General features: G+C 35.1%; 4 protein-coding genes across 7 annotated transcripts; 2 read left to right on the top strand and 2 right to left on the bottom strand.

The window, feature by feature from the left end:
- Positions 1-20,400: 20,400 nt before the first annotated feature.
- Orc4 (origin recognition complex subunit 4) lies at positions 20,401-171,265 on the top strand. Its single transcript, XM_090405112.1, has 12 exons — positions 20,401-20,580; positions 42,703-42,793; positions 61,734-61,809; positions 76,910-76,995; positions 87,426-87,474; positions 91,496-91,644; positions 104,608-104,781; positions 130,588-130,674; positions 134,785-134,893; positions 140,765-140,860; positions 159,983-160,047; positions 171,008-171,265. Exons 1-12 carry the CDS (start codon positions 20,450-20,452, stop codon positions 171,191-171,193), a joined length of 1,299 nt encoding a protein of 432 aa, XP_090261238.1. The 5' UTR covers positions 20,401-20,449; the 3' UTR covers positions 171,194-171,265.
- A 33,835-nt stretch (positions 171,266-205,100) lies between these two features.
- On the bottom strand, positions 205,101-387,069 carry LOC150098858 (activin receptor type-2A-like). 4 transcript variants are annotated; one of them, XM_090404565.1, is made up of 10 exons: positions 386,989-387,069; positions 374,926-375,108; positions 337,936-338,106; positions 308,901-309,220; positions 273,688-273,855; positions 249,640-249,879; positions 234,808-234,946; positions 224,802-224,932; positions 209,588-209,714; positions 205,101-205,593 (listed from the first exon to the last, which is right to left on the bottom strand). In XM_090404565.1, exons 2-10 carry the CDS (start codon positions 375,077-375,079, stop codon positions 205,463-205,465), a joined length of 1,581 nt encoding a protein of 526 aa, XP_090260691.1. In that variant the 5' UTR covers positions 375,080-375,108; positions 386,989-387,069; the 3' UTR covers positions 205,101-205,462. The 4 variants fall into 4 exon arrangements, with proteins under 4 accessions (XP_090260691.1, XP_090260688.1, XP_090260689.1 ...); XM_090404562.1 differs by lacking the exon at positions 386,989-387,069 and adding an exon at positions 386,062-386,621; XM_090404563.1 differs by lacking the exon at positions 386,989-387,069 and adding an exon at positions 386,062-386,621 and having other exon boundaries at positions 337,936-338,103.
- Positions 387,070-398,360: 11,291 nt separating this feature from the next.
- Positions 398,361-453,997, top strand: LOC150098857 (uncharacterized). The gene is made up of 5 exons (XM_090405436.1): positions 398,361-398,496; positions 419,040-419,133; positions 427,692-427,872; positions 438,902-439,263; positions 451,857-453,997. Exons 3-5 carry the CDS (start codon positions 427,812-427,814, stop codon positions 452,307-452,309), a joined length of 876 nt encoding a protein of 291 aa, XP_090261562.1. The 5' UTR covers positions 398,361-398,496; positions 419,040-419,133; positions 427,692-427,811; the 3' UTR covers positions 452,310-453,997.
- Positions 453,998-470,776: 16,779 nt separating this feature from the next.
- Positions 470,777-571,932, bottom strand: LOC150098856 (myosin-2 essential light chain-like). The gene is made up of 6 exons (XM_090405084.1): positions 571,809-571,932; positions 549,927-549,954; positions 539,149-539,289; positions 514,108-514,272; positions 501,527-501,604; positions 470,777-471,367 (listed from the first exon to the last, which is right to left on the bottom strand). Exons 1-6 carry the CDS (start codon positions 571,809-571,811, stop codon positions 471,339-471,341), a joined length of 444 nt encoding a protein of 147 aa, XP_090261210.1. The 5' UTR covers positions 571,812-571,932; the 3' UTR covers positions 470,777-471,338.
- Positions 571,933-575,399: the final 3,467 nt, after the last annotated feature.

The following is a 575,399-nucleotide window of genomic DNA, read 5'->3' as shown; positions in this document are numbered from 1 at the left end:
TAACTCATTTCGATAAAACAAAAGTATTGTATTTAATGAGAGCTTTAATAATTTATTAAACTATTGTACAGTAGCTTCTAATTAAAGTTTAGGGTACGATGGAGCTTCTTTTGCCCTAACTAATAAAATAATCCGGTGACACCCTTTATTCCAAAAAAAGTAGGCGAGGCTTGTTTTCACCCTATCTGACTTTGGAGAGTGAGAAATAATCAATCTCCATAGAGATAGCTGGCCCAACTATCCGTGATATTAAACAGCATCCAGTGAAGAGAGCGTGGCAAACAACTTGCTACCATGGACAGTTGTTTGCTGTACTTTCCGTGTAGTCCTTAAGGAAGTATTTGGTCACCGTTAAGAGCCATGCAATTTCAGATCCTAATATACTGTTGTCTGGAATAGTGTGATTTTCCCAGCGGACTGTAGAAACCATACTATTTAAACTATTTCGATTTTTTTTTTCCTCCTGGCAAATAAAAAAAAAATCCGCTTGCCTAGCTAGACTGATTAACTCGGAAACCGGTCGAAGAAAAACGTGGGAAAAGGGTCTCCAGTTTTTTCTTCGAGACGGTGTAGCGCTATGGATGCGCTAGACCCCTAACTAGATCTACCCTGCAAAACAGTGCGAGATATACACTATGTTGACAAAAGTATTTGGACACCTTAAGAGCCATGCAAATTTCGGATCCTACCACATGCAAATATTCAGAATATGTTTGCAAAAGTCTGGTAATAAAACGTGGGATGTGCTGCACCGTATTCGATGTCAAAATCCCACGTTCAGCTGAACTCACAGACTTCCAACGTGGGATGGTAGTTAGGTGTTACATCAGTGGTCTTTCTGTCCGTGACATTGCTACACGTCTCAGTATACCATTGCTTATGTCATTCGTAGAGGTGGTACCACAGTAGGAAAACACCATGGGAGGCCACTGACAAGTGCTGACCGAGATCGACGAGCCCTCTCTTGGAATTTTCGAACATCCCGCACATCATCACCGGTGGACCTGGCAGTCGACCTGGAAAATGCTGGTACATCTGTCAGCACTAGAATTGTCTACCGTGAGAGAGAGAGAGAGAGAGAGAGAGAGAGAGAGAGGCATGCCTTAAGTTGCCATTGCAGAGCTGCTCCCATCAAGCCATGCAGCAGCCTCTCAATGCCAAACAACGTTAGGACTGGTATCTCTCAGACCATTTCTGGACTGCAGTTAACTGGAAAAGGGTTTTGTGGAGCTATGAATAATGTTTTGTTGTTTCACTCTGATGGTGGTGTATGGATCTGGAGAGTACTTGAGGAACAGTTCTTGCAGGTGCGCAACTGTCAAGTTTGATGGAAGCTCAGTAATGGTATGAGGGTGTTTCAGATCATTCGTGGACGTGACCAAAACCATGACATCTGATGGTTACCTGAACATCTAGGACAACTTCAGGCTTTCAAAGGTATGGAAGTACTTCGGTACTGACCTTTGCCATTTTCAGCACAACAATGCTCAATGCCATATTACACTGCTTGTTTGAGATTGGTTTACACAATTTGAAGTGATGAACTAGCCAGTTCAGAGGACAGACCTCATAACTATGCAAGTTAGAATAAAACAATTGGAACACCAAATTCGCTCCAGACTACAGCAGCCTCATCCGCATCAATAATGGGGGTAGATTTGCATGAAGAATGTAAGAATATTCCTGTTGCGACTTATCAGAAATTGGTTGAAGGCATGCCCAAAAGGACATCCCTTCAACCTACATTTGGCCTAATGGTCATTTAGGCCAAATGTAGTCCAGTTTGGTACAAGAAATGTAATTAAAATATAGTTTTAGATAACAACAACGTGTACATATATTTTCGTCAATACAGTGTATGTTCGATTTTAGTTTACACTTCTACTGCGAAGTTTAAAACCTTATTTACTAGTACCAGAGATCTGTTGATCATGAAATCAACTGGAAATATAAATCCCAGAAAAAAGTTCCTGTAAGCAGCAATTTAGAATTAGACTTATAATAATCTTTTCACTGGCGATTTAACATTATAAAAGTGGAATATTTAGTGCAACACAACACATAGATTTAAGTTATACTACTAATGAAATTAATATTTTTAGGTAATATAACTCAGTGGAAGTGACGCTTGCATTCTTTGCGCTAGGCTACCCAAAAATAGATTTATACTTCAAGTTTAGTCACTGACTAGAGGAACGACTGGTTCCCGAGTTAGTCGATCTGTGGCATGGGCAAGCGGGAATTTTCTCCCGGAAACTAGGAACATTCGTCTCTTAAACTCCGGTATTTCGTCCCATAAACTCAAGAAAATCGACCGTTGAACCCAAATTATTTCAGAGAGTAACACATCCTGGTAGGGTTAGGTACCAAGAGATGGCAGCACTAATTTTCCGGTCTTCATCGGTTGTACCTATAATTAGAAATAGTCATGGAGAAGCTATCACTGATTGGTTTCCAGTGGAGATTGAACTAAACATTTAGTCTCCAAAAGATAGATAGGGTTAATAGGCCTGCTCCATATAAGGAAATAAAACGCGTTAAATTATTATTATATTATTTGCGTAATCTTTAATCTCCTTGGTTATTTATTAATGGTAAATGTAGGAATGCGGTTTAATTTTTTTATAAAACAAATAACAAATCCCATTATGAATTTTCATCCCGATAGGGATCTGCATAGAGCTTTATTAAAAACAATCAGCTAACTCTTTTTATTTCTGTATAGGGAGTTATTATTATAAATATCACTATTATACTGACACCTCCTGAGAGGCACAATATTCATCGCCAAAAATCATAATTTATCTAGAATCCATTACCAGAAAAAGGGCTAATAACCGACTCTAACAACCCATTTAATTCCTCAAATACTCCAATTGAAAATTTTCGTCCTAACCGCAATTTACTACGCTTGTACTCAATTCCACGAATGACTCTTGTTCTCTCCCATCTATCTAAGTGCTTAAACATTTCTCCTGCATAAATCCTATAATATGCTTTAAGTAACTGAAATGTTTCTATTATATCCCCTCTTTTTTGCCTATCAGTCAACTTTTCCAGTCCAGACACCCTCATCATCATCATCATCATCATCATCATACGTATCAAGGATTTAGGCCTAGCATGGCCTGTTCCGGCCTTAGAAGTCATCGTCGAATCTCTTAAGAGGACGTCCTGGTCTTTTTTTCCTAATGCTTGTACTTTAAGGCTTGTTTTGGTAATCTTTCTGTTTTCATTCTTTGAACGTGTTCCATCCATTTATGTTTATATTTTTTAATTTTTTCTATTACTGGTTCTTGGTTTATTTCTTTCATAATATCTTCGTTTCTTTTGTGATCAAATAGGGTATACTTTGCAGTTTTTCTCATAAACTTCATTTCTGCTGTTGTTAATCTTTGTTTGTCTTTTTGTTTTATTGGCCAGATTTCGCTTCCATACATTAAGACCGGAAAAGCTAATGTATTGTATACTTTCAGCCTGGTTTGTTTTTGAACTAGGTTTGTTTTAAATATAGAGTTAATTACACCTGTTATTTTTAAATATTTCAATTTTTACGTTTATATCTTTTTCATTTTCATATGTGATCATACATCCTAGGTAGTTAAATGAATTCACCTGTTCTAAGATCTTGTTATCTATTACTATTTTAGTTCTTGCTGGATCTTGTCCTTTAAAGGCCATAGTTTTTGATTTTTCCGTTGATATTATCATACCATAATCTTTGGATATCTCATTTAGATTTAAAATAGCTTTCTGTAAGTTACCTTCAGAATTTGTAATTATTATTTGGTCGTCTGCAAAGAGGAGAGTGTTTAACTTAACTGTAGGTGAAAGTTTAATTCTTTGATGTATATTTTTACTCCATTTTATTATTATTTCATTTAAGTAGATATTAAAAAGAATTGCTGAGAGGGGACATCCCTGTCGGACCCCTTGGTTTATCTCTCTTGTATATGATAGCTCGTGATTTAATCTTATTTGTATTTGATTATTTTCATATATACTTGTGATATCTTTTAGGATATTATTTGGTATTTGTCTTTCTTTTAATATGTTAAATAATATGTTTCTTTTAACTTTGTCAAATGTTTTTCAAAGTCAATAAATGCAATATGTGTTTCTAAATTACATTTTATATCCAGACACCCTCAATCTATCTTTAGAAGGAACATTCCACAGACCACTCACCATCTTGGTTCCTCGCTTCTGAATCCTCTGCATCACTTGCTAATCCCCCAAGCAATTCCAGAGACAAGTGTGAACACAGTAATCTATATGTCGAGGTATTAAGACCGTATAAAGAGGAAAAACAACATTCTTCTCTCTACTTGCTAGTATTTTCTTCACTAGCCAAAGAATCTTAAAAGATACTATAGCACTATTTACTCTAAACATCAGCGCTGTCTACCACCACTGCCATTAAATACCTACATTCATCTATTTCCTGGAGTACAATTCCATAAATTTGGTAGAGCTCGTAAATCATTTATCCTAAAATGCATAACTTTATATTTCTCTACATTAAACTGATATCCATTATTTATTATCTATACTGCCAAGCCTATTTAAATCATTCTGCAAGCTCTCCACATCGCCTGTGTATTCTGTTCAATACTGGTCCGCTGGATTATGTATCATCAGCAAACAATTGAATATTTTCTTGCAGATTATTTCCTATATCATTCATGTACAATTAAACATTAGTTATCCTAGCACTGAATCCTCAGTATACCACTAGTCACCAGCTTTCGCCTGGATTCTGTTCCTAGGAATACCGCTTTTTGCTAACTGTCCAGCAGTGACTTTTATCCACGTTACCAATGTCACATGTATCATCATTTGTTGCAATTTGCGTAACAGACTTCCACGTGGTATTCTGTCCAGCACAATCAACGCACAATCATATTAATGCCTTATCAATTAATAAAGTGATAAGGCATTAAAAACCTTTCAGAAAGCCATTTTGTCCTAATAGATTATCATATTCTCATATACCCATTATTGAATTCTTTTTGACCAATTCTTCTAGTAATTTCACCACCACTTCTAAGATACTGATTGGTCTCTTTTTTTGTTACTGTAGTGTTAGAACTTTACATCATGGAGGAGGGGGGGGGGATTATTTTCTACTCTTTCTACTCCCTTGGAACATTACCAGAGTTCCAAGGGAATAGAAAGCTGGCGCATAACTGAAAGAGACTAGTTAGATGCATTGCCAATTCCATTGCACATTCCCGCAAAACGCGACCACATATCTCACCAAATCGCATCGAATTGAATTCCACAGTAGTCACTCCGTAATAACTTAACTACATTATTTGGTTCTCTCACCTCGCCATCATCAGCACACATTAGGGTTATTTTGAATGGTTATTTTTACACTTACTTACTTACCACATAGAATACGAACTCTTTGGTGCTTCCTTTGATCTGCTCGGCTTGTTTTTTCTGGTTATCTGATTTTGCCTTCTTATCATACTGGTCACCTTTCTTGCTTATCGTATGTATTCGCCATGATTTCACTGGTCATCTTTCTCCTCAATTAACGTCCACAGCATATTCTTTTTCTGCAGCTTATGCTTAATGATATTACTCATCCATAGACTCCTAGCTGATTAACCCTCCTTACCTAGGTATAGGCTGACCATATTTCCTTGAGACAAAAACGGGACATTGGGATGTCAAAAACGGGACGGGGATTAAGTAATATTCTGTATTCATGAAAATGTAAGACTATAATAAAATATTATATTAAAATATTTAGCTTACCATTATTTTTCAGTTTCAGAACCCATACAAAAATTTAGGTAGACTTATAGGGGAGGGGGGCTGTATTTCAAGTAAGGAAATAAACTATAATTTTATCTTGAACACTAGAATTTAGCAAAAAGTACCGCACAACGATTGGGAAAAGTTTGATATCGTTTTTGTTTGATGCATCTAAACTGACTGTAATTCTTTTTTGTTTTATTCAAATCATCCTCTATTACTTTGCCCAGTATGTTTGGTGATAAAACGTTGCTAATTACTGCTTTTGATTTGGCACGTGCAGAAGAAATTTTGGACATCAGTTTTATTTATAAAGTTGACTAGCAGTCATTTGTGCGAAAACTTTGTCCCTAACGCAGAGTATGATAAGCAACAAAAGTTTCACATGCTGCAATTTTATCGTTCACACTATCACCATCCTCCGTATCACCCTCTCACCATAAACGAGCTGATGTTTTCAACTGAAACCAGAGTCTCTCTCAGTATCCTTATGTTTCTGGCTACGTAGATGTTGGTTGATGTCGCTTCTGCCTCCATGAGCAACGGAAAAATGAACAATACAATGTTAGCATACCACTTTTTCTCCATCGCTACACAGCTTGTCCAGTTTAAGAAATTCGGATTCTTTTTGGAGATAGTCATTAAAACCGTAGTTCTCCTCTTTGAAATTGCAAGGATATACTTAAAGCTTTAAAAAATAATACTTAAAAATTTAAAAAATATGAAATTTAAACCACTGGCGTTGAATAACAACGCCACCGGTTAGCATAAACGCAAAAACGGTTAGCGAAAACGAACGCTACAGCAGAGGAGAGGCCACGTCTGAGACGAGCAAGTTTGCCAACACGTATTTCTTATTTTTTCTGAATAAATCACTGCATATATCGATATTTACTATCGAACAATGAGACTCCATGGTTATACAAATTACTGGTATCCATGATATTGATATACGATTATAGGTTATGAAAAATAATTTATGATTGATCAATATTAAGTTTTTATTAAAAACGGGACAAAGCTGACATTTTCATGAAAACAACGGGACGGCGGGAAATATGAACAAACAGTACTGCCCGTTCAAAACAGTACGTATGGGCAGCCTACGTAGGTATAAAATTTAATATAGCTTCCTCTAGATGCACATTAACTATCTCCCATGCACTGATAACGTCCTGTTTCTATTATGACATAGCACGGCTATGAGTTCCACGGCTATGAGCTCCACATATATCACTTCTTGACAGAATATTCCTCATTTTTTTACAATCTCCCAAGTGTAGACTACATGTTCACTTTCTCCAATCGGTAGTAATGTGGCCAACTTGGTTGTTGTTATTATTATTATTATTATTATTATTATTATTTATTTTTTTTTTTTTTGGTTAACCGAAAACGGCATATATATAAACCTCGGAAAAACAAAGCTAATGATATTCAAAAACCCCCAAACCGTGCCAATAGAAACTAAATATCTCACTATCAAACATTCATCCTCCTATACACAAAGTGCAGAACCTAAAATCATAACCATCACACAGGTGAAAACAACACGCTACCTTGGACTTCACTTCGATGCAGATCAAAGTGGAATAGCCATACAAACTACCTACATACCAAGCTTAGGATAATAGCAAGCAAATTATACAGATTAAAAGACATTGCCCCAACCCACATAAAAATACTAATCTATAAAGCATTATGTGAAAACATTTTAAGATATGCAATCACATCATACGCATTCTGCGCAGACTACAGACTTAACAGGCTACAATGGTTGCAAGATAAAATGATAAAACTGATATTCTGGGAACAACCCACTCTTATGCAGGAAGCATAGACAAAACACAAAATATTTAAGGTGAAACACTTACGCCACTACACAGTCATGTTAAAACACTACTACAGCCCAACATATAGAGTAACCAGAACAACATATCAAATAACAAGACCACAGTCAACAAACTACATAACATATAAGTACAACAATCACCACGGCAAAGCCACCCGAAACTTCTACGTACCTGACATGATAAACAAACTGCCGTTCGACAACAGAAACATAGGAACATACAGAGAGCTGAAACAGGCACTATATAAATATTATAGCGAGAATGAAAATTAGAGCAATTCCTGTTTCTCTCTCCCCCACCACACATACACACACACATACAAACCTACGTCAACCCCTCCTTTCAAAAAACTACCACTACAAGAACACAAAGAAACAAACACACCATGTCTAAATCCAACCCTATTTGCACAAAAAAAAAAAAAAAAAAAAAGTTAAACTGTAATAGTAGTCGAAGTCTTTCAAGCACATACCAACAAACAGTAAAATCAACACCTGGCTTGTGACCACTATAGGAACACAACCATGAAACCACCACCCTCTGTCATCTATTATCTTCCTCAGATAAGCTCTGCTAAGCTTCGAGGAAGAAAATTATTAACTTGCAAGTATCTGTTATACACACTTGTAATGCGTTATAAATATTATATACATATAATTACTACAGCAACTATGTATGCAATTCATCTGAGACAAAAAAAAAAAAACAATTCTGTATAATCCTTATTGTAAATACTGTAAATATTATTATTGTATGTAACTTACACTGAGACATAATAAAAAAATAAAAAATAATAAAATTATTATTATTATTATTATTATTATTATTATTATTATTATTATTATTATTATTATTATTACCGGGAATAAAAAGGCGTTAGCTGATTTATTATTATTTTTTTCTTTTTATTATTACCTTGTCCTACAAACTTAACTACAACGTTTTCACGTTAAGTATGTATAGTGACTTTTCTGTGAGGTTCACAGATTTTATCTTCAATGTTTATTGCTTTTTTTGTATAAAAAACACCTGACGAAGGCTGGAAAATGCCGAAGTTATGTTGTATGATACCATTAAACCTTGCACTTTTACTCTCAGTTTATGTCATTCAATTCTTAAATATATATATGAAAAACCTTTAATGACTAATACCTAGAGATAAAAAGATGACAAGATATATTTTAAAAGATACTACTAGTTTACTAGTTTTGTTGAGTAGATCAACATCCTCAGGTATCATAATCAAAGAAGTATATAAAAAAATTACAGAGTCATAAAATTGTAATAACAGAACAAGTATAAAAACAGTAGCGTGTTTGAAAAACAAATGCGAGTATGAGTTCCAAACAAACGTATACTAAGCACTGTCGGGAGTGCGTCAGTACTGAACAGAAGCAACGTGTGCGTCAGAGAGATTGTAACTCAGGCTGTTGTTGATATGAGAGGAATCTAGAGAAATTTCCCTGGATTCAACAATCTTCCTTTCGAGTTCATCGTAGCAAACATGAATGTTAGAAGTTTCAGTCCAGTTTACAATGTGTTGGCAGCCTTCGTCTGAGTTAGCTGAAAAGAAAACGTGGCTAGAGAGAGCGCTAGTTCTAGTCCTGTTATAGGAGATATCTCTACGGTGTTCATCCAAACGTAGAAGGATGGATTTAGCAGTCTGCCCATAGTATGGCTTTCCGCAATCACACAAAATCTTGTACACTCCTGGAAACTGAGTAGGAAGATGTTCCTGTTTCTGTTTATGTTTGCTAAGTAATGAACGAAATTTTGGAAGCGTAGTGAAGCAAGTTTTGAAGTTAAATTTCTTGAGAATCTTGGCCAGTTTTGGTGAAAGAGAGTTGATGTAAGGCAAGGAGATGGAGGCTCTTGGGGAAGAGGGATCTTCAGAACTAGCTGAGTGCCTGGGGAAAGAAATTTGTCAATTTTCTTTGGAGAGAAACCAAAAAAAACATCAGCTAACGGCTTTTTATTCCCGTATACGGGAGTAAGCCAGGCCATTTAGCCCTATCTAACTTTTGGAGACTGAGTGGGCAGTTCAATCTCCACTGGTACCCAATCAGAGACAGATGGCCCAAGGCTATCACTAATTAAGCGGTACGCAGTAAAGAGAGACGGCTCAAATGTGCCGCCATCTCGTGGTCCCTAACCCTAACAGAAACATATTTAATGTCTGAAATAATGTGGGTTCTACGGTCGATTTTCTTGAGTTTACAGGACGAAAAACCCGAGTTTCCGGGAGGAAAAACCTGCTTGCCCGTGCCAGAGATCGAATAACTCGGGAAGCGGTCGAAAAAAGGCTTAGAAAAATTTCCTCTAGTCGCCGACTAGACTCGAAACCAAGACTTCCTTCGTGCGGCCAAGCGCGATGGTGTGCAAACGCCACATCCACTGAGCTACAGAGAAACCATTGTTAATAAAAGTTTTTTTAAGAAAAAGGAGTTCATTTTTAATTTCTATTAGCCTTTGTATGTAATGATTTGGCTCGGTGAGCTAAGGTGGAAATAATACCACATTTTTGTGGCAGATAGTGATGGGAGGAAGCATGAAGGTATCTATCAGTATAAGTATGCTTTCTAAAAATTGAGATTTTAATGCTCTCAGCACATCTGGTAAGTCAGGTCTAAAAAGGGAAGGCAGTCATCTGATTCCAGTTCGAAGGTGAAAGAGATTTTTTCATGGCACTTGTTTAGGTGGTCTAAAAATAAATAGAGGTTATTGACACCGTCTTCCCAGATGAGGAAAATATCATCAATATAGCGGTACAGACTTTTGGTTTAAAGTGAAAGGAGTTAATAGCTTTTTCTTCAAAATCGTTGAGAAATATATCCGGGAGAATCAGAGAGAGTGGGCTTCCCGTAGCTAGACCTCCGTTTTGTAAGTAGATCTTATTATCATATTTGAAGTATCCTGACTTTATGCAATGGGAGAAGAGCAAAGAGTTTTTTTGATAATTTGTTCGTGAGAAGATCGAGGACTTCTTGAGCAGGTACATTTGTAAAGACAGAAACGATATCAAAACTGGCCATTAAATCTGTTTTTTATAGTTTGATGTCCTTGATTTTAGAAACAAATTCTGCAGAGTTTTTAATATGTGAAGAGGAAATTCCAGAAAGATTTCTTAGAAAACTCGCGAGATATTTGGAGAGATTATAAGTAGGAGAGTATATGCCCTCAACTATAGGTCTGAGTGGGCAGCTACTTTTGTGAATCTTGGGGAGACCATACAATCGAGGTATCAAGGGATGGAATGAGCTAAGAGAAAGCCGAATGTTTCTTTGTAACTCTAAGGTGGTTTTTAATAAATTATTAGTTCTATTGGGTAGTTCCATCGTAGGGTCACTAGCAATTTCTGAGTGAGTATCACTATTTAAAAGTTCCAAGATTTTATTATGGTAATCAGACTTGTTTAAGATGACAGTTGCATTCCCTTTGTCTACTGGAAGGATAACTATGTTACTATTATCTTTCAAGGACTTGATAGCTGTCCTTTCAGAGTAAGAAATGTTGTCAGGTGGAGGTCTAGCTTTATTTATAGAGAAAATTGCTTCCATACGGAGGAGGTTAGCTTCTTTGTTTGGTAATAAAGAAGCTGCCTTTTCTATCTTTGTTAAGAGATGTTCTGTAGGGATGGATGTAGGAGCAGTTGGAAAGTTGAGTCCTTTAGCAAGTATGCTTTCTTCTGCCAAAGTTAATTGATGACAACTTTTTTTAGATAGGTAGAGTCAAAATGAGAAGTTTTGCTATCCTGATTATATTTAAGAGAATGATATTTTCTAATGAGTTTGATTTTATTTAAATTCTGTATTTTAGAAGCTTTAAGAGTGCTAATTTCTTCGAAATAGTTCCAAGATGAACTGTCTAGAGAATGAGAAAAACGTGTTTCGTGATAGGTCTTCTTAAAAAAATAAGCAGCAAGACAACCTTTGGTATCACAAATGCGTTCCGATAAAAGATCTAGTTTTGCTCTCATGTAAATTCTTTCAGCTCTAGCGGTTTTAATCGATTCTTTGAAATTAAGGAAGCGTGGAATAATTAGAATTACACTTAGATCTTTTTAGAAATACAAGTCTGTTGATGTATAACCCAATCGCTCTGAGATTAGTCTGATATTCTTTGACCAGTCAATTTAATTCCTCGTCATCAGGAAAGTAGATATTTTCAGAATTCATTTTTGTTTGGATGGAATATTATGAAAAACCTTTAATGACTAATATCGAGAGATAAAAAGATGACAAGATATATTTAAAAAGATACTACTAGTTTACTAGTTTCGTTGAGTAGATCAACATCCTCAGGTATCATAATAAAAGAAGTATATAAAAAATTACAGAGACTTCAAATTGTAATAACAGAACAAGTATAAAAACAGTAGCGTGTTTGAAGAACAAATGCGAGTATGAGTTTCAAACAAACGTATACTACGCCCTTTCGCGACTGCGCCAGTACTGAACAGAAGCAGTTGTTGATATGAGAGGAATCTAGAGAAATTTCCCTGGATTCAACAATTTTCTTTCGAGTTCATCGTATCACACATGGATGTTAGAAGTTTCAGTCCAGTTTACAATGTGTTGGCAGCCTTCGTCTGAGTTAGCTGAAAAGAGAACGTGGCTAGAGAGAGCGCTAGCTCTTGTCTTGTTATAGGAGATATCTCTACGGTGTTCATGCAAAAATTGTTGAGGGCATACACTCTCCTACTTATAATCTCTCCAAATATCTTGCGGGGTTTTCTAAGAAATCTTTCTGGAATTTCCTCTTCACATATTAAAAACTCTGCAGATTTTGTTTCTAAAATCAAGGACATCAAACTTAAAAAAAACAGATTTAATGGCCAGTTTTGATATCGTTTCTGTCTTTACAAATGTACCTGCTCAAGAAGACCTCGATCTTCTCAAGAACAAATTATCAAAAAAACTCTTTGCTTTTCTCCCATTGCATAAAGTCAGGATACTTCAAATATGATAATAAGATCTACTTACAAAACTGAGGTCTAGCTACGGGAAGCCCACTCTCTCTGATTCTCCCGGATATATTTCTCAACAATTTTGAAGAAAAAGCTATTAACTCCTTTCACTTTAAACCAAAAGTCTGTACCGCTATATTGATGATGTTTTCCTCATCTGGGAAGACGGTGTCAATAACCTCTATTTATTTTTAGACCACCTAAATAAGTGCCATGAAAAAAATCTCTTTCACCTTCGAACTGGAATCAGATGACTGCCTTCCCTTTTTAGACCTGAAACTTACCAGATGTGCTGAGAGCATTAAAATCTCAATGTTTAGAAAGCCTACTTATTCTGATAGATACCTTCATGCTTCCTCCCATCACTATCCGCCACAAAAATGTGGTATTATTTCCACCTTAGCTCACCGAGCCAAATCATTACTTACAGAGGAAATAGAAATTAAAAATGAACTCCTTTTTCTTAAAAAAACTTTTATTAACAATGGTTTCTCTCCAAAGAAATTGACAAATTTCTTTCCCCCAGGCACTCAGCTACTTCTGAAGATCCCTCTTCCCCAAGAGCCTCCATCTCCTTGCCTTACATCAGCTCTCTTTCACCAAAACTGGCCAAGATTCTCGAGAAATTTACCTTCAAAACTTGCTTCAATACGATTCCAAAACTTCGTTCATAAACATAAGCAAACATAAACAGAAACATCTTCCTACTCAATTTCCAGGAGTGTACAAGATTTTGTGTGATTGTGAAAAGCCATACTATGGGCAGACTGCTAAATCCATCCTTCTACGTTTGGATGACCACCGTAGAGATATCTCCTATAACAGGACTAGAACTAGCGCTCTCTCTAGCCGCGTATTCTTTTCAGCTAACTCAGACGAAGGCTGCCAATACATTGTAAACTGGACTGAAACTTCTAACATCCATGCGTGCTGCGATGAACTCGAAAGGAAGATTGTTGAATCCAGGGAAATTTCTCTAGGTTCCTCTCATATCAACAATAGCCCTGAGTTACAATCTCTCTGACGCACACGTTGCTTCTGTTCAGTTCTGGCGCACTCGCGACAGCGCGTAGTATACGTTTGTTTGGAACTCATACTCGCATTTGTTTTTCAAACACGCTACTGTTTTTACACTTGTTCTGTTATTACAATTTTAAGTTTCTATAATTTTTTATATACTTCTTTGATTGTAATACCTGAGGATGTTGATCTATTCAACGAAACTAGTAAACTAGTAGTATCTTTTTAAATATATCTTGTCATCTTTTTATCTCTCGATATTAGTCATTACAGGTTTTTGATAATATTCCAACCGAGTAAAAATGAATTCTGAAAAAAAAAAAAAAAAAAAAATATATATATATATATATATATATATATATTGTTTCATGAAGAATTAAATGACTAGAACCGAGATTTAAGTAAAAAGGTTTTACTATAAACACACTACTAGTTTCGGCCTGTAACAGCCTTCTTCAGGTGACATTATAAAAGAGAAACACTAAACATTGAAGGTTAAAAGACTATGAACAACACAGACAGTCTTTATGCATAATTAGCATGAAAACGTTGTAGTTGTATTTGAAGCTGTTCTTTCATTTGTTGCATTGTTGGGAGAGTGCGTGTTTGTTGCATCACGTGAACGCCAGTACATGATTACATCTGTATGACTATCTGGGAGGTTGTAGCTTAAGTTGTTATTTAGATGAACAGGACTGAAGATGATTTCTCTAGATTCCATAATTTTTCTCTCTATTTCGTCACTGCAACGGAAGGTGTTAGTAGATTTTTCCCAGCAGACTTTGTGACTTTGGTTATCATCATTAGGATTAGCCGAGAAAAGGATATGACTTGATAATGCACTCGCTCGCTGTCTCTTGTAAGTAATGTCTCTCATGTGTTCTTCCATACGCATTTCGACAGATTTGTCTGTCTGCCCGAAATAAGGAATATCGCAGTCACATAATATTTTATATACACCAGGGTATTTGAGTTGATGATGACAAGGTTTTGGGTGGCTAATTAAGGAACGGATCTTTGGAAGTGGAGTGAACAAGGATCTGGTATTGTATTTTCTTAGAACTTTTGCTGATTTGTGTGAAACAGTACTTATATAAGGAATAGATATATTGCCTTTGAATCTATTTGTTTCTTCTGAGTGATGTCTAGGAGGATTAAGAAGGAATTTGTCAATGATTTTCTTGGAATATCCATTAACTTCGAAAGAAGTTTTCAGATGGTTTATTTCTGTAAGCAGTTCATTTGGATCATCAAGAAGAGAACGGACTCTATGTCCCAAGGTGGAAATTATTCCAAGCTTATGAGGAGGGAAATGATGAGGCTGACTGTGCAGATATCTGTTGGTATGTGTGGGCTTTCTATATATCGATATTTTTAGTTTACCAGAAGATCGAGTCATTTTGACACCAAGAAAAGGCAAGGAATTATCCGTTTCAAGCTCAGCAGTAAACATAATACTTTGATGTCGGCTATTGAGATGTTCGAGGAAAACCATAAGGGATTCATGTCCATGGCTCCAAACAATGAAGACATCATCCACATAACGTTTCCAAACTTTAGGTGTTAAAATAAAGGAAGAGATAGCTTTGGTTTCAATATCCTGTAAGTAAATATTTGCGAGTACAGGGGATAAAGGATTACCCATAGCCAGTCCATGATTTTGTTTGTATATATTATCCTGAAATTTGAAGTAACCGGACCTGATGGAATGTGTAAGCAAGGCTAACATCTTTTTGGATAACTTGTCCTTGAGTAATGTTAGGACTTCATCTGTAGGGACATTAGTGAACAAAGACGTTATGTCCAAGCTAGCCATGATGTCATTTTCTTCAACTGTAATATCCTTGATGTATGTAACAAATTCTGTAATGTTCTTGATAAAGGATGGTGACTTCCCTGAAAAACGTTTGAGGTATTTGGCAAGGTATTTTGAAAGTTTGTATGTAGGAGAATCGATACCTTCTACAATTGGGCGTAAAGGGGTGTTCACTTTATGGATTTTAGAAACACCATATATGCGAGGAATAAACGGATGGAGAGAGCGTAGAGATAAACGGAGGTTTCGGGATAATTCAGTTGTTGTTTTTAATAAGTTGTTTGTACGATTTTGAAGTTCACGAGTTGGATCTATCTCGAGTATTGAGTAGGTATCACTATGTAGTAATTCAATCATTTTATTCTGGTAATCTTCAGCGTTCAGGATGACTATTGCATTTCCTTTATCCGCAGGGAGAAAATAGAATATCAGAACCTTGTTCACTCCACTTCCAAAGATTCGTTCCTTAATTAGCCACCCAAAACCTTGTCATCATCAACTCAAATACCCTGGTGTATATAAAATATTATGTGATTGCGATATTCCTTATTTCGGGCAGACAGACAAATCTGTCGAAATGCGTATGGAAGAACACATGAGAGACAATACTTACAAGAGACAGCGAGCGAGTGCATTATCAAGTCATATCCTTTTCTCGGCTAATCCTAATGATGATAACCAAAGTCACAAAGTCTGATGGGAAAAATCTACTAAAATCTTCCGTTGCAGTGACGAAATAGAGAGAAAAATTGTGGAATCCAGAGAAATCATCTTCAATCCTGTTCATATAAATAACAACTTAAGCTACAACCTCTCAGATAGTGCTTGACCTAGTAATTACATCTGAGGATTTGACTGTAACAAATATGACCACATTGCGACAATCGGTGAGAGTGATCATAGGGTCTTGACTTGGGAGGTGGCTGAAGGTGTAGAATTTTCAATTAAGACAGGGTACATGTGGAATTATTGGGCGGGAAAGTATGACAAGCTTAGGAGTTTGATTGGCTCAGTGACATGGCATGTACAACTGCAAGGACTAGAAGTTGACAGCGCATGGGAGGTAGTTAGGAATTGCTTGCATGAAGCAATGGCTGACTGTATACCTAGAGTCCGAATAATAAATCAAGTAGGGGTTAAATGGATGAATAACACCATTAAGCTTGAGCTGCAAAAAAAGAAACAACTATGGAGGAACTTAAGGAGAAAGGTGACCGGCAGGCAAATGAACGGTATAAAGCGCAGGCCAAAAGGGTGACGAGTGTGGTGAGAAAAGCAAAAAAGGATTACGAAAGAACATTGGCCATGCAGGCTAAAGAGAATCCTAAACAATTTTTTATATGTAGCAAATAAAAGGAAAAATGTACATGGCAGAATGATTTTAAAGAATGCCGATGGTAGGGAGGTAACTGAATCAGTTGAGATAGCTGAGTTACTGAGTGAGCACTTTGCAAGTATATATCATCCAGGTGGTGACATTGCAGAAACGAATAAACCAATAGATTATACGGGAATTGTGGTGAATGAAGTGGAGATGAGTAGTCTATTGCATAAACTCAATGTCAATACATCTGTGGGATTGGATGGTATACCAGCTCGTGTTGTACGAGAAGCAGCTAAAGAATTGTCAGTACCCTTGACCATTTTGTTTAATTTGAGTCTCGGGTCTGGGTTAGTACCGAGCAGGTGGAAAGAGGGGAAAATATTATCCGGCCTTATTTATTTTAATATTGATCATTCTAAGAATTTTTTGGTTTTATGATAAAAAGTTTGTTTCTTAAAAATGAACTTATGAACCATGCCCCGGCGGCGGCGTCCCCTTCGTAGCGGCGCCCGCATACACCGAATGCTCTGCATTCCCGCTTCCGCCGGTCCTGCGTGTGTGCCTATTGTAGCCTGTTTTAGCGTGCCACCCATTTAAACAACCTTCTGTCCCTGTCAGTCCTTTTCAGAGGCTGCCCTGGTGTTTTCCTATACCAGTGATGCCAGAACCTCGAAATGTGTTGATCACATCATCGACCATTGATTTTGGATGGTCCAATTGATTGGCAATATGGACATGCCAACAATGTGACTGCCCACAATGACACCTCTCTGTGGAAAGTCACTGAGTTCCCTTTTATTACCATACAACCTGTATTCAACTCCTGTGATGAAATACTGCTTCCTACTATCTGTACATCGGTTCCAGGTTTCTTAACAAACCTGGAACGTTCCATAACTTCAAATAACAGGGGTGTCTGGACAATTATTGGTAGATAGTGTATAATGAGAAAGGTGACCAGAAAATCATGGACAGTACAAGGGCCAAGCAAGAAATGTGACCAGTATGATAAGGTAGGCAGAATCAGATTACGAACTTGCAAAGCTTGCAAAAGGAAATACCAAAGAATTATTTCGCTATGTGGTAAGAAAGAGGAACTATAACAATGAAAGAATAACCTAAATGAGTGCTGATTGTCACGAGGTAAGAGAAGCAGATAAAATTGTTGGGTTACTGAGTTGCTCCTTTGAAGGTATATCATGTAATGAAGTTAGTGACAAAGACTTCTATCGGAAAAGAGATGGATAAATTGGAGGTTCTTAGGCTTTTGCAGAATGTCAATGTAAATACAGACGTGGGTTTCGATGAGATATCAGCTTGTGTTTTGCGGGAATGTGTAACGGAACTGGCAATGCTTCTGACTAGGCTCTTTCATTTCTATCCCAGCTATGGTAGCGTTTCAAGGGAATAGAAAGACGAGTAAATAATTCTCTTGCTTAAGGAATATTCTAGGACTGTAGTAAACAAAAAAACAAACAAACAGACCAATCAGTATCTCAAGATTGGTGGTAAAATTTCTGGAAAAATTGGTCAAATAGAGTATTCAAAAAGGATGGATTAATATATGATACTATGTGAGGGACAACGTGGCTTTGCAATGGGTTGGTCAATTTACTAGCGTCTTATATTAAAGTGATAGAAGAATTGGATAAAGAAAATGGATACATGATGCTTCTGGATATTGAAAAGTATTTCACAGAATACCATATGGGATTATTTCATGCAAAAACCAACAGGATTGGATGTAACATTGGTTATGTAGATAGACAGTAGCTTTTGGACTAATATTAAAAAGTAGTATAAGGATTTGCAGAATGAAGGCGAAAACATGACTAGTGGTGTATCGCAAGATTCGGTTCTGGGACCACTACTGCTGATTCTGTACATATATGATATAAGAAATAAACTGAAAGGAATGAAATAAAGTGCAAAAAAGCTTCACTTCGGCGATGATAAAATTATTTAAATTAAGGGGATATTTAATCCCACATTATTTCAAAGCCGAATAAGAAGACTCTAAGATAGAAATCAAAGAGTTTCATGCCTAAAATATAGCAAACTCTAAAAGTTTGGTTATTCCAAGCGTGAGCAAACACACCTGGGTGGTACAATACCGGGCAACTCGTTGTAAAGGCGGATAAAGCTAGGATCGCAATTCTTAGTATTTGCCGTAATGTAAAATGTATTTGCCCTAATGTAAATATCCCTCAATTTAAATAATTTTAACATCGAACTCAAGCCTTTTTACTCTTTATTTCATTAATTTATCTGTGCACCTTTTGACAACTCGTACTGTAAAGTATTAAAGCTATTATCACTATAATCTTGGTATTATTTGGTCTACCTACTCACTGATGAGACCTCAATAAAGGTTGAAGCTGGTCTGGGTAGTAACCTATCTCCCTTAATGTAAAACAACATATATCTCCTAGGGGATGAGTTTTACATTAGGCCAATTACTAAGAATAGCGATCCTAGCTTTATCCACTTTTACAACGAGTTGCCCGGTATTGTACCACCCAGGTGATAGCTTACGCTTGGACTCGCCGAACTTTCATAGTTTGCTATATTCAGCATGAAACTCTTTGATTTTTATCTTAGAGTTTTCTTATTCGGTTTTGAAATAATGTGGGATTAAATATCCCTTTAATTTAAAAAAAACTGAAAGGAAATATTCAGTTGTTTGCTGACGATTCGAAATTTGGCAGAGTAATAGTGAAAATCAAGGCGATGTGCAGAGCTTGCAGAACGATTTAAATTGGCTGTTAGTATGAGTAAAAGAAAATGAGTGTCAGTTTAATGTGCAGAAATATAAAGTTATGCATATTATGCATAAAGTTATGATAAATAGATTTCAAGAATGTGTACTACATTGATTGAACTGTACTCCAGGAAATAGATAACACTAGAAATTTAGGGATGGTGATAGACAGAGAGTAAAAGTTTAGAAGAAATATTGCTAATGTAGCCGATAAGATTATATGGCTATTTAAGAACACATTAACAAGTAGAGATAGAGAAGTTGTTAATCCTCTTTTTAAGGCCTTCCACTTCTGGATTACCGAATAATCCAGTAGTGATCTCTTCTGGATTATTCTCTCCTGGTCTCCTGGGTTTCTTGAGGATGAGGAAGTGATGGAGAAGATTCAAACTCGAGCGACCAAGATGGTGAGTCGTCTGTAGAATATTCTATATGAGGATAGTTTGAGGGGATTTGGATTGCAGAAGTTGGTTGATAGGAGGAAAAGTGGAGATATGACAGAAACATTTAAGTTGCTTGAAGGGTTTTATAAGATTAATCTAGGGGAAATGTTTCAGCACTTTGCTAGAGGGGCGAGAACAAGAGATAATCCTTGGAAGTTGAATTATGGCGTGGTTAGTGGTGGTGTGATGTGTAGATTTTTTGCTTGGAGAGTTATGAACGAGTGGAATGGGTTGCCAGAGTCACTCGTTTGTCTGTTAATGGGTTGAAGGAAATTTATGATGGATTGAGTAGATAGTTTGGGTTTTCATACTCCATCAATGTTCCTTCATAATAATAATAATAATAATAATAATAATAATTGATTCTCCAGAGCGTATTAGTATATATTCCGTAATTATAGAGGGCCTTCGTTAGTGCAAAATTTTCCTATGCTTTCGCACTATTTTAAATATTGCCGTGATTCACGTGTACTGTATGTTTGTTACTTTATTTGAAAATGGGAAGGCGGAGGGGGTTATCAAATGTAAAGAATTTGGATTGTATTTTTGATATCCAAAAGAGATTAAGACAACAGCTGGTTCTTAATGGAAATTTTATCCCATTTGCGGAATATGAAAGCCATAAACGGTAATCGATCATAACTTTTCAGAATAGTAATTTACTTTGTTTTCGTAAAATTTCTTGTCATGTGGGAGTTATTAGGGCAATGAATGATGTCTTTATAGGAATAGTAATAATACACTGATGCCTTTAATACAAATGCCAGGCATAAAGAGGACGAATTAGCATCAAATTGTTCAGAGATATGTGAGTGAGTTCAGAATATGATATCTTGACAGAAGTAGAAATGCATAGCAAATTTCTGCTTGTTGGAAGGGTCAACGGCGTGGTAGAGTGTTATTATTAATAATAGATCACGAATTCTCCTTTTCGAGTGGAAGATTTAGAGGGAAATAATACTAATGGTTTTACGGATATTGGAGGTGGGTAGGACAGCACAGCAGGACTTTGCTCCATGGCAGAGATCACAGAGGGTAAAAAGCAAGAGAAAACGAGTAATCATTATGGGAGATTTTAACTACAGTAATATAAACTGAGAAGATGAAACAGTATATAATAGTAGTAGGTGAATGGAATTTCAGGAATTCTTGAGGGTCAAATGTCCTGGGCAACATGTAACTGAGGGAACTAAGGTTCAAGAGTTTTGGATTTGGTCTTATCATCAGAGGATCTCATTGTAACTGAGTTGTCATCCTTGTTCGGAAAGAGTGAATGTGTAGTCTTATCTTTGAGACCACAAAAAAAAAAGTATCAAGAAGAAAGAAATTCATGTGGGATTATAAGTATGTGATTATGGTGGATAGTTCCTGGTTAGAAGAAGAAGAATTGAAAATGAGAGATGTCAGTAGTGAATGGGAACTAGTGAAGAAATATTTATTAGCAGCAGTCGTAAGATGGTATGCTTCAAGTGAAAAAAAATAACATGTTTTGGTGTAAAGTGGATAAATTAATGAAATCAAATAGTAACTGTAGGTGAAAAAGAGATTATAAAGAGAGCAGTGGAAAACATTTGCATGAGGAATATGACTCAGGCCAGAAATGTGATGTATGGTAAGGGGAAAAAAAAATTGGAATAAAAGAAATTAACCCTGCAATTTAAGGAAAATCTTGAAGATGTCTTTTGTCATGTGTCCATTAGGAAGAGGATTTATTATTATTATTATTATTATTATTACGGGCAACTCCAGGGAGTCATTAGACTCATCGAGGGAGGCCCCAAATCATTTTCATCACAACTATTCGACATTCATACAGTATCTATCATACCTCGCCTTAAACTCATTCACTGTCACAGCATCCACCACAGACTCAGGGAGCGCATTCCACTCATTCACTACTCTAAAAGTAAAGAACCCAGCTCTAACACCTTTACTAACCACACTTTTGCCCAGTTTCCATGGATGTCCCCTAGTCCTCCCACAACCAGCCCTGTTCTCAAAAATATCTTCTGAATTAATTTTATAGAAACCCTTCAGTAATTTGAATGTCTCAATCATATCTCCCCTCCTCCGCCTATCAACCAATTTTTGCAACCCACAAATCCTCAACCTGTTCTCATACGGTTCATTCCACAGACCTGCTATCATCTTGGTCACTCGCCTCTGGATCCTCTCCACCTCCTCCCCATCAAGAAGAAACCTAGGTGACCAAATCTGAGCACAGTAGTCGAGATGAGGTCTTATCAAGGCTCGATACAGAGGAACAATAACCTGCTTGTCTCTGCTTGTCAACGTATTCTTCAGCAACCAAGTGATTTGATGAGCTGATTTGGCCACTTTTGCAATGTGTCCCCTAAATTTCAATTCCTTATCCACCAACACTCCTAAATCTCGTGCCTCATCAATTTCCTGGAGCACGGTTCCACCAATGCAGTAAACTGCCTCCCATCTTTTCACCCCAAAATGCATAACCTTACATTTTGCCACATTAAATTGACATCCATTCTCCCTAGCCCAGACCTCCAATCTATCCAAATCATCCTGCAAAATTTTGACGTCATCTGCATTCACTATTGCCCTACCCAACTTCGCATCATCCGCAAACAAATGAACTGTTCCTCTCAGATCCTTTCCTATATCATTTATGAACAAATTAAACAGCAGTGGTCCAAGAACAGACCCTTGTGGTACACCACTAGTCACAGGCCGTCTAGTGGACTCTACTCCTGAGTAAACCACTCTCTGATATCTCTCCGTCAATTTATATAGGAAGAGGGAAAAATATTGTTAGATGGAAATGAGAATTAGGTGAACAATGCAGATGACATAGTGGGGTTCAAAAGATATATTTTGGTGATTTCACCACATTTTTTTATTATTCAGTTATATAAAAAGCTGAAATAATAGTTCCCGACAAGTTTCATAAATCGTAGGATTTACATCTTCAGGGGATAAATAGCATAACTTAAAGTTTAAACAAGAGAATTAATAAATGCAAATCATAATTGTCTGGCTATTCATAAAACTCAGATAACAGAATGCAGATATATAACATTATTGAAGTTGAACAATACTGGACGATGTCACGTGTTGTTCTCGTTCATACAGTCTGAGCTCAGATTGAGGTAGATTTTTTATTAGAGCTGACCACACTTGATGGAGAATTAAACCTTGATTTTTATTGCATTGGGTTGGGTTTTTTAGCATATTAGCAGCTTCTTTAAATTTTCTTATATAACTGTTGTTTTCTATGTATGACATCGTCGTTTTATGCCAGAGTACATCGTGTCCAGTGGAAGTGGTATGGAAAGCAAGACCCGTTTTTTGTTGTCTTTTGTATTGTACGTCTTTTTGGTGTTCAGCCATGTATAATTCTCCAGATCTTCCTGTCTGTCCTACGTAGCAAATCCCGCAAAAGCAATGGATTTTGTAGACTCCTGGTTTTTTAAGAGGATGATGAGGTGGTTTTGGTGGATGTAGGAATCTTGAGATTTTTTCCATAGGAAGGAAGGCTACTTTTATGTTGTGTTTGTTCATTAATTTGGCTAGCTTATCTGTAACATTTTTGATATAAGGAAACGGGATTGCGTTTTTGTAATCCTTTTTTATTGTGTTGTTAGCTGGAGGCATTTTAAGGATTCTCTTGATAGTTTTTGTAGCATATCCATTCTGTTGGAGGATTTGTGTTAAGTATTTTAGTTCTTCATTACATCTTTCTTGTGTGCTGGAGATATTGTATGCTCTGTCTCGAAAAGAGTTTTAATTAAGCTTATTTTTTGTGAAGGATGGTGGTGTGAGGTTGCATTTAGAAATCTTCCAGTGTTTGTCGGCTTCCTATATACTGAGAAGGAGAGTTTACTTTCTTCATTAACTTCTAATAAAATATCCAGAAAAGGAAGTTTTTTTATTTGGATAATAGGGTTGTTTAATGCTTGCTTTATTGGGATATTTCATCATGTAAAAGTAGGTTTTATTACTGGATGATTGGAGAGAGTTGAAAGTTTAGAAGTGCGATTACTGAGTCTAGATATCAGTAAGGCAGTGGGCTGGATGGAATTTTGTCATATGAATGTGCTAAGGAATTGACAGCTCAATTGATTTGGTATGTCATTGAAAGTCTGGTTACAGAAAAGGTCCAAAGGATGGTAAGATAGTGTCATTGCATAAACTTGAATGGAGATGTCAAACTATGGACTAGTTTATATTTCTTCTGTAGTTAAGATTTTGGAGACATTAGTGAAATTGGAATATAGCAAATTGGACAAGCTAATGTTATGTGAAGGTCAGCATGGATTTTTTAAGGGTGTCTTTGTTTCAGTAATCTGACTACTTTTTATAATAGTTACAAGAGTGGTTGATGAGGGAAAGAAATATTGCTATGTTGTTTATGAATTTTACAAAGACATTTGACAGGGTGCCACATGGTAAATTGATATTTAAGTTGCAGCATATGGGTTTGGATGTCAGGTTAGTGAATTGGTTTGGAGAGCAGCTGTCTAATAGATATCTGAGTTGTGTATGAGGAAGTAGCATCAAGATAATGTGAAGCTGGAAAGGTTGTTAGTGATAGGCCAATGTTGTGGCCCAATAGGAGAATTTCGAGAAGTGAGCAAATGATTGGAGATATTAGTTTAATGCAACAGATGACTTGAAATCTGGTGTCCATCAATGGAAAGTTGTATAGGGTTATAGAATTACATTAGTGGAAGCAATCAGTACAAATTTCAATGTTGCAAAGGTGGTGAAGGTAACTCAGTGAATTGCTGCAAGACTGAAAAGTACGTTGATCAGCAGAGATAAGAGTGGCGATTCCATTGTATTAAGTCCTGATTACACCACACCTGGATTGTGGTGCTTAGACCTGGAAAATGGGATTTGAAAGGAATAAATTAACCTTGGAGAGGGAACAGAACAGATAACAAAAATGTCTGTATAGTGTTATAAGGATGGATTGAGAGCACGAAGATTGTAGAGGTTAACAGATGACAAAGATATAATTAAGATATTTAAACTGTTGAGAAGTAGTTATAGGATTGATATATTCTTTCTCTTGTTCTAGCATATGAAATATGCTAGAACAAGAGAAAGAATCAAGGACAGAGAACTATCTCTGGAAGTTGTAAATGGAAATGATGAGAGAAGTTTTTTTTCCTCGCACACTCTCTCTCTCATGGAGGTTGATTGGATTGTGGACTGCATTGCTTGATAGGGTGGTGAGAGCATGGATGGCTAATAAGTTTAATGAGTGTTGTCTTGTGACCTCATGGAGATTTCATGGGTGTCCTGAATAATAAATGTGTTATGAAAGTGTTCCTTTTCTTCTTGGTAGTACTTAATTTTTGCTTTAATAAATTTTAACTTCATGCCATGCAAGAAGTATTTATTAAAGAAGTTAATTTCGGATAATTTGTTTTGGTATATTATAATCTAAAAACTACCTGGAGTCTAGATTCATCAAGGAAGGTAACAGTAAGAAGTAATTAACAGATAGCTGTCATACCCTATCTTAAATTGATTGTGTCTGTACTTATCACTTCTTCTATAATGTATGGATGTAGTAACTCGCCACCATGAAAAAACAAAACAAAAAGGTCATTCCTCACTCTTATAACATCACACTTACCAAGAATGATTTCTTGTCCCTATTCATTTCTCTTGTTCAACCCCTTGGAAAAACATCACAGATATCCATATGGTAGGTGCCTCTTAATTTATGTCTGTCACATCACCCTTCCTCTGCCTGTTTATCAAACTTTACAATTTAAGTATCTTCAACCCATTATTATAGTTAATATTTCATAAACCCAGTTTGTACCTGCCTTTTTACCTTTTCCAGAGTTTGCTTCTCTTTTAGAAATCTGCCACCAAATCTCAGCACAGTCATCCAGATGTGATTTAAACAAAGCCTTGTACAGTGGAATGATTACTTCCTTTTCTCTGTTGATGTTCTTACTATAGTAGCATTTCTTTGGGTTTTTATCACTTGCTGCATGTGCTTTGAACTTTTGCAAGAGAGAAACTCTCTCTTGCTGTCCACTATGCAAAATCTCACATTTATTGGTGAATTTGCATCCTGAACTTGTCTGCCACAGAGTTGGTGTATTCAGATAACTGTGAAGTACCAGTACACTAGTATTATTTTTACTGGTTTTGTCCATCAGTATGTCCTTTGAACTTCATCTCACTTGTAGACAATTGAAAATATCTGCTTGTATGCCACTTGCAATATCATTAGCACATGGATTTAAGTGCAGTAGTCCCAGGATAGAACCATGTGGGATTCCACTGAAACTCCTATACAGTTTCCAGTGGAGTTTCTTATCTAGTCATCTGAATATCAAATCCCCATTTGCTATATTACAAATGTATTATATAATAATATCCATCATATCAATCTAGTAGATGGATATTATTTAGGGATAAGAAAGTTATTATTTCACTTTATAAGACATTAATAAGTCCACATCTGGACTTCTGCCCACAGATATGATTACTTGGATTCTTTGGTAATGAAGTGGTGGAGAGAATCTAGAAGCAAGTGACAAGAATTGTGGCAGGTCTATGGAATGCTCCTATCAGAAAAGACTGAAGGTCTCTTGGCTCCAAAAACTAGACTAGCTGATAGACATAAGAGAGGAGATATGATGGAAGCATGCAAGTTATTAAAGGAATTTTATAGAATTGGCACTGATGAATTTTTTCAGTGCAGTGCAGTGGGGAGAGAGAAATGAGGGTCAACCCTTGAAAATTGCGTAAGAATGTGATTAACAAGGGTATTAGGACTAGATTTTTTGCTTGGAGGTGGTGAATGGATGGATTTACATTGCCAGAGATGGTTGTCAGTGCTTTGTCTATGAATGAGTTCATGGAGAGGTGATAGGTATTTATGTGAGTAATGGCTAATGTGTCAATTTAGGATCTCTCATGATGAGTCTTCTGACATCATGGAGACACTGGTTATAATAACAATAGCCTCTTAAATGCTTCGCAGAATTCAGAAATTCTCATTGAATGTGAATCACCCCATCCATTATTATAGCCACCTTGTTATAAAATATAAGTAGATTACCAAAGCAAGGTCTCGCTTTTACGAACCCACATTGACCTCTATATCTTGTGTGTCCTAGTCCTAACTAGTCTCTCCAAAGCCTTAACAACCACTTCAGAAATGCAAATACATCTGTAATTTGAAATATGCTTTGCTTCCACTTTCATGCATTGGAAGCATCTTGTCATCTTTCTACTCAGCATCATCCCATCCTCATGACTCATTAAACACCAGGTCAATGAAAATGTCAATTACATAGCATATTCCTTCACAACACCTATCAGAATCCCTTATTCATATCAAGATTACTTAAAAGCTAAGACTTCCACCTCTTTTGCATGTCTCATGAATAGCTTCATAACATCTGCATTGGTTGTATCATCTTGATCCAGCAGAGTTATTCTTCTGTAATCATTTTTTTCTTATTTAAGTACATAACAGAAAATCTTTCATATTTTTCCTAGCCTGTTTTTCTAGTCTTATCATGCTCTATCCCCTTTCTTATTATACTTGTCACTCTTTTTGCCCGTGCACTTTATATTTTCTTTATAATCTTATCTTCTATATTCCTTGCTTAATTTCCCTATTCATCCATTAACACCAATTTATCCTTTTGCAGGGCTGTACTTACACTTTCCAGGGCCCAAGGTGCTAGACTAGTGCCTCAGGCCCCAAAGTTTTAAGGAGATTTACAGTATATGAGAGTAATATAAATTCTAAAAATTATATATACCATCAAGTAAAATCATGAACAGGGCAATATAGTAATTCTTAAACATTGAAAGAAAGATATTATCAATGATTCTCAACAATAAGATTTAGCAAAAAATAAATTTCAAGCAATCTACATTTACCTTAAATATATGAATGAAAAATCAAGTTAAATTAAGCTTTAAATAAATGAATAAATTAGCATCTTGATACGGTATCTAAATAAATGCTAAATATAAGTAAATAAATATAAATTCCTCGTGTTGGGATTGGCAGTAGAATACCCCAACCACACTCCTGCGTATCGTAAGAGGCAATTAATGGAGATCCAGTCCCTGGGGGTATAGCCGGGTCCCCCTTCAGGGGGTTGGAAGGGCTAATCATCCCCTCCCTGTAAAAATAATTGATTATGAAAACTGCAAATCTGGATGAACAAATGCTCCTGACAACAGACGTGACTTGTGAGATCCCAGAAGACGGTTATCTAGCCTGGTCTGATGTAGATAACGTACACACCAAGAGGAAAGCCTTTTGGAACCCTTGATGTTAAAATGATGGAATCCGAAATGAATGCGACAGGATAGGCAAGCTGGGGAGAAGCAAGAGCAGCTGTGAAGGATGGGCAGATAAAAAATCAGCGTTGCAGCCGTATGTGCCAGTAGGCACGGAAAGCATTGATGAGGATGAAATAAATATAAATGGTATTTGCATTCTTTTTTTAAAAAAAAAGGCATATAGTCTATTAGATATTAACTTGAAGCAGCAACACCCTTTTTCTGAGCTATATATATTTATTATAGTGATATAGGAAATTTAACAGAAAACAATCATAATTTTTTTTTATGTTGAGTTTTAATTATTTATACTTTTAATTCAATTAAATTGTTTGTGGCCCTTAAATTGACACTAATCCCCCCCCCCCCCAGCTAGAGCCTCGTGTGCCTGTGCATAAGTATGGCCCTGGATTTATGTACACACCATTTCAAATGATCTTATGGCCAATATTTCTTAAGTATTGCCCATGCAAAATTTTCTCTTTTCTTTCAAGTTCCTTTTTTTTTCATAGAAGTGCATCAAGTTGTTTCCTGAGCCTTTCATAAACTCTTATCCTGTAGTTTGATGTGTATCTTCATATTGTTTACCTTTGCATGCTTTGTACCTCCTATTACTTTGACATTTCTTTTCAGGCAACTCAATGGAATCAAAGCTTCATCACACGAGACCCATTCCAACCATTGTTTACATAATATTTATCATATATCTCCCTGATAAAGAACTCACAACCAGGGGCGGCTCGTGCATAGGCACTATGGAACTGCAGCACCCTCAATTTTTCTTGATATATAAATATATTTATTAATTTATTTATATTTGCTTGTAATATTTAATTTTATCATCAACAATCTTATACAATTCTCTTATTTTGTATAAAAAATAATAAAAATCCATCTTGTAGCACTTAAGAGGGCAAAGGACGCTAGCAGCATTGTGTTTACCACAGTGTCATATTACTAGGTGTGCAAGCATATGCATATCATAGTGAGATGCAAGCTATTAGCATAATGCAGCACTGTCTGTTGCACAGTTCCACTGTTGTTTATATGCAGTTTATGCCAGTAGTAGAGTTGTCGTAGTGCTTATCGTGTTTACTGCGTCTCTAAATATTTGGACATTACAATTAACGATTTAATTGTAATGTCCAAAAATTGTAAATCAATGATTCTCAACTATTCACTATCCTGCAGGCAAAATACCTAGTCTTAACAAATTTGCTAAACACATTGCAATTCCCAGGATTTTATTTTTAAGTAATTTTGAATTATACTAAACTGTATAATTTTATCGATAATAAAACAATATTTTTTCATGTTTAATTTTTTAAAAAAAATTTTTACCATACTTTTGATATTTTATCCAAAAATGTATACACTGTACTTACAGTGTGTATGTATATTTTGAAAGTTGCAGCACCCCCACGATTTCAAGCCACGAGCTGCAACTGCTCACAACCAGCTTTGGCACTATTCACTATCCTGCAGGCAAAATACCTAGTCTTAACAAATTTGCTAAACACACTTTACAATTCCCAGAAGTTGTTCTTCCCTTCCTGCTGTACATTAAAAAAAAAGAAAAAAAAAAAAAGAGAGTTCAGTGTCAAAGAAAATTTCAACTATTGGGAACATAGATTGGGTGGAGGAGGAATGATCACAGGTAGGGAAGAAAATAAAATTTATACAGCTGCTGAGAGATAATTACCTGAGGCAACATGTAATGGAGGGGACACGAGGTTCAAGAGTGACGGATCTGATCATTGTATCAGAGAACTTAATGCTAACCAATTTAGCTATGCTGCCTCTGTTGGAGAAAGTGATCATGTAGTCTTGACCTGGGAGATTGCTAGACATGATGTAGAATTTTCTATTAAGAAGGATATATGTGAACTACAAAGCAGGTGATTATGATAAGCTGAGGAGACAGTTTTCAGCAGAGCAGTGGCATAAGAATTTGAAGGGGAGAGAGATGTTGGTGTATGGGAAGTGGTCAAGGGGGGGGGTTGTTTGAAGAAAGCAGTATCTGAATGTATACCTAGAGTCAAAAGGATAAATCAAGTAGAAGTTAGATGAATGAATAGCTTCATTAAGCAGGAGTTGCACACAAAGTAAAGGTTGTGGAGGAATTATAAAGAAGCGGTTGATCAGCATGCCAATGAGCAGCATAAAGCTCAGGCAAAAAGGACAACTGATATGGTAAGGAAGGCCAAAGCTCATTATGAGAGAAAGCTGGCTGATGAAGCCAAAAACTCTGAGGAGTTCTTTTGCCATGTAAGTTAAAGGAGAAATGACCATGGAAGGATGACTTTAAAAAGTGCTGATGATGGGGAGATAACAGAACCAAACGAAGTAGTTGAATTACTGAGTGAGCATTTTGCAAAAGTGTACCATCTAGGTGGTGACATTGACTGATAGGAGAATGGAAGTTGAAGAAATGGTGGTGCTTAAAATATTGTAGAACCTCAATACAAACACACCCATGGGATTAGGTGGTGTATCGGCCCGTGTATTACGAGAATGTGCAAGGGAATTATCACCTTCTCTGATCAAGCTGTTTAATTTAAGCCTCAGTAGTGGGAAGTTGCCAATGGAGATGAAAGAAGGCAAAGTAGTCCCATTGCATAAAGGAGGCTAAGACAGAATTAGCATATTATGGGCTGATCAGCATCTCAGGAGTGATGGTTAAGGTATTGGAGAAATTGGTGAAAGACAGAATTCAGGACTAGGTGGATAGGCTTCTGATACTTTATAAGGGATGGTATGGTTTTGTAAAGGATAGGTCTTACCTTAGTCATTTGCTTTTTTTATAATCAAGCGAGTGGAGTTGGATAAGAGAAATGGCTACTCAGTGATATTACTTGACTTTGCAAAAGTATTTGACAAGATACTACATAGAACTCTACTGCATGAATTGGAGCAGATGGGAATGGATATTAATCTGGTGATTTGGATTAGAAGGTGACTGATAGACAGATATCAAAGAGGTGGTTTATGGAAGAGTTAAGCCCAGGAGAAGGCAAGTGACCAGTTGTGTACCACAGGGCTCAGTACCAATGATAAAGGAAATGATTTGACACTAACAAGCAGGGATAGAGAGGTTATTGTTACTATATATATATAAGGCTTTAATAAGGCCATCCGGACTACCGCACACAGATATGGACTCCCAGATTCTGTGGTAATGAAGTTGTGGAGAGGATCCAGAGGCAAGTGACAAAGATTGTGGCTGGTCTGTGGAATGCTCCTTATGAGAATAGATTCATGGTCTGTAGGTTTTAAAAATTAGCTGATAGATGAGAAAGAGAAGGCAAGATAGAGGCATTTAAGTTATTAAAGGGGTTTTATAGGATTGACACTGAAGACTTTTCAGTATGTGGTAAGAAGGGAGAGAACAAGGGGTCACAAGTGGAAGTTGTATAAAAGTGTGGTTACCAAGGGTATTTTAGTTGGGTTTTTTGCTTGAGGGTGGTGAATGGGTTGCCAGAGTGGTTGTGAGTGCTTCATCAGTGAATGAGTTGAAGGAGAAGTATGAGAGGTATTGTGTGAATGATGACTAGTGTGTGAATAAATGGATCTCCCACAATGAGTCTTCTGACTCCATGGAGATATCTGTATAGTAATAATTTGTAAAATTCCTTTAATAGATTATGTTTCTGTCATATTTCATGTCTCCCTTTTTCATCTGTTAGCTTGTTTTTTTGAAGCTCACAGACTTTAATTCATTCTGATAAGGAGCATTCCATAGATCTGCCACAATCTTGGTCACTTGCCTCTGGATCTTCTCTTCCACTTTTTCATCCCCATCAAATTCAGGTGACCAGATCTTTGTGCAGTAGGCCATATGTGTCCTTCAATCTTATAGAAAAGTTGAGGTGTTGAACTTTATTCATAACTTATTTTAATGGTATACTATTATTATTATTATTACCTGACACCTCCAGGGAGTTCAAAGACTCATCGAGGGAGGGCACCCACTTCACAACTCTCTGTCTCCACCACTTAATCTACCAACTACAACGAACAGCAACTACTTGCATCATCTACACCAATGCCATCTACTGCCGACCACTACCAGTAGTATTTTCACAGACAATCACAAACATCCATGGCAGGATTCAAACCTGCAGCTTTTTTTTGGCTGGAGAGCAGATACAATACCCACTTGGCCAACGAGGCCATCAAAATTTAACCAATCACCCAACCCCCGAGATTAAGAGTTTTGTGCACTACTGACTGAGCTTGCTGGGTGCTTGGTTACAACACTACATGATCACGATGCTGGTTTGAAATTCAGCAAAATATAAGCCATGGTTAATAAACATTTTTTAATGATTTAGCTTGTTTGATGTTGTAATATCATTAAAATAAGTTAGGCATATATGGTGTTATAAAGGGAAATAATTACCTACCCATCCATGCTCATCAGTGTATTTTTCAACAACCACTAATGTGATGTTGTTGTTTTGGCCACTTTTGCGATATGCCTACTAAACTTCAACTCCTTGTCCTCAATTACTCCCAAATCCCTGGCCTCATCATATTCCTGCAGTTCATTTCCATCAACATAGTATGCAGCTTATGATCTCCTTATACCAAAGTGCATGACTTATACTTGATTAAATACGCTTGGCTATTATTATTACTTAACACCCTCTGGCAACTCATCACAGGAGGCTACTCTGTACTACATGATCATCTGTTCTGCATCACTTGTACAACTATTATTTCCCACGACACAGTATTTTTGTCTTTTAATTACATTTGTTCTTTGTCAAAAAAAAAAAAAGAAAACTCTTGCTACCTCTCACTTTCACTTGAAAAAAAAAAGTGTAGCTCCTATCATCATGAAGAAAAACGAACCCAGCCTATTTCCTGTTAAGTGTTTCATGTCTCATTCTTCCAGTTGTTTTGCAAGTGCTCAAATTATGCTGCAAGTTATGTAATGTAGTTTACCAAATTAGTAGAACATGGGATTTGTGTATTATATATAGTATGTCTGTTTTGTTTCTAGCATAGTTTTAACTTTTCTCACACCTAGAAAATAGCCAGTGGTGACTTGTATTAGTTGCATATTTAGCAAAATTGATAGAAAATATCTTTTACTGTAGGTAGATTCTTTCAAATTATTCCAAAGGTTGATAGTAAATATCCCTATTTTAACTTCACTTTAATGATATTATCTGATCTTGGAATGTATTCAAGACATTTCTCAGGAAAAGAAACAGCAGATTAGCTATCTGAACACAGCTGACAGCATAATGCACTTACACTCAGAAATATCAGAAAAGGACTTCATTTTTGAATAGTGGAATTAATGGTATGATGTAGAGAATTATTTAATGTGAAGAATTGCTGTTAATTAGATGTCAGAAGAAGATTAGGAATGAACAACAGTCAGAGACCTGTCTAAAATCTGGAAGAATAGATCTATCTCCACAGGAACAAAGTTGAGGATTCTGGATGCGGCTTTTTTTTCCAGTAGTGATTTATAGATGTGAGACTTGGAACCTAAAGAAGTCAGATAAGAAAAGGATGGCTACTTTTGAGATGTGGTATTACAAAAGACTTGAGGATATCATATACTGAAAGGTGCATAAATGAATGAGTTTTAGAAAATGAATGAAAAGATCAGTAGAATTTTAAGAACTTTTGGACACATTTAAAGGATGGAAGGAGGACTTCTCAGAACAGTAAGAGAAGGTAAAGCTCCCGGAAATAGAGGAAGGGGTATTGATCAATGAGATGGATGGATAGTGCATGTGGGGTGACTGATTTTCAGAGAGTTGAAGCCTCCAGAAAAGCATACAATAGGACTACATGGCAAGAACTTGTGTGGCACATCACCAAGCATCTGTGGATGTCCAATGAACATCTAATTTCAAATTAGATGTTCACAATCTAATTTCAGAATGAATAAGTTAGTGGAGAAAAAAAAGAAAAAAATGTGTATGTGTGTATATATAAGTATAGCAATAAATACTTTTGGGCCGCTACAGGGTGATATGCAGTATATTGCCTCTCCAGGTCATCGGTCTCTCACCCTTGAGATGTGTATTTCCACCAAAGGGTGGGGGGGGGGGCTCTGGTACAACCTTTTAGCGTTCTTGCTCTCATCTTTTTAGTTGGAGGAAACTAACTAGATAGTGGATTTTACGGTCTGGTCAAATATCACCCTTCCTATTGAATGCTTGATATGGCTGACATATTTGCTTTCCACAAGTGGCATAAGGCTAGTTGAATACAAGGTAGAATTCAAACGGTTGTTTATTTAATTTAATATTCAGATTATTTAATAAGAAATCTGTCCTAGCATGGTATGGAATTGATACTGACCACAATATTTTCTGGTCTGAAACATGCTTCTTACCCTATCAGTGCTGCCAAAGTTTGAATGATTGTTTAAAGTGTGTTGAAGCCTTGCTCCACCATCATGAACCTGATTCATAATGACTTCCTCTCTCTATCAAAGATATAGGAAAGTTTCATCCAAATCAGACATTAACAATTTTTTTTTAAAAATATAATACTTCTGCTTGCATTGTTCTATTTATAACATCACACAGCTTTTACTGTTTTAAATAATCTATTATTTCCTACCTTGTATTCAAATAGCCTTTTGTCATTGATCTGTAATTTCATCATCATCATCATCAAATTCCTGCCATGTACCCTCAAGGGGTGTACAGGATATGACAGTACTACATGAAAAAATTAAATCATTACTAACTTCCTATCTACAATTTTCCTCCAAATCAGTCTGTTACTTGTCAAGACTCCAACATTATCAGATCTTATATTTCTATCGTCTAAGGCACTTTGTACCGTATCAATCCACCTATATCTTGGTCTTCCTCTGGGTCGTTTTCCTGCCAACCTGGCGGAGAACACTTGTTTTGCTAATCTTTCCTCTCCCATTCTATTTAAGTGACCATACCATCTGAGATTAGCTCTGCTAACGCATTCCTGGATGCTGACAATGTCAAGTTCTTTCCTAATATCCTCATTTTTAATATGATATTGCCATTGATGCCATCTGTTCATGCCTCTAATCTTTCTCAGGACTCTCATATCTGCGGTCTCTAGTCTTTGGTCAAGTGTTTTACTTCTGACCCAGCTCTCAGATCCATAAGTTAAAATTGGTTTGAACACAGTCTTGTATACAGCTAATTTAGTGTTCCGACTAATTTCTTTCTTATTCCATATGAATTTATTCAATTGACTTCCCACGATACCAGCTTTGCTGATTCTGTTGTCTATTTCTATATTTAGTTTACCATCTTCAGTAAAAATTGTGCCTAAGTAGCTGAAATGTTTTACTTGTTCCACAGGTTCTCCATTCGCAACACAGTTGACATTTTCAATGATTCTGCCTATTTTCATTGTCTTTGTCTTTTTATTGCTGACCTTCATACCATATCTATTACAACAGCTATTCAATTTAGTCAGAGAATCTTGCAGACTTGTAGCGGATTTATTTAGAAGTATAACATCATCCGCATAAAGCAAAGAGCTGACATTAACATCTCCAATTTTGATATCAGGTTTAATACCACATTCCTTCATAATGTGATCCATATAGATAATGAATAACAGAGGGGATAATGTACATCCTTGTCTCACACCAGATTTAACATTAAACCATCTTCCTGTACTTCCTTCAATTCTAACTGCTGACTCACAACTCAAATAAAGACTAAGTATTGCTTGATATAATGCCCCATTGACACCATATAACTGCAGCGTATTGAATAGCTTCTCTCTTGGCACCTTGTCATATGCCTTTTCCAAATCGACAAAACTTAAATACAGATCTTTGTTATATTCCCATGCTTTCTCGACTATTTGTTGTAAAGTGAAGATCTGATCCTGACAGCCCCTATTTGGCCTGAATCCAGCTTGTTCTTCACCAAGCTTTTCTTCCACAATTCTTCTCAACCGTTTCTCAAGTATACTTGCATAGATCTTGCCAGGAACACTCAGTAGGGAAATACCTCTGTAATTCTCGCATTGTTTTATTTCCCTTTTTATATATGGGTACTATGAGAGCTCTACTCCAATCATCGGGAATTCGTCCCTCTGTCCAGGCTTTCTGAACTATGCAGTGCAGCCACTTTAAGACTCTTATACCACCATACTTCAGCATTTCTGGTCGAATATCATCTACTCCTGCTGCCTTTCCACATTTCAAGCCTTTGATGGCTTTTTCTACTTCAAGTATGGATATGTATTCCTGACTGCATGCCTGGTCAGTGTTTTTTATCACTGTGCTGTCATCACTGCTTGTTTCATTTAGCAGTTTTTCAAAGTAATTACTCCATACTTCAAGGATATCTTTTTCTCCTGTTTTCATTTCACCTTTATCATCTCTAATTCCTTTTACAGCACTCTTTCTTCCATTCCTAAGCTTCTTCAACAACCTCCAGAATATTTTGCCACCTTCTTGATATTTATTTTCTATATTCTTGCCAAAGTCCTCCCATGACTTTTGTTTAGCTAGTTTTACACACTGTTTAGCTTTCTTACATTTGACTCTGTATTCTGTAAGAGTAAAAGCTGACTTATTTGCCAGGAACTTTTGATATGCTTTCTTCTTTTCCTTCACTGCCTCTTTAACTTCCTGTGTCCACCAGGGAGTTCTGATTTTTTTTATCTTTGCACACAACCTCACCACATGCCTCTCTGGCAGAATCAATCAATGTTTCCTTCAGAGTTTGCCACTGAATCTCCAAGGTTTGATTCCTGTTCTCAAACTCTTTCATTTTCTTTTCAATAATATTTCTGTATTTTAGTCTACAGTTTACATCTGAGAGCTGCTCAACTTTTATTCGCTTTAAAACTTTCTTACATGTTATTCTTTTCAATATGAAATTCAATTTTATCCTGCTCAAGACTAAATAGTGATCACTTCCAATTTCAAATCCTCTGTACACTCTGGTGTCCTGCACCAGGGAGAAAACATCACTATCAATAATAACATAGTCAATGAGGCTTTTCTTATTCCTAGCCTCTTCTCTCCATGTGAATTTGTGCACATTTTTATGTTGGAACATGGTGTTAGTAATAACCAGTCCATGTCCTGAGCAGAAATCCAACAGATATTTGCCATTATTATTAGCTTTGCTCTTTTCTCCAAATTTTCCCAAAATATTTTTGTATGTCTCACAATCATTTCCTACTCTACTATTTAGATCCCCAACAAGGACTAACTTTTCCTTTTTCATTGTGTCAGTTGCTTTTTCTAAAGCCTCAAAAAATTCCTCCACTTCTACCTTAGTAGAACCTTCTGTGGGACCATAGGCACAAATAAGTCTCATTGTCCAGTTCCCCATTCTCATATTTGCCCACATTACTCTACTTGAGACTGACTGCCATTCAAGAAGATTAGCCTCGTATTTTGTGTTGAATACTATGGCTACTCCTTCTTTTCCTTGATTGTTATTGCCTGAATATAACATTTTGTATTTATTGCTCAGAAAGATCTCACCAGTTTTGGTCTTTTTTGTTTCAGTCACCTCTATTATGTCGATCTGGTACTTAACTAATTCCTCAGCTAGCTCCATTTCTTTGCCATTCAGGCTTCTTACGTTGATAGTACCGATCTTTAACTCTGGTGATGTTGAGTTGGGGTTTGTTTTCAGATTTGTTCCAGTAGCTGACTTTTCGCTGTTCGCCCTGGTTCCCTGGCGAAAACAACGGGGGCCTTGTTTAACCGGGCGACGCCCCAGCCGGCATGAAATTTTGTCATGTTGTACCATCATTTTTTATTTTGGTTTAACCAATAAGAATACAATTTGGTCGGCTAAATCCCAAATTGCCAGCCCATCCTCGTTCGTTCAGTATCAAAGTAGATACCCAACAGGGTGCACCACGAGAAGGTGAGGATTGGACATTAGGTCAGAAGCCCTGGTCGGTTCTCCGCATTCCTTTAAAGGCTATGTGGAGGTCTCCTCTCAGTTATACAGCTTTGACCCTTAAGCACCCCGATCTGTAATTTTTGTGTTTGAAATATTTGACTATTCAAGTTTATTACTTTATTCATCCTTTTCCTTGTGTTCTTGTGCTAATTTGTCCACAAGTATAATGTTTCTGCTTGCATTGTTTTATTTATAACATCACACAGCTTTTACTGTTTTAACTAATCTATTATTTCCTACCTTGTATTCAAATAGCCTTATGTCATTGATCTGTAATTTTTGTGTTTGAAATAAATATTTGGCTATTCAAGTTTATTACTTTATTCATCCTTTTCCTTGTGTTCTTGTGCTAATTTGTCCACAAGTATAAAAAATCTGTAAATGGAAACCAGATGCTTTTTTGTATTGTTGACATGTCAATATTTACTCTCACTATGGTCTCCTGCTCTTTTTCTCTTCACTTCTGCAATACTGACATGACTGTAACTCTAAATCAATATAGCATCACTGCAGTTCAAATAAAATGCAAGCCTCCCTCAAAATCCCCCCCCCCACTAATTAAAAATCTTAAAGAAATATTGCAGAAAAAATTCCAATATTCACTTCACTGACATTTGTGGAATACACCAACTTAAGACCACATCTGGACTATCATGGACAGATCTGGTCACCTGGATTCCTTAGTGATGAAGATGTGGTGGAGAGGATCCAGAAGTTAGCGACAGGTCTATGGAATGCTCCCTATGAGAATAGATTGAAGGTCTGTGGTCTCCAAAAATTAGCTGATAAGCATAAGAGAGGAGATATGATAGAAGCATATAAGTTATTAAAGGGGTTTTATAGGATTGACACTGACTTTTTTCGTTATAGTGCAAGGGGGGGGAATGAGATTGTTTGCTTGGAGGTGGTGAATAGGTGGAATTTCACTGTCAGAGATGGTTGTGAGTTCTTTTGTCTGTGATTGAGTTTAAGGAAAAGTGTGATAGATATTGTATGAATAATGGCTAGCGTGTCAATATAGGGTCTCCCATGATGAATCTTCTAGCTGCACGGAGACACCAGTTATAATAATAATAATAGTCTCTCAAATGCTTTGGAATTGAGAAATTTCACTGTATTTGAATCTCCTCTTGTAATTGAATTTCTTGAGTTAAATAATGTGAACCATCACCTACAGACATTCAAACCCAATTTCTTGTTTTTCACTTGTTGTGAAAAGTTGTGGCAGTAACCCAAATTACTGTCACAACAACCGCAGTCAGTTTTAGCTGTCCAAACTTGTTCTGTATAATTCTTTCCATCATAGAGTACTACTTTTGCTTTTATGTGATCTATATTCCTTCCCAGAGGATGCATGATTTTTAATTACCTGTTTTTCATCTTCTGTGGCTTAAGATTTATTTCTTACCTCATTATGTATCACTCATCTGCTGTTTCTACCTCTTCCCTAATTCCAAAAATTATTCTGACCTCTTTGGTGACTGATTGCTTGTAATCCAACTACACTACTAGTAGTGAAGCCATCTTGCTTGGTGACTTTAATGTTCACAACTCGAGCTGGATCCCTTTTCTAGTTCCACTGATCAAGCTGGAAGAGAAATTGAGGAATTTGCTGTATGCAGTTACCCAAAGCAAATTGTACATCTATCAACCGGAATACCTGATAATCTTTTCCATTTACTTGACACTCAGGATCATTTCTTAGCCATTTTTCTTTTAGGGATGCTGTCAAGGTGATACTCCTTGATAATTCAGATCACAATCTCATCTAGGTTTCCTGCGGTAATGCCAAATGAAGATTTTTGAGACTTTTCTCCTCCTTTCCATGGTCAGACTATTGTTTTCTTTATTGGAAACAATAGTCTGACCTTTGTTGAAATTTTGTTATAGAAATTATCCATGTTGGGATGAGGGACTTCATTCCCCATTCTGTTCAGAATTCCACCCAATTTCCAAGCCATGGTTTTCCAAGAAATGTGTCAGGGTATTCCAAAATAAAAAACAGCTTGTCATAAGTGGCAAGATAAAGTCCAGCTTCATTCACAGCCTACACTGAAACCCAAGCAACATTTGCAAAACGTAACCCTGTTAAGAATGCAGCATTTGCATCATTAATAGGATTAAGTCTGATTGAAAGGATTAAATGTAGTAAACGACTTCTGCACCAATAGTAGTCATACCTTCTGGTCCCTTTTTAAAAAAACTGTTATACACAGCTGCTATCCATCTGTGTTTCATCTCTCTCTTTCACTCAGATGGTAGTGATGCAAAATCACCTAAAGATACTGCTGACCTTTTGGCATCATTCTTTTCATACAACTCCTGCATAGATGACCGATGGACCTTTTGTTTTACCAGGAATATTGCATCACATGTTTCCTGTGCCTTCTGCTAGAAAAACATCAGATAAACTTTGAACAACCAGGAAACTAAAAGGCTTCTGATCCTAAGGGTGTCTTACCAGTTGTGCTCAAGAAATGTGCTTATGAATTAACATCTGCTCTTATTCATCTCTATCCTATGATATACTCAGGATTGACATCCACCCTGCATTATGGAAGCAAGCCCATTTACATCCAGTTTTAAAAAAAAAAGATAAGTTTTATTTACTATAAAACTATCAACTTATTGCTCTCATCTCAGTGCTATCTAAAGCAGGGGTCGGCAACATTTTCAGATTCGTGGGCCACATTCAACTTTTATTTTTAATAATCAGGCCGAAAGCATTTAATTAAGAGAAAATAGTGAGTGAAAAGATGCTTAAGTTATCAATTTTTATTATATCAATCTTAAAAAACACAGAAATATTTAAAGTACGACATTCTCGTAATGACTTTTGACATAACAGCAACACTTTTATGACAAAAAAGATGAAGGGGCTTACCCCCATTTTCAATAAAGAAGTACTTGCTGTTCCATTCATCATTAACCTTTTTTCTTCATCTGCAATTTTAAGTTTTCTTGAACTCATTTTTGAAATTTTTTTAACAAATATACATTCTCTGAAAATAATAGCTGATGTTATTAAATTATATTAAAAGACTGACCCGGGAACGTGACTGCAAAAGTGCGCCAAAATCTCGGTCGTCGTCAGATGAAATCGCCTTTGTTATCCCCACTCGTGGTGACTTATAAGGTTGATTCGTGCCAAGTTGCACGACGATATCTCGAAGTATAGGTGTAAAATTATTTTTAATTTATTATTCATATTATAAAATGTATTATTTAAATAATTCAACAGTGGGCCACATGCCATGTAAATATTGTTAGCCTTTTATGTCAGCCAAAAATGTAAGTTCGGGCTGCCGATTTGCCAACCCCTGGTCTAAAGTAATGGTACAGCCATCCTCTTCAATGCCTACAGATCTATCAGGTAATCAGTTATCACCACTCTGAATTCTCTTGGTCAAAATCCACGGTGGATATCCTCACCTATATTACCCACTTTTGGAAACATGCTTTGGCAAGGTTTGGAGAAACCCATGCTTTTTGCTCACGACATTTCCTAGGCATCTGATAGTTTGACATCTATAGCTTTTCAGCAAATTATCATCTTATGGTAATTTGATTGCAAAATGATGTAGAATGTTCTCTTTTCAATTTTTCTACTAATGCAGTTCCTCAATGTTCTATTAATTTTGTCCACCTTTCTTTTATTCACAAATAACCTTCTCTCACTGATCTCAAATCCTATAACCAACTATCTATTTTTGACTATCTAGTATCAAAAACTGTTTGGACAACTAACATTAAGAGAAAGTGGGGAGAGGGTGTGTATATTATGTTTTTACTGTTATGAATTGCCCAGCATGCATTTATTGTAAAAGAAATTCACTACACATTAACCTGATAATTATGTTAAACCATTTCATAGATATTTATTTATTAAATAACTTATTTAATAAATGTTTTAGTTTATAATTTGCTCTGCATACTTTGACCTAGCATTTAACTTTCAAAACTATCAATTATTAAAAATATTGAGAAATAGATTATGCAGTGTTAAGAAGTTAATCTCTTTATGTGCAGAATGTTGATTCCTAAATACTTCTCAGAGCCTGAGGAGGAAAGGAAATAATTCCTCTGTTTCTTAATCTGGTTCTGTACATATTATTTAACCACATCGCCGTCAATATGGATAAAATACATCACTCCTCTACACTTCGTATCCATCATATATTTCAATGTAATATCGATGGTATTACAATTTTAATATGCACTTCGCATCCATGGTAACCTGGATGTATATATACATCTTGGCCAGTTGGGTGGTTAATGCCTGGCTGTTATAAATTTTATTTATTTTTATTTTCTTTTTACTTAATAATAGTATCTGATTTTTACTATTCTGTTGTTATTGTGATCATCACATATCATGACCAGTGTATGCCTACGTAAAGGAACTATTGCAATATCATAGTGTGAGTGGTGGCGGGAGGACATATGCAGTAAACCGTTTTTTTTTTTTCCCCTAATAAATTTTTTCCTGCTTTTTGAGTTTTTAGATTTTCATATAATTTTTATAGTTATTTAAAAGAAATGATGAAGCAGACCATCTTGATGGGAGAAAGTAATTCTGTTTTATTAATTGGACCTCGAGGAAGTGGAAAAACAGCTGTAAGTATTTACAGATTTATTTCTTAATATTGTTTCAATCTCAACAATTGTTTTGAAGGTTTGTTTTTGTTTGAGTAGTTAGGCTTTCAGTCTGTGAAAAATAATCAGTTGTAGTTCATGATTGTCAGTAAACTACAATTTAAAATGACTGAGTCAGTAAATTATGCAGTATCAGGCCACTGATCAATTCATTATTAGATATACTACAAATGAGTCATTTTTGCAATTCATCAGTTACATTGATGATGAACCAATAGTTGTCAGCTTCTGGCTCATTGTCATTATGAAACAGTGGCAAAGATGACTATTTTGTTGTGTGAGCCAAATATGTGGTTGGATATTATGAGATTTACTGTCTTAATTACAGTATTTGGAATGCCAACTTATTGATATATTAACAAGTTCTTCATTGAGTCTACAGATTACTCGTAGGATTTATTCTGCTTAAACTAGTCCCATATAGATATTGAGCCTGGCTTTAAATTGATTCAAATTATCAGCAGTTTGAATTAATTTAAATTAATTATGCTGCCAGAATGTGGCTGCATATTTCACTTATCTTCACCTAATTCCAATTATTCTACTTAACTTAAAACTAAGTGATGATTACTTCCAATTTTAAATCCTCTCTATATACTTGAGCCATCATGTTGATATCACAGTCAATAAGATAAGAAAAGCCTCATTGACTATGGGAAGGCTAATTATCACTTGGATAAAGGATTAAACCAAGAATATAATTTCTTTGCATCTTTAATTTATAGTCTAACCAAGCGGAAAAATTTTTAATATCTATCTCTTTATCGAGGGTATTTTAATGAAAGTGTGACACCTTTTGGCTATTTGTGTGTGAAAATATGACTTCTGTATTACTTCAACCTTTATCACTTTTGGGTCTGGCTCTCACTGATGAGACCCCCAATAAAGGTCAAAACTAGTTTGTATCGTGGCCTTCCCATAATGCATAGCATTATACATATCTGTAAGGATATGTGCCTTGTATTATGGGATGCTTTGAATGACTGTTAAACAACAATCAGTGAAAGAATAGTAGTAGAAAATTTTCAAGAGCAATGCAAACAGGAATACGTATCAATACTTGAGGTAGAAAAAAGCATCAAAAACTTGAAATGTGGAGAGGTAGCTGGAGTAAATGATATTCAAATAGAAATGTTGAAATATGGAGGTATCAAGAGTTTTTCAGTGGCTACACTACATATTTCACGGGCTGTTATTATTATTATTACTGTTATTAATGTTATTGTTATAACATTAATATTGTTATAGTAATAACAATAATATTATTGTTATTACTATTATTATTATCTTGACCTCCATGTAGTCACATGACATCTTGGGAGGTAAACACTAGCCAATGTAAAGTCTGTCATACCACTCCTTAAACTCATCTACTGTCTGCACTTTCACCACCCTCTCATTTTATGCTCCTACCACTCCCCATGCAAAAAAAAAACTTACTTCTTATTCTTTTATTCACTACTTCCTTTTGTAGATTCCGGGATGGCCACTTGTCTTTGTTTTTTCCCTCTTGTTTTACTATATGAAAAATCTCAGTGTCAATATGATAATAAATCTTCACCAGATTAAATGTTTCAATCATATCTCTCCCCTTTGTTTTCTATACACCGAACTCTGCCCTCACTCTGTCCTTATAATTAATATCACTGTTCCTGATATTTTTTTATCTGTCTCTGTACCTTTTCCAAGGTTACTTCATTCCCTTACAAATTCTGGTGACCAGATCTGAGCACAGAAATCCAGTGCAGTCTGATCAAAGCTTTGTACAATGGGACTACCAGACTTTTATCTCGTGTCCTCCTTAATATTGCTGCAATTCTCTGAGATGTCTTCACAATCTTTGCAGTATGTCTTCTGAATTTCAAATTTTTATGTATAATAACCTGAGATCCCTTGCTTCCTCTACTATAATTGCACCAAATGACTACAAAGCATCCCATCTGCATATTCCAAAATTTAAAACTTTACATTCAGTTGCATTAAACTTACATCCCCATTCATTTGCTTGCCTCTCCAGCAAACGACTGATCATTTGCAAACAACTGACCATCTCCCTGTAGTCTTGTGACAATATAATTGACATAAAGATTGAACAGTGATGGTCCCAGTAATGAACTCTGGATATCACTTGTAATCTTCTTTCTTCCTGATACTGTTCCACTATACATGACTTTCTTAAATCTATCAGAAAGCTAGTCACCAATTCAATCCACTAACCAGATATCCAAACTTATATGTTGAAAATAACTTATAATGCGGCACCGTGTCAAAATCCAGAAAAATGATGGTGTATGCTTTACCCTCATCCACTACTCTTGTTACTCTATTGGGAAAGATAAATCAGATTTCTAAAATATGAGCATCCTTTAACAAATCCATTTTGTTCTGCATAAATAATATTGCCCTCATCTTCCCAATTCTGTATATGAGCTCTTACCAAATTCTCCAGAATCTCAACATCTACAGAAGAAATACAAGCAGGTATATAGTTTGATACCACCATTCTACTATCACCATTATGCATTGGCACTATCTTGCCTTCCTTCCACTCTCCAGGAACCTTTTTCCCATTGCATGACTTTCTTCAATAGCCAAGTTAATGGCATGGGCAGTTACACATCACATTCACTTAACACATTCATGTCAGGTAGTGTTTTGCATGTTTATTGTACCTGTGGGACTTCTCATTACCTTTTGTGTGCTACTTCTGTGTCAGGTGGGCAGGCAGGCTCACTGATACAAAGTTTATATACCATGTCAGTTGCAACTCCTTCAGTAGAATTTTATTTGAAGTTAGCATTTATGATCTATCGTAATGACATTGAAAATTTCAAATGTAATTGAACAAACACTTATTTCGTGTAATTGAAAATTTAGACAAATGCTTGAGTCTGTGCAGTGTAGTTTCTGTTGAAGGGGACATGTTTTATTAGGTAATGCCTTTTTTATCCCAGTTTTCTCTAATTGCACCTATTTGTTGACAAACATATTACATAGACTGCAGTTATCACTGTACCTTATTCAGTGTTTCAATAAAACTACTTGTTTTTTTTTTTGCATCTGTTCATTATATTCCCTATATTGTTCACTATATAGGGAATATATATAGTGACAATATCATTAGTTATCATCCACTTCCAGTCTTTGGACAGTATATATGTAAGGAGTAAAAATTTATCTATTCCTAACCAAAAATGAATCCTTCTATATTCTTAAAGAAGAATGCATCTGATGAAAGCCAGCAGACTAGAAACACATGTGGAAAATGCACATGTTCTAGTGACGAGGTTCCTGGGCTGTTGTCAAAAAGAAAAAAAAATGCATCTGATGAAGTTTGAATTTTTGATGCAGTGAATGATTCAGATAATGATTTCAATCGGGTATTGTATTTAGAGAATACAATACCCGATTGAATACAATACCCCGTGAACACACGGATACAGCCAAGAATACCTTGAGGCATAGGAGTGACCATTCTATCCTCGTATTTCGGTTACGAAATCCAAGCATGCTTGGAAGGTTGTGGGCCTTAAAGGCCTGTTAAAGCCATGGGGATAGATAGATTGTATTTAGAGAGTAGTTCCTCATCTGAGAAGGCAGATATTTCACAAAGTATGATTTCTGAGTTTTCAGTTTCAGATGAATGGAATCTGGTAAGTAACATGGGAACACTGGTTCAGCAGTACAATAAAGAAGAGGGACACTGTCAACTGGGCAACTGAATAAAAGATCAAATGTGCAATTCTATTCTGTTGATCTATTATCAGGTAAAAATGAGTTAAAAGAACGGTATAAACATAAAATTCGAAAAATCTCACTTATAATTAAGTTTATTTAAGTTTATTTTTATTGTGTCATTCGGTTAGGTTATCTGATGACTATCTAGTATAGGCAAATCTCACTTATAATTAACCCTTTAACTGCTACGGTTAAGTTAACTAAAGTGCAGAAAAAAATGGCAACCTTGCTACGATCGAGTTAACTCGATTGAAGTTTATTTGACTTTGGTTTCTGTCCTTGTATGACATCTAAAGAGGAAAAATTTGAACTGATGCAACTAATCATATTAAGCACCTCTATAGCGCAATTGGAAGAATGACGGTACATTGCACCCTTCAATTGGAAAAGGCCTAAGTTCGATTTTCGTCATGGCAGGAGGAATCTTTATATATGGACTTTTTCAATTGAAGGTGAGTTAGCCAATCTCATACGGATGTAGCAGGATTTTTTTTCTCCCGGAAACTTGGGTTTTTCATCCTGCATACAGACAAATCAGCCCTTCAGAGCACATGCAATTTACAGACAAAAAATACTAGTTGTGATGGAGAACGGTAGATGGCGTGAATTGTGTACTTCAGATGAAGAAGATCCTGGCAATTCTATATAAATTAATGTGTGTGATTTGCTTAATCAATTGGACTCTCCTTGATTATGCAAATTTTATAAAACTATTATTGCCATTTTTGTGAGTGAACAAGTGTATATCAAGAATGTACGATGCTGTCCGGACTTCTTACTTCAGTAAGAATTTTAATTGATTTTATTTATAAATTTTTTGCAAAATTAATTCAGCACATGGGACACTGTCAGTAGAACGTAAAAGCAGTTAAAGGGTTAAGTTTATTTAAGTTTATTTTTATTGTGTAGTTAGGTTAGGTTAGGTTATCTGATGACTATCTAGTATAGGCAAGTAGATGATATACCGTATTTGCTGGCGTATAAGATGCACCGCGTATAGGACGCACCCTCTTTTTTTTTTTTTTTGTACACATTTTTTAGGAAAAAACTTTATCACTGAATATTATGATGAATTTACAGTATTTCAAATATAAAGTAATAAGTAGGTCTACTTTCAACAAATACCTAATCTAACTAGGAAAGAGTACCCACCTTTTAAATCGTCAAAACCCAGAAATTCATCTCCAGAGCTAAATGAAGAGACACTTGAAATCTCTTCTAAATCAGAATCTGAGTCCTCATACAACAAATTGTCCTCTGTACCATCCAGTGCATTACTAATTCCACACTTCTTAAATGATTTAACCACTGTCTCAGTTTTCATGGCATCCCATGAAGCTTTGACCCATTCACAACCTTGTGAAATGCTAGGCCTCTTTCTTCTTCCTGATGGCATAACCTCAAAATCTGAAGACTGCATCCAGCTGTTCCACTTCTTCATAAATCCCTTAAATGGTTTATTAATACAGATATCTAAAGGTTGAAGCTGACTAGTTAGACCTCCTGGAATTTTTTTTGTAACATTGTCTGTTCTGCGAGAATGAAACTGATCCCATACTAGCATGACAGCTTCTTCAACAGTCCACCAGGGCGCCTAGACCAAATTTTATCTATCCATAACTTCATTCCTCCATCCATCCATCCAGCCTTTTGCATGAACATGTACAAACACTCCTTTAAGTAGTTTTTCTTTGGGTGGCGTCTTCCTTTTAAAAATCAATAGTGGCAGAAATTTTGTCCCATCAGCACAGCAGGATAAAACAACCGCGTAGTGAGTTTTTTCATGCCCTGAAGTTTTAATAGTAACACTTCTAGTGCCCTTGGAATCTACAGTTTTGTTTGACGGCACATCAAACAAAACATTAATGACGAATCAATGAAATTCGATCATTTTTTCTTCATATTCAGCTGGCATCTTTTGTGATATTTTTGTTTTAGACTGCATACGTAGCTGGTTTCTCTTCATGAATCTTGAACACCACGATGTTGATCAGTAAAGTTGGCGATCCCTCTGTTAATGGCTATCACGTTCGCTTGATGAATAATCATTTTTGTAGACACTGGAAGTCCCACTTTGTGATCTAAAATCCAAGTATTCAGTTCTGCCTCAAGTTCTGGCCATTTTGCATTCCACTTCATAGGTTATGTTTACTGTGAGTTGCCTTTTTTTAAATCCTCTTCCTGATTCCACCAAGTTCTTATCATTTTCTCAGTTGGGGGTGTTCTGAAATGCCTCTCTGCAGAACTGTTTCCATGTTCTTTAGCATACGCAATCGCACGTAGCTTGTATGCAATATTGTAACAATGATGACGTTTTTCAGCCATAATTTGCCAAGAAATTTTAAGAGAAAATTTAACCGCAGAAATTTATCACCGTTCACAACTGCAACAACGATTGGAAAGTTTAAATGAACAGGGCACAACTGTGATTGCCAATAACAGCACATGTGCATCCACTGAACTCTACATCAGTGTTTCTCAAAGTGTGGTATGCGTACCCCCAGGTGGGGGTACGTGAAAGGTCTTCAGGGGGGTCCGTGGCAATTTTCGGCTATGCATCATTAACGCATAGAATAAAATTCAATGTATCTGCAAAGTACGAGATCGACGTTCCTGTTGTATCACTGAATAAGGTACAGAGACATCTGCAGGATGTGCAATATGTTTCTCAACAAACATTGCAATTAGAGACAACTGGGATAAAAACGGCACTAACTAATGAATCGCATGTCCCCCTTCCACAGAAAATGCTGTATGACTCAAGCAAAACCATATGTTGCCGGTGCAGCATATGGTTTTGTTTGGGTGAACGTGTTAAAACGAAGAAATATATAATGAATGTGTTTTAGATATTATATAAGGAATTCAGTTGAAGAGAATTAGCATTTCAACTCAACTGTTGGCTTGTCTTTGTCATTTAGCATCATGATCTTTTGTTAATACCGCACCAATCATATGAACCCGGATGTCTGAAGTTTGAGAAACACTGCTCTACGTAACTGGAATGCTCTCGCACACCGCAAGGAAGCAATAAAGAAATCGCGTAACTCGAAACAGAGAAAATTTCCAGAAATGAAAATAATAAAAAACTGAGTATCGGCATATGAGACACACCCTGTTTTTCAGACATATTTTCAAAGTAAAAAAGTGTGTCTTATACGCCGGCAAATACGGTATATACTTTAGGTGCTTGTTAATTGTTAAAAGAACAGTATAAACATAAAATTTGAAAAATCGCGCTTATAATTAAGTTTATTTTTATTGTGTAGTTAGGTTAGGTTACTACAAATTAAACTACATTATGTTTGTTAATTACAAAATAATATTAATAAATGAATTAAAAAAATGTATTTTTCCTTATTTTAATATTGTGCAATTATACCTTTTTCATTTTTAAATCATTTTTGGACCACTCTTTTTAACTCTCTCTTTCTTAAATGATCCTACAAATTTTGATATATGATATAAACAAATATATATGATATAAATATTTATTAACTAGCTGACTCATTTTTTGTCAGAGAAATTTCAATATAACTTCTATGCAATTTGTAATAAAATAAATACACAATAAAAATAAACTTAATTATAAGCGAGATTTTTCGAATTTTATGTTTATATCATTCTTTTAACTCATTTCTCAAAAAAATATTTAAATTTACCTGGTAATAGATCAACAGAATAGAATTGCATATTTGATCTTTTATTCCGTTGCCAGATTGTCCATTGCCCACTTGGCCATCGTCCAGTTGTCGTATACCCAAAGAAGATGAGCTACTTTGGCCACTTGATGTGGAAAATCCATCTATAGTATACTCTGCATTTCTGACTGATGACCTAATGGAATTTATGGTAAGAGAAACTAACAGATATGCAGATCAGGGCTTATCTATAACTCCGGATTGTGAAACTCCAGGTAGACAAGTGAATTACAATAATTAAACTTATTAAGAACAAAATTATGTATATATTATACTATGTAAAAAAAAAATAGTGATCATTAGTAAATAAAAGAATTATCAGAAAATAAAGTGAAATTTATACAAAAAAAGAAAGAAATACACTTAACAAGCACAATAAATTGTACAAGATGATTTGCTCCTCTGTCAACCCACATGTATTCCTGGCAGGAATACATGTGGGTTCACAGAGAATCAGCACTATCACATCATAAGATAAGCCCCTCCCTATAGTTATTTATTGAGCTATCAATGTATATAGTTGCTGTTTCTTATTGGTTAGTGATTTATGTTTTACAAATAAATTCCTTTCCATTTATTAATGTTTTTTTTTTTTTTTTTTTGATGATGCCTATTATAAATGCAAATATGAAAGTAGATTTATAGGGTCACTTATTCTTCACTCCACTCCTAGATACTTATAACACAAGTACACATAACATCACATGTAAATTATTCATAATCCATTTTACAGTATTGAAAGTATTTTTATTTACATCTATTCTTTCTCTTCCTTATACAAGGGTGGTCTGAAAAGTTCTCGGCCTCAACTATAGATGGCAACACTATCAGTAAGATTTTTTTTTTCTAAGTTGGTACATCTGTCGTAAGCAATCCATGTGAAATTGCAAGTCATTCTATCAAGTTGTTCGGGGGCTAATTCTCCATGCTTACTGCGCAAGCTCATTAATTGAGAAAGAAGTAATATTTATTTGTTAATAAATGCATGCATTTATAAGCATTCCATAGACACAGGCCATACGCAGTCAACGTAGCTCTAGCCAGTGAGCTTCAGCCAGCCTTTACAAGTGTGCATGTTGCTTGGGAAAATTAAGTTACAACCAACTTTTTATGACGATGTTATTGACCAGTTCATAAAGAAGAACCATAGGGTAGAATTTGTATTCAAGTAGCTAAATTAAAAGAGAGAGAATATCATGTGTAAAATAAATGTTATATTTGTATGATTAAATGTACATAAATTTCTAAATATATAGTTTTAAATGGTCGGTAATTCATTATTCTGCTAATCAGACTTCAATCACACCTATCACTCCCTGAATGAAAACAAGAGCAAGTGTGAATTTCAAGACCAGCATTCACCCCTTAAGTTGTTTGTTTTATACAGCTGTCTGAGCAAAAGTGTTGTCTGTATTCCTTGAAATGGATAAAATTGAGTATCTTGTGTTATAAAATTCTTTGTAAAAGAAAGTTTAACAGCGAAAGAAATTCATTCGAAGTTCATAAAAGTTTACAGGCATTCTTCTCCTTTATTTTCGACAATTAAGAAATGGGCTACCGAGTTTAAATGTGGCTGTACCAGCCCCGAGGATGATCCACGTGAAGAATGTCCAAAAAGCGTGACATCACCAGAAATCATTGATGAAGTGCATGATATGGTATTGGATGACCGGCGAGTGCATGAAATTGCTGAGACTATAGGCATTTCAAACGAATGTGTAGGATATTTTGCATGAAGAATTGCAAATGAAAAAGCTTTGCTCAAGATGGGTGCTGCGCTTGCTCACAGCGGATCAAAAATGCACTCGCATGAAAATCTCTGAACAGTGCTTGGAGCGTTTCAATAAGAATAAAACTGATTTTGTGTGTCGATTTATTACTGTGGATGAGACTTTGATTCACCATTACACACCAGAATCCAAACGGCAGTCAAAACAGTGGACAGAAGCCAGTTGTTCTGCACGAAAGAAGATAAAGTCGGTTCCATCAGCAGGAAAAGTCATGGCATCAGTGTTTTGGGATGATAAAGGCATTTTGTTTATTAATTATCTTGAAAAGGGTAAAACAATAACTGGGGAATATTATTCCTATCTTTTAACCAGACTAGACACAAAAAATTTGTGAGAAAAGACCCGGTTTGCAGAAGAAAAAAATAATCTTTCATCAGGACAAAGCACCTGCCCACAAAAGTGTTTTGGCAATGGGAAAATTAAGAGATCTGCACTACAGATTGTTGGAACATCCATACTATTTCCAAGATTTGGCTTCCTCTGACTTCTATCTCTTCCAAAAACTAAAACTCTTCCTCTCTGTCAGCATTTTTCTTCGAATCAAGAGGTGATTGCAGCTGTAGAGGGGTATTTTGCAGATCTTACTGAGAACCACTACAGGGAAAGGATAATGGTGCTGGAGCAGCGCTGGAATGAATGTGGAATGAATTAGTCTTAAAGGAGATTATGTTGAAAAACAAAAATAATTTTGAAATTATAAATTCATTTTTTCATTGTTAGGCTAAGAACTTTTCAGACCACCCTCGTATTTGCTATTCTTTACATCTTTTAGTAAATCAAGAATAGTAACTAATCAACTATATCATTCTCTTTAATTATTGTTTTTTAATATATTCTGAAAAGAACTCTTCATTTAATCTAGCAGCACTGTGCACCGTGTTACATCTGATTAATATATCTTGGCAAAGCGAGCACTTATTAATCAGATGCTAATTTCAATAATTAGCTTCTGACACTAGAGTACCATCTGCATTTAATGAAATTATTCTTTTACATTCATTTTTTCTTATGCTTATGGCATAATGATAAAATTGTTTTGGATTGCCTTTGGTATGCATAGCCAATTACTTTTTATACTCTGATTTAGCTTTCCTCGCAATACTCATTACTTTTCTGGCCTGAGCTTTATATATTTCATAACTTCAATCACTCTTATTCGCATGATATTGTTTTCACATAATCTTCTTGTGGATCTCTTGCTTAATAAGGTTGCACATTCATTTTACCTATTTATTCCTCGAAGACTTGGATTCTGAATAAGGAGAAATTTAAATTATTAATATTCCTTACAGAATCCAACTTGATCCACCATACCAAAGGCTATACTTGTAAAAATTATTTGATATTAATCCCATGATTGTAAATTATTATTCATATAATTGCCTTGAGTTTATTAAATTTTATTAATTAATCTAAAATGTGTTAGCAATGATAGGACCTTGTATTGAAATATTATTCTGTTTATTTTGATTATTCCTAATTTAATATTATGAGGAATTGTATATATAAGTTTAATATGCCTTATGTGAATTATAATATTTTACTTTTTTTTTATTTATCACTACCAGCATGTAAAGGTATAATGTTATGCAATATTTCTGTTTTTATTTTATTTTGTTTGTTACTATGGAGACAGGCTAGAAATAGCTAGCCCGCGCTTGGATCGTGAGAGATGATATTCAACGGAGAGAAGGAATTGACATAAGCTAGAGTGTGAGAAACAATTTTGGCAGGAAAAAAGAAGGGAGGTATATAAGCTGAGAGCGGAGAAAACTGGGGCTCGAACCAATTAAGCTCAAAGTTCAACCATGGCTCTTCTCTTTTTCAGGACTGACCATTCTGGGTCATGAAAGCATTGAGTATAGCAAGACAGACGAGGAGAATACTGAAAGGCAGCAAAGTGAATTCAAAGAATTGCTGTATCTAGAACTTTAGTGCTATAATTGGACTGTTTAAGGACAGGGAAAGTAATAGGCAACTGAGAATAATTCTAGAGGTTAAAGAATTACTACATATTCCATTAGTTTCATGGAACTTTAACAGAGAGCTGAATTGGTCGAATAGTGTTAAAGAAGGAATGAGCATTTTCCTTTATCCAAGTACATCTATACAAGTGTAGTGCGACCATTAATAGTTCAGTTATCATTGAGAAGATTTATTCTAAATAGTGTTGCCATATTGTGCTAAGTAAATATAGTTATAAAGTGTGCCCATAGTGAAATTGATGAGCAAAGGATTTATCTGGTAAGAACTGTCCAATTTTATGTTACTTCAGTGCAGAGATATATGTGTAATTCCTCCTGTTATTCCCCACATTAACTATAATGTTTTTTTGTTGAAATCAGCCGGAGTATGAAGTATGAAAGTGTGTACTCATGAAGCAGTTATTGCCACCATTAATGTATCGAGACTTTACTGACTGTGTGATAATAGTAAAATTTGTTACTAAGAGATTTTGTGATATTGAACTCTATTAAAAGTTATTTTAATATTGTGAAAGCTATAAGTCTGATAGCAGAATGCCCATAGACTGAATCTGTAAGATGTTGTAACTAGTTAAGCTAAGACATTTATATTATCTTGTTCTCAGAATTGAGTTTATATGTATAATATATAACCCAGATTTAAATGTTTTGTTTTGATGATTTTAAAATTGTGTTTGCCTGAATCTTCCTTACTGCACCATTCATAAAATTATCGGACCTAGCGGGAGCTTCAAAAATAAGAGATATACTTGGCCTACGTAAGAAATAATATTGATATAAAATTAGTGGATGCTTGGTTTCACTACGTTCATTAGACTAATCTAGATATAGAGTGGCGTAGTCTAAAAATATAAATTTCTATATTTAAATTAGTAATCAACCAGCAACTTATTACTTATTTAAGAACAGAGTTAAAACAAGATGGCAGATCAAAAACAAGGAAGTATGATCCAAAACTGGGGATACATTCAGATATCGCCTCATTTAAGCACTTTTTTCAAAGATTCCCATTATAGCTGGCATTTTTCCGTTCAGTAACTGATACTATGGGACTGAAGATAGTATTCTCCTAAGTTGATCATAATTTCCAGCTTTGTAGTTCAGCATGTAACTTGTTCTAATGGGGAACATCAGTATACTTACCAAGAAAGCACGGCATGATCACTGTCACCAGCTGGTGGTAAAACAGTCATATTCTTAAAAAAGACCCCATTCTGATGCTATGAACAAATCTAACACTCTTTAGCCTCAAGTTTCTTCTTTCACATGCTGCTTGAAAAAATTGTCTTGCAACATTTCAATAAATTCATCTTCATTCTTATCATATTTCTCTTCAACCAACAATGTTTGGATAATTAAAGTCACCCATAATGATCACTCATTTGGTACCCATAAAGCTAGATTGGCAATGCAGTTCTTCATCCCCCTGCAACTGAGCTGCCAGGTCTGTAGCAAGACCCTACCATATATTTCATTTTGTTAGCGTTCACTTCACACCAGATAGCTTCAAACTCACTGCTACATGGAACATTGTTACCATCATTGTTTTCTTGTGTTTCTACCCCTAACTGGACTTAAGTTGCCTGATATCATTAGTACTACTCCCCCTTTCCACTCTTATCTCTTCTATCATTCCTAAAATTAGTATACCCATTACACTCGATCCCAGTTACCATATCTGATTCTGATAGCCAGGTTTCACTAATGCCAACAGTCTTAGGCTACATCATATTCAATAAAGCATCAAACTTAACCCCTTTGTTTTTGATGTTTCTGGCATTTGTATATAGACATAACAAATTACCATCTAGCTTCTTCTTATAATTAGATATGCAATCTATTTGGCCTCATTGTAGAACTTTTTTCTTTTCCCTCCCTACACATACTCAAAAGGTCCGAACCCAAAGCGTATATTTCCACCCATTCACCAGATACATAACCATGTTTGAAGTCATATCTTTATCACATTTGCATACCATAGCTGAACTTTCACATACATTTTACCCATTCCTCCCTTGATGATCTAGTTTCTCTGACTCTCCATTAGGTCTCATTCCAATAAGTAATTTTTGCAGGCTCCTGATGCCAAATGAATTCAAGTGCAGGCTGTCCTTCTTATACTAGTCTTTTCTGCCATCAAACATACTCCACACATCTAAAAACTTGCATCCATTTCTTCTACACAACCTGCACATGGAATCATTTGCTATAGTTGCCCTCCTTAAATCAGTACTGTCATATCTGGGTAGCAAACCTTCAATTTTTGCTCTCTCACATTTCTTTCTCACATCTTCCAACAGACCTTTTATATCCTCTCTTCTTCATCCCTTTTTTCCCTCTTTTACTTTGCGGTGTCAAGGGTTTTCTGTTCATTTAACTGCAACCATATACAAGGATAAGATGGTTTATCCCTATACCTCCCAGTGTATCTTATGTCTGTAGAAACGTTGAGTTCTCAAGGCCATTGCCTGCTTGTGAGATGAAAAAACCCTGCAGTCCATGCCCAAGACCGACTAACTTGGCTATGTCTCAGAAAGATCCTAAGCTCCTCACATCTTCATATTTTTTGCTACTTAAGTTATTAGTTCTTACCAGAACTACCATTTCTTTTAGTTTTATTTTCTCTTTTTCAGTTACATTTCCATATATTTAATTTTTTCCACCTGGAAACTAGAGGTAGTGACTCTCTCAGCAAGTCCAAATTTTCAGATTGAATCACCATACCATATCACCTCTATTATTATTATTATTATTATTATTATTATAAGAATAGTAATTGTTATTGCTATTATTATGACTACTAAGTTCATGCTTTCCTACATCTTCTTGTTCTGATCCTTTTTCTTCTAAGTTTCATTAAATGTTTTTCCTTCTTCCTTTTACATATTAAGTGGCCTGTTATGATTCAAAACCGGAAATCCCATGGAATAGGTCAGTCAGTCAGTCTTTATTCCCAGAGGGTCCTATGTTTGTGTGTTCATGGGACTGGTTTTGGGGAACAAAAAACCAGAATTTCTGGGTAAAAAAATCCCCTACCTCTGTAGAGGGATTTTTCACCTTTCATCGAACGAGACTTGATAAAGGTTCCTCACATCACGGACGGAAATCGAACCCATGTCTTTCCGACCAAAAGGCTTCGTCTATACTGACTGAGCTACAGACGCGCTAATTCTCTGTAGATTTCTAATAATTTCTTTTAATCAAGATATTTCCAATGTCAGTTTATCCTCTGATAAATTGTCATCACTGCAGCAATACTTTTGCTCATCAGGATACACGTTCTCCTTAGTAGTGACAACTTTAACTTGAACTTTTGACATTGCCCTATTGTGATGAGTTTTTGGTGCCATTTTTAAGAGTGGTAAAAACTAATAATATTTCTACAATTACGTTATTAAAGGCTGTAGTACAATAAATACACTAAAACTACAATAATATACTAAAAAGCACACCAATAAATCTAAGAAAACACTTAATAAATGAACAAAAATCACCGATCTTTTTGGAGCTTTCTAACAGCACATCTTTTCACCAGATTTCTTTGCAACAAAAATATATGTGCATGTTGTTGCATTTGCTGAGGTCTTTCCTGTATATTGGAACGTCACTATGAGTGAATTCCATTATCTTTTGTAAGCATCATTAATTATTTCTCCTTGATTATAAAGCAGGTTTATTATGACCATTAGAGTGCCATCCATTTGTAACAAAAAAGAGGTGAAATGTTACAGCTGGTTTAAATAAATAAATATTAATTCTTATTAAAGAAAAAGGCTACATCTTGGTTAAACTAAATTGAATTTAGAATTTTGTATCAGATAACTTTTAAAGTATGAAACCAATAACAAGAATAGTTTAACTTGTGTAATTTGGGAAGAATTGCTTTAGCAATGCACTGTTGATCTAGAGTCCTCATGCTTGTCTTTAATTAGTGTTTTTAATTAAGAATTATGCTGACTTGAAAGCACCGTAACTCATTGGTTCTTCTCATGTATTAGTTGCATAATTTTCAGCATGAATTCCAAGTATTCTGAGTTTTTATTTTCAAAGGAGAAAACAGTATCAGGTCAGGAATGTCTTTAACCATAAATTCTACACACACACTGACCACTGAATTAGAAACCTTTATGCAGATCTGTGTAAACATCACTTACGCAGCATATGTGCAAAATACTTGGTCACATATTCTAGGTAACTATTTAAGAATGCCAATGGTCAGTAATCGTCAATAGTATTGATCAGAATGGGAAAAACAAAGGATCTTTCGGAGTTTGATAAAGGGCTTATTATGGGTGCCCATCTGGAAGGAGCCGCGATTTTGAAAACAGCAGAGCTGACTAGTTTCTCAAAAGGTGAGATATCTAGAGTGTTTAGTCAGCAGAAAAATAATCCCCTTTGTTTGTCTGAGGTGTAACTGCGATTCTAAGACAGTCTCTCAGGAAAGAGATTGTTGTCTTAGGCCTGTGTGACAAACTGAACTTCTTGCTTCTGCAGTAGTTGATGGAAGCATTTAATGATGAAGGCTGTTCCCAACCCATATCTCACTGAACTATGTGCAAGGATTTGAAGAGGATCAGTATTAGTAGTTGCATGCCTCCACTGTATCAAATAAGTTTCTAATTCAGTGGTAGGTATGTGTAATAAAAGGTTAACATAACAGACTCTTTGAGATCTTTTTTTATGGTTTTAGTCAATGGATATATGTCATGGCCAGTAGAAAAGTTAATCCTTGGTTGTAATTTTTTTTTTCCAATGAAGTGTGGTATTTCTTCATTTGAAAAAACCCAAGGATGTAGTTATCAAACCATTTGAGCTATTATCAAGCTTGCCTGACACAGTAATTATTTTTGAAAATTGCATTAATAACATGTTCTTTCAATTCCAGATTCCATTTCATTTCCAGATGATTGCTACAAAAAGAAGGCCTACTATGCATGCATCACTATCTCTGCTTAAAAAAAAAAAATAAAAAAAAAAAAATCAGACAACTTTTTTTTATTTGTTTGCTTGTTTGTTGATGGAATTGTTTGAACATGACTAAGCTTTTCTATGCTATATTGATGACACATTCATACACGTGCCCATTTCAACAGCATGACTATGTATTTGCAAGATTTACCAATTATCTTAACACCATTTATCCTTGTATAAAGTCCTTTTTTGAATTAGAAAATAACAGATAATTTTTAGATATGTTCCTGGGAGTTTTCATACAGAATACTCAGTTCATCAGTTTACACAGAGCCTACGTATACATGAAGATGCCTCTGTGCACCATCTCACCAAATAGGTATTGTATAAATCCTGAGAGACAGGGTACACAATAGTGTACAGAATGGAATGTCAGAGTGTGATTGCCTAGCAGAACAATAGTATGTTTGTGGAATAAAGGGAGGGGTGAGAATGTGGAAAAGATAATAGTGATGATTGGTACAAATGATCCAAGAGGAAGCAGAAATCTAGTGGCAAGAGAGAGAGAGACTAATGTTATGAACCTTGCATTAGAAATATCAGAGGAAAGATAGTGAGTGTATTGCTTAGAATAGGCATCTGGAGAGATTATTTTCAGGGTAAGTGAAAGTGTTAAGTCAGGGAAACTCAAGTGGATGGTAGGCGGCAACCTCTTGTGGGGATAGTCCACATGAGTGATGGGAGAATGTATGGTATATTGCAAGGTCAAATTGAGTCTGGTGGGAATAATAGTAGGTATAGAAATGGTAATGATGTATTGTTGTTTCTCTATACAAATGCTAGGAGTATCAGCAATAAAGGAAGTGAGTTGGTGTCATTGATAGCATCAGCCTATCCAAAGATTATTGGAATCAGTGAAGCATGGTTTACAAAAGATGATGTTCTGACAGAAATAGAAGTGTGTGTTGGGGGGGGGAGTATAGCATATCTTTGCATGATTGGAAGGACAAATGGGGTGGTGGGATGTTATTTATGTCAAGGCCTCTCAGAGTGAAGAATTTGGAAGGAAACAACACTAATAGTTTTGAAAGTGTGAGGTGGAGACAGGCAGGACAGGATATTTAATGGGATCGTTGCTATATGTCAGGGAATACAGAGGGTGATGAGCAGAAATTGTTAAGGCAAATCAGTTTGGTGAATGATCATTATGGAAGGTTTTTAAATATAGCAGTATAAAGTGGATGGAGAAAACATACAGTAGTAAATGGATGAAAAGGAATGAAGGTTTAGAAGTGCATGAGGATAATGTGTTTCAAATACTAGGTACTCTGGAAGTCAGTAAGGCAGTGTTGCAACACATGAGATTAGATAACAGGTTAGTGAATTGGATTCGAAATTGAATTGTCCCAGAGAATGTTATTGTATTTGAGATGTCTCTTACTCTCTCCCCCATTGGTGAGGATCACTATGCAGTCGACTGTAGGCTTAATAGACATGCAGAAGTATCAAGAAGAAAGGAATTTATGTAGAATTATAAGGTAGGTAATTATAATAATAAGCTTAGAAATCAGCAGCAGTTTGTGGATAGAAGAATTGCAAGAGAGAGAGAGATATCAGCAGCAGTGCATAGGTGTTAGTGAAGAAATACTAACAGCAATGGCAAATTGTATCTCCCAAGTGAAAAGGATAATGAAATTTGGTGTGAAGTGGATGACTAATGAAATCAAACAGGAATTGCAGATGAAAAAGAAGTTATGGAAAAGGTATAAAAAGAGAGAAGTGGAGAGCGGTTGCATGAGAAATATGAGACTCAGGCCAGGAAAGTGACTAATATTATAAGGAAAACAAAAATGGAATACAAGAAGGGATTAGCACTGCAGTCGAAGGAAAATACTAAGAAATTCTTTTGTTACGTTGCCAGTAGGAGGAGGAGGAGAAATTATTATATATGGAAATAGGGGTTGAGTGACCAAATGATCACTTTATTGGGACATTTCATCCTGGAAAAGCAGGTTTTATTTCTGAAAGGAATGAAGGTTTAGAAGTGCATGAGGATAATGTATTTCAAATACTAGGTTAGGTACTTTGGAAGTCAGTAAGGCAGTGTTACAACACATGAGATTAGATAACAGGTTAGTGAATTGGATTTGAAATTGGCTATCTGATAGATATCAGAGAATTGTGTATGGTGAGAGCAGTATTAAGGAAAAGGACGGTCACAAGTGGAGTTCCACAGGAATCAGCACTGGAACCTTTGCTTTTTAACTTTATCAATTATATTGTCACTGCAGGAAGGTATTGTAGAAAAATAGCCTATATTGAGCATAATATTTTTATCAGGACATTGAAGAAATTATCAGGAATGTTAAGAAACCTTAATGCAGTAAAAAAAACCGAATTATACATCAGGTCTGTTTTTGTTTCATCAGAAACCCGGAATATAGGCTCTTGGCCATTGTATGCATTATAACACCAGTTATCATAATGCATTCATGAATCTAACATGGACAGCATTATTCATCTGTTTGAAATGTTCTATATTGCCGATATCATTAACTTTCTTGTTACAAATTTCATTACTGTAATAGCAAGTAATTTTATTTCACTCTCCTGAGGACTGTACTATAATGCATATGAAACGAGTAGATATCTTAAATAATGAATTTTTACTTTGTTCATCAGTCTCCATGTGGTTAATATACTGGATATTAATTGCTCTTTTTCTTTTTAGAAATACAAATTTTAAATGCACTTTCTCCTTTTATTTATCTTTTAGCTTTTAGAAAGTGTTAAGGAAGAATTATTTGAAGTAACAGAAATCAAAGAAAATGTATTGATAGTTGAACTAAATGGTAAATATATAAAAGCACCATGCTTTAAAATTTTTTTACTTATTTTATGTATTAATAACAATACAGTTAATGGTAATTATACTGTTAGTTAATTTTTGTAATTTTAAAGTGTTACAAAATTGTAATATTTCCTTCAACTTATATAAACTGATAGGTAACAATAGAGTTTTGTTAAGGATTAATGTTTTCCTGATTTACATGCATGAAATAGTTTGATTTAAGAAAACACTTTCACATAATGTTCATGCTCTTCAGGATTTTGTATGACAAAATGAAAACTGAGAATTGACCAAACTTTTCCTCAGTCTTTAGTACAATGTATAGTGTATATCATTTAGTGTTGCAGAAATAGGCATGTGAAAAAGGATACCTTACACACACACACACACACACACACTGTTTATACAATTTAATCCTAGCCCATTATGTATTGATTTAGCTTTATCTACTATATTAACTCCTAAAAATAAAAATAACTTGGGGATTGCTTAAGGGTCTATGCTAGGCAAATAGGAAAAGGCCTACAAATAGATTTTTAAGGAATCAGAGAACTGCTCATTACTTCTGACCTAATGTCCAGTCTTCTTCTTTTCGTGATGTGTCCTGTTAGTATCATTAATACTGATTAATGAATAAGTATTCATACATTAATACTGAACAAACTAGAATGAGCTGGTAGTTTGGGATATGGCCAGTCAAATTGTATTCTGTACTACTGGCTTAAACCAAAAGACTGATACTACAACAAGATGAAATGTGTCTTCTGGTGTGTTACCTGGTTAAACAATGTTCCCCTATATTTTTTTATCAAGGAACCAAGGTGAATAGTGAAAAGTTGGCTACTGGAACAGTCTCAAACTTAACATCAGCAGAATTCAAGATAGGCATCGTCAGCATAAGAAGTATCAATGGAAAAGAAGCCAAACTGGAGCAAGAAGTAGAGAAGTACCATCAACAAAATGCTATAGTAATTTGGTGTTACTGAAACAATAAAAACAAGTGAGATTCTTCTGGATAACAAATATAAGATGTATTTAAGCAGTAATATCTAGGGAAAGAAAGCAATAACTACTACTACAATATATATACATTATATAATATTCAACATTAGCATAAAGATAATTTTGAATGGATATCAAGTAGAGTGATATTGGCAAACATCAAAATGGAAAATTGGACAATAAGTTATTTGTTCCTATGGTCCCACAGAGAATTTTACTAAGGAAGAAGTGGAAGAATATTTTCAGTCATTAGAGAAGGTAGCTGACATAAAGATGTGCAGAAATTCACATGTAAAAATGACACAAATGAGAAAAGTTGATGGGACTTTCTCAGTCTCATTTTGTAGATAGTCCTATATATACCTCTTGAGGATACATATAAGGAGCAGGTTCTTTTCATGGAGAGTGGTTGACGAGTGGAATGTATTGCCTGACATTGTGGTGAATATAGATACATTGAATGAGTTTAAAGCATGGTTTGATAGGCTTTGTGTGTAACGGTGTTTGCCTCCTGTGATGAGTCTTTTGATTCCATGGAGGTCTGCTGTTAATAATAGTAATAAGGAATTTGATAACAGTATAATGACTGAAAGGACTTTAGGCTAGAATAGTCGGAAGTGGTTATGTTTCATCCAACCATTGGAAGTGTAAACAAAAAAACAGTAAATGTGACTTATTTTGTTGTCTTCATAGCAAAAGTCAGTACTGTAATTTAAAAACAAACTTTGAAACACATCTTCACAAAGTTTATTAATAATGTATATACAAGTATTTAGTGTGTGTGTGTGTGTGTGTGTGTACACACACACACACACACACACACAAATAAATACATCTTCAGTGTAGCTGATAATTTAAAAGGTAGAATGACAATCAATTTAAGAAGTGAGATATCATCTGCTCTTATAGATAGTATATTACAATTGATATGAATTGGAGAGGGAGAAATTATTTACAGTTAATAAAGGATATATTTAATATCCTTATTCCTTATTTATAGTTGTGATAAGAATATAGTTAATAAGGATAAGGAAATATTCATTCAAATTAAGTTCAGTTAATGTTATAGCAATTCAGTACTTTTTACAAGTGCTCAAATAAAAAAATGGCATGATGTAAGAGAGTTCTTTGCCCTGAGGATTCAGTTTCATGCTGAGCAAAACCAGACTTATGGGAGATTTCTTTGACAGATGTTGGAGTGGTCTTTCCTCAACAGAAAAACCCTGTTTGTTCAAAATATGAGAGCCAGCAATCATAAGAAGCTTGGTATACTCCTTGGAGGGATAGTAGTGGAAAATAACAGGAAGGATAGTTTGACAGGGTGGCTACGAGGTCATATGTTTTTAAGAATTGTTGATATTGGTTCTGAGATGGTGTAATGTTGGGAACAGAGTTGGAGTTCCTTGGAATAGATTATATATCAAAGATATATAATCTGTTCCAAGATATATGATCTGGACGTTCTTTGGGTTGAAACTACTCTGCTGCATAATTATTTTGATGGTGTCCAGTTTCTGTTATAGGTTATCAAGTTCAGAGCAGATAAAATATGCTGTAGTTTGGATAATGTCAATTTTTTGAGGTGGTCACACGTGCTGAGTCTTGTTGCATATATCAGCCTGTGTAGGTAGGTTTTACAGGTATGCCAAACTTGTGAGGATGTCAGAGCAGCAGAGGAGAATGCCAAGAAAGCATTCTCCTCTGCTGCTCTATCTTTCCATCTTTTTCCATGGAAGAATTTCATATGAGGATATCAGTTGATTTTTACTAGAATTAGAGGTAGAGCATCTTCAGAAGATGGACAGGTTAGTAAAGATATCTGCATAACATACCCAAAATGGTGGTATTCATTCATAATTGATTCATAGTGGAAGTGAACAAGGAATCATCCAAATATTTTAAATAATAATTAGCTAAAGCAGGGGAGAGCACCCTCAGTCTGTATATTTTGTTTTTATAGCCGAAGAAACCTGAATGCATGAATTGAAAACTGGCAAGACAGAAATATAAGATCTGATTGGAGTACTGATAAGTGGCTGACTAATATGGAGGAAAAGTGGCTGACTAATATGGAGGAAAAGTGTTGATAGATTAGTAATAATGTAAACTTAATCGTGCAGTACCATCATAGCATCATGTATACCTTTTGAGGGTATATATGAATTTCATAGTGACCTGCCAGATATTATTGGTTAACAAAAACCTTAATTTAGAAAGATAAGGATCCTTTCCTTCATGCTTACACGGTGATCAGAATACATCTTAGAAATTATGGAAACAACTACTGTTAGAGTAAAACTTCAGTTTAATATAAACGAAAATAATCACTTGATGTTTCAACCTTCACATTAAGGTCATTATCTATAGTATACACATATATACAAAGAAACAAGGCCTGACCTCTGGTGTTAAAAAAAAAAAAAAAAAAAAACTTATTACATCAAAGCTAGAGTCCTGTTATTATTATCTATTAGGTTGCAAATTTAAATTAAGCTAGAGAGCAACATGTTCACACAAAAGTTATTCATATAAGTATACATATAAATTAAAACAAACAAGTATGGATGGTGGCCAATAAAAGCTGAAAAATTACTTAGTCTTTAAGTCAGGGTTTGCTGGAAAACTTGAAGGACTAAGTGGGCTGAATGTATGCCATCCAAATATTTGGGATTTTTATGCCACCATAAGATTAGGGCAGTTAATCAAAATTTCACAGGCGTCTTTAAATTTCTGTTTATGTCAGGTTTTTGTATGATGTAAAGAACAATGCATTAAGTCTCTTCCAAATAATATAGCTGATAAAATTCATTTAGAAACTGACAATGTTTTGAATAAAAAGAAAACCATAAGTAGCAGTCTTACAAAAACAGAACTAGCAGCAGTCAAGTCATTAAAAGCTAATCAAGATATAATTGTAACAAAATCAGACAAAGGCAATGCCATGGTCATCCTTGACAGATCAACTTACATTTATCAGATGAATCAACTTGTCTCTGATAACAGTACCTATTAACTTGTGAACTATAATCCAACTAACAGAATTAAGAAAAAAACTGTGAAATTACTTAAGTCTGTCACTACTTGGCCGTCGGACACTGTTAAAAAACTAATACCTCATTACGCCTGTTCTCCCAAAATATATGGTGTTCCCAAGGTACACAAACATAATGTTCTGCTTCGGCTGATAATTGAGGGTATAGACAGCCCTAATTTTCACCTAGCCAAGAAATTTGCATCAGCACTCAAGAAGTTGGTGGGTCATCCTCCCCTATATAAACAAAATTAAAAACATAACACTTGGCAAAGATGATTTTTTAGTAAGTTTTGATGTTTCTACTTTCACAAATGTCCCAATCATTAACACAATTCTTCTCTTACAGAACAAATTTCTGCCTGACATTATGGCTCTCTTTGCCCACATACTATGTTCCATTTCCTTCGTATGGCAAAATAATTTTTACCTACAAAAAGGTGTGGCCATGAACTCACCACTATCCCTCCCAATTGCTAACCTTTATATGGAAGTTTTTGAACAATGTGCTCTAGATTCCGTTACTTTAAAACCAACAGTTTGGCTTAGATACATTGACGATGTTTTCGTTATCTGGCCACATTGGTTGCCAAACGTTAAACACAGTCACCTGAACAAACAACATGAGTGCATACAATTTACTATTGAAATTGAAATTCAGAACTCGCTTCCTTTCCTGGATACACTGGTTACATGTGTTCCCTCAGGCAGTCTATCTTTCACTGTTAACCGCAGGTCTACACATACCAGCCAACATATGCATGCTAACTCATATCACCACCCTTTGCAAAAACTTGGAGTCAACACCCTCAAAAACAGATCTATAACACTTTTTTCTCTAATGAACACGCTATTAAATAAGAATTACAAATTATTAGCAATAAATTTATAAATAATGACTATAGCAAAAATACTATTAATAAAGTTCTTCATAAAACTTCATCAAAAAATAATATAGATTACAGCAGAACTAAAAATTCGATGCAACAAGAATAAATTTTTGTATAACAAATGCATAGAGTTTTTACAGTTGGGCAGAACCCAGAACACCTGTAAATAGTCCTTTCTTTTAACATTTTGTATTGTGTATAACATATGTACAGTTTTGCATCTCTTTGAACAAAAGATGCAAAACTTTCAAGGCTAAGGAAAATGCTCTACAGTCGGAACGGCGTTTGAAAGTTTGTTTACGAGTTCAACCCTAAGTGACCTCAAGGTCAATACAAAAAGGGGGTGGCAAAATTCAAACGGATGTTCCATTGACTGACTTAATGAGATTAAAACACGAAGACTGAGAAGAAAGGGCTTGTCGAAGGTTCCAGAAACCATGAATCATATGACAGTGTAAGGGGTTCGCGTAAGTGCATGCAAGGAGTGCATGGGGTTTAGAAAACTGAACCCAGGGTCTCGAAACTGATGAAATATAAGATGGGACTTCCCAGAGACACAGGAGTTTTTTTTTTTTTTTTGGCACAGAGAAGAAACGATCATATGAGGGGAGAGAAAGCCTGAGGGCGATGTCCTGATGTATCAGGGAAGGAAGCCATGCTGCGAGCTGTCGCTCAGTCCAGAAGCGTAGATGACCAGGGGACGAATCAGCTGAGGTGTAGCCGAACTTGTCTATGAGCCATTCCGCTTATCTAAGTCCGTGAAGGCCCTGACAATTTGCGACCTTTCGCTGGTGTATTATCACGCTGAAGAATCGTAACCCACATCCTGCAAGCCAACCTGACGAACGACCGGTATTCGAAGGATCTGAAGGAGGAGAGATCGAAAACTCGAGATGAAGGAAAAGGAAACATAGGAAGTTGCAGCCAACAGGATCTGAGAGTGCAACCCAACAGAAGACAGCCCAAGTGAGTTAGAATATTGTTTTATGTAAACTCTGTGACGCTATAAGGATAGGTTGTAGAATTTGAAGATTACATGTAAGAATGAATATAGCTTTGATGGTTGCATCTAAGAAAGAGTATAGCTAATTTCCTAGGAACTAATTTTGGGTTATGAATTTTAAATTAATGCCTGTATGTAATCTTATATGAAAGTTTAAGTTTATAATATGTTATACTATTCATAACATATCCTTAATGCCGATTGTTCAAGTATTAAGTTGTTTGTTAAGTGAGAATTTCTTTGAGCCAGATAGATAACATAATGTATGCCTTATATAGATAAAAGAGAGAGATTTGCAGATATTAAGAAGTTGGTTAAGTGATGATTCTTTAAGCGAGATAGGTAACATGATGTGTGCATTGTATTATTGAAGAGAGAGATGTGCAGGTACTAAGAAGTTTGTTAAAATGATAATTCTCTAAGCGAGATAGGTAACACGATGTGTGCATTGTATTAATTGAAGAGAGGTATGTGCAGGTATTAAGAAGTTTGTTAAATGATAATTCTCTAAGCCAGATAAGATAGATAACATAATGTGTGCCTTGTATTAATTAAAGAGAGATATATGCAAGTATTAAGAAGTTTATAAACGATAACTCTATGAGCTAGATAAGTAACATAATGTGTGCCTTGTATTAATTTGAAGTAGAGATATATGCAAGTTTGTCTTTAGAGTTTCTTTTTTTTTGAATTACAGAGGATCACCCTCTGTTTTATAGTGTATATTATATGCCTGTTTGATGACCATTAAATCCCATGTTGTAAACGAAGTTTTTGCCTGATCTTATTCTAGTTGCAATGCATTGATATTAAATAAAAAACGAACCTAAGCAGGAAACACTGATATAAATAGTAAATGAGAAAAGGGCCAGGACTGCAAAGCAAACAATTAACTTGGGCACGATTAAGAGAATTTTGTTGTGGAAGATTTAATAACCTACTGGAAGTACTATACTTCTTGCACCATATTGAGGCATGGATGGTGCAGTCATGAAATCTAAATAAATTTTTCCATTGCTCTCAGGTAGAAGGAGTATAGAATTCAGAAGGTAGGAATCTACAGTATAAAAAGAGGAACGTGTAAGATTAAGTAACGGAAAAAAAAATACCCCCCCCCCCATTACAAAAGGCACAGTAAAATCAAAGGTTAAGGATATATAAGAAAACACATAATTTTACAATGGCACAGTAACGACAGGATTAGATTAGAGACCCCACCACCACAATTTTACAAAACCATAGCTATCCAATACATTGTGAAATGGAGGCATTAAATTAGGTGGCCGAACAATCACTAATCTGCGATATGCAGATGATGCAGTGATAATAGCAACAAACGAACAGGAATTAAAATCCATCCTGAATCAATTAGAATGGGAAAGCCTAAGCCATGGTTTAAGAATAAATCAAGATAAAATGAAAATAATGATTTTAAACAACACTGAAGAGATAGATGTAGAAGGAATTGAAATTGTCGACCATTTCAACTACCTTGGAGTGATGATTACAAAAAAAGATGGATGTAAAAAAGAGATAAGAAGAATAGCACTAGCTAAAAAAGCAATGACTGATTTAGCCAAGATCTGGAAAGACAGGCGCATCTCCAAACATACAAAAATTAAGCTTGTAGAAACCTTAGTTTTTTTCAATCTTTCTCTATGCTTCTGAGTCTTGGACTATGACAAAAGATGACAGAAGAATTGGGGCGTTCGAGCTCTGGTGCTGGAGAAGATTGTTAAGAGTGTCTTGGACAGAAAACAGAACAAACAAAAGTATTCTAGAAGAACTGAATATCCACACAAGACTGATAAATATAAGCGAAAAGAGAATACTACAATATTTTGGACACATGTAGAAGGGAAGGCAACTGCCTAGAAAAAGTAATCATCCAAGGTAAACCGTGTGGGAAATGAAAAAGAGGAACCCCCCCCCAGTAGCTGGATGGACCAAATATAAAGAATCACTGAACTTAAACTAGAACAAGCAATAAGAGAAGCACAAGAGAGAAAGAAATGGCAAAGCATCATCAGGAAGATCAGGAGTCCTCAGGCATGAGGAGATCCGAGAGAAAGATCCAATATATTAAAGGGTTATCAGAGAAAATTAATAGAATCCTACACTATTATAACCTTAATGTCACTTTAAAACCACCTATAAATTAAAAAAACATATTCAATTCCTCGAAGGATCCTCTTCCTCCCCTCCTCCCACCCATTGGCTCACCCTGGAGTTTATTATATCTATTGCAACTGTAATTTACTTTATATTGGGGAAACTGGATGTAAATCCCTATTCATAAAGAAGAACAGAAACGACACAAATTAAATTTAACAATTTTGGTAAAGCAGTTTTAAAGAAGCCTGTGAAATTTTGCTTAAATGCCCCAATCTTAACAATAATGGTGGCATAAAAATCCCAAAAATTTGGATGGCATACATTCAGCCCATTTAGTTCTTCAAGTAGTTTTCCAGCAAACCCTGACTTTAAGACCCAAAGCAATTTTTCAGCTTTTATTGGCCACCATCCATACTTGTTTTCTTTAATTTATTATTATTCTTATTATTATTACGGGTATCTCCATGGAGTCAGTAGACTCATCGCGGGAGACCCAAAGTATCAAAACAGTATCTATCGTATCTCTTCTTGAATTCATTTACAGACGAAGAACTTACAACTGAGTCAGGCAATGCATTCCACTCATTCACCACCCTACAGGCGAAAAACCTCGTTCTCACACCCTTCTTAACCACCTTCTTATCAACCAACCTCTGCAATCCACAAGCTCTCAGTTTATCAATGTAGGGAGCAATTTTATATCACAGACCAATTTAGTCACTCTCTTCTGAACCCTCTCCACAACCACCTCATCTCCAAGGAATCCAGGTGACCAGACTTGAGCACAGTAATCCAAATGTGGAAGTATCAACACCTTATAAAGGGGAATAATAACCTCTTTATCTCTGGATGTTAGTGTGTTCTTCAATAACCAAGTAATCCTATGTGCAATCTTGGACACCTTAGCAATGCGTCCTCTGAACTTTATCTTCCTGTCCACCAACACCCCCAAGTCCCTATCCATATCAATCTCTTGGAGTACTGTTCCATCAATGTGGTACACAGCTGGCAGTCTTTTAATCCCAAAATGCATAACTTGACACTTTTCCACATTGAACTGACATCCATTACCTTTTGCCCATTTTGCCAACTTATTTAAATCATCCTGCAAACTCTCAAGATCAGCTTGATTTTTTATTGTACTACCCAACTTGGCATCATCATCAAACAACTGAATATCTTCCTTCAAGCCATTTCCTATATCATTTATGTACAAATTAAACAATAACGGCCCAAGCACAGTCCCGAGGCAACCACTGGTCATCTGCTTCATCCTGGACTCTGCTCCTCCATACACTACTTTATGGTATTTCTCCATGAGCCATTCTCTTATCTATATCACCAGTTTAGTATCCATCCCATCTGCTCAAAATTTGCGCAACAGTATTTCATTGGGTATCCTGTCAAAAGCCTTGGCAAAATCCAGAAGTACCACTGTGTAGTCATGTCTTTTGTCTACCTCAGATGTCATTCTATTATAAAAAGTTAATAAATTGCTAGCCCTTTAACAAAACCATGTTGGCCCCTATGGAATATCATATTCTGATCCACCCATTCTTGAATTCTGTCTTTAACCAACTTTTCCAATATTTTTACCACCACTCCCGAGATGGTGATTGGTCTGTAATTAACTACTGCAGTCTTATAGCCACCTTTATGCAAAGGAACCATTTTGCCTTCCTTCCACTCCCTAGGGACCATACCAGAGTTCAAACTTGAGTTAAGTAAAATAGCCAAGAAGACACATTGACAATTCCTTTGCACATTCACGCAACACCTGAGTTGATATTTCATCTAAACACTACAGCAGTGTTTGCATTTAAATTCTGCAATATACTAAGTATCTCTGATTTATTAACTTCAATTCTCACATTAGTTATTGCTGCAGGTACAGAAATATCCTCACTTGGATGCTAGACTTTTGAAAGTGATCACTTAGTAGAGTTACTATTACATCTGAATTGGTCACTTCAATACCATCAGCACCCACTAAGGTTATTCTTCGAAAGTCATTCTTCCTTTTACTTGCCACATAAGAACTCTTTGGGATTACCCTTGATCTCTTTGGCTAAGATCTTCTCATAATCTGATTTAGCTTTTCTTACTATGCTGGTAGCCTTCCTAGCTTGCGCCTTGTACGGATTGCCTTTCTCCTTGTAAATTCTTCATAACGTTTTCTTTTTTTGCAGATCAAGCCTGATACTACAACTCGTCCATCTAACGCCTATCTTGTTTGTCTTCCTGACCATGGGAATACATTCTGATATTGCCTTCCTCAGATACCAGCTGATTTTATCCCATTCTGCTAACATCTTTCCCCTGCAATATGTTCTGTCATGGGACAGCTGTAAACTCTCTCCGAAGCTTGTTATAATTACTTAACCTGTAGTTCCGTATATATGTATACACTCTCACACTATTGAAGGGACACTAGTTCCTTCAGTTATGTGCTGTTTCAAGTAATTATCTCTTAGAAGGTGTATGAATTCCATTTCCTTTTTACCATGATATTTCCTCCTTCCAATTGATATCACCATAATTAAAATCCTCCATAATAATGGCTAACCCTGCACTCGTTGCATTAATTTGCTTTAATTTATTGCATTAATGAATTTAAACTTCGAAGAAAACCCTGATTGATTCAGCTAGAGAGGCATGTGGTGAAGTTGTCTGCAAGGATAGAAAAATTAGAACTCCATGGTGGACACAGGAAGTTAAAGGGGCAGTGAAGGAAAAGAACAAAGCATATCAAAAGTTCCTGGTAAATAAGTCAGCTTGTGCTCTTAGAGAATACAGAGACAAATGTAAGAAAGCTAAACAGTGTAAAACTAGCTAAACAAAAGTCATGGGAGGACTTTGGCAAGAACATAGAAAATAAATATTAAGAAGGTGGCAAAATATTCTGGAGGTTGTTGAAGAAGCTTAGGAATGGAGGAAAGAGTGCTGTAAAAGGAGTTAGAGAAGATAAAGGTGAAATGAAAACAGGAGAAAAAGATATCCTTGAAGTATGGAGTAATTACTTTGAAAATTTGCTAAATGAAACAAGCAGTGAAGACAGCACAGTGATAAAAAAAAAAAAAAAACTGACCAGGCATGCAGTCAGGAATACATATCCATACTTGAAATAGAAAAAGCCATCAAAGGCTTGAAATGTGGAAAGGCAGCAGGATTAGATGATATTCAACCAGAAATGCTGAAGTATGGTGGTATAAAAGTCTTACAGTGGCTGCACTGCATAGTTCAGAATGCCTGGACAGAGGAACGAATTCCCAATGATTGGAGTAGAGCTCTCGTAGTACTTATATATAAAAAGGGAAATAAAACTGAATGTGAGAATTACAGAGGTATATCCCTATTGAGTGTTCCTGGTAAGATATATGCAAGTATACCTGAGAAACGGTTGAGGAGAATTGTGGAAGAAAAGCTTGAAGAATAAGCTGGATTCAGGCCAAATAGAAGCTGTCGGGATCAGATCTTCACTTTACGACAAATAGTCGAGAAAGTATGGGAACATAACAAAGATCTGTATTTAAGTTTTGTCGATTTGAAAAAGGCATATGACAAGGTGGCAAGTGAGAAGCTATTCAATACGCTACATTTATATGGTGTCAATGTGACATTTTATCAAGCAATACTTAGTCTTTATTTGAGTTGTAAGTCAGCAGTTAGAATTGAAGGAAGTACAGGAAGATGGTTTAACGTTAAATCTGGTGTGAGACAAGGATGTATATTATCCCCTCTGCTATTTATTATCTATAGGGATCACATTATGAAGGAAAGTGGTAACATGATATCAAAATTGGAGATGTTAATGTCATCTCTTTGCTTTATGCAGATGATGTTATACTTCTAAATAAATCCACTACAAGTCTGCAAGATTCTCTGACTAAATTGAATAACTATTGTAATAGATATGGTATGTAGGTCAGCAATAAAAAGACAATGAAAATAGGCAGAATCACTGAAAATGTCAACTGCTTATGCACGATTTTTAGTGAAGATGGTAAATTAAATATGGAAGTAGACAACAGAATCAACAAAGCTGGTATGGTAGGAAGTCATTTGAATATGGAATAAGAGAGAAATTAGTCGGAACACTAAATTAGCTGTATACATGACAGTGTTCAAACCAGTTTTAACTCGTGGATCTGAGAGCTGGATCAGAAGTAAAACACTTGACCAAAGACTAGAGATTGCAGATATGAGAGTCCTGAGAAAGATTATAGGCGTAAACAGATGGCATCAATGGCAATATCATATTAAAAATGAGGATATTAGGAAAGAACTTGACATTGTCAGCATCCAGGAATGCATTAGCAGAGCTAATCTTGGGCATGGTCTCTTAAACAGAATGGGCGAGGAACAATTTGCAAATCAAGCATTCTCTGCCAAGTTGGCAGGAAAACAATCCAGAGGAAGACCAAGATATAGATGGATTGATACAGTACAAAGTGCCTTAGACGATAGAAATATTAGATCTGTTAATGTTGGAGACTTGACAAGTAACAGACTGATTTGGATGAAAATTGTAGATAGGAAGTTAGTAATGATGTAAATTTTTCATGTAGTACTATCATATCCTGTACATCCCTTGAGGGTACATGGCAGGAATTTGATGATGAATTTAGTATCATTCTCTGTACCCCCTGGACTATAGCAGCAACCAACTGTATATTTGGGTTGCATTGGTCACTATTTCACACCAGACCACCTCAAATGAACTATCATTCACATGTCTATCCTCTTGCTATACTGCTTTCTTTGGCTGCAACTCATCAGCTATCATCAACAGTACTCCTTCCCCTGTTCTCTCTTCTCTATCCTCCCTGAAAATACTGTACTGATCACATTCAATGCCAGTAACCATATATTCTGCTGACAGCCAAGTTTCACTAATGCCTACAACCTTTGGTGAGATTGCACTGACTAATGCCAAAATTCTTCCCTCCTATTTCGAATGCTTCTTGTATTAGTATACAAAAATCACAGATTCCAGTTAGTTCTTGTGTCAGCTTTAGAACTGATGTACATGCTACTAATTTCATTAGTCCCATGCCAATTTTTATCCACTCTATTCTTCAAATTATTCTGCAAAAAAAATCAACAAATATACATTCACTGCATAATTTTCTCCCACTTACACTCAACCTTTTCAATTTTAGTTTCCCTGCCCATTACTTCAACTTGTTCAGAAAACAGTGACTTCTTCAAATGCTTATGACCTTCCATGTTCAGATGCAACTCATCTCTTGCATACAGCTGTCTTTTGCCTTCAAACACACTCCAGACATCAACAAATTCGAGACCTCTTTTTTTGCACATTCTTCCAATCATATTTTGTGGATTGAGTGGCGAGACAGAGTTGTAGAGCAGGTGCCCTTCCTCGATGAGTCTTTGGACTCCCTGGAGGTGTCTAATAATATTATTCATTATCATCGCTTGTCTATTTAACTCATAATTGTCAAAACGAGGCAGCACACACACACTATCCTTCCTTTGACACTTTCATCTTCACGATATCTAACAGTGTTCTTAAATTTTTTGCTACCTGATTAATACTACCACTGAGGTCATGTGTACCCACTATAACTATCATCTTTTCTGCATCATTCCCTGTCTTTATTGCCAAAGTCACTCTCCCTCTCTATTGTTCCCCCAGCTAAACACTCCTCAGGCATACTGCTCTCCATACCCTTAATCATAGAATCACAATATATTGCCCCACTCAGAACTTCATTTTCAAATCCAAACAAGCGTCACTCATGGCTTCATTTTGTATGGTATTCCGCATGACTCTCCTAGTTTCATTACTTTCTTTCAACACTCTTTTACTTACTCCCTTACTTTCACATCTCATTTCTTCTAGACCTCTTGTGCTTTTATTCTGTTGACTCCCAATCACTCCCATACTATTTATTACTTCATCATTCACTGAACACTCTCCCTTATTTAATCCTGCTCTAGTTACTTCAGCACTAAAGTAATCTCCATTGGCCTAATTTCTCTATTCAACACATTTAACTCGGTTTTAATTTCCAGAACCTTCGTACTGAGCACTTCCAATTCCTATTCCAGGAGATAGTCACTTTTCATTTTCACGAACTCCCGCCAAAGCTCTTCCGCTACAGTCTCGACGTCTGCTTCCATTCCTGATAGTTCTAGTCTATCCCGGCACTTCTCACATACGTTAACGTTTTATTTCACTTCATAAACTTCTCGTTTAGCCAAACAGTCCACATATTCTACAGATCTGTGGATTCACAGATTATATGTATACTTATATGAGTAACTTTTTTGTAGCTTAATTTAATTTTGTAACTTAATAGATAATAATAGGACTCTAGATTTGATGTAATAAGGTTTTTTTTTACACCAGAGGTCAGGCCAATAGTTTTAACAGTTGATCAGTAACTTTAGCATACCATGTAGATTGTAGTGCAGCTTGTTTCTTTGTGTATGTGTGTATACTCCAGATGATGACCTTAATGTGAAGGTCAAAACATCGTGATTATTTTGGTTTATATTAAACTGAAGTTTTACTTTAACATGGTAGTTCTTTCTAAGATGTAGAAAGATAAGGGGTTTGTCTTATGTTTTGTGTCTAAATTATGTGTATTCTTTTGGTCAGTTTATTGTTTGAAAGAGTGAAAACCTTGTCATTCCTGTATAAGATTGGCTAACTTACCTTCACTTGAAAAAACTGTTCTAGAATTTCTTCATTTCCTTGATGCAGTTTGAACTCGAGTCTTTTCCATCCGAAGAGAAACATTATTTCTGACTAGACTATGGCAGTTCCTGATGGCTTTAATATCTAGGTCAAATGTTGTAGAAGCCCATAGTTTAACTAAAATGTATGTTATAATTTTCTGATGTGTATATCCACAGTGTACCAGATATTATGACATAGTTTACATTTAACACAGTTAACATTTCACATCTAGTTTCCTGTCAATTAAATATTAATAATCCCAAAATTTAATAATAAAGTAATATGATTAAACACTTTGAACCGCAAATCTATGTTCAGTATACAGGCTGATATATTTTTTGTCCCCAACAGGACTGATACACACTGATGATCGTATTGCAATTAAGGATATTACACGACAGTTACAGCTGGAAAATGCTATTGGAAATAAAGTTTTTGTAAGTTTGATCAGGTGATTTAAGTTAACATTTATGGATAACATTACTAACCATAAGTTGATCATCTCTGCTCTGTCATAATTCCAGTCATATTTATTTCATTTTATTTTTATTTATTTTTTGTGGTTTATCCAATGATTTGTGGAGCAGCCTTCTAATTGTTCACTGATAACCTCACAGGATATTTCTTATTCTCCTCTAAGCACTTTGATTTCTCCCTTCTAACCACCTTCATATTTCTCTATGCTGTTCTTCCATTTCCACAGAAACATCTCTCCTAAATTTTAATGGTCTTTTTTCTTGAATTGGCTTTAAGATCTCTTGTGAGATCCATTACGTCTTTGGCTTCTCTGTCTTTGAGACTGTATTTTCCACTATCGGCTTGAATGCATACACTACTTTGTTTCTCTCTTCCAGTTCTTTTTCTTTTATGAATTTCATTCTTTCTTAAGCACTTTCCTGTGCTCGAGGAGAAATGAAATCTGTAATGTATGGATTTCATTCTTCCCTTTGTACAGGAATGTATTTCCTGTGATTTCCTTGTTCAATGGCCTCAATATCTTTTTGGCTTTAAAACTGCTTTTTCTTATTGTTTGGGTTTTAACTTGATATTGGTAATCATTAAGCTATGGTTCAGTTCCATATCTGTGCCCTTGAAACATTTGATACTGCTGGACTGATGTGGCCTCTTTGTTCATGAGTATTATGTTTGGCATGTTCTTTGTTCTTCCATCAGTGATTGCCCTGTCTACTTCTTTGTAGTTTTTTCTGGAACTCTGTATTGCACATTACCATCTCTTTCTCCTCTTTCATTGCTTTATCCATTCTTGCTGATTATTCTTTCTCATTCCTTTTGTCTATTCCATTCTTCACATTCCAGTTCTCCTCCAATGATCATGCTTCATTTATTTTAAGTTTTAATTCACAACAAAAGAATAATAAGAAAATAATTAATATTTAACTTATTTGCTGATATTTTGCTGGTGTTTATACCCAGCAATTTCAGAGCACAAAAAAAAAAAAAAAAAAAAAAAAGTTTGTCACAGTATGTGAATAACAACAATTAGTTAACAGACAACACAAGGAATTAAAGTCCTAACTGATGTCATCTATTGTCGGATTGCTTTAGGAACATCAATACAGCCACTCTCACATCAGTGGCTTGGCTGTGCTATGCTGATGATGTGTTTGCTACATTTTTAGTTCATCTGAATAGCAAACATCCTAAAATCCACTTCAATGGAACAGAAATCTAATGACTGCTTGTCTTTCCTAGTTACACTAGTCACATCTCTTTCCTAATGGTTCAATATCTTTTTCTGTTTATAGGAAACCCACACATACTGAAAGATATTTGCACAAACAATTACACCATCATCGAGCTCAACAATATATCCTAAAAACACTAACTTACAGAGCGAGTGCTATCTGTTTCAATGATAATGCTCTTACCAATGAACTCACTTACCTGCACTACACTTTAGGATATCATATTGGTATCTAACCTATAATCCCCCAAAAAAATAGAAAAATTACTAAATGCCCTCAAATCCCCTTCTTCACTTAATACATGAGACCACAGCAAAACTGTTACCATTCCATACATTCAGGCACATCCAAAAAGATATCTGGAGTGCTTAATAAATATTAGCTCCTCACCACATTTAAGTCTCACATCAAATTGGAATTCCTCATCTGTTCACCTAAGTACAAAAGTACTTAGGTGAACAGATGAAGTGCCCTGTACTTGTGACCTGGCTAGTATATTATGGACAAACAGGAAAAGCCATTGATATCCATCTCACAAAATATAAAAAATACATTCAGTACTTGTTATGGCAAATCAGAACTTGAAGACCATGCCTTGGATACCTCTTCACACAGAATTAAATGAAAAAAAAAAAAACAGAAGTGCTACACCATAAGTCAGAGAGAGAGACTGTTTTTGGAATTAGCAGTGGCTTTAAAGCATTTCCCAAACCTTAACAAGTATGGCTGTATCAATTTACCAAAAATCTGGAAGACAGTCATTTTAAGATCAAATTAATACTTGTTAACTCTCTCCTTATCCAACAACAGATGGCACCAATTAAGACTTGACTTTCTTGTGTTGCCTGTTACAATTTTTATTTTAAGCTGATCCCACTGTTAACTTATTGTTGCTGTTGCATGCTGTGACAAACTGTTCTTTGTGCTTAGAAGATGATAGCAAATAAGTTTAATAAGAAAATAATTAATATTTATTTTTCTTGTGTTGTGAATTAAAACCATTAAAATAAATGAAACATAAGCTGCCAACATATAAGCCTTTCTATCCATCCAATGATCAGTGTATATCTCTTAGGTAATGATTCCAAGATTGCTTCTAAGTTGTTATAGAATAATGTTTCTGTTTCTTCATTACTTTCTGAAGTGGGTGATTAGACACGGTATTGCTAAAATAAAATAATATAGTAAAATGGTATTGCTGTAAACTTTTCTTTTATTGGTTAGTTATCTAATAATGCTCTTCTTCCTTTTTATGAGAAGAAATCTCCCACCCTTGCTTCATATTTTATACTAATCTTAGACAAGATGATTATTTTACCTTTTATCTTCCCTGGCTCTATCCCATGCAGCTACACTTATCCAAGGATGTTGCATCATTATTGCTCCATCTTCTTGCAAAACAAGTCTAGCTTTCCAGGAGCTGATAAAGTATAGACATTCCATGTTCTTACTGGTAACATACTGCTTGCTATTTTTGTTCTTATTTTATTTCTTTTGATAGCTGCCTTGTGATTCAATCTCAGTTAAGTATGTGGGCCTTCTGAGTGACTTTTTTTTTTTTTGTTTTGTTTTTATAGTCATCACATCAGTTCATCTGAACAACCTTAATGGTTTGTTCAGCACTTCTAACATGGGAGAACAGATGCTGTTTGCAGCTGCCTGCTATAGACTAGACACTGCTGTTGGTTGACAGGAATTTCCTTTCTACCACTTATATCTGAGAGGCATTCCTCTAACTACCACTCAGAGACCTGCCCTCTAGGGATTTCAGACATTCCCCAAGGGAATGCTCCTTGAAGGCAGATAAATTTAGATACTGGAAAGAAAGCAATACTTGTGGTATGAACTTTTAGTTGCAGTAGAAAAATAATTAAATGTCATTGCTGGAGTGGAATGGTGAATATTTCAAGGCAAGGAAGGTGTGATATGTAGTGTCTCATATGATGAGACTTGTGACTCTCTGGAGCTATTAATAATGCTAACATAGCTGACTCTCACTATAGGGAACTCATCGCAAATACAGGAATAGTTTGTTATAGTGGATAGGGAATTTAGAATATTTTTGTGTCTATTGAGATTTGGTGTGGACTTTTCAATAATCTGTTATATTCATAGGGGTGCTTAAGGGTCAAAGCTGTATAACTGAGAGGAGACCTCCACATAGCCTTTTAAGGAATGCAGAGAACCGACCAGGGCTTCTAATTTAATGTCCAATCCTCACCTTCTCGTGGTGCACCCTGTTAGGTATCTGCCTGTATACTGAACAAACGAGGATGGGCTGGCAATATGGGATTTAGCCAACCAAACTGTATTCTTATTAGCTTAAAATAATGTAGAAAATGATGGTACAACATGACAAAATTTCATGCCGGCTGGGTCGTCGCCCGGTTAAACAAGGCCCCCGTTGTTTTCGCCAGGGAACCAGGGTGAACAGCGAAAAGTCAGCTACTTAAACAAATCTGAAAACACACCCCAACTCAACATCACCAGAGTTAAGGATCGGTACTATCAACATAAGCGTGAATGGCAAAGAAATGGAGCTAACTGAGGAATTGGATAAATACCAGATCAACATAATAGGGGTGACTGAAACAAAAAAGACAAAAACTGGTGTGATCTTTATGAGCAATAAATACAAAATGTTATATTCAGGAAATGACAATCAAGGAAAAGGAGTAGCCATAGTATTCAACACAAAATACAAGGCTAATGTTCTTGAATGGCAGTCGGTCTCAAGCAGAGTGATGTGGGCAAATATCAGAATGGGGAATTGCACAATGAGACTTATTTGTGCCTATGGTCCCACAGAAGGTTCTACTAATGTAGAAGTGGAAGAATTTTTTGATGCTTTAGAAAAAGCAACTGACACAATGAAAAAGGAAAAGTTGGTCCTTGTTGGGGATCTAAATAGCAGAGTAGGAAATGATTGTGAGACATACAAAAATATTTTGGGAAAATTTGGAGAAAAGAGCAAAGCTAATAATAATAGCAAATACCTGTTGGATTTCTGCTCAAGACATGGACTGGTTATTACTAACACCATGTTTCAACATAAAAGTGTGCACAAATTCACATGGAGAGAAGAGGCAAGGAATAAGAAAAGTCTCATTGCCTATGTTAGTGTTGATAGTTATGTTTTCTCCCTTGTGCAGGATACCAGAGTGTACAGAGGATTTGAAATTGGAAGTGATCACTATTTAGTATCGAGCAGGATAAAATTGAATTTCATATTGAAAAGAATAACATGTAAGAAAGTTTTAAAGTGAATAAAAGTTGAGCAGCTCTCAGATGTGAACTGTAGACTAAAATACACAAAGATTATTAAAGAAAAAATGAAAGAGTTTGAGAACAGGAGCCAAACCTTGGAGATTCAGTTGCAAGCCTTGAAGAAAACCCTGATTGATTCAGCCAGAGAGTCATGTGGTGGGGTTGTCTGTAAGGATAGAAAAATCAGAACTCCATGGTGGACACAGGAAGTTAAAGAGGCAGTGAAGGAAAAGAAGAAAGCGTATCAAAAGTTCCTGGCAAGTAAGTCAGCTTGTGCTCTTAGAGAATACAGAGACAAATGTAAGAAAGCAAAACACTGTGTAAAACTGGCTAAGCAAAAGTCATGGGAGGACTTTGGCAAGAACAAAGAAATTAAATATCAAGAAGGTGGTAAGATATTCTGGAGGTTGTTGAAGAAGCTCAGAAATGGAGGAAAGAGTGCAGTAAAAGGAGTTAGAGATGATAAAGGTGACATGAAATCAGGAGAAAAAGATATCCTTGAAGTATGGAGAAATTACTTCGAAAAATTGCTAAATGAAACAAGCAGTGATAGCACATTGGTAAAAAAACACTGAACAGGTATACAGTCAGGAATACTTATCCATACTTGAAGTAGAAAAAGCCATCAAAGGCTTGAAATGTGGAAAGACAGCAGTAGTAGTAGTAGATGATATTTGACAAGAAATGCTGAAGTATGGTGGTATAAAAGTTTTACAGTTGTTGCACTGCATAGTTCAGAAGGCCTGTACAGAGGGATGAATTCGTGATGATTGGAGTAGAGCTCTAATAGTACCCATATATAAAAAGGGAAATAAAACTGAATGTAAGAATTAGAGGTATTTCCCTACTGAGTGTTCTGGGCAAGATTTATGCCAGTATACTTGAGAAACGGTTGAGAAGAATTGTGGAAGAAAAGCTTGGTGAAGAACAAGCTGGATCTAGGCTAAATACAGGCTATCAGGATCAGATCTTCACTTTACGACAATTAATTGAGAAAGCATGGGAATATAACAAAGATCTGTATTTAAGTTTTGTCGATCTGGAAAAGGCATACGACAAAGTGCCAAGAGAGAAGCTATTCAATACGCTACAGTTATATGATGTCAATGGGGCATTATATCAAGCAATGCTTAGTCTTTATTTGAGTTGTAAGTCAGCAGTTAGAATTGAAGGAATTACAGGAAGATGGTTTAATGTTAAATCTGGTGTGAGACAAGGATGTACATTATCCCCTCTGTTATTCGTTATCTATATGGATCACATTATGAAGGAAAGTGGTATTAAACATGATATCAAAATTAGAGATGTTAATGTTTGCTCTTTGCTTTATGCAGACAATGCTATACTTCTAAATAAATCTGCTACAGGTCTGCAAGATTCCCTGACTAAATTGAATAACTGTTGTGATAGATATGGTATGAAGGTCAGCAATAAGAAGACAACAACAAAAATAGGCTGAATTATTGAAAATGTGAACTGCATTGTGAATGGAAAACCTATAGAACAAGTAAACATTTCAGCTACTTATGCACGATTTTTAGTGAAGATGGAAAATTAAATATGGAAATAAACAGAATCAACAAATCTGGTATGGTAGGAAGTCAATTGAATAAATTTGTGTGGAATAAGAAAGCAACTAGTCGGAACACTAAATTAACTGTATACAAGACTGTTCAAACCAGTTTTAACTTATGCATCTGAGAGCTGGATCAGAAGTAAGACACTTGACCAAAGACTAGAGACTGCAGATATGAGAGTCCTGAGAAAGATTATAGGCGTGAACAGATGGCATCAATGGTAATATCATATTAAAAATGAGGATATTAGGAAAGAACTTGACATTGTCAGCATCTAGGAATGCGTTAGCAGATCTAATCTTAGGTGATATGGTCAATTAAACAGAATAAATGAGGAAAGATTAGCAGAACAAGTGTTCTCTGCCAGGTTGGCAGGAAAACGACCCAGAGGAATACCAAGATATAAGTGGATTGATGCGGTACAAAGTGCCTTAGATGATAGAAATATAAGATCTGATGGAGTCTTGACAAGTAACAGACTGATTTGGAGGAAAATTGTAGATAGGAAGTTAGTAATGATGTAAATTTTTCATGTAGTACTATCATATCCTGTACACCCCTTGAGAGTACATGTCAGGAATTTGGTGATGATGTTATATTCATTGAATTTTATTTGCTAGAGTTGAGTTTGAACTTCATGTGGTTGTTGGATCCATAATTCTTACAAAAAATTGATAAAAACTATACCAGAAATAAATAATAATGCTTTAGTATCATTTTGTTTATTTCTGATATGGCAATGAAGGCATTAAGCAGGCTGCAAATTATGCTTAAAAATAAGAAATAGCATCTATAAAATATTAATATATTAATAAGAAAATCAGCAATAAGAATTTTACTTATGAAATGCTCCAGACAAAACAGTAAAAAAAGAGTAGTGAATATTCATAAAATTTATTGAATGATTAGAAAATTCTGTCACCATTAATCTTATTATGAATTTTTTAATGTATCATGTTCATTTTAAAATATTCATTTTGCATTAGAGTGTTATTCTTGTTGAGAGGCTTATATGCTGGTTAAACATGATAACTAATATTTAAGGAATTGACAGCGTATACTAGAAATATAAATTAAATAAACTTTAATATATACTTTCCGATATTTCGGCAAACGTCACGTTGCCATCTTTTTGGGAACTTAATACAAAGACACGTGCACACAAGTACTACATAACAGCAAATGAGAACTGAAGCTAGGAAGCTAACGTTTTCCTAAAGTCCTGATGGTGCTCCCTGGCGGGCTATATTGGTGGTTCTTGGCCTTTGGGCTGAAGTTCTTCTGATAAATGTTTCCCAAATTTGGGGCAGTCTCATGCATCCAAATTTGTTGAGGTTTGGCATGTTCCTAAGGGCTGAGGCTGATTCCATGAATAGTCTTTCATACTTGAACTTGCTGCAGTGTATGACTGTGGCTTTCTTCCATCTTATTCTGTGGCGAGTATCCAGAGCGTGGTCTGCAAGCCCATAGTGGCTGTACTGGTGAAATCGGATGTAATCCTTGTGTTCTGAGATTCTGATATTTGCTGTCCTGCCTGTTTGGCCAAAGTAAGACAATTTACAGCTGCAAGGGACCTGGTATACACCAGGTAGGTCTAGGGGAAGTGGTTGGTCTTTAGTGGAGCGGATAAGGGATGCCAATTTTCTATGTGGTCTGTAACAAGTGGTTAAGTCATGTTTTCTTAAGATTTTGTTGATTTTTTCCGAGGTGCCCCAGATGTAGGGAATGGTGATGGATTTAGAGTAATCTTTTTTGTGAAGGGGAGGGGGTGGTGGGTTGTGGATAACTGGGTTAAGTATTTTCTGGAATTTTTTTGGGGGGAGGGGGGTGTAGCCATTGACTGAGAAAGTGTCAAGGATGTGATTTAGTTCAGTGGTTAGGGCTTGATCATTTGAACAGATTATTTTTGCCCTGTTGAATAGTGTCTTAATAACTCCACATTGTTGTGAGGTGGGGGGGTGATGGGATTGTTGGTGAATGTATCTGCCTGTATGGGTGGGTTTTCTATAAACTGAGAAAACCAAGGTTCAATCAGGTTGTCGGGTGACTAGTGTGTCTAGGAAGGGGAGGTTATTGTTTCCTCTTTTTCCAGGGTGAACTTGATTCTAGGGTGTTGGTTATTTAAGTGTGTCTGGAAGGAGCGGAGTGAATCCGGGCCATGTGGCCAAATAGCAAACACATCATCAACGTAGCGAAGCCATATGGTAGGATTTTGTGGGGCTGAGTTTAAGGCTTTCTCTTCAAAAGTCTCCATAAAGAAGTTGGCCAAGGGTGGGGAAAGTGGTGAACCCATGGCTGTCCCCTCTATCTGTTTGTAGAATATTTCCTGCCAAACGAAATAGTCTGAGTTCATTGTAAACTGAAATAGGGCTGAGATATCGGGAGGAAATTTAGCTTGGATTAGCTCTAGAGTTTCTTTGAGGGGTACATTCGTGAATAGGGAGGAGACATCAAAACTGACCATTATGTCATTATGTTGCAGTGTAAGGTTTTCTATACTGGCTTTGAAGTGGGCTGAGTTTTTTTATGTGTGATGGTGTGTTGCTAGTATAGTGTGAGAGCACTTTGGCTAAATGCTTGGCTAGTTTGTAAGTGGGGGAATCAATGCCATCCACTATGGGACGTAATGGCACATTTTCTTTATGTATTTTTGGGTGCCCATATATGCGGGGGGGGGGTCTAGAGTTATAGGGTTTTAGTCTGTTGGTAACCTCCACAGGCCAAGAAGTAACCTTCTTAAGGAGCCTATGGAGTTTTCTAATTTGTGAGTTGGTGGGATTGTAATTAATGGGGAGGTAAGTGGATCGATCTAATAGCGAAGCCTTGAGCTTACCTGTGTAGTCATTAAGGTTGAGTACCACAGTGGCGTTCCCCTTATCCGCTTTGGTGATCACTATTTCTTTGTTTCTCTTCAATTCTTGTAGTGACTTGTATTCACTAATAGATATGTTGGATTTTGGAGGTTTTGCTTTTTTGAGAACACAGGCTACATCCAATTGAATATCGTTGGCGATGTGGCTTCCCTTATCCACTCCACTAAAGACCAACCACTTCCCCTAGACCTACCTGGTGTATACCAGGTCCCTTGCAGCTGTAAATTGTCTTACTTTGGCCAAACAGGCAGGACAGCAAATATCAGAATCTCAGAACACAAAGATTACATCCGATTTCACCAGTACAGCCACTCTGGGCTTGCAGACCATGCTCTGGATACTCGCCACAGAATAAGATGGAAGAAAGCCACAGTCATACACTGCAGCAAGTTCAAGTATGAAAGACTATTCATGGAATCAGCCTCAGCCCTTAGGAACATGCCAAACCTCAACAAATTTGGATGCATGAGACTGCCCCAAATTTGGGAAACATTTATCAGAAGAACTTCAGCCCAAAGGCCAAGAACCACCAATATAGCCCGCCAGGGAGCACCATCAGGACTTTAGGAAAACGTTAGCTTCCTAGCTTCAGTTCTCATTTGCTGTTATGTAGTACTTGTGTGCACGTGTCTTTGTATTAAGTTCCCAAGAAGATGGCAACGTGACGTTTGCTGAAATATCGGAAAGTATATATTAAAGTTTATTTAATTTATATTTCTAGTATACGCTGTCAATTCCTTAAATATTAGTTAACATGCATTAGAGTGTCTGTGTTAGAATTAGTAGAAAACTACTTTGATGTTATTTATCTGCTTTCCCAACATCTGCCATTCAGTTACATGCAGTAATCAATCATGATATCAGCATTACAAATCAAGTAGTAAATATAGGATTCGATATCACTTTTGTTGCTTTTGTAATTTTGAAAATAGTCTTTTAATAACAATTTTTCTTTAAAATAGCAATAAATACTAAGGAGCATTTTTAGGTAGTTCTTATAGCAGGTGAGGAGTTCTTTAAGTGTATTTGCAATACAGTTGACTGCATTAAAGCATCATTGCATTTATAATGCAGTTGTAAAATTACCGTTGTTCTGCTCTGCTGTAAGCAGAACCATGCCAAGACTATTATTCAGTGAAATAGCAAAAATGGTTTTTCAAAATCACTATAAAAAAATTTGAAATTTATGGTATAGTTGTCCATGTTTGGCTATGTAAAAATTATATGTCAGTTTAAATAAAAAAATGTATCCCTTTTTATATTATATTAGCTCTTTAGTTATGAACATGTAGCATGTTTATAATTAATGAGAATAATGTATAAAGGTCTTCTTCAGTTATGAGTTTGCTACCTATTTATTAGCAGTTATTAGAGTAGTGTGCAACAAAACAGAAAATTACAAAACCGAAAATTGTATGCATTAAGCTCTTGTTTATTTGCCTAGGGAAGTTTTGCTGAAAATTTTGTTTTTCTTCTGGAAGCATTAAAAAGTGGTAAGCCAATATTTTTTCATCTTAGTGTGTTTAAATGTATATAAAAAATGGACTTTGGTTTAAAATGTTTTGCTTTTACTCTTATAAAAATATACAAAATATTGCTAAATGATATTAATAAATAATCAAATATCAGAATTAACAAGTGGATTGTACACAATCATGAAATAGTTTTTCATAGCTGTATTCTTGTATAATGATACCATTATTAGCAAAAACAACTGTGGGTATGATTTTCCATTAAAATGATCTGATCAAAAGAAATACCTATTATATCCTTTCATTAATTGTTGGAAGTTTTTCCATTTGGTTATACTATAAATTAAAGATGCCAAGAAATTATATTCTTGGTTTAATCCTTTATCCAAGTGTATGCAAAGTTTGCGCCTGAAGTATTTTCAGGACTGAGCAACTCGTATATAGAAGTTCAAGACTTCACATCACATGCCTTACTATACTTCGTATCATTTGATGTTGATGTATTATTTGATGTGACGTCATTAGCTTCTATATACAAGTTGCCCAGTCCTGAAAATACTTCAGGTGCAAACTTTGTTTGCTTACACTTGGATAAAGGATTAAACGAAGAATATAATTTCTTGGCATTTTTAATTTATAGTATAACCAAGTGGAAAAATTTCCAACAACTATCTCTAATCCAGAGTATTTTAATAATAAGTTGACACCTTTTGGCTACTCGTATATAAAAATATGACTTCTGCATTACTTCAACCCTTGATATCACCTCTGGGTCTCGCTGCCACTGATGGGACCTCAATAAAGGTCGAAACTGATCTGGCAGTGACCCTTCCTATAATGCATAGCGTTGCACATGTCTGCAAGGACGTGCTTTGCATTATCACCTCTGGGTCTGGTTCCCACTGATGAGACCTCAATAAAGGTCGAAACTGATCTGGGTAGTGACCCTTCCCATAATGCATAGCATCATACATGAAAGTAAGGATTTGTACTTTGATAAATGGGATACTAAGGCAGGTGATATGAAGCCATTAGCTTTTATATATATGAGTTACCCAGTCCGGAAAATACTTCAGACACGAACCTTGTTTGCTTAAACTTGTATATAGAAGCTAACATAATATTAATAATAACGCTTGTATATAAGTCACAAACCTTGTTCGCTTACACTTGGATAAAGGATTAAACCAAGAATATAATTTCTTGACATGTTTAATTTATGCTTTCATTAAATTGTCTTAACTAGAGGTGTATTATCAGTTCAAATAATTTCACCAGTAAAAATGATCCAGTCATCCATCAACTAGTATTTAATGCATCACAGAAAACTACTTCATCATGACATACACATGTGTATTATATTATTAAGTCATATGGCTAAATATATGTAGTATAATGAGGCTCTTATAATTGCCACTTAACAACTATAAGATCCTGGAATACAGTTTAAATACCATGCAATAGAGTTGAGTTTTGGACTGTTCATAATTCCTTATTTTTGTGACATCTAGTATGATTCCCATAATAAATACCATCTACTACTGCCTAAACTCAGAATTGAAATGACTGAACAGAATTTTATAGAAGCCATACAAATTTTGTTGAATTCCATCCATCCATTGTGGAATTATGATTGGTTTAGATTTTTTTGACAGATTTTGTCAGTTAAAATGATTCTATTAAGGAAAAATTGAATTACATGGACATAGGCTAGTGTGCATCCTAAATACCATATTTTAGTAAATTCCATCCATCTAGAAAATAGTTATTGCTATATAATTTTGAAATGTTTTGCCCTTTGAGCCTCTGCAGATGATTCAACTGGAGAAAAATTGAGATTGGTCAAGAAATTTTGAGGATCTCAAATTTCTGTAAAATCATTCTAGCCAGAGTCCAGAAACAACTTGGATATGGACTAACTTATACAACCAATCTAATACATGCATCTTGATCAAATAGTAACCATGTTGTGTGTTCAGGATGGTCACTCTGTACTGGGTGGTAGGTAGCAACTGATATCTCTGTAATACTCAAATGGAATATTTACTAGAAGAAGTGGGACACTGGATAACTTTGCTTAGGTCCATGGTATATATATATATGTGGTGGAATGAAAGCAGGCACATGATCACTGGATGCAACATCTTTTGGAAAGGTGAAGTTTATTTCCACTTTCATAAATAGATCAATACCACCTGATGAAGCTAAATAATCACAGCAGTTATATTTTCCAAGGAATCGGAGAAATAAAAATCACTCATGAAATCATACTTTTTTTAGGTGGCATCACCTAGGTGATCTCTGCAACCCTGGGTTTTCTATACCTTTTCAGCCTGAAACTGAGTTAGGCATTTTTAGATCATGTGCCTGAGTTTTTCTCATGGAAACTTTAGTCACCCTCCATTAGAAAACAAAAAACTAGCCAATAGTTAAAGTTGGTGGAATGGATAATATACCTGCTCATGAACCAGTAGGTCATGGGTTCAAATCTCGCTTTGTGCATAGATGTTTGTGAATGTCTTTAGGTAGCAGATGAAATTCATTGCCTGTCTTTTGACCACAGGCTGCTTATTGGATGCCTGAAGCAACTTGAAAAAAAAGAAAAAAGTTGTTTGGTATTCATAGGAGAGTTTCTGGTTATCTAACCCTTAGCCCACCACAGTATTAAATGTATTGTAAACTAACAACTTTCACATTGGAGTTGCATAAAAAAAAACCTTTCCACATCTTGAGACGTAAACACAAGCTATTCATAATCAAATATGACGAGATTTCACCATTAGCATGCTATTTCATGAAGCCAGTACACTGAGTGAAATATAAAGCCTCTGGAGTTATGTGCAATGACAAATGTAAAATGTGTATCCAGTGACCTTATTCGATTTTCAGGCTAATTTTAAATATCTTGTTGTCAGCATTATATGATGCTGTATTATGTGAAAACAATTTTTAACAATATGAAGGAAAAAGCTAAGCTATTTTTGGATATGGAGCAAATCCTTTTAATAACTAGGCTAAAACAGTTGAAATTGAGGTTTAAAAAGAAGAATATTAATTAACATACCTATGTCTTTGAAGGTAAGAATGGTGAAACCTTGACAAAGACTTGATTGGAGCCAGGACGGTGTGCAATTTAAAGTGGTGTGTATGTACTAGATAGTGATAAGTGTAGAAAATGCATGAAGATAGACATGAATTTTAAAACCAATGATGAAAAAGTTAAAACCACAAAGATCAATTTGTAAACTTTGGATTTCAAAAGAACTGAGAATAAAAAATGTATTGTTTATATATGTCAAGCCAGCAGCAAACATGGCAGGTGCTGGCTGTTTCGTTAATATTAACACATCCTCAGATGATTAAAGCAATAAAATAACTGTGAGCCAGCTGTGTAGCTTTTTTTGTTACAAAGTGTTATATTTTTATATTACTCACAGTGTAGAGAGTAATTATTTTGTATAATTGTCGCGAAGGGGATCGGATCTTTTTGTGTTTATGGCATATTAGGTGTTTCTTATTTTAACTTCTCTATACTATGCATTTTATAGATTTACAGTAAGTTCAGTACTTAAGAATTCTGGTTTTTGCTGTATTCTTCTGTTGTTTTTTTTTCCTATAGATTTTCATAAACTAAAAATGTGTTTCTATTTTAATTCTGTGGACATGAGGCTAATTTTTGGTGTGCCTCTATCCACGAAGGTTTTGGGAATCTATAGTACATTAGTAATTGGGTGATCTAAGTTTTTTTTTCTATTTGATTAATTATTTGGATATTTATTTTTGTGTAATTCAGAGAACTTTTTTAAGCCACTTAACACCCTCAAACAAGCAGGAAAGTAGTCTCACACTGTGCAGTTTATCCCCCCCCCCCCACACACACATATCATTTGTTGGACATTATTGCTGTGCCGGTTTGGGTAGGCATTTTTTTTTTTTTCCATAAAATATAACAATTGAAACATTAAGCAGCTTTTTTTTTTTTTTGAATTTGTGTGTATATGCATGCATATATTATATATTAATCATATTATTGATTATGTAGGACATCAGAATAGCAAGTCAGTTCTTTTTATTTTGGATGAATTTGACTTATTTTGTCAACATAAGAACCAAACCCTGCTGTACAATATGTTTGAAGTTGCTCAGTCATGTCAAGCACCAGTAGCTGTTATTGGACTTACTTGCCGATTAGTAAGTATTAAAGTGCTTATTTTAGTGAGTAGTAAGTCTTTATTTTTAACTGCATTACTTATTAATAAGAGTGTTATATATTTACATTGCTCAGTTTATAGGATCTGTTAGAAGCTTAAACAATTGGGAGTCTGAAAGAAATATTTGGAACCAGTGCCTTCTGATCACTATTAGAATTTAATCTTCAACTCATGTTGTGATATATCCCATTAATTAGGACTAGGATTACTGAATTAAGTTGACCTAATTGTACTGTGGAATTAACAATATAGAATAATTCTTTAAGATTAATCTTAAAGAATGTAAAATGTGTTGTTCAACCTCTGAGGAAACCAGGTCAACCAGTGAAAGTTACTACTTAAACATTCTCAGCATAACTAATGTGAACACTGCCAGTATAGAGAAATGGGACGGGGGAGTCAGCAGGAGGACTAAATAAATATTGTATGGACATGATATTATTCTAAGATCCCATGGAGCTACAGACTCATCTAGGAGGTCATTTTATCATACACACAGATCATACTGTGCCTTAAACACATTCAGATTCTCTGTAGACACCATTCACAAGCAATGCATTCCATTCATTCACAACTCTCCATGCAAAAACCTGCTGCTCACACCCTTATACATTTTCCAGGGATGACCTCTTGTTCTCCCCAATCGCTCACCATTTTATGAAAAACCTCTTCATTGTTAATCCTATAACAACCCCTTATTAACTTGTACATCTCTATCACATCGCACCTCTTGCTCCTATCCACTAGACTCTACAAATTGCATCATCTCAACCTTTATTCCTATTCAATATTCCAGAGATTAGAAACTATTTTGGTCAATCGCCTCTAGACCTCTACAACATCTCCATCATTTTTGAAACCCAGGTGACCAAATCTTTTAACTATAGTCTATATGTGGCCTAATCAGAGCCTTGTACAAGGGGAACTGGAATCTCCTTACTGGCAATGATGTGGGACACTGATTGCCAGAATTCATTGTATTGTTCTTACAATTTTGGCAATATGTCTTCTAAGTTTTAGATCCTTATTCACTATCATCCCAAGATCTTTTATTTCTTTCATCTCCAACAATGTATCTCCACCAAGAGTAAATTCTATATCTCATCTTTATTTTCCAATTTTAAAACCTTACAGGGGTGCTTAAGGGTCAAAGCTATATAACTGAGTCCTAGGAGACCTCCACATAGCCTTTAAAGGAATGCAGAGAACCGACCAGGGCTTCTGACCTAATGTCCAATCCTCACCTTCTCGTGGTGCACCCTGTTGTATCTACTTGAATACTGAACGAACGAGGATGGGCTGACAATTTGGGATTTAGCCGACAAAATTATATTCTTATTGGCTTAAACCAATAAACAAAATGATAGTACAACATGACAAAATTTCATGCCGGCTGGGGCGTTGCCCAGTTAAACAAGGCCCCGTTGTTTTTGCCAGGGAAACAGGGCGAACAGCGAAAAGTCAGCTACTGGAACAAATCTGAAAGCACACCCCAACTCAACATCACCAGAGTTAAAGATCGATACTATCAACATAAGAAGCCTGAATGGCAAAGAAATAAAGCTAGCTGAGGAACTAGATAAGTACCAGATCGACATAATAGGGGTGACAGAAACAAAAAAGACAAAAACTGGTGAGATCTTTCTGAGCAATAAATACAAAATGTTATATTCAGACAATGACAATCAAGGAAAAGAAGAAATAGCCATAGTATTCAACACAAAATACGATGCTAATCACCTCGAATGGCAGGCAGCGTCAAGTAGAGTGATGTGGACAACTATCAGAATGGGGAACTGGACAATGAGACTTATTTGTGCCTATGGTCCCACAGAAGGTTCTACTAAGGTAGAAGTGGAGGAATTTTTTGAGGCTCTAGAAAAGCTACTGACACGATGAAAAAGGAAAAGTTGGTCCTTGTTGGGAATCTAAATAGCAGAGTAGGAAGTTATTGTCAAATATACAAAAATATTTTGGAAAAATTTGGAGAAAAGAGCAAAGCTAATAATAATGACAAATAATACCTGTTGGATTTCTGCTCAGGACATGGACTGGTTATTACTAACACCATGTTTCAACATAAAAATGTGCACAAATTCGCATGGAGAGAAGAGGCAAGGAATAAGAAAAGTCTCATTGACTATGTTATTATTGATAGTGATGTTTTCTCACTGGTGCAGGACACCAGAGTGTACAGAGGATTTGAAATTGGAAGCAATCACTATTTAGTCTTGAGCAGGATAAAATTGAATTTCATATTGAAAATTCAATATGAAAATTAAGAAAGTTTTAAAGCGAATAAAAGTTGAGCAGCTCTCAGATGTGAACTGTAGACTAAAATACATAAAGATTATTCAAGAAAAAATGAAAGAGTTTGAGAACAAGAACCAAACCTTGGAGATTCAGTTGCAAACCTTGAAGAAAACCCTGATTGATTCAGCCAGAGAGGCATTTGGTGAGGTTGTCTGCAAGGATAGAAAAATCATAACTCCATGGTGGACACAGGAAGTTAAAGCGGCAGTGAAGAAAGCATATCAAAAGTTCCTGGCAAATAAGTCAGCTTGTGCTCTTAGAGAATACAGAGAAAAATGTAAGCAAGCTAAACACTATGTAAAACTAGCTAAACAAAAGTCATGGGAGGACTTTGGCAAGAATATAGAAAATAAATATCAAGAAGGTGTTAAAATATTCTGGAGGTTGTTGAGGAAGCTTAGAATTGGAGGAAAGAGTGCTGTAAAACGAGTTAGAGATGATAAAGGTGGCATGAAAACGGGAGAAAAAGATATTCGTGAAGTATGGAGTAATTACTTTGAAAAACTGCTAAATGAAACAAGCAGTGATAGCACAGTGGTAAAAAAACACTGCACAGGCATACAGTCAGGAATACATATCCATACTTGAAGCAGAAAAAGCCATCAAGGGCTTGATATGTGGAAAGACAGCAGGAGTAGATGATATTTGACCAAAAATGCTGAAGTATGGTGATATAAAAGTCTTACAGTTGTTGCACTGCATAGTTCAGAAGGCCTGTACAGAGGGATGAATTCGTGATGATTGGAGTAGAGCTCTAATAGCCTATATATAAAAAGGGAAATAAAACTGAATGTAAGAATTACATACTGAGTGTTCTGAGCAAGATTTATGCCAGTATACTTGAGAAACGGTTGAGAAGAATTGTGGAAGAAAAGCTTGGTGAAGAACAAGCTGGATCTAGGCTAAATAGAGGCTGTCAGGATCAGATCTTCACTTTACGACAATTAGTTGAGAAAGCATGGGAATATAACAAAGATCTGTATTTAAGTTTTGTCGATCTGGAAAAGGCATACGACAAGGTGCCAAGAGAGAAGCTATTCAATACGCTACAGTTATATGGTGTTAATGGGGCATTATATCAAGCAATACTTAGTCTTTATTTGAGTTGCAAGTCAGCAGTTAGAATTGAAGTATGAGAAGATGGTTTAATGTTAAATCTGGGTGAGACAAGGATGTACATTATCCCCTCTGTTATTCATTATCTATATGGATCACATTATGAAGGAAAGTAGTATTAAACATGATATCAGAATTGGGGATGCTAATGTTAGCTCTTTGCTTTATGCAGACGATGTTATACTTCTAAATAAATCCGCTACAAGTTTGCAAGATTCCCTGACTAAATTGAATAAATGTTGTAATAGATATGATATGAAGATCAGCAATAAAAAGACAAAGACAATGAAAATAGGTAGAATTGTTGAAAATGCCAACTGTGTTTTGAATGGGGAACCTGTCGAACAAGGTAAAACATTTCAGCTACTTAGGCACGAATTTTGATGAAGATGGCAAATTAAATATGGAAATAGACAACAGAATCAACAAAGCTGGTATGGTAGGAAGTCAATTTGATAAATTCATATGGAATAAGAGAGAAATTAGTCGGAACACTAAATTAGTATACAAGATAGTGTTCAAATCAGTTTTAACTTATGGATCTGAGAGCTGGGTCAGAAGTAAAACACTTGACCAAAGACCGCAGATATGAGAGTTCTCTGAAAGACTAGAGGCGTGAACAAATGGCATCAATGGTAATATCATAAACGAGGATATTAAGAAAGAACTTGACATTGTCAGCATCAATGAATGCATTAGCAGAGCTAATCTCAGGTGGTATGGTCACTTGAACAGAATGGGTGAGGAAAGATTAGCAAAACAAGTTTTCTCTGCCAGGTTGGCAGGAAAACGACCTAGAGTCAGACCAAGATATAGGTGGATTGATAAGGTACAAAGTGCCTTAGTTGATAGAAATATAAGATCTGATAATGATGTTGGAGTCTTGACAAGTAACAGACTGATTTGGTGGAAAATTGTAGATAGGAAGTTACTAATGAGGTAAATTTTTCATGTAGTACTGTCTTATCCTGTATACCCCTTGAGGGTACATGTCTGGAATTTGCTGTGATTTTATAACATTGAACTGGTATCCTCTCCCATGTCCATTCACTCAGTAAAGCCACATCTGCTCTACTCCTCAGTTTGTCCCAACTTTGTATCATCTACAAACAACTGTATATTCCCATTCAAATCTTCCTCAATATCATTAACATACATGTTAAACAGCAGTGGTCCTAAAACAGACCCCTAAGGCACACCACTAGTGACTTTCCTCTTCTGGGATGTTGCTCCCCCATACACAACTTGTTGATATATATATCGTACAGCCCATCTCCAGTCCAGTGCACTAGTCTAATATCTAGCTCCATCCAGCTTGACTATCAACTTATCATGCAGTAATATTTATGAAACCTTTTGTAAAGTCTAAGTATATTGCTGTGTATCCCTCTTCCACATCCAATGCTGTTTGGTAATCTACTTCCTTATTGAAATAAGGAAGTAGATTACTGAAACATTCCCCTTAGCAAATCCATGCTGTCCATCAAAAGATAATACCATTGTTTTCAACCCAATTCTGGATCCTGATTCCTACTAGCCTTTCCAATACTTTAATCACAATATCTGACAAATAGATTTGCCTATAATTTGATGCTTGAATTCTGTCACCTCCTTTATGAAGTGGTAGAATCTTTCCTTTTCTTTGGAATCTGACCCAGTGTACGAGGGTGGTCTCAAAGTTCTCGGCCTCGACCATAGATGGGAACACTATCGGGAAGATTTTTTTTTTCTAAGTTGGTACATCTGTCATAAGCATCCATGTGAAATTACAAGTCATTCTCTCAAGTAGTTTGTTTTATACAGCTGTCTGAAGCAAAAGTGTCATCTGTATAATAAATTTAGTTTAATCCTTTATCTAAGTGTAAGCAAACAAAGTTTGCGCCTGAAGTATCTTCAGGACTGAGGCAACTTGTGGTAAAGGTGGACCAAGCTCTCATCACTCCTTGTCTCAGTATCTCCCATAATGCAAAGAACATCTCCTTGAGGACATGTATAATGCTATGCATTAAGGGAAGGGCCACTATTAAGACTGGTTTCGACCTTTATTGAGGTCTCGTCAGTGGTAGCCAGATCCAGAAGTGGTGATACTAAGGCAAAAGCAACAAAGTCATATTTACCTATACGAGTTACCAAAAGGTGTACCACCTTATTATTAAATTACTCTGAATTTAGGGAAAGATGTTGGAAGTTTTTTCCCACTTGGTTTGACTATAATAAATTTAGCTTAATCCTTTATCCTTTAAGTGGAAGCAAACAAAGTTTGTGTCTGAAGTATCTTCGGAACTGAGACAACTCGTGGTAAAGGTGGACCAAGCTCTCATCACTCCTTGTCTCAGTATCTCCCATAATGCAAAGCACATCTCGGTCCTGAAGATACTTCAGGCACAAACTGTAGGATATATTTGAACATGAACGTGTAGGATATATTTTGCATGAAGAATTGCAAATAAAAAAGCTTTGTGCAAGATGGGTGCTGCGCTTGCTCACATCACAGCAGATCAAAAATGCATTCGCATGAAAATCTCTGAATAGTGCTTGGAGCATTTTAACAAGAATAAAAACTGATTTTGTGCATCAATTTATTACTATGGATGAGACTTGGGTTCACCATTACACATCAGAATCCAAATAGCAGTCAAACAGTGGACAGAATCTGGTTGTTCAGTGCCAAAGAAGACAAAAGTCAGTTCCATTAGCAGGAAAGGTCATGGCATTGGTGTTTTTGGATGCTAAAATCATTTTGTTTATTATCTTGAAAAGGGTAAAACAACAACAGGGGAATATTATTCCAATCTTTTAATCAGTCTAGATGAAAAAATTAGTGAGAAAAGACCTGGTTTGCAGAAGAAAAAAACTCCTCTTTCATCAGGACAATGCACCTGCCCAGAAAGGTGTTTTGACAATTGGAAAATTAAGGGATCTGCACTATGAATTGTTGGAACATCCACCCTGTTCCCCAGATTTGACTCAGTCTCTTCCTAAAACTAAAACTTTTCCTCGCTGGTCAGTGTTTTTCTTTGAATAAAGAGGTGATTGCAGCTATAGAAGGGGTATTTTGCAGATCATACTGAGAACCACTACTGGGACGGGATAATGGTGCTGGAGCATCGCTAGAATAAATGTATTAGTCTTAAGGGAGATTTTGTTGAAAATAAAAATAATTTTGAAATTATAAATTCGTTTTTTCATTGTTGGACCGACAACTTTTCAGACCACCCTCGTAATACTCGTATTAAACAAATATGTCAAGATGTCAACTCGCTGGCACATTCCTTCAAAATACATGGTGATATATCATCTAGTCCCACAGCCTTATTAATATCAAGTTTGCTTAATTCCCCATGAACTCTTCCTCACTCACAGTCACTTTTTTTTTTTTTTTTGGCTTCATTAGCTAACTGCTGCTCATACTGAACTTTTGCTACTTTTACCAAACAAGTCAACTTCCTTGCCTGTTCTTTGTATTCCTTATGAATTGATTATTAACACTCCTCTTATGTTGCCAAAATGCCTTTTTTTCTCTGTATTGCATGCTTAATCTTTTTATTCATCCATTTAAATTTTTTTCTAATATAAGTGTCTCATTATAATTTTATTACGAAAAACAGAATGGGTGAGGAAAGATTAGAAAAACAAGTGTTCTCTGCCAGGTTGACAGGAAAAAGACCCAGAGGAAGACCAAGACATAAGTAGATTGATATGGTAAAACGTGCCTTAGAAGATAGAAATATAAGATCTGATAATGTTAGTCTTGATGGAGTAACAGACTGATTTGGAGGAAAATTGTAGATAGGAAGTTAGTAATGATGTAAATTTTTCATGTACTACTATCATATCCTGTACATCCCTTCAGGGTACATGGCAGGAATATGATGATGAAAATCTTCCGTGGACTGAAATTAGTTTCAGTTTTGGAATTGCTCTGCTATAATGTAAATGCAAACATTAGTTATATATATTCTAAATAATTTACTTTAATCCTTGGCCACTTTCATATTATCAATATTTCACAATACTATATACATTAAAATAATGCATATTTTACAATTAATTAAAGCAGTGTGTATTTCACCTGAAAAATTTTCAAGAAATACACAGTAAACGTTTAAAAGGCAAAAATCATGTTTTAATAAATCAAATGTAGGGAAAAAAAAACTTGTTTTGAATGCTCATACTAGGTGCAAGTTGCTGACCTGGTTGGCCAAGTGGTTAGCGTACATGCTCTCCAACCAACAGGCTGCAAGTTCAAATCCTGTGATTTGAACTTGCAGCCTGTGAGCATGGATGTTTGTGATTGCCTTTAGGTGGGAGATGAATTTCATTGCCTTGTGTAAGACCACTATCCTACTTATTGGAAGCCTGAAGTGGCTTGAAACCTTAGAGCAGGGTGTCCAGACTATATTATTATTTCACACCTCCAGGGAGCCCAAAGACTCATCTACAACTCTGTCTCCATCACTCAATCCACCAACTAACTGCAACTACACGAATGCCATCTACCGCCGACCACCACTAGTATTTCCACAGACAATCACAAACATCCATGCCCATGGTGGGATTTGAATCCGCAGCCTTTTGACTGGAGAGAAGATACGCTAACCACTAGGCCATCCAGGCTGGAATTAAAAATTCCTCATCTGCCTACAGTGTAAAATGTAGTATAGCTTTACAAGTAACTTTTTGTGGGTAGAAGCAACATAAAAAAAATATATATATAGTCAACTCTCACTATAGCAAACCTTTTTTGGCCACAGGAGTAGTCTGTTATAGCAGATAATTTAATATAGTAATTTTTTAAAGAAAAGCATAGTACATGTGGAGCTCGTTTTGGAATATTTTGGCAGTTTGTTTCCTGTTTCCTTAGATGACTGACTGTACAGAACACTTTATTCCCTTACATTTAAAAAAAAAAACAAAAAAACTTGTCATCAAATTCCTTATGTTTACCTTCAAGGGATATACAGGAAAGATGTTTTGATAGTACAATGAGTTTACATTATTGCTACTTTTCCTGTCAACTACTTTTTTCCAAATTATTTTATTTGTTAGATCTCCAGTTTTGTGAGAACTGTTTTGATCTTCTAAGGCACTACATAAACCTACTAGTTTTTTTATGCCATCCTGGCAGCAGACACCTGTTTTATTAATCTTTTCTCTCTCTCTCTCATTATGTTTATCACCTTAGATTAGCTTTGCTCATCCCTTTTTGAATGTTAATGACATATTCGTTTCTATTGTCTGCATTTTTAATATAGCACTGCCATCTATTCACTCTCCCTAATTTAATTTCTCAAACTCATATTTGTAGCATCTGAACTTTGATCAACTATTTTCACTTTCTGATTCAACTTTCAGTCCCATATGATAAGTTGGAACACTCTCTCATATGCTGTCAGTAAGAGTAATAAGAGAAAAGTTAGTCAAAACAATTAATGTTTTGACGAATTTTTCACTTTTATCTGACTCCTTAGCATATTAGCTTTACTTATACTGTTGTGTAATTTCCATCTTGTCATCTTCACTAAAATGGTGCCTAAATAGAAGAAATGCATAACTTATTTTACAGGTTCTCTGTTGAGAATGCAGGTGATGCTCCTGTATTTCTATTGCTGATTTTCATGCCAGATTTGTTACATCAGTTATTCTAAATTAAATTCTGAAGGTATACTCGATTTATTTAACTATATAACATCATCTACATAAAATAAATAGCTGAGTTGAATATCTGCACTCTTGATATTGGATTTAATGCCATATTCCTTCATGAAGTGATTTATGTGCCAGACTGATTGGCCAAGTGGAGAGCATATTCATTTTACAGCAAACACCACTGCTTAAGCACACAACACAGTCTTGACTACTGTGCACAGATCTTGGTGATGGGGTGGAGGTATAGCGGATCCATCGGCCAGTGACCAAGATGGTAGCAGGTCTATGGAATGAACTTTATGAGAACAGGTTGAAGATTTGTGGGTTACAAAAGGGTGATATGATTGAGAAATTCAAATTACTGAGGGGTTTTTACAAGATTAATTCAAAGGAAATTTTCAGAACAGGTGCTGGGAGAACTAGGGGCCATCCCTGGAAACTGAGCAAGAGTGTAGATAGCAAGGGTGTTAGAAGTAAGTTTTTTACTTGGAGAGTGGTGAATGAGTGGAATAAGCTGCCAGAGTCTGTTGTGGGTGCCATGACTGTGAATGAATTCAAAGCTAAGTATGATAGATACTGTGCAAATGCTGAATAGTTCTTGACATGACATGTTTAAGGACTCCTTGGAGTTGCCCGTAATAGTAATATTATAATATAGTCTTCTTTGTTTAGTCAGTAATCACAAAACAAAATTCATTGCTATCAGAAAACATTCCTCAGATAAATCCTCCAGTCAGTTCTAGATCAACACTTAGCTTTCAGCCCTGTAAATAAAGTACTGGCCCAGTTTTTTTCCAGTTTATTCTGGGCCTCTCTCTCTATCAAATTCCTAGAATAAGTCCTTCAAGGACTTGCATTGGATCTATTAATATGGCCAAGCCAGATGAGTTATTTTGTTATGATGTTATTTCCTGGAATGGCAAAAGAACTGATTCCTTACCTTTCTTCTAAGTTAGTGATATAGTCATTATATGGTATTTTTAGATGTAATTGGACCTCATTTCAAATGTGAGCGTCTTTTCATCCTTTAAAAGGGTTCAAGTTTCACTTCCACATAGGACTACTGAATTAACTAATCTGTCAATAAGATGTGATCATTTAAGTTTATTTAACAAAGTTAAATAGATGTAATATATTGATCTTTGTTATTTGACAATATTGGTTTCAGTTTTTGAAGCACGTGTTGCTTTTGTAACAAGTATTTCAAAGTGTGGTGAATGTGGAGATGATGAATATATTTAAGGTGTGGTATGCAGTAGGAACCTCCTGTGATGAGTTTTTTTGGCTCATTGAAGGACTGATAATAGTAATAATATTAACCATACACACATACAGTATGCCTGACAAATATAGACAATCTTATTTAAAAGAACATAATTGTGCTTTTTTCACAATATTATTACCTGAGACCTCCAGGGAGTCAAGGACTCATTGAGGGAGGCTGTAAATTACCCAACCCAGCTATCATACCTTCCCTTACATTCATTTACACTAGATGCACTCACTACCCCTAAGGGCAAATTATTCCATTCACTCACTGCTCTCTGGGAGAAAAACCTAGCTCTTACCCCTTTTTTGATTGAGAACAACCTTAACTTCCATGGATGCCCCCATGTTCTCTTCCCACTTTCCATATAACGAAAAATTTCATCATTTGAAATGCTATAACACCCATTCAAAAGTTTATAGACCTCTATCATATCACTCCTCTTTCTCCTCTTAACCAAAGTCTGCAATCCACATACTTGCAATCTGTCCTCATAATCTAAATTCCATAATCCAGATATAATCTTTGTAACGCTTCTTTGCACCCTTTTCACAGCTTCTTTATCCGCATGGAACCTGGAGACCAAATCTACGTGCAGTAATTGCACAAAATTGGCACAATTTGATAAAGAGGCAAAATGACTTCCTTATCCTTACATGTCAAGGTTCGCTTCAACATAGTGATTATCCTCTGAGTTGTATTTGCAACTTTTGCTATGTGACCGTTGAACTTTAAATTCTTATCCACCAATACACTGAGATCCCTAGCCCCTTCAGTTTCTTGTAGCATAACCCCTGCTAATATAATATGCTGCTGGAACTCTAATCATGCCAAAGTACATAACTTTACACTTACTAACATTAAACTGACAGCCATTTTCATTTGCTCAGGTTTCCAGTCTATTGAAATCATTTTGTAATTGCTGAATATCAGTAGCCTGATTGCCCTGCCTATCTTTGCATCATCAGCAAACAATTGCACATCTGATGATAGACCCTGCTTGATGTCATTAATGTATAGATTGAACAATAATGGCCCAAGGACTGAACCCTGAGTTACACCACTGGTTACCTTAAATCTGGCAGATTCACACCCACTGTATACCACTTTGATATCTGTCAACCATCCCCTGATCAAAATCAATAGATTATATTCCAATCCCATATCCTCCAGTTTACGCAAAAGCTTATCGTATGGTATCCTATCACATGCATTAGAAAAATCCAACATTATCATAGTGTATCCATTCCCTTTATCCAACTCGGCCGTAACATTGTTATAAAATATGAGCAAATTGCTAAAACATGACCTTCCTTCAGTAAACCCATGCTGTTCCCTGCAGAGTATAGAATGCTTGTCTACCCATTTCTGTATGCGAGTTCTTACCAACTTCTCTAAAATCTTCACTACCACACCAGAGATACTAATAGGTCGGTAGGTAGACACATCAGTTTTTTCACCACCCTTTTGCAACGGAACTATAATACATTCCTTTCATTCCCGAGCTGAGACTCAAATTATACAAATGTGTGAAAGGCCTAGCCAATTCAGCTGAACATTCCTTTAGCAGACGGGCTGATATTCCATCTGTCCCTATTGGCAAATTCTTATCCAGGTATGCAAGAGCTCTTCAACCTCATTTTTACGAACCTCTAACTCTTCATCCAACGTAGCAGTAGCACTGTGCACCATACACCTGGTTGATATATCTTAGTAAAGTGAGCATTCAATATAATTTCATTTATCAAAAGAAACCAATCATTTTAAGCACAAATCAAAATTGGTACAATTTGATTAAACGCTGTGGTATACCTTACACATCTTATGTTTCAATGCTTTCAAGATCATCAGCATACACACACACACACAGAATTTTAGTAATAAGATGATACCCCTTTTTACTACTTGTATATGGGTAATATATGACTTCTGTATTAATTCAACCTTGGTATCTCTTCTGGTACTGGCTCCCACTGATGGCATCTTGCTTCCCAGGAAGTAGAGTAGTTCTGCTCAGTTGTGGGTTTTTGTCTGCCACTGAGCCATTGTTCTCTCCTGGAGTGATTCAGATCAGAAGTGATGAGTTTGGTAGTGATCCTTTAGCATTACTTGGTGAGATTTACAGTGATCTATAAGATCACTCAGAGTTTTTGGAGATAAGTACCTTCAACCCAACAGTACCTCAGTAAATGTCAACACCGGTCTGGGTAGTGGTCCTTCCTGTAATGAATAGCATTTCGGACATTATACATGTCCGAAATGGTGTGTGTGTGCTTTGCATTATGGGATATAAAGGCAATTAATATAGTCATTAGTCACTGTATACAAGTAGCATAGTCATAAATGTACTTCACATGCAAACTTTGTTTGCTCACACTTGGATACAGGATATAACAAGAATATAATATTTTGGCAAGTTTAATTTAATTGCAACCAAGTGAAAAATCTTTCTACAAATTATTATAATAGATTTTTTTTTTTTTTGTTTTCTAGTAGTTTGCTATAGTGTGCAATGAGTTTGTGTTATATTATGCAGCATTGTTAAGAAGTTTTTGCTTAGTGGATTTATATGATGTATCATTCGCTGTTTTATTATAGGATGTGATTGAATTATTGGAAAAGCGTGTTAAATCACGGTTCTCTCATCGGCAGCTTTACTTGTTTAACCAGTTAACTTTTGATAAATATATTGAAATATCCGTAACATTTCTTAGCCTCCCTGATGACTTTCATAATTCTGATTTGAAAGAGGAATGGAATGCCCATATCAAGGTAAGATTATGCATGAAGGCTTTCCTGAATATAGTATTATATTAACTGCTGTAAGATTAGTTATATGATAAAACAAATTTAACACAGTCAAATGTATGCTATAAGTACACATGACTACATCTAATTAAATGCATCGTATTTCTTAAGTCTGATTTACTCTCATATTTCTATCACATCTCCATCTTCTATAACAAATCACTTCTGAAATAAATGAACTGTGTTAATGGAGTTTTGGTTTTGATAAACCTTTATTCTTGTCAGGAGTTTTTCCACTTGGTTATACTATAAATTAAAGATACCAAGAAATTATATACTTGGTTTAATCCTTTATCCAAGTGTAGGGAAACAAGTGTGTGCCTGAACTATTTTCAGGACTTGGGCAACTCGTATATTGAAGCTTATAACTTCACATCATTTGCCTTAGTATCCCATAATGCAAAGCACATAACATTACAGGTATGCATTGTGGTCTTTGTAGTGACCCTTCCCACAATGCATGGCATTGTGGGAAGGGTCACTACAAAGATCAGTTTTGACCGTTATAAGCTTCTATATATGAGTTGCCCCAGTCCTGAAAATAGTTCAGGCGCAGACTTGTTTGCCTACACTCGGATAAAGAATTAAACCAAGTATATAATTTCTTGGTATCTTTAATTTATAGTATAACCAAGCAGAAAAACTTTCAAAAACTATCTCTAATCCAGAGTATTTTAATAATAAGGGGTCATACCTTTTGGCAACTCATATATGAACATATGACTTCTGCATTACTTCAACCTTGATATCACCTCTGGGTCTGGTTCCCACTGATGAGACCTCAATAAAGGTCGAAACTGATCTGGCAGTGACCCTTCCCATAATGCATAGCATTATACATGTCTGCAAGGACATGTGCTTTGCATTATGGGATACTAAGGCAAGCGATGTGAAGTTATAAGCCCCTATATATATGAGTTGTCCCATTTCCGAAAATAGTTGGACAAAATTGTTTTTAACACTTGGATAAAGTATTAAACCAAATATATAATTTCTTGGAAATACTGCAGATTGAACATTTTTGTCAGAAAGTTTCAAGAAGCTTTTGAAATACTACACACTCTTACTGAATGCAGTAAGAATCATCCTGCACCTGATGCAAAATAGCAGTATTTGGAATATTGATATATTCAAGGGGAAAAAAAATTGTCGCACAATAAAACATGAAAATAAGAAATAAATAATGTAAAATGAATATGATTATGTACAAGTTGATTAACTGTAAATATAGCTCAAATGTTTAGAACTGTAAATTAACTTAATCATATAGATCACATGCATCCAGGAAATAAGTGTAGTGTATCTTTACAGCATCAGTTGTTATAAAGATACACTCTAGTTTGTTTTTTGTTAATGACTTTTACAAAATGCTCTCTAAGAAAGATGAGGTATTTGTTTTAAAAGTATACCATCCATAATGGGGTGCTTAAGGGTCAAAGCTGTATTACCGAGAGGAGAACTCCACATAGCCTTTAAACGAATGTGGAGAACCGACCAGGGCTTCTGACCTAATGTCCAGTTGTCATAGTACATCCTGTTAGGTATCTATCTGGATACTGAACGAACAAGGATGGGCTGGCAATTTGGGATTTAGCCGAACAAATTGTATTCTTATTGCCTTAAACCACAATATTAAATGATGGTACAACAAGACAGAATTTCATGCATTTGGGGCGTCGCCCAGTTGAACAAGTCCTCATTGTTTTCACCAGAGAACCAGGGCAAACAGCAAAAAGTCAACTACTGGAACAAATCCTAAAATATACCCCAACTCGACATCACCAGAGTTCAAGATCGGTACTTTCAACAAAAGAAGCCTGAATAGCAAAGAAATGGAGCTAGCTGAGGAATTGGATAAATACCAGGATCAACATAATGGGATGACTGAAACGAAAAAGACAAGCTGGTGAGACCTTTTTGAGCAATAAATACAAATGTTATATTCAGGCAATGACAATCAAGGAAAAGGAGTGGCCATAGTATTCAACATGAATAGCAGGCAGTCTCAAGTGATTGATATGGTCAAATATGAGAATGGGGAATTGGACACTGAGACTTATTTGTGCCTATGGTCCCACAGAAGGTTCTACTAAGGTAGAAGTGGAGAAATTTTTTGAGGCTCTAGAGAAAGCTACTGACACAATGAAAAAGGAAAAGTTGGCCCTTGTTGGGATCTAAATAGCAGAGGAGGAAGTGATTGTCAGACATACAAAAATGTTTTGGGAAAATTTGGAGAAAAGAGCAAAGTTAATAATAATAGCAAATACCTGTTGGATTTCTGCTCAAGACATGGACTGGTTATTACTAACACCATGTTTCAACATAAAAATGTGCACAAATTCACATGGTGAGAAGAGGCAAGGAATAAGAAAACTGTCATTGACTATGTTATTGTTGATAGTGATGTTTTCTCCCTGGTGCAGGACACCAGAGTGTACAGAAGATTTGAAATTAGAAGCGATCACTATTTAGTCTTGAGCAGGATAAAATTGAATTTCATATTGAAAACAATGACATGTAAGAAAGTTTTAAAGCGAATAAAGTTGAGCAGCTCTCAGATGTGAACTTTAGACTAAAATACACAAAGATTATTGGAAAAAAAATGAAAGAGTTTGAGAACAAGAACCAAACCTTGAAGAAAACCCTGATTGATTCAGCCAGAGAGGCATGTGTTGAGGTTGTCTGTAAGGATAGAAAAATCAGAACTCCATTATGGACACAGGAAGTTAAAGAGGCAGTGAAGGAAAAGAAGAAAGCATATCAGAAGTTCAACTTGTGCTCTAAGAGAATTCAGAGACAAATGTAAGAAAGCTAAACACTGTAAAACTAACTAAACAAAAGTCATGGGAGGACTTTGGCAAGAACATAGAAAATGAATATCAAGAAGGTGGTAAGATATTCATTTTCTATGTTCTTGCCAAAGTCCTCCCATGAGTTTTGTTTAGTTAGTTTTTAAGATATTCTGGAGGTTGTTGAAGAAGCTTAGAAATGAAGGAAAGAGTGCTGTAAAAGGAGTTAGAGATGATAAAGGTGACATGAAAACAGGAGAAAAAGATATCCTTGAAGTATGGAGTAATTACTTCGAAAAATTGCTAAATGAAACAAGCAGTGATAGTACAGTGGTAAAAAACACTCAGCAGGCATACAGTCAGGAATACATATTCATACTTGAAGTAGAAAAAAGCCATCAAAGGCTTGAAATGTGGAAAGGCAGCAGGAGCAGATGATATTTGACCAGAAATGCTGAAGTATGGTGGTATAAAAGTCTTTCAGTGGTCTGCATAGTTCAGAAGGCCTGGACAGAAGGACGAATTCCTGATGATTTGAGTAGAGCTTTAATAGTACCCATATATAAAAAGGGAAATAACACTGAATGTGAGAATTACAGAGGTATTTCCCTACTCTGTGTTCCTGGTAAGATATATGCAAGTATACTTGAGAAACTTGGTGAAGAACATGCTGGATTCAGGCCAAATAGTAGCTGTCAGGATCAGATCTTCACTTTACGACAATTAGTGGAGAAAGCATGGGAATATAACAAAGATCTGTATTTAAGTTTTGCCGATCTGGAAAAGGCATACGACAAGGTGCCAAGAGAGAAGCTATTCAATACGCTGCAGTTATATGGTGTCAATGGGGCATTATATCAAGCAATACTTTCTTTATTTCAGTTGCAAGTCAGCAGTTAGAATTGAAGGAAGTACAGGAAGATGGTTTAATGTTAAATCTGGTGTGATACAAGGATGTACATTATCCCCTCTGTTATTCATTATCTATATGGATCACATTATGAAGGAAAGTGGTATTAAACATGATATCAAAATTGGAGATGTTTATGTCAGCTCTTTGCTTTATGCGGATGATGTTATACTTCTAAATAAATCCGCTACAAGTCTGCAAGATTCTCTGACTAAATTGAATGGCTGTTGTAATAGATATGGTATGAAGGCCAGCAATAAAAAGACAAAGACAATGAAAATAGGCAGAATCATTGAAAATGTCAACTGTGTTGTGAATGGAGAACCTGTGGAACAAGTAAAACATTTCAGCTATTTAGGCACGATTTTTACTGAAGATGGTAAATTAAATATAGAAATAGACAACAGAATCAGCAAAGCTGGTATGGTGGGAAGTCAATTGAATAAATTCATATGGAATAAGAGAGAAATTAGTCAGAACACTAAATTAGCTGTATACAAGACAGTGTTCAAACCAGTTTTAACTTATGGATCTGAGAGCTGGGTCAGAAGTAAAACACTTGACCAAAGACTAGAGACCACAGATATGAGAGTCCTGAGAAAGATTATATACATGAACAGATGGCATCAATGGCAATATCATATTAAAAACGAGGATATTAGGAAAGAACTTGACATTGTCAGCATCCAGGAATGCGTTAGCAGAGCTAATCTCAGGTGGTATGGTCACTTAAACAGAATGGGCGAGGAAAGATTAGCAAAACAATTGTTCTCTGCCAGGTTGGCATGAAAACGACCCAGAGGAAGACCAAGATATAGGTGGATCGATACAGTACAAAGTGCCTTAGACGATAGAAATATAAGATCTGATGGAGTTTAATACCTCTTGAGGGTACATGACAGGAATTTGTTGATGATGATGACCATCCATAATTGGAGGAAATATTGGTTATATTTTCTGGGTGGTGTATTTTAATACCATCATTTTTCTATTTTGGTTTAAGCCAATAAGAATACAATTTGTCGGCTAAATCCCAAATTTGCCAGCCCATCCTCTTTCGTTCAGTATCCGGGTAGATACCCAACAGGGTGCACCACGAGAAGGTGAGGATTGGACATTAGGTCAGAAACCCTGGTCGGTTCTCTGCATTCCTTTAAAGGCTATGTGGAGGTCTCCTCTCAGTTATATAGCTTTGACCCTAAGTATTTTGTTGTTTTTTCTTTGTCTACAAATAGTTTGAGTTTTAAAGTTAACAACGAGAAATGTGACTAGCATTATATTCTTCTTTGTAAGCCCATCACCTCTTAATCTAAAAAGTAAAGAAGTGATTCCATTAATTTAAAAAAAAAAAAAGCTTCATTAATTGCATAATACATGGTGGTATCATTTGTTATTACACTGATGAAACTTAGAACTGTTTTTGACATTCATGCCATATATATAATTTTGTTTTGCCTAATTATGACTCAAACAAAATTTAATAGTGCTCCTTAAAATGACTAAATTTCATTAAATATTACTCTTGCAAGCCAACGTGGGATTGTTATAATTCCAAAAAAATAATTATAATGGTTAAAGGTTTTTGTCTAGTAGCATTGAATCTAGGACTAGCTTAATAGTGAAAATTTCTGCAATCTATACTATTGACCAAATAGACATTACACTTACAAACTTATCATTATTTATATGCAACACAGTTTGAGATTGTTTAGCAGTGTGAATGATGGCAATATCTCTGTTGCTTTTGACACATTTACAGTATTTACTAATATCAAATAGTAGTACTTTTTGAAAAATCCACAGGTGTATCAAACATAGTTTATGAAATTTGTTCCATTTTTCACATATGAACTTGCTGTAAATATATAATTTTCTTTTTGTCTGATTTTGTCATATGAAACAGCTGAACAAATGTTAATAGATATCCAAAATATCAAATGTTATTCATCTTTGTCCAGTGTAGAATTAATGATATTATTGCAAATCATTTTTCCTTTAAAAATTATCCTGTTGATGAAACTAATGTGAACTTTATGGACATCATTTCATGTACATCCTAAATCCAAAATTTTATTAAATTCCTTCAAACTAGAATTTAGTAATTGTGGTATATAATTTGAAACCTTACAGGGTGTTCGGGATAAATGACAGTTTCGTAAGGAAAAAGAAAATCTTCTTTGTATCTATTAAATTTAATGAATTGACAAAAAAACATTACAGGCAGAGTTAATTACAATACTATCAACAAGATTTACTCAAAATAACCACCATTAGCATCGATCACAGCTTCAATTCTGCTTCGGAACCTCGAACAAGCTGATGCTACAGTCTCCCTGGGAAGGGCCGCAAAAACTGTTTTAATTTTATCCATTAACTGGGCTTTTGTATTACTGGAAGTGCGATTGGTGTCTTTTTCAACTGCGCCCCATACAAAATAATCCATGGGGTTAAGGTCTGGGGAGTTTGGAGGCCAAACATTTGGACTGGTGAAGTCGTAGAAATTTTCAGACAACCATTTTTGACTTTTCCCAGAGGTGTGGCAAGGGGCCGAATCCTGCTGCCATACATACGGCCTACCATTGGCTACCCTTGTTATCCAGGGCTTGACTACAGTTAGCAACTCCACGAACAAAGCCCGAATTCCAATGCCAGGGTTCTTCAACACCTGTTCCTGCAGATTTGCGAGGAATTCTGCTGTACGAACGCAATCAGATCGTCTGCTAGGGATCTTTCTTCTTGCTACATCCTCGTAGTCACCATTGCAAGTCTCTAGTTCATGCCTGATTGTTTTTACTGTATTCAGGGAGCATTGGGCAGCAGTCGTAATATCCTTATTTTGATGGCGGGCACGAATCATCATGATACAAGTTATTCTCTTCCATGATTCAGGTGGGTTCCAGCTATCCATCCTTTCTGACATCTTGTATATGAATGAAGAAGGGTCCAAACTTTTAAATGAAGAGAAGTGTGTGTTAATACATGTAACTTACAGAAAAATATAATTAATTATAAATATGTCAAATTTATCCTGAACACCCTGTATATCAAGCAATACTTAGTCTTTGTTTGAGTTGTAAGTCAGCAGTTAGAATTGAAGGAAGTACAGAAAGATGGTTTAATGTTAAATCTGGTGTGAGACAGGGATATTAGGAATGACCTTGACTTTATCAGTATCCAGGAATGCGTTAGCAAGGCTCATCTCAGGTGGTAATATGGAATAAGAGAGAAATTAGTCGGAGACTGCAGATATGAGAGTCCTGAGAAAGATTAGGGGCATGAACAGATGGCATCAATGGCAATATCATATTAAAAATGAGGATATTAGGAAAGAACATGACATTGTCAGCATCCAGGAATGCATTAGCAGAGCTAATCTCAGGTGATATGGTCATTTAAACCGAATGGGAGAGTATAGATTAGCAAAACCACTCAGCCAGTTCAGGCTAGCCTGACTGGCTGAGTGGTTAGCATATCTGCTCTCCAGCCAGAAGGCTGTGGGTTCGAATCCTGCCGTGGGCATGGATGTTAGTCATTGTCTGTGGAAATACTAGTGGTGGTGGTTGGCGGTAGATGGTGTAGTTAGTGGAGACAGAGCTGTATAGCAGGTGCTCTCCCTTAATGAGTCTTTGGACTCCCTGGAGGTGTCTAATAATAATAATAAAAAAAAAAATAAAAATAAAAAAACAAGTGTTCTCTGCCGGGTTACCACAAAAACGACCCAGAGGAAGACCAAGAAACAAAAGTTAGTAATGATGTAAATTTTTCATATAGTACTATCATATCCTGTACATCCCTTGGGGATACATGGCAGGAATTTCGTGATGTATTTTAATACCTTATGTGACATTAATGTTTGGCTTTTATTAGTGTCAAACGTGTGGATTCCAGAACAGAATTTACAGCTTTCTCTTCTCCTCCTTTTTTTGCTGTTCAAGTAAATGGGTTGCTTTGCCCGATTTTTCAAGTACACAAATATGATGAAAAATTTAGGTTTTTTAGTCATCTTGAGAACAGTTGAAGTTCTTTTCAACAACATGACTTGAAATCTGAAACTCAACTGCCATCTTCCTCAACCATTCATATTATTTCCTTGATTAACTCTCTCTCTCTCTATATATATATATATTTATATATACGAGGGTTGTCTGAAAAGTTCTTGTCATCGACCATAGATGGCAACACTATCGGCAAGATTTTTTTTTCTAAGTTGGTACATCTGTCATAAACATCCATGTGAAATTGCAAGTCATTCTATCGAGTAGTTTGTTTTATACAACTGTCTGAAGCAAAAGTGTTGTCTGTATCCCATGAAATTGATAAAATTGAGTATCGTGCGGTTATAAAATTCTTTGTAAAAGAAAGCTTAATCCCAAAAGAAATTCATTCATAAAGAAGTTCATAAAAGTCTATTTTATACTGTCTCCTTTATTTTCGACAATTAAGAAATGAGCTGCCGTGTTTAAACATGGCCATACCAGTCTTGAAGATAATCCATGTGATTCGCATCCAAAAAGTGTAACAACACCAGAAATCATTGATCGAGTGCACGATATGGTATTGGATGACTGGCGAGTCAAAGTGCATGAAATTGCTGAGCCTATAGGCATTTTAAAAGAACGTGTAGGATATATTTTGCATGAAGAATTGCAAATGAAAAAGCTTTGCGCAAGATAGGTGCAGAGCTTGCTCACAGAAAATGCACTCACATGAAAATCTCTGAACAGTGCTTGGAGTGTTTTAACAAGAATAAAACTGATTTTGTGCATCGATTTATTACTATGGATGAGACTTGGATTCACTATTACACACCAGAATTCAAAACAGTGGACAGAAGCCGGTTGTTTAGCACCAAAAAAGAAAAAGTCGGTTCCATCAGCAGGAAAGGTCATGGCATTAGTGTTTTGGGATGCTAAAAGCATTTTGTTTATTAATTATCTTGAAAAGGGTAAAACAATAACCGGAGAATATTATTCTGATCTTTTAACCAGACTACATGAAAAAATTTGTGAGAAAAGACCTGGTTTGCAGAAGAAAAAAATCACCTTTTATCAGGACAATGCACCTGCCCAAAAAGGTGTTTTGGTAATGGGAAAATTAAGGGATCTGCATTATGAATTTGTGGAACATCTACCTTGATCATCATCATCAAATTCCTGCCATGTACCCTAAACTGGTGTACAGGTTGTGATAGTACCACATGAAAAAATTACATCATTACTAACTTCCTATCTACAATTTTCCTCCAAATCAGTCTGTTACTTGTCAAGACTCCAACATTATCAGAGCTTATATTTCTTTGTCTAAGGCACTTTGTACCATATCAATCCATCTATATCTTGGTCTTCCTCTGGGTCGTTTTCCTGCCAACCTGGCAGAGAACATTGTTTTGCTAATCTTTCTTCACCCATTCTGTTTAAGTGATCTGAGATTAGCTCTGCTAACGCATTCCTGGATGCTGACAATGTCAAGGTCTTTCTTAATATCCTCGTTTTTAATATGGTATTGCCATTGATGCCATCTGTTCACGCCTATAATCTTTCTCAGGACTCTCATATCTGCGGTCTCTAGTCTTTGGTCAAGTGTTTTACTTCTGATCCAGGTCTCAGATCCATAAGTTAAAACTGGTTTGAACACTGTCTTGTATACAGCTAATTTAGCTGTATACAAGTGTTCCGACTACTTTTTCTCTTATTCCATATGAATTTATTCATTTGACTTCCCACCATACCAGCTTTGCTGATTCTGTTGTCTATTTCTATATTTAATTTACGATCTTCACTAAAAAGCGTGCCTAAGTAGCTGAAATTTTTTACTTGTTCCACAGGTTCTCCATTCACAATACAGTTGACATTTTTAATGATTCTGCCTATTTTCATTGTCTTTGTCTTTTTATTGCTGGCCTTCATACTACCTATTACAACAGTTATTCAATTTAGTCAGAGAATCTTGCATACTTGTAGTGCATTTATTTAGAAGTATAACATCATCCACATAAACCAGAGCTGACATTAACATCTCTAATTTTGATATCATGTTTAATACCACATTCCTTCATAATGTACATCCTTATCTCACACCAGATTTAACATTAAACGATCTTCCTGTACTTCTTTCAATTCTAACTGCTGACTTACAACTGAAATAAAGACAAAGTTTTGCTTGATATAATGCTCCATTGACACCGTATAAATGTAGCGTATTGAATAGCTTCTCTCTTGCCACCTTGTCATATGCCTTTTCCAAATCAACAGAACTTAAATACATATCTTTATTATATTCTCATGCTTTCTTGACTATTTGTCGTAAAGTGTAGATCTGATCTTGACAGCTACTATTTGGCCTGAATCCAGCATGTTCTTCACCAAGTTTTTCTTCCACATTCTTCTCAAGCATTTTTCTCAAGTATACTTGCATATATCTTACCAGGAACATTCAGTAATGAAATGCCTCTGTAATTCTCACATTCAGTTTTATTTACATTTTTATATATGGGTACTATGAGAACTGTACTCCAATCATCGGGAATTTGTGTCCCTCTGTACAGGTTTGATGAACTATGCCGTGCAGCCACTGTAAGACTTTTATACCACCATACTTCAGCATTTCTGGTCGAATATCATCTACTCCTGCTGCCTTTCCACATTTCATTATCAATCTCATGCAATCTCAATCGACAAGCTGCTTAGAACCTTTCCTCATATCTACAGTTAGTTAGGTAAATAACGAAAGTAAAATAGAATATGGGGTGCTTAATGGTGAAAGCTAGAAAATTGAGAGGAGACCTCCACATAGCCTTTTAAGAAATGCAGAGATCTGACCAGGGCTTCTATCCTAATGTCCAGTCCTCACCTGCTCATGGTGCACCCTTTACTAATGGGTTCACCTGTTCATGGTGCATCCCATTAGTAGGTATCTACCTGGATGTTGAACTAATGATGTAAGCTGGCATTTTGGGATTTAGCTGACCAAATTATATTCTTATTGGCTTTAACCAAAATAACATGATGGTATAATATGATAGAATTTCGTGTTGATGTAGGTTTGTGTGGTTAAGCAGTTCCTTAGGTAGTTTTCAGTATTTAGGCCATATTGTAATATAAAGAGTTTATTAAAAATAAACAATTAAAAAACCTCCAAGTTTCGTGCATCGTAAGACTTGCATCATCATGGGGTAATGGTACATAAAAATTGTACACAACAAAAGCTTATTGACGATTAATTACACATATTAGATGTTTTTTATAACTTCACAACTGTTAAACAAATTGATAAACCAGAATACAAATGATATATCCTTTACTGTATGCATGTTGGAACATTGCTAGTTGTTGTCACGTTCTGCAGTTCACACGTGCTATATCCTAGGTCTGTGGCAGTTAAATTTTTGATGAAAGCAGACCACACTTGTTGTAAAATTAAGCCTTGATTTTGATTGCACTATGTAGGTATCCTAACTATTTTTGTGTGGCTTCTTTAAATTTAAACAGTTATTATCAATATATAGCATTTTTGTTTGTTTCCAGAGTACTTGATGGCCAGTAGTTCTCCTCTGGCCATCAAGAGGATAATGGCCTGATTTGTTCTCCTTCTCTTTTTGACATCTTTTACATGTTCAGTCATGTGGATCTCTCCCGACCTTCCCATCTCGTCTACATAGTAAATGCCACAAGAGTAATGAATCTCATAGATGTCTGGTTTATTCATGGGGTGATGTGGCAGCTTTGGTGAATGTAGGCATCTTGATATTTTTTGTAAAGGTAAAAAAGCTATTTTTATGTCGCACTAGCAGAGCAACATAGCCACTTTATCTGTGATATTTTTGATATACAGCAGTGTGATTGCATTCTTGAAATCTTGTTTAAGTAAGGGAATTGCAGGAGCTGTGGGTTCATAACCATTAAGTGCGAGGTTCTGTGTCAGGTAGTGTAATTCTTCATTTCTGTTAATTGGTGTGCTAGATATATTGTATGCCCTGTCTTGCAAATTTTAATTATGCCTATCTTTGCAATGGATGGTGGCGTGAAGTGGCATTTAAAAATCTTCTTGTTGTGGTAGGTTTTCTGTATATGGAGAAGGATAACCTTTTTTCCCTCTTCATTTACTCCGACAAGGATATCAAAAAAAGGTAATTTTTTGTGCCGTTCTAGTTCAATAGTGAATTTTATATTGGATTCTTTCTTTTAAGGTTACACAGTGGGCAGCATTCATGGTTAAGAATTTATGGAGACACAACATATGTGTTAAAATAATTACTTTACTTAATATTAGGAAAGTAACATTTGATGTTTCGACCTCTGTATTAAGATCATCATGAGAAAAATACAGAGGTCGAAACGTCAAATGTTATTTCTTTCCTTTGTATAAGAAACGAGCTACATGCTACTGCACTTTACAAAGGTAAAATGAATCTAAGCTGCTTATTAATCTTTTATCTAGCCTGACCTCCAGTGGGAAAAGAAAAAAAATTTAATAATATTAAAAAAAATAAAAATAATACGGAAAGTAAATAAAAATAAATTAAAAACAGAACTACACTAAACATTTCTAAAGTCCTCTCGTATTGAGATTTCCTTCTGGGCTTATTCTTGTTGCTGTAGGGGTTGCATATGGGTCCTCCACATTTATATTGTGATGCAAGATGTTTAGATAACCTTTGAAAGCAATCAGTTCATTTACCTTTCCCGACAAAACGACAAAAATATCATCAATGTAATATAGCCACACTTTTGGTCTTTTCTGATAGGTTTTTAATGCATTTGTTTCGAATATTCAAAACATTTTGATGAGATTTCATTTTAATAAACTCTTTACATTACAATGCGGTCTCAGTACCAAAAACTACCTACAGAATTTTGTGTTGGCTGGGGAATCACGTGGTAAACAAAGTACCAATTTTGTCTGGAACCATGGTGAACAGTGAAAAGTCAGCTATTGGAACAAATCCCAACTCAACATAAGCAGTGTTCAAGTTTGGTCCATCAACTTAAGAAGCAAAGCATCAATGAAAAGAATTGGATTAATACTAGATTGGACATGATAGGTGTTACTGAAAAAAAAAAAAAGAAATAAAGCAACAAATATGAGATGTTGCATTCAGGCAATACCAATTAGAAAATCTTGTTAGAGGTTTAATGGAGTATTAATGGCACTAAGAAAGGATTAAACACTATTTTAATGCTTCCAATATTTTGTCTCAGGCAGAGATCTCCAGGGAGTACAAACAAATACTTGTAATACACACAAAGGCAACACAATAATAAATGAAACACATGGTTTGACCTTAAAGTTCAGTCTAGGTGGGATGGCCTCTATGGGCATTAATAAGAAGCTTAGGTTGTAATTTGGGATCTCTGAGGATTAATGTTTCCCATATTTTGGGAAGTTTCTTGCATCCACAGTTATTTAAATTTTGTGGATTTCTGAGGGCAGCTGCATATTCCAAAAACAGTCTTTCTTTTTTAAATTTCTGTGATTGGAGCATGGTGGTTTTTTCCTTTCATAAGACCCTGTGAATGGTATCCAATATAATCACCACCATGCTCTCTGGTTTTGGAATCTGCATTTGCACTCAGAAATCCAGCCAAATTGAAATAAATATGGTTGCAAGAAATTTCCCAAAATATGGGAAACATTAATCCTCAGAGATCCCAAACCTAGGCCTCTTACTAATGCCCATAGAGGGTATCCCACCTAGATGGAATTGACCTTAAAGTTTTATGGTCATTTATTGTTGTGTTGCCTTTGTGTTTGTTATAAGCATTTGTTTGTACTCCCTGAAGATGCTCACTGACTGAGACAAAATATTGGCAACATTAAAATAGTTTATAATTCTTAGTGCTGTTACTACTCCATTAAACTTCCAGCATAGTACCTCCCAGCATTTAAGCCTTTATACACAAATATCAATCAGGAAAAGGATTAGCTGTAGTATTCAACACTAAGGTTTATATGAGGATAAACTTCTTGAATGGCAGACAGTATCATGTTGAGTGATGTAGGCAAATATCAGAATGGGGAACTAAACAGTTAAACATATTTGTGCCTGTGGTCCTGCAGAAAGATTTCTTAAGGAAGAAGTGGACGAATTTTTTGAGGCATTATAAAAGGCAACTGACATAAAAAGACAGGAAAAGTTGGTTCTTGTTTTGAGATATAAACATAGTAGGAAATGATTATCAGACATAGAGAAATGTTTTGGGAAAATTTGGTTAAAAGAGCAAAGCTAATAATAATGGCAAATACCTGCTAGATTTGTGTTCAGGACACAGACTAGTTATTACTAACACCATGATCCAACAAAGTTGTGCACGAATTCACACAAAGTGGAGATGAAAGAAATAAGAAAAACCTCATTGGTATGTTATTGTTGATAGCAATATTTTCACAGTAGTTCAGGACAAGAGTGTACAGAGGATTTGAAATCAGAAGCTATTGCCATTATAATGCTATGCATTATAGATGTGTATGTTACATTATGGAATACTAAGGCAGTTGATGTGAAGTCTATGTATGAGTAGCCTCGTCATGAAGTTACTTCATGTGCAAACTTTGTTTACTATCACTTGGATAAAGGATGAAACCAAGAATATAATATCTTGGCATCTTTAATATATAGTGTAACCAAGTGAAAAAAAAAAACTTTCAACATCTATCTCTAATCCAGTCTTTCAGTAATAAGGTGTGACACCACCTTTTGATTACTTGTATATGGAAATATGACCTATGCATTAATTCAACCTTGGTATCATTTCTTGGCTGGCTCCCACTGATGAGATTCAATAAAGGTCGAAACCGGTCTGTGTAGTGGCCCTTCCCATAATGCATAGCATTATACATGGCTGTAAGGATGTGTGCATTACATTTTGGGATACCAAAGCTATTGATGTGAAGCCTATATATGAGTTGCCTTGTCATGAAGTTACTTCATGTGCAAACTTTGTTTGCTTACATTTGAATAAAGGATGAGACCAAGAATATAATTTCTTGGCATTTTTAATTTATAATATAACCAGGTGGAAAAACTTTCATTATTATTGCTCAGATTAGGGTAGTTGATTAGAATTTCACAGGCTTCCATAAATTTGCTCTCATACCACATTTTAATGAACAGGTGACTTTCTAGTCACTGCTATGTAGAATATTCAAGGACATAATCAGAAAGGTCAGATTTACTATAATTAAATTTAATGTGTCATCTATTCCTTTTTCTGGATAGTAATTGGGCATTCACTTTCACCTATAAGGCAAGTTACAGGCACATTGAGTACAGCATACTCCAGGGTGGGTCGGGGGACTAACAGATCCTTGTGGGGGTTGAATAAGTTCTTTAATTTTGCAGAATGTTAAATGGTGGCATTAAGGTTGTATTTGTGTAGCATTCTGTTTATTTGATATCCCTTTAATGTGTGAAATGTTTAGTTTTATTGTAATCTAGTTTATTTTTATTATTAGGTGCAGATTGTCCTAATGAACAAACACTTAAGAAACCCTGTTTTTTATTGTGTTAATGAATCTAGTTTTTTTGTTTGTTTGTGGTAAGAGTTTGTGTAGGCTTATGGTCTGATCATTACTGATAATCAGACCATAAGCTCTTCATCACTGATGAACACTCTTGTTTATCTGTTTTTGAATGTGTGAATTTGCTTGTCTATTCTTCACTGTTGAAAAAGTTGCACATACCAAGTTGAATCACAATATGATTCAATGTTCTTTGGTGTGTACAATCAAGGGTGGCTATGTTCATGCAGTTAATTCATCAATAGAACTGAATGAGTCAAGATAAAATACCTTATTTAAACAGTAGAGGTTTGTGTCCACAGTTGTTTGCATATTAAGTAGAGATTAATTGAAAAAGAAATTAAATTAAACATTGCAGGTGCTTTCCAGCTCCTCCTCGTAACAGACTAGTTTTCTGGATCTCAACTTGTCAGTTCTTGCTAGGATGCATTGTAAAAAGGCAAAGATTGGACATTTGATTAGAGAGGTTTACTCACTGTATTTGTTATAGGATTCAGAGCTCATCTGGTTATATAGCTTCAAACCATAAGTGGCTATCTATACAAACAAGCAGTGAATTCAAATATTTAGCTTGTGATATCAGCTCGGTAAAAAAAAAAAAGAAAAAAAACAGCCATAATGAATAAAATATTTAATAAACATAAGTCTTAAAATAATTAAATGAAATAATAAATTAGATATTTAAATCCAAAATGATACTAAAAGAAATGGTTAGACTATTTAACATTAAAAAAGCCAATGGCATCTAATGACAACATCCTCATAATTGATGATAGGTCAGAAAATTATTATGAGTTCTGCTATTAAAATCTGTTATAAAGATAGGTCACAGTATTTTATTTTTTTGTTTGATTCATACCATGCCAAATGTATGTGAAACCACAAACGTACTTCATCGTTCATTATTATTGTTATTATTAGTGGGCACCTCCATGGAGTCTGAAAACTGTCTATCTGCCTCCACCCCATCTTTACCTTCATGTGTTTCCTGGAGTACAGCTTGTCAACTATTTACTCCAAAGTGCATAACATTACATTTCTCCACATTAAACTGAACACACCTTTTGCCCATGCTAACAGCCTATTTAAATCATTATTCATTTAAATCAAATAAACAATTAAAGTCATTATTCATTAAAACAGGTAACTGATGACAAGCGGTGTTCCATTTACTACATTTGCTGAAGAATAGTGTTTGATGATTACATCTTTGCAGACTAAAGATGTAGAAATTTATTGAAGAATTGTAGCACAGTTTGATTGTTTTGCTGCAAAGAATGTATGAGTGGATTTACATATTGATATGAATATCTGCATATAAACCAGTGACACTTCTTTGGCTGTTTTTTGAAAATATGGATCCACTGATAATACACTTCGCTGTTCTGCAATATTCTTGTCTTGCTATGCTGTTAGTCTTTGATCAATTTCTGTATCTGCTACATCTTCAGCCTACAGAAAAACTAATGCTATTGGTTCTTTTTTTTTTTTATGTGTAGTCAGCAGAGTGGCAATGTTCACTTGACTAATTCAGCAAAATGCCTGATTAGTCATGGTCACAAAACCTCATTTAAATAATGAGTTTCATATTTATGTCTATGTGCACAAGTATTAAAAACCAAATGAGAAAAACAACAAAAAGGAGCTATTGTAAATGTTTTGCTTTGGATCTGGTATGGATGTTTAGATGTTGATGTTTAGTGGAGAAAACACACATCCAGAAATAATTAACAGCTAAATTAATTTAAGTAATTAGATTCTTAAGCCAATATTTTGCCTTAGTCACTAAGGTATCTTCATGGACACAAAGACATATACAGCAATCCCTCAGTTAATGCGTTCTTTAAAACAGGCGCATTAATCGAAAATGCACTAATCGAATATAATAATCTATGGGAAAAAGTATCATTTGTTCCTCAGATTTCTTTTTTCACCCTTAATTTTTTTTATAAAAGAATTAGGGTATGTCTCATGGCTAGTTAAAGGAAAACCATGAAGTTGAAGGACAATAAACATATTCAGAATATAAATTTATTATTCTGCTTCTCAACAAAGAATTGAGCTAACATAGTTTGGCGGGCATTCTGTTTCTTTTTATCATACAACTGACGGTTTGGCCCTATTGCCTCTTCTGCAAATTTTACTGGTTTTCTCTCTTCACCAGAGTCAGTCTCTCAGTATTGCTGCTTAAAAACTTTGATTGTACAAAAACTATTTTCAAATTGTTTCTGTGAAACCTCTTTGGGCTTGTCAGTGATTAAATTTTCATATTCTTAAGGATCTTCCTGCTGTGCATCATTTTAGTAGGTCGGAATCGCTCACTTTTTCAGAATGAGATTAAATTAATTAGATTAATTTGAAAAGCCTCTAAAATCATTTGCACATTGTGGAAGAATGTACTTCCAAATGGCTCGCATATTGCTAGCAGTAATTTCATTCAACTTTGCGACTTTATAACCAGGCTGAGATTTCTCTGATTTGGCTAGAAAAGACTTGGAAGGCATTCGCTTCCAAAAAAATTGTGGTTTCATCGACATTAAATATTTGTTGATCACAATAGTCCCCTTCTTACACAATTTTCTTCAAAATCTCTGGATATCTCTTTATTTGCACTTGCAGCTTTGCCTGTGATTAGAACATTATGTAGGCTATTTCTCTTTTTGAAAAGCTCAAATCATCCAGCACTAACGTGGAATTCTTCTTTTCCATCATTGATAGCCCTTTCTTTCCAGGTTACAAAGAGACTTTTGATTTAATAAGACCAGTGTTTAGCGGGATCCTTTTTTGGTTGCAATCTTCAATTCATGTAAAAAGAAGTCTCTCTAATTCAATCATTATAATACTTTGATTTTCAGTGCATGCGTGATGAACTTCAAGCAGCCTTTCCTTTCTCTTTGTATTCAGCAGTTGATTCATCCATTTTTGTGTTCTTGTCCTATCTTTGCTCTGGACTCGCCTTGTTCATTTTTCTTTATTATTTCAAGTTTTTCTTCCAATCAGATTACTTTTCGAATCATTTTCACACTTCTATTTTTTTACTCACTAATTCTTTTACTCATGAATAAAGGTTAGGAAAATAATTTAAAATAAAAAAGTAAGGAAAACAGTTGCATGAGATATGATCAGCAGAATGCTATGTAAAGCAGATCACATAAATTTTGGCAGTAAATTTGGAACATAGTGTACATGGAAATAGTGTAGTATGCCATTAAATATAACTTTCTTCGATACTTTGTAAAATGTTTCGAATCGATAACTAAATTATTTCATCCTGGCGAGTGATTTTTTAAAATAGTTAGCCATAAAAGATGTTATAGATCGAAAATTTTTAAAATATGTAACATTTCTTTTTAAGATGTATATAGGTGCACTAATCGAATTTGGGTATCAAAAAAAATGATGCACTAATCAGGGGCGCATTAATTGAGGGATTGCTGTGCAAACGACAATATATTATAATGGCGCAGCTGTCGGCAGGATAAAATTCACATAATAAAATCCAAGTGAAGTGGGGGAGATAGTTTTGGCTTAAGGAACAGGTTAAGTTTAGCAAGTAGCTTTTTTTTTTGCAATTTGAAATTGAAATTATATGAATTGTGATACTACTGATTTTAAGCTAACTAGCGCTGACATAAGAATGGATGACAAGGAGTTTTTTAGGACTGTAAATCCTCACCTTGTTATTCCATCATTCTCTGGGGACGATAATGATGAAATTCATTCCTATTTTGGTTTTGTAGAGGAATTAAGAAAAATTGGGAGGTGGACAGACTTGCAGTTACTGATTCTCCTAAAAAAACAAACTGGTTGGTAAAGCAAAGATCTTTTTAAATGCTTCCCCTATTCTTAGAGACACATTAGAGTATTCAAAGTTTAAGGATACTTTGATATCCCAATATTCCAAAGTGAGGAACGTAAGCCTTAATGTTTGGAAATTACAGAAATGGAAACAAAGAAAGTGTTACAGACTTCTATAATAAATTGCTAACTCTTGCAAGTAGTCTGAGTGTTTCTGAGGAGGATAAGCCACATTTAGATTGGGCAGTTTTTCATCAATTTGAATTGGGATTAAGGGAAGAACTAAAAGAAACAGCATATAAAAAGAAAATAAAGAACTTGGAAGAGTGTTACTTTGCAGTTAGAGACAGAGAGGAGAGGCTTGGTGATATACATCCTGCCTCTATCCCCAAACAAGTACACTCTATTAAACAAGTAGATGATTCCATCCGTAACCCTAAAAAAGTTCTTGATACACTGAAAGAAAAATCCCCAAGAGAAGTGGAAGAAAAGGACATAACTAGAGAATAAAACTCATATTAAGGTTGTGGACGAAGAGAAATTAACCACCAAACCTAAGTTAACTGATTCCTTTGACGTGGAATCAGTAAGTTTATTATTTAAGCATGAGATAGAGAAGTTACATCAACCAGTAATGGAGGAGCGACTAGATACCATTATCAAAGAATGGTATAGATTATGTAACTAAATGTTACAATTGTAATAAGGTAGGACACTTGGCTAATAACTGTTTTATGAGGAGAAATTCACCCCCCTAGAGGAATGAGATATGAATCAAATGTCATGCTTAATAAGAAATGTTCTCAAGATGATCAGAGGAAACAAAAAGATTACATCAGAAAGAGACCTGATAGTTCTTTGACAGTCATTCAAGGCTTGGTAGATGGGGCACCTTGTAATATCCTACTGGATACTGGGTCCCACGTCTCAGCTATAACCGGGTCGTTCTTCAAGAGAGTAAGTACCCATATCACAAATGACGTGATAGAGCTGAGAAAGCCAATCAAGCATCTCAAAAACTGAAGTATGTGCTCAGAGAAAGATTAAAGTAGACATTAAGCTACCTGAGTTTCATTTGAACGTTTTCCAGGAATTGTTAATTCTTCCTAAATCCTCTCATCTGAGTGTTCAAATTATTTTGGGGTTGAATTTTCTGCATTAGTTCAACTTCTGTGATTTCCGTAAAAGGAATATTTCCCTAATGGGAGTTGAACATGCACAAAATGGCGGCAGTAATCCTAGGTCTCAGGCAGCAAAAATTGACAAAGAAACCAAGCCAGTAAATAAAGGCAGAGATATTATGAATAGACAAAGAAAGAAAGATAAAGACAAGTGCCAACTTGACTCGAATGACTCTTCCGGTATTCCCGTAGCGAACAAGTCTCAAAAAGGGAATGTTACTGAATCATATGCCATTTCCAGTGTTGCACTGGCTGACCCTGTTAAACGGGAAGACGGTAACATAGTGCTGAGACTATAGGAAGAGTCATATATAAACCTCCTCATCGCCAAACCTGGGGTAAGCCCCATATTATAGAAGCTCAGAAGGGAGATCCTGAGTTGAGGAATATATATGAAAAGATTGAAAGGTGATCAACTTTCCAAGAACAGAGTATTCCTCAAAACACTTCACCTAGATGAAGACGGACTTCTCTTATCAAAGAAGAGAGTCTTGGGGAAATTTGCAGAAAGGGTTCTTGTTCCAAGAGTTATGATTTCATGAATAATCTACAAGTTCCATGATTCAAACAGACATAAGGGATTTGATCAAACGTGGCATCAGATTAGTGAAAGGTACACATGGAAAGGAATGAAAAATGATGTCGCCAATTATGTGGTTTTGGTTGACACAACTTGTATGTGTCAACCAAAGTTTGAAAATTGAAAGTGTAAGGGACTAGTCAAGGTCATCCCCAGAGAACGAGGGATGCAAAATAAAAAAAATAAACCCGTTTTGAGTTTATTTTTTTTTAGAGGAAAGGGTGGCCTTTGTAAAAATCTTGCAAGAAATTTTTTTTAAGAGAATTTTCGCTAAAGATTTTCCAATTTTTTTGTCTGAAATTATAAGATAAAAATGTGCTTAGTAAGATGAAAAAATATAAAAGAATAAATTACTGTTAGAATGCACCTGCACTTTATAGACTTGCTTGTAAAAGCTTAATTGGAGTGAGCTGGATTATTGCGGAATACAACCAAAATCGTAAGGTCTGGCAGCCAGCGATGACATCGATTCCTTCATTGCTTCTGGCTATTCCTGGAATACTCCGAATTAAGAACAAAGGACTGAGAATAAAAGGCAATGCAGCACGTGGTTCTGGGTGTTTTGGTCCTTGGTTTCTTACTTGGCTCTTCACCTATGGTTCTACGGGGTTCCTTCCCTGAATCCAGGAGGATCGTTCCTCCTGCTGCTGGCGCCAGATGTTTCTCCGCCGCCAGCTTGCTTTCTAGGCTCCGGGTAGCTATGGCAGAACCCCAGTGCATCCGATGAAAGAAAACTTTCGAGGATTAACCGGATGGAAGACGCTCCAGTCTCAATGTGTGTTACATGTGAATGTAAATTGAAATCGTAAAGAATTGAGAGAGGTTACTTGTTAACTGGTGGTTAGATTGAATTTGATATAAGGGAAGAACATGTATTGTTAAGTATGTCTAATTCATAAGTTGTTTGTGATAGTGTCTGAATTAGTATCAATTAAGTATTGAATGTGTTGGAAGAAAGTTAATGTGATCCTTCTTGGAATATTTATGCATGCTTGCAGGGCAAGTGGTGACATAGAAGATGCTGATATTTCAAAGTACAATAAGTTTTCTGATAGTGAGTGCACTATAGTTTCTGTTGCTTAGATAGCAAGTTGTATTTTTGTGTTAAAGTGCTTAAGTAATTCTTTCATTAATTTTTATGTGCTTTGTATCATATCCTTTAGTTTGATAATAAACATGTTTTTGTTTTGTAATTACCTGGTTCTCATTCCTTAGCCAATGCACTATCTCGAAAATATTAAGGAACTTGTGGGAATAGAATAAAGTTAGGAGCCACGACTTACATGTAAAGAAATTGTATAGAAGTATTAATTTATTTTTGTTTTCTCCTTGCCCTGACTTTCAAACATAAAAGGGTCAATTAAGTAATGCAGTTGTTACGAATAAATAAATTTCTTAATTGATATTGCGCGATTGCTCAGAAACTGTTACGTTAGATAGACTTATTACACGAGGTCTATCTAGCTACAGAAAAGGGGGGGGGCACAAGAATAAATTTAAGTAAGGAAGTAGATAGAATAGATAAAGGGAAAAGTAAAGGAAGTAAATATTTTACAAAGGTGCAGCAGACAAAGATTTAATAGGATTTAATAAGAATTTTGAAGAAACAACAATATATTACAACACCAACAGGATGGCAAACACAGAACGATTGTAAAAGGTAGGCTCTTGCATTTCCATACATGAGAAGTTGAAAGACCTATAACCACATCAGTTCATTGGCTTCCCCCCCTCCCTTTTTTTTTATTATTATTTAAGAGTTGCAGGTTGTAGTTGGGAAATTCTTCTTGCAATAGGCTGTTCCACAGAGATGAATGGAATAAAAGAGGAAGAAGAAAAGCAGGTTCAGTGTGTTTGCAGCTGCTTAGTAAAGGGGTGCTGGGCAGCTGCTGCTGTTCTTGTATTTATAGTTGCAACAGAAAGTGGAGGAATGATGGTTGCCAGTTCAGTAACCATTGAAGTACCTGTAGAATAGAGAGCTAAAACACTCATCATCTGTGAGATAGAGGTTGAAGTGAATCTGTCAGAGATGGATTTTCTGTGAAATGAATTGCTCTCCTCTGGACAGTCAAGAATTTTTAGAAAAGTTTTAGGTGCTCCACCCCAAATGTGAGCAGTATTCTAAATATGGGCGGATTTGGGATTTGTATATTGTTACGAATTGGGTCTAAAATAGCATCTTGAATGGCTAGTTTTTTGGATGCTGAGGAAGCTATTGACTTGGTGTATTTGTGTCAGGAGAGGCTGGAGGTGAACATTAGTCCAAGCAGAGAGAGAGTAGAGCTTGTCAGGTGATTTGCATATTACTGAGGATAAATGAATGTGAGCAGAGATTTCTTTTGTGAGAGGTGTGAGAGAAGTGGTAGGACTGTTTTTGAACGTGGCATTAAATGTGACCAGATTGTCCTCGCTCCATTGAAGGATAGTACGTAGATCAGTGTTTAAGGCATTGGTTGTAGATGACCTTGATGCTTGGGATATCTGTGCACTGCATGGTTTGTCAAATGAGTAGGATGAATAGAGTACTACTATCTGCAAAGCTGTGGAACAGAAGTATTGATTGAGAATAGGTTGTTTATGTAGATGAGAAAAAGTGTAGGTGATAAGACAGAGCCCTGGCGTCCTGCATTTGTGGTAAAACTCAATGAGAGTGAGCCATCAACAATGACACTTGGTAAACAACCAGAACGGAAGCTGGCAGTGCAATTACAGAGAGGTGGTAGAGTAGACGAAAGGATGGCAGTTTGTTTAGCAGGTCTTAGCTCCAGACGTTATCATATGCTCTGGAAATGTCAAGAGTGACAGCACAAGTTCAGAACCTTTCCTAGCACATCTGGTCACAAATTAATTGATTGGGCCTCTAGTTGGTGGATTAGTTCACTGATTTCGCCATGATTTTGGAGAGGATTGAGATTCTGGAAATTGAAAGACTTTTTTTATTATTTTTTTTATTTTCCTCTTTGGAATTGGTTGGATATGTTTGCTTCCACACTTTGGTATAACTAGATATTAGCTCTAGAGCACAATGTTTGAGATCATTTGGAGAGATGCCATTAGGACCAGGAGACTTTTTAGTGTCCAAGTTATTTAGTAATAATTAGATGTCTTTTTGTTGAGAAATTACAGGAGGCATGTGGTGCTCAGATTTAGGTATGATAGGTGGCAATGTCCCTTAGTGATCCATGCAGGAGTTCAAGGGAAAGTGTGATATTAGAAGGTCATATTTATCTTTGGATGAAGTCACAGTGGTGCCATCAGCTATTTTCAATAATCTCCAGAACATTTTGCTACCTTCTTGATATTTATCTTCTGTATTCTTACATTTTTAATAACTTTTGTTTAGATACTTGGATAGCTTAGTTCTCTTTTATATTTTTCTTTTTTATGCTCTTAGGGGTATCTGCTGACTCACTAAACTTTTGTTATACTTTGTTCTTTTCCAGAACTGTCTAGGGAAGCAGATTCAGTCAATGTGTTCTTCAGAATTTGCTACTGAAGACTCCATGGCTTGGTTTCTTATTTTTGAATTTTTTCTTTTTTTTTCTTGAATATTATTTGTGTACAGTTGAGTCTACAGTTTACCTCTAAGAGCTTCTTGACTTTAATTCTTTTAAAAACTTTCTTACATTTTTTTTTCATTATGATATGACTTTTATCCTGCATAAAACTAAGTAAAGATCACTCCAGTTTTATCTTGAACCAGTGTCTTGTATCCTGAATCACTGTATGAACCATAAGGATATTTTAACAGTGAACATGCTGAATGCTTATGTGTAGGTATGTTTTTTTTATATCTTTAAATAATTTTACTCCTAGTTTATAGTGAAATAATACAATATGCAAATTATAACACAAAATTTCTGTATACAGTACTGCACTGTAATAAATCATTAACAATGAAATGTGAGTGTATAGTGAGTGCTTCTGTGAACTTACCAGTAAAATAATTAGATGGAAACATATGGAACACAAGTAATTCTTCTAAGTTTATTACATCAACAATTCATTAGAAGAGGCAGGGATGCTAGGTAATTAATAACAAATTCTTTGAATTCAGGAATTGCAACAGCATTTTGAGATTGGTTCACTAGATGTGTAACTTGTGGAAAGTCTAGACTCATCTTCAAAAGATGATGTGCCAGCAGAAGTTGTCTTCTTTAAAAAGTGTGCATTACATCCAAGTCTACACAGGGTTTTTTCCCTGCATAAATTTCTCTGTAGCAAGCAATTGCAGCATGCATTATTTTCTACTTTGCTAAATCTCTCAATGTAGCAATGCATTTCCTCAAACAACTGAAACTGTCTTATTAACAGAGGCAAATGATGAGTCTTTTAACTCCATGGAGGCACCTTATAATAGTAATAAGAATGTCTCTACCAGTTTTTTCACTGCAAACTTTTCTGGAGTCTCAGTTTCCTCTTTTTTTCTCTTCTATATGCTCCTAGCTCAATAAGAAGCAGAGCTCCATTTAAGAGCTCTGCTTCTAACAAATGATCTATATCTTACCTCCAGTTCTTTAGAAAATTGCTTAATAGAACCTTCTGTGAGAGTAATATCTTAGAGTTGAAGTTCTTATCTAATAGACAGTTTTTAAGAAGCAGAAGATTTATTTTTTTAATGAACATCTTAAACACACAGTTTATTTCATTTTGAAACTTGTTAACTAGCATGAGTCTGAGAGAGATTACCTTGAATTGTATAAAATACTATAAAAGCCTTAGTACTAAACAAGATAACTTAAACCAATTATCTTGTTTAGTTCATCTGGTAAATCTTATTAATTCAACCTTTTATGCATGGGTTTGTTATAAAGTAATATATATATATATATATATATATATATATATATATATATATAATCTAGAAAAAATATTAATAGAAAATGTCTTTATTGGTTTTAAAGCATTCTTTTGTATACTTAGAAATATGACACTTTAAATATTAATGTGCTTCATTTAAGCATCTTTTGAATTTACTTTTAAATAACTTTACAGGCTATATTTCAAGAAGAATCTGTTCAAAATCTGTTTAAAAAGCTATTTTATGTTAGTAAGGATTTCAGAACTTTGAAAAAATTTTTGGTGAGTTCTATAAGTTTTATGTTTATTTCAATTTGATATATTTATCACAATTTTATGATAACTCTAAATATAAAAATGTATTGAATCTGTATATTTTTAGTACTTCAGAGTGGAATGGATTTCAGGTAAGAAAAATGAAGAAATTTTGATTTTGGATGCAGTTTATAATTACTAAACATCTGTATATGTTAGGAGTACCAGAACTGTAAATTATTATATTGCATCATAAAAATTTTTTTAGAGTTACAAAGGCACAAATAGAGACAGTACATCTATGAGAGTGACTGGAGGACGTCTGTTAGAGAAGGACCACCAATCAACCAAAATGCCCTTTTCTGGATATCATCAAGCATTTTTAGAGAGGATTTTGGTGCATCATCCCATAAGTGAGAACAGTATTCTATGGTAGGATAGATTTGAGGTTCATACATTAGAAGAGTTATATAAATGAAAAATAATGTCATCCAAAAAAAAGCTTATTTTTTGGATGCAGAGGAGGTTATGGATGTGATATGCTTGGACTAAGAGAGTAGAGGTAATTAAGTCCACAAAGAGATCTGATCTTGCCTGAAGATCTGTTTCTGAAAGGTGAAGGGAGATGAAATATGGTCATGTGAAATAAAGCTGGATTGTGCTTTGGTGGCATTGAAGTTGACAAGGCCATCATGGAATTTGGAATCTGCAAATCTATGGAATTTGAACAGTGTGATTGGAACCAGATCTTATAATTTGTTGTTCTTTCTGTATTTTTATTGACACTGAATGTAGATAAATTTAATATCTATAATCAACCTTATTTGCATTCTTAATTTAATATTACATTTTTTCCCAAACCATTTTCAAGAATAAAACAGAAATCTCTTGCTCAATTACACTGTATCAGCCAGATAATGTAGCATCTAGTGAGAAATCATTGCATAAGTGTTATTTATGTTACTACAGCTAAATATTTGAATATTATTTTTTTAAATAAATAAATGAATAACTTAAAAATTGTGGCATGTTTCTCTAGGGCAGCATTTCCCAAACTATGTTCTGTGAAAAATTATCAAAATTAATATGAGCCTGGAATGGTTTTAAATGCTATGAAAAGTTCAGACATGTTTGAAAATCAGGCACTCCTCACTTTGTGTGGATTATGCTATTAAGGCCAGTGCTCAATGGTCATGACTCAGCCGCCACAATTGTCGACACCTTCGAGCGTGAGTGAAGTACGGAGGTATCTGTTCTAGGAAATATGCAATCACAAGCAAGGTCAGTGTGATGCACTGTCAACCAGCATGCCTGTAGTGTGCGCTGTCGCATTTTTGCAATGCAATACGGCCTGCTGCGGTGTTAGTGTGTGTTTAGCTTTACATTGAATACGAGACTGATGATACTTGACCCTAAACCAAGGTGTTCTGTTAACATTTCAGGATTTGTGAAGTGTTCCATCATAGGAAAAGTTTGAGAAACCCTGCTCTAAGGTATAGCTTTGAAATGTATCTGTTGTTTATGTAGTACCTTGCATTTTCACTTTGTACACTTGTATATGTTGTGGTACTGCTTGCATTTAAAAATGGATATTGTAGATGTTCATTTGGATGCATTAGACAACTTGCTCGCTATTACAAAAGGAGAAAAGTCTCAATCAAAGCTCTGTAAGGAAATACGTTAAAAAATTCACCATAGTAAAATATCTGCTATAACAAACTGTTTCAGTGGTCCCTGTGAGTGCTGTAGTGAGTCAACTTTATTAGATTCAATCTTATAAAATGAGATTCATTCCTAAAAGGAAGTTTATTTTCTTATTTGTAAGATTTTCTAAATTTTCCAAAATTTTATGCTAGCACTTAGTTAAATTATGAAAATATACATGTCATTTAAAAATTAAACTAGCATTACAGGCATAATTTAGTCACTATAAGTGTAAAAATGTAAAATTACTATGAGGATTTTCTGAATCAAGGTTTCATGCCACTCCTGATATCAAATGTTAGCAAAAAAAATGGCAAAGCTTATTAGATAATGGAGCTACTCTGCATTTCCAGTCAAAGGCTAAGTTAAATAATTCATATAAAATGATTAATTTATATTGAAAAAGTAATTGAAAAAATATACCTGGTTGTATATTTTTAGAAAGTAGGGATGACAAATATTTGGAGTTATACTTGATTGAGCTGAAAACATGTAAGGTGGTGATAAAGCATAAATACAGGGTGTCCCAAAATTCACGCAAGAAGAAATTTTGATAGAAAACACAGGTTTTTAATTAAAAATTGTAATTTCTTATTGATTCATAAAGTATACAGTATAGGGTTATGCATGGAATAGCATATCGGGTAAATGGCCTCCACGGCTTTGCTGGCACATACGCACTCTTTTGTCGAAATTTTCCATTACCGTTTTGCATAAATGTGGTTGAATTTTGTTAATACAGCGCTCAATTTCCTCCTTCAAGGCGTGGGTGGTTGTGGGCTTGTTGGCATAAACCTTAGACTTCAAAAAACCCCAAAGAAAAAAAGTCCAATGGCATTAAGTCACGTGATCTGGGTGGCCAATTCTGATCGCCAAAACGGGAAATTACACGACCAGGAAATGACTCATGCAGTAATTGAATTGTTTCTTGGGCTGTATGGCATGTGGCACCGTCTTGTTGAAACCACATGTCGTCCACATCTGTATCTTGCAATTTAAGCACAAAAAACTGGATTATCATATCGCGATAGCGAGCATGATAATTAACTGTTATTGCCTTACCAGCCTCATTTTCAAAGAAGAATGGACCGATGATGCCTCCAGCCCAAAATCCGCACCAAACGGTGACATGTTGTGGATGCATTTGTTTCTCAACAATCGCTCGTGGATTTTCTGAAACCTCAAATGCGACAATTTTGTCGATTAATGAAGCCATCAAGATGAAAATGAGCCTCATCGCTGAAGATGATTTTGTTCGAAAAATAAGCATCCACTTGTTGTTGTTCCATAATCCATTCAACGAGCTCTCTTCGCTGTGTGTGGTCAGTAGGCTTCAGTTCTTGAGTCAATTGAACTTTGTAAGCATAACGATGCAAATCTTTCGTGAGAATACGCTGTAGAGAGCTTCTCGAAATGCCCAATTCGGCACCATGGTGCCGAATTGATGTTCCTGGACTCTCAGTAACATTCTCACGAACTGCTTCGATGTTTTCTGTTGAACGATTTGTTGAAGGACGGCCAGAGTGTATAAGATCACTAATTGATCCAGTTTCCTTGAATTTCTTAATTAATCTTTTCACAGTTGAAGTTAAATCACTATTCCTACCATATTTTGTACAAAAATTGCGAACTGTAGCTGCCAGACCTTCATTATTTTTAAAATATTGCTCAACAATGAAAATGCGTTGTTCTTTCATGTAGCGCTCCATTTTTAATAACCCTGAACTGTCACACTGTCTTTTTTTTCTCGTTGGCAACACTTTACCACACAAATGGCACTAAATTTAAATCTTGCGTGAATTTTGGGACACCCTTTACAACTAGTAAATGATTAATGAAGGAAAATGATGAATCAAATAGACTGCATGTTTTAAAAAGTTTGGGAAGGAAAAAAGTGAAGACTAGAAATTTTTAAAACTGAAAATGGAATCAAAACTAGTAAAATATATATATAGGACCAGTAGCATGACTGTAGTGCTGGCCATTTTGTGAGAATCACTGTCAAATGAATAACAGCACAAAATTTTTAGTCTTCACAGTTTTCATTTTCAAATTTTTTAAAATCTGTAGTCCATTTGATTCATCATCCCCCCCCCCCTCGTTTATTGGTTGTATTTATGCTTCATTATCAACATCATATTGATCGGCTCAGTCAAGTGTAACTCCAAATATTTTGTCATCCCACCTTCTAAAATTATACAATCAGATGTCATTTAAATTACTCTTTCAGTATAAATTAAACATTTTATATTAGTCATTTAACTCCAACCTCTGTTTGGAGATATCGAGCTATTCCAATACCTAATAATAAGCTTTTCTATTTTTTGTCAACAAATGCAAATTACTTTTTATAAGATTTCATTTTTAAATGATAAAAAATTTAAGTAAAAGTATTTTGATCTTGATTAGCTGCTTTTATATATACGAGTATAGCTTCTTTCCATTGCACTATTGGATCAGAATCATCAAAAATTGGAACCTGGTGATTTTCTTGAGTCATATGCATATCATTCTGTTGACTCCAAAACTGCTATTCTTCATGGTGAGTTGAATTAAATATAGGCATGTACGAAAAGTTTTCTATATGATAAAATAGAATAAAATAAAAAGCATTTACTGTATGCCAAAATTCAATTTGCCTCTATATTCAAATTTGTTATGAAATTTTATTTCATAAAATGCATACTATAACACAAGGAAAGGAGTAAATATTCACGGACCATGTATTTCGACCTGTAAATTACAGGTCATCATTAGTAGCAGTAGGCAGTTGAATACAAGATAGAACTTGAACAATGGATTAATTTAAGCTGCATGATGAAAAAAACTAGTATTTACTCATTAATATTTTAATATTATTATAACATCAATAATAAAATATTCATATTTTCAGATAATGCAGAATATTGTATATTTAATATTTTAACCAGAAAGATTGTTGACATAGCCAAAAACAATCAAGCAAAAGATATAACAGAATCATCAAATTCCTGATTTGTACTTCCCCCAAGGGATGTTCAATTACTATGACAGCACCACATGATTAAGTTTACATTATTATTTAATCTACTATCAACAATTTTCCTTCAAATCAATCAATTACTTGTGAGCCCTCCAGTATTGTCATACCTGACATTTCATGCAGAATTCTAAGGTATTTCATATGCTTTTTCCAGATCTACAAAACACTTAAATATAGATATTTGTTGTATTTCCATGATTTCTGAACTATTGTCTTAAAGTGAAAATCTGATCCTGTGAGAGCTCTACTCCAATCATCTGGCATTCATCCCTTTTACCAAGACTTCTGAATTATGCAATATAACTACTGTAAAACTTTTTATACCTCCATATTTGAGCATTTTTCAAATATGGAGTTCAAATATTATTTATACAGGTACTTCATGGAGTCAAAAGACTCAGTGGGGGAGACCCACACTATCCATTGACAATAATATATCTATCATACATCTTAAACTTATTCATTGTTGGGTGGCTCATAACCACCTTTGGCAATCCCATTCACTCATTCACCACTCTTCAAATAAAGAACCTAGTCAGCACACCCTTACTAACCACACTCTTACATCAAGTGTGACTCCTTGTTTTTTCTCTACTCCCCCATGTATTGAAAAATCTCTTTTCTGTCATCTTATAGAATCTCTTTCTATCATATCCTCTCTGCCTGTCAGCTAAACTCTGCAACCCACACACCTTCAATCTATCCTCATAGGGAACATTCCACAGACCTGTCACAAGCTTGGTAACCTATCTCTAAATCTTCACCACCACCACCTCTCGTTCCCCTAGAAAATCTGTGCACAACATGTGGCCAAATCATAGCCTTATAAAGAGGGATAACAACCTTCCTATCTTGTCAGTGTGTTCTTCAACATCCAAATAATCCTCTGAGCTATTTTGCCAACTCTATATCCTCTGAATTTCAAATCTCTATCTACCATCACCCACTGATTCCTACCCTAATCAATTTCCTGTAATCTATCAGTATGATATGGAGTATGTAACTCTCTCATCCCAAAGTGCATTATCTTACATTTTACGACATTAAATTGACAAACATTGTCCTTTGCCCACACTGTCAATTTATTTAAGTTATCCCTGCAAGATATCTACATCACCTTTATCAACTGTTACCCTCTCCAGTTTTGCATCATCAGCAAACAATTGAATATTCCCTGCCTCAAATCTTCCACTATATCATTAATGTACAGATTAAAAGAGTAGCAGCCCTGGGGCACTCCACTGGTTACCCTCATTCGCCTTTATTCCACTCAACCATACACCACCCTCTGATGTCTATCGCCTCCCCCCCCCCCCAAATCCATGCCGCCAGCTTCATATCCATTCCCATTTGGTCCAACTTATGTAATAATTTTCCATGCAATTCTGGTTTTGTTGACCGAGTGGTTAGCGTATCTGCTCTCCAGCCGAAAAGCTGCAGGTTCGAATCCCACCGTGGCCATGGATGTTTGTGATTGTCTGTGAAAATTCTAGTGGTGGTGGTTGGTAGATGGCGTTGATGTAGTTCCAGTTCGTTGTAGTTGGTGAATTGAGTGGTGGAGACAGAGAGTTGTAGGGTAGGTGCTTTCACTCAATGAGTCTTTGGACTCCCTGGAGGTGTCACATAATAATAAATTCTGTCAAATGCCTTTGCAAAGTCCAGCAGTATCTGTAATTTGCCACTTCTGTCTTGGAGCCACTTTTATATAATGGAACTAGCTTAACCCTGTTTTCACTCTCTTGGAACTTTTCTAGAGCTGAGATTTAGATTAAACAGCTTTCTCAGAGGCACTGCCAGTTCACTTGCACATTCTCATAGGACACTGTCCTGACGCAGTGTGACCTTTGCTGTCCATGCACCATAAAGCCACAAATCAATCAATCTCGTAGAACACATCCTAACATAACATACAGACCCACTGCTGCATTCACGTTGATATTTTAAATATACTAAGTACCTCCAATTCATTTACCTCACTTCTCACATCAGTCTTGTCATATCTTCTATCCTAGCTACCTTTCCACATTTCATTTTTTGATGGCTTTTTCTACTTCAAGTATTGATATATATGTTCCTCATTGCATTCCTGTTGAGCGTTTTCTACCACAATGCTCACTCTTTGTTTCATTTGGCAATCTTCCAAAGTAATCACTCCAATCATATAGAATATCTTTATTTTCAGTTTTCATGTCACCTTTATTATCTCTAATTCCTTTTACATTATTCATTTTTCCATTTATGAGTTTTCCCAATATCCTCCAGAACATTTCACCTTCTTGATATTTATTTATGTTTAGACCGAAATCTTCACATTAACTGCCTGTTAAACTTCTGAGTCCACCATGGAGTTGTGTTTTTTTTCTATGCCTGCAGAAAAAAAAATCCGTTTGTTTTCTTCAGAGTTCACTGCTGAATTTTTAAGATTTTGTTCTTGTTTTCGAACTCATTTTTCTACAAGTTCCATTTCTGTTCCATTAATGTTTCTTATGTTGATGGTATCAATCTTGAAACCCTGCTGATGTTCAGTTGGTATGAACTTGATCAATTCTTCAGCCTTGTCATAACAGCATTATGGCAAAAATGGAAGAGCATTGACCATAACTGTGGTCATTTTATTATGTATAGCAAGAAGTAATTGTATTGGCCACCACTGGTCTAAAAGAAATTTTATCTTTAAAACGTTTTGTAATCTTTTGTCATAACAGCATTATAACAAAAACAGAAGAGCAATGATTTACCATAACTGTAGTATTTTGTTACATTTAGCAAGAGGTAACTATGTTGGCCACCAGTGGTGGCCATTACAGTCAAAAAGAAATTTTCTCTTTAAAATGTTTTAAAAATCTTCTTTAAAAGTTTGAATTTTTTTTATTTTTTAAAAAGCTTTTGTCTAATTTTGCATAAATAGCCATAGAAATGCAGATTCACTTGCATATTTTTAAATGCCATTAATGCTAAGTTTTTAGAATACTTTTGCATTTATTGTGAGTTTGACATTGATTAGTTTGTCTAATTTTCTTTGAACTCATGGTAGCAGTGTTTGTTTCTAACCTGTCTCTCAAATCTATGTTCAACTTGTTTTGAATACTTATTTTATACTGCTAGTTTGGGATTTTGGCAAATTTCTCTTTTATTTCAGCCTTGCTAATTCTGTAATGTTTTCATATTTTTTATATACTAAAAATAGTGACTAGGTAACTAAAATGTGTTACCTGATTCTATTTCTGCTTATTTTAGAATTGCCATTTCATATTTTTTCTTTCCATTTTATTCCTGCTTGCCCCTCATTTTTTTCTTTGCCCAGCTGCTAATGAATTGGCATCTAATAATAGTGTAGAGTATTGAGACTTTTAATTTCTTTTGGGTAGGAGATTGAGAGAAAAAAGTTCAGCACCTCTAAGATATAATTTGAATTATGTCAATGACAAAACATTATGACAAATTTTTGTCATAACAGCAATTTGCAGATTATTATATAAAAACTGCTATAGAAAAGCTTTTTCTATAGCAGTTTTTAGTAGCTTCCAAATTAAACAGTTTGGTGTGCAGGTAGTATCATTTTCATAGTAAGAAATTCTAGATTTTCACTACGCAAAGCATACAAAGCAACTTTTTGAACACTGAAAAATTATGTTTTAGTTGCTTTAGTATGTACATCTGATAGACATAACATGTTTCATTGCCTTAGCTGCCTCACTGTGCATTTCAGCTTAATCCTAACTAGAATATTTTTTGGAAATTTAAAATAGACCAACAACTCTATCATCATAAAGGATGCCAAAATTCCACTTCACATCTTTATAGACTACTACCAGATGTGTTAGAGATGTTTTCCTGATTTTCTATAGTACATTTCTTTTAGCATAAGAATATAGCTAAAGGAGAGCATAAGAATAGAGCTATAGGACTTAGGTTGGAATTTTGTATAGTTTTTGTTATGGTGTTTACTATAGTGAGTGTTGATACTGCTTGGAAAGAAGTCAATGGATACCATAGTGTGAGGAACAAACAGCTATGATGCCCACTTTAATAAGATGGACCTACTTTCATCTCTAATCCTATGAGGCACCTTTCCACAAGCATACAATAGCAATCAATGGGAATTTTGGACCATTCTTCCTGTAGGCATGTAATGAGATCCTGGACTGTTGTGGGGTGGATGTTCCTTGACCTCACCCAGTGCTCCAGTTCATCCCACAGATGTTCAGTTGGGGGTTGAGATCAGGGCTTTGTGGAGGCTAGTCGAGTGTGGTGACATTCATTCCCACAAACCATGCAGTTACAGTAGCAGCTTTGACACAGGGCATTGCTGTAAAAGACTGGTCATTCTGTAGAAATGCCACACAATAGGATTGCAGCGTAAATGTTCAGATATCTTTTGGAGTTCATTGTTCGTGGCACCACAAACAGGTCTGTGACCAAACGAGGAAAAACAGGACCATACCATCACACCACCACTTCCTAATTTTATAATTGGGGTTACACACTCTGGTAAGAGATGTTCACTGGACATCCACCACACCCGTCTTATCTTCTGAATACAGAGGGTGTAGAGTGATTCATTGTTCCGTAATACAGCTGTTAAATCTTCCATGTCCCACTGTATGTGCTCTTTGCACCACTGAAGAAGATGATGCATGTTGGTTCAGGTAATGTGGGGCTTGTGTATTGTGGTCCTACCATGGAAATCCATGTTTGTGAGCCTTGGTTTTGAATGTTTCTTTGCAGACTTGCGTTCCAGTTGATGCCCAAAAATTATATTATAATACAAATTATAATACATAGTATCTATCCTTCATAGCACTCTATGGTCATGTTTGGTGAGTATGATGGGTTGCCACTGCAGGTAACATTTGCAGTTGATTCCCTGTGCTTCCATCTCAGTATGATATCACTGGTTGTTGACCTGTGGAGGCCCAATTTTTCAACAGTTTGTCAGCAATGTGGAATCCTATCACAATGCCTCTTTCAAACTCCATCAGTATCCTTCTCACAGTCATTTCATCTGGACATAGTTGAACTGACTTGGGAGCATTGTATTCCTCTGATTTATACGAGCTACAAACATGCGACTCATTTCATGGCATTATGCACCTTGCCCATGGGGGGGGGGGTGTCCAGTCTTTCCAAGCAATGTTATTATATGTATTACAGTTACATGTGTGTCTACAAGTTCATTATTCTTCTGTTTTATGGATGCTTATTTTGTTTTGTGAGATGTTTATATAATTACTTTTTTTTTTTGCAGATTATTATACTGCAAAAAATATATTTCTTTACATGAAAATCTTTATAATTATTTCATCATAACTTCACATTGTCCACATAATGAGAAAATTTAACTACACTGCTTTATTGAATTATATATATGTGTTAACTTTATTAAAATAGGTCTTTCTATACTTGAACTATCATTGATCATTGCAATGATGCATCTCACAATTATTTATGAAGGAGAACCGCTTAATTTTGAGTTGATTTATCGAGGTAAGTATTTTTCTACCTTATTCATTTTTTTTAAAATTTATCTTTTTATGTTTCATCATCATCATCATCAAATTCCTGCCATGTACCCTCAAGGGGTGTACAGGATATGACAGTACTACATGAAAAAATTACATCATTACTAACTTCCTATCTACAATTTTCCTCCAAATCAGTCTGTTACTTGTCAAGACTCCAACATTATCAGATCTTATATTTCTATCGTCTAAGGCACTTTGTACCGTATCAATCCACCTATATCTTGGTCTTCCTCTGGGTCGTTTTCCTGCCAACCTGGCAGAGAACCCTTGTTTTGCTAATCTTTCCTCTCCCATTCTATTTAAGTGACAATACCATCTGAGATTAGCTCTTCTAAGGCATTCCTGGATGCTGACAATGTCAAGTTCTTTCCTAATATCCTCATTTTTAATATGCTATTGCCATTGATGCCATCTGTTCACGCCTCTAATCTTTCTCAGGAGGACTCTCATATCTGCGGTCTCTAGTCTTTGGTCAAGTGTTTTACTTCTGACCCAGCTCTCAGATCCATAAGTTAAAATTGGTTTGAACACAGTCTTGTATACAGCTAATTTAGTGTTCCGACTAATTTCTTTCTTATTCCATATGAATTTATTCAATTGACTTCCCACGATACCAGCTTTGCTGATTCTGTTGTCTATTTCTATATTTAGTTTACCATCTTCAGTAAAAATTGTGCCTAAGTAGCTGAAATGTTTTACTTGTTCCACAGATTCTCCATTCACAACACAGTTGACATTTTCAATGATTCTGCCTATTTTCATTGTCTTTGTCTTTTTATTGCTAACCTTCATACCATATCTATTACAACAGCTATTCAATTTAGTCAGAGAATCTTGCAGACTTGTAGCGGATTTATTTAGAAGTATAACATCATCCGCATAAAGCAAAGAGCTGACATTAACATCTCCAATTTTGATATCAGGTTTAATACCACATTCCTTCATGTGATCCATATAGATAATGAATAACAGAGGGGATAATGTATATCCTTGTCTCACACCAGATTTAACATTAAACCATCTTCCTGTACTTCCTTCAATTCTAACTGCTGACTCACAACTCAAATAAAGACTAAGTATTGCTTGATATAATGCCCCATTGACACCATATAACTGCAGCGTATTGAATAGCTTCTCTCTTGGCACCTTGTCATATGCCTTTTCCAAATCGACAAAACTTAAATACAGATCTTTGTTATATTCCCATGCTTTCTCGACTATTTGTCGTAAAGTGAAGATCTGATCCTGACAGCCTCTATTTGGCCTGAATCCAGCTTGTTCTTCACCAAGCTTTTCTTCCACAATTCTTCTCAACCGTTTCTCAAGTATACTTGCATAGATCTTGCCAGGAACACTCAGTAGGGAAATACCTCTGTAATTCTCACATTCAGTTTTATTTCCCTTTTTATATATGGGTACTATGAGAGCTCTACTCCAATCATCGGGAATTCGTCCCTCTGTCCGGGCTTTCTGAACTATGCAGTGCAACCACTGTAAGACTCTTATACCACCATACTTCAGCATTTCTGGTCGAATATCATCTACTCCTGCTGCCTTTCCACATTTCAAGCCTTTGATGGCTTTTTCTACTTCAAGTATGGATATGTATTCCTGACTGCATGCCTGGTCAGTGTTTTTTATCACTGTGCTGTCTTTTTATGTTTGGATAGTATATTTCATCTATTGTAAAAATGTTGCAGATGTAAATTTAGCATCCAGATTTAGATTTAGTATCAAATTCTTTAAAACTCTAGTGTTTGTGGGATTATTTATGTCATTGCATCCTTACCATCCAGATAAATATATGATAAAAATTTTGTACCATGTTCTAACGTAATGTTGTGCACAAGTTCATGTAGAGAAACACAAGAAATAAGAAAAGCCTCTTTGACTATTTTATTATTGATGTGATGTATGCTGGTTTGGGATACTCTTGTACTTCCAAAGAGTACTTTACAAAAGATTTGAAATTGGAAGTGATCACCACTTGGTTCTAAGTAGGATAAAAATGAATATTGCATTGAAAAGAACAATATACAAACATCATTCAGGGAAAAAATGAACCAGTTTGTAAACAAGAACCAAACCTTGGAGTCTTGGTGGCAAACTATGATATAAAGAAAACATTGAATGATTCAGCTAGGGAGGCATGTGGTGAATTTATCTGCAAAGATAGAAAAATAAGATCACATGGTAGATACAAAAGTTAAAGAAGCAGTCCTGGAAAAGAAGAAAGCATGCTGAAAGCTTCTAGCAAATAAGTTGGCAGATGTCCTAAAAGGATACAGAGAAAAACTTTATCAAGCTAAACATAAAATAGCTGAACAAAAGTCATGAGAAGACTTTGGCAAGAATATAGAAGATAAATATTACGAAGGTGTCAGAATATTCTGGAACTCTTGAAAAAGATTAGAAATGCAGGAATGGTACTGTAAAAGAAATTAAAGATGATAAAGGTAATATGAAAACTGAAGATAAGGCTATTCTAGATATCTGGAGTACTTTGAAAGACTGTTAAATGAAACAGTCAGTTACATATTGAGGTAGAAAAAGCCATCAAAAACTTGAAATATGGAAAGGCAGCTGGAATGGAGATATAAAAGTTTCGCAGCAGCTGCGCTGTGTAGTTCAAAGAGACTGGTCAGGTCAAATTCCCAATGATTGGAGTAGAGCTCTCATAGTACCCATCTATAAAAAAAGGGAATAAAACTGAATTTGAAAATTACAGAGGAATTTCTCTACTAAATGTTCCAGATAATATTTATGCAAGCATACTCGAGAAGAGGCTAAGAAGAATTATGGAAGAGTGACTTGGAGAAGAACATGCTGGCTCTGGTCAAATACAGAAGTACAAAGAACTGTACTTCAGTTTTGTAGATCTGGAATGGCATATGACAAAGTGCCAGAGAAAAGCTCTTCAAAAAATGCTATAGTTCTGTTGATGGAACATTATATGGAACAATACATTTTATGTAATTTGTAAATCAGTGATTAGAATTGAACGAATACAACAAGATGATTTGATGTAAAATCACATCTAAGAATGAGGGTGCACACTACCCTCTTACTTATCATCTATATGGATTGCATTATGAAAGAAAGTGGCATTACACCTGATATTAGAAACAGAGATATCAAATTTAGTTCTTTGCTTTATGCAGATGATGTTGTACTCCTGACCACATCCAGTGCAAGTCTCCAGGAATTTCCAACTAATGCAACTGTAACAAATTTAGTATTAAAATCAGCAATAAAAAAACCAAAATTATGAAAATAGGTAGGAACATAGAAAACTTCAGCTGTATTACTTGTTACATTACTTGTTCTACTTACAAGTAAAATATTTCAACTATTTAGTCATGGTGTTTAATAAGGATGGCAAATTAAATATGGATATAGGTAACAGAATAAGCGAAGCTGGTATGGTACGGAGCCCATTGGAATAAATTTGTATAGAATAAGAGAGAAATTAGCCAAAACCCTTAACTAGTAGTATAGAAGACGTTGGAAACAGTTTTAAGTTTTAGATATGAGAATTAGATTAGAAATAAAGCACTTGATCAAAGATTAGAGACTACAGAGTTCTAAAAAAAATTAGCAGCCTGAACAGGTGGCATCACTGGCAGAATCATACTAAGATTGAAGATTTTTATGAAGGAACTTGGTACGGTTAGCATTCATGAATGTGTGAGTAGGGCTAATCTTAGGTGGTGTGGTCATATTTCCTCTCACATTAATCAGAATGGGAGAGGAAATATTAGCTTGACATCAAACAAGCAGGTGTTTGATGCCAAGATGGTGGAGAAAAAAAGACCCAGAGGAAGACCAAGGTCTAGGTGGATTGATTCAGTCAGAAGTGCCTTAGAAGACTGAAATGTTGGATCTGATAATATTGGAGTGCTTGCAAGTACAAGTAACCCTTGATGAATGTGTGAGTTGGGCTAATCTTAGGTGGTGTGGTCATTAATCAGAATGGGAGAGGAAATATTATCACAAGCAGGTGTTTGATGCCAAGATGGTGGAGAAAAAAGACCCAGAGGAAGACCAAGGTCTAGGTGGATTGATTCAGTCAGAAGTGCCTTTAGAAGACTGAAATGTTGGATCTGATAATATTGGAGTGCTTGCAAGTACAGGTAACCCTCGTATGACATGGTACTTATACAACATGGTTTCGATATAACAGAGTCTACAAATTGTAGTCATCCTTGTTCAACACGGTACTTATACAACATGGTTTTGATATAACACGGTCTACAAACTGTAGTAATCTTTTATCTTTTCATATATTTTTCACCACACGACCTAAAAAATCAAATTTTATCTTCATTAAATTTGTGTCCACCTGCATCGCACATGTAGTTATAAGCAGTGAATTTATATTAGGGGAAATACTCTTTAGCACACATGTACTTTTTTTTTTTTTTTTTTAGCGTCAGTTGTTTACTATATAAAGCGTTTATTATTGAAATTTGTCTTCGAAAACGAAGAGTTTTTCTGCCAGGAAAACGCATTAAACATCATAAGCTTGTTAATCTCAAGCTGAGCACTTTATTTTCTGGTGAGTTAATGATGTAATGCTTTTTTTATGTCAAAAAAAAAATTATTATAGTAATGACCACTAAAACTGCAACAAAAGATAAAAAACCAACATTGAAAAGAAAATTAATTTCTCTAGAAGAAGAAATTAAAATCTTAGGTCGGTTGGAAAATGGAGAAAAACCAGGAGTTGTTGCAAGGACTTTGAAGTTAAATGAATCAACAATTCAAACAATCAAACAAAATGAACATAAAATCTGAGAAAGTGTTATTGTTGGGTCAACGGTAAGTGCAAAGCGCGTTGCTCGTGTGCGCGATATTCTAATAGAAAAAATGGAGAAATCTCTAATGATTTGGATAGAAGATTGCACTCAAAAGAAAATTCCTTTGGAAGGAAATCTTATTAAACAAAAAGCTCTCAAAGTTTATAAACATTTAAAAGAACTTGATCAAGATTCTTCAGAAGATAGCTCTCAGCATGGTTTTGTGCCAGTAAGTGTTGGTTTGAAAACATTAAAAAGCGGTTTTTTTTTTGCATAATCTTAAAATCCAGGGAGAATCAGCAGACGTAGAAGCTGCCTGAAAATACCCAGGAGAACGTCTAAAAATCATTGAAGAAGGTGGTTATAGTGCAGACCAGGTGTTCAGTGGAGATGAATCCAGGCTATATTGGGAAAAAAAATGCCAAAACGCACCTATATTTCGAAAAAAGAAAGATCAGCTTCTGGATTCAAAGTTTCCAAAGATAGAATTACTTGACTGTTTTATGGTAATGCATCAGGTGATTACATGATAAACCCAATGTTTATTAACTGATCCTCAAATCCTCGTGCTATGAAAGGGCTCGACACGTCCACCCTACCTGTTTATTGGCCGGCCAACAAAAAGGCATGGGTTACAGCTAGCATGTTTGAAAATTGGTTTCTTGTGTGTTTTTGTACCTAATGTAGAAAGTTACACAAAGAAAAAAAATATCGACTTCAAAATTCTACTAATTTTAGATAACAAACCAGGCCACTGAACAAATTTAAGCCATCCGAATATTAAAATAACTTTTTTTTTTTGCTGTCTAATACTACTTTACTTATTCAACCACTCGACCAAGGAATAATATCAACATTTAAGTCATAGTCGAACATTCCAATTAATTTTGTAAAAAAATGGAATCTAATCCAAACATGACACTGCCTCGAGCATGGAAAGAGTTTTCAATATTGAATTGTGTGAAAATTATTTCTCTGTCCATTAAGGAATTACACTGAATGCTTGCTGTAAAAAAAAATATGGCCTGAAGCCATTCTGAAATAAAATTTCATACCTCCAGTGGATGCTGAGCTAAGTCGCATAATAAACATCAAACACATTTTTGGTGGAAAGGGCTTTTGCGATGTGGTTGAAAATGAAATTAGTGAACTAATTGATGGGGAAACGGATTTAAATGAAGAGGGGAACTGGTACAATTAATAAACAATGTCGAACCAAATGGCAAGGAAAGTTCTACCAAAGATTCTGATTGTGATAAATCCATTAAGGAATTCAGTTTAAAGAAATTGGCAGAAGGATTGGATTTGGCAAGAAAGTTAGGAAGTTATTTTATGGATAATGATCCCTCAATGGAGCACTCTGGGAAATTCATGAGACAATTGGATATCTGTTTATCTCCATATTATGAACTTAATAAAAATTGCAGCATAGTAATAAGCAAGGTCTTATTACTAACTTCCCGATAATTAAACCAGCCAAAGTATGCAATGAGAATTATACAAATGATGTCCAAGAGATTTAAGTGATGACGAGGTCCAGTCACTCGTAAATCAAGAACATCTACAAAATGTTATTTTTGGAGACAGTGATGATGATTAAAATATGCACTTTATTTTATTTTGCCTAAACATTTATGCATTATGTGCAATGAAGTTTACACACAATTTGTAATTTTTATAATTTTATACTATGTATTTGTTACCTGAATTAAATAAAAATATATTTTTTGTTGGATATGTCATTGTTGTTTATATAATTAAAAAAAAAACTATGGAATGACTTCTAATGGGACTATATTGATCAAGTACATATAATAAACAATTATGTTATACCAACTAGTTTCACCAACTAAGGCTGTTGGCATCTTCAGGATACATAACTGATGTAAGGCACTAAAAAGCAAAAAACTGTTACAAACTATAATAAACCGATTCCAATTATATTAGACAAAGAACAGAGCGCATACAATACATGCATAGAGCATGCATGATCTCACTTGTTGTTATTTAGGAATGTTCTATAGTTGGCACTGTAATTCAGTTCTGGTGAGTTAAGAGATCTAATAAGGGTCTTCCATATCACGGGAAAGATTAGTCCTTAGTTCCTGTTAAGGTTTTGTATACAGCAGGCAGCTGCTGTGGCTTCTTTAAAACTTCGAGAGCAGAAGTCCTCCTCTATGAAGGAATTGTGCTTCTATCCCATTCTATGATATGGTTCATTCTTGAGAAATGAAAAGTTAACCCTGATTTTTCTTCTCTGTTATTATTGACATCACTAATGTATTCTTTTTATCTAATTTCAAGGCTCCTTGAAGTCTGGCCAATGTAATTCAAGCCACACGAGCAGGGTATGTTGTAAACTCCAGCATATTTGAAGAAAGGATGGCCATCTTTTGGAGATCTTAAGAATTGCCTAATTGTTTCAGTAGGTTTAAAGGCCACTTTTATTTTTGTGGTCTAAGGAGTTTTGCAATCTTATTTTTGCAATTTTATTTAATTACCCCCCCCCCCACACACACACACAAAGACGAAATGTCATTTCGTCTTTGTGGGGGGGTCAGAGAAAAGTATCATGTGGACGGGTCTTCGAGGAAATCCATTCATGGTAAGGTTGTTAGATATCAGGGATAGTTCTTCCTGGAGGTCTTGTTGATCTGTTGTAAGGAGAGAGGGATGGTTCTTCAGCATGTGTACAATGCTAAGTTTCTGAGAAATGTGGGTGGGGGGAAGTGAAATGTAAATAACGTCCTGTTATTTACATTTCACGAATGGTGGTATCAACTGAGAGGTTGATACCACCACCATTCGTTAGCTTCTTAATTAAAGTGTCCAGAAATGGTAATTGGTTATCTTTTTCAAGTTCTAGAGTGAATTTGATTGTGTGATGTAAAGAGTTGATCTTGTTTAGAAAGTCTAACAGGTCCTTTTTTGTGTGGTTCCAAACAATAAAGATATCGTCCACGTATCTGCACCATACTTTGGGTTTAGGGTCTACTAGAGATAAGATTTTACTTATCCTCCTAAATCCTCCATAAAGAGATCAGCACAAGACGGAGAGAGGGGGGCTACCCATTGCAAGTCCAGTCAATTGCTGATATATGGTTTTATTCCACATGAAAAAGTTTGATGTTAAACAATAACGGAACAGAGAAGTAATATCTTGTGGGAGCAAACTTCCCAAAATGTTGATGACTTCCTCCACAGGGATGTTAGTGAATAGAGATGTAACATCCAGGCTGGCAAGTATTGGAGATTGAGATGTTGTTCAGTTTCTCAATGAAATGTTGAGAATGGCCAGACTTCAAGGAGCCTTGAAATTAGGCAAAAAGAACACATTGGTGACGTCAATAATAACAGAGAAGAAAAATCGGGTTTAGCTTTTCATTTCTCAAGAATGAACCATATCATAGAGTGGGATAGAAACACAACTCCTTACATAGAGGAGGAACTTCTGCTCTCAAATTTTTAAAGAAGCCACAGCAGTTGCCTACTGTATATAAAACCTTAACAGGAACCAAGGACTAATCTTGCCTGTGATCTGGAAGACCCTTATTAGATCTCTTAACTCACCAGAACTGAATTAGTGCCAACTATAGAACGTTCCTAAATAACAAGTGAGATCATGCATGCTCTATGCATGTATTGTACGTGCTCTGTTCTTTTAATATGATTGGAATCGGTTAATTATAGTTTGTAACAGTTTTTTACTTTTTAGTGCCTTACATCAGTTATGTACCCTGAAGATGCCAACAGCCTTAGTTGGTGAAACTAGTTGGTATTACATAGTTGTTTATTATATGTACTTGATGAGTATAGTCCCATTAGAAGTCATTCCAGAGCTTTTATGGTCAAGAAAATTGAACGTTTTAAAAAAAAAAAAAAAAAAAAAAAAAACTATTGGAACATAACCCTGCTTTTTCTATGTGATTTAAGTCTTGCATAATACGATTTATATAATGTAGCATTTTTATGGAACCTAACATCCGCATTATACGAGGGTTACCTGTAATAGGCTAATGTGGAAGAAATTGTTTATAGGATATTAGGAGGGTATATATATCAGAAAATTGATGTTTCAGTAGAAAAGATGTTTATTGATGAGCATTATTTTCATTCATACAGAGTTGGTAGAGCAAATGGACCAAGCCTATGACATGTTTGTGAGCAGTTTGCTCGTTGTTTTTTTTAAGCATGCCCCAAGCAATAGTTTCATCATTGCCTTAATCGAGAGGTTCCAATGTACCAGGAGTGTTCTGCTGCAATGTAAAACGCATTCAGGGAGACCATGAACTGTTAACACAAATGAGAATCATGGGCATGTTCTGGAGTAAGTGTTAGTCAATGGCGAACAGCAGTAATACTTGGGATACCAATGCGGTCAGTACAGAAAATCCTTAGAGCTGGGTCCCTTTTCGTATGTCATTCAGGTGGGTTAGTGTTTAACAGCAACAGATTACGCTGCAGGAATACTGTGGATGTGTGCTGGCCAATGTCTATGAAGATCTGTTCCTCCCCCATAATGTTTGGTTCTCGAACAAAGTGCATTTCTATCTAAGCAGTCATGTAAACATAGGAACCTACAGGTTTCTTAGTTTCTCAAGACCTCAATTTTCCCAAGAGAAACTATTTCACAGCAAGGTCACCTCATGGTGTGCAGTTTCTGGCCATGGCATAATTGGGCCCTATTCATTAAAGAGGGTGGCGTAACTCTGAACTTGAATAGTGAATGCTACATCAAGAATATGTTAGTTCCATTCACCCAGGATTTGCATAGGATGTGTCATGCAAAAACATTCCATTTTGTATTCCAACAGGATATAGCAACCTGTTGTGTGTTGCATATAGTGATGTGCAACAGGATATAGCAACCTGTTGCACATCACTATTCTAGAGCCTATTTATCAGAACACTTCCCTGGGAGGCTCATTTCGAGGTTCACAGAATTTCTGTACCCTTCACGTTCTTCTGATCTCAAATCACTTGATACCTTCATTTGGGATATGTTGAAGGAATGGGAAAAGAATGTTCCACAACGACCTGCCTTCAAGCCTTGATGAACTAAGGATAAAGTTGCACAATATGTCTAGCAAATGTTCTAACCCTTGTTCTCCAAGATGATAGAGAATCTTTGCATGTGCTACGAAACCTGTTTCAAGAGACAAGGTGCCCATTTCGAGCATGTAATTTACTGTTGTTGATGCTTTATTCGACCAAGATTTCACCAATAGTTGTGGGTGTACACATCATCATGTGCATATATTTCTTTGTTAATAAGCCTGTTTATTCGTATAGTGAAGGTATGTAAGTTCTTTTCACTTGAACTTTGATATCATCCAGGTCTAGCTACTCACTGATGAGACCTCAAAAAAAGGTTGAAACCGTTCTGGGTAGTGACCTCTCCTAAAGCAGTATTACATCTCCTAGGAGCCGTGTGTTTTTACATTATGAGAAAATATCAAGGATAGCGACGGAACTTGCTCCACCTTTGCTTCGAGTTGCCTTGGTGTTGTACTACCAGGTAGTCACGCTCGGATTCGCTGATAGTTCTTCGGCATGAAACTCTTAGATCGTAGTTTTTGATCTTAGAGTTTTGCATACTGGCTGTAAAATAATAAGGGATTTTTATCCCCTTAATTTAATTAACTTCGCCAGAAAAAATAGCCATTTGGCTTTTCATCTTAGTTATAATATAATATATGGGCACACCTTTCTGGCATTGGTATAGTGAAGGTATGCAAGTTCTCTTCAGTTAAACTTTGATGTCATCTGGGTCTAGCTACTCACTGATGAGACCTCAAAAAAAGGTTGAAACCGGTCTGGGTAGTGACCTCTCCTCATAATGTAAAGCAGTATTACATCTCCTAGGAGCTGTGTGTTTTTACATTATGAGGAAATATCAAGGATAGTGAGGGAGCTTGCTCCACCTTTGCTTCGAGTTGCCTTGGTGTTGTACTACCAGGTGGTCACTTACGCTTGGATTCGTTGATAGTTCTTTGGCATGAAACTCTTAGATCGTAGTTTTTGATCTTAGAGTTTCGCATACTGGCTGTAAAATAATAAGGGATTTTTATCCCCTTAATTTAATTAACTTCGCCAGAAAAAATAGCCATTTGGTTTTTCATCTTAGTTATAGACTGGCCATCTCGTACAGACCAACTTCATGGCACTGGTGGCACAAATCACATCTAGTTTCAATGTCAGAGGTCCAAGTAGCATCAGCAAGTATGGCATATCCTGTATATCATGAACTATGGAAGCCGATGACCTAATTGTGTACCACTGTTGACAGCTCGTCATTGGGCATTGTGCCTCACTTGGTGTTGGGACCATCAAAATTGAACCACTGCAGCGTGGACCAGAGTCATGTGGTCTGAGGAATCCCATTACAAGTTGTCCCAAGCTGATGGGGGGGGGGGGTGCAGGTGTGTTGTTAACAGCATGAGACTATGGCTCCGTTATGCCAGGTCAGCTCTCTTGAAGGAGGTGGTGGTTCTGTGATGGTTTGGGGAGCCTTCTCATGTGACACATTAGGTCCATTAGTATGTCTGGAGAGGTCCTTAAATGCTGCCAGCCACGAGAATGTGTTAGCTGATCATCTACATACCTTCATGGCCTTTGTGCATTCTGCAGGATGGTCTGTTTCAGCAGGACAACATGCTGTCCACAAGCCACAACCACCCCAGCATGGCTGGAGAAACGCTCATCTGAGTTTGGGATTATCCAGTGGCCCCTAAGGTGCCTGAATTTAAGTCTGTTTGAATCTCTCTGGGATTCTGTAGGACAAGACATCAGAACTGTATATATGGGACTGACATCGTCTAATTCACAGTTTGTGGATAATGCTGCAACAGGCATGGCTGGAATTACCTATGGCAACCATACGGCATCTGGTGGAGTTAATGCCTTGGGGAGTACAGGCATGTTATTTGCTATTAACATGCTATTAGGTAGGTATCTCTACTGCTTTGTCCATTGAGTGTATATCATTAGTTGTTCAGTACTTTTTTTGCGCCATACTGTAGCTGCAAAATCCAAAGTAACTTTTACTATGTCAGATTTGATTAAGAATTTCATCAATTATCAAGTTATCGATATATATATTCTTAAAGGGCATGCAGGATAACTGTGATAGTACTACATAATTAAGTTTACACTATTACTGACTTCTGAGCAGCAGTTTTTCTCAAAATTATTCCATTATTTGTCAGTACTCCAATAATGTTAGACCTTATATTTTGATCTACTTAGACAGGCTAAAGATTAACAGTATTGATCCACTGAGTTCTTGATCCTCCTCTGGGTCATTTCCTGCTATCAGGCATGTCATTTTTCTTAATATTACCTCTTCCGTTATGATAAACACGTGATAGCAAACTGGATTTTAAGTAGATTATGTGCCAAGCATGACTGTGATATCCTTACACTGTGGGATCAGTTTATTAGGAGCAAAAAGTGGTTTCATGGTGAGGATTTTGATGACATTTTCCATGAAATAAAAAAATAAATCAGAACATCCTAGTAAAATATCTTTCAAGGCTAGTAACTCTACACATAGTAAAAACAGAATCATATGTGAAGAATAACTTACATCTTGCATTTTATTGAAGGAGTGAAGGATTTGAAAATAGAATCCTCAAGCATCCTAGAAAGTTCAGGTGCAATCAGCCTGTTCATTAGTGTCCCTAGGTATGACACATTAGATCTTCTTCAAATAATTTTTCTTCCTGATGTAGTTGGACTATTCAGGCTTGCATAGAAAACACATTATTTAAATTCCACAATAAATGGAAACGGACACAAGAACTTAGTATGCCCCCTCCCAGTTACTAGTCTTGACAAAGCCATTTATGGAAAACTTTGAAAAGAAAGCCATTGAAAGATATCACAAAAAAAAAACTTGGATGTATTATGTTGATGATGTATTCATAATTTGTTCAGGAATTGCTAAAGAATTAGTGCTATTAAACTTATCTAAACAACCTACACCCAAACATAAAATGCATTCCAGAACTTGAGGATCACAGAAAATTACCATTCCTTGATATTTGTCATGAAGTATCTGAAGAAGGAATAAAGAATTAAACTTTTCAATATACAGAAAATCATTTACACTAGGAGATTCTTACATACTGCTTCACACCACCATCCATTACAAAGGATAAGCATGATAAAAACATTGAGACAGAGCTTTCAACATCTTCAATATACCACAGAAAAAAGGAATGAAGAACTTCATTACTAGGGCTTACAGTACCGAATACTGGGACCTTAGTCATTTTTTCCTAGTATTCAAATACTGATATTGATAGAGAAATAAGTTTTTCAGTACTAATTTAAAACAATTGTTTATGATTGATTCACATAAAGGTTGTAAAATTGACAATAAAAAATAATATTTAAAATTTTTAACAAAATTAACAAATTCTCCAAATTAAACTGAATAATAAACAAAACAATAAGATTAACAATAGTCACCAAAAAGAGAAGACTAAGAATGGATAAAACCAAATATCAAAACCAACATTATTATATGATAGTGAAGCATAGACAATAAGAGAAAGAGAAGAAAAGAATCACTGCAGCAGAAATGAAATATATGAGAAGTCCCAGCAGGTTATACAAGACTAGATAAAAGAGACATACTGAAAGATTAAACCAAATACCAATAATGGAAACAATAGGAAAATACAGAACCAAATGGAAAGAGCATCTAGAACGAATGACGTATGACAGAATACCCAGCAAGGTGATGAACTACTAACCAAAGTGTCAAAGAAACAAAGACTGAAATAGGCTACTTGGCATATATTTGTGAAAGGAAGATGATGAGATCATTAATATTATTGAATATGCAACTAAGGGATTGTTATATACAACATAAAGGTAACAGAAACCTGAAAATGTCATGAAACTCAGATTTGGTTTACTAGACACTTTTTTGCACACAAAGAAAGAGTAAATATTGCATATTAATGAATAATTTCAAAGATAATTGTATTATAAAAGTCTAAAAACATTTTTCTGTTTGTTTTTATAACAACAGTATGGGAGGCGTAAAAATCACTCTACCTCATTCTACCAAATTTACATGCTCTCCTATTGCCAACAACCACTCTGAACTCTTCAATTACCTTTCTCTAAATGTTGATTTTCTTCAATCCAACTTTCCTAACAAACTTTTCTCAGAGACTTCAGTGTTCACAACACCAGCTGGCAACCCTCTTCCAACTGCACAGATTAAGGGTAGAGAGACTGAATCATTTGTAACCACAAATGATTTCATACAAATTGTTCACATGCCTACCAGAATGCCAGATGATCCAAAACACCCTGAATATCTTCCTCACTAATGATTCATCTAAGTATTCTGTGAGTGTTGTTTATCCTCTACAGATGACCATCTAGTATAGATCTCTTCCCCCATGGAGCAACACACCCAACTACTCATATCTACACATTGTATGACATTACAAGAAATCCAAGTGGGATGATCTTCATAAGTTCTATGTCTCATTTCCTTGGTCAGATTATTAAACAATATTAAAAGGTAAACCTGAGTTGACAGTTAATGTCAGTTTGAGTTGACACTTAAATATTCCTTTTTGAAAGATTCAGAGCCTAGAAAATATAATTTTTTAAAAAAAATAAGATATTTTGAAGATGAGGAAATAAGGAATAAACTTTGAACTTTTATTTATGACTATCTAGTACAATAGCACTGCCCAGCATAGAATTCAAAAGGGCTTTTCTTCTGCTAATGAAATATGTGATAATGATTGCTTATATTTTTTTAAGAGCTCACTTTATTTGGATAGGTAGTGTGGATGCTTAAACATAATTAAAATTGCAGTATTTGTATGATTTTTTTTTGTTTTTGTTTTAAGAATAGCTGTATTTTAAATAATTTTTTGTCAGAATATTTATTAATTATAATGAGAGCTCAATTTAAAACATGGATTCAAGTAGTTACTTATTTTTCCTTACTTTATTGTGCCTGTTATCAAATTTTTGGGAAAAATGTTCCTGAATACCAGCATTCCATTTTCATAAAATGGGAATGGTTCATCAATGGGATGAACTGAGGATGATTAACAAAATTTTCAACATATCTCTGACAATTTATTCCAACAAGCAAGATTTCCAAAATGCAATCACACCTTGCTCTATATCAACAATATGATGGTGAAAAAAAATTGCTGCAATGCTGTGTAATGACAAGTTTAAAGTAGCTTCTATCCCAGTGGTCAAGATTTCTAGGTTTTTAAATTCACCAAAACCTCTGTATCCACCAATAAAGAAACCCATAGTATATAAAATTCATTGCTCTTGGGGCATTTGCTATGTAGGTCAGACAGGATGATCTGTAGATATCCATATGTCAGAACATAAAAGATGGTGAAAAGCAAAGGAAATATAGATCAGAATTAGCCTTTTGCATAACAAATGTAAGCCACTAAGTATTTTAGCAAAAAACCGAAGTGCTATAGATCATAAATGAAAGTTTATTTTGCACTTGGTTAGACTATAATAAATTTAGTTTAATCCTTTATCAAGTGTGAGTAAACAAAGTTTGTGCCTGAAAATATCTTCAGGACTGAGGTAAGGTAGTACAACACGAGGCAACTCGTAGCTTGGCCACCTTTGCTATGAGTTGCCTGGTGTTGTACTACCTTAACTCAGTCCTGAAGATATTTTCAGGTGCAAACTTTGTTTGCTCACACTTGGATAAAGGATTAAACTAAATTTATTATAAATCATAAATGTTATATTAGAAAATTAAGGAAGCTACAGAAATGCTCCATATCCCCACACAGTGTAACAAAAACCAGTGCTTAATTCTGTGTGAAGTTTGGTCTGCATTTATTAAAAATCTAACAGCCACAGGTATGGGATATAACATGCATTATGCTACACAATGCAACTGATAACTAGCTTTGTTCTATCACATGCACATTATTTAATTCAGTTTTTTTTTTTTTTTTAAACTGTGTAGGTCAGACAGGAAGGATGATTGCATTAAACTGTTGAAGTTCATGAAAAATCTTTTATGTGTAATTATTCTTTCTAGTTTTTAATAAATTAATACATTGTACCCCTGATGATGTAAATCGTGATGATCTATGAAACTTGCTGGGCTTTATTGTTATTTTAATAAAACTTGTTCTCATTACTAAATATATGGTCTCTACACCAGAAGTCCAATGATTGATATTCCTTATATCCTCACAGAATTATTTAAGAGCAAGAGGTCAATAAAATTGCTTCTGAAGACTGTGAAGGCAGTATAATTCTCTTGAACTAATATTCTTCTTTATATCCTTACTAAATTAACTAAAACTGGAGAAGAGAGAAAGGGAGGGAGAGATTGTTTCGTCTTCACAACAAAACCAGAATACATCAATAACACCTATGACATCATATTCTGAATAAGTATATACTAAAAATTAGAATATATCAGTATTGTATAAGACATATTCTAGATGACAATTAAGGACAAACTATTTCTTTTAGATGTTTGTTAGTTATATTACTAGAATCACACTTTCTGTTAACTTCTTCAAATAAAAGAAGACATCTGTAATGCTGTTATGAGCAAGAGCTAAACTGTCATCATTTTAATCTGTATTGAATAAATACCTGTCGATTAGGATACATCAGAAAGAAAGGATTTTTTTTTTCTTAGTTGGCTAATCCAGTGCAAGTAAATTCTTTAATGAAAGCTTATTTCAAGAGTTCTTTCTTTTAACCTCAGACATCCCTTTTCATTGTCTAAGCTTTAATTTTTTTTCCTCTTTCTCTTCGCCATTGCTGTTTTAACTTACTCCTAACAGTGACATCTCTCCTTCTCCTGCTCTTCTGTATTGTTGTTATGCTTTCAGCCATAATAGCTGACACGTCTTTCATTCTGTTCTCTTCTCCTTCCTGCTTTTCCTCAGTCACATGGCTCCTGACAAATCAGATTTGCTGGTTATGTGAGCAACAAGTTCCAAACAAAATTTAATAAATGCATCTGGAAATTCTAAATAAAGAAAATAATACACTAACTCAGTAAACAATATCTGTAAAATTTATAGTTTTGCTATTTTCTGTAATACAGTTGTATTTGTTTATCATTTATTTCTCATATTTAATTAGATGTCATTGCAAAATTTGATTTTTTTTATATTTTATTATTTCTCTTTAGGATAGTATTAGTATTATTTTTTATTAATCTACAACAAAATTACTCGTGCAAATACACCTGGATACATTTAATAAGCTTATAGAGGTCTACTGTATAAAATAGATAATTATAAATTATAAAGTAATGGAAAAATTAATTAGGATTTGTACCACAATGTCATTATGGTACAAATTAGGTACAATATCAATCTCATTCAGGTACAATATTGTGGTACAATATCAGTCTCATTCAGCTGTTTTATATTTGTCTTATTTCTTAAATTTTCATTATATAAAAAAAAATCCCAGGGAAATAAAGCAGTTTTACTAAATATATGATTACATTGGACTTCTGGTGTAGAAGTATACTTCTACACCAGAAGTCCAATGATTGATATTCCTTATATCCTCGCAGAATTATTTAAGAGCAAGAGGTCAATAAAATTGCTTCTGAAGACTGTGAAGGCAGTATAATTCTCTTGAACTAATATTCTTCTTTATATCCTTTTCAGTTTAAGAAAAAGATTTTCCTTCTAAAATCTTTTTCTTAAACTGAAGAAACAAGCTTGTTCTGCTTTAGCAGATGTTAATGAGTCCTTCCATAAATTATCCATAAAGAACAACTTAGGCATAGAAGTCTTTGTTATAATTTTACTTTAAAACAGTATATAAGAGACCTTCCATATAAATCTGTTGGTCTCTGTTTCCTTTTTTAACTTTCTTCTTAATGTGAGTCCTTCCATAAATTACGTTCCTTCAGAAATTATCCATAAAGAACAACTTAGACACAAGTCTCTGTTGACTGGACAGTCCCTCCATTTGCTAAACTGTTCCTCTCCTCATCTCAGCAAGATTTTGCCATCTTTATCTTTCTTGTCTCCATTATATGTAGTGTACTTTTGACTTAATGTGCAAAAATCACATCATCAGCACTAAGAAACATCATTTTTCTTTCTGAACTACAGAATAAAATTCTGACTTTAAAATATATCTAACATATCATGCCAGTCCATGCTTTAAAAAAAAAATCGCCAAACTATAATTATAGTTTTACTTTAAAACAATATATATCAGACCTTCCAGATTAATTTGTTGGTCTCTGTTTCCTTTTCTTAACTTTCTTAATCTCCTTTAAAAACTATTCCATTTGAAGATTAGCATACTAGATATTTCACAGCTGTTCTGAACGAGTTCTGCTTATTTCAGGCAGTATGCACTCGTGTTTCTTGTTACAAACATGCCAGTTAAACTTGCAAAGTTCTACAGATAGGACATTTAAATGTGTAAAACATGTAAAATAAGTAGTTCATGCATTAGGGCTGCCTGTTGACTCTAATGCATGAATATGGTTACTGATGTTATTAAACATCAGTGAAGTTTGGTTATATTTATAATAGAACAAAAAAAAAATCCTCAACAAATCTTGCTTAAATAACAATAATTCACAACTTTAGATCTTACAAAAAAGATTTTTTTATTACAGAAATATATAGCACTTTTAAAGACAAAAACAAGTGAGTTTATTTATTAATTATAAGAAGTTAAAATTCATAGTGGTATATTTAGTATTAGATAGCATTATATTAATCTAAATGAGAGGGGGGGGCTACATTTAGTTATAAATTAAAGATGCCAAGAAATTATATTCTTGGTTTTATCCTTTATCAAAATGTAAGTAAACATTTGGATAAAGGATGAAACCAAGAATATAATTTCTTGGCAGCTTTAATTTATAGTATAACCAAGTGAAAAAACTTTCAACAGCTACATTTAGTTATATTGTAAAAGTTATTTATCAGTTTGTAATTTTAAAATAGTTTAATTTTGAAAGTATATTAGTTATTAAAAGATATTTGGTACATTTGAATGAATATCATCAGATACTCAACAATTCTAATAGGTGCTATGTGTTTTGTGAAATGCATCTGAAAAGAGACATCTCAAATAAATTACTGCACAGTTATTATGATCAGAATTCTAACACACCAATTACAATTGATATTTTAAACATATAGCTTGAATATCTCTTCTTTGAGTTCAACACTTTCTATCAAATTTTAGTGTGGTAGTGTAATTGGTACTTTCCTATTATTTCTTATTATTTACTATTTCTTTTCTTGCAGAATATCAAAAATTTGTTCATAAAAGAAGTACACAGCAGGACTTTGATGTGGCTGTTGTTATGAAGGTAAAACTTCTTTTTTTTTTTTTTTTGGTGTATTATAGACTGTTATGTTATTATTATTATTACGGGTATCTCCATGTAGTCAGTAGACCCATCGCGAGAGACCCAAACTATCAAAACAATATCTATCATACCTCTTCTTGAATTCTTGAAGAACTCTCAACTGAGGCAGGCAATGCATTCCACTCATTCACCACCCTCCAAGCAAAAAAATCTAGTTCTCACACCCTTGTTAACCACACTTTTCCTTAATTTCCAGGGATGACCTCTTGTTCTTCCATTACTATCACACAGCTGAAATAATTTCCCTGCATCAATCTTATAAAAACCCTTTAGTAATTTAAATATTTCTATCATATCCCCTCTTCTCTGCCTATCAACCAACCTCTGCAATCCACAAGCTCTCAACATATCAATGTAGGGAGCATTTTTATATCACTCACCAATTTAGTCCTCTCCTCTGAACCCTCTCCACAACCATCTCAAGGAATCCAGGTGACCAGACTTGAGCACAGTAATCCAAATGTGGAAGTATCAACACCTTATAAAGGGGAATAACAACCTCTTTATCTCTGGATGTTAGTGTGTTCTTCAATAACCAAGTAATCCTATGTGCAATCTTGGACACCTTAGTAATGTGCCCTCTGAACTTCATCTCCCTATCCACCAACACCCCCAAGTCCCTAGCCTCATCAATCTCTTGGAGTCCTATTCCATCAATGTGGTACACAGCTGGTAATCTTTTAATCTCAAAATGCATAACTTTACACTTTTCCACATTGAACTGACATCCATTACCTTTTTCCCATTTTGCCAACTTATTTAAATCATCCTGCAAACTCTCAACATCAGCTTGATTTTTTTATTGCACTACCCAACTTTGCATCATCATCAAACAACTGAATATCTTCCTTCAAGCCATTTCCTTTATCATTTATGTACAAATTAAACAATAACAGCGCAAGCATAGAGTCCTGAGGTACACCACTGGTCACCTGCCTCATCCTGGACTGCTCCTCCATACACCACTTTCTGGTATCTCTCCCTGAGCCATTCTCTTATCCTTATCACCAGTTTAGTATCCATCCCATCTGCTCAAAATTTGCATAACAGTATTTCATGGGGTATCCTGTCAAAAGCCTTAGCAAAATCCAGAGGTACCACTTTGTAGCCATTCCCCTTGTCCAACTCAGATGTCGTTCTATTGTAAAAAGTTAATAAACTACTAAGGCAGGATTGACCTTTAACAAAACCATGTTGGCCCCTATAGGATATCATATTCTGATCCACCCATTCTTGAATTCTGTCCTTAACCAACTTTTCCAATACTTTTACCACCACTCCTGAGATGGTGATTGGTCTGTAATTAACTACCGCAGTGTTAGAGCCATGCTTATGCAAAGGAACCATTTTGCCTTCCTTCCACTCCCTATGGACCATACCAGAGTTCAAACTTAAGTTAAATAACTAAGAAGTGTTGACAATTCCTTTGCACATTCACGCAACACCCGAGCTGATATTCCATCTAAACCTACAGCAGTGTTTGCATTTAAATTCTGCAATATACTAAGTATCTCTGATTTTTTAACTTCAATTCTCACAATAGTTATTGCTGCAGGTACAGAAATATCCTCACTTGGATGCTAGACTTTTGAAAAGTGATCACTCAGTAACACCACTATTACATCTGAATTGGTCACCTCAATACCATCAGCACCTACTAAGGTTATTCTTCGAAAGTCATTCTTCGTTTTACTTGCCACATAATGGAAGAACCCTTTGGGATTACCCTTGATCTCCTTGGCTAAGGTCTTCTCATAATCTGATTGAGCTTTTCTTACTTTGCTGGTAACCTTCCTAGCTTGAGCCTTGTACTGCTCATGGGTGTACTGATCGCCTTTCTCCTTGTAAATTCTTCATAACATTTTCTTTTTGTGCAGATCAAACCTGATACTACTACTACTACTCATTCATCTAATGCCTACTTTATCTTCCTGACCATGGGAATACATTCTGATATTGCCTTTCTCAGGCACCTGCTAATTATATTCCATTCACTGCTAACATCTTTCCCCTACAATATGTTCTGCCATGGAATGGCTGTAAGATCACTCCGAAGCTTGTTATAATTACGTAGCCTGTAGTTCTGTATATACCCCTTCTTAAGAGAGAAATCCACAAATTTTGCAACCTTCCAAGTCAATACCACGTGATTGCTCTCACCAATTGGAGGTAACAAGGACACCTTACTTATGCATATGTCCTCTTTCATCTATGACCAGATCCAACACTCCTCACGCAACAAGTCCCTTCAGTTATGTGCTCTTTCAAGTAAACATCTCTTAGAAAGTACCTGAATTCCATTTTCTTTTTGCCACGTGATGTTTCCTCCTTCCAACTGATATCACCATAATTAAAATCTCCCATAATAATCGCTAACCCTGCACTAATTTGCTGATGCATGAATTCAATATCACCCCCTGGCAGCAGCCAATTGTATATTTGGTTACATTTGTCACTATTTCACACCAGACCGCCTCAAATGAACTATCATCAACAGTACTCCTACCCCCCCCATTCTATCTTCTCTATCCTCCCTGAAAATACTGTACCCATCACATTCAATTCCAGTCAGCACATCTTCTGCTGACAGCCAAGTTTCACTAATGCCTACAACTTTTGGTGAGATTGCACTGACTACTGCCAAAAATTCTTCCCTCTTATTCAAATGCTTCTTGCATTAGTATACAAAAATTACAGATTCTCTTTAGTTCTTGTACCAGCTTTAGAACTGATGCACATTCTACTAATTTCAGTAGTCCCATGCTGATTTTTATCCATTCTTTTCTTCAAATTATTCTGAGAAAAAGGATCAACAAATATACATTCACTGCATAAGTTTCTCCCTTTTACACTCAACCTTTTCAGTTTTAGTTTCCCTGCCTAATTACTTCAACTTATTCAGAAAACAGTAATTTCTTCAAATGCTTATGACCTTCCATGTTCAAATGCAACCCATCTATTGCATGCATCTTTTGCCTTCAAACACACTCCAGATGTTAAATTCCAGACCTCTTTTTTTTTTTTTTTGCACAGTTGCAATCATATCATTTCCTATATCGCTAGTCTACTTAACTCATAATTGTCAAAACCAAAACAAGGCAGCGTGCACACACACACACACACACACACACACACACACACACACACACACACACACACACACACACACACACACACACTATCCTCACTTTGACACTTTTCTTCTTTACGATATCTAACAATGTTCTTAAATCTTTTGCTACCCGATTAATACTACCACTCAGGTCATTTGCACCCACCATAACTATCATCATGTCCTCTCTTTATTGCTAAAGTCACTCTCTATTGTTCTGCCAGACAAGCACTCCTCACTCATACGTCTCTCCATACCCTTAATCATTGAATCACCATATATTATACCCCTCATAACTTCATTCAAACCCAAATAAGCATCACTCACGGTCCCAATTTCTACACTATTCAGCACGACTCTCCCAGTTTCATTACTTTCCCTCAACACTTTTACTTACTCCTTCACTTTCACAACATCTCATTCCTTCTAGACCTCTTGTGCTTTCATTCTGTGGACTCCCAATCACTTCCATACTATTCATTACTTCATCATTCACCATCTCTCCCTTATTTAAACCTGTTCTAGCTACTTAAGCTAAAGTAATCTCCATAGTCCTAATTTCTCTATTCAACACATTTAACTTAGTCTTAATATCCTGAACCTCCTTACTGAGCACTTCCAATTCCTCCTGCAGGAGATGGTCTCTTTTTATTTTCATGAACTCTTGCTGAAGCTCTTCTGTTGCAGTCCTGATGTTTGCTTCGATTCGTAATCGCTCTAATCTATCTAGACACTTTTCACATACATTAGCGTTTTCATTTATCTCATTTACCCAAGCAGTACACAGTTCTTTCACATTTTTCAGTGCATACATATAGCAGTTTCTGCAACGCATCCCCTGCAAAAAATCCAAGGCAGAGCTAGACTTTTACAGAAGTTCTCCATGCCACTGATGTACGTTTCTTTATGGATGCCATCTTTAGATGCTGAAGTAGTGAAACAAACAAACAAGTAGCGAAAACACAATATAAACAAGGTTTCAAAAATAACACCACTGAAGGGCACTTGTCCGTCAGTAGTGTTATTGTTGAAATTGAAGAACAACTAGCACAATTTGAGACAAAAAAGCCTCGCTGTACTTTAATTTAAAAACACTTCTTCTAGCATATCTCATAATGACTGCTACGTTCACTTGTGACACTAGCGCCACTCCCATGAAGCACATGAGAGCAGTGACATGGGAGTCCTCCTATGAAGGACAAAATAATTGCTGTTTGTCTTAAAACTGTGTGAAACAAAAGATTCTTCAGGAGCTCCCTGAAATTCATTCGTAGGATTACATATACTGTAAACTGACTCTTATGATAGCAAATACCATTATAACAAACTTGCTCACTATAACTACTGAAAAGTTCTGACCAAAAACCTGGTATAGCCACAATGCTTTTATAAAGGAAATTCACTATAACAAAATATTCCTGAGAATTGCTATGAGTTCATTTTGTGAATAGTATAATGTGAATTGTCAATTGTATAACTTTTGGGCAACTTTATTCTTTGTAAATATGCCAGAGTGGATAGTTGCTTCTGGTTAACCAAGAGGCTGTGGATACCATTGAATCTCACTGTGAAATGATTGTTTGTGAATCTTGAAATAATATGGTTCCACATTTGTTTCTGGAGCAAGATTCCTAGGTTACTTAACATTTGTTTTAATCTGGGTACTAAATTGTGCTATATGTTACTTCAGTAGGTAGCTTTTATTTGGAATTATGGCCAATGGGACAAAGGCTATGAGTTCAGTATTTATCTGTTAAATTGCATGTTTTCTGATGGGCATGCTTGTTTTGCAGGATGGTGGTGGTGGTCGGGGAGGAGGGTGGATAATAAAAAACCTTAAATCCTCACATGAGATGGGCTAACTTATCTTCAGTTAAAAAACCCTTCTAAAGGTTCTTTGCTTCTTAGATGGAATTTGAACTCATCTTTTTAACCAAAAGATGTTTTTTAACGGGCATATATATAAAATACTGGAATTTTGGATTAACCATATTAAATTGCATGTGATTAAGGAAACCACATGATATTTCTTTTGTCTTTAAATATTAACTTTTTTAAAAGAAAATTGAAATATACATATATTGCTTAAATTATTTTATTTTTTCAAAATGCACGAATAAAAAAGTTGCATTAATAAAATAATTAGTTATTCAAACATCACGTATATGTGTGTGTGTGTGTGTGTGTGTGTGTGTGTATGTATGTATGTATGTGTATGTATATATATGATGTGAGTATATCATAGTGGGTAGGGTTTCCCTAAGTAGTGGAAAGAAGACAAAATAGTACCACCCCATAAGCATGGTTTTAGGACAGAAGTTTCCAATTATAGACCAGTCTGTATAACTACAGTTGTAGTAGAGGTGTTGGAGAAATTGGTTAAGAATAGAGTACAGGATTAGGTTGATGGGCATAATGCTCAGCATGGATTTGTAAAGGGTGGGTCTTGTTTTAGCAATTTATTTGTATTTTATGATAAGGTAACAAGTGTGTTAGATAAGGGAGAATCACATACGGTGATATTCTTCATCATCAAATTCCTAACATGTACCCTCAAAGGGGGTGTACAGGATATGATAGTACTACATGAAAGATTTACATCATTACTAACTTCCTATCTACAATTTTCCTCCATATCAGTCTGTTACCTGTCAAGACTCCAACATTATCAGATCTTATATTTCTATCTTCTAAGTCACGTTTTACTGTATCACACCACCTATATCTTGGTCTTTCTCTGAGTCTTTTTCCTGCCAACCTGGCAGAGAACATTTGTTTTGATAATCTTTCCTCTCCCATTCTGTTTAAATGACCATACCACCTGAGATAAGCTCTGCTAATGCATTCCTGGATGCTGACAATGTCAAGTTCTTTCCTAATATCCTCATTTTTAATATGATATTGTCATTGATGCCATCTGTTCATGCCCCTAATCTTTCTCAGGACTCTCATATCTGCGGTCTCTGTTCTTCTGGTCTCCAGGAAACCAGGGCAAACAGCGAAAAGTCAGCTACTGGAACAAATCTGAAAACACACTCCAACTCAACATCACCAGAGTTAAGGATCGGTACTATCAACATAAGAAGCGTGAATGGCAAAGAAATGGAACTAGCTGAAGAATTAGATAAGTACCAGATCGACATAATAGAGGTGACTGAAACAAAAAAGACAAAAACTGGTGTGATCTTTATGAGCAATAAATACAAAATGTTATATTCAGGAAATGACAATCAAGGAAAAGAAGGAGTAGCCATAGTATTCAATACAAAATACGAGGCTAATCTTCTTGAATGGCAGTAAGTCTCAAGTAGAGTAATGTGGGCAAATATGAGAATGGGGAACTGGACAATGAGACTTATTTGTGCCTATGGTCCCACAGAAGGTTCTACTAAGGTAGAAGTGGAGGAATTTTTTGATGCTTTAGAAAAAGCAACTGACACAATGAAAAAGGAAAAGTTGGGGATCTAAATAGCTGAGTAGGAAATGATTGCGAGACATATAAAAATATTTTGGGAAAATTTGGAGAAAAGAGCTAAGCTAATAATAATGGCAAATATCTGTGGGATTTCTGCTCAGGACAATGGACTGGTTATTACTAACACCAAGTTCGAACATAAAAATGTGCACAAATTCACATGGAGAGAAGAGGCTAGGAATAAGAAAAGTCTCATTGACTATGTTATTGTTGATAGTGATGTTTTCTCCCTAGTGCAGGACACCAGAGTGTACAGAGGATTTGAAATTGGAAGTGATCACTATTTAGTCTTGAGCAAGATAAAATTGAATTTCATATTGAAAAGAATAACATGTAAGAAAGTTTTAAAGCGAATAAAAGTTGAGCAGCTCTCAGAAGCGAACTGTAGACTAAAATACAGAAAGATTATTGAAAAGAAAATGAAAGAGTTTGAGAACAGGAATCAAACCTTGGAGATTCAGTGGCAAACTCTGAAGAAAACATTGATTGATTCTGCCAGAGAGGCATGTGGTGAGGTTGTGTGCAAGGATAAAAAATCAGAACTCCCTGGTGGACACAGGAAGTTAAAGAGGCAGTGAAGGAAAAGAAGAAAGCATATCAAAAGTTCCTGGCAAATAAGTCAGCTTTTACTCTTACAGAATACAGAGACAAATGTAAGAAAGCTAAACAGTGTGTAAAACTAGCTAAACAAAAGTCATGGGAGGACTTTGGCAAGAAGGTGGCAAAATATTCTAGAGGTTGTTGAAGAAGCTTAGGAATGGAGGAAAGAGTGCTGTAAAAGGAGTTAGAGATGATAAAGGTGACATGAAAACAGGAGAAAAAGATATCCTTGAAGTATGGAGTAATTACTTTGAAAAACTGCTAAATGAAACAAGCAGTGATGACAGCACAGTGATAAAAAAAAACACTGACCAGGCATGCAGTCAGGAATACATATCCATACTTGAAGTAGAAAAAGCCATCAAAGGCTTGAAATGTGGAAAGGCAGCAGGAGTAGATGATATTCAACCAGAAATGCTGAAATATGGTGGTATAAAAGTCTTACAGTGGCTGCACTGCATAGTTCAGAAAGCCTGGACTGAGGGACGAATTCCCGGTGATTGGAGTAGAGCTCTCATAGTACCCATATATAAAAAGGGAAATAAAACTGGAGGTATTTCCCTACTGAGTGTTCCTGGCAAGATCTATGCAAGTATACTTGAGAAACGGTTGAGAAGAATTGCTGGAAGAAAAGCTTGGTGAAGAACAAGCTGGATTCAGGCCAAATAGAGGCTGTCAGGATCAGATCTTCACTTTACGACAAATAGTCGAGAAAGCATGGGAATATAACAAAGATCTGTATTTAAGTTTTGTCGATTTGGAAAAGGCATATGACAAGGTGCCAAGAGAGAAGCTATTCAATACGCTGCAGTTATATGGTGTCAATGGGGCATTATATCAAGCAATACTTAGTCTTTATTTGAGTTGTGAGTCAGCAGTTAGAATTGAAGAAAGTACAGGAAGATGGTTTAATGTTAAATCTGGTGTGAGACAAGGATGTACATTATCCCCTCTGTTATTCATTATCTATATGGATCACATTATGAAGGAAAGTAGTATTAAACCTGATATCAAAATTGGAGATCTTAATGTCAGCTCTTTTCTTTATGCGGATGATGTTATATTTCTAAATAAATCCGCTACAAGTCGGCAAGATTCTCTGACTAAATTGAATAGCTGTTGTAATAGATATGGTATGAAGGTCAGCAATAAAAAGACAAAGACAATGAAAATAGGCAGAATCATTGAAAATGTCAACTGTGTTGTGAATGGAGAACCTGTGGAACAAGTAAAACATTTCAGTTACTTAGGCACGATTTTTACTGAAGAAGGTAAATTAAATATAGAAATAGACAACAGAATCAGTAAAGCTGGTATGGTGGGAAGTCAATTGAATAAATTCATATGGAATAAGGGAGAAATTAGTCGGAACACTAAATTAGCTGTATACAAGACAGTGTTCAAACCAGTTTTAACTTATGGATCTGAGAGCTGAGTCAGAAGTAAAACACTTGACCAAAGACTAGAGACTGCAGATATGGGAGTCCTTAGAAAGATTAGAGGCATGAACAGATGGCATCAATGGCAATATCATATTAAAAATGAGGATATTATGAAAGAACTTGACATTGTCAGCATCCAGAAATTCGTTAGCAGAGCTAATCTCAGGTGGTATGGTCACTTAAATAGAATGGGAGAGGAAAGATTAGCAAAACAAGTGTTCTCTGCCAGGTTGGCAGGAAAACGACCCAGAGGAAGACCAAGATATAGGTGGATTGATACAGTACAAAAAGCCTTAGACGATAGAAATATAAGATCTGATAATGTTGGAGTCTTGACAAGTAACAGACTAATTTGGAGGAAAATTGTAGATAGGAAGTTAGTAATGATGTAAATTTTTCATGTGGTACTGTCATATCCTGTACGCCCCCTTGAGGGTACATGGCAGGAATTTAATGATGATGAACTTGCTTATATATCACTTTAACTTAATTACAAGCAAATAGTTTTGTCCAAAAATTTACGAGGGTGGTCTGAAAATTTCTCGGCCTTGACCATAGATGGCAACTCTATCGGCACGATTTTTTTTTTTTTATTTTTTTTTTTATTTATTTTTTTTTTTTTATTAAAGTTGGTACATCTGTCATAAGCATCTATGTAAAATTGCAAGTCACTCTATCAAGTAATTTGTTTTATGCAACTGTCTGAAACAAAAGTGTTGTCTGTATCCCTTGAAATGGATAAAATTGAGTATCGTGCGGTTATAAAATTCTTTGTAAAAGACGGTTTAATGCCAAAAGAAATTCATTCGAAGTTCATAAAAGTTTATGGGCACTCTTCTCCTTTGTTTTCGAGAATTAAGAAATGAGCTGCTGAGTTTAAATGTGGCTATACCCGCCTTGAAGATAATCCACGTGAAGGACGTCCAAAAAGTGCAACAACACCAGAAATCATTGATCAAGTACACGATATGGTATTGGATGATGGGTGCTGCACTTGCTCACAGCTGTTAAAAACGCACTCGCATGAAAATTTCTGAACGGTGCTTGGAGCGTCTTAACATGAATAAAACTGATTTTGTGCATTGATTTATTACTATGGATGAGACTTGGATTCACCATTACACACCAGAATCCAAATAGCAGTCAAAACAGTGGACAGAAGCCAGTTGTTCAGCAACAAAGAAGGCACAGTCAGTTACATCAGGCAGGAAAGGTCATGGCATTAGTGTTTTGGGATGCTAAAGGCATTTTGTTTATTAATTTGAAAAGGATAAAACAATAACCAGGGAATATTATTCCCTGGTTATTGTTTTACCAGACTTTTAACCAGACTAGACAAAAAAATTCGTGAGTAAAGATCCGGTTTGCAGAAGGAAAAAATTATCTTTCATCAGGACAATGTGCCTGCCCACAAAGATGTTTTGGCAAATGGGAAAATTAAGGGATCTGCACTACGAATTGTTGGAACATCCATACTATTCCCAAGATTTGGTTCCCTCTGACTTCTGTCTCTTCCCAAACCTAAAACTCTTCCTTGCTGGTCAGCAGTTTTCTTCGAATTAACAGGTGATTTCAGCTGTAGAGGAGTATTTTGCAGATGTTACTGAGAACCACTACAGGGACAGGATAATGGCACTGGAGCATTGCTGGAATAAATGTATTCATCTTAAGGGAAATTATGTTGAAAAATGAAAGTCATTTTGAAATTATAAATTCATTTTTTCATTTTTGTTAGGCCAAGAACTTTTCAGACCACCCTCGTATTATCTTGTCACACATAACTTGGTACTGTTTGTTTTCACATTAGTATTAAATGAATTTAAATTGTACATGATGTATTATGGTTGCTTCTATACTGCTAAAAAATGAATCAGGCAGCAGTATATCACTTCACTGGCAGATGCAATTGACTTATTGCATCGTCTGGATTAATGACTAAATTAATCCTAAGTTGTTATACTTTCACTTGTATATGAAAGCACGCACACAAACCAGCAGAGTAGAAAAATGCAAGTTACGGGGAAGTTTAGTTTGGATTCACTTGAATTGGTTCATGCTAGCAGGTGAACTACTCTGTGTGAATTTTGACATGTGCCCTTGAAGCTTACTGATAGCCAAAATCTGAACTGGCATTATTATCAGTCATTTTAAACTGCAAGTTTAGTATAACATTTAGATTAAAAAAAAATCTATCCAGCTTTTTTTAACTAGTTTAAAATGTTGTGTATGCATCAAACTACACTATATATATTATTATGTTATTTTTAATAGGCATTTGAGCATCTTCAAACACTGGAACTTGTACAGCCTGTCGAAGGAAATAATTTCAATATACAGAAACAGTACTGTCAGATGAGGTTGCTGGTTGAGCCATTTCAGGTAAAGGAAGCTGTAGCAAGGTATCCCCATTTGCCAACACAACTTCAGCAGTGGGTCCTTTCAGCAGGAAATGAATAGCAAGCAATCTTGAAAGCTAATGTATATTTAACTTTATAGAATAATTCTTCAATAAAAAAAAATCTGATTTTTTTAAAAGGATTGTAACTTTAGTTACTCCCCCCCCCCCACACACACACGCACAACAAAACAACATTTCATTGAACTCCCAAAACCCATTCTTTTCTCCTCACACAGTGGGCTTTTATGGACAAACTTCCAAATTAACTTATGTTCAAAGAACTAACTGCTAGGAGTCTTATTTGTATATTCTATATGAACAGAATTAAAGACCATACTTATTATACTTATGACAGTAGTGCTCAATGAAAATTTTTTTCAAATAGTATACGTTTGACTTTTGTGGTGGAGCCATTTCCAAAAGTGGCTGATTATCTCAAATTGCCTAGTGGCAGTGTTATAAATGAATAAGATACTTCAATGCTTAATTAGATTCACTTTTTTTGGAGCTGGGGTATGAAATTATCTTTATTAATTTTCATGTGTTATAAAATAAAAATATAAATGGATTTAATTTTATTAGAACACAAATTCTCGTACAATAAATAAACTAAATTAAAAATAAAATTGCTAGAATGCAAGAAAGCATCAGCTGGTATTATGGTCCCATGTTTGCAAAAATCATCTAAACAGTTAAATTGGCTTGCACTGATGAAACATCAATAAAGATTGAAATGGATCTGGATAGTGACTCTTCCCATAATGCAACACACACACATACATGTCTGCAAGGATGTGTGTGTGTGTGTGTTGCATTATGGAATATTAAGGCAGTTGAATTAGCCTCTATATACAAGTAGCCCAGTCATGAAATCACTTCGCTTGCAAACTCTGTTTGCTTACACTTGGATAAAGGATTGAAAGCAAGAATATAATTTCTTGGCATCCTTAATTTATCATATAACCAAATGAAAAAACTTCAAAAATTCAAACTAATGTCCTTATGAGGTACCCTCTCTATGGGCCAGCTAACCATAAAGTTAATTTGGAGAAGTCAGGCTATCAGGAAATGGAAAATTAATGCAACCATACTTGCGGTTGGGTGAGTGCTTCATAGCTGATGCATATTTTAAAAATAGTCCCTATGTGAAGGAGTAGCTAGAGTATAGTCTCTCTAAATCCTAACTTGCCATACAGATGAGTGCAGATATAATTTTGTTCTCCAAGGCAGATGTTAACATCTACCAATCTGTCCAAAGTAGGCTAAATTGTAGTCACAAGGAACTTTTATACACTCCAGGATGTGCAAGAGGATAAACTTATTCTTTGCAAAAACAGAACATAGCTAGCTGAATGAGAGGTTTGAAAGAGGCACAGAGATTGTATTTACAGAGAATCTTTTCTGATGTATGCTTAGCATCTACTACTTCTAAAGAAGTCGATGGACACCCCCATGGACAAGATGCATCATGACATAAAAAATCAGTGTTTGTAGCCAATACAAATTGGGGGAATATGATATTCCCAAGTCAATGAATTGGCTGAGAAAAGGAAACTGAGAGTTTGAAAGAAGCTTTGTGATAGAATGCCACATTGCAGGTATATTTGTTTGGCGTATTGGGCCATTCCAGGTCAACAATCAGTGCAACCTGCAGTGGATGACCCGCCACATTTACTGAATGTGGCCATAGATTTCTACTAAGATATGTAAAAATTGGCATTCATTGGATGACACTTTGAATACAGAGTTCTGGGCATCAACTGGAACATGAATCTGCACAAAACATTCAGAATTGAGACTCACAACATTGGTTTCCATGGTAGGACTGCAATATGCAAGCCTCACATTATCTGAGTCAACATGTAGCATCATCTTCAGTAGTACAAAGAGCATGTATAATGGGACATGGAAGCTTGGAAAGCTGTATTATGGAAACGTTAATTATACTCTACTGATCAGATGGACAGGTTGGAGGAAGGCCAGTGAATGTCTTTTACCAGCGTGCATAATCCCAGCTATGAAATTCATAGATGCTGATGTGATCTTATGGTCCTGTTTTGGCCTTGGACCTCTGTTTGTGGTGCCACAAACAATGAAATCCAAGAGGTATCTGAACATTCTGGGCAATGCAATGCTTTCTACTTTGTGGCATTTCTACGGAACTGACCATTGTCTCTTTCAGTAAGACAATGCACTGTCATAAGTCTGCTGATAACTGTGTGGTTTAGTGACATGAATGTCACCACACTTGACTGGCTTCCACAGAGTCCTGATTTCAACCCTACTGAACATCTGTGGGATGAATTGGAGCATTGGGTGAGGCCAAGGGATGTCCACTCCATAACAGTCCAGGATTTCATTGCATGTGTACAAGAAGAATAGTTCAAAATTCCCATTGATGGCTATTGTATGCCGTATAGGATTGGCTGCAGTAATTACAGCAAAAGGTCCTACATCTGAGGTTGGCACTATGGCTATTTGTTCCTCACACTTGATTTCTTTCCAAGCAGTGTGTATAGGATGAGAATAGTACTCTCAGGAATACCCAGGCCTCACATCCATAGGGCATGCTGTTGAAGATACAGGTTTCTACAATGCACTGTTTAGTTTGCATCTTTATAGCTCAGCTATTCCATATTTTGTCCATGGCTTTTAAAATAGTTGTTGCTCTGGCTATTCTAATTTTTATCTCTTTTTTGGGGTCCAAGTCATGTGTCATGTGGCATCCAAGATATGTGAAGTGTTCCACATTTTCCAGTTGAAATCTATCATAACTCTTCGGTAACTCCTGTTGTTCGAATATCATTGTTTTAGTTTTTTCAAAGTTGACATTTAGTCCATATCTTTTTCCTTCTGCATATAGTGTTTGCAATGTCTGTTCCAGCCTTGCTGAGTCTTCTTCAATCAGGATGATGTCATTTGCAAAGCAGAGGTAGTTTATTCTCATGCCATTTATTGAAATGCCTCCACCTTCTTCTTTAATCTTATCTAGTGTTCTTCCCAGATGTGTGATGAAAATGATTGGTGATATTGGGTTTCCTTGTCTTGTGCCTTGACTAGTGGCAAACCAATCTCGCCTGCTATTCTGATTTTTGCTTGTGCTTGGCTGCTTATATCTTTCAGCAGGCGGATCAATTTATTGTCCACACCATAGGATTCCAAGACAGCCCATGTTATAATTTGGTCAGTATTATCAAATGCTTTTTGGAAGTCCACAAAAGAGCAGTATATCTTTTTGTTCTTTATTTGAGCTTTCTCTGCTATTAGTCTTAGTGCAAGTATTTGTTGCAATATAATTTGTTGATTTGTTGCGAGTACAAAATATAACATCATATTAGGAGGTCTATTTCTTCAACAACCAAATTGTCTTATTTAATAGAGGCAAATGCCTCTACTAATTTTTTACTGTAAACATTTGGGTGGGGGATAAAGTTTCTTCTTGTCCTTTTTTGTCTCCTTTCTTCTTCTGTAACATTGAGCGTTTAGCTTTATAAGGTTTTCATTTGTGAACTCTTCTTTCACTAACAGCTCTAGATCTCCAGCTCTTTCGTTGGTGACATTATCTCTATCACTAACTTTTTGTTTTTGTCAAATCCTGTGAATGTATTGAACATATATTTGTAGTAGCTTTCTTCTTCATGTAGGTCCATGCTGGATCTACATTCTTTGTATAATACAAGATATATTCCTTCCAAAATTTTCTGAAAGTCTCTCCCTCAGTATGTCTTGAAGACAGCAGTCATATTCTTGTCCATGGGTTTTGCAGGAGTGAGGTGGTATTTCAGTGAATGTGTTAATGGGATAGCCCTTGTAAGTTGAGGACTGACTATCAAATATTTTTGCATTTACATCTGAAACTCACATAAATGCTTGTTCATCAAAAAAATAATCCAGAATGTAACTGAACCTGATATATATATATATACACACCATGTAGGTATATCAGGTACAGTTACAGCTGTAGAAGGTTTTTTTTACTCAGTAAATTATACGGTAGTCCCCCCCCCCCCCCGCAAGTATCTGCATTTTGAAAAAAGTGCACGAAACAGTCGAGTGGCGCACTGGTTGAAACATGCATAAGCTCAGGCTGAAAATTTGTTGAAAGATGCTTGTTTGCTAGGTGCATGAACATGTTTGTTCATGTTTAGTTGTATTCGAATTGTCGAAGAAAGCAGTCAATTGTCTGTCACCGCAATTAAAAATTGCATTTGAATTCAGGCAAATAAGTTGTGAAAAATTTAAAAATGGCTTCAAAACCGAAGAGAAGATGTGAAGTGCTCAGTATTAGTAAAAAATCAAAGATTATCAATATGATTGAAGTAGAAAAAAAAAGTCAATTGCAACCATTGCCAATAATAAAACCATTGTCTATAATAAAAACGAATCTTCGATACATGAGTGTTGAAGAACAAAGAAAAAATTTGTGCCAGTCTCTCCATTGCACCCAGATCTGCAAAAGTTACGGGTACAGTGCATGATAAGACGTTACTCAAGGTAGAAAAAGCTTTGAATTTGTGGGTGGAAGACATTACAAGAAAAAGGATTCCTATTGACGGTAACACGTTATGGCAAAAAGCATTGATCCTATATGAAGATATGTGGCCGCAAGACAAAACAGAAGAGGAAGCAAAGTCATTTACAGCAAGCAAGAGCTGATTGCATAGATTCAAAACTAGATTTAATCTAAAAAACATAAAAATTTATGGGAGAATCTGCATTGGCTGATGAGAAAGCTGCTGCATTGTTCACAGCAGAATTTTAAAAAATTATTGCAGAGAAATGTTATCATCCTAAGCAAGTTTTTAATTGTGATGAAACCGGCCTCGTTTGGAAGACAATGCCCCAACGGATCTACATTCATAAAACTGTGAAGCAAGCAACAGGCTTGAAAGCATTTAAGGACAGATTGATGCTGGTACTTTGTGGCAACGCAGCTGGTCATAAAATTAAACTTGGCCTTGTTTACTGAGCACAGAATCCATATGCCCTTAAAAACAAAAACAAGTTGTCTACCTGTTTTTGGCAATCAAATCCGAAAGTGTGGGTCACGGCCGTGTTATTTATGGAATGGTTCCATCAATGTTTTATTCCGGTGGTGAAAAAATACTTTGAGAGGGAAGGATTACCATTTAAAGTTTTATTGATAACAGACAATGCTCCAGGGCACCCGAGTCACTAGTCACTGAAGATGAAAATGTTAAAGTGGTTTTCTTTCCACCTAATATGACCTCATTGCTTCAGCCACTTGATCAAGGTGTCATTAGATGCTTAAAAGTCTCATATGCTCGGCAGGTTTTCGATATGATTCATGCAATGGTTGAAGTCATGGAATACTGGAAATCATTCACAATTGTAGATGCAATTGTATTCATCAAAGGAGCAATGGACGAATTGAAACCAGAAATGGTAACTGCATGCTGTAAGAATTTGTGGAGTGATGCCGTTCATAATTCCCAAGATGTCGCTGATATTAACTCACAGATAACAACGATAATTAACGCAGCACGGAAAATAGGTGGAGGGGGGGTTTGACATGACAGAAGAAGAATTTAATGATTACATAGATGGACATCGTGAGGTACTCACCAATGAGGAGTTGAAAGATCTTGCCAAATCTTCTACAGAAGAAGATGAGGATGAAAGTGAACAAGAACCACTAGCGTGGAAACTCAAAAAATTGGCCACAATATTTCGAACGGCTCAAACATTAAAGGAACAGATAATGAATTATGATTCAGTGATGGAGCGTGGCATAAAAATGACTCGCACAATAACAGAAGCTTTGGAACCTTTGCAGAACCTGTTTAATGAATTGAAGAGACAAAAACGGCAGCTTCCAATAACAATTTTTTAAAAAAAGTCGACAAAGCTTCTACTATCGATGATTCTCAGCCGTCCATATCATTTGCTTAGTAGGCAAGCAAGCAGCCAACTGCCAAAGATTTGGAAGATGAATAAATATGTAGCTGAACTCAACGAGGTGTTCTGATCTCAGTTAATTCCTCCTAATAAGAATAAAAATGTCAAGATTTTATTAACAATTGCATTTTCATTAGCATGTTTTCTAATTTTGTTCTACATAATTATTATATTGGTTAAGTTTTATTGAATGAGGCAAATTTTTGGTTTGCCACTTCAACCATACTACTTGGGTGCTTCCTACCGCATTTGGGCACACATTCCATTGCTCCTCGTAGATTCTAAAGAGTAAAAATTGTTTCATGATAATTTTAAATAAATATGTAATATTATTATCGAGGAGCAATGGAATGTGTGCCCAAATGCAGTAGATAGCATCCCTGGATAGTACGGGTGAAGTGGTAGTCCAGAAATTACCTCATTTAATAAAAAAATAACTCTTTTTATTATTATTTATTTAGCCATACAATTTAGTGTATACATTATATATTAACTACATATTCACTAAAGAACCCTACAGTCCTAGTCCATCAGACTAAGTCAATTTACTAATAATTTCCTGCTTCAATTTTGCTATATATGTGTAAAAATCTGGGTCTCACCAGTGGTTCACTAGTATCCCCGGTTTCAGGTATCCGCAGAAGACAATGGAACCAAACCCCATGGATATGGGGGCCTTACTGTACTTGACAAGAAATTATATTCTCATTTAATACTTGATTCAAGTGTAAGCAAGCAAAGTTTGCACATGAAGTATCTTCTTGACAAGGCTAGTTGTATACAGAGGCTGATGACTTCACATCAATTGCCTTTATATTCCATTAATGTAAAGCACACTTTCTTTCAGGCATGTATATTGCCATGCATTAGGGGAAGGATCACTATGAAGATTGGTTTAATCTTTATTTTCTTCAGTTAAAGCTAGACTCAGGAAGATAGCAAGGTTGAATTAATGCTGATGTTGTATATTTTCCATATACGAGTAGTAAAAAGGTGTATCAACTTATTTTTAAAATACTCTGGATCAGAGATAGAAAGTTTTTTTTACTTGGCTAGAAAGAAATTATACTTGAAAAGAAAGTATATTTTGTTGTTTAATTTATCCAAGTGTAAGCAAACAGTTTTCATGTGAAGTATCTTTGTGATTTGGCTACTTGTATATACAGGCTATCGAGTTCACATACTAAGAAAATTGATGCAAAGTCAATAGAACAAAAAAATAATAAATTACACACACAAAAAAAAATTCTACAATAATTAACAGCCTCCAAAAAAAACCTATTATAACCAGGAGAACTAGGTCTATAGAGAAGCAGTAACACAGTCTCAAAATATACCAAGACAATGAGAAATAAGATAGCCTTTATGCAGATCTTAAAATTAAGTCCTCTGTACTCTTGCCATTTTTTGCTAAAAACACTTTTTTTTTTTTTTTTTTTACAAAATTCACTGTTTGTGCAGTAGTGTGCTGTGTAAGACAAAATTCGTTAAGTTCTGTGTCAAAAAACTGAAATGCTCTATACCAGTGCTTCCCAAACTTAAGGATGCCAAGGCCCCCTTTGGGAAAATTAAAATATTTCATGGCCCCTCCATCAGAAAAAAAAATTGTAATATAGACATATATTATAATATTTATTGTATTTATATTAAAGATTTTGCATTTGTAATCTTTTTTTCTTCTTATCGATACCTTTGAAATGAAACTTATATGAATAAGCACATATTTACTAATATTCATTAAGCGTGGAAATATGCAAGAAGCAAAATTTGTGAACCAACACCAATGTGTGATTTTTTCCATTAAAATATAAAAATGAACAAAAAAATAAATAATAAAAATTAAATACGTTTCTTTTAAGATTAAAAAAAATCTACTTTGTCTTAAAACATTTTAAATTTGTTTTCATTATTCCACGGCCCCCTCAACAAAACTTAGGACTCCCAAGGGAGCTGCAGCCCACAGTTTGGGAAGCGCTGCTCTATACTACAATAGCTTTGTTAGAAAATGCACACAAAATTTCAAAATTGTCTTTACTGATTAGGGAATGAACTTTCAAAGCTTGGTCTTCATTTATCAGAAACGTTGAACATACAAATTTGGGATATAATGCATATACCAAACATCTTGAAAAGAGAGGGGGGGAGGAATCTGGACTGATATCTATATATAACAAAAATATCCTATATTGACTACAGCAACTTTATTGAAATGTTCTGTACTCTGTACCCAGCATAATACAAAAACCAGGTAATAGTCTGGTCTTATCAAAAATCTTGTATTTTGGATATGCCTAATTGAAGATTTTTTTTAAAGCTAATAAATCAACTTTTACAGTAAATATTCTGTGGTCTCCACGCTGATATTGAACTGAATTGTTATCTTAACCATAGAAACCACAGGAGACTCACTGGCAAACAAAGAAAACTCAATGCAGTGAACTTGTTCTCAAGGAGAGAAAATCAGAACTCAATTGGGCAACATTCTTCTAGAGCATAGATTCTCAAAGTGGGTGGTACTGCCCCCAGTGGGCGCTGAAGCCTTCTGGGGGGGGGGGGCTATAGTGGGATCAGAAGAAATATTCTGTGGGCTCCACGCTGATATTGAACTGAATTGTTATCTTAACCATAGAAGCCACAGGAGACTCACTGGCAAACAAAGAAAACTCAATGCAGTGAACTTGTTCTCAAGGAGAGAAAATCAGAACTCAATTGGGCAACATTCTTCTAGAGCATAGATTCCCAAAGTGGGTGGTACTGCCCCCAGTGGGCGCTGAAGCCTTCTGGGGGGGGGGGCTATAGTGGGATCAGAAGTGGGGGCATTCAGGCGGTCTATGGCTCTTTATAAAAGAAAATAATGTATATTTAAAAATTAATTATTTTCGTGATTTTGCAATTAGATAATCATTTAAAATTTAAATATTGCATTTTAATTCATCTTATGCCCGTCTTACATGATCAATTTTTTTTATCAATTTTCTATTTCAATTATTTAATCATTTGAAAATTTACCATGTCAGATAGAAATAGATGTCAATTTTCTATGTCAAATGAGAAAATAGAGCATGTGTATAATAGGTTATGTTTACAGTAGCAAATATATTCGTTATGTTTCATTTCAAAATATATATAAAATATATAAAACCACTTTTCTAATTGATTTGTACAAAAATTATTTTTGTACAAATCAATTAGAAAATTATATAAAACCCAATTTTATATAATTTATATAATGGGGGCGATACAAAATTTATGTCTTGCAACGTGGGTGGTGGTCCGAAAAAGTTTGTGAGCCTATGTTCTAGAGGCTATTGAAAAAGCTTAGAAATCTGAAATTATAAAGATGACATAAAAAATGATATTCTATGTCTTCTGGAGCTATGAAAAATGCAAATCGCAGTCTATATTTAAGTTGTGAGCAGTTAGAATCTGAGGTACAGAAAGATGATCAGGTGTGAGACAAGAGTGAACACTGTTTGCCATTATTCATCTATATGGAGTTAACCTAATGTTACTTCCTTTCTTGGGATCAAAATTGGAAATGTGAATCTCAGAGCTTCACTTTATGCATTTGATGTTTATACTCTTAAGGAATACTGCAGACTTGTCTGGATTTATTTAACTAAATTGAACTGTTGTTTTTATATTAACACCTGTTGAATTTTCTGTTCAGAATATTGACTAGTTATTACTAACCCCATGTTCAACATAAAGATGCACACAAATTTTCAACATAAAAGATTAAAACTGCCCCCTTGAGGCCATAGGTTTTGTTGGGGGGGGGGGACTATAAAATAATGAAAACAAATTTAAAATGTTTTAAGACTAAGATTTTTTTATCTTAAAAGAAACTTATTTTTTTTTTATTTTTTATATTTTAATGGAAAAAAAATCGCGCACTGGTGCAGGTTCACAAATGTTGCTTCCTGCATATTTCATATAAGTTTCATTTTAAAGGAGAAATTTAAGAATTGCAGTTTCAAATATTTCACCTGATATTGGTGTAGCAGTACTAAACCACATCCATCACATTAAATTGTTATTAAACTTATTTTATATTTTTAATTTTTTTTTGAAACTAATCGTTTTAGGTTTCATGTGCTTGTACTGCAAATGTACAATAACAATATATCTATATAAAAATATGAGATAATGTGCCATATCAAACGTGTATGCAAGATGCTAAAAATGTAATATTTGTATTTGATTTTTGCAATATTCGCTGTGTATGTTTTGTATTGAATATAAATACAATAAACATTACAATAATATATGTCAATATTAAGATTTTTTTCCGAGGGGGGGGGGGGGGCTGTGACATCCAGAAGTTTGGGAAGCACTGCTTTAGAAGCCAATATATAAGATCTGATAATATTAGTCTTGAGAGATAACAGCTTAATTTGGAGAAAAACTATTGATAAGGGTCCATGCGGTTAGCTGAGTGGCTATGCACTTCACACCACATGCCTGGGAAAGGAGTGTCCTAGGTTCGATTCCCGTCAGCAACGTGAGGAGCTTAAGGATCTTTCTCAGCCATAGCCAAGTTAGCCAGTCTTGGGCATGGACAATAGGGTTTTACTCTCCAGTTCATTTGGGGTTTTTCATCCCGCAAGCAAGCAAGCAAACCAGCCCCGTGAACACACAAGCTCAGGAGGCATAAAGCTAGCCACCTTATCCTCAGGACGGGTATGACTTGGAAGAGCTAAGGATAGCTCCGTAACAGGCCACTAGGCCTAATACATGAAGGGAGAAGAAGACTATTGATAGAAAGTTAGTAATGATCTTTTTCCTATCATAATATCCTGTACACATCTGAGGTTAGAGCAGGAATAAATTGCTTATGAAAATCAGCAATGGACAGATTATGAAAACAGTAAAGAACATGGAAAGCAGCTTTGTCCTGAATGTATGGAACAAGAAAACATTTTGGTGCAATTTTTATTAAAGATAGCGAGTTAAATATGGAATGTTCAATTTGCCATCTGAAAAAATTTATTTATATGGAATAAGACAAATTAATCAATACCTATATTGGCTATAAACAAGACAGTGTTGAAATCATTTCTAATTTATGGAATGGAACTCAGCATTATCAGTTAGTCTCAGGTTGATAAGGTCATTTAAATAGAACAGGAAAAGAAATGTTAGAAAAATAGATTTGAAGGCAGGGAAAAAACTAAGATCTATGATGGTCCTGACAGACAGCAAACCAAATTTGAGAAAAACTCAACAGGAAGTTAGTAGCAATGTAAACTTTTCAATATTTTGGTGTTGGCAGTTCATAATCTGTATTGATCACATTATGAAGCATTGTTGTATTTTCGGTCCAACATCAAAATTGGAGGCGTTAATCTTAGCTCCTTAATTTATGCAGATATTATATATTCTAAAATAAATACAGTACAAGTTTCTAGGATTTCTTAAATTCAATGACTGATGTAACAAATTTGGTATAAAAATAAGGCAGGAACATGAAAAACCTTAACTGTATCCTGAATGGAGAACCTATAGCACAAGTGAAATATTTCATCTGTTTAGGCACAATTTTTATTGAAGAAAGTAAATTAAATATAACTAAGCAAAGCTGGTATAGTGGGGAGTCAATTGAAGAACTTTATATAGTAGAAGATAAATAGTCACACTAACCCAAATGTAAACAAGACAGTGTTGAAATGAATTTTAACTTGGACGTGAGTGTTAGATTAATCTTTGACTGGACTAGTGTGTGTCAACATACTTCTAGTGCATGTAAACGTACCTTCAATTATCCAGTCCACAAATTGCTTTCCCACTGTCAGAAAGATGGCAATCTAAGGGATACTGTACTTCCGTCTGGCATCTAGTTTTGTGCAAAATGATTTTGATTTTTTTTTTTTTTGTAGTGCCTTGCAAATTCATGAGCAATTACCACTATAATAATCACTCGAGAATTTGATGGTTTTTTAATTGATATTTTTCAAATTAGTAAATATGTCATTATGCTATTAGACAGCTTAGTAGAAATAGCATGTGATAACCTTGAAGTCTTTGCATAACTTGGTATGATATCTCTATCGTGTATTAGGAGAACACTCAAGTACTTTTGTGTGTAGAATAATAAAAAAATAAAATAAATTCAGTTAATAAGCATAGGCTTGAAAAAGCATATATAATTTGGATGAATATTTGCTATTTTATATCAAGGTGCGATTCTGAAAATTCCACTAGGAAATCAAAGTACATCTTTTGTCTAGTTGAGTTTTAAAATTATGTCAACTTAGCCTCCAAAGGATATATTTCATAGCCTTCTCACAGATGCTTACTCGCTGTATTGTGCATATTTGTATACAAGATAAAAGTATATAGGAATGTGTATGAGGGGGAAAGTCAGTAGTAATTTTGATTGCTTTAATGGCATACATATTAACATTTCAGGCTTTGAAGAGACATCTTTCAGCTAACTACCAGTAAGCTTAGCTGAAAAATGCATATTAGATATGTAAATGATGGAAGAATCACAGAGATATTTCATGCCTATTTGTGCTTTTTTTCAAGCATGGCTCAGCAGTAAGAGGATTCAATTTGATTTTAGTAATGAAACAAAAAAAAATAAAATAAAATTTAACCTGTGTTCATATTTCATCAAAATCTGTCAAGCATCAGTATTTCTGGTTTAGATATATAGACAAAGCAATGCTTTGTCTATACATCTACAAGAAAACAGGTTTGTAAAGCACAATTCAACAGAACTCTTGAAAAATGGCAGAGAAACAACACTGAACAAAGTTAGAATATAAATAATACCAGAACTCAAGTGGAATGAACCAAGTAAGGAAAAGTTCTTTGAAAACACAAACTAGTTTTTGCAAAACACTGAACCAATATACTTTATATAATTAATTCTATAAAGGTTACATAATTAATCCTAGCATTTAATGAAATATAAATCCTAAAACTGAAAAACAGTTACTATAAAAGATTATATTGCTAATTATGCTGTAGTACTCTGCTTAAGGAAAAGAAAATTGCAAATTTCAATTTCTTGTAATAAGTATTGAGACAAACTCCCTTAATTCAGAATGAAACAACTGATAATGTACAGTTCCTGTTGTCACATATGGGCCTGTACTGTTATATATATATATATATATGAGAATTGTACAGGGAGAGGAACTTGCATACTGAGAGATGTTACCACAGGATACCATATCAGTGGCTTATGTTTCTGACATTGAATAAAGACTGCATCACTCACAATCAACTGCTGGTTTTCAATAAATTCTAATGTGAGAAAGGTGGTACAGAAAACTTGGAAATCATAAGAGTGCTTTATAGCATAAATAGAACTAAATTTAATATTTTAACCAGCATCTTCAGAGCATGAATTACACCAGTGGTAAGACATGGCATCCAAATAAATTGTTGCAAAACATTTAAACTGAAAAAGAACTGACATTTTGTCAAGGTACCCCAAGAGCACCAGATAAAAACCAAAGATGAATTAGGAGAATTGAAACTAAATGTGGTTTTAGTATAAGTGCCTCCCAGAATGTAGACAAATCTGTTTCAGAATGACAATGTAAGTAGACATGAATAAAACTAAATTAATAGGGAAAACTTAAAAAAAAAAAAAAAAATTGACATTTCGTTTTGTTCACATTGTGGAACACTTTCCTTGAAACACAATGCAGGAGTAGATTTCTTATGGAAATGCTTTACAAAAAAGTTCAGAAACATTGATTTGTCCTAATCTGAACAGGTGCAAGGGTTTATAACTCTCTTATGGAAAATAGTACTCCATAACTAATTTTTCCCTTTTAAATTTGACTCTAGGAATAACTGATCTGGAACAGTGTCATCTTATGTTTCCCAAGGAATATATAATCTACAGTTTTTCAAGATGAATTTGAACAAGTTCTTTCTTGCCCATCCATGGTACTAATGTACCATAGGTTAACCAACCTCTCATAAAAACTGACCTAACTGAACCATTAGTTCCACATTCAATTTTTTCTGTTATGCATGTCATTCTGTTCCATTTTATATTGAGGATGTCTTATGAAACATGGCAATGCCAATCAATAGTTAAATTAGTACAGATAACTTATGTAAAAGTTAAATTTGATAAAGCACTAACACTTCAAGATGAATGGGCTAACATAGAAAATGAGATCACTTATTCAACTGCTGGTCCCCAAGTGTTATAGAATTTTTTTTAAATGTGACTCCTCACAAAAGGTTATGAAGCTAAAGCAAGAATGGCAAACCTATGACAAAATTTGGTATCAAAAAAAAAAAAAAAAAAAAAAAAAAAAAAAAAAAATCAAGCTTCAAAGCAGCACCATGACCTGCTCATGCCTGTTTTCTCTGTCAGGCATAGTGACATCATACCATGTAGTAAGCAGGTGTATTCATGGTGATTTGCTTGAAGTCAGAGTGGCAAAATTGTGTGATTACATTTTTCATGAAGGATTTTATTTTAATACCTTTTAAAACATCTTTGAAATGTTTTTCTTTTTTGTTATGTAGTGTCAAGTGAAGATACGTAAGGGGAAAAAAAAATATATATATATATATACTGTACAAAATTCTGAGATGCATACAAGGGAATGCATCTCAGAACTGCCTTTAGAGGGTGTGCCACCTAGATAGTACTTTACTCACCCACATGGTTGGGCTTGTGTGATATTTGTGTATATGGTACATTAGTTTTTTTGTAATTGCTGAAGATGTCTCAGTGATAGACTAAATATAGGAAGTATTAAATTTTGTTTTAATCCTGTCTGAGTGCTGTATACAATCCATTAAACCTCCAACATGATATACAGAATGTGGGCAGTCTCCTCATGCAGTACGGAATAAGAGAGGTAAACATTTAATATAAATTTAAATAAAATAGCTTATCTAAAAAGAGTTGATAATATAAATCCTTTGTGTCTATAATGTGAAGTATTAGCAACTACACTACAACTGCAAAAAAAAATATATACATATCTTTAATTCCACAGTTGTACATGTGTTATATAAAACATCATTTAGGATACGTTGGGTACAAAGAGGTATATATATACCTGAATTAAGTACAATGAAAAATATTTCAGTCTCTTGACAGAAGTAATAAGTTACAAGTAACATTAGAGATGAATTTAGATACTGAAATGATGCAAATACACCAAACCTATATTAAACATTATACAGGTAATCATTAGTTTTGCTTCTATTTTTACAAAAAAAAAAAAAAATATTGATTCACAGACAAAACTGTATTTACAATCCTTCAGAGTACTGTTTGTATCCTGAAAGTGGTTAAAAATATACTAATTGCATTCCAGAAATGATAATAGAAAACATGATCTGCACTTTTTTTTTTATCTTATGTTCAACCCTGCAGAAAAAAAAATTACAACAAAAAGTTGGAGCATTTTGCTTAGTTAGAAAGCATAATTTTTGTTTTAGTATCATAAAAGATAAGACACGATTTTAATTTGCATTGATTAATGCAGAGCAAAAATGGAAAAGTTTGGTGCTAAGGCTATTAAAAATTAACTGCTTTAATTAAATCATAAAAGATAATTTGCTATAGTTTTTGTTCTGACATGGAAGACTGTCTACATGATATATGTTTTTTTTTTTTTTTTTTTATTGTTCCTATCACATTTTGCTGTGACTCCAAGCATTTTCTTCCAGGAATAAATACAGTTATTAAAAAGAATGGAAGAGCAGATATTGGATACATTAGTTGTTTAAAATGAGAAATGTACAAGCATGCATTAACAATTGGCCCCTAAACTGCTGAATTATACTCACAATCATATTCTTGTTTTCCTCATTTTAACTGAAATGTAAGGCAAACAGTTAAATATCATTACAATTGGGCTACTTGTATAAATAAAGAGAACAATTGACTTCATTAAGTTGCTCTCATAATGCAAAGATTACTTTCTTCTCGAGCGCATGTTAACACCTCACTGAGAACTAACTCAGGTGGAAAAAATCGCATTTTCATATAAAACTAGCATAATGGTATTTTGCCATATTCTTACAATACTCTGGATTAGATAGCTATGGTAATACTTTGCAAAAATTATGTCTGTGTTTTCATCAAGCATGAGCAAATCCATGAAATATCTTTCCACTGATGATAATTCAATAAATGGTAAAACTAATATGGGTAATGACTTTCCTACGATGCATTATAGGATACTAGAACAACGATGGGACATAATGCATTCTTTATGCACAAATTAGTTTAGTAATGAAAATGTTTCACAAGCTAACTTTTGGTTGAAAACAAGGTATAGTTAAGTATAATTTACTTTCCATTCCAGGAAAAAATTTGATATCTTTAAGCCAAAGTGTTTTTTTTATTTTAATTTTAATACTTGCAATAAAACTGTCATCTTGTATATGGAACTAGAACTTCTACCAGTAATGAGAATTCAGTCAAGGTCAAAATTGTCTAGGCAGTGACTCTTCTCATAATTTACTTTCCATTCCAGGAAAAAATTTGATATCTTTAATCCAAAGTGTTTTTTATTTTAATTCTTGCAATAAAACTGCCATCTTGTATATGGAACTAGAACTTCTACCAGTAATGAGAATTCAGTCAAGGTCAAAATTGTCTAAGCAGTGACTCTTCTCATAATACATTACATATTATGAAAAGAGTCACTGCCTGAGAAGGGAATATGTTGTATACTATGGGATGCTAAGGGCAACTTGATGTAAAGTCAACTGCTCTTATGCAAGCAGCCTAGTTAAGAATATCGATGTGAAAACGTGTTTGTTTGACACTTGGATAAAATATTGATTGAAACAAGATCATTTCTTGTCTAGTATAATCTTTTCCCTTTCTGGGGGGGGAAGCATGCTACAACTCTATATCATATTCTTTAATCACCCAACCAGGCATGTTGTGAACTATATCAATCATCTTCCACTTATATTCTTTAATCACATCTCAATGGTATTACAATTTCAGTAGTACATTTGACATCCATGTTTTGGATGATGGAAATATAGGCCATGGCCAGTTCAATGGTTAAATAAACAACACTAATAGACTATTCAGAGGAGCAACAGTGGAATGAATAATGTGGATATTGCAGCTATGCAATACAGCTGTCTACACTGTTAACTCAATACTGTGAATAGCCTGGCCACTTGCATACTTTTATTCCATAAGCTGTTGATAACTTGAATATAATAGGAGCTCTGGACAGCTTGGAAAGATTAACAAGAATTACTTTTAAAAAAACATGGACTTTGAAAGTAGTAGTAAGTAAAAGTCCATGGGTTGCAGTTAACAAAAATAATTAACAAAACCATTAATTTTGAAATAAACAAATTACAAGGGGAGGGGGAATACTGATTGCAGTGATGAAAAGTATAAAATTGTTGCTGTAAGAAATGTAATAGCTACATGCAATATAATGTCAAGTGCCAGATGGAGGTTGGATAATTTCTCAATTATCCAACTCCTGTCCTGGCACTCAGTTATTGCTGTTTGTGAAATTTGTTTTAACATTTCTGTTACTTGTAGATGTTATTGAAAATAACAGCGTTCTCTGGCATGCAAAATGAAAGCAGTGATGCTGCTGATTACAACAAAAAATTTAAATGAAATCGTGTGTTCTTGTGTGTTTTGATGAAAGTTGGCAGCTCAGGGATGCAACCAAGTATTTAAATCTTTTGGCTTCAAATAGTGACTATATTTGCTCAACAGGTCATAGTGTATGAAATGTACCATCTATCTTAGCATCCATGTCATTTCAAATTTCAGTGGTACACTTTGCATCGATATTTGCATGATGGAAAATGTCAGGGCCAATAGAGTGGTTAAAGGAAATAAAAGTTATGATAGCTCAGGATTAGGGCACCAGAAATCACTGATATGTACAATTTGACAGTTTTTTGCATACCATACAGTATATGTATATAAAATATGTGACGTCCAAGGATTCATGGGCTAGCACTCCCCTCCACACTATCATTCTGGGTGGACAGCTGATTCTCACTAAACTGCCAAAGAGTCTTCATCAAAGTCCCATAAATACAATGCTGATCTCAAGAAATTGATGACATCTGCACTTCCTATACTGTTTTATAGTATTTTATATTACTGTTATTATGCAATATCTCCATTCTTTTTTTTCAATTTATGAAATGTTTCAAGAATGAACTTTTCTTTAACTTGTGGTCCACATGCAAAACAGCATGATTAGATCATAAAGAAATGATATGCAGACCTATATAATGCTTCTCATTCAGCAATACTGCATGATAATTCTCAGCTCTACTAATGCAGAATATGAGGGTTGTATAATGGAGTGCTTGCTGAATTCATTATATATAAGCAGTTGCTACAAATTTAAATAAAATTGAAGTGTTACACCTTGAGAGTTCCTATTTATGCAGCATGCTTTTTTGGTAATAGTTTATTTAAAGATGTTATTCAATCAAATTAGGCTCCTCTGTTTGGCACTTAAATTCAAATTTACTATTTCTCATACTAGCTTATAGTTATGGTCAGCAAGACTAATGAAATATAAATACTGCTGCCAAAATAGGAATGTATAAGTGTAATTATAAACTAATACTATGTATCAGTTTCTAATTACATTGGCTCATGCTTAAAATGATATAATACAAATATTTTCTGTTCTCTTATGGAAGTATAAAATCTGAAAATAGTTATTTAGAAATTCAGAACATAACTAATGCATATTAATATTGCAACCAACTGTATTCATGTAGGTACTGCATATACTAAGTTACTATATTCATGTAGGTACTGCATATACTTAGTTACTATATTTATTTAAAGGCTTTTTTTTTTAAATGAAATTTTAGAAAGGATATCTTGGAATAATCATGCATAACTAGAGTAATAAATGTATGTTGGCCAACCTACATTTCTGAACATAATAACTGGTCATTATTTTGCAACGGTTTAAGTATTAATGATAAATTAACAATATTTTATAAAATCTCTAAAGAATCAATAGATGTTTGAAAATACTGAAATGAAAAATAAAGTGTTTAAGAGTTGATGAAAAATTTCCTCGTAGAAGAATATTTTCCATATAAAATACATTAATTCAAACATGTTCCTGAATATGCTGTCACACATCTTAGAATTATAACAGGAACCACTCCTTTTAGATGAATAATTTAACTCAATGGAATGACTTCAGCTAACCCTTCAAAAACAGTAAGCCAGTGCACTATGAAACTTACTTCAAAATATTACTGTAAAAAAAAAAAAAAAATCAAGTGTTGCATATACAGTGACATTCAGCAGGTGCCATATGAAAACGATAATATCAATGAATAAATAATTAAGGTGCATTGTATTGAAATAATAAAATAGATTGCTCCATTTTCATTTTCTGTAAAAAAAATATAACCTCTCAACAACTGCTATAATACAAAACTTTCCTTTGTATGTCAGCATTCCAAAGAATTAATAGGTGCATAATTTTTGGTCACCTTCATATATTGAAAATGCAATTCTATAGAAAACTGGAAGATATAAAAATTTCGATCGCAAGGCTATAGAATTTATACCATAACATACTCAGAATGTGATGCATCTATATTACAATTATTTTAATCACACACATGTAACTAATGTAGGAAGGAGTTTGTTATCACTGGGTATTTTTTCACTTCTAACATGCAGATATGAATAAAGAAAAAGTAATAACCACATTAATTTAGGTTATGATTAAGCTAACAAACAAGTATAAAATTTGCTGCAATTAAATTAAGCATGTTGCTTTACAATTATCAGGTCATACAGTGCAGTATTATTTGATTACTTTTTTAATAAACCATTCCATCTTATGATTTTTAAGTCTCACATTGATGGGTTGTCAAAAACTCCTGAATGACTAATACAACTAACATTAATATTATGCTGTCTACCAAATTTCATTACTCTTTCACTTTTCTCTAATCTTGTTGATATATGAGCAGCAACTGCTGCTCCTCTTCCTTCATGTCATCCATTTCTGCTTCTTGGAACAGCCTTTCCTCATACAGTGTTCCCCCCAAAACTAGAATTTTGAGCAGTTCAAGAAAAATATTAACAGGTTCTATCTCTCTTCTTGGCACATGGCATTAGAATACTACAGGTTTCACAACCTCTTGTGTGAAAATTATATATATATTGTGTGTGTAAGATTGCTTAAAAGTCGAAGCTAGATAACTGAGAAGAGGGCAACAAGTAGCCTCCTTAAGGAATGATGACAACCAACCAGAGCCTCTAATCCAATACCTGACCCTCAACTCCTGTTACATTCTATTACTAGACATCCACCTGAATACCAGTGAACGAAGATAGACTGGCAATCAACTGTATTCTGTACTGACTTGAACAACACATATCACAATAACACAACATAATCAAATGTCACACTGAGTGGAGTGTCAAATGATTAAGTTGTGTCTCCACTTTTTATCAATAAACTAAATAATCAGAAGGTAACTATCAGAACTGAAGATAAATGTCATCATTGCTAAGGAAGCATCAATGAAAAAAGCGAGCAGAGGAATTATAGAAATGTTATTGTTGCTGGTGTTACTAAAATAACACCAGCAACATGACTAAAACAGTTAACATAATAATTTTAAGATGATGTATTCTGGCAACAGGTCAGGGAAAGGAAGGAGAAGCTATAATAATTTCAAAAATAACCTGCAACAAAATGATATGATTTGGTTCATGTTTCCACTCAAGAGGTTAAAACAGTCCTGGAAAAAAAAAAAAACATATCAAAAGTTCCCATAAGCAAACATGCTCTTAGTGTGTGTGTGTGTATTATGTATATATATATATATATATATATATATATATATATATAGGAATGTGGAAAGTTATATTGGACATAAATGTAGCTTAAATAGTGTCGTGGAAAGATTTTGAAAAGAATATTGAAAATAAATATGAAGGTAGCAAAATGTTCTGGAAGCTATTGAGAAAACTTAGAAACAAAGGAAAGGATACCACAAGAGGAATATAAATTATGAGGTTGACTTAAAATTTCAGGTAAGCATATTTTGGATGTTTCAAGTAATTACCTTGAAAAATTAGTAAATGAAGTTGCAAATAATAGCAGTGGTTGTAGTTATATCCAGGAGGAATGCAGCCATGAGTTAAAAGTATTGAAGGTAAAAGAAAATCTCGGGGAAAAATGCAAAAAAACACAGCAGACGATATTCACCATAAATGTTGAAATCACAAGTAGAAAGATTTTACAATAACTATACTTAGTGACATATTTAAGTATAGGCCCGGGCCTAGAGTGGCAAATTTTGAGGGGCGGCGGAAATTTACAGGCTCTCATTTTTGTAATTATATTTATATTATGAATTTATGATATAAATAGGTTATGCATGTAAATCAACATGTTCATTAAATATGGGGAAGGGTGGCACTTTCTGCAGGCCTAGGGGCAGGAAATACCTAAATACGCCACTGACTATACTGCATAACTCAGACGGTCAAATTCAAGATGCTGAAGCAGAGCTGATAGAACCCATCAATAAAAAATCAAGATTGAAACAATATGAGAAGTATAGAGAAATTTCACCATTAATTTTCCAGGATAATAAAACTACTGAAGAGAAACTTGGGAAGAACAAGCTGCGTACGGGGGGGGAAAAAAAAAAAAAAAAAAAGCCAAGGCCAGATTTGCACTTTAAGACAAACGGTTGAGACACTATGGGAATATAATAAGAATCTGTACTTAGGTTTTATAGATCTGAAAAAAAAAAATTATATGGTATACATAGAACATTATATAGAGTAATAAATATGGCTTCTTTAACTTATAAAGTGAGCAGAATTCATGGATGTACAGGAAAACTGTTTGATGCAAAATTATAAACAAGGAATGGATACCTGCTATCTGAACTGTATTCATCTATTTGGATCACAATTTGGAGTAGCATTAAACCGGTTATCAAAATTAAATAAATTAAACTCAGATCTTTATTTCATTATAGATAATATACTTCTCAATAAATTCATTAAAATTCTTCAGTACTTTAACTGAATTTAGGAATACTGAATAACTGTTAGAACAAGTTTATTATAAAAATTATAAAAACAGGCAGGGAACATGGAAAATTACATCCTCAATGATAACAGAATAGGCATAGTAAACATGATGGAGAACATCTTAACACATTCATACTAGGATGTGTCTTGTGCTTTATGCAAGAGTTGCAACACATGTACATCCTGGCATGACGTGTTAAACAAATTTATAAAGAATAAACAGAAAATTGCCAAAACACCAAACTAGTAAAATACAAGACTGTTTAAAATGAATGCAATTTGTAGATCTGGAAGTAAGATTAGAAATTAAACAGCAAATTGAAGAACGCCAATATGAAAGTTCTAAGGAATATTAGGAAGGGTAAGCAGATGGCACCAACGGCAAATTATATTAAAAAACATTAGAATTTGAAAGTTGTGTAAAGGACTAATAAGCAAGTGGTACATCATAGAGAGGTAGAAGAAAGTTGCTAAAAGTTTGATGCAGAGTAAATATCCCAGGGAAGACCGTAATGAATTAGATTAGTGGTGCTTTAGTAGAATGAAATGCAAAATATGAACATTACTTGAGAAACCTAGCAAATAAGTAACATTTGGAAGAAATTCTTGACAAGGATGCCAGTAATAATAGAAGTACTATCTTAGTATTTGTATATAACCCAAAGTCTATATATATAAATACCAGGAAATGATTATCTATATGAAAGAAAAAAGTAAACTATTTTTGGCAATGGAGCAGACCTTTTTTTTTCTATAATAAAATGTGTGTTTAGAGAGTTCTGTTAAAAAAAAAGAAAAATAAAATAGTGAAACATTAAAAGCAATGAGGCAATAATGAAATATTAAAACAAACATTCCCTTACAACTCTAAGTATATGTTTATAAAGAGTGAAATTTATTTTTTAATTTACATGAATCAAATATACAATTTCCTTTTTACTCTTGAAACTATTCGTTTTAAGTATTCTTAAAAATAGGGATTTTTTTTTAAAACATAACAGCAATTTAAAATTTTTTTTTTTTTTTACTCTTTAAAGATTTCTAAAATTCTTTTTTTCTGACATTGACTTGAAGTTTATTTGTGTGTGTAATTAATTAAAATAATTTCATCTGACAGATATCAAAAAAATTAGCTTTTTATAAATCTTGTAATACACCAGTAGTTTATTCATCAGAAAACAATGATGTGTAAGAATAACCCCACTGCAAAGAAATAGGTCCTCACTGCGATTAATTATTCGGGTATCATTCATTGAGTACTAACAGTATAAACTGTGCTGAAAATGGTGCAGTGATATTTGTATAAAATATACTTATCACCACAATATTATGTTTAAAAAAAACAAGTTACATCACAATACAAATAGAAGAAAGTTTGAATCAAAAACTAAATTAAAAAATGTGTTTTTGAAGAACTGCAATGAGAAGTTACATCATTAATAAACTGAAATATGCAGGGGTGCTTTTGTAGATTTAATTGCAATGGAAATATGCATAATTAAAACTATCATAATACTATCACATAAACTAATTTTTTTATAGATATTAGTGCCATAAATGTGGGACAAAATAACACAAGGATAAGGATGAATAAAGTATTCAACTGTCACTGCCAGATATTTCAACCTGAAAATTACAGGTTATCATTGAGTACCTTGTACTCGATCATACTGAATTAAGAATTTGTTTAGCTATCAGTTTGTTAATAATAATAAATAAAAAATTATATATATATATATACACAGTCATACCCCGAAGTTACACGGTAGGTGGGACCTACAAAAAGCACGTAAGTCGAATTCGCGTAACTCAGAGTATAATTTCGCATGTAATTTATATATACAAACATACAAAATATCAGTTAATTGGGACCACAAAGGTTTACAAAAACATCTATTTTTTTTAAGAAATATAATCATAATTATAGTTTTTCATACATAAAAAAAGAAAGTTATTTCCATGTCGATCGTTTCATAAAATCGAACAGATTCGTCTGACGGCATAATGTCTTTTTCTTGTCACGCAAAATTTCTTCATAGCAAGCTAACGATTTTTTTATTCCTTACCTTGTGGCTACAATTCGTTCCTTGTTAGAATCTATGTCCTCCAACATCTGTAAACCTTTTTTTATGATTGTTCTTACTATGGATTCGTGTCGACTGAACTTCTTTGCTAGCTCACAAATTTTCATTCCGCTTTCAAAATTCTTAATAATGTTGAGTTTTGTTTCCAAAGTCTATGTTTTTCTTTTCTTGCTAGCTATATCAGAATCGGACTTTTTTGGACGACATTATTATTTTTTATGTGATAAAATTTATATCAAGAACATAACATTAAACAATTGCAAGGTTTGTAGACTATAAAAATCGCATATGAATGGAGAACGCGAAACACGTCAGTGCTTGTTCACAGCATGTGCGACACTGGTGAATGCGTCAGGTGCTGGAAACATATGACTAGTGGTGAAGCGGAATGGGAATACGTACATATAAGAAACCGTGTTACTCCAGATTCGCGTAAGTCGGGGTATGAGTGTATACATAAATTCAAAAACTAATCTGGCTGATCATTACAGCAAAAGTATGCATCAGTTATTTATAGCAGGGTTATGAATACTATTCATGTTCAGCTGGTTTTTGTGTGTGTGTGGGGGGGGGGGGGATGGAGAGAGGAAAAAGAAAACTTAATCCTAATCATGGTTTCTGATTACGCTTTTACACTCAAGATGATATCCCATCTTCATGTTAGGCCCAATGCCCTGTCACACTTGTTACAATAAGGAAATACCATGAGTAGGCATGCTTACATAAATTATAATACCAGAATAAACTCATGTAAAATATTATTTTGTTAGTATAATAATTTTCACTTAAGCATCAAAGGCATCTTCAGCACATGTAAAAAGCTAATCACACAATAACTGGGAACTCCAAAAGGCACCACCTAAGTAGCTAATGTAAGATAACTAAAAATGGTCATTAAATTTCCTAACGTTAAAAAAAAAGAATAAATTAAATTAATATATATATATATATATACACAGTTAAATAAAAAATAAAGTTAAGAAAGATTAGCTGATTTAAAAATACTTCTAAAAAGGAGATAGATGTAGACCAATGGATCTGTCTAAGTTAGGAGAGTGAAGTAAAGTTTCATGTTTCTTTATAAAGCCGTTCCAAGAGGAACCGACTTTTGTGAAGGACTCTTGTCTTGTTCCAATGAACTCTATGTCTAGTGTTGATAGCATGCTTTGCAAGTCCAGACTGTTCAGGCTCAAGGTATTGAATATAAGATTTATGTTCTTCTAGCTGAATAAAATTTAAAAACCTTCTTTGGTCGTCCACATGGATTATATGGTCTTCCCCTAGTTTATAAACCAAGTATTCTGTTAAGACCAGTTGTAGACTGTATAGGACAGTGATAGCGAACCTTTTTACCCAGTTGTGTCAAACATTTTTTTTTTTAAATTGACGTTGTTGATGTGCCACTTGCATACATGCATTATAAATTTAACTACTTAATCATAAATGGTGACTTATACATATCATATTAGGCTATTTATTTAATAGGACATTGATATACAATCTATGAATTCATATTATACAATTAATTTAATAAACTGAAATTATTGAAATTAGTTTTTTCATCAGAATACCAATATTTTTCAACATCCAAGGTGTCACCTGAAACCCTCAAGTGTGTCAGTGCTCACACGCGTGTCATAGGTTCGCCATCACTGGTATAAGATATACCACTTACAAAATTTCTAAATCCTTATCTAATTTACTTGCTTCTTCAACTAGAAGAACTGCTACTTATATAAAAAATACTTTGGAATTAAAAATTAAAATTTCAGATCTTCATTTGGCCACTTCAGATATTATGATTAGTTTAGATGTTGCTTCATTATTTACTAATGTTGCTTTATCTGACAGTATTGAATTACTACGACAAGAATTTCCTTCAGACATTGTTAAAATGTTTGATTTTTTAATACATTCTGTTATTTTTACTTTAAAAACAAGTTACATCAACAAATTGAAGGAACAGCAATGGGCAATCCTATTTCTCCTGCTATTGCCAAATTCTTTATGGAGCACTTTGAACAATGTATTTTTGACAATATTTCACCTAGACCTACTCACTGGTTCAGATATGTATATGACATTTTTGCTATCTGGAATGGCTCTTATGAATTACAACAGTTTCTCTGTAAATTATATGCACTTCATCCAAGGATCCAGTTCACCCTAGAAGAAGAAGCAAATAAGCAATTAGCCTTTTTTAGATCTTTTAATTCTTCATCGACCAGATGGTAACCTACATTTCTCTATTTTTAGGAAAAAGACTCATACAGGCCATTATATCCATATCCATGCTGAATCTCATCACCATCCCAGGCAAAAGGCTGGAACTATTACAAAAAGAATTACAACATATTATTTCCACTTTTTTATCTAAAGTTATAATGCTTTCATCAAAAGAGCTTTCAGTAGTTTTGATATATCTACTACCTCTTCAAATAAGAAATAACTTGTATTCCTATCCCTTATGTGCAAGGCATTAGTGAACGCATAGCAAAAGTTTTAAAACCGCTAAATATTTTTGTTACCTTTTGCCCCATCAGAAAAATCTCCACCTTTCTCACTTCTCCAAAGGACAAGCTTCCACATCTCAATTATCCAGGCATCTACCAGATTCCTTACTCTTGTATATTTATAATATTTATTATAAAAGAATAAAAGCAGATCTTCCTGTTGACAAACAAGAAGATCTGCTTTTATTCGGCTAGAAGAACACAAATTTTATATTCAATGCCTTCAGCCTGAACTTGTAGAGCATGCTATGAATACTAGACAGTATTCATAACTATTCCATGAGGAACCAACTTTTGTGATGTTGGAAGTTTTTTCCCTAAATTCATTATAGTCTAACCAAGTGGGAAAAAAAACATCTTTCTCTAAATCCAGGGTAATTAATAATAAGGTGGTACACGTTTTAGAAACTCGTATAAGTAAATATGACTTCTCCATTGCTTCTGCCTTAGTATCACCACTTCTGGGTCTGACTCCCACTGACGAGACCTCAATAAACGTAGAAACTAGGCTAGGTAGTGGCCCTTCCCTTAATGCATAGCATTATACATGTCCGCAAGGAGATGTGCTTTGCATTATAGGAGATACTGAGGACAAGGAGTGATGAGAGTCAGTCCTGAAGATACTTCAGGCACAAACTTTGTTTGCTTACACTTGAATAAAGGATTAAACTACATTTATTACAACTTTTGTGAAGAGTCCTTCACAAAAATTGGTTCATCATGGAACAGTTATGAATACCGTCTAGCATTCATAACCGTTGAAGTGAAACTTTACATCACTCTCCTAACTTAAACAGATCCAATGGTCTACTTCTATCCCTTTTGTGGGAGATAGTACTTTTTAAACCAGCTAGTATTGGGTATCATCAGTTATACCCAATTCAGCTTTAGAACTGGTGTGGGAACAAGAGAGGCTCTTTTCTGTTCTCAGATCTTATTCCAAAAATGTATTGACCAAAACAAGGAAATATTCATTTGCTTCATCGACTTCAAGAAAGCATTTAACAAAGTCCAAAGTCCAAGATTAGATTTAACATCTAATCCAATTAAAAAGAATTGGATTAGATGGTAAAGACATCAGGATTGCTGAAAACTTATATTGGAACCAAAAAGGCATTTGTTTAAGTTGATGACATTATTACAGACTCCATTAACATCAAATGAGGGATGTGTGTGGTGTGTCACCTCTTCTTTTTATCATATACTCAGAAATCATACTTCAGAAAGTCTTGAAAGGAAGGGATTAATGTAAATGGTGAAATCATCAGTAACATCTGATATGCTGATGACAGTTCTGCTGGCTGACAATATTCAGGATCTTCAAAATTTTCTGGAACTAATGAATGAAGAGAGTGAAAAAATGGGATTAAAAATAAATATCACCAAAACTAAATTCATGGTCATAAGCAAGAAACCAATTCTTAATTCAGCACTTTCTTTAAATGGAAAACAAATAGAAAGAGTGGCAAAGTTTAAATAATTCGGATGCTGGTTAAATGAAGATTGCAATCCAGAAATGGAAATAAAAGTTAGAATTGAAATGGCAAGAAAAAATTTTCTCTTGATGAAATCAACACTGTGTAACCACAAGTTTAAATTTAGAGCTTAGAGTAAGCATAATTAAATGCTATGTATGGTCTGTACTGCTGTACGGTGCAGAAACTTGGACCTTGAAGACAACATCAATAAAAAGACTTGAAGCATTTGAGATGTGGTTATACAGACGAATGTTAAAAATCCCATGGACAGCAAAAACATCCAATCAGGAAGTACTGGAACAAATGGGGATATCACATGAACTTTTAGATACCATAAAAAGAAGGAAAACTGCATATCTTGGTCACCTACTTCGTAATGAAAAATATACGATACTTCAATTGATTATAAAAAGGAAGATAAATGGAAGAAGAGGACAAGGAAGACGAAGAAAATCGCTCAAAATTTGCTAAGGTGGTCGCTGACCTCAGACAGGAGATGGCACTCAAAGAAGAAGGAGGAGGAAATTTAACGACCTTTTTAGTTATCTTACATTAGCTACTTAGGTGATGCCTTTTAGAATTATCAGTTATTGTTCGATTAGCTTTTTACATGCTAATCGAACAACTACCCTACAAAATCCAAATTTCATAACACTCTGTTATCAGAGTGTTGTTATATATAATATGCATACAAAGAAATATACAATATGGATGTGCAGACTACCATATGCATGGGGAAGGAATGTCCTAGGTTTGATTCCCTTATGTTTATCTTCCTCAGCCATAGCCAAGTTAAATGGTCTTGGGAGTGGACAGCAGGGTTTTTTCCACCAGTTTATCTAGTTTTTTTTTATCCCACAAGCAGGCAAAGGCAAACCAGCCTGTGAACACACAGGGTACAGTCATAGGATATAATACAGCAAGGAAGGCAATGGGAAACCACCTTGCTCATAAGTCATTTCCCTAGATGGTGGCATATAAATAGCTGCCCCTAAACAGCCAAAAGGCTATAACCACAACATGTGCAGTCTAACTGTTCCTATTGTGAAATCAGTTATGATTTCACAATAGGAACTGAAACGGATCAGCAACTTTTATTAAAGATCCAAAATTCCTCCTGGGAGAGAGAACTTTTTGGTGTTATGCATTTGTGTTATTATATTTGGTGATGCAGAAATAATGCATTGAAGTTATAAAAAATACCATTGAAAATAAAATAAAAAGAACATAAATCCTTAATTAGATTTATGTTCCTTTATTGTCTCTTCCACTATCACCAGACATAACCGAAGAGAAGAGAAAGGAAAGGTTAGACCAAAAATTAGAATAAAGAATAAATTTCACTGAAAAAGCAAAGGAAAGTTAAAAGAATAAGATAAATTCAGCCAAAGTCCCATAACATCAATGCTATTCTGAAGAAAATTCACCACAGCAAACTCTTCATTATAACAAACTACTGCTTTGATTCCTACAAGTCTGCTATAGAGAGAGAGAGTTAATGATAATCTCAATGTTTTTGGAGTTTGATATGCATCTTCTTGAGCAATATTACAAAAACAGAAATGCCTGAATCCTGCTTTGTTGTTCTTTACCCTGTTTAAAATATGAAGTTAATGATGACATCACCTGCTGCAGATCCTTCTAAGGTTTACATTTATTTTATTTTCTCTTGCTTATCCAGTTTGATTTATATTTCTATATACTTAGCTGCATGTAATAAAAAAAGAAAAAAGGCAAGAATCTTGGTGGAGGGGAGTATGAAAAAAAAAAAAAAAAGAGGTCGCATTTCTCTTCCAATTTAATTTACATAAGTGACAAAAAAAAAAAAAAAAAAAAAAAAAAACCCTAAAGAGGAGGATAATTTTAAAACATGCATGCTCAGTGTTTGGGGGAATGTATTCAAAATCTTTAGCATCTGTAGCCAACAGAAAGAAAACAAAGATAAGTTTTACCCACTAGCAAAATCAACAGCAGTACACAGAATTTGCTCTTCAGATAAACTTAATAAAGAAAGATGAACCAAAATCGAGTAATAATAAAACTGCTTAGACTGTAGAAGTGAAAACATACTCAAATTTTCAGCAGAGATGTTTTAAATCTGGCCAAAGAAAAACCAAGCAATCATTAGAATGGCAAGAAAAAAATAAATGGAAAAAAAAAAAATTAAAAAAAATGCCAAATAGGTGGAAATACCTCAAATTATGTAAGGAAATTCTTACATCACACACACACACACAAAGCAAAATGCAAGAAGCTCTTCGGATAACTGATTCAAAACAACAGTGATGAGATATCAAATAACATCATCACAAAAGCAACTAATTATGGTGCACATTTTAAAGATGAATAATAAGAATAGAAAAAAGTGGAATGAGAGTTAATTACAATGTCCAAGATAGTAATGGAATATGAACAAAATATTAACATACCACTTGCATAACAATGCAATATAAGATGATCAAAATTAAATAGTCCAAAATGTGTTATAATCCAGAAATCTCAAAATTTAACAAATCCAGAAGCAACAAATATCAGAAATAACATTTTTGTTACTTTCTTTTTTCCTTCTTTAAACATGAGTTCCAAAGGTCTGGTGTGAATGCTACCTCCTATATTTCCAGTTTTCACTTGCCAAAGATATGGATAGAGGTTAATCTACCATCAAATAGCTAACAATTTTTCAGTCTGTTTCCTATTCTTGTGCAGCTGATCATCTGCATCACAGCTATGGGATCCAACCTTTCCAACAAAAGTCATGCGTGTTACTGATGTTTTTAAAATGAAATATCTGGGAATTTATTGGCCATATGTATTTTGATAAATTGTCTATTTATGATATCTGCCACAGCTTTTAAGAGTGGAACGAAGAGAAAGTACGTGATCTGACCTTTGAAGAGAAACTAGGTATTATTAAACAGCTTAAATCTGGTGTATACATCATGAGAGTGAGCAAAGTGTACGGGGGTAAAGAAGGAAAGTATATATTATTAAAAAAAACAAAGAAAAGTCTTAAAAGTTTGATGTGGATGTGACAAGTTTCTAGTAGAAATCATATGAAAGTGGTAAGTGAAAATGTGTGGAAGAAACTATGTAGAAGTGGTATAGTATCCAACAAGTTTGCAAATTAAATGAATATCAAATTTAGTGCTAACATAGGGAGGCTATAGTGCTGTTTTTATTACTGATGATTTATTATTGTGTTCTGCCAACTGGTTTTATATGTTTGAAGTTGGCAGTATGCATATATTTTATGCATATCAAATGCTAAAATATATATATGAAATAGCTCCTCCCAAAAAAAAGTCTTTTAAATCGAGAATTCATTTATTTATTTTTTTTTAATTTTTAAATTTGTCATTCTAGTAAATTTAAATGAGAAAAATAACAAATTCTGGAGAAAATAAACTTGTCTAGTTGTTCTGGTATTGCTAAAATATGAATGATAATGGCAAGATAATATTTTCTATTTAAAAAAGATCATATTATTCTCATAAAAGGGGAGAAAAAAAATTAATAATAAAAATTACTAAATAATTTCTTTATACTTTTAATGAAATTATCTGTAATTGTATTTCACTAATAATTAATATGATGCATCATTCTGAATTTATAGAAACAACATAATTTCACTCCCCATTTATATATATATATATGTATTGAAGAATTTCATTATAAGTTAACCAAACTGGTAATATGAAAGCAATGCCTATTATCAAAATTCTTTCAATGTCATTATTAACATGATTTTTTAACAAATTCATGTGTCCAACATCAAACATGCAACTGTCTGTATATATTGCAATGAAAGCAATGTAAAAATTGTGTAAAAGAAATATTATTTACTTAGATAAGCTACTGGTATGGTTAACAAACATTTATGTTAGCTATGCATGTTACCATATATCCGGTCAGAGAAATAAGAACTTAATTACCAACTATTGTATAAACTAACTTCCAGTGACCAAAATAAATGGAATCCTTCCATTGGTTTCTGAAGGTCATGAAATTTGCTAGCCTGGTTGGCTGAGTGGATAGCATACCTGCTCTCCAACCAATATGCTGTGGGTTGAATCTCATGGTGTCATGCCTGTGAAAGTCTGAAAGTCACGTGAGATTTTTATTGTATAGGAGTACAATAAAATCATAACTGGCACTAAAGTGTATGTTCAGATGTATGCAACATTGTAAAAGGGACTAACTTCTTCATAAAATTACTATGAATGTGAGCTCAAAAAAAGTTGCAGATGTGATTAATCCTAAACCATATACTAACTCTTTATTAAGGGATGAAACAACCATATAGGTGGTAAAATATATTCAGATCTCTGTATTCTGTAAATGTTTATGAAGGCAGAAATTTAGTATTAATGACAACAAAATATCAATATGTTTTTTCAATAAAGATATAAATTACCACAATGAAAATGTGCAAAAAATTTATGAACACTAAGTTTCCAATTTTTCCTTTTAAAGAGAAAATGCTAAATATTAAAATTCTATCTTCTTTATCGCTTAAAAAAAAAAGCAGTTTCTTTTTGCATTTGACAGTACATTTTATATAATAAAATTTTGTTCTTAATGCACAATAAAATGTCAAACAAAACTTTAGTGGTCTAAGTTCCTATAATACATCTAAAATAATTAAATAAAATTTAACTTATGTTTCTAGGAAATTAAAATTTCAGAGCAATTTATCAAAACATTTTTTCCACTAACATACACTATATGTTAGGCCATTTTGAAGTTAATTACTTTCAGATCAATTACACTTAAAGGCATATCTGTGAACACAGCTACTACATATGCATAACTGCTTAAGCTTTTAACTTACATTCCTAAATATCATCTAATAAATACTTCTAGAATGCTTATCAGTTATTTTTTTTTTATATACATCCTTCAGATTCCAAATGAAGTTCAAGATTTAGTGTAAAAACTTCCTTTAATTTATGTACATCAATTTTAACTATTGCAATGGAATGAAGATATCTTTCATTAGGGATATATCCACTGTAATACACAAACAGCATTTTCAAATGTCAATAATTTTAGTGGTTTCCTGCACATTGATCCTTAACGGTTACTGTTAGGATGAATCTGTAAAATTGTAAATGGGATAGAGATTCCAGTCAACACTAGTCTAAGCATTTATTCAAGAATAAGATGAGGTATCTTTCACATGATTATGTTATACAGCTCTCTGGACATTTTTTGATATAAAACCTGTTAAATCAAATGCATAATTTTCCATGTCCAATTTAATGTAAAAGTAGTTCACAACTGCTATTCTATTATAAAATGGAAAGCAAGACACACACTCACTTGAACAACAACCTAAATGAATTGTGAGTATTTACACATGAATGTTTTTGCCAAACTATTTCATTTACAGCCATAAACTATTGGCCTAGTTTTATTATTCTTACAGTCATAGAAAACAGACGGCTTTATATGTGCACCGGTAATTTGAATAAAATATCAGATCTCAAATATGATTTCTATTTTGAACTACATTCTGCTGTTCCCTTTCAAATATCATACACAACAAGCTACTTAAATTTTAATATATTTTTTCATAAACCTGCAATTATGGACTATGCAAAAAAAAAAAAAAAAAAAAAAAAAAAAAAAAAAAAAAAAAAAAATCACCTGCTGTGCTGCAAGAAAGTTATACATATACAGTAATACTCTGAATGAAATGTACATAAGTCAATCCCTTTAATACAAGGATTATCAGATTAGGAACATTATTGGAACTATGCAGAGATGCAAAACAGTTGCTGCATAAAATCAAACTATATATATAAAAAATAACTATTTAGTTTTTCCTTTGTTCAAAAAAAAATGTGTCTGTGTACTATGAGACCCGTACTTGTTAAAATTTTAACAGCCTGAACCATCTGTTGAGGAGGGAATAGCATTCAAAAATATATCATAAAAAAAGATCACCAATTTATTCTCTCACAAAAACAAAGTATGGCAAATGAACATGTTTAATTAAGAAAATTATTAAAATTTAAAAGTCTCTTGATGGTTTATCAATTACTGGAAACAAATTTTACTTTGGAAGTTTAATTATTACTGGGTTATTTTTCCTCTTTAGTTCAAATAAAGGCACAAATTTTCATGCCTCTGCTATGAAGAAAGAGAAATTTTTCTGTTTGAATTCTCTTTTCTTTGCATTCTCTCTCTCTGCTGTTCAAGTAACCACTTTTCTACAAATTCCTCTGATTGCTCAGACAGAGGTAGTAAACTCCTCAACACTGATGCTGTAAGGTCCTATCAAAACAACTCACACAGGTTTACTTTCTTTAGCAGTTAAAGGTTGGCATGGCTGTTCATTAGGCTCACAAAACAATGAGGATGAAGATGATGTGATATAAGTTGGAACTATACATGAGGTAGCCGAATAATTCCTTGTATCTGCAATAAAGAATAACAACATTTTGTTTTTGTTGAAAAACGATGATGATGATAAAAAATATATTTATATTTACAAATTACCTCAAAAATCTATAAAAAGAATACACAAAATTGTAATACAAGCCGCAAATAAAATTCTTTTTACCAAAATGTTTGTTTATGAATTTTGAACATTCAGGAATCAAATTTGAAATGGTATAATGCTAACATATTCAATACTGAAAACTATATATCAATGACGTGCAACTATCTGGTAGGTATTTTGTGTCAAATCTCTTAAGCTGTACTTTCTTATCACAACAAACATGAAGATAGTATAAAAAGTGAAATTTTGTTGATATGCAATGGGGACTTGTAGTCATTACTGATTTTTCATCTCATCTGAATTTGAATATTAAATCAAGTGGTCACAAAGTAACCTGGCATTTTCTAAACCTAGGAGTAATTCTATTTCCATTGTCTATAAATTGCATGTGTTCTCCATCTAGTTTCTCTCTTTATGATTTTTTCTGGGAGGAGAGAAGGTTTATCGGAAGGAGAAAATATATATTTACATGACAGTTTGTATGAGACTAGATAAAAAATCACCCTAAGGTGGAAAGCTTTAAAAATGTTTCTCATGTCCTAGACAGAATTTTCAAAAGGCACCTGTTTTGACTTTCCCATGGAAGTGCATTCTTAGAAATGTGGAACAGTTATGATTTTGTGTTTCATCCTTGCATATAGCTATATTACATTTTCTCAATATATATATATATATATATATATATATATATATATATATTCTAATTTCAGAATATGTATTGATGAAGTCAATGCATTCAAACAATCCCACAAAGAACAGGAAAGCTCTTCAGGCCAAAGAATAAAAATTAAAAGTCAAATGTCAAATTATGAGCCAGTAAGATTCAGTTATGAGCTGTGGAATACAGCATTCTTTCTTTCAGCTAAACTTTTTTTTTTTTTTTTCTTGAAAATGATTAACTTGAAATTTTGAAACTTCCATGGGGCTATTGTGTACACATAACTGAGATTGAATATTCAGAATAGATTTTAAATTTTCATTTTGTGTTAATTTAATTAACAGTCAAAATCATTTTTTTAATACTTTAAACTTCTCAATTTCTTTATTAAAATTATTTTATAGTGTAAACTAAATATCAAAACTAGTCTGCAAAAAGTTTTCTGATTTAGTCAATTTGTTGATTTCAAAAGAATATTTATATTCATATCGCTAATGACCTGAATAGATCTTGGTAACTTTGAATTCAGACTGTGAATTTATGATACTTCTATCTGAACTAAACTTGCAATGCATTCTCATTACTAGTAACATTATGTATAATAATCTCTTTCAACTAAGAATTGAAACCATTTCTAAACCAAAAGAAAGTGTTTTCTCGTGATAATCAGAAACACGTTCATCAATCCTAAAACTATATAGAGGGATTTGGCAGTTTACCATAAAACTAATGAACAGAGACCTGCACTGTTTCCAATTTTGAAATAACCTCTTAAATTATTTAGGGAAAAAACACCAGAGGATGACCAATGTAATTAGAAGTGCTTTAGAAGATACAAATTCAACAGCTGATCAAATCAGAAATCTAACAAAAACAGTTGCTGATTTGAAACTAGTCATGAAATGTATATCTGAAATAATATCTGCATTTAGAAACAGAAATTGGTGGTAGTGATAATTAATTTAGTAGTAGCACGAAGCCTCACAGGCTTGGTGGTGATGTTATCATGTCTCAGAACAATTGTGTATTTATTGAGGTTTCTTCATCATGTTGATGTGAATGTTGCTGAAAGAATATGAACAGTGCCAAAAGGAAATGATAACCTGTCACAGATTCAAAGGTTACTCGACATATTTGTACAAAACTGTAAAAATATTTTATCCTAAGTGAATGCATAAGGGGGAAGATGCATTTTATCACTTGGTGTGAGACCACTGCCCTACTTACTGGAGGTCTGAAGTGGCTTGAAAAAGAGTTCCATGTTTGGTCTCTAGAGCAAGGTTTCTGGACTAAGTAAAGAAATAAATAAAAATTTCAAAAAATAAAACTGATAAAAATGGGGGAAAAAAATCCTTAGTCCACTCACAATACAAAATATACTATAGGTTTCATGGGCAGGAACAACAAAAATCCAGTAAACCAATTAAATATGAAATTAAAATATTTGTTTTCAATGATATTTGAACCTGCTATATAAAAAACTGAAACTGGAATACATTTTGGGCTTCAACCTTAGGTCTTTATTATGTGAAGGACGATGCAAAAGCCTAACTCTCATTAAACATGGGGTTGCATTCCTGAGAATCACTGTGTATACTGAAAACATGTAAAATGGGAGCTTATAACATTGGTTAATAGAGGTTGCATTCTCAAACACATGAGATTCTGATTTTTCAAGATTAATTTAATCAAAAATGAACCTATTTTTCATGCATATTAAGGTATAATAGTAGTAAATAAAATATTCAGCATGTATAATACTATTAAAGTAGTTCTTTATTTACATGATTAATGCATTATAACCACATCTTCTTTAGCTGGCATGCTGAAGCTGAGGAGTAATAGGAGGTTAAAGAATACTTTTTCAAAATTCTCTGAATTGAAACCAAATTTCCAGTTTTCAACTTCTGGCTAACCTCTCAGTGTGTAATCTCCTTCTGCTATCTCTTCTGCTTTGAAGAGAAATTCGTGAAATTCTTCAGTGGCAACATGATTTTCTGCAGCCTCACCAGTCAATGCTGAGATTGTGGTCGAAACACCCACATCTGGTAGCAAAAGGTGTGGTTGCTTTTCATCTTTTGTCAGATCTTCATACAAATCTTTTGCCTTCTCTCTATGACTGCCCAAGACAAAAGTCTGTTCTGCTGCTTAATCCATATAGCCAGCATCTTTTCTGTTTTCTCAATTGCATGACATTGAGTCTTTACTCTAGTCATGCTGAGATTTGTGGATGATTAAGAACTCTAGCAAACTGTGTCAGCCATTATCACTGTAGAATCACTCAGTCTCATGGCCCTTTGAATGTCAATGTTATGTTCACTTCTATCAAACCGGTTTGCCTCTAAAGAATGGGATTTCCTAAGCCTTTTCCTCATATGGTCTTTATTCATATTCTTCTCTTCTCTCTTAGTTTCCTTTGTTTTTCTTTTGCCAGAAAGTGGACAATGAACCACTGAACACAGCGGATGGAGGGGGGGGGGGAAATAAGGCACAGATGCAAAAGTTTCTACATTTTGGATAAGAAACAGCGATAGTCCACATATCACAATAATGAAATCGCACATATATAAAAACCTGGATAACAAAATTGTGTATAATGTATAATGAGAGTTATCCATATATACATTTTGGAAAGAGATGATACTGATTGCAGTTTCCATCTAATTTTGGAGAAAACTGTCATATCATACAAACTGATTTATGTTGGAATAGCAAAGAAAAAAACAAACAAGAACTCCCACCTGAATGTGTAAATAACAAAAGTTGATCAGTTTTACAGCAGTAAATTCAAAATCCAAAAGTTAACATACATTCCTAACAAAGGGGAGGGGGAATACTGTTCTGACATCAAATATACACCATGATATTATTCATATATAAAGCAAGCATTATTATCCAATTGAAGAATAATTCCATAGTTCACTAATGTTTGAGCTGCTTTCTGAATGCTATGCATTTTTCTTTCTTTTTATGCTTACACTTACAGAAAACATTCAGACAATGATTCAGACAAAGCCATACTAGTTTGATTGTGTCACTCAAAGAGCAAAATAATATTCTCTAATAGTTAATTATATATTTAGAAAAAAAGAAAATTCAGCTTAGCCTCCTAAATAATAATGATAGATAAGACTGTAAATAACATTAAACTTAAGACTGTAAATTTACAGTCTTAAGACTGTAAATAATCATCCAGAAAGCAAACTAAACAGGAATTTGTATCATAACTTTTTTTTGTTATATTAAAGTACCTGAGCCTGTTATAGCATGATTTCGACAGAGAAAGGATATCCTTTCTTGTACACAACTTGCTGATAACCTAGCTTCAGCATCATGGTCCCAGCACTCTTCAACTGTGTCACAGAATGCTGCCATACTCTGTAATATAAATTTTCACAATTAATCTTTACTTTTGAATTTAATATAACATAAAGAAGAAGAAGATATGATTTACTAATATTTTGTTTAACTATTATCGTTGTTTTCATCAAATAAATACTATGCACACACACTTTTTTTCACCTGCCCCAGTACTAAAGATCGGTGTTTACATTGGTCAGATCATATGTTGCAGCATTTTCCATAGTTATATCTTAATTAGTTGTTAGGTCTGTCTTTCCATCACAGAAAAAATTCAACACATTTGTCAAATCATTAGTTTATTTGTTTTGATATTTCTAATTTTTCTTTTTTCTTTTCTGATCTTGTCTTGATCATCTTGAAAACATTATTACTATTCTTTCATAATACTCTACTCTTCTCAATTTGGGGATTTCATATACATATGTCCAACTCTCACAATAGTCTTCCTTCTTCGATAAACAATTAAACCACTAAAATTGAAAAATGGCATGCTATAGATGCTAAACATATTCAAAGTCTGCTAAAGAGATTAAAGTTCACTGTTCCCAATTATTTTAATTTTAGAAAAGGATGATATAGAAAAAAAAGTGAATTTTTCTGTAAAATGGAGAGGCAGTATGATTTGGCATCATCTAATGACATAAAAATGATTAGTGAAGATTTCAATGCCAAGGTTGGAGAGGAAAATATGAAGAAAGGAACAAATGGGAAACAGTCTACATACCCACTCTAGTGATAATGGAGAGAAACTGATAATTTTTCTATAAATAAAAATATGGTTATATCCTCTACATGTTTTCCTCATAAAAACATGAATAAAAGTACATTGATATACCAAGATAGTACAACATTTAATGATCATGTGCTCATAGATAAAAGATTGGCAACAAAGCTCATACAGAGGAACTTGCTGTGATTCAGATCATTCTTTGGTCAAAATTAAGCATGGATGAATCTCAGTCTAAGAAACAAGAAATGAAAGAGAACTAAATTTTAACTTGCAAAAGCATATAGAAGATGAAGTTAAAACCAATTTCCAAAACAAAATCAGAGAATAAATAGATGAAAATATAAATATAGAACAAGATGTAGAAAGAAGTTGGACATGTATTAAAAAATGGATTCTGAATAGTGCAGAAGAAACTATGGGATATGAAAAAAAATTTTTTTTTTTAAATTTTTACAAGAGATTAGTTTGATGACAAATGTGCTCAAGTAATAATGAAAAGAAATTATTATTATTATCCTAAGACCCCTCATGGAGTCAAATGTATGACAAAGGGACCTCCTAGATGAGGTCCCTTTGTCATACACGCAACTCAATCATACCTTGCCTTAAACCCATTCAAATTCTCTGCAGACACCACACTCTCAGGCAATGTATTCCAATCATTCACAACTCTCCATGCAAAAACCTGCCTCTCATGCCCCTACTCAAACCCTTCTTATACAGCTTCCAAGGATGAGTTCTTCTTCCCTGATCTCCCACCATTTCATGAAAAATCTCTTTAATGTTAATCTTATAGCAACCTGTTACCAACTTGCACATCTCTATCATATTATCCCTCTTCCTCCTATCCACTAGACTGTAAATTGCATCTTCTCAACTTTCTTCATATTCAACATTCCAGAGATCAGAAACTACCTTAGTCCATCACCTCTGGGCCCTTCCCAATGCAGAAATGATGAAATAAAGAAAAAAAGTAACAAAGCATACAAAGAATTTCCTGCAAGACCAACTAGGATTAAAGAAGTAAAATACAAAGAACTGAGACAAGAGGCAGATAAAATCTGCCAAAGTAAGAAAAACTAACCTTTAATGAAATGTTATGCACAACATCATCGCAGAACTACCATCAAGGCAAAAACTTAGCGATATAATACATTCATTCAGGAACAACAAATCTCAAGGAATAAATAAAAATAGAGTTGCTAAAAGCAGGTGGAAAGAAAATAGAAGACAAAATATATGAATTTATTTTAACCATAGGGAACGAAGAGCAAGTGTCAAAAGGAGAAAAAGTCTGATCTGCTCAATATACAAGAGGTGTTCAAAAAAAGACCAAAATTTTTAAATAGTGAGCCAACCAGCACATAGACCGCTGCAGGTACTGAGTGCACCTAGCAGCAGGTTTTGACAACAAACTGTCATTTCTCCCATTCTGCTATGAGCATTAGTCATTAAGTTACATGTGCTGAAGTGAGTATATGCACAAGCTGTTCGTCAGATTAGTGATAAAGTGACAATGAAAGAACTTGAAGAACAACGTGTGTGTGTGTCTGTGTGAAATTTTGCTGCAAACTTGGTAAAAATTTTACAGAGACATTTCAGTTGCTTAACCATACAGGGAGGACTGTATGAGCTGAACACAGTGCTATGAGTGATTTAAGAGTCGAAAGATCAGTCAGTCAAAGATCCAGGTGATGCAGGTTGTGTTTTTTGATTGGAAAGGCATTATCCATTATGAATTTGTACTAGGTGTACTACAGATGGAAAACAAAGTGTTGTATCAGGAAGAGGCCTGAATTGTGGGAAAACCAGACTTGGATGCTGCATCACAACAATGAGGTGGCTCATGTGTTGCTCCTCATCCACAGTTATATGACAAAACATCAGACATCATTGGGCCTCAACCACCTTATTTAGCCCTAGCAGACTTTTTCCTGTTTTCCAAACTTAAAACCACTTTGAAAGGACTTTGTTTACAAACTACAGAGGTGATTCAGGAAAATATGATAAGAAAACTGCATGCCATCACAGAAAGTGTGTTCCATGCTTAATTTGTAGAAATTACAGAGGTATTTCTCTCTTATGTACAGCATACAAAATATTTACTTTTATTTTGAAGACCAGATTAAACCTATGTAGAAGATACTTGGTGTCCATCAAGTAGGTTTCAGGAAAGATAAATTGAAAATTGATCAGATACTTAGTTAAACAATCGTCATTTTGTTGATTTCCAACAAGCATATGACAGCATTAATAGAGAAAAATTATATGAGATTATGATACACTTTGGAAAACCAAATAAGGTAGAAAGACTCACAAGATTAATGATGAAAAACTGGAGGACAGGTTAAAATACTAAATGATCAAACAGATCCTTTTCCAATAACTCAAGAATGAAAACAAGGAGATGGTCTAGCTCCAATACTTTATAACTTAGCTCTGGTATATATTAAATAATCATTACCATGAAGTAGATACTAAAGACACCGATGAACAAATCAGTGCAGAGCGTAGCATATGCAGATGACATTAACATCATGTCAAGAATGAAAGAGAATGCAGAAGCATATTTAGAATTAGAAAAATATGAGATAAGGTTAAAAATTAATCAATAGAAAACTAAAATAATAATTACTACCAGACAAAATCAGTTAACTGATACAAGTGTGAATATTAACCTTGAACAGAAAAAGTGGAACAATTCAAATATTTTAGAAGTAATGATCACAAGTCGGGGTGTTTAAGGGTCAAAGCTGTATAACTAAGAGGAGACCTCCACATAGCCTTTAAAGGAATGCAGAGAACCGACCAGGGCTTCTGACTAATGTCCATTTCTCACCACCTCGTGGTGCACCCTGATGGGTATCTACTTGGATACTGAACAAACGAGGATGGGCTGGCAATTTGGGATTTAGCCGACCAAATTTTATTCTTATTGGTTAAACCAAAATAAAAAAATAAAAAATGATGGAACAACATGAAAAATTTCATGCCGGCTGGGGCGTAGCCCGGTTAAACAAGGGCCCCGTTGTTTTCGCCAGGAAACCAGGGTGAACAGCGAAAAGTCAGCTACTGGAACAAATCCTAAATCACACCCCAACTCAACATCTCCAGAATTAAAGATTGGTACTATCAACATAAGAAGCCTGAATGGCAAAGAAATGGAACTAGCTGAAGAATTAGATAAGTACCAGATCGACATAATAGAGGCGACTGAAACAAAAAAGACAAAAACTGGTGAGATCTTTCTGCACAATAAATGCAAACTGTTATATTCAGGCAATGACAATCAAGGAAAAGAAGGAATAGCCATAGTATTCAACACAAAATACGAGGCTAATCTTCTTGAATGGCAGGCAGTCTCAAGTAGAGTGATGCGGGCAAATATCAGAATGAGGAATTGGACAATGAGACTTATTTGTGCCTATGGTCTCACAGAAGGTTCTACTAAGGTAGAAGTGGAGGAATTTTTTGAGGCTTTAGAAAAAGCAACTGACACAATGAAAAAGGAAAAGTTGGTCTTTGTTGGGGATCTAAATAGCAGAGTAGGAAATGATTGTCAGACATACAAAAATATTTTGGGAAAATTTCGAGAAAAGAGCAAAGCTAATAATAATGGCAAATATTTGTTGGATTTCTGCTCAGGACATGGACTGGTTATTACTAACACCATGTTCCAACATAAAAATGTACACAAATTCAGATGGAGAGAAGAGGCAAGGAATAAGAAAAGTCTCACTGACTATGTTATTGTTCATAGTGATGTTTTCTCCCTGGTGCAGGACACCAGAGTGTACAGACGATTTGAAATTGGAAGTGATCACTATTTAGTCTTGAGTAGGATAAAATTGAATTTCATATTGAAAAGAATAACATGTAAGAAAGTTTTAAAGCGAATAAAAGTTGAGCAGCTCTCAGATATGAACTGTAGAATAAAATACACAAAGATTATTGAAGAAAAAATGAAAGAGTTTGAGAACAGGAGCCAAACCTTGGAGATTCAGTGGCAAACCTTGAAGAAAGCCCTGATTGATTCAGCTAGAGAGGAATGTGGTAACGTTGTCTGCAAGGATAGAAAAATTAGAACTCCATGGTGGACACAGGAAGTTAAAGAGGCAGTGAAGGAAAAGAAGAAAGCATATCAAAAGTTCCTGGCAAATAAGTCAGCTTGTGCTCTTAGAGAATACAGAGACAAATGCAAGAATGCTAAACACATTGTAAAACTAGCTAAACAAAAGTCATGAGAGGACTTTGGCAAGAATATAGAAAATAAATATCAAGAAGGTGGTAAGATATTCTGGAGGTTGTTGAAGAAGCTTAGGAATGGAGGAAAGAGTGCTGTAAAAGGAGTTAGAGATGATAAAGGTGACATGAAAACAGGAGAAAAAGAAATCCTTGAAGTATGGAGTAATTACTTTGAAAAACTGCTAAATGAAACAAGCAGTGATTACAGCACAGTAGTAAAAAACACTGACCAGGCATGCAGTCAGGAATACATATCCATACTTGAAGTAGAAAAAAGCCATCAAAGGCTTGAAATGTGGAAAGGCAACAGGAGTAGATGATATCTGACAAGAAATGCTGAAGTATGGTGGTATAAGTGTCTTACAGTAGCTGCACTGCATAGTTCAGAAAGCCTGGATAGAGGGATGAATTTCCGATGATTGTAGTAGAGCTCTACCCATATATAAAAAGGGAAATAAAACTGAATGTGAGAATTACTGAGGTATTTCCCTACTGAGTGTTCCTGGCAAGATCTAGCAAGTATACTTGAGAAACGGTTGAGAAGCATTGTGGAAGAAAAGCTTTTTGAAGGACAAGCTGGATTCAGGATAAAATAGAGGCTGTCGGGATCAGATCTTCTATTTATGACAAATAGTCGAGAAAGCATGGGAATATAACAAAGATCTGTATTTAAGTTTTGTCGATTTGGAAAAGGCATATGACAAGGTACCAAGAGAGAAGCTATTCAATATGCTGCAGTTATATGGTGTCAATGGGGCATTATATCAAGCAATACTTAGTCTTTATTTGAGTTGTGAGTCAGCAGTTAGAATTGAAGGAAGTACAGGAAGATGGTTTAATGTTAAATCTGGTGAGAGACAAGGATGTATATTATCACCTCTGCTATTTATTATCTATAGGGATCACATTATGAAGGAAAGCAGAATTAAACATGATATCAGAATTGGAGATGTTAATGTCAGCCCTTTGCTTTATGCAGACAATGTTATACTTCTAAATAAATCCACTACAAGTTTGCAAGATTCCCTGACTAAATTGAATAACTGTTGTAATAGATATGGTATGAAGGTCAGCAATAAAAAGACAAAGATGATGAAAATATGCAGAATCATTGAAAATGTCAACTGTGTTGTGAATGGAGAACCTGTGGAACAAGTAAAATATTTCAGCTACTTAGGCACGATTTTTAGTGAAGATGGTAAATTAAATATAGAAATAGACAACGGAATCAGTAAAGCTGGTATGGTGGGTAGTCAACTGAATAAATTCATATGGAATAAGAGAAAAATTAATCGGAACACTAAATTAGCTGTATACAAGACAGTGTTGAAACCAGTTTTAACTTATGGATCTGAGAGCTGGGTCAGAAGTAAAACACTTGACCAAAGACTAGAGACCGTAGGTATGAGAGTCCTGAGAAAGATTAGAGGCATGAACAGATGGCATCAATGGCAATATCATATTAAAAACGAGGATATTAGGAAAGAACTTGACATTGTCAGCATCCAGGAATGTGTTAGCAGCACTAATCTCAAGTGGTATGGTCACTTAAACAGAACGGGCGAGGAAAGATTAGCAAAACAAGTGTTCTCTGCCAGGTTAGCAGCAAAACGACCCAGAGGAAGACCAAGATATAGGTGGATTGATATGGTACAAAGTGCCTTAGACGATAGAAATATAAGATCAGATAATGTTGGAGTCGTGACATGTAACAGACTGATTTTGAGGAAAATTGTAGATAGTAAGTTAGTAATGATGTAAGTTTTTTCATGTAGTACTATCATATCCTGTACACTCCCTTGAGGGTACATGGCAGGAATTTGATGATGATCACAAACCAACCAAATGAAATGGAAGAGGTTCAGAATCGAATAAAGAAGGGTTTTTCATGTATATTCAACTTAAAATATATCCACTGAAATACAAATATATGAAAGTACAAATATATAAGTTGATAATTCATCCAAGTGTTACCTACAGTTGTGAAACTGGATATATATGTGGTGAGAAGAGATAATTTGATTTCAGCTTTTGAAAGTAAAATCCTTAGAATAATATCTGGCCCAGTGAATGTTAATGGTCTCAGGAGGATCAAATATGCATGAATTATAATCCCACTGAACAAGGGAAAAGATTGATTTATCCAACTATTGACCTATCAGTATCTCTGGAGTGGTGGTGAAGATTTTAGAAAGTTGGTTAGGGCTCACATACAGAAATGAGTTGACAAAATTAGGCCATGTTTGAGCAGCTTGCTTACATTCTATAATAACGTTACCTTTGAGGTAGACAAGGGGAAATGGATACATCATTAAAGACTGTTGCATATATTAAAAATTATGAGATTGGATTATAAATTGCTGGCATGGATAAGAGGATGGCTGACTGACAGATATCAAAAAGTGGTATATGGGGGAAGTGAGTCTGTAAGATTTAAGGCAATTAGTGGTGCACCACAAGGATCAGTCCTTGGTTCACTGTTATTCAATCTGTACATTAATGATATTGGGAAGGATTTGACAGGCAACATACATGCAAAGATAGGTAAGGTAATTAAGGAATGCTGCTGATATGCAGTACTTGCAGAATGATTTGAATAGGTTGGAATTGTGGGCATGTGAAAATGTCTGTCAGTTCAATGTTAGTAAATATAGTCTTGCACTTTGATGTGATTAGATATCCAATGTTGTGTTATGTATTGGCGGAATTATGCTAGAAGAAACTGATCTGACTGGGGATCTTGAAGTTTTAGTAGACAAAGTTGAAATTCAAGGGCCATCTAGCAAAGATTGCAAATAAAATTCAGAGAATAACTGCAATGCTAAAATGAACTATGATATGTAAAGATAAGGAAGTAATTTTGCCTCTTTAAAGAGGCTTTGATAAGATCTCACTTTGACTATTGCATGCTGGTTATTCTGATACAGTGGATGCACGCACTCACACACAGAGAGAGTTATAAATGATATCAGGATTGTGGAATATTGATTATAAAGACAGATTGAAAATTTGTAGCCTGTAGACAATGGAAACAGGAGAAAGAGGAGTGATATGATTGAGGCTTACAAACTTCTGAAAGGTTCATACAGGATTTCAGAAGATGGAATTTTTCGTTTTATGGAGAATGGGGAAAGAATGAGCAGGGATCCTTGGAAGTCTGAGTGGAATGGATTGTCATTGGATGTTGTATGTGTAAGTAGTGTAAATAAATTCAAGAACAGGTATGAGAGTTGCTGCAGATAATACGACCTCCCTCGATAAATCCTCAACTCCCTGGAGATCTTTCTTAATAATAATAATCATTTGTGATTATTATAATTATAATATAATTATAATTATTACTATAATATAATTATTATAATAATGATTATAATAATAATCATTTCAGTTAACTACTAATTTACACTAATTAACATTAACACTAATGTAACATCAGTTGTTTCCTTTGTTTCCAATTATTGTTTGCACTTGTACTTTTTTTTTAGATTGTCATTTTCCATGCTTTATGTATGGTTGCTTCCAATCCTTTTTTGTTGTCGTCAATGCACAATTTTCTACCACTTCCATTTGTTTTTCTTGAACTTCAGAGATTCAATATAATTTTTTGAATTCATAAATTGTTTACTTAGTTATGATACATCCACTAAAGATACAGTGAAGCTAGTGAATATGTTTCAGACAAAATCAGAAACCAGATTTGAATACTAATAATTGCAGTTTGGTGAACATAGTGAAAGGGATGAACCTATAGCTGTTTGGCATGCTAATTTAACACTTTATTTAATTCTTTATATTTTTCAAGTATTAAGTATAATTTAGGTTCTGTTTATTTTTACATATATATTTTTTTTCACAAAGATCACAAACTTTTTATTTTTACATATTCTTTCATTAAACAACAAAGCAACAATTTTCATAATGTTACTGAAGTCGTTGTTTGGGGGACCTAGGTCTTAACTGTTTGCTTATTGAGACTTTTTTTTTTTTTTTTGGCCCTAACTAATTATGGTAAGCAGGTCCAATGTATGCAGGTTTACCAGGATCATTCATACCAGGATTAAAACAAATGAAAAACAATAAAGCTGCTGAAGAGGATGGTTTAATGTTGGAAGTTTATTTTTCACTTGGTTAGACTATAATAAATTTAGTTTACTCCTTCATCCAAGTGTATGCAAACAAATTTTTAACCTGAAGCATCTTCAGGACTGAGGCAACTAGTAGTAAAGGTGGACCACGCTCTCATCACTCCTTGTCTCAGTATCTCAAATAATGCAAAGCACATCTCCTTGCAGACATGTATAATGCTATACAATAAGGGAAGGGCCACTTACACTTGGATAAAGGATCAAACTAAATTTATTATAGTCTAACCAAGTGGAAAATAAACTTCCAACATCTTTCTCTAAATCCAGAGTAATTTAATAATAAGGTGGTACACCTTTTGGCAACTCGTATAAGTAAATATGACCTCACCATTACTTCTGCCTTAGTATCACCAATTCTGGGTCTTGCTCCCACTGACGAGACCTCAATAAAGGTTGAAACTGGTCTGGGTTTTTGAAAGTTTATTTTTCACTTGGTTAGACTATAATAAATTTAGTTTAATCCCTTATCCAAGTGTGAGAAAACAAAGTTTGCGCCTGAAAGTATCTTCAGGACTGGGATAAGGTGGTACAACACCAGGCAACTTGTTGCAAAGGTGAAGCAAGCTAACATCACTCCTATCTCAGTATCTCCCTTAATGCAAAACACATTTCCTTGTGGATATGTATAATGTTAAGGACCACTACCCAGACTAATTTATACCTTTATTGAGGTCTCTTCAGTGGGAGCCAGCCCCAAGTGGAGATACCAGGCAGACACATTAACAAGGTCATCTCTACCTATAGGAGTTGCCAAACGGTGTGCCACCTTTTTTTATTAAATTACTCTGGATTTAGAGAAAGATGTTGAAAGTTTATTTTTCACTTGGTTAGAATATAATAAATTTAGTTTAATCCTTTATCCAAGTGTGAGCAAACAAAGTTTGCACCTGAAAGTATCTTCAGGACTGAGGTAAGGTGGTACAACACCGGGCAACTCGTTGTAACCGTTTGGCAACTTCTATAGGTAGAGATGACCTTGTTAATGCTTCTGCCTGGTATCTCCACTTGGGCCTGGCTCCCACTGAAGAGACCTCAATAAAGGTCGAAACTAGTCTGGGTAGTGGCCCTTCCCTTAATGCATAACATTATACATATCTGCAAGGAGATGTGTTTTGCATTATGGGAGATACTGAGATAGGGGTGATGTTAGTGTGCTTCACCTTTGCAACGAGTTACCCGGTGTTGTACCACCTTACCCCAGTCCTGAAGATACTTTCAGGTGCACACTTTGTTTGCTCACACTTGGATAAAGGATTAAACTAAATTTATCACTGGTCTGGGTAGTGGCCCTTCCCTTAATGCATAGCATTATACATGTTCGCAAGGATATGTGCTTTGCATTATGGGAGATACTGAGACAAGGAGTGATGAGATCTTGGTCCACCTTTACTACGAGTTGTCTCAGTCTTGAAGATACTTCAGGCACAAACTTTGTTTGCATACACTTGGATAAAGGATTAAACTAAATTTATTATAGGATGGCTTAATAACAGAGATGCTTAAAGAAGGTGGGGATATTCTAAAACAAGATTGAAAATCCTCTTCAATAAATGCATCAAAAAAGGAGAAACACCACAAATATGGAATATGCAAACATTATTTTACTGTATAAAAAAATGAAAACTACGGACCTATTAATTATCTTATATTTATAAGCTTTTCGCTAGAATTATAACCAACAGATCAGAAACAAGACTTAATTCAATATTATCTTCTGAACAAACTGATTTCAGAAAGAACTTCAGTACAATATCATATTCAATGAAATAACCGAAAAATTTCACATAAAACAAGGAAAAAGGCAAGGAGACACCATTTCACATTAACACTGGAACATATGAGCAATTTAGGAAAATGCAATGCATACATACAACCAACCCCTTTACGTGGTCTTCATAGATTTTAAAAAGGCTTTTGAATGCATAAAAACATCAATAATAGAAGCCCTTAGTGATTATGGCATTGAAAAAAAAATAATAATAATAATTTATTGACATAATAATATATATTTATGAAAATGTTACAGCAAATATCATTCTCAACGAAATAAGCAAAAAATTTCACATAAATCAAGGAATAAGGCAAGGAGACACCATTTCTCCCAAACTCTTCACATGAACACTGGAACAATTTATGAACGATGAGCAATTTAGAATGGTCTAAATAAAGGCACCAGTATTAATGGAATTAAATCAAACAACCTAAGATTTGCTGATGATATTCTAATTATTGCAAACAATATGAAGGATTTATAAGAAATAATAGAAGATCTAACAATTAAATCACTAGAAATGGAATTAGACATTAATTCTGCGAAAACCAAAATAATGACAACCGAACTGGATATGATGTCTTTCATTGTATTATCGCATTATTAAGGTAAACAATCAAGAAGCTGAAATAGTAGATGAGATACTTAGGAAAATTGTTAACAATGAGGAGTCATGGAAGAAGCGAAAAGAAGAATAGGAATGATATGGTCAGCTTTTGGAAAATTGAAGAGATTTTTAAACAGCAAAATAAAACTTGAGAACAGAGCAAGACTGTTCAACCAATGTATATTGAGTGTTATGACACACAGAACAGAAACCTGACCAATCAAAAAGGAAATAATAGATAAAATGCAAAAAACAGAAAGAAGAATGGAAAGATGTCTGAAAGATAAATCAAAAACGAAGAAATAAGAGCAAAAATAAAATTTCTAGATACTGGAGAAAACATACTTCGCAAGAAATGGAAATGGGCAGGACACATCGCAAGACTCAAGGACAATAGATGGACAAAAGTCTTATGGCAGTAGCAGCCCTATGAAGATAAAAGATCTGTGGGAAGACCTGAAAGAAGATGGTCAGATGACATAAGGAAAACAATTGGAATTCTTTGGCTCCAATAAGCTCAGAATAGAAACAGATGAAGAGAATTGGGAGACATCTAAAGCCAGAAGTGATTATAAAAAAGGTTAAAAGAAAGAAACTCCAATGTACACAGGTTTACCAGGATCATTCTGTAGTTTGATTGTCTTATCAACTGTTTCATTCCAAACCAAACTTTCAAATCCACAAATTAGAATCAATTTGAGCACTATCTTGTATACAACTAGTTTAGTGTGTTGACAAAGTTCTCTTTTACTCAATATAAATTTCTTCAATCTATTCCCCACAATACCAGCTGTGCTTAATCGGTTGTCTATTTCAATACTGAAGTAACTACATTCATTGTGCCTTAGCTGAAATGCTTTACTTGTTCTATAGGTTCTTGATAATACAGCTGATGTTATCAACTTTCCTACCTATTTTCACAGTATGTCATTTTATTGTTCATTTTTATACCAATCTGCAGACTTGTAATGCATTTATTTACCAAGATATAATCATAAAGTAAAGAGCTAAGATTAATATCTCCAATTTTTATATCCCTTCATAATGTGACCCACAGAGTTGATGAATAAAAGATGAGGCAGAGTGCACTTAATTCTACATGAAGCTATATTTCATGTAGAATTAAGTGCACTTAAGTGAATATTTTCTACAACTGTCCTATCAATGCTTCATTTAATGATTCAAAATAATGACTCCAGACATTCAGAATATCTTCACATCTTCAGTTTTTATGTTACCTTCTATTATTTCTAATTCCTTTTAACTCCCATTTTAAGCATTTTCATTAGCCTCCCAAAGATTTTTCATCTTTTGATATTTTTCTTGTACATTGTTACCAGTCATCCTACAGCTTTATTTTAACTACTTTTACACACAGCTTAGCTTTCTTATAATTTTTCTTTGTGTTCCCTCAGGAACCATGCTGACTTACTTGCCAAGAACTTTCAGTACCCTTCTTCTTTACTAGGTATACCGCTTTAACTTCCAGAGTCAACCATGAAGTTTAGAGTTTTCTATCCTTTCAAGCAACTTCAACATTTGATTCTTGGTTCTGTTTTCAAAATGTTAATTTTCCATCAAATAATATTTATATATTTTAAAACTTATAGTTTTCGCTTTTCGTTATGACATTTTTTATCAAGTAAATGGTGATCATTTCCTATTTCAAATTCAGTGTATAATTTTGAGTCGAGAACCAGGGTAAAGACATCACTATCAATAATAGTATAGTTATTGTTATATAGCTCATTCACTAATTTTCCTGAAAATAACTTGTAAAGGTGAATCTAATGATCTCACTTATAAAAGATATATTAGATCTTTGCCTGAATTCTGATTTAAACTACTTAGTCTAGACATAAATACTGTTACAACTTGAACAGCATAAACCTTTACTCTGCAAATCATTAACAGCTTTCAGCACATACAAACCACGTGTATAATGTGCATACAGCAGCACTCAATGTTTGAAATGTCCCCCTTATCCCTTCATGCATGCCCAAAGTCTATGAGGCCACATACTGATGGTGACATGCACAACATCCAGCAAAAAAGCTGCCAGTGCTTGCTCCAAATCCACCTTCAGGCTGGCAATGCGGTGTCATTTCTTGCAGGCTACTCTCTCAAGCTCTGACTACAATTTGAAATCCAATGGATTCAGATCAGGACTTCCAGATGACTAATCATATAGTGATATGTGGTTGGACACATTTGCTTCCAACCACTGTTTTGTGGTTCTTGCCTTGTGTGTATGGGTTGGGTTCTGTTGGAAGGTCTACTGCCCACTGTGAAACAAGGTTGTTCAGGGTCTGTATCACAGGTTTCTGCAGTATCTTGATATGCTCTGGTAGAGGATTGATGTCCTCCTGATACATCACCCCTATACACAAAAACACACCAACTCATCACTGATGGGGGGTGACCTCTCTGAATCCTGGGTGCTACCGGCATGTGCTATGCAACAATCTGGCACATATACCCAAACATTTTGGCAGTAAATAACTCTCAGTGGTGAAAATTTTCTCATCCGTGAAGAGGATATCTCTGTTTCTGTTGCTCACATACCACTGGAGAAGTGCATTTGATTTTATCTCCCTCGGCACATAAATTGTGGCATTAGGAAGTGTCCAGCAGAACGACGATAGGCTCTCACCTGAAGGTCATCAGTTAGTACACATGACATCATTCTCTGCCAATTTTCAATCCGGCATTCTCACAGGGTTATGGAAGTGATGTGCCATTACAACCCTCACGAGCAGTTGCATCCTAACGCAGTGTGATCAGATATGCTTTCTGTATCATTATGATGGTTAATAGTCTGATACATAAACATCCTACTGATCCCATTACGTGATTGCATTCCAACCTTGTGTAGTGCTATTACAGCTACATGATTCTCATAACCTCCCTACTGCATGTTATTCTATACAGCTTGACAACTTGCCCTACTGATAAACACGTGAATGTTGTCTGTGCACAGCACTACTAACAGAACCGAGCTTGTGCAATTCTGTAAGCAATGCAATGGTATGCAGAAGTTGTAACAGTATTTATAGCAAGAGACTGTGTATTCTAAAGAAACCAAATTTTAGTAAAGTGAATCTACTCAGTCAGAGTGGCTTTTAGTTGGCATAAAAATACATCTAATACTGAAAATTAATATAGATGGCAGAGTGAAGATTTCAGAATCATATGGAGGAAGCCCATACACAGACAAGAATGATTATAATGTGACACTGCTGATTATAATGGACACACATACTTTTTATTATAAGTCGAATTTTGAATACTTTTATTTTTCCACATAAGAAATCTTTTTTAAGTGTGCAAAACATCTCAAAGAAAAATATTAATAAACAGACTACTAGTTCTATTAGATAAAAGGGGGACATTTCGAACACTGAGTGCTGCTATATGTGCATTATAGATGTGGTTTTTATGTGCAAAAAGGCATAAATGATTTATTGATAGGTTAAAGATTTATGCGCTGTTCAAGTTGTAAAAGTATAAATCAGAACAGCACATGAATAAAAATCAATTAGTTAATGCTGACAAAAGATTATTTTTGTTTTTGGTATTTTAGAACATTTAAATACAAACTTACTATATGTTTCCTCCATTGCTCTTTTAACTTTGGTCTAATTTTTTTAAATGAAACAACTTCTTGCATATCCTCCAGTGTAGGATGCTGACCAACAGTATCCTCAAATGGAAGCAAATATTCATCAACTAAACCTAGCATATTAAAAATAAATTTGCCAATTATCATACTTTTGTTACAAAATTTAAATAGCATCTTCATTGCTGAACTGAACTTATTTTATCAAGTTATGATATTAAAGTGCAGTTTGATTTGAATAATAAAAAATTTAATGATATACAATTTTCCACATGAATAGAAGAGGAGATTGGTTCAAGGTTATACTGTGAGTGGTCGTGTAATTTAGCACTAATGTAAAATTAGTGATTTTATCTGTTTTATTGTGTTTTTTTCCTTCAGAAAATTAGTGTATTAGTATATAAATTTTTGTATTTTTGCAGTATTTAGCATCTTCATAACAATTTTTACTGTGATATTGACGGCATGGCACCAACATGATGAACAATGGCGGCAAAGACCATGTTGTCTGGCGACTTGAATTTTCAGGATATTATTCAGTGCAATGTGTGCGAAATGTATTTGTTCAAAAAACTAAAGAATACGTGGAAAGAAGGTGAAATTGGAGAGAGTATTTATTAAGTGTTTCAAAAGTGAGTGTTTGTTAGGTGATGAGAATGTAACAAATACCGATAGTAAGATGAAAAATGATGTTACTAATGTTGAACGTGCAGCTGTGGAAATAGAGGAGAATGAAATGGATATTAATAAAGAAATATCATGCATAGATGATATTCTTCATAAGACAAAGTGCAAAATTCAAAAATTGCAGAAATGGCAAGAGTTAAGCAGGGCTGAAAAAAGAAAGAAGTAGGTGATCTGAAGGAGTAATAAAGACCGACAGAACAAACAAGAAAAACAAGTTAAGGAGAAAATTATGTATGGAGACTCGATGATCAGGGGGAGTACTTGAAAGTATTATCATGTTTCCTGGGTGCAAAAATTAATGACGTTAGCCATGCCATATGGATGCAAAAAGGTAAGTAAAAAAAAAAAAAACTGTCTTGGTGCAAAAGATATGAAAAGTATTATATGAGGAAGAACGTAAAGGAGTCGTTAGAAGAGGCAAAACTGAAGAGCGTAAAGATGAAGATTGTAAGGCTCCTAATGACACTATGATAGAGGTTAACTGTGGAGGAGAGCATTGATAGCCAATGACTCTATATGTAGATTGTGCAAAAGGAATAATGTAGAATTTGTGGATCTGTGGTCTCTGATGTTCATTTGAAGCAATCTGCTGTGAGATTAAGGCCAGTAAAACAAAATATACAGTTGGTTGTTGCTACAGGCCAGGAAGTTCCACAGATGATCTGAAAGACATGCATTGCCAAAGTAGTACAATGAAAGTAGTGCAGATCGAGTGATTATTATGGGAGACGTCAACTATGGAGATATAGACAGAAAGGAAGAAAGATCCCATGGAAGGACATAGAAAATAGAATTTATACACGTGCAGAGAGAGATCATTACTTACGGCAGCATGTGATGGAGGGGACTAGGGGTGGAGAATATTGGATCTGGTCATACAACCATTGTTCCAGAGCTATTGTAAAGCATGAGGAATATTTGTGGAACTACAAGGCAGGTGATTATGACATGCTTAGGAAGAAGCTTAAATCTGTACCATGGCATGGGATATAGTCAAGGGTCTTCTAGAGGAAGCAGCATTAAATTCTACACCTAGAGTAAGGAGGGTTAATCAGGTAGGAGTTACATGGATGAGTAATATCATCAAGCACAAGGTGCAGAAGAAGAAGAAAATGCTGTGGAGGGTATATGAAAAGAAAAGTAAACACAGTAAACTCATGAAGAGTACAAGGCACAGGTAAGAAAGGTGACCAGCATGGCAAGGAAGGAAAAATCAGATTATGAGAAGAATCTAGCTGAGCAGGCCAAAGGAAATCCCAGAGTTTTTTCATTTGAATCTAATCCGGTGGCCTCCTCTTTTAAAAGGGTTGCAGCTGATGAACAGTCTGCTTCCATGCCTCTCTATCTCTTGCTTCTGTAAGATTCTTGCCCATCCAGTCTTTGATGTTGTCTTTCCATTGCAGTTGGGGTCTTCCTCTCCTTCCCCCCACGTTTGTCCTGCAAACGCTACTTTTCTTCTTTGGATACTAGCCATATAGTCTCTTTTCACCTTGAATCTTTTAAGAACCTCTTCATTGCTCACTCCTTCAGTCCAGCTGATACGATTCATTTTTCTCAAGCATCACATTTCATATGCATTCAGTTGGTCACTAATTTCCTTATTGATCATCCAGGACTCGCATCCATATGTTCCCACACTCCAGATCATTATCTTGAGGAGGATTCTTACTTTTAACTGTTTGTTCAGATTTCTATTTCCTAATATCTGGTATATTTGGAAAAATGCTATTTTTGCTTTTTTTATTCTCGTAGACAGGATTATACGTTGGTTATGCATTATTAAATTACTGAAGGAATTCAACAAACAAATAGAGGGAACAGCCATGGGCTCACCACTCACCCCACCCTTGGCCAATTTCTTTATGGAGACCTTTGAAGAAAAACCCTTAGCCTCTGCCCCAGAAAAACCAACCATATGGCTTCACTATGTTGATGATGTGTTCGCTATTTGGCCACGTGGCTCTGAAACACTCCTCTCCTTTTTAGCACACTTAAACAACCAACACCCCAGAATCAACTTCATCCTAGAAAAAGAGAAAAACAACAGCCTCCCTTTCCTAGACACACTAGTCACCTGCCAGCCTGATGGAACCTTGGTTTTCTCAGTTTATAGAAAACCCACCCATACAGGCAGATACATTCACCAACAATCCCCCCCTCCCCCCCCCCCACACACACACAACAATATGGAGTGGTGAAAACACTATACAACAAGGCTAAACTAATCTGTTCTAACGACATGGCCCTAAACACTGAACTAAATCACATTCTCAACACTTTCTCAGCCAATGGCTACACCCCCCAAAAAATCCAAAAAAATATTAAAACCTACAAACCACAGCTCCCCCCCCCCTCCACAATAAGGATTACTCTAAATCCATCACCATTCCCCACATCTGAGGCACCTTGGAAAAAATCACCAAAATTTTAAACAAACATGACTTGACCTCCTGTTACAGGCTTACAGAAAATTGGCATCCCTTATCCGCTCCACCAAAGACCAACCACTTCCCCTAGATCTACCTGGTGTATACCAGGTCCCTTGCAATTGTAAATTGTCTACTTTGGCCAAACAGGCAGGACAGCAAATATCAGAATTTCTGAACACAAGGACTACATCCATTTTCATAAGTACAGCCATTCTGGTCTTGCAGACCATGCTCTGGATACACGCCACAGAATACGGTGGAAGAAAGCTACAGTAATACACCGTAGCAAATACAAATTCGAAAGACTATTTATGGAATCAGCCTCAGCCCTAAGAAACTCTCCAAACCTCAACAAATTTGGATGTATGCGACTGCCCCAAATTTTGGAGGCTCACATCAGCAGACCTTCAGCCCAACGGCCAAGAACACCTACTTAGCTCACTAGAGGGCACCATCGAGACTTTTAGGAGAATAATAGCTTCATCTCTTCATTCTCAGTTACCGTGTTGTAGTGCCTACGTGCACGTGCCTTTTTTTGTAAGTTCCTTTTGAAAATGGCAACGTGACGTTGCCGAAATATCGGAAATATTTATTAAAGTGTAATTTAATTTATATTCGTATCTACGTTGTTCAATTCCTTAAGTAATTTAATTTTGCTTTTTTAATTGTTCTTAATTTCATAATTAGATCTATTGTCATCTGTTATCCAACTCCCAAGGTATTCAAAACTTTTTACATTCTCTATTCTTTGTTCATTCAAAGTGATTTCCATCTCATCATTTTCTTTCCTTGAAATCTTCATCACTTTTGTCTTCTGAATGTTTATTTTCATTTTATATCTCTCATTTCCAATTCCTGTTCAGCCTATTCAAAATTCTTTGCAAACCTTTCTCTGTTTTGCTCATAAGTACAATATCATCTGCATATCTTATATTATTCATCAGATGTCCATTTATCTTTATTCCAGGCTTCAGATCTTCCGGCCTCCCTCGTCATCCATTCAGTATAGACATTAAAAAGGAGTGGGGGACATCCCACACCCTTGCTTCACATTCTTTCTTCAGGGGATCCATTCAGTATCCTCTCCTTCAAATCTAACCCTGGCTTCTTCAGTTCTATATATTTTGAGCAATAGTCTGATAATTTTTTCATCTATTCCTATTTTATGCAAAATATCAAATAAAATGAGTGATTAACATTATCGAAAGCTTTTTTTGTAATTCATAAAGCATAGATATAAATTTTTATTGCATTCGACGTTCTTTCTCCCAATATCCATAGTGTTGTAATAGCCTCCCTGTTTCTCCTGAAACCAAACTGTGCTTCATTTAATTCTCTATCATCTGTTCCATTCTTCTATACAGAGGTGGTATTAAAAAGTTGAGACTAGGTTTGTAACACGCCAACAGATGGCAGCACAAGGCTTCACACACAGTCACAGGGAGCATCTACCTTCATAAGTCAGTGTGCCAAAAGACATCATCCTGTATACATCAGAAGCTGTGCAACTGATGCTATTTTGACAACTTGCATTACCACATCTGTGATTTCATCATGGACAGCAAGTTAGAACAAAGAGCAAACATGAAATTCTGCATGAAACTTGGCAATTCATATCAAGGATCATTACCGGTGACGAAACTTGGGTGTACGGGTATGACCCTGAGACGAAGCAACAGTCTTCACAGTGGAAGAGCCCATCATCTCCACGACTGAAAAAGGCGAGGCAGGTCCGCAGCTCAACCAAGTGAATGCTCAGTCTTTTTCGACATTCGTGGCATTGTGCATCGAGAATTCATCCTCAGGGGCAAGACCATCAATAGTGAGTTCTACTGCCAGGTTTTAAGGCATTTGAGGGAGGACATTCGGCAAAAGCGACCAGATCTGTGGAGCGCGAAAAACTGGATGCTCCACAAGAATTCGTCCTCAGGGGGCAGACCATCAATAGCGAGTTCCGTTGCCAGGTTTTAAGGCATCTGAGGGAGGACATTCGCCGAAAGCGACCAGATCTGTGGAGTGCGAAAAACTGGATGCTCCACGACGACAATACACCCTGTCACCGAGCTCTCCTCACAATTGAGTTTCTCGCCAGAAACAACATGATCTCACTTCTGCACCTACCCTACTCGCCAGATTTGGCTTCTGCAGACTTCGCCCTCTTCCTGAAGATGAAGATCCAGCTCAAAGGTCACCGTTTTGACACCACTACAGAGATCCAGTGTGAATCGCAGAAGGTGCTTGACATGCTTCAAAAAGAAGACTTCCGGGACACATTCCAGAAGTGGCAAGAATGCTGTATTGATATGCAAGGGGGCTATTTTGAAGGTGATAGTATGTAAACGTAGATAAATAGTGTAATTTCTTGTAAACAGAGCTAGTCTTGAAACTTTTTGATACCACCTCGTATTATGTTGATTAGGACTTTTGCAATGTGGCTAATCAAGCTGATAGTACTATGCTTATTGCAATCCATCGTTCCTGTAGTCTTGGGAATAGGAATAAAAATAGATCTTACAAAGTCTTTAAGTATTCTATCCTCCTCCAGACTTCTATTAAAGATGATGGATAGAAGTTTTATTCCTTCCTTTCCCAATGCCTTCAGCAGCTCTCCTTGAATATCATCCATTCCCAGAACTTTCCTATCCTTTATTCTTTTAATGGCCACTTCAGTTTCCCATTCCTTAATTTCTGAGGTATCATCATTTTCTATCTGATCACATTCCAGATTATCTTCATCTCCATAAAGTACTGTTACATACTTCTTCCACCTTATCATTTTTTCATTTTTTTTCCAACAAAATCTTTCCGCTTTCAAAGCACCGCTTTTTTGTCCTTCTCTTCTTCCGTGAAATCAAGTTCAAGCCTTCAAGACCTTTCTCATATCCTTTGCTGACGTTTAGCACATTCCTCTCTCTCTTAAATCAGTCCAGATTAATTCTAGAGGTCTATCTGTATCAATACTGCTGATCATATTTCCTAGGTTCAGATTGATATTTCTCTCTGATAGTTTCTTTTTAGTCCATCAATTCTTATTTTTCTAGTTGCAATTTCTTTATTTATTTGTTTTAATCGGATTTTTACTTTAATTGTAGCAGGTTATGATCGCTATTGCAGTCTGCTCCAGGATAAGTTTTTGCATTTTTTATTACATTTCTATATCTTGAGTTAATTACAATGTAATCAATCTGATTTCTCATTTCAGAATGACTATGGAAGATTAAGCTTAAAGAGTGATGATGGTCACAAGGAGACAGAAGCAGATAAAATAGTCGAGTTACTGTGTGACCACTTTAACATATGTAACAGACACTAATATGGGAACAGAGGTGGATAAATTGGAGGTTCTTAGCATACTGCAGAATCTTGGTGTAAATACAACTGTAGGATTAGATGGATATCAGCTAAGATTTTGCAAGAGAACTGGCAATGCCTTTGACTATGCTCTTTAAGTCTCGGCTCTGGTAGAGTTCCAAGGCACTGGAAAGAGGGCAAAACAATTTCCCCCTGCATAAGGAAGGTTCTAAGACTGCAGTAGCAAATTATAGACCAATCAGTATCTCAGGCATAGTGATAAAAATACTGGAAAAATTGGTAAAAAATATAATTCAAGAATGGGTATATAAAAATATGATACTCTATGAGGGCCAACATGGTTTTGTGAAGGGTTGGTCATGCTGTAGTAATTTACTAACTTTTAATAATAGAATAACAGCTGAGTTGGATAAAGGAATGACAATTTTGCTGGATTTTGCAAAAGCACTTGACAGAATACCACATGGAACTCTGTTATACAAATTAGAACAAACGGGAGATGAATTTGACACTGGTTAAGTGGATAAGAGGGTGGCTGCTGGACAGATATCAAAAAGTGGTACATGGAGGGGCAGAATCGAGGTAAAAATAGGTGACTAGTGGAGTGCCACAAGGTTCAGTACTGGAACCATTGCTGTTTAATTTGTACATAAATGAAATAGAAAAAAAAAAAACAGAAATATTCAGTTGTTTGCTGATGATGCAAAATTAGGTAGAGTAATAGTTAATCAAGGTGATGCTGGAACTTGCAGGATGATTTAAATAGGCTATCAGTATGGGCAAAAGTTAATAGGTATCAGTTTAATGTCGAGAAATGTAAAGTTATATGTTTTGGGATAAATACAAGCCATGTATCACATTGATGGCAATGTACTCCAGCTAGATATTTAGGGGTGGTGGTAGACAGGGAGTTAAAGTTTAGAAGACATATTGCTAAGGTAGCCATAATATTACTTGGGTATTGAAGAACACAGTAACAAGTAGAGCTATGGAAGTTGTTATTCTTCTTTATAAAGTTTCGATATGCCCACTTCTGGATTACTGTGCTCAAGTCTGGTTCCCTGGGTTACTTGGGGATGAGGAAGTGGTGAAGAGGATTCAGAGGTGAGTGACCAAGATGGTGAGCAGCCTGTGGAATGTTCCCTATGAGGAGAGATTGAAGGTGTGTGGATTGCAGAAGTTGGCTGATAGGAGAAAAAGAGGAGATATAATAGAAACATTTAAGTTGCTTAAAGACTTATAGGATAGATGCAGGGGAAATGTTTCAGCACTTGGCTAGAGGGAACAATACAAGGGGTCATCCCTGGAAGTTAAATAAAAGTGTAGGTGTGTGAGGACTAGATTTTTTGCTTGGAGAGTTGTGAATGAGTAGAATGGGTTGCTAGAGTCAATTGCAAGTGCTTTGTCTGTTAATGGGTTCAAGGAGAGGTGTGATAGATTGGGTTTCCCACGATGAGTCTTCGGACTTCATGGAGGTGCCCATACAATAATAATTTAATTACCGTAATTTTCAAGTCAGAATACATAGACTGAAAACTGGATGTAATCAGAGACAAAATCAGACACGTACAATACAAAAGGGTATATCAGTTTCCACTCTCAGTGGTCACTGAATATCCCATTCCCATTCGTGTGCCATCTCCTATCTAGGAAGTTGACTACCATGATGTAACTCATGGTTAGCTATGAGCATGGTGAGGACCCTGTCTCTTCCACATATAGTCATAAGTATTCACAGGGCTGGTTTGTCTGTTCTGAGGGACGAAAAACCAGAGTTTCCAGGTTAAAACCCTCTACCTTTGTATGAGACTTGCTAACTTACCTTTAGTCAAAAGAAACCAAATTCCAGATGTCATGGACAGGAATTGAACCTGGGTCTTTCTGACCAAAGGACGTCATCTATACTGACTGAATTCCAGAGCTCTTATCACTGAATATACCTTTTGAAAATGGTAGCATGAATTAAAAATCTGTACAACTTAGAATAAGTGCAGCTATACATTTTTTCAATGCAAAAAAAACAACAAGCTAGTTGATATTTATCATGAGTCAGTTCAAGTTTGCAGTGATTATGCAATAAACAATCAAAATGATATGATGACCAGCTTATATAATGAAGGAAGAGGGTAAATCAAAGATCAACCACATGGTAGGCTGCAAACAGTCTACTGTCCAGAAAATATTGCACACAACTGCCACTTTTCAAGACCAAAAGTCTCTCACTCAATGAACAGTTTATTGCTACTAGAAAATGACATTTTCATGCATTGTTGAGCACTACTTGCAGAAAGGAGATCAGTTTCTCTTTTGTATCATACATGTGACAAATCTTAGATTCATGATCACATGCCATAGATGAAACATACTTCCATGGAATGGAATACCCCCCCCCCCCCCACCTGCAAAAAAAACTCATGGTCACTCTTTCTACACATAAAGTAATAGCTTTTTCTTTTTTTAAGATTTTGCTCATTGAATTCATACCAATCAATCAGTACTAATCATTTCACAGAATGTCAAAACTGCATTTTAAATCAAACAGTTCTTTAATATGATAGCATGCAAATACACAAACACACATTCACATGAAACCAGAACTGTGAATGTTCAAATATGAAGTCCTTGAGTAACCTGTTCACAGTTATATATACTGGATGATTTGCACCTTCTCCATTGCTTAAGCAAGCAATTTAAGTAAAACAATAACATAACCAATAACAGAGAAAAAATCATAACCAATAACAGAGAAAAAATTCATTAAATGCTTAGTTTCCTAATATGCTTAGAATATTTTATGAGTATGAGAAAATGCTAATTCTGCATTGGTAAAAAAAAATGTGCTGACTGAATACCTCATTATAGAGAAAATTAGTATCTCTAAAGTCTGAAACTATCAGGTTTTTTTTGTATTCTTATATTCTGAACAACTTGCAAAGCATTATTAGTTCATCATAATACGTGTGAAATCTAACTTAAGACAACTCATTTTCTTCTGATATATTAATAAAATTATACTCCGCAGCTCAGTCGGTATGGACAAAGCCCTTTAGTCGGAAAGACTCGGGTTCAATTCCTATCATGAGGAACTTTTATCTAGTCTCTTTTGATTAAAGGTGAGTTAGCTGATCTCATACAGAGGTAGAGGGTTTTTTCCAACCAGAATCTAGGAATTTTCGTCCCTCAGAACAGGCAAACTGGCCCTGTGAACACATGGACTTACAGCCATATGGTACATATACTTAATCCTTAGGAGGGCTCAACCCTGCCCTCAAAAGATGGGGGAGAAAGAGGGGGGACCCCATGCAAATAAATAAATAAAATAATACACTTTCAAAAATTAAATGATATATAAACATAAATTAAACTATCAGGTTCTCTTAATTTGCAATGAATAATCAAGAAATTAAAAAAAAAAAAAGAATTGAGAAACATAATTTTATTCAGTTTACAGTAAAGTCTCTAATCAATAATTTGAGAGAGAGAGAAAATGATGTTGACTGTGAAAAAGGATAATCAAATGTTGCATTGAGATATAATTATACACTTCACAGAATTAACTATACCTGCTTGGGCAGTACATCTAGAAAGTAATTCCCACAAAACTAGGCCACAAGCATACATGTCTATCCTTAGAAAAGCATCTCTGTTAAAGTTGATAGCACCTTCCAGTACTTCAGGAGCCATATATCGTCGAGTACCAACCTACAAAAAAAAACTTCAAAAAATAAATAAATCTGCGCAGTATTACAATTTTATTTGTAAGAGGAGGTTTCTGTGGTTTAAAAGTTCACATGGCACATTCCGGTAATTGGACCACATTTTTTTAATAAGCTATATAAAACACAATGAATTAATAAAAGACTTGACAAGTTTCGTAAGTCGTTTAACTTACATCTTCAGGGGATAAAAGGTAACTTAAAGTTTAAAACACAAAGAAAAGAAAAATTATTAGTAATAGTTCATACTATACAGTTGTAGCCATCTAACTATTCATAAAATTAAAAATCAGAATGCAGATTCAAAGCAGTGCTGAGTTTAAACAATACTGGATGATGCCATGTTCTGTTGTTCATGTTCATAATGTCCGAGGTCTGATTGAGGTATATTTTTTATTAAAGCTGACCAAACTTGGTGGAGAATTAATCATTGGTTTTTAATGCATTGTGTTGGTATTTTAAGCATGTTTGCAGCTTCTTTAAATTTCCTTATGTAACAGTTTTTTCTATGTACGACGTTTGTTTTCTGCCAGAGTACGTTGTGGCCAGTGGAAGTGGTATGGAAAGCTAGACCTGATTTGTGTTCTCTTCTGTTTTGCACATCCTTTCGGTGTTCGTTCATGCGAATTTCCCAGATCTTTCTGTCTGTCCTACGTAGCAGATGCAGCAAGAACAATGAATTTTGTAAACACCTGGTTTTTTTAAAGGATGATGAGGAGGTTTCGGGGGATGTAGAAATCTCGAAATTTTTTCCAGTGGCAGAAAAGCTACTTTGATGTTATATTTTTTAAGTAATTTAGCCATCTTGTCTGTAACATTTTTGATATATGGAAGCGTGATAGCATTTTTGAAATCTTGTTTCTGAGAGATGCTTGTAGGAGGTGTGTGGAGGTTTTTTTTTTTTGATAGTCTTGGTTTCATAACCATTCTTTTGAAAGATCTTTGTTAGATATTCTAATTCTTCATTTCTCTGTTTTTCTGTGCTGGAAATGTTATATGCTCTGTCCCTTAGGGTTTTTATTAGCCCTTTTTTGCGAAGGGTGGTGGTGTGAGGCCGCATTAAGAAATCTTCCTGTGTTGGTGGGTTTTCTATATATTGAGAAAGAAAGTTTATTATCCTTTTCATTGACTTCTAATAGAATGTCTAGAAAAGGCAGTTTCCTAAGTTCCTCTTGTTTTAATGCAGCCTCACACCACCACCCTTCGCAAAAAATAGGTCTAATAAAAACCCTAAGGGACAGAGCGTATAACATTTTCAGCAAAGAAAAACAGAGAAAAATGAATCTAGAATATCTAACACAGATCTTTCAAAAGAATGGTTATGAAAACAAGACTATCAAAAAAAATCCTCCACAAATCTCTCTCAGAAACAAGATTTCAAAATGCTAATCACGCTTCCATATATCAAAAATGTTACAGACAAGATGGCTAAATTACTTAACAAATAATTAATAATTACTTAACAAATAACAAATATAACATCGAAGTAGCCTTTCTGCTGCTGGAAAAAGTTTCGAGATTTCTACATCCCCAAAACCTCCTCATCATCCTTTAAAAATCCAGGTGTTTACAAAATTCATTGTTCTTGCGGCATCTGCTACGTAGGACAGACAGGAAGATCTGGGAAATTCGCATGAACGAACACCAAAAGGATTTGCAAAACAGAAGAGAACACAAATCAGGTCTAGCTTTCCATACCACTTCCACTGGCTACAATGTACTCTGGTAGAAAACAAACATGTCATACATAGAAAAAAAAACTGTTACATAAGGATATTTAAAGAAGCTGCAAACATGCTTAAAATACCAACACAATGCAATAAAAATCAAGGATTAATTCTCCACCAAGTTTGGTCAGCTTTAATAAAAAATATACTTCAATCAGACCTCGGACATTATGAATGTGAACAACAGAACGTGGCATCATCCAGCATTATTTAAACTCGGCACTGCTTTGAATCTGCATTCTGATTTTTAATTTTATGAATAGTCAGACGACTACAACTGTATAGCATGAACTATTACTAATAATTTCTCTTTTCTTTGTGTTTTAAACTTTAAGTTACCTTTTACCCCTGAAGATGTAAGTTAAACGACTTACGAAACTTGTCGGGTCTTTTATTAATTCATTGCGTTTTATATAACTTATTAAAAAAATGTGGTCCAATTATCGGAATATGCCATGTGATTACAATTTTATATTAAGTTGATAAACAGCCATTGATATAAGCAATTTCTGAATGTCTGTTATCATTAGCACACTAATTATGTTTATTATTACACTAACAAAAAATAAATAATAAATAAAATAATTATTGAAAGGTGCTTAAATTGGCGTGAAAATGTGATTACTTGTAACCGAAGTGTTGGTTGAAACTTGTCAGCAAGCAAAATTGCAGACTTAAGTGCTATTAAAGCTTTCATGGAGGACATGAGCGAGTTACTAACAGTAGCAAAAGAGAAGAGTGAGAATGCTAAGATAGTGTTGCTGCAGTATGATAGAAGTGAGTTGTGAAGAAGGGTCATAATCTAATGACTCAATGTACAGGTTGTGTAAGCAGAATGAAATGAAGTTTCTGGATGTGTGGAGTGAGTTTGATGGTCAAAAAGTCATAAGGCAGATTGATGGTTTGCACTTAAATGGATTTGGTGTTAGGAGTTTAGAAAAAGACTAGCTGACTATAGTAGGATTAGATATGCAAAATCAGGGAAACTAGTTTCTCTGATATTGATGCAAGGAATTCAAAGGATGATGTGGGAGATACATATCGGCAAATAAATTCAATAAATGGAGGACAGAAAATTGTTATGGTTGACTTCAATTATAGGTATATAGACTGAAAGGAAGAAAGGTCATAGAGGCAAAGGAAATGCAATTTATGCAGCTTCTTAGAATTAATTACCTAAGGCAGTTTGTAATGGAAGGTACTAGGGATTGAGAGTACTGGACCTTGTGATTACATCTGAGAATTTGTGTATAACTAAGATAGATATATTGCGCCAATCGATGAGAGTGATTATTCAGTTTTTGACTTGGGAGGTGGCTAACCATGTGCAATTTTTAGCGAAGAAAGGGTTTCATGTGAAATTGCAAAGCTGGGAACTATGATAAACAGAACATTGCTTGGAACAGTACCTTGGGAGGATATACTTAAGAGAAAAGATGTTAGTAGTGTATGGGAAGTGGTAAAGGGATGTTTGAAAGAACAAATAGTTGATTGCATACCAAGAATTAAGAGAATTGATAACTGAGAATTAAATGGATGACTTACAGCATTAAGCAGGAGTTAAAAAGAAAGAGAAGCATGTGTATGGGATTTAAAGTTAGAGGTGACCAGCAAGCCCATGAGTAGTATAAAGCACAAGTTGGAAGAGTGACTGGTATGGTAAGGAAGGCAAAATTGTAGTATGAGAAGAGATTAGCTAAACGAGCCAAGAGTAATCCAAAAGAGTTTTTTTAGCATGTGGCAAGTAAAAGAAAAAATGATTTTGAAGAATGCAGATGGCAGGGAGGTGACTGAAGCAGATGAACTAGTTGAATTACTGAGTGATCATTTTGCAAGAGTGTATCATCCAGGTGAAGATATTACAATATAGATATGACAAGGATTAATGTAAAAGTAACGACAAATGAAGTCGAGGTACATACATTGGATATTACAGAATCTGGATGTAAATATAGCTATGGGTTTGGATGGGATGTCAGTTCATGTATTATGAGAACATGCTAAGGAATTTGTAGCACCTTTTACTAGATTGTTTAACCTGGTTCTCAAGCTCGGGCAGAATCTCAAGGGAATGGAAGGAGGTGAAAATCGTTCCACTGCATAAAGGATTCCAAGTCTGAAGTAGCAAAATTAATGACCAATTAGCATTTCAGGAGTTGTGGTCAAAGTACTGGAGAAGTTGGTTAAAGACAAAATTCAGAAACAGATGGATGGAAATGGAATATTGTATGTGTGTCTGTGTGTGGGGGGGGGGGAGGCATGGATTTGTGATGGTAGGTCATGCTTCAGTAACTTACTTTTTATAATAAAGTGACAGCTGAGTTGGATAAAGGTAATGGCAACACGGTAATACTGCTGGACTTTGCAAAGGCATCTGACAAGATACCACATGGAATCCTGATACATAAAATTACATCAAATAGTGGTTGTTGGAGAGATATCAAGTAGTTTATACAGGAGCAGAGTAGTCCTGTATAAACTACTCTAAAAAACATGCAGCAAGTAAAACAATTCCAATATTAAGTTTTTTAAAATATCATTGTTTGATGGAATAGACCATGTTTTCTTCTAGAAGTCGGAATTTGACATCAGCAAACTGGAATGAATATTAGCACAGAAAATGCATCAGTTGCCACTAATCCAAATGTATTGGTGGCAATTGAAGGCTCATATTTCACACCTAATAATTGTTTGCCAAAATTCATGGTGCTTGCATTTAAATATACAGTATAAGGAGAACTAAATCTGGGTCAGTTTTACAAAAAGCAACTAGGTTTTGAAATATTTTATGTTATTGTTGATTAGGTGCCATTAGTTGTGACATATAAAGAGATTATACGAATTAAGATACTTGGTTACTGGCACCTTCGTAACTATGCACCTTCTTTTAGTGTGACAATTTCCATACCATAGCATTCCTACCTCTGCATATCAATATATCTCTTAGCCTTGATGGAAAAATTTTTCTATTACAACATTCGAAGTTTCTCATGATATTACATGTGATATAACACAAGTTAGCGAAATAAGTCAGTAAGGTAAGGATGAACATTAATTTGTTTGCCAAGTGACTTCTGTTTGTAGTTACTTGGCTGAACAGGTATAAACATGCCTTACTTATTAATAACATTACTCTTAAACTAGCACTTTTGTAAAAAGAAATCGGAAAAGAACACTGCTTAAGTCAACATGATGAATATGGGAGCAAAATTAATAACCAGTTTGAAGGAAGTTTGGTGCTTTTATAAAAGTGGAATGCTCAAACAATAAAAAACATACATCATTCTTTATACCGAGATCTTGGGGAGAGAGAGAGAGATAGAGAGAACCCCAATTGATTGCTTGATATGATAGCAGAAAAGAAAACATCACAGAAATAAAGTGACAAGATGTCGAGTAGCTCTAACAAAAAACTTGAACAATACTTCTGCAATCCATTGACTGTAATTTATCATTTTAGTTACCTTTAAAAAAAAATTTTTTTTTTGGTTGGGGGGGGGGGGGGGGTGAGATGGTGCTGTACTTCTCCATAAAGGGGCCTCACAGCCATTATATCATTATACGCAATAAAAAAAAACCTTTAAAATCGCCAATCTTTTACTATTTTGTCATCTTATTCTTTAAGAATCTGGCAGAAGAGTTCGGGGAAATTTTCATTGCAGAGTGACACTGTTATCTTCTTACTGTATGTTTTTTAATTATTGGCATTTTGCAATTGCATTGCATTTTAAAATTTGAAATGCATTTTTTTTTTTTTTTTTTTTTTTTTTTAAGTAAATGAAAATAGCTATCAGTTTAATGTTAGTAAGCGTAAAGTTATGCACTTTGGTGTGATTAGAGTTCCAGCAACATATTATATTAGTGGAGTTATGCTACAAGAAACTAAAGAGGCAAGGGATCTTGATGTATTGGTGGATAGGAATTTAAAGTTCAAAGGTCACATAGCCAAAGTTACAAATACAACTCAGAGGATAATTGCAAGGTTAAAGCGAACCTTGACATGTAAGGATAAGGAAGTCATTTTGCCTCTTTATAAGGCTTTGATAAGACCACATCTGGATTATTGTGTGCAGATTTGGTCTCCTGGGTTCCAAGAGGATAAAGAAGCTGTAGAAAGAGTTACAAAGATTATATCCAGATTATGGGATTTAAATTATGAAGACAGATTGTGAGTATGTGGATTGCAGACTCTGGTTAACAGAAGAAAGAGGGGTGATATGATAGAGATCTATAAACTTTTGAATGCGTGTTATAGGATATCAACTGATGAAATTTTTCGTTATATGGAAGGTGGAAAGTCGATGAGTCCTTGAATCCATGGAGGTCTCAGATATTAATAATAACAGATGACATCTGATCAGATAGGTTCTAGATTCCACATTGATTTGGAACATCTGATGAATAAGACAAGTAGAAAAATCCAGTATTGACAAAAGTTGAAGATATCTTCTAACCTGCCTTTTATAAAAAAACATATTGCAACCTCTGGGTTTTCTATCTTAGTATGCCAAAGAAAATTTCATAATAACTTAAGGCCAATGAAAGCTTCTTGAATGATATCATGTAAATATTTCAATCATTAACAAATTATTAATCAATGATTACAAATCATTCTACCAACTCACATCAATTAAAATATTGCATTAAAATCAAAGTAGTATTTGAAGTATTGGGGGGGGGGGGGAGATAGAGAATAGCTGTGCATAAGCTTGGACAATGAAAACCTAAAATATACCATAACAGGAGATGGCACACCACAGGTCACAAATGGAATCTTGTCTTTATATTACAGCAGTTTGTGAACTGAAGACTAACATTGCTTCTAAGACATAGACAGCTGTTTATTCGCACATAAAACTTTTGTTTCGACTTTAATCAAATCTTTTGATTTCATATCTTGATAGAACAAACCTTTAGAGTCTCAGTTAAGTCAGAGTTTGCCAGAACCAAACCTCAGACTCCTCGGTTTTCTGAAAAAAAGACTGATTCAAATAGCAAGGCATGTGGTGAAGTTGTTTGCAAGGATAGAAAAAAAAATATCTCAACTTCATAATGGACTCAAAAAAAGATAAAATAGGCCTGGAAAAGAAGGAAGCATAACTAAGTTCCCATGGGGTTAAGCCAGCATGTGGCCTGAGAAAATCCAGAAAAAAAAAATTTAAGATAGCTATGTGGAAAAGTTGCTAATTGAGTCATTGGAAGATTTTGGTAAGAATAAAGATGGTGAATATCGTGAAGGTGGTAAAATGTCCTCAAGGCCATTGAAAAAAACGGAGAAATGGAGAAATATCATCAATTTTTATGTTACCTTTGGAATCAGAGATGACAAAGTTAACATAAAAATTGATGATGTTCTGCTATCTGGAGTAATTACTATGAAATGATGTTATACTGTTAATGAATTTGTTAAGTGCGTGATGACAGAGCAGTGAAAGAAAATATGAAAGAGGAATGCAATCTCATTAACATCTGAAGTAGAAAAGATGGAAGTATAACAGTTTAACAAAGGATATATTGCAGAATTTAGAAGACTGGTTAAAAGGTTGAATTCCAAACCTGAAGAAGAGTTCTCATATTACCAAATTACAACAAAAAAACAGGAAAATAAAACCAAATGCGAGTATTCCCATACACGGTACTAATGTACTATAGGTTGATCAACCAACCTCTCATGAATCGGCTCAACATTATAAAAAAAAAAAATAAATAAATAAATAAATAAAGGAATTATCCTACTGAGTGTTTTCAGGTAAGATTTAAGCAAGCATAGTCAGGAAGAGTCTAAGAAAAAAATGATGGAAGTGAAACTTGGAGAAAATCAAGCTAGGTTCAGGCCAAATAGAGGTTGTCATCAGGATCAGATTTTCACTTTAAGACTGTGTAACGATATTTGTAGATCTGGAAAAGCTGTTCAAACTGCTAAAGTTATATGTGGTAAATTAGACACGGTACATAACAATATATCATATAATATATCAATTCAGGTGTAAAGCATGTAAACACTATCTCCACTTGTTATTCATCTAATATGGATCACATTATGAATGGTATTAAATCTGACACCACAATGGAGATGTTAAAACCTCAGCTCCTTATTTTATAGAGATAATCTTATCCTCTTAAATAAATTTACAACAAGCTTTCAGGATGCCTTAACATGTTAACTGCTATCAGGTCATCCCAAAAGTGATGTTGTATTTTTATACTGTACTTGTTCAAAAATGTTTCAGCTTTTCTAAACATGAATTTTTAAAACTTTATAAGTACTGCTAAGCTGAGGAGGCCTCATTCTAAGGAATTCCACCTTGCAAGAACATCATACATCAGTTATTGTTTAAATAACCCTTTATTACTATGGAGGTCGCTGAAGAGCACAAACAGGCACATCATGCTTTATGAGTTCAAAAAAGGCAACAATGTTGCTGACGCTGTAAAAAATGTGCAAAAGATATATGGTGATAATGTTTTGAATGTGCAAAAATTGCCAGCATTCAAAACTTCCAAAAATTCTGGCAAAGTGACTTTAGCTTGAAAGACTCCCTCACTCTGGGTGCCCTGTCTTTCTCAATAACGATATGCTGGAAATGGATATTGCAAGAAATGGCAATGCAACTATTTGAAGATTTAGCAAAAGATCTTAATTCATCATCCTCAACCATATGTCGTTGTTTTCAAGAACTTGGAATAGTGTCTAAACTCAGCAATTGGGTTACTCAAAAACTGACAAACAACAATCAAAGAGAGCACGCCAACATCTGCATTGTTTTTCATTCTTGAGAGGTTCAATCTGTTTTTGAGTCGTGTAGTCACCAGTGGTGAAAAGTATCCACTTCAAGAATGTTAAGTGCAGAAAGCAGTGGGTTCATTTAGGGGGAGCAGGCTAAACCACAGTCAAAACAAGACCTTCACCCTGAGGTTTTGTTAAACGTTTGGTGAGATATGGCTGGTATTATACACTTTGAACTCTTGCCACAAAACCAAACAATTACAGCTGAAGTATACTGTGAACAATTCGATCGACTGAATGAAAATCAGAAAGAAAAGAGGTGTTCTCTGGTCAAATCAAAAGGGTGTTGTTTTTCACCATGATAATGCAAGCCCTCCAATGCAAGAATCACCTGTACCAAGAGTGGGGAACTCGGCTAACAAAAGCTTCCACATCCTCCTGATGTTGCACCTTCAGATTACCACTTATTTCGAGGTTTGCAGAATTTCATTAATGAAAAACAATACAATACGTTAGCGGAACTGAAATTGAGTCTATGCAACTTCTTTGCTTCCGATTTTATTTAAATGGCATTATGAAGCCTTCTTAGTCCGCGCGGTTAGCCTAGTGGCTTTGCGCTTCGCAACCATATGCCTGGGGAAGAAGTGTCCTAGGTTCGATTCCCGTCGGAGACGTGAGGAGCTGAAGGATCTTCCTCCGCCATAGCCAAGTTAGCCGGTCTTGGGCACGGGCAGTAGGGTTTTTTCCACCATCTGGTGTTTTTCATCCCGCAAGCAGGCAAACCGGCCCCGTGAACACACAGGGATACAGCCAAGAATACCTTGAGGCATAGGAGTGACCATTCTATCCTCGTATTTCGGTTACGAAATCCAAGCATGCTTGGAAGGTTGTGGGCCTTAAAAAGGCCTGTTAAAGCCATTGGGATAGATTATGAAGCCTTCACAACATTGGAAGAACGTTACTGATTCAAATGGAGAATATATACTTGATTAAATTAACAAGTGATTTATCTTTTATATCCTTTCAAAACTTAATGCTAAAAAGACATTACTTTTGGGATGACCAGATATTGAACTAATGTGTAAACTTACTGCCAGTGCTAGGTTGTCTCTCTTCAAAAATTGCTGGTGCATTTTGCACTTTGTCACTGTAACTACTAACTTTTCTTTAATAAAAAAAAAAAGTTTTCACAGAGCTTGCATGATTATAGTAGTGGTTGAAAGTTTCTAGTGATGTGGTTATGATTAGGGCACCAATGTTGCACTAATCATCACCACACAGCTACCATTGATATCAACTTGCTACCACTGGCAGAATGTTCTTAGTATTTTCTTTTCAAAAATATACAAGTCCTGTTATTTTTATCACTCTGGCACTATAGCTATAAACTCTTTGGTAAAGGACCCACAATCAAATTCTCATAGTTGACATACGGATAAATTTTATATATGCCATCTATGATATTTCTCATAGATGACATATAAATTTATCTTGTGTATTGATTGCATAAGAAAAATTAGTTTAACTCCATAAAAAAAAGATTTATAGTAATTGCATGTCGATGTTGGTGTGACCTTCATGCCCTTGCTTCAAACGAGTTGGATGTTTCCTTCTTCTATGGATCTAGAAACTTTGAAACAGCAATATATAAGCATATAATCACTCAAAAAAACATGCAAGTATAACTTCGATGTTGCAATTTTACAAATCCATCATGTTACTTGTATATTTTTGAAGAGAAAATACTAAGAACATTCTGCCAGTGGTAGCAAGTTGATATCAATGATAGCTGTGTGGTGTAAAGAGTATTTATTCATTCATTTCAGTTTCATTTAATTACTCTATATGCCAAGATTCTCATTTCCCCATTTGAAATACTTGAATTGGCTATAAATTATTTAAGAAATGTAGTCCATGACAATGTTCAGTACAACAAATACGAGGTAACTCATCATCAGCTTCCTAATATAGGTGGCCAGTTATGAGTTATCTTGCAGTTAGTAGGTTAACTACTGCTGATAGGATGCTCAAAGAGACCACAGAAACAGTGAATTTCTTTTACCATAACTGGAAATTGAATAATGGTAACAAATCTTTCCTGAGTATTTCTTGGGAATTCATTAACACTAAGAAGGAATTCCTAAGTATTTAAAACATCATCATCTGCTGATCATTTTTCTGTTTATTTCTACCTTACACCTGATTGCTTGCTTACTAATCACGAGTGTTCTGGGTTTTTTTTTCCCACCCTATATTTCCATATTAAGATTTTGGTAAATCAGTTGGAAATGAAATACTTCTCTTTGTAAATTAATTATCTTCTGTGTCTGCTACCATTATTACATAACCTGCATAGCAGATCAGATTTACTTTTTATCTTTTATTTTTTCTGTTATTATTTCATCCATTAAAAATATTAAATAGCAGAGAAGTTAATGAATTGCCCTGTCTAATTCCTTTCTTCATTTCAATTTCTTTTGTTTCGTTACTGCAGTACCTTATTAAAAAAAAAAAAAAATTTCTGTATAAATATCTCTGATAACCTTTACTATCTGTGTTTTTATTTACCCAATTATATTTAAAATATCTCATAATTTTATACCATAAAATGATTTATGTAGATCTATAAAATGCATAAAAATCAGTGTTGCATTCCATTGATTTTTCTATTAGTTGTTTCACTACAAATATTGCATCTGTGCAGGATTTTCCAGATCTAAAACCTTACTGTTCATTATTTAATATTAGAGCGTCATTTATAATTTCTTGGATAAGCTTTAAATATGCTTACACAAAGGACAACAGCATGCTTTCAATTAACACCAAAAAATGTACATATATCATCATCATCAAATTCCTGCCATGTACCCTCAAGGGGTGTACAGGATATGACAGTACTACATGAAAAATTTACACCATTACTAACTTCCTATCTACAATTTGTCTCCAAATCAGTCTGTTGCTTGTCAAGACTCCAACATTATCAGATCTTATATTTCTATCGTCTAAGGCACTTTGTACCGTATTAATCCACCTATATCTTGGTCTTCCTCTGGGTCGTTTTCCTGCCAACCTGGCAGAGAACACTTGTTTTGCTAATCTTTCCTCTCCCATTCTATTTAAGTGACCATACCACTTGAGATTAGCTCTGCTAATGCATTCCTGGATGCTGACAATGTCAAGTTCTTTCCTAATATCCTCATTTTTAATATGATATTGCCGTTGATGCCATCTGTTCACGCCTCTAATCTTTCTCAGGACTCTCATATCTGCAGTCTCTAGTCTTTGGTCAAGTGTTTTACTTCTGACCCAGCTCTCAGATCCATAAGTTAAAACTGGTTTGAACACTATCTTGTATACGGCTAATTTAGTGTTCCGACTAATTTCTCTTATTCCATATGAATTTATTCAATTGACTTCCCACCATACCAGCTTTGCTGATTCTGTTGTCTATTTCTATATTTAATTTACCATCTTCAGTAAAAATCGTACCTAAGTAGCTGAAATGTTTTACTTGTTCCACAGGTTCTCCATTCACAACACAGTTGACATTTTCAATGATTCTGCCTATTTTCATTGTCTTTGGCTTTTTACTGCTGACCTTCATACCATATCTATTACAACAGTTATTCAATTTAGTCAGAGAATCTTGCAGACTTATAGCGGATTTATTTAGAAGTATAACATCATCCACATAAAGCAAAGAGCTGACATTAACATCTCCAATTTTGATATCAGGTTTAATACCACTTTCCTTCATAATGTGATCCATATAGATAATGAATAACAGAGGGGATAATGTACATCCTCGTCTCACACCAGATTTAACATTAAACCATCTTCCTGTACTTCCTTCAATTCTAACTGCTGACTCACAACTCAAATAAAGACTAAGTATTGCTTGATATAATGCCCCATTGACACCCTGCAGTGTATTGAATAGCTTCTCTCTTGGCACCTTGTCATATGCCTTTTCCAAATCGACAAAACTTAAATACAGATCTTTGTTATATTTCCATGCTTTCTCGACTATTTGTCGTAAAGTGAAGATCTGATCCTGACAGCCTCTATTTGGCCTGAATCCAGCTTGTTCTTCACCAAGCTTTTCTTCCACAATTCTTCTCAACCGTTTCTCAAGAATACTTGCATAGATCTTGCCAGGAACTCAGAAGGGAAATACCTCTGTAATTCTCACATTCAGTTTTATTTCCCTTTTTATATATGGGTACTATGAGAGCTCTACTCCAATCATCGGGAATTCGTCCCTCTGTCCAGGCTTTCTGAACTATGCAGTGCAGCCACTGTAAGACACATATACCACCATATTTCAGCATTTCTGGTGGAATATCATCTACTCCTGCTGCCTTTCCACATTTCAAGCCTTTGATGGCTTTTTCTACTTCAAGTATGCATATGTATTCCTGACTGCATGCCTGGTCAGTGCTTTTTTTTATCACTGTGCTGTCATCACTGCTTGTTTCATTTAGCAGTTTTTCAAAGTAATTACTCCATACTTCAAGGATATCTTTTTCTCCTGTTTTCATGTCACCTTTATCATCTCTAACTCCTTTTACAGCATTCTTTCCTCCATTCCTAAGCTTCTTCAACAACCTCCAGAATATTTTGCCACCTTCGTGATATTTATTTTCTATATTCTTGCCAAAGTCCTCCCGTGACTTTTGTTTAGCTAGTTTTACACACTGTTTAGCTTTCTTACATTTGTCTCTGTATTCTGTAAGAGTAAAAGCTGACTTATTTGCCAGGAACTTTTGATATGCTTTCTTCTTTTCCTTCACTGCCTCTTTAACTTCAGGTGTCCACCAAGGAGTTCTGATTTTTTTATCCTTGCACACAACCTCACCATATGCCTCTCTGGCAGAATCAATCAATGTTTTCTTCAGAGTTTGCCACTGAATCTCCAAGGTTTGATTCCTGTTCTCAAACTCTTTCATTTTCTTTTCAATAATCTTTGTGTATTTTAGTCTACAGTTCACATCTGAGAGCTGCTCAACTTTTATTCGCTTTAAAACTTTCTTACATGTTATTCTTTTCAGTATGAAATTCAATTTTATCCTGCTCAAGACTAAATAGTGATCACTTCCAATTTCAAATCGTCTGTACACTCTGGTGTCCTGCACCAGGGAGAAAACATCACTATCAACAATAACATAGTCAATGAGACTTTTCTTATTCCTAGCCTCTTCTCTCCATGTGAATTTGTGCACATTTTTATGTTGGAACATTGTGTTAGTAATAACCAGTCCATGTCCTGAGCAGAAATCCAACAGATATTTGTCATTATTATTAACTTTGCTCTTTTCTCCAAATTTTCCCAAAATATTTTTGTATGTCTCACAATCATTTCCTACTCTGCTATTTAGATCCCCAACAAGGACCAACTTTTCCTTTTTCATTGTGTCAGTTGCTTTTTCTAAAGCATCAAAAAATTCTTCCACTTCTACCTTAGTAGAACCTTCTGTGGGACTATAGGCACAAATAAGTCTCATTGTCCAGTTCCCCATTCTCGTATTTGCCCACATTACTCTACTTGAGACTGCCTGCCATTCAAGAAGATTAGCCTCGTATTTTGTGTTGAATACTATGGCTACTCCTTCTTTTCCTTGATTGTCATTGCCTGAATATAACATTTTGTATTTATTGCTCAGAAAAATCTCACCAGTTTTGGTCTTTTTTGTTTCAGTCACCCCTATTATGTCGATCTGATACTTATCTAATTCCTCAGCTAGCTCCATTTCTTTGCCATTCAGGCTTCTTACGTTGATAGTACCGATCTTTAACTCTGGTGATGTTGAGTTTGGGTTTGTTTTCAGATTTGTTCCAGCAGATGACTTTTCGCTGTTCGCCCTGGTTCCCTGGCGAAAACAACGGGGGCCTTGTTTAACCGGGCGACGCCCCAGCCGGCATGAAATTTTGTCATGTTGTTCCATCATTTTTTATTTTGGTTTAACCAATAAGAATACAATTTGGTTGGCTAAATCCCAAATTGCCAGCCCATCCTCGTTCGTTCAGTATCAAAGTAGATACCCAACAGGGTGCACAACGAGAAGGTGAGGATTGGACATTAGGTCAGAAGCCCTGGTCGGTTCTCTGCATTCCTTTAAAGGCTATGTGGAGGTCTCCTCTCAGTTATACAGCTTTGACCCTTAAGCACCCCTTGTACATTAAGCACCCTATTGTACATATATATATGAAACAAATTCTCACCTGCCCATGAGTATCACCTAGATTTTGTCCACTGTGAAATACAATAGCAAGGCCAAAGTCAGCAATGCATGCAGTCATGTTGCTTTTAATCAGGACATTTTTGCTTTTGAAGTCTCTATGAGCAACTGCAGGCTTGTAACTTTCTCCTCTACCTGGAGGGAGTTCTTCATGTAAATGCATAAGTCCTTTGGCAATAGAGTCAGCAATAGTTAAGACATCAATCCAACTTATAACATTTGCCTAGAAAGAAAGAAAGCAAAAATCCATAGTGAATAAAGAATTGATAACAAATATTACAAATATAAAAGCAACACAACATTTTTAAACAGAAATTTTACCGATACTATTATTCAAATAAACTAATATGTGAAATAAGTAGTGAACTTCAAACTATTTTAAAGGTAACTTACATCTATGCAAATTACTAATTAATAAATATAAATAATGTTTATATTCTATGCAATAAAATTATGTTCTTATTAGTCATTAACAAATAAAAAAAATACAAAGAATACCTATCAGTTTCACCATAAGAGATTAGGAGCTACTAGTCAAGAGAAGAGTAGCTTCTTAAGGGTAAATAAATATAAAGATGACAAGAGAAGTACAAATTATCATTAAAAACTAAGAGAAACTATTATAATATTAACAATCAAATCACAAGGAGTGAAGTGTAGCATGCATCATCTGCTACAGACAATTTCCAGGCATCGTGTAGGATAAGTCCTTGATTTTTGTAGAGAGAATCATACAAATGATTGACAGTGGCAGATTCTTTAATCTGACAAGAAAAAGTTTTCTTCAAGATATGGCATAGAGGATTTGTCCTCATTTTTGTCCCATTTGGTATTATGATACGTACTGGAAGAGTGATAAGCTAGCCCTGATCCTGATGTTTTCCTCTCTGTTATAAGCCACACTGCTAAAATATTCCACCTTTCGTATTTCAAAACTTCTGCAAGTCTGACCTATGTAGAGAAGACTACGGCAACACAGAATTCTGTACATCCCTGAATGTTTGTAGAAGCGATTATTGTCCTTGGAGAAGAAAGATGGCTGTTTTGATGTTATGAATTTTAAAGCAGTTGGTAATTTTAATGGCTAGACAATCAATGTAAGTGACTGAAATAGAGTCCCTATAATGAATGTCACAACTTGGTAGTGGAGGAGGATAAAAACAGCATTTTTTGTAAGATTCTCTTGAAATACCCACTGAAGATGAACTAGTTGAGTAGAAGCCATAGTTCCTTTTTCTATTTTCATCATTTAAGACAGAAACTGCATGTTTTTTTGTGATAAAAAGGGAAGAGATGAGGAAATCAAGATATATCCAGAGTGGGCTTTCACAGTAAACATCTAATGAAAATCTGTTCTTAGACATTTTTGAGATCGTGACATCAAGAAATGATAACTTGCCTTCACTCTCCAATTCCAAGATGAAACAAATTTTTGGGTGGAATGAATTGAACAAAATTAAAAGGTTATTTAAGTCAGAAATGTCATAAAACAACAAAATTACACGATAACTACAGTAACAAACTTTAACGAGATTACAGATATTTCGTACTGAAAATAACAGTAGATCACCAATATGTAGAAACAACAAGCAAATCAAAGAACAGGAATAAACAACTGGTTTGCCAATTAGATGTGGTTGCTGCATGTTATAAATTAATATTCATAAATAATATTAAAACTATTTTTGATATTTACATAAAATGAGAAGCTCAAACTTTGGGATAGAGACAAACAATCATTCCTATTGAGGTTAGGCTGATGTAAAGTGACTTTCTTTGAAAAGGAGTTCATATTTAAAACCTATGAATAAGACAAGGGAGAAAGGATGGAGTTGGGAAGATGCCCTGGACCGGATAATCTGGAAAAGAAGATTAAAGATGGGAACGCCGACCCTGTTTAACACAGGATAAGGCATAGCGAAAGAAGAAGAAGAATAAGACAAGCTTTGTCCCACAGTTTAGTGCTTTGTCCTACTGTTTAGTGTCAATACTATGCTGCCAGACAAATTACATTCACAAAGGATCAGTTAGGCACCAGCAAAAGACAGAAGCAACAGTTTGCATCCTGTAGATGGTAACCAATGAAAAATTTTGTTCATAGGAAAATATGTCGGACTAAGGTGATATGAGGCACATCCAGAAAGTCTGTTCCGAATTTACTGCCAAATAAGATATTGGAGAGGGGAGGGGGGTTGCGCATGCATGGTAGCATAGAGTGACTCAGCTAGCTGTTGACCATTTTACTTTCATCGTGTTACTGTTTTTGTCTTCTATGAATAATTTATAATCAATGCTGTGAAAAAAAAAATCTTGCCAGTTGCGAGATTTGTGATATGTTTTTGCTAGTAGAAAACATTAATAGTGCTGAAAATTCAGGTGATTGATATAAGGTTTACAGTTCTAATGTAATGAGCAGCAGTAAGGTTAGGCAATAGTGTCATTTGTTTAAAAAAGGCCACAACAATGTTCACAATGAAGAGTGCAGTGGCCAGCCAAATGTAGTGACAGACAATTTGCTGGAAAGAGTGAACACAAAAATTCATGACAATCGCCATTGCACAATTATAGAACTTTCTTTTGAATTCCAGAAAGTTACATGCTCAGTCATTCATGAAATTGTGTGCCAGATGAGTCCCACAAATGCTGCCTGATGCACATAAACAGCAATGAGTAGAATCAGCTCAAAAATTTTCATAACTTGGAGAGATATGAAAAAATTTCATAATTATTAAAATCCATATATATTTAAAATATAAAATCAGTATATATAAAATTTATATCAATATATATAAAAAAATTATGAAAAAATTTCATAACTTGGAGAGTTATGAAAATGAAGGACATGAACTTTTATTGTATTGTGACTGGTGACAAAACATGAATTTTGTACACAAATGTTGAGTCAAAACAACACTCAATGTGTTGGCACCATTCATCATCTCCAAAAGCAAAAAAATTCAAACAGGCACTGTTATATAAAAATAAAAAAAATAAAAAATAAATAAAAAAAATTGATGGCCACTGTGTTCTGGGACTGAAAAGGGATCTTGCTCACTGATTTGATTCAGTGAGGAACCACAATGAATGCTGATGTGTATTGTGAAATCCTGAAGAAACTCAGATGAGCAATTCAGAACAAACGATAAGGAATGCTGTCATCAGGGATTGTGCTTTTGCATGACAATGTACAAGTTCACACTACAGCTTGAAATGTCCAGCAAATTCAAAAGTTTGGGTGGGAACTTTTTGACCACCAACCCTACAGCCTCTGACCTTGTGCCTCTTGTCCCTGAACATGAAGCAGTGGCTCTTATCTCAGTGCTTTGAAAATGATGAGGAAATGAAGAACAGTGTGACTCAGTTGCTGAACTCACTAGAGGCAGACTTTTTGATGCAGGTACGAAGAAGCTGTGCCACGATAAGAAATGCCTGGAAGTCAATGACAATTATGTGGAAAAATAAAGTATATATGTAGGTATTTTAGCATATAATAAAACGTTTTTCATCTCCACTAGTCTTTATTAATTCTTTACTGGACTTTACTTTCTGCATGTGCCCTGTACATCTTCGAAATAGTACCAATAGGTACAATTTCTAAGTAACGAATAAATTTCTAAGTATATAATTTCTATCTTTGTGCCTATTGGTACAAAGATACTAGAAATATAAAGGATTGGAACCCTGTGGTCTGTTGAAGAATCCTTAAATGTTGGAACACAGAAGAACATAGTTTAACGATCAGATACATTATGTTTTCAGACAATAAAAGTGTCAATATATTTTCCCCATCAGATAGCAGATCTGGGGTTGACCAACTGAAAAAAACTCCCGCCCCCACCTAATGTTCTCCATAAGCAGATCTTCTTGGGGGGGGGGGGGGGGGGGATCTCATGATCAGGCCAAACAGTTGTTTATAGTGACCATCATTCCATTTGAAGAAATCAGATGGAAAGTGATGCTTGAAGAGATGTGAAACATCTGGTCTGAAGATGTCCTCAATAAGGCTCAAAACTATAATCAAGGGATGATTTTTATGGAACTTTCTACTGGTTTAAGAACTTTAAAGAGTTCTACTAAGTTTAAAATGTCATTCATAAATATACCAGATAATAAAGGTGGTAAAACTTATCAGTTTTGATGCGGTTCAGGGTATGGACACCTGCCATTACAAACACTATATTCTAACATCACATGGAGAGAAGACACAAAAAATAAGAACAATCGATGACTTATGTTATTGCTGACAGCGATACCTTCACATTTATTCAAGTACATAAGGGATTTAGCATAGGAATCATATGTAGTTTTAAGCAGGATAAAAATGAAATATCATACTGAAAAGTTTTTTTTTTTTCACTTCTCTCTATATGTCCACTGGCCATTCTACTTATTTCTCTGTAATTTCAATTATGTAGTCAATAGAAAAATGTCTACAGATATTTTAACTCCAACAATGCAAGAAGGTATGTACATTTCACTGATTTTTCTTTTTTGGTGCTAAATGAATGGTTGCTTTCCATCGGCGACTAATGTGAAATGTGGTGAGGAATAGCAGCTTTCCTAAGTTTCTGCTGATAGCAAAGCTATAAGCACTATTGCTGTATTCAATTTACCATAGAATACTGTTTAGATAAACAGGTTGAAATCTTATCAACACAACGATATTCACATATATCTTTTATTCTAATTTAAATAATGAAGCTTACAAATAAAATTTGTCTATAGACAAATTATGTAAATAAGTTTAAATGAATTCAAACATCTTTGCAGTATAATGTTACATAATGGTTTATGGTTAATTACCCTTGTACTGCAATTGTTTTTACTCTCATTTTTTACTTTAACAAAATTTTGATGCTTTATATGCAGTTGTTATAGGTGGTTCACAACATGTATTTACATTTCTGTTAAAGCAAAAGTCCAAATCAAATATTAGTGATGTCCATGAGTTAATATTATTTTATAATTTTTTATAGAAACAACTTAATACCAGATATGAAATTATAATATGACACAAAGGCATACCAGCTACCAATGCTACTGGAAACTCTTCTATGCATGAAGGGAGGGAAATAAGATCCAATTAAAGTGTTTATAGAACAGTGGGAGGAAATGATGATCCATGATGAGATGTCTGCTAAACCTTAGTGCAAGATATGACTAAAAGTTATGGTAGTTATCGCTAAATGCCAGTATTTTCTAGAAAGTTTCTATTCCTAAGGATGGGTTTAACATATCCTAAGGATATGTTAAACTGTGAATGAAATTATTATGTATATTTTGTCCTTCATTTACATTTAACATAACCTATCATATATTAAGCATGACTTGTTTAAAAATTATTTGTTAATCCCTTGCTTAAGAATTATTATTCATGTATTATTCCTGAATTTCATCATCTATTATTGATTAAATAATTTTAATGTATATTTTACTATTGGAAGGACCCAGTGATAAATATCATTTATCTTATTTACTTTATTCCTTCAATAATATTATGAGAAATTATATGTATATAATTTAATATACCTTATATATATACTGTAACATATATTTTATTATTGTTAATTGTAAATGAAATGAAAGAGAAAATTAAGTAACTGTAATATTTTATTTAATGTTTTTCATTACTCAATGTAAATGTATAGCCTTATGTAACGTTAACGTGAATGTTTACGCATTGTTCGTTGCCATGGAGAGAGAAATAAAATGGAACGCGCGTGGCTAGACCATGAGCTTCGATAACGAGGGGAGAAGAAAAATATGTGAGTAGGAATTAGAGTAAAAAAGAGAGAGTTTTTGAAGTGGAAAAAAGGAAGGATATAAGCAAGGGGGTGAAAGTAAATAAAAAGGACTGAAGGGCAGGATTTCAAGAGAGTAGTATTTAAAAGTGTGCTAAGACGAAGTGAAAACTTATAGATAGCTGAAAGTAAAGTCAGCAGTGGCATTAATAGGGATTCGGTGCCGTATTTGGATAATTAAAGAACTGGAAGGTTAATGAAGGATTCAGAATAGATCCAGTTAGCTTAGAATTACTACTTATTTCTATATTGCTTTTAGGAAGAATTGTACGGAGCTTAATTTGTTGTGAAGTAGTAAACAAGGATATCAATCTGCCCTATAGTTGCCATCGAGAATTGTGAAGCGCGACAAATAATAATCTAGTTATGACCTTGAAGAATTCTTTTTAAATGTGTTCCATAGGTGTAATAAATATAATTTGAAGATGTACTCACATTAAATCTGACGTGCTGAAGATTAATTCCGGTAAGGACAGTCATATTTTATTTGTTTCTGTGCATGAAGATTTGAGTGATAGTTCCATTTCGCTTATTCTAACATTTACTGTGGCATATCGCCGAAGTTAGAAGTTAAAAATAATTTGCCTTGAAATAATATCTGCCGTATTTAATGATTATGATAAGTGCCTGCCGAGAGTTAAGTATGGAGTATAACTGAGAGATATAGGCAAACTAATTAAATAAGAATTTCTGTTGTAATAATCTGAGTAAGGAATCTTGTAATTGAGAAAACTGTGAAACTTGTATGTGAAGATTTTGAAGACTGAATTAATATGAATGATTTGACCCGATGTACTAACTTAATTGTAATGTCTTATTTTAGAAGTGGAATTCATGTATTTATCATATAACCTTATATTAAATGTTTTGTTTTATTAATTTCAATACTGTGTTTGCCTGATTCTTTTTTATTGCACCGTTCATAAATAATTCGAATCTAGCGGGAGCCTCAAGTGAAAAATATTGAATTCGGCCTGAATGAGTAAGGAGACTGCTAATTTAATTGAAAATTGATTCTACTATTTTATATAGACTAATCTAAATATAGGGTGGCGCAGTATAAATATAAATTTCTCTATATTTGTATTAGTGATCAATTGGCAATTAATAGATTTTATTAATAAGAGTACGTTACAACAGGATGTCGGATTCGGAACTAGGATATACATTCCAACAAGATGTCTGCTAAACCTTAGTGCAAGATATGACTAAAAGTTATAGTAGTTATCACTAAATGCCAGTATTTTCTAGAAAGTTTCTATTCCTAAGGATGGGGAGGGCTCTTTTTCCGTAAATTCACTATACTGAACCTTACATTATAACAAACTGTTTCTCTCATCCCCATTCACCATATAAGTTTCTATTATGAATGAAATTTATTCAACTTACAACTACAATTAATACTGACTTTCCTTATAATAAATAAGACACTCAGAGTGATAACCTAAACAAGTATTTATTAATGCAGCCAACAATGAGTCAGTAGCAACAACTCTGCTAACTCAATCTGCAAATGCACCTGAAGCCAAAAAGCTCTTTTTTGCTATGTTATGCATTTTTTAAAAAAAAACTTTTTCGAGCTTTCCATTATGCTATGAACTTAAGAATTTTCAAATGTATTTTATGTGTTTTGCTTTTATATTAAGTGTTTGTTTTTAAAGTGTCTGCTTAGTACTGTTTGTAACCAACGTCATTACTAACAGAGTTGCCTGTACTTGGATTCTGCTATCTCCAAGTTGCACTTTCACAGCTTATATGTACTATAATACTGAATTTTTGGCATTAATCCAGCCTTGGTCACCTATGCAGAATTGGAGAAAATGTCAAATTATCTTTCACAATACATGGAATAGGTAATTGCATAACTCCTTTTTTTTTTTCTGAAGACTTGGTATCAAAAGTCGCCACAGGAGAGTTATCAGACAAGATGTGAATGAATTTTCAGTCTCATTCTAAATGCACTCAAAATATATTATTTTCTTTGCATAATTTATCTTTTTTTTTTTTACTTTTAAAACCTCATTCACTATCCTTTCCTTTGTTTCCATAATTTTTGAAGATGTATCATTCACTATCAATTTATCTGATCACAGACAGCTGCCAACAAATTTATTAAAGTAGCTTTACTTCCAGAGTTGGAAATAAAACTTCTCAATTTAATATTCTTAATTTCAATACTATATCATTTCCTTTTAGAAATGGCAAAAACACTTGCAATTGTAATTCTTGTAGATAAACTTATACCTTGGTTTACATGTGATTTAAATTTTTCAGGAAATAACAACGTATACTAAAATATTAATTAAAAAACTTTAATCAATACCTTCCCATATTTCGGCTAAAAACTATGATTTGGGAAGTTTTTTTAAGGCTGAGGCTGATTCTAGGAACAATACTACACCATACCAAATATAATTTCATATTTATATTTGGTATGGTGTAGTAAAGTGTCATTCTTCCAGCGTATTCTGTGATGGGTATCTAGTGCATGGTCCGCAAGTCCTGAGTGGCTGTATTGGTGAAACTGGATGTAGTCTTTGTGTTAGGATATCCTGATATTAGCTGTCCTGTCTGTTTGGCCATAGTAGGAGAGTTTACAGCTGCAAGGGACGTGGTACACTCCAGGTAGGTCTAGGGAAAGTGGCTGGTCTTTGGTGGAGTGGATAAGGGATGCCAATTTCTTATGTGGTTTGTAACAGGTAGTCAGGTCATATTTTTTATAGGATTTTTTTGAGCTTTTCAGAAGTGCCCGGATATATGGAATGGTAATAGATTTAGTGTAATCTCTGATAAGAAGGGGAGAGGGGGGTTCTGGTTAACTGGTTTTAATATTTTCTGGATTTTATGGGAGTTACAGAAATTGGCTAAGTAGGTATTAAGGATTTGGTTTAGTTCAGTAGTTAGGGCATTGTTGTTGAACAGATTAATTGAGCCCTGTTATATAGGGTTTTTATAATCCCATACTGTTGTGTGTGTGTGTGTGGGGGGGGGGAATTGCTAGTGAATGTATCAACCTGTATGGGCTGGTTTTTTGTAAACAGAGAAAGCCAAGACTGGCTACATCCAGTCCGATATTGTTAGCAATATGGATAGGAAGGTTGAGGATACCATGTTCCACCTGTATCATTATTTCTTCAGATGGTATTTTTTTCGGTGCTACAGCGAAGTTGTGGCCACGTGCGAGTGTACTGTGTTTCAGGCTAATGGAAGAAAGGTTATTTACAGTGTTGAGTAGCATTTGAGGTTCGGATGCAGTTCTTTTTTAGATTTTAAAACTTTTTTATATGCCAACATTGTATTTTAATAAATTCTTTCTCTGCTGAAGCATGAGAGACGTCTGAAAGGATCACCCAAAGGTCGTTGTTCAGCATTGCAGCAAGCTCTTCCTCTAATGCATGAATAGTCTTATTTGTGTCAGCCAAGAGAACATGTGTGGCAGCAATTTGTTCACGTAGTATTGAAGCTAGTGCGGCTATAAATGCAGAGAGCCTTTAATGACATGAAACAGTGTTTCAATTTTACACAAAATGCCACTGTGGTTCTCAACCAGACTACACAGGTAAGCTTTCAACTTTACTGTTAGATCATTCTACCTACCTCCCCATTGAATATGATCCCACCAGATCCCCAATCAGAACACTCCAAAGGCCCCTTAAGAAGGTGACTAGCAGACTAAAACCTTTCGACTCTAGACCTCCTCCTGAATATATGGACTACCAAAAATGCATAAGTAGAATGTGCCATTACATCCCATTGTGGATGGCACTGTTTCCCCCGCATACAAATTAGCCAAATATTTAGCCAAAGTGCTCACACCTCATACTGGCAACAGTATAGAGAACCTCTCACTCCAACACACTGACATAATGGTCAGTTTTGATGTCTCCTCCTTATTCACAAATGTCCCACTAAAAGATACCTTAGTTCACTATTTGGCCATACGACTTAGACATACTTTGCAACTTCCTAACACACTTAAACAATCAACACCCCAGAATCCAGTTCACCTGCAAAGAAAACAACAACAACAACACTCTCCCTTTTCTAGACACTCTGATCACATGTCAGCCTGAGGGGTCCTTGGCTTTCTCTGTTTACAGAAAACCAATCCATAAAGGTGATACATTCATCAGTAATTACACCCCTGCCTCCTCAATTGGATTATAAAAACCCTATATAACAGGGCTAAATTAATCTGCTCAGACAACGATGCCCTAACTACTGAACTAAACCATATCCTTCACCTACCTGGAGAGAGGAGACTTGTACAAGATTGTGGTCTGCGTTGCCGATAGGGGTGTTGACCTGAATTATGTATCTGGAGGGAGAACTGGTTAAAAAGAGATAGAGAGAGTGAAGAGGGTTATCAGCAATTTACATAGGTAGACAAACATTAGCATTAGGTCATTGCTTATGGCAAAGATTTTTGCCTCTTGTCCAGCTTAGTAGGTGGTCAGTTGGAATCACAGATGTTGTCTAGGAAGATGACCTCAGTATCTGGATTGCAGATGATAAGTTTCATGGAGCAGAATGTGAAGAGGTCTGAGTAGTTGGAGAACAGTAAATGCAGCAGATGAATATTACAAAATAGGGAAAGAAAACCTTGAATCGGAGGAAGTCAAAAGTATGGGATTCTAAATTAGGCACTCTCTGACATGCAATGTCTGATCTCACAAAAGCACAGGCACCAACCACATGACAAAAGGGATTGTGAAGTGTGTAATTAGGACACCAGGAGTGGATGTAGATGTTATTTGGGCTTCTGTTAAAGGTATAAGGTCTGGTCTGGATGACAAAGTTATAGTGAATGTCATTCATGTTGGTGTGAATGCTGCAGATGTTAGTAAAGTGGATGTGAAAGCAAGTTTTTAATGAGGTAGTGGCATGATTTGTGGACAGTGATTGGTTGCATTGTGAAAGTCTTACTGGAATTAGTTTATGAGAGATTTCTTTTTTGTCAATGTCACTACCATTTTTTTTTAAGATTCATCATTAGTTTGTGGTTAGATAGAGGGATAGAGTGGGGATGTGCAGTGAGAGGAGATAGACTTTCGGACACGATGACATTCACACAGCATGACCATGCCGTAACATGGCCTCTACGGCGCCTCCCACATACCACTACTATGACTCCATCTCCAGGCATGACCTGGTAGTTATGTTAAAAGCTTATATACGCTAAGTTGAAATAATAAAACTAATATATATAACATATACATATTTAAATAAAGTGATAAAGATTAATACTCTGTAAAAATTTGTCTGAGTGTCCAGAAACATTATGAATATGACTAAAATAGCAATGCGCCTATTGACAAAATAAGGGCAGTCAATTAAAACATGAATGATGGTTAGTCTTGTACCACACAACCTACATATAGGTATGTCATCTCCGCTCACTAGTAAGGAGTGTGTAAGTTGATTATGACCTATGCAGAGTGTGTAAGTTGATTATGACCTATGCAGAGCTGAGCAAGAAGAACTTCATCTTTATGATCCTTGAATAGACTAGACTGCCACAATTTGATTTCACACTTGATTTAATAGAGCTTGTTGTTGGTCTCTCTATTACATAATGACTACCACTGAGATAAAAGTTTGTCTGATGATTTGCCTGTAACCAAAGTAGAGGATAGGAAAATGGTGAAACTTTGAGAAATGAGGTGACCTAGCTGCAGTGTCTGCAGCCTTGTTTCCCTTAATCTCGGGATCAAAAAGAAGTGCATGTGTAAATGTAACTTCCATAAACAAGAGAATGTGTTGGTTATGAGAGTCCTGAACATTTACACAGCTCTAGACTTATTGCCTGTAGGGTGCTACATGAATCTGTATATGTAATACACCTTTGGTAGTTGCAATTTTATGTAGTTTAAGGCATGCTCTATAAGAAACAGCTCAACAGCAAGGTTGTTACATTCTAGTGGGATCTGAGCAGATATATATTATGCTGTCTGGGAGGACAGCAGAAGATTACACTAGGACCTCTGATTTTGAACCATCCATAGACAGGCAGGCAGAAAAATCAGAGTATTCCATTCTGTCTGCATGAAAGAGCTGCTGGTGGGCAACAGAAGGGGTGGAATATTTAGGGTAGCCTGCAGAAAGAAAAGCTGCATGGTGATATATATGAATCCATGGCAGTAGTGTTTTTAATGGCATCTCAAAGATGCCGAATTTGCAGAAGCCAGATTGTATTCTGACAAAACGATTATTTCTCTCCACAAAACAAAAGGATAAGAAAATTTTTTTTTCAGATTTTTTTTCATTTTTTTATGTCCATTTTTCTCAGAATCTGCTGGTCAGAGCAACTGATTGACAATTTAGTGGGATTTTCAATCCTTCTCTAGACAGATATCCAGGAAAACTTTCTTGCAGAAAATTCCGTTGAATAGGAACAATAGTTCCTATTTGGTAGTTGGGCAACATTTAAGAAAAATAATTTTTATTTCTCATTTTGTGGGCAGTTTGTTGTAGTTTTCCCATGCCACTCAAAGAGAACGGGATTTGTTGTTTTCTGCTATACATTTTTGGACGAGGAACTCCAAGCAATAAGATGATGCTGTTTTGGCAAAAACCACCCTAAGACTGTTGGCAATTGCTGTTGGGTCAGTAATTCATTATCAGGGACACATTTATATACTTTTGGAGGCCCTAGGTGAAACATTATTATGAGGCCTCAAAAGAACAAGTCTATTTCAGTTAATCAAATTCATAAGCATTTTTTTTTTTAGTTTATTGAAAATAAAAGTCGACATTTCCATAACTCATTTTAATAAAATAGAAATAACACAACATTGGTATACATATATTTGCATTTAAAAAAAAAACTTATAAAAATAAATCAGTTCAAATTTAAATTTAAAAAAAAAATAATAAAGTTTTTTTTCTGGCTTTGGTTTTAGCAAATATATCTAAAATGTCATCGTAATTAATCAAGTCCATTACATCAGATTCAATGCATAATAACGACAAGTCACTTGTTTTATTGTTGTGCAAGTTGCTTCTTAAATAATTTTTTACTCGTTTCAACACTGCATTTGAAATGGGCATTGTCAAAAATATTTTTAGAATTGTTTCTACATTCGGAAAAGTAGACCTAAACCCATCGTTTATAAATTTATACATATTTTAATTGAATTTTTTCCTTTATCATTATTAAAAATTGCTTAACTTTATCAATAAATTTTTCTGAGTCAATATCAGCCCCATAAGATTGTAAAATTTTGTTAATACTAGTCTTGTAATTGTCCTGAGCTATATCTTTCTTCAAAAAAAGTCAAACATATCTAATGTCTAAATAGCTTTTTGCTCTTTTATTAATTTCCAAAATTACCTTATTGCAAAGTATTAACAATGACATTTTCTTTCGCATGTAATATATGAGTAATCTCAATTAGATTGTGAAATTTCGTCACACATTTTTTTTTATTTTTTCATGCTTTCCTTCTCATCTTTAATTTTTGTCATGCACTGACCCCCCCCCCCCAATTAATCCTTGAATGACGATTTTGGAGCCATTAATGGATTAACTATGGTGGAGCAACCTTTGGTCACTTGACTTTACGTGTACTGTGTTACTTAGAATTTCCTTTACAGTCCTATGATATTTGATCTTTTTTTTTTTTTTTTTTCTGCACAATTTTATTTTTCTCCAAAAATAAAAAACGAATTTCACACGTGTGAAAATAATCAATCCTGAAATGACCAAAGATCAGCCTTTACAATGAATCTATTTAGTAAAAGTAATTTTGCTGTCTTTTATTCTTCAAATCAGTGTAACGGAACAAGACAACTTTATGTTCTTTCACTTTCTGAAAAATAAAAGAATTGTTATTCATGAATTTTCAAATGTTTATTTCATTTAAAATATTGTCAAATATATTTTTTAAATAAAATTTTTGAAATAAATATGACATTTTGCTTTCTTTCCTTGCAAAATACCATTATATGGATCATCACATTTCAATTTTAGGAACGATTTTGTTTAATGAACAACAAATGATGGTAAACTGCATTACTTAGGGTTTCCGATTGAGAATCTTTTTTTTTTTTTTTTTAATATCAAAAATTTATATCCAATATTTTAGCAGGGACTCTTCACCTTTTTCTTTTGCTTAAAATTGCAACAGATTTTATTTTATTTTTGTAGGATCCACATTACTATAATATCCAGTGCGTAACCACTGGAGATATGTTGAAAATATAATATGAAGGGCTGAGATAATTTTGGATTCAATATCCACTTAATTTGAATAACATGAAGGGTATCCAATACGGAATGATTCAAAATTTATGCTTATTTTGAAGATTTTTTACTGCATCGCCCTCCCTTCTCCTCTCCTGGAACTCAGTTACATAACTACTTTAAATTTCTACTGGTTTGAAAGATTTCAGACAGTTGTCAAAATTATTTCATTTTATACTTCAGTTTACCTGACAAAAGAAATAAAGCAATAATATCGTTGTACCATCGAAGCTTCTAATTCTATACTATTTCTTCGCAATCTAAAATCAGTTGTTCATTCAAATTATTCTAAGTTTTAGCAATACTATGCTATATTTTCAATATGTAAAACTATTTGTGCAGACCACACAAAAGAAAATTCAGTAGTGTGATTTTTTTTTAATTCTAAATATTACTGTGTCTTAGAAATATGTGATAATAATCCTCTTAGCTGGAGGAAAATCTAAAGGCTTATATTATTCTCACTGCTATTGAGAAAGACAAGAGTGACGTTTCCCCAGAAATCACACTAAATTGCCTCAAGCTGTAGTGCAAAATACATCAAGAATGTCTTGTTTTGTTTTCAGTTGTTGATTAGTAGACATCCCTAACACAAAAAAAACTGACATTTCTTTTACAGGCTGATACAGTATTTATGCCAAAATTATTTCTTAATTTATAGTGATCGGATTCACTTTTATTAAAGAAAAATTATAAATTATTTAATACAATTATCTTGAAAAAAAAAAAAGAAAAAGAAAAAAGATTTGAATTATTTAAAAGAAAAGAGGTGCAAAGTCCAACTCTACCTCCCCGTGGTGCATCCTGGGGTGTTGGGAATCCTAACCATTATCAGACCTTTAAACCCAACACCACTAACAGAGCTCTGGCGAACACTTCAGAACCCTAGTCAGGAGAAGTGTATATACGACCACAGCAAAGATTCCACTACTGCAACAACAGAAATGGCCCGAGTCCTGCACAGCCCACACATTCACCTTTCTACAGTGTTGGTAAGGCACCGAGTGAGGCCAGGGGTGCTAAGAATCTCACAGATGAAAACAGACCGCCTCTTAAATCTATGAAAATAGCAATCAAACTTTGGCAAGAGACTACAGAATAGATTTATTAATCAAAGAACTAACCAATATCAACTTAGATATTCCACTAGTGAATGAAACAAAAAGATTGAAAGAACTGACAACAAGATGGTACCAATGGCTCACAGATACTCCTCGGAGCATCCTCAAACAATGACAAATAAGGAGGAGTGAGCTTCATTATTAAATCTAAGCTCACCAAGTCAATCCTTTCTTGTAACATCACATCTGAAAGAATAGGTGTACTCCTAATTGGAATAGAGAACAATATAACAATAAAATTAATATCCTGCTATGCTCCAACATCTGTAGCTGATAATCAAGAAATAGAAAATTTTTACATGAATCTTGAACAGGCATTAAATTACAAGTCAATACACATTCGTTGATGACTTTAATGCCAAAATAGGATGTGGAAAAGAAAAAAAGAGTTTATAGGACCACATGGCCTGGAAGAAAGAAATAGAAGAGGAGAGAGATTAGCTGAATTTGCTGCAGCTGAACAACTCTTTATCATGAACACTTTTTTCAACAAATGCCCAGGAAGAAGATGGACTTGGAAATCTTCAAATGGAGGCACAAAAAATGAAACTGACTACTTTGACAGACTGCAAAAGACTGGTAGAATAGGCAAAACATACTTCAACATAGATTCTGACCACAGACTCCTCAGAGCCATTATAAGAATAGACTACAAAAAAGAACAACACATCAGGGCAACAGTAAACCACAAAAGACAACCCAAGCAAATAGATTACCACAAGTTCAGGAAGTACATAGAAGAAACCGAATGGACTATTAAGAACTGTTACATAAATGACTATATTGACTTTATAAATAAATTCAATGAGTGCAAGAAAAAATCAGAAATTCCTCTGAAAGAGAGAACGACTCTCAACTCAAACTATAAACTACTGACAAAGAGAAAAGAACTGAAGAAATCTAAAGAAAATTTTCTGTAAGTTACTAAGAAAAAGAAATCCAGAAGACTACAAAGCTTTCAGGATACAAAAACTAAGAGAAGCAGTGCAGGCAAAAACCAGCCTGGAAAAAATAGAGAAAGAATTAAATTTTAAGCAGTCAATTCCACCTGCTGTACACAATCAAAATTGAGAAAAACATACTAATAGAAAAAGGACAGAATAAATTGTGCAAAATTTTTATAATGATCTCTATGCAACTAAATGCCAAGTTGCAGAACCTATCATTCCAAAACCAAGCAATATACCAGATGTATTTCCAGAAGAAATAGAACATGCCCTTAAGAAAATGAGTAAAGGTAAAGCCTCAGGACTTGATCATGTTAAGGCTGAAAAAATCCAACAAGGTGGACCAATTATTTTTAAAGCCTTTGCGGCCAGATTCACATGGTACTTCAAAGAAAGATACTAGAGGAATTGAAGACCAAAATCAATACTTCTATTCAAAAAAGGGAACAAGGAAGACCTAAAAAACTATCGTCCAATCTGTCTCTTTCACATATATAATATCATGAACAGAGTAATACTGAGCAGAATCCAAAACACTCTTGAAGACAACTCCAGTAGAGAGCAGGCAGGATTCAGAAGAGGCTTCTCCACAATAGATCATTTCCAGGTCATTTCACAACTAACAGAAAAATGCAGAGAATACCGAATCCCTGTATGTTTCCCCTTTATTGATTTTAAAAAAGCATTTGATACATTACAACACAATGCAGTCATCAGTACCTTACTGGAAATAAATGTGGACCCCTACTTACATCCACATGATAAAAGAAATTAACAAAAATCAGACCACACAAATAACCCTATTTGATCAACCTATAAATAAAGATATAACGAGAGGGATCCGCCAAGGCGATGTGATCTTCCCAAATCTATTTACCACTTTAGAATACATTCTGAAAAAAAAAAACAGACCGAAACAGAGGAATAAGCATAGATGGTGAAAAACTACAAATCCTTATATTTGCTGATGACCTAGTACTGATATCCTACAACCCAAAAGACCTAGAAGAAATGAGTGAAAAAATATACACAAACAGCAGTAAGAGATAGGCTTAGAAATGAATCCAGAAAAAACAAAATGGATCAAAAACATCTACACAAGTGACAGTCACCTATGTATTAATAACATCCATATAGAACAAGTTGACCCCAACAATTACTTAGGACAAACAATAAAAATGAATAATAATTTATGTGAAGAATTATCAAAAAAAAAAAAAAAAAAAAAAAAAGAAAGCTGAATGGCTATCATTCAACAGACTAAAAGAAACGCTTATTGATCCAAATCTTGACATCTCTCCGAAGGCAAAACTATTTAATAGTGATATTCTACCATCACTTACATATGGATCAGAAACATGAAATACGACAAGAAAAGAAGAAGAGACTCTCAGAATAACTCAGCATGCAATAGAAAGCAGGATTTGTAACATCAGCAGAATGGAACATGTTAGAAACACGGAACTAAGAAAGAGATCAGGCATAAAAGATGTGGTAACTGCAGTATATTAAAGCAAGATGAGATGGGCAGGTCATATAGCCAGACCCGGGGATAACAGATGGATATACAGAATACTCAACTGGCAACCAAGAATAAAGAGAAAACCAGGAAGACCACTTACAAGATGGGAAGATCCACTAGTAAAATCGATGGATGTAACATGGAAGAGAAAGGCTCGATATCGAGATCATTGGAGGCATCTTTGTGACCTGCACTCATGGAGAAATCCTGAGTGAAACACAGGCCCATCAAGGTAAAAGAAAAGATGCATATGTATTACATAATCATTTATTTCTTAGGGGGGGGGGAGTGTTATAGACCTATTCCTTTCTGTTCAAGTAACAGTCTATAAGCTATGTATCTGTCTCAATAATTAACGAAAATTATTGAGAAAGTGAAGAAAAGCACGTTCAGTAGACACATTAAAAAGTGCCTAATAGCCAAATACACACAGAAATTCATTTTATTATTATTATTATTATTTATTTATTTATTTTTTTTTTTTTTATTTATTTATTTATTTTTTTTATTTATTTTTTTTTTTTTTTTACACCTTTCTGGTTGATTTACAGATGTTCAAAACATTTTATTCTGATATTGCTTTTATAGGTTGAAACTCTTATAAACATCAATTTCTCCAATATCACACAATTTAATGATTAATACTTATCAGGAAATAATAAATGAGAAAATATACAAAATTTGCTAATTTATAATAATCACAATTTAATTTCGTAGCGGAATATTAAAATTTCTCTGGTACAATTACTTTGGAAAAATAATGAATTAAAACAAAAAGAAAGTACACGTTACCTAGCAGTATTTGTGTGTATGTGTGAATGGTGACAATTTTGGGAGAGGAGTTAGCCATCAATGGTGAAATACAATGTTAATTCTATTATGAAAATTTTGAAAATAAAATTTCATTTTGATGCATGCACTTATACATGTTTCGAATGATAAACTGTAGGGAAAGTATCGCTACTTCAAAACTGCCAATTAATATCGAAATTTGTCGAAAATATGTACATAACAGTTGACCTCATAACTGCCATTTATTTTGATTTGCAGTGAGTGATTAGAGAAAACCAAGAAAGTTGAAGTGCAAAAACCTACAGATTACTTTATTTAAAAATTATGCATTATGTGATATGATTCAAGATTTATGTATAATGCTCTATAAAGCAAAATCATAAAGTGCGAACCTTGGCGCACTCTGTGACCTAACCTTCGACTAAGATTATGAACAAAAAATAAAGAAAACTTAATTTCAACAGATGAAAGTTGTATTTATTTTAAGATTCAGATTTTTATGAATTTATAAAACAATTGTTTGACAAAAATAATTATCATGAATCAAGTTCTGGGAGAATAAAATGTATTGGCAATTAAAATAATTAGCAAAAAAATTGATAGTGACACTGATCTTCCAAAGTGATACAATATTAAGTGAAGAAAGTATGAAAGGATCTCTGATTTTGCACTGTCATTAAAAACTATCATTATAGGATAAAAAAATGAAACTAACTTGTAGGTATTTAGTCTAATATAACTTAGATTCCGGTTACCGAGCAAACGGCAAACAACTGCGTTGCTTACTATAGGCAATGAACGTAGCTACTTACGCTAGGTAATCTAGTTAAGTGTTTTTTTTATTCTAAGGAAAGGACAATGTATTTTTGACAAAGGACAAATGGAGGCAGGGGGCCTCACAAATTTTTCAAAGGCCTCTAGTTTTTATATTATGAATTTAATATTTAAAAATAAGTATTTTATTTTGCAACTATAACTAGGCTGTTTTCATATTGTTGTTTGTGAGGAGTAAGGTTTTAAAATGTGGCCACCATAGAATGTGAGACCCCAGTTTGCTCCTAATGCACCTTATGGTAAATGTAGCCCTGTCCATTATGTCCAAGGATGGAAAGTGGGCAGGTGGTATATCTGCCTTTCATTTTCTGGATTTTATCTTACACTTCTTTGCCGCTGGTTGCTCTTATTATGGAAAATGAATGTATTGGATCCAAGATTCAGTTTGATGATTTCAAAGCAGTTGTGTCCTCTTATAGAACTTGAAGAAAGCAATAATGATAATGACTATCAGACCATTTGGTATAAGGTTTGAAATCAATGAGAATTGTTGTTGTTCTATGATATCTGCTGGGGTATATCAAAAGTTATTTCTAGCTTTCTTCTGTACTTCTTTGGCTGCTATGCAATCAGCATTCCACCACAGTTTAAAGAAATTTGGAAACTGATTAGTTGTTTTAGAAATTACAATTGTGGCAGCTTAATTTTCCATTGTGATATAGCATATCGCTGTCAATGTCACATGATTCACTGCACTGCTGATAAGGGATGAGCTGACTATTGTGGAATCAAGTTCAGCTAAGGAAGAAAAGGTAAGCCAGTCAGCTTGCTTGATTTTCCATCATGATATCTGTGATATAGCACATGACTGTCCATGCAAAAAAGTGGGTGTCACAGGGAAGTGATTGCTCCCAAATAAGCTATCACGGTTCCGACTTAAACAGTGGGAGGAGGGACAGTGAGCAGATAGTTAAGTCAATGGCAGTGAATGTTCGTGTAGGCATATGGAAAAAGGTGTTACTTTCTGTATTCAAGCGAAAGACAAATACTATATATAAACTAGTACAGAAACGTTCAGTGTATAAACAATTCTTCCTCTGATATTAGTTGGGAAACTACCCCACAGAGAGTTGTCTTCATTTAAATTCCCCATCATTTTTATGGAGGCTGTAAAGTAAAGGGGATGGTAACTGCAATATGACATCATCAAGGTCATCCTGAAAGAGACAGATCTACAGAAGGAGGCAAGTAGATGTAGTATAGAAGATGGAATCCATAATTCCATTGTAGAAATGTTTTCATCATTTATTGTTGGTGGTATCATCTGGGTTCTGATGTTATCAGGTTTTATTTGCATTGGCTTTGAATTTTTTCTTTTTTTTTGAGAATTGTGGATGGCCTGTGTCTATCATTTCTTTTCAACAGGAAAAATATCCAAGTAAAATTAAATTGGACTCCATCTAAGACACCAGATATATTATTTTATCCTTTTGATGCTCCTTGGTGCACAATTCCATTTTTGGCATGTCCTCAAGAGTGAGCACATACCAATTTTTCTCTTTTATGCATTCTAAAGAGAGCATACAACTCATACAATTCAGGGATGTTGTAATTGTTAGAAGGACCAACATATGCTATACAGTTATCCTCAGAGTATAGGAGGGTTTGCCACTAGATGCTGCTACATTTGTGGTATATTTGCTTCCTTGCCTCCTGATTCTCTGCTCAGTTTTTATTTTTTGGATCTCCTTTTCATCCTTCCCCCTTTGGCATGCTTGTGAATATGCTGGTTGATCTCCCTTACAATTAGAACATTTCAGGGGTGTTACTCTTACAGTCTTCATTCTTGTGATCCTTACTATATATATTAAGCACAGATGGTAGAACCGCTACAAGCAGTTTGAGAATTACCATACTTTGACATTTAAAGCAGTGCAAAGGATTTGGGATGTAGAATCTAACTGGAAAGTTCAGATATACTGTTTTCACAGATTTTGGTAGTTTAGATATGTTGAAAGTAATGATGCTATTCTTAGTGGGAATGAGGCAGCTGTCACTACATATGAATGTTCTCCTCATGGCTGTCATTCCTTGGTCTTTTATTTTGGTACTGATCTCTTCATTAGGAAGATCAAAGAGATCCCATCCCAATTTTACTCCTCAAGTGTAGTTCAAAGTTTTGTGAGGGATAATTGTCACTGGTATTCCTCCAATAGATGTTGCATGAAGGAGTTAATTTGATTGTGTCTGAGTGTTGCTACAAGAATGTCCCCTGAACAGTTTCTTGATAATTTTGGATATTCTGGTGACCCTTCCAAACCTTTCTGGATAAAGAGGGATAACAATAAATTCTCAAATGGATATTTTTCAATTGGTTGTAATATTAAAGAGGTTGGTTATGTTTATTGCTGTCTGATGGTTTTTTTTTTTTTTTTTTGCTTCTTTATTGTTTTCCATTGATACTGCAATTGCTTCTGGACATGGTTGGGGCTTTTTGAAGTCTCTTGATAAACTTGAGCATGAAAAATTACTCTTTTTCAAAGGTAGTTTCAAGCACCAGAGTTCCTGCCATAACAGAGCCACACACATGGATGCCCACTCTATGGCAAGCAATGACTATGCTCAGGAGTGGAACACCAGAGCTACCTCGGACACCATACTAATAGCCCTGCAAACCCTAAGCCCTCTCCCTAGATCATGGGACAGGAAAGACTACACCACCACTGACCCTTGTTGGCAAGTCCACTATGTGAGTGATCACGGCCAGGATATCCGGAACTGACTATTATGCCGAAGAAGAGGCCAAACAGTGTAATACTACCAGGATCTCCTTTCTCAATGTCCAAAAACGACAGCAAGGCATTGATTGTATCCCAGTGATGGTGGTGTGGTCTGGAAGACAGGACAGTAAAAAAGAGTCAGGAGAAATCAAGAATATGGGAAGAAAAGCAAAGAAAAAGAAAGAAAAGGCCAGTACCATCACTGGGAGGTCCCCTCTGCTACAAACAAATCCTTCACATGAGGGATATGGGGAAAACTGTTCCAAAGGAACTGATACATACACTGATCTTGGTTTGGTGAGCAAGTGAGGAAGAGAGAAGCACAGTCTTTCTTCTGTGAAATAAAGTAAGACTATATGTTGGCAGCATTAAAAATTACTAAATTATCTTTAACATATTTGAGAATGGCTCAGTGTTTAAGGCATGACACATCTGAATATTGCAAGGCTTATGAGAATAACGAAGAAAAATGTCATGTCAGTAAAGCTATAAATAGGATTGGACATAAAAAAAGATAATTGATATCTAAGAGAAAAAGTGTAGGTGAAAACATATACCTTGGGGATGCTCTGGCATTGATAGAAAAATCAGATAAGAAGAAACTACTTGTCATGCCATGCAATGAACTTTTAGAGAGAAAGCTAGCCATCTGCTCACAAAAAGTAGGACAATAACGTGGCAGCTTAGAAGGAAGGCTTTTGTCGCTCTTATCAAGAGTGACAAATGAGTCAAAATCTTTCTGTGTCCTGTGCACAAAAGTGAATAAGGTTAGTGAGGTTTACTGTAGAACAAGAATGGCAGAATCCAAACTGATGATTACTAATTAGGATTGGCCTCTAGGTAGTGAAGAAACTGGTTGCTGATGAGGTTCTCTATGCTATTGGATAGATTCTAGATGAGTAGGACAGCTTGTAAAAGTGATATAGGACTGTTAGTTCTGGAGCACAAACTCTTAGCACAAATAGAAGGCTATCATCTCAGCAGAGAACTTATTGGTATCCCAGTTACTATTTTTCTAATGTCCTGACAAAAGATCAGAGGAATCACAATGAGAGTGATTTGTGGAAGAGTGGGAAAAATTGGCCTTGGTTGTCTAAACAAGAGTTAAGTAGGCAACCAAAGTTACTGTAAGACAGAAGTTTTGTCAACAGTTTCTTGGCAAGGGATCAGAAGGCTCAAATGCCATTTGAGTAAGAAGTAAACTTAGTGCTGACTTGTACAGAGTCTGCTTTAGATATGTCCATTTTATTATGTTTTTTAAAATAGTTATGGGCTGTAGTTCATGGTGAGTGGGAGGCTGGGTTTCTGACTTAGCTATTGAGTGCACATTGCATTTTTAGCTTAGACTGTTTGGCATATTTGTTGGAAAATCAAGGCTTATGGATAAGGTTCGGAGAATTTGAGTGGAACAGGCAATAAAAGAACTCATTCTAGAAAGCATAATTTCAGCTATTAGATTAGATTAGAGCAAGTGCTTGGATCAGGAGTCAGAAGAATGGAATTTATCAGATCATGGGAAACAGATGTAGAAATCCTGTTCATTCCAATAGTACCAGTGTACTGTCATATGATATGATGCTGAGATTGCCTGGGAGAAGAACAATAGACAAAGTTATACTCAGAATTGAGGAGGCAAATGTCAATGGTCTTTGGTTAAATTAAAATGATCCAGGTGTTTTGAGAATTATGTGGAATTCTGACAAGAGGTTAACAACCTGATAGTTTTCCTGTTGGGAAAATATACAGGGATAGACATGTATCGATAGATTCCTTTCTCATTAACCATTAACCCACACAAGACGCTGATGTATGCTGCAGGTTTTGCAATCTCCTTGTGCACGCACGTGTGTTTGGGTAGGTTGAGGATGGCATATGTAAACAAAAAATAACTTATTACCCCAGTATCTAGGTTTAAAATAATCACTTGAAGATTTGTTCAAGTTAAGAAATACTTGAAAAGGTTATTCCAAGCTAATGGAACATTCTATACATATGCAATATCCAGTATAAAAAAAATTGGAACAGTAATGGTAAGATAAAAAACTTTACCTTCAAGAAATCACAGAGAGAGCCTTTCTCGTGGTATGCAGTAATTAACCAATATTCTGCTTGAATGTTGTCGCCTCTTTTCTCCCCTCCAATAAATGCTAAAATATTATTGTGATTCATTTGGGGAAGCTTATAAACTTCTTGTTCTATCAACCACGAGCTTTTATCCTGTTGGTGGAAAGAGGAAATCAATATTACAAAGGATCAGAGAAATTATTAAAGTAAAATTGTAAAAGTTGAGTAAATAGTAATAATCACATGCTAAAATTTTGCATCCATTAGGATAAAAAAATGAAATAATAATATGAATATAATTTTCTGAGTTGGATTTCATTCTATATAGATAGTAAGATTTTTTTGGGAGGGTGGGGGAGACAAAAGAAAAAACATTTCAGCTCTTCTGTTTCATTAAAAGTTAACTGGCATCTCATAGTTGTATGAAAGAAAGGAAATTATACAAAAAAAAAAAAAACCTTTCTGATTCCACACTTCTGAAATAAACTAACAACTAAACCAATAAGCAATTAGGAGAAAAAGATGAAATAATAATATGAATATAATTTTCTGGGTTGGATTTCATTCTATATAGATAGTAAGATTTTTTTGGGAGGGGGGGGGGGAGAAAAAAAACATTTCAGCTCTTCTGTTTCATTAAAAGTTAACTGGCATCTCATAGTTGTATGAAAGAAAGGAAATTATACAAAAAAAAAAAAACTTTTCTGATTCTACACTTCTAAAATAAGCTAACAACTAAACCAATAAGCATGTACCATCTACTATTTCATTTGAAGAAAGAATGGAATATGATAAAGGTAAAGTATGAAAATATCACAGGATTATAATTAAGTATATTTTATCTTGTTTCTAATTTTAGGATGGTTTAAAATCCATTTTATCTTACTATTCAAATTTCAGTAAATGGTCAAAACAAATACCGAGGTATATACCGTTCAAAAAGCAGCACATTATAAATAGTGCTCTATTTAAAAAAATAAAATAAAAGGAGGGGAAAATAAAGAATCTATGTTTTTAAAGACAGAGTTTCTGACACTGAATTTCTGTTACCAACAAACTTTATTTCATCAATTTTTCATTCATCTGAGATGGGTTGAGACCCCTAATGAGAGGGTATTAGGCAATTAATGCAACCAGCTTGCCGCTCCTCTGCTACATCCCTATAGGTGAGTATTTTATGTCTGTGTATATAAATGTTCATGAGGCTGGTCTGCCTGTTTTGAGGGATGAAAAAACCCAAGTTTCAGGAGAAAAACAGAAACCCCCTCTACCTCCATATGGGATTCGCTAACTCGCCTTTAATAGCAAAACCCTGATAAAAGTTCTTTACATCATAGATGAGATCTGAACCCATGTCTTTTCAGCCAAAGGGCTCTGTCAAAACAACTGGGCTATGGAGGCTCCCTGTAGACTCATTATATCTTTAAATTTTAATTTACTTTAGAAGCCAAAAATATTTCATTGTTGACATTTTTTTTTAACAATGTTTACTTTACAATTTTTGGAATAAAAATATATAGTGCTGAAAAAAAAGAAGGTTTTTATAAAAAGTAGGACACAATAATAAAATAATGGGAAGTTCTTTACATAGCCTAATATTCTATAGGTATTTTAATAAAAATATTTATGGATGGGGGGGGGGGGTAACTTTTTTCTCTTTTCTGTATTGCAAATTCAAGGAAAATGGGAGTTTGAATTTAAACTAAGAGTTTTTTTCCTGTCATTTCATTTATTTATAGCATTAAAAGATTTCTTTATGATGTGAATGTTATTTAATAGTTATTGGGATGTAATAAATAAAAGCTAAGTTTCATTTCAAAGTTATAGTTATTGTGATAAAATTGAGAACAGCACAATTTTAAAAAAATTGTGCTGTTCTCAGAACCCTTTTTTTTAAACTTAAACTGTTGATTTATAAATTGAACAATAGGAATGGAATAATAAAACAATTATATGCAAGATCCCAGTTTGGTGATAGTGAGGAAAAAGAAGCCAGAAAAACATGACAGAACACTGCATCACAATCACCTGGAACAGTCAGGTGTTTTGTGAAATGTGCATGCAAAGATGTCAGACTACAAAATGCCATTATAGTCATCATATCTGAACAAATGTGCATCTATTTCCACTATTTACATTAATGTATTATTTTTACTCTTAAGCTGTTCATTTGTATTCATGAGACTAATAAGTATATAATAGCGAAAATGATGCTCTTTATTTTAGAAATATAACAGGCATTGTAACTGTTTGACAATCAACATTTATAATAAATTTAGTTTAATCCTTTATACAAGTGTAAGCAAACAAAGTTGCGCCTGAAGTATCTCAGGACTGAGGCAACTCGTGGTAAGATGGACTAAGCTCTCATCACTTGTCTTAGTATCTCCCATAATGCAAAGCACATATCCTTGCAATACTATGTATATAATGCTATGCTTAGTATCTCCCATAATGCAAAGCACATTTCCTTGCAGAGATGTGCAAGTCCACCTTTACCACGAGTTGCCTCAGTCCTGAAGACACTTCAGGTGCAAACTGTTTGCTTACACTTAAATAAAGGATTAAACTAAATTTATTATACTCTAACCAAGTGGGGGGAAAAACTTCCAATCAACATTTCTTTTTATTCTTTAACTATATCTGCTTAGTTACTTTAAATAATACATAGGTATCTTGAATTACCTAGATAAAGTATGTAATAAAATTCTTATTTCATACTTTAACTATAATACTCATACAATGAGTATTTTAGAAATACTCATTGTAGAGATATCCATATAAGAACAATATAATATCCATATAAGAAATATGGATATTATAATGTTCTTCCCTAAATATTCAGTTCCTAGATACTTTAGTAACATGCCTTCCTAGAATACCTAGTTAATCTACAGAATAACTGAATTATATACTTTAACAGTAGTGCACGTGTGCACACACACAATGTATATTTTCAGTTCAAGATTTATTGACGAATAATTTTGTCTTACTCTGCTATATTTTCATTGTTTGGTTCAAGAAGTTCAGTGAATGATTTTCCAATGATTAAAACAAATTTTAATGCTTCCAATATTTTGTCTCAGTCGCAGCGACATCTTCAGGGATTGCAAAATACTTTTTGTAACAACACACACAAATACAATACAACAGTAAGTGAAACTAAAGTCCTATCTCTCTATGGGCATTTGCAGGTGACCTAAGATGTAAAGAGGGATCTCTGATAATTAATTTTTCCCAAATTTTGGGAAGTTTTATGCAACCATATTTGTTTAAATTAGGTTGATTCCTGAGTGCAGATGCAGATTTAAAGAACAGTCTTTCTTTTTTGAATATACTATGGTGGAGAATGGTGTTTTTTCCCCAGGAGATCCTGGAAAAATGGTCTGCAAGGCCAGATTGACCATAATCGTGGCTGCAGATGTATGACTTGTTCTTCTTCTAATCGGATGGTTGCTGATCTGCCTGTCTGTCTGAAGTAAGCCAGTTTGCAGGAACAAGGTACTCTATATATACTCCAGGCACTAAGAGAGGAGGGGAAATGATCTTTGGTGGAACGGATAAGGGGAGGAGTTTACAGTGGGGCTTAAAAGCTGTATGGAGGTTGTACTTTATTAACGATCTGGCTATTTTTTTCTGATGTGCCACAGATGTAAGGTATGGTGATGGCATTTCTGAAGTCCTTCTGAAGAGATGGTTGGGGAATGGGGAAGGACTTGATTATTTCTTTTAATTCTGTAATCATTGTAGCCATTGGAAAGGAAGGTGTTGTGGATGTGTTTGAGTTCGGTTGAAAGGGCAGTTTCACTGGAACAAAGATTGTGGAATCTATTGGTTAGAGTTTTAATAATGCCATATTGCTGAGAGGGGTGGTGGTGGTGGGAGAATTTGTGAATGTATCTGCCTGTATGAGTAGGTTTTCTATATACAGAGAAAGAAAGAAAAAAGAAAGGTTACCATTAGGAAGGTGTGCTACTAAGGTGTCTAGGAAGGGTAAATTATTGTTATTTTTCTTTTCCATCGTAAACTGGATTCTTGGATGTAGACTATTGAGGTGACTGAGGAAGGAGTCTAATGTGTCTAGGCCATAAGGCCTAATAGAGAACACATCATCTACATATCTTAACCAGATAGAAGGTTTTAGAGAGGAAGAGTCTATGGCTTGTTTTTTCAAAATTTTTCATGTAAAATTAAAAAGAGGGGAGACCCATGGAAGTTCCCCCCCCCCCTCTATCTGTTTGTAGATTTTGTTCTTCCAAGAAAAATAACTAGAATTGATGGCAAAGAAAAAGGGCTCTCTAAGATATCAGAAGGAAAAACGTTTTTTAAGAGTGTTAAGGTGTCAATTAGGGAAATATTGGTAAACAATGAGATGATGTTAAAGCTGACCAATATGTCTGTATTATTTAAAGTAAGGGCAACCATCCGATTAGAAGAACTCAAGTCATACATCTGCAATCACGATTATGGTCAATCTGGCCTTGCAGACCATGTTTTGGATACAACCCACAGGATCTCCTGGAAAAATTCAAGTAAATAGCATAGTAAATTCAAAAAAGAAAGACTGTTCTTTGAATCTGCACTCAGGAATCAACCTAATTTAAACAAATACAGTTGCATAAAACTTCCCAAAATTTGGGAAACATTAATTATCAGAGATCACTCTTTACATCCTAGGCCACCTGCAAATGCCCATAGAGGGTGCCCTGCCTAGATAGGACTTTAGTTTCACTCACTGTTGTATTGTATTTGTGTGTGTTGTTACAAAAAAGTATTTTGTAATCCCTGAAGATGTCTCTGTGACTGAGATGAAATATCGGAAGCATTAAAATTTGTTTTAATCCTTTCTCAGCACTGATAATATTCCATTAAACCTCCAACATGAATTCTTCACAGCACTTAAGCCTCAACACACGAATTTTGTCCCACCCTGCTATATTTTCATTGTTTGGTTCAAGAAAGATTAATGAATGATTTTCCCTCCACTTCCATTTGGACCACTCTTACTGACAGAAAATGAATATATTTCTAACCAAGCTAAGGCAAACAAAGTCTTAGGGCAATTTGCCTAGGCAAGGTTAAGAAATATGGATATTATATTGTTCCTGCCTAAATATTCAGTTCCTAGACACTTTAGTAACATGTCTTCCTAATGGTCACCTCTCCTTCACAGTATACAGGAAACCCACACACAGACAGATACATTTACAAACTTTCCCATCAGACTACCTCTCAACAATATGGCATCATTAAAACCAATAGAACCCACAATATTTGTTCCAGTGAAACCTCTCTTTCAACAGAACTCATAATATACACCACACCTTCCTATCTAATGGCTACAGTTCCTACAGAATTAAAAGAATAAGCAATCCTTTCCCCATTCCACGTCTATCTTTTGAAAAATATTTTAGGAATGCCATCCCCTACATCTGATGTACATAAAAAAAAGAAAAAAAAAACAGGTCATCAAAGAAATACAACCTCTGCACAACTTTAAGACCCTGAAACTAGCTACCCACATCCATCATGCTAAAGACCAGCTCTCTCCTCTCTCAGTTCCTGGTGTACATAAGGTTCCTGCAAGCTGGCATATTGTGGACAGAAAGGTACATCAGCCACCATCTGCATAGAAGAGCACAAAAAATACACCTACAATCACGACTAAGGTCAGTCTGGTCTTGCAGTCTGACAATGCACTGGGTACCACTCATAGGATCAAATGAAAAAAAAAAACCCACCATCCTCCATCAAATTTAGAAAAGAAAGACTTTAAATTTTTCAGGAAATGACAATCTATACTAAAATATTAATTAAAAAGCTTTAATCAATACCTTCCAATATTTCAAAAATGTTACATTGCCATCTTCTGGGAACATAAAATTATGATAGGTGCACATAGGTACTAATATATCGAACAAATGAGGCTGAAGAAGGCAACTGGCATTGGTTCTAGAGTCCTAAAGATACCCCCCCCCCTAGTGGGCTAGATTGGGCATCAGCCCAACTTGACTGTTGGGATGATGTTTTTAGGATGTAAGCTTCCCAAATTTGAGGCAGTCTCATGCACCCAAAAATTGAACTGAGCCTGAAACTAGGAATAATCTTTCATATTTATACTTGCTGCAGTGTAGTAAAGCAGCTTTCTTCCAGTGTATTCTGTGGTAGGTATCTAGTGCATGGTCTGCAAGTCCTGAGTGACACTATTGGTGAAACTGGATGTAGTCTTTGTGTTCGGATATCGGGAATCGATGTTAAGGATATGGTTAAGTTCAACAGTAAAGGCACTGTTATGTGACATTTGGACAATCCTCTTCGGACGTTTCTAATGTTTCAGCAAAGAAAGAATTTATAAAAATATTTTGTTGGCACATTAAGAAATTTCAAAGTCTAAAAAATAACTCTGCCTCAGAACCTCAAATACCACTCAATACAATAATTAACTTGTTGTCCATTACCCTGAAGCCTGAAGCACTCAGCGCACTCACATGTGGACACAAATTCACCTTAGCACCGAAAAAAATACCTTCTGAAGAAATAATGATACAGGTAGAACATGGTATCTGCAACCTTCCCATCCATATTGCCAACAATATTAGACTGGATGTAGCCAGGGTTCTTACCAAAGCTAAACTACCAACCAACCTATCTAAAGAAGAATTAAAAACTCTACAAGAAATGAAGAACAGCAAAACAATAATCAACAAAGTGGATAAGGGAAATGCCATTGTGGTTCTCAACCAAACTGACTACACAGGTAAGCTTTATTCTTTACTGTTAGATCAGTCTACCTACCTCCCCACTGAATATGATCCCACCAGCTCCTGAATCAGAACACTCCAAAAGCCCTTAAGAATGTTATATCTTGGACTGTGGAAATAACTAGCAGACTAATTTAATTTAATTATCGCATGATGATATAATGGCCGTGAGTTCCCTTTACAGGAATGTACGGCACCATCTCAGTCCCCCCCCAAATTTTATCCAGGCTCAGGAACCGGAATAGCTGACGAATCAGGCTATGACTGGTCAGTATTCCCGACTGTCATCCATGTGTGCATGTTCAGTTCGCCTGCTTGCGGGATGAAAACTCCCAGATAAACTGGTGGAAAAAACCCTGCTGTCCACATCCAAGATCGGCTAACTTGCTATGGCTGAGGAAGATCCTTAAGCTCCTCATGTCATCGACAGGAAGCAAACCTAGGACACCCCTTCCCCAGGCATATGGTTGCAAAGTGCAAAGCCACTAGGCTAACCACGCGGACACTAGCAGACTAAAACCTGTCAGCTCTAGGACCCCCCCCCCCCCCCCCGAATATATGGACTACCAAAAAAATCCATAAGCAGAATGTGCCACTACGTCCCATTGTGGATGGCACTGATTCCCCCACATACAAATTAGCCAAACATTTAGCCAACGTGCTCACACATTATACCGGCAACACATGCCATCACACATAAAAAACTCAGCCCACTTTAAAGCCAGTATAGAAAACCCTCTCACTCCAACCACTGACATAATGGTCAGTTTTGATGTCTCCTCCTTATTCACAAATGTCCTACTCAAAGATACCTTAGATCTCATCCAAGTCAAATTTCCTCCTGATATCTCAGCCCCTATTTCAGTTCGCCATGAACTCAGGCTATTTTGTTTGGCAAGGAAAATTCTACACATAGATAGATAGAGGGCACAGCTATTGATTCTCTACTCTCTCTCTCCACCCCTGACAAACTTCTTTATGGAGACTTGAAGAAAAAAGCCTTAAACTCACCCTACAGAAACCCACTGTCTGGCTACACTATGTGGATGATGTGTTCGCTATATGGCCACATGGCTTAGATATTCCACAACTTATTGACACACTTAAACAATCGACACCCCAGAATCCAGTTCCCCTTAGAAAAGGAAAACCACAACAGTCTCCCTTTCCTAGACACTCTGATTACACGCCAATCTGATGGATTCCTGGCCTTCTCTGTTTACAGAAAACAAACCCATACAGGTAGATACATTCACCAGCAATCACCCCCCTCCTCACAACAATATGGGATTATAAAAACCTTATATAACAGGGCTAAATTAATCTGTTCAAATAACAATGCCTTTACTATTGAACTTTACCATATCCTTAATACCTTCTTAGCCAATGGCTACAACCCCCAGAAAATCCAAAAAATATTAAAACCAGTTAACCACAACCCACCCCCTTCATAGCAGAGATTACACTAAATCAATCACCATTCCTTATATCCAGGGCACCTCTGAAAAGTTAACAAAATACCTAAAAAAATATGACCTGATTACCTGTTACAAACCATATAAGAAATTGGAATCCCTTATCCGCTCCACCAAAGACCAGCCACTTCCCTTGCAGTCACAAAATCCTACTATGGTCAAATAGGCACGGCAGCTAATATCAGGATATCCGAATGCATAGACTACATCCCAGAATACACTGGAAGAAAACCACTTTACTACACCACAGCAAATATAAATATGAAAGATTGTTCCTGGAATCATCCTCAGCTCCAAAAAAAATTTCCCAAACCTCAACAAATTTGGGTGTATGAGACTGTCCCAAATTTGGGAAGCCTGCATCCTAAGAACATCAGCCCAACAGCCAAGACAACCAAATCTAGCCCACTAGGGGGTGGGGGGGGACACCTTTAGGACTCTAGGACCAACGCCAGTTGCCTTCTTCAGCCTCGTTTTTTCATTGTTAGTGCCTACGTCCAAGTAAGAGGGTGGGCTGAAACGTTCTCAGCCTAACAATGAAACAATGAATTTATAATTTCAAAATTATTTTTATTTTTCAACATAATCTCCCTTAAGACTAATACATTTATTCCAGTGATGCTCCAGCACCATTATCCCATCCATGTATTTAGTTCTCAGTAACTGCAAAATACTCTACAGCTGCAATCACCTCTTGATCCGAAGAAAAATGCTGACCAGTGGGGAAGAGTTTTATTTTGGGGAAGAGAAAGAAGTCAGAGGAGATAAATCTGGGGAATAGGGTGGATGCTTCAACAATTCATAGTGCGCTCTTAATTTTCCCATTGCCAGAACACTTTTGTGGACAGCATTGTCCTGATGAAAGATGATTTTTTTTCTTCTGCAAACTGAGTCTTTTCTCACGAATTTTTTCATCTAGTCTGGTTAAAAGATCGGAATAATATTCCCCAGTTATTGTTTTACTCTTTTCAAGATAATTAATAAACAAAATGCTTTTAGCATCTCAAAACACCAATGCCATAACCTTTCCTACTGGTAGAACTGACTTTGTCTTCTTTGACATTGAACAACCGGCTTCTATCTATTGTTTTGAGTGCTGTTTGGATTCTGGTGTGTAATGGTGAATCCAAGTCTCATCCATAGTAATAAATCGACGCACAAAATCAGTTTTTTCTTGTTAAAATGTTCTTCATGCTAAATATATCCTACACGTTCTTTTGAAATGCCTATAGTCTCAGCAATTTCATGCACTTTGACTCACCGGACATCCAATACCATATTGTGCACTTGATCAATGATTTCTGGTGTTGTTACACTTTTTGGATGTCGTTCACGTGGATCATCTTCAATTCTGGTACAGCCATGTTTAAACTCGGCAGCCCATTTCTTAATTGTTGAAAACAAAGGAGAAAAGTGCCATTAACTTTTATGAACTTCAAATGAATTTCTTTTGGCGTTAAACCTTCTTCTATAAAGAATTTTATAACCACACGATACTCAATTTTATCCATTTCATGGGATACAGACAACACTTTTGCTTCAGACAGCTATATAAAACAAACTACTTGATAGAATAACTTGCAATTTCAGATGGATGCTTATGACAGATGTACTGGCTTAGAGAAAAAAAAAAAAAATCTTGCTGATAGTGTTGACATCTATGGTCGAGGCTGAGAACTTTTCAGACTACCCTCGTATCATAGTTTTATGTTCCCAGAAGATGGCAATGTAACATTGTCGAAATACTGGAAGGTGTCGATTCAAGTTTTTTAATTAATATTTTAGTATATGCTGTAATTTCCTGAAAAATTTAAAGTCATGTGTAACCAACGTATAAGTTTATCTACAAGAAAAAGAAAGACTGTTTTTGGAAACTGCAGCTGCCCTCGGAAATCAGCCTAGTTTAAATAAATACAGGTGCAAGTAACTTCCCAAAATTTGGGAAACATTAATCCGTCAATCTTTGAGATCCTGTTTTACAACCAAGGTCTCCTAATGGATGCCCACAGAGGACACCCTATCTAGTTAGGACTCAAGTCTTACATCTATATGGTCATTTTAGTTTTGTATTGCCTTTGTGTGTGTGTATATTACAAGTGTTAGTTTGTACTCCCTGAATATGCCCCTGTGATTGTGATGGAAAATTGTAAGAATTAAAAGTTTTTAATCTTTTCCCAGTACTGTTAATACTCCATTAAACATCCATCACTTAAGCTTTAACACATGGATATTAATTTATAAGTATATTAAATATATAATAAATTTATTATGTATAATGAAATTTGAACCCAGAACTATACTTATTAATTGATATATAATACTAGCAATACTGCAAAACCAAAGATAACAAGTAACTTCTTTACATGAGATTGTTATGCTATCATAGTAGAAATATCTTTTAAATAAAGTTTAACGCCTGTCATGTTATCTTTTTACAGCAGCTCACAATAACCACACAAGAACAAAATATATGATAATTTGTTATGCCGACAATATTATGCTGGACTACTAACCAGCATTTGGAGCAAAACACATCACAGTACACGAGACACTATAATGAAGTAGTTATGGAAAAAGTTCAAACGGTACCAGCACAGAACAGCTAACATCCCTACCAAGGGTGCCTTTTTAGGAATAGATTTAAGGTATTCCCCAGATGATGGGCAGAAGGGAAATAAATTACAGTGTTTTAATTTTTAATATCTCAATAAGTTAATGTAGTCATAATTGACTATTGAAGTTTTGGAAGTACTTTATTATTGATGCCAACTCCAAAAAATACTTGGTGCATTATGATGTTGTTCAAATGTTAACATTCTTTCTTCTTCCATAGCCGGTTAAGCTGCAAGCAGTGTGGACAACATTCTCGATGATATGCCAAACTCACTACATATCCAAGTCTTCCCCATTTGATGATACAGCACTCCAGTGGTTTTTGCAGACTCGCTGATAAATAAAAATGAGATCAAATCTGCTGGTAATTCATCAGGAGGCTTCCCAACCAGTTAGTGAAAAATCACTCTGTGACTGGCAGGGATTCCAGTATAGTACAGGAGGAACTGTTAAGGCCATGCAATGGACTCCAGAGATTGATGCTCTCTCTATGTAGGAGTCATGTTTGAAAGTCTCTCACCCACATTTATGTCCCTACTTTTTAACTCATTCTCAACAACCATGCAAGTCAACATAAGGAATATTGTTAATACTGTAAATCAAGTCTCCTTCAAAAAAACAATGCCAAAATGAACAAAAAACTCTCAACAAACACAAAAACTAAAAAAAAAATCCGTAGCCATCTTCAACAACAAGTAGGATGACCATACACCAGTTTGGCTGAGTCTGTCCCAGTTTATGCCTGTTCTCTCAGCATCCCATCTGGTTTAGCATTTATCCATTTTTTTTTTTTTAATTTTTTTTTTTTAATGTGATCTTCTTTTACTCAACCTTTTCCTGGCATAATGCAAAACTAACACTTCTTTTTAAAGACGGCATGCAGAGCGCTCACTGATAAAACAAAGTGCACTTGGACAGAAGCAGATAGGGTCAGCTAACTCCTTTAGGTAAGGGTGATGGGAGAAGTATTAAACACTGCTACTCTCAGCAACTTGGTGTACCAACTTGAAAGGATATGTGAGGCCGCCAGACCACCAAATGGTGACATCAGTGGAATTTAATGTTGACCATACTTAGTCTCAGTACTTTCTGGAACTACACAATAGAAGTCCAGTTTGCAAAGTTTTCGTATGTGTGATTAGGAGCATATTTATCATGATTACTGTACAACTCCCCCCCCCCAAAAAAAAGAAACGAAATCTTTCTTTTAAGATATACTAAACACTGTATCTTAAGGAATAATAGCTTAGAAGTCGGCACTAAATTATATGTGAGGCTGCCAGACCACCAAATGGTGACATCAGTGGAAATTGATGAAAATTATGCTTGAATGTACGTGATATATGTCAGGATATACAGACTGAACAGGTCCTAAGGTGATTCCTTGTTACCATTGCTCTTCAACATTTCTTTCATACCTTTATCTATGATTCTGAACAAAACAAAACCTGGATAGGAAATTCCTAAATGTAATATTAAAATTTCCCATCTATTCTACATGGATGACTTGAAGTTATATGGAAAATCGGCCAAGCAAACAGACTTTTTACTGAACACAGTTTGTATTTTCATCAGTCAGGACATCAAAATGGAATTTGGTTTAGATAAATGCACAATTTTATCTATTAAACAAGGAAAAATTAATAACACCCAAAATTTTAATTTTGAAGAAAAACATATAAAAGCAATTTCAGCTGATGAATACTATAAATACCTAGGAATATTAGAAGCCAGTGATATTCTCCACTCAAAAGTTAAACAGCAAGCAGCAGCAGAATACACCAAAAGAGTTAGAAATATTCTAAAAACAAAACTAAATGAATTTAGGGCAATGAATTCTTGGGCTATATCAGTGATCCAATACACAGCTGGCATAATAGACTGGACAAACTGGACTGCAAAACTAGAAAATTAATGACTATGCATCATGTATTACATCCACAAAGTGATGTTGACTGGTTGACTTGCTTACTTTATTTATTGGCCAAATTTTGTTACACTATAATTTGGGTACTGTTAATTGTTGTATATTTTTAAGTGTGTTTCTTTTTGTTCAAGATTAGGATTGAGTTTTGTTTTATCAGGGATACAACTCGTAAAAATTTTGAACTTTTTAATTTGATGTCCTTTTCACCTTTATAATATTTTAATCCCAGACAAAGTATAGTTCGCCCACCGTTTGTAGGTCTCTCCTTCGCATTTTGCCAAGAATAGTCGATTCATGCTGAAGGGGAGAAAGAAATGAAAGATGTACGAATTGGTCGCCAACATGCGAAATCACGTGCTTTCTTGTCTGTCGCTGTATTAGTAGTAGCTTGATTTTTGTTGTCGCTTTTTTGCATTATTTTATTATTATTAATTTGTATGATGGATCCAGTACAGTCAACAAGTTTTGTTGTTAAACGTTTCAGTAGCTCTTGCAAAAGAATATTGAATAATGTGCTAACATTCTGCGAAAAAGAATCATCAGAAGGCCATCTCCTTGTTCCCCTTTCTCAAGTCATAAAATGTGCAAGTGCAATTGCGGGTGTATCAGGGTCGACTGTTAAAAGAATTCGTAGGGAATTAAAAGATGAAGATAAGCCAAAATTTAAATCTCCTAAAAAAAACACCAGAGAAAGAAAACCATCGAAACTGTAGCTTTACGTAGTCGAGAAAAGAGTGCCAACTGTTCCTAAATTGATTCCTCTGCTTAAAGAAAAAATTAATTTTCCTTGGAAAAGAGAAACTTTAAGGAAAATACTTCATGAAATCGGATTTTATTTTAAAAAGTCCCAGAATAAAAGGAAACTTATCATGGAGCGAAGTGACATTGTTTTATCTAGAACGCAGAATTTGAGAGCAATAAGACGTTTCAGGGAGGAGAAAAGACCGATCGTGCATCTAGATGAAACTTGGATTGATAGTAATTTAACTTATGGAAAATGTTGGCAGCCTAAAGAAGAATGTGGAGTGCTACAACCGGAAATGCCTCGTGGCGCATAATAATTTTGTGTGCGGGTGGAGAAATGTTTTTTTTTTTTTTTTTTTACCGAATTCAAACTTACTATACAAAGCCAATTCAACTACTGGAGATTACCATGGGCAAATGAATTCTACGATCTTCGAAAAGTGGGCAGAAGAAAAACTGAATCCAAACCTTCCTAAAAATGCTGTTGTTATAATTGCTAACGCTTCATATCACTCTATTCGATTAAACAATGTTCCAAATTGATCTAATAAGAAGCAAATTCTTATGGATTGGCTCTCTGCAAATAACATTTCTCATTCCCCGAATATGCGAAAAATTGAATTGATTAATTTGGTCAAAAGAAACTCACCTACAACTAAACTATTTAAATTTGACACGGTGCTCAAAGAGCATGGATTTCTAGCTTTGAGGCTACCACCATATCATTGCGATATTAATGCTATTGAGTATGTTTGGGTAGAAGTGAAAAGTTTCATTCGCCATCGCAACGTAACTGGGGATACTGACATGTCGAAACTTTTTAAGCTTTCAGAACAGGCAATTGAAAGTATTACAGCTCAACACCGGGGAAAATATTGCTCTCATGTCACCTGATTGGAAAATATGTATTGGGACAGAGACGGAATTATCGAAGAATTATGCTAACCTTTGGTAATCAGTTTAAGTGAAAGTGATGGCGATTTGGACACCGATTCAGATGACTCTGAAGATTAAAAGCATTTGATAATGGTATTTTTTTCCAACATTTTTTTTTTGCATGGGTTTGTTAAAAGAGTCACAAGTCATAAATAATTAATCGGTTTAAAAAATTAAAGTGTCTCAGTTCTCTCAACTGTAAGTTTAGAATATCTAAGTTCATTTGAAAAAATTTCTGTTTTACTGCATAATTATTTTTATTTTATAGAAAACTTTCTTAAAAATAAACTTAGTTAAATTTTTGTTTTATGCTATACCTTTTTTTTAATTTTGTTAATACTCTATGTACATTTTCCCAACTGTTATACGAGCAAAATAGCTACACTTTAAAAACAGCAATGTTCGTAAAAGAAAAGCTAAATTTTCCGACCTGTAATAATAAACAAACTCATCCCAGTAGACAGATTGATTACCCTATTATCGGAATGGATTCTCCTTTTTCTGACATGCGCAGAAGTGTCGAAAGATCTCTAATCAGTGGGCGAACTATATTTATTTACGTAATTGATACACAGTCAAAACAAGATTTAAACAACAAATATTATTTAAACAATGATTTGACTGGTGATACAGAACAATTCAGATTCTACCCAAGAATCGTCTGTCAGGTAGCATCGTAAAATATGGACTGTACCAAGTAATGCAGTTTTTTGTAGGTCATAGGGTCACTTCGTTGATGTTAATTGCTTTAAATAGTTGGATAGCTTCTTTGAAATTGCACCAAGTGCACCGATAACTATTGGGATAACTTTAGTGTGTTTAAGCCACAAGCTGCCAACTTCATTTGTCATATCTCGATATTTAGTAATTTTTTCCAGTTCTTTGTTGTTAATGTTATCATCACTGGGTACTGTGATATCGATAATCCAAACCTGTCGATGTTCGATAATTATAATGTCAGCTCTATTGTGTTCCAAATGCTGATCAGTTTTGTATTCAAAAAGTCCAGAATTTTTGCTGTTTCGTTTTCTAATACTGTCTCTCTTTTATGCTGCCACCAGTTATCAGAAGTAGGAAAGCCATATTTTTTTTTAATTATTTTGGCCACTTGATCATGGCGGTATTTATAGTCAGTTCTTGCTACAGGCACTGATTAAATGTTCTACAGCAGGCATGTCAAACTCAAAGGCTAACGCGGGCCAAATAAACGAGGTTTAAGTTTATGTGGGCCGTAAAAAATAAAAACTTAAATTTTCATAAAAACGCAGGTTTATTTTGAAAAGTACAGTATAAAAAAAGAACAAGAACAATGATAAAATTAATGTTTTCTCCCTGACACATGGCATCTCTTCTCTGCTACTATCTTTCCTACTTTGGGGGAAATCTCGTTCTCAGTGATTACTTTCAAAACCGATCCAAGGTGAATGTCAGTTATTCTGGATCTGACAGGAGACTTATTTTCCTTCATAATTGTAAATAACTACTCACACCGATAAGTACTTCCAAACATGGATATAATTTCATATGCGAATTTGAGTATTTTTAAACCTGGGAGGTAAATATTTGTAAATTCCAGGCATGCCAACTTCACTGAATTTTGCTTTCAAATCTGAATCGCACTGGATCTCAATTACCTCCATTTGCAGTTGATTAGGTACTGATTCAATATTTATTGAAAAAATTGAAGAAAACTTGTCTTACAAAAATTTAAAATCTGCAAACCTTGTTTCAAATTCAGTTCTAAGGCTTACAATTTTTTCTGCGTATTTTTGATACGATGCAGTTTCATTCAAACTTGATTTGTTCATGTTGCATGTCGGAAAGTGCATTAAATCTTCATTTTTCAACTGCTTTTCCCAAAGAACTAATTTACATTTGAATGCCTTAACTTGGTCACACATGTTCGTAATGATCTGATCTTTTCCTTGCAGTTTTAAATTTAAATCATATAAGATTTTTGTTATATCAACCATGAAGGATAAATCTTGCAACCACACTGTGTCAAAAAAAAAAAAAAAAAAGCTTATGTCTTGATTTTTAGTTATTAAGAACTGACATATCTCTTCTTTTAAGTCTCAGAATTGTTTAAGAATCTTGGAGCAGGATAGCCAACGTACCTCAGTTTAGTAGGACAAACCGGAATATTCACTGTCTAATTCACTTAAGAAAGCAGAGAACTGTCGCTGATTTAAGCCTCGAGATTTTATGAAATTAATGATTTTTTTGATAGATGTCAACACATTTTCCATGTTTATTACTTTCACTCATAATACTTCTTGATGTATAATGCAATGCATATGATGAATCTTGGACCCTCATAAATTTCACTTTGTTTTTTTGTTTTTTTCAGTAATGCCACGAAACCAGTTTTTTCCAGTCATAGGAGCTCCATCTGTAGCTACAGAAGTTAATTTTGATAGAGGTAGATTGTATTTTTGCATAAGTTCAAAAACACAATTAAATATATCTTGTCCTGTACTTGTGTTATGCATTGGTACTAGTTCCAATAATTCCTCAAAAATGTTGAAATCCGTGTCGCAAGCACGAAGAAACACAGCTAATTGAGCTATGCCCCCAATGTCCGTACTCTTGTCACAGGCAATGGAAAAAACTTCAAAACTAGATGATTTTGCTTTGATCTGAAGACTTAAATTGTCAGCCAAATCAGTAATTCTTTCTGCAACTGTATTTCGAGACAAAGAGATTATTTGAAAAGCCTTCATATTATCAAGACAAATAATTTCCTTAATGAAATCACCTTCAGTAAAAGGTTTCGAGTGTTTAGTTATCAACTCCGACGAGACATAGCTTACATGCACCGCTGCTTCACTTTCTGGTGATACTTTAGTAAACTGTTGTTTTTTCAGTCCCGACTTGAGCTCTTTCAACTTTTCTTGTCTCATTAATCCCTCGTAATTATCATATTTTGATTTATGTTGTTCATAGTGACGATTAATGTTGTATAACTTTGGTACACTGATAACATTATTATATATTAAGCAGATTATTTTATTTTTTACTTCACAGCAAAAATGCCTCAATTCCCACTTTTCTTGGAAATTTCGATGTTTGTCAGCAATTTTTCGTTTATTACTATCACTTGGTTTCGATAGAGACATGCTGACTATTTTAATAAAAACTGATATTTTTTCTTGAATATCAACTTACCAGACACTAAATAACTGCACAAATTAATAAGCATAATGTAAATAAACGTATTTTTCTTGTTCACCAAAAACGAAAGATTTCCTGTTACGCACATCAAACAAAACTGATGACTAGACGTGGGCGTGGCACTGGCACGTGATAGTAGATATATAATCGGCTGGTAGAAATAGTGGGGGAAATGGTTTGCCTGCGTGTAAAGGAAATGCATGCAACACAGCTATATGTAGTAATCACTTTCATTGGCAAACGTTTGGCTGGGCTGCAAAAATATTCGTCGTGGGCCACGAGTTTGACACTCATGTTCTACGGTCTCATCTTTTTGATCACATAATCTGCATTTGCTATTATTATTGATATTCAAAATTTTTGCTTTCATTGCATTAGTTTGTAATGCCTGTTCTTGAGCTGCTAGAATTGTTTCTTTTTTAACATATCCATATTGTAGTCATTGCCATGTCTCGTTGACGTCAATTTTGTCCTCAGTATCTCTAAGAAATTGGTCATGCAAAGGTTTATTTTTCCAGTGCACATATAGGTTATTTTGCTGTTCCTTTTTGTAATCGCATTTGTTATCTTTTGCTTTCAGAAGACCTTCTTGTGTAACTGCTTGAAGCATTTGCTCAAGCAGTTACACAAGAGGAAATAAAAAGGACAAAAATAAAATATTTTCATTCCAAAAAAGGAATGAAAATATTTTAAAATAACTAAAAATAAAATCAAAGGAAAGAAACAAACAAATATAAACAAAATTGGATAGAATGTGTAAAACCAAGTGGTCAACACTGGATATCTTAAACAATTAATAAAACATAAACCAATTGGGAAGATTATTGGAAGTTTTTCCACTTGGTTATTGTATAAATTAAATATACCATGAAATTATATACTTGGTTTAATCCTTTAACCAAGGTGTAAGCAAACAATTTTGCATCTGAAGTATTTTCAGTCTATGGCAACTCATATATAGAAGCTTATGACTTCACATCACTTGCCTTAGTATCCCATAATGCAAAGCACATATCCTTATAGATATGTATAATACCATGCATTATGGGAAGGGTCACTACCAAGACTAGTTTCGACCTTTATTGAGGTCTCATCAGTGAGAGCCAGACCCAGAGGCGATACCAAAGGCTTGGTATCTTTAATTTATAGTCTAATCAAGTGGAAAAACTTCCAACAACTATCTCTAATCTAGAGTATGTTAATAAGAAGGTGTGACATCTTTTGGCAACTCGCATATGAAAATATGACTTCTGCATTACTTCAACCTTGGTATCACCTCTGGTTCTGGCTCCACTGATGAGACCTCAATAAATGTTGAAACTGGTCTGGGTAGTGACCCCTCCCATAATGCATAGCATTATACATACCTATAAGGATATGTGCTTTGCTCTATGGGATACTAAGGCAAGTGATGTGAAGTCATAAGTGTCTATATATGAGTTGTCCCGGTCCTGAAAATAGTTCAGGTGCAAACTTGTTCGCTTACTTGGATAAAGGATTAAACCAAGTATATAATTTCTTGGTATCTTTAATTTACAATTGGGAAGAGAAGACTGGTTAGACCTCAAAAGATGCTATTAGATTAAAAATGAGATGTAACTGATCATAAGATCTATCCTCATATTTAGCATTATGATGACAGTGATTACTATATTTTTTGTTACTTGTATATGGTAAATATTTATGTGATTTCTACATTAATTCAACAACTCTCGAATCTTTCTAGATCTGGCTCCCACTAAAGAGACGTCAATAAAGACTGCAACTAGTTTGGGTAGTGATAGTGACCCTTTCCATTATTCATAGAATTACTCACACTTGTACACGGATATATGACATGTGCATTACTTCAACCTTGGTATCACTTCCAGGTCAGGCTCCCACTGATGAGAACTCAATAAAGGTTGAAACCAGTCTGGTTAGTGACCCATCCCATAATGCAAAGCATTATATATGTCTGTAAGGATAAGTGCTCTGCATTATGAGATACTAAAGCAAGTGATGTGAATTCATTAGTCTCTATGTATGAGTTGCCAAGTTGTGAAGTTACTTCATGAACAAACTTTATTCGCTTACACATGGATAAAAGATTAAACCAAGAACATAATTTTTTGGCATCTTTAATTTATAATGAAACCAAGTGGAAAAACTGTCAACATCCAATGAAATAAGTGAAATAATTTTTAATGGAATATGAAAGGCATCAACTCCTATTCCACCCAAAATCCCAGACCAATGTTCAAATCTTGTTCTCCAACTGGGGTGCCACAAAAAAAGAATCAATATAGCAGCCCACTCAGCTTATGATGCAGCATGCAACAGCTGTCAGCAAATCTAATTAGAGTTTATGAGGACCAAGTGCAGAAAACTTGATTTGAACTCAAATGGCAGGCTGCCATTCCAGTTCTATGCCAATGGTACAATTGTAACATTACTCACCCTCGTGTAATGTTTCTGTAACATTACACAAAGGTGACTCCTATCATTCCTCTCTTTCCATTTCTACACTGATGATCAAGACAAACTAGTCCTTACCCCCCCAACTTTACCAGAAAGACAGCAGAATTCTGAAGAGCTTAGATATCAATAAGTCTGTACTTTTGCCCATGTCTTTTCTCCTATTCAGAAATGACCTATTACTAACCTGAACTCATATTCATAATTTGTCAAAAATAGCACTCTACATCCCTCTTTTTCATTTGAAACACCCTGCAGTGCTACATATATTCTATCTACATGCTCTTCCATGTAAGTGCTTAAACACTGATCTTCTTACCAGCAGGGTGAGAACATCCTATGTCAATTTCAGACAACAAAATATAATCCTGTTTTATTTACCACAAGAATGGCCATACTTTACCTTCCCTCACCATTCATAATAACCAGATCAACCCATGAGATCATAAAACTCTTCTTGTACTGATTTACATTTCTAACCTCTGAGCTCATTTGCACATCCATTGACTCCTCTGTTTCTGAAAACTTAAGTGTCTTTTTCTGCTTAAAACAGTACTTCTTGTCTGAACAACTTTAACACTACATAAATCCCAAATCTGTTCCTACCCCAAGAATAAATACTGTTTTCACATATGGGATAATAAACACTAAACAACCCCCTCTAAAAACACTTGATGCCAATAGTAGACCATCTTTTTCAAAATCAGTGATCCCCCAATCCCTCTCTCTATCTCAGGATTCACTCCAGCTGCTTCCCACAAATATCTTCTGCTTTATGCCTCTTTTACAAGTAACTGAACTGACTGTCAGCCTTCCTTCATTTAATCCAGTTTTCCTTAAACACACAAAAAATTACTAATTAAAATCCATTTACAGACTAACTCCAAATGTATCAAACCAACTTTTTATATATGTCTTTCATTCCATCTAGCTGTGCCCTTTGGAACAATCTCCCATAACAGTTTTCAAAAAACATATCAATAGTTCCTTCTTTCTTCTTGTCTGCCTGCCTGCCCACAGATGGTACTGATGCACTAAGGTTTTGTAACCTTTATTTAATCTGTGGAATTGATATTTAAAAAAAGATGGACTTTGTTCTTAGAAGAGAAAAGGTTGCCATGTGATTTAAAAGTGGTGTCAAGAATATGTTTAATTTGCCTTGTTTAAATAAATATAATCTGAATCCAGGATGCAGGAAAAGTTTGGCCATTATCTTATATGTCACGAGAGAGGGACTGTAGTACAGTCAGTCCTCGACTTATGACATATGCAACTTATGACCACACGTACTTATGACAGCTATCCCATCATGGAAAAAATATATACACCCTCTGTCCAAACAGAAACCAAACTTTTGATAGAAAATAAAACACAGGCCAATTATAATTATTCAAATTATTTATTTCAATCAATATACTCTCCCTCAGCTTTGATACAGCATTTGGCATGGTCAATTAATTCGTTAAATGAGTTTTTTCATAATTGGTTTTTAGGATACTGTTGAGGGTCGTGGTTACTGTCACTTGAACATTTTCAATGGTGTCATATCGCTTTCCTTTCATCGGCAAATGAAGCCGGGGGAAGAGAAAGAAGTCACAGGGTGCTAACTAGGGTGAATACGGCGAATGATCCAACACACAAACTTGGTTTTTGCTCAAAAACTGTCTCACAATGAGATGGTGCATTATCGTGTAAAAGTGACCAGCTGCCTGCATCACGATATTCATGCCGTACGTGACGAATTCTCACTACGAATCGCTTCAAAACAACTTCGAGATAAAATTCACCATCGACCGTTTGGGCCAGGCAGAAAGAATTCTTTGTGGATAATGCCCTTGGAATCGTAGAAACAAATCAGATTGTCTTTACTTTAGACTTCTCCAAGTGACCTTTCTTCGGATGCCCCTCTTCTGGTGGTCTCCACTCAGAACTCTGGCGCTTTGTTTCGGGCTCATACTCAAAACACCACGTTTCGTCATCAGTAACGATCGTTTCAAGGAAGATTGAGCCCTTACGAGCAATTTTAATAAGGTCCTTGCAGTGTTCAATTTGATCCATTTTTTGGTCATTGGCCAACTTGTGGGGAACAAATCACGAATTCAATTTACGAAGGCCCAAACTCTTGGTCAAAATGTTGTGCATGGTTGATTTGGAATCCCCCAATTCATCTTCAATCAATCTCATGGATGATTTCGGGTTTTCTTTGATGAAATAAGGCACTTTTTGGATGTTAATGTTGCTCAGTCCAGTTTTTGGATGGCCCGGCTTTTCATCATCCTCAAGCATCTCATGACCACTTTGAAATCATTTAAACCACTCGTAAACTTGAGTACGAGATAAGCATTCATCAACGTATGCTTTTTGAAGCATTTGATGCGTTTCGGTAAAAAAAACAAAAGTTTTGCACAGAAGTCAATCGCAGCTCCGTTTGAAACTCATTTTCCGACTATTCGTCAAAACACGCTGTCACTCTTGGCACTATAACTTGGCTTCTACTGAAACAAATGTCATAAACAGTTGACACAGCACTAATGAAGGTTGCTACTTTCGAGGGTGTATATATATAAATAAAAAATAATAAAATAAATAAAACCCCATTGCCACATTCATTCTGTATTCAGCACTACAATAAAACTTCCACTGTGCTTTGTTTGGCTTGCAGCTGTACAGTATGTCTGTGGAGGGAGGATATTGCTTGGATCAGTATAGAATGATGTTCGTGGGGGGGGGGGATTTTTCATTATTATTATTATTATATGACACCTCCAGGGAGTCCAAAGACTCATCGAGGGAGAGTGTACCAACAGCATCGAATGATTGATTCCCTTTCAACTACTAACTGCGCTCAAACTTGCTTAACTTTTTTCGTGAGCCATTAGTAGCAGAGGCTCTACCAATCGACCAACCTTGTAGATCATTTTGATTCTTTCATTTCACTCTGTATTTAGCACTATAATTAAACTTCCACTGTGCTCAGTTTGGCTTGCAGCTATGTCTGGAGGAGGGATATTGCTTGGATCAGTATAGTATGGTGTGTGTGTGGGTTCTTAGTTTAAATATACCAACCAAATATAGAATTTCCCTTAATTGTTGGCTTCAAATATGTCCTGAAACAGATCCCTCCCCACCAACATAGTTTAGCTTTTGATAGAAGCACATGCCATGATTTGTAGCATGCTCATCCAAGGTCAAGTTCAGCACAAGACTATTTTTTTCTGCTTGTTGGAAATGTTTTAATCTTATTAAATTATTTCTTACTGTGGATGATTGGTCATAGTCCAATGATGACCACTTTCATCTGTGATTTTTTTTAGTGGTTGTTTCTTTGTGATAATCCTCACCAAGAGAAAAAGTGATTCTTCTGGAGGCGTGAAAAAATGGATTGGACACCTACTTGTGGTAAAAAAAACATTTTTTTGACCACAAGTAAGTGTCAGAAGCATGGAGTTGCCCAAGATGTACAGGTGGCCATCAGACATCATGGTTTTTGGGCATTGGGCATATCCACAAATAGACCAAGCCCCATCCAAATGAAACACCCCATACCATTACTTAGCCTCTGCCAAACTTGACAACTGGAATGATTCCCCAGAACCATTCCCCAGGTAATCTCCAGACCTAGACACAACCACCAGAGCCAAACATTTGGAAGCAAGATATTCATCACTCCACAGAACCCTTTTCCAATCATCTATAGTCCATTCCTGGACTATAGATGATATAAGTTGTGAAAAATACCAGTCCAAACATTGTTTGGCACTGTTGGGGACGTGTTCGCAGCAGCTCTACCATGGTAACCCAAGGCATGCAGATCTGTGCAGACAGTTGCAGTGTTGACAGATGCACCTGGAGCATTTTGTCATTCCACCTTTTATTACCAGGCTTATGTAGACATTCCTTGAATATCTGCATATGGTAGGATGTAGGATCCAAAATGTCCATGGCATGTAAGGTGTTCAAATACTTTTATCAACACAGTGCGTGTGCGGTAATCTTCGATTTACAACAAGATGGTTGGAACAGAAATCCATCATTAAGTCAGGGACTGGCTGTATTTTTATCTATTTTATCAAGATTGCAGCCACTGGCAATAAAAGTAAAGGTGAATTTGATAACCAAGTATTATGGTAAGATTTATGTCATTGGAATAAACAGCACGTGTCTTTCAAGAATGCTATAATGTTGGAATGGGTGATAGTGTGACTGTATTTATCTTCCAATGTGTGTGTGTGTTCACCTTTCTATAGACAGAAAAGAAAGATAATAAACCACTTGAAAAATGAGTTACAAATGTATCTAAGAAAAGCAGTTATTTGATTCTTTTTCTACACTGAAATGTATTTTATAGTGCTTTTTTTGGGTGTAGCCGTGTGAGAGTTCTATTCTTGGTTGGGTATTGAAGCATTGTAATTCCATCTAGTTTCTCCTAAGCACGGGTTCCATCCTTTGACATCTTTGCATATAAAGTACTTTGTATATTAACTTAACTACAATGGACAAACAGAAGAAATGTTAACATCTGCCTCAACACAATGTAAGAAATACACTTACTACTATTATTATGGGAACTGAGGACTGGCAGGCCTCATGCTGAATGCCTCTTCATACATGTGTCCACTATCTGGCGACTTTCATTCAGATACATTTTAATTTTTTCTTGCCATTAATAAAGAGATAAAGAGTTATAGAAACATATTCAAAGACCTATAGATTTATCCGAAAGTAGTTATTCCTTTCAATTAAATAGAACTGAAAATGAATTGGGAAGAAATGGGGTTATAATAAATGAATTGTCTATACCTACCCCCCCCCACACACACACACTGTTGCAAAATTAAATTTAACACTTGAACTAAATTCACTTGTCTTTCTCTCCATAAAGAGAATAAAAATTATGCAATTCATTTTGTAAAATATTGTTGTTAAAATGGTTTGTAACTGTGATTTATGTGATAAATAATTACTGACTTCAGCAACATTACGTAATGGTGGCAGAGACAAACATGTGGACTTGAAAATGTTTATAGTTCAAGTACTACGCTCTATCTCAGCCAATAATGGCAGTCTGAATCAGGTGGATGCACATTCACAGAGAATGTGCACCCACCAAGGGAAAAAGAATTATAGGAACATATTCAGAGAACTGTAGATTTATCTGAAAGTAGTTTTTCTAGACTATCTTCTGCCACTAGAAGATAGTCTAGAAAAAGGCTTCAAAATGTTGTTTTGCTACAGCTGGATAATGTGTGGTTACAGGTAGCCATTTGAACAAAAGAAAGGGTTAAAGGAATGAATTTGGAAATTAATGGATTTATCTGAAAGTATTCGTTTCTTTCAAATGGGGGGTATGACCATCTTTAAATAATCTAGACAGAAGTCCTTGAATATAGTTTTTGTTGTAAGGAATAACAATAACTTAAATTTGGAGAAAAGTTCTAGCACGAGGTATGTCTAATGTTTTTTATTTTAATTATAATCCATTGTTTGTTTCCTGTCAATGGATGAAATTAAGACAGAACATTTATCTTTAGCAGAAAGTTGTATATTTCTTCTAAACAGTGTTCCTTATGACAGTGTATGTATTATGAAATACTGAAAACAAGAAAACTTATTCAGTTAAGCATAGGAACTGCATACATATAATGAAGACTGCATTTAGAGAACTGTTGGGCAATCAGTTTATGCTAATGTCCATTCTCTTCATGTTCAACTTTCTCAAATATGGTAAAAATTCCCAAGGATAAATTACACTCAATTTACAGAGGGTTCCATATTTTGTAAGGAGTGTTAACTTTGAGCCAGAGTGAGATGATTTCTTATTGGAACTGACTGTATTAACTGTATTAAAATGCAATTGTTTTAATCCTAGAGAGGATTACTAAAGCAATGTGTTTCCTTTGTTTGCTAATTACTGATTGCAGTAAAAATTTATAGTTGTTTAATCCTAGAGAAGATTAGTAAAGGAATTTGTTTCCTTTGATTTTGTTGTTGAAACTGTGGATTACTAAATTTAAATTTCAAGTGGGTGAGTAAAAGAGAAAGGGTATTCTTTTACGATTTTCTTTATGCAAATAATTGTTTATATAGTTATTTAATTAAACATCGTTTCTTTTTGTATTACAATTATGCTTGTCTTATTTCAGAGATAAAGTGAATGTAATTCACTTTGTGAAGGGTTGGTCATGCTTTAGTAATTTACTAACTTTTTATAATAGAGTAACAGCTGAGTTAGATAAAGGAAATGGATACACGATGATTTTACAAAGGTATTTGACAGAATATCACATGGAATTCTATTATGCAAATTAGAACAAATGGGGATGGATATGACACTGATTAAGTGGATGAGAGGGTGCGTCTGCTGGATAGATATAAAAAAGTGGTATACGGAGGGGCAAAATCGAGGCAAAAACAGGTGTACCACAAGTTTCAGTACTGGGACCATTGCTGTTTAATTTGTACATAAATGATATAGGAAATAACCTGAAAGGAAATATTCAGTTGTCTGCTGATGATGTGAAATTAGGTAGAGTAACAGTTAATCAGATTACCAGGCAACAGATTATGGCCTTTGAAATGTGGTGCTATAGGAGAGCTCTGAAATTCCATGGACAGAACATGTGACAAATACAGATGTCCTACAGAGAATGAGAACACAGAGATCTTTATTACAGGAAATGATCCAGAGAAAGATGAGATTGGCACATGTACTGAGAGGTTCAGCAGAACCTCTCAGTACATGTGCCAATACTAACAGTATTAGCACATGTACTGAGGATACTAACAGTATTAGAAGGAAAAATTATGGGAAAAGGATCAAGAGGCAAAAAATGAAGGACATGGCTTGAAGATATAAGATCATGGACAGGAGCACATGGCTATGCAGAAATAAAAAGGAAAGCCATTAATGGAGAGAACTGGAAGGATATGGTGCTGCACTTTCTCACTGAGGAAGCTACATGAGGAAGAAGAAGAATAGTTAAAGCCATGTGGAGCTTGCAGGATGATGTAAACATGCTGTCAGTATGGGCAAAAGTTAATGGGTATCAGTTTAATGCCGAGAAATGTAAAGTTATGCATTTTAGGATAAACAGATTACAAGTCATGTATCACATTGATGGCACTGTACTCCAGGAAATAAATGAAGCTAGAGATTTAGGAGTGGTGGTAGACAGAGAGTTAATGTTTAGAGGACATATTGCTAAGGTAGTCCATAAGATTACTTGGATATTGAAGAACACATTAACAGGTAGAAATAAAGAAGTTGTTATTCCTCTTACAAGGCCCTGATACACCCACATCTGGATTACTATACTCAAGTCTGGTTCCCTGGGGGATGAGGAAGTAGTGGAGAGGATTCAGAGGGGAGTGACCAAGATGGTGAGTGGACTGTAGAATGTTCTCTATGAGGACAGTTTGGATTGTGGAAGTTGGTTGATAGGAGGAAAAGTGGGGATATGATGGAAATATTTAAGTTGCTATAAAACCAACTTAAAATTTAAGTTAGTTTTATAGGATTGATGAGGGGAAATGTTTCGGCACTTGACTAGACAGGAGAGAACAAGAGATAATCCCTGGAAGTTGAATTAAGGTGTGGTTGATAGTGGTGTGATGACTAGATTTTTTGCTTGGAAAGTTGTGAATGAGTGGAATGCGTTGCCAGAATCAGTCACAGGTGCTTTGTCTGTTAATGGGTTCAAGGAGAAATATGATAGATTGTGTGGATAGATTGAGTCTCCCACAATGAGTCTTTGGACTGCATGGAGGCAGATATGCCCATATAATAATAATAAGAAGAATAAAATATGAATTTTAATGTTTTGGGGAAAAGGTATTGTTTTCAAAGTAGATGAACATATTGGAAAGAAACTACAGATACTTAAGTGATATGAACCTAACTTCGGAAATAACTTATGTGGTTTTAAATAGGCATAGGAAAATTAAGCACACATGAAGCAGTAAACAAAATGGTTTTGTCATCATCATAAACCATGGGCACTGCCTGTTGGTATCTGATGCCTCCTTCACTATCTTCTTCCACCTTTCTTTGCCCAGTGCACAGTGTCGCATTTTCTGTATCCCCCATTCCACACCAGTCCTTTATGTCATCTATCCATTATCTGTATGGTCTACCTCTTCTGTTTGAATTATCCATAATACCAAACATAACAAAATGGTTTACTGACTTTTATACACTTGTGTCCAAAAGCAAAGGACAAACTACATTTTTACCTATATATGAAAAAATTTCATGACTACAGCAAAATGTGGACATACATTTATTGCCAGCATATTAATAAATTATACTACACAAAATATAGATTATAAATTTTGTACAAATTAAATTGCAATATGTTTTTGGCAAAAGTTACAAATTTCCTAAGGACGTAATTAACGAATTAATGTGCATAGAAAACTATGTAGAGAGACATTTCAGTATGGAATGTGTCCACTGTGATCTGTGATGCAGCTCTCACAACATCATACCATGCTTAGCATTTAGTGATTCAGGAGTTCTTGAGGAAAACTAGCCAAGCCCTCCTTCAGAGCAAGGATAATGTCCTGTTTATTTTCTAGAGGAATTCTGAGCAGGAATGCATCTCTTTATTGCATCCCAAATGTGTTCTATGGGGCAGATCTGGGGAGCATATTGGCCACTCAATTCAATTAATATCCCTGGTCTCCAGAAGTATCTCCACTGCTTGTGTATGATGTGGCACTGTCATCCATAAAAATGCATTCCTTGTCTACATCACCACAGAACAATTGAACATGATGATGAAATACTTCGTTGCAATATCCATCACCGGTCATAGTCCCTTTTTTTTTCTTCTAACACTTGTAGCTTGGTGCATCCATTAAGCTTAATGCTTCCCTACAAGATGACTCCAGCACTGCCATATCTTTCTCTTTCAAGAACATTCTCGCAATGGTAAGCGGTACCATTTTCACATCAGATCAAGTGTTGTCCAGAATCTGAGGAAAGACTAAAACAACTCTTATCTATAAAGAGTAGTACATTAGCTCACTGGTGTCTTGTCCAATTTTTATGGAGAAGACACCAACATGCTCTACGATGAGTTATGGACACAGGCTACAGGCCTTTGGGTGTACAGGCCAATTTGTTGCAGATGTCTTGCCACAGTTTGTTGAGATATCTGCGTACCTGTGCTTGAATGGAGTTGACTTGCAAGCTAGCCTGCCATGGTGTATTGATTACGTTTTGCTGTTATAACCAAAAATCAGTCTTCATGCTTTGTGGTAGAGCGAGGATGGCATTCAGCAAACATCTGGAACACATTAGTTTGAAATGCTGAATAGAGCCTGGATACAACACTATGTGAGATTCCAAACTCTATGGCAATATCAGTAATTCAGTCACTTCCTTCAAGCTTTCCAATAATTCTTCCCTGTGTAAAATCATCTAGATATCTTTGAAACATTACAAGATATCCAAGTTTGCAATTATATCCCTTCACAAAAAGTTTCCTCCAAACACCATTTGCTTAGTGCAATCTTTTATCCTGTTAAGTGTTGCTACATGACTCCTTTGAGCACAATTTAAAATATGAATGTGTACCTGCTTTCTACTCAAAAGTATCAGTCATACAAATTGCCACAAACTGAATTGAGTTACTACATAGAAGCCATTACAAGTCTGAAAGACGATTTTTGAGTAAGTATCAGCAATTTCTTAACCAACAAAGTTTGGTATGGTTCCATTAATTCATTAAAAATTTGGAACAGTTATTTTAAGACCTATTCACAGCTCCCAAGAGCTGTAGAATAACTTCAGTGCAGCCCTAGAAGGCAGCACATGTGATAGAATGCGAATTCTGTTCTCCATTACACTTTTGAACTGTTTCCAGAATTACTGGACTGTCAGCCTTTTGTGAATGTTTTTTGTACTTCAAAGATGCATTTGGAACCAAACATGAAATATCAGCAGCTTAATAAATTATCCCATTTATTTTGTTCTCATAGTGTCACAAGTCAATACATTTTAGTTCATCATCATCAAATTCCTGCCATTGATTGCAGTACTATCATATCCTGTACACCCCTCAAGGGGTGTACAGGATATGATAGTACTACAAGAAAAATTAACATCATTACTAACTTCCTATCTACAATTTTCTTCCAAATCAGTCTGTTACTTGTCAAGTTAATTTTTTTAATTAATTACCAGTGCCTCATGAATATCAGCAAATGCAATATAGCTGATGTGCTATTATAATGTGCTATTATCAAAGCCTTAATAAGCTATTATTTTCAGCATTTTTTTTTCACTACACTAAAATACCACATAAAAAATGTAAGAATAAAACTGAAGCATATCTCGTAAACTGGAGGATTATAGCAGATTGACCAATAAAAGAAGGGAAAGAAAATAATGTGCAGGTGCAGAAGATAAGGCCAATACTTGATATAGATATATATATGTATTTGCTTAATTTCTGTAACATATGGTCAAGTCTTATAAGTAAACCTAGTTCTACAGAAGTTCCTGCTGGTTAAAATTACCTTTTCTGCATCAAGCTAGTGGATTTCACTCAAATTTGAGTTCTGCACAAACTTTACAAGAACATTTGAGGCATAAACAAATTACATAGAAGTGGACCTATCTTTCCAAACAATCCTATTAGATAACTAAAAAAGATTTTTCTCATTATTATGGGTACCTAATTTATCTTATTTTGTTGAGATGAGTGATCCTATTTGAACTTCCACAGACTAGTTGGTATATCCACAATGCCCTTTGGTGAGAAGACTTCAGTTTGAATCGCTGTGTCCAGGATATAAAGAACCTTTATAAAAACCTTTTCAAATAAAGGTGAGTTAGTCATTCTCATGTGAAGGTGGTAGGGTTTTCACACCTAGAAACTTGGATCTTGCATCATGCAAAAGTGGTAGCCAGAGGAACACATGCAGTTAACAAATGTGGGCTTCTTCATTACCCTTAGTTTGCTTTGACTGTGATTCTAAACAACCCAACACAACAAATCCTATTCATTGCCTTCACACATGGAATCCTGTTCAATTTGTCAGTAGGTAATTTGATATACCTTATAATCTGAAATTACCTCATTTACCTGACAGCTAAACAGAATTTTGTATGCTTTTATAGTAACCTTATATTGTATGTATACAAGCATTCGAACAAAGCAAGAAAACAACACCTGGTTAACTACTCAAGACAGGCATCACGTACTAGAAACATAACATAAAAAACACCTTCAAAAATTATGGAAAATTAGTAAATAGATATAATTTATTAGACATAATGCTTAAAGCAGCCAGTTTGTTCAAAATATGAAAGATGACATTCCCATACACCCTAAAAAATGGCAACTGGAAACAGAGGACAGTTATTCTCAGTTGTTGTTTTTTTAATTTTATTTTGTGATTACCACCCATAAAAGGTAAACCTAGAGTACATGGGTTGGCTAAGGATTCTTTTTTTTTTTTTTAGTCAAAAAGAAGAAACATAAATTCAGGTAATGGAAGTTTTTTCACTTGGCTATATATGGTGTCAATGGGGCATTACATCAAGCAATACTTAGCCTTTATTTGAGTTGTAAGTCTGCAGTTAGAATTGAGGGAAGTACAGGAAGATAGTTTAATATGTTAAATTTGGTGTGAGACAAGGATGTACATTATCCCCCTCTGTTATTCATTATCTATATGGATCACATTATGAAGGAAAGTGGTATTAAACATGATATCAGAATTGGAGATGTTAATGTTAGCTCTTTGCTTTATGCTGACGATGTTATATTTCTAATAAATCCACTATAAGTTTGCAAGATTCCCTGACTAAATTGAATAACTGTTATAATAGATATGGTAGGAAGGTCAGCATTAAAAAGACAAAGACAATGAAAATAGGTAGAATTGTTGAAAATGTCAACTGTGTTGTGAACAGGGAACATGTGGAACAAGTAAAACATTTCAGCTACTTAGGCACGATATTTAGTGAAGATGGTAAATTAAATATGGAAATAGACAAACAGAATCAATAAAGCTGGTATGGTAGGAAGTCAATTGAATAAATTCATATGGAATAAGAGAGAAATTAGTCAGAACACTAAATTAGCTGTATACAAGACAGTGTTCAAACCAGTTTTAACTTATGGATCTGAGAGCTGGGTCAGAAGTAAGACACTTGACCAAAGACTAGAGACTACAGATATGAGAGTCCTGAGAAAGATTAGAGGCATGAACAGATGGAATCAATGGCAATATCATATTAAAAACGAGGATATTAGGAAAGAACTTGACATTGTCAGCATCCTGGAATGCATTAGCAGAGCTAATCTCAGGTGGTATGGTCACTTAAACAGAATGGGCAAGGAAAGATTAGCAAAACGACCCAGAGGAAAACCAAGATATAGGTGGATTGATCCAGTAAAAAGTGTCTTAGAAGATAGAAATATAACATCTGATAATGTTGAAGTCTTGACAGGTGGCAGATTGATTTGGAGGAAAATTGTAGATAGGAAGTTAGTAATGGTGTAAGTTTTTTATGCAGTACTATCATATCCTGTATACCCCTTGAGGGTACATGTCAGGAATTGATGATGATGTATTTTCAGAACTATGGCAAAGTTAGCACCTGAAGTATTTTCAGAACTGGGGCAACTCATGGTAATGGTGGTATAAGTTCTGATCACTTTCCTTGGTATCCCATAATGCGCAGCACATCTCCTTGCAGACATGTATACTGCTATGCATTAAGGGAAGGGCACTACCCAGACCGGTTTCGACCTCAATAAAGGTCGAAACTGGCCAAAACCTTTATTGGGGCAACTCATGGTAAAGATGGTATAAAGCAGTGACCCTTCCCTTAATGCATAGCAGTATATATGTCTGCAAAAGATTTGCTGTGCCTTGTGAGATACTAAGGCAAGTGATCAGAACTTATACCACCTTTACCACGAGTTGCCCCAGTCCTGAAAATACTTCAGGCGCAAACTTTGTTTGCTTACACTTGGATTAAGGATTAAACCAAATATATAATTGGTAGCATAGCCAAGTGGAAAAACTTCCATCAACTATCTCTAATCCAGAGAATTTTAATAATAAGGTGTTGACACCTTTTGGCAACTGGTATATGGTGACATGACTTCTGCATTACTTCCACCTTAATATGCCCACCACCTCTGGATCTGGCTCCCACTGATGAGACCTCAATAAAGGTAGAAACCAGTCTGGGTAGTGCCCCCTTCTCTTAATGCATAGCAGTATAATGTCTGCAAGGAGATGTGCTGTGCATTATGGGATACCACGGCAAGTGATCAGAACTTATACCACCATTACCACGAGTTTCCCCAGTTCTGAAAATACTTCAGGTGCAAACTTTGTTTGCTTACACTTGGATAAAGGATTAAACCAAATATATAATCGATAAATTCAGGTAAATATTGTAAGCTACTTCAAGTCTCCAATAGCGGGAAGATGGTCACACACAGGGTGATGAAATTCATCTCACACCTAGAGACAATTATAAACATCCATGTCCACAGCAGAATTTGAATCTACAGCCTACTGATTAGCAGAAAACAAGAAATTTGTTCGCAGGAAAATATGCTATTGTGAGGTGATACTTTCTCAAAATTCAGGAATATCAAAAAAGTGCTTTTATATTGTGTGTGTGGAATCCCTTTATGAGGATTAGAAGAACCTAGAGCTCATCATTGCCATTGTGAATTGCAGAAAATGGCTGAGAAAGAAGTTTATGGATATTTACTTGAAGAGATAAAGGCTATAGCTGATGGAAAACACCTCACAAGGAAGTTGTTTCAGAGGTTAGGGGCAGACGGAATAAAACAGAAAGAGAAGAAATAGGTGCAGTATGTTTGCAGTTAAACTGAAAAGGATACTCTCACTGGGCAATGAAATTTCATTCAAGTTTCTTTCAGCCAGTATGTAGAATTGTTACTTTCAATGGGAATCCTTTTTGCCAATGAATGTGATTTCACTGAAACCAAAATCCAACCACCTCACATATTTTAATGTACATCCTATGCCCATTTTATTAAATCACACCCAGCATGCAGAGTTAGTTACAGCAATTAATTTTGACATGTTTTGTCCATTTACATTGTGAGAATGGTTTGAGTGAAATGAAAATTAAGGCAGCTCAAAAAAATTTTTGTTAGCATCCGAAGACCAAATTTCAATAAAATTAAAATTAATTTTAATAAAAATTAATAAAATTAATAAAAGCCAGTCTGCACAGTACATGGAAGAACAAATAGGACAGTGCACCCTTCTACTGGAAAAGGCCCCCCAAGTTCGATTCTCATTGTGGGAAGAGATATCTATATGAGCTTTTTCAATTGAAGATGAATTAGCTATAGCATGTGGAAATAGCAGGATATTTTTTCCAGAAAACTTGGATTTTTCATTCTACATACAGGCAAATTAGCCAAACGTACTGCAGTTTAGACAAAAAATACTACTGTGGGTGGTAGATAGCATAGGTTTTTCATCCCCCAGAATAAGCAAACCAGCCCCGTGAACACAGATGGATTACAGTCTTGAGATACACCGGTCCTGGGCCTGAATAAAATGGGAAGGGGGGGGGGGGTAGCAATGGTGAATCACCCTGTAAAAATCTCACCAAGAACACTTTGTGAGCAAGCCAACAAAGCCACCTAGGGTCGGAAACAACTGAAAGGGATAAACCACCACACCACAGTAATTATTTTCATTTTGCCATAATGAATGCCAACAACATTTACCTGAGGAGGAAACATTTTCTTTGCTACATGTTCACCAAGAATCTGTGCTTTCCATAAAAATTTAATAAAATGTTTTGGTATTTAGGACAGCTAGTAAAATTCAATCATCTCAATTTTGGTTTTACATGATAATGTTAATAGCCAAACTATTCTATAGAAGAGTGCTATTATGAGATTCGCCAGTATTCTTATAACCATCACCAATCATTTCCTTTGTTTTATATTAAATTTATTTTTTGAATGTTAGAAAATGAAAAAAAAAAAAAAACCATAAAAAACAAAATTAAATATTTATTTCACTGAATTATTTTATATGCACAAAAATGCCTCATAAAATAGTATTATGCAATATAAAGTAATTTACCTGAGGAGGAAACATTTTCACTGCTACATGTTCACCAAGAATCTGTGCTTTCCATACAGTTGCATATCTTCCTTTAGCTTTGACTTCTAATAGTTGTATTGGCAAAAGTCCCAAAATAGGCGAAGGTGGTGGCAAAGGAGATGGTTCAGAGGTAGGAAGCTCATTGAAATGAGACATCTTGTGTCGTCGATACAGCCAGTAAGATATAATAATTACCAAAGCAATTCCCAAAAGTGGAAGAACAGTGTACATCACAATATTACCAACTCCCACACTGGTGGTTGCCATCTTAATAGGTACTGGAGTAGTGAGCCGTCCAACTTTAATTAGAAATAATATGAATATTACATGGTGCTTTTTTTTCTCTTTTATAAAACTGAAGAAAAAACAAATACACACACAAACCTAACAATACATTATAATTGCAAATTTCGATAATGAGAAATTTAAAAATTAAGGGCTTTCCAAATCTCATCTACCCTTTCATGGTAGGTCCAACAGCCTGTCATAGCCACATAACTTGGCTTTTTAAAAACCTGATACTGCTTATGACAGCATGGTTCATCCTTTGGTATGTGCTATGTATGCAAATTTGTTGCATCTTGGACAGTTTACCAATATATATATATATATATATATATATATTAAAAAAAAAAAAAAAAAAAAAAAAAAAAAAAAAAAAAAACCCTGCCACCTCCATATGAGACCAACTCCAATAACATACTTTTTTGTGTGCGTGTCTCAAACCTATTTGCAGTATTGCAAAGAACTCACTATTGTGGAATTGCATATATGACACATAGCTATAGAGTTACAAATACATTTAGTAACAAATGTCAAATGGGATGGATGATGTTTAATTTCTCTTCATTTATAGTTTAGTGTTCCCATCATTGTGATCCAAACACTTGATATATTAAAATAATTCTTGAAATTAAAGTGAATTTTCTATACAGAAGACTGTAACGAGGGGGAGGAGGATCACCCTGAATCCAAAATTCTTGAAGCCTAAACAATAGTTGTATCTTATGATCCCTTGCAAATATCAAATGTTAAAATCAAGTTTTCTTGCTAGCATATACACTCAGAAACAGGTTAACTCTCTAAAATAGCTGCAAGTCTATAAAATAACTGCAATCAATATTGGAAATGCAGAAAACAGTGACAAATCCAGATAAAATTTCTGGCATCATAAGAAAAATATTCCATATCAGCCTGGTACAGTGATAATATTCATTCAAAAACAAATTCCTGAGTTAAAGATATGTATAGCAGTTTTGATTCGAAGGAATCAAAAGATGAGGTAATTCACCACTAAAAGTTCTACACACCGTACTCCTGTTGTTAAACCAGTTATTTAATGAAATCATCTATACACATTTATTATAATCTCTTGTAATCTAAAGAATTTTTTTTGGTTTATGAATTTCATATCAAGTTTACATTGCCTGATGAACAGCACTACCCTGCTGATTGAAGGTGCAAAACAACTATCGCCTTGTTCCATCTATCTGGTTCCTGTCCCCTCCCTTTCTGTTAGAAGTAGTGCAGGTGATGGCTTGTTGAGCATGCTTTCCATATCATTATTATTTAACTAGAGAACCAACACCTTCTCCACCCAAGAATAGAGCAGTAAAGCAGTTTCTGCATGATGGCCACGGATGCTGTATGGGATTAAACATAGTAAGCATGTTCCATGAGGTACTACTCTCCTAATTTTGTGACTATATTGATAGAAAGTTGAGCACACGTTCCTGTCAGCTTTGCTACTTTGAATAAACTGGCTGTTCTGCTGAGACAAAAATCCAGGATCATCAAGATTATACAGAAAACAGTGTGGCAAATTCTGCAGAAATGCAGAATTTGCTACACTGTTGCCTTGTTCTCATTTCATATCATTTATACTTACTGTAGGCTATTATGCCAAATGATAAGCTAGCCCGCTTCTCTTTTTGCTCAGACATTATGTCAGACATTGAAGAGGATGAAATGTTCATGTCAAGAATGTGCTTCAGCAATGAAGCCACATTTCATTTGTCAGGAAATGTGAATCGACACAACATCCATGTATAGGGTTCTGAAACCCCATACATGGATGTTGTGTCGTTGATTGGAAGTTGAACATTCAAGGGACAGTCCAAAGATAAATGTGTTTTGTGTCCTGACAGAAGATAAAGTTTATGGATCTTTCATGTTTGCTGAAAAAAATGTAACCAGAATTGTTTACTATGACATGTTGGAGATATGGCTATTGCCACAACTTCTGAACGACAGATCCAATATTGTCTTTCAGCAAGATGGAGCACCATCGCTAAGCCATCAAGAAGTCATGTCTCTTCTGAACATCCAACTTCCTGGCAGGTGGATATGCCAAATGTGTTCTACAGCCTGGCCTGCACAGTCACCAGAACTTACACTCCTAGATATTTTCCTGTAGGGTATGTAAAAGACAAGATTCATTAGTATTGCCTTTGCCACAAAACTTGCTGCAAGTTTTTCCACTTAGTTGTATTATAAATTACAGATGCCAAGAAATTATATTCTTGGTTTAATCCTTTATCCAAGTGCAAAGTCTGTGCATGAAGTAATTTCATGACTGGGCAACTCGTATATAGAGGATAATGACTTCACATCACTTGCCTCAGTACCTCATAATGTAAAGCACATATCCTTACAGACATGTATAATGTTATGCATTATGGTAAGGATTACTACTCAGACTGGCTTCAACCTTTATTGAGGTCTCATTAGTGGGAGCCAGGCCCAGAAGTGATACCAAGGTTAAAGTAATGAAGAAGTCATATTTCCATATACAAGTATCCAAAAGATGTCACACCTTGTTACTAAAATATACTGGATTAGAGATAGATGTTAGAAGCTTTTCCACTTGGTTGTATTATAAATTACAGATGCCAAGAAATTATACTTTTGGTTTAATTCTATATTCAAGTGTAAGCAAACAAAGTCTGTATGTGAAGTAATTTCACAATTGAAAAATTCATGTATAGAGGTCTATTGCCCATATTGCCAAGTTGTGAAATTACTTCACAAATTGGTTCTGCTTAAGCAATTCTAAACTGCGAAATATTCCATCCAGTTCTTTGACTGTTATTTCCTTTGGAACCTCATCTTCACATTCCATTTGTTCGTTGTCTTCATATGTACGTTGTTCAATTTCAAGAAGATCGTTGTCACTGAAATCTTTTGCATTTGAATCCAATAATTCTTTAACATCTTCTGCATCAACACCATCAAAACCATGTCAATTTGGGTAACTCAAGCCTTCTGATTTGCCTGCCAAATTACAGGTAAAGAGTTCTTGTTACATCCTTTTAAAACACTTGGGTTCTGAGTTCGATAGACAAGCAGGTTTCAATTTAAAATCTCCATTAGCATTCCCTCCAAGCATAACAGTTAAGCGATCTTTTGATACTTTATAGGCAGGTTGCGCTGCTTCTTTTTTTGATATAAAAGTTCTAGATGGCATTTTTTTCCAATAGAGTCCAGTTTCATCTACATTGAAAATTTGGCGGTAATCATAATCATTTTCTTCGATAATTTTCTGCAGCTCAGCAGGAAAGGTGGATGCAGCATCTTCATTGGCACTTGCAGCTTCACCTGTTATTTTCACATTCTTTAGTCCAGCTCTAGATTTAAAATTTTCAAGCCAGCCTTTGCTAGCTGCGAATTTTGAATTGTCTTCTTTATATTTAGTCTCTTTAAGTCTTGAAAACAGACTTAGAGCGTTGGCCGTGATAGTATAGGCACTAATTGGAATTCTCTTTTGATTGCAGTCTTCCAGTCAAATAATCAACAGATCTTCCATTTCAACCATTATAGCACTCCGGTTACGTGTGCATTGCATACTTGCAGATGCCACTTTACCTTGCTTGCAATGCTCATCAGCTTTGGATAAAATAGTCCGTATTGTCGACTTGTTAAAACCAAATTGGCATCCTATCTTAATATTTTCTTATTCCTTTTACTTTCACCACATTTAAATTTTTTATTTATATCAAGTTTCGTATCTAAGGTAATTACGATCCTCTTCTTTTTTTCACTTAATGACCCGGTTGTGGGTTTGCTCTTATTCTTCGACATGATCAATGGGCTGTAAAATTTATGAAGAACGTAATTTGTAAAAACGTACAACAGAACAACAACTGGAGCTTGTAATGCACCCACTCTTAATGATAGCAGCGAAGTAACTGGATGGCTCAGTTTCGTGGCGTGACTTTCTCGGGATTTTCCCAGCCTTGTGGCATGATTTTCATCCATTGTTGTTTCAAATGCCTTTGAAAATGTCTTTTTAAGAAAATAGGCTTTGAAAGTTGCAATGACTCCCATGTCCATAGGTTGTAACAATGATGCTGTATTTCGTGGGAAAAATAAAACTTTCACATTCTCACAGATCATTAAGAGAATTTGGATGATTACAAGGCTAGCAGCCTTGTCCCATGAGCATGATGAATTTAAAGGTGCATTAATCAAAAATCTTGCTGCAATTAATTTCACAGTGATAATCAAATCTGCGTTAAGCAAAGGATACCTGTATACCGCAATTGGTTATCATCAAGATCTCTGCTTTCTCACACTTCTTCTTCTGCAGCTTCTCCCACTTAAGTGGGGTCACTGTTGATAATGAGTCTCCTCTACACCTTCCTGTCTTGGGCTGTTACCACATCCAAGTTCTTCATCCTCAAGTCCTCTTCTACTAGCTCCCTCCATCTCTTCTTTGGCCGCCCACGCTTCCGCCTTCCTTGCACATCCATCTGCATGACCCTTCTTCCCACATATTCGTTCTCCCTCCTCATCACATGACCAAACCATCTCAACCTTGCCTCCTGTATTTTCGCTCCTAAGTTCATAACTTTCACTGTTCCCCTGACATAGTCATTTCTCAGACGACCCTTTCTGGTCACACCGCACATACACCTAAGCATTCTCATCTCTGCTACTTCCATCGTGCTGATGTTATTTTTCCTCAGGGCCACAGTTTCTATAGCATATGTCATAGCAGGCCTCACTACTGTCCTATAGATTTTGCCTTTCAGATTGATCGCCACCCTCTTATCGCGTAACACTCCAGCCATCTTCCTCCAGTTCCTCCAACCCGCTTGTATCCTGCATCCCATTTCCTTCTCAGCTCCTCCATCTTCTTCCACTGTTGAACCTAAGTATCTAAAGTCTCTCACCTTCCTTATAGCTCCAGATCTGTCTCCTGTCCGCCACCCACTGTGCAACACATATACTCTGTCTTACTTCTGCTCAGTCTCATACCTCTCTCTTCCAATACTTTTTTCCATCTTTCCAGTTTAGTTCCCGCTTCTCTTGAATCTGCACACAGCAAGATGTCATCTGCATACAACATTGTCCAAGGCGCATCTTATCTCACCTCCTCTGTTACCACCTCCACATCACAATATTAAACAGAAACGGACTTAATGCTGACTCTTGATGCAAGCCAACTGTTACTTCAAAACTTTCTGTCTGTCCCAGACAGGTCCGAACACTTGTCTTCACATTTCTGTACATTTCCCACACCAACCTGACATATTTCTCCGGCACCTTCTTCTCCCTCAGACACCTCCAGAATTCTTGCCTTGGCACTCTATCGTATGCTTTCTCCAGATCAATAAATGCCAGATGTAGCTCCCTTTGTTTCTCTCGATATTTTTCCATCATCTGCCGTAACCCAAAGATAGCATCTGTTGTTGATCTACCAGGCATGAAACCAAATTGTTCCTTTGCAATCTCCGCCTCCTTCCTCAATCTATCATCAAGAACTCTTTCTAGGATCTTCATTGTGTGGGACATCAACTTTATTCCTCTGTAATTTTTACAGTCTTGTGCATCCCCTTTACCCTTGTAGATGGGGACAAGAGCACTCTCCCTCCATTCCTTGGGTATATTAAAAAGAATAAACACAATAAATAGATAAAATATAGATGAAAATTGATCGCCTCTTTATTTTTGAGTAATGTACAGATTGTTGATTTCGCCATACTAAACTGCATACAGCAAGATCCAAGACACGAATGCCAATTTCATGTTTGGATATGATTTCTTTTTTTCACCTCTATCTTGGTTTTAACAACTTTTCTTTTCGCTTTGCTGCTATCACTATCCTTCGGCCCCCATGGCAGCTTATTTTGATAATAATTTATAAAACAAAACTATAAAACACAAAGAAAATCAAGAAAAGGCATTGCAAATTCAAGAATGCAAATGAGTTTAATAAGAAGTATGACAGGTATTGTGTGAATAATGGTTAGTATGCAATGTTGGGTCTCCCACGATGAGTCTTTTGACTTCATGGAGGTATGTTACAATAATAATAATATACAATAGGTGTCTTAAATTAATTAATTCTCCAGAAATTTCAGCATGTGTCTGCACTGAGCGTAGGCTACGGAGTAACTGACACTCTCCTGCCGTAATCTCAGCCCACGGAGCACGTGGTTGCCGGTTTGCCTGTTCGGGAACCAAGATTCTGTTTGGAAACCAGTGCGTTTTTTGTTCGGAAAATATGTCGGGAACCGATTTGTTTGAAATGGGAGTCATTCGACAACCGAGGTTCCACTGTAGTTGAAAGCAGGAAACTTGCATTGTCACCAAATGATATCTGCGCATTTTGGTCTCTTATCAAAGCAGTTGGCCACAGACTTTTGCCCAACACTGCTTACACCATTACTACCCTGATGAGTCTATTGAATTGTTACAAACAGGAAAAAGCCAATCTCCTGGCATCATACTTTTCTTTAAATGCCTGCATAGATGATTTTGGTAAATATCCACCAGCCACTCCAAAACATCCAATACCCAATGCCTCCACCTACCTATTATCAGAAAACTCTGTCTAAATTAGATTCCAAAAGTCCCCTGCCCCTGATGACATTCCCCTGGCTGTCCAGAAGATTTGCACTCCAGCTGACTTCTCACTTCTTTATGCTCTCTTACTCCACTGGCACCTATCCTACACCATGTAAAGCAGGAGTGTCAAACTCAATTGGAATGTGAGCCATTTGTCATAAAAGTGTGTCTCAAGTGGGCGACAAAAAAAATTTCAACTAAAAAACCTGCACTACTTAGAATCGAAGGAAAGCAAAAGAATGAATATAAATAAATTGGAAAATTAATAATGAAAATTTTATTTATTCTAAGTTATTACGAGACACAAAATAATAGTATAACGATTATGACAACTAAAAAAAAATAAAGAATATTTTTATTATATTAATATTTACAATATATAGCATTTTTATATGAATAAAGAAAGACTTAAATTTTAAACAGTCAATTCCATCTGCTTTACAGGATCAAAATGGGGAAAAACATACTAATAGAAAAAGGATAGAAGAAATTGTGCAAAATTTTTATAATGATCTCTATGCAACTAAGTGCCAAGTTGTAGAACCTATCATTCCAAAACCAAGCAATATACCAGATGTACTTCCAGAAGAAATAGAACATGCCCTTAAGAAAATGAGTAAAAGTAAAGCCTCAGGACTTGATCAAGTTAAAGCTGAAGAAATCCAACAAGGTGGACCAATTATTTTCAAAGCCTTGGCTGCCAGATTCACGTGGTACTTCAAAGAAAGAAAGATTCCAAAGGAATGGAAAACCTCAAAAACCATACTTCTATTCAAAAAAAGGGAACAAGAAAGACATAAAAAACTATCGTCCAATCTGTCTACTCTCTCACATATATAAGATCACGAACAGAATCCAAAACACTCTAGAAGACAACTCCAGCAGAGAGCAGGCAGGATTCAGAAGAGGCTTCTCCACAATAGATCATTTCCAGGTCATTTCACAACTAACAGAAAAATGCAGAGAATACCGAATCCCTCTATGTTTCCTCTTTATTGATTTTAAAAAAGCATTTGATACCATAGAATACAATGCAGTCATCAGTGCCTTACTGGAAATAAACATGAACCCTACTTATATTCACATGATAAAAGAAATTAACAAAAATCAGACCACACAAATAACCCTATTTGATCAACCTATAAATATAGATATAAAAAGAGGGGTCAGGCAAGGCGATGTGATCTCCCCAAATCTATTTACCAGTACTTTAGAATACATTCTGAAAAAAATAGACCTAAACGAAGGAATAAGCATAGATGGTGAAAAGCTACAAATTCTTATGTTTGCCGATGATCTAGTACTGATATCCAACAACCCAAAAGACTTAGAAGAAATGGGTGAAAAAGTATACACAAACAGCAGTAAGAGATAGGCTTAGAAATGAATCTAGAAAAAACAAAATGGATCAAAAACATCTACACAAGTGACAGTCACCTATGTATTGATAACATCCCTATAGAACAAGTACTTAGGATAAACAATAAAAATTAACGATTTATCTGAAGAACTAGCAAAAAGAAAGAAAGCTGAATGGCTCTCATTCAACAGACTAAAAGAAATGCTTACTGATCCAAATCCTGACATCTCTCCGAAGGCAAAACTATTTGATAGTGATATTCTACCATCACTCACGTATGGATCAGAAACATGGAATACGACAAGAAAAGAAGAAGAGACTCTCAGAATAACTCAGCATGCAATGGAACGCAGGATTTGTAACATCAGCAGAATGGAACATGTTAGAAACACGGAAGAAAGAGATAAGGCATAAAAGATGTAGTAACTGCAGTATATGAAAGCAAGATGAGATGGGCCGGTCACATAGCCAGACTCAACAATAACAGATGGGCATATAGAATACTCAACTGGCAACCAAGAATAAAGAGAAAACCAGGAAGACTACAAGATGGGAAGATCCACTAGTAAAATCTATGGATGTAACATGGAAGAGAAAGGTTCGATATCGAGATCATTGGAGGCATCTTTGTGACCTGCACTCACGGAGAAATCCTGAGTGAAACACTGGTCCATCAAGGTAATATAGCATTTAAACCAAATTAAACAGAAATTAAATTTTATTTGAACAAATCAAATATTTCTTTTTTTTTTGTAAGGGTAGTCTATAATTTTGGGAATTTTTTTAAATATGCATGAACATATTTTGGGGTTAAAAAAAAAAAAAAAAAAAAATATATATATATATATATATATATATATATATATGCATAATATAATTATAGTCATTTTAAGTAATTTAATTGTAGGGTTTTATTTTTTTCCAACACTTGACAATGTTTATTACTAACCAGCATGCCAAAATTTGGACTCAAAGATTGTGAACATACGACCTTCATTATGGCAGAAAGATTGACATTGGTTAGTCTTGATCTATGTGCTGTTTTGTTGCCTTTCATACAAGTGAATAACCGTTCACATAAATAGGTGCTTCGAAAATAAACATAGAATTTTTGCTGCAAACTTTTTTATTTCCCGATATTTTTAACCTAAATAACTATATATTTTAGGAACACCAAACTTCTTGGTATTTCTCTTTTAGAATGGAATCATTTTGGAAATCAATAAGTTTCATTTAAAACAAATAGGAGCTTTTTTGAAATTAACCCTCCAACCGGCTATGACGTTTATAGATTCAGCAAAATCTGGATATGAAGCTCTAATACCCATTGAATAACACGGATAAGAAGTGTAATTTGGTATTTCATCCACATCTGCTGGTAGGGAGGTTAAAGGAAAAAGGACCTGTAAAAAGCAAAAAAAACTTCTTGCTCCTTAAAATCTTTTCTAGTTTGGGACAATATTGAGAAAAGGTAAAACTGATTCTTATTGTTCAACTGTTCGCACATAGGAAAGTAATTTAGAATATTCTCTTTTAAATGATTTTGAACAAAAACCAATTTACATCTAAAACTTGCCAGTGCATCATATATATGTGTTATTAACTGATCTTTTCCCTGAAGTTTGATATTTAAATCATTTAAATGGCCTGTAATATCAACTAAGAATGCTAGATCTTGTACCCATGTCTGATCATTAAGAAATGCAACATCATGATTTTTCATTTCTAGGAACAATTTGATCTCCTCTAAAAGTAAAAAAAAAAAAATTTTTTTAGAACCTTATGACAAGATTACAACAAATCTCTGTGTAATAAGGTAGCCCTTCAAATTCATTCTCCAAGTCTTTAAGAAATTGTGCAAACTGGCAGTGATTGAGGCCTCTGGATCGGATGAAGTTCACAGTATTTGTTGCAGGCTTGAGTATGCTGTTCATTTCCAATACTCTGGAGCACAGGACCTGCTGATGAATAATGCAGTGGAAAGATTGCAGTTTTGGAATGTCTGGATACATTTCCTTTAACGTTGTTGCAAGTCTTGATACAAAACCTTTATTTTTGCCTGTCATTGCTGGAGCACCATTGGTTGTCACAGCTATGAGCCGGTTCGGAAGAAGTTGGTATTTTTCCAAAATGCTCCAGACGGCGTCAAAAATGTCTTCCCCTGTAGTGGTTCCATGGATGGGAATCATTTCCAAGAACTTTTCAGTAATATTCATATTGTTGTCACAAGCCCGAAGAAACAGAGCAACTTGAGTCCTGTCATGAATATTGAAACTTTCGTCAAATGCAATTGAAAAGCAGTGTCCATTTGCAGACATTTCTTGCAACTGGTCACACAAATTAGCCCCATTTTGGTTATTCTTTCGATCACAGTATTTCTGGACAAAGAAATATCGTGAAATGCTTCCACATTTTTGGGACATACGTTTTCAGCTGCTTTTATCATACACTCCTTAATCAAGGAACCGTCACTAAAAGGTTTGGAATGTTTTGCCAATAAATAGCAGATTTCATAACTGGCTCTCACTGCTGATACATTGTCTTTCATAATTTTTGAAAATATTTGTTGACTTTGAAGTGAATTCTTCATACTTTTTAATTTTTCTTCTCTCAGTTTATCCTCAAAGCTTGAACATTGTCCTTTGTTTCAGTGCAGAAGTAATTCAGTTCCCATTTTTTTTTTTAAATTTTCTCCCCTCCTCAGCAATTTTTCTTTTTCGTATTGTCTTAGCAACATTGCCTGGGTGAATAAATATATTCTTAATAACAATTTTTATAAAAAAATTGTTTGAATATTATTGTAACTCCATACTGTAACTATAAATGTTGTATGAAACTGAATAAATCGAATGTTTAAATCGATACCGTATTTACTTGAATATAAATCGCACTTTTTTCCCAAAATTAAAGCTAAAAACTTGTGGCGAGAGATATATGCAGAGATTTTCGAAAACTAAAGTTTTCAGGAAAATGGGGATGATTTACCAAGAATTTCCTATTTACTATCGCTACTTCCTGCCTCGAGAGTGGTTTCCTTGTATGCATTGTCAAAGTCATCTACCCCCAAATTAGTGTCATCTTCTTTCCTATTATTTCAAGTAAAAATTACTAGTAATTTACAAGACTTGAGATATGTAATAAACAATCGTATCCTTCATGAATGACTAATGAGAAGTGAAAGCAGAGCGTGAAACAGATAATGGTAGGCCAGTAGAGATACAGCAGCTATGAAGATGGACATATGCTTGGTGTGGTATTAACAAAAGGTCACACGGTGAAAAGATAAAAGCAAGCCGATAATTTTTGAGCAGAAATGTTAAAACTAAAATTCGAAATGTTAAAACAAAAATTCGAAATGTTAAAACAAGAAAGTTTTAACAAGAAATGTTAAAACAAAAAAGAAATGTTAAAACATCTTAAAACTAAGACATACTATGTATGTCTTAGTTTTAAGATGTTTACGAATTTTATTGCTGTTTGGTGTTTGAGATGGTGAAGAGACTCGCACGCATCTAACTAAAAACAATAGTTTTTAGTTAGCTACTGTGTTTGCCAGTGCAACATATGGTTTTGCTAGTCTAAAACTGCGTGGTTAATGTGGGAGGGGACATGCGATTCATTAGTTAGTGCCATTTTTATCTCAGTTGTCTCTAATTGCACTATTTGTTGAGAAATGTATTACACAGTAAATGTTTCTGTACTTTATTCAGTGATACAATAAAACAACTTGTGTTTCTTGCACCTGCAGTAGTGGCAGTTAGGGAGGGCGTGTTGTTTACAGCGGGGAGCGAGTTATTGTCCTGACATGAAAGTGTTTAAACTTTTTTTTTCGTGTGTGATGTATATGCTAAACTTTTTAATTTCTTTTTTCGTAAAGTAAAATCAAGGGTGCGAGTTATATTCGAGCGAATATGGTATTTTTGTTTTATTATAAAAAAGCAACATCCCTTTTTTTAAATTTTTCCTTTGAGATGTTGCAGGCTGCAAGAAATTGCTTCGCTGGACACCAGTTTGACACCCCATGTATCCCATGTACATAGGATACCTATTCCCCCAAAAGGGTGACAAATCTTTACCAAACTACTGCTCAAAATCTCTCACCTCAAGTCCTCTCTAAAGTAATGGATAGAACTATCAATACCCAACTTTTAGCTATCTTGAAAGTACTCAACTAATATACGACTGCCAGTATGGATTCCGGCAATACCGTTTGTTCAACAGGGGATTTGCTTACCATGAAAAGATTTTCTTTTCTTTCTTTTAAGGTTACACGATGGTCAGCATTCATAATGAAAAATTTATGGAGACAAAACACATGTTAGAATAATTACTTTCTTTAACATTAAGCAAGTAACAATCAACATTTTGACCTCTGTAATGAAGACCATCATTAGGAAAACATACATATGTACAATATACAAGCTACATGCCACTGCACTACACAAAAGTAAAATGAATATAAATGTTTGTTAATCATTTATCCTAGCCTGACCTCTGGTGAAAAAAAAAAAAAAAAAAAAAAAAGAACTATATTAAACAATTTCTACAGTCCTTTCAAATGGAGATTTTCTTCTATCTGGTGTTGCTCTGGTTACTATATGGTTCCTCCACATTTTTGGAATAATTAATCCATCATTTCTGTCAGATTTGGATGATGTTTCAAGCATTTCACAAGCTTCTTTGAATTTTCTTACAAGCCAGGTTTCAGTGCAGTGTAGAGACTTAGTGCCTTTCCAGTCAATTCTGTGGCATGTTTGGAGTGATGTGGTCTGATGGGCCTGTCTTACCATAGAGTAAGTATTTAATGTGCCATTTGTGTTCATCCGTTCAAATTGGTTGGTGCATGTTTCCCCCTACGTAAGGTAGATTACAGGTACATTGAATTTTGTAAACCCCTGGACGGGCAAGGTATGGAAGAGGATCTTTGGAGGAGCTATGTAAATTTCTTAATTTTACCAGGCGTTTGAAGGTTGTCTTGATGTTGTATTAAAGTAGAATTCTATCTATTTTTTCTGAAATGCTCCTGATGTAGGTATGACTATGGCATTCTTGTAATCTTGCGAACTTTTTTTTTTTTTTATTGTAGCCATTTTTTTTTTTTACAAATGTTTGGTTAATGATTTCAAATTCTTGGCTCAGCGCTTGTTCACTGGAGCAAATTGTTAGGGCTCTGAGTTTGAAGGTGCTGATGACTGATAGTTTTTGTGATGGGATGATATGAATTTTTATGTATGTATTGGCCTGTATGTGTAGATTTGCAGCAGACAGTGAAGGAGATGCAGTCTGAGAGAAGATGCGTGACGAGTGTGTCTAGAAAAGGAAGAGAGTTGTTTTCAGTTTCAATTGTGAATTGGATACATTTGTGCTGTTTGTTCAGGTGACTTAGGAATGTATTTAATGTTTCATGGCCAGGGACCAAATGGCGAAAATATCATCAACATATCTGAGCCACACTCACACTTTGGATTTTAGGCTAGCCAAATCTAGGGCTCGTTGTTTGAAGCCTTCCATGTAAAAGTTAGCTATTGGATGGGGGGGGTTAGCCCATGGCTGTACCTTATTTTTTGTAAGTAAAAATTATATTGCAATGAAAAATACCCAGAGTGGAATATGTGGGCAAAGAGGGCTAATATTGTGCAGAAACGTGTTTTGTAAGAAAAGAATAGTATCGGTGATCGGGATATTACTGAAAAAGGCAGTTATGTCAAAGCTGACTAATAAATCTTTGTTGTTAAGTGTGATGTTTCTAATCTTTTATGAAGTGTTGTGGTTTTTTTTTTTTTTTTTTTTTTTTTTTTTAATGTAGGAGGTGAAATGACCTACCAACTGCTTGAGTGTGGCCACTAATTTCTTGGCTAAGTGATAATTAGGGCTGTTGATTTCTTCAACTATCGGTCATAGTGGCGTGCTTACTTTGTGTATTTTTGGCAGGCTGCAAATTCTGGGAATGTGGCATAAGTTTTTTAGTTATGGATCAAAGATTTGTATCAGAAATAAAGCACTCAAAGTCTAGAGACAGCATTTTAAGAAATATTTGGAGAATGAACAAAATTGCAGCATAACATTAACATTCAAGAACATACCCCACCTGCAAACCATTTCAGAAATCTGTCTTCTGTACCAAATTAAAAGAGGATAAATTACTACCCTTCTCCTAACCTGGTGTTTATCAGGAACTTTGTTCCTGCTGAGATTAGAATCTTGGAACATCAAAACTATAAATTGCTGCAATTCCATAAATTTATCCTTATCCTTTCTTTTAGTGTTTACACGGTGATCAGCATTCATTTTTGAAATTATGAAGTCTACAAGCGTGTTAAAATAACTCTTTTTATTATCCCGATGTGTCGATCTTCATATCAAGATCATCTGGAGCATACATAAATATACGAGCTGCATTACATTTCAAACTGAAAGTTAGAGAAACAATGATTTGATCACATGCTACTCACTGGAATGACCTCTAGTGAAAAAGAAAAAAAAAATTACATCAAGCTAGATTTAATTTATGATTACATGAATAAACATTCTTGCTTACAGATTTTTTCTTTAACAGTGATGTCCTATTTTTTAAATCTGTTTTTTAATTCAGATTTCAATTTAAATTAAGGATTTTTCTACAGTCCTATTTATAGTTGTTCTTAGAGAGGAAAGATTTGTGGGACGAATATATGCATTCCATATGTATAGGATTTTTAGATCATCATTGTTTAGATTGGGGTGGTTGATAATGATTTCACAGGTTTCCTTAAATTTGCGCTCATATCATGTTTTAATATGAACGCAAGTACTTTTCCAGTCAATTCTACGTAAGGTGTTCAAGGGCATGATCAGAAAGGCCAGCTTCATTCACCATAATTATTATATTTGATGTGTCATTTATGTTCCTTTTGTCTGAGCAGAATTGTGCGTCCTGTTTCTCCTATGTAAGGTATGTTGCAGGTGCATTAAATACTCCAGGTATACTCCAGAGTGGGCCAGCGACAGGAGTGGGTCTTTGGATGAGTTGAGTAAGGTTTTTAATTTTGCAGGAGATTTAAAGGTGGCTTTGAGGTTGTATTTTTGTAGTACTCTGTTTATTTTGTCTGATGTCCCTTTAATGTAAGGAATGGTTATAGTTTTATTGTAGTCTGGTTTGTCTTTGTTTTTTACTGAGGTCTTGTGGAGAATTTTGTTAATAGTGTTTTGACTGTATCCATTTTTTTGAAAAGTATTGCTGATCACTTTAAATTCGTCTTTCAGTGCCTATTCACTAGAGCAGATCTTCAGAGCCTTGTTTTTTTTTTTAGGATATTGATAACACCTAGTTTTTGTGTTGGTAGGAGTTTATGTGTACATATTGGCCAGTATGTGTCGGTTTCTGGTAAACAATGAAGGAAAGATTGCCCGAGGGGAGACATGTGACAAGTTTTTCTAGAAACAGCAGTGTGTTATGTTTTTCAATCTCAATTGTGAACTGTACACATTTGTGTTGCTTGTTTAGGTGGCTAAGGAATGTGTCTAGCAGCCATGAGACCAAATTGCAAAAACATCGTCAAAGTATCTAAACCAGACTTTGAGTTTTAAAGGGGAGGAACCTAAAGCAAGTTGTTCAAAATGTTCCATATAAAAGTTAGCAATAAGTGGGGGGATAATGGCGAGCCCATGGCTGTGCCTTCTTTTTGTAGGTAGAAAGCATTTTGCCATACAAAATAACCAGAACGTAATACATGCGCAAAGAGCGCCGTGATATCTGGAGGAAATTTGTTCTGTAAAAGAAGGATTGATTGGGACATTCGTAAAGAGGGCGGAGACAGCAAAACTGACTACTAGATCATCATCATCTTTTTCTAATGTAATGTCTTTGATGATGTTTATGAAGTGTTGTGTGTTTTTGATATGGAGGAGGAAATGACCTACCAACTCCTTGAGTGTTGCTGCTAATTTTTTGGCTAAATGATAAGTCAGACTATCAATCCCTTCGACTATAGGCCTTAGCGGTGTGTTTTCATTGTGAATTTTCAGTAGCCCGTAAATTCTCGGGGGGAAGAGCATAGTGTGGAAATAGTTTTTTGACCGTATCTTTGGGCCATGTGGTAACTGACTTAAGTAGAGTCTCTGTTTTCTTTTTTATTCTATTAGTTGGGTTATAGTTAACTAATTGGTATGTGTTATTGTCCAAGAGCAGCAGATTCATTTTATCCACATAAGTGGTTAGGTTTAAGATAATGGTGGCACTTCATTTATCTTCTCTGGTTATTACGATGTTCGGATTTGATGTGTTTTTTTGCTGTTAATTCGTGTTTAGTTAGGTTGCTTGTTATTGTTTTGTTATGATTTAAAATGTTGGCGGTTTCTAAATAAATTTAAGTTTGTTTATCGATTTGGGTGCTATGGCATAATTTAAACCTTTGTTAAGTATCGAGATTTCATCTTTGTTTAAAGCGCAGTTGGATAGGTTAACTATGTTACTGTTACTGTTACAAAGAATTGACTGGAAAAGCACTAATTGTCTACATCACACCAAAACATGGTATGAACGCAAATTTAAGGAAGCCTGTGAGATCATTATCAACCACTCCAATCTAAACCATAATGATGGTCTAAAAATCCCATACATACGGAAGGCATATATTCGTCCCACAAATCCTTCCTCTCTAAGAACAACTATAAATAGGACTGTAGAAAATCGAGGATCCTAAATTTAAATTAACTTTAATACTAAAAAATAGGACATCACTGTTAAAGAAGTAATCTGTAAGAAAGAATGTTTATTCATGTTGTAATTTATTAATAATTTTTTAAATCATTTAACATACCTTACATAGAAGAAACAGGACGCACAATTCCGATCAGACAAAAAGAACATAAACGACACATCAAATATAATAATTATGGTGAAGCTGGCCTTTCTGATCATGCCCTGAACACACCTTACATAGAATTGACTGAAAAAGCACTACTTGTCTACATCACACCAAAACATGGTGTGAATGCAAATTTAAGGAAGCCTGTGAGATCATTATCAACCACCCCCAATCTAAACAATAACGATGGTCTAAAACTCCCATACATATCATCATCATCAAATTCCTGCCATGTACCCTCAAGGGATGTACAGGATATGATAGTACTACATGAAAAAAATTACATCATTACTAACTTCCTATCTACAATTTTCCTCCAAATCATTCTGTTACTTGTCAAGACTCCAACATTATCAGATCTTATATTTCTATCTTCTAAGGCACTTTGTACCATATCAATCCATCTATATCTTGGTCTTCCTCTGGGTCATTTTGCTGCCAACCTGGCAGAGAACACTTGTTTTGCTAATATTTCTTCGCCCATTTTGTTTAAGTGACCATACCACCTGAGATTTGCTCTGCAAACACATTCCTGAATGCTGACAATGTCAAGTTCTTTCCTAATATCCTCGTTTTTAATATGATATTGCCATTGATGGCATCTGTTCACACCTCTAATCTTTCTCAGGACTCTCATATCTGTAGTCTCTAGTCTTTGGTCAAGTGTCTTACTTCTGACCCAGCTCTCAGATCCATAAGTTAAAACTGGTTTGAACACTGTCTTGTATACTGTGTTGTATACAAGATCAAATTTATTGTTATGATAAATTCTCTCTTATTCCACACGAATTTATTCAATAGACTTCCTACCGTACCAGCTTTGTTGATTCTGTTGTCTATTTCCATATTTAATTTACCATCTTCACTAAAAATCGTGCCTAAGTAGCTGAAATGTTTTACTTGTTAAACAGGTTCCCCATTCAAAACACAGTTGACATTTCAATTTAGTAATTCAATTTAGTCAGGGAATCTTGCAAACTTGTAGCGGATTTATTTAGAAGTATAACATCGTCACCATAAAGCAAAGGTCTGACATTAACATCTCCAAAACCACTTTCCTTCATAATGTGATCCATATAGATAATGAATAACAGAGGGGAAAATGTACATCCTTGTCTCACACCAGATTTAACATTAAACCATCTTCCTGCTTCCTTCAATTCTAACTGCTGACTTACAACTCAAATAAAGGCTAAGTATTGCTTGATGTAATGCCCAATTGACACCATATAACTGTGGCATATTGAACAGCTTCTCTCTTGGCACCTTGTCATATGCCTTTTCCAGATCGACAAAACTTACATACAGATCTTTGTTATATTCCCATGATTTCTCCACTGTCGGTCGTAAAGTGAAGATCTGATCCTGAGAGCCTCTATATGGCCTGAATCCAGCTTGTTCTTCACCAAGCTTTTCTTCCACAATTCTTCTCAACCGTTTCTCAAGTATACTTGCATAGATCTCGCCAGGAACACTCAGTAGGGAAATACCTCTGTAATTCACACATTCAGTTTTATTTCAATTTTTATATATGGGTACTACGAGAGCTCTACTCCAATCATCGGGAATTCGTCCCTCTGTCCAGGCTTTCTGAACTATGCAGTGTAGCCACTGTAAGACTTTTATACCATCATAATTCAGCATTTCTGGTCGAATATCATACTCCTGCTGCCTTTCCAAAGCCATCAAAAGCATTTCAAGCTTTTGATGGCTTTTTCTACTTCAGGTATGGATATGTATTCATGACTGAATGCCTGTTGGGTGTTTTTTTACCACTGTGCTGTCATCACTGCTTGTTTCATTTAGCAGTTTTTCAAAGTAATTACTCCATACTTCAAGGATATCTTTTTCTCCTGTTTTCAAGTCACCTTTATCATCTCTAACTCCTTTTACAGCATTCTTTCCTCCATTCCTAAGCTTCTTCAACAACCTCCAGAATATTTTGCCACCTTCTTGATATTTATTTTCTATATTCTTGCCAAAGTCCTCCCATGACTTTTGTTTAGCTAGTTTTACACAGTGTTTAGCATTCTTGCATTTGTCTCTGTATTCTCTAAGAGCACAAGCTGAATTATTTGCCAGCAACTTTTGATATGCTTTCTTCTTTTCCTTCACGGCCTCTTTAACTTCCTGTGTCCACCATGGAGTTCTAATTTTTCTATCCTTGCAGACAACTTCATCACATGCCTCTCTAGATGAATCAATCAGGGCTATCTTCAAGGCTTGCCACTGAATCTCCAAGGTTTGATTTCTGTTCTCAAACTCTTTCATTTTTTTTTTCAATAATCTTTGTGTATTTTAGTCTATAGTTCACATCTGAGAGCTGCTCAACTTTTATTTGCTTTAAAACTTTCTTACATGTTATTCTTTTCAATATGAGAGTCAATTTTATCCTGCTCAAGACTAAATAGTGATCACTTCCAATTTCAAATCCTCTGTACACTCTGGTGTCCTGCACCAGGGAGAAAACATCACTTTGAACAATAACATAGTCAATGAGACTTTTCTTATTCCTTGAATTTCTCTCCATGTGAGTTTGTGCACATTTTTATGTTGGAACATGGTGTTAGTATTAACCAGTCCATGTCCTGAGCAGAAATCCAACAGATATTTGCCATTATTATTAGCTTTGCTCTTTTCCCCAAATTATCCCAAAATATTTTTGTATATCTCAATCATTTCCTACTCTGTTATTTAGATCCCCAACAAGGACCAGCTTTTCCTTTTTCATTGTGTCAGTTGCTTTTTCTAAAGCCTCAAAAAATATCTCCACTTCTACCTTACTAGAACCTTCTGTTGGACCATAGGCACAAATAAGTCTCATTGTCCAGTTTCCCCATTCTCATATTTGCCCACTGTGCTATGGCTACTCCTTCTTTTCCTTGATTGTCATTGCCTGAATATAACATTTTGTATTTAATGCTCAGAAAGATCTCACCAGTTTTTGTCTTTTTTGTTTCAGTCACCCCCTATTACGTCGATCTGGTACTTATATAATTCCTTAGCTAGCTCCATTTCTTTGCCATTCAGGCTTCTTATGTTGATAGTACCGATCTTTAACTCTGGTGATGGTGAGTTGGGGTGTGTTTTTAGATTTGTCGTCCCACGAATCCTTCCTCTCTAAGAACATCTATAAATAGGACTGTAGAAAATCCAGGATCCTAAATCTAAAGTAACAACTTGAATATTAAAAAATAGGACATCACTGTTAAAGAAAAAAATCTGTAAGAAAGAATGTTTATTCATGTTTTAATTTATAAATAATTTTTAAATCAAAAATAACAATTGTAATAATAGAAATAGGACATCACTGTTACTGGAAGGAAAACTATCTGTAAGTAAAAATGTTTATTCATGTAATCATAAATTAAATCTAGCTTGATGTAATTTTTTTTTTCCCACTAGAGGTCATGCCAGTGAGTAGCAGGTGATTAAATCATTGTTTCTCTAGCTTTCAGTTTGAAATGTAACGCAGCTTGTCTTGTATATTTATGTATGCTCCAGATGATGACCTTGATATGGAGATCAAAACTTCGGGATAATAAAAAGAGTTATTTTAACACGGTTGTAGAATCCATAATTTCAAAAATGAATAAATCTATCTATCCTTGCTTATCATGCTGCCAACACTAGTAGATTTAAATTTTATCATCTGTTCCTCTAATGTAAAACACAATGACATTGTCTGAATTTCAACTGCTTTGATTGCATGCCTATCTAAAACTTTGAGATGTAATTATTATGATTCACTGTTAAAAAAAAAGTTTATCTAATCCTGTAATGAATTAAAAAACTAACTACTGTTTCCTTTGAACTCTGTTTACCTGCTTATCAGCTGTAAGCAGTAAGCAGGACATTTTTTCATGTTCTCTCCAAATGATATCCTTGTAACATGGAAGAAACATAAGATCTAATAAATTCTACCTACACACATACTTTTCTTTTCATGGGCTAACCATTATTTGTTTCATAATAACGAAATTCATATAATCAATTCACGTTATTCGTTAGTTTGAATAATGAGTCTGGTAAGATGTTATTTGACATCTTACCAGATGTTGTAAAAATCCTAATTAGGTACCATCTATGTTAGAAAAAGAGAAAACAAATATTGTTGAAATATTGTTGATTCCAAAAACTCTCTCTGACTTATGATTTCTGTGTAGCACTTTTGTTTTCTTCCAATTGATCCTGTGAGAAGTAGTATCCAAGGCACGGTCTGTTAGACCTGATTTGCCATAACGATAGTGCCAAATGCCAACATTTCTTCCTGTCTGTTCACAGTAAGACTGGTCACAAGACCAGGGCACTTCATAAACTCCTGGATGTGATAAAGAAGACAGTTTGTCGTTAGGTGAATGGATGAGAGTTGCCAATTTGACCTAAGGTTTAAATATGGTACATAGCTGATAGTTATTGAACACTCTAGATATCTTTTTCAGATGTGCCTTGAATGTATGGGATGGTAACAGTTTTGCTGCAGTCTTGTGTGGTAGGCAGTGGAGGGGATTTCTAGGGAGCATTTAGTATTTTTTCCATCTTATGGAGATTATAGCCATTGGCTAAGAAGGTATGACATCAGTGAGTGAGTTCAGTAGTAAGAACATTGCCATTGGAACAAATAGCTCTAGCTCTGTGATTTAGTGTTTTTTTAGTATACCACACTGTTGAGCTGGATGATGGTGTGACTGTGCAAATATCTCTCTGTATGTGTGGGTTTTCTATAAACAGAAAAAGATAAGGAACCAGATGGTTCCTTATCTTTTTCTATAAAGCCGTGTGATTAGTGTATCCAGGAAAGGCAGACAGTCATTAGCTTCCTCTTCCATTGTGAAGTGAATTTTAAGGTGTTGGCTATTAAAATGCACTAAAAATGTATCCAATTGGTCTGGACCTTGTGGCCAAACAGCAAACACATCATGAACATAGCATAGCCAAAACCACTGGTTTGAGAGTGGCTGTATTCATAGCTAGCTTTTCCAATTATTCTATGTAGAAATTGGCTAAAGGGGAGAAAGTGGGAGGAGCCCATTGCTCTCCAATCTAGTTTTTGTATATCTTCCCTTCCCATGTAAAATAACCTGCATGTACTGTAAATTTAAATAGTTCAAATATATCAGGGGGATAATGTGACTTTATTAAATCAAGGGTTTCGATTAAGTACATTTGTAAATAGTGAAGTGATATCAAAACTAATATTTTTTAAGTGAACAGAATTTTTTTTAACAAAGGAGGGCAAATTATTTATGAGGTTGGCTAGTTTAGCTAAAATTTAGCTAAAAGTTTAGCAAGTTTATATGTGGAACTGTTTATACTATCCACAATATGATATAGGGGTGTACCTTGTTTATGAATTTTAGGTGCTCCACACATTCTGGGTGTTTTAAGATGAAAAGGCTTGAGTTTGTTAATTGCATCTGTTGGCCAGGATGCAACTTTTTTTCAATAATTTGCAAATTTTTTTTTTTTTTGAGAGTTAGTGGGATCACGATCTATAATTTGGTATGTAGACTGGTCTTGTAAAAGTATGTGCATTTCACATTTAATATTCAGCTAAATTCATCACCACAGTTGCATTACCTTTGGGGTGCTTAAGGATTAAAGCTGTATAACTGAGAGGAGACCTCCACATAGCCTTAAAAGGAATGCGGAGAACCAACCAGGGCTTCTGACCTAATGTCCAATCCTCACCTTCTCTAGTAGTAAGACTTATACGTTGGTTAGACATAACTGGTAATTAATTTACGGAATTAACAATGCATATGAAGTATATTAATTAAAGATAACTTTAATGAATCACTTCTATATTTCGGCAATGTCACATTGCCATCTTCAGGAACATAAAGATATGGTATGTGCACTAAGGAACTAACAAAGCAAATGAGGAAGAAAGTAGGAAACTAATTTTGTTCCTAAAGTCCTAATGGTGCCCTCTTGCAGGCTAATTTGGTAGTCTTGGCAGTTGGGCTGAAGTTCTCATAATGAAAGTCTCCCAAATTTGGGGCAGTTTCATGCACCCAAATTTGTTGAGGTTAGGAACGTTTTTTAGAGCTGCTGAAGATTCTTTGAATAATCTTTCGTATTTAAACTTGCTGCGATGGATTATTTTTGTTTTCTTCCAACGAATTTTATGGTGGGTATCTAAGGCATGGTCTGCCAACCCAGAGCGGCTGTACTGGTGAAACCAGATGTAGTCTTGGTGTTCTGAAATCCTGATATTTGTTGTTCTGCCTGTTTGGCCAAAGTAGGACAATTTGCAGCTGTTCTTAGTTTCCTTGCATAATTAGTCATTACAAAATGAAATTAACAGTTATGATTTAAATTTATATTTTCTGCATAATTCAGATATTTTATTCTCCGATTTTTAAAGTAAGCGATAGATTTGCTTATTTTTATCATTCAAAATATGTATATCAAAATTTCATTTCCTTTCACAATAGAATTGAACTTTATTTCGCCTCTGATAGTTTAAACCCCCCCCCCCCGTGGCTTTACTATGACACACCCGAAAACTGTTATGAAACATAGGTACAGTTTTTATTTAATTTGTTATTTTTCTCTAGTAATTCCACATAACTTTAATTTTTCGATACTGAAACTATGTGGTGATTATTATAAATTAACAAATTATAAATCAGACAATATACATATTATTTATGTATATTGTCTGATATCGAGAGACCCTTTACTAGGGAAAGGTTACTGCATTACAATGGATAATTACTATATGTCCTGAACTTGCTGATTTGCTTTTACAGCATTGTATAGATAGTTATGGTACTGTAAATGCAAAAAAGGCGAGATATGCCTCCAGATCTGGCTTCAGGAAAGCTATTGAAGGGGGAAATCCGAGATTATCAGTGAGGGAAAGTCTTTGCACTATGTTGGAAAGACAAAAAAGATGTTTTTCTGCTGTCTTCCCTGCACAATACATCAACGGAATCCATGGAGAAGCATGGTTTGAAGAAAGAAAAACCCATTGCTGTGTGTATGCATACAACGACACTATGGGTGGAGTCGACAGGTGCGATCAGCAGCTATCATTCTACTCTGTAATGAGGAAACAGCATAAAAAATATTACAAAAAAGTGTTTGGACATATATTAGATTTTGTTATTTGGAACAGTTTCCTCCTGCACAAGAAAAAATGTTTGTCTACCATAACATATCTAGAATACAGAATAGAAATTGCAAAAGCATTGCTGCATGCACATGCGCCTTCTTCAGCAAGCAGAAAAATAGGAAATGCTGCCAGACATCTGAGGTTGAATGCTGCTAACTCCAACCATTTTCCCAAAAATCTACCACCAACGGCTAATAAAAAAAAACCTGCATGCAAATGTTATGTATGTAATAAAAAAATATCAGAAAGGAAACAAAAATCTGGTACCCTGAGTGTAAAACTGCTTTGTGTGTTTACCCTTGCTTCAAGGTGTTCCACACTGTTCAAGAATTTTAAATTCTGAACAGTATGAAATAAAAAATGTTTGTTTTCAAGGCCATCAAAACAGTCCTTTTCAGGACTAAAATATTGATAGAGGGATACCTGAATGAACTGTTTCCTTTTCATCTTGAAGGCAAATTTTTAAGTTCTTTTTATGACACAGAATGATATTTTCGAAGGAATAAAATATAAGAGGAACTGGAATAACAGGTAAAGTATTTCACCAAAACAATAAAAAATAATGAAATAAAATCTATCCTATATACATATAAAATGATAAGCCTTTTTATGTCATGTTTTTCGAAATGTTTTGAAACTCAGGGGCTACCCTGAGTGTCGAGTTTTCAAAATTTGAGTCATCAGAATTCAGGGGCGGAACCCCCTTTCGAGTTATCACAATTGAAGGAGAACTGGCCTACCAGACCGGAACACGGGAGATTGGGAACCCCCCCCCAGTTAATAAATGAAATATATAAATAATAACGGGAACATTTTCACCTTGCCAATACTCAACATTGATGTGATATGGGTTCCAAATTTGTTTCCGAGATATATATTACAAAGTTTTGTAATAAAAATTTCTGCCACAATGAAGTTTGACATAATCAACAATATTATTACTACCTTATTTCTGTTTCTCGTGTAGGAAAAAAACGGTAAAATGTCACTCTCATAATTATATGAGATGTTATAATGGCAAAAATAGTAAGAAAAAAGTCATTTGCACTTTCTCTTCAAAACACAAAGAAAGAACATTGTAAATTCAGCCAGTGGAAAAGAAAATACTACATATTTTTCTTCTGTTATCTGATTTTTTTTTCTTGTAGTACAAAGAAGAAATCACTGCATATAACATGAAGTCTGCATGAGGCAAAAAATCTGGAAATTGGTTACATTATAACGAATAGAGAAATCATGTCAGAAAAATTATTCACGTAAGATTCTAATCTCAGCAGACATAACATTTTCTTCTAGATTACATATCTAAAGTAACTGAACCGTTACTACTATTTTACACTAAAATGAATGGGTATGTTCCCCAAGTGATTTACGTTTGTAACGAATGATTTATGAAATAAATTATCTGAAATATCCACAGATTGATTAGGTCTATAACCCCCCCCCCCAAAAAAAGAAGATTATGAAACGCATATGCACCTTTTCTTTGAAAATAATTCAAATCCTCTTTATCAAGTTAATTGTATGATTTAATTTCTAATTGTTGATAATAAAAGTGAAACTGATCATTATAAATTAAGCAATTATTTTGGCATAAATAATGTATAAGCATGTAAACAAAATGTCAGTATTTCCGTTAGAATATAGGTAATCAACAATCGAAAAGGAAACAAGACATTCTTGACATATTCTGCACTATAGCCTGAGGCACTTTAGTGTTCTCCCCTTTCTTCTCAATAGCACTGAGAGTAGTAAGCCTTCAACTTTTCCTCCAGCTAAGAGGATATTACCAAGTATTTATAAGACGTAGATTATTTCAGAAATAGCTTCCAGCAGCAGAAGTAATATTTAGATTTTTTAAAAGAAAAACAAACAAAAATAATACTACTGAACTTTCTTTTGTGTGGTATGCATATAAACAATTTTGCATGGTGAAAACATAGCATATTATTTCTAAAATTTCACATAATTTTAGTGGACAGTAGAACAGCTGGTTTTAGATTGCAAATAAATAGAACAGAATTAGAAGCTTCATGGTACAATCTGATTGCCGTATATCTTTTGTCAAAATGGTAAAATGAAGTAATTGATTTTGAATGATGTCTAGAAAAGCTTTCAAACCTGTATAGAAATTTAGAGTAGTTATGCAGTTCCAGGAGAGGATAAGGAGGGGGGGGGGGGAAGCATTAGAAAATCTTCAAAATGAGCAAAAATTTTGAAACATTCCATATATATTTTTCACATTATATTTTCAACATATCTATGAGGATATGCACTAGATATTATTGTAACATGCATAATACAAATAAATAAATAAATAAATGACGAAGGTGAAGAATCACTGCTAAAATATCATTGAATATAAATTTTTGATACCAAAAAGACACACAATCGGAAACCGAGTAATGCAATGTAGCATTTTAACATTTTTTTTTTATTTTGTCTTTATGAATAACAAAAAATTGTTTCTAAAACTGAAATGTGATGATCCATATAATGCTATTTGGTTAGAAACGAAAGCAAAAGGACATATTTATTTCAATAAATATTATTTAAAAATATAAATATTTGACATAATATTTTCAAAGCAAACATTTGAAAATTCTGAAATTCGAAAAAAAATTATTCGATTATTATAAGTAAAGTGAAAGAACAAACAGTGCAACTCTTCCGGTGCACTGATTTGTAGAATAAAATACACCAAATTTACTATCACTAAATAGATTCATTGCAAAAGCTGATCAGTGGTCATTTCAGAATTGATTTCTTTCGCATATGTGAAATTCGTTTCAATTTTTGGGAAGAGACACAATAAATCATTTTAGAGGCAAGAAAGGTCAAATAACTTAGGACAGTAAATGAAATTCCAAGCAACACAATAGACGTAAAGACAGGGGGGCACAAAGGTCACTCAGCAACAGTTAATCCACTAATGGCTATACAATAGCCGTAACGAGATTAACGGCGGAGGAAGGTAATGGCATGATAAAAGGTAGAATGCCGATGAAGTTTTGATCCATGAAAAAAGCTAGGGAGAGCCGACTATATCATCCACACCAGCCGGTTGGGAGGTTAATCATCCAGAATTCAACCTTTAAATCATACTTTCTGAATTGTGCATTGCAGCCACTGTATTATACCTCCATATCTGAACATTTCTGGTCCAAATATGAACAGCTTTTTACACCTCAATTATTGATATGTACTTTTGATTGTATTTCTCTAGAATATTCTCTACCACTGTTCTATCATTTAATAATCTTTGAAAGTAAGTACTCCAAACATCCAAAATATCTTGATCTTCCATTCATATATCATCTTTATCATATGATTACTTTTACACTGCTCTTTCTTCCATTTCTATTTCATTGGCCTCTGGAACATTTTGCTACTTTTCTGATATTTGTCTTCTATATTCTCACCAGCTCTTCCATGACTTTTGTTTAGTTACCTTTCTATACGCAGCTTAGCTTTTTCCCATTTTTCTTTGTATTTCCTCAAATCTATTAACTTATTTGCTAAAAAGTTTTAACATGCTTTCTTCTTTAAAAAAGAAGAAAGCATGTTAAAATTATTTAACTTCTTGACACCACCATGAAGTCTGAATTTTTTTTTATCCCTGTGATGATCTCACCTAATGCCTCCCTGGCTGAATGAATCAAAATTCTTTTACAGTCTGCCAGAATCTTCAAGGTTTGATTACTGTTTTCACTCTTTCATTTTTTCCCCTCCCAATAATGTATCTATATTGTTTTCCCAATAATATATCTAGTTCACCTTTGAAAGCTATCCAACTGATTGTTTTGAGAGAACATAAATATCCCTTCATGGTATTTTTTTTTCTATATTCAAAACATTGTGAAAAGGTTTTTGATTAGAAACTACACATTGAACACTAATTGCATAAGATATTATGATGGTCTAACATATGATAAAGTGTATATTATGAAAAATAATTACTCAGAGATCTTTGTACTCAGATGTTGTTGAAAAATGTATTCATATTTCCTTTAGAGGACAAAATTTTAAGCCCCCATTACTAATGTATCATGGAATGACTCATTCTCACAGGAGAAAGTCAGAGTTGCTCAGAGAAAAAGACTCTACCATCTGATATTTTCTGCATGATCTCACCTAATGCCTCCCTGGCTGAATGAATCAGCGTTTTCTTTAATATGCTTTCAAAACTTAGGCTGAGCACAAATGTGTGCTCAGCCTAATAAAACTGCTCTTATCATATTCAAGCATCTAAACTGAAGGCTTTTTTTCCAGGAAAGTAATAATGCATGGCAAAATGTGAAAAAATCCACACATGAAACTGTTCACATAAACCAGATTAAAAGCACTGTCTTTGTGAGAATAAGGATGCTTAAAATAATGAAGCGAGCTCATGAACAAAGCAACTGTACATGCTACTGCCAAATAACTTGGCCTATTGTCTTCTATATTTTTCTATTGTGTTTCTGTTATGTTTGTCATTGTATGTGTTTTCTGGCATGCATGCACATGTGTATTCAACAAAATGGAGTGCACTAAGTTTTTAGGAGTGAAACACTGCCGCTTCTGCATGGAACCAACTAAGCCACAAGCAACTGAAAAGTTCTGACCAACATTCCTCAGATCCTAGATAGCGAATGAAACCCAAGTCCTTTCAAACCAAAGTGCACCAACTAATGCTATCAAAAAACTATGGAAGCACGTCTTTCGAACATGTGATCATCTAATACATTGAAATTAAAATGAAATGATTTTCTTTTCTAGCTGAAATAATTTAGAAACTTTGTTTCTAAGTTATTTTAGTTTTTTCATTTTTTTTTTCAAAAAAATACTAACCTGTCTGCATAGGTACCATTGCCACAGGTGGTGAACTCATATGCTTGTTACACATTTCACCTTCACAACAGCAAAACAGCAATTGTACTTTAGGATATTTCTTAGTCGGTTCAGTTTCCGTGCAACCAGTTTTTTCACTACAGTCTTGTAGATGACCAATCCAGCAACCTGCTAGTTTAAAAAAGATTAACAGACTACTTCTTAAGTAAATGAGATGAAATGGGAAGCAGCAGTTCATGCATAGCATAGTCATAATTTAACATACAGAATACATAATATGTGTGGCACACTTTATTTTTTTCTCATTCTGTGGAGGAAACAGAAAATAAGGTATCACAAGTAATCTGGGCTAATTTCATCTGGAAATGTTACTTTTAGATCACATATTTTTTAAATGTGGTGTAAAAGAAACAGATTCCAATCAAAACAGTATCCATATGGGAAACCCTTACTCGTTAAGACCCAATTTTTTTATTTTTAATGAAATGTCCCAGTAAGTCAATAAAGTTCCACAAAATGATTAACAGTGCTGTGGTTCAAAAGTTATTTTTTTAATTAAATAAAAAATATTCCATTTTGAATTGTCTGCAGCTACTTGCCACAGGCAAGTGGGCAAGTATTTGTTAAGTCCTGTCTATGAGTATGAATTATCCTACTTAAAAATAAACCTACACCAGCAAATAGAATCATATTTTTATGTAACACACAGATTCACATTCAGGTTCAGAGATACATAAACTTTCAATATATTTCTACATGAACTCTAGACTCTTATTAGATTTTAGGAACACAAATTATTTATTTATCAATGAATCATCATGCACAATTTAAAAATCATGAAACTTGTTTGCAAACTCATTCTTTCAATCATTTCCACTTTAAATGTGTATTATTATATATCTAAAGTTTAACACAATTTGTCTACTATAGAATTAAGAAACTAGTAACATATATGACAATCATATTTACAATCTCTTAAAACATCTTTAGGTAATAGCAAAGTCTCCTTAACAACCATTAATATAAACATAACATCTTATGAGGATTTGAAGTATTTATCAGAACTTTTCATCCTCTCCCACCACTTCATAATTCCTAGTAGTCAATGTGATGGACTGTTTTTCTAAAGTCAGATATATGTACTTTAACACTTTTAAGAAAAAAGTTAAAAAAAAAAAGACTCATACCCACAAGTAGAGAAACAACATCATTATCACATAACTACTTTCCTTCCTTGCATGAGCAAGGCATATTAAGTTGCAATACTTTACTTGCAATAATTTTCAGTTTAAATGTGCTCAAATATAAATATGGAATAAATATCTTCTCACAGAATAATCCAATCTTGAATCTAATCTAGTAAAGATCTCGAATAATATAATGAAACTACTTTAAAAGAAGTCTATGTGAATGCAATTTGTCTAATCCAATTAAGAGTCTGTCTCATTTCCTCATATAATTATTTAAAATGAGAGAAATTGCTTCTTTCTTCATCAAAACAAAAGCAGAATATACTGATATCACATATTGTATTACACACACACACAAAAAACTATAGATCAGGCATGGGCAACCTTTCCTGTTTTTTTTTTTTTGGGGGGGGGGGCAAATTATCATTCTGTCTCTGAGTCAAGGGCCAGACCAAATTATTAAATAAAATAAATTAATATTAAATGAATTAAAACAAGTTGCTACTTCATATTTCATTTATTTATAATATAATGCTTTGGTATAAAGCTCTACATAAATTTTATAATATAATGAACGACATAACAATTTAATGTGAAGATTGGCTTTGTACTTCAACTATGAGACTATCAATATTGACGTTAATATTACTTAAGGATAATCGTATACAATTTTCGAGGTTTTTGTCCATTATTCTTGTCCGAATTTTTGATTTATTGTATTTCATCCTCGAAAAAAAACTGTGTGTGCTGCTGAAAAGACAAATGATTTTTCTTGAAAAGGCATGTAAATTTGTATATTTTTCTTCCCCCAAATAAAATTTATAAAAATCCGTCAAAGCAATGTTGTTAAATTGTGATTTTAACACCAAATCCACCTGAAGCTCAATAAGTTCCATCTGTAAGTTTTCTGGCACATTATTTACATCAACATCCATTGGACGAGCAAATATAGCAAATGTGGAGTCTTTGTTTTTGAAGTCGGCAAACCTTGTATCAAATTGCTCTATTAGTGCCTTCAGTTCATCTCCATAACAATTATAAGGGATATTTTTATGAGTTGCTAGAGTAGAAAAATGATAACAATTTTTAGCTCTTATCTGACTTTCTAACAATCTTAGTTTATTACAAAAAGCTTTGACATGTCCATGCAGTTCATGAACCAATTGTCCCTGTTTTTACAATTTCAGATTCAGTTCGTTTAGGTATCCGGTGACATCTACAAGGAATGCTAAATCACACACTCACTCATCATCTTTTACTTGGTTAATTGTGTTTCCTTTTATGTCCATAAAATCTGCAATGTCTTGTCTCAGATCATAAAATCGTTTTAACATTTTACCTTTACTCAACCGCCTCACTTCACAATAATAAGACACATCTTCATAATCCGAAAATAGGTCTGCTAAATACTCCTTAAACTGGTGGTGATTAAGTGCACGTGACTTAATAAAGTTAATACTGGCTACTACAACTTCCATAACATTTGTGAATTTAATTGATTTTGCACACAGATTTTGTTGGTGAATAATGCAGTGAAAATTTGTTAAATTTTCCGCGTGAACTATTCCAATAAATCCCTTCTGTGCACCAACCATTTGCAGGATTCCCTTCAGTGCATATGCTAGATAATGAACTCCATTTAAGCCTAAATCTCTTGAAGACTGTGTTGACTGTTTCAAATATATCTTCACTGGTAGTTGTTCCTTTTAACGGCCAAAGCGCCAATAATTTTTCTGTGATGTTGAAATCTTCATCAACTCTTCGAATAAATATTGCTAGTTGTGCTGTATTGGTACTGTCATCCAAAGCAATTGAAAATGCTTCCAATCTAGCAATCTTCTCTTTTAAACTTTTTTTGATATTATCAGCCATAATTTCTGTCGGACAACAGTACGTCTTGACAAACGAATATTCTCGAAGTCTTTTTTCTTTTCAGGACATTATACTTGCAACATCCAGCAGACATTCTTTGATAAATTCTCCTACGCCAAATGATTTAGAATGCTTAGCAATTTTTTCACTTACCACAAAGCTGGCTTTGACAATGCTGTGGTGCTGCATTCTTTGCTTGTTGAACATTTGCTGCTGGGTATCCAAGTTCTTCTTCAACTTCTGTATTTCATCTTTTTGTAGTTGTCCATCAATTTTTGGGTGATCCGTATGTCTCGAAGTAAAGTGTTTCTTCAAGTTGTATTCTTTGTTGATGGATACGGATATTCGTTGCACAGCAAAGATACAGGCAAACCTTTATTCAGAGTAAAATAATCCTCCGTCCAGTTGTCTTCAAATTGACAATTCTCTGCATCTACTTTTCTTTTTTTTTGCAATAACCCATGATATTGTCCCAAATTTATAAGTGATATTCAGAACTGTCAAACAAAACTGTCTTCCACACCGCAGGCACTGAATAGAACACAACATCAACGCAGGCGCCGAACAGAACATAACATCAATGCAGGCACTGAACAAAGCACAACACCAATGCAAGTACCGAACTGACACGTTGTAACACGTTCACACATGCCGCTATTCAAAGTGAGAAAGAGACCTTGGTTGGAGAAAACATAGTGTGTTTTGCGCAAGTCATATGACTTCAGCTTAACATGAGTTAGTAGAACACATCATGTTTTCTTCCACCATGAATCAGACAAACTTCGCTGAAATAGATTAGAGCCGGATCCGGCGCGCAGGCCGGGGATTGCCCATATGCGCTATAGATGAATAAAAATATGTGTTCGAGGCATTCAATAACTATAAATTACTCATTTCGTTGCAATTTCTATGAATAAAAACCTCTGTAATGGTGTTTACTCATAATACCATTGTGAAAATGTCTGCATTATAGCCTATAGAGAATACCTGTCAATTAGTAAATATCAGAAAGAAAAGTTTTTCTTCTTAATTCTAGCAAATATGGCATGGATAGTTTTCTTAATGAAATTTACATGAGTTCTTTCATTTCAATTTTGGGATCTTTAAATGTTTTAAGTTCATTCTCTCTCTCTCCATCCCTCCCCCCATTGTTTTTCTATCAACTTGTATAATTCTTGAAAGTTTATTTTTCACTTGGTTAGAGTATAATAAATTTAGTTTAATCCTTTATCCAAGTGTGAGCAAACAAAGTTTGCACCTGAAAGTATCAGGCGCAAACTTTGTTTGCTCACACCTGGATAAAGGATTAAACTAAATTTATTATATTGTATAATTCTTATCCTCGTCACATGACTCTCAATGAATCAAATTTATCAGTTAAGTAAACATCAGCAATTTCGGATATGTACTCCCAAGAGGTGTTCAGGTTACTATGACATAGTTAGCATTACATGATTAAGTTTACATTATTATTAATCTCCCAATCTCTTAAAGTTAGACAATTTTCTTCCAAATCAATCTATTACTTGTGAACACTCTAATATTGTAACATTTTGTGCTTCTAAGGCATTTCTGACTGAATCGATCTACCTAAACCTTGGTCTTCTTCTGGGTGGCTTTCATGCCACCTCTAAAACATGCAATTTCACGAAGTATCACTTAGATTGTTTGCAATCTAATCCATGATTAGCATAAGATTTTATTGGGTTACCCTACATTGTCTGTCTGTCCATAACTCTGGATCAGTGTAAGTCATAACTACATAAGTGAGGGCCTGCATGCACATTTGGCTATGCAAATTTGTCCAAACAGGATAAATTTAAATGCTAATGCTATTAGTCATTCTATAAATTCTAATTTTCCAGTATAAAATGATCTCGATAACATAATAAACACTTTCAAAATATATATTCAATGAAAATGAATGTGCATTATTCTAGTTTTAGAATAATGAACACTCAAAATTCATGCGACTATAAATAAGATTAAATTATCAAAAAAACCCTTTAATGATTAGTCTGGAGCAAATACTTTTAACATACCATAACACTAAAACTGATATAAAATACAAAGAACTATGACATAAAGAATTATGATAAGTTTACCTAAAACACCTCAGTATGTGTAATATTGAACCAAGTTTAAAATTGGCTTAACACATTTAGTGCTACTGATGCTTTAAAGTGTCAAACCGTTACTTGTGTACGTGACAATGCTGCTTCTTTTAATATCACGAAGTGACATTAAAAGTGTCAAAATGATATTTTGCACATGCCACTGCTGCTTATAAACATTGTGACTCGCATGTTTCTATGCTGCATAACTCAATCTGGTTTGGGCACTCGAATCATGTGAATGTGTAGGCACTGCAGCAAAGTCATTCTGAATGGCCTAGGCCATTCAGAATGGCATATGAAAAATGTTATTGGATTTTACATACATTATTTATTCCTTATGTTCTAAAGCACTACCTAATACTACCTAATCAGGAGAGTAATTGAGTGAAAATTAAACGGATGAATATCATCATTGAACTAGAGCTGCAAAAAAAAAGAAACAACTTGGAAGTTTATTTTTCACTTGGTTAGACTATAATAAATTTAGTTTAATCCTTTATCCAAGTGTAAGCAAACAAAGTTTGCACCTGAAAATATCTTCAGGACAATGGTAAGGTAGTGCAACACCAGGCAACTCCAAGCAAAGGTGGACCAAGCTTTCATCACTCCTTGTCTCAGTATCTCCCATAATGCAAAGCACATCTCCTTGAAGGCATGTATACTGCTATGCATGAAGGGTAGGGCCACTACCCAGACCAGTTTCAACCTTTATTGAGGTCTCGTCAGTGGGATGCAGACTCAAACGTGGAGACACTAAGGCAAAAGCAATAGGAGAGGTCATATTTACCTATAGGAGTTGCCAACAGGTGTACCTCCTTATTACTGAATTACTCTGGATTTAGAGAAAGATGTTGGAAGTTTGTTTTTCTTACCCCAGTCCTGAAGATATTTTCAGGTGCAAACTTTGTTTGCTTACACTTGGATAAAGGATTAAACTAAATTTATTAAAGAAACAACTATGGAGGAAATTTAAGGAGAAAGGTGACCAGCAGGCACATGAATAGTATAAGGCACAGGACTCAAGGGTAACAAACTAGTGTGGTAAGAAAGGCAAAAGCAGAATATGAAAGGAAGTTAGCAATGTAGGCTAAAGATAATCACAAAATCCGAGAAAAGAAAGAACACATATGACAAAATGATTTTAATGAATCTGATGGTAGGAAGGTAACTTAATCAGTCAAAATAGTAGAATTACAAAGTGAACACTTTGCAAGAGTATATTATCCAGGTAGTGATATTATAGGAACAAGAGAGAGCCAAAGACTTATATGGAAACTGAGGTAAATGAAATGGAGGTGCATAGTATATTACGGAACTTTAATGTGAATACAGCTGTGGGATTGGATGGCACACCAGCTCGAGTGTGATGTGAAGTGGGGAGGGAATTGTCAGTGCCCTTGACCATATTGTTTAATCTAAGTCTCAGCTCTGAGTTAGTTCCAAGGGGGTGGGAAAGAGAGAAAAATAGTTCCATTGCATAAAGGAAGCTCCAAGACTGATGTAGCAAATTACCGACCAATCAGCATATAAGGAGTTGTTGTCAAAGTATTGGAGAAGTTGGTCAAGAGTAAAATACATGAATGAATAGATGGAAATGGGATACTGTATGGGGGGTAGGTCAGTAATCAGTCAACTGCAGCACATGGGGATGGATATAGGGGTTGATGAGATGGATAGGAGAGTGGTTGATGGAGAGATATCAGAGAGTAGTTTATTCAGGTGTAGAGTCCAAAAGAAGGCCTGTGACTAATGGTGTGCAGTAGGTTTCTGTTCTAGGATCGCTACTGTTTAACTTGTACATTAATGATATAGGAAAGGATCTGAGAGGAACTGTTCAGTTATTTGTTGATGATGCAAAGTTGGGTAGAGCAATAGTTAATACAGATGATGTCAAAATTTTGCAGGATGATTTGGATAGTTGGCAGACTGAGCAAAAGAGAATAGATGTCAGTTTAATGTGGCAAAGTGTTTTGGGGGAAAGGATTGCCAGCTGTACACCACATTGGTGGAACTGTACTCCAGGAAATTGACGAAGCCGGGGGGGACACGTAGCAAAAAGTGGCTAAAGCAGCTCATCAGATTACTTGGTTACCAAAGAATACTTTGATGACAGAGACAAGCAGGTTATTGTTCCTCTTTATTGAGTCTTAATAAGATCACATCTTGACTACTGAGTGCAGATCTGGATGCTAGGGTTTCTGGGTGATGAGGAGGAGGTGGAGAAGATCCAGAGGCGAGTGACCAAGATGGTAGCAGGTCTATGGAATGAACCTTACGAGAACAGGTTGAAGATTTGTGGATTACAGAAACTGGTTGATAGGAGGAAAAGGGGTGATATGATTGAGACAGAAATTAGAGGGGTTTTTACAAGATTAATTCAGAGGAAATTTTTCAGAAGAGGTCTGGTGGTGGGAGAATGAGGAAGGGAGGAGGGTGCATCCATGGAAACTGAGTAAGAATGTAGTTAGCAAAGGTGTTAGAACCAGGTTGCCAGAATCTGTTGTGGGTGCCATGACTGTGAACGAGTTCAAAGCAAAGTATGATACATAATGCACAAATTTTATGTTAAAGATACCAAGCAATTTTATAAACTTGGTTTTAATCCTTTTTCCCAAGTAAGCAAACAAGCAGGTAAGTCAAGTTTGCACCTGAAATATTTTCAGGTCTGAGGCAACTCGTGGTAAAGGTGGAGTAAGTTCTGATCACTTTCCTTAGTATATCCCATAATGCAAAGCATATCTCCTTGCAGACATGTATGATACTATGCATTAAGGGAAGGGCCACTACCCAGACCGGTTTCGACATTTAATGAGGTCTTGTCATTGGGAGCCAGATCCTGAGATGCAAACTTGACTTACCTGCTGGTTTGCTTACTTGGTTTTAATCCTTTTTAAGGATTAAAACCAAGTTTATAAAATTGCTCAGTACCTTTAACGTATAGTATACCCAAGGTAAAAAACTTTCTATACTGCACAAATGTTGGATAGCTCTTGACATGATGTTTAGGGCCTCCCTCAATAAGTCAAAGAACTCCCTGAAGTAGCCAGTAATAATAATAATAACAACAAAGTTTTAAAGTGAGTGAATGCTATAAGGATACTTCAAGGCTATAACAGAAATATGGTTTTAATATCTATAATATAGCCATAAAAATGAGGCTATAATAAAATACCACCATAATAATAGAAATGTAATCTCTATTATAGCAGAAACAACAGTGCTTGCACTGGAAAAATAACAAATGCCAATTAGACTTCATTCATTTCAGTGTCTTATTATATACTGAACTTCTGGTTAAAAACATCTGAAGTGTATCAATCATTTTGAAAATGAAAAACAAATAGAAGCACTTAAGAAAATGGTTCTGAAAACAACCTGAAGAGATATTCTGTCTTGATTATTTTATTGGGGGAAAAAATCAGGGTGGGGAGGGAAATTACATTGGAAAATGGTATATGAAAACAAATCAGAAACTTCAATCTCCCTTCCTCACCCACACAGACATCTCCCTTTTGGGTGGTGAACTATCAAAACGGAGACATCAACTTTCAGAATGCTCCCTAGTATGAGTGGTTTCAAAATGAAATTTGACTAGTCTGGACTTCCCATGAGGTTTGATGGGTTGAATGCAGCCCATTCAGCAATTGCCTTCTAAATGGTGTAGAATTATTTGCATTCACATGGAACTTACTATTCATGAAAAAGAGAGACTGTCTTTCATGAAAGGCAAAAAAATAAAAGAAAATAAAAAATGAATAATTTGTTGAACAGTCTACAAGAATACATAACCAGTACTTTTTCAATGTTTTGAAAACCATCCTGATATATCTAATATAATTTGGGGAAATGGGAACTCTTCTTTGAATTATGGCAGTGGTTGGAGATGCACAATTATCTATGATCTCTGACAGGTATCATTCTGACTCAGCATACGTTTATTATTATTATTTGTTTTTTTAATGTGAATCCAACCCAAGAAATGTTGTAAACCTGTAGTACGTTCATATTTGTACTGTGAGTTAAGAGTAAGATAATCTGAAAATCTCTAGAGATCAGACTTGGAACTTTTTTCAAGTTACCTCAATGGTCTCACAGCTGGCAATGAAGTGCAATTATTACTTAAAAGACATTTATAAAAGCCCATGCTCACATGTGGTGCTCAGCTCTAAGCTCCCTAAATTCCCTTAACCAATATATTATTGCCAGTTTAGATTCTGGAGCCTCCATAGATCAGTCAGTATAGACAAAGCCCTTTGGTCGGAAAGACCAGGGTTCGATTCCCATCAGTGACGTGAGGAACCTTTATCTGGTCTCTTTCAACTAAAGGTGAGTCAGCCGGTCTCATACTGAGGTATATGGTTTTTTTCTCCAGGAAACTCTGGTTTTTCATCCCTCAAAACAGATCCCACGTTTTCATCCCATGGGGTCCCTATGAACACCCATGTCATAAAATATAGTACGGCAAGGAAGGAACCTTGCATATACAGTATAATCATCTCCCTAGTATGGAAGCACATAGCTATCCCCCACCAGCCGTATGGCTGAGGGAATAGGATGGATGAATATAGATTCCACCACTGTTAATCAACAAAAGGTTATTCTTGTTTCTATTACCTGTCTTGAGATAAATGCCATGAAAAGGTCTTGGGAAAATCTCAAGTGGTTGCCCTTGATATTTTTAAAGCATTTGATTGGGTTTGACACAAAGGCCTATTAAGTAAACTTCTTATCATATGGTCAGAAGGGTTAAGAGCTTTCTACCTGGACATTCTTTATTTTCAACTATGCAACTAATATTGTTGTTTCCCAAGGACCTGTTCTTTGACCTATTCTCTTCCTTCTGTATATCAAAGATCTTCTCCAGCTGAGTGCAAACCCAATATACAGTTATGCTGATGAAAGTACACTGCCCTTATCTGTCTCATTTGACAAACCTTGCACTACACAAAACAAAACTTTTCTGTTCTACAATTTTAAATTCTGATCTCCAAACTAATGAATTTCAATAACCCTGTTCATTTCAGTGCTAGCAAACTCAATTCAGTTCAATTCTCATTTCTTGCAAAAAGAGCTCTTTTCTTCTAGTCTTACTTATGATAACAAACAAATATCTAGACAAGATGCAATTTCTCTTCCTGGGATTACTCTAACCTCAAATCTCTCTTGGCATCCAAAAATACTCTGAACAAGTATTAACTTTAGTCAGGTATTTTTAGAAAATCCTTAGAGGTATCACCCCAAATGTGAAAATCAAAAATTCATTTATTTCTAATTCTCACATTTGGGGTGATACCTCTAAAGGCTTTCTAAAAATACCTGACTTAGTACAGAAGAGAGCAAGTATGTTGATTGATGGTCCATTTTTCATTAATTTATTCAACTTTCTCTCTTTCACAATAATATATATCTAGCAGCTATTTGGCATCCCTTCACAGTTCGATTCCATACTCAGAAGAATTTTTTTTCATTTTCATTTATTGTTTGTACTGCTGTCTTTTGGAACAGTCTTCCTTCTTATGCATTTTCTAAACTACAAATTACGTGTCTTCAAATTTAATGTTAACAAGTTACTTCTGTCTTCTCATCTTTCTGTTCATCCATAGTATGAATATAATATGGGCTGAACAAAGCTTCCATGGATTAATTACCATAAAAAAAATAAAATAAATAAACAAAAAGGATTTATGGCATGGGATTAGACTGAGGTTACTACTCACCCACTCGAGCCTAACTTCATAGTCTAGCCTTGAATTGCAAACTGTGTTGAAATGGCAGAATGGCAGTTAAGGCAAAACATGTTGAATACTGTAAGTATTCTAAGAAAATGTCACTAGAACAGTCAGTATACTATACTTATTTCATACTTCACACAGATAAAAGATAGCAATTGGTAATGAAGCCAATAGTCATCATAATGCATCACTTCCTTGACAAACTGTTTCATCATCATCACATTTTTGATATGTACCCTCAAAGTATGTACAGAATACTACATGACTAAGTCTCATTAGTCCTACCTTCCTATTAGTAATTTTTTCCATTAATGTCATCTGTTAACTCTCCTAATTTGTCACAGAGCTCTCATGTCTATGGTATGCAGTCTTTGATCAAGTGTTTTATTTCTAATCAAACTCTTGAATCCAAGTTAAAATTTGTTTATGCACTGTCCTGTCTACTGCTATTTCACATTTTGGCTAATTTCTCTCTCACCAGACTAGCTTTTGTTATTATATTATCTTATATTATCTACTTTTAAATTTAACTAATCATCTTCACTAAAAATTATGCCTAAATTACTGAAATATTTAGTAATTTAGGCATAATTTTCAACTTGTTCTAAACGTTTTCCATTCAAGATGCAGTCGATATTTTCCATGTCCCTGCCTATTTTCATAATTTTTGCATTTCTTCCTAATTTTCATGCAAATCAGTTATAGCAAGATTCCTTTAAATAAAGTGAATTCAATTATATTCAATTTAGTTAAGGAATCCTAGTGACTTGTGCTGGATTTTTTTAAGACAACAACATCTGCATATATAGAGAGCTAATATTAACAACATCAAGTTTGATGCCAGGTTTAATAATTCATAACGTGATCTATACAGATTTTTTTTTTGCTTCATTATTAAATATTTTTGCCATCATAATTTCTTTGTTCTTTATACATTTTTAACCATCTCTTCTGCCTACCATCATTTTTTTTTATCTACTTTCCCAATTCCATACACCTCTTCTATTTTGTTTGAAATGTAACAGCTGAAACTTTTAAAGGTTTCTTCTGTCATTTGGGATTCAGATCTTTTGTGCTATATTTTTGATACTGTATTTATATACCTCAGCATGCTCATTGAACAAAGAAAGCTTTGTTCAACTGAAGTGCAAATTCAGGGAAACTCAAGCAATTAGAGTGGATGCAAATGAATTTGTGTGAAGGCACCCATGAAGCGAATGAGTGTGAGAATGACCAAGTGATGAATCTAGTCTCTCAAGCAAAAACATTGAATAGGGTAGTCAATTCAGAAAGTAAAAGTGGGTGGGGGAGACTAAAGGGATGTAGTTTCTATATACTAATGCCAGAAATATCAGGAAGAAGAGGGAGGGATTTTTGGCATTGGTTAGTGCAACCTTGCCAAAAGTTATAGGCATTAGTGAGACTTTGCTAACAGCAGATGATGTAGATTCAGGTGACTAAATGTGAAGGGTTTAGTATTTTCAGGATAGATAGAGAAGATAGGATGGGGGAGGAGTACTGCTGATGAGAGCAGATGGCAGCCAAAAAAGAACAGGAGGCAGGTACGAAAGTGGCTGTTCATTTGAAGCAATCTGGTATGAGATTAAGGCCAGTAAGACAAAATATACAGTTGGTTGTTGCTATAATCCAGGAAGTCCATAAATGATCTGGACGATCTGAATCACCAAAGAAGTACGAGTGCAGATGAAGTGATTATTATGGGGGGGGGGCTCAACTTTGGAGACTGAAAGGAAGAAAGATCACATGGCAGAAAGGTATTGGAAGTTTTTCCCCTCTTGGTTAGACAATAATAAATTTAGTTTAATCCTTTATTCAAGTGTAAGCAAACAAAGTTTGCACCTGAAGTATCTTCAGGACTCAGGCAACTCATGGTAAAGGTGGACTAAGCTCTCATCACTAGTCTTAGTATCTCCCATAATGCAAAGCACATCTCCTTGCAGAATGTATAATGCTATGCATTAAGGGAAGGGATACTACCCAGACCAGTTTTGACTTTTAAAGGTTGAAACTGGTCTGGGTAGTGAAGAAAACACTGCAGGGTAAGGATGTTAGTAGTGCATGGGATATAGTTAAAGGTCATCTGGAGGAAGCACAGTATACAATTGTATATCTAGGGGAAAGGAGGGTTTGTTAAATTCTGAATAAAGGGAATTATAATATAATAGTGTTTCATTCAGGATTTAACATAGTCTACCATTCCCTGAGCCAAATTTGCTCATCAGACATTTAGTAAATTATTCACTTACTGATGTATTTTCCATAATTATAAAATAATTGTATGTTCTAATAGTTGTTAATTATTTATCCTGTACTAATTCTTTGTAGAGTATATATATCCTATGTGAACTGTGCATGGAAACTCGGAACTTAGTCCGTTTATGTAAACCATTACCAAGGACATAGCCAGTATAACAGAAATTAAGTGCTGTATGAAATTATGAAGTTATCTGACAGAGTACATTTTGGTGCTAGTTACTATGCCGAGCAAACGAAGATTCACGAAGGGGATTTTGGCGCGAAAAAAGGAAGGAGGAGACATGTGCTGTTGAATAAGGAAAGAGATGAGGCGCGAATGATATAACCAGATTGAAAAGACAAGGGAGCTCTCTGTTTTTCTCTTACTCTTTCGTAGGGCTCTTATTCGTATCCTGGTTCTAATTCCCTCGTCTTGTAATTGTGAAGGATGATGACAGGGATTGCAAAGGAAACCTGAAAAATAGACATTTTAGCGCTAAACAGGCCGTATTCCCGAGTCAACAAGATCGTTATGGTGAATCTGGATCATATCGAACTTAACCTAAGAGAGAAAGTTACTGAGAAGCAAGGAAGAGTTTTCCAGAACATGTGATAATAGGCAAAGTATATCAACTGTCCCGGTAAGGAAATCCTCTCTACGTCTTTTGTGAATGTAATTACAATAAGTATATTGCCTTAATCACAGTTCAAGTTTGAACGTGTGATATCTTGAAGCTTGTTCCAAGAGAACGTGATATAAGTTAGAAACTGACTTACTGAGATTTACTGTGATAGATTGACAGGACTTTAGAATTCCTTGGTATGTATTTAGCGATATGTGCTTTGTATATCATGAACGGCTAAGCAGAGTTGACAATTGAAGTATATTGAATAGATAACCTTTGTCTAAAAGTGTGCTTAGAAGCTTATAACGCTAAGAAGGGTCTTATCTATACGTTAAGAATTTAACAGCGCTGAGTATACTCTACTGTGAAGTTACTATTGTCATAATAAAAAATTCTTTATTTTAGTTATATTTAGATCTTCTTTGATTGATGTAAATTCATGTATTAGTGTATTAAATGTTTTTATTTAAATTGAATCTTGTGCTTGCCCGAGTTCATTTCATTGCACCGCTCATTTTTATAGTTCGGATCTAAGCGGGAACTATATTTAATGTGAAAGCAAGGAAAGATTAGAGAACCACGACTGCTATATAACTTAAAGATAATTTGATTCAGGAAAGTCCTGTCTTATTTAGATTACTGTAGCATTGTACTTGCTGATGATTGACTCCTTAACAATATTCTTACAATCATGGACACAGAGTGGTGCAGTTAAATATAAATTTTCTTTGTGTTCGAAAATGGAATCAATCAGCAGAAAGAATTAGAGAATTACCAACCTCATCGATAACCTCCCTTATTATTTTAACTCTTGTACAGTATTATTCCCATATAGAGATTAGGCCTAGACTGTCTCGTGACTGAATACCAAAAATAAATTAGAAAACTGCACTAGGAAAAAAAAAAAACACAACGAAGAAGAAAGACATCACAACAGGTTAATTAGGTAGGAATCAGATGAATGAGTAATCGTTAAGCATGAGCTGCAGAAGAAAATGCTGTAGAAGGTATATAAAGAGAAAGGTGACCAGCAATCATGAATAGTACGTGGCTCGGGCAAGAAAAATGGTCAGCATGGCAAGGAAGGCAAAATCAGATTATGAGAAGAATCTAGCAAAGCAAGATTCTTCTCAAAATCCCAAACAGTTGTTATGTAGCAAGTAAGAATGACTATGGAATTAGTCATTCTTCATTAGTCATCGTTTTAATCAGTGATGGTCATGAGGAGACAGAAGCAGATAAAATAGTTGAGTTACTGAGTGACCACTTTGCAAGGGTATATCATCCTCGCGAGGTGACAGACACTAATGTGGGAACAGAGGTGGATGAATTAGAGGTTCTTAGGATATTGCAGAATCTCAATGTAAATACAGCTGTGGGATTAGATGAGATATCAGCTAAGGTTTTACGAGAATGTGCAAGGGAACTGGAAATGCCTTTGACTAGGACCTTTAATTTAAGTCTCACCTCTGGTATAGTTCCAAGGGAGTGGAAAGAAGGCAAAATAATTCCTTTGCATGAGGCAGATTCTAAAACTGCAGTAGCAAATTATAGACCAATCAGTATCTCAGGCGTGGTGATAAAAGTACTGGAAAAAATGATAAAAAAGAGAATTCAGGAATGGATAGATAAAAATATAATACTTTATGAGGGTTGACATGGCTTTGTGAAGGGTCAGTCACGCCTTAATAATTTAATAACTTTTTACAATACAGTAACAGATGAGTTGGATAAAGGAAATGGCTACACAATGATTTTGCAAAGGCATTTGACAGAATAAAACATGGAACTCTTATGAAAATTAGAACAAAAGAAGGTAAATATGACATTGGTTAAGTGGATAACAGGGTGGCTGCTGGACAGATATTAAAAAGTGGTATATGCAGAAGCAAAATCAAGGCAAAACCTGGTGACTTAGTGGTGTGCTGCAAGGTTCAGTGATGGAACCATTACCGTTTAATTTGTACATAAATGATATAGGAAATATTCAGTTGTTTGCTGATGATGTGAAAATTAAGCAGAGTAATAGTTAATCAAGGCGATGTGGAGACTTGCAGGACGATTTTAATAGGCTGTCAGCATGGGCAAAAGTTAATGGGTATCAGTTTAATGTAGAGAAATGTAAAGTTATGCATTTTGGGATGAGATTAAAAGCAACATATCACACTGATAGCACTGTACTCCAGCCAGAGATTTAGGAGTGGTGGTAGACAGAGAGTTAAAGTTTAGAGGACATATTGTTAAGGTTGCTAAGATAGTCCATGAGATTACATGGGTATTGAAGAACACAGTAACAAGTAGAGATAAGGATGCTGTTATTCCTCTTTATAAGTCCTTGATATGCAAACATCTGGATTACTGTGCTCAAGTCTGGTTCCCTGGGTTTCTTGGGGATGAGGAAGCGACAGAGAGGATTCAGAGGTGAGTGACCAAGATGGTGAGTAGCCTGTGGAATGTTCCCTATGAGGATAGATCGAAGGTGTGTGGATTGCAGAAGTTGGTTGATAGGAGAAAAAGAGGGGATATGATAAAAAAATTTAAGTTACTTAAAGGTTTTATAGGATAGATGCAGGGGGAAATGTTTCAGCACTTGGCTAGAGTGACCAGAACAAGTGGTCATCTCTAGAAGTTGAATAAAGGTGTGGTTAGTAAGGGTGTGAGGACTAGATTTTTTGCTTGGAGAGCTGTGAATGAGTAGAATGGATCGCCAGAGTCAGTGAGTACTTTGTATTTTAATGGGTTCAAGGAGAATATGATAGATTGGGTCTCTCACGATGAGTCTTTGGACTCCAAGGAGGTGCCGGTATAATAATAATACTCCCATGGAATATTTCTTAGTTCTCCTCTTTTAGTTCATAATTAAAGTCTTTCTGTGTTCTTACATTGTTGTCCTTTCCCTCTATTACCATCTTCACAGGAAATATACCCCTGATTGTTTATTGATTATTGTATATTGATTATTATAAAAGAGAATAATACTAAGTAATGATCACTGAAGAGGTATGATGTTTTTGTGAGAATATGATGGATGGTGGGGGGTGCAGTCAATAATAGCAGAATATGCTATTATTGACTGCAGTGATTTTGAGATAGCATGGTGCAAGGTGAATGTTGACAGGATGAGTGAGATATTAGTTGGATGTTGTTACATGTCAGGGAATGTGGTAATGATTAAATATACAAGTAACTTGGGTTAACAGACAAAGAAAGGGCAATCGTTATGGATGACTTTAATTATGCTAATATAGAGTATATACTAATATAATACAGGAATACCTTGTATAGTGTGGTTCCTTGAAGCATCCGTGCTATGCAAAACCACGTTGTTTGAGGTCTATTTATAACGGTTTCCAATTTAATTTGTTTATTACAAAAATTTAGGATAATAAAAATGTTTAAAAATTAAAAAAAATTGTTATTTTTATGAACTAAATAACAAATAAAATCCTTTTAAACTGATATAAAAGTTGTAGAAAACAAAACGAATATTGCTTCAATTTTAGCATACAGTAATTTACTTTTTACTAAAGTAGTCATTTAGTGTTCGTTAAACCATCCTTGTCTTCTTTGTTTCTTCAAGTTCTAGATCTCTGTAGCATTTGATGGCATTATTGAGACTTTGTCTCACTTTTGCTTCTTTCCAAATTCGGGTCGGCATTTATAAGAAAGTCGGAAGCTTCGTCGATTTTTCTCACAAAAGTTGAAAGGTCATCAAAGAAAAATTCTTCAACCATGACATCAGTGGGTCATCTTCTTCTTCTGCTTCATAGGCTCGTTGTTGTTCCAACTCCAAAAGGGTTTCATCATCCAGATCATTTGAATGAGAATCAATACATTTGTTCAAATTGTTACAATCTAATCTTGTAAAACCAAGATCTTTGCCCATCTGCACAATTTCTGTTGAGATTTCCTCTTTCTGTGTTGCAAAGGCAACAAAATCCTTTGAACAATGCAGCAAGATATTATGCCGAGCGGCTCTCATGTTGCTTTGAGTCACCTCTTGACATGATTCATAAATATTTTGAATGGCATCTTTTATGTTAAATTTCTTCCAAAATTCACTCAAAGTCCAAGAATCTTCTTCTGCTGCAGCTTTAATAGCTTGAGCAAAAATTCTTTTTAAATAGTGAGCTTTGAAAGTGGAGATAACGCCCTGACCCATCAGCTGTAGAATTGATGTTGTATTTGGAGTGAAAAAAAAATGAATCTTGACATTTTCATCTAAGTCAGTCAATACAGTTGGATGGCCAGGCGGATTGTCTAATAAAAGAAATTTTTTAAAAGGAATTCTTTTTACAATAGCTTTTAACTTCAGGGCAAAAACAAGTTTTAAACCAGTCTTAGAAAATTGAACGAGTCACCCACGCTTTTTTATTCGAATGCCAATGAAGAGATAAATTGTTCTTTGTAAAGCCCTTAAAAGCTCTTGAGTTTTCTGCTCTGTACACTAACAGTGGCTTCAATTTTAAATCACCTGATGCATTACCTCCTAGTAAAAGTGCCAATCAGTCTTTTAACACTTTATACCCAGCTTGTGTTTTTTTCTTCTCTGCTAGAAATGTGCACAATGGCATTCTTTTCCAGAACAAGCCAGTCTCGTCAGCATTAAAAATTTGATCATCTGAGTAGCCTTCCTTCTCAATAAGCTCCTTCAATTTATTGGGAAATAGTTCTGCAGTTTTAGTGTCAGCACTTGCGCTTTCACCTTGGATTCTTACGTTATGGAGTCCTATATGCTTTTTGAAATTGTAGAACCACCCGTGACTTGCTATAAAAGTTTCACTGGTTGTACCTCCTTCATTTTTGCTTTCATTTTCTTTTATTTTGTCATATAGACACATTGCTTTTGCCTGGATTATCATTTGACTCAAAGGAATCTTTTTCTGATTACAATCCTCAATCCAGATCATTACAAGGCGTTCCATATTTTCCATTGTAGAAGATCGATTTCTCGTGATCACTTTTGACATAAGAAGCGGTGCTCATTCCATGTTGTTTAATATTTTCTTTGCTCTGAATAATTGTTCGTACAGATGATTCATTCATTGAATTCTCAAGTGCTATTTTAGCAAACGAAGCGCCATTCTCGTGACATTTTATAATTTCAAGTTTCTTCTCTAATGTCAACCACTTGCGTTTTTTTGTTACTCCAACGTCTTCTTTGTTTTGTCTCTTTTCACTCATACTTAAATAATAAAATGCCGTGGGGAAAGAACGTGTCTACGTGAGAGCCAATCGAATAACTACTGCATAAACGTGGCTCTCGACTGTCACTTGCAGTGCCTGGGAGTCGCTGGTCAGTGTTGACAATGTTAGTGTGATAATGATAAGTGTAATAATAAAAACCGTGTTAGACCAAAACCCGCGTTGTTCAAAACCATGCTGTACAAGGTATTCCTGTATATATCAGGGGTGTTCGACCCATCGATCGCGGAGCGGTTTTTGGTCGATCTTTTGTGTATTCCTCCTTACTACAAATTTAATTAAAACTGAAAACATAATATTTTATTTATCATTATTTTGTTATATTTTTAATTCACTTTAAGTGTATTGCTATTGTTTATTTATTTTTCATTAAAATTGTCAAATCAGAAATTTTCTTTTAAGTCCAGGTAAATGAATTAATTTGGATCAGTGGAAGTCAAACAGCGAGCTGAGTGAATATGATTATAAGCAAAGTGTAAAAACTCAATTGTAGCTTAAATATTCCAAAGTACATTACATTGATTTTTTACTTAGGTTAAGTCCCAAGTGAATATTGTAAAAAAAAAAAAAAAAAAACTTTGTTTGTCTCGGTATAGTTTGTATTAGATGATTTTGTAAATAACTCTTGTGAAGCTAACTGTATATACTGCTTTAATAAGAATATGTTAAAGTGTTAAAAACAAAGGCAATGTTTTTGTCGCCAAAGCAGTACATGGCAACATTACAACTGTTATTGAAACTTGTATGTATGAGAAAGGCTTGCAGGTTCTAAGTGTAAACATCTCCGAAGTCGGTCAGAAAAGGTTCAAACAACTTTCCGATGGCTGGCAACTTACAATCAAAAGAAAGCGGAGGAGAACAAAAGGCGTGCCAAACTTGAAACTTAAGATGAAAGACTCATACCAATTCTTTGGGGGTTGCCAAACTTCATGCGAGGTCTCGGAGGAGGACACCCAGTCCAGACTCGCCGTCAGAGAGACTGCCTGGATCCACGTTGCTTGAGAGAGGAGTTTCCTGCTTCCAGAAAGGAGTTTCTCGGTTCGAGACATCGCTATAGAGAGAGACTACTTCTAGGCCGCAGACAAAGTTTCAAATTGGCGATAGGAAGAGTTCCAATTGTCGGAGAAAAGTTTGCAGTCCAGATTAATGTCAGACATTCACCAGTGTGTTGCGTTTTCATTACAATTTGATAAATCAAACGACTTCACTGATATTGCTCAGTTAATGGTATTTATTTGCATGGTATTTCAAGATTATCCAAGTAAAGAAAACTTTTGAAAATTATACCATTATTGGGAAGGACTAGAAGGAGAAGACATTTTTTCGGCATTTTATGAATTTGTGAAACAACACAAACTTCTGCTTTTTAAACTTGTGTCTATTACTACTGATGGTGCTCCTGCAATGATGGGTAATAAATCAGGCTTCATTTCATTATGTAAAAACGAAGACAAATATCCAGATTTTTTAACGTACCACTGTTTTATTCACCAACAAGTACTGTGTAGTAAAAGACCAAAAGATGTTTTGGATATCACATTTAAAATTGTAAATTCTGTTTGAGGAAAAGCCCTGCAACGGCAGTTATTTAAATTACAGGCAGATGATGATGATGATGATAGGGAACTTTGTACAATAATGTTTGCTGGCTCAGAAGAAGTCAATTTTTAGAAAGATTTCTCGTATTAATTAACGATATAAAAATTTTTCTTGATGAAAAAGGAGATATTTATCCACAATTGAGTGATAAAAGATGGTTGTTACACTTATAATTTTTAGTACATTTCTGTACGAAATTAAGCAATTTAAATTTAGAATTACAAGGTAGAGATAAAAATTTAATTGACATGTTAAGTTCAAAACAAATTTCCAACAATACTTACTTTTATTAAAGAAAAATATAAATGACTGCGAATTCAGACATCTCCCATATTTATTACAATTTTTTGAACAAAATCGAGAAATGCTTCGCTATGATTTAAAAGAATTTATTCATGAAATAGAATTAGTCGAGGAAAACATAAATTCAAGATTGAAAGATTTTAATAAAACTGAAATGATTGTATCTTTTATCAATAATCCATTTCAAGAAAACTTGAACATCACAGAAATTTCATATAAAATTAGTGGGCTGTTCGATATAAACCAAGCTGAAGTAGAACTTGAGATAATAAACATTCAGAATAGTTTACATTTAAAATCAATAAACAATGAAGTCATTTGGAAGTATGCACACGAAAAATTCCCAATATTAACTGATATTGCACGAAAAATTCTGTTGTGTTTCGGATCGACATACTTGTCAGAATCTGCTTTTTCAAATATGACCGTCATAAAAAATCAATTAAGAAACCAAATTACAAATGATCATTTGGATGATTTTCTGCAATTGGCCACTTCTTCATATCAACTTGACTATGAAAATATTGCAAGATCCAAACAAAGCCAAATTTCACATTAACTTTTTTTTTTTTAATCAACCAGCATTTCCTGTAACTTGTGAGTTTGTAATCAATCTGTTGTTTTTTCTAACTTTGGTTTTCCAAAATAGAGAAATAAATATTTCATTCCAAAATATTTGTTTGTTTTTTTTGTTGTATTAAAATATTTGTTGTATTAAAATAATTAAAAGTGATAAATAAATTTTTAAACACAAAAAGAAAGTTTTTAGTTGTGTATTTTTTTTTAGTTGTTTATTTGTGTGTAATCAGATATCAGGTTGGGGGAATATGATCTATATAAGTGAGTAGATCGCCGAATAACTTTTTATAGAAAAGTAGCTCGTGTAGTAAAAAAGGTTGAACACCACTGATATATATATATATATATATATATATATATATACATAGAGAGAGAGAGAGAGAGAGAGAATAAGGAAAATGAATTTGAGTTCATGAGGGACAACTATCTTACAAGGCATGTAACAGAGGGTAGTACACAAAGCTCATTCAATTATGAATCAGATGTTACATTTCCCTCCAGCTGGTGAGAGTAATCACCTTGGTGGTGATCAACCATATGAAGCCCTCTCTGTGAAGAAAGGATATATGCAGAATTACAAGGCTGGTGATTGTGAAAGGCTCACAAGGCAACCTGGGTGTATAGCATGGAACGAGGAGTTAAGTAGCAAGGAGATAAATGCTACTTGGGCACTTACTGAGATCTGTTTAACAGCATCAGTGGTGTGTAAATGTTCACCACTAGTGGGAGTAGTGGTGAACATTCTGAATGGTCGATGTCGTTAGCCTAGTGGCTATGCGCTTTACAACCATATGCCTGGAAATGAGTGTCCTGGGTTCAATTCCCATCACCGACATGAGGAGCTTTAGGATTTTTCTCAGACACAACCAAGTTAGCTGGTCTTGGGGTTGGACAGCAGGTTTTTCTCCCCAGTTTATTTGGGATTTTATCTCCCACAAGTAGGCAAACCAGCCCCGTGAACACACACACACAGCTACAGCCATAGAATATACCAGGAGGCATAGCACTAGTCACCTTATCCTCAGGATGGGTATGACTTAGAAGGGCTTAAGAAAGCTCTGTAACAGGCCAATATGCCTAACATGTAGAAGGGAGAAGAAGATCAAATGCAAAAGAATGGTCAGAATGTGTATGTAAGTGCACATAAAGTATGCTGAAGTGAGTGAAAGGGGGGGGGTGGACCTACATGCAATGATTTTGGATTTTTTAGTGTGTAGAGGTTGGCAAAGAGAAAGTTGCTCAAACAGGCCAAGAAGAGTGTAGATATAAGTATGTGAAAAAGCCAGGAGGTAACTTATGTTTATACACAAATGCCAGGGGAATCAGTAAATATGTTCGAAAATATCTGAAATCTGACTTTCAGATTCAGTAACTGGAAGGAGTATAAAAGTATAACATTTATAGGAAGGACAGAAGAAAAAGGATTGGAGGAGATGCAATTAATGATATCAGATGATGCAAGTCTAGTTAGGATAGAAATGCACAAAAGCAATAATATAGTAATAATGTTCCATGAAACAGTCTGATTGAGGCCATCTAGTATAAAGTCAACGTTAACAGGATGAAAGATGGTAGCATGTTAGTACAGATCTGGCAGGCAGTTAAGTGGCTAGGGACAATGAAATGCATCATGAAATTACTCTAATGGATACTAAATGAGTAATCATTATGGGTAACTTAAATTATCCTATTACTGATTTGAATAGCAAAGAAAACTCATGATAAGAATGAAGGAGAATTTATTGAGCTGTTGCAAAACAACTTTCTCAAATAGCATGTCCAATACAGAACTTGGAGTCAGAGTACAAGATTTGATCAGAATGGGCCTCGGTTTAGGACATGTCGGCTGGTAATAAAGATGATGTAATAATGACCAGGGAAAGAGCTAAGTATATGGATGTACCAATCAGGAAAGGTTACATGCTAAATTACAAAGCTACACATAAACTTTTATTTTATATATAGACAAGCCACTGCCAATACCAATCCCTGAGCATAGTTCAGTGAGATCTGAGTCAGGAACAGCCTTCATTAAATGCTTCAGTCAATTGCTGCACACAGGAAGTTCTGTTTGTTTGTACAAGCCTTCTTAGACAATAGCCCTGATCTCGTTCCTGACAGACTGTCTTAGGACTACAGCTGCACCTCTTAGACAAGCAATGCAAATTATTTTTCCACTGATTAAACATCCAGATATCTCAGCTTTTGAGAAACCAGTCAGCTTTACTGTTTTCAAATAGTGGCTCCAGCCAGATGGGCACCCACAATAAGCCCTTGATCGAACTCTGAAAGATCCTTTGCTCTTCCTATTGTGATCAACACTATTGAAGATTACTTAAGTAGTTGCCTAGAACACGTGATGATGCACATGACAAGTATTTTGCAATATGCTCTGCGTAAGTGATATTTACATACATCTGCATAAAGGCTCCTAATTCAGTGGCTAGGATGTGTAGAAATCACGATAAACTCAACTTCAGTCATATGGTATCAGTTACTAAACAGGAAGGATATCAACAGTGCATGAGAAATTTTGGAAAGATGCTGAAATGATATCTGAATGTTTCCCTAGAGTTCAAAGAATATATATGGTGAGAATAAAATGGATATGCAACCTTATTGAGTAAGAAAACATAAAAAGAACATGATGTGGAAGGAATATCATAAGAATAAGTATTAGAAGAATTTTGAAATATATAAAGTGCAGGCTAGAAAAGTTAAGACTATTGTAGAGAAAGCAAAGCCGATGAAAAGAAACTGTCTGTGCAGACTAAATGCAACACAAAAGAATTTTGATATGCTACAAATAAAAGAAAGAATGAATGTACAGACAGTATGCCTGTTTTAGATGCAACTGTTCATATAATGAATGCTCACTTAGCTGAGATTTATCAAGTTGGTGTATGCAATGTGGCATACAGTGCAGCCACTATATTGGATAAAGAGATACAGATGCATGAAGAGGAGGTTATAGAGTTGTTGAATAACCTGGATAACAATTCAAAAAGAGGGAGAGATGAGATATCAGCATATGCTATAGAAATGTTCAGATAAGCTGTTTGGCCCTTGATCAGGTTTGCATAATTTCAGTCCTGGCTCAGTGCTCAGGCAGGATCCCAGAGGAAAAGAAAGAATGTATACAAGAGTATGTATATTCAGGAATGCTAGGTGTGTACCACACACCAAGGGAAATTCATAAAGAAATATTTTTTGGGCAGTTATTAATTTTAAATAGTCAACTCATACAAATATCAAAGTATTCTTATTGACTGTAAATCAGTTAAGGCTAGCATTATTGTTGATGCCTGCATTGACTAATCATACATGAAACAAAAGAAATGTATTCACAGCGGAGCAACATGCATTTTTAATTGGGTAAAGGCAAGCGAAAAACAATCAGAGCACCGACTGAAATTTGCAAGGGAATTAAATTCGGCAGGCTTTCAACAGCACAATCAGTTTAGTTCTGTTTGGAAGGTTACCTACTGCCAAAATATGAAGTACGATCAGTTTTTCCTCGTGGTTTCCTGCTAGATATAAAAACTGTACTCATTTTTAAAACTGACATTTTTTTTTATTCTTCTCAACAATGGAAGAGAATGTTGAAGATATTTTGAAAATATGAGGTCAAGTTAAATATTGTTAAAGATGACAAACCATCTGCCTCTTACAATTTTATATAATGCTTAAAGAGAAAAAAAAAAAAAAAAAAAAAGAGTGACAAGAAAGGTTGTATGGTCTCAATTCAATTTCATCATCATCAAATTCCTGACATGTACCCTCAATGGATGTACAGGATATGATAGTACTACATGAAGAATTTACATCATTACTAACTTCCTATCTACAATTTTCCTCCAAATCAGTCTGTTACTTGTCAAGACTCCAACATTATCAGATCTTATATTTCTATTGTCTAAGGCACTTTGTACCGTATCCATCCACCTATATTTTGGTCTTCCTCTGGGTCGTTTTCCTGCCAACCTGGCTGAGAACACTTGTTTTGCTAATCTTTCCTCGCCCATTCTGTTTAAGTGACCATACCACCTGAGATTAGCTCTGCTAACACATTCCTGATTTATTAAAACACTTAAGGAATAGAACAACGTAGTTAAGGATATAAATTAAATTAAACTTTAATAAATATTTTCCGATATTTCGGCAACATCACGTTGCCATTTTCTAAAGGAACTTACAAAAAAGTTACGTGCATGCAGGCACTACAACACAGAAACTGGGAATGAAGAGATGAAGCTATTGTTCTCCTAACAGTCCTGATGGTGCCCTCTAGCGGGCTAAGTAGGTGTTCTTGGCCGTTGGGCTGAAGATCTGCAGATGTAGGCCTCCCAAATTTGGGGCAGTCGCATACAACCAAATTTGTTGAGGTTTGGAGAATTTCTTAGGGTTGAGGCTGATTCCATAAAGAGTCTTTCAAATTTGTATTTGCTACGGTGCATCACTGTAGCTTTCTTCCACTGTATTCTGTGGCGCGTATCCAGAGCATGGTCAGCAAGACCAGAATGACTGACTGTATTTGTGAAAACGGATGTAGTCCTTGCGTTCTGAAATTCTGATATTCGCTGTCCTGCCTGTTTGGCCAAAGTAAGACAGTTTACAACTGCAAGGGACCTAGTAAAGACCAGGTAGGTCTAGGGGAAGTGGTTGGTCTTTAGTGGAGCAGATAAGGGATGCCAATTTTCTGTAAGGTTTGTAACAGGAGGTCAGGTCATGTTTTTTTAAGATTTTGGTAATCTTTTCCAAGGTGCCTCAGATGTAGGGAATGGTGATGGATTTAGAATAATCCTTGTTGTGGGGGGGGGGGGAGATCTGTGGTTTGTAGGTTCTAGTTTTTTTGGGGAGGGTAGCCATTGGCTGAGAAAGTGTTGAGGATGTGATTTAGTTCAGTGTTTAGGGCCAAGTTGTTTGAACAGATTAGTTTAGCCCTGTTGTATAGTGTTTTCACTACTCCATATTGTTGTGAGGGGGTTTGGTGGGATTGTTGGTGAATGTATCTACCTGTATGGGTGGGTTTTCTGTAAACTGAGAAAACCAAGGATCCATTAGGCTGGCGGGCGACTAGTGTGTCTAGGAAAGGGAAGCTGTTGTTTTCCTCTTTTTCCAGAGTGAATTTTATTCTGGGGTGTTGGTTGTTTAAGTGTGTTAAGAAGGAGAGAAGTGTTTCAGAGCCATGTGGCCAAATAGCGAACACATCATCATCAACGTAGCGAAGCCATATGGTTGGTTTTTGTGGGGCAGAGGCTAAGGCTTTTTCTGCAAAGGTCTCCATAAAGAAATTGGCCAAGGGTGGGGAGAGTGGTGAACCCATGGCTGTCCCCTCTATTTGTATGTAGAATTTTCCCTGCCAAACGAAATAGCCTGAGTTTAGATTACCAAAAAAATTACCAAAATCTTAAAAAAACATGACCTGACTTCCTGTTACAAACCTTATAGAAAATTGGCATCCCTTATCCGCTCCAATAAAGACCAACCACTTCCCCTAGACCTACCTGGTGTTTACCAGGTCCCTTGCAGTTGTAAACTGTCTTACTTTGGCCAAACAGGCAGGACAGCGAATATCAGAATTTCGGAACACAAGGACTACATCCATTTTCACAAATACAGTCATTCTGGTCTTGCGGACCATGCTCTGGATACACGCCACAGAATACGGTGGAAGAAAGCTACAGTGATACACCGTAGCAAATACAAATTTGAAAGACTCTTTATGGAATCAGCCTCAGCCCTAAGAAATTCTCCAAACCTCAACAAATTTGGTTGTATGCGACTGCCCCAAATTTGGGAAGCCTACATCTGCAGACCTTCAGCCCAACAGCCAAGAACACCTACTTAGCCCTCTAGAGGGCACCATCAAGACTGTTAGGAGAACAATAGCTTCATCTCTTCATTCCCAGTTTCTGTGTTGTAGTGCCTACGTGCACGTAACTTTTTTTGTAAGTTCCTTAAGAAAATGGCAACGTGACGTTGCCGAAATATCGGAAAATATTTATTAAAGTTTAATTTAATTTATATCCTTAACTATGTTGTTCTATTCCTTAAGTGTTTTAATAATGCATAACCAACGTATAAGCCTGTCTACGTGGATGATGTTGATTCATGAATCGCACGGAAGGCCCGCCAATACGGTAAATTGAAATTGAAGCTGTCTAGACAATTAAATCGTCTAGCATTCCTGAAACGCTGCCGGGATAATAAAGTAATCCTGAACTGTGTAAAATTTAAGCACCGGTTTGTGTCACAAAAAGCTCTCCAAATATATAACTGCGCTAGCTACGCGAACAAATCACCGCCACGCGGTCACTCTTAGCAGACATTAACGAAGCTATTCATGCCGTCGAAGATGAGCTTTCGTGCACTTTGAACTACGAACTTCGGTCGATTTTACATGTCGTCTCATGTACCACTGCCGAAAAAGAATTTAAAAAAATACGAGGCCGACAGATGAAAAAGTTCGAAAAATTAAAAAAGAACTCTACCGACTTTCCAAAACCTGCTACCAACACGGTAATCAACCTTTCTTCAGTCACCCTGAAGCACTCAACGCGCTGTCACGTGGAAACAACTTCACCATTGCTCCCAATAAAATACCTAGTGAGGATATTATGATCCAGATCAAGCACGGAAACTGCCACCTTCCACATCAAGTCGCCAACAGTGTAAGACTGGATGTAGCCTGTGTCCTTTCCAAAGCAAGACCACCAAAAACCAATATATCAAACAAGGAATATAAAGCTCTACAGGAAATGAAGAATAATAAAGAATTAGTTATCACCAAAGCGGATAGGGGAAATGCAACTGTAGTACTTAACCAAAAGGACTACACAGGTAAGCTGAATGCTCTTCTATTAGATCGGGCCACTTACCTCCCTATCAATTACAATCCCACCAACTCTCAAATTAGAAAATTTCACAGGCTCCTTAAGAGAGTCACTTCTTGGCCTGTAGAAGTTACCAACAGATTAAAGCCATTTAACTCTATACCCCCCCCCCTGTATTTACGGACTCCCAAAAATACACAAAGAAAATGTGCCATTACGTCCCAGTGGATGGCATTGATTCCCCAACATACAAATTAGCTAAACATTTGGCCAAAGAGCTCACACACTATACTGGCAACACATCATCACACAAAAAAAACTCAGCCCATTTCAAAGCCAGCATAGAAAACCTTACACTCCAACATACCGACATAATGGTCAGCTTTGATGTGTCCTCTTTATTTACAAATGTCCCACTCAAGGAAACTTTTGAGCTAATCCAAGCTAAATTTTCTCCCGATATCTCAGCCTTATTTCAGTTCACAATGAACTCAGGCTATTTTGTTTGGCAGGGAAAATTATACAAACAAATAGAGGAGACAGCCATGGGTTCACCACTCTCCCCACCCTTGGCCAATTTCTTTATGGAGACCTTTGAAGAAAAAGCCTTAGCCTCTGCCCCACAAAAACCAACCATATGGCTTCGCTACGTTGATGATGTGTTCGCTATTTGGCCACATGGCTCTGAAACACTTCTCTCCTTCTTAACACACTTAAACAACCAACACCCCAGAATAAAATTCACTCGGCATGAAATTTTGTCATGTTGTACCATTTTCTATTTTGGTTTAAGCCAATTCAATTTCAAATGAACATAATTTATTTATAGAATTAGTCAAAAAATATTTATGTAAACATGACAAAAAAAAAAAAATTCTATCTCATAAACAACGGATTGACATGACGTATAAACAGGACAGCTTTTTCTTAGGAAATAACTTTTTATATACAAATTTAATAATTTTTTATAACTTTGCATTGCCAGTGCTGTCAATATCTACCTTGTGTCACTGTACCTATACAGCACTTAGAGAAATTTGAAATAGGCTGGAAATGTGGGCAAATGATAATGGTTGTCAATTTAATTTTGGAAAGTTTCAAGTTATGCACTTCAGAATGATGAGATTTCTAACAGCAAGTTATATTGGTGGAAGTATGCTTGGAGAAATTGATGAGGCCAGAGATATCGCAGTTAGGATGCACAGGACGTTGAAGTTCAAATTTCAAGTAGCAAAAATTGCAAATACAACTCAAAGGACAACTCTGACACAAACATCGACATATAAGGATAAAGATTGCATTCTGCAACTTTACGAGGTCTTGATATGATAATGCTGGACTACTGTGTGCTGATTTGGGTTCCGGTAAAGAAAGGGCACAAATGATCAGGGTAAAAAAAAGGCACAAAGAAGAGTTAAAGATGACAGATTAAGGTAAGTAGAATAAAAAGACAGATGGAGAGCATGTATACTGCATGCACTGGTAAACTGGAAAGAGGGATGTTATGACAGCAGTCTACAAACTTCTGAAAGTGTCTTATTAGATGTTGGTTGCTGAAATTTTTCATTATACTGGAAGATTGAGAGGGGAAGAGTATTCATGAAAGTTAGTGTGTAGTTAAGAAATAGAGAGGAGTTAGATTTTTCTCACAAAGCAGTGAGCAAAGTACAGTGTGCCTAATGAAGAGGTGAGTGTGTTTAATGTGAATGAGTTTAGGAGGAGATATAACAACTGGTGGAGGTAATGTATGGCCTTCTTCAATGAGGCCTCGTTTTACTCACTTTTCATAAGTGAGAGTTATGATGGATAAAGGGAATGGTTACATGAAGGTACTGATGGAACTTGCAAAAGGTATTCAACATGAATTTTGGAGCAAATATATTATATACATTGGAGCAAATAGAGATGGATAAGAAGTTGGCACTATGGATAACAGGGTGGCTAATGGGAGGACATCAGAAAATAGTTTATGGAGAAGTGAAATCCAGGAGAAGGTAGGTGGCTAATGGTGTGTAACAGGGTTCTGTATATGGGCCAATGTCATTTAATTTATACAATAATGATATAGCAAATGACAAAGGAAAATATAAATATTCACTCGTTTATTGATGTAGAGATCTTGAAGGATGATTTAAATAGATTAGCTGTATGGACAAAAAGTTGCCGTTTAATATTGCAAAGTGTAAGATTATACATTTTAAGATAGAATCGAACTTCAGGAAATTGATGATGCTTGTGAGGATGTTGGTGGACAGGGAATTGAAGTTCAGAGGACATATTGCATAAGTGGCTAAAATAGCTCATAGGACTACACCGACAAGCAGAGATATGGAAGTTATTATACCTCTCAAAGTAGGCAATATCAAAAACCTTATAAGGCTTTAATACAGCAACATCTGGTCTACTGTGCACAGATCTGCTCCCCAGGGTTTTGTGGGGATGAGAAATGGGTAGAAAGAATATGCTGAATTAGTGAAATACCAGTCAGTTGTAAGTGCTCTATCAGTAATGTGTGAATGATTTTAGTGGGACCAGACTAAAACCTCCTGTAAAGTCTTCTGACTCCACAGAGATGTCCTGGTAATAATAAATTTGAGTGGCTTCAATTTCAGAATTCTGCCAACCAAACAAGCTGGAAGATCTAAGTATTTGCTGTAAACAATGATCTGGTGCAAATCACCAGGTAACACTTTCCACTCTCCCAACACCACCACCACGGATCTTTTATTAAACAGTTCTTTAAAGCAGTGGTTCACAAACTTATAAATGTAAAGGCCCCCTTTCGAAAAATTTAATTATTTCACGGCCCCCATCGAAAAAAAAATCTTAATACTGTCATATATTATTATAATATTTATTGTTTTTATATTCAATATAAAACATACACAGCGAAAATTGCAAAAATTAAATGCAAATATTATATTTTTAGCATCTTACAGACACATTTTACATGGTCTTAAAACATTTTAAATTTGTTTTCATTATTTCATACCCCCCCCAAACAAAACTAACAGCCCCAAGGGAGCTGTGGCCCACAGTTTGGGAAGCCCTGCTTTAAAGTATACTGTAGAAGCATTCTCTTTCAGTAATCCAGACCATAACAGTGAAAGCTTTCTCTTAAAAAGGATGCCCATTTGTCAGCTTGTCCTTTGGCACTTCAATCCATCAGATGAGGATGATCTCTAGGACTATTCTTCCTTTCTAGTCAAACTACTCCTTCTACCCCAAGCAAATTACAGAAATTATCTTCAATGGAATGAAGGCCTTTGTTTCCTCCATTCAAAATTATGGTTCTCCACACACACACGCAATCACACCGACTCTTTACAAGCATGATATAGCAGATTTAAGTTGCAGCAGATTATTTGCTAGAATGACTGAGGATCCACTCCCATGAAAACATGGACTTTCGTCCCATATGCTGTCTGGTAACTTTTTAAAGGCATTCCAAAGACTGCCTTGAACAGTGTCATTTACACCACACGTATGAAAAAGGAGAAGGAGCAGGGATAAACAGAAACCAGTTGTTCAAGTTTTCAATACACAAACAGTGGAGTGTTTTTTTCCTTCATTTTAGAAATTATTAACTTTACAACCATGTTATAAATAACTATTTTAATTTCCTGATGTTTCAACCGTCATATTAAGGTCATCATCTGGAATATATACAAATATACAAGGACAAGCTGAGTTACATTTCATACAGTAAGCTAAAGAAACAATGATTTGATCACCAGTTATTCTACCTGCATGACCTCTAGTGAAAGGGAAAAAAAAAACATAAAATTACAAATTAATTAATTATATAGAAACTACATCAAAGCTAAATTCTATTTAAGATAACATGAGAAAAACATTCTTTCTTATCGTTTTCTTACAGTAACGATGATGTCCTATTTTTAACATTACAATTGTTATATTAGATTTAGGATTCTGGATTATCTACAGTTCTGTTTATTGTTAACTCTTAGGAAGAAAGGCTCCATGGAACCTTTCTCCCGTAGAATGAAGGAACATCATTGTTACTGTAAGAAAACTATCTATAAGAAAGAAAGTCTCTCTCATGTTATCTTAAATAGAATTTAGTTTGATGTAGTTCCTAAATAATTAATTTGTAATTTTATCTTTTTTTTTTTTTTCACTAGAGGTCATCATGCCAGTAGAATAACCGGTGATCAAATCATTGTTTCTTTAGCTTACTGTGAAAATGTAACTCAGCTTGTCCTTGTGTAATTGTATATACTCCAGATGATGACCTTAATGTGAAGGTTGAAATGTTGGGAAATTAAAATAGTTATTCATAACACAGTTGTCAAGTCTATAATTTCTAAAATGAATGCTGATCACCATGCAACACTAAAATAAAGGAAAAATGAGCAGAATGTTTCAATGTATGATAAGCCTACCACCTAGATATCCAGTTGGCATTTCACTTAACTAGAGAAGATATGCTTTGTGGTAGTTGTACTTACCAGGTCCATCAGAGCTCTATTTGTGGCTGCATCAACAGTCCATATCAAAGAGCATAGAATGTACTTTGCTACTTTTCTTAATTTCATTATCAGATAGTAACTGTTACTTCATGCAGCTTCATTCTGGAACTTTTAGAGATTTGGCAATTATATAAAGAGGATTGCACATATATATCTGTTTTTAAGAAGCTTTTGAGTCAGCATTTGAGTGCAGATCTACTGATATACAAATTTTGTAGGCATTATTCAGAAAGAATCTAAAAACCATAGTTAAATAATTAAATCCCTGAAGGGAATAAATATTTGCCTGGGACATGTTTTCTGAAAAGGTGGTCAAATATCAAGTAACTGAATATCAGGTACCATTTCTGCATTGGAATGCACATATTTGTGGAAAGAAGGGATCAAAACCGAGAACAGAAAAAGACTATCTTGAGTATGTGCATACACATTAGCTTCATATGAGATACTGAATTAACAAGTGATCTTATGTGGGAATTATGTGTACTTTATAGTGTCTTTGATTATGCCCTTAATTAGTTAAGTTACTAACAACTTCACAAAAATCAAGGTTTTACAGTGTATTCTGGTTAGGTAAGGCATTGTGGTTGGGCATGAATATAATCTATGTGTATCACAATTCTCTATGAAATATTGTGCAAAAATATGCAATGGATCTGATTGGTGGTAATGAAATCAAAGGATTTTTCATTGCATATCAAAGACAACAGGAAATTTATGCAAGAATTCTGCATATGTTGGATAACTTACTGTTCATTTCATAAGTTATTTAATGCTCTTGATGGGAAATCGAGAACTAAGTCAGGACAACGCACATGAAAATACAATGACTGAATGTCAAGGTTTGTTGTAACAATGATGAACTGGAGTTTGGCCAAATAATATTTATTTAGTCAAGATTTAAAAAATTAAAACAAAGATACTTCCTATTATGAAAATCATTTTACACCTGGTGTTGATGCATATGCTAAAATGCCACACAAAGACTAAACAAGTCTGTTGATTTGCTCTATGTAACATTCATACATTCAATATCGAGTACATGAGAAATAGGGAAAAGAGTATTAATGCAAATAGTGCTTGTCTTGTAAAAAAATAAGCATGTGGGTTATGTTCATCAATGTAATTTTAATGCACGAGACTTTTCCTACTTACTAAGAAAACTACTTCCAAGAAAGAACCTGCCATAATAAGAGGCACACACAACTTAATGTGCACTTATTAAAAAACACTAATGGCAATGAAATGTAGGCAGTTACTGATCTTAAAAGCTATATTTTTGTCTCAAAAACATGCCAACAACATGAAATGCCCAAGCCAAGGGAAGTCTAAATTAATTTTCCCCACACCTTCACTTTATTGTACCAAAATGTGCAATTCCTACCTAAGTCATCAGAAAATCATAAATAGAGGGTGTCTGAAAAGTCCAGAAAAATTGAAGAAAATTTATTTATAAACAATATTTTGGTTACATTTTGAAATAGCATGATCAATGCGTTTCCTTTAACCTACAGTGTGTATGTGAAATAAGAAAAAGAGCATTAATGCAAACAGTGCTTGTCTTGTAAAAAATAAGCATGTGGGTTATGTTCAATCAATGTAATTTTAATGCACATGAGACTTTCCTACTTACTAAGAAAACTACTTCAAAGAAAGAACCTGCCATAATAAGAAGCACACACAACTTAATGTGCACTTATCTTTGCTCTTAGACTAACCTTCTCAGCCATATAAAAGAAATAATCTCAATTTGCTTCTCTAAATAAAATCAAGCCATGTGTCCAATCATTAATATGAATAAAGTACAATAAATAAATTAAATTTGAAGATGTAACTAACATACCATTTTAAGAATAAATTTTTCTTCATGTTTTTGACATTTGGGAAAAAATTTTTGGATACAATATTCTGTGGTTTTACTACAGAACATTCATACAAAAAATTTCTAAAACTACTGATGCAGTTATTGTGAAAAATATCAATAATCTTAAATTCGTCAATTCATCTGCATAATGTATATATCTTTAACACGTTCACACTGGGGCAAGCGGGAAACTGTCACTACGAACTTGACCATGGGATGGGATGAGAATATACATATCATCCTACAACAGTTTCTTGTTTGCATATCAGTGGACATGCCTCATATCATGAAGTGTTCTTCAATTGTAACCAAATCTGTGTTGAGGGATTAAGGAATGTGTTTGTCTCAGTATATTAGAAAACTAATTAAGAAGAATGCTATAATTGATATAAGTTTCAGTAAGGAAATACCGTGAGTAGACATATTACTAACTATTATAATAACGGAATTAACTCACGTAAATTATTCTTTATTCGTAGTTGTTATAGTTGATTTGTGTATTTGAATTAATAAAAGGTGTAAATATGTTACCCAACATTAATGAGCCATGTAAGAATGGCAGATATGGAGAAGAAAGAATAAGTGGGGACAGAAATAATTTCATTACTGGCAATTAATTATTAATATTTTACAGCTGTGTTATTATATTTGTGTGTCCAATAAGTTGCTGGGGTGGAGCAAATTACATGTGATCCTATAAAATGTAGACATGTTGGCATTTATGATGGGCATAATTAAAAAAACTTATCAGGAGAAGGGAAAGAGGTTTAACCAACCCAAAATCATTGATAGCTGAGTAATTAACTACAGGGAGGAGATTATTATCCAGTGAACTAATTATGTTGATCATGAAATTCATCTAGGTATGGCAGGAATACATGCAGGTTGATGGAGAAGCAAATCATCTTGTACAATTTGTTGTGCTTCTTATCTATTTCAATGTTTTATTTATATTTCACTTTGTTGTCTAAGAATTTTCTTTTATTCATGAATAATCAGTACACACTCTTTACATAGTAATATATATATAAATAATTTCTGATCGTCAGTATTATCTGCCTGTTTGTGAATTCTACCTTGATTACGATTTTTTTTTTCTGTCAGCAGCTCTTCTATTTCATAGATATCCCAAACAGACAAATATTTTGTTGGCAATCACTTCATTTTTATTCAGGAACAGATGAATTTTTTTACTCACTGTCTATTCTTTCCAAAGACCAGAATGAATTTTTTTTATGTGATTCCCACTCACAAAAGGTTGTAAGTCTATAGTACGGTAGTCATAGTGTGAGTGGGCTATGGATTTTTTTTTTAATTATTTATTAATTTTTTATAATTTAATTTTTTTTGCATTTTTTTATTTATTTTTGCATAGTCTGGAAACTTTGTTCTAGAGACCAAACATGGAACTTTTTAAAGCTACTTCAGGACTCTGATAAGCATGACAGTGGTCTCACACTGGGCAATGAAATTCATCTCCAATCTCAAGACAATCACAAACATCCATGCCCATGGCAGGATTCGAATCTGCAGCCAGGTGGTTGGAGGGAGGGAGGGAGAGAGAGAGAGAGAATTGCTAACCACTTAGCCAACCAGATCAGCAAATGTTACTATATAGTGAAATTCATCCCCCAACAGATACTTCAGATGCAAGAAAAAATAGTAGTTTTATTGTATTGTTAAATATAGTACAAAGACATTTACAGTCTATCTTTAGAGACAAATGGAGTGAAAATGCTCCTATATAATGAAAAACAAATCCCCTTCCATAGACACTATACTGCATATCTGCAAGCAAAACCATTTTATTGAAGCACCAAATGGCATCTAACTAAATACATTTGTCTTAACATCCTCTCTCAAATTTTCAACTGCAGAAAATGTGGTAATGCCTGTTTACAATGCATAAAGCAAATTATTTATTTGCTTGGAAAATTCACTTTACATAAAGATGTGTATGTGTGTATAAAACTTGAAATCAGTTCTGACTGCAATTGGAATTTTCTATATTATTAAGGTAGTTTACAAACAAATGCTAATTTTACAAAATTCTACAGAACAAGATGAAATGACATGCCACATTAACTTTGTGAAATTGCACCACCCAATGTGGAAGGGGTACTTTACTGAAGACTTACAGTAAAGCAAGTTCCCATGGTCAGCATAGAATGTACCTAACACTGCTCCCAGTGCAGACATGTTAAAACCCATAATACTCTTTGTAATGTGTGCAGAATTATTTTCTTTATCTATCTACATATATAAATATACACACACACACACACATATATATATATATATATATATAAAGCAATTACCTTTCAGTTTAACAGTAAAACCATCACTGTTATTTTGCCAAAGAACATAACAGAGGTTTCCTTTTTCATTCTCACCTGGTTTACATTCTTCAGTGCCATTACAACCATGGCTACTACTCATACATAAAGTTTCATTATAGTAGTCACAGTACATTGTTGAAGATGTTCCTGCTGGCCTAACTGCTACAAATAATAATAACTCTTTATTAAAAAGACACATTAGAATTCAAATTAAATCTGTACAAATTATACTTTTCTACAATACATTCAGTGATGATAATTATATCTCACAGTATGTAACTTGCAAAAAAAAAAAGTGAAGAGTAGTTCATGCTTCAAACATTCTGATTTATATAGTAATACAAAAAAATAAAAATTACACACACAAGCTAATTATTTTAGTCTCTTTATTGTGATGTGGTATTGAATACTGTGATATTTAAAAAATTTGGTAGCAAGTTTAAAGAAGACAATCAGTGACTACATCTTTATTTCAATGATGAAAATTAGCTTCACCACGATTTCCCCTGGCACATAATTCTTCCTCATCAGTTCATATGATATAAGCAGGAGCAATTTGCTAGAATAATAACAAGTACTTGGTTGTGCAGCATAAGTTAGAACTTACAAAAATGTTTATTAAAAAAACAAAGTTTCAATCCTAGTTAACCAAATAAACAACTACAAAATTTCTTCAAATATCAAGTATAGGGACATATGCATCTACTGTTCATCTTGAAATCTGCATAACTATGATTTTTCTTTTGGAGTGCATTAAAAAAATCGTGGTTAAATTAGCTTGACCATGATTTTCTCAGCACATAATTCTTCCTCTCCAGTTCACATGAATGAAATTTGATACTGCTTATCAGCAACAACTTGTACTTGAGAAAGATTTTATGCCAAGGAACATTAATAAATGGAAGATAAGAAATATGTACTCAATGTATCTTTTCAAACCCACCATATATGATCCACTTTTTTGTTGCTTATTTAGATATTGCATTTGTTTCTAGTTGCTCAGAGAGAAAGAACAACCTATGATCATCAAGAGGCTGCACTCATTAATACACACAGACATGGAGTTTTGAGATTTTGGAACAGGTGAACAATTTTCATTACAATGGTGGTCTGAAAAGTTCTCAGCCTAACAATGAAAAAACAATGATTTTGAAATATATAATTTCAAAATAATCTCCCTTAAGACATTTATTCCAATGATGCTCCAGTGCCATTATCCCATCCCCATAGTGGTTCTCAGTAAGATCTGCAAAATACCCCTCTACAGCTGCTATCACCTCTTGATTCAAAGAAAAACACTGACCAGCGAGGAAGGGTTTTAGTTTAGGGAAGAGATGAAGTCAGAGGGAGCCAAATCTGTGAAACAGGGTGGATGTTCCAACAATTCATAGTGTAGATCCCTTAATTTTCCCATTGCCAAAACGCTTGATTTTTTGCCAAAAAAGATGATTTTTTTTTTCTTCTGCAAACTGGGTTCTTTTCTCACGAATTTTTTCGTCTAGTCTGGTTAAAAGATCGGAATAATATTACCCAGTTATTGTTTTACCTTTTTTTTCCAAGATAATTAATAAACAAAAGCATCCCAAAACACCGATGCCATGACCTTTCCTGCTGATGAAACAGACTTTGTTCTCTTTAATGCTGAACAAACGGCTTCTGTCCATCCACTGTTTTGACTGCTGTTTGGATTCTGGTGTGTAATGATGAATTCTATGAAGTCTCATCCATAGTAATAAATCGATGTACAAAATCAGTTTTATTCTTGTTAAAGCACTAAAAGCACTGTTCAAAGATTTTCATGCCAGTGCATTTTTGATCTGCTATGAGCAAGTGCAACAACCCATCTTGCACAAAGCTTTTTCATATGCAATCCTTCATGCAAAATATATCCTACACGTTCTTTTGAAATGTCTAGTCTCAGCAATTTCACGCATTTTGACTCACCGGTCATCCAATACCATATCATGCACTTGATCATCATGATTTCTGGTGCTGTTACACTTTCTGAAGTCCTTCATGTGGATTATCTTCAAGGCTGGTGCAGCCACGTTTAAACTTGGCAGCTCATTTCTTAATTGTTGAAAACGATGGAGAAGACTGCCCATAAACTTTTATGAACTTCGAATGAATTTCTTTTGGCGTTAAATCTTCTTTACAAAGAATTTTATAACCGCATAATACTCAATTTTATCCATTTAAGGGATACAGAGAACACTTTTGCTTCAGACAGCTGTATAAAACAAACTACTTGATAGAATGATTTTCAATTTCAAAGATCGTTTTCAATTTCCAATTTAGAAAAAAAAAAATCTCTTGCCAATAGTGTTGCCATCTATGGTCGAGGCCAAGAACTTTTCAGACCATCCTCATATATAAAATATCATCAAATATGAAGCCTTATTAGAAATTATAGGATATTCCATTATACATAATCCTCTTAGTATTATTAATCTTAGTATTAATAATAGCTCTGAGGAAAGAAACTATTGTAAACAGCTGATTACAATTAATATTACTATTGCCAACCCGCTTGGCAATAGTAATATTAAAGTGTATCTGCTCTCCATCCAAAAGGAAGCAGGTTCAAATCCCACTTGAACATGGATGTTTGCAATATCCTTCATTTATCCATACACATGCATACATACAATACATGCAATCTCCCAAGATGGACTGAATCACCATGAGAGAAGTAAAACCAAACCGTCCTCCATTAAGGGGGAAGAGGCCTTCTTCAACAGCGAGTTAAATCAGAGGCAACTCATAATACCATTATCACTGAAAAACAATAAAAACTGAGATTCGCTGTAGGAGTCACTTTGACTCATCTATTAAACAGAGTCAAAAAAATTTTCTACATATACTCAATTTCATAATTATATGAAACTGACCACATGTAGAAATTTATTAATAAAATACTATTTATCACTAAATTTCTGTTGGAAACTAATTACATTTTAGAATACTATTACAAAAAAGAAACAATGTCTGGAGAAAGCAAATGACATGCATGGTACTTGTAGATGTTGGTATTTGGCTGGTGCTGCTTCTTTTAAAGAAAAGACCCCTTCCCCAGACCTTGGAAACAGCAAACAGCCATTATTGCTAAATATTGGCTTTTTAATAATGGTTTTGTTAGATGCTTTAGAGTCTCTTTGAAGCATTATTATCTTGACACATTCTGGATTTATTCAAGTTAATTGTATACAAGGCACCAGTAGTCCATAGGAAGTTTCATTTGTTTATAATTTAAATTAAACTTGCCAAGAAATTACTAAAGCAATGTGAAGTCATTAACCTCTATACACATGTAGCCTAGTCGTGAAGACATGTCACATGTAAACTTTGTTTGCTTACAGATAGATCAAGGGTTACAAAAGAATATAATTACCAATAAGACGGTTTTAATGGCATTTGTGATAAAGACCATTAGACACATATATTTACAAGATAAAAAAAAATGGCCATATCAGTGCAACAGCATAATCACAGAGGCAAAGCTAGAAAAAAGAACAGCACGCGGTTAAAAAATGAAATGCGATTATAATTAAAACCAACATTAAAGTGATCTGAAATAAAAAATTAAATAAATAATTGAATGACAGCATTATATTAAAAAAAAAAAGTGGAGGAGGGGAACACTATTTCTTGCCATTTATGAGGGTGAGACTCTTCTAAATATTGGGAACAGAGAGACAGTCATTCCAATTTAATGGTATAGAAGTGCTTATGCATTCTCTTTAAATAACCACTCAAACTAAACCTGCAGTGATATAAAAGACAAGTACTGGGCCAGAGAAAAGGACAGAGACTACAATATCCTATGGTTCAATACTTGCATTTTTACATCAGCGCAGGTTTAGTTTTTTTTTCAATTCAGATTTATCTAAATTGTTTTTTTTCTTTCAAATCACTAATTTTAATTTTGACTTTGGCTCAGCTCTCCGAATAGGATTAATGTTTTTCATTCTAACTCCACTTTGTGATTATATTGATGCACTGATGATGGACAGTTAATTTTTGATCGAAATATCTGCAATAATATATATATTTTTTCTTGTGAATACATGTCTAATAACCAATAGTCTATGAGCTCTGACCTGTCTGTAATTAGAAAATGGATGTAATCAAATAGTTGGAATCTCTGGATGAATTCCAATAGTTAGAAAAGTATCTATTACAAAAGTGTTTCTCAAAGTGTGGTATGTGTACCCCCGGGGGTAGGCGAAAGGTCGTTAGGGGTGTACGAGGCAATTTTTGGCTATGCATAATTAAAGGAGTCATTATATTTTTCAACAAAGTGCAATTAGAGACAACTGGGATAAAACGGCACTAACTAATGAATCACATCCCCTCTCCAACAGAAACTGCTGTATAAACAAGCAAAACCATATGTTGCCGGTGGACCATATGGTTTTGCTTGACCCTCCCCTCCCATCGTTAACGTGTTAAAACTAAGAAATATATAGTGAATGTGTTTCAGATATTATGGAATTCGGTTGAAGGGAATTAGCATTTCAACTCAATTGTTGAAATGCTAATTTGTCTTTGGTTCACGTGATCTTTTGTTAATACCGCACCAATCATATGCAGTTCTTCACTGCTCTACGTATCTCAAGTCTTGTAAATTACTGGTAATTTTTGCTTGAAATAATGGGAAAGAAGATGACGCTATTTGGGTCGATGCACACAAAGCAACTGTTCTTGATGCCAAAAGTAGTGATAGCGAGTAGGAGCTTCTTGGTAAGTCGCACCATTTTCAGTTTTTTTCTGAAAACTTTAGTTTCCGAAAATTCCCGCACGTATCTTGTAACACGATTTTTTAGCTTTAATTTTGGAAAAAAAGTTAGAGTTATATTCGAGTAAATACAGTATTTTTTTGTAGCTTTCAAATTCTTATGTATGGATCATTGGTTAAAGATTGGATTTATAAAACCCCCAAAAGAGAGCAATATAGCAAATACAAGTAGCTGTAAGCAACAAGAAAACGTTGATATTGCATCTGCATCAAATGAAATTGATGAGTGTGTCGTCTGACATCTCTAGAGAACCAAAATTTAAAAATAAATCATATTTTTTGTTTACATGAACATATAAATAAAATAGATATTTAATTTTAATTAATATATTAAATAATTTATTAATTTTAATTAATATTTTAAAAGTTAAGTAATTTATTTTTAATTAATTTATTAATTTATTTTTTTAATTAATTAAGTTTTTTAGTTAATTAATTAGGGAATACTTGGTAATAATGAAAATTTAAGATGGGGTATGCAGATATCTGAAGTTTGAGAATTACTGTATTACAAGACCAAATGAATTATCCAGCACTTTTTTTTTTGTAAAACAATAGATGCCAGTACTCATTCTATACTAGTAGGAAGAATTGCAAATATATATATATATATATATATATATATATAAAAGTTTTATATTCCAAATACTGTAACAACGAACATACTGAAAAATGAAAATTTCATTAAATAACTCAACTATTCACATACTAAGTAAACATGTAAAAATTTACTGAATACTACAATCTAAATGTTGCATGCTTGTCACTATTAATAGAAGGTGCTGGTACAAGTACCATTCTACAAGTACCCAAAATAAAGCACTGATTACATCCAAATATTCCTTTCAATCAAACATGCTAATGTGTGCTATTTGCCAAAACAATAAGATACTTGGCAGACCAGTACTGCCTCCATATTTTGTGGAGTCCTGTGCAAAATACAAATAAAGAACCCTAAATTTCTTGCCAAAAAATGCACCTAGAAATTTGGTGGACCAAAAAAAAAAAACTCATTTTCTTCCCAGAATGCAAAGTTCTTTTTGAAGTTTATATGTAAAAATATATTTATTAAATCATCTTACAACTTGCGAAGAGTTAACAGTTTTACTTAGTCTTACTCATTTGTTTGGCAAAGTTGGTTATTATGTTCTGAAAATTTAAATTTGGGCTATTTCAGATATTTTAGCAATTGCAGTTATATCAATTTTTAACCGATATAAATGGAAATGAAAGTATCCTTGGAAAATGCAAGATCTTAATCAACTGCCACTGGGTTATCAGAAATACTGTATAAGCTCTCTAAACATTAAGGGTAAATGTCCAGGGGAATGAGGGGACTAGGAGTGGGAGAGTACTGAACCTGGTCATATGATCAGAAGAGCTATCCACAACCAGGTTGACCACATTGCCTCTAATTGATGAAATGACCATGTGATCTTGACTTGGGAGATTGTAAAACATGAATATTCTGTCAAGAAGGGGTATATGCAGTGGTGAGCTATGGAAATTTTAACAAAGGGCTCGCATCGTCGAGCAAAAAAAAAAAAGGCCTAACTTAGCCCTTATAATACTTATATTGTGACTTTGTAGAACTTCTGACAGATATAATTCCTGTAGGATATCAATCATTAATGCTAGATCTTTTAAAAATTCCAAATTGAGAAGTCGGTTTAAAAAGCCCTTATATTTATCGTTCGATGCAAAATGCTTGCATAAAGCTGGGTACTTTCTCCACAATGCAAGAGCCGTTCGTAAACTGCAAGCTGCCCATCGTGATCCAAACACATGGCCGATCTTTAAAATTTTGATACCAAGGTCTTTTGCAATCATATTTAATTCTCGTTGATTTTTTGGTGATTTTGATGATAAAAAGCATATAATTTATCCATAAATATTTCAAAATGATTTATTATATTTTTTTATCGAATCATCTAATGTAAATGATGAGCGCAATGCCAAATCACAACATTGGGAAATTTTTGTAGAAGTTTGATTGCAACACCTGATTTGCTTCTTAACATTACACAAGCTCCATCAGAACAAAATGCCATGAAATGATTTTTTAAATAGTTATCAAAAAATCCATATGAATTTTTTATGTAGCAATTATAGTAGCATGTATACATTCCATGGTGGTATTTTCTAGTTCTATTCTACAAGATTATTAAACAAGAACAAGGGACTCACAAATTTGAGAAAAATTTAACAAAGGACTCATGTGAGCCCCTTATAGCTCACCATTGGGTATATGTGGAACTACAAGGCAGGTGATCATGACATGCTTAGAAAGAAGCTTAGATCTATACCATGGCATAAAACACTGCAGGGTAAGAATGTTAGTAGTGCATGGGATATATAGTTAAGAATCATCTAAAGGAAGTAGTATTAAATTGTATACCTAAGATAAGGAGAGTTAATCAGGTAGAAGTTAGATGAATGTGTAATATCATTAAGCATGAACTATAGAAGAAGACATGCTGCGGAAGGTATATAAAAGAGAAAGGTGACCAGCATGGCAAGAAAGGCAAATCAAATTATGTAGAATGACCACAGAAGATAAATATTAATGAGTGATGATGGTGATGAGGAGACAGAAGCAGATAAAATAGTTGAGTTACTGAGTAACCACTTTGCAAGGATATATCATCCTAGTGAGGTTAGTGCTTTAACCTATGTGACAAACACTAATGCGGAAACAGGTGGATGAATTGGAGGTTCTTAGGATGCTGCAAAATATCAATGTAAATACACCTGTGGGAAAAGATGGGATATCAGCTAAGGTTTTGCGAGAATATGCAAGGGAAAATTAAAGTGCTTAGTCAAAGACAATGCCTATGACTAAGCACTTTAAGGCTCAGCTCTAGAATAGTTCCAAGGGAATGGAAAGAAGGCAAAATAATTCCTTTAACAGCTGAGTTGGATAAAGGAAATAGCTACACAATGATTTTGCAAAGGCATTTGACAGAATACCACATGGAACTCAAGGGTAATTAAAACAAATGGAGATGGATATGACACTGGTTAAGTGGATAAGATTGTGGCTGCTGGACAGATATCAAGAAGTGGTATATGGAGGGGCAAAACCTGTTGACTAGTGGTGTGCCACAAGGTTCAGTTCTGGGACCATAAATGTTTAATTTGTACATAAATGATATAGGAAATACATTGGAACCTCAGTTGTCGAACGTCTCTGTTCTCGAACAATTCGGTTCCCGAACAGACAAACAGCAACCACGTGCTGAGCTGTAAGGTGGGAAGGTGTCAGTTAGGCGGCAGCCTTGGTCCAGTGCAGACACCTACTCGAATTTGCAGTGAGTTTTCTTGATTTTCTTTATGTTGTGTTGTTTTTTCTTCATAAATTATTATTAATTAAGCCACCATGGGACCGCAGAAGAATAGCGATAGCAGTAAAGCGAAAATAAAAGTTGTTAGAACCACCACGATAGAGATGAAAAAAGAAATCACATCCAAACATGAAAATGGCGTTCAAGTCCATACTCTCTCGTGCAAAAAAAAATTATTGAACCATGCAAACCCATTCCTGCACTCACCACACTTTGCATTCCACTCTCCAATCACTCCCAATGGAAAGAATCTGCTTTTCACTTCCCTTATACAGCTTCCAGGGATGGCCTCTTTATGAAAAATCTCCATCACATTAATCTAGTAACAACCCTTCATCAACTTATATGTCTCAATCATATCCCCTATCTGTCTATTCACAAGGTTCTGCAAATTGCATTACCTCAATATCTACTTGTGTTTATCTCTTAGATCTGTCACCGAGTTAGTAAACCATCTCTGGACTCCCTCATAGCCTTGAAAATCAGGTGACCAAATCTATTTGCAACAGTTCACATGTAGCCTGATCAAGGCGCTATACAAAGGAATCATAACCTCTTTGCTTCTGCGTGTCATGGTCCTCTTCATCATTACCATAATCTGTTGTGGTCTTACAATTTTAGCAATGTGACCCTTATACTTCAAGATCTCTTATCTCCTCCACCTTCTTTAAAAATTCTCCATTAATTATATACTCTTTATCCTAACCTTCCGTACCAAATTTCAAGACCTTGCACTTTGTAACATTAAACTGACAGTTCCACTCACTTGCCTACTCACATAGTCTATTGAGATAATTCTGCAAGGCAACAATATCTGCAGTACTTACAATTCTTCCAACTTTGCATCATTAGCAAAGCATAACTCCAGTTAAGCTAGTCCAAATATCATTAACATACAAGTTGAACAATAAGAGTCCCAAAACAGATCCCTATGGCACTCCACTGGTGACTGTCCTCTTTTGGAATACCACTCCTCCACACACACACACACACACACACACACACACTCAGCCTGCTGATATCATCTGGCAATCAAACAGTTATCCAACTCACTAGTCTGTTATTTAATCCTATCTGTTTCAATTTAGTCACCAGCTTGTCATATGACAGTCTATCAAAGATCTTTGAAAAATCCAAGTACACTTGCATATGCATTTCCTTTATTCAGTGAATTTGTCACCTTGTAATATTTAAGCAGCCTCTAAAGCATGACACTTCTCTCTAACAAACCCATGCTGACCATCAAAAAGAATACTGCAATTATCAACCTACTTTCTGGCTCCTAATCCTCACCAACTCCTCTAACACTTTAGCAACTGCATTCATTCACTCACTCACTCACACACACACACACAGATCAGCCTATAATTTGTAGCCACAGTCTTAACACACCCCCTTCTTTGTGAAGTGGCACAATTCTTACCACCTTCCATGCCTTTGGGACTCACCTTGTTAAACAAGTGCCGTTAATTCCCTTCTTTTCATGATGTTACCTCACAAGGATGAAATACACTGATAAACTGCTCACTGCATACTTCACTTATATCCTCTATCAGTTACCAATCTGCTAGCATCATCAACAAGCATCATCCTCCCATAATCATTTTTTCTAATGATAATTAAATTATTTTATCATACTATTTTTTTTTTTCAATAGGGCTTTGCACTCTTCTTAAAGTAGAGGCTGTCCAAAAATCCTTATGGGTCTCTTCTCTGTGTTAAAACTGGCTCAAGACCTAAATTAATAATCAAGCAACCTTTGGTAAGAAAGATCAATTTATATGACATGCTACTGAGTTCTGCAAAAGCTGCAACAGATAGAGAAACAAACTATTTACTATTTATCTGATAAGTTTATCAAAGCTCCTCATTTGAATAATGATAATTAGATGGTAGCAAACACTGATGATGTATCACTGTAAGAAAAATAATAATTTTTTTGTTAATTTAAGAACAGAAAAAAAAATAAAACTGCAAGAGGATAAATTATGAAGTTAAATGAGGTTTAAATTCAGAATGTTGTCAATCTGTTCCTCTATCCATTCTACTACATTTATCATTAAAAAAAAAAAAACATCACAATTAAATACAGTTCTTTGAGCTTGAGAAAAATCACTGTTTTCATACTATAAAGGGACTGAAAAGTCACTCCATCTATTTGTGGCTAAACAGCAATGGTATTCAGTCGTTTACCCAGGCTGGCACACAAGTCTTATAAGTCTGTGAGATAAATACTTCAATTGGAAAGCGGGGAGGATTAATCGTTCTTTTAATCAAATTTTTATTTATTAATCATTTTTGTTAGCGTGTCCAAACAGCACACCTGAAAGATGTAGGGAAAACTCGGTAAGATAAGGTTAATTATGACTAAAGGTTTACTTTCGGAGAAGTCTGAGAACCGCTGTATTTTGAAGCGAATTCGTCAACAGTAATCAAATGTGAATCATCCATAAATTTAATGCCATGTAATTATATTCTTCGTTTAGATACTTCACGTGCAAACTTTGTTTGCTTACACTTGAATAAAGGAGTAAACCAATAATAATTTCTTGGCATCTTTCATTTATTGCATAAGAAGTGAAAAACCTTTCATCTGAGAATCATCTAAAATGCTTTTTTCATATAATTGGTGTCAATAATAATTTTTAAAAAATTCAATACATATCTTCGCAAGTATAATAATTTCCATCTTTATCAAATAATAAAATGTATTATCATATGTCTCAATGACAACTTAAAGTAATAAACATTTTTCTGTTACCAATAATACAATTTTTTTAACTTCACTGCAGTTTTACATTTTCCTTTCGTGTAGCAATTTTGCTTATTTCAACAATTCACAATGCACATTGTGAATTGTTAAAAACAAATTTGCAGCTTAACAAATTTGTTAAGATGCACTTTCTGTAAATAAAAATATTCAGTTAAGCGTTTCGCAGGTTATATAATTATAAACTACAAAGAAATACGTACCCAATGAAATTACTATACAACAAAGTATCGTAACGAAAAAGCTCAGCATGTGGCTTAGAGTCATTATTGAAAGCAATATTGTATCCCTTGTCCCAGTGCAAAAGAGTGACATTTTCATGACCTGCTGGTATGTTTACTTTCAACTTCATTCATCATCATCTCTTTGACATGTTTCACTTTACATGTACCACTCTTTGACATGTTTCACTTTGCATGTACAATGGCGTTGTGTATGAAAAACGTTTGTTCTTATTAACAGCTGCTGTCGAAACACAAACATATCGGGAATGTTTTCAAGTTGGTGCTACATGATATACCATTTCTAACATAGCTTACCCAGCAGAATACAGACAATCCGAACAAAATATTGAACTGACAGTCCAGTCCGATAACCTCTTCAGCATCATGAAATATTATGCACTGCTTCTCTAAAGAAAGCAGATTGCTTTATTCAAGGGAAGGAAGAAGAGATAACTAATACACAGCAATAATAAGCCAACACAAACTTTCAAAATGGCGGTAGATCAGCTACTTGGGATACATTACTAGCGAGACCCGGATAATCATCCACCACAACTCCCCTCTATTACAAACATTGGAAAACTCCGAGGTGATTGGCCAACCTAGAACCAGTTAATTCGCGAACGCAAAACAGGACATGTTCCACGCCCTTGAGGATCAGTAAGTGTAAAGAAAAGTGTATTTCATAGAGTTATTCCAAACTCTTAATTGTAGAGCACTTAGTAGACCACATAATAAATACTAAGCTTGCATGGTAATAAACTAAATGATAAATACATTAAACAGAGTGGAGGTATAAGTTGTACGTTGAACTTAATCGGTACAGTTATTTTCTCTTAGTGACGATCAAGCTACATGACTAAAAAAAAATCACAATCGGTGATAGAATAGCAGCTCCTGAATTACCTTGTCACGTCATTAAGATCGAATCGGATCAAAGACGAAGTATATATCACTAAGAGTATGAAAAATAAGGTATCCCGCGTTTGAGTTAGTAGAATTGCTACCGATGGCGCAATGCAAAAGCCGTTAGTGCCGTACATATAGCAATCGTGTATTTCTATTCATATTTCTGCCGGTTGGTCTGTTTTGCACATAGAAGGGAAAGATAAATCGCCCGAAAAGAGAGAGAGAGAGAGAGGGAGAGCGTCGTAAGTTCGATTATAGTTGCCGACTAGAGGAACTTTTACTATGCTTTTTTCGACCGGTTCTCGAGTTAGCCTATCTCTAGCATGGGCAAAAAGGATTTTACTCCTGGGAACTCGGGATTTTTGTCCCGTAAACTGAAGAAAATTGAGCGAAAAACCTACACTATTTCAGACATTAAAATATATATACTGTGTAGCTCAGTGGAAGAGGCTATTTTTATTAACAGTAAAGTATCTATGTACAATCAAAATAAATATATATACAACTATTTACAATATATACATTTGTACATAGAATGCGTTTACACTCTACAACGCTTGACCGCACGACAAAAGACTTGGGTTCGAATCTAGTCGCCAACTAGAGGAACATTTTCTAAGCCCTTTCTCGAACAGTTTCCGAGTTAGTTGATCTCTGGCGCGGGAAATCGGGTTTTTTCTCCTGGAAACTCTGGTTTTTCTTCCTGTGAACTAAAGAAAATCGGCTGTCTAACCCACTCGATTTTCAAACATTAAAAATATTGTGTTAGGGTTAGGGGCAACGAGAGGGCGACACTGACTAGCCAAGACTATCACTAATTAATCAATATTCGCTGCATATTGATTAATTAGTGATAGTCTTGGGCCTGCTATCTCTGATTGGCTACCAGTGGAGATTGAACATCCCACTCAGTCTCCAAAAGTTAGATAGGGCTAAACGGCCTCGCCTACTCCCTATATGGGAATAAAGGCGTTAACTGATTTATATATATATATATTAGGATTACCAAGTAATTTTATAACCTTGGTTATTTTACTTCTAATCCCAAGTAAGCAAACGGTTAAGTTTGCACCTGAACGTAGTTCAAGTACAAGGTGGTGCAACACCAAGGCAACTCATTGTAAAGGTGAGTAAAGCTCTGATCACTATTCTTACTATTTCCCATAATGTAAAGCACATCTCACTAAAAGATGTATACTGCAATACATTATGGGTGCGGTCACTACCCAGACCAGTTTCAACCTTTTTTGAGGTCTCCTCAGTGAGTAGCTAGTCCCTAAATACCAAGGTTGACAATTGACATTTATGTCTCTAAGGGTGAAACAAAATGCTTTTCATATTCCCCGCTATCTGTTGTGGTTACAGTGAGGATAAAATTTACAAGACGTTCACACATTTAAATTTACAAGAGTTTTCTCGCCCTGAATGGGCATGGAGATTATGCCCATTCAGGGCGAGAATCACTAAAGGAGGCTAATATAGCTCTTGGTCTTCTATATTTGAATATGGCCGTTGCCTCGTATGTTGCAGCTTGCTGAACCAAATCGTTGGGATGTGTGAACGTCTTTAAGAAAAACTTAGATGCTAAGGATTGTAGAAAAGAGAGAATATAGAGAATATTTGTGTCTCTGTGGAGTTGGTTGTTTCTAACATACCACGGGACATTCAGAATCATTCTCAAGCACTTGTTCTGCATGCGCTGTATTTTGATAATGTTAGTATTAGAGGTGTGGCTCCAGGCTTGGTGAGAGAGGCATAGGTGATTATAGGACAAATCGTCATCTGGTATAGTTGCAATTTGATTCTGTTGCTGAGCTTGCTGTTTCTATTAATTAGCAGATAGATCTGGGCAATGGCTGTAGATGCCTTTGTGCAAGCAAACTTGATGTGTTGGTTGAAAGATAGCTTTTTGTCGAGAATCACACCCAGGTAATTTGTTTCTGTCTGCCAGGTAATTTTAGTATTGAATAGTAACACATCTCCTGCAGGAGACATTGGAAGTCAACCCCCTGAAAAGCTCAGCCGTTCTTTTCTCAAAAACAACAGCTGAGCTTTTCAGGGGATTGACTTCCAATCTCCACTTGGAAAACCAACCCTCCAGCTTTAGAAGGTTTTCTTGAAGCTTTCTGGTTACGAAGTAGGGTCTGAGAGATCTGGTTAGTATCGCCGCATCGTCCGCACACAGGGCCAAAATGAAAGTCATCGGATTGTGTGGGATGTCTGACATGTACACAGAAAACAGCAATGGAGCCAGTAGAGATCCCTGCAGCACTCTTGCAAAGATATGGCGCTGGGACGATGTAGAACCATTGATTTTAACTTGCATCAATCTATTCTGAAGATATGAATGGATTAGATTAATCATTTTTAGTGAGGTACCGGATGAGATAAGTTTGCGCAGGAGTCCAAATTTTGTCAAATGCTTTGGATAGGTCTAGAAAAACAGCTCCTTTGCACTGGCGCCAGTTGTAGCTGGTGGTGATGTATTTGACGATTCTGTGGATTTTCTGGGTAGTATTATGGTGTTGTCGAAAACTAAACTGTTCTTTGGGGAGGATGTTTAGGTCATTTACTGAGGTTTGGAGTCGTGAGAGGTTGACCTTCTCTGCAACCTTACCCAGATTGGAGATGAGACTGATTGGACGATAATTCTGCGGTAAGTGTGGGTCTTTTCCTGGCTTATGTATAGGAATCACACCAGCCAGTTTCCAGGTGGAAAGATAATAGTGAAGTCTTAAGATTGCATTTATTATTCTGGTCCGGTGCACTATAGCTTTTCGAGGCAGCAGCTTGATTACCCTGTTTGAGATGCTGTCTGGTCCAGGAGCTTTAATGTTCTTAAGTTTTTTAATAATATTATATAATTCAACAGGTGATGCAGGTGCAATATGGTCAGCACTGGTATCTAGAAGGTTTAGTGCATGCCTGACCTGTATGTGGATTTTGTACAGATGATTGAAATCTAAGTTATTATAAGAAGGTTTGCCTAATCCTCAAGATTTTAGTATGACTTCTGCCTTATCTGCATCTGTGTGGACTAGGCCCTGGATTGAGATTATAGGAGGAGGGATCTGTTTTTATTTTTGATGTTTCTCAGTACTCCCCAGATAGAGTGATCAATAGGTGAGATAGAGACTAACTTTTAATCCGAAACTTGGTTTCTATTTGTTTTAAGTGCATCGCTTACTGCCCCATTCAATTTGTTAAGCACTCTCTTGTCCTGAGGTGCGCGAGTGTTGTGAAATCTCTTCCTATCTCACTGATCAGGTCCATAATGTCCTCAGGCAAACGATCAGTCTTGGGAACAGGTTTCTGGAAGGTTGCAACCATTTTAGCAGACTTAATCTGTTGGGTGAGGCTAGTCACTGCAAATTCCACATCTTCTGGTGTGCATATGTGAGGGATGGCTCCAGTTTGATCCCTAAGTGCTTTAGACAATCTCTCCCACGATATGCCTGAATGAGAGGGAGGAGACAGGCATTCTTGTTCTCCCAATTGCAGTACAATTGGGAGAACAAGACGACAGCTCGTTTAGTGATATAAGGCTGTACTGTAGTTTAATGTCTTGCAGGATGGCTATATCCAGGATGTCAGCAGTGCCAGACGTACTGAGATGAGTTGGTTATACCAAGGTTTTAGTAATACAGAGCCTTATCAATTTTACCTATAAAAGTTGCTACAAGGTGTTTTTATTTTTAATAAGAATCTCTGGAGGAGATATAGATGTAAATAAGTTTTTAACTTGAGAATAGCTCAGTGGGTGTGGCGTTTGCCAACCACGGCGCTTGGCGGCACGAAGGAAGACTTGGTTTCGAGTCTAGTCGGCGAGCAGAGGAAATTTTTCTAAGCCTTTTTTCGAAGGGTTCCCGAGTTAGTCGATCTCTGGCACGGGCAAGCAGGTTTTTCCTCCAGGAAACTCGGGTTTTTTGTCCTGTAAACTCAAGAAAATTGACCGTAGAAACCACATTGTTTTCAGACATTAAATATATTGTATTAGGGTTAGGGACCACGAGATGGCGGCACATTTGAGCCGTCTCTCTTCACTGAGTACCGCTTAATTAGTTCAAGTCTAAAGGTGGTGCAACACCAGGGCAACTCATTGTAAAGGTGGGTAAAGCTCTGATCACAATTCTTAGGATTTCCCATAATGTAAGGCACATCTCACTAAAAGATGTATACTTCAATGCATTATGTGATCAGAGCTTTACCCACCTTTACAATAAGTTGCCCTGATGTTGCACCACATTTAGACTTGAATAATGTTCAGGCGCAAACTTAACTGTTTGCTTACTTGTGATTAGGAGTAAAATAATCAAACTTATAAAATTACTTGGTAACCCTAATATACATTATTCCCAAGTTAAAAACTTAATTTATTTACATATATCTATCTATCTATATATATATATATATATATATATATATATACATATATATTAGGATAACCAAGCTATTTTATAAACTTGATAATTTTTACTCCTAATCCCAAGTAAGTGCAGTAATTACAAGTAAGTGCAGTTTCTTCCCTCACATAAACTCAAGAGAATAGAGTGTGTAACCCATATTATTTTAGACAATAACATATCCTGCTAGCATTAGGTACCAAGATATGACACTTGTTCGCTGGTCTGTACATCGGTTGCCCCTTATACTGTAGTTAGTGATAGTTTTGGGCCATTAGCTCTGATTGGGTACTGGGAAAGAATGAACTGCACACTCCATTTCCGAAAGCTATATAGAATTAAAAGGCATTGCCTACTCCCTATAAAAGAATAGTAGGCATTAGTTTATTTCTTCAATACAACTAACTTATGGGAGAAATTCTTTTGTGGAAAAATATTTAGTAATCAGACCTACCTTCATTATTACAGTCTTAGTGATAGTGTTTATCAAAAACTTAAGATAAAAATCTCATTAGTGATTTTATACTAACTACTAACATATTTAAAAGCCTCTGAAAATGATGAAAGCAAAACATTCACTACTTGGCTGTTTGAAAGAAATAACAATGAAAGAACAAGGAAGAAAATGTTGCATTATCATGGGGAAATATTGGAAGAAGACTTGTAATCCTATTTATTAAATTAATAATTTTTAAGCAATTCTGTAATTTGCGTTACAAAAATCAGCTAAAGCATCTTATTCCCATAGGGAGTAGGCGAGGCTGATATAGTCTTATCTAACTTTTGGAGACTGAAGAGGAAGTTCGATCTCTTCTCGTAGGCAATCAACGATAGCTGACCAAGAATATCGATAATTATACATCGCATCTGGTGAAGAGAGGCGGCTGAAAAGTGCCACTATCTTGTGGTTCCCTAATGCAAACAATATATGTACTGTCTGAAAATAATGTGGATTTTCCTGAGTTTATTGGAGACGACAAACCCTAGTTTCCAGGAAAAAACTCCTCTTGCCCCTGTTAGAGTTCCATTAACTGGGGAGCAGGTGGTAAAAGTTGCTATAGTGCAGGGTTTCTCAAACTTTTCCTATGACGGAACACTTCACATTTCCTGAATTTTAACCGAACACCTTGGTCAATGTCAAGGATCATCGGTCTCGTATTCATTGTAAAGCTAAGTGTACTATCGCTGCGTACTGTTTGAACTGAGACTGAGCATACTTACTGTTTGAACCGACAGTACCGTTATTTTTCATATTTCCAGGCCGTCCCGTCGTTTTAATAAAAATGTAAATTTTGTCTCGTTTTTAATAAAAACTATAAATATACTTTAATATTGGTCAATCATAAATTATTATTCATAATCTATAATCGTATATCAATATCATGGATATCAGTAATTTGTATATAACAATGGAATCGCATTGGTCGATACTAAATATCGATATCTGCAGTAATATTGAGAGACGTTGGCAACACTTGCACGTCTTAGAAGCGGAGTCTGTTCTGCTGTAGCGTTAGTTTTTATTTTGCCTGTATGCTAACTGGGGACTTTGTTATTCAATGTTGGCGATTTAAATTTCATATTTTTGTAACGTTTTAAGTCTTATTTTGAAGCTTTAAGCCTATCCTTGAAATGTCAAAGAGGCGAAACTGCAGTGTTAATGATGATCTCCAGAGAGAATTCAAATTTATTAAACTGGACAAACTGTGTAGTGATGGAACAAAAGTGGTATGTCAACATTGTAATGTTCATTTTTCTATTGCTCATAAAGGCAGAAGTGACATCAACCAACATCTACATAGCCAGAAACATAAGGATGCTGAAATGACTTTGGCTTCAGTTAAAAACATCAGCTCGTTTATGATGAGATGTGATAGTAATAGTGAAAGCGATAAAGTTGCAGCAAGTGAAGCTCTTGTTGCTTATCATACTGTGCGCTACGGCCAAAACTGCTTGTCGACATTGATAAATAAAATTTATGAACCAAAATTTTCTTCAGCACGTACCAAATCAGAAGCAGGAATTATCAATGTTTTATCACCACACATATATTGAGCGAAGTAATAGAGGATTTGAATAAAACAAAAAGCATTACAGCAGTTTACATGCATGAAACAAAAAATACATCAAACTTTTTCCAATCGTTGTGCAGTACGTTTTGCCAAATTGTGGTGTTCAATAAAACTTATAGACTTTATTTCCTTACCTGGTGAAACATCCGACATACACTGTGCTATGTTGAGGGAAGTAAGTGACAAATTTGCCTTAGAAAACAAAATCGTTGCTTTGTGTGCAGATAACACGAACACCAATTTTTGTGGTTGCAAAAAACTTGGTAAAAAGAATCTGTTTATAATAAAACTTTTTTATCGTCTTACTTTTTCATGAATGCAGAATATTACCCGGCCCCGTTTTTGCCATCCCAATGTCCCGTTTATTTGAGCCTGTGTAGCTCAGTGGATTTGGCGTTTGCACACCACCGCGCTAGGCCGCACGAAGGAAGTCTTGGTTTCGAGTCTAGTCGGCGACTAGAGGAAATTTTTCTAAGCCTTTTTTCGACCGGTTCCCGAGTAGTCGATCTCTGGCACGGGCAAGCAGGTTTTTCCTCCCGGAAACTCGGGTTTTTCGTCCTGTAAACTCAAGAAAATCGACCGTAGAACCCACATTATTTCAGACATTAAATATATTGTGTTAGGGTTAGAGACCACGAGATGGCGGCACATTTGAGCCGTCTCTCTTCACTGCGTACCGCTTAATTAGTGATAGCCTTGGGCCATCTGTCTCTGATTGGGTACCAGTGGAGATTGAACTGCCCACTCAGTCTCCAAAAGTTAGATAGGGCTAAATGGCCTCGCCTACTCCCGTATATACGGGAATAAAAAGACGTTAGCTGATTTTTTTTTTAATGTCCCGTTTTTGTCGCCAGGAAATATGATACCTATACGGGAATAAAAGGCATTAGTTGATTTTTTCATTTTTTTATAAATAAGAAGGAGAAATTTTTGTGAAAATAATAAGTAATAAGGACTACAGCTGAAATTAAATTTCTGTAAATAAATAAAGTGAGTGAGGTCAGTGAACAAACTTGATATCGTGTATCATATCGAGAGAGGTTTAAGATCCCTCCCCACCATTTTGGCTGAAAAAATACGAATGGGAACATCGTGTATACTAAATTCAAACAAAAAACTAAGCACCAACTTAAACAAAATCGAAAATCTATCCCTTAAATCCTTAAATAATAACCAAGACATTATAATCACGAAAGCAGATAAAGGCAATGCCACTGTTCGTTTAGACCGTACAACATACATTGAAAAAATGAGCCATTTAATATTGGACCACAACACCTACCAAATAATAAACTACAACCCCACAAAACGTAAAAAAAGAAAACAACTGAATTAATCAATTCCGTCCACACAGGACCCAAAGAAACAACAAAAAAATTAATACCTCATTATGCCTGTGCGCCCAGAATTTATGGCCTGCCAAAAATACACAAATTAGGCACACCTCTACGTCCGATTGTTGAAGGAATTGACAGCCCAAATTATCACTTAACCAAAAAGTTACTGGCCACACTCAAGGAATTGGTAGGTCGGCTCCCTTCCTACATAAAAAATAAACAAGATTTCATTAATAAAATTAAAAACGTTACACTCAACGACCCAGATTTATTAGTCAGCTTTGACATAACTTCCCTTTTCATGAATGTCCCAATCAATGACACTGTCTTGCTCCTACAGAACATATTTCCACACGACATCACGGCCCTCTTTGCCCACGGAATCCGCTCCGGATATTTCGTGTGGCAAAACAATTTTTACCTTCCAGAAGAAGGTACAGCCATGTGCTAACCACTTTAACCCCACCCCCAGTAGCTAACTTTTATATGGAAGACTTTGAGCAACATTCTCTAGAGACAGTGTGTCTATAGCCCAAAATTTGGCTCAGATACGTCGACGATATTTTCGCCATTTTGGCCACCTAAACAAACAACACAAACGTATCCAATTCACCATTGAAATGAAAAAAAAAAACAGCTCTCTTTCTTTCCTAGACACACACTTGTCACACGTCTTCCCTCTGGTGGTCCCTCCTTCCCAGTTTACCACAAACCCACACACACAAGCCAATACACACACAAAAATTCTTACCACCACCCAACACAAAAACTAGGTGTCATAAGCACCCTTAAACATAAAGCTCTAACTATTTGTTCTAATGAATAAGCTCTAAACCAGGAATACAAGATCATCAACCAAACATTTATAAAAAAGAAAAATTAAAAAACTATTCACAAGATCCTCGATAAAGATACCAGTAAGAACAAAAAAAGATTTCAGGAATGCTATTGCCATTCCTTATGTTAGAGGCATTTCTGAAAAAATAGACAGCACACTATGTAAATACAACATTAAAACCACCTTTAAACTCCCAAATAAGTTAAGACACCGACTCAGTTCTTCTAAAGATCCTTTTCCACACCTAGCCCATCCAGGGATATACAAAATACAATGCACATGTAACATACCATACATAGGGGAAACAGGACGAACTATTCCAATAAGACAAGACAAACACAAACGACACATCAAATATCTCCATTTTGGAAAAACCGGCCTATATGACCATGCACTCCAAACATACCATAGAATTGATTGGAAAAATACCAAGTCCCTACACTGCACCAAAACCTGATTTCAGAGAAAATTTAAAGAGTCATGTGAAATGCTGAAACACAACCCAAATCTCAACAAAAATGATGACCTAACCATTTCAAGAATGTGGAGGACAATCTACAACCTATATAACAACCTAAACTAGCCATAGAAAAATCTTACTACAAGAAGACAACCTGGTGAAGTGTTTGTAACATTTAACAGCAACTAAAAGAAATCATATTATAACAATCAGAACTATCCAGAAGAAATTAATACATGAGGACTTGAGCAGTTTATTGTAGTTGTATTTATTTATTTGTTATTATTATTTTTTTTAAATTTTTATTTACTGATTATTTTTTAATTTTTTTTATCACTAGAGGTCAGACTAGGGAAAAGGATTAATTAACTACGTAGATTTAGTGCTGGTTAAATGAAGATTGCAATCCAGAAATGGAAATAAAAGTTAGAATTGAAATGGCAAGAAAAAATTTTCTCTTGATGAAACCAACACTTTGTAACCGCAGTTTAAACTTAGAGCTTAGAGTACGCATGGTTAAATGCTATGTATGGTCTGTACTGCTGTAAGGTGTAGAAACTTGGACCTTAAAAACAACATCAATAAAAAGACTTGAAGCTTTTGAGATGTAGTTATATAGACGAATGTTAAAAATCCCATGGAGAGCAAAAACGTCCAATCAGGAAGTACTGGAACAAATGGGAAAATCACGTGAACTTTTAGATACCATAAAAAGAAGGAAAACTGCATATCTTGGTCACCTACTTCGTAATGAAAAATATAAGATATTTCAACTGATTATAAAAGGGCAGATAAATGGAAGAAGAGGACATGGAAGACGAAGAAAATCTTAGCTGGTAGACATCAGACAGTGGACTGGTATGAACTCTGAGAGACTCCTCAGTGTAGCTGAGAATCGCTCAATATTTGCCAAGGTGGTCGCCGATCGCACTGAAAGAAGAAGATTTAGTTTACCGGTATACAGGGCATGAGCATGTAGCTTGGTTCCTTATACACTTGTATTCCATCCCGATGATGACCTTGATACAGGAGTCGAAGCGTCAACTTTTATTTTATTAATTACTAATAAATACTACTATATATATTTATATATTATTATATCACACCTCCAGGGAGTCCAAAGACTCATCGAGGGAGGGCATCTACTCTACAACTGTTCTTCTCACTACTCCACCAACCTTCATCATCTAACACCAACGCCATCTACCGCCGACTACCACCACTAGTACTTTCACAGACAATCACAAACCTCCATGCCCACGGCGAGATTCGAACCCGTAGCCTTTTGGCTGGAGAGTGGATACGCTAACCACTCGGCCAACCAGGCCGGCATGAATTTGAATTTTGATATTTGTAGCAAAAATTACACAAAGAATGTATTTCTTTGCGAGACCTAGCGTTATTAATGCAAAAATCCAACTATGACTGCTATAAATTACTGTTTATTTTTTGTGTAATTTTTGCTACAAATATCAAAATTCAAATTCTAGTATTATTACTGGCTAATTCCGGATAAAATATTCCTAAAACTAGTGACAAGTTTGCACATGGTAAAAGTATTAATGGTTGTGTTTGAAATTGAATATTTGGATTTTCATCTCAAATTACCTAAATTAATTTCAGTTACAAATTAAATTGAAACTGTGGGTTTTTTCAGCATTACACGTATTCCTTCTATTTCAAGATTTTCATTAACATTTGTTAATATAACAGATATTGCTATACCATTCTATCCCGGCTTAATGAATCTGTATGAACCATGATGGTAATTTTATACTAGTACTGTATTTCAATTTCCCGTTCATTTTCTTGTACAGATAGATCATTTGGATACATACAGTTGTTAATGCTATGTTGTAACACAGATAGGAGAGAGGAAAGCGTGTCACCACGGTGAAACCAGTTCCAACAAGCGATAGGACCCTGATGTCATCATAAACAATATAGCGCCGTTTAGTGCCAAAAATGAGAACTAATGCCCAATATTTAAGTTTAATTACTATGAAAATGGACATTAATAAATAAATAAATACTTTCTTTCATTTGTTAGTAAGTATTCTTTGTATTATATGCTATATATTATACGGTGTTAATTTACATTTTTTTACCCCCTATTATTTTATTTACCTGTCACAATGAGAAGTTTCACACAATTGGATATTAATGACATCATTTTATATAAAGATCGTGGTTGGCTTTCTATTCTTCTAGAGATGCATGTTTAACTAGTGACGTCATGTGTTGCACTATATGGTGAAATTTCACTCTGCTGTGTGCTGGAGGCCAGTGAGGCGAAGGTTTTGTTCTCATCTTTTGAGAGTTTGAATTTCATTAAATAACTTCTCTGCTGCACAGCATATAGTTTTTCTTCGCCAATTGCAAGTGACTTCGCTATGTAAGTATGCAAGCAAATTTTATAAAATTATGCTTGATGGAGTAAACGGATTATTATTACGTAACGGGGTGGTCTGTCATTCTGTAAGAGTAATCTGTTAAAACGACTTTCTTCCCTCATTTCTAAGCTGTGTGCCCTTGGATTATCACAGTGAAGTACTTGTTAGAGCTATCATCTGCTTAAGTCCATTTATTACATAACTGGTATAATGAAAAGCTGTTGATTCCATCATATTTGAAATAAATATGAATGTTTTTCAAACTACCGAATATTTGTGTTTAGACAAATCGTATTACTTTTTGCAAGGTTTGTATAGGTCGTCATCTTTCAAACATCCTAATATAATGCATAGTCGGCATTAATACTGTGTATTAAGTTTGTCATATGTTTGTTTGCAGGCTGGTTTGCCAGTTTGTGAGTTGAAAAACCAGTTTTATTGTGTGTGTGGGTGGGCATCTCTGGCTAATTTTCCTTCCTTCTCTTTCTCATCCGTCCCTTATGACGGGTCGAGGGGTTTATGACGAATTAATACAGCCGGCTCATCAATCCTCTGTTGCATCCCATAAGGGCAAGTATTCATGACTGTAAATCCTTGTGTATTCATGGAGTCGGTTTGCTGTTCTGAGGGACGGAAAACCAGAGTTTATGGGTGAAATAACTGAGACTGGCTAACTCACCTTTATTAGAAAGAGACCAGATAAAGGTTCCTCATGTCATGGACGGGAATTGAACCCAAGTCTTTCCATCCATTGGGCTTTGTCTATATTGACTGAGCTACAGAGAATCCTAGCTAATTTTAGACACCTGAAAAGTAATCAAGTATTACTTGTCACAATGGGAATAACTTAAGGTGACCTTCCTTCCATTTCATCATAAATAGTCAATTGAAAGGAACAGTGGTGAATAGAACAATCACCAAACAGCTCTTCTTTAAGCAGAGAGAGAGAGTGAATAAGCAGTTTAATTACTTAAAAATATGCATAAATGAGTTTTGATGTCAGATTTATGAGTAAATAAAAAAAAAAAAAGTGTAGCTGTTATATGGGCACCAGCAGTAGGGATGCCCGTGCTTGCAAGTCGCAAACCCCTAGGGGTTTGCGACTTGCAGGCACAGGCATGGCTAATCTGGGGTCCCAGAGCTAAGTATGATCTAATTCAAAGCTTTTGGTCATACTTTTCTCTAACTCTTCCACTTCCTGCTTCTACCCTCATACTAACATTCTTCTTAATGAGGATTCTTTACTTAAAACTTTCTGTCTGTCTCTTTTCTTGCTTACTAACCCCAGGAGGAGGTCCTCCATTCTCCTTGAAGCTATTAGAGTACTTGAGGGCTAGGGGGTGTTTCCTCCTCTTTCAACTAACCACTAATAATTATAGTAGCGGGCAGCAGTGCTACTTGTATTAACTTCCTATAGCATAAGTGTTATAATACTGTGATGTGGAAGGCAAGGGGAAACCACCACATTCCATTCCCAAGTAAAAGCAGCAATGGAAATTAAAAATGAAGGTAAGATCGGCTATGGAGCTTTCACTGAAGGAGTCATGCCTAGCAGGAGAAGTAACCGGGCTTCTCAGGTCGACGGCCAACGAAATCCTGGTAGTTCTTCAAAAATGAAGACAAGAAATAAGCTGAATATTGGAACATGGAATGTAAGAACACTGCTAGAACCAGGTAAAATAGAAAATGTGAAAAAAGAAATGGAAAGACTTGAAATAGACATTGTGGGCATTAGTGAGACAAGATGGGAGGGACAGGGTGATTTCTGGAGTGGAGAATTTCGAATAACATATTCAGGGCAAAAGAAGGGCGAGTCAGGTGTTGCAATAATGCTTCATAAAAAAGTTGGAAAGCTAATCACTACAATTATTAACCATAATGACAGAATTATGGTGATAAGCATTCAAAATGAACCAGTAAACCTCAATATTATAATGGTCGACATGCCAACATCACAACATAGCGATGAAGAAGTAGAAGAAATTTATGAACAAATAGAAGAAATCTGGAGCAGCTTTAAAGATAGAGACAATACAATAATAATGGGAGATTGGAATGCAATAGTGGGAGAAGAGAGCAATGATAATTATTATTATTGTTCCGGGAAACTCCAAGGAGTCGACAGACTCATCGAGGGAGGCCCTAACATCATGTCTGGAACAACTATTCAACATTCACACAGTATCTATCATATCTTGCCTTGAACTTGAAATTGTAAAAATATAAAATATAATTGTAATAAAAAGGTAACGAGTGTGGTAAGAAAAGCAAAAAAGGATTACAAAAGAACATTGACCATGCAAGCTAAAGAGAATCGTAAACAGTTTTTTAGATATGCAGCAAGTAAAAGGAAAAATGTACATGGCAGAATGATTTTAAAGAATGCCGATGGTAGGGAGGTAACTGAATCAGTTGATATAGTTGAGTTGCTGAGTTAGCACTTTGCAAGAATATATCATCCAGGTGGTGACATTGCAGAAACGAACGTACCAGTAGATTATACGGGAATTGTGGTGAATGAAGTGGAGGTGAGTAGTCTATTGCATAACCTCAATGTCAGTACATCTGTGGGATTGGATGGTGTACCAGCTCGTGTTGTACAAGAAGCAGTTAAAGAATTGTCAGTACCCTTGACCATTTTGTTTAATTTGAGTCTCGGGTCTGGGTTAGTCCCGAGGGGGTGGAAAGGGGAAAATAGTTCCACTGCATAAAGGTGGTTACAAGACTGCTGTTGTAAATGACCGACCGATTAGCATATCAGGAATCATTGTCAAGGTCTTAGAGAAATTAGTCAAGAAAAGAATACAGGATTGGATAGATGAAAATGGGATATTGTATGGGGGACAACATGGTTTTGTGAAGGGTAGATCATGCCTCAGTAACTTGCTCACGTTTTATAACACAGTGACGGCTGAACTGGATAGGGGTAATGGGTTTACAGTAATACTACTGGACCTTGCCAAGGCTTTTGATAGGATACCACATAGAACCCTAATCAGTAAACTGGAGCAGATGGGGATAGATATAGGGTTGGTGAGATGGATAGGAGGGTGGTTGAAGGAGAGATACCAGAGTGGTTTATTCAGGAGTGGAGTCTAAAAGACAGCTTGTGACTAGTGGTGTGCTACAGGGCTCTGTTCTTGGACCACTGCTTTTCAATTTGTTCATCAATGATATAGGAAAGGATTTGAGAGGAAGTGTTCACTTTTTTGCTGATGATGCAAAGTTGGGTAGAGCAATTATGAGTGCACAGGATGTCAAAATTTTACAGGATGATTTGCATAGTTTGGAGGACTGGGCTAGGAAAAATGGATGTCAATTTAATGTGGCAAAGTGTAAGGTTATGCACTTTGGGGTGAAAAGAATAGCAGCAGTATATCGCATTGGTGGAACCGTACTCCAGGAGATTGATGAGGCCAGGGATTTGGGAGTGTTGGTGGATAGGGAATTGAAGTTTAGGGGGCACATTGCAAAAGTGACTAAAACAGCTCACCAAGTAAGAAGTATTTTTCAATTAATACCAAGTATTTTTCAGAAGCCAAGGGCTTCTGAAAAATACTTTAACATGCAGAGACAAACAAGTTGTTTCCTCTGTATCGAGCCTTGATATGACCCCATCTGGACTACTGTGCCCAGTTATGGGAACCAGGATTTCTTCGTGATGGGGAGGAAGTGGAGAGGATCCAGAGACGAGTGACCAAGATGATAGCAGGTCTGTGGAATGAACCTTATGAGAATAGGTTGAAGATTTGTGGGTTGCAGAAATTGGTCGATAGGCGAAGGAGGGGTGATGTGATTGAGACATTCAAATTACTGAAGGGTTTCTATAAGATTGATCCAGAAGATATTTTTGGAAATATGACTGGTGGTGGGAGGACTAGGGGCCATGAATGGAAGCTGGGCAGGAGCGTGGTTGACAAGGGTGTTAGAGCTAGGTTTTTTACTTGGAGAGCAGTGAATGAGTGGAATAAGCTTCCAGAGTCTGTTGTGGGCGCTACGACCGTGAATGAGTTCAAGGCAAGGTATGATAGATACTGCGTGAATGTCGAATAGTTGTTCTTGACATGATGTTAGGGCCTCCCTCGATGAGTCTGTCGACTCCTTGGAGTTTCCCGGAACAATAATAATAATAATGTTTCAGGAAGATTTGGTCTTGGATGTAGGCATGAAAGAGTAAAGCAATTAATAGAATTTTGTACACAAAAATAGTTAGTTATAGCAAATACACTATTTCAAGTTCCAAAAAGAAGATCCATCTGGAAAGTGCCTGGAGATTCAAATAGATTATATATTGGTCAAGAAAAGATACAGAAACCAAATAAATTGCAAAAGCTATCCAGGCGCCGACAGTAGTGACCATAACCTTGTCTTAATGAAAACAGAACTGAGACATAGGAAACAAATCCAAAGATACAAACCAATAAATGGAACCTTGAAAAATTAAAGAGTAAAGAAAGGATACCAAGAGGCAACTGATCATGACATTCCAGAAAGCATAGTCAGAATAATATTGAAAACCAGTGGAATATAATTAAAGAGTTAATTACAAATTCATCAAATCAATCATTGAAAAATGCAGAAAAAGAAAATTGGATAACAGATGAAATACTTGGCTTTATGGATGAAAGAAGAAAATATAAAAATGCTGTTAAAGAAGATGTGACCAAATACAAATATCTTAAAAATCAAATTACAAGAAAATGTAGACAAGCCAAAAAAGAATACCTAGAAGAACAGTGTAATAACATAGATGAATTATTTAAAAAAGAAAATATACAGAAAACCTATAACAAAATTAACAGACTGACTTTCAAATTTAATAAGAACAGCAAAAACAGTGCCATCAAAGATGAAAATGGAAAATTACTAATAGAATCTGAGGAATATATATTAATGGAATGGAAGAATTATCTTGAAAATCTCTATAATGGCGATAAACTTGATGTTGATATCAGCATAGAAAATCAAAATGAAGATAATCTAGGGACCCCCAATAATGCGAGAAGAATTTGATAAAGCATTCTCTGAAATGAGCAAGGGAAAAAGTCCAGGTGTAGACAATATTCCTATAGAACTGCTACAAAATCTAGGTGATGAGACAAAAACCTTACTCCATCAATTAATAGCCAAAATCTATGATAGAGGAGAAATACCAAAGGAGTTCATGAAATCAACCATAATACCAAAAAAGAATAATGAAGCCAATTTAGAACAGTAACTTTAATCCCACATGTTAGCAAAATTCTGTTAAAAATTTTTCAAAATAGGATTTATTCCAAAATAGATTGTCTATTGAATGAGAACCAATTTGGATTCAGAAAGAATAAAGGAACAAGAGAGGCAATACTCTGTTTAAGAACAATAATAGAAGATTAGACCTTAGTCAAAATACTTGCATTTGCTTCCTTGATTTAGAGAAAGCATTTGATAAAGCAAACCAGCAAATACTCCTAAATTGTCTAACTAATATCGGCATAGATTTGAGAGATAGGAAAATAATTTATCAAATTTACAAAAATCAAAATGGACGGATTAAAATCGATGATAAGGAGAAAATAATAAATATAAGGAGTGGTGTAAGACAAGGATGTATACTTTTACCACTTTTATTTAATTTATATATTGAAAAGGCCATTCAGGAAACTAAAGATAAAATAAATAGTGGCATAAAGAAAAATAGTGAGCAAGTCATGTGTATGAGATTTGCTGATGACATAGTCCTTGTAGCAGAAAACAGAAGAACGTTAAAAACAATGCTAGAATTACTAAATAATAAGCTTGAAAAATATAAAATGAAAATCAACACAGATAAGACTAAAATCATTGTTACAGGCAAAATCCCTATCAATATAGAGCATATAGACATCAGCAGGAAACAAATAACACAAGAAGGAAGCCTAATAACAGAAGATGGCAGAACAAGAGAAGACACAAGATCAAGAATAAACAATGCAAAAGCCCAATTCTCTAAGATGAAAAACATTTTAACAGGAGACCTCAACCTACAATTGAAAAAAAAATTAGTCAAGACATTGATATGGAGCATTGCACTGTATGGATGTGAAACCTGGATTCTAGGCAGAGAAGATGTAAGAAGATTAGAGGCTTTTGAAATGTGGTGCTGGGGCGCTGCATGAACAAAATAAAATGGACAGAAAAAAAAATCAAACTAACAAGTCCTGAGAGAGATAAACGAAACAAGAACTCTAATTAAATTGATCAAAATTAGAAGGGGAAGATAGGTGGTTTAGACATATACTTCGACATGATGGACTTGTGAAAAGAATGACTGAAGGCAAAATAGAGGGGAAAAGAAGAGGCAGACCAAGGAAAAGCTTTCTTGACCAAGTCAAAGACAGCATGGGTTTGAGGAGTTACCAAGAGCTTAAGAAGAAAACCAATGACAGAGTGGAATGGAGGAAATTGCTGCTGAGCTACCAATCCCAAGACTGATGCAACTGATGATCAGTAGGGTGTACAAATTCTCATTGAGAGAAGGCTACACACACACACGATTTGCCACACCCCCTCCCTTAAATTCGTTCAGACAGTGGACCCAGTGTCTCCCTGATAATCTGTTCTACTCGCTGACTTGCCAAGATAAAAATCATAACAGCTTTTCTGACTGCATTCTTGCTATTCTAGGGATAATTCGATCCCTATATAATGAAGATATCGCCAACCTCTGTTATAAAATCATATCCCCAGTTTCTCTGTTATGCTGTTTATCAGGAATTTTAAGTAGTATTTCCATAATCCACCCTTGTACCTAATGTTCTCCATTTACGATACTAGACACTACCACATACAATAAAGCTACAGTGATGGCCGAAAAGGGAAAAACTCAGCCTAATTAAAAAATTCTATTCTCTTTTTAAAAGAAAACCAAAGGAAACATTTAGATCAATCCAAAGTAGTAATTAACCTTTCCTCAAGAGTTCTAACAAGAGATGAAACAAATTTTCTTATGAAAGGCTTTAATTTTGCTGTAATGCCTTGACAAGTCCTGAAAATCGATATCATAGCCCAAATTGAAAAAGAAATGTATCAGGCGATATAGCAGACCTTATCCTCATTCAAAGTACAGCAGTACTATTAAATTGCAAATTACCACCAAAAAACCTGCAAAAAACAGAATTTGCAGCCCTTAATAAACTCAAATCCGATAAAAACATAGTCATAATAAAAGCAGACAAATGCAATACAACAGTGAGTTTGAACTCAGAAGATTATAACAAAATGAAAAGCCTCCTTGAAGATTCCAATTCCTACACAGCATTAGACATAGATCCCACATGGCAAACTCACAACAAAACTAATAAACTTATCAAGAATATACCAAACTGTATCTGAGGAACTAAAAAGAAATTTACAATCAAAACGCCCACTAGTGCCTAGAATATACGGAGTTCCTAAAATTCATAAAAAATATATACCCCTAAGACAGATAGTGGACGGAAGGACTCTCCTACCTCAAATCTGGCAAAACACCTTACAAACTTGATTTTACCACATATAGGAAAAACATTTGTTCATTAAGAACATCATAGACTTCATAGAAAAAGTAAAAGATATACCCATGGATCCTTCAGACATATTTCACAAAGATTCCAAGAAATGAAACAAACATCCTGGAGAATCTCTTTCCACTGGGCATTGTATAGCTCTACAAATATTGCATAAAAAACACCTTCTTCCTTTATCAAGACAAACTCTGGAAACAAAAAGGACTAGCAATAGGTTCACCCCTTTCACCAGCTCTAGCAAACCTTTACATGGAAAATTTTGAAAATAATGCTTTACAAAACTGGCATATAAAACCAAAAGTATGGCTCTGCTATGTGGATGATATCTTCATCATTTGGCCAGGAACAGCACTAGAACTGATTGCATTTAAAGACTATCTTAACTTACATCCAAACATAAAATTCACTCTAGAACTAGAAGAAAATAACTTCCTTTCCTAGACATCCTTATAGAAATAAATGAAAGAATAAACAGGTTATCATTTTCCATCTATAGAAAACCAACAAACACAGGAAGATTTCTTCATGCTACCTCACACACCACCCCAAGCAAAAAAATAGGCCTAATAACCCTAAGGGATAAAGCATACAACATCCCCAGTACAGAAGAAAAACGGAAAGAAGAAATACAATATTTAACACAGATCCTACAACTGAATGGTTACACAACTAAGATAATTGAGAAAATTCTCAATACAGCACCTACAAAAAACTTAAACAAGACTTCAAGAACACAGTCACCCTTCCATATATCAAGAATGTAACAGATAAATTAGCCAAATTACTCTACGAGTACAACATAAAAGTGACTTTCCTTCCACTTGAAAAAATATCAAGATATCTTCATTCTACGAAACTCCCACATCACCCAATGAAAAAACCAGGGGTTTATAAATTCATTGTTCCTGTGGCATCTGCTATGTAGGCCAGACTGAGAGAGCGGGGGAAATCTGCATGTGCGAACATCAGAAGGGTGTACAAAAGAGAGAACATAAATCTGGCTTAGCATATCACACAGCTTCTACTGGTCATGATGTACTATGGGCTAGAACAAACATGTCCTATATTGGTAAGAATTGTTTCACAAGAAAATTCAAAGAGGCAGCAAATTTGATTAAAATTTCTATGCAATGCAAAAAAAAAAAACAGGGTTTGATTTTAAATAAAAATTTGGTCATCGTTTATTAAAAATTTATCCACCTTGGACAGAGTGAGCATGAACAACAGAACGCGACAACAAATAGCAGTCTCCAACTCGCTCATTAACAGTCGTATAGATCTGTTATTCGTTTTTTTTAACGAACTTTTTTGATGTTCATAATACTAACAAATGAACTTGTTTTTTCATAATTTCTTATAGTTTGTGTTTTAAACTGTTAGTTCTCTTTACTACTGAAGATTTTACGTACTAAAAATTAACCAGACAAGTTTTGTTAGTCGTAAGACTAACAAAACTTGTCAGGTTATTTTTTAGTACTTTTTTAGTTTTTTAAAAACAGTTCTGTAATAAACGTGGTCACAAAACCGGAATATTTCTATTGAACTATGGATCTCTTCTTTGAACAGTTCTCCCAGATATACCATAGAGATTACCTCTCCTCTCTCTCATAGAATGCCCTCCCTTAACCACTCCCAACCTTCCTCTGGAACTACAAGGGAGCCAAATGGGATGAACTGGAATTTCTACTCTTCCACTCATCTGACCTTAACACCTGCTGTGAACAAGTTAACAGAAATTATTCTTACTGGCATGAAGACTCTCATCTCCTTTTGAAGCCCTTGTTCAACTGAAAGTGTATCATAGCAGTCAAAGAAAAAAAATTAGCTTATGGCAAGTGGCTCACTTCAAGAACTCCAGTTTCATACTCTGCCTGCATCAAAGCACACAATATATGCAAATCAGGCATCAGCAGATCCAAATCTGATTTCATCAAGGCAAACAGCAAAAATAACTTGTCTCCTGTCCAAATGGAAACTGTGCCTTCTTGTCCTTAATAAGGCCATTGGATGCAACTTCTGCTCTCCTGCACTTCCACCTTTCTCTCTCTCTCTCTTGTACTGATGGCACCACCACTGTTACTTCACCCAAAGATAATGCTCACCTCCTGGCATCACTTTTTTCCTTGAACTTCTACATTGATGACCAAGGAAATCGCCTCTTACCTTACTGGAATCCAAACAACACTATATGCCTCCTTTAGTTTTTTGACAAAAAGAAATCGGAAAACTACTAAAAAAACTCTCTACAAATTATTTCAAATATTGTGCTCCAGAATTAATCTGTCCTGCATTGTCTCTACAGTCTATTATATGTATCTGGTACTTATCTCAACGCACATGAGATAAGTACCAGACTCTACTTAGAATCCCACTAGTTAATCAGCAACCACCAGTATGGATTCCACCATCAAGATCCATAGCTGACCTCGTAGTTTACATCGTTCCCTATGCTGTTGCCCTTGACACTTCCGAAACCTTTGACCATGTGTGTCATTGTAGCCTGCTTCACAAATTGCCATCCTTTGGTCTCACTGCCACCTTCTTTAATTGGTAGCCAGCTTTCTCTCTGGTCATTCACTGTGTCATGGTTGATGGCTCTCTTTTTGAGCTTCACCATCAGTGCTGAGTACCTCAAGGCACTGTCCTATCACCTACTCTTTCTCTCGTTTACGAATGACCTGCTTGCAAGCACTGCCAATCCTATCCACAGTTTTGTTGACCATAGTACTTTCCACTCATCTTGCTCATTTGACAAGCCATGCACCACTCTGACATCCATGCCACAAGATTAGCTACAACCAGTGCCTTAAACATTGATCTTCATACTATCCTTCGGCAGGGCAAGGACAACCATGTCATGTTCAGTTCCACTAAAACAGTTTTTTGCCTTTTCTCTCTCAAGAGATTTCAACTCGCTCACCCTCAGCAACACACAAATTGCCAGACAAGATCAGATATCGCATCTTGGACTAATGTTTAGCTCCATTCTTTCCTGACTCAAACACATCATATCAGTATCCTCCTCAGCATCCAAGAAACAGGTATTCTTTTTTCTTCAAAAGGCTATTTTACACTCGGCCAACTCCTAACTATATACAAATTCCAAATCGGCCTATGCTTAGAATATTGCTCATATGTTTGGGATGGTGCACCTAAAACTTCCATTAAAATCTTGATGCTGTTCAGAAGTGAGTAGTTAAGTGCATTGATGATCCCCCTATTATAGATTCACTTCATCCTCTATCTCACAGATGTAGTGTTTCTGCAGTGTCTATTCTACAGGTACTTCCATGGTCATTGCTTCCAGTGAATTGGCAACTATTGTTCCTTCACTTTCGGTTGCATCTGTTAATACAAGAGCAGCTGCTGCCCAGCATCCCATTACTGTGCAACTGCAAATGCACTGAACCTGCTTTTCCTTTTTTCTTCTTAATTCGTCTGCCACTGTCCACTGGAACAGCCTCTGGAACAGTTGTAATTGTCTGGGAATACATGAAGTATTTCCAGACAATTACAACTTGCAGCTCTTAAAAAAGAAAAAAAAGTCCCAACTTCTTAGTCCTCATTTTCACCCTACACATGGCATTGATGTGCTTATAGGTCTCTTGACCTCTTGTAGCAATTTCTTGAGAAATAAATGTCTTAGGTGACATGTAATAGAGGGAACAAGAGGTTAAAGAGTTTTGGTCATAGCATCAGAAGAATTGATAATAGCTGAGATGACATCTCTCCCACCAGTTGGAGACCGTGACCATGTGGTTTTGACTTAGAAGATGAATAGCCATACAGGAGTATCAAAGAGACGGGAACATATGTGGAATTATAAGGCAGGTGATTATAATAGTCTTAGGTGTTGTTGTAAAATCTTCTATATACAGAAATTTTAAATTAGATTCTTTCTATGCAGATTTTACTTAGGAATTCAAACTAACTTGACATGCTATTAATTTTGGTTAATATTTAACTAATGACTTGCTGTACAACAACAAAGGACAAAGAAAAAATGTCTGAGGTCAAAAATGTACGGGGTTTCCCGCCTTAACGCAGTCAGGAAAGGACCTCTGACTACTCGGGAATAAAAAAAAAAGTAGCAAGAACCAAGGTCGATTGAGCAGCATAAAAGGGGGAGAGACGAACGCAGGAAATTTTTTCTAGGAAGGTCAGTCGTCATGAAGAGGGCTCGTTTTGGAGAACGTGAGTCGAGTTAGCTAGAAAACTGCTTAGGAGAAGAGGTTGTTTCGATGGTCGTCGCTGGATAAGTTAATTTTCATCCAGTTTCTGTTCTGGCTCCCGGTTTGAGTATGTCCTGCCGATTCTAGGTCAAGGGCCCCCGTTTTAGCCAACAGATGCCCGAAGATGCTAGATGTGTCATCTATACAGTGTAGAACATGAGTTCCGGATTTCCAGCCACCAAGGTTCCTGATGATCTCTGCCTGTGGAAGTGGCCTCGTCGATACTGGAAAACGGTGCCTGTGTGTGTAAGCAAAAATCAGAAGGAAGAAGATAACGATCTCAAGGGTCTACTGATATGGACTAGATGACTAAATACAAAGTAAGGTCTATTATATGTGAGGCAGAGATTGCTCTATCTGTTTTTTTTGTTAGTATTACTTCAGGAGTGAAGACAATTAGCTAACCATTGAGAAATAACTTGCTTAGTTGTGTGAAATAAGATAGCATTATTACAAGGTAAAAGATAATGTGCATAATGTTATTTATTGTCTAAGCTTGCCTGTGGTGTAGTATATGTAGGTGTTAAATTGTGAATGAAACTATGTTGTGTAATTTATTTTTTTTCATTCACATTTAACATTGCTTATTATGTATTAATCATAATTTGTATAAAGATTATTTATTGTTCCTTAATTAAGGATTACTGTTTAAATATTTATTCTAAACTTAACCTACTATTAATTTGTTAAGCAATAATATGTGCAGAATTTATAATAAATAAAATATATATATGATGTAACGAAAAGTATTATTATAATTAATTCTATACGTAATGAAAAAGCTGATTAAGTAGCTCAAATATTCTGTTTATTCTTATTTGTGAAAATTTAACGTTATGTAATCACTCATGTAGTAGTAGAGCATTGTATTACATTAGCGAAATATTTGCGTTTATTTGTTGTCATGGAGACGCATGAAATAAACAAGCACGAGTCGAATAGAGCGTGACCTTCGGATGGAAAGGAGAACAAAAGATATTATAGAGATAAGATTTTTAATTAGAGAGAAGAGAGGAAGTTTTTGCGGAGCGGGAAGGAAGGTAGGATACAAGCAAAGGAAGTGGAAGAAAATTATAAGTTCTCTAGGGCAGAAATTCATGGGAATAGTGTTTAGAAGTGAGCCAAAACATAGTGAATCATATACTTAGCTGCAAGTGAAGTCAGCTGTGTTAAAAAGGAAAATTAATGCCGTATCCGGATAAATAAAGAACTGGACATTCAATGGAAAATTCTGATTAGTTCCAATTAGTCTAGGATTACGTCTTAATTCTATGTTGCCCTGAGAAGAATTATATTGAATTAACTAGTTTGAGAAAAGTAAACAAGGAAAGATATCAGTGCCTTATCGATGTGTTTTTTTTTTTGAGTAGTGAAGCGCAATTAACAGTAGTTCAGTTAAATCGTTGGAGAATTTTTATTAATGTGTTCCGCTAATGTAAAGAAGTTAATTCATAAGTGTGCTCACAATTAATTGATGCATTGAAGATTGTATCTGATAAGAGTAGTCATATTTGTTTGTTTATTCTAACATTAACATATCTTCGAAGTTCAAGGTCCGAAATAAGATTGCTTGGAATATTGTCTACCTTGATTAGTGTTTCCTGTGAATTTAAATATTAAGTACAGCTGGTGGATATGTGGAGACTGATTAAGTAAGAAGTTTCGTTTTATTAACTTGAGTTAAGAAAGCTTGTGTTATTGAAGCTGTGAATTGTATGTGAAAGTTTAGAACATTGAATTGGCATGAGTGACTTAGCAATTAATTTTGACTTAGCAAAAATTTAAAATGAAACAATACAATTAAGTTAATTGTATTGTTTCATTTTAAAGCAGAATTCTTGTATTTGTTATATATATCATATATTAAATGTTTTATTTTGTTAATCTAAATATTGTATTTGCCTGAATTCCTTTTTATTGCACCATTCATAAATATTCGAATCTTGCAGGAACCCCAAGTAAAATAATAAATAATTCGGCCTAATGAGAAGACTGCTAACTTAATTAAGAATTGATCTACTATTTTATATAGACTAATCTAAAAATAGGGTGGCGCAGTATAATTATAAATTTCCCTACTTTTGGATCGGTGATCAATTTGCATTTAGTTGTTATTGATAAGAGTGACTTGAACCAAGATGGCGGATTTAGAACATAACATGAAAATAGAACGTCACAACATAGGTCTGTTATGTTGTATGACTTAAGTATAGGCATAAATATTACCTTAGCCTGTTTACTTAAAGGAGAATTGTTGAACTAGATTGGATAATTTAAGTTGATATTACTGAGAAGTATGGAGTCGGGGAAAAAGATTGTGTGCTTAGTGTTAACTTTATTGTACTCTAATTAGCGTGAATAAATTGTTTTTGTTTGTCAAATAACTTGCCTGATTTCTAATATACCAATGCACTTCTCATAAAATAAAAGACAGAACCCGTGTGATCTAGGGAGATAAATAGCCAACACTGAAGAATAGTATTGTGTTGCTTGACATAGTGACAAGTATAAGAGATATTTCCGTGCTTTGCTAAGTGTTTTTTTAATGGAAAGATATTTAAGTCTTATCTGCAATTTCTGGTGGTGCAGCCGTAATAAAAAAAAAATTAATTTTTCAGAAATCAATATAGAAAAACCTTTACTGTTTAGACAAAGGGATAGACTCCAGCCAGAGGCAATTCCTATGTTTTAGAATTTCATGCACGTGATCTAGCATAGTTACGACATTGAGAAAAGGGGGGGGGTCTAATTGACAGAAAGGATTAACTGTAGTAGACTAAATCAGCGGATTAAGAACGATGGGGTCACGACTGTTGAGTATAATAAGTTAAGTGAGTTGAAATAAACAAGATAAGTATACGCTTCAAACAAAGTATAGAATCAAAACTTAAAGAAAATAAGTATCACACGATTTTACAGCGCCAACTTGGGGAAATTTCATGGAAGGAGGAATTGGAAGGCTGGGATATCATTAATGCTTGGGAAATTGCGAAGGAATATTTGTTAGCAGCAGTAGTAAGCTGTATTCCACAAGTGAAGAAGAGGACACAATTTGGAGTAAAGTGGATGACAAACAATATTAAACAGGAACTGCATGTGAAAAAGGCTATGGAAGAGACATAAGGAGACAGGTGAAGAACAGATGCATGAAGAATATAAGACACAGGCCAGGAGAATGACTAGTATGGTAAGGAAGGTGAAACTGGAATATCAGAAGAGATTGGCCTAAGATCCAAAGAAAATCCTAGGGAATTTTTTAGCTATGTGGCCAGTAGGAGGAGAAATGACCTGTGGAAGAATAACATTGTGGGATAAAAATGGGAATAGAGTGACTGATGAATAGGACATAGTGGAATTGTTCAATGAACACTTTATTGGAGTATTTCATCCTGGAGGAGTAAATTTTAATACTAGAGGGATAGGGCAGGTTCAAGGTTTAGAGGTGCAGGAGGAGAGCGTGTTCCAAATACTGAGTACTCTGGATGTCAGTAAAGCTGTGGGACTGGATGGTATTTCACCATGAGTTTTGAGAGAATGTGCTAAAAGAACTCGCAGCTCCTTTGACCTATCTTTTCAATGAGTCTGGCTACAAGAAAGGTGCCCAGGGAATGGAAGGAAGGTTAAGATAGTGCCATTGCATAAGGGTGGAAGCAGACTGGAAGTGTCTAATTATAGGCCAGTTTGTGTGTCATCAGTAGTTAAGATCTTGGAGAAATTAGTGAGGGACTGTATACAGCATTGGGCAGATGAGGGTAATGTTATTTGTGAGAGTCGACATGGATTTGTGAAGGGGTGCTCTTGTTTTAGTAATATGCTAGTCTTTGATAATAAAGTTATGAGCATTAGATGAGGGAAAGGCATATACTGCCAGTTCGCTAAATCCATTTTCTTGGATTTAGCGAAGGCATTTGACAGGATGCCACATGATAAGCTGATATTTAAGTTGCAGCACATGCGTTTGGATGTCAGGTTAGTCAACTGGATTCAGGATTGGCTGTCTGATAGGTATCAGAGAGTTGTGTATGGTGGGGAAGTTTCAAGGAGGTAGAGGGTTATAAGTGGGGTTCCCACAGAGCTCAGTACTGGGCCCTATGGGACCCCACTTCAATGACATTGTCAGAGAATTGCAAGGGGATATTCAGTTGTTTATGGATGATGTGAAGCTGGTAAGGGTTATTAGTAATAGTGCAGATGTGGTAACCCTGCCAAAGGATTTGAATAAGCTAGACAAATGGGAAAATGAATGGGGGTGTCGGTTTAATGCAGCAAAATGTAAGGTCTTCAGGTTTGGGACACATTGATGGGATGCTGTATACTCTATTGGAGGAGCTATACTAGAGGAAGTAGGGGAGACAAGAGATCTGGGGTTGATGATTGATAGAAACCTGAAATTTAGGGGAAAAGTTGCAAAGCTGGTGATGGTAACACAGAGGATTGCTGTAATAATGAGAAGGATGCTGACCTGTAGAGATAAGATATCATTCATTGCATAAGACTGATCAGACCACACTTAGATTGTTCTCAGATTTGGTCTCCAGGATTTGAAGGGGATAAATTAACTGTGGAAAGGGTAAAAGGCAGATAACAAAGATGGTTTCAGGACTGTACAATGTAAGTCATGAGGATCGGCTGAGGGAATATGGACTGCAGAGTTTGGTGGAAGGAGAGGTGATATGATTGAGACTGTTAAACTGTTGAGAGGTGGTTACAGGGTTGATACTATGGAATTCTTTCACTTGGTTGAACAGTGGGAAGGAGTGATGACAAGGTGCCGTCACTGTAAGTTACAAAAGGAAACTGTGAGCAAGAGGGTAAGGAGTGGTTACTTTGCATGAAGGGTGGTTGAACCATGGATTGCATTACCTGATGGAGTGGCGAGAGCAAGAATGGTCAATGAGTTTAAGGAGTGGTATGATACTGTGTTTCCTAGGAGGGACTTCCCACGATGAGTCTTTTGACTCCATGGAGGCCTGAATAATAATAATAATAATTTCTGAGAATTATAAACACTGCTGATTAATATTAGCAGTATAAATTAAAGATACCAAGAAATTATATACTTGGTTTAATCCTTTATCCAAGTTTACAAAGCAAAGATTTTCACTTTGACAGTTGAAATAATAGGAATATTATAAGGAAATGTACTTGAGTTTTATAGAACTTGTCATATGTTTTTCAAGTTCTAGAACTTGGAGAACTTAAAGCATATGACAAGGTACCAAGAGAAAAGCTATTTAAATTTACTTGGAAAAAATGGGACATTGTACAGACCATTATCTAGTTTAAATTTTAATTCGGTCTATTAATTTGAAACTTAGGTTTTTCTATAAGTAAATGTGAAATTCAAAATCAATTTTTATTTATATGATTCACTTAGATAATCAACTTCTGTATGCTTACCTTCAATTTGAAGATAATCAACTGAGTTTTTTACTGATGATGATGTAATCCTAAATAGTAAAGATTCTTTTACTTGAATCGAATAATTGATGTTACATTGCTTGGGAAAAGGTCAATGGACACCCCCATTGGCAGGGTAGTACATCGTGTCATGTAATGAGTCGTGTTAGCTGCCAGTATAAATTGGAGGAATATGATGCTTCCAAATCAGTGCAACTGCGTTCTGGTGAAATGGCTGGGAGACGGGAACTGACGGAGTTTGAAAGAGGCGTTGTAATAGGATGCCATGTTGCAGGCCTATCCATTTTGGCAAATTGTTGACAAATTGGGCCATTCCAGTGATACTGAGATGGAAGCACAGGGGAGTTAACTGCATGTGCTACCTGCAGTGAATGAGCACCTTTCAGAGCACCATATTCACTGAATGTGACTGTAGGGTGGTCTGAAAGATAATATGTAAAACCTGCCATTTTTGTCAGCCTGCACGTTGAATGCAGAGTTCTGAGTATTGACCAGAGCACAAATCTGCACAAAAACATTCAGAACCAAGGCACACAACATGGGTTTCCATGGTAGGACTGCAAAATGCAAGCCCCATGTTACCCGAACTCACATACAGGGTCGTCTTCAGTGGTGCAAAGAGCATGTTCAGTGCGACGTGGAAGCTTGGAAAGCTGTTATAGAATGACAGATCATGCCAGAGACTTTGAAGTCTCTTACCAGAGCGCATAACTCCAGCTGTGAAATTTGGAGGTGGCAATGTTTGGCCTTGGGCCTATGTTTGTGGTTCCATGAGCATTTTGAACTTAGAGGTATCTGAACAATTTTGGGCAATGCAATGTTTCTTACTTTGTGGCATTTCTATGGAACTGACCATTGTTTCTTTTAGCAAGACTAAGTCATAAGGCTGCTGCTGTATCTGTGTGGCTTGTAGACATGAATGTCACCATACTTGACTGGGTCTCCTGATCTCAACCTTATTGAATATTTGTGGGATGAACTGGAGTATTGGATGAGGTCAAGGGACATCTGCCCCACTACAGTCCAGGACCTCATTCTGTCCAAAATTTCCATTGATCTCTATTATATGCTTGTAGAAAGTACTCCCCATAGGATTGCTGCAGTAATTGTAGTGAAAGGAGGTTCCTAATCTTATTAAGGTGCCACCATAGCTGTTTGTTCCTCGCCATGGTGTTTGACTTCTTTTCAAGCAGTGTATTTGGCATGAAAATTGGCAGAAATTAGACCACAAATATCAATTCTTGGAAAAATTAGGTTGATGAACAGATGGCATCAGTAGTTTTAAATAGAAAGGAATTTAGGAACTTGTCATTGTTAGCATTCCAGACTGTATGAGCAGAGCATCCAAAGTGGTATGGTCACTTAAACAGAATGGAGAGAAAAGGTCTGCAAAACATGTATTTGATGGCAGGGGAAAGACTGGAAAAATAAAGCTAAGTGGATCGTGAATCCTAGCTAGCTTTTGATTCTTGTCAGATCAAAATATAAGATCTGATAGTTTTGGAGTTCTTATTGATAAGACTAACTTGCAGGAAAATTGTTGATAGAATATCAGTAATGTAAACATAATCATGTAATACATTATAGCATGCTGTACACTCCTTGAGGGGATACATGTTAGGAATATGACACTTACATGAGATCATCTTATTATGGGGGACTGCACATGAACCATGATCCACTCACTACATCCTATACAGTAGTAGAAAGTTATTTCACTTGCATTCAAATTAATTTAAAAATGGCAAATTAAAGAATATAATCTTTTATCCAAGTGTAAGCAAACAGTTTATGCATGAAGTTTCTTCACGACTAAGCTACTTGTATATAATTTTAATGACTTCATATTAATTGCCTTAGCATCCCTAAATGAAAAGCACACATCCTTTTGAGTGTGTATAATGTTATGCATTATGGAAAAGTCTCTAGCCAGACTAGTTTTTGACCTTTATTGAGGCATGTTAAAGTGCAGGGATACCTCTCCAAAAATTGATCTACAAGATCACTAAATCTCACTGAGTGATCGTAAAGGATCACTACTAAACTTGTCACTCCTGACTTCAATGACTCCAGGACAGGAAACTTAGCTGTGGCTCTACTCAATGACAGGCAAAACTCCACCACTGAGTATAGCTTGTTTATTCCCCAGGAAGCAAACAAACCCAAAGACGAACATTATCAAATATCGTCAGTGGGAGCCAGACCCAGAAGAGATATAGAAGTAGTGAAAAGGTGTAACACTTTTATTATTAAAACACTCTTGGATTAGAGCTGGTTGTATCAATTTTTTTTTTCCCATTTGGTTATAAATTAAAAATGCCAAGAAATCGTCATCATGCTTTCAAGGATTTAGGCTTAGTGGCCTGTTCTGGCCTTAAGTCATCGTTGAATCTCTTTAGAGGACGTCCTAGTTTTTCTTTTTCCTAATGGTTTGTAATTTAAAACTTGTTTTGGTAATCTTTTTGTTATAATTCTTTCAACATGTTCTATTCGTTTATGTTTATTTATTTTTCTGTTACTAATTCCTGGTTTAATTCTTTCATAATTTCTTCATTTCAGCTGTTATTAATCTGTCTTTTTGTTTTATTTTCCAGATTTCACTTCCATACAGTAGGACTGGTAGGGCTAATGTAATATATACTTTTAGTCTACAATACATTAGTTTGTTTTTGAACGAGGTTAAGTTTAAATATAGAGTTAATTACATCTTTTTATTTTTAAATATTTTGCAATTTTTAGACTCATTATCTTTTATTCATTTTCATGAATAATGAAAATGATAGAAGCCAATAAATTATTGTTTAACTTTTATCTAAGTGTAAGGAAACAAAGTTTGCAGTTGAAATTTCTTCTTTACACCCCTTCTTTACTTGTATATGGGATATGACTTTTGCATGATTTCAACCTTCATATCTCTTTGGTTTGGCTCCCACTGATGAGACCTCAAAGTTTGAAACCAGTATCAGTAGTGGTCCTTTCCATATGCATAGCATTATACACTTGAAAGAATATGTGCTTTGCATTAGATACAAAATCTTGAAATATATTTAGTACACCAGTTAATGCATTTTAATTGTTAAAAAAAGAAGTGTAATAATCGATGTTAATGAAGTTAACAGAATTGAAAATGCATTAGGATTTCAAGAAGTGTAGTTAACTCCACATTTAACTTGTTAGCATGTCATTATTATATTGTAATGGTTGTAAACAGTGACCAAAAATTCTGTTTATAAAAATTATGTAAGTTTTCTCATGCATTTTATATTTTCTAAAATGCCTACTGGTTGAGTATCTCATTGTATAAGCATAAAATTAATATGTAGTTGAAAGACATTCTTTAGCTTGTATGTATTTCTCTTTCTCTAGTTCTCTATTCTGGGAGAAATCTTCTGGAACCATAGACAATAACTTTTTCACGATTTCCAGTTCAGAGAGCAGTTCATGTTTACTGGTGCAAACTGTAAGTATTGCAATTAATTTGCTTTATATTGATTCTTCAGCTAAGGAATTTTTGCATTAAAGTAATTCAAACTTTAAGGGAATATTCATCGTGATACTTGAATTTTTGCTATGATGCATTTTAAAGTCAGCAGACTTGGAAATGATGCATTGAGTAATTGACATTGTACTGCAAAGTATAATGAAGAAGATACAAGATAAGGAGATGCTACTTGATATTTTTCAAGTTGGTACCAGTTATAATTACAATGCATAAGTTGCTTTCAGCTTTTCTTATTTTTCTAAAAACATGTTTTATATACCTTAAAGGCTAATATAAATATTTCATGACATTCATATACACGAGGGAGGGAGGACTGAAAAGTACTGATAAACACTTAGACAAAAGTGACAGCCACGAGAAAGAACATATCAGTTGATTTAATATCTTTTTTTTTTATTCTAGATATTTATCAGAACTTTCCACATCCCGTGTGTGTGTGTGCGATTTATTTATTATTGAACTTATGAGTTGTAATATGCATCACTTCTAGAAAGATTGATCTTGTGTTCATTCAAGTTAGCGTACTTTGGCCAGATCATGATTGCTTATATCACATTGGCCATCTTCTGTCTATATGGAAATATATCAATATCTGCCTTCTCCAAAAGATAAAACACAACCATTTGTGTGTGTGTGTGTGTGTGTATGTGTGTGTATGTATACATACATACATACATATACAACTTCAATTTGCTCTACTTCAGACAAATAAGCCGATCTGACAAAATACTCTTCAGAACGCCAGTCCTATATTGAAGTTAAAATACAAATTGGCCTTGTCGAATGTAGAATTAATATAGTGATATGATCCTCTGGAACGAATCTAAATTGCTATTCAGAAGCACCCAGAAATGTCTAAAATTTGGGAAATTGTTATCCATAAATTGATGGTGCAGCAATATGTAACACTTGCTAACTACTTCATGGAATAATATTAACAACAGATATTGAACACCATCTTTTTCTAAAATGTTTTGATGCTGCAAATATCTGGATATCTTTGGTGTGGCATGGTTCCTTTATGGATCTACAAGAGTACATTACTGAGATCAGTGGATTCTACCATTGATCTTTGGAACTTCTGCTACTCCTTTTCATGCCCTGACTATTTTTCTTATTTCTTATGAGCTTTAGCTCCTACATAACATTTTCTCATTTAGCTCATCATCCTAACACACTTCGAACAAGTCGCAGAAATGAACCTCTACATCATTAATGCTTTCATCCACCATCCTTCCCCAAATCCTGGTCTATTTTCCGATCCCTGGTGCAACAAAGTATATCACAGTAGTCAAAGACAAAAATTTGGCTTATTGCATGTGGCTCACATCAGAACTCTGGCTTCATAATCCTATACCAAAGCTTGCAACAGATGCAAAATGGTCATCAGCAGATCTAAATCTAATTTCATAAAAACCAATAGCAGAAAACTTGCTTTCTGTCCAAATGGAAGCCATGCCTTCTGGTTGTTGACTAAGACCATTGGAAGCAGCAGCTTCTCACTTGCACTTCTACCTCTCTCTCTCACTCATTCTGATGGCCATGTTGCTGCACCCACAAATAAAGCTGATCTCCTAAGACTGCTGTTTTCCTCAAACTCTTCTATTATTGACCAAGGGAAATTGCCTCATATCATGCTGGAATCTGAGCACTATATGTCCTGTTGTTTTTCCAACAAAGACATCAGAATATTACTGAATAGCTTGGACACTAAAGTCTCCTGGTTCTGATGACATCTCTCAATTTGCTCTCAAACATTGTGCTCCAGAGTTATCACCCATCCTGTATTGTATCTACAATGTATTATATTTTCTGTAATATTCATAGCTGGTACTCATTTCAGTGTGTGGAAGCAATCGCATATCCAGACTATTCCAAAATGAAAGAAAGAAAAATAAAAACTAGATAAGTTTATCATCAAACTATCTGTCATTTGCCATCACCTTAGTCCTTTCCAGAATAATGGAGAAAACAAATAGCCAACTTCTGCACTACCTACAGGTCCACCAATTAATCCGCAACTACCAGTATGGATTCTGCAATCTCTTTAGCTTATATCACCAACCACTGGACATGCACAACGGAAAGATTCGGTGACACTTGTGCTGTCGCTCTTGACATTTTCAGAACTTTTGTGTCCAGCATTGAGGCCTGCTTAAAAAAAAACTACCATGCTTTGGTCTACCTGTCATCCTCTGAGTGGGTTGCCAGCTTCCTCTCTAATCATTCACTTCATGTCATGGTTGATGGTCCCTCACTTCAAGCCTCAGGACTCTGTCTTAACAGCAGTCTTGCCCTCTTTTTGCAAAAGGGGATCTTGGCTTGCATTCTCTTACTCTCAGTAATACACTAATCACCAGACAAGATTGGACTAACATTTACCTCCAGTCTCCTGACACAATCACATCATTTGTTTCCTTGGTATCCAAAAAACTAGGCACTGTCTTTTGTTCAAGTTGCTGCTTTACATCCTTCCAAATCTTACCTATGTACAAATTCGCCCATTTTTTTCAAATACTACATACATGTTTGGGGTGGACTCAAAGCTTCTCAAAAAATTCTTGTTGCTTCTGAGACAGAGGTCGAAGTGAATTCAGTTCATAGATGCCTTTCTTAAAGATTCACTTCAACCTCTGTCTGAGAAGCAGTGAGAAATTTGGCACTGTGTCTTATGCAGGTATTTCAGTGCTCATTGTTCCATTGAACTGCCAACTATTTCTCCACTTTATGTTGCACCTGTTAATACAAGTGCATTAGCTGCTCAGCACCCTTTTACTGTGCACAGAAACAGCTTTTCCATCTACCGTTTGTCCTCTGGAACAGCCCACAGCAAGAAATTTTCAAACTGCAACCATTCAAGAAATTGTCAGACTTCTATCTTTAGTCTTTGCCTGCACCCTAGATACAACACTGATGTGCTTATATAGGTCCTTTTAATCTCTCATATATGGGATCATTGTATTAAAAAATAATTAAAGCAGTGTGTTATTGGTATAAACAATATATGAAATTTAAATTAAAGTTAACATTCTAAAGGGGTATGTGATGGTGGACACAGAATAGTCTTAAGTCATGTCCATTATGCTTTCTAATCTCTTCTAGTAATTTGACCAAATTGATTCTTGCCTGTTTAATATTACAAGTAATAGGCTTGTGTAAAAATGGAAGTTCTAGAACCCAGTAAGAAATCTTCATTGGCTTTAAATAGTATAAGGGATTCATCTTTGATTGCTGTTATTGATTTGTCCTTATTCTAAAGCTGTTATTTATATTCTGTTAAGTTGCATGTAGACAAGTTGAAAAATATATAAGATAGATTAATTAGATATTTTGATACACGTATCATTCATTATTGGCAGTGTAATACAGTTGAAAAATAAATAAATAAAACAGTGAAAGGCATATAGACAATGGAATTTTGTTATATGCAGTAACAAGACAGCATGATTTAAAAAAAAAGTACTAATTAGGATCAACTGAAGTATGCATGTGTGATTAATAAAAAAACATTGAAGGATATGTGTAAGTGTAATAAAAAATTACATAGTTAAACAATATATTTCTTAATAATTTTCTATTTTAGCTTGGAAAATTTATTGTTAAGATTGAGATTTGGGCAGTGTGAAAGTACTTCGGAACTTTCTTTAGAGATGTTCATATTTATGGGTGTCTATACCTTCATTATTTAATTTTTTTTATTTTTTCAACTGTCTACTTGTACTTATACAGAATGAATAACACGCATATCTCTTAGTAAATGTGTTATATTAATTATTCATATTTACAAATTTAAATACACAGCAAAGTAGTGTATTTAGGCTTGCTTAAAAAAATTGAGGGTTTTGTTTTACATAAGTAATGTGGTGGTTTGTGATAACAGAGACTGAACAGACTTTCTTCAAAGGGAATTCTGTGATCCTAAATGTAATGAAGTATTAGATGAATATGGGGACTGCACATATGTTTTGCAGCAGCATTTTTATTATAATACCAGTTATCACAGTTGGCTATTTTGGTATATGTGCTGTACACATCTTGTTTTGTTAATAATAAATTTGTTCATTTCCATTTAGCCAGGGAAGAATAATTTTTTTGAATCATTTTATTAATAAAAATTATAATTAAATTTATGGAAGTCTTTAACCTAGGACAGTCCAAAAAATTGACTACATAGCAGCAACACTAATCTGGCTAAATGGACATTATAAATGCAGTTTCCTTTCCTTCTCTGCATAATAATTTGAGTTTGCGTGGAGTTTTTAACTATTAGTGTTTCCACTTTTTTTGAAAATTATCAGAATGGGTAAAAGTTTTTGTTATAGGATGTCTGGCATCTTGACCCATTTTTGGCTTACATAATTTTGTTTTTGCTTAATTAGCTTATTTACAAAAATTGAAATAATCTGATAATTATTAGTCTTAAATGCCAAATTTCCATTAAAAATGTGGGATTTTTCATCCCACAAAACAGGCCAGTTAGTTAAAATATACAGTCAAAATGTTGGCCTTGTAGCCTTACTTTTAATCCTACGGTGTTTATGGCTGTAAACGACAGCTGAGATGGTAAGCGCAATTACCATTTAGGTTCCAAAGCAAAATGACTCGCTGTAAGAAAAATTCCTAGCTTCTGGCCATTAAGAGCTAATTTTTAGATGTTCATCCTGCCCATAAATTTGTAAGCCTGAAACACATTATCACAGGTTAGATAATCTGAGAAATATTACTCTAGGAACCAACCATAGAACTTTTATCAGGCCATTTCACGCTTTTGATGAATATCAAGATTTTTTCAGCTGCTTAAAATTTTATGCGCGTATATAAATCAAAATGTTTATCCTGCAAATCATATTAAGCCAAATCTGGAAAATAAAATATATTAATATTAGAACTTGAGCCTGTGTAGCTCAGTGGATGTGGCGTTTGCACACCACGGCGCTTGGCTGCATGAAGGAAGATTTGGTTTAGAGTCTAGTCGGCGACTAGAGGAAATTTTTCTAAGCTTTTTTCGACGGTTCCCGAGTTAGTCGATCTCTGGCACGGGCAAGCGGGTTTTTCCTCCCGGAAACTCTGGTTTCTCGTCCCGTAAACTCAAGAAAATCGACTGTAGAACCCACATTATTTCAGACATCAAATATATTGTGTTAGGGACCACAAGATGGCGGCACATTTGAGCCGTCTCTCTTCACTGTGTACTGCTTAATTAGTGATAGCCTTGGGCCATCTATCTCTGATATTGGTACCAGTGGAGATTGAACTGCCCACTCAGTCTCCAAAAGTTAGATAGGGCTAAATGGTCTCACCTACTCCCGTATACTGGAATAAAAAGGCGTTAGCTGATTTTTTTATATATATATTAGAACCTACTTCACTACCCTACCAAAACTTCGTTCTTTCCTGAGTCAACCCAAGCCAAAACATTGCGATATTAATATTAGAACTTACTTCGCTACCCTACCAAAACTTCGTTCTTTCCTGAGTCAAGCCAAAACATCACCAACTTCAGTTCCCAGGAGTATATAAAATCATCTGTAGTTGTGGGAAGACATATTATGGCCAAACCAATGTCTGTCTCACTACGAATCGAAGAGCATCAATGTGATATCTCTTGCAACAGAACCCGTACAAGCGTCAACACCAGATAGACTGAAATCTTACTACAAATATCCATAAATGCCCTGATGAACTAGAAAGACGCATCTTAGAATCGAAAGAAATAGTTCTGGACCCCTCCCACATGAACAGTAATTTAAATTATAGCTTACCTGATTCACATAGCACAGTAATTCAGTTTTGACGTTCTGGAGATAGTTCCCACTCACTAATACCTCATGCTATACCTGCCACCCAGAAGCAAGTTCAAACTTAACTGTTGTTCCTAACTTGTTTATGAGAAGTTTATTTTTTATCTTGCTAACGTTCCAGTTTTTTTGTGATAGCATGTACACCTGAAGAAGTCGGCATTCCGCCAAAACTAGTTGTGTTCTAATTAAAGTTTTTCTCATCTCGGCGTTTCTAGTCAGCAAAATTCTAATATATATACACTTGGGTCTCTTTTTATGCAGTAGACATGTTCCACAGAAAACTATATAAAAAAATTGCACAAAAAAAGGCCTAACTTACGTTGAAAAGTCACGGATACATTCCATAATTTTCTAAAACCGCGTAAAACCAATGCATTGAATTAAAATAAATCTAAAATCACATTAAAAAAAGTTTATGAAAATTCAGAAAAATAAGAATGCCGAAGTTTGTTTTAAAGCTTTATTCATTTCATTTTATTGAAAAGTAACATTTTTTTAACATTTTGTCATCAGAATTATTATCGCTATTAGACAATATTCAGCAACGTTTGCGAACTGGTGCAAAATCGCTTTCATCACCAGAAGAGATAGTCGGTGATCAGATCTGTATGGTAAAGGCAATGTTTCTTCACAAACAGAATTAGCTTCACCCTCGTTCTGTGCTGATTTTTTTCTTCTGACAATGTAATCAGTGATTAAACTTTGCGATGATGATTTTGCTAATTTTTTATACAGCTCGCGATATCCAGACATACAGTTCTTCAGCTCACATCAGAATTTAGAGGCTTGTTCAGAATTTGTCATTAACAAGAAAATGATTTTCCAATTTATTGCACAGTTCAAGACCTTCTCAAATTATATTTGCAGTGAGGGGGACAGGATTTTCATCTGTTTCACTATCGTTTTCTGGATCTTCGATATCTAAAGTTAATCGATATCCAATAATATCATCATCACTTAAGGCATTATCCACAAGATGTTTGTGGTTGCACTGTTTGCAATACATCCAGGCCAAGCTGCTTTCCAGCAAGCATTTAAAGTTTGTGGTCTTATTTCAGCGATAGCAGATGCAACATGATTTAAGCAGTCCAAAATTGAAAATTATGCTTAAGGTAATTTTTTAAAAGTAGCAATTATGCCTTGATCTAATGGCTGAATAATGCTTGTTGTATTGGGTGGAAAAAACACTATACCTGCACATTTGGATGTTCTAAATGCAAATGACTTGGTGCATTGTCAACAATTAATAAAACTTTAAAGTAGAGAGCTTTTTTGCTTCATGTATGTTTCCACTTCTGGTACAAAGCAATTATTGAACCATTTACTGAATACAGCAGTTGTTACCCAGGCCTTTGTATTAGCACATCCAATGTATTGGCAGCTGTTTTAGGTCTTTGCCTTTCAGAGCACGTGGTCTTAGAAATAGATTTACTAGGAGGGATTTCTACATTTGATCTCCTGATGCATTGCTACAAAGTAACAACATTACTCGATCTTTGCTTGCTTGCTTTAAACCCACTTGCTTTTTTTCTCAGACTTTGCAATGCAAGTTAGCTAGGCATTTTCTTCCAAAACAAACCTGTTTTGTCAGCATTAAACACTTGATTGGGACAATATTCACCATCTTCAATAATTTTGGCTAACTTCTCTTATAAATTTTTCATCTGTTGCTGCAACCTCACCTGTAATCTTTAACGTTATGAAGTGCATTTCTTTTTAAAAACCCGACTTACCATCCTTTGTTAGCCGAAAATTCTTTATCAGCCTGGGAAGCGGAAGTAGATGGCTCCAATTGCTTCATCTGTTCATAAAACCGAAGAGCTTTTTCTTTAATTAAATAACCACTTATAGGAATTCTCCTTTGAGTTAATTATTCAATCCAAATTACGAGTGCTCCTTCCGTGTTTTCGAATAAAGAATCTCTTGAGTATGATAATTTGGCACTTAGTTTTGTGCCAGAAATGACAGATTTTCTTATTGTGACTTCAATCTTTTTAATTGCTTGTATAGTAGATTTGCCTAAATTAAAATGTTTACCAATCGCAGTAGATCCCTCTCCTCTTGCTAAGCGATCTAAAATTGCAATTTTCATTTCCAAAGAAATTGCTTTTCTTCGGTGCTTTTTTACCTCCATTGGGCCAAATTTAATTAATTAATGATCAATTATTAATTAATAATAAAAAAATCAGCTAAATTAACAATTAATTATTAATGAATACATCACAAAATAACCAAAGTGTTCCATGAAAATTTCAGGATTTGTGAAGTGTTTCCGTTGTAGGAAAAGTTTGGGAAATGCTAGATTACCCTATTATCGGAATGGATTCTCCTTCTGTTGGCATGCGCAGAAGTGTTGAAAGGTCTCGTATCTGTGGGCGTGCACTGCGTAACTTCAAATCTGCATAAAAAAGATCGGCATAAAAAGAGACCCGAGCGTGCATGTACACACACACACACACACACACACACACACACACACACACCCTCCATACTTGTTTGATTACCAATTTTTGTAATTTTAGTTCTCAATTTTCTTGCACTTTCCTTCTCAGGTTAACTTATGTTTTTGAGCTATAATGCTGTTATATGCTTTTTCATGTTGGAGGGGAAGGGGGGAAAACACATTGTCCTGTTCAGTTTTTATTTTTTATGTGAAAGGATGGCAAAGTGTATCCTCAGAATATAAATTATTAAAATATTTTTCTTTCCTTGAAGGAAAAAGAATGCAGCAATGTCAAGGAATGGGAAACAGACCCAGGAGTCTTAGTGCTTTCATGTGTTTGTCCTACAGAAGTGACAAATTCTCAGTGTGTCACCAATGTAAGCAATGTGAATATGGAGGACTTCGACATAGCAGGAGTTTCATCCAACATTTGTTGCATCCAGGCTAGCACAGGTAATTTACTTTCAGGTTTTTATTTGAATCTATCTTGAATGATTTTCAAGACATTGCTGAAGATAAATGTGCGATTATAAATTTTTTTCTATTATTGTGAATATTCGTGTGGGAAATTTCTGGAATAAGCTACATAGACAGGAATGAATAACTAAATTTAGTTTTCATTTCTGTCATTGTATTTATGACCTCAGGTTTCACCAGCTCAACCTAGCATTATCAAAGGCATTTTTAGGATGCACACTTAATGAAGACTAGAATTACAATGGCTTCCAGGACAAGCACCACTGTCACCTTCTGTGCACATGACTGTTCTTGTTCTGGAAGCCATTATAATTCTAGTCTCCACAGAGTCTTAAAAAGGCTTTTGATTACATTAGGTTGTAAATACTTCCCACGCATATAGTTTATTTCAGAAATTTCCAACATTGTGAATATTATTGGCTCTTCTCTGAATGTAAAACAGGAATGAAATAACTGAATTATAAGTATGCTTTATATGATTACCATTTATTTGAATATAAGCAGCCCACGAGCAGGTGCAAGATACATTCAGCTTGTAGAATTATTCTTTTATGCTTACTGAAAAGAATCCTCCTTTCTAAGAAACATACACTTGTTTTGAATACTTCAAAATATTCAAAGGTAGATAAACTAAAATTGCTTGAGTTGATCTACTTTTTTTATTTCCGATGATATGTTATATACCTTTTTTAAGCATTGGCTATAAATTTTGCTTTCTAAAAATAGAAAGCAAAATGCTTTATATTTGTCTTGTATTATTTAATTGTTGAACCTTTTGATGATGTTTAGTGGTCACTTAAAATGTATTCAAATTGTTTTACTTGATAGCAGCCAATTTGATTTAAAGAGGTAATTCCAGTGATAAAAAAAAAAAAAATTAGCTATTTGATATGCTATTCTCTATTGCTCAGAATTTTCTGCTGGCAATATATCAAAGGTGTTCATCAATCTTCAACTAAAAGGTTAGAACTGTTTGTTTCATTTCATAATTATTTTTTGAATGTGTTTAGTCTTATTCAGTTAATTTGAATAGTATGTAAGGAATGATCCCTATTTGTGACATTATCAGATGAATAACAGGCATAACTTAAAATTTTCCTTGATTGATGTACGTTAAGCCTGAAACCTGATTGATAAAACTTTGAAATGTTTAGATAGCGGCTGATCCGTATATAACTTCAGAACCTGTATATTGTGATTTTAACTGTCATTTATTGTATTTGGGTAGGATTTGAAATATAAATATTTTCATGTCTGTCAAAAGAAAGGATGATGCACAGAAGAATTCTATATGCAAGCACAGATTGAAATGACATGCAGGTTGTTTCTAATGCTCCCATTCACAACAGTCTTTCTGGATATATTTATTAGATTACTGAACAGTGACTACAGTCCTCTGACAAATTTAAAGATTGTTGGTCTTGATCTTGTAGCCTTTCCTGCTGTTGGTCCATTTGGTTTCATCATGTCCATGTCAGGTATGATCATGCACTGCTGATCTTGTGACTGATGGAAGTTTGTATTTTTACGTTTGAGTTTGATAGGTAAGTTATATCATTGTTAAAGAGGGACACTTGTATGGTGTTGAGTGTTTGTGTGTACATATTTGATATAATCCTGTCATATGCACCAGTTAGTCTTATGCCTGTACCATCATAACTTAAGAGTTCATATCTAATTGGGAAGATGATCTCCAGTGTAGTTATTGCAGAATTCAGAAGATGACTAAAAAAAAAATTAATAAAACCAAAAACTGACATAAAAGGTAAATGGCTCTCTCTCTCTCTCACACTCAAAGTCTGTTTTCGATGTTCACTTATAACTCAAATGAATTGACTGAATTTGATTTCTTCACCAATAGATTTTTTTTTACCTCCCTCCACAGCCCGTATTGCAGTTTACCAATATCTGGCCACTATTTTGTGGCCATTTTTTAGATATTGTGATATTACAGAAGTTTTTTTTTTTTTTGATTGTTTGGGATAAATGTACAGATTTTATTTGCTGTGATTTTTGACAAACACTGCCTGTTGTATCCCATGGAATCAGGGTGGACAAAGTAAATGCCTGCCTTAAGAAATCACTATGGCATGATAGAGAAGCTTTCTCTTAAAACCATGCATGTTCATCTACATGACTCCATTCCACTTTCCTTCGCCTCAAAAATGTTAAATTGGCAATGGTAAAGTAGAGCAAAGAGATGGAAAAATTACATTAACATACCTAAATATTGGGAAAATTGTCCAAACTGTAGACCAACTGTTGTGCAGTGCATATCCATTTGTTTAGAACATAACAGGAAAGTCACTTTGTTCAGGGAGAGAAAGATTTCTTTGCACCCTGAAATGAGGTGCATCAACAATGAACTCGTGTGTTCTTAATTGGGTTAATGGACTTGTCAATGTTTACAAATCAGTAGATAATCCCATGGATGTAGATGATGCAGTTCATTTTCTCAGTGAATTTTTAAATTCACTTAATCCACCTGGATTGCCTAGTCATGAAAGTAAAATCGTTGAAATTGAATGATAGGAGCTGTGATATTTGCAGATCTTGGTATTGGAGAAATTGTCTTCATTTCCCAGGCACCCCTTATTCCTTCAGACTATCCATTTGCATTCAAGTGCTAACAATTTCCAATAAGAGTTTGTTTTGCAATGATGATGATTAATGAACAGACCCTTAGATATGCAGATTTAGATTTAAGAGATCTGAATGTTTCAGACACAGGCAGTTATATGTAGCATGATCTCAAGTTAGCAGTCCTGAGAATTTAATTATTTTTGTCAAGGATGATGAAACTTCTAATGTTCTTTTTAAAGAAGTGTTATAATATTCACAATTCTACACCATGACCAAAAACACCAAATACTCAAGTAAATACCCTGAAGTGAACCTGTAGGAATAAGTCCACCTCTGTTGAAGCTGGTGGACTCAGCTAGAGAACACATTGACTGATCTTGATGTACGTTGATGAAAATGTATGTAAAGACATCTCCAGGTTATGGAGCAGTGATTAATTTTATTTTATTTATTTTTTCTTACTGCAGTTTAACAATATCTGGCCACTATTTTGTGGCCAGATAATGTTAAATTCTATTGTTAGATATTGTGATATTAAGTTCTTTTATCACAATTATGTTTATTAGTTTTCTACATTCTACTCATTCTCAGGCCCAGTTTAATGAAACAATATATATAATGAGGCATTACTGAGACTTGAATCAATTGTTAAGTTAATAAGTGACAAAAATTGTTAAGATTTCAGTCTTCCAATACCAAACAATCCTTTGCCTCTGGATAATACTGGAAAATCACATACAATTCAATGAACTTTGGGATTTATTAAGTCGGCACAATCACTAACTTCAGATTAAGCATGTTAATGGTAATAATGGAATAGCTTAATATCACAAGATCTAACAATAGAATTTAACAATATCTAAAAAATTTAAATATCTGGCCACAAAATAGTGACCAGATATTGTTAAACTGCAGTATGGGCTGTGGAGGGAGGTAAAAAAAAGTTAATTGCTGCTCCATAATCTAGAGATGTATATTGATGAAAATGCACACAAACCATCTTTGGAACATCCTCTATTTACTGGTGAAGACAATCAAAATCAGTTGATTCATTCTTGAGTTGTGTATGTATATATATATATATATATATATATATATATATTTACATACCGGCTACTGAATTCGAAACCTTTATGCAGATGTATGTAAAGGTAACTGACAGCGTATGTGCTAAACCATGCATCACCAGGTTCCAGGTAACTAGTATCTAATAAAAACTAATTTGATCCAAGTTGTCTGTAAATAAAACTGCTTTTGATATCTTCCTTGGAAGCAAATGCACAAGTCATGTTTTCTGAAGTGTTTAGGTTGCCCTGGGCAACTCTGGACTGTGATTTGGCTAGTAATTTTTGGGAGGGAAAAAAAAAAAAAATACATAATGAGCTTATAAGCTTCCAAAATTATTTCAAACTGAGAACTGAAAATATATTGTACATAATTTTTAAGGTTGTTTTGAGATGTGTGCGTGTATAGCAAAAGTTGCAAATACAACTAAGAGGATAATTGCTACATTGAAGCGAACCTTGACATGTAAGGATAAGGAAATAATTTTGCCTCTTTATAAAGCTTTGATAAGACCACACCTGGATTACTGTGTGCAGATTTGGTTTCCCAGGTTCCAAGGTGATAAAGAAGCTGTTGAAAGGGTGCAAAGAAGAGTTGCAAAGATATCTGGATTATGGGATTTATATTATGAGGACAGATTGCGAGTATGTGGATTGCAGACTCTGGTTAACAGGAGAAAGGGGTGATATGATAGAGGTCTATAAACTTTTTGAATGGGTGTTATAGCATTTCAAATGATGAAATTTTTCGTTATATGGAAGGCGGGGAGAGAACACAGAGGCATCAATGGAAGTTAAGGTTGTTCTCAGTCAAGAAAGGGGTAAGAGCTGGGTTTTTATCCCAGAGAGCAGTGAGTGGAATAATTTTCCCTTGGGGGTAGTGAGTGCATCTAGTGTAAATGAATTTAAGGGAAGGTATGATAGCTGGATTGGGTAATTTACAGCCTCCCTCTGAGTCCTTGACTCCCTGGAGGTCTCTCACACACACACACACACACACACACACACACACACACACCTAGTATATTGTTGGTTAATCTGATTTTTGTTGTCTGACTGAGCAGGAGAATACCATATGTGACGGTCACTGTGTTTGCACATGCATGCAGCTTAGAAGGAACATTGCTGATACCTTGTTTTTCAACAACTTTTACAAAAAAAAGTTAATAGATTCTGTTTTTATCAAGCCTGTCTTCAGAATGTAAAACTTTTTTTTTTCCTCTCTGACCTTCATGGGACTTAATAGTATTTCCTTGTTTTAGCATATGCATCTTCCATTCTTCCACACTGAATGTTAATAAATTGAAGATAAAAGAAATTATATACTTGGTTTAATGCTTTATCCAAGTTTTAGCAAACAAAGTTTCTGCCTGAAGTATTTTCAGGACTGGGGCAATTGTATATAGAAGCTACTGACTTCACATCACTTGCCTTAGTATCCTATAATGCAAAGCACATATCCTTACAGACATGTATAATGCTATGCATTATGGGAAGGGTCACTACCCAGACTGGTTTCAGTCTGGGTAGTAACTGCAGAAGTCAAACTTGGAATTTTTTTATTTATTTTTATATAAGCTGGATTCAGGCTAAGTAGGGATATCAGGATCAGATTTTCACTTTAAGACAAAGTTGTCAAAACATAAATATAATGAGGATGGGTACTTAAATTTTGCAGATCTAGAAAAAGCACATGACAAGTTGCCAGGAAGTTAATATTGAAGTATAAAAGTTTTGCAGTGACCACTTTACTGCAAAGTAACCACCTTGCAGTTTTTAGTTGTGAAATTCAGAGTTAAATTCCAGACTGGAGTAGAGCTATAGTTCCCATTTATTAAAAAAAAAGGGAGAGGGGAGAATAACAAAGTTATTTCTCTTCTACGTGTTCCATGTGAGATTTACATAAGCGTACTTGAAGGTGAAAAAAATTGTAGGAGAAACTCGGTGAACAAGCCAGCTTCAGGCCAAATACAGATGGGAAAGATCAAATTTTCACTTTATGATAAACAGTTGAGAGATTGTGGAAATATAACAATCTGTACTCAAGTTCTGTAGATCTGAAAAGGTATATATGACAAGGTGCCCAGAGAATGGCATTTTCAAAATGCCATAATAATATGGGATGAATAGAACATTATACACACTGATACATAGTCTATATTTAAGTTGCAAGTCAGCAGTTAGAATTGAAGGGATATAGGAAGATGGTTTGATATAAAATCCGTATAAGACAAGGGTGCACATTGCACACCACACTACCTCCACTTCATATTCATCTGTATGATCACATTATGAAAAAGTGGCCTGGTATTAGAATTGGACATATCAAATTTTGCTTTATGCAGACAATATACTCCTAAGCACATTTGGTGAAAGTCTCTAGAATCTCCAACTAAACTGAATAACAGCTGTTAACAAATTTTGCAATTTGTTACAGCTATTCAGAAAATCAGGAATTAAAAGACCAAAACTATAAAATTAGGTAGGAACATAAACTTTATCTGCATTCTCAATGGAGAATCTATAGAACAAAAAAAAATATTTTGGCTATTTAGACACAATTTTTTTTTTTTTTTTTTTTTTTTTTTTTTTTTTTTTAATAGTGAAGATGTAAATAGACAACAGAATAAGTAAACTTGGTATGGTGGGGAGCCAGTTGAATAAACTTATATGGAATGAGAGAGAAATTAGAAAGACAAAAATAGCATTGTAAGTGTTCAAACCACTTAAGTTGCTGATCTGAGAGTTGAGCGGGAAATAAAGCATTTGATAAAAGATTAGACACAACAGATATGAGTTACAAAAAAAAAAGTTAGGGAGCAAACAGATGGTACAAGGGTGGTTCCACGAGTTTCTCGCCTGACTAACTTTTAGAACTTTTAGAGGTGATAAAAAGAAAACAACTGTGTCACTTTTCAACATAATCTCCCTTTACTTCAACACACTTTTTACATCTTTGAATTAACATTTCTATGCCCTTGAAAAAATAGTCTGCAGTTTTTGTCTGCAAACTGCACTTTATTATGATGATCATAATAAAGGACTGATTTCATCCATTTGATAATGAATTCCAGTACTTCACTCTGATTCCCTTGGCAAAGCTCTAAAAACTGGTGGGAACAGGTCACATGATACTTCTTCTGAATCAGTATAAGACAAGGGATGAAAATAAATCTCCAACCTTTCTGAGATTTCTTTGAGCTTCATTCCTCTGTCATTAAGCGGTTCCTCAACAAGACATTTTCCTCAGTTATAACTTATACAGGCCAACCATCACGAGGATTATCTTCATGCTCTCTCTCTCTTCCTAGTTGAACTGTTTAGCCCATTCCTTAATGGTGGAATATGAAGGAGACGCTTCTCCATAAACGACATCCAATTGCTGTTTGATAGTACTTGGAGAATGCTTCTTTGGTGAAAAACTTTATCACACCACATTACTCAATTTTTAACATTACAGCCACTTGCTGTGCCACATGTCAGTCAAACGAGCGCCTCCAACTAAATGATGCAGGTAGAGAGTTGAAACTGGTACACTAAGCTCCCTTTCTCTCATGCATGGCATTTTAAAATTGGCATGAATTTTGTGTGTTAGGCTGTAAACTTGGAACCTACTTTATATATTATCTGAATCATTAAAAATGAAAATATTATGCAGGGACTTGAATTGTCGACATTTCAAGAATGTGTGAGCAGTGCTAATTTCAGGTTGTGTGGTCGCTTAATATGAGAAGAAAGGTCAGAAAAACAGACATTAGATGACAAGAAAAGACTTGGATCATATGGTGGATTGATATAGAAGACATAAGGTCTGCTTTTGGATCCTGAACAAGTGAATAGACACTAATTTGAATAAAAAATTGTTGACAGGTTGATATTAATGTCAACTTAATAATGTACTGTTATGGTATCCTGTATGCCCTGTTATGGTGCCAATCAGGAAATTGATTTCTCACATGTAGCAAGTGATTGTGCACTTTACATACATTGAGACTTTGTGTAACTTTAGTTGGCAATCAGAATTAGTTTCCCTTTGCAATAGTTAGGTATCACATCAACACAAAATAAGATATGGTGTTCAGAGTGATAGCATACAACTCACTGCTGTTTACAGCATTTGAATAGAGCTTTCTCTTTGAATAATAGCAGCAATATCATATGTGATGTAATCTTTGCATATCTGCATTACTCTTTAGTCATTCTTGATTAGAATAACTCCATTGCTGAATTCTGCTGGTTTCTTATTAGGAATGGAAACACCATTTTTGTATTTAGCACATAATTGTATTATATGTGCCGAATACAATGGTTGAAATAGATTTTGTCTAAAGTAAAATTTCAGTGTTGTGTAGTAAATAATTAAAAATCATTTTATTAAATGTTTTATTATTATTGAGACACCTGCAGGGAGTCGGACTCATTGAGGGAGGCCACGCACCGGCTAGCATACTTATTCTTGAATTCATTCGCATTGCTTGTACTCACAACATCCAGTGGCAATCCATTCCAATCACACACCACCCTACGAGAGAAAAATCTAGCCCTCATCCCCCTTAGCAGCATTTATTCCCAGCTTCCAAGGATGTCCTTTCCCCACCCTTTATAAATTGAAAATTCCATCAATTGAAATCCTGTATGACCCTTTCAGAAGTTTGTATGTCTTAATCATATCATCCCTCTTTCTCCTGTTTGCTAATATGTGCATTCTATAAATTTTCAATCTATCTTCATAATCACTTTCTCCACTGTATCAGAAACCAGGACACCAGACCTGGGTCTTATCAAAGCCTTGTAAAGAGGCAAAATGACATCTTTACACGTGAATGTTTGGTTCAGCATTTCAATTATCTTTTGAGTTGAATTTGCAATCTTTGTTACATGGTTGCTGAACTTCAACTTCCTATCTACTAAGACTCAAAGATCACTAGCCTCATCAGTTTCTTTAAGCATAATCCCACCAGTATAATAAGACATTGGATATCTAATAATGCCGAAGTGAATGACTTCACTGACATCCATTTTCCTATGCCCACAATTCCAGCCTATTCAAATCATTCTACAAGTACTGCATATCAGCAGCTTTCCTGATTACCCTACCTATCTTAGTATAATCAGCAAATAGCTGTATGTTGCTTGTCAAATCCTTCCCAATATCATTAATCTACAGATTGAATAACAGTGGACCAAGCACTGATCCTTGTGGTACACCACTGGTTACCTTAAATCTTGCAGATTCACATCCTCCATATACCAGTTTTTGGTATCTGTCAGTCATCCTCTTATCCACCCTAATATTCTATAATCCAAACCCATATTCTCCGATTTATGCAACAGTCTACCATGCTGTATTCTGTCAAAAGCCTTAGCAAAATCCAAAAATATCATGGTAGCATTGTTATGGAATGTGAGCAAGTTGCTAAAACATGACCTTCCCTTAGTAAACCTATGTTGCTTATTGCTAAGTAGATTCACTGTCAACTCAAGCCAATTTTTCCAAAATCTTCACCACCATTCCAGAGATACTAATTAGTCGAAAGTTGGATACATCGGTCTTTGCACCACCCTTAGGCAATGTAATTACCATACATTCTTTTCCATTCCTGCAGAATCTTCCCTGTTCTGAAACTCATATTAAACAGCCTGGTCAAAGAATAGCCAGTTCAACTGAACACTCATTTAGCACGTGTGCTGATATTCCATCAGTCCCTATTGCTCAATTCTTATTCAGTTTTGTGCAACTGCTCTGATACCTTGTCCTGATACACCTGAGTTTCTACATCCAGTGAAATGGTAGTAGTGAGCTTAATGTCATGTACATCAGGTTGATGATAGCATTTTAACAAAATGGGCACTCATTAAATGAACAGCCTCTTTTCTGCATCTGTAACCTTTACACCATCTGCATTTAGAAGTTATTTCTTTCTTTTACTAGCAGCATATCGATAGAATTGCTGCTAGTAATTCTTGTGGGTTGTCTTTAGCATGTAGAGCCAATTTCTTTTCATACTCGGACTTTGCTTTATCTACAACAGTTGTGATTATTCTAGCCTGCTGCATTATAATTTTCATAATGCACATGGTATTCTTTCCATGTCATCCTTTTCTTACAAATCTCTTGCTTAATAAGATTACACATCCATTTGACTCCTACCCTATTTATTCTTCAAACTCTCAGGACACATATCGCATCATTTACGTATTTTTTAAAGGCTTCCCATGTACTGTCGATATTCTTCCCATTCCACAGAACTCAGTATGCTCCTCAGTTGGTTATAATTTCCTGCTTTGTAGTTCAGCATGTAACCTTTTCTGAATGGAATATTCATAAACTTCCCAAGTGAGTACTGCATGATCACTGTCACCAACTGGAGGCAGAATAGTTGTCTTTAACTGAAATGCTCCTCTGACACTATAATCAAATCTAAACTCTTTGACCTAGAGTTTCTTCATGCCACATGCTGCTTTAGGAAGTTGTCCCGCAACAGCTCAATAAATGCATTTTCATTCTTCTTGTGGGATTCTACTGTACCCAATTAATATTTGGATAATTAGTCTCCCATTATGATTACTCATTTCAAACTCATCTTGTCTATCTGGTGATGCATTTCTTCATTACTAACAACCAATCCACCCAGTCTGTAACAACACCCCACTATGTAATTGAAATTGTTAGATTTGACCTCACACCAGATGACTTCAAACTCGCTGCCACATGAAATTGTTAGTAGTAGTACTACAATCATAGGTCTCAGCTCTAACTGGATTCAAGTCATCCAATATCATTAGCAGCATGCCCCCCCCTCTCCTATCCTTCATAAAAATAGTGTACCCTTTGCTAGTATATCTGATAGCCAGGTCTCTCACTAATGCCTACAACCTGAGGCCCCAACATATTGACCAAGGCAACAAACTTCCCCTCTGTTTCTGATATTCCTAGCATTTGTATATAGACATAATAATCTACCTGCATATTCTTTTATATACACTCTTGTCTGCATGACACAGTTGGACGACTTGCAGATCTCTATTGCCTTATATACATCTAGATATTTTTGCACACGTTTGATGGATCCGAACCAGACAAACAGTCGAAATCGTTCTCTCCTCAACATTTCCATGACAAAGCCTATTCCTGTCATTAAGACAGGATTATAACATTATTGTTCTTGCATTCTCACCATTTCTCTCTTTATATAGTTTCCATGACTGTCTTATACCAGTTATTAGTTTTATCAATGTATAAATTGGTTTTGTTTTTTGAAAGCTTTTATTCTTGTCTTTTTTTTTTTTCAATAATTAACTATCAAAAGAATTAATTTGCACTTCTCCTCCTCATCTTAGTATTTCGTATTCTTTAGATGTCAAAGTAGACCTTAATGAAAAAAAGGCTTTTGATTATATCGGTGAAGAAGGGCAAACTGCACCTTTAAATTCCATCCTAGATAACTGTGTGCTGGACACTCTTGGAACGCTGGATTTGGAACCATTTGACCCATCATTGGAAATCAGTCCTGTTAATTTGGAAAATTTGGGATCTTCTCCATTAACAAAGGAATTGGTATTTTCAGAGTTGCGCAATTTATGTGAAATGGCTGTTAGCACTGTGAATACTTCTCCAGTGGAATCAGAAAATGACGAAGTTCTTCCAAAAGTACTGTCTAGAATGTTAAATTCAGTGAACAATGAAACATTTTGTGATTTGGAAGCCTTTTTGTGTCAGGTTAGTATTTTATTTTGGTTAACTTTTTTTAATATGAAAGGTGATGAGTCACATTGGTCACTGGAATCTTTCAGTATGTTTCTTTGGCAGTCAGAAATATTAATAAAAATAAATGCACACTGTTAATGTGCACAATTATTAAAAATAATTTACTAATTATTTTTACTATATAAAAAGACATGTTTTTCTAGTAGGTTCTTGGATTATCTAACCTTCAACTTACCTAAGCATGTACTAGACATTAACCAACCTTTTGAGGATAGAATTAAGAAAACTTTTATTAATGAAGTTATGCTTTGATGTAGATTTAATCAGTAAATGCTAAATATGGATTTCTCTGGTCTTCTGGCCTGATTTTTAAATTATTCCACTAGGTCTTTTCAAGGATATATTCATTCTCAACCTCATTTGAATTTATAAGGTTTATGCTTGCTTTTATTTTATTTTTTTTATATTACTGTCTCTATAAACAGGTTAAACAGTACTATGGTTCCATTGGGGTAATTAAATATCCTGTTAAGTGGAGGGGAAAAAACTGGCTGGGGCTGCATCACTGAAACATAGACTAGTTAAATGCCAAAAGTGTTTTTTAATATTTATCTTTAAATCAGTCCTCAAAATAAGATCATGTACTTCTGTAATTACAAAGAAAAATTCATATTAAGGGTTCTTGTAATAGTAAGGTATTATATAAAAATGAAGCCGATTGTTCTTAATATGTTCAAAAAGGATAATGAAAATGTAATTTCAGTGAAGTTGATTTTGTTGTCAAAACATGCTCTAGACACTAGTCGTTTCATTTGCATGTGTTTAATTTTTTTTTTTTTTTTTTAAACATGCATTTACCAAGTGAGTAGTGCTATCAGAATTCCTTATGGATACATTTGATCTCCTAATATTGACAATAGGATGTGCCATACTTTAATTACTGAGTAAACATAAGCTCTTTTAAAATTTTTCTGTTCAATAAAGCTAAATATACAAATAAATTAAACTTCTATTAAATGAACTTCGAAGTTTTTTGTATATATTGTAGTTACTTTGGTAAATCATACCAAAGTTAACTGATTCTTCAATAGCCATGAGTTCTTTCTTTGTCTGCCTTACTTGCTCATCACTGAAACTTTATTATATTCTCTCCTCTGATTTCATCATATTTTCCTAATACAAAAAAATTCTTTGCAGATCTAGAATCACATGAAAAAACAGATCAAGTTAAATTGACAAGAGTTTACTATAGTTATTCAGTCGATAATATGCTGTTCGGTCTCATAAGTGAAAAAGGTTTATTTAAATGCTGTTTTTAATATATATTATTGTGTAGTAGGCCTACAAATTCCAATTTGTATATATTTTCTCATTCACTGATAATGCATTTGCCTCCTGCAACTTATATACATTTGGCTTGTTCTACATGTTTACTACTCTTCAAGCAAGTTGTTATGCATTTTAATAAACGCTTATATAATTCCAGCGATCCCTTGTTTCCTACTTCTCATCTGTTGAAAGATTTTTTTTTTTTCCTTCATTAATACTCTTTATCAATTTGCTTCTATCGCCTCCCATTTTCTATCTATCAAGTAAACATTGTAACTAGAGATGCGGCTGAACTATGATTTGGCCAAATCTTACCGAATTAAAATTTATAAACAAATCTTTTGAGGGAAAAAAAAGTTTTTTTTTCCAAAAGATGAAACGTCGGTGCTACCACAACAGGAAAATGCCTTGGGAGGCCACTGACACTCGCTGACCAAGCTGTCTCAGAATGTTCAAGCATCCTACATGTCATCAGCAGCAGACCTTGCAGTCAACCTGAAAAATGTTGCAGGGACATCTGTCAGCACTGCAACTGTCCACAGAGAGTTGCATGCCTTTAGGTCAGTGGTGGTAAATCTATGGCACGTCAACGATTTATATATGATATCCTTTTATACGCTTATAAATTATTCCACTTTTTTTTTAATTGTTACAATACATACAAGTTAAATTTTGTTTTACAGGAGAGAGAGCAGCTATGAAGTCATGAATTTGATTGGTGCAATATTAACAAAAGATCACGTGACCCAAAGACAAATGGAACTGATGATTTTTGAGTTGAAATGCTAATTCTCTTCAACCGAATTCCATAACGTCTGCAACTGTCATAACAACATTCATTATATATTTCTTAGTTTTAAAACATTCACGATGGGGTGTCGTTTATGGTTCCGACAGAACTTCTCACTATCAGCGGAAACTCACACAAAGTTTCCGCCCTTGGTTGATTTTTATTGCTGCTTGTTTGCGTTTGAGCTGGAAGGGGAACTCGCATTATATGGCATGTTTCAATTCGTGGTAGAATTTTATTTGAAGTTAGCCTCTGTGATCTGGCATAATGACATAGAGAATTTCAAATACATTCAAATAAATACTTATTTCATGTAATTGAAAAATTGGACAATAGTTGTTAGATACTGTTTCCGGTGCAAGTGCAACATATGGTTTTGCTTGCCTATACAGCATCGTTTTTGTTCCAGCCGTCTTTAATTGCACTATTTGTTGAGAAATATATTACACAGACTGCAAAAGCCTCTGTACCTTATTCAGGGGATACAATAGAACTAATTTTTTTCTTGCATCTACAGTATATGATGGCTGTTGGGGAGGGCATGTTTTTTGTGTGGGAGGTATATATATACGCAAGACCTTTTTAATGTCTTTTTTGGTAAAGTGAAATTGGGGGTGCAAGTTATACGCGAGGGCAAGTTATATTAGACGGTAAGCGTTTGCCGACAAGTTGACATCCTTCTGCTGCTTCTTCTATGGTGAGTTACAATGCATAAATATTTTTCTCACTACAGTTTTTTTTCAAACCAACATCATTAAAATTAATTTGATAATATAATAATCAGTTTTATACTGAATAATATAAATTTCTGGTGATCAGAATGGGATATGTCAATGAAACTTACCAGAAGTTAATTTAATGATGTTGGCCTGAGGAAACTACAATATTGTAGCATTAGTCCTGTGATTGATAACTAATTTAAATGCGTACTTTTGTATTTGTCAACATGCTACACCGTATACATTAAGTGTATTAATATTCTTTATGATTATGCCATAATTATTAATACTTATTTAATAATATAAATAGCCAAAAGGCTTCACATCGGCGATACAAAATTATATAAATGAAGTGAATATTAAATCCAACATTATTTCAAAGCCGACTATAGAAACTAGAGACGTTTCGTGGGAAATTTGACCGGCGAACTTACGGGAATACACTCGCCGCCATACTATGAGTTGCCCTAGTGGCGAGTGTATTCCTAATGTATGAACTTTAAAAAAAATATGGGAACTGTATTTACGAGTAAGTTTGCTGGGACTGAGCCCTCTAATACAGTAAGAATAAATAAAAATGCAGTCTTATAGAAAAAGAATTGAACGACTAATCTTTTGGATTCTCTGACTTTTCCCTTTTCTAATCGCATGCCTTCATTATGCATTTTGCACCACACATCCGCCAGTAGGCAGAAATAAGCAGCGGCAAGTGCATTATTGTTGCGTATGTGAACTGTTTTGTTTTTGCTACTGTAAATGGGAATTATAAAGATAATTTAATTTATGCATATAATAAAATGTTTATTTTTTTGAAACTATAAAAAATGTATTTGGTTTAAGTTGTGAATTATTTTGTTACAGTTGTACTGAACATGGCTGGCGAAATAAATGAAAATTATCACAGTCAAGCAGCAGAGTTCCAAAGCCGGTGGACTGAAGAGTATGGCATGATTAATAAAGACAAAGCAATGTGCGTTTTATGTTCCGGGACAGTTGTGTGCAGAACCTTGTCAGTAAAACTCCATTATGAGACAAACTATAAATTGCTCTTTGAGAAAAGCAAGGACGAACAGAAAGAATTTGTTGCACGGGTAATTAAAAATAGGAATATCCAGTCAACAACCCTAATGAAATTTATCGGCAGCTGCTAGTTTTTTTTTTTTTTTTTGCCTCAAATGTAATTTCCAAACACAGGGAAAACCTTTCAGTGATGGGGGAATATATAAAAAAAGCATGGTTAAAATGGGCACCAGTTCTCTTTGAAGATTTTGAAAACAAGGAAAAAATTATTCAAAGAATAAAAGATATGCTTTTGGTTAGAAACATGGTGAAAGATAGAAATGGCTAAAAATACTCAGTACATTGTAAAAATTAACAGAGTTGACTTTACTTTTCTTCCAATGAAACGGATATAAAATTTTCTGGTTTAATTTCACTTTGTCTTGATAAGAGAGTACAGATGTAACTGGATCAGCTCGTTTAGCAATTTTTATTCATTATTTTATTGTGTTGGGAATAACATCAAAGAAGAATTTAAGTTTAAAATCATTAGTAGCAACAACAAAAGGAATAGATATTTGCAACGCAGTTAAAATGCACTTTAACTGATATAATTTAACTGATAACTGATATAGAAAGAGATATAGATCCCTCCAAAATTGTATCAGTAACTATTGATGGTGCTCGCAGTATAACTGGAAAGGAAAATGGGTTCGTCGATTTATTTACCAAAACGTATTGGACATTCAGTTCTGGGTTTTCATTGTATTATACATCAGCAGGTTTTATGTGCAAAGGCTAGTTACAAGCCACTGGAAGATACTATGGATGTAACAAAATTGGTCAATTTTATATCGGCACGCGCTTTAAATAAATGAAAATTTATAGAATTATTAAGTGATGTAAACTTGGTGTACAATGGTTTACTTATGTACAAGCACAACAACATCCGATGGTTAAGTCGTGGGAAAGTTCTTCAAAGATTTGTTGAGTGTTTAGATGAAGTCGGACTTTTTTTACATAATGAGAAAATCATTGAAAAATACAATCAATTAATGAAACTTTATTTGTAAATTTTTGGCACGCGTCGGCACATCAGCAACTTTTGGCATGCGGACATAAAAAGGTTTGCCACCACTGCCTTAGGTTATCATGGCAGAGCTGCTGTAAACAAGCCACACATCACCCCTGAATGCCAAGTGATGTTTGAACTGTCTCTCTCACACTGCTCCTGGACCATAGATGATTGGAAAAAAGTTCTGTGAAACAACGAATTGCACTTCCAAATGTTTCACTCTGATGATCATGTTTAGATCTGGAGATTACCTGGGGAATGGTTGTGGCAGAATCATTCCAACTTGACAGTTGGAATGATGAAAGTGCATGAGGTTGCTATTATTGTAGGCATCTCAACTAAACGGGTGTATAATATCCTGCACGAAAAATTGCACATGAAAAAGCTGTGCGTACGATGGGTGCTGTGATTGTTGACTGTCAATCAAAAATGCATGTGCCAAACATTACCAACGTAATGTTTGGCGATGTTTAATTGCAATTTGCAGGATTTTTTTGTGTCAATTCATGACTAAACGAAACTTGGATCCACCACTACACACGAGTGCAAACAGCAGTCAAAACAGTGGACTATGCCTGGTGAAAGAGCACCGAAAAAAGTGAAGACTGTTTTGTCATCTGGGAAGGTGATGGTCACTGTTTTATTGGGATTCCCAAGAAATTATGAGACTATTTGGAAGAGGGGGTAAGACAATAACAGGAATATATATTTGGAAGAGGGGTAAGACAATAACAGGAATATATTATGTGTCATTGTTGGACTGTTTAAAAGAACTGAAGAAAAAACAACTAAGACTGGCACACAAAAAAAAGTGCTCCTTCATCAAGACAGTGCATCGTCCATCGCAATGGCAAAATTGCACGAATTGAGGTTCATATTGGTTCCACATCCACCATATTCTCCAGACTTGGCCTCGTGTGACTGCTTGTTCCCAAACTTAAAAATTTGGTTCAGTGGGAAAAAATTTTCTTCGAATGAGGATGTCATCAAAGCTGTCAATAACTAGTTTGCACAATTTGACAAATCCTACTTTTTTAGATGGGATTAAAAAAATTGGAAACTCAATGGAGATTATGTTGAGAAATAAGTGATTTTTTTCCAAAAAAAAATGTGTTTTAACTTTTTTTTTACCAAACTTTCAAACAACCCTTGTAGGAGATGGGCAGAAACCCAGAGGACAAATTCTCATTCAACACCAAATCAATATTACATCAGAATTGTATTTTTCATTGAACTGCAGTTGGTGCATAAAAGAGTAATAATTCTTTTACGCATCAACTCCGTAGGTTCAGACCCACACTTCTAACTTTGGAAAACTGAGATATCAGGGTATCCTTGAATTTATTGTATTCCAAAGTGTCTCTCAGTATGGAGATGAATACAAAATTCTTGGCCCTGCCAATCAGTTTATTCCTTAAAATTATTAGAAGACAGAAGTCTGACCAGTTTCTGATGTTCCTTAGCTCCTCTACAAACTTGAAGGACAATACATCATCGTGGTCCTCTCCAGAGAATTGAGGAATGATGAAGTGAGGATTTACTGTTCTAAAGAATTCTATCTCCCCCATCGTGTTAGTACTGGTGGCTCCCGAATCAATGTTGTTCATTCATGGTTCTTAAAAAATTTTCTTATATATAAGAAAATTACATCAGAATTGTATTTTTCATTGAACTGCAGTTGGTGCATAAAAGAGTAATAATTCTTTTACGCATCAACTCCGTAGGTTCAGACCCACACTTCTAACTTTGGAAAACTGAGATATCAGGGTATCCTTGAATTTATTGTATTCCAAAGTGTCTCTCAGTATGGAGATGAATACAAAATTCATCTCCATATATATATATATATATATATATATATATAGTTGCCTGATCTTTATTTACAAAACTGTTCCAATCCACTATTACTTATTTTAATTACTGTGGATTTTATCCTGTCGGCTACTGTGCCATTGTAAACTGTGGCTATTTATAAGCCTGCTTGGTTACTGCACCTTTTGTAACGAATAATGTCTAATGCGTTTTTTTGTAATATCTTTATTCTAATTAGCAGTGCACTTTTCTTTCTTATTCTGTTGCGTACTATGTTTATCCACCTTTCATATTTACTAGTCGTATGCCTATGAACACTGGAAAATTTATTTGTTAAGACTGCACCACCAGTATTTCTATATCGGCATAAGACTCAGTAATGTGTATGGTAGATCTCTCTCTCTTACAAGCATAAGTTCCTTCAATAAAGTTTACATAAACAGTCGTGGTTCTGAAGTACTTAAACTACACTCTTAGTTGTTTCCTGCTCACAAGTCAGAAGGAACAGTGCATTATAAAATAAAAGATCAGGTGGCACTCTATTGACATGTAAATAACACATTTATTTATATTAATACCAAAGTACATTAATTAAATGATAGGGAGGTTACTCTCTCTCTCTCTCTCTACCTTTCCATTAGGCTTTTAGTATAAAGAAACAACCTTCCCCTTTCATTACTAAATAACTATACGATATAATTACTCAATTACTTCTCTGCTTATTAAATCAAATTATTGAAACTAATTTACTCACAAAGAAGTTAGCTAGCTATGCCAAGTTATCTCACAAGTCTTATGCCAATTATTAATATTCCAAATGACTCTCTTATGGACACTTATTAATAATAACTTAATTCTTATCAGTCCTCTAAAGTCCCTATGCCTTTTCTTTCATCTCAGATCTTAGGCTTCCTTCAGGAGTGTCTTGCTTCAGCGGTATCTCATCGGGAAATTCGCTGGCACTGGACTGCAATCTGCAGTACACTAATAGCTCAGGCAAAAGGTCTCAGCATACGGGCAATTTCTCTGGCGCTTTAAGTTTGCTCTGCGGCCCTGGCAAAAGACTTCCGACTGACACTTGGCTCGGGTATTTACATTGGCATTTCTCTCAACATTCCCCTCTGGCTTGGCCTCGCCGTAACGTCCTGTCTCTGGATCCCACTCCCAGTATTTCTGCCTCTAATTGCCCACTCCGAATCTTCTCGATGCTTGTCACAGTCCCTTTTAATTTCACATTCTCTGGGACCTTGCATGAAGGGCTGTAACTCCTGAAGAATTCGGCACAACTCCTTGATCTTCAGTCAAGATCAACCTGTTCTTTCTTCTCCTCCATGCACTCTTTTAATCCTATCTTGTCGGGCAGCGGAAGCTTGTCTGAAACACAACTTTCTTATGCCCTTACATAGAGCTAATATTATACAAAGTTCTGGTGGCAAATCATTGCCTTTTGTTTTTTTGACACAATATAAAAATTTTTGTTAAAACATTAAGTACAGTCAATTCCCATAGGGTTATTTACAATAATATAGAGACAAGGTTATTTTTGTAACATTCTCATGAGACATGACCTCTGTAAAAAAAAAAAAAAAAAAAAAAAAAAAAAAAAAAAGTGTTTTGGTACCTCCAAGCTACATAGTTTTACACTGGCACTATTTCTCACAATGCATCTGCAGATTAAATTTGAAATAATAAAATATTCTCGAATGTCTTTTTTATAACTTGTAGATCACTATTTTTATTAAAAAAAAGCCAATAAACAAATTGTGTGTGTGTGGGGGGTGGCAAGATGAGGGTTGTTTTGGTATTCTGGTTAGGAGGTAATTTGAGTTGCCACATTGAAGTCCTCAGAGGCGCTATACTGCAGATACAAGAAAATTAAGTAGTTTTATTATATCGCTGGATAAGGTACAGAGACATTTGCAGTCTGTATACTAGATTTCTCAACAAATAGTGCAATTAGAGAAACTGGGATAAAAACGGCACTGACTAATTTATTTGATTACTTATTTTTTTGTATAGCCTTAAACAAATCAGCAGTTGAGGGAATCAATGAAGTAGTGTGTGTAAAATTTAAGAGGACTGAAATTCATTTGTTTCACTGCCATCTGTAATACAAGACAAATTTATATTCTCTTTTTCCCTTAAATAGGTATACATTTGTAATATAGTAATGGCATAAGCTTATTTTTGCAATTCACAATGTGGATTTGCTTGAGGTTAATTATATGCCTGGACATTTTTACATGATGAAAAGGCTTTTTAATAGTGTTATTTCAATAATTATCTTGTAGCAAAGACAAGATAGGATAGGATCATCACGTAAAGTCGTGAAAAGTTAGCCTGGCTCTATTGCTAGTGTTGACAGTTTTCAGTTGTTTTTGTAAACTTCATTATCTTTCCTGTTGAATTATTTTTAAGAATTTTTACATGAATTCAATCTTCATTATGGACAACAAATTAAAGGAAATACCAACTACTTTTTTCGTTTTGTGAAATGGTGCAAAAGTAGGAACCAAACAGTGTTTATAACGCAGTGCATGCTTTTCAAGGCAAGTGGCTCAAAGAATTCAAGTGGTGACATGATATTTGCATTCTTTTCGTAATATGTAAAAAAAAAAAAAATCTCGAGACTTCTGAGAGAAACTCTAGAGTACTGCAAGATTTTTGAGGCTATTTTAAAATGCAAGCATGTTCATGAGATGTTTAATTTTCATAACAAATGCTGTGACATAACTTTACCAGAAGTCGCCAGGTAAAGTCTGTCATAGCTACTTTCCAAAGAAAAATGGATTTTAAAATATTTCAATTCCCGAAGAGCATTTTTAATGCAGATTATGATGCTAAATTGAATAAAACATTTAATTTCAAAAACTTTGCAGCGCAGTAGTAAAACAGTATCAAAATGGCATGTAAGTAGAGAATTTTGGTTATTGCTGCTGTTAAGCAAAAAATTAGTTTGCCCATTGACAGGATTTATTTACTTTAGGTCCTGCTGCCTCTCATGTATGGCAGTAATATAAAAAAAAGTTAAGGAAATATTGCAAATAAAATTTGTCCATTATGTCACATAGATAAAAATCAGAAGCATTTGTTTGCATAATTCTTCTCCAAAACTTGGTTGCAGTGTACTTTGATCAATGAAAGAGTAAAGTGAACAAACTTTTCTTGCTACTAGACTAGAATTGGTGAGCAGGCATTGAAACAGTAGTAGCATTTAACATGCTGGGGAAAAAATGACTAGTGGCAAAATTACAGAGAAACATTCCAGACCTTACAAATTATTGCATATAATTTGCATTTGAATGTTTAAATTCTTTTGTTGCTGAAATTGAAATATATATTTACTAAAATAAAGAATCAAAAGCTTCACTTTGATAATGCAAAATTATATAAATTAAGTGGATATTAAATCCAACATTATTTAAAAGCCGAATACAGAAACTATTAAAATTTCGGCGAAGTTTGACCAGAGAGCATAACAGGAATGTGGCTGCCCCAGCCCAATGATAGGAAGCATGATCGTTAGTAAGCGTCTGTATCTTTGCCTCCTATTGTTAAGGTTTTGCTAGCCTGACAGCTGTTTCAAACTCACTGGTTTTTGTCAGACTAGGCAGAAACCTAAGAGAGCAAAAACTCTTAGTACTAAGGAATTCAAAGCATCACTTCGGTGATGTAAAATTATATAAATTAAGTGGATATTAAATCCAACATTATTTCAAAGCTGAATACAGTGTTTAAGTTTTGGTGAAGTTTGACCAGAGAGCTTAATGGGAATACATACACCCGCTGCCATACTACAAGAATTTTGCATCGCCAAAGTGAAGCCTTTGGGCTCTTTATTTTAGTAAATACTTTAGCGAATATGTTATGCACCAACCGAAAGTTCGCTTACGGAAAATGCATCTCTCCCACGCTTTGAGTTCCTTAGTACTGAGAGTTTTTGATCTCTTAAGTTTAGTTTCTGCCTAGTCTGACAAAAACTAATGAGTTTAAAACAGCTGTCAAGCTAGTGAAACCTTATCAAACAAACAATAGGAGGCAAATATACGGACACTTACTAGTGATTGTGCTTCCTATCGTTTGGTTGGGGCAACTTGTATGGTGGTGCGTGTATTCCCATTAAGCTCTCCAGTCAAACTTAGAAACTTTATAGTTTCTAACTATATTCAGCACAAAACTTTTATAGTTTCTGTATTTGGCTTTGGAATGTTGGATTTAATATCCACTTAATTTATAGTACATATTTTATTTTATATATATTTTTATGGAGTTGTGTATATTTTCTCAGTTATAAAATAGGCATCATGGATATCTAACATTCCCTACTTTTATTTTATTTTTTTACATCACCGCAATGGACTTTTAGGTGCTTTGATAAAAAGCATATTTTTGCTTTAATAAAACTTTAAAATATAGAACTGGGAGACTTTCAATCTGGCATTAGTAAGATATTGGAGGATATAATTGATCCAGCCATAGCCAAATGTAGAAAAACTTAATTTACCAGAGCTTGTGAAAACATAACTTTCTCATAAGCTTTCTGGTAAATTTTCAAAATTTCTCATGACTTTAGATATGTCTGAATAAATAAGAATGGAGCAGAAATATGGAACTGATGAATTGTAATTGATCCATCCATAGCATTGCTTAGTGTAAGACTACCTTACTTCCTTAGAGGCCTTGAAGTGGTTTGAAAAGGTATTATTGATGTTCCTAAATTACTTGTTCTTCAGTCTACCTAACCTACAGTACTATGCCATAGTTTTTAATTGCATTGTCAAGCTGTGAAGCATTCATACATAAAAATGTGTGAAATTAGCTGTTTGCTGCTAAAAAGGAAACTTTACGGTCATTAATTCAGTGTTTCAACTTCTGTCAAAGAGCAGTCTAGTTAGCATCAGCAGTACAGCAACATATACACAGTATAGTCATTTACAGATGCAGGACAGACAAGGTTATCTAATCAACATGATTTGAGCAACTTGATTGGACCAACTCAAAGGTTTCAGGAGACCTGGTTTTAATTAAGTTTAAAAATTTTTTAGTCCTCTGTAATTAGCATCTTCTAAGTTGAAATTAAAAAAATTTTTTTTAACATATGGGACATGAAAAATGGTACCTCAAGCATCTCAGGATGAATATTTATAAAACCATTGATTCCTCAGCCATGTGATTATAATGGTAGAGGGGGCGGTATTGTCATGTCACATAATTTCCATTTTACTAACCATTCTTAGACTAACAAGAAAAACGTTTAGGAAACCTCATTATTTTAATTACTACTTAAAATAGCTCCTCCTATTGGTTTTTAATTTATTCTGTGAACTTAAAAGTGCAAATGTGGTGGTGAAACAAATTTCCATCAACGTGAATTGAATTTTTGCTTGGTAGTTTAGATTGTCTACATTGATATTCAGGCTTGCAGATGCTTATTGCTCATTTAGTCTAGTTGCTAATGTTTTTGTGCTTTCTATTTTGAACCAGCCAACTTAAAGCTTCGTACTAGTGCCATAGTTCATATTTTAATTAGTTACGTCTTGGTTTAAAAGTGACTGTAACCAGATCACAACTATGTAATAAGATTAAAATTGCCAATTTAATAAAAAAAAAAAAAAAAAAATTTACAGTTAAAAATAATGAATGGATGTAAATGAATTTGATATTGCACAAAATTTGTTATTTCTGATTTCCAATCAAATAAGGGCTGATATCAAAGGACCAAAATATTGTATTATAGGTTTTGTTTCATTAAAAGTTAAATTTGAATTTCTGAAGTGCAATTTTTTAATCTTCAGTTTTCATTCAGTGTTTCCTAATTCAAACAGTAACTTATTTTTTCTTTATAAAAATTTAAATATGCTCAAACTTGAATGTTTTTTAGGATAATCCCTCAGAAGAAAACATTACTATCTCTCCTCAGGAAGATCTAGCTAATCATGTGTCCAAAGCACATTCAGTTCTCTTTCAAGCTGAAGAATCATTCCTGTATAATACTTCAGACTTGTCAGATAATAGTAATGTAAAGAACAAGCAACTGCACAAACCTAGCAGTGTATCTGAGGAAAGTGATGATGAAGAAATAAAATGCAAAGTTCAAAAGATGGAAGATGATGGAGCAAGGAACCGTAAATACCTTGAAATGAGACAGAAGAACAACATTGCATCTCGTCGTTCAAGAATGTCACGGAAAGAGAGAGAGAAAGAAATGGCAGGAAGAGCAACTGTACTAGAAAAGGAAAATGAATCACTACGAAAAGAAGTAAAGAAGTTAGAAGCAACTGTTGAAGCTTATAGAAAAATTTTTGTAGATGCGGTGAGCAAACGAAAGTGTTGATAAATTTATATTACGTATTACAAAAAAAAAATTGTTTTTGAAAAGTACTCATTTGTGAGTGGTGAAATTTCTGATGAAAAATGCTTTAAATACAATTTAAAAAAATAAATTTTCTAAAGGAAAACTTCAGTAAAGGAAATTAACTAAGAAACTGGCAAAAATTAATCTTCATTTTGTAATATGTATATGCATAATTATAAAATGAAGATTTTTAGTCTTAACTATATCATTCTTAGGGGGGGGGGGGACCAAAGAAATACAATATAATGAATAGTTTGCTAAAGTTTCTTGTTATACCATATCTAAAGGACCAAAAGAAATGTTAGTGATGTGCATTACATTTAGCATATGACATACGGTAATGAAACTTTTGCTGGGATGTTTTGTAGCTTTGTTTTAGCAAGAAAATTTACTGTAATAGTATCTCTTAGGGTGAGTCAACTGTAATTAGGTTTGAAATTGGAGGAAAGCTGATACTTAATCATTTTTTGACCAGAAAATTTGACAAATGTTTTATTGTTATATGCATGTTTATAACAGAACTACTAGTTTTGATGAAACCAGAACCTAAAATGAAAATATTAATAGATCTCATTATTGCATTTGGTAGCATAGTATTTTATTATGTTCTCATTAAGAAGTGCGAGTACTATTAGGGCTGGCCACTTTTATGTTTAGGCAGCTGGCTGCCATTTGATTTTTTTTGTTGTAATCTTGTAGCCCTATGATTAGATTGGTTAATTATTTCATTTTATACTTGTGTAATACACAATTGTTATGAATAGGCAGTGAGTATTTACCGCTTGCATGTAAAAAAAATTCAGCTGTGATTGATTTATACTCAATGTTAAAATTTGTAGATGTTAATTGTCCTTATTCCTAGAATTAAATGAAATCCAAAGGAGTTACCTCAGATTGTTGAGAATATCATCATCTCAACTAAGGAGTTGAGATGGTGATAAATATGTAGCTCACAATCTTAAATGATAGAAATATAGAAGCATTTTCACTCTTAATGACAAATTGGCACTGCAAAATGCTGAATTTTTTGCTAGTTTCTAACATCTATATTAGTTGTACAAAGTCCTGCTCCCTATTTCTTCATTCACAGTGCATTTGAAAATTGGTTATAACAAGTGTATAAATTTCAAAATTTTTGAAGGGAAGAACAGCAAACACAGAATGGCAAAAAATACAGTACTGTTGCAGAATGATACATCACTATACCATGATAAAGGTCTATTTTCAGTACTCTTTGTATTCAATGTTAATATTTCTCAGTAAAAATGGTGAGACTAGCCTGATGAACTAACTCACCAGGTATAACATTGTCTTTGTGCTAGAGCCTACCAATTACCATTGGTAGGCTCTAGCACAAATCCTGTAGCAAGCTCCTAGGTACCAAATGGAGCATTTACTAGGGCAAGTTTTCTTCAGAAGAGCACAAGTGCAGGACTGACTTGGCAGTTGTTCTCCCAAGTTCTGTATTAAGATAGACAAATGTCAGTTTTCCTTAAATTGAGAAAATCATTTTAGCATGATTTTCTCAACTTAGAAATGCAGTTTATAAGATGAGTTATTAAAATGTATAACTTTATGAACATGATAATGACAGACAATATGAATTGTTTGTTGCATTCTCATATATTGTAATGATAGGTATGCAAATATTAAAAAATTTCAATCTAGCCAGTTATTTTCCACATCTATAGCACTCTGCTTATTTGAGCAGACTACATGTAGCATGAGAAAAAAAACTGAAAATAATGAACTTCACAAAATAAGCAAATCATAAAGCATGCAAAACTGGTGGCATGCAGTGTTAGTTCATATAATAGTCATGTGTTTACATTCTGCATGTAAACAGTAATACTTAAACAGATTAGTCACAATTTGTATTTATTGGATGACTTGTGGTCAGTGATTTTTCTTATTAAAAAGTTTTATTGCCATTGAATTAAATTTAATAATAACCTGTTCATTTGTGTCAAAGCTTTCTATTTTTATCTTCCCATATTTCTCTCAATATTCTCTTAACTTTATCACTCTCATTTTTCATTTTATGTTTTGGTATTTTTTTAAAATTAATTTTTGTATATCTAAACTAACTCAAGCCAGCAGTTCAAACATTTCAGCACTGTAGTGCCAAAAACATCGTCCATATTTTTTTATCTCTGCTTGTTTTTGTCAACGTTGTCCTCAAAACCTTCATTGCGTGTATTCTGCTTATGTTTTTTTTTTTTTTTTTTAATTAATCTGTTAAGAAAAGCAATTCCTGTTAATTTACATTTCAGTATGCCTTGTCCACAAGCACTCTTACTGTTGCGTTTCTCCATTGTATGAGACTGGCTTACTCACCTTCACCCAAAAGTAAGTTCAAATTTAGGTTTAATTATTACTATTATTTTTCTTCTTAAATAACTCTTCGATGTGTTTGAAAAGCTTTGAATCAGTGAAATCCTCTATTTCATGAACTAAACTTCCATGTACAATACATAGTACACTTCTCAACTGTTTGAAATTTTCATTATTCTTTTAAGACATTTAACTCTAATATGCTTTCTCTTCTGGCTATGTGAATGCAACTTATTTTGCATTGCACTGTTCCATTTGTCCAGTTTCTTGTGAATATGTCCTGAACACAGCTGTTTTTTCTTTCTTGGTCAGTAAGTCTCCAGGATAATATTCATCAACAGTGGAAATAACCTTGTTGCAGTCCATTAAGTGTGCATTTTGAAATTCGCACAGTTATGTTTAAAATACAAATTCTTGATTATAACCATTTTTCCTATATCTGTTATTACCATCGAACTCAACTGCTAAGTAATACATGATGCCTTTTTTAGTCATCAGGTATCAACCAGATCATCAAATTCCTGATATGTACTCTCAGAGGATATTATGATAGTATTATATGAAAAAGTTAAACTACTAACTGCTCTCCTCCAAATTAATCTGTCATGTCAAGACTCCATTATTTTTTATTTCTGTATTCTAAGTCACTTTTTTACTATATATAAATCTATCTACATCTTAGTCTTGCTCTGGATCTTTTTCCTGCCAATATGGCAAAGAACACTGGTTTGTTAAACTTCCCCCTTCCATCCAATTTGAGATTAGCTTTGCTGATTCATTCCTGAATGCTAAGTGTTGAGTTTAATATAATGTTATTTTTTAATATGATGCTGCCATTGATGTCATTTGTTTACTCTCCCTAATCTTTCTTTAATCTGTGGCCTCTAGTGTTTGATCAAGCATTTTATTTCTAACTGCTCCTCCATAACCTGAGATTTCAAAGCAGTTTTAACATGATTCAAATTTTGAAACTGTCTTGGATACAGCTACTTTAGTGTTTGATTAATTTCTCTCTTTCAAATAAGTTTATTTAGTTGACTTCTTACCCTTACCAGCTTTCCTAATTTGGTTATCTATTTAAATATTTAATTTGCAGTCATCAGTAAAAATTGTACCTAAGTAGTTAATGTTTTACTTGGTCCATGGGTGAAGAGCACACAGTTGAAATTTAAATTTTCCATTTGTATGGTTTTGGTCTTTTTAATCACTAATTTTCATTTCAAATTTGTTATAGCAGTTATCCAATTTAGTTGAGGAATCCTGCAAATTTGTACAAGACTCGTTTATCTGTAATTTTGATATTGGGTTTAATGCCTCTTTCCTGCTTAACATTCTCTGTCCTTCTGCAACCACAGAAGGACAGAGAATGAAAGAAAGAGTAAATGGGAAAAGATAAAAGTGCAAGAAACTGGGAGAAAACAGATACTATTGTATGACAAGAGGTATGCTTAATAAGAAAGTAATGAAAGAATGTTTTCCAGGTGCAAAGATATAGGATGGCAGTTGAAGAAAGAAGTGAATGAATTGTTTTGGCAGATTTGAAAGATGAGAAATATGCAGTGAGAGAAGATACGAAGGTTGTTAGAAGAAACAATAATGAAGAGTAAGGAAGTAAAGACAGTCTGCTGCCTTACTATGGTAGGATGGAATTGAGAAGCAGGGCTATGACTGTCAATGAGAAGATTGTGCAGGAGGAATGGTGTACAGTGAATTTGATGGATGTAAGGACCTGTATATGCCTCATGGACTGCACTTAAATAGTTTGGAGAAAGTGTTGATTAGTGAGAGTCGGGAAGTTGCAAAATCAGGGAAACTAGAGAAACGGGGGGGGGGGGAAATCAAGCATGTGTCTAATTACCTCGAGGATTAGTATGGGTGCAGGAACGATTATGAAGAGCTGGGTGCAGTTTCCCAAATTTCAAATCAGAATAGGTAGATGACATTATGTAAGCGTAACTATGAGTCAAAGGGAATGTTGAAATGCATGTAGACAAATACCTGAAGCATCAGACATAAATGAGTTTTTAGCATTGGTCAACTCAACTTGGCCAAAAATTATTGGCATCAGAAAGACTGGTTTTCAGAAAATGATGTAGTGAGTGATAGAATATAACGGATATTGTATTTTCAGAGAAGATCGAAGAAATTAAGGCAGGAGTAGGGGTATTATTAACGATAGTTGAAGAACTTCAACAAAAATAGAAGTTAAGGAAGATTGTAGATCTGATGAAAATGGTACATTTGAGGTCATCTAGTGTGAGATGGAGGCCCATAAGACAAATATTGTTGGTTGCTGCTAGACCATAAGAAAATGTGGATGACATGCAGCAGAAGATTAGCACAATAAGTTTAGGCTGAGAAGTTATCATGGGACTCTTCAACTATGGTGATATAGTTGGAAGGAAGAAAAGAGCACATGGCAAAATGGAATTTCTACAGTTACGAAGGGATAATTATCTGAAACAGAATGTGATGGAAGGGACCAGGGTTTTTGAGTGTTGGAACTGGGAAAACCATCAGAAGATCTGCAGTAGCAACTTTAATTCAAATCAGGGGAAAGTGACTCTGCAGTCTGGTAGTGGGAGGTTGCTCAACATTGAAGAAACTACCTGGAATGCATGTCATCAGTGCAAGTGAGGTGGTCAAGGGTTGTTTGAGTAAGGCACTATCAGAGTGCATACCCAGGGTCAGGATTAAGTAAATGACTAGAGATATAAAGCAGGAGCTGCAAAAAGAAAGCATTAGAAACAAGGTGAACAGTATAAAGCACAAGCAAGTATGGTAAGAAAGGCTAAATCACATTTTGAGAGAAAATTAGCTAAGCAGGTGAGCATAAATCCGAAGGAGTTTTTTTGCTATGTAGCAAGTAAGAGAAAGAATGATTAAGGAAAGATAACTTTATTCAGTGCTGATGGTAGGAAAGTGACAGAAGCAGAAGAAATAGTTCAGTTACGTGATCACCTTGCAAGGGTATATAATTCAGGTGGTGACTTTGAAGTTACTGAGGTAACAGCCTAATGTGAGCATTGTGGTAGATGAATTGGAGGTACTCAGTATATTAAAAATATCAATGTGAATACACCAATGGGCCTTGATGGTATGTCTGCTTGTGTGCTACCAGAATGTGCAAGTGAACTGGCAGTGCCTCTAACACACAGCTGTTAAGTCTCAGCTCAGACAAGTTCCAAATGGAAAGAGGGTAAATTCCCTTACATAAAGATGGAAGCAGCAAATTACAGACCAATTAGTATTTCTGGAATGGTGGTTAAAGTATTAGAAGAGTTGGTTAAAAGTAAAATTCAGGAATGGGTGGATAGGAATATGATAATCTATATCTATAAGGGACAGCTTTGTAAAAGGTAGGACCTGCTTCAGTAACTTATTCACATTTTATAATAGGACAGCTGAATGGGATAAATGAAATGGCTAAAACATGATATTACTAGATTTTGCAAAGTCATTTGACAGAATGTATATATATATATAAAACTATTACCTAAGTTGGAACAAATGGGAGCCGATAGACATCAGAGGGTGTATGTAAAACAGTCACTCTTAGCACCATAACTCGGCTTCTAATGAACAAATGCCATAAACAGTTGACACCACTAGTTCTATTTTCAAAAAGTTTCTTTTTGGACAGTGTGTTTATTTTCTATGATCCTTTTGATCACTCACTTTCGGATAATCTGAGGAACTGCATGAGTTCTTACCTCAATAAAGGTCGAAACTGGTGTAAGTAGTGACTCTTCCTGTAATGCATGGCTTGTTTAATTTTTTTTACATTTTTCTCAGTACATGCTTGCTTACTTACTTGCCAGTAACTTATACTGTGCTTTCTTTTCCTTGACTACCTCGACAATATCAAGTATGTCTAGTCTAGAGTCTATGGTGGAATTCTCATTTTTCAATTCTTACTTCGTGGTCTTTAAATGGGTCCTAGATGAATCTCCATTTTCTTTACAATTTGCCATTTAGGCTCCAAGATTTCACTTTTTCTTGAATAGTATTTGTGCATTTAAATCCACAGTTCACTTCTCCAAGCAGCATTCATTCTTACATGCTTTAATCGCATTCATCTTTATCCTGCTCAAACCTAAATCACAATTGTTTCCTATTTCAAATTTGTACATAATTGCATTCATCTTTATCCTGCTCAAACCTAAATCGCAATTGTTTCCTATTTCAAATTTGTACATATTCTTGTGTCCTAAGCCAGTGTAATGATATTACTACCGACAAGAAAGTTTCACTGGCTATGTTGTCCTCTCTCAATGTGGATTTAAGTGTACGCAGGTTGGAACATTGTAATGACTAGTGCATGTCCTTAACTCTAGTAGGTATTTACCATTAGATTTGCTCTTTTCTTCAAATTTTCCCAAAACCTTTCTTACTGTGCTGTTTTGATCTCCCACTAGGACCAACTTTTTGTTTTTGTATTAGCTGACTCAAAGAAAACTTCCCTACTAGGCACAAATCTCATTCTCCAGTAGCCTAAATATATAACATGTTGCATTTATTTAAATCACTTGCTTTTTTTTTTTTTTAAATAATAGGTGTTACACCTACAGGGTGTTCGGGATAAATTTGACATATTTATAATTAATTATATTTTTCCGTAAGTTACATGTATTAACACACACTTCTCTTCATTTAAAAGTTTGGACCCTTCTTCATTCATATACAAGATGTCAGAAAGGATGGATAGCTGGAACCCACCTGAATCATGGAAGAGAATAACTTGTATCATGATGATTCGTGCCCGCCATCAAAATAAGGATATTACGACTGCTGCCCAATGCTCCCTGAATACAGTAAAAACAATCAGGCATGAACTAGAGACTTGCAATGGTGACTACGAGGATGTAGCAAGAAGAAAGATCCCTAGCAGACGATCTGATTGCGTTCGTACAGCAGAATTCCTCGCAAATCTGCAGGAACAGGTGTTGAAGAACCCTGGCATTGGAATTCGGGCTTTGTTCGTGGAGTTGCTAACTGTAGTCAAGCCCTGGATAACAAGGGTAGCCAATGGTAGGCCGTATGTATGGCAGCAGGATTCGGCCCCTTGCCACACCTCTGGGAAAAGTCAAAAATGGTTGTCTGAAAATTTCTACGACTTCACCAGTCCAAATGTTTGGCCTCCAAACTCCCCAGACCTTAACCCCATGGATTATTTTGTATGGGGCGCAGTTGAAAAAGACACCAATCGCACTTCCAGTAATGCAAAAGCCCAGTTAATGGATAAAATTAAAACAGTTTTTGCGGCCCTTCCCAGGGAGACTGTAGCATCAGCTTGTTCGAGGTTCCGAAGCAGAATTGAAGCTGTGATCGATGCTAATGGTGGTTATTTTGAGTAAATCTTGTTGATAGTATTGTAATTAACTCTGCCTGTAATGTTTTTTTTGTCAATTCATTAAATTTAATAGATACAAAGAAGATTTTCTTTTTCCTTACGAAACTGTCAAATTTATCCCGAACACCCTGTATAATATCACGTTAAAAGTTTTTCCACTTGGTTATACTCTAAATTAAAGATGTAGAGAAATTATATTTTTGGTTTAATCCTTGATCCAAGTGTAAGCAAACAACGTTTGTGCATGAAGTAACTTCATGAGTGGGCAAATTGTCTATAGAGGCTAATGACTTCACATCACTTGCCTTGGTATCCCATAATGCAAAGCACATGCTTAGGCAAGTATAAATGCCATGGAAAGATTTGGAGAAATTCAGATCTTCGTATTTCAAAGACATCTTGGTTGAATTTAACAATCTTCCATCTCTGATCTTTTCTCAGAATTATGTTGTGGCCATTTGCTGAAATATACATGTGTTCCAAGCTGGTAGTTAAAATCTTACCATGTTTTGTAAGTTTTTTTAGAAGAGATAAATTTCATTCCCTGGTATTAGACCATAGCACTACTCTGATTTCTAGAGCAGGATTTTCAGATTATGTAAACAATTTAAAAACTTGTTCCGAAATGATACTAATGTACTGTAGGTTTACAACCCTTTGTGGGTGGGGTGTCACAAAAAAAAAAAAAAAAAATTAAATTCATAAATTGCAACTAAAGCTTTAAGATGTATGTCTGTAAATTGCATTTGTTCTTGGGTTGTTTTGCAAGATGAAAACCTGAGTTACTAGGTGCATGGCAGTAGATAGAACCTTTCAATGCATATCCAGAAGGTGTGTGATGAAGGAAAGATCTACTCTGATTTTGAATGCCAGAATCTGACAGTCAATTAAATGTGGGTTTCCAGCTGAATGTTAAGGTGAGAGCAATAGTTATTGGCAGTATCCTCCTTTTTGGAATGAGGATATATCTGTATATAACAATATACAGATTTATATTTATAAAAGTGATTTTTTCCAAAACAAAGTTCATATGTATTGCTTTAGAGGGATGGGTGACACATGCTGTTTATAAAAGTGATTTTTTCCAAAACAAAGTTCATATGTATTGCTTTAGAGGGATGGGTGACACATGCTGTTTATAAAAGTGATTTTTTCCAAAACAAAGTTCATATGTATTGCTTTAGAGGGATGGGTGACACATGCTGTTTATAAAAGTGATTTTTTCCAAAACAAAGTTCATATGTATTGCTTTAGAGGGATGGGTGACACATGCTGTTTATAAAAGTGATTTTTTCCAAAACAAAGTTCATATGTATTGCTTTAGAGGGATGGGTGACACATGCTGTTTATAAAAGTGATTTTTTCCAAAACAAAGTTCATATGTATTGCTTTAGAGGGATGGGTGACACATGCTGTTTATAAAAGTGATTTTTTCCAAAACAAAGTTCATATGTATTGCTTTAGAGGGATGGGTGACACATGCTGTTTATAAAAGTGATTTTTTCCAAAACAAAGTTCATATGTATTGCTTTAGAGGGATGGGTGACACATGCTGTTTATAAAAGTGATTTTTTCCAAAACAAAGTTCATATGTATTGCTTTAGAGGGATGGGTGACACATGCTGTTTATAAAAGTGATTTTTTCCAAAACAAAGTTCATATGTATTGCTTTAGAGGGATGGGTGACACATGCTGTTTATAAAAGTGATTTTTTCCAAAACAAAGTTCATATGTATTGCTTTAGAGGGATGGGTGACACATGCTGTTTATAAAAGTGATTTTTTCCAAAACAAAGTTCATATGTATTGCTTTAGAGGGATGGGTGACACATGCTGTTTATAAAAGTGATTTTTTCCAAAACAAAGTTCATATGTATTGCTTTAGAGGGATGGGTGACACATGCTGTTTATAAAAGTGATTTTTTCCAAAACAAAGTTCATATGTATTGCTTTAGAGGGATGGGTGACACATGCTGTTTATAAAAGTGATTTTTTCCAAAACAAAGTTCATATGTATTGCTTTAGAGGGATGGGTGACACATGCTACTCAGATGTGTGGAATAGATTTTACTGTTTCAAATCTTGAATTCTCAACAATGAAAAGCTTTACATGGATAACTTGGTTAGACATCTTTAAGTAGATGATAATGAAAATGGTAATAAAGAAATGCAGATGTAATGAGCAAAGAATATAAAATTGCAAATACGCTGACAAAGATATTAACATAACCACTAAATGAGTGTCAGAGAAAGAAGCAATACAAAAAAAAAAAACATGATTTAAGTTGGATTCTAATTTTGTGGAAACAGGAATGAAAGAGCTCTCTAAATCCTTTGAAAAGGAAGATATAACATCTTGTACGTTGGGCTCATCTGCTGATTGTCCTCAGTGAACAAACTTTGCTAGATTTTAACAGAATGTGACTAAACTACATAATCACTGGCAGAAGTGAAACTTGATCTTCCCATTTATTTGTGAGTAGAGGCTTGAGTGCTGTGAGGACATTATGTTGGAGGCTTAATGGATGTTTTACAACACACAAGAAGAATTAAAATAGAATTTAATACTTCCTATATTTCGTCCTAGTCACTAGGACATCTACGAGGATTACAAAAACAATTAATGTAACATGCACACAAAAAAATCATACAATACTAAGCCCAACCAAGTGGGGGTCCTATCCACCTAGATAGGACTTTAATGTCACCCACGTGGTTGGGCTTAGTATTGTAAGATATTTGTGTGCATGTTACATTAATTGCTGCTTAGAAGCAGCTCTCAGAAATCAACCAAATCTTAATAAATATGGTTGCATTAAGCTTCTGAAGATTTGGGAAACACTCATCACTAGAGGTCCCACCTTGCATTCCAGGCCACCTACAACCGCCCTTAGAGGGCGCTCCACCTAGACAGGACTTTAGTGTCACCCACGTGGTTGGGCTTAGTATTGTTTGATATTTGTGTTATGTTACATTAGTTGTTTTTGTAATCCCCTCACAGCACTTAAGCCTCTACACACAAACCAGTAAATCAAAAGATAACAGATTGATAATGAATTCCCTTTATTAGCTTTAATAAGTTTGTCAATAATTACATGGATGAAAAGTGATCACTGAAGCAGAAATGATTTGGAATTACTGAAATCACATGGATACAACTATATGAATTAATTCACATAGTTCACCTTTGGAGTGGCTAAAACTGTTTTTACTCATCAAGTTACTTTTAGGATTACCACCACACACACACACACGCTATCCAAAAACAGCAGCAGCTAGAAGGTGAACTGAACAATGTGCTTCAAGATTTTGCCTTGTCACCGGTCTCAAATCATGGGAACCAAGATGCCAGAAGTAATAATGCTGAAATCTGAATATGAAAATCAGTGAGGGAAAAAAAAAAAAAAACATGGTATGCAAAGAATATATTAAGCTGTTGATTCTGAAAACTTTTTCCTTCAATAAAAAACAAAGACAGTGAGTTTTGTTTCTTCAGATAATTTGATATGACATCTACTACAGTAGTAAATATTAATCTGACCACTCGCATTTTAATTTTGTAAGAAAAAGTATAAAAATTAAACTAACTTTACCAAATAATTTGTGTTCCTAATAAGTTCATTAATTCACTTAGACATGGACTCTACCAACACAGAACACATTTTTCTTATTTCTGCATCTCAAAAACATACTTTTATAATGGATTGTATTAAGTTATCCTTTGTATCACAATTTAATTTTCCAACTTTTTCACTATGGGCCACAAAACAAATTTCCTATTGGATTAATGTCGGGAGAGTTACCTACTACTGAAGTAATTGGATGTTATGATTTTTGAGGAACTCTCACTTTTTTTTGAAATGTGGCATGGAGAAAGATCCTGTTGGAAGATGAATTTTTTTGTCTTTCTGGATCTGTGGGACCACTCTTTTCTCCAATAATTTTACGTATTGGTCACTTTTCATCATATTGTCAACAGGCACAAGTGATCCTGAACAGTGTGTAAAACAATCTCAGAACATCTTTTTAGCTGGTTGTTGAGGAGCTTGCTGAAGGTGGGTGGGAGAAGTCTTTGCAGCCAGTGATTTGCGAATAGGATACTTGCTCTCTCCTGGACAGAGAAAGAGTTCTCATCTGAGAATATAACCATTTAGGATTACCACTTCTCAACAGTCCAACCTTTGTATGCTTTTGCCAACTGGATCCTATTTTCTGCATAGCCTTCTTCAACAATATTTTTTGGTTTATATAGACAGTCCACCTGCTTGCAACAATCTTCGATTGACTGTCATGTCAAAAACAATAATCCCACTATCTGCTAAGTTTCTATTTAAGTCTACAGCAGACAATCTTGGATCCATTTTGTTTTTCCTAACTAGTTAAACAATCTTAAGTGTACTTTTCCTTTTTAACCGTATTTTCCTTTTCTGTCCAGAGAAAAGGTTGTCTCCCTAAACCTCTTTAAAATTGCCATTAACAGCACCCAAACCAACACCACACTCATTGGCAATTCTTTGAGTCATGGATGTGTGCTTAGAAAGAGTACATATTTTTGAACACTTTTTTTGGAGATGTATCCATTTTATAGCTACACAAAACGAATAAAACATTATGAATGTCAACTTGTTTACACTATTAAAAATGCACAACACTATTAATAAACATCATTGACAGTTAAAACATGCAGCACTCAACCTAAATAGTGAACTAAAATCAAATCTAAAAACTTGACAATTCAGCTTGTTCAGATTAATTTGTTCACTACTGTATAATCAAAAACTCATCTCAATTCTCATTTCAACAAATCTGTTTTAGATAATTAAAAGAAAAATATGTCAAGTTAGATTACAAGGTTATTTCTTCAAGGGACAGATAAGAATTTCTATTCTGGGGTAGAGCAGCATCTGGATAACAATAACCTTGCTTAGCTTGTGAAACTATCAGGACAATAGTAGAAATTTAGTTAAGTATGAAGCAAAGGTTAATGTTATACTAAGATTGAAATTTTTACTCTTAATAAATTCTTGTAGTTTTGATAATCTAAGAGAGTATTAGAATCCTCCTACAGTGCCAATTACTGAAAGGAAAGGTGAACTATAATCAGCATGAAACAGTGTTTTATACTGATTAAGAAACAAATAGTATCACCAATGCTCAACTATGCCTAGTGCCATAGTTGAGACCAAACTTAGGCTCACAAAGACACCATATTATGTTTGTTCAGCAAATTAAATTATATTCTAGCTAGTTTGCTGCTTTGCAGCAAACACCAGTGTGAGTGACACCACTCTTATGACAAGAATGACTAAGGCTAAAATTCGACCTGTTGGTGACTGGTTTGAAGTTGAATATCAACCTATTAATAATAAAAATTAGGGTGTTTTGAAAATAGCCAACAACCACCAAAGCTAATTGAATTCTCATTCGTTTAACTCGTTTTAATCATATTTGGAATATAGTGTTTCTTGCAGTGCTGAAGGTTTCCCCATATATTATACTATTTTCGTTATTTCAATGTCATCTTTGAATCATTTTTTTTACATGGTTTATGTAATTTTTTTCCCAATCCTCAGAAATTTAAACCCAGTCAGACTAAAATTGTATGCTTTCCAATTTCAACTGAATTGGAAATATAACCATCTTAAAATGCTAAATGACAGATAAATTAAGGAAAATTAAACTAAAGCGAAGGTATGTTTCTTTGTTTGCAGTTAGCAAAACTGTGTTGGAGTAATTCTCATGGAAAGGCTTAGACGTTGGTTATACATTCTTACTAAATAGCTTAAGGAAATTACAACGTACAATAGAATATACATTAAAATAAATTTTAATAGACTTCCAATATTTCGGCAACGTCACGTTGCCATTTTCACAGGAAAAAGACGTGCACACGAACAACACACAGTAAATGAGGACAAAGCAGGAAGCTATTCTTTCTAAAAGTCCTGATGGTGCCCTCTAGCAGGCAATGTTGGCATTCTTGGCCGATTGGGCTGAAGGTCTTCTGATGTAGGTTTTCCAAATTTGGGGCAGTCTCAATCAACCAATGAGGTTTGGATTGTTTCTTAGGGTTGAGGCTGATTCCATGAATAGCCTTTCATATTTGAATTTACTATGGTGTATTATCATCGCTTTCTTCCACCATATTCTAGGGCAGGTATCCAGCACATGGTCTGCAAGACCAGAGTGGCTGTATTGCTGCAATTGGATGTAGTCCTTGTGTTCTGAAATTCTGATATTAGCTGTCCTACCTTTTTGGGCAAAGTAGGACAGCTTATAGCTGCAAAGGACTTGGTATACACCAGGTAGGTCTGGGGGGAGGGTCTTTAGCAGAGCAGATAATGGATGCCAATTTTTTTTTATAAGGTCTAACAAGAAGTTGTGTTTTGTCATTTTTTCTGTGGTGCCTCGGATATAGGGTATGGTGATGGATTTAGAGTAATCTCTGTTACATCAACTAGTTTTTGTGGGGCAGAGTTTTCTCTTCAAAGATCTCCATATAAACGTTGGCAAAGGGTGGGGAGAGTGTAGAACCCATTGCTGTCCCCTTAATTTGTTTGCAGAATTTTCCTTTTTTTTTTTTTTGTTTCTCAATTTGTTTGTAGAATACACCTTCCAAACCACGTCGCCAACGATATTAGACTGGATGTGGCTTGTGTTCTGACCAAAGCAAAACCAACATGCCCAATAAGGAAATTAAATCTGTGTAATCTGTTTGGTTATTGCTTAACCAACCGGATTACACAGGTAAGCTGAATGCTCTATTGTTAGATTGGGCTACTTACCACTATCGAGTACAATCCCACCAACTCACAAATTAGAAAACTCCACAGGCTCCTTAAGAAGGTCACTTCTTGGCCTGTAGAAGTCACTAACAAATTAAAACCATTTAACTCCATGTGCCATTACATCCCATAGTGGATGGCATTGATTCCCTAACATACAAACTAGCTAAACATTTGGCCAAAGCTCTCACACACTATACTGGCAACACACTTTCACACATAAAAACACTCAGCCCATTTCAAAGCCAGCATAGAAAACCTGACACTCAAACACACTGACGTAACAGTCAGTTTTGATGTCTCCTTCTTATTCACAAATGTCCCACTCAAAGAATCCTTAGAGTTAATCCAAGCTAAGTTTCCTCCTGATATCACAGCCCTATTTCAATTCACAATGAACTCAGGCTATTTTGTTCGGCAAGGAAAATTCTACAAACAAATAAAGGGGACAGCCATGGGTTCTCCACTCTCCCCACCCTTGGCCAACTTTTATTTTATATGGAGGCCTTTGAAGAGAAAGCCTTAAACTCTGCCCCACAAAAATCAACCATATGGCTTCGCTATGTTGATGATGTGTTTGCTATTTGGCCACGTGGGTCCGATGCACTCCTCTCCTTCCTAACACACTTAAACAACCAACACCCCAGAATCAAGTTCACTCTGGAAGAGGAAAAAAACACTGCCTTTCTTTCTTAGACACCCTAGTCACCTGCCAGCCTGGTGGAACCTTGATTTTCTCAGTTTATAGAAAACCCACCCATACAAGCAGATACATTCACCAACAATCCCCACACAACAATATGGAGTCATTAAGACACTACAACAGGGCTAAACTTATCTGTTCAAATGACAATGCCCTAACCACAGAACTAAACCACAATGAGATCACATATAATCCTACTAATTCACAAATTAAACAGCTAAATAAATTACTTGATGAGGTTATTAGTTGGGATCTTAACTATGTGGATAAAATATGCACCTACTTTGGAAGAACTCGTCTTTATGGACTCCCAAAAATCCATAAAGAAGGCTGTCCTGTATGACCTATCGTAAATTGCATCGACTCTCCAACTTATCGGATTGCAAAAGTATTATCACGTTCTATAATAAATTTAGTTTAGTCCTTTATCCAAGTGTGAGCAAACAAAGTTTGCACCTGAAAGTATCTTCAGGACTAGGGTAAGGTAGTACAACACCAGGAACGTGGTAGTACAATATCACGTTCTTTAAGTGCTCTCACTGGTCATTCCAGATCCTATATAAAAAACTCAACAGATTTTCTTGAAAAAATCAAGGATATAAAAATTACAGATTCTGAAATATTAGTTTTGACATCATTTCTCTGTTCACCAATATTCCATTAACTGACACAGTCGATTCTTTATATGAAGACTACCCTCCAGATATCGCAAGGATATTCGAATATGTCACCACTCAGGTTATTTCAGTTGGAAAAAACAAAATCAACAAACAAATTGAAAGTCTGCCATGGGTAGCCCTCTGTCTCCACCTCTGGCAACTACTATTTGAAACAATTCGAAGATACTATGTTCTCATCCATTCATCCTCAATCATCTCTTTGGTACCGTTATGTCGATGATGTTTTTGCTGTTTGGCCACACACTGAGGATGAATTTTCTACAACGGATAAATAACCTTCACCCACACATCAAATTCAATATGGAAAAAGAAAACTCTGGTACTTGACCATTTTTGGACATCCTCCTTACTAGAACGTCTTCTGGTAACTTATCTACAAGCATCTTTCGAAAACCCACATTTACTAGCAAATACATTCACAAAAAGTCTGTACACCACGTCTCAAAAATTTGGCATTCTTAAATTTCTAATTCATAGAGCACATAAAGTTTGCTCTTCCTCAATAATCTTACAACACGAACTTTCCATCATTAAAAAGTTAATGGAATCAAATGATTATAACTCCAATCAAATCCAACAGATACTTGACTCTTATGTTCCAACACCTACAGTTTCTTCAACAGTCTGCAGAGTTCCTATTCCATACATTCCAGGAATCTCAGAACCTATAGGTAGAATTCTAAAAAAGTATAAATTGATTCCAACATATTCCTATCAACGAAATTTCTTCTTTATTACCTTTTACAAAGGATAAACTGTGTTCTCTATCTTTGGCTGGCGTTTACCAAATACCCTGCAAATGCGATGTCTCTTATTTTGGACAAACTGGCTGTTCTTTGGAAAGAATAATAAAAGAACATCAATATTATATTGATTATAACAAACCTCTGAAGTCTGGTCCGGTGCAGCACAGTATTGACTCTGCTCATAGTGTCCAGTGGGATAAAACAGTTCTCCTCCATAGATGCAGATTCAAACATGAACACTTATTCAAAGAAAGTTGTGAAACTAGACTTACACCGACCGAATTTAAATAGAAATGACTGTATGTCTCTCTCAAAGATCTGGGAGACTTTTATCTTATGTAAAAAACCATTTATCTTAATAGATTAAATTTATTTCTATTATTTCCTAGCATGCAGTAACAATTGTATTTTAATAGGTGATCCACCAAACATTTTGCCTGTGTTACAGACACTGAAGATGTACTATTAATTTTAGTACGAAATATGTCTTTTTACTAATTAAAGATATCACTGTGGTTTTTACGTGTTACTTTATTAATTACTATGCCACAGGTTTCACTAAAAATTAAAAAAATTAGTACCTAAAAAAACATGACTTAACTTCACAGACCATATAAAAAATTGGCATCCCTTATCTGCTCCACCAAAGACACCCCCCCCCCTCTTAAACCTAGGTGGTGTGTACCAGGTCCCTTGCAGCTGTAAGCTGTCCTACTTTGGCCAAACAGGTAGGACAGCTAATATCAGAACACAAGGACTACATCCGGTTTCACCAATACAGCCACTCTGGTCTTGCAGACCATGTGCCATAGAATACGGTGGAAGAAAGCCACGATAATACACTGTAGTAAATTCAAATACGAAAGTCTATTCATGGAATCAGCCTCAGCCCTAAGAAACAATCCAAACCTCAACAAATTTGGAAAACCTACATCAGAAGACTTTCAGCCCAATTGGCCAAGAATACCAACATTGCCTGCTAGGGAGCACAATTAGGACTTTTAGGAGAAAGAATAGCTTCCTGCTTTGTCCTCGTGTGCACGTCTTGTTTTTAAGTTCCTGTGAAAATGGCAACTTATATTGGAAGTATATTAAAATTTATTTTAATGTATATTCTATTGTACGTTGTAATTTCCTTAAGCTATTTAGTAAGAATGTGTTGGAGTATTCTGCCAATTTTTATTTTTACAGAAATTGACAAAAGTGGAGAAGGTTGTAAAAGAGGAAGAAGGAAGTAAAATGCTGTTGACTGCTACAGCTCTCACCATTCAACACATTTCAACAACTTATTCCCCGACTATTTTAATACACTGCATCTACAAAATCTCGTATGTAACAAAAAATGTACCAAGAAACCAATTCAGCTAAAGAGAGAATTTCTTCCAAATAGCTTTTCCAGTATTTGATTTTTTTTTAGATGTAGTACATAAAAGTCAAGGAGTAAGTTGTCAAAATTTATTGACCAGTAGCAGAGTCCACAATATTTTACTTCCTTGTGACACCTTCAGAACCTTCTCCATTTTAGGCCAATGGCACAGGAACTGGCAGAAGACCCACAACACAAATTTTGAATCTAGTTAGCATTTCAATTTCAAAAGGAACTGCATTGCTAACTAGATCCTGCCATAAAAACAAGGCTGTAACACTGTTATAGAACTTTTTGAGGTTAAAAAAAAAAAAAAAAAAAAAAAAACTATGATTACATATTTTGAACAGTTCCTTCTTTTCCTTTTTGTACAGAGAAGACAAGATAACCTTATGATTTTTCTTTTCTGTGGAAACACTTATGTGTGACAAACTGTGAAATTAACATGCAAGGATATATGAAAGAATAAAATACTAAAAGAACTTTTCAAGCTGTAATTTTCTAGCATACTAATCATCAATCTATATACAAAATTTTGTAATTGAGTTTAACACACTACGAACTGAACACAGATTTAGCAACATGCATGCAGTGTCAACTTTTTAAATAATGCATTATATACATATATAAAATGCAATACTAACAAAAAGTGCAGGCCTAATTTTGATAGCATCAATGTCATTTTAAAGAAAATTTCACTATATAGAAAAGTTGGCTGCAGAACTATTGTAATGTAAGTTTAAGTTGCACATATGAAAAATATGAGCTTTTTACTTTTAAATTCCTTGTATCCTTTAAGAATGGTTTGAAAAAGAATAGGCTTCCCTTTTTATTAGTTCTTGAAGCTTTATCAAGATCAAGAATTTTTTTTTTTTTTGAATAAAGTACAACAAGAAATACAAGCACAAAATTCTGCTATTTTTAAAAGCTGTTATGTTCAAAAACAAGATAAAGACAGCTTGCAGTCATCACAGTTCTCGAGTACATATTTTCTTTTCTAGAATCCATTGCCTTAAATGCAGTAATGATCAGAATCAGGTCTTCATCCATTCATTACCATTCTTACAAAATCTGAAAAAATTATAATATAATAATGATATACACTGTAATAAAACAATTATACTAAACCATTATAATAAAAATTTATAACCGATTTATGAACTGTTTTACGTAAGAATAGTAAAGCTAATGGCAGCAAGGTATACCTACTAACTGCATACAAACCCTTGCCTAATTTTCACTAGAATCGTCCCCCCCCCCACACACACACTACTCCGCACCTCTTTTCCCATTTCTAATAATATCTCCATAACCAAAGAGTAAACAAAGTTCTTCCAACCCCTTAAGAGGTTCTCTGACCAGCATTTAAATGATCTTAGAGCATATCAACAAAGATGAACTGTACTGTCTTTTCATGTAATGTCATTAGCCTTTCTATTCCTAAATAACTTACTTGGAGCAAGGTGACTCACAAAAACAGTGAGTGAACACAATACAGAAAAAAAAGTACTTTTCTACATCTACTAAAACTTCCAACAGACAAATGAGAAGTGTAATGAATCTTATATTAAATTTTTAGTTCATGTTCCCAAAAATTACTGCATATTTTGATGAAAGAGGATAAATTTCAAACAAATGTCAATGATATCAGTATATTTTTATGCAAAATACAAGTATTTAAACTGTGACAACTTTTTATAATTTTTATTAATTTCTTTTCAGATTATTATTCATGAATGGATGTACAAGACTATGAAATTTTTGTAGTAACATGTTTACTACATGTAGTAAAGGGATGAAATTGTAATATTAGAGAAAAATTTAAGAAATCACTGAATTTGTCTGCCAAGTCTTTGAAGAGGAAGGATCAAAAATTATTAGATAGGAACACAGCCTACAGATTGAAAACAGAACCAAAACAACAATTCAAAGAATCTCACATTCAAATCTGGAAGAAAAAAAAAAAAAAAAACCTTACCACATTCAAAAAATGCTGTATTACTTGCATGAAGAAGGTTATCCAAAATAAGCAGCAACATGTGCGGAACTGATCAATCAAATCCTAAATGATAACTTAATAGACCACATTTTGTTCAGGGTTGAGGCAAATTTTTGCAACAGCGGCAAAATCAATGAATACACTAAATGGAAATGAGACTCAACTGAAGTAAATACAATTGCTTACTGCTTTAGACATAGGGGCTCCAAAAATGATGTGGAAGACATACATCAGCAGATTAGTACAACGAGTGCAAGTTGAAGGGACTTGACCTTTGGAGACAAACTGGAAGGAGAAGAGATCACATGACAGAAAGGAAATGGAATTTATACACTTGCTGAGAGAATTACTTAAAGCAGCATGTAATGGAGGAGAGACTAAGGGTATGAGAATGTTGGATCTGGTTTTAGGATCAAAAGAACTCTTCACAACTACGGTGGCTTCAATGTCTCTGAGGCAAGTGATCATGTGATCTTGACTTAGGAGGTAGCAAAACATGGTAATTTCAGCTAAGAAGAGATATATATATCTCCCCCCCCCACATATATATATGTGGGGGGGGGGAAATACAAGGCAGATGAGTATCATCTAAGCTTAGGAGTCTGAAGCAGGGCTATGGCATAAAGCTCTACAAGGGAAGGAAAATCACAGTGCATCTCAGATTATCGAAGGCCAAGAGGGTAAATTGGATAGGAGTTAGATGAATGAGTAGTATCATTAAGTATGAGCTGCAAAAATGTTGTAGAGAGTATATAAGGAGAAAGGTGACCAGCAACCTCATGCGCAGTAAAATGATCAGACAAGAGTTTTGAGGGACAACTACCTCAGACAGTATGTAACAGAAGGCACATGAGGATTGAGGGTTTAGTATTTGATTCATTTATAATTGACACCTCATTCATTTATAATTGCATCCTCTGATGAGGATGCAATTATAAATGAGGTGTCAAATCACTCTCTAGTTGGTGAGTGACCACGAAGTGATTATCTGGGTGGTTGGCAGCAGTATGAGGACCTCTGTGAGGAAAGGGTATGTGGAACTACAAGGCTGGTGATTATGAGATCAGGAGACAGCTTACAGGTGCAGCATGGAATGAGGAGTTATCTGGAAAGGAGATCAGTGCAGCTTGGGGGATATTCAAGAACTGTCTAGTAGAAGCAATGTCTAAATGTATTCCAAGGGGGGTTAGAAGGTTAAATAAGGTAGGTGTGATATGGGTGAATGAAGAGATTAAGCATGGACACAGGGGAAAAAGGCATTATGGTGCCAGCATAAGAGAAGTGGTGATAGTCAATTCCATGAGGATTACAAAGAACAGGCGAGGAGGATGACTTGGTTGTTAAGGGTAGAAAAAGTGAAGTATGAGCAGCAGTCAGCTAATGAAGCCAAAAAGAATCCAAGGGAGTTCTTTCGATATGTAGCCAGCAAAAAAAAATGAATGACACATGTTGGAGAAAATAGTATAAGAACAACTGCTGCTGAGGATATACAACAGTTGAGATACTTAATGAGCAGTTCATAAAGATCTTTCATTCTTGTGAATGTATGTGACATCATGGAGAGTTTGAGAATAGTCAATGAAGAGGAGAGACTGACTGAGTGAGCAAAAGGTATATGGGGAATTGAGCAAACTTGATGTAAATAAGGCTGTGGGACTTGATAATATATCACCACGTATTTTGAAGGAATGTGCCAGGGAGTTGGCATCAGCCTTGACATTTAATATGAGTCTTGCAGTGGGTGGAGTTCCAAAGGAGAGGAAGGAGAACAAGATTATGTCACTTCATAAGGGAGGTAAAGGAACTTCATAAGGGAACTCAAGCATCAAATTATAGGCCTATCTGTGTGTCAGATCATGTTGTTAAAGTGTTGAGGATGCTTGTGAGAATCAGGATCCAGAATTGGGTTGACAACAATGGTATTATCTTTGATAGGCAGCATGGATTTGCTAAAGAGAGATGACGCTTTATTAATCTACTTACTTCTTACAATAAAGTGATGGCTTCATTGGACAGAGGAGAGTACTCAGATTTCGCAAAGGCTTTTGACAGATTACTGCATTGTTATGTCGTTACTTTTCCTCTTTACTTTAATCTTTTTACTTCTCACTCATACAGTTATTTCCTTCTGGCTTCTGTAATAATTTATCAATCAAAATCAGTAATTCAGCTATCACTCTCTTTTCCTTAAACAAGCTATGATTCGGGCCATTCCTAAGTTTAGTCACGTGTATTTCTTTCATTCATTAGAGGCTTTGTCTAAATTTGGGACAAAGCCCTTAATTTTACCTTCTGAGACAGTCTCCCTGTTAAATTTGACGAATTTATATTATGCTGCGCCAGCCAATACTGAGGATAGATGAGACTCTTATCCAAGGTGGCTCCCTCAGAATAATACACAGTAATGGATGTTCTAACACTAATTCAATTCACCTACTTCACTTTGTTTTGGCATGCAGTCATGGCCCGTAAATTCCAATTATAATCCTGTGTCCCTCCCACTAGGTTCTGTAATTTTTTTTTGAGTGGCAATTCAAATTCATATGACAGGCTGATTTCAGGTAAATGAAATAAGACATTTATTGAGGTCTAAGAATGACACATGAGAAATATATTAAACACATGGTTAACTTAATCACTTTCCTAGTAAAATTAGATATCACTACTAACACAATAGTACATGAATAATAACTTGCTCCACAGAATTATCCATTAAATGTACAAATTACTAGCTTAAATCATTAGATTTTTATCACTTTCAAGTCATTAATCATATCTTACAATATATCACATTTAATTCACATACAGATCCCTTCTTAGGAGATTCAAATAGGGACAGGTCACTGCCAAATGTGGTAATCTCTAAAGTTCTCTATCAAATGTCCACACATAAATTAACATATAGAATCCATTCATATCTCTAACTGGAAATAAAACTTAAACATTCTACATTACCATCCCATGGAATGAATTTCTGTTCTATCAGCAGCCTTGTCTAGACATCAAGGCACTTTTGCAGGCTATTGTTCTCGGGGTCACTTACGATGACTACACAGCCTGGTCTCCCCGAGTCGATAAGGCGATGTGCCGCTCTAGTCTCTCTCTGGTACCGCTGGCATTCATCTGTATTATCGGTCACTCAATATTGCTTAGCTAGCCTTAACTCGCAAGCTACGGTAGACGACTCATGACTTCTACGGCCAATCGAGAATCATCCCAATAGCAGAGGGAGAGCCAACATCCAAGAGTACAGGAAACAGGAGAAACAGGAACCAAAAGACCTCGAGAGAGGAGGGGGCAAAACACTTTTATACCACCTCCTTTGGCGCCCTCTCTCGTTACGTTTTTACCAAATGGCACTCATCTATAACGGTAACGTTTTTCCAAGAATGCATTCGAGCTTTGCTTTCCATATAAATTCTCCTTTCCCTGGGCCATAAGTTATACTGGAAGGCTAAAGCATGACCTTTGGACCTCAGCCTACATTCAACTTACTCTCATATACTACATAGAATGGGATATTCTAATTTAACTATAATTTTACATAAATTCACCTTTTGACTCTGTGCAAAATAGGTTAAGTTTCATATCTCTAAATTAAGCATTTCTTCAGTTCTGCTTTAAAGCTATAATATACATTTTTATTTTCTTGCCAAAGTACAAATTTCTTTGCCTACAATTTAAGAATTGTTAGATCCTGAATGACTTAATTTTTTATCCAAATTTTGATCATTCAGGACACAACAATGCTAAATTGATAGTCAAACTAGAGTGGATGGGGTTGGACATTAGATTAGTGCACTGGATCGGAGATTAGCTATTTGATAGGTATCAGCAAGTTGTGTATGGGAGAGCCACGTTCTGGAAGAGGAACATCACTAGTGATCTGTTTTAGGGCCATTGCTGTTTAACAACTCTATGTTAATGATACTGGCACAGATTTGGATGGGGATATTCAGTTGTTTGAAGATGATGCAACGTTGGGACAAAATATGAAGAGTAGAGCCAATGTTGTGGCCTTACAAGAAGACTTGAATAGATTGAGTGAATGGGCACAGGAGTGGGAATATGGGAAACAAAGATGGGATGTAGAATTTATACTTGGTGAGGATATATTGTTGGAGGTGGAGGAAATAAGAGATCTTGGGGTGATGATGGATAAGGATCTAAAATTTACAGGAAACACACTTCCAAAATTGTGAGGACAACACAACGAATTCTGGGAATGATGCAGCGGACACTGACTTGTTCCATTGTATAAGACTGTGATTAGAGGCAGCACATGGACTACTGCACAGATTCAGTCACCTGGTTTTCAAAAAGATGAAGAGATGTTGGAAAGGGTCCAGAGGCAAATGAGTTTCTGATCACTGGAATGTCGAATATGAGGAAAGGTTGAGAATATGTAACCTACAGTCTAGTGCAGTGGTCTCCACACCTTTCGCCGTGAGGGCCACATTGGTACTTCAGCACTGTTCAGTGGGCCATAGTAAAAAAAAACTCTAGAACTAGATATATGAGTTTTACTGAAAGCAGATAAAAACTGATTACAGAGTATGTGAGATTAAATTATCATATATTAATGACAACGAACACTATCTATCAGTAAATTCTCATATTTTTATCACAAATTATAATAAAACCATTAATGTGAATGATGTAACTGTGTTTGTGTTTTTAAAATCTTATTAAACTCAGCTCAAATTTTGATGTGCTAATTACAAGTAGCGATTTCAAATGTTCATCAGATAAATTTCCCTGTAGTTTTGACTTGATATATTTCATTCGGGAAAACGTTTGTTCGCAAAGATACGTTGTCCCAAAAATAGAGATAAATTTACAAGCATATTTCTTCAGATTTGGGAACTGCTCAGAGTTCAGAAATTTATAAAAATCGATCAAATTTCCTTTTTTTTTTTTTTTTTTTTTTTGAAATAGCCAAATTCATTTTTTTCCATTTGGGAAACAATTTGTTTAAATTTTTGCTAGTCGTTAGATTTTCAACCGAATATACACCAACAATTTACATATAACTTTTTTTAAATTTCGTGTATAAATTTGAAGTTTTTGTCAATGAATACAGATCGAGAAATTTTGTTTTTATTTCATTTTTTGCTCATTAGTTCATTTTAACCGTGTTTTTACGACTTTTTTAAGTGTTCTTATTTAGTGCGACATAATTTTTTTTTGTTGATAAAAAAGTTTATTCGGATGTAACTTTTTTATTTTGTTTTGAATTCTTTAAAATTTTTTTAACCGACATTTTACAGTCAGAAAGACTGTAACTTGGATTACAGTTTACTTTTTGCTATTCAGGAATATATTTTGAGCACAATTTTAATTAATGCATTTGAAATCTATCAACACCCCGTGTTTTTTTTTTTTTTTTTTTGCGGATTCTTGTTGAAAAATTAGTCCAGTGGTGGGCTGGATAAAATCATATCACGGGCAGCATTTGACCCACGGGCTAGTGAATAGGAGAAAGAGGGGTGATATGATAGACCTACAAGTTAGTAAGAGTGTTGTTATAGGATCAATGTTGAAGAGGTTATTCAGAAATGGTGGGAGATCCGAAGAGAACAAGAGGCCATCCCTGGAGCTGTAACAGGAGGGTTTAAGGGAGTGAGAAGCAGGTTTTTTGTATGCAGAGTTGCAAATGATTGGAATGTCTTGCCTCGGAGTGTAGTGTCTGCAGAGAATTTGAGTGTGTTTAAGGTGTGGTATGATGAGCTGTGTGTATAACAAAAGAACCTCTTAGATGAGTCTGACTCCATGGGGTCTTGGGGTAATAATAATAATAAGACAGATGACCAGCACAGTAAGGAAGGTAAAGTCAAATTATGAGAATAAATTAATCAAGCAGATCAAAGGAAATTCCAAAGGATTCTTTCCTTATATGGCAATTAAGAGGAAGAATGACTATGGATGGATAACTTTAATGAGTGCTGATGGAGGCAGAAGAAATATTTCAGTTACTGAATGACCACTTTGCAAGAGTATATATATCATCCAAGTGAGGATATTGTTGTAGCAGAGGTAACAGAGATTGATGTGACAACAGCAGTAGATGAATTGGAGATAACCTTAGGATATTGCAGAATCTCAATGCAAATACAGATGTGGGATTAGATGGGATATCAGCTTGCATTTTACAAGAATGTAAAAGGGTTACTTTTGACGAGGCTGTTTAATTTAAGTCTCAGCTCTGGCAAAGTTTCAAGGGAGTGAAAGGAGGGGAAAAATAATTCCTTTGCATAAGAGGATCTTAGCCTGTGGTAGCAAATTACAGACCAATCAGTATTTCAGGAGTGGTGATAAAATTATTTGGAAACATTGATCAAAAAGAGAATTCACGAATGAATGGATAAGAATATGATACTTTGAGGGGGAGGCATCGTTCTGTGAGGGATTGGTCATACCTTAGTAATTTACTAAGATATCACATAGAACTATTATGCAAAATAGATACAAATAGGGTTGAATATGAAACTGGTTATATGGATCCGTGGGCAGCTGATAGACAGTAGTATATTGATGCAAAGTTAGGTAGGGTAAGAGCTAATTAAGGTGAAGTAGAGATCATGCAGTATAATTTAAATAGGCTGACAGTATGGGAAAAACAATGGATGTGCATTTAATGCAGAAATTCATAAAGTTATGCATTTTGGGATAAAAAGCTTATAAGGTGTGTACCACACTGAGGGAACTTCACTCCAGGAAAGTGATAAAGCCAGAGATTTGGGGTGGTGGTAGAAGTAGATAGGATTGAAGTTTAGAGAGCACATTACTAGGGTAGCTTACAGGATTACTTGGTTACTGAAGCACATACTAACATGCAGAGATAACTGAGTTAGCATTCCTTCTCATTCCTCTGGATTATTTGGGGATGGCACAGTGGGAAGTGGTGGAGAGGATCCAGAAGTGAGTGGTCTGTGGAATACTCCCTGCAAGGACAAGACAAACCCACAGTAGTTTGTAACTAGATTTTTTGCTGAGAGAAGTGAAGAATGGAATGGGCTGCCAGTCAGTTGTGAGTGCTTTGTCTGTTAATGGATTCAAGAGGTACAACAGATATTGTGTGGGGTAGTTTGTACCTCCAATAATAAGTCTCAGAACTCTATGGATGTGTCCATGCAATAATAAGTAAATAGCTTGGAATGTTGGAATTAAAAATTTATGGGCCTTATATTTTGCAGAGGCTACAGTGATAGAAATCATTTACTTTAATATGCTTCAGCATTTTCTTGAACTAACTTCAGATGATACCAACCATATTATTATGCCAGAATTGCTCAAGAATTATTTTCTGAACTCAACTGAGTGTGGAGGAATATTCATGAAAAACTTATTTAACATACAATTTTCACCAAAGTGTCATAGGCATCTTCAGTACAGAATCACAGAATGGCAAATAATAACATACAATTCTAAAAAGTGCCATCTAAACAGCCAATGTAAGATAACTAAATATAATCAATAATTTCCTAACTTAAAATATCATCATATTCATGACATGTACCCTCAAGGGGTGTACAGCTTATGATAGTACTACATTACTAACTTCTTATCTACAATTTTCTTCCAAATCAATCTGTTACCTGTCAAGACTCCAACATTATCAGATCTTATATTTCTAGGCACTTCTTACTGTATCAATCCACCAATATCTTGGTCTTTCTCTGGGTCTTTTTCTTACCAACCTGGCAGAGAACATTTGTTTTGCTAATCTTTCCTCTCCCATTCTATTTAAGTGAACCATACCACCTGAGATTAGCTCTGATAACAATGTCAAGTTCTTTCCTAATATCCTCATTTTTAATATGATATTGCCATTGATGCCATCTGTTCATTCCCATAATCTTTCTCAGGACTCTCATATCTGTGGTCTCTAGTCTTTGGTCAAGTGGTTTATTTCTAACCCAGCTCTCCAATCCATAAGTTAAAACTGGTTTGAATACTGTCTCTTGTATACAGCTAATTTAGTGTTTTGACTTATTTCTCTCTTATTCCATATAAATTTATTCAGTTGACTTCCTGCCATATCAGCTTTGCTAATTCTGTTGTCTATTCCATGTTTAATTTACCATCTTCACTAAAAATTGTGCCTAGTAAGTGGAATGTTTTACTTGTCCTATAGGTTTTCCATTCACAATGCAGTTGATATTTTCAATGCACCTGTATCTTGGTTATTTTCATTGTCTTGTTATTGCTGACCTTCATACCAAATCTATTACAAGTTATTCAATTTAGTTGGGGAACCTTGCAGGCTTGTACTGGATTTATTTATAAGTATAACATCATTTGCATAAAGTAAGAGCTGAGATTAACATCTGCAGTTTTAATATCAGGCTTAATACCACTTTCCTTCATAATGTGATCCATATAGATGATGAATAACAGAGGGGATCATGTACATCCTTGTCTGACACCAGATTTAACATTAAACCATCTTCCTGTTCTTTCTTCAATTCTAACTGCTGACTTACAACTCAAAAACTAAGTGTTGCTTGATATAATACCCCATTGACACCATATAACTGTAGTGTCTTGAATAGCTTCTCTCTCTCTCTCTCTCTTGGCATTTTGTCATATGCCTTTTCTAAATATGCAAAATTTAAATACAGATCTTTGTTATATTCCCATGATTTCTCAACTATTTGTCAAAGTGAAAATCTGATCCTGACAGCCTCTATTTGGCCTGAATCCAGCTTGTTCTTCACCAAGCTTCTCTGCCACAATCCTTCTAAACCGTTTCTTTCTCAAGTATACTGGCATAAATCCTATCAGGAACACTCAGTAGAGAAATACTTTTGTAATTCTCACATTCAAGGAGTGAGAAGCAGGTTTTTTCTCTTTTTATATATGGATACCATGAGAGAACTCTATTCCAATATTCTGGAATTCATCCCTCCATCCAGGCCTTCTGATCTATGCAGTGCAGCCACTGTAAGACTTTTATACCTCCGTACTTGAGCATTTCTGGTCGAATATCATCTACTCCAGCTGCCTTTCCACATTTCAGGCTTTTGATGACTTTTTCTACTTCAAGTATGGATATGTATTCTGGATTGCATGCCTGCTGAGTGTTTTTTACTACTGTGCTGTCACTGCTTGTTTCATTTTTTAAAGTAATTACTCCATATATCAAGGATATCTTTTTCTCCAGTTTTCATGTCACATTTATCATTTCTTTTACAGCAATCTTTCCTTCATCTCAGAGCTTTTTTCAACAGCCTTCAGAACTTAATATATATATATATATTATATATAGTGAAGCCTTTTGGCTCTTTATTTTGATAAATACTTTACGCACCGACACTTCAAGTTCATTTACGGAAAATACATCTCTCCATACATATATATCTATGTATACAAAGTTAGTACTTTTTAAATCTGCTAATCTTTCTTATTTCCCACCAAGGGTAAAGATGTAGGCCATGCGATCTGTTTAAGTTAGGACAATAAAGTTTCACATATTTCTTTATAAATTTTCGTAGACAGGCTTATACATTGGTTATGCATTATTAAAACATTTAAGGAATTGAACAACGTAGTTAAGAATATAAATTAAATTATACTTTAATAAATATTTCCAATATTTCGGCAATGTCACGTTGCCATTTTCAAAAGGAACTTACAAAAAAAGGCACGTGCACGTAGGCACTACAACACAGTAATTGAGAATGAAGAGATGAAGCTATTGTTCTCCTAGAAGTCCTGATGGTGCCCTCTAGTGGGCTAAGTAGGTGTTCTTGGCTGTTGGGCTGAAGGTCTGCTGATGTAAGCCTCCCAAGTTTAGGGCAGTCGCATACAACCAAATTTGTTGAGGTTTGGAGAGTTTCTTAGGGCTGAGGCTGATTCCATAAATAGTCTTTTGAATTTGTATTTGCTATGGTGTATCACTGTAGCTTTCCTCCACCGTATTCTGTGGCATGTATCCAGAGCATGGTCTGCAAGACCAGAATGGCTGTACTTGTAAAAACAGATGTAGTCCTTGTGTTCAGAAATTCTGATATTCGCTGTCCTGCCTGTTTGGTCAAAGTAAGACAGTTTACAACTGCAAGGGACCTGGTATACACCAGGTAGGTCTAGGGGAAGTGGTTGGGCTTTAGTGGAGCAGATAAGGGATGCCAATTTTCTGTAAGGTCTACAACAGGAGGTCAGGTCATGTTTTTTTAAGATTTTGGTAATCTTTTCCGAGGTGCCTCAGATGTAGGGAATGGTGATGGATTTAGAGTAATCCTTGATGTGGAGGGGGGAGAGGATCTGTGGTTTGTAGGTTCTAATATTTTTTGGATTTTTTTTTTTTTGGGGGGGGGGGGTAGCCATTGGCTGAGAAAGTGTTGAGGATGTGATTTAGTTCAGTGTTTAGTGCCAAGTCGTTTGAACAGATTAGTTTAGCTCTGTTGTATAGTGTTTTCACCACTCCATATTGTTGTGAGGAGGGTGGAATTGTTGGTGAATGTATCTGCCTGTACGGGTGGGTTTTCTGTAAACTGAGAAAACCAAGGTTCCATTAGGCTGGTGGGTGACTAGTGTGTCTAGGAAAGGGAGGCTGTTGTTTTCCTTTTTCCAGGGTGAACTTGATTCTAGGGTGTTGGTTGTTTATGTGTGGTAAGAAGGAGAGAAGTGTTTCAGAGCCATGTGGCCAAATAGCGAACACATCATCAACATAGCGAAGCCATATGGTTGGTTTTTGTGGGGCAGAGGCTAAGGCTTTTTCTTCAAAGGTCTCCATAAAGAAATTGGCCAAGGGTGGGGAGAGTGGTGAACCCATGGCTTTCCCCTCTATTTGTTTGTAGAATTTTCCCTGCCAAACGAAATAGCCTGAGTTCATTGTGAACTGAAATAAAGCTGAGATATGGGGAGAAAATTTAGTTTGGATTAGCTCTAAAGTTTCCTTGAGTGGGACATTTGTGAATAAAGAGGAGACGTCAAAGCTGACCATTATGTCAGTACGTTGGAGTGTAAGGTTTTCTATGCTGGCTTTGAAGTGGGCTGAGTTTTTTTATGTGTGATGGTGTGTTGCCAGTATAGTGTGTGAGTTCTTTGGCCAAATGTTTAGCTAATTTGTATGTGGGGGAATCAATGCCATCCACTATGGGACGTAATGGCAAATTTTCTTTATGTATTTTTGGGAGTCCGTAAATACGGGGGGGGGGGGGGTATAGAGTTAAACAGCTTTAAGCTTTAATCTTCTATAGGCCAAGAAGTGACTTTCTTAAGGAGCCTGTGAAGTTTTCTAATTTGAAAGTTGGTGGGATTGTATTCGATAGGGAGGTAAGTAGACCGATCTAATAAAAGAGCATTCAGCTTACCTGTGTAGTCCTCTTGGTTAAGTGTTACAGTTGCATTTCCCTTATCCACTTTGGTGATAACTAATTCTTTATTATTCCTCATTTCCTGTAGAGCTTTATATTCCTTTTTGGATATGTTGATTTTTGGTGGTCTTGCTTTGGAGAGGACACAAGCTACATCCAGTCTTACACTATTGGCAACTTGATGTGGAAGGTGGTGGATTCCGCGTTCGATCTGGATCATAATATCCTCACTAGGTATTTTATTGGGAGCAATGCCGAAGTTGTAGCCACGTGAAAGTGCGTTGAACGCTTCAGGGTGACTGAAGAAAGGTTGATTACGGTGTTGGTAGCAAGTTTTGGAAAGACAGCAGAGTTCTTTTTTATAGTCACCCGCCAGCCTAATGGAACCTTGGTTTTCTTAGTTTACAGAAAACCCACCCATACATGCAGATACATTCACCAATAATCCCCCCACCTCACAACAATATGGAGTGGTCAAAACACTATACAACAGGGCTAAACTAACCTGTTCAAACGACTTGGCCCTAAACACTGAACTAAATCACATCCTCAACACTTTCTCAGCCAATGGCTACCCTCCCCAAAAAAAATCCAAAAAATACTAGAACCTACAAACCACAGATCCCCCCCCCCCCCTCACACAACAAGGATTACTCTAAATCCATCACCATTCCCTATATCCGAGGCATCTCGGAAAAGATTACCGAAATCTTAAAAAAAACATGACCTGACCTACTGTTACAGACCTTACAGAAAATTGGCATCCCTTATCCGCTCCACTAAAGACCAACCACTTCCCCTAGACCTACCTGGTGTAGTGCCTACGTGCACGTGCCTTTTTTTGTAAGTCCCTTTTGAAAATGGCAACGTGACGCTGCCGAAATATCAGAAATATTTATTAAAGTATAATTTAATTTATATTCTTAACTACGTTGTTCAATTCCTTAAGTGTTTTAATAATTTCTTTATAAAGGTGTTCTATGAGGAAATGACTTATGGACTCTCTTGTCTTGTTCCAATAAATTATGTTTAGTGCAGATAGCATGCTTAGAAGTCCAGAATGTTCCAACTCATGATATTTAATATAAGACTTGTGTTCTTTTAGAGGAATAAAAGGTCCTCCAGCTTGCCCAAATAACAAAAGCAAGGAATCTGGGAGATGCCTGGAAACCACAGAGGAGGAATCTTGTCTTTAGAAGCAAGAAAGGTGGAGTTTTTTCTGATGGAGCAAATGGCAACAGAAATATTCAGTGATTTTAAAACTCACTGTGTTTGTATTCCCACAAGCTCTCTGGTCAATTTTTGCATGAAGCTTTTATAGTTTCTGTATTCGGCTTTGAAATGATGTTGGATTTAATATCCACTTAATTTATATAATTCTGCATCGCCAAAGTGAAGCCTTTTGGCTCTTTATTTTGATAAATACTTAACACACCGACACTTCGAGTTCACTTAAATAAAATACCTCTCTCCGACGCTTAGAGTTCCCTAGTACTGAGTGTTTTTGCTCTCTTAGGTTTCTGCCTGATCTCGGATGAAAACCAATGAGTTTGAAACAGCTGTCAGACCAGACCAGTGAAACATTATCAAAATGGACTAATAGGAGGTGAATATATGGGTGCTTTGAGCATTCGTGCTTCCTATTAGGTTCGATTGGGGCAAACTCACAGCATGGTGGCAAGTGTATTCCCGCAAGCTCTCTGGTCAATTTTTGCATGAAACTTTCATACTTTCTGTATTCAGCTTTGAAACGATGTGCTGAATATCCATTTAATTTATATAACTTTCACTGCGTGTTCAGGAATACTTTGCACATAAGGGATAGGAATGCAAGTGATTTCTTCTCTATTGGAAGAGGCAGCGATAACCATAAGAAGTAGTAAATAACCAATTCACCTTTTTAGATCTAATTCATTGTCAACAATTTTCAATTTTTTGAAAGAAGACTTATACAGTCTGTTATATCAACATTGAATCTCATCATCATCATCATCATCTGAGTCAAAATTCTGGAACTATTAAGACTTTAGTACATCATGCTCATTCTTTATGTTCTTCAGACAAACTTTTACAGAAAGAATTATGACATATTAAATCCACCTTTTAATCAAATGGTTTTAAGAATTCTTTTATCAAAAAAGCTTTTAACAGATCAGTTTTTAACTGTGTGCAGTTTAATACTTGATTAGCTGTATATGAATATATGTAATTTCAATTTTATACAAAATACATTCTTAACAGTTTTTTGAAATTTATTCTATTTCAAAAAATGCAATTACTTTTGGGACTTATGTATAATCACAAATAATTTCAAATTCAATGCAGACACAAATTCAGTGCTGCAATGGGAATTAATTTTCCTATAATGAAGGGTAGAAATTATTCATGGAATTAGTAGAGAAAAACAATGCTATGGTAGAATTATTCCAGGATATTAATGCCAAGGGTTTCAAAAAAAATAATGAAATGCACACAGAAGAATGATCAGATGATTATAAAATGTGCTTTTTAAAACAGCATTCCTGCAACACTATGTGGTAATGTCCACTGACTAGTGAACCACCACCACCACCACTTTCCTTATTGGAGACTAGAAGTGAGACATGGCTGTTAACAAGTTTGGTCCTTAAAACACAGGTTGTCTTCCCCCCCCCCCCCCACGCTCTTACAAAATGAACTGTGATACCTGTCAGGGAGATGCCAAACATGCTGTGAGGGAAGCTCTCCAATCTTTTCACAAGATGCAGTAATAAAGCTGTTCTGCATGCTGATTGGCAGATAACACACGAGACTGAACAAGATGTTAACACACATTTCAGAGGTTTCCTAATTGGCTAGCACAGAATCTTGCTGCTGTCTATACTACCAATTCGCACTTGAATGAAGGCTGTATAATGGTATGTGAAAGGGGCACTGTCAAGGAAATTAGATGCTCTCTGTAAGAGCACTATGTCTAAGAATCTATCTCCTCCCACAGTATGTTCACCTGCTCTTTTTCACCTTTGAAATATTAACATGAAAGCAAGCATAAATAAATATTACTGCAGTTAAAACTTTCTCTCAAGAAATGCCCCCCTCCCCACAAAAAATTCAAAATATCTTACAAAACAATTCTTCCACATTTACTTCACCAAAATTCATGGTATAAACACCAAACCTAAATGATATGTATAATCATCTACAGATATCCAAACCTGATCTTGTTTTGACTGAAGCTCAAATCTCTACCACAGCAACTGCAGCCTACATATTCCTTGCCTCATTATGTATTATTCATCTGCTCTACAGTTCCCCCAATTCTGATATCTCCCATTTATCTTTGAAACATGCTTTCCTGTAATCCAAACTCCTTAAAAATGAAGACATCTTCCTTGACTTAAATGTCCAAAACTTTGACTCCCTCTTTACAACTCCACCAGTCAAGTTGGAAGAGCAAAGGTATTTGCTGCAAGCAATGGCAAAGCAAAATTTTCATCTCCCAACCATCATTCTTGACAATCCTCTCTACTCACCAAACACTGAATCATTTCTTATTCAGTTCTCCTTCCAGGTACACTGTTGAGATGATCACTCCTGTTCATAATTCAGGTCACAATCCCATTGGTTTCCTCTCTAGTGGAATGCCATCCTCTCAGCCATTTACAATCTCATGTACTTTGGCACTACAACAATGCAAAGTGGGAAGAACCCCAAGACTTAACTACCGTTTCCATTCTCTAGATCCAGATATTTGTAATTTATCTTGTTACAGAAACTATCCATGTTGGAACAAAGGCCTTCATATCCCAATCTGTTCAAAATTCCTATTATATATCAAAAAGTTGCCTGGGTAGTCAAAAGAAAACAGCCTATCATAAGAGGCTTGAAAAATCTCCAGGATCATTCATAGCCTACGCTGAAGCTTGCAGCATGTATAAAGTCAGCATTAACATCACTGTCTGACTTTGAAAGGGCTAAATGTAGAAAACTTGCCATCTATGCCAACAGAAGTTAGTTACACCATCTGGTCCCATGAAAGACCTGTTGGGCACAACTTCTGTTCATCTTTGCTTCCACCTTTTTTTCACCCACCAAATGGTAGTATTATAACATCACCTAAAGATAAAGCTGAACTCCTGGCATCATTCTTCATATTCAATTCTTGAATGCAATGTTCCAATTAAAGGAGGAGGTAATTTGCTTTGCACGCTTTCTGTGGCCTTCTGCCAGAAACCTATTAGAAGAATCTTGAACAACTTGAATACCAAAAAAGGACTTTTGGTCCAGATAGAATCACACCAATTGTGCTTAAGAACCTATTCTTTATCATTTATACACTACATTATACTCTGCTCCACTCTACAGCATGGAAACTAGCCCATATACGATCAATTCCAAAAAAAAAAAAAAAGTTGATAAGAATCAATCAGCAAATTACCAATGTAACACTTTCACCTGTGTTATTTAAATTAATAGAGAAAGTTATCAACAGTCTACTTCTTTGACATCTCAAAAATTCAACTTATCAGTGACCACAAATATGGATTTGTCAATCAAGATCCATAGCAGCTCTCATTGCCTACATCACCCGCTTCTGGATACATGAAATGGAAAGGTTTTGAGAAACAGTGCACTTGATATTTCCAATGCATTTTGAGAGGGTTTCTCAACAAAGTTATCTCTCAGCAGAGATAACTTTGTTGAGAAGTTATTATTCATGTCATTATTCCCTGCTATCTCAACAAATTGTCCCCCCCCCACCTTTGTAAAGTGGAATGCCAAATTTCTCTTAGCTCATCCATGAAGTTACCATTGCACTTACACTCCTGAGGAAGATGTGCATGAATAGGAGAATCAATTCTCTTATTAATGCACATCTTTCCCAAGGCTTTCACCTACCTTTTTCCTCGTATAGGACTTGACGATAGCACTCATCCTGTTTATGACAAACCTCGCAGGTGTTTTCATACATCTCAAGCTTCAATATCTATAATAAGTGATCTAAACACTGCCTCAACTTTTCTCAACAACATCCTTCAATGGGACAATAATCTAGTACCTTTCAATGTTTCTAAAACAGTTTTGCCTTTTTTCTAACAAAAAATGCCCTTTGGCATCCGCTTACCTTTGACAATGCACAACTTAACAGTCAGAATCATCTCTATCCTTAAGATTCCAGAAAACTTATCTTTTTCATTGAAGTTGTTACATTTCATCATCAGTCAGGTCTGCACAAATCCAAAATCTGTCCTACCTTGAAATCCTGGTTTCACATTTGGAATGGTGTGCCTAAACACCTCTAAAAAATCTAGGTGCTCTTCACAGTTGAGTGGTTTGCTTGACTGATAATCCCTCTCCATAAGACTTTTCACCTATTGTCTCATGGATGGTCAATTTATGCATTGTCTCTTTTAGAGATATTTCCATGGGTACTGTTCAGCAGAACTATCAATCATTATTCCCTGCTATCTCTTATAAACCTACAGTAACATGAATAACAGCTGCCCAACATCCTTTTATAGTTGAGCTACTGACTCTTAGTTATCTTTCATTTCATCTACCACAGTTCTGTGAACAAACTTCCCCATGAAGTATTCATCAAGAACTACAACCTCCAGCTCTTGATCCCAGTCCATATGTGGCATTTATTAATAGGCCTAGTAGCTTCTTGCATGGAAGAGTAATGTATATAAAAAAAAAAAAATTAATATTAAAAAAAAAAAGTAACACAATTTACTGCCACAAAAATCATGCAACAGGTAATATTGTTTTGTCATTAAAATAAACCTACAGTGAAACCAAAATTGAAACAAATTTTAACCCTAAATATCGAATTTCATTCAGCCAGAGAGGAGTAACTACAGGGAAACCTCGCTTAATGTGAATTTGATATGCACGATAATCACTTAGCACAATGGAGTGGATACAATTTCCCACTTTAACTGAGTGACTAATCAGTTAACGACTTTTTTTTTTTTTTTTTAACGGCATATGAAATTTTACGTTACACAAAATTTTTTGTCGCCAATTTGCAGCGAGTGGTGACACTTGTCAATATAGCAGCCAGTGGGCAGTGCTGCAGACGGTGGCTGGCAACACTCAGCAGTTGACTCAAAGCTATCATTGTAAGAGCACATACAAACTCTGTTCTCTTGCTCAATCACTTTTCCTTCATTTTGCTTTAATTTAGATATCTATAAGGCTTTATTATATTCAACCCCTGATATGGAAAATAGAAAAACTGAAAAAAAAAAGCGGCAGTAATAAAAAGAGAAGAAAAGTAATTGTTAGAGGAAAAGCTGGAAGTCATAAAGAGACATGAAAGGTGCTAGTAATACAAGTGCCATATGAAGAAGATAACAAGTGCACACAAGAATAGAATGTTGTGACTAAGAAGCTAACTGCAAAAGAACTTGAGCTAGTTTTCAATCACAGTGAGCATGCTAAGGAAATTTTGTTTAATGCTGATCCTGTTATGGAATGAAGCTTCAACATCCACTGAAATCTTGATAAAGTGATTGCCAGTTATCGCAAACTGCATGACAAGATGAAAAAGTCTAACACTATTGAAACATCTTTACTTTTATTTTTTTTTTGTAAAAAAAGTAGCTCAATCAAATGTTCAGACATTAAATAAAAATTTAAGTAATTAATTTTTCAGTTCAATGATTTTATCCCCTAATATAGCTTATTTTTTTTTTTCAAATTTATGCTAACTGATGGATGAATTATAATTATTCCCATTCTTTATTGTATTTGCTTAGCATGATTTCACTCAGTGCACATTAATTGATCACATTAAGCAAGGTTTTCCTGTATATCATTTTTAATTCATTTCTGCACATAAAATGGTCTAATTATTGTGTGTGTGTGTGTGCATGCACACACAACTGTTCACCAACTGGTTTTGACCCTAAGACTGAAAATGACTAAATACAGCATTTGAAAAAATAATTCCTAATGTGATATAACACATATCGCATTAGGATTATTTTTTAGGATTGAGATTTGCATATATATTTAATAAAAATATATAATACATATTTAAAAATAAATATCTGAAAATATATATTTAATGCAAATCACACAAAAGGCTGTGAACCTGTTATACTCCAGTACTGTGATCGAGTTCTAGACACACTAGAAACCCTGCTCTAAGAGATGAAGTACAGAACTTTTTGAAGCCTCCAATAAGCATAGTGGTAATTTTAAACCAAGCAATGAAGTTCATCTTTCATAAATCTATAGTCTATTGATTGGCGAGTGTAAACTAATCAACCAAACAAGCTAAAAGGTTGCTTATGGAAAGAGTGCACAAAGAAAATTGTAAAGCATCACTATATTGTACAAACACGAACAGACCTGATAATTACACCCATCTCCACCATGAAAAACAATATTACTCAAATTAGCTCAATTTTTGCTTATCATTTTGTTATTGCAAAACACTAGTGCCTTTTTTTTTTTTTTTTTTGGTAATAATAGTTGCCGGTAATCATTCTTTGCTAGCAGGAAAAATTTAAAACTAAAAAATTATTTCTTATATTTTTTCGAATAAGAACAGCATAAAGTATATAAAAAAATAAGTAAAATGTATATGACAATTTTATAAAGCAAATATGTTAAAAAAATTCTATAGCTAGAACAAACTGATGTGATGAAAAATATAAATTCCATATACTAGGTAAAAGTGTAAAAAATGACTGAATATTACAAATTTGTTAGGGAAGAGGGCTTTCTTGTATGTCACTGTCAATAAAAGTGCCGATGCAGCATACTGTCCCAAAAAATGTACTGTTAAAACAATCATGATCTAGTTCTTGCAATAACAAAATGGTGAGCTCTATCAATTGGTGGTAATACTTTTGTAAATATCCAATGAGCAAATATCAAAAGTCAGAGTGCAACTTAAGCACTGAAAAAAATACAGCTTTGACCTAATTTTGCATACTTGTCGAAAGGTCTAATTGAAACCAAATTTTTGATCAGATAATGCTTGATATGGATGAGAAGCATCAGGTGGTGTATGTGAGATAAAAACTCTGCCTCTGTTACAACTGAGATTATTATTTGTCACTGTCTTAATTCGGGATCTATATGATTATGTTTGTGGCAAAAGCACGCAGTCTTTTGGGAAACAACCCATTTACACTTCTTATACAGAAAGGTAGTCAAATTATTAATACAGAGAAATGCTTAAAGGTGGAGGAAGCCATTCTATTCCGAGTTATTTTTCAATTTTCACAATCGGGGGAAAGAGTAGATACTCTCAGACTTGAAAAGTTTGATTGGACAACAAAATTTTTGACGAAGAGAGAGGGGTACCCCCCCATATCAAAGTTGCGTAGGTCTTAGAATTATGCTTTCTTCCCATCAAACAAAACTGATACTAAGTAGTTTTAATTTTAAGGAAAGCATCTCCCATAGATGTTTCAGTGTAACTAAATGGTCTAATGTTGAATGATCTTTACAGAAGCCAGTTGTCTTGGGAAAGGGTTGTTGCTTTCCTGAAACCCAAAAAACAAACGTTAATATTTTTTTCAAAAGATCTTACACAAGCTTGCAATACAAGATGGCTCCAAAAAAATGCAATAATTAGATTCCTGGCCATTTGCCAGGAATCTAGCAATTCATCCTAACAAAAAATTGTTATAAAGGCAGAGCCAAAGTAACAAATGTTTAACCATCTCAATGAATATGATCTGTCCTAAAGTATGGAACCTGCTCAACACCAAGTAGCTTGAGTTCTTTCCTGAACAGCCTGTTGTTAGATGTTCAAGACCACTCAAAGAAGATAATTAAATGTTTGCTATTTTAGCACCAGGAAGGGAGTAGGCAGATATTGCCAATATTGTTGCAAAACTCTTCCAAGGGTATCTAGAACTACTTTTGGATCAGCAATTATACATTCAGCGTTTCAAGATTTGAAAGCAAGTGGGAGGCTTCATTTCCAGAAGATGCAAAGCTGATTCAGTAATCCCTTCATCTCTGAAAACAGATGTACTGTACTCAAGCATGAGCATGTTTGAAAGCAATTTAAATTTTTGTAGTGCAGCATCTAAAATTTTTGTAGTGCAGATGATATCAAGCTTTTTTTTTTTTTTTTTGTTAGGGAAGAGGGCTTTCTTGGCTGGTGTGCATGCATGGTGTATGGGGAAATGATTCATTTGGAATCCAGTCATTTATTATGACTAACTTATATTTTTTTTGTATCATGAATAATTTCCAATTTAGTTTTAAAAAAAAATGAGAAAATTTTTTTTTCTTTCTAGAGGTATACCACATGCTGCTGCTGCTCATAAATAGCTGTACCTGGGTTTGCAAACAATTCTGAGTATTTAATGGAATTCTTCTTTACCCATAGTCTATATAGAATGTTGGGGCACTATAAAGGTGACAACCTCTCCAGGTGTTTGTCTCAGGATCTCCTTAAGGTGGAGAACAAAGAATAGTCCTTTTCTAACATCTATCCAGGTGATTCTAGGTTTCACCCGATGTTTTTTTTTTTTTTTTTTTTAAGCAAGAAGCCTTCTAGTGCTATTTAAGTAAATATAGCCATGTGGCCCAGCCATTGGAGATGTTTTCAATGTATTTTAGTGATGATATTTTCTTGTGTTCTGGCAATGGAGAGGATTTTCCTTTCATCCTAGTCATTTTATGCATGCCATGTATTGTATCTTCAAAAGGATTCTGCAGCACTTCATCTCAAAGGCCAGCAGCCTTTTCTCATCTTCTTTTAGCAATGTCCAACTCTCACATCTGTGTAGTAAGACAAAGTTAACAAGGATGGGTGTTGATGAGGTAGTCTTGTATTCAGCTGTAGTTTATTATCCTTCCAAAGTGGTTGCATACCAGGGGTGAATATTCCGGGTGTGCGGAATATCAGTATCACCGATATCACATTTTTGCATTTATTCTCGTTAAAGACTCCCCTGATTGTTTGCAGACTTCGCCTGAGTCCTAAAATTACACACAATACACCAATGCTTCATGAAGAGGCCCTTTTCAACGTGTAACCATTGTGTCACATTCGTGTTAATAGCCCGGGTGTGCTTTCAACATGCATGCACCTTTGCGCCCTTTAAAAAGATGTAAAGAGGGCGCCGCGGATCAAATTCTTAGCGTTCTAGTATTTAACATGTCGGATCCAAGGTACAGATTAAGACGAAGTTGGATCCGACAAATGGCGCAGTTGACAGGATTTGATTTCACTAAAATAGATTGTAATATTAAGTATTAAAATTTGTAATAGTAAAGGAATTTGAAGGTAAATTGAGTGAATCAAGTGAATTGGTTGTAAACTAGAATCAGGCAAAAATAGAAGTTATTTTAGAATTCTAATTTTTTTAAAGTTGTTGTTAATAGAATAATATGGCTGTTTCATCAAGTTCTAAAATGGAAGATAGTGAATTTTTTCATACAGTGAACCCACAACAGGTTTTTCCCCAGTTTTCAGGTGAAGAATCAGATAATGTACTGTTTTTTTTTTACTTATGTTGAAAAACTTAGAGAAACAGCAAATTGGACGGATTTTCAACTGTTAATTTTACTCAGAAGTAAATTAATAGGCAAGGCTAAAGCATATTTTAACTCATCTCCAATTCTCAAGGATACATTTGATTATCAAATATTTAAGGACAATCTTATTTCTCAGTTCTCAAAATTAAGAAGTATTGGCCCAAATTTATGGAAGTTACAGAGAGTTTTACAAAAAGATAAAGAAACTGTTACTGATTTTCACAATCGTTTGTTGACACTAGCCAACAGTTTAAATGTGACTAATGAGGATAAACCACACTTAGATTGGGCTATATTCCAACAATTTAGACAAGGTGTTAGGCAAGAATTAAGAGAAACAGCTTATAAGAAGAAAATTTCCACCTTAGAAGAGTGTCTCGAAAGTGTCAAGGAAAAAGAACAAATGTTAGGAGATCTTTATCCCTCAACCAGTGTAGGTCTTGTAAATGTTGTAAATAAGACTGGTTGTTCCTTGAACCAATCTGAAGTTGAAAAGAAAAATAAGGATGGAAAGGGAAAGAACATTGGAGAAAATCCAAGTAGTATTAATTGCATAACTGAAGGTAAAGAGCAATTTGACAAAAGGCTGATGACAGAAGTGAAAACCCTAATTCACCAGGAAGTAAATAGGTTAAATCAGCCAATAATGGATAGTCTTAATGAGGTTGTGAGACAATTATCAGCTATTACTTTGAAGTCTGAAGAAAACCAAAACCTCACAACTGATAAAATTAATGAGATAATTAAACATGAAGTGGAAAAACAAAATCAACCCATTTTAGCTAGTCTAGATAAGGTAATTCAAGGGCTAGATAATGTCAAACAACAGATGTCTATTATCCCTCAATCTAAGACAGAGACAAAACAAAGAGATCCTCCAAAATGTTATAATTGCAAGAAAGTTGGACATTATGCCAGGAATTGTTTCTATAACAAAGGAAACTACTCTAATAACAGATGGGACTCAAAATTTGGATACATACCCCACAGAGGATATAATAGAATGCAGAAACACCAAGGACCTAATGAAAGAATGATGAGAGTTAGAGGAGAAATCCTAGGTTCTAAGTGTAATATTTTATTAGATACAGGATGTAATGCTTCAACTATTAGAAAAGACTGTCTCCAAGGTATAAGACATAAATTAAGGAATAATATTACCAAACTTAGACAACCTGTAAGAATTACTTCTCTTTCAGATTCAAACTTTGTAGCATATGAAAAGGTTCGAGCAAGAATCTACCTACCAGAATTTAAACTAAGTGTCTGGCAAGACTTACTTATCATCCCCTCAACCGCTGACATAAGCTCCCACATCATATTGGGAACAAATTTCTTAGAAAGATATCAGTTCTCCTGTGATTTTTTTAAAAGGGAAGTATGCCTAATGGGCAGGAAAATAAGTGTCAGAACAAATGGCAATTATATGCATAATAGAACAAGGAGGCAGAGAGAAAGGTTTCATGTACCTGAGAAAGGATTTGCCACAAATAATGTGGAGCTGTCTGTAATTGAATCAACTGTGGAGAATAGTAACACAGTCTGTTATGCCTTATCTACCAAAATCAAATTGTAATACTGATGAACATTCTCAACAACTAATAGCCAAACCTGAACCTGAAGTTATCAATAAGGAACAAACAACAGTTGAGGTAAATTGTGCCAGGGTGACTAGTCTATATAACAGAACTAGGACAAAAGAAACAAATTACCAAAATGATAGACAACTGAGGATAAAAGTTAGTAACAGAGAACAGAACTTCTACCCTGAAAGGACAATATCACATTATAAGTGTAGCAATCAGAATTCTCCTTATGATAAAAACAACAAGAACTCAAGTGGAGAGATGCAGAAAAGCATATACAACTGTAATAAAATATCCAATTATATTCAAACTAAGTGCTACTTAAGATCTTGGAAGGGAGATAAGAAGTCAATTTTCTCCACTTGTGAGTCTAGTGTGAAAAATTTTTCTTTAAAGAAAAATTTTTCAAAGGAAGAGTAAGCCTTTGTTGGATTCTGATTATGTAGATATTAGAGTAATTATTATTTGCTTCAGAATCCAACATGATCTTCCATCACAAAGGCTACATTTGTAAATATTATTTAATGTAAATAACTTAAATTATAATTTGATATCATGTAATTACCTTAATTATATCTAATATTTAATTGTTTAATCAAAGATATGTGTTAATAGTAATAAGATTCTGTATTAAATATTATTAAGCTTTTTTATTTACTGTTATGTCAATATTATAAGAACTTGTATTTGTAATTTAATTACGCATTTATTGAAATGCAAATATTCTATTTATTCTTGTTTGTGAAAGTTTAACGTTATGTAATAACTGAATGTAGTGGTATAACCTTATGTAACGTTAGCTAAAATGTTTAAGTTTATTTGTTGTCATGGAAACGCGTGAAATAAACGAGCACGAGTGGAACAGAGCGAGGGCTGGAAAAAGAATAATAAAGAAATATAAGAGGTAACAAGAGAGAGTTGGGACGGAAACTTGGAAGTGAAAGGAAGCAAGGGCATAAACTAGAGAAGTAGAAGTAAATGAAAGGTTCTTAAGGGCAGGAGTTAAGAGGATAATTTTTATAAGTGAGCAAGGATGAAGTGAATTTTATAGTTAGCTGAAAGTGAAGCCAGCAGTAATAATAAAAGGGAAATTGATGCTGTAATCAGATAATATAAAAAGCTGGACGTTCAAGGAAGAATTCTGAACAAACCCAGTTGGTCTAGAATTGCGGCTTATTTCCGATTTGCCCTAAGGAGAACCGCACAGTGTTTTAATTAGTTTATGAATGGTAACAAGGATAGTTGAAGTACCCTGCAGTCGATGTCTGGATTTCTGAAGCACGATTGATAGTGTTTTAATTATAACTGTGGATAAGTCTTGTAGATGTGTTCTTAAGTGAAATAAAAATAATTTAAAAGTTTGCTCACAACGTATTTGATGTACTAGGAACTATTTCCGGTAAGGACTATCTTAGTGTATTATTTCAATGCTTGAAGAATTGAGTGTTAATTACGCTACGCTTAACCTAACCTCAACTGTGGAAACTCTTCGTGATTGAGAGTTGAAGTTAAGAATTGTTAGAGAGATATTTTCAACTATTAGTGCCTGTGATATTTTGAACTTATAGCATGACTGAGAAGTGTGTGAAAACTGATTAGATAGGAAGTTCTATTATATTTATATATGTGTAGGAACTTTGTAACTCAGAAGCTGAGAAAGTGTATGTGAAGGCTTGGGAGGTTGAACTAATGTGATTGACTTGGCTTAATGTTTGACTTGTTTTTATTGTTTAAATTTAGAAGTAGAATTTATGTATGTGTTATATAGCTTATATTAAATGTTTGTTTTTGTTAATCAAAAGTTGTATTTTGCCTGAATCTCTTTTACTGCACCATTCATAAAATATTCGAACCAAAGCGGGTAAATTAAGTAAGTCAAATATACTCGGCCAGTATATATATTAAAGAGAAATAGTTGAGGGTTGATTTTTCTTCAATTCTTGAACTAATTCAGATATAGAGTGGTGCAGTCTTTAAATATAAATTTTCTCTATATTTGAATTAGAAACCAACTAGCAACTATTTTTAGGTTAAGAACATCATAGTAAATAACATGTCGGATCCAAGGTACAGATTAAGACGAAGTAGGATCCAACAACGTTGTTGATCTACAAAAAAATACCAGCACATGTGAGATTGATAAGACAGACGAACCGCTTATACTACAAAAAACTAATGAATGTAGGATTCCCGAAAGTGTGGATAATTTCTATAATGATCGGATGTTATGTACACTGAGTCTCAGTAAACAAAAGAAAATTCTTGGAAAACCGAGCAAAATATACACAAACCAGAGAAACACATAACATGGGCAACAAATTTTACAACATGATTGGCTGCTCCATCAAACCATATTTATTCCTACCATACTCTGTCTCCTTGTAAGTTTTTTCCCACTTGGTTAGACTATAAATAAATTTAGTTTAATCCTTTATCCAAGTGTAAGCAAACAAAGTTTGCACCTGAAGTATCTTCAGGACTGAGGCAGCTCGTGGTAAAGGTGAACCAAGCTCTCATCACTCCATGTCTCAGTATCTCCCATAATGCAAAGTATAATGCTATGCGTTAAGGGAAGGGCCACTAACCAAACCGGTTTTGACCTTTATTGTATTATAGGCGATACTGAGGCAAGGAGTGATGAGAGCTTAGTCCACCTTTGCAAGTTGCCTCAGTCCTGAAGATACTTCAGGTGCAAACTTTGTTTGCATACACTTGGATAAAGGATTGAACTAAATTTATTATAGTCTAACCAAGTGGGAAAAAACTTCCAACATCTTTCTCTAAATCCAGAATAATTTAATAATAAGGTGGTACACCTTTTGGCAACTCGTATAGGTAAATATAACTTCTCCATTGCTTCTGCCTTAGTATCACCACTTCTGGGTCTGGCTCCCACTGATAAGAGGGAGCCACTCAATAAAGGTCAAAACAGGTGTGGGTAGTGGCCCTTCCCTTAATGCATAGCATTATACATTTCCGCAAGGAGATGTGCTTTGCATTATGGGAGATACTGAATCAAGGAGTGGTGAGTGTTTGGTCCACCTTTACCATGAGTTGCCTCAGTCCTGAAGATACTTCAGGTGCAAACTTTGTTTGCTTACACTTGGATAAACAATTAAACTAAAATTATTAAATTCACTTATTCATGTCTAGACTTTATAGGCTCGTTTTATTCGCTCTACCCAGCAACTTATAGGACACACCTATTATAAATGTTTATTATTAATAATTCATTTAGCATTAATGAAAGTATTTCTACTCACACTTATTCTTTCCTTTCATTTCCTATTCTCATGTCTTATAAATGATGGTTCACATATTTTCATCTTTTAGTATTTCAAATATACCAACCAAATACAGTCATACCCTGACTTACGCGAATCTGGAGTTACGTGGTTTCTTATATGTACGTATTCCTGTCCTGCTTCATGCCTCACCACTAGTCATATCTTTCCGGTGCCTGGTGCATTCGCCAGTGTCGCACATGCTGGGAACAAGCACCGACGTATTTCGCACGGTCTCCATTCATACACAATTTTTATAGTCTACAAACCTTGCGATTGTTTAATGTTATGTTCTTGATAAAAATTTTATCACATAAAAAAAACAATAATGTCGTCCAAAAGAAGCAAGTCCGATTCTTCTACAGCTAGCAAGAAAAGAAAAACATTGACTTTGGAAAACAAAACTCAACATTATTAAAGATTTTGAAGGCGGAATGAAAATTGTGTGCTAGCAAAGAAGTTCGATCTACAGGAATCCACAGTAAGAACAATAATAAAAGAAAGGTTTACAGATTTTGGAGAACATAGATTCTAACGAGGAACGAATTGTAGCCACAAGGCAAGGAATAAAAAAATCATTAGCTTGCTATGAAGAAATTTTGCGTGACAAGAAAAAGACATTATGCCATCAGACGAATCTATCAGATTTAATGAAACCACCGACATCAATATAACTTTCTATTTTTTATGTGCAAAAAAACTACAATTATGATTATATTTCTTAAAAAAAAAAAAATAGGCGTTTTTGTAAACCTTTGGTCCCAATTAACTAATATTTTGTATGTTTGTATATATAAATTACATGCAAAATTATACCCCGAGTTACGCTAACTTACGCGCTTTTTGTTGGTCCCACCTACCGCATAACTTCGGGGTATGACTGTATAACATTCTCCTTCATTGTTTTCTAATAAATCCTAAAACAAACCAATTGTTATCCCACTGCAGAAGGTTTCAAAGTTATCCTGCAATTAATTGCATTGGACCAATTAAGATGAGTGCTGATGCCCTATGCACTCTTAAACTTTCATACATCAATAAAAATGCAATCATATAGTGAAGTGTGTCCGCAGGGGGGGGGGGACTTCCCCTGGGATCGCGTAAAAAATCCCACAAATGATAATTGTAAAGTGATTGAGATATGTAACCTTACACCTTCGACCATGGGATGCTTTTTCTGTTTTAAAATTTTATTATGGGTTGGCCTGTTCCAGCCCACGGCGGAGTAGCCATAGAACCAGTGTTTTATCGCAGCAATAAAGCACGTGTTCCTGTTTTTGGTTCATCCTTTTCTGATTTGTGAAAAAAATGTTCATTACTGTTGTGAACAGCGACGAGTGTTCGATTGTTCTCTGTGTCTAGTGAATCACTGAGTGAAGTGTGAATTGCAAATTTATAGTGAAACAGATTTAAACAGAGAAATACATTTTTAAAAGGTAAGTGTATGTAATTTAATATTATTTTACTCGTTAGTGTTATGATTTTTTTGCTTTTAAACTGAAATAATTTAATTTAGGATTTTGGGATTAATTAATTAGTTGATTTTTAATAAAATATGCCAGTCATTTTTTTTTTATATACGAAATTGTGCTAAAAATTGTATTATTTCCGAACACCTTTTTCTAAGAATTAAAGATCATTAAAATCTCTGCAAAATGAAATAATGTATTTATAGTTTACATCGACAAATAATTACATCAAAAAATGCTAAAAGATGTTTATTAATGTAATTATTTAATTACATCAATAATTATAAAAATTTATTGATGTAATTATTTGTCTCCAAGCTTTGCCCCCCCCCCCCCCCCCCCAGAAAATTTTCTGTGGATGCTCATGCATATGGTTAAATTGATGTGAAATTTGCAGTGCAAGTTGCATAACCCACACGACAGTACACCCAACTGAAACTGGCACGCGACGCCACTGTTGTATACATACCCTCTTCTAAAGGGCAACAGTTGCTTTAATAATGTGTGCTTTAATATCATGTTTAGACCGGCTATCTATGTGTTGTACACTTTCTAATTAAGTGAATTTTTCTACTTCTTCCAATTTTTCATTATTAACTGAGATTTTCATAGGTTTTTTGCCTGAAAACAGTTTTTGATTTATGAATACTGATCTTTAATCTATAAATGCTAAGTGCCTTAGAAACTGTCTGCTAATTCTTGTACCTGATTAGGTCGGCATCATGGACAAATCTAAGGTTGCCAAACCCCCCCCCCCTTTACCACCACCAACTATAATTCCAATACCACTATTTTCGAAGGTTAAGTTCATTATACATTCTAAATATATGTTAAAAGTCATCTATGAAAGTATGAAGTTTTGACACACACACCTCTTTCCATTTCAAAAGGCTTGCTATAGTTGCCATTGATGTCTTGAACATTTCTAAGGAATTTAATGGAATTAAAGAATACAAAAACTTTCTTAGTTAACCTTATAAAATATAACAAAACAAGGAAATATGTATTTCAAATAAGCAGGACAGCAGTGGTACTAACTGGACTTACGAAAAGTATATAAATTATTTAACTCACCTTCATAATGTACATTTCCTTGGGAATCCTCTTGGCCAGTCAACAACTGTTCTACTTCATCATCTGTTAGTTTTTCTCCTTAAAAATTAATAACAAAAAATAAAATAAATCAGATTCAAGTCATACAGAATAGTGGTGTCTGAAATGTTTGTGGACTAATATACTGGGTTACATTATGAATTTTGATTATTCTACACAAATGTTTAAAGTACAGTAATGTTTATAATGCCATTTCTTCAGTAAGTCATTCAATTATCATTGCCTCAACAATCTACCAAAATTTGGGACACTTATAAAATCTATACAATTTCAACTTTTTTTTTTTTTTTTTTTTTGAGGGATGGGAAAGAGGAGGCAGACAACTATGAAACATATGGCAGTCTGATGTATCTGATATTGAGCTTCTCAACACAGAGAGAAGAGACTAATCCATGTAAGATGATCTGAAAGAGATTATCTTTAGGACATAATTAAGAGTCAACTGTTTCTGTCTAAGTGATAGAACTGGTACATTTGCTTCAACATAAAGACTTTGAGTGAGTGATGTGCGAAAGTCATCAGCAGCTATCCTTATACCCTGATGATGGATGGGATCCAACCATTGCAAGTTATTCTGCCTCCTTGCAGAAACATAGACTTAAGACCCATTATCCAACTTTGAACATACAAGTGCAGGATAAAGACGAAGCAATGAAGATCAATCAGGACTCCACTCAAGTAGAGGATAGAGTGCAAAGGAGATTCACTCTTGCACTTTTCTTTTACTTGACGAATATGTGCAAGGAATGTAAGTTTTCTTTCAAAGATGAGTCCCAAGAACTTGGCTTCTGTAGCTACTGGAATAACAGTTCATCTCACTCTTAATTCAGGATCTGGATGAAGAGTGCATTTTTGACAGAAGTGCACACAGGTTTTTTTTCTGATGAAAACTTGAACCCATTACTAAGAGTTTGTAGAGAAACATGATCAATTTCTTGCTGAAGTTGTCTTTCAATTACCCTTGTTGTAAAGAGATTTGATTTCTGTTACCAATTGTTATAAAGAGGGGGATTATTTATTAATTTATTTATTATCAATCCCCATTTGTTACGAGATTTTCTCAATAACAATTTTCTAATTTCAGAGTGTTTTTAATTATATGCACAAGGGTTCAATTTCGATTGGTGCAATGACTTTTTACTATTTCTTTCAGAATCCGAAAAATCACTAACTCAAGACCAAATACACACATTTAATAAAACAAAAACAATATATACACTTCAATTAAAATTACATAACTACAAAATTAACTGAATCCAAGGCATTTTAAGATAGACTTACACTTTAGAGATCACCCATTCTCTGACTCATTCTATTACTGGTTTGTTTAACATATACTTAATCACATCTATTAGACTAAACACCTTGTTTACACAATAACAAAATGTTCATAGTCATTTCTTTGTTAAGGCCTTTTTCTGACGATATAAGATTCTCTTCTTTTTTTCCATAGAATCCTTTCTCATCACCCTTATGTTGCACACACTATTCCTCCCGACTCTGAAGTAAGATATTCTGAATTCACCAAAGTATGGGTAATCTTACCTCATGCATTTAAATTTTTGTTAAGGTTTGTACCAGCAAAAAAAGTTTCTTCTACTGCTTTATCTAAGTTGGTAAATTCCATCTCCATTTATAACAGAAATAACAGATAGATCCGACACCCTTAAAACAGATGAAAATTTCAATCAGCGTTTCCTTGAACATTCCTACAGAACGCCAATCACAATATTTTCTTTTATTTACCAATACTTATTTACAGTCTTAACTCTTCCACTTTAAAGGCTCACAATTCTACGATTCCTTTTTCGGAATCTTCTATTAATATCCCCCCCCCCCCTGACTATCACATAAAAACTTAATTTCCTAAGAACAAAATTTTGCCATTCTTAAACTTCCATTAGCTCTCCTTTTCTTTATCCTCTGAATATCCGGTATCAAACTGAGCGTTCGGTTTGATACCTAACACTCTCTGTCAGCTGTCAATCACCCATCAAACTCCTCGGCGAGCATGCACACTCCATGAAAGTGGCAAGCCAAAAGTTATGTATAATGGCTGACGTGTCGTCTCCATTAGAGTTACGAGAATGTCTTTACAAAACACAGCACTTAATAATTTTAAACCACAGTAAAATTTCTAAAAAGTGACAACTCTCCAACTCCAGTAAGTACATAACTTTTTTTTTAATGCTTCACATTTCATCTTGACAAAATAACATCGATAACGTGCACATCGCAAGTGCCAACAATACGCATTATGAAACCAAAACTAATAATTTAAACGCATGGAAGTTAAATCTATTACAACAAAATTAATAATGTACTAACATAAACAATTTGTAAAAATAGTCATAATTTTAAATTATGACTGTTTTTACACCCTCATGTTATGAGAGTGACAGTAAATTGTGAAGTCATAAGACATTGTCTACAGTGGAAGGAAGCTGTTCAGTGAATTATGATATCAAAAAGTGTCACACTTAACATAGGACCTTGGGGAATACTCTGTTCTTAATGATATGGGCAAGATAGCATAGTTCCCACACTGACTTTGAAAGTTTGCTGGACAGAAAATGTCCAATAAATACAGGAAGGTTATAAAGATCTTTCAATATGCCATATCTCCATGTTGTGTCATAAACGTTTTCCATGTTAAAGAAAACTGAAACCAGATGGTCTTGCTTCAGAAATACATCTCTTATACAACTTTCTAAACGCACCAAATGGTCTAAAGTTGAACGATGTCTACAGACACCACACTGTGTATTAGAGAGAGGATCGTTGTTTCTAAATACCAGAAGTCTGGCATTGACTATTTTCCCTAATATCTTACAAAGACAGCTGGTCAGAGAAATAGGTCGATAATTATTTGCTTGTGTTGAATCCTTTCCTGGTTTTGGGATAGCAGTGACAACTGACTTATGCCAAGAATCCAGAAACTCTTCCTCTACAAGTATTCTATTGTATATTAAGAGGAGGAGATAAATAAAAGAAGATGGCAGATGTTTTATCATTTCATAATGGATGTCATCTGGCCCTACTGCACTAGGGTGAGACAGTAAAAGAGCTCTTTTTAATTCCTGCTTAACAAATGGCTGACTATATGGCTCAAGCCGATTGGTAGAAAAATTTAGCCTTTGTTTTTCGTCCTGCTCTTTCAGTATTAAAAGTTCAGAAGGATTTGAACTGTTGCTGAGATTCTGACAAAATTTTTCCCCAAAGCAATAGCTTTAGGATCAGCAATAACACTTCCATTATGTTCTCAAGTAGACAAATGTGTGCTCTATATCTACCTTTCATTTTCTGGATTTATCGTATACAATTTTTGCACTGGTCATTTAATTAATCGATGAGGTAAATTGAATTAATGATTATTTTTCACTCTGATGTCTCACATAATGTGCTTTGGCCTGAGTATGCTTAAAAGCTATTAAGTTTGATGTGATGGGGTATCTACGAAATATATCCCATGCTTTGTGTTGATCTCTTTTGGCTCTGGGATTCTGGCTTCTGCCAAGGCTTTGGATAGAGTGGAAATCAAGATGATGTTCTTGGAATGGAGACTATTCCTGCCTGGACAATGCACTGTTATGTAATTTACTGCTTCATTGATATGTGTTTGACTGACAATATCAGCATTAAATTTTGCAAGATGAGAAAAAGTGTTCCAGTCAGCCTGGTTCCTGTGAAGACATTGTGCAAAGAACAGGAAGGTGACTGCTTCCATATGTGTTCTCTTGGACATTCCAAGTGAGCAGTGGAAGAATGGTATGCAAGCAGATTGTAAGGTCAATTGCAGAATATGAGCAGGTAGGATTATGGAAGAAAGTATTGAGTCTAATATTCAAAAGGGAGAGGTCATTATTATCAAGGATTCTTTCAATGATTTGACCTCATCTATTTGTGTTGGTGCTACCCCACAGAGTATTGTAACCATAAAGTCACCTATCAGAAATATGGGTTCAGGCAGTTGCAAGATATGATTATCAAGATAGATTTCATTTAACTCAGCACTCAGTGGTCAATAAAATGAACATAATGTAATAAGAAATCCCATGGATAGGTGAATTGCTACTGCTTCCAGAGCAGTATTAAGTTGGACATAATGGAAAGGGGTATGACTGCCTACTAGGATAGCTAATCCTCCATGAGCAGGACCACCTCTAGTTCTGTCCTTGCATACAACAGTGAAATTCCTTATAAGGGGGGGGGGGTCCTCATCAAGTCTTAAGTAGGTTTCCTGTAGACAGAAACAGAAAGGTTTGTGTTTCTGCAACAAAATTCTGATATCGATATTCTGGCAAAACCCATGACATTTCCATTGTAAAAATTTTCTTATTGTTTTGGCTTTCTAGACTTGTCTGGTTTTTGGGAGTTTATTATTAGAAGTGTAGACTGTTTTAGTACAATCAACTCATTATAGCAAATTCATAAGAACCATGGGAACAATTTAGAGTGATTTTTTTTTATAATAGCACTGTACCTATGGAGCTTTGTCAGGATTTTTCAGTATTTGGTAGCAGTGCACAAGTTTGTTATAATGGTGTTCCTATTGTGAGAGGTGCACGATAACAGAAGATATGTTATTTACGAAAAACAGAAGACCGTCAAGACATAACAATAGGTATTTAAATGTTCAAAGATAACATTATTATGGCTTGCTGGTATACAGAAAACTATAATACCTGACTTGACTAAAATTTTGGTTCACTATAGCAAACATCACTACAGTTAACTCACTCACTATAAACTTAACCAAGGCACAGAGCATTAATGATATACTAAAGAATATTCACTGTATAGACCTTTCAAATATAACAAACTATTTCTTTGGTCCTGATAAGCTCACTATAGTAAGTGTTAACTACACTATCAATGTGGAGCACCACCTGAAATGGTTGACCATAATACTGGAGTAGTTGCACTAATAACAAACAAACAAAAAAAATTTAAACAGTGAAACTGACTGATATTGTTATCTGTGATCACATTAATTTTCTTAATATGAAACTACAAGGAGAAAATTAGAGGCTGACACATGCTTATGGATGCATTAAACTTGATAAATATTTCATCTACATTAGTAGCATCTGTTGGGTTAAAGATACCAAATAACACTTTACAAAGACTGACAAGGATGCAGATACAAGTGCCCTCTACTAAGGGATAAAAAAATCTTGAAATAATCATTTAAATATATATTTGAGGATATACACATTTTAAACAGGTCATCTTGTATTCATTCTGCATCTTTTGTTTTATTTCATATTTTCCTTGTTTTCTCAAATTTCATTATTCAAATATTTTTAATTCTTTGTTAGGCTATGTTATTGTTCATACCAATTTTCCCACTGGTTCAGAACACAAAAATATACACAGAATTTGAAATTGGGAGAGATCATTTAGTCTTGAGCAAGATAAAATTGAATTTCATATAATCAAATTCCTGATATGTATCCTCAAGGGATGTACAGGATATGATAGGGCTATATGAAAAACTTACATCATCACTAACTTCCTATCTACAATTTTCCTTCAAAATCAGTCTGTTACCTGTCTCATACAGGGTGTTTCAAAAAGAATGTCCTGATTTGAAAATTGTATATCTCTGCAACCACGAACCACAAATGAGGGCACATTGAGCATTTGTAATTGTGGTGAGTGAAATTTTAGGCCTTACTTCATACTTGGTAATTTATTTTGTAACTGTATCACATTTTCATTATTAAATATAATTATTTGAAATACCCTGTATTTCTATCTTCTAAAGAACTTTTTACTGTACCAATCCACTAATATCTTGGCCTTCCTCTGGGTTTTTTTCCTGCCAACCTGGCAGAGAATACTTGTTTTGCTAATCTTTCCTCTCCCATTGTTTAAGGGACCATACCACCTGAGATTAGCTCTGCTAACAATGTCAAGTTCTTTCCTAATATCCTTGTTTTTTTAATATGATATTGCCATTAATGTCATCTGTTCATTCCCCTAATCTTTCTCAGGACTCTCGTATCTGAGATCTCTAGTCTATGGTCAAGTGCTTTATTTCTAACCCAGCTCTCACATAAGTTAAAATTGGCTTGAACACCGTCTTGTATACAGCTAATTCAGTGTTCTGACTAATTTCTCTCTTATTCAATATATATTAATTCAGCTGACTTCCTACCATACCAGCTTTGTTGATTCTGTTGTCTATTTACATATTTAATTTACCTCTTCACTAAAAATTGTGTCTAAGTAGCTGAAATGTTTTACTTGTTTTATAGGTTCTTCATTTACAATGCAGTTGATATTTTCATTGTCTTTATCTTGTTATTGCTGACCTTCATACCAAATCTATTACAACAGTTAATGAATTTAGTCAGGGAATCTTGCACACTTATACTGGATTTATTTAGCAGTAAGAGGGTGGTCTGGAAAGTTCTTGGCCTAACAATGAAAAAAATGAATTTATAATTTCAAAATTATTTTTATTTTTCAACATAATCTCCGTTAAGACTAATACATTTATTCCAGCAATGCTCCAGCACCATTATCCTGTCCCTGTAGTGGTTCTCAGTAAGATCTGCAAAATAGCCCTCTACAGCTGCAATCCCCTCTTGATTTGAAGAAAAACACTGACCAGCAAGGAAGTGTTTTAGTTTTGCGAAGAGACAGAAGTCAGAGGGAGTCAAATCTGGGGAATAGGGTGGATGTTCCAACAATTCATAGTGCAGATCCCTTAATTTTCCCATTGCCAAAACACCTTTGTGGGCAGGTGCATTGTTCGGATGAAAGATGATTTTTTTCTTCTGCAAACAGGGTCTTTTCTCACGAATTTTTTCGTCTAGTCGTTTGTTGTCTTGTCCTTTGAAGAGTCTTAGATGTTTCCATGTGCTCCTTGAACTACTTTGGCTATGTCAATTATTTTGTTTGTATAGTGTTCAGGATTAGGATCTATTTTGTGCAAGGCTGCTGTAATTGCTGGATAGGTAAACATGTGAGTGGGTGTCAGTTCAGTATTGCAGAAGTTGTTGCAGTTTCTATATGTTCTCGCATCATCTGTATTGATCTTCATTCCTCTATAATGTCCTGTTTGTAGTCTTGCTATCGTGGTGGTCTTTCTGTCAGAATTGACTTTGGGAATTTGATGTTGTATCACTGATTTCAGTGGAATTAGTTTAGCTTTTGCTAGTGCATTAGCATCAGCAAGAATTATCATGCGAGTTTCTTGGTTGAGTTCTCTGGCCTCTTTTGCTAATTTATCAGATGCTTCATTGTAATCAATGCCTACATGAGCAGGAATCCATTGTAAAATGCAATTTTTTCCTATACATTTTAGTTGATTCAAGAGTTTATGGGTGTCTTGTGTGAGCTTGGTATTGCCATTTTTGATTGCCTTCATAGCTGATCTTGAGTCACTGTAAATTATAATTCCCTCCGATTGTTGAGATGATAATTTTAAGTAGGCTTTGAGTGCTTTATTTATTGCATAAAGTTCACTGGTAAAATTGAAGGCAATTCTCCCAGATCCAACTTTTATTGAGAGTTTTTCACCTTTCGGGAGTAGAAGGAGAACACCAGCACCTCCATTAATCATGCTGGTGTCTGACGCTCCATCGGTATAACAAATAACCTGTTTAGAGGATGAAAGAAGATAGTATTTCGGCCTTTTTCCTTGAGCATTTCTTTTTTTTTTTTTTTTTTTTTGTACAGAGTTTGGTAAGGTTTAGATTTATGTAAGTATTTGGAGGTAAAGGACTGGAAAATAGAGGTTCTTTGTTTATGTGGGCGTTTAGCTGATCAAGACCAGTTTCCTTCCTAATAGTGTCATCATACTGTAAAGTTGACGATTTATGAAATCTGCATTTTTGATTCCAGTGTTCATAAGTTTTTAGGAAGATATGATCGTTTTGGTAGCTTCTGATATTATTTAAGAATTTTATGGTGGCAAATTTTCAAATTATTTTCAAATTTTCAACAGGAATGTGGGCTTGACCAGCAGGTCAAGCCCACATTCCTGTTGGACTGTGATGTTGTTAGTGGATGAGACTGCACTAATAATAATCTTGGATGCTTTTGCTTGTATTTTGTCTCATTTTTCCTTTACCGATGAGGCCAAAGGTGACCAGATAGGTGCTGCATATCCCATTATTGGTCTTATTAGTGTAAGTAGTTTTGAGGATTTTTGGCTTTGCACCCCAATTTGTTCCACAAAGCCTTTTTAGTATATTTAATTTTTTTTTTTTTTTAGAGCTCTGTTGGAAGTGTTAGAGATGTGTTGTGCAAACGCAATTCCTGATCAAGCGTAATACCAAGATATTTTGGATTTGTGACTTTTTCAATTAGCTTGTTGTTGACCATGACTTTGGGATTGTAGGAATGTCTATTTTTCCTGTCTGTATACTAAAGGTGCTTAGTTTTGTTTTGTCTGGGTTGATTTTGAGTTTAAGTTCATCTGACCATTTTTCTAATCCTCTCATGGATTTGTTTGGAATCTCCTCTGATTCTTTGATTTTAGCACTTGTGTGCCATATGGCTATATATCATCTGCGTAGCAAGCTACTTTGGTGTCTTCTGTAAGGTAGGGATGAATGTTATTGACATATAAAAGGAATAGTAAGGGACTGAGTACAGAGCCCTGGGGAACACCAGCCCAGGTTCTCTGCTCTCTTGATATTGCTGCATTGATTCTAACCTTGATCTTTCCTCCTCTACTGAAATCAGCAATCCAGGTTAAAGCATTTCCTCTAATTCCAACATCATGTACTGTTTGTATTAATTTTTTGATCCAAACACAATTGAAAGGCAGAAGTGGAATAATTGATCTGTTGTTGAATGATGGGCTCTATAGGCAGTTTGGTAATAGTAAATTTTCTTATTTTTTGTCAGTCAGTGCATGAGGCTGAAGTGTATTGATTCTTTCAGTAATTTTACAGAGTATGCTAGTTAATGCAATAGGTCTATAGCTTTGACATTCTGCAGCATTTTTGTCAGGTTTCAGGATAGGTATAATAATTGATTTTCCCATTATTTTGGAAGTTTGCCTGTTCGCCAAGAGGTATAGAGAATGTCCAGAAGTTGTTCTTTGGCGTTTTTGCCAAGGTGTTTGACCATGTGACCAAAGATAAGATCATTACCAGGAGATTTATTAGGTGCAGTTTTCTCGATTGATGAATTTAGTTCACTCAGTGTAAATTCTTCGGAGAAGATGTCATTAGTTTGGTATGTTCTTGCTTGTTTTAGTATTTTATTTGTGAGTTTATTGAGAGCCTTGTCCTCTCTGTTATACTGAAGTTTGGAGTTGTTTGAATAGGTTTTTGCAATTTCTTGATCTGTAATAGCTTGTTTCCCAGCATTTATGATGAAGTTTGCTTTCTGTTGGTTCTCTTCTTTGATATTGTTGTCTAGGATTCTGATAATGTTCCAGAGTTGGCCGTCTTTTCTTGGGTCCAGGTTACTGCAAAGCTCTGCCCATTTCTCTTGTTTACACTTCCAAATTTCCTGCTCAATTTTGTGTGTTATGTCCATTAATTTCTTTCTGGATTCATCAGTTTTATTAACTCTGAATTGTTCATTGATATTGTCTCTTTCTGTAATCAATGGATCAATATTGTGATCTTTCCAGTATGGTATCCAGGTATTTTTCCATTTGCCTCTTAGTACTGTTGCTTTGGCAGCTTTATTGATGTGTGAAGTAAGGATTTGTAATTTTCTGTCAAGGTTTCCAGAGACAGGTTCATCTTGACAGAGGCTCTCCAAGATTTGAGTAAACCTTGTCCAGTCAGCTTTTCTGAAGTTCCGTGTTCTTTTGATTTGCTGTTCTTGATCAATCTTGAAGTTTAGTGTTGTTATTATGTGTCTGTGGTCACTGATGGCATTTCCCAAAATTTTCCATTGTGCACTTGGTGCAATGTTATAATTAATAGCTGTGATGTCAATAGCAGATTCAGTTCCCATAGTTTTAGAGAGATAGGTGCTCTGTCCATTGTTAATTGTTGTGAGTTCCAAATCTGTAAAGAGGTCTTCCAATTGTTAACCTTCATGGTCTAAATCAGGGGAACCACACGTTGAGCTTTTGCATTTAGGTCACCGAGTATGATGGTTGTATCAGTTGGAGCTTCGCTTGTGAGTGCGTTTTTGATCTGCTGTGAGCAAGTGCGGCACCCATCTTGCATGAAGCTTTTTCATTTGCAATTCTTCATGCAAAATATATCCTACACGTTTTTTTGAAATGCCTATAGTCTCAGCAATTTCACGCACTTTGACTCGCCAGTCATCCAATACCATATCGTGCACTTGATCAATGATTTCTGGTGTTGTTACACTTTTTGGATGTCCTTCACGTAGATCATCTTCAATGCTGGTAGGGCCCCATTTAAACTAAGCAGCCCATTTCTTAATTGTTGAAAACAAAGGAGAAAAGTGCCCATAAACTTTTATGAACTTCGAATGAATTTCATTTGGCGTTAAACCTTCTTCTACAAAGAATTTTATAACCACACGATACTCAATTTTTATCCATTTCAAGGAATACAGACAACACTTTTGATTCAGACAGCTGTATAAAATAAACTACTTGATAGAGTGACTTGCAATACTTGCAATTTCACATGGATGCTTATGACAGATGTACCAACTTAGAAAAAAAAAATTGTGCCGATAGTGTTGCCATCTATGATCAAGGCCGAGAACTTTTCAGACCACCCTCGTATAACATCATCCCCATAAAGCAAAGAGCTGAGATTAACATCTCCAATTCTGATATCAGGTTTAATATCATTTCCGTCATACATATAGATAATGAATAACAGAAGGGATAATGTATATACTTGTCTGATACTAGATTTAACATTAAATCATCTTCCTGGAAAAACTGTTATTGGGATTATATTGATCAAGTGTATATAATAAACAACTAAGTTATACCAACTAGTTTCACCAACTAAGTCTGTTAGCATCTTCAGGGTACATATAACTGATGTAAGGCACTAAAAAGTAAAAAACTGTTACAAACTAAAATCAACCGATTCCAATTATAGTGGCAACTATAGAATGTTCCTAAATAACAACAAGTGAGATCATCCACGCTCTATGAATGTATTGTATGTGCTCTGTTCTTTGTTTAATATAATTGGAATCGGTTGATTTTAGTTTGTAACAGTTTTTTACTTTTTAGTGCCTTACATCAGTTATGTACCCTGAAGATGCCAACAGACTTAGCTTAGTTGGTGAAACTAGTTGGTATAACTTAGTTGTTTATTATATACACTCGATCAATATAATCCCAATAAAAGTTTTTCCAGAGCTTTTTGATCAAGAAAATTAAATGTTTTTTTAAACCATCTTCCTGTACTTCCTTCAATTCTAATTGTTGACTTACAACTCAAATAAAGACTAAGTATTGCTTGATATAATGCCTGATTGACACCATACAACTGTACCATTTTGAATAGCTTTTGTCTTGGCACCTTGTCATATGCCTTTTCCAGATCTACAAAACTTAAATACAGATCTTTGTTATATTCCCATGATTTCTCAACTATTTGTCGTAAAGTAAAAATCTGATCCTGTCAGCCACTATTTGGCATGCATCCAGCTTGTTCTTCACAACGCTTTCCTTCCACAATCTGTATCTCTCTCTTTTTTTTTCCTTTTTTTTTTTTTTTTTGTGGTCATTTCTTGTGAGGCTTTTCAACTTCAGGAAAAAGAAACTTGTCAATACTGAAACTCTGAAAATTACACTCTTCAGGAAATACAAAAAGGGAGACTACACCAAAAATGGAAGAAAAATTAGTAAGTCTGGGGTTGAACTGTGAACTGAATAACTATTGTACGTTTTAACAGATTTAGAGGAGAATGAGAGAAAGAACAATTCTGATAAACAATGGAATGCTAGGAGATGGGCCACTAATCAATCCAATTGCTCTCTTCTGTATTTGGTCAAGAATTTTTAGGGGACACTGAAGGATGTCACAGTATTCAATGGTTGGATGGATTTTTAATTTTTATAGCATTAATAGCTGTTTAGAGTACAGTAACACCTTTGGTAAAATGGAAAACCAAATTTTTTGGATACTGAGAGGGCAAATATATGTACTCTGTTTATGTCAAAAAGACTACAGATGAGTTATACCAATCAGGGTTCATTTTTTAGATCACATTCTTAATAAAAATTCTGCTGGCTAAGTTAAGCATTGAAACATTAAAGAAATAGGTGAATTATCTGTGTTTTGTTATATAGATAACTGTTAATAGATACCGTTTCTTTATATATTTCAAATATTGCTTTCAGGTGAATGGACAAAAATTACAAATGAAGAGCAGCTTGCCCCATATTCCTCAGCTTTCCTCCTTAGTTTTATATTTGAGGGACACCCCAAAAATATTTTTGTACACAATACTATGTTATTTTCTATCAGATGTACTAAATAATTTATCCTAACTATTTTTTCTCCTGCCAAATGTAGTTTGTTTTGCTGAATACTATATTCCAGAATGAAAACTATGCATTCATCAACAACATGTACTTATTTGAGAAATTTTTTAATATAAGAACATCATACCGAGAGTTGTCAATAAGTGACGTAGTTCAGCTGAGCTGATATAGCCATTGCCATCTTTATCAAAATGTCGCAGGCCTTCTATGAAATCTTCAGCTGTATCAGTGCTTCGATTTTTGCTAATAGTTTGAAGAATAGGCAAGAATACCTCAAAACTGATGCGATCATCTGCAAAATAAATTAATTTTCCACTGCATTTGACAATGTAAAGATCATAACATATTGCATAAAATATATTTTTCTTACCTTATTTGACCTAATATTAAAAAATTTAAACACAGGTGCTCCAATTCTTTAAATGTGTATATTTCAAAATATAATGGACAATAAAAAAATAGTTTCCTCTGTAAACCTAGCCATAGCTCTTAGACTTGCAAGGTGTTTACCAGGTACATTGCAACTGGATGCTGTCCTATAACCAAAATCAAAATTGCAGAGCACGATGACATCTGGTTCCATCAACTACAGCCACTCAGGACTAACGGACCATACTTTGGACATCCACCACAGGATATACTGGGAAAAAGGCTACCTCAGTCCACCACAGCAAATATAAATATGAGACTATTCCTGGAATATGCCTAAATTTCACAAATGCTCATCTTCAGATCATCATCCCAACAGTCAAGAATTCCCATTTTAGCCCATTAGGGGACAGGACTTTGGGCTCATCTTTGGTTGATCTGTTTCAGTCTCACTTATAGTGTTTGCATGCACTTATTGCATAATGTCCTAATGATGGAAATTTGGCTTTGCTGAAATATCGTAAGTACTAATGAAATTTTTCTAATTAATACATATTCTATGTTGTAATATCCTTAAAAATACTATTATGAACAGCCAACAATATAAGCCTCATGACCAGACATAATATTTACATATTACATTAGGCAAAAGGATTTATAATTCTTAACTAACAACCTGTGCTAACTTACTGCAGAGGCTAAACTGAATATACCAAGCATAAATTCTTGTATGGTTTCCACTGCCTAGTTAAGAGCACAACCCTGCTTACTAAAGATCTAAAGTAGCTTAACAAAAATGTCATATTTATTCTGATTATCTAATGTTTAGCCCATCTGGAGCACTAACGTGCTATTAGAAGTTTACAACCTTTCATGCATGAACCATTTCAAAAAGAAAAGTAACAATCGCCAGCTGCATGCTAAATCACTGAAGCTTCAAAACAGCCTCAGCATGCTAAAGCATCAAACTTTACAGGATTCTAGAAACACTACGCTGGATATGATAAATTCCTGCGGTTCCATACAATCTGATATTGGATCAAAGTGGCAAACACCTCATTCCATTGCATTCCAAAGATGCTCAAAGGGAATAATTTGTTAAAGTAAATACAAATAACCCATTCCTAGATGACATGGTGTGCTACTCTGGTGAAAGTATCCATCACATGTAGGTAAATGATCAACATGAAGAGGCATACTTTTAATGTTCAGATAGGCTGCACCATTCAGCACTTGCTCAATTAATCACAGGGGAAGGAGGTCTAAGGAATACTAGAAAAATATACCCCATCATATAACTCCATCTTGCACTATAATGACCAAGTTTTATGATACTGGTATCACATCCTTGTTCTCTACTTCTTGACGTTTTTCCTCCAGATGGTATAACAGCCTACACACTTGTCCAAGACAATTTGTGGACAGTACTAATATTTTATGATAATTTTCATTTTTTTATACAGAATTTCTGCAAAACAAAGTGAATTTTTCTTACATGATCAAAGGCTAGTCTGCATTAATAAGTGAATAGTTTTGTTGCTTTTGTAGCCAATAGGTTAATGAATCCATTACCACCACTGAATATTTGGTGGTATATAATATTCATTGTATGACATGCTGCTACTGTTACCTCGCATATGCAAAAATAGTAGTAGTCATGCATCAAGACATGGAGTGGTTTGAAAAGCGGTGATTGGTTTCTAGAGCATAACTGACTGATTATCGCTTAGTCCACTAACAGTACTAATGTGATATACATAAATCTCCAATGTTTTGCGAACGTGATAATAAAATTGGATGACAGCTGGTTAAATAAAGTATACTGTAACACTATAAACATGAAGAAAATAGCTTACATATGCACCTTTTATTAGCTTCTGATTAAGATTTTTACCCAAAACAACAATTTGAACTATCAACACTAATTGGAGATTAGGCATAAACTGAAGGTAAAAATTCCATCACCATGAAATTTCATATTTAAGTTGTATTTTTCATAACTGAACTGTTAAGTAGTTTGCTTTTGAAAATTAAGGTTTCGAAGACATGCTGTTTTGTCACTTGGCCATGAATATTTTTTTACTACAGATTTTGATGTTTCTTTCAGTTTTTCATAACACACAAAATCAGAAATTAGCAGTACATTTTGATCACCTTCATTTTGGCAATTAATGAAATCTTTTAGAAAGGAAAAATAAATTACATTTTAACAAATTTACTTTAGTTGGTCAGAATAAGCATGATAATTCTTAGCAAACTAACAATAAATGAGTCTACACTATAAAATTAATTTTTGTGGCTCCCACCTACAAAAGGTTTATTTGTAAACCTATAGTATGTTCATCAACAGGCAGGCTGAGCCTTTTCTATTTTTAAATGAATTATATATTTTTGTGTTTTTATTTATTTTGTACATAGTTCAGAACCCCTACTCTAGAGACCAAACATGGAACTTTTTCAAGTTGCTTCAGGCCTTCAATAAGTGGAGTAGTAGTCTCAAACAAGTATGTTATTGTGATATTGTGCCAGATTCAAGAAAACTAATTGGTGAAAACTTATTTTAGAATAAAATAAAAAAAATTTAAGATCCTAATTAATCTGTGTAATTCTAAAGATAATTAAAAAACTCATTAGATTATTCATAAAAAATACCAACACTCTAATGATTTTTTAATTCTCATTTCACGGCATATTATAGTATAGCATGCTTTTTATATACAGAAAATGATAACCATTAAAAAAGGCTTCCGGTAACAAAATTTACAAATCTCACATAGGGCATTGTGTTTGGGAAATGCTATTTTGAGTGTCACATTTCAGATCAGAACTTTGGAACTGAAGTCAAGGGTTGATTAAAGCAGATTAATGTATTTACAATTTTGATTTCATAAAAATAATTTGTTTGTAGGCATTAAAATTTAATAACTGACACTTGAGGTAAAGTTGAGGATTGTGGATATTACTGAAGAAGTCCGATTTTGAATTCAAGTGACACAAAGGGAGGGGAAAGAAAAAAAACCCTTAAGTGACTAAGTCTTGTTATTATAATTACGGCTATTATAGCCTGTTTTTGTTTAGGAGTGTCCCTTATTTTAAATACATTGGCTATTATTACTCAAAAAAGGGGTATATATATTTTAGGGCATTATGGGTGAGTATAGAAGGCAATTATAGCAGAATAAAAGAGGTGGAAAAATTTTGTACATACCTTGTTTGAATACTAGGATGTCTTCCAATTTCATGATCCTGCTTAAGGTTGTTTATAACAAGGGGGAAGGAAGGGAGCATGGGGGAGGGGTGTTTTGACATGGGAAAAATAAATTTGGAAACCTGGGTTTTGTGTTAATAATATATATACAGGGTGTTCGGGATAAATTTGACATATTTATAATTAATTATATTTTTCCGTAAGTTACATGTATTAACACACACTTCTCTTCATTTAAAAGTTTGGACCCTTCTTCATTCATATACAAGATGTCAGAAAGGATGGATAGCTGGAACCCACCTGAATCATGGAAGAGAATAACTTGTATCATGATGATTCGTGCCCACCATCAAAATAAGGATATTACGACTGCTGCCCAATGCTCCCTGAATACAGTAAAAACAATCAGGCATGAACTAGAGACTTGCAATGGTGACTACGAGGATGTAGCAAGAAGAAAGATCCCTAGCAGACGATCTGATTGCGTTCGTACAGCAGAATTCCTCGCAAATCTGCAGGAACAGGTGTTGAAGAACCCTGGCATTGGAATTCGGGCTTTGTTCGTGGAGTTGCTAACTGTAGTCAAGCCCTGGATAACAAGGGTAGCCAATGGTAGGCCGTATGTATGGCAGCAGGATTCGGCCCCTTGCCACACCTCTGGGAAAAGTCAAAAATGGTTGTCTGAAAATTTCTACGACTTCACCAGTCCAAATGTTTGGCCTCCAAACTCCCCAGACCTTAACCCCATGGATTATTTTGTATGGGGCGCAGTTGAAAAAGACACCAATCGCACTTCCAGTAATACAAAAGCCCAGTTAATGGATAAAATTAAAACAGTTTTTGCGGCCCTTCCCAGGGAGACTGTAGCATCAGCTTGTTCGAGGTTCCGAAGCAGAATTGAAGCTGTGATCGATGCTAATGGTGGTTATTTTGAGTAAATCTTGTTGATAGTATTGTAATTAACTCTGCCTGTAATGTTTTTTTGTCAATTCATTAAATTTAATAGATACAAAGAAGATTTTCTTTTTCCTTACGAAACTGTCAAATTTATCCCGAACACCCTGTATATATATATATACTATTGTGTTTAGGGGTGCAAATTGGGAGAGGGGGAGAGAAGAGGAAGGGTTTACTTATGGGGAAACTGGGGCAGGAGAGAGTGTTAATGGGGTGTGGACTGTTTCAGCCGACTGACCATCATCGGAACATTTTCGGAATGAATGTAGGGTTATGTCAAGACTGGAAGTCGAATCTGCCAAATAAGGGCGTTTGTTGTCACTAAACGGCCGGAGGCGTGGCTTAATTTGTAAGTTCTGAATCATCCACCATTCGGAAATTAGGTAGGGGCAGTGGACATTGATTGAATTTTCATCGCATTTTATGGCAATAGTTTCAGATATTCTAAGCATTGTTTCATTGTCTTGTTTGTCTATGATTACAACCTTGTCGATTTGGGGGATATGTTTCAGTTCAAGGGCATGAGCTGCAATTTCTGTCTTCCCTGTACTCTGTTTTATTTTTCTTTTTGATGTTGCGATGTTTTTTTTGTGTTCAGATAATCCGGAATGGGAATATTGCAATCCCTGAAGTGTTCTTGTAGTCTAGTCCACAAACACCTAATTGTAGAGCCAGTGTATGCGAAGTCACAGTCTTTTTGACAAGGAAATTTGTAGACTACGTTGGGGTGTTCGAATATTTCTTTGTGTGTGAGAGACTTAGTGGGTTTTAGGAGAGTTGCAAATTTTTGGTTCGTGGTGAATACTAGCTTATAATCCGTGTGTTTGAAAATGTATTTGTAAGCTTTGTATGTGTTTTGGATGTATGGCAATTTGATAACCATACGTGTAGGGAAGTCTGTTTTGGTTGTATTATTGATATGACAGGATTTTGCCGTACTGTTCGCGTAACTCATTAAATGTGTGGGATAGTTGCGATTTTTGAAAACTTGTGTGAAATATTTTAATTCCATGTGAAGATAATTACTGTTGGTTGAGGATTTGTAAGCACTGATAAATTGTGATAGGATGACTGATTTTTTAACGAAATATGGGTGGTATGAATTGAAATGGAGGTAGTTTCCAATATGTGTGGTTTGTGGAATATCTTCGTAGTATTTTGTTATTGCTTCTGATTAATGTCAGGTTTAAGAAATTGATGGATTTGTTCTGTTCTGTTCTGTTTCCATGGTGAATTGTAGTCTGTTGCTATAATCGTTGAGGGATGTTTATAAGGCGGAGATGTGTGAGGGTTTACCAATGCATAGAATATAGTCTATGTATCTGCCATAAAAGGTGATTTTATATGTGGGAATAATTCTGCTAGTTGTCCACTGATGTTCTGGCCCATTGGGAGACCGAAAATTTGAACATATAAGGAGTTGTTGAACTTAAAGAAGTTGGCTGTGGGTTTTGATCAAGTTAATGATGTCATTTGGTGTTAATTTTGTGCGTGTGTGGTAGGGTGTGGTCCTCTGTGAGTAGTGTGTGTGTATGATGTCTAATGACATCATACACACACACAGTGGGGTCATCCACGTTGGTGTATAATGAAGTTGCATCTAGTGAGGTGAGGATGTCATCTTGGGATGGAGTAGTGTTATTTATTTTCAGGAATAGGTCGTCCGTATTTTTGATCATACAGATAGACGTTGTTAGTAGTGTTTGATGAGTTTGGCAACAAATTTTGATAAAGGAGCTGTGATGGTGGTGTTCTTGTAGGAGACTTTGGATCGTATCGGATAACCGTCTTTGTGGGTTTTGATGTTCCCAAACATATAGGGGTGCGGGAGGTTGTGTGTCTCATTGTGGTTTTATCTATTTTGTTTCAACTTTTTAAGGTGTGTAGGGTGCTGTTGATTTGTTTTATGAGGTCGGGAATAGGATCATTGTGGATTTTTTGGTAGGTGTGTTGGTAGTTCAAGACGGCCGTTATTTTGTTGTGGTAATCGGTTTTGTTGATGATGACTACAGCATCTCCTTTGTCAGCTTTTGTGATCATGATATCTGGGTTCTTTCTTAAAGATAAAAAGGCTCTTTATAAGTTGGGAGTAATGTTGGGTTTCACTATTATTTTGCTATTTATAATGTTGTTTATTTTTTGGAATATTGTATCTCAAATCTGAAAACAAACCCCAACTCAACATCACCAGAGTTAAAGATCGGTACTATCAATGTAAGAAGCCTGAATGGCAAAGAAATGGAGCTAGCTGAGGAATTAGATAAGTACCAGATCGACATAATAGGGGTGACTGAAACAAAAAAGACCAAAACTGGTGAGATCTTTCTGAGCAATAAATACAAAATGTTATATTCAGGCAATGACAATCAAGGAAAAGAAGGAGTAGCCATAGTATTCAACACAAAATACGAGGCTAATCTTCTTGAATGGCAGTCAGTCTCAAGTAGAGTAATGTGGGCAAATATGAGAATGGGGAACTGGACAATGAGACTTATTTGTGCCTATGGTCCCACAGAAGGTTCTACTAAGGTAGAAGTGGAGGAATTTTTTGAGGCCTTAGAAAAAGCAACTGACACAATGAAAAAGGAAAAGTTGGTCCTTGTTGGGGATCTAAATAGCAGAGTAGGAAATGATTGTGAGACATACAAAAATATTTTGGGAAAATTTGGAGAAAAGAGCAAAGCTAATAATAATGGCAAATATCTGTTGGATTTCTGCTCAGGACATGGACTGGTTATTACTAACACCATGTTCCAACATAAAAATGTGCACAAATTCACATGGAGAGAAGAGGCTAGGAATAAGAAAAGTCTCATTGACTATGTTATTGTTGATAGTGATGTTTTCTCCCTGGTGCAGGACACCAGAGTGTACAGAGGATTTGAAATTGGAAGTGATCACTATTTAGTCTTGAGCAGGATAAAATTGAATTTCATATTGAAAAGAATAACATGTAAGAAAGTTTTAAAGCGAATAAAAGTTGAGCAGCTCTCAGATGTGAACTGTACACTAAAATACAGAAATATTATTGAAAAGAAAATGAAAGAGTTTGAGAACAGGAATCAAACCTTGGAGATTCAGTGGCAAACTCTGAAGGAAACATTGATTGATTCTGCCAGAGAGGCATGTGGTGAGGTTGTGTGCAAGAATAAAAAAATCAGAACTCCCTGGTGGACACAGGAAGTTAAAGAGGCAGTGAAGGAAAAGAAGAAAGCATATCAAAAGTTCCTGGCAAATAAGTCAGCTTTTACTCTTACAGAATACAGAGACAAATGTAAGAAAGCTAAACAGTGTGTAAAACTAGCTAAACAAAAGTCATGGGAGGATTTTGGCAAGAATATAGAAAATAAATATCAAGAAGGTGGCAAAATATTCTGGAGGTTGTTGAAGAAGCTTAGGAATGGAGGAAAGAGTGCTGTAAAAGGAATTAGAGATGATAAAGGTGAAATGAAAACAGGAGAAAAAGATATCCTTGAAGTATGGAGTAATTACTTCGAAAAACTGCTAAAGGAAACAAGCAGTGATGACAGCACAGTGATAAAAAACGCTGACCAGGCATGCAGTCAGGAATACATATCCATACTTGAAGTAGAAAAAGCCATCAAAGGCTTGAAATGTGGAAAGGCAGCAGGAGTAGATGATATTCGACCAGAAATGCTGAAGTATGGTGGTATAAAAGTCTTACAGTGGCTGCACTGCATAGTTCAGAAAGCCTGGACAGAGGGACGAATTCCCGATGATTGGAGTAGAGCTCTCATAGTACCCATATATAAAAAGGGAAATAAAACTGAATGTGAGAATTACAGAGGTATTTCCCTACTGAATGTTCCTGGCAAGATATATGCAAGTATACTTGAGAAACGGTTGAGAAGAATTGTGGAAGAAAAGCTTGGTGAAGAACAAGCTGGATTCAGGCCAAATAGAGGCTGTCAGGATCAGATCTTCACTTTACGACAAATAGTCGAGAAAGCATGGGAATATAACAAAGATCTGTATTTAAGTTTTGTCGATTTGGAAAAGGCATATGACAAGGTGCCAAGAGAGAAGCTATTCAATACGCTGCAGTTATATTGTGTCAATGGGGCATTATATCAAGCAATACTTAGTCTTTATTTGAGATGTGAGTCAGCAGTTAGAATTGAAGGAAGTACAGGAAGATGGTTTAATGTTAAATCTGGTGTGAGACAAGGATGTACATTATCCCCTCTGTTATTCATTATCTATATGGATCACATTATGAAGGAAAGTGGTATTAAACCTGATATCAAAATTGGAGATGTTAATGTCAGCTCTTTGCTTTATGCGGATGATGTTATACTTCTAAATAAATCCGCTACAAGTCTGCAAGATTCTCTGACTAAATTGAATAGCTGTTGTAATAGATATGGTATGAAGGTCAGCAATAAAAAGACAAAGACAATGAAAATAGGCAGAATCATTGAAAATGTCAACTGTGTTGTGAATGGAGAACCTGTGGAACAAGTAAAACATTTCAGCTACTTAGGCACAATTTTTACTGAAGATGGTAAACTAAATATAGAAATAGACAACAGAATCAGCAAAGCTGGTATCGTGGGAAGTCAATTGAATAAATTCATATGGAATAAGAAAGAAATTAGTCGGAACACTAAATTAGCTGTATACAAGACTGTGTTCAAACCAGTTTTAACTTATGGATCTGAGAGCTGGGTCAGAAGTAAAACACTTGGCCAAAGACTAGAGACCGCAGATATGAGAGTCCTGAGAAAGATTAGAGGCGTGAACAGATGGCATCAATGGCAATATCATATTAAAAATGAGGATATTAGGAAAGAACTTGACATTGTCAGCATCCAAGAATGCGTTAGCAGAGCTAATCTCAGATGGTATGGTCACTTAAATGGAATGGGAGAGGAAAGATTAGCAAAACAAGTGTTCTCTGCCAGGTTGGCAGGAAAACGACCCAGAGGAAGATCAAGATATAGGTGGATTGATACGGTACAAAGTGCCTTAGACGATAGAAATATAAGATCTGATAATGTTGGAGTCTTGACAAGTAACAGACTGATTTGGAGGAAAATTGTAGATAGGAAGTTAGTAATGATGTAATTTTTTCATGTAGTACTGTCATATCCTGTACACCCCTTGAGGGTACATGGCAGGAATATGATGATGATGATGATTGTATCTCTGTTTGTTTTCAAGTTTCGCTTGGACTTCAATCATGACATCTTTTTTTCGGTACATATTTAGGGGATATAGCGAAGTTAAGTCCTTTGTTTAGGATGGCGATTTCGTTGGGTGTGAGAATGTGGTGTGACAGATTTTTGATGGAGTTGTCATGTGTGGGTCATGAGGCGGTGGTGTCTGAAGAATTGGGAACAGTATGTATTATGTATTTGGTGCCTGTTAAGGCAATTGTTTCGCATCAAGCTTCAATTAACAGCACATAGTCGTTGATGTGTGTTTGGGTACTTTCAGAGAAAACTGCCCATTTTTTTGGGGTCATTAAGGTTTTCAATCTACGTTTTGTATTGTGGATGTATGAATAAACTTGATTTTTCTTTCTGAATCTGTCATGTATGGCTTGTTTTACAAGTATGCGTGATGCCCAGTAGCAAATTTTTTTATTCCCGCGGGAATGGAGCAGTTACCGCATACTGTAGCAAAGTTTGGCTTTTGTGATGTAGGCAAAGAACTGCCTACATTACGTCATGTAGGCAAAGAATTGCCTACATCACACAACATCATGTAGGCAATTCTTGAGGAATGTTGTGTATTTTTTGTGCAGTGCATGTGAGGATGGTTCTCTGGTAGGTTACTTTTGTGAAGGTTATACATTCGTTGAATGTATGATGTGAGCCCACGACATAGCCTGGAATTTTCCTAGAAACTATACCTAAGTCTTGTTTGTTTTGGAAAAGTACTAATTAGTAGCCAAAAAATGGTACAGGTTTTATCATAAGCAAGAAACAATAGCTTTATTAAAGTGTGATGAAGTTAATGAAGCTTATATCTGCATATAATGAAAACTCTATAATGACTAGATTATGGAGGAAAAGACATTTGAGAAGCAGTTGAGGGCATATCTCGAAGATATGAACATTAATTGTTGGTAATCAGTTCTTCCTTTTATATTTCAATGTTATGGAAAACAAGTTCATTTCTAAGACAGTTATGTATCATTAAAGGCTTTTTTTTTTTTTTTTTTTTTTGAGAGAGAGAGAGAGAGAGAGAGAGAGAGATCGCAGTAATAAACTTTAATATGAAAGTACAAATATTTCATACTGAAAATAACAGTACATCATCAATCAATGGAAACAACGATTGATTTACCAATTAAAAACAGTTGCCGTGTGCTAGAAGTTGATATTAACAATAAATAATATTAAAACTATTTTTGATATTTATGTAAGATGAGAATATCCAAACATTTGAGGGGGGAGGGAATCATTCTGATTCAGGTTAGGCCAATATAAAACAGCTTTGAACTTGCTTTGAAAAAGCTTTCATATTAAATTTCATGCATTCATCCCACAGAATACTATGTTTAGTGTCAATACCATGCTATACCAAACCAAACTGAGTTTCACATATTCAATGTAATACTGATGTTCATTAATTCCTTTTTCCACAGAATGACCTGTCTGACCAAAATATGTCAGATTATATTCCTAATGGATCTTGTAAACACCAGCTAAAGATAGCAATGATAGTTTGTCTTTTGTAGATGGTAACAGATGAAAAATTTTGTTGATAAGAAAATCTGTGTGATTGAGGTAAAACTTCTTCAAAATTCTACTAATGGGTTCAGAGATACCAAAAATATAATGGATTGGAACCCTGTGGTCTGTCTAAGAATCCTTAGCTATAGGAGTCAATTATCTGTTGGATTTGATGAGGGTTGTAACCATATAATTCCATTCAAGTTTTGATGGTGAAAAGTTCATTAACCTGAAATTCAGGGGCCACATTGCACACATTGTGAAGACGACACATCGGATAACGGCAATGATGTGGAGCAACCTGACATGTAGAAATAAAGAAGTTATGATGCCACTGTATAATTATAAAACAATGTTTTATAATTGTTAATGTTTTATAAAAAAATGTTTTATAAAAAACATTTGGTTTTTTGTATATATATATATATAAAACATGTGGTAAATGTTTTATAAAAAATATAAAAACAATGCCAAGTTACTTAAGGCCTTGATTAGGCCTCATATGGATTATCTTTGGAATGTGGAGTATGAGGACAGATTGAGAAAATGTCGTTGCATGCAATGCCTCATGAATAAGAGGGGGGATATGATTGAGACATATAAGCTAGTCAATCAAGGGTTGTTATCAGGTCGACAAGGAAGAGATTTTTCATAGAATGGGAGAGGAGGGAGGATAGAACAAGAGGACATTGCTAGAAACTGTATAAGGAGGGTATGAGCAGAGGAGTGTGGAGTAGGCTCTTTGCAGTGAAAGTGGTTGGTGAGTGGAATGCATTGCCTGAGTGTGTTGTGAATGTAGACACATTGAATCAGTTTAAGGCATAGTTGGATGGGCATTGTGTGCAATAGTGTGCACCTCCCACGATGAGTCTCTGACTTCATGGAGATCAGATGTTAATAATAATAATTAATAACTTGACAACATAAATTTTTGGGAGGTACGATGAGCAGACTTTTCATGAATGTATCTGTCAATAAAGGTAAATTTCAGATAAACAGTGGTTGACAAACTACTGGAAACTGTACAAGAAAGATGTCCAAGAATGGCAAACTACCAGTATTTTCTTGTTCCACAGTGAATTGAATGCTTAGATGAAGGCTACTGACCTGATGTAAGAAGGTGGCAAGTTCATTTTCAGAATGAGGTCAAAAAGCAAAAATGTCACTGGCATGCATAATGAAACCAAAGAGAAGCTTGGGGATGGATGGATGAGAAAACGGTATTTTCCAGATGGTTCAAAGAATAATTTCCAAAGCGGAGGCAGAGGGTAACCCATGGATGTGCCTTCAATCTGTTTACAGATCTGATTTTTCCAGCTGAAATATCTTGATTGTATAACAAATTCGAAAATCTTGACACAAGAGGGAAATCATCATATAATAAACTAATAGGGTCAAATAGAGAATGTTGGTAAATATAGAAATGTCAAAACTGACAAACCTATCTGCTCCTGTATTTGAATATCCTTGATTTTTTCCCATATTCCCAAATTCTAACAATGCCAAGTTACTTCCTAATATTTTCATTTTTAACATGATTCTTCCATTGATAACTGATCATGCACTTTTATTATTATTATTTTTTTTTTAATATTCAGGACTCAATATCTGTAATGTCTAAATTTTGATCAACTATTTCTAAAAACTCATATCCATCAGTTAAAACTGGTTTGAACACTATCTTGTATAATATCACTGTCTCATCTAATTTTTCTCTTCATATAATAAATTTAACTTCACTAAAAATCGAGCATACAACAGTTTGCCAAGATGTTTTACTTGTTCTACAGGCTTCTTCCCCATTCAGAATGCAGCTGATTTTCAATGTTCCTGCCTATTTTCATAGGAAATTTCTAATAGCAGTTATTCAATTTGGTTAAAGAATTCTTCAGGCGTTATGCTCTTAAATGAAAGCAGTGTATATGATCTGCATAAAGGCTTAATATCTCCAATTTTGATATAAAATTTAATGTTAACTTTCTTTCATAAACAGATGTCCTGTTTACACCACATATCACCATAAAGGAATTGAGATATAACCATGTAACTTGCACATTATTCTACATATTCCTCACGAAGTATTATATCCTTGTCACAATGCTGCTACATCATTTGCAATCCCCTGAGAAGAAAAGGCTTTTCCTCATTGCAGAAACCAGTCATCAGCTGCAGATATGATTTTGTTTGTGATAAATTTTGTTCCTTTCAAGTGCTTCTTTAAATTTAGGAACAGGAAATAATCAGATGGGGCCAGGTCTGGCAAATAGGCTTTCAATGTCTGGCAGACACTGAAAGCCTAAGTTGTGTATTGTCTGTTGGGTTTCATGAGCAGCGTGAGCAGGTGTGTTGTCATGGAAAAGCAACCTGTCTCTGCTCGATTTTCCTGCAGAGCTGTTGAATAAACTGCTGCTGTGACAGTTTCATCTTTTTTGAGGTACCTGGTAAGGATTACACCATCCATATCCCAAAAGATAATGGCAAGAACCTTCCCTGCTGACTTTTGGGTTCAGAACTTCTTTGGCCATGGAGAACCTTTGTGTTTCCACTTCACTGACTGTTTTGGTCTCTGGGTCATAGTGATGAAGTTATGTTTCATTAACAGTCACAATACAAGCCAAAAAATTTCCACCTGATTTCTCTTTTGGTCAGCCAAACATTTGGGGAACCACTTCACTGAGAGCTTCTACATGTCCAGATGTTGGTGGATAATGACTCCCCAACTTGTTCCCTGGATATCCCTAGAATCTTTGCAATATTTTTGGCTGGTATTCATCTATTATCAAGGATCATGGCATGCACTGCATAGATGTTTTCAGGTGTGATCACTCTGGAAGGTCTTCCTGATATGGGGGCATCTGTTGTCTCAGGATGCCCAGTTTTAAACCTGGTCACCCCTGGCAACAGTTACATATGTTGGGGCACAGTCCCCTAAAGTCTCACAAAAAGTTTGGTGAATCTCAGTTGTAGACTTTTCTTGCAGTACAAAAAACTTGATGACGACAATAATCTCTTTGTTTTCGAATTTCTGCAAAACCTCTGACATGTCTTCTAATAAATCCTAAAAGAAAAACAACAAATTACTGCAATTTGATTAAGCATTAATTAAAGAGTTGGGCAGAACATAGCTTATTCTTTTCCAAGTTTCCTATCCACAATTTTTCTTATCCTTTTCTCAAGTATAAATAATAAATTACAACATGATAACTACAGTAATTAACTTTAATGAAATAAAGGTAAAAATATTTCGTACTGAAATTAACAGTACATCAGTGTAGACAACAAGCAGTTCAAAGGAATGGAATACAAAGTATAACAGTCGGTGGATTACCAATTAAAAACTGTTGCCACGTGCTCGAAATTAATATTAATAAAATCTTAAAAACTATTTCTTTGATAGTTACATAAAATAAGAATCTCCCAAACTTTTGGGGGGGGGGAGAGAGAGAGAGAGAGACAATCATCTTGATTCAGATTTGGCCGATGTAAAAGGGCTTCGCAATTTTCTTTGAAAGGCGTTCGTATTTAAACTTGCATCTATGGAGAAGACGGGCATCATCCCACTGGATATTGTGTTTAGTGTCAATACTATGTTGTGCCATACCAGACTTCTGAGGTTTTATGTATTAGATATAATATTGATGTTCATTCATTATTTTTTCCACAGAACAACCTCTTTGTCCAAAGTATGTTAAATTACAATTACACGGTATCTGGTAAATGCCAGCTAATGATAGAGGTACTAGTTTGTCTTTTATAAATGGCAACAGGTGAGAAATTTTGTTGATAGGAAAATATGTGGAAATGAGATGATACTTCTTCAAAATTCTGCCAATCGGTTCTGAAATGTCAGAAATATAAGGGATTAGAATCATGCGTTCTGTTGAAGAATCCTGAGGTGTTGGAACATAGGAATCAATTAGGGTTGTAACCATTAAATTCCATTAACTTTTTGATAGTGAAAAGTTCTTGTTGTAAGCTTGAGGGAGAGGAGCACACTTCATGTGCTCAATTACTTAGACTTGATAACACTAATTTTTTGAGAGGTATGATGAGCAGATTTTTGATGAATGTATCTGCCAGTAAAGGTAGGTTTTCAATAAACACTGGTTGATAAATTACCAGAGGCTGTGCATGTAAGAAGGATGTCCAAGAATGGTAAACTACCAGCCTTTTCTTTTTCCATGTTTAACTGAAGGAGTGGGTGAAGGCTATTGATCTGTTATAAGAATGTAGTAAGTTCCTCTTCAGAATGCATCCAAATAGCAAAGACATCATCAACATAACGAAACCAAAGAGAGGGTTGGGGATGAATGGATGAGAACAAGATGTCTTCTAGATGGTTCAAAAAATAGTTTGTCAAAGGTGGAGACAGAGGGCTACCCATGGCAGTACCTTCAACTTGTTTATAGATCTTGTTTTTCCAGCTGAAATATCCTGAATGTATAATAAATTCAAAAAATCTTTGCAATATCCAAAAGGTAATCATCATATAGTAAATTAACAGTGTCCGATTATGGAATATTGCTAAAGAGGGAAACAATCTCAAAGCTGACCAACAAGTCTGACTCTTGTATTTGAACATCCTTGATTTGTTCAAGAAAATGTGTGGAATTTTTGATGAAAGATCTGGATTGTCCAGTATTATTATTATTTCGGGCGACTCCAGGAGTCCTTAGACTCATCGAGGGAGACCCCAAACATCATGTCCACACAACTATGCGATTACATTCTCACAGTATCTATCATACCTTGTCTTGAACTCGTTCACTGTCATAGCACCCACAACAGACTCTGGTAGCTTATTCCACTCATTTACCACTCTAAAAGTAAAGAACCCAGCTCTAACACCCCTGCTAACCACACTCTTGCCCAGCTTCCATAGGTGTACCCTAGTTCTCCCACCACCAGTCCTGATCTCAAAAATTTCCTCTGAATTAATCCTATAGAATCACTTTAGCAATTTGAATGTCTCGATCATATCTCCCCTCCTCTGCCTATCAACTAGTTTCTGCAACCCACAAATCTTCAACCTGTTCTCGTATGGTTCATTCCATAGACCTGTTATCATCTTAGTCACTCGCCTCTGGATCCTCTCCACCCCCTCCCCATCAAGAAGGAACCGAGGTGACCAAATCTGGGCACAGTAGTTGAGATGAGGTCTTATCAAGGCTCAGTACAGAGGTACAATAACTTGCTTGTCTCTGCTCGTCAAGGTATTTTTCAACAACCAAGTGAGTCGATGAGCTGATTTAGCTACTTTTGCAGTGTGCCCCCTAAACTTCATCTCCCTATCCACCAACACTCCCAAGTCCCTGGCCTCATCAATCTCTTGGAGTACAGTTCCACCAATGTGGTATACTGCTGCTAATCTTTTCACCCCAAAATGCATAACCATTTTGTCACATTAAATTCACATCCATTCTCCTTAGCCCAGAATTCCAATCTATCTAAGTCATCCTGCAAGACTTTGACATCTTCTGCATTCACTATTGCCCTACCCAACTTTGCATCATCAGCGAACAAATGAATTGTTCCACTTAGATCCTTCCCTATATAGTTAATGAACAGATTAAACAGCAGTGGTCCAAGAACAGAACCCTGCGGCACACCACTAGTCACAGGCCGTCTTTTGGACTCTACTCCTGAATAAACTACTCTTTGATATCTCTCCATCAACCAACTACCTATCCACCTCACCAACCCTATATCCATTCCCATATGTTGTAGTTTACGGATTAGTATTCCATGTGGTATCCTGTCAAACGCCTTTGCCAGGTCCAGCAGTATCACTGTAAACCCATTTCCCTTATCCAGTTCAGCCGTCACCTTGTTATAAAACTTGAGCAAGTTACTGAAGCATGATCTACCCTTCACAAAGCCATGCTGTCCCCTGTACAGTATCTCGTTTTCATCGATCCATTCCTGTATTTTTTCCTTGACTACTTTCTCTAAGACCTTGACAACGACTCCTGATATGCTGATCGGTCGGTAATTTGCAACCGTAGTCTTGGATCCTCCTTTATGCAGTGAAACCATTTTCCCCTCTTTCCACACCTTCGGAACTAAGTCAGACCTGAGACTCAGATTAAACAACATGGTCAGTATGGGCAGTTAATGAATGCGACAGAAATTTAGCAATTCTATAAATGGGAGAGTCAATACAATTCACAACGGGTCTTACTGGATAACCTTCTTTTTGAATTATTGGTAGGCCATATAAACAAGGAGTTCTTCCAAAATGAGTGCGCAACTTGTTTACGGTATTTTGATCCCAACTGACAACTTCATCAAACAAGTTATTTAATTGTTTAATTTGCGATTTTTAGGGTTATGATTGATTTCTTGATAGGCAGAAGTATCTTGCAAAAGACAGTCTACTTTTTTCTCATAGTCAGCCTTATCCATTACCACTACTGCTTTTGAAATAGATATATCGCTATTTTTTTCTTAATGAGGTTAGGCATGGGTTTCAGCACTTGATAAATTACATGGAGATAATATGCTTTTAAAAATCGCAAATTAAACAATTATTAAACTATTTTTTGAACCATCTGGAAGATGCCTTGTTCTCATCCATTCATCCCCACCCTCTCTTTGGTTTTGTTATGTTAATGATGTCTTTGCTATTTGGCCACATTCTGAAGAGGAACTTACTACATTCCCACAACAGATCAATAGCCTTCACCCACTCCTTCAGTTCACCATGGAAAAAGAAAAGGCTGGTAGTTTACCATTCTTGGACATCCTTCTTGCGTGCACAGCCTCTGGGGTAATTTATCAACCAGTGTTTATCGAAAACGTACCTTTGCTGGCAGATACATTCATCAAAAGTCTGCTCACCACAACTCAAAAAATTGGTGTTATCAAGTCTTTAATTAATAGAGCACATAAAGTGTGCTCCTCTCCCTCACGCTTACAACAAGAACTTTTCACTAGCAAAAAGTTAATGGAATTTAATGGTTACAACCCTTATCAAATCCAGCAGATAATTGACTCCTATGTTCCAACACCTCAGGATTCTTCAACGGACCGAAGGGTTCCAATGCCTTATATTTCTGGCATCTCAGAACCTATTGGCAGAATTTTGAAGAAGTATCATCTCATTCCCAGTTATATGTTCAAATTACACTGCCAAAATTACGCAAGGAAGAAATTACATATGCATAAAAATACACTAAGAAAAAATTACACAAATTTGAATATTCACACCGAAGTTTTTTACTTTAGAGTGTTTAAATTTTTATGATGAATTTTATATTTATTTTCAGATAAAAGTTCCATTAATTTTGTAATACAGTAAAACCCCGAAGTTACGCAGTAGGTGGGACCAACAAGAAGCACGCAAGTCGAATTTGCGTAACTCGCGGTATAATTTTGCATGTAATTTATATATACAAACATACAAGTGGGACCAAAGGTTTACAAAAACACCTATATTTTTTAAGAAATATAATCATAATTGTATTTTTTCGTACATAAAAAAAGGAAAGTTATTTCAATGTCGATGGTTTCATAAAATCTAATAGATTCGTCTGACGCCATAATGTCTTTTTCTTGTCACGCAAAATTTCTCCATAGCAAGCTAATGATTTTATAATTCCTTGCCTTGTGGCTACAATTCGTTCCTCGTCAGAATCTATGTCCTCCAAAATCTGTAAACCTTTCTTTTATGATTGTTCTTACTGTGGATTCCTGTAGATCGAACTTCTTTGCTAGCTCACAAATTTTCATTCCACCTTCAAAATCCTTAATAATGTTGAGTTTTGTTTCCAAAGTCAATGTTTTTCTTTTCTTGCTAGCTGTAGAAGAATCGGACTTGCTTCTTTTAGATGACATTATTTCTTGTGTGATAAAATTTTTATCAAGAACATAACATTAAACAATCGCAAGGTTTGTAAACTATAAAAATCGTGTATGAATGGAGACTGCGTGAAACATGTCAGTGCTTGTTCACAGCATGTGTGACACTGGCGAATGCGGCCAGTGCCCTGAAAGATACGACTAGTAGTGAGGCGTGAAGTGAGATGAGAATACGTACATATAAGAAACCGCGTAACTCCAGATTCGCGTAAGTCGACGTATGACTGTACTTTATAAGACCTACATGTTGACTTTAATTCGATTAAAATATTATTGGTATTTTGTTGTCAAATTAAACACAAACTTTCTTAATATTGCAAAAATTACTTTTATTTTAAAAAATAATAAAAAGCAAACACTAAGTCATATAAGCTATACAACATAAAAAATCCAATCATCTATTAGAGTGGTAATTTTGTACAATACTTGAAATATGTTGTTTTAACGAAATGTACCTACGACGTCCTGGGTTTCGTTGACCAGTTAAATGCTGAAAATAGTTTGTATGTTGTAAAGATAATTCTTTAACAATGTTATCCAAAAATTTTCAAACAGTTGGATGGGAACACTAAAAGAGCGACTGAAGTCCATAGTGCCATCCTTCGATACCAACTGTATAGCTAGAACTACAAATTGTATCGAAGGATGACACTATGGACTTCAGTTGCTCTTTCAGTGTTCCCATTCAACTGTTTAAAAATTTTTGAGTGTCTATGGTTCCAAGTAGAAATATTGAATAGAGGTTGTCTATAAGTGCCATTCCTGAGCTGTCAACCTCGAATATATGTACGTTCGAAGTAAAGGAGAACTTGCTCGATTTGTTCATTCGTCTAAATTAGAGAACAGATCAGCAACTTCTAAAAATGTTTCTAACACTTTTTCTTCTGGTAAAAGTGCAAGTGATTGTAACATTTTAATGTGTACCGTAAATGACTGATTGGATTCATATAGAGATTTTAGTCCACATTCGTTTACTTTGCGTATAACAGATTATGATAAGTGGAAAAAGCAGCCAACAATTTCGATGTTTTCAAACACGGTATGGAAAGCATTCATTGCTGCTGTTTCAAAATTGGTCAAAATTTTTCATGGTCGAACTTCAGGAATTTTCTCCAGTAACATGTTCAGCATCTTCACATATATTTCTTCCTTTTTCCCTGGTAGAAGAGCCAATAGACAAGGAAAAGCGACGCCTGAATCATATTGGACATGGATGCTGTATAACTGATAATATATTTCTAGAACCACTTTAAACGTACCATCTGCTAGCCAAAAATTGTTAACTACAAGTTGATCTAGAAGAGTCTTGTGACCAATTAGTATTATACATTCTGGATCTTTTGCCCCGCAATCATGAACAATCCATTTAGAGTACTTCTCTGGTATTTCAAAATTTTTGTTATCTGGATTTGATGGAACGTTTCCGATTGTTTCATCGAATTGTTTTTTCGACTGGTTTCGACATTTTTCTTTTCATTTGATTTGCAAGTTGATAAGCTTCAGATTCAAAAGTCCTATTAACATGACAGTGTTCTGAAGACTCACAGATAATCTTGTTGTCTCTGGTATGGAGCAGCGATCGACAATGTAAAGTTCTAAACTTTGCACCATGCCAATGAATAGTTCCAATAGCAGTTTCATGGTGACGAACAAACTCAAATCCTTTGTAAATTATAATTTGACCACCTTTATTACTAATGCTGTACTCAAAATCAGCCATGGGCAAATTAAAAATTAATCACGAAATTTATTACATTGCACGTTATACACTAGTTGTATTATGAGTCACTAAACTAGTACTGAAGAATGTAAGACAAAAATTTACTTATATACCTTCACCCAAACAATTCTTAGAAATTCTTGAGCAGTTCATGGTGATTAACAATTGTCGATTAGTTTTACCTTAGGAAATTATTCCTTGTAAATCTCAGGTAGATACTAATTAGGGTAGCTAATCACTACATCATTTTGAGTTTCCAACTCAACCACCTCCCTAATCCCCTTGCTGGTTACAAATTTTGTACAATTTTTGGTAAATTTTATTTTATGTATAATTTCTTACTTGTGTATTTTTTCCTTTTAATTTTTTTCTATGTGTAATTTCATCCTCGTGTAATTTTTGCAGCGCAATTTTATCCTATGTAATTTTGTTCTGACACGCTCATTCCTGCATATTTTCCTATCATCAAAATTTCTCACCTGTTGCCATCTACAAAAGACAAACTGGCGTTTACCAGATACTATGTGAATGTAATTTAACATATTTTGGACAAAGAGGCTGTTCCATGGAAAAAAGAATGAATGAACATCAATATTATATCGAATACATGAAACCTCAGAAGGCGTTATCAGAGTCTGGCACAACATCCAGTAGGATAAAGCTCGTCTTCTCCATAGATGGAAGTTTAAATACGAACGCTTTTTCAAAGAAAACTGCAAAGTCCATTTTACATCGGCTAAATCTGAATTGAAATGATTTGTCTCTCTCCCCCCCCCCCCAAAAGTTTGGGAGATTCTTATCTTATGTAACCATCAAAGAAATAGTTTTTAAGATTTTATTAACATTAATTTCTAGCATGCGGCAACAGTTTTTAATTGGTAATCCACCGACTTATGTACTTTGTATTCCATGCCTTTGAATTGCTTGTTGTCTACACTGATGTACTGTTAATTTCAGCACGAAATATTTGTACCTTTTATTTCATTAAAATTAATTACTGTGGGTATCATGTAATTTATTATTTATAGTTATGCCACAGGTACCTTTAAAGATTAGAATTTTCTCAAGTATGCTTGCATAAATTGCAATAAGAACGACGGTACATTGCGCCCTTCGATTGGAATAGGCCTGAGTTCGATTCTCATCGCGACGGGAGGAATCTTTATCTAGTCGATTTCAATCGAAGGTGAGTTAGCCGATCTCATACGGAGGTAGCAGGGTTTTTTCTCCCAGAAACTCGGGTTTTTCATCCCGCATACATACAAATCGGCCCTTCAGAACACACGCAATTTACAGACAAAAATTACTAGTTGTGGTGGTGTTGGAGGTGGGCGACAGATGGCGTTGGTAGAGATGATTCGTAGTAGAGGTTAGGTGCAGAGACAGTTGTAGATGTCCTCCCATGATGAGTCTTCGGACTCCTTGGAGGTATCAGGAATAATAATAATAATAATAATAATAATAATAATAATAAAATTTTACTCTGAAGAATACTGAGCAAGGAAATTACTCTAATTCTCACTTTATTTTATTTTCCATTTTACAGATTTGCATTATGAAAGCTCTACTCTAATCATCTGAAATTTGACTTTCTAATCGGGCCTTCTTTATTTAGAATTATGTAGTGCAGCCATTGCCAAACTTTTATACCTCAATATCTGAGTATGTATGGTCAAATACCATCCACTCCAGCTGCCTTTCCACATTTCAGGTTTTTGACGGCTTTTCTACTTCAAGTACTGATATGAACTGTTTAACTGCATAAATTAAAGATACCAAGAAATTATATACTTGGTTTAATCCTTTATCCAAGTGTAAGCAAGCAAGCAAGTATGCACCTGAACTATTTTCTGGACTGGGACCACTCGTATAAAGAAGCTAATGACTTCACATCATTTGCCTTAGTATCCCATAATGCAAAACATCTCCTTGAAGACATGTATAATACTATGCATTATGGGAAGGGTCACTACCTGTTCAAAATACTTCCAACAACTTTCTCTAATCCAGAGTATTTTAATAAGGTGTGACACCTTTTGGCTACTTGTATATGAAAATACGACTTCTGCATTATTACAACCTTAGTACCACCTCTGGGTAGGGACCCTTCCCATAATGCATAGCATTATATATGTCTGCAAGGAGATGTGCTTTGCATTGTGGGATACTAAGGCAAGTGATGTGAAGTGATTGCTTCTTTATACGAGTTGCCCCAGTCCTGAATATAGTTCATTATATTCAGGACTGTAATATATAATTTATATAATTATATATAATCAAGTATATAATTTCTTGGTATCTTTAATTTATAGTATAATTAAGTGTTTAACTGCATTTTTCTTGAATATTTTCTATCACTATTTTGACACTGCTTGTTTAATTAAACAAACTTTCATGTTGCTATCAATTTCGTTCCTTATACATTTTCCCCCAATTTTTAATCTTTTTAAATAACTCCCAGAACATTTTATCACCTTGCTGACATTTATCTTTTATATCCTTACCAAAGGGTTCACATGACCTTCATTTAGCTACTTTTACACATCACTTTCTTACATTTTTCTTGGTATTCTCTCAAAGCACATACTGAGTTATTTGTTAGGAACTTTCTATACTACCTCTTGAATTTCCTAATTTCACCACAGAGTTCTGATTGTTATATCCTTGCACAGAAACCACCATCATCACATGCCAGTCTGGCTAAAGTGATCTATTTTCTTCAGAATCCCAGCGAGTCTTCAAGGTTTACGTCTTTTCTTGCATAATCCCCCCCCCCCCCAAATAATAAAGTTGCTCTGTTCCTACTTAAAACTTTCTTAGACCCCCCAACCCTCAATATGAAATTTATTTTTATTCTTTTCAAAATTAAATGTCGACCATTTCCTATTTGAAATCCTCTATATACTCCTCTGTCCAGTTTGAAGATATAATCAGCAACAATAGTCAATGACTTATTTCTTATCTCTACCAGATTTAGAAATTTAGATTTGGATTCAGGCTGGATTTAGAAAGAACAGGAGTACAACTGACCACGTATTTATGCTTCATACCATTGGAAAAAATATGTAGAACATAAAGCAATGTGCCATAATTTTATTGACCTACAGAAAGCCTCTGATTATATTTGGCATGATGCCCTTTGGAAAATTCTGCAATATTATAGAATAGACCAAAAAAACAACACAATGACTGAATCACTGTAATCATCACCTGAAATTGAAATTTTAATGGAAAAGATTACCTGGTTTCAGCTGCAGACATTTCTTCACTTCTGCTTCAGGTGAGTTCTGTCCCAATGCTCTAAGCACATCTCCTAGCCGAGAAATTGCTATTTTTCCATCTCCTCGATTGTCAAATAAAGAAAATGCATCTTGGAATTCTGGGAAGTACACAAAAAATTAATTTGCTGAATTTCTGATAATTTCATTATCAGAAATTCAGCAATTTCTGATCAGAAATTTCTGATAAAGAAAAATTTCTGAATTATCAGACATTTCTGATAAAGAATAAGCCATCTAAAGTTTGCTGATGATATTGATCTTCTAGCAGAAAACAAATCATATCTTCAGGAAATCACCACAAAAGCTTATACTCTTAAAAAAAAAAAAGCACCCTCAAAAAAAGATAAATATCTGTGCTTCTGACCAAGAAGCAAGTGTAGTAGCAGAAACTGAAAAATCCTACTTGAGGCTAAGTAGGCAATATCTTTAATAAAGATGGCAGATAAAGAGAGGATATTAGAATAACAATTGCAAAAGCAACAACAGCACTCCAAAAACTGAAACCACTATGGACAGATAACACACTTAAAATTACCAACAGATTATGCCTTACTGACATACTTATTAATTCAGTACTTCTATATGAAACAGGTGAAACTTGGACCCTCATTTTTAGAAGGTGAAAAGAGGTTGTTGGCATTTGAAATGAGGTGCTATAAACAACTCCTAAAGATATCACACACTGATCATATCACAAATTTTGAAGTAAGACAAAGAATTTAGCTTCTTTTCCTGTTTGAGCTATTAATTGTGAATAACAGTCTTCAAACAAGATTCTTCTGTTTGTGTAACTATAAGTAACCTTCAAAGGGACGGGGGGGGGGGATCAGAGTAGTAATCAAAGCAGAGAGCAGGTTTGCTGTCAGTAACAATCAGCATGGGATTCTCAAATATTTAACTCCTGTTTTATAACATCAGTCCTATGAGAAATCAAGCACTAGACAAAATTCATATTATTAAGAACAATAACCTAGCAGTAATCAAACTGGTGTCTGTCCATTCACATTAATTCAAGAGATCTCATTCTATTAATAAGCTCAAATATTGAAATTTTAATGGAAAAGATTACCTGGTTTCAGCTGCAGACAACATTTCTTCACTTCTGCTTCAGTTGGGTTCTGTCCCAATGCTCTAAGCACATCTCCTAGCTGAGAAATTGCTATTTTTCCATCTCCTCGATTGTCAAATAAAGAAAATGCATCTTGGAATTCTGGGAAGCAGACACACAAAAAATTAATTTGCTGAATTTCTGATAATGAAATTTTTATTAGTTAAGCATTCAATATTATAAAACTTTCATTCAATCTTGCAAGAAAATAATAATAAAAATACTCATTTGATGTAGTTGGTAAGGTCTAAAGTTTAAGAAAGCTGTTTCAAAAAACATTGATACCATTTTCTGAAATGCAAGCAAGAGATCCTTACCAATTTTCAATTGGTCAGGATTGTAGTGCAATAATCCATCTAGATTTTGGATCTTTATTATTTTTCCATTTTTGCTTTAAATAAATGTTTGAGTAACCTTCCATCTCTCATTTTGAATATCACTATACTTAACTCCTTACACACACATTCTTGACAATAAATGCCTCCACAGAACTAATATCAGTGCAAAGTTACAAAAGCTAAACTAATAAGAATTTTAATTTAAAAAACAATAAATGCAAAAAGGCTGAACTTTAAATAACAATCAAAATAATTCCGAAAACTTTCAGAGAATAATTATTCTGATGAATATTTAAAGAAAGGCAAAACTTTTTTCAATGATCAAATAAGTATCTATAAAACTTAAATACTGGTTATATTCTCATTTTTTCTGGTTGTGAAGTAAAAATATGATCATGACAACCTCCATTTAAAACTATGCAAGCTTTTTTTTTTTTTTTTTTGCTCAAGTATGCCATAATAAATCCAAGGTTGTACAGGACACTATTATAGTAATAATGTAAACTTTCCACATAGTACTAACTTCTTATCAACAATTTTCTCTAAATTAGTCTGTCAGGATTCCCATATTATTTCATTCTTCATAGGTGCCTACCTGCATCAGTCCACCTAGATCTCGGTTTCACTCTGGATCTCTTTCCTGCCATATTAGCAAAAAATAACTCTTTTACTAACTTTTCCTCTCCCACTGTTTTTAATCGACTAAATCATCTGAGCTCTTCTTGTGCATTCTTGAATGCTAACAGTATCATGTTTCTTTCTAATATTATGTTTAATATGTTTATTACATTTGTTCACTTTCTTACCTTTCCTCAAAACTTTTATATCTGTAATCTTTTAACATCAAACACGTTTTGCTAATCTTTCTTCCCCTCTGTTTAAGTAACCACATGGTCTTGTGTCTGCTCAAACATTTCTGAATGATAATAATGACAACTTCTATCTTAATATCTTCATTTTTAATATAATGCTGCAGTGATGCCATCTGTTCACTCTAATTTTTTAAAATTTGCATATCTATCTCCAATATTTAATCAACTGCTTATTTCTGACCCGACTCTTGGATCCAAAAACTAAAACTAGTTTGAACATGATTTGTATGTAGCCAATTCACTAATTTCTCTTACTCCACACATACATTTGTTCAGTTAACTTTCTGCCATACTGCTTTGATTATTCTGTTGTCTATGTATATCATCTTCACTAAAAACTTTGCACAGAAACTAAGAAGAACAAAAAGCACAAAAATGCTTTTTGTTCTTCTTAGTTATTTTCACGGTGCTTTATTGCTCATTTTCATATACATTTTCTTACAGCAGTTAATCGAGTCAGTAAAAGAATCCTGATGACTGGCTCCAGATTTATTTAGCAGTATAACATCATCGGCATAAAGGGCTAGTAGCATTGCCAATTATGATATGAGTATTAATGCTACTTTCATTGATAATGTAATCCAGACGTGATGATGAATAACAGTGGAGATTTATGTAGCTTTCTTCGACCTGATTATACGAGGGTGGTCTGAAAAGTTCTTGGCCTCAACAACAGATGCCAACACTGCAGGCCAAAATTTTTTTTTCTAAGTTGGTACATCTGTCATAAGCATCAATGTGAAACTGCAAGTCATTCTATCAAGTAGTTTGTTTTATACAGCTGTCTGAAGCAAAAGTGTTGTCTGTATCCCTTGAAATGGATAAAATTGAGCATAGTGCGGTTATAAAATTCTTTGTAAAAGAAGGTTTAACGCCAAAAGAAAGTCATTCGAAGTTCATAAAAGTTTATGGGCACTCTTCTCCATTGTTTTCAACAATTAAGAAAGAAATGGGCTGCTTAGTTTAAACATGGCCATACCAGCCTTGAAGATGATCTGTGTGAAGGATGTCCGAAAACTGTAACAACACCAGAAATCATTGATCAAGAGTACTATATGATATTGGATGACTGGCAAGTCAAAGTGCTTGAAATTGCTGAGACTATAGGCATTTCAAAAGAATGTGTAGAATATATTTTGCATTAATTGCCAATGAAAAAGCTTTGTGCAAGATGGATGCTGTGCTTGCTCACAGCAGATCAAAAGCGCACTCACATGAAAATCTCTGAACAGTGCTTGGAGCATTTGCATTTTAACAAGAATAAAACTGATTTTGTGCATCGATTTCTTACTATGGATGAGATTTGGATTCACTATTACACACCAGAATCCAAACAGCAGTCAAAACAGTGGATAGAAGCTGGTTGTTCAGTCTCCAAAGAAGACAAAGTCGGCTCCATCAGCAGGAAAGGTCATAGCATCAGTGTTTTGGGATGCTAAAGACATTTGTTTATTAATTATCTTGAAAAGGATAAAACAATAACTGGGGAATATTATTCTGATCTGATTAACCAGACTAGACGAAAAAATTTGTGAGAAAAGACCTGATTTGAGAAGAAAAAAATCATCTTTCATCAGGACAATACACCTGGCCACAAAGGTGTTTTGGCAAAGGGAAAATTAAGGGACCTGCACTATGAATTGTTGGAACATCCACCCTATTCCCCACATTTGGCTCCCTCTGACTTCTATCTCTTCCCAAACTAAAATTCTTCCTCAATTCGAATCAAGAGGTGATTGCAGCTGTAGAGGGGTATTCTGCAGATCTTACTGAGAACTACTACAGGGACCGGATAATGGCGTAGGAATAAACACATTAATCTTAAGGAAGATACATCTTCAAGGCCCACCTTTCCTAATTGGGTTGTGGGGGACAACAGCTGCAAGAGGAACTTCCAATGGTCATGATCCTCTGCCACCAAGCTCAGGTGTTCTGGTGGGATTCCCAAATGTGCCCACCCAAGGTTTTGGATATAATCTATCCAGCAAGTCCTTGGCCTTCCACGTGGTGGAAGGCCAAGGATTCTAGGTGCATAGGTTTGCACCACAGCCAAATCATAGTTTTTCATCTGAAGCCTTAACACACATACCCGTCCCCCGAATGGGATCCACTCAGCAACACAGTCTGACAGCTGGGGGCTTGTGAGTATCCCCACACCCGCCTGAGCAGATATTGTCGGGCTCACACACCAGAGTAGTAGAGCTTCCACCCCCTATCCAGGTCGACAGTTCCAGAGCGTCTCCTCTTGGTCGAAGAAAGCCCGACTAAGTCTAGCCAGTAACTTGATTCCTTGACCAGTTCCGACTCCTTCCCTGTCAGAGAGAAGATGTTCCAGTTGCCTAAAGCCATAGTCTGGTGCTGCTGTTGTTGCCATTTCCGTTCTTTTGAAGAACCATTTCTTAAGGGAGATTATGTTGAAAAATAAAAATAATTTTGAAATTATAAATTCCTGTTTTCATTGTTAGGCCGAGAACTTTTCAGACCACCCTCGTACATATAACTATCCTGTACTTCTAAATTGTGACTACTGACTTATAACTTAAACTAGGGGGAGGCTATCCCCCCCTGGCACCTACACCCCCCCCCCCCAAGTTCCGGACTGGTAGACAGTTCTCCTTGAATTCTGATGACTCGAAAGGGGGATCCCCCCCACATTCAGGACTGGGAGGCAAGTTCTCCTTGAATTCTGATGACTCAACACTCGGGTAGCCCCTGAGTTTCAAAACATATAGGGTAGATGTAGGTTATGTATTGTTCCATATAATGTCCCATTTTATGTCAGGTAATTGAAGTGTTTTAAACACCTTAAACCCAGCTTGTTCCTGGTCTCTTCCACAATTTTTCTTAGTCTCACACATGCTTGTATAAATCTTACTTGGAACAGTCAATAAGGAAATTTCTCTGTAATTCTCACATTGTCTCCTATGGATGACTGAAGCTATCCCAATCATCCAGAATTCAATCTTCTGATTTATGCAGTGCACCACCGCAAAAACTTTTATACTCCATATCTGAGCACTTCCGGTTGAATATTATTACCTCAGCTACATTTCCATATTTCAAGATTTTCTATTTCAAATACTGATATGTACTCCTCGTGGAAAGGCTTAGATGTTGGTTATGCATTTTTTAATAAATAATTTAAGGAAATTACAACGTCAACTAGGATATACATTAAAATAACTTTTAATATACTTCAATATTTCGGCAATGTCACGTTGCCAATTTTAAGAAACTTAAGAACAAGACACGTGCACGCAGTCACAACAAACAGTAAGTGAGGAAGAAGCAGGAAGCTATTATTTCTCCTAAAGTCCCTGATGGTGCCCCCTAGCAGGTAATGTTGGTATTCTTGGGCAATTGGGCTGAAGGTCTTCTGATGTAGGTTTCCCAAATTTGAGGCAGTCTCATGCAACCAAATTTGTTGAGGTATGGATTGTTTCTTAGGGCTGAAGCTGATTCCATGAAAAGCCTTTCATATTTGTATTTATCGTGGCTTTCTTCCACTGTATTCTAAGTCAGGTATCCAGCACGTGGTCAGCAAGACCAGAGTGGCTGTATTGGTGAAACCGGATGTAGTCCTTGTGTTCTGAAATTCTGATATTTGCTGTCCTGCCTGTTTTGCCAAAGTAAGACAGCTTACAGCTGCAAGGGACCTGGTATACACCAGGTAGGTCTGTGAGGGGGGAGGGAGGTTGGACTTTCGTAGAGCAGATAAGGGATGCCAATTTTTTTATATGGTGTGTAACAAGAAGTTAAGTCATGTTTTTTTAGGATTTTTTGTAATTTTTTCCGAGGTGCCTCGGATATAGGGTATGGCGATGGATTTAGAGTAATCCTTGTTGTGGGGGGGGGGTTGTGGTTTACTGGTTTCAATATTTTTTGGATTTTTTTTTGGGGGGGGGGGCAGCCATTGGCTGAGAAAGTGTTGAGAATGTGGTTTAGTTCTGTGGTTAGGGCATTGTCATTTGAACAGATAAGTTTAGCCCTGTTGTATAGTGTCTTAATATTGTTGCAAGGAAGGGTGGTGGAATTGTTGGTGAATGTATCTGCCTGTATAGGTGGGTTTTCCATAGACTGAGAAAACCAAGGTTCCATCAGGCTGGCAGGTGACTAGTGTGTCTAAGAAAGGAAGGCAGTTGTTTTTTTTCTTCTTCCAGGGTGAATTTGATTCTGGGGTGTTGGTTGTTTAAGTTTGTTAGGAAGGAGAGGAGTGCATCGGAGCCATGTGGCCAAACAGCAAACACATCATCAACATAGTGAAGCCAAATGATTGGTTTTTGTGGGGCAGAGTTTAAGCTTTCATTTCAAAAGTCTCCATGTAAGGGTAGAGAGAGTGGAGAACCCATGGTTGTCCCCTCTATTTGTTTGTAGAATTTTCCTTGCCAAACAAAATAGCCCGAGTTCATTGTGAACTGAAATAGGGCTGTGATATCGGGAGGAAATTTAGCTTGGATTAGCTCTAAGGATTCTTCGAGTGGGACATTTGTGAATAAGGAGGAGACATCAAAACTGACCATTATGTCAGTGTGTTTGAGTGTAAGATTTTCTATGCTGGCTTTGAAGTGGGCTGAGTTTTTTTATGTGTGAAGGTGTGTTGCCAGTATAGTGTGAGAGAGCTTTGGCCAAATGTTTAGCTAGTTCGTATGTGGGGGAATCAATGTCCTACTTTGGCCAAACAGCAGGACAGCAAATATCAGAATTTCAGAACACAAGGACTACATCCGGTTTCACCAATACAGCCACTCTGGTCTTGCTGACAATGCGCTGGATACCTGCCATAGAATATGGTGGAAGAAAGCCATGATAATACACCGTAGTAAATATAAATATGAAAGGCTTTTCATGGAATCAGCTTCAGCCCTAAGAAACAATCCAAACAAATTTGGCTGCATGAGACCGCCTCAAATTTGGGAAACCTACATCAGAAGACTTTCAGCTCAATCGCCCAAGAATACCAACATTACCCACTAGGGGGCACCATCAGGACTTTAGGAGAAATAATAGCTTCCTGCTTCTTTCTCACTTACCGTTTGTTGTGCCTGCGTGCACGTGTCTTGTTCTTAAGTTTCTTGAAAATGGTAACGTGACGTTGCCGAAATATTGAAGTATATCAAAATTTATTTTAATGTATATCCTAGTTGACGTTGTAATTTCCTTAAATTATTTAATAAAAAAAATAAAAAAAAAGATATGTACTCCTAACTGCATTTCTCTAATATTTTGTAGCACTGTTCTGTCACTTCTTATTTCATTTAACAATCTTTCAAAGTAATTATCTCCAGACACATAGAATATCTTGTTTTCATGAAATCTCTATCACCGAATTCCCTTTATTTCCAAGTTTTTTAAATAACCTCCAGAACATTTTTTCACCTGCCTTAAATTTATCTCCTATATTCTTACAAGACTTTTGTTTAGCTACTTACACACAATGCTTTGCTTTCTTACATTTTTCTCTATATCTGGAGGGCACAATCTTGCTCATTTACAAGGAACTCTGATTTTTCTACCCTTTCAAATAATTTCATCGCACCTTCTCGGTGAAAATTTTTTTTATTTTTTTCAGTTTGCTAACGAGAATCTATCATTTGTTCATTGTTTTCAAACTGTTTAATTTTTTCCGTTGAATAATATTTGTATATTTGACTCTACAAGTTCATTTCTAAATGCTGTTTACAAATTCTTTTTAAAAATTTTTTGTAAAATATGTTTGCTTTCAAGTTTTTTTTTTTAATGTTCAAGAAAAATTATTTGCAAACCTAAGTACATTTTGTACTGTGAGTGGGCTAAGAATTTTTTTCTATTTTTATTAATTTTATATATTTTTAAAATTAAATTTTGACAAGCTGGAAACCCTGCTCTAGAAACAAGCATGGAACTTTTTCAAGCCACTTTAAGGTCTCCAATAAATGAGGCAGTAGCCTCAAACTGGGCAATGAAATTCATCTCAATACAATTTCATTTTTATCTTTCTGAAATCTAAATTGTGACCATGTTCTATTTGAAATTCCCCTGTATGCTTGTGTCCTGAACCAGTATTACCAACAATAACACTAATCAATGACTTATTTTTTTTGTCTTTTCTTTTTGCAACAACAATACCATCATAATAGTTTCCCCCTTTTCACAATGACTGTAAGACAGTCTAAAAACATGGTGCTCATTTTCTGTTTGGTATTTTTATTCTGCAAAATAAAACTTTCAAAATAAGAAGTCTCATTGACTATGTTAATGTTGACAGTGATAGTGCAGGACACCAGAGTTTACAAAGGATTTGAAAGTGGAAGTGATCACCATTTAGTTTTGAGCAGGATAAAATTGAATTTCATATTGAAAAGAATAACAAGTAAGAAAGTTTTATAGTGAGTAAAAGTTGAGCAGCTCTCAGATATGAACTGTAGAATAAAATACACAAAGATTATTGAAGAAAAAATGAAAGAGTTTGAGAACAGGAATCAAACCTTGGAGATTCAGTGGCAAGCCCTGAAGAAAACACTGATTGATTCAGCCAGAGAGGCATGTGGTGAGATTGTCTGCAAGGATAGAAAAATCAGAACTCCATAGTGAACACAGGAAGCTAAAGAGGCAGTGAAGGAAAAGAAGAAAGTATATCAAAAGTTCCTGGCAAATAAGTCAGCTTGTGCTCTTAGAGAATACAGAGACAAATGTAAGAAAGCTAAACACTGTGTAAAACTGGCTAAACAAAAGTCCTTGTTGAAGAAGCTCAGAAATGGAGGAAGAGTGCTGTAAAAGGAATTAGAGATAATAAAGGTGACATAAAAACAGGAAAAAAAAAGATATCCTTAAAGTATGGAGTAATTACTTCGAAAAACTGCTAAATGAAACCAGCAGTGATGCCAGCACAGTGCTAAAAAACACTCAACAGGCATTTAGTCAGGAATACATATTGATACTTGAAGAAAAAGGCATCAAAGGCTTGAAGTGTGAAAAGGCAGCAGGAGTAGATGATATTTGACCAGAAATGCTAAAGTATGGCGGTATAAAAGTCTTACAGTGGCTGCACTGCATAGTTCAGAAAGCCTAGACAGAGGGGCAAATTCCAGATGATTAGAGTATAACTCTCATAGTACCCATATGTAAAAAGGGAAATAAAAATGAACATAAGGATTACAGAGGCATTTCATTACTGAGTGTTTCTGATAAGATATATTGCAAGTATACTTGAGAAACGGTTGAGAAGGATTGTGGAAGAAGCTTGGTTAAGAACAGCTGGATTTAGGCCAAACAGAGCTATCAGGATCAGATTTTCACTTTACAACAGATAGTTGAGAAATCATGCAATATACAACAAAGATCTGTATTTAAGTTTTGCCGATCTGGAAAAGGCATACGCCAAGGTGCAAAGAGAGAAGCTATTCCAAACACTACAGTTATATAGTGTTAATGGGGCATTATATCAAACAATACTTAGTCTTTATTTGAGTTGTAAGTCAGCAGTTAGAATTGAAGGAAGTACAGGAAGATGGTTTAATGTTAAATCTGGTGTCAGACAAGGATGTACATTATCCCCTCTCTTATTCATTATCTATATGGCTCACATTATGAAGGAAAGTGGTATTAAACCTGATATCAAAATTGGAGGTGTTAATATCTGCTCTTTGCTTTATGCAGATGATGTTATACTTCTAAATTAATCTGCTACAAGTCTGCAAGATTCCCTGAACTAAACTGAATAACTGTTGTAATAGATATGGTATGAAGGTCGGCATTAAAAAGACAAAGACAATGAAATTAGGCAGAAACATTGAAAATATCAACTGCATTTTGAATGGAGAACGCTACTTAAACACGATTTTTAGTGAAGATGGTAAGTTAAAAATGGAAATACAGAATCTTAGTTTATTTTCCACTTGGTTAAATAATAAATTGAGTTTAATCCTTTATCAAGTGTATGCAAACAAAGTTTGCGCATGAAGTATCTTCAGGACTGAGGTAACTCGTAGTAAAGGTGGATAAAGCTCTCATGTCTCAGTATCTCCCATAATGCAAAGCACATCTTGCAGAAATGTATAATACTATGTATTAAGGGAAGGGCCACTACTCAGACCAGTTTTGACCTTTATTGATGTCTCATCAGTGGGAGCCAGACCCAGAAGTGGTGATACTAAGGCAGAAGAATTGGAGAGGTCATATTTACTTATACGAGTTGCCAAAAGGTGTACCACCTTATTATTAAATTACTCTGGATTTAGAGAAAGATGTTGGAAGTTTATTTTCCACTTGGTTAGACTATAATAAATTTAGTTTAATCCTTTATCCAAGTGTATGCAAACATAGTTTGTGGCTGAAGTATCTTCAGGACTGAGGCAACTTGTAGTAAAGGTGGACCAAGCTCTCATCACTCCTTGTCTCAGTGTCCCATAATGCAAAGCACATCTCCTTGCAGACATGTATAATGCTATGCATTAAGGGAAGGGATAAAGGATTAAACTAAATTTATTATAGATAACAGAATCAACGAAGTTGGCATGGTGGGAAGTCAACTGAATAAATTTATATAGAATAAGAGAGAAATTAGCCAAAACACTAAATTAGCTGTATACAAGACAGTGTTTAAACCAATTTTAACTTATGGATCTGAGAGCTGGGTTATAAGTAATCCACTTGACCAAAGACTAGAGATGCAGATATGAATCCTGAGAAAGATTAGGGGCATGAACAGATGGCATCAATGGCAATATCATATTAAAAACAAGGATGTTAGGAAAGAACTTGATATTGTCAGCATCCAGGAATGCATTAGCAGAGCTAATCTCAGGTGGCATAGTCACTTAAACAGAATGGGAGAGGAAAGATTAGCAAAACAAGTGCAGGAAAATGACCCAGAGGAAGACCAAGATATAGGTGGATTGATACAGTAAAAAGTGCCTTAGAAGACGGAAATATGAGACCTGATAATATTGGAGTTTTGACAAGTAACAGACTGATTTGGAGGAAAATTGTAGATAGGAAGTTAGTAATGATGAAAAATTTTCATGTAGTACTATCATATCCTGTATACCCCGTTGAGGGTATATATCAGGAATTTGATGATGATGATGATGAGAATCTGACTATCTCATGGAAAAGTATGAATGGCAAGTGTCCCCCCCCCCCCCCAGTCCTGACAGGACTGTTCCAAATCAGTTCTTTAAGTTGAAAGAAGCATTTTGTAGAAGACATTTTGGTGATGAGGTTGCTGCTGAAAAGAAACAATTATCAAACACGTCAAGAAAAAAAAAAAAAAGTTTACCAACAGGAATACAAATGTAAACACCGGAAGCAGTGATAAAGAGAATAGAAATTATATGTACTGAAGACTTGTACATTATTTTGGTAAATGTTTGGTTTAACAAGTGTGTATTGAACTTTTGAATTAATCCTCTGCACCCATATTTCACCATCTTTCTTGGTATTGCCTTTTGGTTTGACAAAGTTATGGAGAAACTTGATTTTAAATGCAGAAATTAGCAATATAATCAGCATAAAGTTTTATGTTCATTTTATATATATATATTATATTTACCTGCAGTTTGGTCCTCTGTGAACACAGGCTGAAATAAAGGATATAATAAAATACATTAAGCTTTGCACTAAGTGATTTAATAAAGCAAATATAGTTACAACATAGGATTATTTATTTATTTTTATTCCAAAAGAGCTTCTTCCAAAACAAATTAGTGACAATAGCATGAACAACATAAATTATTCAAATTCATATTTATAACAAGGCAGTATTATTGTGTACTGCTTAACTACTGCAGGAGATTAGTTTTATTTATTTTTGGGAGGGAGGGAATCTAGAGCACATGGAGGAAAACTAACCAAATGATAGTGTGAGATTAGCTCAAGGCTGAGAGGAGGGGAAACCAGATGAATGATATACTTGGTAATCAACACCACTATGGCTATAAACCTTCCTTCTCTCACATGCTTTTCAAAAAAAAAAAAAAAAAAAAAAAAATATATATATATATATATATATATATTTTTTTTTTTTGTTGTTGTTGTTTAATTTGCATTTAAACTTTTATGTACAAACAGAAAACATATTTAGTCATAAATTAGACTATCAGTATAGAGATTTTTTAAATTTATATGGCATCAAATTCTTTCTTAGATCAATTCATCATTTACACATATATATAATAAGAATAGATGATACCTATTTGGCTCATTTTAATTAGCAGGTTCTTAAGTGATATTCAAGGCTTTGCTCATTTGAATTGTACTCATTTAAATTTGAGTGGCTATACAGATAGTTTTAAAGGTTTATCATAACAAAACAGGTAAAAATTAAATATTCTTACCTGTTGTAAGGATTTTTAATGTTAGGATTTTTCAGGAATAATGACAGCAAAGCAAATCATGAAATTTCAAGCAAGTATTCACACATAATATGCCAGCCAACTTGTCCATACTGATTCCTAATTATATAATGCTGGTATTATCTCTATTTAGTTGCTAGATCTATCAGCTTCTCCACAAAAAGTACACGTTACTAACGTATCCACTACACTACTCTTACTGAAAATAAACTTCATTTTTGGATGAGCTTGTTGGTTTATAAATAGTTTGGTAAATGGTGACCAACTTTAGAAATTCAAAGTGGAACATTATTTTCCCACACACACACACACTGTCAATTGCAAAACCCTATTCGCCATACAAAATTTACTCACCCAAGATCTGTTTTTTAATGGCATGTACTAATAAGTCAATGGGAGTTCCACAAAATGATTAATGGTGCTGTAACATGGTCAGAGAATTTATTTCTTTTTTATGAAATAAAAATATTCTGTTTTGTTCATTCTACAGTTATTCAGCATGGGCGAGGAAACCCCCCACACCACCACTACTTTGTTTCCTAATATATGGGGCGGTATTGTAAACGAGGTAGGTTTGACTACTGGGGGTATTAATGCTGCTGCGCCATTGTAATATCATATTTATTTTTAATATTTTCTCTTTAATGCTTTATTCTAATTTCTACCTTTCATCTTTATATTTTTTATTCTTTATAGTAGTGCGCTTTCGTAATTTCTTACTTATTCTTTTATCCTTGCCCTTTATACCTTTATATTATTCTCCCTTTAATCCTTATTGACCTCACTCTTTTGTATAAAAATCAATTCCACCTTTTGCACTACTGGTTGTATGCCTATGAATACTGGAAAATTTATTTTTGTTTCAATTGCACCACCAGTATTGTTTTCTTGGCATAAGACTCAGTAATACGGCCAGTAGATCTCTCTTTCTAGCATAAATTCATTCAATCAAGTTTACATAAACAGCCGTGGTTCTCAAGTATTTAAACTACGCTTTTAATGCCTTATTTGTTTCTCACTCACAGGTCCTCGTTTATTTGGGAACAGTGCATAAATTAAAAGATCAGGCGGCACTCTATTGTCATATAATCAAAACATATCTTATTTACATTAATACTAAAGTACATTAATTAAACAATAGGTAGGTTGCTCTCTCTACCTATCTGTTAAACTTTTAGCGTAAAGAAACAACACTTCCCTTTTCAATACGAAATAACTTTACAATACAATTACTCATTTACTTCTCTGCTTATTAAATCAAATTATTGAAACTCTAGTCTACTCACAAAGAGGTTAGCTAGCTGTGCCAAGTTATCTCACAAATTGTAAACCAATTAACAAATCAGATTATTAACACCAATTATTAACAAATCAGAGGACTCTTAGAGATACTGCTTATTTCTAGTACCTTATATCTTAACAGTCCATCTAAATTATTTTTTCTATATTACATAAAAGAAACATGGAAAAAATTGGAATGAATTCACATATGCTCTGTCTTCTGGGTCATGCACTTATTCAAGGATTTTTCACTAGAGTCCTAGACTTTTCTTCTATCTTGGGTCTTAGATTTTTCTTTCTGCAATGTCTTGCTTCATCTGTGCCTCATCAAGGATTATTGGCTGTGCTTCGGAATGTTGATATCTGGCACTCTTGGGCTTTGGATGAAGGGTCCGGCATGCGGAACTTATGCAGTCTCGTTCAGAAGGCAATGCATTCTGCTCCGGACGCTGAAGTCCGCTCCTCTATCTTCTGATAATCTTCCATGGCCAAATCCAAGATCGAAACAGCCTCAAGTGGATCGGTGCCCCCTTTCTCCCCAACTTCTGGCGTACCCTAGCCATATAGTCGTGTCCTCTATTTCTGACTGCCGATATCGATGTTCGGCTCAGCACCCTTTTATTATTTCACGTTCTCCGGGACCTTGCATGAAAGGTTGAAATCTCCGAAGAATTCAGTGCGACTCCTTGATCTTCTATTAAGACCGACCCATTCTTTTTTCTCCTAGCGTACAACAAAAATCCGATTAGTTGGATACCAGAACTTTGTGTGATCCGTGCTGACCCCTTTTTAGAACGACCTTGATGGTTGGCATATACAGAGCATGTAAACAAAGGTTTTCAAAGCACTTAGTTAAAACAAAGATATATAGTTTCTAATGACACAGCACTTTCCTTTGTTACTAACTTTAACCTATCTTGTTTACTACATTTTTGGCAGATTATATTTTCCTTAGGATTATGTACATTCTTTTTTACACGTTTATTTTTTCAACATAAACTTTTTAGATGTGACCTCTGTAAAAATCTATGTAAAGCGCTTGTAAAATTTTAAGCTACATCGAATTTTACAGTATGCACATGGACTACATGGCAATTCTGCTTAATCTCCTCAGAACTGTCATTCAATAATGACAATTATTTTCCTTGTTTCTTTTGGCATATGTGTATTATTTAACTATATATATTATCGACATGTTTTTATTGTTAAATAATACCAATAATAATTAGTCCTGTTACATTATAATGAATGATCTAAGCATAACTAGGAACATGTGATCCGACAGTGAAACCATGAAACCTAAAATGAACAAGTCATTCATACTTTCATAAGGTCAGTTGGTTGGTTTTATGGTTTATGGTGCAAGAACAGCAAAGGTTATACTGTGCCATAGCAAAGGTTACAGCAATACATAAATAGTCGAAGATAAATTAGCAAATAATATGGATGTACAAAAATTAAGATGCAGTATCTATACATAAATAAAATTATGTATTAGATACTGCAAATGTGTTTGTACAAATTAATTCTTTGTAAAAGGTTAAAAACATGAATGCAATCTGCATGAATATATATGGCTTAGCCAGATAGGTAAAAATTTCATTCTTCTCTCTTGTGTAAAGCGCTGGCACTCCACCAGAAAATGACAAATAGTAAGATGTTGCATTTTTCACACACAGGTGGGTTATTAGCCCTCAGTAAATAAGAATGTGTAAGATGACTGTGACCTATGCAGAGCCTAGCAAGAACAACCTCCTCTCTTCTCGTTCTATGTTGACTAGAAAGCCAATGCTTTCTGCTATTGGGCAATTAGCTTTGATCTCATAGAGTACCTGTAGTCTGTATATGGTACTGTTAATATGTCGAAGAGTATGAGCTGATCTAGCAGCTGCAGTCTCATTTCCTTTATTTCTAATGTGGCTGGGAATCCAGCACAACTAAACATCAAAATTAAGGATTTCTATTTTATACAAGGCATTACACCTCACAGTTGGATGTGGATTATACATAGGTGAGCAGATAACCTGTAAAGAGCTCAATGAGTCAGTATAAATTACACACTTTAGTGGTGATTTTCTTTTATATGCACAAGTGCAAGATGAATGACATGCAACTCTGCTGTATAATTACTGCAATCAGGTGGGATCTGGTTGGAGATAGTAATGCCAGAAAACACAGCCAATATAAGTGTCAGTTCTTGAACCATCAGTATAAATGGACAAGAAATCAGAATGGGCTGCTCTGTATGCAATAATTATCCACAATTACCCCCATGTCACAAGAATGACAGTAAATTGTGAAGAAACTATTCAGTGATTGAATTAATTTTGATAGCAAAAAGTGTCCCACTTAAGACATATATTGTTCCTATAAGACAGAGGCTTGGGGAACAATGTTCTTGATGATATGGAAGTTATTCCAGATGAAAAGTTTTTAATAAACACAAGAAGGTGTTCTCTGTGATCTAGGTTACAGAGGGCTTTTAATATGCCATATCTTCAAGCTGTCTTAAGCTTTTTTTCTATGCCAAAGAAAACAAACTAGATGTGCTTGCTTCAGGAATGCATCTCTTATACAAGTTTCTAAATGGACCTAATGGTCTAAAGTTTAATGATGTTTATAAAAGCCATATTGTGCATCAGAGAGATCATTGCTTTCTAAATACAGGTAACTCTCATTATATGTGATTTTGTTATCCACATTTTTGCACGAAGTTTGATTATTAGGGTTAATAAGGACTATCACTGTTTCCTATACAAGGTGTGGATAGGAAACAGTGCATGCACATTGCTTTCTGTGTTTATTGTGTCTCTACTGCCTTATTGGTCTATGCAGTATTTACCTTTATCGGTAAATAAAATATGCACCCTTTGAGTAAGATGTCTAGCAAGAGAAAAAACAAAAGAAACTGAAAGCGAAAAGAATAATGTGAATGAAGACCAAGTGAAGAAAAGGTCAAGGAAATCCTAATCTTCATAGGTAAAGTTGAAAGTTCTGAATCAGTTTCATAGAGATGAATGCAGCACATAGACATTTAAAAAGGCCATGGAAATGAGTGATTAGGTACAGTGATAACAGCTGAAACAATTTGCAAGAGCATTCATCGTCCACGAATCTCAGTTTGATTAGCATAACGAAATCTCGATGTCATGCAATTGAGAAAATGAGAGGATGCTGGCTATACAGATCCAGAATCAAAATCATAAGATTCATATACAGTAGTATATTTAGATTTTGCAAAGGCTTTTGATAGTTGCCACATATCAAATTTGTAGTTAAATTGGAACAGATACTGCTCAAAATAATTAGGGGATATTCTTGTTAAAATTATTTCATGCTAAAATGTATAATTTGTTAAATTTGTAATAAATATTGATTATTTAAATAATATCTCATCAATTACACCCTATCCATAAGTAAGAAATATTTATTCATGTATAAAGTACCCAATGGTTATAATTATTTGCATAAATTTATAATTATCTGACAAAAACTAAAATATCTCATAATTGTTTTGCACAGTGTAGATTGGTGCGTTGAATTGGAGATCAGCTGTCTGATAGGTATCAGCAGGTTGTGTATAGGGGAGTAATATCCTAGAAGAGGAAAGAGACCCAGGCAGCATTCATTTCCTTCCCATGAAATTCCTCATTCCATGATATTACTGCAAGCTGCCTCCTGAGTTTGACATAATCACCAACCTTATAGTTCCTCCTCCCTTTTTGCTTTGTCTTCATGAAAAACTACATATCCTTCCATCTCTATTCCTCAAAATGTCATCCTTGTTCAACCATGCCTCACTTATACCAACAATTTTTTCATGAACGAACTATCACACACACACACACACACACACACTAGCTCATTTCTGTTTCTATAACAAGTCCCACCAACCCCAATTCTTGGACATGAATTGTCCAAGTGGAGCCACCTGTCGTATCTTTTTGTTGTCGAAAGTGGCAACCTTCATTAGTGTTGTGTCAACTGTTTATGACATTTGTTTCATTAGAAGCAAAGTTATAATGCCAAGAGTGATAGCGTGTTTTGACGAACGGTCAGTCGTCACGATATTCATGCCATATGCGATGAATTCTCGCTATCAATCGCTTCAAAACTTCAAGATAAAACTCACCATTGACTGTTTGGCCAGGCAGAATGAATTCTTTCTGGATAATGCCCTTGGAATCGTAGAAACAAATCAGCATTGCCTTTACTTTTGACTTCTCCAAGCGACTTTTTTTTCGGATGCCCCTCTTCTGGTGGTCTCCACTCAGCACTTTGTTTCGGGCTCATACTCAAAACACCACGTTTCGTTATCATTAACGATCATTTCAAGGAAGTTTGAGTCCTTATGAGCGGTTTTAATGAGGTCCTTGCAGTGTTCAATTCAATACATTTTTTGGTCGTCGGTCAAGTTGTGGGGAACAAATCGCGAATTCAATTTACGAAGGCCCAAACTCTCGATAAAAATATTGTGCACGGTTGATTTTGGAATCCCCAATTCATCTTCAATCAATCTCACGGATGATTTGGGGTTTTCTTTGACAAAATCACGCACTTTTTGGATGTTAATTTCACTCGGTCCAGTTTTTGGACGGCATGACCCCTCAAGTGTCTCACGACCACTTTGAAATCACTTAAACCACTTGTAAACTTGAATACAGGATAAACATTCATCACTGTATGCTTTTTGAAGCATTTGATGTGTTTCGGTAAAACACATTTTGTGTTAAACGTTTACCAAGTTTAACACAAAAGTCAATCGCACCTCTCTGTTTGAAACTCATTTTCTGATTGTTCGCCTAAACACACTGTCACTCTTGGCACTATAACTCGGCTTCTGATGAAACAAATGTCATAAAACAACACTAATGAAGGTTGCTCTTTCGACAACAAAAAGATATAACAGGTGGCACCACTAGTTTCCTCTATTTTTGAAAAGTTTGGTTTCTTTTTGAACAGAGGGTGTATAATAAATCCCACTAACCCCACTTCTTGGACAGGACTCCTCTATACCTGTCTTCGTCACTGATATTACACCCCTCACTAGACCTAAATGTCACCCCCCACATCCTTGACTGTCTGAATCCTTTCTTGTGCACTTACACATTTATGAAACCATCATCTACACTTTTCACACAGTAACTCCCTGTCTGACCCCCCCCATGTTTCCCTGTCCACTGTGTTTCTTCTCTATCATTTTCTTCACTTGTGCCACTCACCTCTCTATTCACAAACTTGCCTGCCTTATCTTACATACTCCTCCACAACCCCCTTGCTTTCTCAGGTCGTATCTTACATTCACTTCAGTTATTCTCTCTTGCAGCAACAATCTCTCCAACTGATTCACACCAAATCTATTCAAATACAGCCCATTTCTTTTATGCAGCTCTATCCATTCCTCACACTAAAAAAAAAAAAAAAAACGAACTCCTTTCTCTTCACACAACTCTGCTAGCATACCATTCATCTTTGTTCACTTTCTCAATTTTCATTATTATCATCATACCCAGGCAAAACACTACTTACCTTACTTACCATAATGTCATCTTTCACTCTTCTTAACAGCCTCACAATTACATCCCTCCTTATATTCTTCTTACCAGTCAAATCATTCGTGTCAATTACCAGTACCAACTCTTTTGCTCGCATACTCCTCTTATCCAATGCTTCAATCACCTCGCTCATTCTACCTCCTGAAATACAGACTTTGTGCACCTTTTTACTACCGCACCTCTTATCATCAAATCTCCATACAATGCCGCTCAAGTCATTCGATATTTCTTTCAAATCTTTCATTCCATTCTTCTTCACATTCCCATCCAAATCAGTGATTCTCCTCAGTTCACTCCTCATATCTTTCATCATCTTCACCAACTCTGCTTTCATATCTTCAATATTAGTTTTTCAGTGGCATTTATGCAAACTGCATTTTCACTACCTTGCACATCTACTGTCTTACTACTCACTGCTGCTAGTTTGCTAATGTGACTTTGGAATTACAGCACACACACAACTTAGGCTATAAGGCTAGCATCATGACTGATAAATGCGTTTTCCAGTTGGTTTGCTTTGCAGAAAAACCTTATCAAGGTTACTCATTCCTTGTAAATTTATGATATACATATGAAGAATAAGTATACCTAGCATAAGCCCACAGATCTTATCTTCATTTAAAATAACGAATGCTTAAGCCCATGCACAAATCATACACCTGCAACCATTTCTAGGTGTATAGTTTGTGGATAGGACTCAAGTGCAGTGCTCCTTCCAGAAGTGTGAAGGAAACAACATATACTTACTTATTGGCATCAATAAGTAAGTATAAATCCAACCTGAGTATTTGTGGAATGAAGGAGAGTCCACCATTCACAGAGATCTGGTGAAGTCAATCTGAGGAATGGTAGTATCTGGGAACTATCAATAGAGGTCTAGTTAAATCCTTAGGAATATATATATATATATATATATAATATAATAGAGCCTGTGCAGCTTAGTGGATGTGGTGTTTGCACACCACATCGCTTGGCTGCACGAAGGAAGACTTGGTTTCGAGTCTAGTCGGCGAATAGAGGAAATTTTTCTAAGCCTTTTTTCGACCAGTTCCCGAGTTAGTCGATCTCTGGCAAGGGCAAGCGGGTTTTTCCTCCCGGAAACTCGGGTTTTTCGTCCTGTAAACTCAAGAAAATCGACTGTAGAACCCACATTATTTCAGACATTAAATATATTGTGTTTGGGTTAGGGGCCACAAGATGGCGGCACATTTGAGCCATCTCTCTTCACTGTGTGCCACTTAATTAGTGATAGCCTTGGGCCATCTATCTCTGATTGGTACCAGTGGAGATTGAACTGCCCACTCAGTCTCCAAACGTTAGATAGGGCTAAATGGCCTCGCCTACTCCCCGTATATGGGAATAAAAAGGTGTTAGCTGATTTTTTAATATATATATATTCCTAAGGATTTAACTGGACCTCTATTGATAGTTCCCAGATACTCCTATTCCTCAGATTGACTTCACCAGATCTCTGTGGATGGTGGACTCTATTTCATTCCACAAATGCTCAGGTTGGATTTATTGATGCCAATTAGTAAGTATATGTTGTCTCCTTCACACTTCTGGAAGGAGCACTGCACAAACTATACACTTAGAAATGGTTGCAGGTGTATGATTTGTGCATGGGCTTAAGCGTTCGTTATTTTAAATGAAGATAAGATCTGTGGACTTATGCATATATATATTCCAAAGGAATATTTATAGGTTGCTGGTAAACGACAGAGGAAAAAAACTCTCCCCAAATGGAGAGAAAAAGATACATGCATTATTGTTTGTGACTGGAATCTTTGGGTATGTCCTCCACTAGTTTCTGTTCACTGAGGCTACCATTTTGAATTTTATAATGCAACAATCAAAGAACAATTTATAAATAAGTGAAGCAGAAGTGAGGAACAAGAGGCAGAATATGATATCAGCACTGGCACAAAGGGAATGCACTAAGAGCTAAAAATAAGAATAGTTGTCTCCTTGACCTGGTTATATGTGTAAAGATCATGTCAACCTGGTTGGCTAAGTGAAAGTTGGTTGGAAAGCATATATGCTTTCCAACCAACAGGCTGCAGGTTCAAATCCTGCCAAGGGGAATGGATGCTTGTGAATGTCTTTAGGTGGGAGATGAATTTCATCGCCCGTTGTGAGACTGCCACCTTGGTAATTGGAGGTCTAAAGTGGCTTGAAAAAAGTCTCGTGTTTGGTCTCTAGAGCAGGGTTTCCACATCTATTTTCATATATATATATAGTATATATTTTTATTGATTTCAGATATACACTCAATGGACAAAAATTAAAGATACCTAACTAATAGTGTTTAGGTCCTCCTCTAGTGAGAATAACAGCCTATACTCTCTGCAGCATTGACTCCATCAGATGCTGAAGGGTTGCTGAAAGTAATTACAGCCATGCCCGTTGTAGCATTGTTCACAACTGCACCTTAGACGTCGGTCCCAAATATAAGGGGGGGACCGGAAAGTAATCAATTTTTTGAACTACATTTTTAATATAAATTTTATTAAAGAACAAATTAACATTATTCAATTCTATAATCATCATCGCTAATTATAACCTTATTCCAACGATCTACTAAGTTTAGAATTCCTTTTTTGAAAAAAGTTTTTTCTTTGGAGGCAAAAAATGATATCAAACTCCTTTGGACATCATCTTGCGAACAGAAGGTTTTATTTTTTAAATTCTAAGGACCTGAATAAGTGATAGTCACTAGGGGCAATATCCGGCTAATATGGGAGATGTGGTAGAAGTTACTATTATTACTATTATTACGGGCAACTCCAGGGAGTCATTAGACTCATCGAGGGAGGCCCCAAATCATATTCATCACAACTATCTGACATTCATACAGTATCTATCATACCTCGCCTTAAACTCATTCACTGTCACAGCATCCACTACAGACTCAGGGAGCGCATTCCACTCATTCACAACTCTAAAAGTAAAGAACCCAGCTCTAACACCTTTACTAACCACACTTTTGCCCAGTTTCCATGGATGTCCCCTAGTCCTCCCACAACCAGCCCTGTTCTCAAAAATATCTTCTGAATTAATTTTATAGAAATCCTTCAGTAATTTGAATGTCTCAATCATATCTCCCCTCCTCCGCCTATCAACCAATTTTTGCAACCCACAAATCCTCAACCTGTTCTCATACGGTTCATTCCACAGACCTGCTATCATCTTGGTCACTCGCCTCTGGATCCTCTCCACATCCTCCCCATCAAGAAGAAACCTAGGTGACCAAATCTGAGCACAGTAGTCTAGATGGGTCTTATCAAGGCTCGATAGAGAGGAACAATAACCTGCTGTCTCTGCTTGTCAACGTATTCTTCAGCAACCAAGTGATTTGATGAGCTGTTTTGGTCACTTTTGCAATGTGTCCCCTAAATTTCAATTCCTTATCCACCAACACTCCTAAATCTCGTGCCTCATCAATTTCCTGGAGCAGGGTTCCACCAATGCAGTAAACTGCCGCCAATCTTTTCACCCCAAAATGCATAACCTTACATTTTGCCACATTAAACTGACATCCATTCTCCTTAGCCCAGACCTCCAATCTATCCAAATCATCCTGCAAAATTTTGACGTCATCTGCATTCACTATTGCCCTACCCAACTTCGCATCATCCGCAAACAAATGAACTGTTCCTCTCAGATCATTTCCTATATCATTTATGAACAAATTAAACAGCAGTGGTCCAAGAACAGATCCTTGTGGCACACCACTAGTCACAGGCCGTCTTGTGGACTCTACTCCCGAGTAAACCACTCTCTGATATCTCTCAGTCAACCACCCTCCTAAGTTCCCATCCTAACTGCCTAATTTTTTCTCGAGTCATTCTTGCAGAATGTAGTTTTGCATTATCTTGCTGTAAAATTACCCCTTTCCGATTGACAAGTGCAGGACGTTTGATTAACAATGCTTGATGTAGTCGCTCTAATTCAGGGGCTGCCAAACTTCTTTGACCATCGACCCCTTCAAGAGTTTCTTGACTTTTTATTGACCCCCTCTATTTTACTATTATGAAATTATAATAGGACGAGCAAAAAAGACGCTTATGTGAGTTTTTAAATTGTTTATTTTATAGTTACAATGTTTATTGTATGTATAATATAGTATATTTTATTACATTGGCTTAACATTAAAGGGATATGTTTTTGATGTCCTTCTTAACATTACATATTTGATAGGAGGGATAAATAATATATAAAATTTAATTTAGATAACAAAATAACAATAATAAAATCTTCCTTATATACATGAAAATAAGACTTTTATTAACTTAGTATACAATTTACTAACGTGAAGGGTGTGCTTCGTAACTCTTGACAAGATTAGCAATGTTGGGTTCAAAATTAGTAAGTTTCAGCCTTAAATCACCACGGAATTCTATATCTAGCTTATTTCTTTGTTTTGTTAAAATGGAATTAACGTGGCTGAAACCAGCTTCAACCATGTACGAGCTTGGAAATGCAAGCAAAAAGGGGAGTACCACTTCAGAAAGTTTTGGTATTTTTCTACAACATTTATTCTATATTTTCAATATCTGCAGAAAATGGGTGATAACCCAATCTGCAATGTGCATGTTTTCAAAATCTGCAAAGCACAATTTAAAATCATTGCTCAAATATTGAATTTGTTTTGTGTATATTTCTAAGTCTTCATCTTTTACTTCCAATTGCTAGATTCAAAAAATACTGAAAATCTTTTCGTAACAATGATGATTTAAATAAGGCTAATTTAGCTTGGAAACCTAAAAGAATCGTCCGAGCTTGAATAATTGTGACATCTTTATCTTGTAGACGGGTCTGTATGTCATTAAATTTTGAAAATAAGTCCACCAAGTAGAACATATGATTCTTATTTCTCTTCAGTTCATCACTTAAAAACAAATTAACATCTGTAAGAAACTCTAGAGTTGAGTCGAACAACTCAACAATCTTTGTAGAATTGCACCTCTAGACAACCATCTTACTTCAGTATGCAAGAGTAGTTGGTTTGATACTTCATCATTTTTTCACAAAGTTTGGCAAATAATTGCGTTTTAAGAGGATGAGCTCTAATTTGATTAATAGAGTTAATACACACTCTTAGAGTATCATGCAGTTCGTCACTGAGGGTTTTTGCCACCAAATGATGTCTTATATTTTTCTATCGACCCTTGAGCCAGAATCGATCCTTAACAATGTTATATTGACCCCTTGGGGTTGATATCGACCACTTTGGTGACCACTGCTCTAATTGTTCACAGTAGATGGCTGCTGTGATAGTCTTACCTTGTTCCACGAGTTCGTAATGAATAATTCCATGAATATCCCACCAAACGCACAACAGAACCTTTTGTGGATGAAGTCCATCTTTAGGTGTTGGAATTGGAGTTTGATTTGGAGAAAGCCACTGTTTTTTGCATTTATTATTCTTATACAGCACCCATTTTTCGTCATCACCAGTTATGACTCGTTCCAAAAAGGGGTCTTGTTGTCTGGTCAACAATGAATTGCAAATCGCCCGTCTCTGTGCTTTATTGTTTTCTGACAGTTCATGCGGTACTCATACACCCTGTTTAAGAACCTTGCCACTCTTATGTAAGTGCTCTTGGACAGTTGACCATGATGAATTAAGTTTCTCTGCTAATTCTTGTATAGTTTGTTTTGGATTTGATTCAATGAGAGCCTTAAGAGCATCGTCATCTAGAGTAAGAGGTCTTCCAGATCGAGGACGATCAGAGAGATCAAAATTTTTTTCTGCAAATCTCCTAAATCATCACTGACATTCGTTAACCTTCAATACATCTCCATAAGTTGAGTAAATGATTTTGGTAGCCTCGGTAGCATTCTCTCCTTGGTGAAACAAAAACAGCATACAATGACGTAAATGGTGCTCTTCAACTTTAAAGTCGGCCATATAAAAAAATAATCTAAAATTTAAAAAAAAAAAAAAAAAGATTTTTTAAATAGAAAAGTAATGCAAATATTTAAATAAAAATCAAATTTAATAATTTATGTGTTATTTAAGAAAAAACAATCGACTAAAAATGACCTGTTAATAATAATTGATTACTTTCCGGTCCCCCTTATATATGGATCTGATGTCTCACTCTACGATATCCCTGAGACATTCAATCGGATTTAAATTTTGGGGACCACTGAGTGGTCCCAAACTCAGTGAGTGTTCCTTGAGCCATGCCTAGGTGAATATGTTCCGGTGGGACAGTGCATTGTCCTGTTGAAGCAGACCATCGGCTACAGGATGTGCAGAGGCCACAAAAGTGTGTATGTGATCAGCCAGCACGTTCTGGTAGGCTCACAGCATTTAACGATGTCTGTAGACATACTAAGGGACCTAATGTATCACATGAGAAGGCTCCCCAAACCATCACAGAGACGCCACCCCTCCTTGAACAGAGATGACCTCACGTGACAGTGCCATGGTCTCATGCTGTCGATGGCACACCCACACCTTCCCATCAGCTCAACACAACTGATGACAAGATTCATTAGACCACACAACTCTGGTTCACTCTGAAGAGGTCCAGTTTTGATGGTACTGACAAGAGGTGAGGCACAATGCCTGATGACAAGCTGTCAACAGTAGTACACGATTAGAATGGTGGCTCCCATAGCCCATGGTATGCAGGGTACACTACAACCGTTCTCTCACTGATGCTGCTTGGAGCTCTAATATTGAAACTGGATGTGACTTGTGCTGCAGTTGCCCTGCGGTTGGTCTGTACGAGCATGGATGGTCTACGTTGATCCCAGTCATCAATGGCATGTGGTCAACCATCACTTGCTCACTGAGTGCTGGTATATCTGTTGGTGATATACTCATGATAGATCTTTGATACAGTTGTCCTTTAGACTCTAGGGTTCTTACCACTTGGGTGATAGAATGACCTATCTGTCTTGCACCGATAATACATCCACGATCAAAGTTGCCAAGATTGTCACATTTACCCATGTTTGTTGATGGCGATACACCGTTAGGAAGTCCCTGATGTCTGTCTATTTACCGACTGCATTTGGTTTGGGCACGTTTCGCCCTGCACACAGAATGCCAGTGTCAACTTCCCATCAACTCCTGTCTCTAATGTTTTGTTCATTTAGTGTATATACACATTGATACGCTGCTGGGATAAAAGTCAACAGCCACTCCCATGATGGGCAAGGTACACTGTGCCATGTAATGAGTCACATATTTATAGTCGATATAAATTAGAGGAATATGATGCTCCCAAGTATGTGCAACTGTGTCTAGATGAAATGGCTGACAGAAGGTATTTTCATCACTAGAGCAGATAAGAGTAATGCCACAGTTTGATAAGATTTGTGTGCATAATGGTTAATTTGCATCTCCTGTGATGAGTCTTCAGACTCCATGGAGATGTCGTAAAAGAATAATAAGATAAGTATTGTGTTGTGCAGAATTTCACCCCCAAAATGAATCTTGTTTCAGTGTTTGCAATATTTATAGATTCTCTTATGGATATACCATTCACTTCAGTCACTCCAAGAGCTCACTTCAGCTGAACCTGAGGCACCTGATTCTAGATCATGCTTCAGATAATATACATTATCTGTAAGCCAGTCCCTACTCTTATTTCTTTCTTTTATTCTTGCTCCACCCCCACATGCCATTAGAGAATGGGAGTGAATCTTCTTATTTTATTTTATTAATATATATTTTTTAATCTCTTGTACTGGGAGTCTGTCTACACTCCTTATAAACAGACTTAAATTATTGTGATATGGTGCTGAAAAATGAGACATGGAAGGCATCAAAATAGCCAGTGGGGAAGAGCAGAGAGGAACTTCCAAAGAAATTAATAAGAATGATGAAGCTGGATCAAAGGCTTCTGAAAGTGTGACTTCTGATAGTTAATTTCAGAAGATGTCTCTGCTTTAGTGTACACAAAATAGGCATGGAATGAAGCATGTATCAAGCAAAACCAGAAGTGGCAAAATGAGAACAAGATTTTAGGATTAGTGAACTGAGATGGGCAGGAATGGGTCACTTTGGTATTGACAATTTCAGATTTATTACTCTGGACATGTAAATCTTAATGGAGTAGCATTCATATTCAGATATGGAAAATACATTTTGAGTTACAATCCAGTGTCTGACAGATATGACATTCCAGTGAATGTCACACTCATATAAGAGACATCCACTCCAGATGCAAGTGAAGATGAAATAAAAAATTTTACAGTGAATTGTGACAAGTAGTATGCAGCATTGATCATTCTATTGATATTAAGTGATTGGAAAGCAAAAGTGGGAAAAAAAGAGCAAGACATCACTGGAAAAATTGGTTTAGGAGTGTGAACTAAAGCAGAGAAAGGATGTTGAAGTTTTGTGACAAGAGTTTTTTTTAATAGCAAACACTTACTTTCAACAACATAAAAGAAGATTGTACACATGGACTTCACCTAATGGCGAGTACAGAAATCCAACATTATACTATTGTCAACATAAGTTGAAGTGCCATCCAAGCAACAAAAACACTACCTGGGGCAGACTGTGGAATTGATCATGAATTACTGATAGTTAAAGTTAAATGGAAATTAAGGGCTAAGAAGAAACAAAAGGACTATATCAAATTTGATTCAAATCATAAATAAAGCATTTGAAGTAAAAATTGGGAAGAAATTAAAAAGTGGAGAAGACAGGAAGAGACTTAGAAGAATTGTGGGAAGAAACAATATATACAGTAACAGAAGCAAGAAGAAAGAAAAATTGTACATAGTTATGGACAATGGAACAGCAGACAAAATGAAAAAGCTGATGGAATGTCAGTGAAATTATTGAGCAGCTCAGGATGAAGTAGTTAATATATTAACTGAAATTTATCAACAGATTTGGAAGAAAATGTACAGGCCTAGAGATTGGAAAAACATCAGTATTCATCCCAATTCAAAAATAAATAAATATAATAATAAAAGTGTGAGAATTATACTATTGCTTTTTCACATGCTAGTAAAGTTATACTGAAATTTATCCAAAAAAAGGCTGGAATCATATGTGAATAGAGAAATGTCAGAAGAACAGACAGGCTTTAAGAGAGGTAGAGAAACTAAAGACCAGATGGCAAACATGAGATGAATTATGAAAAGAACAAATTTTCAGAAGGAAATATTCATCTGCTTTATTGATTATAAGATAGCTTTTGTTTGTGTGGATCACAATAAAATGTGGAATGTGATCAGAGCAATGGGAATACTTCAGCTCTAATTTTCTTGATTAGAGAACTGTATGACAACCAAGAAGCTTCAGTAAAAACAGTCTTCAGAGAAACAGACAGCATTCGAGTGAAAAAAAAAAAAAAGAGTACAGCTGGGGTGTATGCTGTTATCCTATTGTTTTAATATTTATAGTGAATGTATTAGGAGAATGGTTGAATTAGACAAGACCCAACAGGAATTAAGGTTAGTGGCAGTATGGGAGAAGGGGAGAGAGTCTGCAAGATTCAAGGTAATAAGTGGTGTGCCTCAAGGATCAGTCCTTGGTCATGTTATTCAATCTGTACATTAATGACACTGGGAAGGATGTGACATGCAACATACAGCTATTTGCTGATGATGCAGAAATAGGTAGGGTAATCAGGAGTACTGCTGATATGCAGTACCTGCAGAATGATTTGAATAGGCTGAAATTGTGGGCATGGGAAAATGGATATCATTTCAATGTTAATAAATGTATCATCATCATGTACTTAGGTGTAATTAGATATCCAATGTCGTATTATAATACTATGATTAGTAGAAAGGAAATTGAAGTTGTATTTACAGTTTTTGCTATATGAATAGCAAAAACTGTAAATACAACTCAGAGAAGTAAGGCTTTGATAAGACCTCACTTGGACTATTGCATGCAGGTCTGATTTCGATGGTGATTCTGATACAGTGGAGAGAGTGCAAAGTAGTGTCAAAAATAATATCAGGATTGTGGAATGTTGATTATGAAGACAGATTGAGAATTTGTAGGCTGCATACACTAGCAAACAGGAAAAAGAGGGATGATATGATTGAGACTTAGTTTTATCCAAAGAATCCCATATTTAGTCAAGATGACGTTCTGCTAGGATAGACTGCTCAGGTTCATGATAGTGGATATATGATTCATGCTCATCATGACACAAGGCTGCAGATCTGCTTGGCTGCTCAAACTAAGACAAACTACAGGAGCAAGGGATCTAGTAGATACCTAGAAAGCTGAGTGGAGAAAGGTTATCTTTAGGTGAGAAAAGGAAGGTAAAAATCTTCATAAGATGAAATGGCACTGCAAATATCTTCAGATATAGAGACTAGCTGCCTAAAGCTGAAGCTTGATAATGAAGAACAATAATTGTAAAAGGGCTTCGCAACTTTCTTTGAAATGGCGTTCATATTTTAAACAGCTTCTATGGAGAAGATGAGCTTCATCCCGCCTTCATTACCCATGCTGACAAGGGTAAGGAGTAGGTCACACAAGATAGGAAAGAATATTTTAGGATGATTTCCTTAATGCTATGTGATTTCTCTACTTATCATGCTCTCTCATTTGATCCAACTTCCAGCCAAATTAATAAAGTCAAACTGGGTTGTTATTTCCAGTTAGGATAAATAAAGAAAAAAAAAATTAAAATCTTTTATGCTCATCCACCCAGATTTTATATATATATTATAAAAAAGCTTTAATGACTGTTACCGGGGTCTTTGGATTCTTTGGATAAAAACTAAACTCTTACATAAAAGTTGATTCCTTGTAGAGCAATTATACAAAGAGAGATATGATGAGGCCTTTCTATACAGACTGAACTTAGATCTGATGACTTTCAGTTATCCCCTTTATGGATAATATTATTGTATCAATCATCTAAATCTGATTATCTTATTTATTTTTTACTTTTTTTAGTTTTATTTATTTTTTTAATTAGGAAATTAATTTCATAATTAATCACAAAATAAAGTGCTTTACTGCACTTTATTTTGTGACCCGTTGTTAACATACTGAAGACTGTTACTTGACTAGAACCGAGATTTAATTAAAAAGGTTTTATATTAAAGGGATATATATATATATATATATATATCCCTCCTTGCAAAGATCCACATTGGGTCTTCCTAAGATCCATAAGCCAAATAGTAGATTGCATCAGCCACCTTACATATAACGTTTCTAAATACTTGTGTGTTATTATCTTCCTTTAGTGGAAAATCTGCTTCTCATATCATAAACTCCATATTTTAAAACAAATTTGTAATCTTCATTTAGAATCTTCAGATATTATGATTATTCTTGATATGGTATCTCTTTCACGAACATTCCTTTGGCATACACTAATTATTCAAGCAATATTTTCCTGTGGACATTAGACTTTTTGACTCTGTAATATGCTATGGTTACTTCAGTGTGCAATAGATTAAAAAGGTACAGATATGAGTAGCTCCTTCTCTCAACTACTTATGCTAATTAGTATATGGAGTGTTTCAAAGATCATCATCAGATGTCATCACCTTAAAAGATATTCTTCTTAACCTGCAGTACAGTACAGGTATGTAGATATTTTTGCAATATGGAATGGCTTGATTTTAAACCATTTGTCTCAAAAATAAATATGCTTATTTTTCAATTTGATTTAATAATCAAACAATTTTCAGTATTCTTTTTTTGAAAAGAAATGCATACTGATCATTATATCCATGCTATTTATCATTCCCAGTCAAAAAGTTAGAACTAGTAAGACCTTATTACATTGAACTCATATGTTCCAGCAAAGACCTAGAGCAAAAATTTAATTATATGAAATCTGCCTCTCCTCTGTGAAAAATGGTTTTTAATGACTCCTTAATTAAGAAAGCTTTTAACAGGTTTAGGCTACCAGTTGCTAGATGCTCTGAAGATATCCCTAAGAGGATCAATCAAATTCCATTTCCATATATTAAGGAAATTTCTGAACATACTGCTCAAATTCTAAGACCTCTTAATAATAATGTCCTTTCATAGTGTCAGGAAGATTTCTACCTCACTTTCCTCACCCGAAGATAAGCTTCCTCCACTCAGCTTTCCACGTGTCTACTAGGCCCTTTGCAACTGTGATTTGTGTTACTTTGGGCAGTCTGGCAGATTTGCAGCCATGTGTCATAAGGAGCATAAATCGTATATCCAGCATCATGAAACCAAACAGTCTGGCCTAGTAGAACATGCTTTCTCAACTAAACATAGGGCTCTTTAGGAAAAAAAAACTAACCAGCTACATAAACGTAGATTAAAAAGAAGCAAATCAAAGTACTTTATTAAGTTCTTATCGTGGAAATCAAATTTCTATCTTCTAACAATTCTAGGATATCTGATTAATTTAAAATAATCAAGCCATTTTAAAATATATATAGTAGTAATTATTAAACACTGTTGTGAAATTATAACAGTACGGCATTACTGAGTGCAACATGCTTGATCAAGAGGTAATATTAGAGTAGATAGTCTGGGATCTTGGTACATATTTTTAGCAGTCCTAATTGTTTCCAAATGAAACAAAATTAAGACAGGACATGCCCGATGCCTTCCATTAAAAAGAGATATTAAGTTCCCCGTTTATAATATTTAGATTATATTTCACTTCAGGCAATGACAACTGCATCTAATAAATTCAATATTAATACAAACCATGAAGTTATGACTCATTGTGAGACGTCTGCCTGAAATACATGAAGTTATCAAACTACTATGTAAATTCATTTACTATTTGCACTCTAACCACTCTCTCTCAGGCAATGCATTTTATGTTCCATGAAAAAAAACTTTCTTATATGGAGCAATGAAATTTATCTCCCAGCTGAGACAACTATCTTGCTTATTAAAGGCCTAAGTGGCTTGAAAAAAAAGTTCAATGTTTGGTTTGTAGAGGAGGGCTTCCAGATTGTGTAACAAAATGCAAATAAAAAATCCTAAGCCCATCCATGGTATTATAGATTGTTAATCTTTAATGCGTGAGAGTCTCATAAACATTTCCTTAAACCTCATTGAATCCCACTGCTGCTTACATTTAGTGTACTCAGTATCTGAACCAAATCTTCACATGTTTGTAATCCTTGAAACTTTCTTATTCCTCCAAGAATAAACTCTGCTTTACAAGAACGAAACAATCAAAGTATTTTTAAATGGCTATACTACATCATCTGCATTGATCACCTCATTAGCATCTCCATCCAAACAAGTCATTCATTCACAATAATAATTAATGATAAAGAGGCACTTGACATTCTTCTTTTGTACAGTACTGGTTTCGTCTATATTTTTCTCTCTTACTACCTCAGTCACCTTCCTAAATTGAACTTTACATTTCCCATGTAACTGTTCTCAACCCCTCCCTCTCTACTTTTTTCCCCATAACCTCTTTTTTTTCCCATTCACAATTCCTGTTTTTTTTCTCTAATCTAGTATTTTACTTCAAATCACTATCTTTTTCACTTAGGTGTATGCAATTTGCTAATGATGCTAATTATTTCTTAATTAGTTCAAATTCTTCCACCCATTATACCGTCCCAAGCTGGTTTCTAGCATTATTATAACCACCTGTCTTATCCTTGCATATAAATTCCTTCCTCATTGATATCAACTAACATTAGGCACAATTCTGTTATTTAGTTAAGGGGGAAAAAAAATTAAAAATAAATAAATAATTCCTTTTCCTTCAGGGTAGAAAAATTTATTTCTTCATCTTACTCAGATGCATTTTCCTATTTGTGACTAAACCACACCCACTGCAATGTATTCTTCCAGTATTTGTGCACATGGGCCAGTGGGCCAGTAGTTAGTTACACAAACAAATCAAAATTCTATATAAAATAACCATATCATTTAAGTAGCAAGATGAAGTGAAATATCGATAGTACAACTGTAATATTAAAGTACACAAATATACAAAAAAAAAAAAAAATAATAATAATAATAAATATAAAAATAAATAAAAATAACATTAATCACTGAATATTTATTATTAAACTCCTGATCACCAAATATTAAATGAATTTAGGTAAGAAACAATATAAAAATGAGACATGACAAGCTGTCAAATAAACAGGAAATAAAAGGCATACGACAAACGCATTTCATCTGAAAAGTAAAACAAGTATGCAGATTACCAAATGTGGTTAAATGAAACATACATTAGACCGCATAGGAATTACGTTTAATTTACTAATTAAAACATAAAATTAACCTTATTCAATTAAAATACAAAACATAAATAATACCATTCTTATGACATAAGAAACAACCGCACCCAGCAGTTTCAAACCGTTCCCACACAAATCGTGAAAATCGCCACCTATTCACGCTTAAGCAATAAACTGTGATCACGTGAAGCTAACTTCTTTCATGATATACAAGATTTCTTGTTAACTTCGAAAACAAGCGTCAAGTTGTTCTTTGAAACCACTGCTACATACCACTCGAAGGCAATTGAGAGTACTGCACCACATTCAATAATCTTATTATTTCAATAGAAATATTCGGGTTTTTGTGACCACATGTTTATTAGAGAACTCTTTTTAAAAACGAAACAAGTACTAAAAATAACCCGATAAGTTTCTTAGTCGTAAGACTAACATCTTCAGGAGTAAAGAGAATTAACAGTTTAAAGCACAAACTATAAGAAATTACGAAAAACAAGTTCATTTGTTGGTATTATAGACATCAAAAAAAAAAAGTTCGTTAAAAATTCGAATAACAGATTTATACAACCGTTATATAACTTACATCCAAACATAAAATTCACTATGGAACTAGAAGAAAATAAAAAAAACTGCCTTTCCTAGACATCCCTATAGAAATAAATGAAAGAAAAAACAGGTTATCATTCTCCATCTATAGAAAACCAACAAATGCAGAAAGATTTCTTCATGCTACCTCACATTACCACTCAAAGCAAAAAATGGGCCTAATAAAAACCTTAAGGGATAAAGCATACAACATCCCCAGTACAGAAGAAAAGCGGAAAGAAGAAATACAATATTTAACACAGATCCTACAACTGAATGGTTACACAACTAAGATAACTAAGAAAATTATCAATACAGCACCTACAAAAAACTTAAATAAACAAGACTTCAAGAATGCAGTCACCCTTCCTTATATCAAGAATGTAACAGATAAATTAGCCAAATTACTCTAGAAGTACAACATAAAAGTGACTTTCCTGCCACTTGAAAAAAATATCAAGATCTCTTCATCCTCCGAAACCCCCACATCACCCAATGAAAAAACCAGGGGTTTATAATATTCATGGTTCCTGTGGCATCTGCTATGTAAACCAGACAGAGAGATCACTGGAAATCAGCATGAGCGAATATCAAAAGGATGTACCAAAGAAGAGAGAACATAAATCTGGCTTAGCATATCATACAGTTTCTACCTGTCATGATGTATTCTGGGATAGAACAAACATGTCCTATATCGATAAAAATTGTTTCACAAGAAAATTCAAAGAGGCAGCAAATATGATTAAAATTCCTACGCAATGCAACAAAAACCAAGGTTTGATTTTAAATCAAGTTTGGTCATCGTTTATCAAAATTTTACCCACTTCAGTCCTCCGACAGAGTGAGCGTGAACCACAGAATGCAACAACAAATAACATTGTCTTCAACTAACACGCATTAACGATTGTATAGATTTGTTATTGGGTTTTTTAACGAACTGTTTTGATGTTCATACTACCAACAAATGAACTTGTTTTTCGCAATTTCTTATAGTTTGTGCTTTAAACTGTTAGTTCTCTGTACCCGTGAAGATGTTAGTCTTACGACTAACGAAACTTTTCGGGTTATTTTTAGTTAGGCTGACCATATTTCCTTAAGACAAAAACGGGACGTGGCGATGGCAAAAACGGTGGTTATGCAATATTCTGTATTAATGATAACGTAAAACGATAAAAAAAAAAATTTACTTTGCCCAATATGTATGGCGATAAAACGCTGGTAATTGCTGCTTCTGATTTGGTACGCGCTGAAGGAAATTTTTCGTTCATCAATTTTATTGATCAATGTCGATAAGCAGTCATTTGCGCGAAAAGTTTGGCCGCGACCCACAGTATGATAAGCAACAAGAGCTTCACTTGCTTCAATTTTATCACTTTCGCTATCACCATCACGTCTCACCATAAACGAGCTGATGTTTTTAACTGAAGCCAGATACTTTTCTGCATCCTTATGCTTCTGGCTACGTAGATGTTGGTTGATGTCGCTTCTGCCTCCATGATCAGTGGAAAAATGGATATTACAATTTTGGCATACCATTTTTGTCCCATCACTACACAGCTTGTCCAGTTTAATAAATTTGAATTTTTTCTGGAGATCGTCATTAAAACTGCAGTTTCGCCTCTTAGACATTGCAAGGATAGACTTAAAGCTTTTAAAAAAAAACACTTAAAAGTTTAAAAAAATAAGAAATTTAAACCATCGACATTGAATAACGAAGCCACCGGTTGACATACAAGCAAAACAAAAACTAATGCTACAGCAGAACAAACGCCGCATCTGAGACGCGCATGAAAATTTGAAAATTTTCATGAAAATTTTTAAAATGAAAATTTCTAACATGAAATTTTTTATTTTCTCTGAATAAATCACTGCAGATATCGATATTTAGTATCGAACAATGCGACTCCATGGTCATACAAATTACTGGTATCCATGATATTGATATACGATTATAAGTTTTGAATAATAATTTATGATTGACCAATATTTATAGTTTTTATTAAAACGGGACAAAATTGACATTTTCATTAAAACGACGGGACGGCCGGAAAATAGAAAAAAAGCGGTACGTGTGGTCAGCCTATTTTGAGTACTTGTTTAGTTTTAAAAACAGTTCTCTAATAAACATGTGGTCATAAAATCGAAATATTTCTATTGAACTTCTTACCCACAGAAACCTATGCATGAATCTTATTATTTATTCAGTGCTTTATTTATTGGAAAAACTGTACAACATGGCAACACTGTATTAAGAAGACTGAATGGGGAAAAGAGTAGGTTTTGGTGTTTTAAAGGGTTGTTATGTTAAATGTATTTCTGTATGTATTATTTTTGGTCAATGTTAGAAAAAGCACTATATTTGAAAACCTAATCATAATAATTTATTAAATGAGCATAAATTACTTCTCATGTTTTCGTAACTAATAATAAATCCAGCGCCTGAACTGAAGTGACATTCAGGGCCGTTGTAGCCCCATTAACACAAATTTTGCGGACAATAATAAAAACCGGAAAATTGCATCGCAAGCATGAAAGCATCCTTTTTTTTAGTATTTTCTTGAATGTAGGGTGGGAAAATAGTGCTTGCCTAGGGGTATCATGTGCCTTAACAACGATCCTGGCAATTTCTAAGATGCTAAGAGAAGAAGGATAATTAGGAATGTGGCTCACATGAGGCACTTGCAGAATGATTTGTAAAATAATATTTAATAAATCAATAATTCGTACACTAGTTTTACTCAAAGAGGCATTTTAATTCAAAATATGAGCAAAATCGACCATAGACTCCACACTATTTCAGACAACATTTCCTGTAACGGTATGGTACCAAGAGATGGCAGCATTTGTTTGTCAGTCTCTTCATCAGAACTACAGTACATTTTTCTATGATTCCGTTTTTGACTATTCATTTTTATAATAAAATTATAATAATATAATTTATTAAATTATTAAAGTTTAAATAAAACGTTCAACGAAAAGGAAAAAAATTCACAAAATTATCATCGTTTTACCGTAACAAGTGTTAATATATTACTACATGACTGAGTAGTGTTGTGCATATCAGTATAGCCATGTGCGTGCACG

This window comes from Typopeltis vanoorti, chromosome 15, assembly GCF_054136105.1.
Source record: "Typopeltis vanoorti isolate ZY-2024b chromosome 15, IOZ_Tvanoo_1.0, whole genome shotgun sequence".
In the NCBI taxonomy this organism is placed as follows: Eukaryota; Metazoa; Arthropoda; class Arachnida; order Uropygi; family Thelyphonidae; genus Typopeltis; species Typopeltis vanoorti.
This window is presented reverse-complemented; position numbering and strand designations above follow the sequence as displayed.

Excerpts from the sequence above, each read along its gene's own strand:
- LOC150098857 (XM_090405436.1), top strand. The coding sequence starts at position 427,812 with ATGGAGGACTTCGACATAGCAGGAGTTTCATCCAACATTTGTTGCATC. Across the intron at positions 427,873-438,901 it reads TTGCATCCAGGCTAGCACAG|ATGTCAAAGTAGACCTTAAT; the intron begins GTAATTTACTTT and ends CGTATTCTTTAG. Across the intron at positions 439,264-451,856 it reads TGGAAGCCTTTTTGTGTCAG|GATAATCCCTCAGAAGAAAA; the intron begins GTTAGTATTTTA and ends AATGTTTTTTAG.
- LOC150098858 (XM_090404562.1), bottom strand. The coding sequence starts at position 386,179 with ATGAAAATGTCACTCTTTTGCACTGGGACAAGGGATACAATATTGCTT. Across the intron at positions 249,880-273,687 it reads CTCTCTGTGATTTCTTGAAG|GCAAATGTTATAAGTTGGAT; the intron begins GTAAAGTTTTTT and ends CTTTCTTTCTAG. Across the intron at positions 209,715-224,801 it reads AGCAATGGAGGAAACATATA|AGTATGGCAGCATTCTGTGA; the intron begins GTAAGTTTGTAT and ends TTTATATTACAG.
- Orc4 (XM_090405112.1), top strand. The coding sequence starts at position 20,450 with ATGGGAAGGCGGAGGGGGTTATCAAATGTAAAGAATTTGGATTGTATT. Across the intron at positions 91,645-104,607 it reads TTGGACTTACTTGCCGATTA|GATGTGATTGAATTATTGGA; the intron begins GTAAGTATTAAA and ends GTTTTATTATAG. Across the intron at positions 160,048-171,007 it reads ATGTGGCTGTTGTTATGAAG|GCATTTGAGCATCTTCAAAC; the intron begins GTAAAACTTCTT and ends TATTTTTAATAG.
- LOC150098856 (XM_090405084.1), bottom strand. Across the intron at positions 539,290-549,926 it reads CACAGAGGACCAAACTGCAG|AATTCCAAGATGCATTTTCT; the intron begins GTAAATATAATA and ends TCTGCTTCCCAG. Across the intron at positions 471,368-501,526 it reads AGGAAATGTACATTATGAAG|ATTTTGTAAGAATGGTAATG; the intron begins GTGAGTTAAATA and ends TAATTTTTTCAG.